General features: G+C 46.8%; 4 protein-coding genes across 8 annotated transcripts; 3 read left to right on the top strand and 1 right to left on the bottom strand.

Moving 5' to 3' along the window:
- Window positions 1–157,515: 157,515 nt before the first annotated feature.
- LOC126516700 (LIM homeobox transcription factor 1-beta-like) lies at window positions 157,516–408,021 on the top strand. The gene is made up of 9 exons (XM_050166798.3): window positions 157,516–157,816; window positions 249,523–249,674; window positions 277,075–277,384; window positions 377,054–377,349; window positions 379,712–379,899; window positions 387,606–387,683; window positions 392,508–392,670; window positions 396,573–396,665; window positions 401,226–408,021. Exons 1-9 carry the CDS (start codon window positions 157,773–157,775, stop codon window positions 401,474–401,476), a joined length of 1,575 nt encoding a protein of 524 aa, XP_050022755.1. The 5' UTR covers window positions 157,516–157,772; the 3' UTR covers window positions 401,477–408,021.
- On the bottom strand, window positions 177,038–181,104 carry LOC140214132 (uncharacterized). The gene is made up of 3 exons (XM_072285479.1): window positions 180,774–181,104; window positions 179,873–179,966; window positions 177,038–179,678 (listed from the first exon to the last, which is right to left on the bottom strand). The coding sequence occupies exons 1-3, from the start codon at window positions 180,924–180,926 to the stop codon at window positions 177,265–177,267; spliced, it is 2,661 nt and encodes an 886-aa protein (XP_072141580.1). The 5' UTR covers window positions 180,927–181,104; the 3' UTR covers window positions 177,038–177,264.
- Window positions 408,022–466,366: 58,345 nt separating the features above from the next.
- On the top strand, window positions 466,367–560,680 carry LOC126516698 (uncharacterized). Of its 5 annotated transcripts, none has more exons than XM_055064084.2 (10): window positions 466,380–466,466; window positions 503,255–503,635; window positions 512,547–512,849; window positions 513,202–513,585; window positions 515,469–515,665; window positions 518,863–519,197; window positions 525,885–526,096; window positions 534,335–534,529; window positions 557,139–557,371; window positions 560,232–560,680. In XM_055064084.2, exons 2-10 carry the CDS (start codon window positions 503,288–503,290, stop codon window positions 560,581–560,583), a joined length of 2,559 nt encoding a protein of 852 aa, XP_054920059.2. In that variant the 5' UTR covers window positions 466,380–466,466; window positions 503,255–503,287; the 3' UTR covers window positions 560,584–560,680. The 5 variants fall into 5 exon arrangements, with proteins under 5 accessions (XP_054920060.2, XP_054920059.2, XP_054920058.2 ...); XM_055064083.2 differs by having other exon boundaries at window positions 515,433–515,665; XM_055064085.2 differs by lacking the exon at window positions 503,255–503,635 and having other exon boundaries at window positions 466,367–466,466; window positions 515,433–515,665.
- On the top strand, window positions 482,804–486,863 carry LOC140214129 (uncharacterized). Its single transcript, XM_072285471.1, has 3 exons — window positions 482,804–483,127; window positions 483,935–484,028; window positions 484,223–486,863. The coding sequence occupies exons 1-3, from the start codon at window positions 482,975–482,977 to the stop codon at window positions 486,634–486,636; spliced, it is 2,661 nt and encodes an 886-aa protein (XP_072141572.1). The 5' UTR covers window positions 482,804–482,974; the 3' UTR covers window positions 486,637–486,863.
- Window positions 560,681–576,716: the final 16,036 nt, after the last annotated feature.

Below are 576,716 nucleotides of genomic sequence, written 5' to 3'. Positions count from 1 at the left end.
TGAGGTCTAGGATTCACCTGAATTTGAAGAGGGAAAGAGTTAAATTGGTCAGGAAGAAACAGGCCAACCTAGACGCAGTATAAGGGTGAAAGCAGACCAACTCAGGCTGGTACTTGCAAACAAATATGTAGCCTTAGAACAGAGAGATGACGAAGATGACATAGAGGTAATGAATGAAACTGTAACTAGGTTGGTTCCAGAAGCAGCAATTGAAGCGGGAGGTAAAGCAACAAGGCAACCAGTAGCCAAGCTCTCCCAAGTAACAAAGGACCTAAGAAAAAAAACGACAAAGAATGAAAGTGTCTAACTCAAGAGGTAAGATATAATTTGCAGAACTGTCAAAACTCACCAAAAAAAAAAAAAATAAGGGATATCCGAAATAATAACGTCAGAAAAACTGAGGAAGCAGTAAAAAATGGACGCAGCATGAAATCAGTGAGAAGAAAGCTTGGCATAGGACAACCCAAGTTGTATGCACTGAAAGATAAGCAGGGTAAATCATCAGCAATCTTGAAGGCATAGTAAAAGCAGCGGAAGACTTTTATTCTGACCTGTACAGTACCCAGAGGAGCCACGATACCTCCATTCGAAGTAGTAATGAACAGGTTACAGAGACTCCTTCTATAACTAGCGATGAGGTTAGAAAGGCCGACGTGCAATGGGGAAGAGCGGTAGGAGAAGATGGACTGCCAGTCGATTTAATCCAAGATGGAGGAGACATAATGCTTGAAAAACTGGCGGCCCTTCCTGCGAACCGTCTATCGACTTCGAGGGTCCCAGAGAGCTGGGAAAATGCCAACATTATACTAATCCACAAAAAGGGAGACGTTATAGAATTGAAAAATTCTAGGCCCATTAGCTTTCTTCCAGTATTATATAAAGTTTTCACGAAGATAATTTCCAATAGAATAAGGGCAACACTCCACTTTAGTAAAGCCAGGGCTGGCTTCAGGAAGGGATACTCTACAATGGATCATATCCATGTCATTAATCAAGTAATCGAGAAATCCGCAGAATACAATCGGCCTCTCTATATGGCTTTCATAGATTACGAAAATGCATTTGATTCACTAGAGGTACCAGCAGACTTAGAGGCTTTACGTAATCAAGGAGTACAGGACGCTGCCGTAAATATCTTGGAAAATATCTACAGAGGTTCCACAGCTACCTTAATTCTCGACAAGAAAAGTAGGAAGACACCTATAAAGAAAGGGGCCAAACAAGGCGACAGACCCTCTCGAATGCTATTCACTGCGTTTTTGGAAAAAGTATTCTAGCTATTAAACTGGGAACGCTAGGAGTGAGGATCAACGGCGACTATATCACCAAGTTTCTGTCTGCAGATGACATTGTCCTGTTTAATAACACAGGAGACGAGTTACAACAAATGATTGAGAACCTTAACGGAGAGTGTGTAAGTGTGTGACTGAAGATTAATGTGCAAAAGACAAAGATAATGATGAATTGCCGGGCAAGGGAACAAGATTTCAGGATCGCCAGTCAGCCTCTATAGTGTGTGAAGGAGTACGTTTACCTAGGTCAATTGCTCACAGGGAACCCTGATCATGAGAAGGAAAGTTACAGAAGAATAAAAATGGATTGGAGCGCATATGGCAGACACCGTCAGCTCCTGACTGGAAGCTTACCATTATCATTGAAAAGAAAGGTGTACACTCTCAGTGCATTTTACTGGTTCTGACTTATGGGGCAGAAACTTGAAGACTGACAAAGATGCTGGAGAACAAGTTAAGGACCGTGCAAAGAGCGATGCAACGAAGAATGTTAGGCATAACGTTAAGAGACAGGAAGAGAGCGTTCTGGATCAGAGAGCAAACAGGGATAGGCGTTACTCTAATCGACATTAAGAGAAAAAAATGGAGCTAGGCAGGTCATTTAATGCGTAGGTTAGATAACCGGTGGACCATTAGGTTTACATAATGGGTGCCAAGCGTAGAGAAGCTCAGTCGAAAACGGCAGAAGAATAGGTGGGACGATGAAATCAGGAAATTCGCGGGAGCCAGTTGGAATCGGTTGGCGCAGGACAGGGGTAATTGGAGATCGCAGGGAGAGGCCTTCGTCCTGCAGTGGACATAAAATAGGCTGGTGATGATGATGCTGACCCATTTGATCCCGAATGAACCGGTTCAGAAAGCTCCGAACGGGTTTGAACCGTTATAATTTTGCTCCGGAGCTGAATCTCAATCACATCCAAAAAGCGTGAGCTCGAACCCAAACCGAACCCGAAAGATTTTTAGTTTTGATGCCCTGGTTCCAGTTAGAATAAAATACCTTGTTTATAGGTGTCCTTCCTGGTTTCTTTGTTTGCTTTGAGGGTGCAACAAGAACAGATCTCTGCATTTATAATTATTAAGAGAAAAAATAGGTATGTTATTTAAGGCCCAGTCATGACATTTTGGCTGAAGGCTTTGGACTATACATGCGACTCACATGTGACCTACGTTAGGAGGGATTTATTGCACTGGCGTCCAGGTGTTGTGAAGTCAAGCAGGCGTTTGGAATAACAGCCGACACGGCGTCTTGCGGCTGAGGAGCATGCATGCTACGAGGGCGCTCAAGCACTGGGAATGTGAGTTGCGCTATATAAGAAGGACAAGGACAGACATCAGGCACGAAAACACGTCGGATAACTAACTTATGTTCGTCATTCTTTTTTTAGCTCTACTCAGAATCCCAGCGTGGCAAGTCAACTAGCCCGAATCACTGTCATGGTGCTGCGGCAGCTACATATCATTCGGCTACTATCTATTGTATACCTGGTTCCGGTTGAATGACAGCTCTTTTTGATTGCACGAAAACATTGGACACATAAGATGGGTACTTCTTGCAGGTTGGCCCTGAAGACCTCCTCCTGGCTTCTAGCCAGAGCCCGTTTTTCTTCCTGCGGAGCGCGTTGACCCGCTTCGAGAACACCATGGTCGACGTGCTGTTGGTCTTGGGCTGGAAGGTCAGTATAATGTGCCACCGTATTCTAAATGGTATGAAAGTGACACGACCGTATATACCGCAAGATGTTTTGACACGCGGTTCAATTTGCCCGCTCTATATAGTGGCATACGGCGCACTGCAGCCTTCACTACTATCGGCTGAAAAATTCTTTCGATAACACAAACAATGGCGCAGATCACTGTGTTTGACTACCCGATAATGTAATAAGTAATGCGACAAAAAAATTAACCATCCACGATGTGATTCAGCTGGGCGCTCACGTTCGCCTACTCGCAAATCTACAGGCTGTCCGAAATACTGATAAGGTTTAAGGTGCGATCTTGTACGCGTTCCAAAATAGAACGGAGGCGGTTCGTTCTTTACGTCACGAAATAGGCGGTATGTTCCGTTCCGTTCGTCCGATAGCAGACGACACGGAATGATTGACAGCAGATATCACGTCACAATTGACGTCATGGCGTTCGGCACGGTTCAAATTGACGAATAGTATTTGACTCGGTGGAACGAACGGCCTCCGTTCTATTTTGGAACGCGTACAAGATCGCACCCTTAAAGTCTCAAGGCAACTCGGGGCCTGTAAAAGACGCCGTAGATGAGGGCTCTGAATCTCTTTTGACACATGAGGTTGTTTAGCGCGCACTCAAAGCACGGTACAAGAGCGTTTTAGCATTTCGCCCCACCCCGAATGCGAACGTAACCTTCTGGAATCGACCTCGCTACATTGTATTCAGCAGCACAACGCCATACTTGCCAGCCACCGCGGCTGTTCGTTTAGGAATGCAGTGCCTGTTTTAAATATATAATTTACAAAGAAAATAAAAAAAATTTACGAAGGTCCTAGCACTGTGTAAGAGTGTTCGCAAAAATTTAGGTAAAGCGTCTTCTAATTTCCGCAAGAAACTGCAGTTGGGCGGTTCATGACGAGATCTTGCGTTCCAAGTTGATTCAGTCTGATTCCTGTTCGATACTACTGATCGTATTCGCGTGCATTGAGCAGTCGCACTATTTCAGGAATATACCGCATGTCTAAAGTTACTTTGCCGTTTAGTGTCGTCTGATATAAGTGATAGAAATAATCTCGGTCCGTCTTGTCCGCGATCAACTTGGTTTTACTGAACTAAGAGAACTATATATATATATATATATATATATATATATATATATATATATATATATATATATATATATATATATATATATGTGTGTGTGTGTGTGTGTGTGTATATATAACACCATGGCCAACAATAGGGATGGTTCATGGCATGGACAGCCTATTAACACTTCCGTTAGAATTTGTGATTGCGATTTGAAAACTACAATACTGACATTGTGATAATTTGCTCTGAAGGCGCGCTTTCTAAAGGTACGTAGGTGCAAGTGCCACAAAAATAAGTTTTGGGGTTTTACGTGCCGAAACCACGACGTGATTATGACGCACGCCGCAGTGAAGGACTCCGGTTTAATTTAGAACACCAGGGGATCTTTAACGTCCACGCAATGCACTTTAAACGGGCGTTTTCGCATTTCTCCCTCATCGAAATGCGGCCACCACGGCCTGGATTTGATCAGCCGATTAGCATAGCAGCGCAACACCGTAGACGCAACGCCATCAAGGCACACACGCCAAACGTGTGCAATTGCACACGCCAAACGATTGCACACGCCAAACGTGTGCAATCAGGAACGACCATTGCGCTGAGAGCAAAGAAAGAAAGAAGGAAAGAAAGAAAGAAAGAAAAGGAGAGAGAGAGAGAGAGAGAAACGCGTTGACAAACACTTTTCAATCACCGCGACGCTTAGCGCATGTTATGAAAAACTGAATTTGTCGTGAGCAAAGAACCAGAGGTCAGTAAAGAAAGTGCACTTTCGTCTCTATAGTTGCTTCCGTAAGTTGCAGTGAGGCATTTCAACGTTTAGTATTCATTACAGTTTGCTGAATTCTGGTGTTTTACGTGCCACAATCACGATCTGATCATGAGGCGCGTCGTAGTGTGGGACTCCGGAATAACTTTGACCATGTGGAGGGTTTCTTGGTCCCCTGAATTTAAGTACGCAAGCGATTTTGCATTTCGCCTCCATCGAAATGCGGTCGCAGCGGCCCAGATCAAACCCGCGACTTCGAGCTCAGCAGCGTAACTACCTCGGCAGGCGATATTGCAGTCAAAAGTTCAGCATTTTTAGTCTTTTAATTTGGTTATTTGGCTCCGCAAAGCTTAGTACATGTCGAATATTCTTGCTTTCAAGCTAATGTCAATGGCAATTAGTTCTGTGGTCCGTATTATGTAACGATTACTATGCAGCACTCTCAACTTCGCTTCGTACAGAAGAACCGTGCGCGTGGACCGTGGCCAAGGGAGCGGCCGCGGCTCTAGGCATTGGCTTCAGAGTGCGTCAGCATTTTTGGCGGTGGCACACGGAAAGGAAGCGCCGTCGTCCTTGATAAGCGATAGGCTCGACGCACGGTTGAGAGCGCTGCAATACGATAGCGCACCAGCGCAGTCACGTTGTTCTATTTTATATTTCGCAGGCTTTCTTTAAACGCCCCCTCAAAGATCGCCACGCAGCATACACGTTGCCACAAAAAATTGGATAGGTCGTTTCTGAACACCCTCTACAACGCAACGAAACCCACTTGGCCATAAAGTTAATGTTAGACACTTTGCATGATTCATCTTAGTAAATAACTAATTAAGCTGAATATAAAATATACTCTAAGGAGTGCCACACGATGGCCAACTATATGCCGTTGGTTTGATTCAGCTGTGGCTAACCACTTTTTTTCAAATGCTTGGTTCAAGTTACGACAAACACCCTGTATATCCTCGAAAGGGATAGATGGAGGTATACGGCCTCGAGTCTTTAAATCTGTCGCCGTACACAAGACCAGGCAAGTGACATATGAAACGACCATCCTCTGCCAGGTTGTCATGGACGAGGCATACGCCGGGAGCACTTCCGGGATTCGCTCTTGGTGAGCGCCGACATCTGCGTGATCGCAATGTTGCAGCTGCCACCGGCAGCCCTGGGTCACGTGCTCTTGGGCGCCATTGGGAGCATGGACATGGTGAACCGCTCGGCTGCGCTCACCGAGCACATACGCAACGCCTCGGTGCGCTCTTTCCAGACCCTCGGTTGGATGGACGCAAACACTTCCAGAGCGAACATGGTACGCTCGAGGTCCTTTCGTTATAGCGCAGTTCTATAAAGGACCTCTTTCTCGAGGTCACATGGGATCCGTAAACACATCGGTGTGTTAGTGGTCCATAAGTGTTTTATGACAGTAATTGAGTTAAGCGAATCAGAAAGAGACTGGGGTATGCGATTTCTTTTTTTTTTAAAGTCATATGTATATCCCCATTTCTACTGAGTCTCTTTAAATGGTCTATTAAACACTGTTTATTGAATTTTGCGAAGTGGTCTGGGCCCGAGGCGTCAAAGAAGACACTGAACGGAAATCAACGGGGAGAAGAGGCAGAAGAGAGGCTTCTCTAGAGTGTGATATTAAATGACGGACGATACCCATCTCTCTATAGATATGATGACTAAGTGAATCACTTTAGGAATGCTACAGTTTGCAACTGTCTTTTTATTTCTTGACTTCGTCTTCGTTGACGTAAATAAACATTTTGATACCATCAGCCAATGAATTTCGCTTTCATTCTGTAGCAGTCCACGAAAAGACACAGACGAGAGGAGTCGACACAAGCGCAGAGTTTCAACTGTAGCCTTAATGACACGCCACAAATGTGTACACACGCAACGGCGCACGCAAAAAACCAAAAACGGGAGAAGAAACGTACTAAACTAACAACAAAAGACGCCAAACACCATACACATGTCGCTACATATGATTCAAGCATGCACATTCAATATGCGTTAAAGAAATGGACGGCTGACTCGCACACACCGGCACGTGCTTATGGATACGATGGGCCTCGGCTACCTCTCGTGTATGCTGATTTTTTGTTCATGAGAGTGGCTTGTTGGGCTAGTTGGTGCATGGTTATACTAAGAGAATGCCAGCAAACTTGAGAGTAGAAAAAATCAAGAGGCAGACACAGACAAAGAGACAGGAAGGTGGCTGGTCTCTTTGTCTATGTCTGCCTCTTGATTTTTTCTACTCTCAAGTTTGCTGGCATTCTCTTAGTATAACCATGATTTTTGTGTCTCGTGATGATGCCCGCATTTTCATAATCCGGTGCGCAACCGCAATTACGACAATGGCTTGACACGTGGGAACCTCGCGTACCATTTAAGGAGTTGCAGTGTTCTTTAAGGCGGACAATAACGCATCGCCCGGTCTTTCCAATGTACACCTTGCCCCTTGAAAGCGGCACCTTATAAACAACACCATCACCACAAGGCGCAAAGCGGTGTGTGTGTTTTACTGAACACTTATTACCCTGATGACCTGCCTTGCATTCAGCCTTTCAAGGGGCGCACAACTATAGCCAAGTTTGTTTTTTGACGAGCAAGACGTAGCATGATTCGCGCACAGAAACTTGCTGCAACCGCTCGTGTATTTAGATTTAGGTGCACGTTATAGAACACCAGGTGGTTAAAGTTAATCCAGAGCCCCCTCTACGGTGTTCCTCGTAATTATCTTATGTTTTTGACACGTACACCCAAGTTATTTTTGTTTTTTTTTTTTGCCGCAAACATGAACTCTGCCTTTCACGACGGCAGACGTAAGGACAGGGCAGAGGCCTTACAAGCTAGATATACTGGTCGACAGGACGCCCTATATACGGACGCTGCAGAATATGACAGCAAAGCGGCACACGCGGCCGTGACGGTTAGAGAAAATGGAACACCGGTGGCGTGCTGCACAGTCAGTGGCGTCGAGACGGTTGAAGCTGAGGAAGCAGCCATAGCCTTGGCCGTCATCCAGAGGGGGGTAAATGTGGTCATCAGCAACTCCAAAAACGCTGTGAGAAATTACGAATCGGGGAGGGTGACGGAGACTGCCATCCGTATATTAAAGAGGGAAGGAGGACCCAGGCAGCTTGTTCTGCTCGTTTGGGCACCAGCTCACCAGGGACTTAGAGGGAACGAGGAGTCTCATTCGGTCGCCCAAGGTCTCACTTACCGGTCGACCCCCGGAAGCTTCCAAATCACCGAAACTGTAAACAGAAGAGAGGATATGCGCGCATACCAGGAAATCACAGTACACTACAGACTAAATCGACAAATTTACCCTGGAGCGGACAGAACGCTCAGTAAGAAAGATGAGATTATGTGGAGGAAATTACAGACGGGAGTTTTTCCAAACCCCGTGCTCTACAACAAGTGGTTTCCAGGAGTATTCAGGTCAAAGTGCAAATTCTGTGATGAGGCAGCAAATCTGGTTCACATGGTGTGGACATGTCCGTCTAAGCATGATAGCTCGCGCACCCTCGAATCCTGGGAGGCTTTGCTCCGCAGCCCAGACCCCAACGTCCAGCAGGACATCATCCGTCAAGCCCTTGCTGCTGCTGTGTCTCAAGGTATTCCGGCCGACGGCTAGGGGCGAAGGGGGAGAAGCATTTCTCTACTGACGTTCATTGACTGGTGTTTATAATAAAGTTGTTCCTCCTCCTGCCGCAATTGCCATACTAACGCTTCGTCGTGCTAAATCACCATCTGTAATGGGGGTCACTTTGCCATCTTACTTTGCAATTTTGAACCCTGTTTGCTGACAGGAACCAGTGTTGGGGGTATTTACACGGATCAGCACAGAAGTGAAAACATTCAGAATTATTATACAGGAGTTGTGGGGATGCGCGACTCTCGCGTGTCCCCTGATATGTTATTTTCCCGCATAGCTCCCGTCTCCCGTAACCCGGCCTCGCCGCGTGGCATTACGGCCGTGGTCGATATGCTTGCAATGAAGTACGAGAGATGGTGCGAGTGTTGCTCTGCTAACGCCGCCTAACTGCGGGGTTACTTGAGTGCAAAAAGGAGAAGGCTCTTTGGCTCCGGCTCGGTAGGCGGCGCGGACGTTCCACGCGTGCGCCGATCCATGCTTCTGAGAGACCGTCTCGCGAGGGCCATACGGGAATGGACGAATACGATTGTTCGAACGCGCCACCGTTCGCGTCACCGTACGCGCGAACGACCAGGCGTTGGTGTCCAGCATGGGGCGAACATATTCGCTCGCTAACCGGTCGCGGTGAGTCGGACTTCCGCGATTTGTCGCGCGCCCATCGGCATGTTTTGTGGATAGCAACTCGGCTAGCTAGCAGGCATTGGTGTATGAAAGGTGCAATAAATGCCCTTGTGAGAGTTTGCACTACTGTGTTGTCGTTCCTTTGTCCCAAGAGCACGGGTGCGAATCCCACAGAGTATAAAAGGAAACATTTTAAGCTTGTCAATGCATCTGGTGTTGGCTTTGTCAACAGACCGGCAAACCTAACTCTCAGGATTAAGTCATCATCATCATCAGCCTGGTTACGCCCACTGCAGGGCAAAGGCCTTTCGCATACTTCTCCAAATACCCAGTGAAGTGCTATTTGTGGCCATGTCCCTGCAAACTTCTTAATCGCATCCGCCCAGCTAACTTTCTGTCGCCCCCTGCTACGCTTCCGTTCCGTTGGAATCCGGTCCGTAACCCTTGATCACCATCCGTTATCTTTCCTCCTCATTACATGTCCTGTCCATGCCCAGTTCTTTTTCTTGATTTCAACTAAGATGTCATTAACTCGCGTTTGTCCCCTCACCCAATCTGCTCTTTTCTTATCCCTTAACGTTACACCCATCATTCTTCTTTCCATAGCTCGTTGCGTCGTCCTCAATTTAAGTAGAACCCTTTTTGCAAGCCTCCAGGTTTCTGCCCCGTAGGTGAGTACTGGTAAGACACAGCTATTATACACTTTTCTCTTGAGGGATAATTGCAACCTGCTGTTCATGATCTGAGAATGCCTGCCAAACGTACCCCAGCCCATTCTTATTCTTCTGATTATTTCAGTCCCATGATCCGGATCCGCTTTAACTACTTGCCCTAAGTAGATGTATTCCCTTACCACTTCCAGTGCCTCGCTACCTATCGTAAACTGCTGTTCTCTTTTGAAATTGTCAAGCATTACTTTAGGTTTCTGCAGATTAATTTTTAGACCCACCCTTCTGCTTTGCCTCTCCAGGTCAGTGAGCATGCATTGCAATTGGTCCCCTGAATTACTAAGCAAGGCAATATCATAAGCGAATCGCAAGTTACTTAGGTATTCTCCATTAACTCTTATCCCCAATTCTTCCCAATCCAGGCCTCTGAATACCTCGTGTAAACACGCTGTGAATAGCGTTGGAGAGATCGTATCTCCCTGCCTGACGCCTTTCATTATTGGGATTTTGTTGCTTTCTTTATGGAGGACTACGGTGGCTGTGGAGCTGCTATAGATATCTTTCAGTATTTTTACATACGGCTCGTCTACACCATGATTCCGTAATGCCTCCATGACTGATGAGGTTTCGACTGAGTTAAACGCTTTCTCGTAATCAATGAAAGCTATATATAAGGGTTGGTTATATTCTGCACATTTCTCTATCACCTGATTGATAGTGTGAATATGGTCTATTGTTGAGTAGCCTTTACGGAATCCTGCCTGGTCCTTTGGTTGACAGAAGTCTAAGGTGTTCCTGATTCTATTTGCGATTACCTTAGTAAATGCTTTGTAGGCGACGGACAGTAAGCTGATCGGTCTATAATTTTTCAAGTCTTTGGTGTCCCCTTTCTTATGGATTAGGATTATGTTAGCGTTCTTCCAAGATTCCGGTGCTCTCGAGGTCATGAGGCATTGCGTATACAGGGTGGCCAGTTTTTCTAGAACAATCTGCCCACCATCCTTCAACAAATATAGTCTTACCTGATCCGCCCCAGCTGCCTTCCCCCTTTGCATAGCTCCCAAGGCTTTCTTTACTTCTTCTGACGTTACTTGTGGGATTTCAAATTCTTCTAGACTATTCTCTCTTCCATTATCGTCGTGGGTGCCACTGGTACTGTACAAATCTCTATAGAACTCCTCAGCCACTTGAACTATCTCATCCATATTAGTAATGATATTGCCGGTTTTGCCTCTTAATGCATACATCTGATTCTTGGCTATTCCTAGTTTCTTCTTCACTGCTTTTAAGCTTCCTCCGTTCCTGAGAGCATGTTAAGTTCTATTCATATTATACTTCCTTATGTCAGCGGTCTTACGCTTGTTGATTAACTTGGAAAGTTCTGCCAGTTATATTCTAGCTGTAGGGTTAGAGGCTTTCATACATTGCCTTTCCTTATCAGATCTTTCGTCTCCTGCGATAGCTTGCTTTTATCTTGCCTAACGGATTTACCACCGACTTCTATTGCACATTCCTTAATGCTGCCTATAAGGGTGTCGTTCATTGCTTCAACACTAAAGTCCTCTTCCTGAGTTAAAGCCGAATACCTGTTCTGTAGCTTGATCCGGAATTCCTCTATTTTCCCTCTTACCGCTAACTCATTGATCGGCTTCTTATGTACCAGTTTCTTCCGTTCCCTCCTCATGTCTAGGCTAATTCGAGTTCTTACCCTTCTATGGTCACTGCAGCGCACCTTGCTGAGCACGTCCACATCTTGTATGATGCCAGGGTTAGTGCAGAATATACAGTCTTTTTCATTTATAGTCTCGCCGTTCGGGCTCTTCCGCGTCCACTTCCAGCTATCCCGCTCGCGGAAGATGGTATTCATTATCCGCATCTTATTCTGTTCTGCAAACTCTACTAATAAGTCTCCCCAGATATTCCTAGAGCCTATGCCATATTCGCCCATTGACTTGTCTCCAGCCTGCTTCTTGCTTACCCTAGCATTGAAGTCGCCCATCATTATAGTGTGTTTTGTTTTGACTTTACCCATCGCCGATTCGACGTCTTCATAAAGCTTTCGACTTCCTGGTCATAATGACTGGATGTACGGGCGTAGACCTGTTCGACCTTCAATTCGTACCTCTTATTAAGTTGCACAACCCGACCTGCCACCCTCTCATTATTGCTATAGAATTCCTGTATGTTACCAGCCATATACTTATTAATCAGGAATCCGACTCCTAGTTTTCATCTCTCGGCTAAGCCCCGGTAGCACAGGACGTGCCGAGCTTTTTAGCACTGTATGTGCTTCTTTTGGCCTCCTAACTTCACTGAGCCCTATTATATCTTATTTATTGCCCTCTAATTACTCCAATAGCACTTCTAGACTCGCCTCACTATAGATAACGTTCTAGCGTTAAACGTTGCCAGGTTCAGATTCCAACAGCGGCCTGTCCGGTTCAAGCGATTCTTAGCACCGTGGGCTGCGTCACAGGTCTCACCGCCGCCGTGGTCAGTTGCTTCGCAGCTGCTGGGGACTGAGGGCCGGGGTTTGATTGTTGTATTCATATAGGAGGTCATGGACAAGTACTGCACCAGGGTGGCCTATCCTGCTCTGGTGAGGGAGTGCGTTACCGGTTATGGTCACTGGGATCAGGCCGCACTCCAGGCCTGTTTGTGCAACTTTATCAACACGTGGACTTCTAATTATTTTTTTAATCCGATGGAAAATTGCTCAGCACCGGAATTCGAACCACGGTCCTCTTGCACGCGAGGCGGATGGTTTTACCTCTACGCCACCGCTGCACGCTGCTAGTATGCAGTATGCAAGTATGCCAGTATGCAAGTATGCCAGTTCAAAGGCAAATACTGAAGTATCACTGAAATGTGCTAACGCGTAATGAATGCTTGAGCTAAGACGCAGCAATCGGAAAGTAAATTTTTTCTTCTTATCTTTTTGTGGATTAAAGAAAATACTTGTGTTCTGCTGCTGAAGTTGGGGTGCCAATGGTTGCTTCGTGCCGCATTGTCAAAGGGGAATGGAGTGAGAAATTGTGAGGAAAGCGTGAAATGATAAATTATTCATTTATTTACTTGTTCATTAGTAGAAGTAGTTGGCATAACTAAAATACAGTAGTGAATAAAATTTTGATTACATCGAGCACAGTAATACTAGTCACATTTCCGCATGTCTGCTTACGGCACGTTCAGTTTATTTTGTTAAATATATTCATTCATGGATACCTTACATGGGTGGCTTTCAGGAAGGCTTCGGGTCAGGGAGAAATATGGTTACATCAACGTAAAACAGGCGTTGATCAACCAGGCAAAAAGAAAAAAAAGGCATCACGTAACAAAAGAATTATTCGCGGAACCCAATAGCATGTAACATCAATTTGAAAGCAGGAAAATGACGCACGGGAAGATACCAACAATTACTACACCAACATCATTCTATTACAGAGTAGGTTTACAAGCGCAAAAATTGCCATATCAATTGCTGAATCACCGCAATACAAAATGCAACAGAAAGAAAGAAAGAAAAACAGGGTTCGAACTCTGCCATCCACCATAAACTACCAGTTCACCGACAATCGAGGGTGGATGAACCAGCACGTGATTTGTTTAGAAAAATAAACCAATAAACGCGAATACACTGTATAGATACTACCAAATCAACGAATAAGAATATAAAAGGTACAGGAAAAAAAAAAAAGGCACAAAAGGACTAAACTGTTGTGACGGCAAAATTTTCGAGGCAAAGCAAGAAGTTGAACTGAAGAATTGTTTGGGACATATCCTGCGAAAACCTTCCTGAATGCGCGAAAAGAGGCAATGCGCACGTTGAGACCTTGCGCGGTGCGCCTTATACGGCAGCCTTGACACCCGCCAGAAGAATGGTTGGATGTATGCTATGAGCGTCTCCTTTGGAACGGAGTGGTGGGTTGCGCCACCAAGCTTTTGTTATTCTATTGCCTGCCTATGTCCTGCCTATGCTAAAAAATAAAAAAAAAAATAAAAAGAAGCCACGATGAATTCCCATAACCGAACATTCTGAACCCCTATTGTGAACTTTGTTTTTGTACGCCTTCCCCCAATGTAGGGTAGCCAACCAGACCCTTGACGGGTTAACATCCCTGCCTTTCTATATTCCTCTCTCTCTCTCTCTCTCTCTCGCTCTCTGTACGCCTCCGTTGTTTGTTGCATCCCTACTTTTCTTCCACAAATCTTCCAATCGCATCTTACTAATCTCTATTGCGAACATGTTTACTTTCCCCTTGCTCTCGCTGAACCCAAGGGCTTCAAGGATGCCAGAGGTGCCTAAATTGACCGCGGAGCAGATATCTTCGCATTCTACTAAAACATGCTCCATCGTTTCCCTAGCTTTACCGCAGTTTCTTCATGCTTTTTCCTTGTTGTATCTCGCTTTATAAATGCGTGTTCTAAGGCATCGTGATCTCGCTTCGAAAAGTGAAGAACCCGCCGTGGTTGCTCAGTGGCTATGGTGTTAGGCTGCTGAGCACGAGGTCGCGGCATCGAATCCCGGCCACGGCGGCCGCATTCCGATCGGGGCGAAATGCGAAAACACCCGTGTACTTAGATTTACGTGCACGTTAAAGAACCCCAGGTGGTCGAAATTTCCGGAGTCCTCCACTACGGTGTGCTTCATAATCAGAAAGTGGTTTTGGCACGTAAAACCCCATAATTTATATTTTTAATTTAAAAGTAAAGAGCTTCGCTCTGAGTTATAAATTGTTTCTTTCCTGATTTCGTTTTTTTTTCTTTTAAGTAGATACTCATGGCAGGTTTCTTTTCCGTTGCCGCCACCCATGAGATTATCTTAGCCTCTCTGATTTTTCGCTTGACGTTCTTTGTTGCCATGTTGCTCATCATAAAATTCGCATACTTGCTGGTAAGCTACCTAGTTCTTTTCCTCCACTGTGAATCAATGTTTTTTCCGTACAAATACCTGAGCACTCTCCCAGCCCATTTGCTTTCTTCCATATACCTCAGTCGTTCTCCATAATCAAGTTTACTGTGAGCTTCGCTCGCTTCAAAATTTGTCCAGCCCATATCAACCTGCACAGCTTCATTTGTAGTCTTCCCGTGAGCGCCCAGTGCGAGGCGTCCCGCAGAACTTTGCTTACCATCGAGTCCTGATTGTACCCCTGATTTAAAGCAAACAGCCGCATTTCCAAGTATAAGTCCTGGAACTGTTACACCTTTCCACATACCCCAGATCATCTCGCACCTGTTGTATCCCCATAGCGTTCTGCCTTTCATTATGGCCGCATTTCTCTTCCCTTTTGTATTATTTTTTCCTGTGTCTCCAGACGCCTATAGTTTTCGTTTATCCATATACCAAGGTGTCTATATTCTTTCACGCGAAGTATTTCACGCCAGAGCCCTCAGCTAACAGTGCCGCCTTGGGGGCCGCAGGGTGCGCGCACCGGATTGCACTTTTTTGCTGGGGAGCTTGCCGAATGGGACGGTCGGAGCAAATGCTGCGAGCGCGCGCAATCTCTGAGGCCATGCTAATGTGGTAATCGCAGCGCTCCATGTCCTCTGCATTCAGCTTCAAAAGTTTGGCTCAAACCGTGTGTGTCGCCTAACACTAGACAAGCTGTTTAAAGAACAAAAACAAATGTCAAAAAATCACGCTGCAAAATGCGATAATAAGATTCGTGATATTAACTTTTCAGAGGTCTGACGATCGAACACCGTAGGTGTTAAAAGCGTATCTTCAACCATGTTTCTTTATAAATATTTTTTTTTATATTTGAAAAGCTTGACTAACGTTAGCTGGGACACCCTACAGCTTCCAATCTTCACTGCACATTTAAAGGACTCGCTTCAATGCAGACATCGCCTTGTAAACAGACACATAATAACGTTGAGCTGGCAACGTGGCACATGAGGAACGTGTACTGGCAGTAATATAAAAAGTCATTTATTTCCGCATATAAAATGCTTTACGAAATATTGACTTTTGTTGCTTTCAGATGCACGGAAGTTCTGTACTCATGCGTTGTTATTTCAACGACTTTATTCAAAAGTTTGGCAACATGTTACGCTCCTGTAGCACGTGAAGGTGAAAGCCTGTTGCACACTTGTTAAGGCATTAAGTTATACAATGGGAGGGGTCAGATCTCTTGCAAAAGTAACAAGCCGCATTGTGAAGTGCAAGTGTGGCAAGTCGCTGTCTGCGACCTTCGGCCTCCTAGCTACGTTGCCGCCTCGCATCTTCGCGTTGGTGCTTTCGCAGTTTATTTATTTATTTGTGAGACCCTCAAGGTGCATAGTTGTACATTGCAGAGGGGACGTGCGAGAATACATTGCAAGAGTCAAAAATACAGGATTAGTTCCAGGAATTCACAGTGCAGGGAACAAAAGAGATATGAAAAAGAACTAGTAATGTATACGTAACAACCGAAAAAAGACACTTACATAATATGAAGATACAGAAAGAGTACTCTTTACCAAACAGACGATGTCCACGAATAAGTACGTAATTATGCCATTTGCTACCATACATTATTTCATGTTTATTAGTGCAATCTTAAAACGAGTGGGATCACTGGTGCTTACTAATGATGTAGGTAGATTATTCCAGTCGATTGGAGTCCTAGGAAGGAATGATTGTGAGCACGCGACGGTGTTATGACGGCTTACGTTAACTTTATGTACGTGATTACGACGAGCTGAATAATAAGGCGTAGGGGAAATCCAAAGGGGGCGAAGAGATGCGTTGTGGTAGCAGATTTTATGAAAAAGGGAAACGCGTGATTTCTTTCTGCGAAGAAATAATAATGGGATTTGAAGGGTGCTCTTAATTAACGTAACACTAGCAGTGCGATGAAACGCTAGGATGAAACGAGCAGAGTGATTTTGTACTGATTAGATTTCGTAAATAATGTGATCTGATGAAGATCCCAGACGGATGAGGCATATTCTAATTGGGGACGGACGTAAGTTGTGTCCAACAGCCGCTTTAATGAAACAGGTACAAGCGAAAAATTTATGTTCAAGTACCCTAAGGAGCGGTTAGCTTTAGATATTATATATTGTACATGCTGCTTCCAAGAAAGATCGCTAGTTATATGAGTGCCAAGATAACGGTAGCATGTAACGGATTGAAGGGGGCAGTAATTGAGGGCGTAGGTAGGGCAAGTTGTGTTAGAACGAGAAATCCGCATAGATTTTCTTTTATTAATGTTAGGTTCATGCACCAAGTGAAGCACCAATTAGATATGTTATTTAAATCAGATTGAAGGGTAGGTATATCATAGACATTAGTTATCTTTTATATATAACACAGTCATCAGCGAATAAACAAATTTGCGAGGAAATGTTATCAGGTAAATCGTTAATACATTAAAAATAAAAGAGGACCAATTACAGACCCTCGTGGAACACCGGATTCAACTGTAGCTGCGCTCCCACATAGAGTCATTAGTTACAACAAATTGGGAACCAGACGAAAGGAATGATTGAATCCAGCTAAGTACTCCTACGTCAATGTTTAGTACGCTTAGTTTGTGTAGTAGCAATACATGTTTAACTTTGTTAAAAGCTTTCGAAAAATAAAAAAAAAATATGCAATCAGTCAAAAAACCGCTATCAAGATATACATGTAAATCATTAGTAAAAGTTACCAGCTGAGTCTCACAAGAAAAGAATTTGCGACAGCTATGTTGTCTGTTAGGGAAAAAAGTATTTTCTTCAAGAAAGTTGACAAGGTTAGAAAATATAATGTGCTCCATTATTTTGCACGGTACGGAGGTAATCGATATGGGCCTGTAGTTAAAAAGATCCTGAGTTTCGCCAGATTTGTGGATCGGAATAATCTATGCTGTTTTCCAGTCATGAGACAAGGATGAAGACAGGTACGACTGTGGAAAAATGCTCTCTAAGGTGATTGAGAAATACGTACTAGTATTTTTTTAGAAATTTCATAGTGATTAAAAAAAAATTATAGGGTTTTACGTGCCAAAACCACTTTCTGATTATGAGGCACGCCGTAGTGGAGGACTCCGGAAATTTCGACCACCTGGGGTTCTTTAACGTGCACCTAAATCTAAGTACACGGGTGTTTTCGCATTTCGCCCCCATCGAAATGCGGCCGCCGTGGCCGGGATTCGATCCCGCGACCTCGTGCTCAGCAGCCCAACACCATAGCCACTGAGCAACCACGGCGGGTAATTTCATTGTGATGTCATCTATTCCGCAAAAAGACGTAAGCTTGAAGGTGTCTTATTTTTTGATGCCCGTAGAGTTAAAAATTATTAGATCCATAGATAAAAAATTGCAGCATGAAAGCCAAGTTCGTTATCATGTCCTGAAGGCGTGAAAGCTTTTATAAACACATTATTTAGAATCGTAGCGCAGTGCTGCCGAGGTGGAGGCTCACCGGCAGACGTGCTAAGTGATGTCATTTTCGATTCACTAGGCCTTACTACATTCCAGAAGCTTTTTGGATTATTTATAATTATGTTCAGAAAGGTATTATTGAAAAAAGAAAATTAAGTATTTTTTATCACAGATGAGTAGGCCGAGACATCTCCTTTGTATGCAGGCCGTTTAGCCTGGCTTTGCATTCGCTTACTAGTGCGAAAAAGACGTTTTTTTTTTCTGTTAGATAGGCGTTTGAAAGATTTAGTACACCACGAAGCATCGTTATACGAAAAAAAAAACGCGCCTCTTCAGGATAAACTTGTTGACAAGATCGTGATCTTTTTCTTTAAATATATTCCAGTTAGTATCCAGTGAGCGCTCAGCAACATTAGGCAGGAAATTATCAAGCAAAAAGAGCTAGTTCGTCGTCGATAATGGTGAAGTTGCAGTTTTTATAATCACGAATGGTTTTTATACTGTTTTGGGATGGTAGAGTTGCCAGGCTAATAGAAGAATGCAAGATGTCGTGATCGCTCAAGCCGGGTGAATGTGTAACCTTAGATATGATATCTCTTGAGGACGTTAAAACACGATCTAAAGGAGATGATGTGGTGTTCGTTCCGCTTGTAGGGGAATTAACAACCTGAATCAAGTTGAAATCAGCACATATCGCTACAAAAAGCTTCGATTCTGCGGAAGTTGTATTTAATAGAGGACACGTGCCTGACCAGGAAATGTTGGGGAAGTTAAAGTCGCCCATACATAAAATTGGCGCTTCGGGGAAGCGAACACTTATCTGGCATAAACAATCGTACATGCTAACGCAAAAAGTCGGGGCCGATGATGGTGCTCGGTAACGTACACCCATCACAACCTTTTTCAAATTTACAGAAACGCAGCACCATACACATATGGCTACAGGGAAACAGTCAAAGCATTCATTAACAGCAATTAAAACGCCAACGCCTAGTGTGTTAGCGCGTTCGGTACGGTAAACGTTATACTTTTTATTGCAGCGGAATAACGCAGTTTGTTACTTTACTCGTCAACCATGTTTCGGTCAATGCAATTATGTCCGCATAATCGGCTTCTTCGGCTTGTTTTGTACGCTTAGCTGCGGCTTCGCGCACTCGTATAGCGGGGTCAGACTTGCACCAGCGACGTTTCTCTTCGACTTAACGTTGCATCCTGTCGGCAGGGGAAAGCAGCGCTCGCGGTCGAACGCCTTGCTCCCGCCGCTTCGCACGTCGCACCTCGTCTCTCGCTTGGCGAGCATTCTCTCTCAGTCGTATAGCTTACTTCCGAGGGGGGTATGCAGTGCTTCACTGATGGTTCGGATGCTTGTTTTGAGCTTGTTCTTTTTGAAACGTACGCTGTTCTGTGCGTTTGTATAGGCGATTTCAATGAATGCATGAGCCATTGCATTTTTGCTTTCTTACGGGGGTATGAACCATTGATAATGATGATAATTTTTGTACTGCTCGACTAGACGCCGCCTTAAGTGCGTATGAACCATTGCAGCGAGTCACTTAAGCATTAATAAAGTTTCAGCTTGCGAACGACGATTTGAATTCCGCCTCTTCTCGCGCCAGCTTTCGAACCAGCTTCCTCTCCACAAATGGCAGAGAAGACACGCAATATTCAGCCTTATGGCAACAGTGGCGAGCTGGTAATGGTTCTACTTTTGCGAAAAAATGGCCCAGAGAAGCTTTTTACTTGAACAATGCTGCTACGTGGCAAGCCATCTGAAGCGCCATAAGTTAATGATCATGAAACCGGGAGTAGATGTTGATAAATGGTTCTTGAACGACCCTATCGAGGATCAAACACGAATATAGCAGGGTCAATTTCTGATAGCTTTTATTTCTTATGTCACGTTGCACAATATTCTAAAGCACAGGGTATCTATGGGACTGAAATTTGATATAGGAAAGCAAGGGAACTTCAAAGAAATGTACGGACCGCGCAACGAGCAATGGAACAGGAAATTGTAGGCTCGAAGTTATGAGATAGAAATACGATAATATTGATCTACAGTACGAACGCAGGCAAACGCTATTTTAGTTGAGATTAAGGGAAACTGGAGTTGCAGCACGGGCTCCGATGGCAAGGAAACACAGTAAAAGGCAACAAATGATGTGATTGGCTGACATAATTATGCAATTTGAAAGTATTAAATAGGTTCGGTACAGTAAAGTGATGGGGGCAGTTATGATGAGAAAACTAACATTTAACCAGAATGTTTCCAAAATCCCTTAACGCATTAAACAGTGAGTAGGTATTGACACCGGTCTTTCTTAACGAGATGAGTTTTTCTTTTCTTCCCGTATGGTTACGTGTCGTTGCGAGGCCTCCACCGAGAAGTGCTGCACAGCGACGCGTCTTGAGAAGTGCGCATCATGGCGCTTGCAGTTGTGTGTCTTTTTTCGGTGACGACCGCTTTTCACCGGCGAACAAGTGTTAAACATTATCGCTCGGCGCAAGACGCACCTGCATGTACCAGGACATTCTCGATTCTTGTAGCCGATTCTAAACGTTGCCTGTGTTGTCACCGAACCGTTTGTAGTAAGATTACATGCGTGACACGAATAATCTTATGCACTTTAGAACTTGTGCGACCCCAACAATTATGTTGGAATGTTCTATGTGTAAACTATAGATAGCCGATGCGTCTGACCTGCAGGTCATATTTCGACAATCACCGACTATGCTGCCGCTATCGTTCTGTTTTGAGTGTCCCTTGCTTTTCTGTGCACAAGTTCACCAGATGAAGAATTAGTTTCATGATTCACAGTTATTTTTTCTTGTGTTCTTCACTGTGATCACAACGTTGCATCTGGCGGAGGTGCTTCACTGTCTACCGAAAGCCCCCTGCAAGCCGTGAAGGTCTGCAAGCCCTAGCCGCGAAGACAACTCCAACGTCGCCACGGACAAGCGAGCTAACCGCAGACTGCAACAATTACCGCCAGAGTACGGACTTCTGCCGGAGAAGACCAAGAAGATCATGACCTGGACTACAGCCACAATGACAACCTCGGTGTCCCCTGCAGTGATCGTGATGCAACAACCCAGGGAGTCACCGACCTTTCGCGGATCGTCGTTTAAACACCCGGAAAGTTGGTTGGAGACATACGAGAGGGCTACGACGTTCAGCAAATGGAGCTCCGAGGACAAGTTGCGACATGCATACTCCTCCTTGGAAGACGCCGTGAGGACCTGGTTCGAGAATCGAGAGTCGAGAGTCGACCCTAAAGACATGGAGCCTGTTTAGCAACAGCTTCCCGCAAACCTTTACGAGCATCGTGCTCAAGCAAAGGGCAGAGGCTCTGCCAAGGGAGTTAAAGAAAAACCGCTGGAGTGGAAGCTCCCGAAGCTTCTTACCAGGAAAGGTGAAGCCAATGCTTGCCCCTCCATCACCTGTAATAGAGCCTTGTCGGGCGATCTCCGCTTACAGATTAAGTGATTTGGCTCTGCTATTGTAATGCTAGGCGAATTAGATAATAAGCGCTGGTTGTTCCCAACGAAAATAGCAACTTCATCTTAATATTGATGACGTTCTCCCCAATACAGTATGCCAGGATATTCAGATTTCACACTAAGACGGCTATTTAATACACAGATACACGTAGATAAGTATCTGTCTGGTAAAATATGCCACGATTAACAAAGGACGTCGATAAACTCGTGGGAAGTGTGCGAAAAGCGCTTCTTCGCCATTTTTATTGTTTATTTACAGTTTTATCGTGCCCCTCCTGTGCGGCTTCACCTTCCGCACACAGTTTCCACTCCAGCAGTTTTTCTTTAACCTCCTTGGGCTCTGCCAGAAGCCCGAGTCCAGCTGCCGAATGAGAACATTGCCGTCTATTCCGCCACGTCGATCCGAATATTTCTGATGAGAAAAAAGTGCGTTTCCTCGTGCGGGGAGTGAAGCAAGAACTCTTCACGGGAAAGATTCGCAACCCGCCTAAGAAAGTTCGCAAATTTTCAACGGAAGCCATTGTCATTGAGAAGATGTTGGAAATACGCACTCGGCAATATAACCGCCAAGTGCTTGCGCCGAAGTAGGAAGTCCAAGTGCAAGGTTCCGACGAGTTCTGAGAGACCATCAAGGCCGTTTTGCCCGAAAAACTCCGAAAGATGTTCCCAGCGTCGAAGCCCCAGCTTACTTCAATTTCTGACATGGTCCACCGAGAGGCCGTGCCCACTCTATGAGTTCCAGAACTACAGCGTGTACCGCCGCAGCCGGAGGCAACGAGCTACGCCGCTGTCGCCTGCCGTCACGTCCCTCAGCTCCGCGGCCACGCCAGGGCGCCGTGACGTAGCAGTCCTGTCGTCAGCCACTGCTGCCGCCGCCACCCCGTCCACCGGTCAGCCCGCGCAACGCCCCGAAGAATACTGGCGCGCTCCCGACCATCGCCCACTCTGCTATCACTGCTGAGAAGCGGGCCGGGTGGTGGTGGTGGTGGTGTAGCAGCAGGCGGGGTTTGCCTGGCATACATAACCGGCAATTGTTCCGCCTGAGCCTACCGTGAGTTGAGATCAGGGGTGTGTCACTAGATGTCGAAGAGCTCGGTGTCTCGCATGAAGGCAATCAGCAGTCGTTGCACTCTCTTGCTGACTGCCGTGGGCCCTCCGTGGAAAACGACGTCTTTATAGGTCCTCTGCCAAAGACCATTCGTTTGCAGGATGTCGACCATCGCTTTTCTTTCTGTGTCAAACCATGGGCATAGCCAAATGAAATGTTAGATGTCACCGATATCACCACAGAAGACGCAGAGAGGAGAAGAGCGTCATCTAGTCTTGAATAGCCAAGTCGGGGTGTACGCAGAGTCAGTTTTGATGCGGTACAACAGCGTTGCTTCTTCGCGAGTAAGTCCATAACTCACGCAGGCTTGGTGTGGAGTCTTGTGGATCGCCTTAAAGTGATTGCGGATTACATCCTTAGGAGGAGAAAATAAGGAGCGAAGGCAGGGATGTTAACCAGAAATGCGCCTGGTTGGCTACCCTACTCTGGGGGATGGGAAAGAGAGAATAGAAAGATAACAATATATTTGGGGCTCTCACTTTTGGAACGCATGTCAGCACCAGGTGTGCAAGAGCGTCATCTTTCTCATTTACTTCAATTCCTACGTGGGAAGGGATCCACTGAAATGTTACGTTAAATCCCTTGCTCACTCGATCTTTAATCAGTACCAGAGATTGCCTTGTAAGCTTCTCTCGAGGTGGGCCATGATGTAATCGTTGTAGCGCTGACTTTGAGTCCACAGCACCACGACGCCTCGTACAGAATAGGCGAGTAGTTTTCACAAAGCCGCGGTAATTTGGGCGCTTTCTACTCTTGAAGACGAAATTACGTGATCCAGGCGACCAGACCATGACACATTAGGTGAAAGTATGCAGAATTCCGCTGCGCAGCTATCTGTTTGAGCACATACTGCTGTGTACACTTGTAGGTGGCTTTGAAACCCTGTGCTCAAGTGGTCCAGCACAAGAAAGTTTGCTTCGGCACTTGAAATGGTACGTTTCGCCGGTAGGTGGGATAATACTGTGGCTGCGGGTAACGACCAATGAAGACCATGGCTGGTCTAGGCGACTCTGTTTAGGCCATTTCAATCCTAAATATTGGGAGGTGTTCAGCGCCGCATAGAAATGGGGTCGAGTTCTTGCTCTTAGCCGTCGGAGAAGCGCCGTGCCTGCGTTTGACTTACCCAGCCTTAATAGCTGCGTCATAGAAGTTTCCTATTCTCATTGTTTTTTAACGTTGCCATGGCCAGCCTTCCAGACGCACTGAAAGTAGGTTAGACGGCAGTTGAAATGGCCATTAGGCAGATGAAATCTGCATTGGGATCTCGCGGTACCAACACAAACGTCTGGCCCGGACAGCCCAGGGCGCAATCTCCATCGTCGAACGCCCCTTATCGACGCTTTGCATATCTCTAACAGCGGAAAAATCTGCCTTCATGTTTTTCTTGGGAGTGAGGAGGAAGTAAACACGCCTGGTTCTGAATATTAGGGGCCATCCTATTCGTCGTGCAACTAGTGTTCGACTCCTGGGCTTCACTATCGATAGCAAGCTACGATGGTAACGCGCGGTAGAAAGTGTTGTGGCTGCATCAGTGCAAAGAGCCAACGCACTTCGTCGCATGCCAGGTGTACGTTGGGGAAACAATCCTATGTCATGGCTTAAACTGAACGCTGCCCTGATAGCAAGCCGCTTTCTCTATAAGCTGCCGCTGATATCATCGTCACCGAGTCAATTCGAGCTCTTGAAGGTAGTGCACAGAAAGGGACTTCGCTTGGCGATGGGAGTTCTACAGGTGGCTTCAAATAAGAAGGTTAGTAATGAAGTAATGAAGCACAGTCTCTTCCACTCCGCCTTTTGGCGTCTCAGGCCTTGCTGACGGGCCACGTCTACCGCTGATGCCCCTACCGTCACAAGAGATCACGAGGCTCCGCCGTCAGCACGCCGCGCCAAAAGGAAAGTGAACGACCACGAGACATCGCTCACTATCTGGCAGCAGTCGAGCGGGAGACCTCGACGGCCTTCCCGTGGAATGGATGGATGGATGTTATGAGCGTCCCCTTTGGGACGGGGCAGTGGGTTGCGCGACCAAGCTCTTGTTATTATACTGCATAATGTCCTACCTAGGTTAAAAAAGAAAAAAAAACCCACGATCAATTCCTATAACCAAATTTTCTGACCCCGTATTGTAAACTTTTTTGCACGTCTCCGTTTTTTGTCGTTGCCCTACTTTTCTTCCACCAATCTTCCAATCGCCTCTTACTAATCTCCATTGCGGACGGTGGATGGATGGATGTTATGAGCGTCCCCTTTGGAACGGGGCTGTGGGTTGCGCTACCAAGCTCTTGCTATTATAATGCCTAATGTCCTACCTAGGTTAAACAATAAAATAAAAAAAAGAAACAGCAGACGGTTCGCCGTCTCCGTGACGCTATATACCTACCGCCGCAGCGCCGACCTAAAACTTCAAGCAGCAAACCATGGAGGTTTGTTGCACACACATACACACGCGCACACGAAGCCACGCTGGGAATCTAAACGTTAACTGGCTTCGTTAACGTTTAACGGATGATGTAGAGCTATCTTTAAACGTGAGCGATTTCTAGTTGAACAGGAGAACGGGGAACGTTCTAAAACATGACAAAGAAGTCAGTACTAAGCTCTTGTCTTGACAATAGTTTTCATTCATTTCGTTACTTGATTGAATAGCTTTATATAATCATGCGGGAAATCACATGCTAATAAACCGGGTCTATTTCTGAAGGCTACCGAAAATTTCGGAATATACAGCACTCGAGACAAAAATGAAATGTTCTTTTTTCGAAGAGAGATTGTTGAGCAAAGCGTTGGTTCGAGCTAGTTGGTAATCCATACTTAACACTGTTTAAGCGTAGAATTTACAGAAACCACAAAGGGCCACGAACAGGCCAGGCGCTAGATTGTTGAGAACGATGGACGTCACAAAACGCGTCGTATTCTAATTTTCTCCTTAATTATATGAACACAGTAATTATTCTATATATTTAGCAGAATTATGTGGCTACTGCAAATTGTAAGTCTGTAGCAACTGACGAGGTGGCCTGATACCCCGCAGGAAGGAAGGTTATCGCTTATCCGCTGGAAAACTGAAGCGGGTCGCTTGCGGAACGCAGGAAACCATTTGTACAAGAAACGTCAGCTGTTTATGCCTTCTGACGTCTCCCGGTCTGCGCCACGCAAGTCAAACCGCCTTCCTTATTACGACGTACTGAATACGGCGTGCTCTCGGCTTCCCTCTGATGTCAGCACTCCAGAGTGTGGGCCATTTAAATTAAATTGTGGGGTTTTACGCTCCAAAACCACGTTATGGTTATGAGGTGCACGTCAACGGGGTGGACTCGGGATTACTTTCCATGACGTGGGGTTATTTAGCGTGCATCCAATGCACGGTACATGGGTGTTTTTGCATGGACTGAACGACGCATTCCTTTTATGTGAAAGTGCTGCTAGGCCATATCGGGGATTGAAAACACACTATCGCACTTGCAGGCTGGTGGCAGTGAGCGAAAGACCGTGACAACGCGCAGAAGTGCCGCTTGGCCTGGGTATGATAAAAGGCTAGCCTTTTCACGACTAGCTGAACGACGACACCGACACGATGGCAGTGTTCGGTATTCGAAAAGATGGATATCATGGTCGTGTACGTAAGTGCTCAAGAGGATGCGGAAGTCGCTTCGCTGCTGTATACGGTCAAGCATCCCGATCGCTTTGTGCCGGCGCGTGCAACGTTCAAGTGTGCTTTCAAACGCTCCCGTTTCGCCGGGTCTGTCCAGCTTCAGAAACGGAAGTCCTGTAAACGAAAGCGGAGAATTTAACACCGACCAGTGCAACGCCAAGGTCACTAAACCAGTGGTTTAGTAACCTTGGTGTTGCGCTGCTAAGCCCAAAGGCGCAGGATCAAATCCCGGCCGTGGCGGCCGCGTTTCGATGGGCCTGAAATGCAAAAATGCCCGTGTACCTTGCATTGGGTGCACGTTAAAGAAACCCGCTTGCTCAAAGGCGATTCAGAGTCCTCCAATGCGGCGTGCCTCATATTCATATCATGATTTTGAGGCGTAAAACTCCAGAATATTTTAAGAAGAATTTGACAATGATGTCTTCGTGGCCGTCAGCATTAATATATTCAAGCAACTATGAGAGAAATCACACAGGTCCCTGCAAAAAGAGCAACCTCCGCTTGTAGGGCGATCTCTAGGTAGAAGTATCACCCATACCATCTATGCCTGCATCAAGAATTGGTAGCAAGTTACTTTGAAAATCTCCCAGACTTTTGCAATCGGTGTCTAATTCAGCGTGACCAAAACTTAAATTTTTTAGAGAATAATCTTTCGGCTGATTAGGCTATGTTTCTAGGAACTGCAATGTGAACTTGTGCAGCCGCACTACTGGTGTGATACCAACCCACATTGGCTGCGCCAACACGAGCACCAAGTAAGATGAGGAGTCAACGCATGCGGAATTTTTGAGGTCGCATTCCTGGCCCCTACTTTATGGACGGGTCTTTGTCTGCGCACATATACACCGAATGCGTATTGAATGGTTTAGTGTGTGAGTTCGCGTCATATTTGCCTTTGAGTACTTTAACGCTTATATGGTTCCAACACGACGAAGCACCACCGTCTTTTTTAGCTCAAGGCTAGGCAGTTCCTTCAACAAAAATTTCCACATCAGTGGAAAGGGTCAGTAGCGTAGCCAGGGGATGGCACACATAGAATGTCCTCCCCCCCCATCCCCGAAATTTCGGTGTTAGTTAACAAGGACGGCCTAGCGCCCCTCCTTCGCCCTCTTTCTCCCCGTCCCCGGTCATAACGCCACTGAATAGGACAATGCGCAGCCGTCGCCTGACCTCTGGGATCACCGGATTTGACACTCCTAGATATTTTTTCTTTGGCTTTATGTAAAAAATGAACTTTTTGCGATAGAAGCGGCCAGCGCCGATGATTTCAAGATGTGTGTGAAGACATCTTTCCAGAACATTCCGCAAGACATGCTTGTGCGTTCTGTCAAGGAAATCAAAAATTGCTTCCTACTTTCTAATGCAATGGGCCTAAGGCACATTTAGCACCTGCTGTGAGCATGATGTGGCGCTGCCTCAAATTTGAATTGTTTCTTGGCGTGCGGTATCCAGAAATAAATTAAAAAGAAAAGACCAGTCAACAGCAGTTTACATCGAAGAAAGACAAGGCCGTCTGGGGCGCATTAGTGGGCCATGTAGTTTGTTGTTACATGCTTTTCCGTACTAGTTATTCGTGAGAGAAGAGAGACTCCGCCAGAAGACCTTCTCTTTCTTTTTTCGATGCCAACCACTGTTGAGTCGATTTAACTTCACCTACGCCACCTTACCCTGCTTTTGTATCATTTTACTCTTACACGGAGCCCTTTACTTAACCTTTAACTTCACATCTTTTTTTTTTCTTTTTTGACTACACTACCTTCGGGATCTGCCTAAAGATCTGCATAAAGCCACATTTACGGTACCTGTTTTAGGTGCGTGCAGTTTGAACAAGTGCACCTCGGTTTGATTTAGACCTTCTTTCGATAATTACGCATTACTACTGCTCCGCACATAGCTCCACGCTAACTTTGGTGTGTCTTTTTCTGTCCAGGCTTGATTTTGATGCCTTTTCGTTGTCCCACCTGTGGTATAGAAGGATTCAAATCGTCTAATTTACAAGATGAAAGTGGCCAGATACCCAAATCCCACGAACTAGAAATTGATGCAAACTCAGCAAAGAGGGTCTTGTCTTCAAGGTAGTGTTAAGGAAGAAGCTTTGTGGTAAGGTAGTGACTACAGTGACGGGGCCCGGTACTTTAACATCTGCACAACAGTGACGGGGCCCGGTACTTTAACATCTGCACTACAGTGATGGGGCCCGGTACTTTAACATCTGCACTACAGTGACGGGGCCCGGCACTTTAACCTATCTACACTACAGAGACGGGGTCCGGCTTTTTAACCACATTGACATATGACAAAAATACGAACATATATATGGACATGTTGATATACGAACGATAATCGAAGTCCCATGACCATGATCGTATATGACAAAAGGTGGAGAATAGCGTTTTTGCGATTTCGCTAAGTTCCATATTTGGGGCCCTCTTGCATACACGATACATTTTTGTTGCGCATGAATATTTTCTCAGCGATCAGTGATCGAATCTCCATACATCTTGCGTGAAGGTTGGGCTGAAAGGTGGCTTCTTCGTAGCGCGTAGCTCGTGCAGAAATGTTTAGGAATTTTTCCTAGAATAAGAAGACAACAAAATAAATATTTCTTAGTGTTTGAAACAATACAAGTTGTTAGCTAGGCTTACATGAGAAAATACTCAAGCATGACAAAAAAAAAATTTGCATGCAGGAGGGCCCCAGACTTGGAACTTTGCGAAATCGCAAAAATAGCATGCTCCATTTCTTGTCATATAAAACGTTTTCCCAAGAAAACTAGAGCGTTTCATGCAGAGCTAAGGGTTTTTCCTTTGTGTCAACATATTCGCCCATCGCATATAAAATTCTATAGAAAAAGAATGGTAATGGGGCTTTGATTAGCGTAATCTGAACACGCCCATATTGAGAAAACTTTGCACAATTTCGAAAATTTCACACAATTCCGACAAAACCACACCTTACTTTTTGGCGTAGATGTGACAGACACACATTTAAAGTGCAGCCACTTCAGGCATGCGTCACACCAAATGGCGTAATCATGAACCCTTTGCCGACATGCACTACATGTCCACAAACTATGATTACGCTTCTGAGTAATTGTTGCAGTGAGCGCGGCCCACCCATCATCGGTGAAATAGTTCCGGATTTCACCTATCTCAACTCTGTCGTCCAGAACTGCTGAAGGAACTTTCTCAGGGGCGACTTCAATTTCTTTTTCACCAATCTTGTGTCCCCTGATAGCCTTTGGAGACATGGAACAACATACCCTCCAAAAAAAGCACGAAATTTCGGCAAAGCACTACAATCATATTTATTAGCTATAAACAACTGATTGGTGCCTGTATTCTTGCTTGGCGTTCTCTTCTTTGCGGTTTGATAATTTATGTAACTGGTGATAAATTTTATGCATGCTGTAAAAAATTCTTTTTTTTTTCTGTTTTTAATGTGCTAATGTGTTGCATTCATCCGCTACATTGATCACCCTATGCTTTTACCGAATGTGTATTATATTTCGCATCCGGACCCCTCCACTAGCCTGCGGCTATTGGGTCCAAAAGCAGTCTTTTACGTATGCACTGTAACACCTATGATGATGATAATAAAGAAAGAAAGAAAGAAAGAAAGAAAGAAAGAAAGAAAGAAAGAAAGAAAGAAAGTTTACTGGAATGGAAAGGGAACGTTAAAAAGCGCATTAACAAAAAGGCATGGCATATGTTGATGCTTGTGTAGCACCAGACAATGAATACTGTACTGGATTAAGAAAAAGAAGCAGCGGGTAATTGCTCGCTTAAAAGACCGATAAGCAACCAGTGCGATGCTACTTGAGAAATAATGATATTGAAGCTTCGAAGACTTAGAAGAAAAGAAAAAGGAAACAGTGAATCATCGCGACGGCACAGCACAAGTCGCCGTATAGACGTCGAAGTCGCTAGCTATAACGAAATTATTTTTGAACAGCTCTGATAGTGTACATGCAACAATGATTGCTTGCGTACGGTCAAATGCTCATATACTGCGCCATAAAGCTCACGGCACGGCGCGAAAACGCTCTCACAGCGAAAGCGAAACATTGTGCGCGGACATGCATGCAGACGCGCAGTCGGTCACCGCGAACCCTTGAGATCGCTGCATTGAAGTTTCATTCTGTGATGGTCCATTTGGTTACACAGACGGCCCACTATAAGAAGATATTTCACATAGTTTTCTCTCAGCGATTGCTACCTTTAACGCAAGAAACCGGTTCGGGGGAATCGATCGCAGCGACCGCGCGCAGTTTCCCAGCTTACCGTACGTAGTATGGTAAAGAGATAGCGTCTGTAAACTATTTTGTGCCTTCTGTTTGTCCAAGATTATTATTTTAAAGGTAAGATGCTTCTGTCATTTCGAGAGTACTTGCAAAAATGTCCAGGAGAGTTCCCGCGTAGTATGTTTATTTAGCGCTGATAACCGAACCTATGCGGAGCGCGCCGCGTTACGCAAGTGAGGCGCTTAGTCCTCGCCCCCAATACCGACATCGTTATAGTGACGGCCCCGTCGCTACAGTGATGTTGTTAAAGTGACGGGCCCCGTCACTCTAGTCACTACCTTGTGGTAAACGAATACCATATATCCGAAGCAGCACCTCCATAGCGGCACGCACTTCTTTTGAAAACGAATGTGGTGAATCTTCTCCTATTAAAAAAAAAAATTCACCAGCCCTTCCACTCTTTGAGGAAGGACGAGTAGCGAAGCTGTGGTGTGTATTACCTCAATTGAAGCATCTATTTGTATATAATAATAATAATAATAATAATAATAATAATAATAATAATAATAATAATAATAATAATAATAATAATAATAATAATAACAATAATAATTATTGAAGGAAACAGACAACGAATACATCTTTTTTGAACATGGAATAATTTATTCTTATTCTTTTATGAAGTAGTGACGTGTGCAAGTACCGCCGCATGCCAGACGGGAATTCCAAGATATTTACAACTTCACCGTGAACTACGTAATTATGAAAAGTAGATGAAACTCGGCGTAATGTTAGAGTCGTCTTAGCGGCTAATTTTCATATAATTTGTTTTGGCACAGTTTCGATAAAACAAGAGTTACAGCCGTTTTCTGTAACCATACTCCCTCTGTAGACGACCATGTATTGAGAGCAGACGGGAATTCTGTAACGTTTACAACTCCACTGTGAACTAACTAAATAATAAATGTAAATGAAACTCGGCGTAATGATCGAGTCGTTTCAGCAGCCCCTTTCAGTACGATTTCTTTCTAAGGTAAACCTACATTAGATTGAGAGCTACAGAGAGAGAGAGAGGAATACAGGAAGGCAGGGATGTTAACCAGTCAATAGTCTGAGCTTCGTGAGAAACTGGAGGGGGAAATGTTTTCGTGTCGACGGGACGCGTAGACGGATGGACATCGACCACCGCCGGAGGGTAGCTATATACAGCTTCGCTGTACAACGTCACAGGAAGTGAGGAGCAAAGGCGTCAAATGATTTCTGCTCAAAAGTTCATGAATGTCGATCCGGCGAAAGCAGAAATCGGCTCGAGATGTTACCGAACATATTCCCATCGTGGGCACGCTATATCTGAAAACAAACAGCCACAAATGGCGCCATCATAATTTAGTCAAGAGCGGCCGGCACCAGAGAAAAGGGACAACGGACCAAACCTTTTATCTGAAAAAGACGTTCCTATACTACGCATCTCTAAGCATAACTCTAGAAAAGACGTGTCCAATTAAGCAGATAATGCCGAGCGTCCTTTTGGTGAATCGACGACGTGGTCAGGTAAGCGCACGCCAAGGGACGTCAAAATAAGGAAGATGGTTTGGCTTGCGTGAGCAGACCAGGAAACATCGCATGACGTCAAGAGGCTGGCATTTCTTTCTCACGTGGTGTTCCGCGCTGTGCAAGCGCTCAGTCGCAGTTTTTCTGCGAAAGAGTGAGGAACTTTATCGTGGTGTGTGCGTGAAAACTTTTATTGAAATGAGGTCCGGAGGCTCGACTTTTTAAGCCAAGGCAGGCCGCTCCCACGTTGGCACTGTCAGGCCAAGCCTTTCAGCGACATCATGGACCCTCTGGACGGCCCTTAATTGGTCTTGAAACAATGGGCTTTGAATCCTTTTTTCTTCAAGCAGGTTGGGGAGAGTCGCGGGACACCCCGCCAGCATATGTCTGATTCCAATGATGTCATTACAATCGTTGCAGTCCATCTTAATCTCCCTCTCTAGATATATCTTAATAATGTGGTACGGCGTTAGATATATACCTGTTTGCAATAAGCGCAGTGAGACTGCCTGAGTCCTGCTCAGTTTTGAATGTGGCAATGGGAATTGCCTGCGTCCAAGATAGTAATATTTGGTGATGCCATTGTAAGTTATTAAATTATCTTTATATTCCCTGGCTTGGTGGTGAACGGCTCGGTTGTGACTGTCACGGTTTGCAAGTCCTCGTGCCAAGTCATGAGAAACCTCATTTAAGTTTACCCGAGTCTCGTCCACTTTCCCCATATGCGCAGGGAACCATCGTATTTCAGTTCTCATAATCCCAATGCTATGAAAAACATTTAGCTGCACCTCCAACTACGTAGCCTTTAGAAAAAGCCTCTAAAGCGGCTTTTGAATCACTGTAAATGCAGGCCCACTTATTACTTGTGATGGCTAGAGCAATTGCCGCTGATTCTGCCACCACGGGGTTCTTGGTAAAAATAGTGATTGCGTCTTCCACCTTCCCTTGAGAATGAGATACAATGGCCGTATATGCTTTACATTTCACCCAGGCACAGCGTCAACTATAGCTGCCAGTTGGTTCTGCTGCTATATTTTCTACAAGAGTGTTCTAGCTCTTGCCTTTCTCCTTTTGATATTATACTCTGGATGCATATTTCTGGGGAGAGGGTTGGTTCTGATCTCATTCCTAACTTCAGTCCTTACTTCTACTTCAGCCTCTATTGGGCTCCTTGATCTATTCAGTTCTGCACCCACTGTCTGTAATATGTTCCTGCCAGCTCGCGTTTTATTCAATCTTTCGTGTTGCCCTAGCTGTTGGGCCTCCGTGATTTCTTCCATTGTGTTGTGTACCCCTAGACTTATGAGTTTGTCGGTTGCAGCGTTACTCGGTATCCCTAGGGCTACTTTAATAAGCTTCCTGAGCAGCACACGAAGTTTGTTAAGTTCTGCCTGCTTCCATTTGAATAACCCAGACACATAAGTCAAGTGACAGAGAGTGTATTAGCCTCAAAATACAGTCTTCCCCTAAGCCTCTGTATCTATTGGTAACTCTCCTTAGTAACCTAATGACTTCATATGTTTTATTCGAGATATGTTGGATTGTTCTATAGTTAGCATTGTTTCCTTCTATATGATACCCAAGAACCTTGATTTTTTTTCAACTAGCCTGATTGCGGATCCTTCATGAGTGCATAAGCACACTTTTGGCTCATCTTCCGGAATGTAACCTCTTGGTTTACGACCTTTTCTGCCATGTTTAATGACTAAGAGTTCTGATTTGGCTACCGAGCATTTCAACGCCATGTCTTTCAGTGTGTTCTCTACAGCATATAAACTTTCCTGTAATCTGGTCTCTGTCTGTCCTACATTACGCTTGAGCAAAACAAGAACAAGGTGAAAGCAGGAGCCAACGTTTCGACAAGTGGACTTGTCTTCTTCAAGGCGAAATATGCTTTCCTCGCTACAGTATATATAGGTGGGGTTCTTCTAAAGAGGAGAGGGCGTAAGGTGGGTGGGTGCGGCAACGAGCGAAGGCGTGTTAGCGGTGAGGCTGTCGAATTGAGAATGAAGGAGTGCTGGGCACGATGCCATGGAAACGGCCGTCTGTCAATCACGTGTCAACCCTGTGTTTTCCCTAGATTTTTACATTACCCATCATCATCATCATCAGCATCAGCCTGGTTATGCCCACTGCAGGGCAAAGGCCTCTCCCGTACTTCTCCAACTACCCCGGTCATTTACTAATTGTGGCCATGTTGTCCCTGCAACCTTCTTAATCTCATCCGCCCACCTAACTTTCTGCCGCCCTCTGCTACGCTTTCCTTCCCTTGGAATCCATTTCGTAACTCTTAATGACCATCGGTTACCTTCCCTCCTCATTACGTGTCCTGCCCATGCCCATTTCTTTTTCTTGATTTCAACTAAGATATCACTAACTCGCGTTTGTTCCCTCACCCAATCTGCTCTTTTCTTATCCGTTAACATTACACCTATCATTTTTCTTTCCATAGCTCGTTGCGTCGTCCTCAATTTAAGTAGAACCCTTTTCGTAAGCCTCCAGGTTTCTGCCCCGTACGTGAGTACTGGTAAGACACAGCTGTTATAAACTTTTCTCTTGAGGGATAATGGCAACGTGCTGTTCATGATCTGAGAATGCCTGCCAAACGCACCCCAGCCCATTCTTATTATTCGGATTATTTCAGTCTCATGATCCGGATCCGCAGTCACTACCTGTCCTAAGTAGATGTATTCCCTTACCACTTCCAGTGCCTCACTACCTATTGTAAACTGCTGTTATCTTCCAAGACTGTTAAACATTACTTTAGTTTTCTGTAGATTAATTTTTAGACCCACCCTTCGGCTTTGCCTCTCCAGGTCAGTGAGCATGCATTGCAGTTGGTCCCCTGAGTTACTAAGCAAGGCAATATCATCAGCGAATCGCAAGTTACTAAGGTATTCTCCATTAACTCTTATCCCCAATTCTTCCCAAACCAGGTCTCTGAATACCTCCTGTAAACACGCTGTGAATAGCATCGGAGAGATCGTATCTCCCTGCCTGACGCCTTTCTTTATCGGGATTTTGTTGCTTTCTTTATGGAGGACTACGGTGGCTGTGGAGCCGCTATAGATATCTTTCAGTATTTTTACATACGGCTCGTCTACACCTTGATTCCGCAATGCCTCCATGACTGCTGAAGTTTCGACTGAATCAAACGCTTTCTCGTAATTAACGAAAGCTATATATAAAGGTTGGTTATATTCCGCACATTTTTCTATCACCTGATTCATAGTGTGAGTATGGCCTATTGTTGAGTAGCCTTTACGGAATCCTGCCTGGTCCTTCGGTTGACGGAAGTCTAAGGTGTTCCTGATTCTATTTGCAATTACCTTAGGCAATACTTTGTAGGCAACGGACAGTAAACTGATCGGTCTATAATTTTTCAAGTCTTTGGCGTCCCCTTTCTTATGGATTAGGATTATGTTAGCGTTCTTCCAAGATTCCGGTACGCTCGAAGTCATGAGGCATTGCGTATACAGGGTGGCCAGTTTCTCTAGAACAATCTGCCCACCATCCTTCAACAAATCTGCTGTTACCTGATCCTCCCCAGCTGCCTTCCCCATTTGCACAGTTCCCAAGGCTTTCTTTACTTCTTCCGGTGTTACCTGTGGGATTTCGAATTCCTCTAGACTATTCTCTCTTCCATTATCGTCCTGCCACTGGTACTGTATAAATCTCTATAGAACTCCTCAGCCACTTGAACTATCTCATCCATATTACTAATGATATCGCCGGCTTTGTCTCTTAACGCATACATCTGATTCTTGCCAATTCCTAGTGTCTTCTTCACTGCTTTTAGGCTTCCTCCGTTCCTGAGAGCATGTTCAATTCTATCCATATTATACTTCCTTATGTCAGCTGTCTTACGCTTGTTGATTAACTTCGAAAGTTCTGCCAGTTCTATTCTAGCTGTAGGATTTGAGGCTTTCATACATTGGCGTTTCTTGATCAGATCTTTCGTCTTCTGCGATAGCTTACTGGTATCCTGTCTGACGGAGTTACCACCGACTTCTATTGCACACTCCTTAGTGATGCCCACAAGACTGTCGTACATTGCTTCAACACTAAGGTCCTCTTCCTGAGTTAAAGCCGAATACCTGTTCTGCAGCTTGATCTAGAATTCCTCTATTTTCCCTTTTACCGCTAACTCATTAATCGACTTCTTATGTACCAGTTGCTTCCGTTCCCTCCTCAGGTCTAGGCTAATTCGAGTTCTTACCATCCTATGGTCACTGCAGCGCACCTTGCTGAGCACGTCCACATCTTGTATGATGCCAGGGTTAGCGCAGAGTATGAAGTCTATTTCATTTCGAGTCTCGCCGTTCGGGCTCCTCCACGTCCACTTTCGGCTATTTCGCTTGCGGAAGAAGGTATTCATTATCCGCATATTATTCTGTTCCGCAAACTCTACTGATAACTCCCCCCTGCTATTCCTAGTGCCTATGCCATATTCCCCCACTGCCTTGTCTCCAGCCTGCTTCTTGCCTACCTTGGCATTGAAGTCGCCCATCAGTATACTGTATTTTGTTTTGACTTTGCCCATCGCCGATTCCACGTCTTCATAGAAGCTTTCGATTTCCTGGTCATCATGACTGGATGTAGGGGAGTAGACCTGTACAACCTTCATTTTCTACCTCTTATTAAGTTTCACAACAAGACCTGCCACCCTCTCGTTAATGCTATAGAATTCCTGTATGTTACCAGATATGTTCTTATTAATCAGGAATCCGACTCCTAGTTCTCGTCTCTCTGCTAAGCCCCGGTAGCACCGGACGTGCCCGCTTTTTAGCACTGTATGTGCTTATTTTGGCCTCCTAACTTCACTGAGCCCTATTATATCCCATTTACTGCCCTCGAATTCCTCCAATAGCACTGCTAGACTCGCCTCACTAGATAACGTTCTAGCGTTAAACGTTGCCAGGTTCATATTCCAATGGCGGCCTGTCCGGAGCCAGGGATTCTTAGCACCCTCTGCAGCGTCGCAGGTCTGACCGCCGCCGTGGTCAGTTGCTTCGCAGCTGCTGGGGACTGAGGGGCCGGGGTTTGATTGTTGTGCTCATATAAGAGGTTGTGGCCAAGTACTGCACCAGGGTGGCCAATCCTGCTCTGGTGAGGGAGTGCGTTACCGGTTCTGGTCACCGGGATCAGGCCACACTCTAGGCCTGTTTATGCAATTTTATGAACACGCGGATTTTTTTTAATCCGGTGGAAAATTGCGCGGCACCGGGATTCGAACCACGGACCTCTTGCACGCGAGGCGGGTGTTCTACCTCTACGCCACCGCTGCACCTTACATTACCCATGGCACTTCATATGGTTATGTCATCGGCACATACCACATAATGTATACCCTCATTTTTTTCCAGATTTCTTGCAACCTTCGTGTTACATCGTAAGTCGGATACTGCGCTTGACGCAGGCGAGGCAGGCACAAGCTGACAAGCTGGAAGAATGGGCGTTTATTTGCAGTGCACGTCGGAATATAAAGACAGGTTAAGGAAAGAGGCGAAGGGAAACAAAGTAAGAAAACATAAGATAGGCAACCAGATTGGCACGTGTAGCTGTCGACTTCAACTGAGAAATGATAAGAAGAACGCTGCAGTTATAACACTTGGACATTGCTAAATTCAATAGCATGGGTGAGTACAGAGTACAGAGTACAGAGTACAGAGTACAGCCCCTTGCGGAGTTCCCCTATTTTCCAAATTCTTAGCTTCTGATTTAAGCTCTCCCAGAATGCGTTGTGCAGTTCTGTTCTAAGAAAGTTCAATCATGTTTAAGAGTCTCTTACCTAACCCCATCTCCGAGAGAACGTCAAGTATTGCCTTATGCTTTATAGGATCAAAAGGTTTTTCCACATCCAATGCCAAAAGAGCTTTCGTATGCGCTGGGTTGGCCTGTATAAGTTGGTGTTTGATCAGCAGCATAGCATCCTGAGTTGACAGCCCGGGACGAAAGCCGATCGAGTTGTATGGGACGATGTCGTTCTGCTCAACGTATTTCGTGAGCCGATTTAGGATGACATGTTCCATAGCTTTGCCTAGACATGACGTTAAGGAAAAAGGACGAAGGTTGTCCAAAGTGAGTTGTTTGCCTGGTTTTGGTATGAGGATAGTATTGGCCACCCTCCATTCCTCTGAGTATACCACTTTTCTCCAACATTCATTGATATGTTCAATCAGCTAAGAAATTGATTCATCATCTAGATTCTTAATATCTTGTTAGTTACTCCGTCAGGTCCAGCCGCTGATCTAGCATTAAGACTGTGAAGAGCTGCCCTGACTTCACTCTCAGTGAAGTCAATGAAGTCTCAGTGAACTCAATTTCTCCATATATGCCTCCCGTATATTCGGGGCTCTCGTCTCCTTCGTTTGGTTGTTCAAGTGGGAGACATTTGGCTGCGAGTCTATTCATGATTTCCCCCAGTGTTTTATCCTAGTTTTCCTGATGAACCAACTTAGCTGTAGCTGTTCTCTTGCTTGTCCTGCTTCATTCTCGTTGAGCAAGTACTTGAGGAGGTTCCAGCTACCTCCATGTTTGAGTCTACCATCAGCCGAGGTACAAATCTCATCCCATTGTTGTTTCACGAGGGTCTTCGAGCGATCGTCAATTCCTCTGTTTAATTGCGCTATTTTTTTCATTAGCCTCGTGTTAAGTCTTTGCGTTTTCCATCTCTGTACTATGGCCTGTTTGGCCTCAATCTGATGCGCCAGCCTACTGTCCATAGCCTCAATATTTTCCTCTGTCCTGATTTCTTTAGTCGCCTGTCTCAGCTGGTTGACCTATGTCTGAAAGGGCTCCTGCTTGGCATCTGAAGGCCCCACTTTGTTCACCCTGACTCACCCTGATTCTGTTCACCCTGATTTTCCTGAACTGATCTAAATCAGTGAATTTGAAGATTCTAGTTTCCTGTCTCGGTATGTGTATGGTTATGTCTATGATATAATGATCGCTGCTGACATTCATGTTTGAATTTTCCCAATTAACTCCTCTTGAATTGTTTAGAAAAGTGAGATCTGATCTGGAGTCCCTGCTTGTGAACGTGCCACAACGGCTGGGATACGCTGGACTTGTAACAGATCACCTCGTCAGTATCTACAAGCTTTCACATTGCAGAAGCCGCTTAACTTTGATAATTGAATAAATCAAAAAGTGTATTTTCTAGTTAGAGAAAAATTTGAAGGAATAAACAGTTTTCTCACGTCCACTGTTTCTAATAATCCGTACTTTTTTATAACTTTCATTTTGAACTTGAGTATTCTGTCATTAGAAATTTTGGGCAGCCTTCGGAAAAAGACATCCGGTATCGTCAGATATAAAGGTGCCAAGTAATTATCTCTCCTCCATACTTTCTTTCATATCTGTCTTGCCTAAGCCTATATGTCTGCTGGAGTAATCTTCCCGCCAGTATTCCGTACATTCGTTACCGTGTAATAGATGGCAGCAGAGGTGTGTTAAAAGATTAAATTATGCCCCCTTATGTGCCAAAACCATGGATTTGATTATGAGGCACGCCGTAGAGGGGGGTTCTTTAAGGTGTACCTAAATCTAAGCACACGGATGTTTTCGCATTTCGCCCCTGTCGAAATGCGGCCGCCGTGGCCAAGATTTCGATCCCATGACCTGGTGCTCAGCAGCCGAACATCATAGCCACTAAGCAACCACGGCGGGTCACAGGTGCCCTCTGACAAAGCTTCATTCTACGTTCACGTAAGCACGAAAACCATCAGTATAGTGTAACTCGCATGTTACAGTGCCAGCCACAGAAAACAGTGCCAGTTGACAGCCCTGAACGCTTGCGATATGCCTATGGTGACTGAACAATTTCGATACAACTTGAACACTGCGGAGGATGTCGCCTTCCAGCGCAGACGCCAGCAATGCGAAGAAAAACCACGATTCAGACAGACAAACTGCGTCGAAAGTTTACGTGCCGTGGTCGAGTGTCACTATAAAGCAGTTTGCGCCGTGAAGTTTTCGCCTTCAATTAGTACAACAGCAGAAAGCCAAGTTGGCGGCACTTTGAACTTTTTACGGATTAGGTGGCACTGTATGAAAACCTGGAAAGCCAGCGAAGCGACTTACGCGTGTGAGCGAGGGTTTGAAACAAAATTAAAGTGAGAGGCGCAAGGTGTTGATCTCGCACCTAAAGACAAGACCTCTGTATGCGTGCTACGTTGCAGTGTGTTGCAATATAAGAAAATAATCTATAAGTGATTGTTCCGACTAAACCACTGGCTCGTTCGCGTTCAAATTACGCACGGGGGTGCATTTCGTTTGATGCCTTTTTTGTATGCAAGGCTTGCAGTACACCAGCGATGCTGGTGCTTCTAACGTCCACAGGCCATGACGAAACCTTGTGAATAGCTCTATTGTGTATCTGTGTCTATGCGAGGGTGTGTGCTGTTTGTGTGATCAATGTGTATACCATAATTGTCGCCAGTGCTAAATGTCCGGGGGGGGGGGAGACATGGAGGGGGGAGGCGGCCCCTCCTCCACATTTTAAGCAGGGGCTCGGCCCCCCTTTGTCAGATCAAGTATAGCGCTCATTTGACAAGCGCTGGAGGTGATTTTATTACCAGTAGTGCCTTGTATGAATCACTTGTAACTCTCCATTTTTTTCAAATAGTGTTTTATTCGCGAATAATCGGTTGATGTGGCATGAAGAAAAAAGAAGACATTGCTGGCTCTCCCATAAGCGAGAGTAGATGTAAGCACGAAATGGAAACGGGCAAAGCAGATTTTTTGGAGATGATACTAGTCACAATCTTGAAATGGATGTAGTGCATGTTCGCAACGGCACACCCCACCACAGCACACCGCACCACACCGTACCACGCCATACTGTGCACTGGTACATATGGACACTGCCCAGCTAGAAGAAGCCAACCGGCTGAAGGTGGCACGACAGGCAGCGAAAGACGCCAGGGAGACAGTACACTGCCCAGGTAGAAGAAAAAAAGTGCCTCAAGCGTGGCTCCATCTCTCGAGGTGACGAAAAACCCGCGCCGCGGAACTCACGGACCGCGGGCGTTCAGAAGAGCACAGGCAACCCTCTCGCAGCACGAAAAGATGACAATGTAGTGTACGGCGCCCTGTATCTGCCTTTTGAACGTCGCCCCCTATTGAAAACGACAAATAAAACTTCAGCGTGCTAGAAGATATAGCCCGAGTGACATTGTGAACAAACATTAGGAAGAACTCAAAAGCAATATTTTTTCGTAACTTGTTTGAGCAGAAACTAGCGTATGCAATGCGATCCTATCCAAAGTGTTGGGGGCCAGAGACCGCATTTTCATAAGCTTTGGCTGTTGCCCAGATTATTTCGTTTTGTTCTCGCAACTTCCCCGGATGTTCTAGTTTGAGTGCCCGGGTAACGGCTGTGATTTTTGGCTCAAGGTCACTTGAAGGTCGCCGACAACGAGAGATAAAAGCATTTCATGCTAAAAACAGCGAAGCAGGTATCATACGTACTGCTGCACGCATTTCCCCAAGGCACTGCGCATGACGGTTACCACCCTTGTTCAACTAAGGTTCTTGGCACAGCATACTGTTTCATGAGCCAACTGAGCGTGAAGCAGCTACCTGCTCGTGAATTAGTGAAAGTTCACCTTGATTTCTTTAGGTTACCAGTTAATTTTAATTTGTTTAGTTCTGCATTATACCAAAACGCGTGATTCTTTTGCACTTTTTAGGCAAGTAGGTGTGAAACTATAAAATATGTTATTGTAGTGCCTGAGGTTGTCAATAAAGCAAGGTAAGTATACAATATTTTTTGTTGCAGCAAGACGTCCTTGCTTCGAGGTCACGCATCTTTAACACTTTACATCCTGAATTATTTTTGAAACAGGAAACGTTTCCAAAATGCTCATTTTTTTCTAAGTGCTTGATTGAATCGGCACATCAAATAAATGCCCGAAATACACTAAGAATAATGTGTTTATTTGCAGAACACCCATAAGAATTTGTTTAATTCTAGAGAAAGTTTGAGCGCGGCCGCGGTGCGCCCTATCTTGGAGTTAATTAACGACGATGTCCGTACAGTGGCGAGGGAGCCGAGATCTCTTGTGGCTTTGTGTGCGCTCTATTCTCGCGCGCCTATGTAGAAAGTCGCGTAATCTCAAGCTTCGGAGACGCGTTAAAGCTAGAGGCAGCATGAAGCGTTCGTTCGCCGCTGCTGCCGCTCTTCATCACGCCAATGTACCGACAGGGAGTTTCCGCCGCCTTCGAGTAAGACGCGTACATGTTTCCGTGTGCGCGTGACAGCATATGTTTGGTAATGCATTTAGTAAGCGAATGTTTACTGGAATTTATACGACCCATAAATTGCCAACCTTACTTCTTATAGCTCTTTAGTAATTTGCTATCGCAACGAATGCTTGGCATTTAGGCGCAACTGAAATTTTTCGCCTACGTGCTTTTTGTGCCTTCTTTGATCCTGTGCTTCACTTTATATATATATAAATTGATAATTGTCAACATAGCACAATTGTTATTGCAACGCTTGCGTAAGGTGCATCGTTTGTAGGTTCGGATCCCACCAGCGGCATATCATCTTTTCGTCCAGATTCATTTTCCCTCTCTTCGTTCCTTTCTAGATTTAAATTTCAACTACATAGGCTGATTTCATCTATGCTTTCCTTGACTTCATTGGCATAATTCAATGCTGCGCACTCAATGTCAGCACAAGAAACGACCGATTTCTTGGGCTCACATGCCATGACGGATTCAAAGGACAAGTGCGATTCGTGCTCGCAGCCATTCTTCGGTCGATAACAATTTCTCCGATGCTGTGGGCCTTCTGGCCGCCGGATCCACTGCAAGTGCTTGAACAGCGTTGACGAAGAGTACTAGCTATACGTGTACACGGGATCGAGCATGTATACGTGCTCCCAGTTTACTAGACGCAATAGGTGCGACAGTATATGGCTCCCAATGCCGGCTGTAAGGGCCCCGCTGGACCAAGACGTCACCGCCTGTGATGGAGCCTGCGGCCAACTTCGTGTCGTCGTGCAGGCCCTGTGCGTCAAAACAGCTTTACTTAGAAGTGTGGTCCTTCACCTGAGGAAGGTCAACATCAGCCTTCGCTTGCACCTGGCCCGGAACACAGAGCTATTGCAGAAATGTGCGCAGCAGCAATCTGATGGAAACGAATGGCCTCCTTTGGCGCCTTCGCCGACGTCCCTTTGGTCACACGCCGCAAGTCTACCTGTCCTATAAATCGACTTCGCTTCAGTACGTGAACAACAGCCCAGCGTCACATCGGCACCCGCTCCGGTGGTCGGGTCATCGCAGGAAGCCTAGGCCTATACAACATATTCAGTTCCGGCCCAAGACGAGGGCGAAGCCGTCGCTGCGGGCAAGTACTTTCAGCACACTGGTTTCTGTGCCGGAAAGGCGTTCGCTTTTTGTGTCGCGCTTGGCCCCTTCGACGACTTGCGATGAACTCTGTGCTACACTGAAAAAAGTTCTTGATAGCAACAATGTTGACTGTCAGCAGCTCAAAGCGAAGCACGAGAGTTACACTTCTTTCCCGGTCACAGTGAACAAGAACGTGTTCGAAAAAATCAACTCGCTAGACATTTGGCGGAAGGGCTGCCGTTTCAGGCCTTTCTATGGCAAACACGATGCATCCAGGGGTGCCTGCAACAGAATAACGTAATTTCTTTTCTAACCTCATTTAAGAAGTGCATGCATTTTTTACCAAAATGTTCGTGGTCTACGCATGATATCCTTCTATTTGTACGAGAACGTGCTTGCTTGTTAGTACCATGTTATCTGCTTAACTGACACGTGGCTTTGCAACGGCTTACTGTCCAAGAATTGCTTTCCACAGGAATACACAGTTCACAGTTGGGACCACGTGTATAATATGCGTGTTAAATACGGCGGCGGTGGGCTGATTGTCATCCGGAACAATCTTAGCGTTATAATGCGGGCGGACTTTGAGATTGTACCAGAGATTATGTGGGTTGAAATTCCCGTTAAAAGCGGCAAGAATTTTTTGCTCTGCGCACCCTACTTCCCTCCTAACATGAGGAATGTGCAGTTTTCTGAGCATATGAATAACTTCTTTGAAGTTATTGATGTTCCAAAATATAGTGTGCTCGTAGCTGGCGATTTCAATGTTCCGTCTGCTGGGGATTCCTCACGCATGACATCCGTGTCTTTATCATAGCCTCGCTATGATGCGCTGCTCTTCATCTAATTTCTTAGATTAACGCAGTTTAACCCGGTTCCAAATTCCGTTGGAAATGTTTTAGATCTGATTCTGGCTAATTTCTGTGTTTCTGATTTTTCTGTTGCTGTCAGCGGTTTGGTTCCTGTTGACCATTGGCATGTTCCGCTCGAATTCGCAATTGTTCTAGAGGCGATTCATGTGTTGAGCGAGCCTGTTCGCTCATTTGTTTTTCTGAACGGCAACTTTCTAGGTCTTTACCACTATTTGAATCATGCCGACTGATCTGACTTGTACCGTGCCACAGATATCAAGAAAGCCGTTAGCATCCTTACTGATAATGTAAAATGTGTTCTGGAAGCCTTCATTCCCTGCAAAGAGTTTCGTCCTGCCCGCTATTTTACGTGGTTTTCTAAAGAATTACGCGGTCTAATTCGCAAAAAGCTAAGGTACCATAGAAAGTTCAAGAAAACAGAATCATATGAATGTTACAAAAAAAATTAGTGTCTTGCGAAACCAGGTGAAATGCCTAATGCGTAGTGACAGTGATGCATACACTATGTCGAAGAGCGCGTAAAATGCGATCCAAAACGTTTCTGGTCCTATGTAAAAGATTACAGTTCTGAGCGGGCTGAGATTAATGTCATAAAGCATACATCTCGTGGCGTTCTTAGAAACTGCGACAATATCGCCAGTGCATTCGCTGAACATTTTTTCCTCGGTTTTCCTAAATAGCGCGCATGCTCCTAGCTCTGGTGACTGGCAGTATAGCTTCAGTGACCATTTCAACATTTAATCTTTACAGAACCCGATATTACGGCGGCCGTAAGTAACTTCAAACCGAAGCATTCTCTTGCTTACGACCGTATACCAAGTTTCGTTATCAAAGGCTATTCTTCTATTTTTTCCTTTCCTTACTCACACCTTTAATCTTGCTTTGCATACAAATGTCTCTCCTTTTTGTTTGAAGAATGCAATAGTTGTGCCAGTTCATAAAAGTGGCAGTATGAGCGACATAACAATTATCGCTCCGTGTCCCTTTTGTCTCCGTTTTCAAAAGTGTTTGAAATAGCTGTTTACACATAAGATTAGTATATACCAACATGGCTTTGTTAATGGTACGTCTGCTGAAGCAAACCTTGTTTCTTGTCTTGATGCTCCAGGACCTGCTGTTGCTAACCGAAGACAGTTAGACAACGTATACTTCGGCTTGTCAAAAGGATTTGATGTTGTTTGTCATGGTCTTCTTATCCGTAAACTCTTGAGTTACGACGTTAATACTAGCCTGTGCACGCCGATTAAAGACTACCTGTCAACTCGGTTAAATAATCTTCGCGCTGGTGCTGAGTACTCTTTGCCTTATGAATCAAATTGCGTTGTTCCGCGAGGGTGTATCATAGGCCCATTTTGTTTCAATAGTCTTGTTAGTAACCTTCAAGAACGTTTGCGTTATTCGCGTCTCCTTTTATAGGCCGTCGATATCAAACTTTACCGTCAAATAGAATCAGAGCAGGATTGTGAATTATTAAAGACAGATGTGAATTCTTTTGGGGAGGGGTGTGCTTCCAACTTTTTGCGCATTAATCCAACTAAGACACTTGTTGTCTCCTTTAATCGCAAGGAGGAGGAGGAGTAAATTTTAATGATGAGAAAGGAGGAGAGGTCGGCCTGGAGAGCGTGTCTCTAGCCTGCTACTCCTCAATGGGGAAAGGGGAAGTGGGAAATACAGGGAAAGGTAGGTGGTAGGTGGCGGGCGATTATGTTATGGTACAATGAGATACTATATACACGTTGTCCAATATGCGGGTGCACACTGAAGACGCAATACACGTAAGAGTAACCTTGTCCATACAAAAAGTAATCTTGCCACAAAAAGTTATTGCGCAAACACATTTCGCACTGACTGCACGTCTCGCAGCTTCTAGAGGCGATCGTCTAAACCAGTCTCACTTAAAAAGTTCAAAAGTGATTATATAACACGTTGGGCACAGTCAACACTCCTCCACGCGCCCAAAAGCTTTTCTTCTGAAAAGGGGCGGGAGTCCAAGCAGTCAACAGTAGATTTCAATGTTCTTCGTTCGGCCGCATATTGAGAGCACACGCAAAGTACGTGAGCTATTGTCTTGAGAGTGTGACAGACGCTGCATTCAGGGTCCCGTGCTTGTCCAATCTTGTGAAGGCATCGATGGGTGTATGCCACACCCAGCCGTAATCGATGAATGAGTGTTTCCTGGCTTCTCCCCAACCGAAGTGGAAGCCGGAATTGTAATCCAGCGTCAAGTCTATGGAGGCACTCTTGTCGATGTTCGGGGTTGTCCCAATGTCGCGCCGTAGAAGTTTTAATGGAGGTGTGAATCAAGGCGTTAATGTCATACCGGGAAATTTTTTTTTATAATGGTTCCGTCAGTGTGAGCCTTTCTTGCTTCCGCGTCAGCCTGTTCGTTTCCAGCTATTCCGCAATGGCCAGGAATCCACTGCAGCACGATGGTATGCCCGGAATGAGACGCCTCAGCAAGCAGAGACATGATGTCATAAACCAGAGGACTGTATGCGGTTCTGTCATTACATTTTACTGTACACTTTACTATAAGTATGCTCACTTGATAACATTCCTTTGAAAAAAGCGAGTTGTACGAGCGAATTAGGAATATTGGTTGACCCACGGCTAACTTTCGAAGAACATGTTCAAGCATCGTTAATGCGTCCTATATACAGGGAGTTAGGCCTCATATCAAGAATTACTAAATAGTTTACGAATGTCAACTGCGTTATTCTCTTGTATTGTTCTTTTGTCCGCTCGAAGTTAGAATTTAGTTCTGTTGTATGGAACTGTTTTAAGTTGACCAATGTTGCGAAAATTGAATGTGTTCAGCGACGTTTCATTCGTATCCTGTACGATCGATTTCTTGGACGCCGTGCATTTTATGCCTATGAGCGTGTACTGCGCATGTTTAATATTAGACCCCTAAAAATAAGGCGGAAAAAGCGTTATTACTTATTCTTGTATAAACTAATTCACAACCACTTCTCCTGTCCGCGGTTACTCTCAGCTGTAACGTTCTGCGCGCCTCGCCCTAACTTGCGTAATCCTAGCATTTTATACGGGAATTTCTTTTCCACCTCTAACGCTATAACATGTCTTTCAACACAGCAAAATACCTTGCGTCATGATGCTGATATATTCAGCTCTACTATTTGCTCATTATCTGGCTCCTGTCCTTGATTATTTCTTTTTTTTTTCTGTTGCACTTTGTACCACTGTTGTTTGAGATATTCTGTTTTGTTTTTCGGTTTCATGTTCCTCCTCTAACACAAGTTTACCAATATTAAGGCGTAAAGCTGTTATTGGGCACTTTCAGAAAATAAATAAATGAAAATGAAATAAATTTGCCTGTTGGCTGTTTATTTTCGTGATTGACAAGATTCCAGCCCCCATAGGTTTCCCTTCTCGTGGGCGCACACGCACGCACACACACACACACACACAAGCGTACGAAAGATAAGTTCACTAATATTTCGGCAGGTGGTCCTGCCTCCATCATAGTAATCACTGTGACGTAGGCAGGACCACCATATATACGGGCTGTCCCAACTCTCATTCACCAGGATTTTAAAGTATGCAAATGCCACGTAGCTAGACAACCAAAGTAACGTTGTTTGCCGTCGCTTGGAGATACTCAGAATAATTTTTGCATTCCGCCTAATTACATAACTAGTCCAAATTATGACTTAAAATATTATAATTAAATAAAAGTATCAACGAGAAATTTGTAGAGCAATATGAAAAAACTTCAAAGGCAGCATTCTGTGTCTCAATACGTGCTACATAAACGTGTTTTTCCGAGCGTGAAAGAAGCCCGTGAATACATGCAAATTGCCAAGCGACAGGCCGCTCGAGGCACTTTGCCTGTATTCGCGGGCTGTATATATATATATTTATTTATTTTCAATACTGCCAGTCCCATCAGGGACCATAGAAGGTGGACATACAGAAATGAAAGACATGGTAATAAACGTGCACATACAAATTGCGTGTCATATAAGCCAAACAAGGAACGTAAGGGAACAAGGTAAGAATACATAAAAAAAAACAAATATAGATATCACATTTCTAGGAGAAATGCGCAGCAATACAGAGAATACATCATGAAAAGAACAGCAAACTGGAACAAAAATAACAGTAAACACCTTCACGATAATCAGCATGGCTTACAAGAATTGCAAAGCATATTATGTGAATAAGACTGCGTTACTGATTACTAGATGTGCATTCTAACCGTGATGTGAACTGAGATAATGAGTCTGCAGAAATGACTGACGGATCGAGGCGATTCCATTCCCTTATCACGAGGGGGAAATAAGAGCACATGAATGTGTCATTAGGGCATGAATATTCTGTTAAAGCGTGTGCGTGTTTATGTCTCGATGATCGTGACTGCGAAAAACATATGTATTTTGTTAGGTCAATGTTCAAATAGTTGTGAATCAAGTTAAATAAAAATTTTAGCCGTGCTTGCTTCGCCCTTGATGAGAGCGTCGCTAAACCCGATATAGCCGCAAGGTTAGTGGGTGAATCTGTGCGCTTATACTTGTTGTGAATAAACCGCAGCGCTTTTCGCTGTACTTTTTCCAGTTTCGTTATGTTAGTTACTGAGTGGGGAAACCAAACTGTGTTAGCGTACTCCAAAACCGGTCTAACGAAAGTAGTATACGCGAGAAGCTTAGTCGACGTTGGTGCGAGGCGGAGACATCTTCGGAGATAAAATAGCTGGCGTAATGCCTTCGAGGTCACGTTGGCAATGTGCGCGTCCCATCTCAGGTCAGAAGTTAGAGTGATGCCTAAGTATTTATGCTGGTGAACTTTCGTTAGCATTGTGCCGTTAATAAAGTATGGAAAGTCGTAAGGTTGTTTTTTTCTTGTTACCGTCATGCAAACTGATTTAGTTGTGTTTATCGTCATTTGCCATCTTTTGCACCATTCGTTTAGTTGGTCTAGCGAGTTGCTAAGCGAAACATGATCTTCGTAGGTGTTAATTGTTTGGTAGAGGATGCAGTCATCAGCAAACAGTTTAATGTTACAGTCAATATTTCTGGTTATGTCGTTAATGAAAATTAAAAATAACAGTGGCCCCAACACGGATCCTTGGGGGACGCCTGATGTGACAGGCACTGTCGCAGATTCCACATTTTGGAATAGTACGAATTGTGCCCGGTTTGTTAAGAAATCTGTTACCCAGTCTAAAATTTCCCCATCCCCAATAAAACCTCGCAATTTTGTTAATAATTTACTGTGGCATACGCGATCAAATGCTTTGGAAATGTCTAATAATATTATATCAGTCTGGCTACAGTTATTGATATACAAGTGAAGGAGTACGTTTATCTAGGTCAATTACTCACAGGGGACCCTGATCACTAGAAGGGAATTTACAGAAGAATAAAAATGGTTTAGAGTGCATACGGCAGACATTGCCAGATCCTGACTGGTAACTTACGACTATCACTGAAAGAAAGGTGTACAATCGCTGCATTCTATCGTTGCTAACGTAAGGGGCAGAAACTTGGAGACTGACAAAAAAAGTTCGAGAACGAGTTAAGGACCGCGCAAAGAGCGATGGAACGAAGAATGTCAGACGTAACGTTAAGAGACAGGAAGAGAGCGGTGCGGATTATAGAGCGAACGGGTGATAGCCGATATTCTAATCGACATTAAGAGAAAAAAGATGGAGCTGGGGAGGCCATGTAGTGCGTAAGATATATAACCGGTGGACCATTAGAGTTACAGAATGCGTGCCAAGACAAGGGAAGCGCAGTCGAGGACGGCAGAAGACTAGATGGGGTGATGAAATGAGAAAGTTTGCAGGTGCAAGTTGGAATCGGTTGGCGCAGGACAGAGATAATTGGAGATCGCAGGGAGGAGCATTCGTCCTGCAGTGGACATATATAGGCTGAGGATGACGATTTAAATATAAGTGGCACTTCACTACTCGAAGAGCCAGGACGTGTCTCAAGTGAGCTGTGACCTTGCCTCTGACTAGGCAAAGAAATGCTTCGCATTTGAAAACGTAAGAGGTATCGTGGCTGCTTCTCAATGGCGTAACTTATTTTTGATCATCTTTTAACCATTATACTCGACGTCAATGACTTCATTTAATTTAAACGTTTTTTTTCCTTTCTTTAAATGCGTTAGTATTTGGGGTGTCAAAGTAAAAGAAAGTGTATGTGTGGAAAGTGTGGGAAGCTGGTGACGTGGTTAGACGGAGAGAGAGGATTGGAGAGCTTAGAAGAATATATATAGCTATTTAAATCATGCATGCGGGACATCAGAGAGATGCGACGTAATGCTAACGCATGTCTCTTGCGTTTACAACTAAATTGCCACTGAATTTTTCAGATTTTCGAATTTCATGAACTGTTACACATATACATACGTCACTTCAGACAGGTGCCAAAGCCGATCGCTTTGAGAAAGAACCGATGGGAAATGAGTGCTTCCGAGTGAAGGGTGAGCGAACATCAAGTGGACTCTCGAAGCAGTTCTCATAAACGTTCTTATAAAGGTTATTCTTGACAAGGACCATTAAACGCAATGATGTTGAGATACTATGAAACAGACCTATGCTGGATTTTTTTCGCATAAGAAGGATTACTGTCGAAGTGACCTGTGCAGATGATTAAGGTGTCCTTTAGCAATACAATAGCTTGTAACCTGCCAGCCTTGCAGAGATGAACCTGTAGATAGCGTATCCACAAACCAATACCTTAAGTTAACATGAATCTTTTGCACACCCTCCGAATTTTTTATTATTATTATTATTTTGTTATATAGGCATGACGCATATCTGCCTGTAAGGAGAGCAAACGGCGAGAGCTGAAGATCGCGCAGAAAAGGTTGGTCGTATAGGTCCCGCGTGTGCTACACAGCGGTCAGTTCAGCTGTGTAAGTGCAGGTGGGGCGATAGTTCTAACAAATATACGCCTCTTCTTGCTTACTTCCTTTCTGTATTTTTCCTGTATAACAAGATTATGCGAACTTTAGCCATGTTTAAGTCTCGATGACCACGTGGCGACCAATTCCGAAGCCCTAGTCGGGCGGGCTTAAGCTCGATTCCACCGCGGGGACCTCGTGGTCGTGTAACGCCACGTGCCGCATTCGGGAGCCTGCGTTAAGCACGCATTTCGGTTTCCCACGCTTTGCGCCGGACACTGTCTCGATGCTAGCCTTGCCAGACGTTATTTGCTTTCCGTTTTCGCGCGCGACGACTGCACAGGCTCATCTGGCATGCGCGCGCGGACGCACAAATCACGTGACACGACTCGGGGGACGACGCTCGGTGAAGCCCGCCTACACGCTCACACTGCGAGCTCGTTTTACCGCCGCCGCGACGATGTGCGCAAATCGTGGCCCGAGGGTCGACTTTGCGGAGTTCATTAAACGTGCGGGCGCCGAGAAGCGGGAACACACGCTGGAAGAGGACGAGTCCCGTTTCCCACAGAATCGACTGGGACTGCGTGGCCGGAGGGACCCTCCCGCGGGACGGGCGGATTACGACGGGCGAAACGAGGATCAAAGCCGCAAACAGCGACACGTGACCGAGAAGCCGTCGTGCGCGTAACAGAACTGCGTGCGTGCGTGCGTGCGTGCGTACACGTGTGCGCGTGTGTGCGTGTGTGTGCCTGTGTGACGGTTAACCCTAGCATTTCCATTAATGCTTCTCCCGCGCTTTTAAACCTCAGCCACTGCCATGTTTGCGGGCCGAGCAAACTTCTGTACTCCCCCTAGGTGAAGCGCCAGTTTGTGGCTGCGGAAAGTAGCGACGCGCCCTAGCCTTAATGTGCGTCGCCAGTGCGGGTCGGTGTGTCACGCCGCGTCAGAGAAAGGCCACTTCTTATGCTTATGGCGAATGCATTGAAAAGAAAAAAAAGTTTAGGTACGGCCTTGAGCGGAGATGTATATGATCCTTGCCTGGTATATCGCAGGCTTTCTTTGAAAACGGCGACTCTTGCTTGTAGCTGTCGTAACATTCTTGCCGGACACTTGAATTGAGAGGTACAGTGTCGACCGAAGACGCGGGAAGGTGCACTGAGAGGACTCTTAGCCTGACTCAATAGGCTAGCACAAGTGTTTTTTCGGGAAACGACCTCGATGTTTTGTGACGTTATCACTGCTCGACCCTTCATTTAAGTGGTCATGTAGATAGCGACGGAAAAGAGTTTTGCTGCGCTGTTCAAGCGTCTGTTATTTGATATCCTTTGAAGATTGCGGGATTTCCACTCGCTGGGGTCAATTCATTCAATGGATAAAAAATGCTCATTGCGAACCGTTTTATAACGCACTTTTTTGGTCGTGTAAGCGGTGTTTTTTGTCGACTTCGCTGCACTGACACCAAATGGTGCTTCGTTGACGATGTAAGTTGAGAATATTCTTTTACTGCTGTCGTGGTAGTATTCAGGCAGATCCTGATAATCACTGCGGCAGCAAAGTAGTTGCTGACACACACGGGCCAACTTCGGCATGAGTTCCATCGCCCCCTATTTTTTATCAGCACGAGTACGTGTGTGAGAAAGACTCTAATGAGAGCTGGAGATGTTAGCGTATAGAGAAATGCCTAACACGCTAATCGAAATGATTAGGACGAAAGTTGATGTAAAATTAAGTGGAAGAGCAGAAAAGGATGAAATAAAACAAAACAACGAATCGAAAAGTATAAGTAAATAGCGGTAATTTTGCAGCCACGTTTATTTGTCCTTGTTTAGCATTGTTTCTCAACACGAGTTCGCACGTTGACTTTAGCAGATTGTCGTGTACTGCAGCATTCATCTGCAATTAAATTAACGGTGTGCGCCAGAATGTCTCTATGTTTCAGAAACTTTCCTGTTGGGAGAATACATGTAGAGAACAGGACTGATTGGTGGGAGTTAACGTGCCAAAGCAGCACAGGAGCTGTAATTGACGACGTAAGAGGGTGCCACGGAATAATTTTTTGTAATTTTGTTTTTAAACTTGCATCCAAAGCTCGGTACACGAGCGTTTCTGCATTACGCCTTCATGGGCACGCAATGCCACAGCCAGCAATCGAACCCGTGACCTCGTGTCCAGCAGCCTACCGGCAGTCACTGAGCTACCATGACCATTGCGGCGAACGAGAGGTAGGCGAATGATGGCGACAAGGTGACCATTTGAGCGTAACGAGAACCGACCGTACTGTGCAAGACATTGAAAGGATGACTGCCAGCTTAGACACACCAGGTGTCGGTACATTTGTGTGGTCAGTCATTCCATTTGCACTTTTCAGGAACGGAATTTGAAAAAAAATTGGTATTAAAGCAGCAGTGAAACTACGGGGTCGCGAAAATTTGTTTTGTTCATTAAATAGCTGAAAAACTCTGATGTAATAAATAATTCTCGCGGAATACAATTTTTTAATTTAAAAATTTTTAAATGCAGGAAAAGAACTAGGCCTGAACTATTTGGTTTAGCTTGCTTGTAGTATCGTTGGTATGGAGAAAGCTTTTTTTTTTTTAATTATTTCGGCAAAATTCTCCGTGGAAGGCGCTTTTTCAGCTCTTTCCACTAAGTCCGGGTCTCGCGTAGCAGGTTGTGATGATTGTGACGTCTCGAGAGCTGCCCGCGAATTCGTCACGGGTGACCTTGAACACTGGCTTATGAGTGATGTTTCTATACTTAGTATCTCCTACACACTTGCGATTTCGTGCACACTGTGACGCGCTCGCGTACGCTCAACGCTACTTCACGTTCTCTGTTAGATTAGAAATTTCAAGGCGTGGGATGGGGGTGGGGGGGGGGGGGGGTAAGGTCACGTGCTCAGTCGGCCACCCCTTGTATACGCCAGTAAAACTAAGCAAACGGGAGAAACACGTCAGAGCCATAATTTTACGCTTTTATAACATTTATGCAACAAAACACACTCTATTGCTTCCTCCTTCCCGATAATCACGCGGGGAATAAAATGGTATTGCCCGGCTTATAACACAGACGCGTACAATAGGTTAAGTGGCAGAAAAGGCAGTGCTACCTGTGGTTTAGTTCATACGCCCCGATGAGTTTGTAAGTGTATCCTTTGTCTTGCTTTCTCTATCTTTGCAAATGTGTTCTGCTTCTGGTACGTTGTATATAGTTTGGTTTTTTAACCTTAAGTAGCTCATACCCCCGAAGGCCTTGAAGAAAGCGCGTTGTCCGGTCCAATGGTACAAAACCCATCATCGTCAGCAATGGCTCATACCCCCCTAAGCAAGCAAAGAATGCCTTTGCAGCGTCGTCGATCCGGACAACGCGCTTGTGCGCCGAGTTCCTTATCAGCTAGCAGCAAGAAACGTTGCTTAGCCGCAGCGGGTGTCGCTGCTCACGTGGTTTCTTTTCAGTAACTTAAAAGCTCAAGTACAGAGCAATAAACAGAACAGTATTCTGCAGCTGCTGTGTTGCGTCACTTCAGCCATGGCTTATCCTTCTCGTAATGCAGAGGTCACAAGCAAAGTGAATCGTACAGTGCATACGTTCATTGAAATCACGCATACAACGTACAGAAATGCGGCGTCTAATCCAGTGCTAAAAAAAACACACGCACACGCACACGCACACGCACACGCACGCACACACACACACACACACACACACGCACACACGCACGCACGCACACACGCACGCACGCGCGCGCGCACACACACACACACACACGCACGCACGCACACACCACCTGACCTCAATCGCTCATACCCCCGTAAGGCTGAGGCTACAAGCGCTCAGTAAAGTGACGCGAATAGTGCATACATTCATTGAAATCACCAATACGATACACATAACAGCATACGTTTCAATCACCTGCTGAGAGGATGCAGCGTAAAGTCGAAGAAAATGTCGTTGGAGCAAGTCTGACCTCGCTATACGAGCGCGCGAAGCCGCAGCCAAGCGCCCAAAACAAGCCGAAGCCGAGCTGCGAAAGCAGCAACGCGACAATGCGAGACGGCGCATTACCAAGTGTGGAGACGACTTACGCCTTGACGTGTTACGGGAGTGTAACATGCTACCTAACTTTAATTTGCGTTATTTTTTTTGTTTAGGCTGTTGTTATGTCTGTATTATGTGAACTTCTATGCGATACTAGCATTCTGCATTGTGCATGCCCTTCTCTCTCTGTCTCTCTCTCTTTCAGTTTTTACCAAATATATCTTTTCTTGCACCAACTGTTTACTTTTTATTCTAAACTCGACTCCTGTAGTAAACCTTCCTAGAGGTTGAGAGTATAGAAAAATAACTTTTTCTTTTACTTTCTCGCCTAGTTTTCTTTTTTTTTCTATAACGAGCGCTAGCATTATTACAGCGTTGTTAGGGGAAGTGTTCAGCATCTTTACGTGCCTTCATACGGTAGCATACATACACTCTCGATTTTTGCCTGTTTAGTACAAAAGGCACGTCGCGTACATGCTATTTCAAGGCGAAGTGTAAGCGTTAGTATCATCGTTTCAGCCAAGCAGATGACTGCTAGCGAAATGCGGAAATGTAATTTCATATACCTCTGAAACAGAATCGCAATTTGACCACTTTTTATTTATTCGCACAGTGCTCGAGATCCGGAAAGCTATCTTGGAATCGCGAATTGTGACATGCATCACTCTGAGGGATGGAATGTAGGGCTATTTTTTTTACGTTCTGCACGAGTTGCGTAGAATGTAAAGAATACTTCCTGGTGCGGTCACTTGAAATGTATTAAAATGGACAGCCATGATGTGTAAATAAGAGTTTTTTTAAAATATAGAACACCCTCCCTCAATGAATTGGAAATAAGTACGTCATTAACATACTTGGAGTGATTTCCAAGCAGATAGTTCTATAGAATAAGCTAACGTCGAGCATGGAAACGCGTTGGTATGAATTTCAATAAAGCACTTGCTTTACAAGTCGCGAAGTCAGCGAATGTTTCCACAAGGCCAGTAGTTGTCCGGCTACGCGAAAACACCGGAAAGCTAAACACAAAGGAGAACACCACGGGTCAGTGCTGACTCAGTAGCGCTGCCATGTCGTGTTCTGCTGTTTTGCGTGTCACGTTTCTGCGAGCAATTTTTTTTTTAAATATTTAACGAGACTTTTTTGTCATTTTATTTCTTTCATAAAACCTGCTGAGTTTGAAAACAGTTTTTAATTTCCGGCCTGGGGAAACACACATGAAGTTTCAATCACCTGGCTTCGGCGGCCAGTTGAATTTTGAATAAATTGTCATATATTAGGTTCCTGGACACGTACATGTCAGCAAGGGTGCTGAAGACAGCGAGCAAGGGTGTAGTCAGCCTTTTTTTTTTCTTGAATGCAACGTTTTTCTTAAATTCAGAGTAGATGCTTACGCCTGTGTCTTTGATGATTACAAACAAACGCACGTGGTTGAAGGGGCGTGTTGCTGCACAGCTTCATCATCTTGCGTTTGCTTGTGTTTACTCTCACTATCTTGGCTTTCAGAGGTCGTCGCACTTTTCTGCATGGCCCTAGCGTGAAATAAAGGGGCATTTACCTTCAGCACGTCCGCGAAAGAATACACGCGGCATTGTTTTCCATCACAACAATAAGGAGGGGGGGGAGGGGGCGATTCAAGCTGGAAACAGCTCCGACAAGAGACGCTCGTGGTTTTAAGGTACCTCAGCATCTGTATATTTAAAGGGAAGGTGCTGCTCCAGAGGCTATTTATTTATTTATTTATTTATTTATTTATCTATTTATTTATTTATTTATTGGCGCTCCAGAATGAACGCCTTTCACAACGATCACTAGTTACTCATCTCATGTAAGATTTCCGTTGCAAGATTCACCCGGCGTGTGTGTGTGTGCGCGCGCAGATGAATGCAGCTGATAGAATGGGAAGTACCCGCCGTGGTTGCTTAGTGGCTATGGTGTTGGGCTGCTAAGCACGAGGTCACGGCACCGAATCCCGGCCACGGCGGACGTATTTCGATGGGAAGCACCCGTGTACTTAGATTTAGGTGCACGTTAAAGAACCCCAGGTGGTCCAAATTTCTGGAGTCCCCCACTACGGTGTGCCTGATAATGAGAAGGTGGTTTTGACACGTAAAGCCCCATAATCTAATTTTAAATTAATGGGAATTCAAATCGAAGACCTTGAGTACAAGAACTCGATGCTATACCTCTCTCTATGCACTCTATAGGACGCCACGGCCTATTTGGTATGACGCAACTACGCAAGTATTTGGACTCAAAGCATTGCTAAATATTGTCACGTGGCAAAGACGGTGAAGAAAGCAAAACATGGAAAAACAATGAATGGCGAAACTAGCGTTTTATTAGGCAAGTTACACTTAAAGCACAACGACAGCGGCGAACACAGTCGGCGGTCGTCGGAAATCTGATCAGCGGGTCAAGCGCGTCGGCTTTTTATGCATCAGTCGTCGAATGTTCGAGAGTAATCGCTGGGACCCGCGTGTATTCCTCGCAGTTCTACGTCATTCGGGTCGCGCATACATGAAATCAGATTACACAAGGTTCGGCGACAGACAGCGGATGGAACCATCGATAACATTCCAGAAACTTACCATACATGCAGGCGCGTCCTGCGCTGTGCGATAACATTTGTTAGGCAGTGAAACGTGGTCACCCGATAAAGATAAACAACTACACGTGTGAATACCGCCCTATTAAAAAGCGTCGTCCCGATGCTACAAACATAAGCGGAAAACACAAAAGGAAATCTATTAAACAAAAGTAACAAAACAACGAAAAGAAACAAAGTAAAAAAAAAATCCAGAGATCCAGCTACGCAAAGTCCCAAAGTTCATTAGCGCTGGTAGAACGGCTTGAGTCGCACAACGTGGACTATTTCAGGTCGTGAGCGGCGCCGCTGTGACAGTGAAATGCCGTCTGGTACGACCCCATAGTCGAGTGCCTCAATGCGTCGGATGATCTTGCAGGGCCCGAAGTAGCGGCGTAAAAGCTTCTCGCTCAGTCCTCGCCGGCGTATACGGGTCCAAACCCAAACACGGTCGCCGGGATGGTACTCGACGTATAGCGTCGTCGGAGGTTGTAGTGTCGGCTGTCGGTACGCTGCTGGTTCTTGACCCGCAGGCGGGCGAGCTGTCGCGCTTCTTTGGCGCGCTGGAGACAGGTGGCGACGTCAAGATTCTCTTCGTCGGCGACGTGCGGCAGCATGGCGTCGAGCGTCGTCGTAGGGTTGCTGCTGTAAACCAGCTTGAACGGGGCGATCTGCGTTGTTTCTTGCACCGCCGTGTTGTAAGCGAAGATTACGTACGGCAGGACAGCCTTTACTACTTCAAGCATGAACCAACTAGCCCAAGCAAAAGTTTTACTTGAAATGAAGTTAACAGACATTGTTTTATTTTTTTATTGTTTCCCAGCAACAATAAAAATATCTGCACATAAATTAAGTTTTACTTTGTAGCTTACTTGTCTTCCGTTGCCTAGCAACAGGCGAATGACGTGCGAGATGCATGCGTCATTCGTCAGACATGCCGCCGAACCGAGCGAGACCGGCTGCGCATCTGAGCGTTGGCCTGTTCGGTCACCCGTCTGCCTGTTTTTCTATTTTTGCAATTAGCCTGGTTTGTTGGCCTGCCGGCGAATTCTCGCGTTCCTTCTGCACTTCGACACGGCACCACTGCACTATTGGACTATGGCAAGGTGAGAAATTTTGTTCGACAGTACGTCTGCGACGCATTTCAAGCAATTAGGCTTACGGCACGGAACCTAGACTTGTGACGCAGTCAGCGAAAGACAGCTCAGCAGTCGTGCCACAGTTAAGTTGAATTAATTACTCGTACTGGGAGATGTTTGCGACGCTTTCTATGAACCCAACATTATTTTAACTTCTTTCGGTAGTTTTTGGGTACGCTGGTCCTACTGGGCGCTGCGACGCAGTTTCGCGTGCACTGAATCTTACTGGGACAAGTTTTGGCGCTTTCTCTAACCTCCACCATTATAGAAGTCGAGGTTTTGACGGAAGCCCGTCTGGTCGGGAGGCATGATGAGCACACTGAACATTGTGAAAAAGGCTCCCGTCAGGGGAGCCGAAACGTCTTGTATTCATTCAGTGGTTGGTGTCCTTTTTACCCTTCTTCATCTCCACCATTATTGTAACTAATTTCGTTACTTTTTGGGGTACTTTTCAAGCGCAGTGGCCATGCCTGGCGTTGTGACACGGTTAGCGAAAAGCAGCTCGGCTCTAGTACGCAGTAAAGCTTCGCGCTTTAATGCACTGACAAGACATATTTGTGGCACTTTCTCTGACGCCCAACATTGTTGAAAATTATTTTCGGTACTTTTTTTGTTACTTATGAGGCATGCTCGCCGCGCCTGGCCTTGTGACGCCGTTAGCGAAAAGCAGCTCGGCTGTGTGGCGCAGTTTTTTCTCGTGAACAGATTCTTAGTGGGACAAGTTCGTGGTGCTTTCTCTGACCACCGATGATTGTAATTGATTTCGTTGCATTTTGGGATAATTTTGAGGCACACTCGCGCGCCTGTCGTGACGCAGCTAAAAGCAGCTCGGCCATGGTGACAGTTAGTCAGGCGTGTACTGAACCTTATTGCGACAAGTTTGTGACAATTTTTATAGCCCCGCAACAACGTAAACCTTCTGTCGGTACTCACGCTTGTCGAAAACGCAACGAACAATTGCCAAGAGTGATAACATGGGAGTGTGTCGCTTGCGCCGGCAGAACGCGCAAAAGATAACAAGGTCGATCCAAATAGGTCGGGAAACTTCGGGCGAAAAGCGGTTAAGTACAAATTGTCACCGACATCAAGAGTGGTTATGGCAGCAGCGATTGAAGCACGACTTTTGGAGGGAACAAACATTGGGAAAGAAAAAAGTGTTTTTTAATTCAAGTGATCGAGACACAGGTTAATTCAACGAAAATAAAATTTCTGATCAATTTTATATATTCGTGACGATTTAAGAAAATGTTTATTTAATTTTCTTATTAATAATAAATACATTTCTTTTCAGCGCCCATCGTTACAGGGGACGTTGACGCCGCTATCACTAGCAATGCAATGCAGCTATTGAAATGTGCAGAAAGGCTCGCTCGTAAAGTTCACCTGCTGAAATACGCCCCCTCGCACGTTGTGCTTTTTTGCCTGTCGACGTTTGTCTGAATTTGGTGAAGCGCGTAGTTTCATCGCTTCTTAACCTGTTCAGTCAAAAGTAGTGAGTTACGACCGCCAGATAATTGTTTAGTTGTTTTCGTGCGACTGCGCTGGCCGACGGGCTTGGCGTCCGACGATATGACCAACACTCTACACCTAAAGCTTTCGCCGGCCTCCAGATAAAGTATGTTCTGTGCAGGGGGGCGATTTCGACAGCCGTACGGCTGGCCTTTTCCTGCATCGCTTTCCGCCCTGAAAGCTCGAAACGCCCATCAAGTTGAATGGCGGGGCATTTGAATATTTAGCTCTAAAGTCAGGCCAACAAAACAAATTTCGCGCCTTCGAAAATGAAATGACGTCACTTCTGTAGACGGATATGGCGTCACATTATCGTCACCACGAAAGAGGGCGATCGCGAGCGCATGACCATTCCCGAAGCTCCGTCGGCGTTCTTGTTATTAAAGGACTGCGCAAAGGATGAGGATGCTGGAGCGGCATATGGCGATGTATCCGAGAACTTTGTACGAGACGGCCGACGAGGACGTTCGCCACGGAATGACGGTGTTCGCGTACGGCGTATTCGTGCCTTCTGTCTGCGTGCTACGCAGATTTGTCCATTTGGAACTCGTATTGGGGCAGTAACATCGCTGCGCGCTCGTGCCTAAATACGTGGCACTTTCCAAAATCTAGCGCGCCTGCTATGGATTCCCCCCTCCCCCCCAAAAAGAAAAGACTAATCCGACAACACCCATCTTTAAAAACTCAATTTCCTAAGTTAAGGTTTGCCGTTAAATCAACAATTTACAGCTAGTTGCATGTTTTCTGGTAATTAATAAGTTTGTCTTCTACTTGCAAAAACTTTGAATTGGTGCTAGTGTCGCAAAACAATGCCGAGTTGGTTGCATTTGCGTAGTGTGCACCTGCTTTTTTTTTTTTAAAGCGCTGGGACAATTAGGTTAGCTGAAACCCCCTTTAGACCCTTTTTAAGGCCGTGGTTGGGCGACCAGCGTGACACACTGTGGTACACACCAATTCATGAAAACAAATTTAGTTGGTCCGCTTGCCTCGACCCAAGGTATGCCACTTTCTTTTGTCTTCTTTTTAGAAGTGCCAATAGTTTTTCTTTTCTTTTTTTTATCACCTGTGACAAGTGTTGCTCCGTGTTTTCAGGCGTACTTATGGGAGAGGAGGACGTTATTTGTGCATCAAATCACAGTGTGCAGGCAGCTAATGAACAAGATTCAGTGATTTACTTTTTAATTACTCACATTAGTCTGCATCTCGCAATCGCGAAATCGAATCCAGGCAGTATTGAAACCAGGCAGTATTGAAGCCAGGCAATAGTGAAGCCATGTTTGCTTAACTGAAACTACAGGCCCAACGTCACTTTCGATTATCCGGCCTTTAAGCGTGCTAGGAAATACACGTGAGTTCTAGTTAACGCTTTCGCAATAATTGCGTCGAGCAGTTCGGGATGATCTTAACTGCAATGCCAATGAATTTTTCTGTCTTTCAGATCTTAGAGGTGGACATCGGACCCTGGACTGAGGGTTCCTCCCACACTGCTCTCGCCATTCAAATATTATTAATAAAGATGTTTTACTCTCTCTCTCGAAAGAGGCGCTAGTCTTAGGATTTCGGCTAAGCAGACTTGACTTCAATACTGCTCGACTTCAATTTCGCATGAATGGAACACGTGCCCTAAAAAGAAAGAAAAAATAAATTATGGAGTTTTACGTGCCAAAACCACGATATGATTATTAGGCACGCCGTAGTGGGGGACACCGGAATAATTTGGACCACCTGGGGTTGCTTAACGTGCACCTAAATCTAAGTACACGGCTGTTTTCGCATTTAGCGTGCCATAAAAAGAATGAATACAAAGTTATTTGGCAAATATTCGATTACCCACCTGAACAGAACGAATTGCGCTATATGCTTTGTGGAATAAACAAAAAAACCGAAAAAAAAGTTTGTTATATAGGCCAGGGACATGACTAGGCTGGTAGGTTGATCCTCAGTGAAATGGCGCAAGGAATTCCGGGGTATCGCACTACTTCATGGAAATATAAGTTCACGTGAGGGGTGAAATTAAGCGCACAAGTTTTTTTGTATGGCTCAGGCAATTGAATATCACAAACGTTCCTAAGGCTGGAACCCAGACTGGAAGCACCAAACGAAAGGAACACCTGGTATGGTATGGTATGGAGAACTTTATTGGGTCCTGAAGGTCAACCATACGTTGACGCGGGCCGCTCTCACGTTGGGACTGTCAGGCCGAGCCCTTCAGCCACATCGCGGGCCTGGTGAGGGAAGTTTTTACCGAGCTTGCGAGAGCGGGATCCTCCAAGTGTATTTTCCTTTGAACTAAAGCTCGCAGAAGTGGCCAGGCGAGAGTCTGTTTCCCTCTTCTATACAAGGAAAAATAGTGCATGTAGGCCGCGTTGGAGGCTTTGGCAGTGTTACTGCGGCAACTATGGCGTTTACTATGCACGTTCTGCTCTGGAGAGCGCGGGCTTTATTTTTATTCTTTTTTGTCTCTTTAACCTGCGTTTCGATTTGCGTGCAGTCTTCGTATTTCGACGTTGTGATGTCGACATCAAGGAATAAAGAAAGGAATGCATTACGTGCAGATGCTGTCACTGTGGCGTTGAATGCCTCCGCATTTGACACATCAGCTATCGGCCCTTCAGTTCTGCTTACACGAAATACGGAGTATTCGCACAGGTAGACGCTATAAGAGAGCCGCTCTCAGTAGAAGAAAGTTGTCATCATTATATCACGCTGTGCTGTTGCACTGTAAAGTGCACGGAATGAGCGCGCTTTCGGGATCCGTTACACGTCGTCGCGTTCGCCTTTCTGACCGTCTGCACCGTTTCGCGGTTGCATGCGTTCTACGTAAGCACACACTGCACGCCCCACTCTGCGTATTCTAACGCGGCTGCGTGGAAATCCAGTGACGGTTCATGGATCCCTACCGTCGAGCTTCGCGGCAGCAAAGCGGAAGAGGAAAGGGGAACGAGGCGAGGAGGTGGCATAGCAGACGACCGACTAGGGAGATGGGGTGCTGGCACGTGCCCAAGGATAATCAGTGTACAGTCCCGGGGTTGGCGGGTGGGGAGGGAGCAGGTTGGGGAAAGCGAAAAGGGAGAGGGATATGCGTGCCTAGTAGAAGCAGCGGACGTCGGCGGCGGTGGCGGCGGCAGTCTCAGCTGTTGCCGCCGGTTCGCGGGCACTGCACAGCCGCTGCCACCTACGCCTGCTGCCTCCCTGCGGAGGGGCTCTTTATAAATCCGCGATTAAGCGTGCAAAAGGTTGCAAGCTGTCGCGTAGCGTTGCGCTTGCGTCCAGCCGCTGTAACCCAAAGCGTGACCTGAACGGGCGTCGGTCCGCCCTCCCCCCTTTTGTGGGTGAATGGGAGGGAAAGAAGGGCAGGGAGATACAGGGAATGATACCCGCGGCAGCACCAAGCCCCCCTTTGTACGAGATTTGTTTCTGTTTTTCTTTTGTTTCCCGTATCATTCGCCCAGTTTCACCCCTGTTGCTTTGCCATGGCGTTCTCGCTTTCCTCTTTCGAGCCACTGCCCGCAAAACGCGCCACCTAATTGAGCGGGAAATAAAATTAGAGCGTGACGGAAACGCAATTCCCAGCCAATCGGTGCGGTCATGGATCCCTACCGTCTGCACTCGCATGACCATAACAGTGGCTTGCGCGCTATTTTTCTGTCGCTGCGGCATAACTTGCCGAAGTGAAATTACCTCCGCGTTCAGTTTGTTGTCCTCGTTGTGTCGGTCGAGTGGCCGAGCTGGACTTTATGTAGTATGAACGTGAAAGGTGTAAAAGATAATTGAATTTAGATAATTGATTTTTATTAAAATTCCATTCAACTCTCATCTATGTTGCACATTACACTGGCCTCAGACTAAGCTGAATAAAAAAAAAAATGTCTGTAAGCATAATTACTTTCTCTCATCTCCACTCGCATTGCTAATACATTTGTCAGGACTGCTAATTTACGTGAGCTCGTTGAGGCGAATGTGAGTCAGAGGGATGTAGTTAGGATCGCTGTTTATCTCCAGCGAGAAAGCTGGGCTGATGGGTTTAACTATTCTGATGCGCAGTATACTCCGCTTGAACAGAACTCGAAGGGACAGAAAGATATGTTCCGTTTACCCGAGCTTTCATTTAAATGAAAGACACAGAAATCAACAAGCATGGTTTTATTCGAAAAGCATCCAAGTGTTGACGTTGCGTGCTATGCTTCTGGTATTGTATCACTGTAAAAATATTGGCACCCTAAGGGAGTTTTTTTTTGTCGCACTGGTTACACCCTTACCGTTAGGGCCTTACAAAAATTTATAGAGCACGACAACGAAGTTCTAACTAGACGTGTGATGACAAAAGACGTAGTTGAAGACTATGTAATCATTCTGACAGCCTTGGGCGCACAGAAGTATCCGACAGGAGAGCTTCATATCTGCCTGTGAAATTCTCTTGTCGAATATTTCTGTGCGCCCAAAGCTGTCAGAATTATTTAGTTTTTAACTACGTCTTTTGTCATTGCACGTCTAGTTAGAGCTCCGTTGTCGTCCTCTATAAATTTTTGTATGCCCCGTAACTGTAACAGTGTAACCAGTGCGACAAAAGAAAAACTCCCTTAAGGGTGCAAACATTTTTACAGTGCTATAGCTTCTTTTGCGCAAGGTAGTGTTCATGCGAGAAAAACATTCCCCATAACTCTACGAGTCTTTGCATTCAAAATAGCGCTGCATTTTGGCTGCATTTTGCCTTTGGCAGAACGCTGCGGAGTTTGACCTTACGCTGGTCACTGACCCTGCCTTTCCGACACGTATAGGGACGTCGACGTGTAGGCACACTACCCCTGACCTCTGCTTTGTAAAGAACGCGGCCTAGCCTAGTTGGTGCAATCTTGCCGAAGACCTAGGTAGTGATCATTATATTAACCAAGTCGTTTTTGAGGTTGAGGGTAGGCGCCCTAGGGCGTTAACGTTTATAGACTGGGATAAGTTTCGGATGATCCGGGAGGAGAGAGGAGAAAAGGGGAAGGAATTCGAAGGCCTGTACCAGTCGTCCCTGGAGGATTGGGTCACCCAGGTGAGGGAGGATGTAAAGGAGGCTACGAAGGAGATCACTACGGATTTGGAGGTGGATAGTGTTGATAGCAGGCTGGCCCATCTGATTGAAGCCAAGCGGTCTATGCTGGCTAGGTGGAAGGGGCAGCGGCTTAATCGCAGTCTGCGGAAAAAGATTTGCGAGCTGAATAAGCTGATTGAGGAGCACTGTAAGCTTTTGTCTAGGCAACAGTGGGATGAGGTATGCAACTCGGTGGACGAGCAGGTGCGCAACGGGAGGTCGTGGGGCTTGCTTAAGCACTTGCTAAACGTCTCCAATACGAGAGTTAGACAGGGGCACGTCCTTGCTAGGGCTGTACACGAAGCAGTGGGGTCTGCCTCGGAGGAAGAGCTGGTTGAAAAGCTGGCCAACAAATACCTTCCTGTTGCGGACCCGGATGCTCTTCTGAGCGAGCAGGCCTACACGGGAGAGGACAACTTTTCCCTAGATGAGGATTTCTCTGTGGAAGAAATACGCACGGTTTTGTATAACCTTAACTGCAAGTCGGCTCCCGGACCGGACGGGATTTCGAACAAGCTTTTGAAGAATCTGGACGATAGGTCAATCAAGTACCTTACCGGGGAGGTTAACGCTATGTGGAGAGACGGGGTGGTTCCGGAGCAGTGGAAGACAGCTCTCACGGTGCTGATTCCCAAGGCTGGCAAAGTCCCGAGCATTGATAACTTAAGGCCTATTTCGCTCACTTCATGTGTAGGCAAAGTAGCCGAGCATGCGGTGCTTAATTGGCTTACAAGGTACCTTGAGGAGAACCAGGTCTACCCCCACACTATGATTGGTTTTCGGGCCGGGCTGTCGGCTCAAGACGCAATGAAGCTCATCAAGCATCAGGTCATTGATGGAGATGGAAGGGGCGTTAAGGCCATCCTAGGGCTGGACCTGGAGACGGCTTTTGACAACGTTCGGCACTCTTATATTCTTAAGTCCATTTCGGATCTTGGCCTCGGCGCGCGCTTTCATGACTGCCAGGTCCTTCCTGTCAGGCAGGAAGGCTACATTGAGGGTTACGGAGCTGGAGTCAGACGTTAAATCTTGCATACAGGAGCACTCCTCAGGGGGCCGTCATCTCGCCCACATTGTTCAATCTGGCCATGGTCGGATTGACCAAGAAGCTCTTGGAGACTGAGGGAATTAAGCACACCATGTATGCAGATGACGTGACCATATGGTGTCCCGGTGGTAGTGAGGGCTATATCGAAAGTGTTCTGCAGGAGACAGTAGATGTAATTGAGAATTATTTGGACCCGACGGGTTTAAGGTGCTCCCCCTCCAAGTCGGAGCTGTTGCTGTGCACTCCCACTAGAAGGGGACCCAAGCCAAGGGGATGGATCCCCGTTGACCAGCTGAGCATTCAGCTTCGTACAAGAAATGGCGATCTCATACCTAGGGTAGATAAGATCAGGGTTCTTGGGATGATGATTGAGTCGAACGGCGCCAACACGCTGACGGTCAAGAAGATCATTGCCAAGACAGAAAATCCGGTACGCCTAGTGAAGAGGGTGGCCAACAGGCTGACGGCGTTCAAGGAGGATAGTCTGATTAGACTTATGCACGCATTTGTATTGTGTCACTTTACATCGGAGAAGGAGAAGCTTGACACGCAGATTAGGAAGATCACGAAGAAAGTGTTGTGAGTGCCAATGTGCACCACCACCGACCGACTTCTCCAGCTGGGAATTCATAATACCTTGGATGAGATAGCTGAGGCTCAGGAGAGGACGCAGATGGTGCGTCTCTCTACGACTAGCGCGGGTCGGCAGATTCTGAGAGAGTTAGGTGTTCCTCAGGAGAAGATTTCGCAGCTTCATGTCGGTATTCCCTTGAAGGGCCGTAATCGGTATCGCGTGAAGCCTGTTCCCAGGAACATGCATACGGATCGAAATGTGGGTAGAAGAAAGGCCAGGGGGGCTTGCCTGCTGAGACTCATTCGTGATGAGAATCAGAAGGTTGGCTTCGTCGATGCTTCTTTTAATGAGGATAGGAAGGTGTTTACCATAGTTGTCGTGGACAATGAGGGCAGTGTCGTTAACGCTGCTACCGTTCGGACTGATAGGCCAGAGGTCGCGGAGCAAGCGGCTATTGCGTTCGCTCTGGTTGACAGGCGCAGGCCTTTTGTATATAGCGATTCAAAGTCGGCCGTTATAGGGCCTTTGAGGAGGGCTCGGTGGCTAAGGTTGCCTTTAAAATTATGCAGACATCTGGGATCTCCCAACACTACTTATGTTGGTTCCCTGCTCACCTTGGGATAATTGAGGGAGCCCTTCCGAATCTCAGAGTCCGATCATGACGCAACGCGAGATCTTACCCTCCGCTCTGCCCCGTGCCACGGCGTGGCGGTACTCCCCGTGAACAGACTCCCCTTCCACATACAATGAAATCACGAAGTATTACCTTCTTAATCGCAGGGTTTACGGTTTGCCGCATCCTAAACTAAACAGGGCTCAGGCACTTACATTACGCTTACTACAGACTGGTACTTATCCTTAACCACGGAGACTGAACATGGTTTATCCGGAGACGTATACAGAGCTTTATTGCCAAGATTGAGGTGCTTTAGCTGCGCTCGAACACATGCTCTGGTCTTGCGAAAGAATTGAAGACTCGGCGATCAAGGATGCGTCCAGGTGGGAGGCTGCACTCCGCAGCCGGGACCTGGATGAAAAATTCGGGGCTGTCGAGCAGGCTCATGACGTGGCCGTGAGGCTTGGCCTTCCGGTCCCGACGTGGGAGTGGCCCGCTTAGTGGTGAATTATCACTACTTGCAGGAGCAAATAGTTTTCCATCCATCCGGAACAATGACGCACAATGGAAGAGTAATATTTATGCCTTTGTCAATAAAGTCAGTCCTCGCCTCGAAGTTCTTCGAATCAATTTTCAACTGTCTCTTCAAAGCCGGCAGCAATGGAAAAATCTCAGGTCTCTTATTCCCGACGGTGCGGGCGAGGCTAGCACTGGCGGCAGCTTGACTGCAAGATTCTATACCTATACTCAGTGGTGCTCGCTTCCTGCCGAGGGACTATTATAGCGAATCCCTCATGATTGATGGGTACACCGTTGCAACATCGACATCCTTATTGTGCATAATCTTTGCCACGACTGCCTGATGGATTTTTTCCCGTTATTTATAGCATCACTATTTTATATGTTTTGGAGGACTTTTGCTGTTTCATACGCTGCATGATGTAGGTGGTGGTTTCGCTAAAAGTTCCGTTTAAAAAACTAAATTCTGGGGTTTTACGTGCCAAAACCACGATCTGATTATAAGGCATGCCGTAGTGGGGGACTCCGGAAATTTTGACCACTTGCGGTTCTTTAACGTGCACATATACTTACAAATTCACGGGTGTTTCCACATTTCGCTCCCATCAAAATGCGGCCTCCGTGGTCGGGATTGAATCTCGCGACCTCGTGCTTAGCAGCCCAACAGCACAACCACTTAGCAACCACGGGGGGTAAAGCTCCGTTTAACCGGAGTTTACAATAAGGTGGGTTTCGTTTAACCGAAGCCTTTGCAAACATTGAGGCTACGGGATACCAACCAAAGCCGATACCGTTGTTCCTTGTATCCGGTATTTGTGTTTCAGCAAGTTTTGTTTATCCGGAGTTCACTGTATTTACTACGCTAGAAAGTGGACATACAACCAGAAGACAGGCCGGGCGCTTAGACAGGGCGCTTCGTGGTTCAGCGCCTGTGCTGTCCTCATATTCTGTGGCTGTTTACTAGCGCTGTAAGTACACCTGAATATCATGCCTACGTGAACTTGATAGCATACACCATTCTTCATGAGGAGTGGCTCCACGGAGCCGCTTCCATGGTGGGTGATGACAGTTGGAGCATTGTAGTGTGGTCGTAGAGCGGCGCTCTTGAGTAGGAATGATGCCGAAATTATCCTATTGGGTGACGTGAATGCTGATATACAGGATCTATATGGCTACACCGACAACAACGTGAAATCAATGCTAGATCTTTGTGAGCAACATAACCTCGTTATCGTGAATCCAGGGCCTAAGTGTGAAGGGCAGATCACATGGGAAATGTGAAACTGGCAATCGACCATCGATTACTGTCTGATGACAGAAGTAATTCATAAGTTGAGACAAATGGTCATTGACGAGGAAGGGTAGGGTATAGCAGCATAGGGAGTGACTATGAATGCATCATTTTGAAAATGGGATATGTAGTGAGGGAACAGAGCAAAGAGTGCAAAATGGCCAGTCCAAATTTGAACGCTGAACAAATAGCAAATATAGTCACTAGAGTCGAGAAACAACTTGGCAAATGCCCAAGTGAGGATTGGGAATATAGTGAGCTTCTAAGTGTAATAACGACAGAAATACGGAAAGAGAAACAACATGTTCGTTAGAAAGGAAAAAAAGAAACCGAAAAGCTGGTGGAACAGGGAGATACGAGAAGTGATAGCCGTAGGACAAAAAACATCCCGAGAGCACAGGCAGGCGAAGAAGGCGCAGTTTGCCGCAGGATGAAGTAGCCAGTAAATAGGATATATACCGGGAGAAAAAGTCTATGGTTCCAATACTAGTGCAAGCAAAGATAAAAGGTGAAAGTGAACGTTGTTTGTCAGAAATACTTGAGAAAGAGAAGGCTGCACCTAGAATATTTTGCAACCACATAAAATTACTAGTCAGGAAGTCGACAACAATACAACAACATATCCTAGACGATGGAAACAAACGGGAAGGGGAAGCGGCAATAAATTACATCCGAAAATTAACAACCGAACCTTTCCAAGGCAATGACGCGGTTGTATCTGAAGAAAAAAAAAAAGAGCATGAAAGAGACCCAGGTGGGAAAGGAGCTGATGCTGACAAATTTCAACTGGAAGAAAGCTGAAGAGAAAATTCCTAAGCGCACAGCCACGGGGCTAGACGAGGTTCCCGAGCTTTGGTTAAAGCAATGGAAAAAAATTTAAAAGATAGACGAATACCAGACAGTTGGCGACAAAGTAGAATGAATTTAATTTATAAAGGTAAGGGGGAGAAAGATAGAATTCACTCATATAGACCGTTGACCATTACATAGGTAATATATAGGGTAGCAATGCAGGCAATCAAATTAAAGCTTGAAGCATGGGCAGCGAATAATGACATTTTGGAAGAACTTCAGAATGGCTTCAGAATAGGTAGGCGTTTACATAACTTATTTGTTCTTACTCAGTGTATTGAAATATCAAGAGTAGAAAGCATACCGTTATATGTGGCCTTTTTAGACATTACAGGAGCGTACGACAATGTAGATCACAACATTTTGTGGAATAATCTAGAAGGGGAAGGCTTAGGCGACGATTGCCTACAGCTTTTGGGAGATTTACCTACAAAATACCGTTTGCGTTGCATGGGATGAGATGAGGAGTGAGGAGAAAGTTCATACCAAGGACAGAGGCAGGCGCGCCCTTTATCCCCACTGCTTTTTATGATGTACATCGTGAGGATGGAGAGCGCGCTAGAAGGAATATCGGATTTAATCTCTCATACAGAAAGCCGGGTACAGTAGTAGAGCAGCAGCTTCCAGGTCTATTTTATGTGGACGACATTGTGTTGCTAGCTAACAAGCAGTGATTTGTAACATCTTGCTAATGACTGTGGACAGGAAGGCGATAATTGAGGTTTGAAATTTAGCATTAGAAAATCAGGTGTTATGGTATTCAATGAAAACAGTGAACAGATAGTGGCAATAGAGGGCCAGGAAATACCTCGGGTAAAAGGATAGAAATACCTTGGTATATGGATAAATGAAGGCAATAGATAAATGGAAACACACACAGAGAGAGAGAGAGAGAGAGAGAGAATACAGAGAAAGGTAGGGAGGTTAACCAGAGGTACTTCCGGTTGGCTACCCTGCACGGGAGGAAGGGCTAAGGGGGATAAAAAGAGAGAGTGGGAGGGGGAGATAGACAGAAAGCGAGACGAGCACTAACAAATCGCGTACACTATAGAGCGGGAGGGTGTGGCGTTCTTAAAGTCTATGATTAAGCCCCGTAGACCACAGGAACCTTAACGCGAGTAAGGCCTTCAACGCGGATGTTCTTTCAGAGCACTGACCGAGAGCTTTCAGTTCTGATAGTGGACGATTGTCCAACTGGTCCAGTACTCTGCACACTACTTGTCTCTGGGCTCTATATCACGGGCAGACACAGCTAATGTGTGAGCGCCTCTTCGCTGTCGCATGTGTCGCACGTGGGGCTGTTAGTCATTCCAATAAGGGAAGCATATGAGTTCGTAAAGGCAACACCTATATAGTCACAGACGGTACAGCATGGTCTGTTCACGTCGTGGTAATCCAGGCGGGAGGTGCATCCGTATGTCCGGAGACAACGAACGCAACCGACACATGGTGAAAACATTTGAGTCCCACAGGGGCAAAGTACACTCATGAGACATCAATCGCAGCTCAGCCGTAGCGTCTGTTCGCGAAATCGGAAGGAAGACTCGTTGACCACTTTCATGCGCAGATCGGGCGTCTTCGTCGGCGTGGTCGTTCCCGCTGATGTTACAATGTCCTGGAAGCCATTGAAAGATTATTTTGTGTCCTTTGTCATGGCTGTGATGATATATGGGTCGAATTTCTGAGGCCAGTTGTTCATTGGGTCTGTGAAGCATTGGGCTTTGTATGCACTGAAGGGCTGCCTTCGAGTCGCTACAGTTAATTGTTGCGGTGGTTCCTGCTTAATGAAATCAAGCGCAGCACGGAGTGCCGCGAGTTCTGCACCCGTCGATATGGTCACACATGAAGTTTTTAATTTCATTTCTTCAGATTTTGCGGGGATGAAGACTGCAGCGGCAGAGCTGTTGAGTTTCACCGAACCATCTGTGTAGACATGTTGCAGGAATCTGTGCACGTTGTGAATGTGTTCCAAAGTTGCTTCTTTCGAAGATTGCAATGGCGCTCCGGCTTTGTTTATAATGCCTGGAATTGTCAACTGCACTTGCGGGCGGCGCTGACATCACAACGGGTCGGATAAGCGTGTAGCATGCGTAAATTGTGATGGCAAGTAGGACTGATGTCTTACAATACTTTTGACAAAAGTTGAATGTGGCCTTTTTGCTGGCAAGCAAGCAGGACAGTGGGAGGGAATCCGAGTCAGGTGTCGGATGTGTGCTTTCACGACATCTGTATCGATGTAGACTGTCAAAGGAGCGTCTCTGGCTATGGCCAATGTCGCAATTGATGATGTACTTTTTGGGAGACCGAGGCAAGTTCTGAGTGTTTGTGCTTGCACACTCTGGAGTTTGCGGATATTTGTAGTGCAAGTATTTCCTAGTACAGGTAAGCTGTACCGCAGGAAGCCCAAAAACAGTGCTTTATACAGTTGCAACATTGATGGTACTGTTAGGCCCCAGGACTTCCCGCCGAGGAACGCAAGAAGGTCCACGATGGCGGCCAAGCGCTTTGTCATGTTCGCGTCGAAAACAAGCCATTACCTCTGGATAGACGTTATAAAATTCTAAGTACCATTCCAAACGTGTAAGGATCATTCTCTCCATTTCCTTGCCGACACAGCTGGCCAGTGCTATTGGATGGTAAGATGACAATTCCAATGGAGATTTGCCAGCCTTGAGGAGTGGAACAAGGCGACTGGATTTCCTCGTGGCAGCGACCAGGCCGTCACGCCATGATGCGTTGTATAGGCCAAGAAGTGCATCTCTGGCCTCTTGACCAAGGTTTGCAAGCGCAGAGTACGGGATGCCATCGGGTCCTGGTGACGAAGATTGCCTGCACCCAGCAAGTGCGGCCTCCAAGTTCTTCGATGGAGAAAGGCGCGTCCATGCGAGGATCTCGGGAGCATGGGGGCACAATAGGAATAGGTGCGCAAGGTGAATACGTGAACGCTAGACCCGTGATCCTTGCGCAGTGATCTTCGGCTACGACGTCGACTTCTCTGCGTCCTTGATAGAGGGCTAAAGATTTAAATGGACGGGGCTGTTGAGGAGCTGTTCGAAGTCCGCGGATTGTTCTCCAGGCAACCGACAGAGGTTTACGCGGATCGAGAGACTCGCAAAAGAATTTCCAGCATTGATTTTGGAGTACAGCAAGGCGACGCTGAATTTTCTTTTGAATGCGTCTCGCCTCTCTAAGGTTGGAGACCGATTTCGTCCGTCTGTACTGTCGCTCCGCTCTCCGGCGGATTGTACGGAGGCTCTGTATTTCCGCAACAAAATATGTGTATTTCGCCAATGGCCGAAATGAACACATAGTATCCTGCATAGCCTTGGCGATCTCAAATTTCAGTGTGGACAAAAAGCCTTCGTGGCATGAGTCTTCCATAAGTGATTTAAACACGGGCCAATCTATTGCTTGTTTAAAATTTGATTCAGCTAATTTTGTTAGGCCTTTTATCTTCAGGTAGGTAGGAATGTGGTCACTTCAGTGGGTTTCTATATCTGTGGACCAATGGAAGTAGTGAGTGAGGCATCGCGAAACAAAAGCTAAGTCTAAACAACTACTGTACAACTACGGTGATTATGGCCACGCAGAAACGTGGGACTGCCATCATTTAGGCAGCAAAGGTGATGGCCACAAGCAAAGGACTCGAGGTTTCTTCCTTTGGAATTTACCTTGTTACTTCCCCAAAGTGAATGATGTGCGTTGAGGTCCCCAACAACAATCCATGGACCAGGAGTCGCATCTATAATGTTATTGTCTCTGACTATCGAAACGACTTGATGGAGAGAGGTAAGCGCCCACTAAAGTAAACCTAAATTTCAGTTTTTTCACGGTCAAATAGACGTACTGATTACTGTCATGTGCCCGCACTGGATGGATAACGTAAGTCAGTCCACACTGTATGTATATGGTAACTTTGCTAATGTCATTACAAGTCGATGACACATAAGGTTCATAGCCTTAGATCCGGCCGGGTTTCTGTAGGTTCGGTTCACAGACGACAATAATGGGGAATCGATTGGGGAAAACGTAATGGCGAAAATCAGCAATACGGAATTTCAGACCACGGACATTCCATTGCATAACAAACGCTTCCTTGACTTGCCTGAGGAAAGGCTGACGCGGTAGAGTGATTGTGCTTGCTACTCGAGGCTCGCAAGAACCGGATCCAGGCCATCCAACACTTGTAGTGCACCTTGAGCAGATGGCATCTGCATTTCATTTATTAACATGCGAATGACTTTTATTAGAGATTTGATTATGGCGATTACTTGTTTGTCTTGACCTCGCACGTGATCTGTGCCGTCATTGGTGCGTCGGTAGTCCACCGTCGATTTTTGTTGTGCTGGAGGACATAATGTTGGAAGTGCAGGCCAGTCGTTTGTAGTAGACGTATTCACTGCGTCACCAAGCACCGTGTTGTTAGTGCGGGTGAGCGCCTTGGGAGCACCAGCTGCATGAAGTAGCGTCAGTCTCACGACGGCATCAGTATTTCTAGTAGACGAAGATTGCCTGCGGTGACGGTGGACACGACGCCGCCGCACTTTGGCGGTGGCCTCTCTGTGCGTTGAGTTCTCTCACCATTTTTTTTAGGACTTTCAGCTGTGTCTTGTGTCTCGGGCAGTCTTTCGACAATGCTTCATGGGGACCAGAGCAATTGGCACACTTGAAATCAGTCGCACGGCAAGCATCAGCGCTGTGCTGCTCAGAACATTTCGGGCACAGTAAAGGGGAAGAGAAATGCAGCCATAATGAAACACGGAGTGCTATGGGAATACAATAGGTACGAGGTGCGCCGGAGTATGTGGAAAGGTGTAATGGTTCCCGGACTTACTTTTGGAAATGCGGTTGTTTGCTTGAATTCAGGGGTACAATTAGGACTCGATGGAAACCAAAGGTCAGTGGGACGCCTCACATTGGGTGCTCACGGGAAGACTACAAATGAAGCTGTGCAGGGTGATATGGGCTGGACAGGTTTTGAAGTGAGGGAATCTCACAGTAAAATTAAGTATGAGGAACGACTGAGGAAAATGAAGAAATTAAATGAGCTGGGAGAGTGTTGAGGTATTTGTACAGAAAAAGACATTGATTCACAGTGGAGGAAAGGAAAATAACTAGGAAGCTTACCAGCAAGCATGCGGCCTGTAGGGTGAGCAACACAGCAACAAAGAACGTGAAGCGGAAAGTCAGAGAGGCTGGGAAAATCTGATGGGTGGCGGCAATGGAAAAGAAACCTGCCATGAGGAAGTGGTTAAGACGAAAAAACGAAATCAGGAAAGAAACAATTTATGATAACTCAAAGGGAAACTCATTACTTTTCGAAGCGAGATTGGCATGCCCTAGAACACGCGCCTATAGAGCTAGATATAAGAAGGAAGACGCATGTGCTTGCTGCGGTAAAGCTAAGGAAACGATCGAGCATGTTTTTATTAGAATGTGAAGATACCTGCCCAGCGGTTGATTTCGGCACCTCTGGCCTCCTTGAAGCCCTTGGGTTCAGCGAGAGCAGGGGAAAAGTAAACATGTCAGCAATAGAGTTTAGTAAGAGGCGATTGGAAGATTAGTGAAAGAAAAGTAGGGAAACGACAAAAAAAAAAGAAAACAGACGTACATAATGTTCACAATAGGGGGTCAGAAAATTCGGTTATAGGAATTTATCATGGTTTTTTTTTTCTTTTCTTCTTTTTTAACCTAGGTAGGACATTAGGCAGTATAATAGCAAGAGCTTGGTGGCGCAACCCACCACCCTGTTCCAAAGGGGACGCTCATAACATCCCTCCATCCATGCCGTGAGCAACGCGAACGCTGAACAAGGAAGATGTTTGCTATATTCTGTTACTGTCTGTGGTCTGCAATGCGCAAGCTCACTTCATGTGCACAGGTATGCTAGGAGGGCAACAACAAGCAAGAAAATGCGTCCCTGTTTTCGACTGGGGGGGGGGGGGGGGGGGGGGGCTCTGCTGGTGCGCGCACTAAGCGAATCGGGAAAATTGGACGGTGCGGTAGGCAAAACGCTATTGCCGATGTGGAAGAGTTTATTCGCTACCTTATTCACAACCTATTATACGAACGAAATGAGACGCGGTATTTGCCTGAGCACTGCAGTTTCCACGGACATCGCCAGACGGTTTTCTGCGTTCGTGCGTCGGACTCTAGGCGGCGTAAAACGCCTATGGAATTTGCTTCATAGGAAGGCCATTTTATATCAGTCGTGATAGTCGGGAAAGAAAACAGTCCGAAGGCAGTTTTCAGAGAGATTAGATGAGATCATGGAGATAAGCACGATTAAATCACAACAAGGTGGACTGTAATAAACAACTTAAAAAAAGGACGTTCGATCATTTTTTTTTTCAGAGGTTGTCATATAAAAGAATCATTCACTCTAAGGTACCTTTGGACTTTTAAAAAGCACTAATGTACATTTGCTTTTTGTTTGTTACAAAGCACTAGTGTGTCTTAGCGACACACACAGATCAGTGCTTCTGTCACCAGAAACAGCGTGCCTGTGCCAGCCTATGTAAGCTTTTGTGTCAAGCGGAATGATGTCACACACGTGAACAACGGTTTTAGTCCGTGTTTTTTTTTTTATTTCATTGCGTGTGTGTTCAAGGCGTGGAGTGCAGGTCAATTCAAATTTCGCCTGAATTAGTGCACTACCTTTCGGTCATTCAGTGAACTTTCGCTACAGTCGTATTAACTGCAGCCACTAGCGGAGAAGGAGGCTCATCGATACTTTGCTAAGTTTGTGGTTACGTCAAAAGAGCGCGCTGCATTAAAACGAGCTTAATATCGACAGAAAAGAAGAAAACAACTGAACAATCTCGATAGTGTCGAACTATACAGAGAGAGAGAGAGAGAGAGAAATATAGGAAGGCAGGGATGTTAACCTGTCACGAGTCTGGTTGGCTACCCTACGCTGGGGGAAGGGAGAAGGGAAAGCGGGAGAAGGGAGAGAGGTGTAGATACGGTGCACGGACAGCACTTGAGTTAAAGACGCTCGCGCAAACCAGAAGTTCTGAGAAAGCATAAAAGTGCCTTCACTGCCTTCTGAGCCGATGATCGATCCGGACGGTGCTCTAGTAACGTCAGTTCACTCAGAGGACGATCATCTAATTTCCTCAATCTGTTGGACAAAGATTGTCTTTGTTCTTGAAATTGAGGACAATGGCACAATACGTGTTCAATGTTCTCCTCGAATCCGCAAACATCACATGCAGGACTATGAGCCATTCCAATTAGTGCTGAGTAGGCATTCGTGAAGGCAACTCCAAGCCATAACCGACACAGAAGAGACGCTTCACGTCGGTGTAGACTGGCTGGAGCTCTGAGTTGAAGTGACGGGTTTAGTCTGTGCAGTCTTGTGCGCCTTGTATGTGCGGTGTTCCACTCTGCTAAGGAGATCGTGCGTGCTAAAATGACAAGTTGTCTCGCGGGGTCGGTCCTTGAGAGAGGAATGGGGACGCAGCGGTCTTCTTGGTTTGATGTCCGAGCTGCCTTATCGGCGTCATCATTTCCTATGATACCGCAATGACCTGGTATCCACTGGAAAGAGATATCATGGCCTTTTTCTCTTAAGTGATGGACAAGTTCCACAATTTCGCACGTGAGCTGATCGTGAGCTGCATGTCGGAGAAATGACTGCACACATTGCAAGGCCGGCCTTGAATCACAGAAGACTGCCTATTTTCTAGGACTTTGAGCCTTTATCACATGAAGCGCGTCGCGGAGAGCCGCGAGCTCTGCAGCTGTAGACGTAGTGACATGGGAAGTTTTGAACCGCTGGGTTATTCTCATTGTTGGTATAACTACAGCGCCACCGGAACTGGTTGATGTAGTTGATCCATCAGTGTAGACGTGTGTGCAGTCGTTGTATTTCTCGTACAAGAGAAGTAAAGTTAGTTGCTTAAGCGCTGATTATGGCAAGTCCGACTTTTTCTGAAGTCCTGGGAGTGTGAGGTTTACTTGAGTACGGCGCATACACCACGCAGGAATGGAAGGCCTTGCCGCAGGTGTGTAACCTGACCTGAGAGAGGCACGGTGCGCGAAGGTAGTCGCACTGATTGTCGTGTGGGGCCTATCTACTGGGAGACTTGCGAGGTGGTGGGTAGGGGTCCGGGCGAAGTGTCTTATGTGCACACGCATTGTTTCAATGCTAATGCGCGTCCTAATAGTGGAATCTTGAGCGACTGCAATAACTTCAGTCGTTGACGCACTCCGCAGTAGACCAAGGCATATCTTGAGAGCTTGGGCTTGGATGCTTTGGATTATATTCAGGTTAGTTCTGCAGGGTGTCCTACAGGGTGTCCCACCTATTATGCACCAAGATCTAAAAGTATGCAAAAGCCATTTAGCTGCGCAGAACCAGGTAATGTCGTTTGCCGTCACTCGGAGATACTGAGATTATTTTTTGCATTCTGCCTAACTGCATAATTAGTCTTATTTATTATAATGCTTCTCAAATATTATAGTTAGATGAAAGTGTCTATGAGAAAATTGTAGAGAAACTTGGAAAAACTCCCGACACAGCTTTTTGTTACTCAATACGTGCAACAGAGTGAAAGAAGCCCGTGGATACACGCAAAGTGTCTCGAGCGGCCAGTCGCGCCGCAGCATTACCTTGGTTTTGTCCAGCGGCGGGGCATTTGCATATAAATCTTGGTGCACGATAGTTGGGACACCCTGTATATGTTGAGTTGGGATACTCAGTATATGTTGCCACAGGTAAAATAAAACGAATAATTGGTGAACATCTATTATGATTCTATCATAAGTTGTCCGAAAATTCGTGACGGGGCTTGAAGGAGCAACATAAAAGCCTGCTCTATAAGTTACAATAAACATCAATTACCAGCCTCGACTGCCAGGCTTAGCCCGCCTGTTCCAACTTCACCACGACCACTTTAACAGTAGCTTTAGTCAGTGCAAGAGAAGTCTGAACGGTGTTACGCCAACAAATGGACAAGAGCCTGATTATAAGTGGCACTATATCGTTTCTAATGTAACAAAAAAGAAAAAAAACTTCAATTCGGTTCTTATAATTGCACACTGTAACCTTCAGGCTAGGGATATATCTGAGAAGTGTGTTGCCTCGGGACCAGGCGTACGTGTGACGAATGCAGGGGTTATGGGTTTAATTACTCGTAGTATTTTAAGCGAAGTGAGAAGTATAAGTCAAGTGAGCGAGAAGCGAGTGTGTGTGAAAAAAAAATTTTATAACCATGTGGAGAGGTTATGCACGATACTATTCAGCTTTTTCGACTAGGTGGGCCCTGTAGTGTACAAACACTGAACATAGAAGCGTAGAAGAAAGGTTTTCGTCCGTGTTTTTATTCCCATAACAAATTCTGAGCTTGTCTATGCGCTCGTTGGGGCTCTCGAAAAAGCTCTTTGCAACTTTTCGCGAAAACCAGGCTTATCTATAAAAACGCAAAAAACGCGGTGGCTGAGGGTCAATATGACATTCGAAACGGATGGCCGCTCTGAACCATATTTTTTTTCCCCCGCTGCAGTTGACGTCCTTGCGAACGTTCCACCTGATCATGCCAGCCTGGCATTTCATGCAGGGGATAAAAGATGCGCGATAAGAGAGATAAGCTGTCGTATGTCTCAACGGACAGCAAACACTCGCCGCCACTGAAAGCAAACATTACGCCCGATAACCGTATGCACCAGATGCGGTCCGCGCTAAATAAGGCCGATTCGCGGCACAGAAAAGGGTCGTGTAGGGGCGTATCACACGCGCTCGAAGGGAGCTGTTGGCGCTTTACTCGACAAAAGAGCGTGTGAGAGTGTGCGCCGCGCGGAGGTCTCCTGCGCACTTAGCCTACGTATACGGCAAGGAAGGACCCTTCATTCAATGAAGGCTCTAGTCATAGTCGTCTTCGTTTGCACAGAAGTTCTGTCTTGAACAAATGCCGCATGGAAGCGTCGCGCTGGTGTAGCTGCGTGCGTCGCCAGAATGTGGCTGTGCGAAAACGAATGGGCGCCGCATTGATTTGCCTAAACTTTGCGGCTTCGAATGGCCTTATCAATTTTTACGTTACCCTTCTTATAGCAATAAAGTGCGAATTTGGGCCGGTCAGTACGTGTTGCATAAAGAGAACGAGTAACAGCGCAAAACAGCACTTGATTAACATGCACCAATCAAGTACCTCTTTAGCATGCACTTAAATCTAGCGCACGAGTGTTCTTTTTTTTTTTGCATTTCGACCCATCGAAATGCGGCCGCCACGGCCCGGAATCGAACCCATAAGCAACGTTACTAGACTAGGTTCAGTTTTCGAACTCCTGTGGCTGCGTGGACCCACCACCGATCCTCGCATCTCGTGGCGCTGCTGTCGCACTTTGCTCGGTCAGCAAGGCGCGGGCAAGACGGCGAAGCACTGTCCGCTGTTTACTTGTTTTGGCGGTGTGTGTATGCACGCGTGTTTTGCTGCAGTCTCGGCGCATTTTTGCGACAATCTTGCGCGTGCTGAATCCCATGTGGTGCATTTTGACGAGCTTACGGCCCGTATCATCGAATTTTATTTGGTGACGCGAATGCATATTTAAGCTCGGATCCTGCACCGAGAACTTACATTGAATGCGAAAGTCTGCTCGCAGGCCGAGCAAAGCTCACGTGGGTTATAACATTGCACGTGTGAGTGTTGTGCTCTGACGAAAGAAAATTGTGCTAGCTTCATTTTCTTTTTTTTCATCCCGAAATGAAGTGCTGAGAGTGTGTATATACAGGGTGTCCCAGCTAACTTCAGTCAGAGTTTAAAAATATGCGATTGCTTGTTTACCGTCGCTTGGAGATACTCAAATTATTATTTTTTTTCATTCCGCATAATTAGACATTTAGTCTTAATTAATTACAGTATTTCTAAATTTTATCATTAAGTGAAATCTGTCAATGAGAAAATTCTAGAGCAAAATGAAAAACTTCCGATACAGCTTTCTGTTGCTAAATACGTGCTACATCAAAAAAATTTTCCAAGCGTGAAAGAAGCGCGCAAACTCACGCAAAATGGCCGCGCGAGTGGCCGCTCGAGGCACTTTGTGTGTAGGGCTTCTTTCACGCTTGGAAAAACACTTATGTATCACCTATTGAGCAACAGAAAGCTGTATCGGGAGTTCTTCATTTTGCTCTAGAATTTTCTCATTGACACTTCACCAAATTATGATCTTTGAGAAGTTCATTAAATAATTAAGATTAATTATCTAATTACACGGTATGAAAAAAAAATATTCCGAGTATCTACAAGCGACGGCAAACATTACCTTGGTTCTGTCCAGCTACGTGGCATTCGCATATTTTTAAACTCTGGCTAAAGTTAGCTGGGACACCCTGTATATCGAGAGAAGGTGCCTTGGATTTATTCCTACTATTTTAAAAGTGCACCGATCGGCTTGCTGACCTCTACAACTGCTGATGAGTAGCCCATATTCGTACTAACTAAATGATTAATTACCCAATTGACCTACGGATGGCTACAACAGATGATTATAGCAACTTCAATACTAATATACTAATTGTTTAATTACATGACTAATTAAATATCGAGGGGCACTGCGCTGACGAAATAATTGATTTATATATTTTATGCTCTCAGAAAGAAAGAAAGAAAGAAAGAAAGAAAGACTTAGTTATCCCTAGGTGGATGAATGCGAAAGCATTGCCGCCACCAAAGGTCGAGGGTACGACTACCACCAACGATCGTGGGTTCTAGTGCCTTAATGAAACCAATATAGGTTAACTTTGCCTTAATTACCACAAAAGTTAGTCAGTTAGACTCCTACCAATTGTGATGGCTTCGAGTACCATAATGAACTCTATCGTAATTAAACATGTGCCGTAATTCACTCTACCTTAATTAAGTTCACCTTAATTAACACCAATAGCCGTGTGTTGGACTCCCAGTAAAAGTCCGGACAGGCCGCCATTGGAATATGAACCTGGCAACGTTTAACGCAAGAACATTATCTAGTGAGGCGAGTCTAGCAGTGCTATTGGAAGAATTAGAGGGCAGTAAATGGGATATAATAGGGCTCAGTGAAGTTAGGAGGCCAAAAGAAGCATATACAGTGTTAAGGAGCGGGCACGTCCTGTGCTACCGGGGCTTAGCGGAGAGACGAGAACTAGGAGTCGGATTCCTGATTCATAAGAATATAGCTGGTAACATACAGGAATTCTATAGCATTAACGAGAGGGTGGCATGTCTTGTTGTGAAACTTAATAAGAGGTACAAAATGAAGGTTGTACAGGTCTACGCCCCTACATCCAGTCATGATGACCAGGAAGTCGAAAGCTTCTACGAAGACGTGGAATCGGCGATGGGTAGAGTGAAAACAAAATACACTATACTGATGGGCGATTTCAATGCCAAGGTAGGCAAGAAGCATGCTGGAGACAAGGCAGTGGGGGAATATGGCATAGGCACTAGGAATAGCAGGGGGGAGGTATTAGTAGAGTTTGCAGAACAGAATAATATGAGGATAATGAATACCTTCTTCCGCAAGCGGAATAACCGAAAATGGACATGGAGGAGCCCGAACGGCGAGACTAGAAATGAAATAGATTTCATACTCTGCGCTAACCCTGGCATCATACAAGATGTGGACGTGCTCGGTAAGGTGCGCTGCAGTGACCACAGGATGGTAAGAACTCGAATTAGCCTAGACCTGAGGAGGGAACGGAGGAAACTGGTACATAAGAAGCCGATCAATGAGTTAGCGCTAAGAGGGAAAATAGAGGAATTCCAGATCAAGCTACAGAACAGGTATTCGGCTTTAAGCCACGAAGAGGATCTTAGTGTTGAAGCAATGAACGACAATCTTGTGGGCATCATTAAGGAGTGTGCAATAGAAGTCGGTGGTAACTCCGTTAGACAGGATACCAGTAAGCTATCGCAGGAGACGAAAGATCTGATCAAGAAACGCCAATGTATGAAAGCCTCTAACCCTACAGCTAGAATAGAACTGGCAGAACTTTCGAAGTTAATCAACAAGCGTAAGACAGCTGACATAAGGAAGTATAACATGGATAGAATTGAACAAGCTCTCAGGAACGGAGGAAGCCTAAAAGCAGTGAAGAAGAAACTAGGAATTGGCAAGAATCAGATGTATGCGCTAAGAGACAAAGCCGGCAATATCATTACTAATATGGATGAGATAGTTCAAGTGGCTGAGGAGTTCTATAGAGATTTATACAGTACGAGTGGCACCCACGATGATAATGGAAGAGAGAATAATCTAGAGGAATTCGATATCCCAGAAGTAACGCCGGAAGAAGTAAAGAAAGCCTTGGGAGCTATGCAAAGGGGGAAGGCAGCTGGGGAGGATCAGGTAACAGCAGATTTGCTGAAGGATGGTGGGCAGATTGTTCTAGAAAAACTGGCCAGCCTCTATACGCAATGCCTCAAGACCTCGAGCGTACCGGAATCTTGGAAGAACGCTAACATAATCCTAATCCATAAGAAAGGCGACGCCAAAGACTTGAAAAATTATAGACCGATCAGCTTACTGTCCGTTGCCTACAAAGTATTTACTAAGGTAATTGCAAATAGAATCCGGAACACCTTAGACTTCCGTCAACCAAAGGACCAGGCAGGATTCCGTAAAGGCTACTCAACAATAGATCATATTCACACTATCAATCAGGTGATAGAGAAATGTGCGGAATATAACCAACCATTATATATAGCTTTCATTGATTACGAGAAAGCGTTTGATTCAGTCGAAACCTCAGCAGTCATGGAGGCATTGCGGAATCAGGGTGTAGACGAGCCGTATGTAAAAATACTGAAAGATATCTATAGCGGCTCCACAGCCACTGTACTCCTCCATAAAGAAAGCAACAAAATCCCAATAAAGAAAGGCGTCAGGCAGGGAGATACGATCTCTCCAATGCTATTCACAGCGTGTTTACAGGAGGTATTCAGAGACCTGGATTGGGAAGAATTGGGGATAAGAGTAAATGGAGAATACCTTAGTAACTTGCGCTTCGCTGATGATATTGCCTTGCTTAGTAACTCAGGGGACCAACTGCAATGCATGCTCACTGATCTGGAGAGGCAGAGCAGAAGGGTGGGACTAAAAATAAATCTGCAGAAAACTAAAGTAATGTTTAACAGTCTCGGAAGGGAACAGCAGTTTACGATAGGTAGCGAGGCACTGGAAGTGGTAAGAGAATACATCTACTTAGGACAGGTAGTGACTGCTGATCCAGATCATGAGAGTGAAATAATCAGAAGAATAAGAATGGGCTGGGGTGCGTTTGGCAGGCATTCGCAGATCATGAACAGCAGGTTGCCATTATCCCTCAAGAGAAAAGTGTATAACAGCTGTGTCTTACCAGTACTCACGTACGGGGCAGAAACCTGGAGGCTTACGAAAAGGGTTCTACTTAAATTGAGGACGACGCAACGAGCTATGGAAAGAAAAATGATAGGTGTAACGTTAAGGGATAAGAAAAGAGCAGATTGGGTGAGGGAACAAACGCGCGTTAATGACATCTTAGTTGAAATCAAGAAAAAGAAATGGGCATGGGCAGGACATGTAATGAGGAGGGAAGATAACCGATGGTCATTAAGGGTTACGGACTGGATTCCGAGGGAAGGGAAGCGTAGCAGGGGGCGACAGAAAGTTAGGTGGGCAGATGAGATAAGGAAGTTTGGAGGGTCAACATGGCCACAATTAGTACATGACCGGGGTAGTTGGAGAAGTATGGGAGAGGCCTTTGCCCTGCAGTGGGCGTAATCAGGCTGATGATGAAGATGAAAAGTCGTGGTTTCTAGTGTCTTAACTATACTTTAGAAACTGGCATTAAATAATTTCGCCCTAATTAACATCAATGGTCGTGGGTTCGAGTGGCTTAACTATATTTTAATGAACAGTTTCGTAGTTAACTTCGCCTTATTCACTCTGCCTTAATTGACTTTGCCTTAACTGACGTCATCAACTGGCTCGCTTGGCCCACTTGGGCTCCCTTGACTTTTCGGACCATCGTGTGGTCGCGCCCACGCCTCCTCATGAGCCACAGAATGCGTTCGCATGAATAATTTGTTAGTACTAATCAGCAATAGCTGATTGCAGCTACTAATCAGTTACAGCTACTCATCAGCAACAGCTGACTAGTGGGGCGCAGTGGACAGCCGGGGCTGCTGCGGCCTTAGACTAAAAGGACTCCACAGCGCACTACGGGGTAGCGCAGCAGCATTTCAACAGCTATGTAAAGTTTTTTAATCAGTCTGCTAAACGCGATACTATAAAAACATTAGAGAACGAATCGGTGAAAACACTTGCGGCGTTCGTAAGTTGCGAAGTCGGAAGACCTGAGCACCTTCGCCAACGCCGAGCTACGCCCGCGTTAAGCTGGATAGGTGGATGTTATGAGCGTCCTCTTTGGAACGGGGCGGTGGGTTGCGCCACCAAGCTCTTGCTTTTATACTGCGTAATGTCCTACCTATATGTTTAAACAAAAACAATATGAACTCCCACAACCAAAATTTCTGACCCTCAATTGAGAACTTGGCTTTTTTACGTCTCCGTTTTTTGTCGTATCCCTACTTTTCTTCCACCAATATGCCAATTGACTCTTACTGATCTCTCGCACTAATCGCGCCCGAGAAGGATGGATATATGGAATACATGTAGGAGAGCCGCAGAAAGCTACCTGCGGCACTCCCGCCCTCTAGCGGCCAACCAAGGCACGTGGGCACCCGCGATCATGGAGGCCCGCGATATACGGAGCCTATGGAGTTAGTTTTCAAGCCTTTTATCGGAGGTTGCACTCATGCCGATCCATGGATCTGCTCCTGCTGCCCGGCTCAATAACGGACCTCCTGCCTGGGACCCGACTTCCCCTGCTGTCCGGTTTTCTTTCTCTTTCCTCTTCTTTCTCCTTTTCTCTTCTTTCCTTTATTTCTCTCTCTCTCTCTCTCCTTTTTCTTACCTCTCTTTTGCTCTCTATGTCACAATAAACCACTGGACGGAATATTGAGACGAAACATGCCAAGACAATGCAGACCTTTCATCATGAACTAATACCTAACCATCGCTCTTGATGTATATTATTTTCATGTTGGCTCTAGCTCGGCTTTTATTTTTATTGGCTTTATCAAATGGCATATTGTGTTTTATACTCCTATTCATTTTCTTTCGATTGGCTTAAACCTCCCATACCTTGGTGGTGCGGGTTTCCCTCACCTTTATTTAGGTTGTTGTTCAAGTTGAGGGGAATGACGTCTCGTGACGTCTCGTGAATGAGGGGAATGCCGAGAATGACGTCTCGTGAACAACGTTGGAGGATTACGAAGGTGGCAGGGTAAGTCAGGTCATGAACGGTAATTCTTGCCGTGCAGATTCCAGTCGGCGTAATGAGGTGTCCTCCAGCGGTTCGAATTTGATGGCCTTTCCATGCAGTTTTAACTTTCTTCAACTGGGCGGCCATGTGTCCTCTCATGACGGAGTAATCGGCCCCTGTGTCGACTAAGGCGGTGACTACGTGGCCGTCGAGAAGCACGTCGAGGTCGGTGGATCTTTGTCTGGCTTTGCAGTTAGGTCTTGGCGTCGGATCACGGCTGCGTCGTGTTGAACTGAAGTTGGAACGTCGCGTCGTCGCGTCGTCTTTCGTCGGGACGGCGGCGTGTCGTTATCATGTCGTCGAGATGGTCTCTTCGTCGTCTTCGTCGGCGGCGGAGGATATTCGTCAGTTCGACGAACAGCAACCGCACCTCCATCGGTTGCTGCTTTTAGTTTTCCGGATATGGGCTCGCAGAGCGGCCCCGGGCTGAGCCGGTGTATGGTCGGCGCTGCGGCGACAGGTAGCGGCCTGGTGACGGCCAACGGGACGGTCGTCGAGGGTTTCACTGAGTGGCGGCGAGGTAGTCGGCGATATCGCGAGGTCGTTCGCCAATCTGTGGTCGCGGCGTGTTAACGGCGAACCCTCGGACTCCCATCTCCCGGTATGGGTATCGGCGGTAGATGTGCCCGGCTTCTCCGCAGTGATAGCAAAGCGGGCGGTGGTCGGGGTCGCGCCAAACATCAGTCTTCCTTGGAACGCCGCGTGAGGTGACGACTTGGCGTGCTGGCGGCGGGGGTTGTGGGGGACGACGGAACTGTGTCGTCGCTGGGCCCTGCCGTGGGCGTGCAGGTGGAACGTGACGGCGGGCTACAGCGGCGTATGTCATCGCTTGCGGCTGAGGCTGCGGCGATTCAGGGCCTACTCCGAGTTGCTGTTGGAGTTCCTCACGTACGGCGTCGGCAATCGAAGCCACTTGAGGCTGTGATGAAGGCAACAGCTTCTGTAGTTCCTCCCGCACGACCGCTCGGATAGTCTCGCGCAGGTCGTCGGTGGCCAGTGACTCAACTCTGGCGTAGTTTGTCGAGTTCGTGCGGCGGTTGAATTGCCGGTTCCGCATTTCCAGTGTCTTCTCGATGCTAGTGGCCTCACGAAGAAACTCGTCGACGGTCTTCGGTGGGCTTCGTACCATTCCGGCGAAAAGTTCCTCCTTTACACCACGCATCAGTAAGCGGACTTTCTTCTCCTCGGACATTTCCGGGTCGGCGTGGCGGAATAGGCGGCTCATTTCTTCTGTAAAGATCGCGGTGGTTTCATTAGGCAGCTGCACTCGGGTTTCTAGTAGTGCTTGGGCTCGTTCTCGGCGTACGACGCTTGTGAAGGTCTGCAGGAAGCCGCTTCGGAACAGGTCCCACGTCATTAAGGTGGCTTCTCGGTTCTCGAACCACGTCCTGGCAGCGTCTTCCAATGCGAAGAAGACATGTCGCTGTTTGTCGTCGCCGTTCCAGCTGTTAAATGCAGCGACCCTCTCATACGTCTCAAGCCAGGTTTCCGGGCCCTCGAATGTTGAACCGCGGAACGTCGGAGGCTCCCTGGGCTGCTGCAGCACGATGGGGCACGCTGGGGCTGCCATTGTGGTTGCCTTGGCCACAATCTACTTGTTCTTCTCAGGTAGAAGTCCGTGCTCCGGGGGCAGCTGTTGAAGACGGCGGCTTGCTCGATGGTCCGGGACTACGTTGGTGTTCTCTTTGCGGTCTGGGCTGGGATCACGGCTTGTCGGGGGCGTCCCACACATGAACGAAAAGCACCTCCACCAGATGTCACGTGGTGGTGACGTTGAAGAACACAGTAGCAATACTGTGAAAGACAAAACTAACTTTTATTGGGCGAACCTGTGCCCACAAAAACAGGCTACACTTATAGAACAACGATAGCGGCGAACACGTTTGGCGATCGTCGAAAATCTGATGAGCGGGTCAAGCGCGTCGGCTTTTATACAGCAGTTGTCGAACGTTCCAGACTAATCGTTGGGACCCGCGTGCCTTCCACAAAGTTCTACACCATTCACGTCAGGCGATGAAATCAGATAACATAAGGTCAACAGACAGCGGATAGAAACATCGATAACTTTCCAGAAACTTCGGATACATGCAGGCGCATCCCGCGCTGTGCGATAACATTTGTCAGGCGGCGAAACGTGGTCGCCCGATAAAGATAAGTACACGTGTCAATATGAAGCGCGTATTGCATTAAATATAAAGTGGAAGACTTTTACACTCGCCCGTATGGGCGTGAGGCAATGGAATGACGCATTCGTCGCCATTTAGTTCTGGAGCTGGTTTGTTTTGGCGACCGGCTATGCACCCGTGAACTATGCCACTTTGTGGCAATATTGAAAAATAGGAGTTTCTCATTTCTTTCTTTCTTGTTTTTGTTAGCATTAGAGACTGTCGTGATGATACATTCGCGCACACCGACTTTACCCTATCCTACGTCTTTTCGAATTTCGCATGGCGTCCAGCGAATTTATGCGTGCATTATTGACAGATTACGTTTTGGTATGTTATTTACCAAACGTTGTATGCATCCACTTCGATGTGCCGTCCCTCCCACCTGCGGTTTTTGTGACGTACCAGAAACTGTGCACCATATTCTGCGTGTTCGCTCCCAGTGCGCGCATGAATGAACGACGCTGGCTCTTTCTTAAAATCAGGAATCGATCGCTCGCTGAAGGGGTCGCTGAAGATCGCTTGCTACTGGGACTACTGGGACCTTGGCCAGACCGCAAGTTCAGTTGCAAAGCGATTCATACATTACCTACACTCTTGCACAGCGTGGGAATGGACTCGCGCCTGTGAAATTTTCATCTGACAGACTTCACGCCCTCTCTCCTCGTCGTCACCACTCATAATGCTCGTTCTTTCCCTTTCCCTTAATTTCGGCGCTAAGTAGCAGGCTGGGATTCAATGTCAGGGCAACCTTCCGTCCATTTCTTAAATAAACTTCTCTATGTCAGTTTTTAAATTCGTAAGCATTTCTATACCTACTCAACGAGAAAATCCGTCCGGCGTCAGACGATCGCTTTCAAGATAGGGTCCTCAGCAGCGAGCGAATTCACCTTCGTGCTACCTCTCGTTTCAACGCGAACTAAGCGGCGAGGACACAGCGCTCGCGAAGCTATCAGTACTGGGTGCACACAGTCCCCGTCGCAGATCGTTTTCGAGATAGGGACCGCGAGGCCGCGTCAAAGGCTGCCGCCACCGGAGTGATTGTCACGATTTATGATGGTTCGCATTGAGAACAGGCAGCGTCATGGACCACGCCTACGTGCGAGGCCTACCAAACATTACACTGTTCAATTACGTCACGTGCTGCTGCACGTATCGGCCAAGTATTCATCTTCCACGAAGCAGCGGCATCATCCAAACGCACATTCGATTAACACGAGTTAACATTGCTACTACTCGCCTCTCTTCGTCGTCTCATGCTGGTCTCGGTTAACATTTCGGTGTTGCAACCGTGCTTCTCCGCTTCACGATTCTTTTGCGGCGTTTTTCAATGCAACCGAACACAGCAGCACACGACGACGAAACAGTCGCGGTTTAGTAGCGGTTCATTATATTTGACTTTTATATATATATGTGTGTATGTGTATGAATGTGTATATATGTGTGTGTATATATATATATCTGGTATTATATATATCTGGTATTATGTATTCTTATTCTAATGAACTGTTATTTTCTGTACGTTTTTGTTTAACGGTTCGACATTCACGTCAAGGTCAAGCCCTGCCTTGAATATGGTGTCCGGGCCTCTGTCAAGCTGCAGACCGCAGCTTTTAGCCCTGTCAACCACAAAACTTGTTTTGGAAAATGAAGAATTTGAATTTGAATGTTTACGCATCATTTAGATAACTCAAACAGGAAATTCTGCATGTAATTTGTTTTCTACGTAGTAAGTCTGTAGTGCGCTGATTAGCGAGTAAGTCGAGAGAGATGGAGTGTGGGCCAGGAGAGCGCGATGCTTCGACCGTCATTAGGCAGGCTGTTCGTTTCATCGCGCAGCAATCCTTGCTATTTCTCAGAGATGTAGATGGAACGGGTGTATTGCTAGCGGTCGCTACCACTAAAAGGATGTAGAGTGCTATTCGCTTACGAATTGGAACCTGGCTCGCGGTAGCGAATGAATTTACATCATACGCTTAGCTGCACAAGTGTTTGTATTGTTTAAATTGATGTATACTGAAGTAAATTTAACCAAGGCGAATTTTCGCGTGGTATAGGAACTTTTTTGAAATTGTGATGTTCTTATTGTCCTTGCGTCCTTTTTTGGGATATTGGCTGCTGCTGTTCCTGTTGTAGCTGGTGGCACTCACGCAGCTATTATCTATTCTGGTGTCCTAGCCAATAACTGTACAGTTAACGATAAAAAAAAGCATAGAATCAGCAACTCTCTTTTGTTGTTCTCTGTTCATAATCGCTTTTTATCCCAGCCTCACCTCTGCCTGGCTGCTGATATCAGTGGAACACAACAAGAAGCACCAGCGATTGCGCGGCATGCTCTACCAGCATCACCCAGGTGACACGGTACCTTTGCGCTTTAAGAAGTCTCGCAGAGAACTTCGTGTATTTCACCACCGTACTCCATTATGCAGCGCCAAGGGACTCGTCGACCGATCGTTAAAAAAACAAAAAACAAAAATGGACACGATAGTTTGGTTAGCATATAGTCCAAACACCTGGGCACGTATTCACAAAAAGCTATTACGATGGAATTGTTAGTAGGAGCAAATTCCAGCCAATTCTTATGCTGGACATATTGGGGTGCTGGCCATGTTGGTGTGCTATCCGTATAGCCTTGACATTTAGGAGGTCTTGTATCTGCTTAGCCCCGGATACGGTGGAGTCTAGCATGGTGCGAGTAGGGTCTTCGTTGGTTCTTGTCTTATGAGTGTGCCCTGTCTGCGTTGTAGTTAGGATTGTTTAAGCGTTGCAATGTTGTGCATATTTTTTTTTGGAATGACTCGATCGTCTAGCCTCTTAATACCGCTTTAACCCACCGTGGTTGCTCAGTGGCCAGGCACGTACCCAGGGGGGGGCCCGGGGGGGCCCGCCCCCCCCCCCCCCGAAATCAAGTGGCATACCCCCCCCCCCTCCCCACCCACGCCACCACTCCTCACGCATTCCTAAAGCGCCGCCAGATCAATGTTGAGACTTGGCAGCTGTTCATCGGTCAGCATTATGCTGCCTTTTTCACTCCTTTTAGATGGCGGTAGTTATCGGCATCTCTTGTAATTTGAAGGGCAGTTTTCTCATAAATTCCGCACCCGCGCGATTAACTCGAGATGCGTTCAGTTGTCACCATCTATTCAACCGTCATGCGCATATCTATTGGTTTTGTTAGTTCAACCTTCTTTGTTTAGGCTGATCCTGGGACTACGAGAGGGATGCGCTGTTACTCAGCTGGTCTGTACTCTCATGGAACGAGTTGCGGCCGGAGAAAACGCCAATTGCGTTTAACTTTTCCCTTTGCTTCATTATTTCCTTGAGTTACGGCTCGCCGCGACGCTGGCAAATGCCCGGAACCATATACACGTAATATGGTTTAGATAAGGTGGGAAATAAAATAATGTGAAAAAGCGTCCATCATGAAACCCTGCAATAACCCTTAAACCCATAAGCAAGATGACTGTCGCCCGTTACCTCGTCTGTTTTTCCCTAATTGTATAGCACTTTTCGTGCAAAATTGGCAACTGGAAACAAAAATCGCAAGGAGTTGAGAAATTAAGCGATCTACTAAGGGAGAGAGCCAAGGCAACAACCAAACTGCAAGCAAAAGCGAATAATAAAAAAGTTAACCGTTGTTAATAAGAGTACTTATGGATCAACATCTTTTTATTTAAGAAAGGAAGTAGAGAAAACGCCGCTGGAAGTGGAGAATAATTACTTGTTTTGAATGACGCTTCTACAGCTATCGGCCGAACCGCCTCACGTAGCCACTTCTCTGCTGTGCTTATGTGGATGTTATTCTAACCTTTCGCGGTGAGCGCAGTACGTCTAGAATCGCAGAGTCCTGCGCTCTACCAAGTGTTGGCTCTACGCGGTTGTATGGCACTGGCTGCCGCACAGCGTTACGCAATTCGCAGAACTGTCAAAACTGATCAACAAGGCGAAAATAACTGATATTCGAAACTATAACATGAGAAAGACTGAAGAAGCCGTAAAAAATGAACGTAGCCTGAAATCAGTAAAAGGAAACCTGGCATAGGACAAACCATGATGTATGCACTAAAAGATAAGAAGGATAATATCATCAGCAATCTCGAAGATATAGTAAAAGCAGCGGAAAAATTCTAAGCTGACCTGTATACAGTACCCAGAAGAGTCACGATACCTCACTTAGAAACAGTAATGAAAAGGATACAGAAACTCTCCTATAGCTAGCGATGAGGTCAGACGGGCCCTGCAAGACATGAAACGATGAAGAGCGGGAGGAGAAGGTGGAATAACAGTCGATTTAATCAAAGATGGAGGCGACATTATGCTTGGAAAACTGGCGGCTCTTTATACGAAGTGTCTATCGACTGCAAGGGTCCCAGAAAACTGGAAGAATGCGACATTATACTAATCCACAAAAAAGGAGACGTTAAAGAATTGAAAAATTATAGGACCATTAGTTTTCTCCCAGTAGTATATAAAATATTTACCCAAAAATTCTCCAATCGAATAAGGGCAACACTGGATATTGTCAAACAAGGGAACAGGCTGGCTTCAGGAAGAGATACCTTACAATGGATCATATCCATGTCATCAATCAGGTTATCGCGAAATCTGCAGAGTACAATAAGCCTCTCTATGTGGCTGATATAGATTACGAAAATGCATTTGATTCAGTAGAGATACCAGCAGTCATAGAGGCGCTACGTTATCAAGGAGTACAGAACGCTTACGTAAGAAGCTTGGAAAATATTGCCACATGCGTGTGGTATTTGTTTGTTTGAACGAGGTGCGTGGGCGCCATCGCTCCAGAAAAGAGGAGGAAGAACGAACTGGGCTCGCGCTGTGAATCTGACCGGTCAGAGCTGCAACCGTTGTTGTAAATGTAATCTGTAAATAGTTTCTCGTCTTACTGACTCGTCCTTCGCGTAAGAATATCTACAGAGGTTCTACAGCTACCTTAATTCTACACAAGAAAAGTTGGGAGATACCTATAGAGAAACGGGTCACACAGGAAGATACAATTTCTCCAAAGCTATTCACTGCGTGCTTAGAAGAATTCAAGCTATTAAACTGGGAAGGCTTAGGAGTAAAGATCGAAGGCAGATATCTCAGCAACCTTCGGTTTGCCGATGACATTGTTCTATTCAACAATGCAGACGAGTTACAGCAAATGATTGGAGACCTTAACAGAGAGAGTGTAAGAGTGGGGTTGAATATTAATATGCAGAAGATGAAGATAATGATAAATAGCCGGGCAAAGGAACAAGAGATCGGGATCGCCAGTCGGCCACTAGAGACTGTGAAGGAGTACGTTTACCTAGGTCAGTTAATCACAGGGAACCCTGATCATGAGAAGGAAATTTACAGAATAAAAATAGGTTGGATCGCATACGGCAGACATTGCTAGCTTCTGACTGGAAGCTTACCATTATTATTGAAAATAAGGTGTGCAATCAGTGCATTTTGCCAGTGCTGACATATGGGGCAGAGACTTGAGAGCAAGTTAAGGACCGCGCAAAGAGCGATCGAACGAAGATTGCTAGGCATAACGTTAAGAGAGAGAAAGAGAGCGGTTTGGATCAGGGAGCGAACGGGTATAGACGATATTCTAATTGACATCACGAGGAAAAAATGTAGCTGGGCAGGTCATGTAATGCGCCGGCTAGATAACCGTTGGACCGTTAGGGTGACAGAATGGGTACCAAGAGAAGGAAAACGCAATTGAGGACGACAGAACACTAGGTGGAGCAATGAAATGAGGAAATTCGCGGGCGCTAGTTGGAATCGGTTGGCGCAGGACAGGGGTAATTGGAGATCGCATGGAGAGGCTTTCGTCCTGCAGTGGACATAAAACAGGATGATGATGATGATGATGATGGTGATGATGATGATGATGATAATGGATGTGGTGGGCCCCTCCCGAAAAAATATCCTGGGTACGTGCCTGTCAGTGGCTATGGTGTTGGGCTGCTGGGCACAAGGTCGCGGGATCGAATCCCGGCCACGGCGGCCGCAGTTCGATGGGGGCGAAATGCGAAAACACCTGTGTGCTTAGATTTAGGTGCACGTTAAAGAACCCCAGGTAGTCGAAATTTCTGGAGTCCTCCACTACGGCGTGCCTCATAATCAGAAAGTGGTTTTGGCACGTAAAACCTCATAATTTTAACATTAGGGAGTATCGTAATCGTCGATGAATTTTTCGTTGATGGGAGGTACTTTTTTACCTGTGTATTTATTCCGGCTGAGAAAGAAAGCCCGCGAAAAAAATGGAATATATCACTTGGCTAACCTCCCACCTGCATCAAAAAAGCAGCGCCCTCAAACAACCTCCACATGAATTAATGGGCGATCTTGTCGCGCCCCGGCCACGAGAGCACGATGCCTTGGTGTTGCTACGGGGTGGGCGCCGCCACGTGTTCTGACTGCTATTAGTGGACGTGCAGCCCGTTCGCGGGCTTTCTTTATCAGCCGAAAAAATAAATCGGTAGAAAGTACCTGGCTGAAAACATGCCGGCTTTAAGTTTCTTTCAATTTCCTACACATTGTTCATGGACAGAACGGCATTCGAAGCAGTAATTAAAACGTTTGCTTAATGCAATTAATTTTTAAATTGGATGCATCAACAAATTTATTACTAGCTGCTACTATAACGGTGAACAATATGCACTTGGTTATCTTCGCGTAGAATGGCCTGTCTTTTTGAGAAAAAAAAACGCCATCCATGTTAGCTGGAACACCCTGTCGACTACAGTATGATGCTGAATTCCAATGGCAGACTTTGAGCACTCCCAAAGCGTAATTAGCTGCTTTTTTTAAAAATAAGTTTGTTAGAATGGCAGAATGAGGGAGTGTCACTGAGTGCTCCAATGGCAGATTGAGAGATACAGCTTTACACTTACTAGCTGTAGCAAGACCTGCACAATCATTCGTGACGTCAGCACCGGAGATCCGTCAGAGCTGGGGATGCCACGGGGCAGCGGTTTGCCGCGGTGCTTGTTTTTCTGAAATTCCACACAGACAGACAGGCTTACTTTAATGAACAGGTGGAGATGTGTGCCTTGACAACGACAGGCGAGTTATGCTTGTTACTGCTAGAAGTTGAATAGAATACTTGTGTTCTGCGAATGGGATTTCGCATAACCTATAGGCAATCATCATAGATGGTTTCTGGCGCAAGTTTTTTTGTTTCAGTTGTCCTTCCGAGGCGATGGTCCTGCAAGCTATTCGCCATTACAAGCAGGCGAATCGGATTCCAAGGCACGGCTATATAGGAATAACTCTGCACACGAATTGGCTTGTGTTTGCCACCGTGCGAGCGGACGCTTTTGGCGGCGAGGTCACTAGGACACTCATGATTGGCTCCATGTAGTGAAGGCCTTGGACGTACGAGAAGATTTGAGAAAGCAGTATCAGAGTAGTTTCTAAAATTTCTTTTAGCTGTGGTCGCTTTCATGTAGGGCCAGACAGATCGCGGTAAAAAACGCTAATTGACTGGCAGAACTCCCTCTAACCTTTCTTTGCAGTGTCGCAATTGTAAATGTATGCTCCTACTTTCCAAGATAGTGCAATTCGGTTCAGACACAAGAATTAAGAAGGCGTCTAATGACAGAGGTGATTGATGGACGGAAAACTTTATTGGGTCCTGCAAGGCTATGGGGCGACCCATAGAAGGGCTAATCCCACGTCGGTACCGGATGACGGAGCTTCGCGGCCACGTCGTGGGCTTGCTGGACTGCCCAAAGCTGTTCAACCAGATCCGGACTGCGAATGGCAGCCTCGAACCTGGCCAGGTCCTGAGTTTAATCGGCATTGGTGGTTCGGTCGCACGGCCAGAGCATATGTTTGAGGTTAAGCGATTCATTACAGTTCGCGCACTGCGTATAGGGGAATTGTTCCGCCACGTAGTAGTGTAGGCGTTTGGGTGTGGAGTATTTATTGGTATACAGATTAAAAGGAACGAAAAGGGCAACACATCGACTATTAACAGGCGGGTGGTTGAATTAGGAAGAAAAAGAAAAGCACAGAAAAAAACGATATATCCCCGCGTTATCTGCGAATGCAACGCCAACCCGGCAGTCGTGGACACTCCACAGATATCTGTTCAGACATGACATTTAACTTTTGCGAAGGATAATCGAAGGATTTCGATTATTCGAATAGGTTTTCGAAAAGGTTTCTCATGTCAAACGCAACTGGCTATCTTTGTTCATGATCTGCTTACTAATCTCGACTCTAACCGATAGATCGACATTTTTTTAGATTTTGCAAAAGCGTTCGATAAGGTTCCACATAAGCGTTTACTACTAAAACTTTCCTATTTGAACATCTCGCCCGATATCTTAAAATGGATTGAACAATTCTCGACTGATCGCTCACAGTTTGTTGCTATTAACGATCGAAATTCCCCTACCCTACCTGTAACATCCGGCGTTCCCCAGGGGTCACTACTGGGTACGCTCCTATTTTTAATTTTCATTAATGATTGACCGACCAAAGTATCTTCTAATATGTACATGTTCGCCTACGACTGCGGGATTTATCACACTGTTACTAAGACTGTGACCAAGAAATGCTTCAGGACGACCTTAACAGCATTAAGGAATTGTACCCGCCGTGGTTGCTGAGTGGCTATGGTGTTGGGCTGCTGAGCACGAGGTCGCGGGATCGAATCCGGGCCACGGCGGCCGCATTTCGATGCAGGGGAAATGCCAAAACACCCGTGTACTTGGATTTAAGTGCACGTTAAAGAACCCCAGGTGGTCAAAATTTTCGGAGTCCTCCACTACGGCGTGCCTCATAATCAAAGTGGTTTTGGCACGTAAAACCCCATAATAATAATAAAAAAATTAAGGAATGGTGGGACGATTGGTTAATGGAACTTAATCATGATAAATGAAAACGCCTGTCTTTCCACCACCACCGTCATTCGCTTGATTTCCCATACGCAATAGCCAATATCCCTGTACAGCCTGTCCTATAATTTAAATACTTAGGTGTCACCCTATGTAACGCTTTGTCCTTTAATCCGCACATTACTGATATAATTTCGCCTGCTAATAAGACGCTTGGATTTTTGCGTCATCTCCGGCATGCCCCTCAGCACGTAAAATTACTAGTATACAAAACTCTTGTCTTGTCGAAGTTGGAATACGTATCACTCATTTGGAACCAGCATCACGCCTACTTTATTAATGCACTTGAATCTCTTCAAAACAGAGCAGCCCGATTTATTCACTCTTCATATTCATACGACGTCAGTGTAACATCCTTGAAAGCGGAATCGGGTTTGTTACAACTTTCACTTCGTCGCCGTATTGCCAGTCCTTGCTTATTTCATAAGTTTTTCCACAGTTCGCTATGCTGCGCACTTTACATTGTCTCGCCAGCTCGCATGTCTCACCGCACGCGTCATCCTGTCACTTTTGCCGCCTCATTTTTTTCCCATGGTGCGGCAGACTGGAATGACCTATCCAACGACATCGCCGTCATTACGTCCTCATCCACTTTTGCGGAAATTATTGCAAATCATGTTTCATTGTATTGAACACTATGTCGTCTGAATGTTTGTTCCCACCCCTTATGTAACACCCTTCGCGGATCTTTAAGGTAATGAAATAAAATATATGTATATGTGCATGTATATGTATATATATATATGCATATATATGTATGTATGTATATATATGTATGTATATGTATGTACAGCTACAAACTGCCCTGGAGAAGAGTTCCCCTCTCGAAACTGTTGGCATAATAAATCATATTTTAGTTCACAACGGATCCGCTCGTATAGAGCTTTTCTGCACACGTACGAACTAGCGTCCCAAGCAGCCGCGGCGCGAGGCTAGCGCGTTTGCAGTGGAACGAACCGGGTTTTCGCAAATAATTAGAAGTACAGGTCGATTATTGAAAAAGGCAGGTGAGAGAGGTTGTAGGAGACGAGCCACACAAGACAAATGTAGTGATTACGCTGTAGAAAGTTAGAATTTTGTTCCCAGAACGGTTAAAGATTCAGCAATGGAAGCCTACGAAAACGACGAAAATTTGTACTCGATGTTCGAGACAAAAACGGCCACTGTGATGAAACTACGCCGGCTATCGTTATAACCGGTGCTTTGTACGTAGTCCAAAGATTCTGCTTTCGATTGATGCCTATCTCGACTCTTCACACGTGGCGTAACATTGTTCCCAAAAGCGATTTTTGAAACAGTCATGCAAGTGCACGTGGTATCTCGATAAACCCTCGCGTATCATTGCTGAATCGTAGAAACCTGCGGCCGAGTGGTTTAATCACACGCACCTATCGTCCCACGTCATGCTGGCTATCGACCACGTCATGCGTCAATACTGTGCTCCGTGATAATTTTTTTGACGCCACATTTCAACTACATAGAAGTTCGTTCCGCAGTCTCCCACCACAGGGCAGGAACAGAAAACTCAAGCTTTTAACTCAAGCTTGGGTTTCAGTTTTGGATTTGCTTTTTTTTAGTGTTGCTCTTCAGTATTGTTCTTAATCGATTGGACCAATTTATCGTCACCACGTTGCCTTTCAACAGAATTTATCAACTTAGCCTTAGACATCAACCTGTTTCAAGTCATTGATCAGCTGACCCGTGGTGTGAAGACGTTAGACCTGTTACTGAAGAACGCTTCGGAAACAGTTAAGGCAGTGTCTTGCCAAAAGGGCTTTGGTGACCATTATTTTTTTGAAGTAACATTGGACTTGCCTCTACCGTTCAGAGGTGTATCAAAAAAGAGAATCCGGGACTACAACAAAGCTGACTATAACAAAATGAACGTAGAGCTCGAAACATTCTTCAGTATCGTTTTACTACCGTCTTTCTACCATCGGTCTGTAAATGAAAACTGGGCACCAATATATCCAATATATTAACCAATATATCCCAATTATCGCTATTTCTAACGATAATCAAACCCTTGGTTCACCAAATCTCTTCGTAAACATATAAACAGGAAAAAAGAGTTTGTACTCTAATGCGAAGCGCGCTGGTCAATCTTCTGCATGGGAACAATACAAACAGGGCTGACCATTTACTGTTTTGCAATATGCAATGCCAAAGATAAGTATTTCCACAACGACTTGCCTTCCCTTTTGCAAAATAATTCAAAGAAATTCTGGCTCTTCATATCCAGAGACCAAGGTACTAACCAGTTATCATTACTGGGTGAAAACAACCTTCCTCACAGATTTCGAGTGTTCTTCTACATTTAATGTTTTTCTCATCTGTATTCACTCGGAAAGATCATTCCGACGTGCCATATGTCCCTGAATACCAGTACATGCAGCCCATTGAAATCACGGTGGATCGTATCGCATGTAAAATTAAGCAGCTGAAGGCATCTTCATCAGCCGGTATCGATGATATTAACTCCAAGATGCTAAAAAATACCCTTTTCGTATCCAGCACCACATTATGCCATATCTTTCGACAGTCACTCTCATCTGCACTACTACCAGACGGCTGGGAAATTGCTAAAATAATACCCATTTGTAAACCTGGAAATAAGAATTCACCTGAAAGCTGCCTTCCAACATAGGCACCGACTACAGGGGGTTCCAGAGCCCGAGCCCCCTCCGGACAACTACAAAGGGGGCAGAGCCCCCCCCCCTTCGCGACACACACACACACACCTAAAATTCCATTACCAGAGTTTTGGCACACAAATAATTAGAGGTTTATTTTCACTTGCCTCGACCTTTTCACTGAAAATTTTATTGCGGCGAATAGGTTACTGCATGGCTGTTGGCGGGGACACGCACGGCGTTTAATTCTCAGTTTCGCTTTATTCCGGCAAATCTTGACAATACGAGGACAAGCGCATTAGAAGCGCTAGCGGTGGTTTCCATATCCATATTTTCTCACTTCAACGTTTTTTTAAATTTCTACTGTAATTAGCCCGCCCATATACAATATGTTTAAATTTACACAGGGGGCAAAGTTCATTATATTTTTCAAAGAGATGGAGGTAGACCAAACACATCGACTATCATCAGAAATTGTGCAAACCTGAGACAAACCGGCACCTTCCAGAAACAGCGGTGGCTGACTCCATCTTTGAGTCCTAGCCTACGCACGGATGTTCTACCGTTTATGGCCACAAAGCCTCATGCTAGCGCACGGGACGTCGCCGCCCAGTTACCAAATTCTAATTCATCAGTTTGGAGGATGACCCGTACCACCTTAACCTGAACCAATGCTTGGAAGATAGGGACCTGCAGAATTTTCTAGATTTGTCGAATTGGGTCCTCACAAAAGCCGATGAGTCACCGGACTTATTGATCACCATCATGTGCAAAGATGAAGCCAATTTTCACAGAAACGCCCAAGTAAATTTGCATAATGTACACTATTGGAGTGACATCAGTCCACACTAGGTAATGCGCACTCGGCACCAGTACCAGTGGTCGTTCAATGTGTGGTTCGGAATTTACGCCGGTGCTATAATCGGTCCCATCTTCGATCACACACCAACTGGACAGCTTTACGTGGACGAAATCCATGAAGGAGTGGTGGATGAGTTTCTCAGCGACGTCCCGCTGTCACCTCTTCCACTTCTGTGGTATCAGCAAGATGCGGCAACAGCACACAGCGGCAACCGAACACGAAACTGGCTGGATGCGACTTTTCATGCGCAATAGATTGGAAGGCAGGGGCTGTAAATTGGCCGGCTAGGTCATCTGACCTCTCTACACTCGATTTCTTTGGGGTTATGTGAGAGATCGTGTTTACATGGCGAAGACGGACGTCAGATGAGCTCGAGGCAAGGATAACGGATGTCTGCCGAACAATTCCAGCGTCGGTCATCAAGAAAGTCGCAGAAGATGTGATAAAAGTGGACTCAGTACCGCGTAGCCGCAGAAGGAGACCTATTCGAACACATCCTCTAGGCAGCAGCTGGTGTTCAACGGCGCTTACGAATTCATAGATAATAAATGCACACTTAAATCGCGTGTTTTTAAATGCGTAAGCATTTCGGTCCTTACATAACGGAAAAACCATCCCTCCGTCCGTCCCGTAAGACGATCGCTTTCAACATAGTGCCCGCAGCAGTGAGCGAATTCACTTGCGAGTTGCCTCTCGCTTCAACGCCAACGAAGCGGCAAGAACACAGCGCTCACGGAGCTCTCAGCGCATGCCGCACTCATCTACTTTCGCAGATCGCTTTCGAGAGACGGGCCGCGCCAGACGTAGCCGCCGCCGGAGCACGGTTGGTCAGGGTTCATAATGGTTCAATGTACCTAATACATGTTGCCTATATTTCCTTCATTTGCTACATCTCCCTGTTCATTTCATCCCACGTCCACATCCGCTGCGGGCCATCTATAATACCCGTGAACATTGCTTCTACTCGCTACTTCTAAGTCGTCTCGTGCAGGTCTCACTTAGCAGTTCGGTGTTGGGACCGCGCTTCTCCGTTTCGCAATTCTTTCGTGGCCTTTCTTGCAATTATACGAAACACACCAGCATACTACCACGAAACACCCCATCATTACTAAGAAATGGTTACGCAGCATTCAGATAAATCCCAAAGAAGAATCTGCATGGATTTTTTCTTTTTTTTTTTTGTGCACACATGCCGATTGCCAATTCGGCTCATTTAAAAATGGTACATTTGGTTTCTTGAACGCATCGGTTTTGCCTTTTCTCTACACGTGAGTCGCTTCCCGGTCTGTTCATTTGCTTTTATTTTTTGCCACGAATCTGTTTTTGTAGCACGTATACATTCTAATGAAAAATAAAACGGTCACTTTAATTGGGCTTTCGTCGGAAGCAAGCTTCTGGCGCGAAATATTGCTGTGCGCGCACTCTTTCGATGCAGTGCCAGAAGAGCCGGGATTTTGAAACATTCTATGCCTATTCAATTGATTTTCGCGCTTCGTGCGCGGTCAGAGCGGCGCTTCGGTCGCGTTATCAAGGGGCTTTTGTTACCAATGGGATCAGTCGGCCTTGAGAGACGGATAACTGTGACGTAGAGAGGAAGGAATAGCTGCGAAGCCGCGAAATCTGCTGTTGGTGCTCCTTCCGTACCATTATCAAGGTGATGCGCTGTCTCTTCGGGTTTGCGACAGGCAAAGCAGTTGCTTTAAATTAGCTTCTTTGAGGGCGCTACTTTATGATGCGGTTGGGAGCGCAGTCACGTGGTATTCGTTTCTCGTTCGGTTGCTTTACCACTCGGACAAAAAGTGTACGCAATTATTACGTCGCTGAAAACATCGCAGGTACAAGTCATTGGGGGGTACCTACATATGCCTCATTGACACTTTGATAATTACTCAGATTTTTTTACTAGTTCCTGGTACGATGAGGTGCACCGTCGGTCGAGTCAAACACCATTGAGGAGTCGACGGCTTAGTTGTGAGGGTGAAGCCCGATGAAAGGCGAGTGTAATAATCTGAAATCGTGGCACAAAATGATGGCTGCGGCATTTCTGACGGTAGTGTTGCCAGGTGATGGGAACGGGCAGGGGCAAAGTGCCTAATGTGCGCTCTCAACACCTCTACTGCATTGTGTCTTTCTATGGGTTGGTCCCGGGCAATCGCAATAGTCGCCACTGTCGATGTGCATTTCGGCAAACCAAGACAAACCGTGAGAGCCCGAGCTTGAATAGCCTGTAGAGCACTAAGATTTCTCTGGCAAGTGACGGTGAGTACGGGCAAATCGTATCTCAAGAAGCCCAGAAAAAGAGCCCTGTACAATTCCAACATTGCGTGCACTGACATTCCCTAAGTCTTTCCGCCCAGAAACTTGAAAAGCTGGGAGATTGCTGCCAGACACTGTTTCAAGTAGGCCACGTGCGGCCTCCATGAGAGATCTCTATCAATGATTATGCCAAGAAATGTGCGAGTTCTCTCATAAGAAATTATCTGGCCATTTATTGAGATGCTGTAGGGCTGTCATCACCTGCTCTTAAACAACTGACTCTGCTCCTTTTGCACGAGAGGTACGCCGACCACATATTTATACTGATGGACCGGCAACTCCCCAGCGTTCCTCTGGAGCCGTGGTTTTCCCAGCGAAAGCCACCACCATCAGTTTGAAGACATGTCACCCAACGGCACCGACGGCTGCGGAACTTGCAGCTCTTCGCGCTGCACTTTGTCTTGTCAGCCAAGAACAACCTCGAAGATGGTCGATATTCAGTGACTCGAAGGCAGCACTGCAGTCTTTGCTATCAACCCTGCGGCGTGGACCACACGAACAACTGGTATTCGAGATTAGATAACTAATCCATACCTTGACTGATAAAGAACACCACGTGACCTTTCAGTGGCTTCCAAGTCACTGCAGTGTCATAGGGAACGAACACGCCGATAACGCTGCTCGGTTGGCTCTTCAAGGCGACGAAGAGGAGCCGATACCGTTATCAAGGGCAGATGCCTCTAGAAAACTTCGAATGCTCAGCGGTAGTATCACGTTCTCCTTGTGGAACGCAGGAAGTTTTCAAAACAACCGGCTGCACAACCTAGACATCTCTCTACGCCTTTGCATTCCAGCTGGCCTCTGCCATCGCGAAGCTACCATGCTTTGTCGAATACGGCTAGGGGTGGCCTTCACTAAGTCCTTTGCATTCCGAATTGGATGGGGCGATGATGCCTCGTGTGATGACTGCGGTAGCGAGGAGACTCTTCAACACCTTCTCTGTGACTGTCCTCGCTGCAATTTACAGAGACGATCGCTCGAAATCGCGACAGGGCGATTCGACCAACGACCTCTAACAGATGAACTTATTTTAGAATGCCAAAATCACAAACCATCGCAGCGGAGGACGACGAAGGCACTGTTGCACTTCCTAAGGGCTACAGAATCGGACAAGCGGCTGTAGCCTGAACAGATGTTTATAGTGCTCCAAGTGCTACTGGGCTGTGTGGTGACGGTATACGGTGACAGTATTTGACTATGATTGTATGTCTATGCTCCTTTCTTTCTTTATCTCTACTTTGCTATCACTTTACCTGCCCCTCCCCTCTTTCCCCAGCGTAGGGTAGCAAACCGGATCTACCCATCTGGTTAACCTCCCTGCCTTTCCCCTTTCTTCTGTCTGTCTCTCTTGATAATTACGACACCACTTCTCGAGTTAGATAATTAGTTATAATTACCTAATTAAATCTCAGTCAGGAAGAAATTGCTGGCGGCTACTCCAGTGTACTGGAAACAATATGCACTAGGTTCTTTTTTTTTTTGGGTAGCTCAATTCGTCTTTACTTAAGTCTTGGTGCATGAAAGTTGGGGAACCCTGTACAATTTACTCAGTAACCGAAATGAGGCCAAGCCGGATTCACTCGAAATCAGAATCAATAGCAGTCATGCTCAGCAGCGCTTATACTCTCACAGAAATAAAAGGAAAGGAAAAAGAGAGATAGATGCTGCAGTTTCTCCGAAAAGGCGAAGCAGTTTTGGTGATAGCGATCGAAGTATAAGACAATTACAGGAAGGAAGATTACACCATCGAGAAATGCCAGATTCTTGGTGGTGCGAGAGTCTCTGAAACTGCACTGTCTTCTGCTATGAGGCCTTGTATACAGGGTATCCCACGTAACTTCAGCCAAGCATTAAAATATGCGAATTCCACGTAGCTGGACAGAACCAAGGTAAAATTGTTTGCCGTCGCTTGGAGATACTAATTTTTTTATTCCGCCTAATTAGAAAATTAGTCTCAATTAATTAATCAACTTCTCAAATATTATAATTAGACGAAAACTGTCAATGAGAAAATTGTTGAGCAACATAACAAACTCCCAATACAGCTTTCTGTTGCTCAATACGCGCTACACATAAGTGTTTTTCCGATCGGGAATGAAGCCTGGAAATACACGCAAAATTGCCGGGCGACTGGCAAGTCACAAAATTCGCGTACACCCCTCCACACACGCCTATATATATATATATATATATATATATATATATATATATATATATATATATATATATATATATATATATATATATATATATATATATATACCTTTCGATATCACTCACATGCATCTGCTGTGAACTTCTTCAGCATATAAACACCTCCCACTTCTACAATCACCTGGAGACTAACAAATTCTTCTTTCCAAACTAGCAAGGATTCGGGAAGGGCATGTCATGCGGAACCTAGCTACTGGAATTTCCGCTGACCTTCATTCCAACATGAACAATGGTCTACAGACAGATTCCATCTTGATTTCGCGAAAGCTTTCGATCGTGTCACCCATTGCAGCATTATTTCTAAACTATCTATCCTTCGATTAGATTCCCTCACTTTATCATATGGCCTTGGAATTTCCTTTCCCTTCGGAAGCAGTTCACGACGGTTAATAATTCTTCCTCTCACTCTTCCTACGTCTCTTCTGACGTTCCACAGGGCAGCATCCTATAGGCCCGCTTCTTTTCTCGGTCTATATAAATGACCTGCCAAATAACATATGAAGTATTAGAATCCTTGCTGATGCCTGCGTGTTATACAGACCAATAAACTGCCCGACGACCACCTGATCTTCCAAGATGATCTTAACGTTATCTCTAACTGGTGTAACACTTGGCTCATCACTCTAAATAGTCACAACTGCAAAATTATTTCTTTTGAACGTAAGCGTGATGTTTCTAATTTTTCCTACCACATATTGGGAGGTCCTCGACACCATCATATAACTATTTTGGTGTTTACCTTACACCAGGCCTGTCATGTTATTATCGCATCACTGCTACGTGCGCGAAAATAAGCCTCAAAAACATTAGGGTGTTTGCGCCGCAACCTCCGTCAATGTGCCTCTAATATTCGCAAATTATCCTATCTATATCTTCCACCCCAACTTGCATATGCCTGATCTGTTTGGTCCCCATCCACTCAATATCAAATTAGCATGCTTGAAGCAGTTCAGAACACAGCCGCCGGTTACATTTCAAGGAACTGTGACAATCACTCAATTGTGACTCAGCGTAAACTCGATCCTTCCTTTCAACCATAGGCATAGGAGCTCTCGCTCCTATGCGTGTTTCACAAGTACGTCTACAGCAATAAAATAGCCTCGTTATATACGCCTCCAACGCCCTCTTTTCACGTCACGCAGGCTACATAATCGCACCTGAGCTGCACGAGCATCTTCGCCTCGAGCATATCGCCTCTGATAATAACCTGAATGCCCTTCGTCACAAGCTTCAAGTAATTTTTTTTTTTTTGCAATGGCGCTGTACTGTGGATTGGTCGTTCAAGTTCTTAATTTGTTTATATTGTGAGGTGTTGCATTTTCTTCTTCACTTGCACTTAAACGCTCTTTTAGTGCTGTTTTCGCATAGGCATCGCAAATGTATTTTGTTGTGTTGCGGTTTTTTTCTTTTTTTTTTTCTTCGTTCCCTTGCGTTGGAACCTTGTTTTGTATTTTGAACGTTACTTTGTTGCGTTGCGTCTCGACGTTCACTTGCTTCGTAACTCTGTCCTTTCCTTGTTTGCCTGGGTTTTCATTGTAAGAACTGAACCCCCCTTACTCAATGCCCTTCGGGACTGTAAGGTATTTTTAAATAAATAAATAAATAGCATGTAGGGTGTCTTTTTTAGCTTCACAAAATAAAAAAAAATCACCTGCGGGAGGCAGCCGAATTCTAACCCTTGAACTAAATTACTCCATGAGGCAAGCATTACTTCCACGAGCAATGACATGTGTAATTGACTAGTTAACAAAATTCCACTAATTAGTATTTTTACGAATTATTTTCGTCACACATTGCAATTTACGAATTGTACCTAGTGAGTTTTCAAGACATATGGACTTGGGATTATTTCTAAGGATGGCACCGGGGGGTTTTAAGATATGCGCTGTATAACTTGCGCTAAAAATGCACGGTTGTTCCATTACTTCTTTTTTAAACAAACGCTGTTTTACACATTGAAGCACGAAGGTAACGGGAACGCCAATGAATTTCATTGGACACTTTGAAAATCACTATCTCGAAACATCGTGAGATTCGTTACAAGCTACATTCGCCTCGCGAACCCATCGGCTACAATTCGTAAACTTGCATGTGAGCAGTAAATTAGTAAATTCAAAGTTAATTAGTGCAATTATATTCATTATTCAATAGAATATTCTGATTGCTCATAGAAGTATAATGCCCACCTCACCGAGTAACTTAGTTCAAGGTTTATAATTGCGCTATCTGCCACAGGCAGTTTTAATAAATTTCGCGCAGTTAAAAATGCATACCTAATATTTTGCTTTTTCCCTTCCCAAGATGTATCTATGTGTTGCTAATTTGTGAAGTTTTCGCTTTTATAATAAAATCCTATTTCTTGGATTTAGATAACATAACTACAAGTATACGCGTATCCTTGCGCCCCGTAAAAAAAAAAAAAAAAATCAATGGCGCTGTCCAGCATGGAATGCACTAAAACGCACAGTTATGGAAGGTCACTGAATGCAAACAACATGTAGGGATCTAACCCTGCTTATAGAGGCCTTCGTAACTGCGGAATATAAATGAAATAACAAACCTCGTTTCTTTTGAGTAGGAAAGGGTGAATGGGACAAAGGCAAGCAATGTGCAACACTGAAATATTAGTGCTATGCTTTCCTTTCTCTACAGAACTCACTGAGGTTCAAAGAGGGATTGCTGTCTTATAGACGAACAAAACATTCTGCTGTACCGCTTAAGTTATTTGCCATTTCATTTGAAGACCAAATGCATCAAAAATTCCGGGCAGAAAAATGGCCCAGTTTCGTAAGGCGTAGGCGAAGGCAACCTTCCTGAAAAGTATTACGTTTGAAACACAAGGCCGTGCATTAGGATAAGATACAAGAATAGACGTTGTCGACACTGCATCTGAGAAAAACGCCACTCGCTCGCAGAAATGACTCAGAATTCAAAACACTGGGAATACGTTTGGGGCTTCCGTCATATCCTCTAACTATGGTATGCACGCGTCGTCTCCTTAAGTGATACTTGCGGACTGTAATAAAAAAAAAATCAGACTATTACCAGTCCTGCATCCGTGCTAATATTGATATGATAGCATATCAACCCAGCCGAAGAGAAATTTTGTTGCAGCGGCACTTTAAATAGGATATAAAATTCCCTTTGGTTTTGAATGCTTCACTTCGATGCGATCTCGACGCCTCAGGTAGGACGGAGTGGGAGTCACAGCTGTCTAGAGCAGCGCACACCCTTCCTGAAGTCTTCGGCAGGCACACAGATGCAGATATGCTTAGGTGGGCATTGAACACTGAGCTGTGTTTCTTGGTTACGCTCACGACTAATGAGCCTGACAATCAGCTGCATGGATTGCAGTATACCGCCTATAGGAGAACAAAATGGCTATTCGCATTGCGTTCTTGTGGCGGCACTTCTTCGAATTTCAGCTGTCCTCAATGCGCACGCAGGATGCACACGGTACTCGCAGCTGCTCACATCGCGAAATATAGCCGACGATGGACAAACCAAATGGGGGTGGCAGTAAGAGGTGAACCGGTTAGTCTTAATTAAAAAAAAAATGTCGATCGCCAACAGAAACACATCTTGTAGTGTGTGGACTCGGTGCGAACCTTCATATGTGCGCGAAACTGCTCTCTCTCTCTCCCCCCTCTCTCTCCCCCCCTCTCTCTCTCTTCATCCCCATACTACCTTTCCCCAGTGCAGGGTAGCAAATCGGACGTGCGTCTGGTTAACCTCCCTGCCTGTCCTGTCTTCTCTCTCTCTCTCTCTCTCTCTCTCTCTCTCTCTCGTAGCGGTGCCTTTTTCAGTGATATGCCTTTACGCGCGTTTCGCGTGGGAACGGCGTTCCGCCCGCGTTACCAACTGGACCAGCCAGCGGGAGGCACTGCTATACTAAACTGTGTGGCAGACTGTTAATTATGGGGTCTTGCGTGCCAAAACCACTTTCTGATTATGAGGCACGCCGTAGTGGAGGACTCCGGAAATTTCGACCACCTGGGGTTCTTTAACGTGCACCTAAATCTAAGTACACGGGTGTTTTCGCATTTCGCCCCCATCGAAATGTGGCCGCCGTGGCCGGGATTCGATCCCGCGACCTCGTGCTCAGCAGCCCAACACCATAGCCACTGAGAAACCACGGCGGGTGTGTGGCACACTGTGTCCTGCGCGGAGCTGACGAGGGATACTGATATGGCTGCACTAACACTCGCGGGCGGCCTCACGCTGCACGCTAACACCGCCATACTTGTCGGCTGTGCCAACACCGATTAGTGGCGGGGCGGTTGTAGGCATGTGAGTTATAGCGCAACACATTCTTCGCTCCTTTGCAAAACGCTGCGGTAATTAGGTTCCCGTCTCGCCTGGTTTAAGGCCTCTTCAATAAAAAAATATTTTTTTTTGCAGAGGTGAGATTAGAACCAGCATATCTTAGCTGGTAGCCGGATGCTCCGCCCTAGAGTCAGATATAGGCAGACGTATATAGAAGCAATAATTGTGAATGTCATGCGTTGCGTATCAATGTGTTTCTCTCCGTGAGTGCACGATCTGCACAATTTGTCTCTCTCGTCTAAATGGCAACGCCTGTTATTCAATTTGTGGCAATTATCATGCAATGAAGTGCTTAGCAAACGCTGCCCGTCTGCTCCTACAGAATTCTCAAGCCATTATTGTTTCAGTTATTACGAACACTATCGGCGGTGTGTGCTCGTAGCAAAAGTTTGGCTCCATCCCAGATATTGCAGCGGAACGTTAACTACGCGAGTGCCGCAAGAATTCGGCTGTATGTCTGGGGCAATGGGTAAGACGAGTGAACCGAAGATGATTGGCCCTAAAGTGCAATCGAATATTTGCACTCATAACCTGATTCTGTGTGTCTCTCCCTTTGCGCTTTCATCATCGCTTCTCGTTTCGGCGCGTTTATAAAAAAGTTCTGGGGTTTTACGTGCCAAAACTACTTTCTGATTATGAGGCACGCCTCATTGGAGGACTCCGCAAATTTTGACCACCTGGGGTTCTTTAACGTGCACCTAAATCTAAGTACACGGGTGTTTTCGCCCCCATCGAAATGCGGCCGCCGTGGCCGGGATTCGATCGCGCGACCTCGTGCTTAGCAGCCCAGCACTATAGCCACTAGGCAACCACGGCGGGTAACCATGACTTCTGCCATCCAGCTGACACAAAAGAGAAATGGATACGTTTCCCTTGAAAAAAAAAATGTTTCATTACTGCTAGTATTTTATTTGTTCTCGATTATCATAGTTTATCAGTCTACTGTATGATGCTGTATAGCGTTATTAAGATTCCATTTGTGGTCAGTACCAGTGGCGTCTCTTCAAGAGCGTGGCTGCACGCACTCATCAGGGTTTGAGTTTTGGTATCGCACGAATATGGACATTCGTCGTGCTAAAAAGACAAGGGAATCGCCATTTTCGTAATCTAAACACTGATGTAGCACGTACACACAGGTCACTTCAATTTGTGTATTGCTATCCGACGGTTAGGTGCATTAGTTAAAAAGTGAATCAGGTCACTTAACTTTATTAGCCCTATAATTAGCACGCTTTATTTTACTTCCGATATCTGCCGCCACATACACCATGGTTCCGAAGAAACGAGACTATAATTGGCGGGGGAGGGGGTGGGGGAGTGCGCTCAGTGTCGGTTAATGTTTTCTAGTAAGAAAATTTATTCGTGTGAAATCAAATATGACCGAAGCTTGTATCATGTATCGTAAGCTAAGTCTCCTATCAGTGCAAAGCGAAGAAGACTAACCTTAAAGCGATCACAATGATGAGTAAAGTTAAAAGTACAACGCTTACTTATATGGGAAAGAAATCAAACGTCTCGCGTAAGCTGGCAAGAACACATTTTGCCTGAGTACATGCAAACAAGACACCTCATTCACGCTTGAAATTTAAAGTTTTGAAGAGCGGTCCTCCACCGCTATTTCCGTGCCCTTGAAGAACCCGATGTAGCAGCAAGTTTGAATCTCTCTAAAATGGGGGCCATATTTTAGGTAGTATAGAAATCTTTCTTTAAACTGTTTCGTTTAATTGCAGTGTTTGAGTGAACTACTTATTCCACCGCTACAAAGCTCTATACAAGCGTTGTAACCATGTCTTGATGCTGCTTTTTAAGAACGCAATGTGATAGCATGTTTAAATATACACAAAAATAGAGACATGCTACAAGTTATATGCGGACAAATGTTTAATATGCGTGGTTTATTTCAGGATTTAAATAATATTGCTAATACAACCTATAAATAAAGCTGCTGCACTGAAATTTTTGTTCTAATCCTGCAAGGCTGGTCAAGTATGATTTTTTTTCCTTTGTTTATTTTTTGCCGCGCAATGCCAGCCGCGGAATGAAGGCACCCCTAGAACTCAGCCTACTAGTTGTAGATAAAGCCGGCGGTTCAGCAAGCGCATCGTAAACTGAGAAAACGTCACTACCGGCTTACTTCGTGGCGGCTTTTCGCTGTGCTTGCTTTTGATGGGCTTCGAGTTGGAATGGGAAAAGGCTATTGTTGTCCACTGGCCGTAATATTGGTAGTATACCGGGCCTTTTTCTTTCTTTCTTCTTTAGTGTTAACAGAATTAAAAAAAGAATTACCTGTGGCATATAGCACAGAACTACTCATTGAGCTGGGTGACAGTGTAAATCAAAATGCATGATTGTCGAACTAACATATTTCAACTGTTCAACTATTTAATTAGTTACCTGAGCTCCCGTATTGCATTACTATACAAATTGAAGCCCCTCATTTCACAAGGCGCATTCACTTAGAAGGAATTTTCAAACTAATATCACTTTTGAGATAAGCGCTGCTGTGACGACTCTTTAGGTTTTTATGCATTGAAGCTCAAACATTTCTTCAACACCAGTGCATTTATTCGGAAATTTTTGGAACGCTTCTCTCAAAAGGGGTGTCATCTTCAATTTTTTTCCAAGTAAACATCAATTTCGAAATCACCGGCTACTCTAGGTTGAAATATCCGCCATCAGGTAATTAGATTAAAACTTAATTAGCGACGCTTCAGTGGTTTATCAAATATTTATTAGAAATTCTCGTGCAAATACTTTCCAGCTCTAAAGTAATGTAGCTGAAGTAGTCAAATTGCGCTACGTACCATGGGTATTTAAATGAACCTGCTAACGTTAAAAAATAACGTATATAAAGATCCTTTAGCGTCACTAGCGTGCACAAAACCACACCCCCATTGTGACTGGAATCACCTATTTTGTGGTGCTAACGATATGAAAAAAAAAAAGCTAGAGATGTCGGAGAAACGTAACTAGATTCCAGAACACAGGTTTAATTTTTGTGCTTGCAGTCCTAACATAAGGTGGTAGAGCTGCTTATTGTTGTAATCAGTTCGATTTGGCTTTTGTCAGCAGTCTTACAGTTGCTACAGTTATTGCGAACAGGACGTAATAGTAACATTCCCGCGATTCTCAAACCTTGATTACTAAACGCTAGCAAATTGCCTGTGAACAACGCTTCGCATTCGAGCCGAACCATCTAATACTTACTAACACTTTTTTTCGTCAGCGTTCTTAATTTTCCTTCCCACATGAATCGACTACCCGACCATACGATATGACGTCAAAGCATCAATTTCATTACTGCAGCATTTTGGCAGTACCTACATTGTGTAGGCAACAATAGTGTTACATGCCATTTGCGTACGTCGGAGAAGGCACTCAGCTAGGTGAATAAGACAATGGTCGGAAAGGCGTTCCAGCTGTTGTCGACGCGCCATCTTGGCTGTACCTTTCGTCTTTACGTTGTGAAAAGTATTTTCGCTTTTTTTCGCCTGCCCTATTCTCGTCGCAATTTGTTGGAAATGTGGAGTACTCCGAGGTATACGGTTGTTGGGTGATCGTGAAGCTGGTGGAGGACAGTGGCCGTATGAATGCACGCGCAGAAGTTCGGGACCGTCGTAGTTAGCATTTACAATGGCAGACAATATCATCTCGGAACAGAAACAGGTTGACGGACGAGTACAAGACACCGGAATATTGCGTGCGTGGGGTCACAGGCGTAGGACCATCACGAGTACGTCCCTCCTCTTCTGCACCTCCTAAACATTATTAATATTACGAAGCGAAAGCAGGAGAGTGATCGGTACCTCTACGACAGCTATCGCATAAAGACCTCCGCAAATCCAAAATATCGCTGGCTTTGGCTGCTCTAAAGAACACAAAGATTTATTACCTCTCTTCAAGTTATCCGCTTTCGTTTCCAACCAGTCATCACGGTATTGTCTAATGACAAATACAGTGATAAGGGAGAAAAAACGCATTTAGCACCAGTGAAGCCCGCGTTTTGATGTGTTATCGCCGATAACAGTTACAGGAGGAAGCACAAACAAATGTGGTGCAGAACCCTAATTGTGCCAACGCTCTATCTTCGCAGCTGACGTCTCAAATGTGCTTGACAAATTCACACGTGCTACTTGAAGTAATTTTCTTCAAGTGCTTCACTTGGCCTGTGCATGAGAAGCCCCAGCTGGGACACGCGGTATATAGTCGTAAACCTTTTACAGGTAAATCACGCACCTGAGCAGATTTTCACTATCATTCATATGAACGGAAACCAAGGTAGTTTATTATATTACAATATATGAAATAGCACTTGCCCCAAAAAAAAAGCCACCATTCCACATATTTATTGTTGCGCTTATATGCATCGAGGTATAATTGTGACCGAATTTCCCAGCCATCAGCCTGATTTATCTTACCGCACCGCTTGAGCCCAGATACAGCAGACAACACTAAGTCGTCGCAATGAGTGGTGTCTGCTCCCGTGTGAGTTAACAGTGTCTTATTAGCAGGCGGCTGAGTGGAGATAAAATAACATAGCGCCTCTGTCATGCTTGCTGTAAAACAAAGACCGGAACTCGAACTTGTTGCATTGCCATTTAGTGAACGAAAGATCGTGTTCTGAAAGTATGTTCTCACTACAAATATTTCAAAGGATAATTCGCAAGGCATTCGAAAAAGAATTGCTCTTCGAGGACGATCAACTTCACCATTCATTATTATTCCTTATTCGGGGAAAGTTCATTCACAAATCTCGTCAACATATTTATGTGATCGTAACATTATTGCTTACATTTATCCCCAACTCGTTACGTCATTTTATTGCAAGTACTTCTCTGGTTGTCTGTGCTCTCGTTAACAAAATTTTGGTTGCTTGATTTTGAGAACTTCCGTATCAGTGCCAACAAAGTGATCGCCGTTACCTCGCAATGGCCTCTGGAAACGTAGTTACCGCTGCTACAGCTAGCGTGACTTTTCAGTGGATAATTCTTCGCGTCAAGGTTACCGTTATTTTTTTTTTCGCCTCCTGTATAACTACATTTCCTGGTCTGCAATGCGGCACTCCTATCCGATACACGGAATAACAAAAGTATTTGGGAAGCAGAGTAGCAGGAGCACAACACCACACGGCGACGTTACTATACAGTAATTAAGAGTCAGGGCATTCGAAAATTCAAATGCAAGCAGAATCAAATTTTATTGATAACGTTGCACTGCTACAGCGTTTGAACGAATAATACTCAAGGAGATGTCTAGGTAGGTACGAGCCCACATTACTGCCAGTTAATTTTCCCAGTGCATCCACAGCATTAACAGAAGGAACCTGCAAGGAACCGTGCCAGGACTCCTTTCATTCCCACTGCGCATTACATTGCTCTCATCATTATTTAAGAGGCAGGTAGGTAAAAGAGACAGGACTAGTCAGAACATTATGCAATTCCAATGCACATGTTGGAATTTATGTGAATCGAAGCTTTAGTGAAATGGTTAATAAAATTCTATTCACGTGAATGCAATGCGCACAGTGGTCTTTGTTCTTATCTTATGCATCGTCCAACCTTAAGCAACGCTTATGTTTATGTACCACGCTGGTCCCAACTTTAGTTTCATGCACTGCTTTCGTCTATGCATTACATCGATCACTAGCTATGCCAAATGCGAACACAGGCGAATTCACGCTGTGAAATGCCGAAGCAGCGATGTTTGGTGCTTGTCGAGGGAAGAATGGTGAGAATAGTTACATGCATGGACTAGTACGGCACCTAATTTAAATACATTTAGGCGTTTAAACCCCTCGTGTCACTGTGCAGTGGCACGTACCCGGTGGCCCAAGAGTGGGGCAGCCCAAATATATAAAGTTACAGAAATGCAAAGCAACCGCGGAATATCATACGCCATTCCATTAAGAGGATTGCGCGTTTTTGAGATGGCCAGGGATACATTATTAGCACATATTAACTGTCGTGATATATGGTTCACTCGGAACATGGGTGGCCCTGACAGGCACTGCATTGTTTATCAAAATTCTCCAGCGCCCGGAAAGGCATCGACCCATCCGGCAACCGCAGGAGAAGCCGGAACGGAGTAGGGGATTAGGCGAAGGAAGCTGGGATTTAGGCTAAAGCATGGCTATGGTGGAAGGCTGAAGCATGACATCTTTTGATGTGTGATGTACGAATGTTCCTTTCTCTTTCACAGCATTACGCATTTTATGAAATGCAAAATTCTTGCGCAGACTTTATTTCATATTCCCCACATCTGCGTAGGCTAATTTTATTTAGTTCAAATGTATGTAGAGATTGATGGAACTTGATGTTTTGCACCTCCTTGGCCAAATGCCTATGACAACTTATTTTTGTTCGGTGCAGTGTTACTTCTTATTATTTGAAAAGCAGACAATCTTGGTGCACTTACCTTTTTGTTTCTTTCGTTTATTTCTGGGTCATGGTGGCAGTTGCCTTGTGTTCAGTGCAGTCAGCTGCGAGAACTGTATAATTGTCATATTTTTCTGTTTTCATCACTCAGAAATCTGCCACGCGCATCGGCGGTGTGGTGTCTTTTACGGACACGTGTTGCCGGCGTGGATTGCCGGAGCGACATGACCTCGAAATATACAGCGTGGTCAGTTTCACGGAATTTTTACAAATAGCCTGTTGCCGATCACATAATTCTAGTCTTTACGCTGGATTATTCAGAGAGGGTGACATTGCTTGCACGAGCACTCGAAACGCCTATTCGCCTAATTAACAAAAATCACTAATTATTTTCCGAATTAATAAATTCACGGCCCGTATTAGAATTTACGAATTGTAGCTGGCTAGTTTGCAAGGCGTATCCAGTTGGAATTAACTACTAGAATGACGCCATGTTGGAGATATGCGCCATCGAACTCGCCGTATGAATGCACTGTTGCTCCACTTTTTTAACAATGCGTTCTTTTATGCAGTGACGCACAAACGTAACTGGAGCGTCCATGTATCTCTTCCCACACTTTGGGAAATATCTCGGAACTGGTGTCATCCTGAAAATTAACTTCAAGTGGATACGCCCTGCAAGTTCAACGGCTATCATTTGTGAATTGCAATATGGGCCATAAAGTGATTAATTAAGAATGTAATTAGTGAATTTTCGTTAATCAGTTGAATATGTGTTTCGATTTATTGTGCTAGTAATATGCGCCTCTTCGAATAATCCAACTCAAGGTCAACAATGATGCTATCTGCAACAGGTGATTTTTAAAAATTCAAAACAAAACTTTAAAATATTCACGCCGTGTGTCCTTGTGTCATTCTTTAAAGTCGCTGAGGATGAGGCTGTTGGTATACTTTAAATTAAAGGTTAAGCTTCTTTGGCTTAAACAAAGAACGCTTTGGCTTAGACTGACCGTGGCTGTAAAGAGCACGGTGCGCTATCACGCCGCTGTTATCACCGGCTCCGAGGATACAAAGCGTGAGTGGGGTGCTCACGCTTGCTCTCCAGTCCTGATGATAATATACTGAGTGTTTTTTTTTTTTTTTTACACAATACAGATTCTTTTTAATTTGTATTCTCCGTTGAGAAACATTGCGAAGTATGCCTGAAGTTTCGTGCTACAAGCGCAGGCATAAGCAGAACGAAAGACTGATCCCTGTTCAACAATAGTGACAAAGATATAGACGGCTGCAGCGATTTATTAAACTAAGAAAACAGCAGTCGGAGTAGGAGTATAGGAGTGAATTGCCCTTTGAAACGTAGTGGTGGCACGTGCTGCTACACTCCAGCATACCGTTTAATTTCACTGCAACATTAATGCTAATAAATATGGTTTCATTCGGACTGCTTGAGCTCTATAATAAATCCACGATTACATCCTTCTGAAACTATTTACCAATCTTCATTCGACATCACTCTGGTATTTTGCTATACCTATATGTGCCACCAATATCGTAAACGTGTTTTCCGTATGTTTACAGCGCCATAGCTGGCCCTCTCACTAATATGTAAATCCTAGGGCTTCATGAATACTGACCGCATCTTTAACAGCTTTTTGATGTATGTGCTGACATTCCAAAGATATGTGTAATCGTCTCCACATTATTAATGTATGCAAGAGAAGGTCACCGTCGCACTCATATGTGGTTGGGGCTCCTTCGGTTGCCTCACTCTCATGATTACGCTCCCTAATAGAGACGAACACGTTCCATCATGGTCAAATGGGTTGTACATATCTCTGTCTTGCTGCCAGAGTCCCTTAACGCTATTTTTGGACACTTACGTGCCGAACGAATTCGAGGGGCCGTAGACCAGCAATAGTGAAATTTCTGCGACAAATTCCGCCCTTGTAAGCCTTATAAATCCTGATGAGCGCAAGGTTGAGTTTGACGGATAGTGCCTACTATATGGCATAGGGGTGCCCTCTCAAACGCGACCACTCCCGCTCGGGTTGATCAACATACTGCCTCCCTGAACGCCGAGCGAGAGGCTAAATTTAGCGGCAATTTCGTCGTGCGTTGAGCAACAACGGCGTCATCTGTGCATGCGCCACATTCATGAACGAGTAATGGCTTTTTCTTTTTTCTTCTACACAACGATACCAAATGTAAAGCCCATGGTTACTGCGGTTGCAAAGATATAGGCTATAATAGAATAACATGTTTTCCTTACATGCGGTTTTAGTCAAGCGGCTCCCTCTGGCCCATTTTTCAAGACGTCTCACGTCAAAATAGTGTGTCGACCTGAGATCAAATGCTGTGGCATTAAAAAGCCGTCTTAAACACAAGCAGGTTCCCTTTCACGGATACCCACCAGCAAATTTCATTCTCACTGTAGGTCGCACACGAAAGCGGTCATACGTATAGCCACTTTTCCTTGTTTTTGCTGTGCTTAGCTGGGTATTACAAGAGACATTGCACGTGCCTGTCTTGTTTAATGAAGAACGAAATGCCTACCAAGAGCACGTAGAATTATGGAAGGTCATCCCCAGATGGCTAGACAATAATTGAAATCAGTTTGGCCGCTTCAAGCAACGAGCACTCTTCTTTTCTATGAAACATTTCACCGGCAAGGCAGGCGCTGTCTAGTGTTGTCTGACATAGTTCTTCTTGTACATTGGGACAAATTTCTCACAACTACCCCTCACCGCTTATTAAGAAGAAAGAAGTAGCACTGCAAACCTCATATGTTGAACTTGACATCGAGAGATAAAAAACGGCGTTCGCGCATTTATTTTGCATTAATGAACAGCCGCCATCCTTCCTGGAATTGGCTGCTTCCGGCGACGACGTTCACCGTGCGAAAGCATCTCACCAGCCAGAACGGCGGTGCGCAGCTGGATATTGAAGACAGGGTCTTCCTTGCTGACTTCATACGGGTTTGGCGTATCTGGGATCTGGCTATCTTTGTATGTGACCTCTTAGCAAGAGGGGCGATCTTGTTACTGTGGAATGTCGTAGCGAGTCTCAAAAAATATGAAAATGTCGATCTCAACGAGACAAAAAGCGAGAAATGGTCGCAGAGTAGGTAAAATTAAATACATTTCACCATAGACTGCACCATCTCCGGGATGGGCCCACCTGGCCTCCTGGTCACAAAAAAAAAATGAAGAAAAGCGGAGTCCAACAAAGCCGACGATAAAGAAGACAACGTCGACGTACTACATGCGCGTGAAAAAAAGCTAGTGAAAGAACTCGGCATGAATAAAATAGTGTCTGGAAAAAAAATTATGCAAATATTGCAACAATATTGTGTACTTATGCAACTTTGCATCGTCTTTAACGCCCCAATTTCAGTACATATATGTAAATAGATATCCCTTATGGTCTCTTGCGTCGACTTTAATACAGCTTCTTGTTTTTTTCAAGCGTCGAAAGACGAAGTTAGTCCTTTTCACGCGTTTTTCGCTGCATGAAGGTCGGCCTCCAGAGTTTTGGTGGAAGAAATCAGGCAAGAAATGAGGGCGGGATCATTGCAGACAGAGCTAATTTTACGAGATAAAGCAGAGATATAGGCAAAATGCTGGATTACGATATGGTAACACGTACAGTAACAGGATAGTTACTGCTTGTCGCCACCCCAATTCAAGGGGGATGCATCAGAATATCGTCGTCGTCGTGCCAAACATATGATGTTCTCACCGTCAAAAAAAAAAAAAAAGAGCTTTTCCGCTACCTGAAGGCACACAAACCCCTATTGCAGTACAGTGCACCCCATATCCGGCGCGTGTTGTAGGCCAGCATCCATCTTAACTCTTTGTTGCCTGAAGCGAAATACCCAGAGCAAACGGTGCATAAATGCTATTGTTTTTCTAATATTGCGCATCCGGAAAAACAACAACACAAGAAATCGATTTTTCTTCTACGTGTCAAGAGTTTTCTACGACAAGGCCGTATACCTAGATGGGTGGTTCTGCGTTGTGCGATGCTCTTCAGGCACGCGTGCAGCGACCTGTGCGCGCCACGAATGATACCGCGCGGCGCTTCACATGGCAGGCCTTTCGAGTCAACTCTGCTATCAGGAGATATCTCTTCAATTGCAAAGCGCATAAACAAAAATTTCATTGGCTCGGCGCCAGTGGAGAGAGTATCGGCACAGGCGCTTGATTAAAATCAGCAATCACGCTTGACAAAGGCCTCAAGTCCTTATGAAATCTGCGCCACCGGATGTTGGGAGAGTGTCCATTAAGGTAGTAGCCGTCTTTGTCAGCCGACAGATCCGCCAGCTGCCCTGCTGGCGCATGTTAAAGGGACAATAAACAGAACCCCTAAATCAGTTAGGACTGATAAAATATTCTTTAAAAACTACATCTTCGTTAAGCTCGCGGTAAGAGGTTGGATACTATAAGAGACAATGACGGCTAAACTTTATTATTATTTTTTTTTCGAGCCGAAACTTCAGCGCCGGTACGTCATCTTGACGTCATGAACATCAAAATATCTTCTCGTATTTGGGCGGTTGTTTCACAAGAATGTTGTCGAAACTTGTTAATTTGAATCTTTGATGCCTTTAAAACACAACGCAGTTCATATTTAGCAACAATTAAGTAGAACCAAGCGGTCAAAGTCCATGCCATGACAGCGAGAGGCTGCGGGAATTCCAAGGCGGCGTCGCAACCCGTATTTTGTTGTTGCATCTTTTTTGGCTTGCACCGAGATACTCCGTATGCGTACTGCAGAGTATAGGGATAGTTTTTGCGCGACAAAAATGAAGGTATTCAGAAGCCGCTACGGAGAGTTACCTATGGCTAGAGTCAGTAGGCTTCAGTTTATTGAGGCCATCTAGGGCTCATGCCCCCGATGGCCTTGAATAAAAGGCGTTGTGCGGTCCAATGGTACAAAAACTATCATCAGCAGCAATGGCTCATACCCACCCCTTAAGGAAGCAAAGAATGCAATGGCTCATGCTTCTCGTAATGCAGAGGCTACAAGCACTCAGCAAAGTGAAGCGTACAGTGCATACGTTCATTGTAATCATGCATGCAACGTACAGAAACGTGGCGTCTAGTCGAGTGGTACAAAATAAAACGACGTGACCTTCTCAATGGCTCATACCCCCTTAAGCAACCGAAGGATGCAATCGCTCATACCCCCGTAAGGCTAAGGCTGTAAGAGCCCAGTAATGTGAAGCGAACAGTGCACACATTCATTGAAATCACCCATACAACACACAGAACAGCGTACACTTCAATCTCCTGCTGAGAGAGGATGCAACGTAAAGTCGAAGAAAAACGTCGTTGGCGCGAGTGTGACACCGCTATACGAGCGCGCGAAGCCGCAGCTAAGCGTCGAAAACGAGCCGAAGTTGAACTGCGCAAGCAGCAACGCGACGATGCGAGACGGCACCTTACCAAATGTGCAGCAGGCTTTCGCCTGCATGTGCTACGGGAGTGTAACATGCTGCGGAACTTTTTCTTTCCTTTACAGAAATGATGCAGAAAATTAACCCGGAAAATATCGCTGGTTAAACAAATGACAGATGCAAGTAACTTCGACAGCTTTTTAGATCTTCAGCTATAAAAGCTAACCTACTATTTTCTCAAGAATGTATTTCGCTCAAATGGATGTCCACGTAAAAGATGCTTAAGATGGCGATCTACTTGTGACCCAATTGGTACCACATCGTGGTGAAGTGCTTGTCCCTTTCGCCCTTCTAGAACAACATACGCTTGTCAAAGAAATCATTTACCTTGGAAATATGAATAGCGTATTTGATGATGCCACTTGCCTCTGTTCCATTGTGCTACCATAGTTACTAACCACTAGTTTTCATATCTGGTGATATGTTTATTGCGTTCATGTGTCAGTCATTGTTAGTGTAACTAGCTCGATAATTAGATGATAGTAGGACAACCGCCTATCAATCCCGCTCATTAGGACAGATGCTGCAAGGATGCTCCGCCTACTTGCACACCAATGCTACTTCAAAGTGCAATGAATCACATTTTATGCATGCCCGTTCATACACCCTGGATCAAACCTTAAGCCTTCGACTTCCACGATGACTTACCCGAATAGACACGACCCTCTTGTGTTGGCTATGGTTGGGCATCGCGTTCACCAATGCCTACGCGTTCCGTATAGGGATGGTGGACACCGCAGCATGTGGTGATTGCGGCGACACAGAAAAATTCGACATGTTCTTTGCCAGTGCCCGCAGTACAGTGTGCACAGACAACCGCTTTCCTTCATGCTGAAACAGTCGGACGACCAGCCTCTGTCGGAAGAGAGAGAGAGAGAAACAACTTTAATCGGTCCACTATAGACGTAAGCAAGCTCCACGTCACCTGGCTAGGCCCACTCGGGGACCATCAGGTGAAACCTGACGGCCCTCTCGCGAGCCCTCTGGACTGCCAGGATTTGAGAGGTCTGATCCTGGGCCTTAATTAGTTTCATCATTTCCTCTTGAGTGAAAGGGGGACCGGCAGAGGCGCAGCCCCACAGGACATGTTCGAAGTCCGCATAATCACCACACAGAGGGCAGTCCGGGCTTGGGAACCGTTCGGGGTACATTGTGTGCAGCGCCGCGGGGCTCGGGTAAGTGCTTGTTTGCAGAAGTCTGAGAGTGACTGCCTGGGCCCTGCACAGCGAGGAGTGCGGCGAAGGTAGGAGTCTTCTTGACAGATAATTATATTTGCATATTTCGTTGTACGAGCAGAGAGGCTCGGGTCGCCCAGGAGAGGACGCGTTGCCCAGCGCACGGTCAGTCAAACCTCGTGCAGCCGAGTGCGCCTCCTCGTTGGGGTTGATCGAGGCACCCTCAATGGTTCCAAGGTGCGCAGGGAACCAGGCCAAAGAGTGATGTTTCATGTCTTTGGCACTTTTGATGATACGTAGGGCCTGGGGAGCCACCATTCCCATCTGAAAGGCCCTGACAGCGGCCTTGGAATCAGAATAAATCGTGTCATGTACACTGTCCGTCAATGCAAGAGCAATAGCCGCCTGCTCTGCAACGCTGGAATTAGAAGTGCGGACGGTAGCGCAGCTAAGGATTTTAGAATCACCGTCGATAACCACTGAGGAGAAGGCCTCTTCTTGAACGTACGAAGCAGCGTCTACGAAGCATGTTCGGTCCTTGTTCAAGCAGGCACTGGCGAGCAGAGCTTTACCCCTGGCTCGTCTTCGTCCTTCGTTGTAGGTGGGATGCATATTTCGTGGCAACCGGTGTATGTAAATCTTGGACCTTACTTCGCTAGGCTGCTTCACAGCGTCGAGACTGACGACCGTGGGGTTACGTCCCAGCTTGCCAAGTATGGCTCGGCCCGCTGGGGTACCGGAAAGTCTGGCAAACTGGGAAAATTCTTGGGCTTCAACGATTTCTTCGAACGTGTTGTGAATTCCCGAATTGAGGAGGTCTTTTGTGTGCGTTCGGATGGGAAGGCCGAGGGCAAGCTTGAAGACTCTTCCGATTAGGGCATTGATTTTGTTGCGCTCCGATACGAGCCAGTTGTGCATAGCCCCTGAATAAGCGAGGTGGCATAACACGAAGGCGTGGATAATCCGGATCAGATTGTCTTCCTTGATTCCGCGGTACCTTTTGGCGATTCTTCGGATCAGGCCGAGGGCGCTTTCGGTCTTGGAACAAATGCGTTTGAGGGCGGCTCCATTGGCCCCGTTCGACTCGATAAACATTCCTAGGACCCTGATAGTGTCTACCCGCGGTACTGGGGAGCCCTTACCGGTGAGTAACGTAATGTGGCTCTCTGTTGCTGGCTTCCAGGACCGGTGTGGACCGCCTCTGGGCCTCTTCTTGTAGAGCAAGAGCTCGGATTTAGCGGGCGAGCACCTTAGCCCGGTGGGGTTAAGATACCGCTCCGTCACATCGATGGCCTCTTGCAAAGCACCCTCGACCTGCCCTTCACATCCACTGGAGCACCAGATGGTGATGTCATCCACGTAGATCGTGTGGTTAATGTTCGGGATTTTGTTCAAGGCCCTCGACAGGTTGATCAGGGAGATGTTGAACAGCGTCGGGGAGATCACCGCCCCCTGAGGTGTTCCCTTTGGCCCAAGCTGGATTTCGTGGGTCAAAAACTCGTCTATCTTGAGTCTAGTGGACCTTGAGGAAAGGAAGGAGCGCACGAAATTATACGCCCGTTTGCCAACGTTACACTCTGTCAGGCTCTTGAGAATAAAGGCGTGCGATATGTTGTCAAAAGCCTTTTCCAGATCCAAGCCGAGAATTGCCTTAGTGTCGGCGGAGGTAGAGTCAATAATCTGGTGCTTGATCAGTCTCGTGGCGTCCTGAGTCGAAAGCCCCGACCGAAAGCCAATCATGTTGTGTGTATAGCATTCGTTAGACTCGAGATGGTCAGTGAGGCGGTTAAGCATGGCGTGCTCGGCCATCTTTCCAACACACGACGTCAGAGAGATGGGCCTTAGATTGTCGATGCTCGGCGCCTTACCTGGCTTCGGTATGAGTACTGTGTAGGCTGCTTTCCAGCTCTTGGGAATGAGGCCGCTGCACCAGATATCATTCATCTTGTGCGTAAGAAACTCGATTGAGGCGTCGTCGAGATACTTGAGCATTTTGTTCGTGATCCCGTCGGGCCCAGGGGCAGATCTGCCGTTGAGGGATGCGAGAACTCGTTTGACCTCAGCCACGGTAAAATCCTCGTCCATAGATGGTACGTCACGCCCTTCGTACTCGGGAAACTGGGTGGGCACCGGATCGTCCGTGGCCTCCAGGTACTTGTCTATGAGGTGCTCCGTGACTGCCTCATCTGGAGTCGAGTCGGTCGCCAAATGGACAGCTTTCGCCAAAGCTCTCTTCTGGTTGGACTTGGTGTTGCCATCGTGCAGTAGGTGCCTAAGGAGACCCCAGCTTTTACCGTTCTTGAGCTGGCCCTCCACCGAGTCGCACAGCTCGTCCCATTACTGCTTGCATAGCACCTTGCAATGAGCCTCTATCATCTTGTTTATATCGGAAATTTTCATGCGTAGTCTTCTGTTATGGCGCTGAGTCTTCCATCTCGCGAGCAGTGCCTGCTTGGCTTCCAATAGATGCGCCAGCCTACTGTCCATTCTGTCCACCTCCAGATCGGTTGTCACCTCCTTGGTGGCTCTAGCCGCATCCTTCTTTATCTCGTCGCACCAAGAGTCTAGGTCCATATCATCGTTAAGGACGCGCTCGGAGCGGTTGGCTCGGAACAAGTCCCAGTCAGTGAACCTAAAGGTCCTCGTTTTGTTACGGGCAGCCTTGATCACCGCTTCGATGATGCAATGATCGCTACCGAGGTCCATGGCTGTGTTGGTCCACTTGACGTTTTCCAGGTTCTTGACAAAGGTAAGATCCGGAGTCGTATCTCGGCACACCGAGTTCCCTCTCCTGGTTGGAAAGTCTTTATCGGTTATCAGCGTAAGATCTTCCTCCGTTGCCGCGTCCCATATGTCTCTACCCTTCTTGGTATTGGTACAATAGCCCCACGCCTGTCGGAAGAAAGAATTTTGCAACATCGACGCAACGTCGCATCAGAAGGCCGTGCAAGCTCTTCTGCGCTTCTTGAAATCGACCGGCCTGCGTGAACGCCTTTCCTGTTACCTGTTCCTGCTCCTGGGTTTCTCTCTCTCTCTCATTGCCCTCGTTCCATTCCTTATATCCCCACCCGATTGGAGGGTAGCAAACCGGAAACTCGCCTCTTGTTAACCTCCCTGCCTTTGCTCTCTCTCTCTCTCTCTCTTAGGTGATGCTACTTGTGCATGCAAATTTTTTTTTCCTGTAACAAATGTAATGAAATAAAAGAAAGTGACGGTACCTGAGTGGCTTGGGCCTCCAGCTCCCAACTGCACATTGCCGTAACACCATAAGGATAAAATTTTGCTTCTCTTCGCCATCTCGTGTGGCTGAAGATAAGGACCGACCGTGACGGCGCCGTATGGGAAAGATTGTAGTGGCAAATCTGCAGGGTTTTCAGCTTCGAACTGCTGTCGCAGTAAAATGTTTGGATTACTTATGCTACACGCGAGTACTCTACCTGATGCAGCAAAATGGTGGGGTACAGCAGTTTATTTCACTGAGGTTGGGCTCATCCATTTAAATTGAAAGTTCACGATTCCTGGACACCAGCGGTGTCCAAGGCACGAGTCTTGAAAGGTACGACTTGTAGCAGCATCAAAAGGATCGTATTTGTGGCTTATACAAGCTGGCACAACATGCATAAGCAATGTGCTATCTGAAATAATTTGCCCTTTATAACAGTGCCTCTACCCTCGCCTCGATTTCACGACTGGATCACAAGGAGAAGTAGCGTCACCACAATGGCTCCAAAAACTAGGCCATCGTAAAACAGGGGTTTGGAGTGTGTGTAGGTAGGCTCACTCACATAATTATTCCTAAGTTGCTTCTCGCTCACTGTACGTTGTTTTCGCGTATCCTATCTTCTCTGTACTAAAAACATTGAAACCGTCAGTTTTTGATGGAGCCAGGTGAATCAGGGATATACGTCACTGAGAAGGCAGCGCCAATGAATCGTCCCATGCGCAACAGTGTTGCCATGTGGCCTTGGTGGTCCCTGAGGGCGGTAAACATAGCGCGTTGTAGCGAAGAACAAACAAGCAAACAAACAAACCACAATACAGAAAAACAATAAAAAACAAACAGAAATGATGCTAAGGATGCCGAGGTAACTCATTCGTTGTTTAGCGTTGTCTCCCACGTGCTTCGTTTACTGTCTCTAAATGTAGCGCGGCAATGGTCCTGTGACTGGCGTTCTACAAGGAAATCAAAAATAAGCATTACATTGGAGTTTCAACCTGTTACGTAATTAACGCGCACGAAGAAACAAGAAAGCGAACACTGACCCCAACCGTGATAACCAGTGCAAGTCAAGAAATTAGGAACACCAACAATGATCGTCCCTGGCATCGGCGAACGTGAAAGAGGCGTGGTTTCTATGGGAGGGCGTATACTCGGAAACAAGTGAAGAAACAGGAGGCGAATCGGAAATGTTCTAAGGAACTAGAATTTTAAGCGCTCAGCCGTACAACATGCACGAGCGATGCTGAATTTCGCGGCCGAAAATCTGTTCCAACTTACGGACTTTCTCTTCTTCTAATCTTTCTGTCCCCTTTTCCCTTTCCCCAGTGTAGGGTAGTCAACTGGGCTCAGTCCTGGTTAACCTCCCTATCTTTCATTCATTATTTGCTGCCTCGCTCTATCTCTCTTCGTGTTAAAGGGTTGTTGCACTGAAGACCAAAATTTGAGGGTATTTTTCCGCAAACTAAAACGACTCGTGAAATGCGGTCTCAGCTGGAATGTTTTATGGGTTTCAGGAAGTTCCAATGACGAAGAGGTTGTTTCAAGATTTCTCTATTAAAGACAACAGTAGACAATAATTTATAACAAAATTGGGTATAGATTGTATCAAGGACGAAGCCGCAGGGGCTACATGAAACGTTTTGTTGAGGGTGTATGCGTGCTTGGATACAAAAATGCCGTAACCAAATGCGCAAGTTACAATTATTCATGCATTATAAAGCTTAAATACCTAAGTTATGTTACAGCTAGTAGGGGTCTCAGGAGCTAATTTTGCAATCTTCGTAGTGGGCCCGTAGGTTTCGCAGATGGTGTTTGCATCTAATAGTCTAGCATGTTTTCTTAACATACAGCTATAGCAAGCGACCTCCTCTGGCTGATTGTAAGGACGTTGCACGTGAAACCTTCTTAAAGGGGTTGAGACACCAAATTTTGAGGCTATAAAAAGTATGTTGTAGGCTGCTTCCGTATGCAAGGACACCCACAATGAGGTATTGGACGCTGAAAACATTTCAAAATAATTTTAATTCAGCTCCAAAAAGTCATTAAAAGCTCCTTCTCGTGGTCGAGACCCATCGCTAGCGCGGCAGTTATGACGTTATAGCGGAGGAACGAAAATATTGACGTCATAGCACACTAGCACAAAAACGTGACGTATGATGAGTAGCGATGAAATGCCGATTACGGAGCCTGCTGAGCCGAGCGACCGAGCATAGCCTCCACTATGACCGAGCTACAGGCATATAGAAATTCTTTCTTAATGCAAAGAAGGGGTAAGGCGTGCAGACACGTACACAGGAGGAGAGAAGTTGACAACACGAACGCCGCACGGCGGCCCGCGAACGGCAAACTGCGTGCGGCTAGTTGCCGTGCTGGTAATGTGGACCGGCCTTTGCACGTTGAGTGTAACACTATAGCCGGCCTACTCCGAAAGGTACCAGGATATGCGGCGTTCGTGTTGTCCGCTTCTCTCCTCTTGTGTCCGTGTCTGAACGCAATTGCCCCTTAATTTGCATTATGAATCCTAACCAACGAACTCAGCTTCCTGTCATTCTAGAAATCCTTTCTCTATGCCACAGGCTTCTAGAACACTGTAACCGAGCTAACCCTGGCCCCTGGCTAACCGAGACATGCGCAGCGCTGTCGCGGAGAGCAGTTGACGTAGCATCTGCCAGTCGCATAGTTCGGCAGCTCGGAGCGGTCTCTCGTTCGCTTGGCGTTTCTCAATGTGAAGGCCCGTCCACGTTACCGGCACGGAAACTCGCCGCACGCCGTTTGCCGTTCGCGGGCCCCCGTGCGACGGCGGTTTTGCTCGCGAACGACGAGATTTCCTTCCCGTAGAGAGGACGGGCCCGGGACCCATTTGTGCGGCAGCCGTACGGCGAAGCAGCCAGTCAGCGACCGAGGAGTAGTCACTCTGGCACCGACGGCAGCCTCACCGCCTCTGATAGTTCGGCGCCGCCGATACCGACGCTAGGCCTTTTCCGGTTCACTTCAAAGCTAAAGCTTAAGGCGCTTCGGAATGAATCACCGGCTCTCACAAGCCGCAATATTTTCTTACCGCTGTTGTCGCTCTTCGCAATAATTATAATAATCGCGACATGCTCTTCGAATCGCCAGTTGTTTACCTCTGCTGGCAGAGCACGCGGATGCGCGAGCAGACGACGCGGCATAGTTTTACGTCACTATTTTTGTGTCCCACGTGACCAAGCCGTGTTGCGTTTCCTCTCCTATGACGTCATAGCATCACCCGGAGCCCAGAAATTGCTCGGTATTAAAAAATTAAATTATGGGGTTTTACGTGCCAAAACCACTTTCTGATTATGAGGCACGCCGTAGTGGAGGACTCCGGAAATTTCGACCACCTGGGGTTCTTTAACGTGCACCTAAATCTAAGAACACGGGTGTTTTCGCATTTCGCCCCCATTGAAATGCGGCCGCCGTGGCCGGGATTCGATCCCGCGACCTCGTGCTCAAATTGCTCGGTATAATAATGCTATTAAATTATTTATCGGGCATATATATGAATCCCGCGGTGTGCACATGTATCGTGCTTCCTGAAGCAGTACGCAACGCTTGAATTGAAGAACGCATGAACGAAAATTTTCATGTCTCCACCCCCTTAACGAACAGAGGCGCTCTTCAGGACGTGAAGAAGCTCTTTCGATCACTGAAGATCAAACTCACTGATTTAATGTTATTCGTTGCTGCTCGCTGTGGGGGCCGACACATGTCTTCCTGAGAAAGGAAGCTGGAGCTGGCTGTAAAAAAAAAGGTATCATATTAACTTATTGACGACTCTCTGAGGCTTCAGGCTATTTTAGGGGGTATTTAGAGGTCTAACGCCTTCATTTAAGGCAAAAAAATGAGAAGTCGAAAGCATCACGTCGGTGCACCTTTAGAGAATCCCTGGCGGGGGTGTGTTCAGATAAGGGCAGACTAATGCGGTCCCTTTTTCAGCGGAAGTTTTATATGACGTGGGAAAATGCCTCTGTAGAAAAGGAATTAACCATCACTTGGTTGGAATCACTCTAAAATTAACGCATTGTACCTCGACAAAATTATTTCGGTAAATTTAGACCACTATAGTTCTATTGGCCCACGGGATGTTAAATGACACCCAGAGGATGTTTTCGAAAAAATTGTCAAACTTTGGTTTTTGAGCAACTGGGAAAAAGTTAGCGGGTCATTGGGACGCGTTTTTAAGGCGTCTTGGCTTAACAGTTCAAATTCGAATTTTTCTTGCTCCGTTGTTGGTTAAGCGCTACACAATTTACAAATAGTGTGTTCACCAATGTCTTGCTTTTGCATGAAACTCTATGGGAAATTATAAAACGAAGGCAGGAAAAGTAAGGTTTGCGCCTATTATATTTCTTTGAGTAAAATAATTTCCGTCTGTAAAATTACTTGAGGGCCGTCTCTTGATGAACTTCCTGCTAAACTCTGTTGCTATACTCCCTTAATAACAGAATTATTCGATGCGTACTAGGCATTTTGTAGACTATGAACACGCAGTTTTTTTTTTTTTTTTGCACACCGGGCTGAGAATAATTAAATTCCAATTGCCTTTATACAGTGTGAGAGGTGGTATATAGAGGTGAAGTAAAAGGGTTAATGTGTAGAAAACTGTTCTCTATGCCCTGCGCTTTTAATGCTTGCAACGTTTTGTGACTTGATAACGAGACTCTTTTCACCTTGTCTCAGTTAACATTTCTTGTGTGCGAGAAAAAAAACAAAAGTGTTGGAAAAGCAGCCGCAGCTCTGCGCTTTAGGAGGCTTCGTACGCCTAATATAAAAATTTACTAAGAAAACTTTGGCGAGGTAGAATGCGTTAATTTTAGAGTGATAGACTTCCGAATTTCTAAAATCTAGAAGTCGTTAAAATGCTCTTTGCCATGTTAAGTGAAATTAGATTTTTTTTTCCTGAGGAATCCGTGCTAAGTTTCGTAAAACGAAGGTTGATTATTTTTTACTGAGACATTTTCCCACCTCACATAAAGCTTTCGCTGAAAACTAAGTATAATCGGGACCTCCATTAGTCCGCGCTTATTTGAAAACACCCAGCGGTGCAAACGAATCTGGAGCGCTCCCAGATTAAACATCACTCCCACTATACTGTCTCTCTGATAGTTCCTGTGTTGGTTTCAGACGTTGACAATCGATAACACGGTAAGACAGCGATGCACTGAAGTAAGATTGCCCAGGGCGCCTAAACAAATCGCGCAGTGTATAATTATTATTTTTTTTTTGCGATCCCACCAAACTCTGCTGTGTCTTTATTAGTTGGTACCGTATTCGCGGTGCCGGCGACGTGCGCGAGTGTAGTACTAGAAGCATGCTTAATGCTTTCATTTTATGGCATTGGTTTGCTATTGCCGAATGCTGTACAGGCTGCTCATTTTTTGATCTGGTGAGAGCAACGCGTTTCGGGAAAGAGTTGGAACGGCGAACATGAAGTGCGTGCGAAGTGGATTTACCCGACCGCCACCGGAATCGGTCTTCTATCGATCGCTGCTGCGATTGTTATCCAGCGTATCTAAGGTTCTCGAGCAATAGACGTGTGTTAAGTGCTTCTTCCGCAGCTACGCCACTAACGCACTCACTGCGCCTTTCGGCCTGAATGGCGAGCGTCATTTTACGCCTATACTCCACGGCCGCGAACGCCTGATCGTTCCTTTTTTATCGGCGCTTGTGGCAAACTTTCCCAACACGACGCAACGGGCCAATACAGGAAACGCGTCCCGATTGTGCGTCCGTTGCTTCTGTGTGGGTGTGCGCAGGTGTATGGTTTTGAAATCTCGCTCGTTTCCTGTCCGCCGCGCAATGCAACTGTTTTGTGGAGCAGATGACGTTCGCCTGTTCTTTTGTCTGCCGAGCATCGTTGTGCCTCGCTTGAGTCACTCGTGCAGCAAAATAAAAAAAAATAAACATCTGACGCTCTGTGTACAAGGGTTGTTATCTAAATGGAGGATCTGCGCTCTTGGATTACGGATGTACGCCGTTACATACTGACACAAACACACCGACCCCACCTCCTCAGACAAAACGCGCAAACTTTGTCAATATATCCCTTCTGTCTATTACTCTTTTGAAAGCCCACTTTGCTAAAGACAGTAATAACGTTACGAGTACGAGTCACAATGTAGGCGTACGACTGCTTCGCCGCTATCAAGTCGCGAGAAAGTTAAGCTCTGTTTTACACTTACCAGGCACCGCAGCGGAACCTGCGCAAACATACGGGGTGTTTTTTTAGTGACACCAGCATCCAGTGACACTCTTGTTTTGTGCGCAGCACTTTCGGTTCACCTCCTGAGACGACGGGGGAGTAATTCAATATAAATCAGAAGAAAAAAAAACAGTACAGAACAAATTTCATGGATTTCCTTATATGCATGATATCAGAGCATTAGTTTAGTTGCAAGTTGAGTTACTGGAGTGTCTGGAATAATTACAATTAATTAGCAATCACTGATTACTGCACCCCAAGGCACAGAATCGTAGACTATAGAGACTCGCCGCGTGAGCCCGACTTTGGCGAAATTCCTGGAAACCAGGAAGTAGAAAACGGAAGTAATGACGTCACCAATGACGTCACACACAAGAAGGCGACATGATATTTAACCGGCTAATTAATGAAAAACAGTTGCCTCCAAGTTCGGTTCGTGCATTGCGTTCGCCTAACGTTAACCTAAAAAATACCAACGCCGAGGTGCGAATTGCCACCAAGAGACACCTAAGTCAAAAATTAGGGTCGCCTATCATTTTTTTAGAAGGTCCAACTTTTTAAAAAGTGCCTGTCGTGGATAGCACAATTCTAACCATTGATCTAAATTACTCCATGAGGCGGCCATTACTTCTAGGAATAATCAAAATGCATAATTAAATACTTAGCATTAATACTCTGACTAACTTTCTTCGTAATTATATTATGGCACTTATTTAAATCTACGACTTATAGCCGGTGAGTTCGCAGGGCGTATCCAACTGGAACCAATTCTATGGAACGAAACCCAAAACCCGAATTCTATTGGAACGAAACCCGTCTTGAGAGATTAATTTTCAATGTGTCCGGCAAAATGCATTGCTGTTGCAGTTACCTTTGTGGATTTTTGAATTCTTGTAGAATTCAAAAAGAATGCTTGTAGAATTCAAATTACTCATGGAGTAATTTAAATCAAGGGTTAGAATTTTGCTATCTGTCAGACAATTTTTTTAATTTTGCACCTTCTAAGAGAAAACATACAGTATAGTGCAGTCATAGAAGACGGAGTCCGTATGTTTTCAAGTGCAATTGCCTTTTTTTTTCAGCTGCGACGCTTTGTACAGAATAATTACTTGATATGTTACAAATGGCAGCCCGTGGACGTAAGGTGACGTAAATTTACCCGTTATTTGGGCACTTGTGGGCTTCTAGTATATGCGCCGTGCTATGTTTTGGTCGCGACTGGAAGCGCTGTTCTTTGGCTGCATGTGGATGAAAGTTGTCAGGTTCGCATCTACGGCGCCTTCTATTTAATAAATGCGTCATAATTTGCAACATGACAGTATGAGACTCAATATTACACCGAATTACACGCCGTGGTCGCTTAGTGGCTATGATGTTGGGCTGCTAAGCACAAGGTCGCGGGATCAAATCCCGGCCACGTCGGCCGCATTTCGTTGGGGGCGAAATACAAAAGAACACCCGTGTACTTAGACTTATGTGCACGGTAAAGAACCCCTGGTGGTCTAAATGATCCCGGAGTCCCTTACTATGGCGTGCCTCATAATCAGATCGTGGTTTTCGCACGTAAAACCCCATAATTTAATATTTTCTTCATATGCGACGCACTTTTCTTCAAGAATGCGAGCATTGAGACGAGTGTCTTCATCCTTTGTAGCTCTGCCTGATATGTGTATGAAACGGAATATAGTAGCACGAAATCTAAACCTCCTCATCTCGTCACAGCAGCCTCCAGTGCTCTTTTCGCACAAGGCAACATAGCGCAAGCTTCCCGCGAGGGCAAGGCGCTCTTTCAAACATGGTTGAAGAACTGTATGCTGTTACGTTTCGCCTACGACGCGCGGTATAGCCGGCGCGGATGCAACGGACGCCGGGGCTTCGTTCAAAGCGGCGGACATTTTGGCCCGTTCAGCGCCGCCGATACGCCTCCCCGCCACGCGCGTCCAGGCATGTTTCAGTGCCACGTGTCTTCAAGTGTGCGTGTGTGTGTGTGTGCATGGTGGTGCCCACGCTTGTCAAAGCGCGGCAGCCGGGGAGAGGAGCTCCCCAAGTGTGAAGCGAGGAGGTCTGACCGGCGCCTGCTCGGCGGATGCGTCACTACACTCGTCTCAACATGTCTCTCAGCGTGTCCGTGCCCCGCCGTCACGTGGCCTCGTCACGAGGCCTTCCTCTTGCCCTCAACTCCGAGAGTATAAGAGCAGCTGCCCCCGGACGCCAAGAGAGAGGCTCCGATTTCTTCCGTTGAGTTACGTGCTCTCCCGTCTCTCCACTTCGGCCGACCTGACCGCCCGCTCTTTTGCGATGTTAGAATAAACCAGTTGTTCTGTTACCAGTCGACTCATGCTTTGCCGGGACCTTCGGATGCTTCCAGTGCCCCAGGCCGCCAGGCCAACGCTACCCTTGGGGCTTGCGACCCGATTGCAACAACGGGTGTCAGCGCTGAGATTCCAACAACTGTCTGCCAGCGGTGAGATCGCGACAACGGAGGCCAGCAGCGAAGATATGCAGTTGACTGTATGCTGAGCAGCACAACGACCATCCGGGAGCAGTGCAACGAGCCCTGTGTGATGAGTGGTTGCCTGCAGCGGAACGACTGCGCTGAATTCTTGGCTGCGAGGTTTGGTGAGTGCGGGACTTTCTTCTTCTGAGTTTTGCCAGGCTTTTGTTAGTGTCAGAAACAGAGCTGGTAATTGTGGTTGTCGTTGCTGCCGGGTTAGTTTGCGGCAAGACAATAGTAGGCAGTAGAGAAAGCAGCATTCAGAGCAGCCATGAATTTGAAGTCGTTGCGCAATCCGATATTGCTGGAGCTTGCAAGAGAGTTGGGTCTGGATGTCTCAGACAAACTCAGAAAACCAGAACTGCTAAGGGCTATTCTTGAGTTAGAAGCTGAGGATGACGAGCTGTCGGAATGCCTTGAGACCATTGAGGAGCGGGCAAAAAGACATGAGCGCGAACTTAAAGAGCAGAAAGATAAAGAAGAGCGTGAACACGTTTTGGAATTGAAGCGTCTCGAGGTAGAGATGGAACGCGCTCGTAATGGAAGTCAGGCACACGGTGCAGGAGAACGAGTATCGTTCAATATGACTGACCTGATGCGGCCGTTTAAGCTTGGAGAGGACATTGGTTTGTTCCTTGTTAACTTTGAGCGAACGTGCGAGAAGCAGGGGTTCTCTCGGGAAACGTGGCCACAGCGCTTGCTCACTTTGTTACCCGGCGAGGCGGCCGACGTAGTCGCTCGCTTGAAGAGAGAGGAGGCAGAGGATTTCGACAAAGTGAAATCGAGTCTGCTAAAAAAGTACAGGTTGTCAGCGGAGGCGTTCCGTCGGAACTTTCGGGAAAATGAGAAAGGCAGAAGTGAGTCATATACAGAGTTTGCGTACAGGCTAATGTCAAACATGCAGGAGTGGCTCAAAGAAGAGAAAGCGTTTGGTGACCACGAGAAAGTTCTGCAGTGTTTCGGGCTGGAACAGTTTTATAGTCGGTTACCTGAGAACGTGCGGTACTGGGTCTTGGATAGGCCAGACGTTAGTGCGGTGGCTAGAGCCGCTGAGCTAGCCGAGGAGTTTGTGACGCGTCGGGCTCGCGGAGCTAAGGACGGTCAAAAGGGTGAATTTGGCTCCAAGTGTGAGAGGCCGAAGTTCACACCCATGAGAGCAAGGGGCGACACACGTTGTGCGGATGCGAGTGAAAGCAGGCCGACCGAACCTAAGGAGACGGCGGCAGCCGAAGCCGAACGTAGAAAGCGGTTCGAGACGAGGCAAGCGCGCGTTTGTTATACGTGCCAGAAGCCGGGTCACTTTTCGGCGCAGTGTCCAGAAACAAAAACAAAAGTCGTGTTTTTGTCATTATGCAGCACTGACGAGAACATGAAGCTTCTCGAGCCTTACATGCGAGACCTCCTCGTGAACGGGAAAGAGTGCCGAGTGCTTCGCGATTCCGCAGCTACGATGGATGTAGTTCACCCCTCTTACGTAGAACCCGATATGTACACGGGCGAGTGCGCATGGATCAAGCAAGCCGTGGAAGCTCATAGCGTGTGTCTGCCCGTAGCAAAAGTGCTTATTGAAGGACCTTTCGGAGCACTTGAGACGGAGGCGGCAGTGTCATCTATGCTGCCCCCCCCAGTACCCGTACCTATTTTCGAACAGGTCCGATCACCTCCTGCGCGAGAAGGGGCTTTTGTTTGGTGAGGCTAGCGTTCAGGCCTTAACCAGATCGAAGGTTCGGGAGCTCGCTGCAAAGGCGGTAGTTACGGGGCCGACGTTGTCGAACAATGAGAAAGGGTCAGAGGCGCAGCCAAGCTGATATTCAGAGCACGTCCGAACTGAATAAAATTGAGCCTGTAGCGTTAAAGGCACCAGATACTGTAGAGGAAATGCCCGACACGGGAAAGTTAGAAGAGCTATCTGCAGATTTGCTCATCGCGCCTACGTCAGACGGACTTAATAGGTTGCTAAAAGTCAGCCGGGCGGCTTTTATAGCCGAGCAAAAGAAGGATGGCAGCCTAGAAAACATACGCTGCATTGTCAAGGAAGGTATCGCCAAGAAAAATGCTCGCTTTGTGGAAAGAGGTGGGGTCCTGTACCGGAAGTATCTAGACCGCAGGGGAGTGGAGTTCGATCAGCTGATCGTGCCTCAGTGCTACCGTCAGGATCTGTTGCGCTTGTCGCATGGGGGTTCATGGTCCGGACACCTAGGAGTTAAGAAAACTAAGGACCGTCTCTTGCAAGAGTACTATTGGCCAGGGTGTTTTCGGGACGCAGACCACTTTGTGAGGACATGTGACACCTGTCAGCGGGTGGGCAAACCAGGGGACAAATCGAGGGCGCCGTTGAAGTTGGTACCTATCATTACGGAGCCTTTTAGACGGCTCGTTATTGATACAGTGGGACCTCTGCCGGTAACAACCACGGGGTATAGACACATTTTGACTGTGATCTGCCCAGCGACAAAGTTCCCTGAAGCAGTGCCGCTTAGAGAACTCAGCTCAGTTGAGATAGTCAATGCACTACTGTCCAAATTTGCGCGAGTTGGTTTTCCTGCGGAAATCCAATCAGATCAGGGCACAGTGTTTACTAGCGCTTTGACGACAGCCTTTCTCGAAAGGTGCTGGGTAAAGCTGTTACACAGCTCAGTGTACCACCCAAAGTCGAATTCCGTTGAGAAGCTCCACTCCGTCATGAAGCGCGTGTTGAGAGCATTGTGTTTTGAACAACAAACTGACTGGGAGCTGTGTCTGCCTGAGGTGATGTTTGCATTAAGGACCGCGCTGCATGCGGCTACGGGGTTTTCGCCAGCTGAGCTGGTGTACGGTCGCTCGCTGCGGTCTCCGCTTCGCATGCTTCGAGAATCGTGGGAAGGCAGGGGCGACGACCCAGTCGTGGTGGAGTACGTGCTTAGGCTCCTCGAACGCTTAAGAAGGGCACAGGAGTTGTCAGGTGAAGCAATGGCAAAGGCCCAGCAGAGGGCCAAGGTTTATTATGATCGGACAGCCAGGGCCCGTCGTTTTGAGGTGGGCGATGAGGTCATGATATTGCGCACGTCGCTAAAGAACCAACTCGACGTGCAGTGGGAGGGCCCAGCACGGATTGTTCAAAAACTGTCGGACGTTAACTACGTGGTGAGTCTGCCAGGAAAGCGGAAAGCACAGCAAGTTTACCACTGTAATCTGCTCAAACCCTATAAACAACGGGAAGCAGTGGTGTGCATGATGGTAAACGTTCACGAAGAGCTTCCGGTCGAGCTTCCGGGACTAGGCTCAGTGACGAACAGGAAAGACACCGATCAAGTCATTAGTGGCTTAATCAGTAAAGCATCGCTGTCGCCTGAGCAGAAAACCGAACTACACCAGCTCTTACAAGAGTTTCAAGGTCTGTTCTCTGAGAGGCCTGGTAGGACTTCTGTCCTTACTCATGACATAGAACTTACCTCCCCAGAGCCAGTACGATCCAAGGCGTACCGGGTGTCACCCCGCCAGAGCGATATTATGGAGGCTGAGGTAAAGAAAATGCTACAGCTCGGTGTTATTGAGGCGGGTGAGAGTGATTATACCTCCCCTTTGATTTTAGTTGAGGTACCGGGCAAGGAACCTCGTCCTTGCGTCGACTACCGCAGGCTTAATTCCATCACTAAGGATCAAATTTATCCGATACCTAACATCGAGGAGCGCCTTGAGAGAGTGAGTAGCGCTCAGTTTATTTCCACCCTAGATCTTGTCAGGGGTTATTGGCAGGTTCCACTTACAGAAGGGGCTAGTAGGTATGCGGCGTTCATTTCACCAATGGGAACGTTCCGTCCTAAAGTTTTGAGTTTTGGTTTGAAGAACGCGCCATACTGCTTTTCAAGCCTCATGGATAAAGTGTTGCGGGGACAGCAAGAATTCGCTTTACCGTATCTAGACGACGTAGCGATATTCTCCGCATCCTGGCCTGAGCATATGGCCCACTTGCGGGCAGTGCTAACCCGCCTGCGCGATGCGGGCTTGACAGTCAAGGCTCCCAAGTGCCAGTTAGCACAGGCCGAGGTTGTCTACCTCGGTCACGTGATTGGACGGGGTCGTCGCCGCCCCTCTGAAATAAAGGTGGCCACTGTGCGAGACTTCCCGCAACCGCGCACGAAGACCGATATTCGGTCGTTCTTAGGTGTCGCCGGCTACTATCAGAGGTACATCCCCAGGTACTCTGATATCGCGGCTCCCCTGACGGATGCTCTAAGAAAAACAGAGCCCCAAACAGTCGTATGGGACGAGACAAAGGAAAGAGCTTTTAGCGCCCTAAAGAGCGCCCTAACAAGCCAGCCTGTGCTACGATCGCCAGACTACACAAAAGGGTTCGTTGTTCAGTGCGATGCTAGTGAGCGAGGCATGGGCGTTGTACTTTGCCAACGGGAAAATGGAGAAGTGGAACACCCCGTCCTGTATGCTAGTCGTAAGCTGACCAGTCGTGAGCAGGCGTACAGCGCCACCGAGAAAGAGTGTGCGTGTCTCGTGTGGGCCGTTCAGAAATTGTCATGCTACCTAGCCGGCTCGAGGTTTATCATTGAGACGGATCACTGCCCTCTCCAATGGCTGCAGACCATCTCTCCCAAAAATGGCCGCCTCCTGCGCTGGAGCCTCGCTTTGCAACAATATCCTTTTGAGGTGCGTTAAAAAAAGGGGAGTCTCAACGGTAACGCCGATGGCTTAAGTCGAAGCCCCTAACGTAAGAATCAGCCTCAAAGTTATTTGTTACTGATGTTTTTCTTCCTGAGGCAGGATTTTTAACATATTGCTTTTGTGTAGTGTTTCAAAGTGATGACGTGCTTTCTAGTGCAATTTTCCAATTTGTGGACGCGTTCTGAGTGCTGCTAGACTACTGTAAGGAACTAGGCAGTAGTATAATAGGGGAAAGAGCCTGGCAGGGCTTAGTGAGGGTTGTTTCGTGCTTGCTGACTGAGCGGTTGAGTTTCGGCGTAGTTCTAACGCTTGCCGGGAACGAGAACAAAAATGTCAACTCTCCCGAAGTCACTTTGCAGTGTCCTGTGTGAACCTGAACGAGAGAACGAGGCCTTCTCTGTGCGCTGTGCTCAAGAAACGCCGAAGGACGCCCGACTTCGGTTATGAGCATCATCGAGCGACATCCCTCCGGACAGCGGATGCAGTCCCCTGACCATCGGGATCTCCTTCCCCCGGCGGGGCGGTCTGTTACGTTTCGCCTACGACGCGCGGTATAGCCGGCGAGGATGCAACGGACGCCGGGGCTTCGTTCAAAGCGGCGGACATTTTGGCCCGTTCAGCGCCGCCGATACGCCTCCCCGCCAAGCGCGTCCAGGCATGTTTCAGTGCCACGTGTCTTCAAGTGTGCGTGTGTGTGTGTGTGTGCATGGTGGTGCCCACGCTTGTCAAAGCGCTGCAGCCGGGGAGAGGAGCTCCCCAAGTGTGAAGCGAGGAGGTCTGACCGGCGCCTGCTCGGCGGATGCGTCACTACACTCGTCTCAACATGTCTCTCAGCGTGTCCGTGCCCCGCCGTCACGTGGCCTCGTCACGAAGCCTTCCTCTTGCCCTCAACTCCGAGAGTATAGACCGTTTCATCGGGCGAGGAGGAAAGTGCGCGCGGAGAGCCTTTCCTCCTCTCTGGCTTGGGCGACCCGGCGCGGCGCTGCTTGAAAGTATTGCTGTCGCGTGCTGCGGAACGATTTCGAGATGTTTTAGATCTTACTTTGTGAAATTTACGCCATGTTCGTTGATATAAGGTCCTCAGGGAAGCCTTTCGGTGCATCGGTAAATACTGTAGGCAGAAATATGTCTTGGGGGCGCAAAAATGTGACACGCATAATCAGCCGCGGTGTACGCGCATTATCAGTCGCGGTGCGTGTGTTGTTTACTATTTTGCTTATATCAATTTTAATTCAACAAAGAAAACCGGCGTCTCTGTATTACCAACATTAAATGGTAAATCAGCTCACTGTCTGATCGATTGGCGTAGGGAGTAAAACATAAGAGCGCATGCTCGTGCACGGCCAACCTAAGGCAACCACGAAACATCTGAGCGGCAGGCGCTATCAAATATTTGTGATACACTGGCATCGTTCTCACGCATTTCAAGTCTAGTATGCTTGAAATTACCATATGTCTACGCTAGCCTTGCTGTATGAGGCCCATGGTGCTGTTCAACACAGCGACCACTGCGGCTGGTGAGCCAGCACGATACACATATAAGCTGTGTGCTTCGGCATTGCCTTTTTGGCCTGTATACAGCCATAATATATGAGAGGGTTCGCAAAAAAAGAATGCGATGGCTATTTTTGAGCGCGAAGTTTCCGTAATACGTGTGAGTGCGTCGTAGAGAACTGAACGAACACAACCGAAAAAAAAAATCGGTTATCATCCTCTTTCTCTAAAAAGCAAGAGAAAACGAGCTAACGCCACACAACGTTTATAAATATATAACCGCTGATACCGTATGCTTGGACCATGCGCTATACAGAACAAAGATATCTGTAATCCAGCACCTACTACTGCTTAGGACGCTCGCGCAGTTAGTAAACGGTCGCTTTGCTGGACAAGCTTAATTCAGATTGTAAGGTATGCTGCTATTACTAGCCAAAACTATTTTATTCATGGGTGGAAACCTCATCCATCGAACCAAGTAGTCACGCAATGTAACCTGCGGCGAACAGTTTGAACGCTTGTCAAAGTATAAGATCACAGCTCCTATCGTAGCAGAACGGTACCCACGCTGTTACGATCGTCGCGTATGTTTCATGGCTCCTAAACCGCAGCTTAGAAATAGAGGATAATACTGCAATAAGGTCACATTAGTGATTGGAACATTTAGAAATACACAATTGATCTCCGAGGCTGATTGTAGGCTCAAATATGCGAGCACACATCGCGCTGCGTGTTCCGTCCACCTCAACGGCAGCAGGAATTCCGGCCATGACGCCTTAAACCACTCCAGCACGTCTCGCAGAACCGTTTACCACGTAGAAGACGCACGTCATACTAAACAGACCGCGCGACCGCGAAAACAAACGCCAGAACCTACCGCCGAGCGTATACCTGCCATGCAAAAGACCGCTTTCACCCAAGCCAGTATGGCGCTGCTCATAGGCGGCGCCACTGCGTTCCCAATATGGCGGCGCCTACGAAAAAACGGTCTATAAGAGCAGCTGCCCCCGGACGCCAAGAGAGAGGCTCCGATTTCTTCCGTTGAGTTACGTGCTCTCCCGTCTCTCCACTTCGGTCGACCTGACCGCCCGCTCTTTTGCGATGTTAGAATAAACCAGTTGTTCTGTTACCAGTCGACTCATGCTTTGCCGGGACCTTCGGATGCTTCCAGTTGTGCCCCAGGCCGCCAGGCCAACGCTACCCTTGGGGCTTGCGACCCATTTGCAACAACGGGCGTCAGCGCTGAGATTCCAACAACGCGGTAACGAATTTGGGCTATCGCCACCAAATTGAACACGACCACCCTACACGTATCTCTGAACATTGATGCTTCAATGTAGAATTAAAATAAAATGTGTTAATGAGAGTGCTGCTAAAACCTGGCAGTAAATATTTCGCATTTCGAATGCGCACATAATATTGTTACCTCTATTTCAAGTTTTACAGGCAAATAGAGGTGAAACCATATTAATTATGTGATCAAGCGAATTCAGGGGTCCTTAAACGGAGATCTGTTCTTAGGCCACTAGCTTTTTCTCTTATGCTAAATCAAGACTCAGAAGAGTTTGGGTGCGCGCTAGTTGGTACGAATCATTCATATTTAAAACAGCACCAAAAAACACGGACAAGGGAGGACACAGGACCAGCGCTCGTCCTGTGTCCTCCCTTGTCCGTGTTTTTTGGCACTGTTTTAAATGTGAATGATCTTAAATCAACCATCTGTTTCTGGCTTCCAAAAAGCAGCCGAAAAAAAGTACCAGTCGCATAGGATCTTGAAACAAGTTAAATTAAATTATGGGATGTTACGGGCCAGAACGACGATATGATTATGAGGCAAGCTGTAGTAGGGGATACCGGATTAATTTTGACCACCTGGGGCATCTTTTACGTACACCCAATGCACAGTACATGGACGTTTCTGCTTTTCGCCCCCATCGAAATGCGCCCGCCGCGGCCGGGATTCGAGCCCGCGACCTCGTGCTTAGCAGCGCAATGCCTATAGCCACAAAGCAACCGCGGCGGGTAGAGAGATTTACAAAAAATCTTGGTCTGGGCCAGACTAGTACACGTTACACAAAAAAAGTAATCGATTTCATTTACAATCACTTCTTTGGACGATGTATTGATGACGGTTACCAATTACCGCCCCACGAAAGTAACTGAGCGACTACTGAAAAGTAACTGATTACCTTAACGTTACTTTCCTTCCTACTTTGATTAATACTGCAGTAATCCAGTAAACAGAACAAGCTGCAGCCTGGCTCCTTTAGTGCGTCCTCCGCAGCTTTTTTCATCTTCGCTAAGAATTGCTTTTTAAGTCTTTTCTTCAGTAATTTTCTTTTGTTTCCTTGCGAAGATATTTGGCAGCCTCACTGAAAACTTGCTCGATATGCGCGCTGCAGAGAAGGGCTGTGTTGTAACGTAGGAACATCTTGCTCACAGGCTTGTGCGTGGTTACTCTATGTCTACGGTGATCGGGTCTGGGACCTCTATGAAGCGCCGTGCTTCATTGTTGCTGGGTTTAGGGGAAGGCGCTGCTGATAAGGCCAGCAGAAAAATTGAAAAAGTGTCCATAGGTTGTTCCCTGGCATCAGTGTACGAAATGGCCGTCACTATTGTGGGGATTTGGGGAATTCGACGCGCCATTGCGCGGGCGCATTTCACCCATGTCTGCAATCCTTAAGCCACGTCGTCCTCGCTCCGAACCAGTTTCGGTGGTGGCGCTCCACTCGCGGTGGTTCGCGGTGAGGGCGGAGCTAGTGACGTCACGGAGCGGCCCCTGGTGGCTACTGCCGTGACAGTAGCGACTCTCTTGCTCCTTGGGACTGCGCCCGGTACGTACATGCTTCCTCTCGTCCGCCGACACCTTTCTGAGTAGGACTGAGCTCACGCACGGTGCCTTTGCCCGTGCGGGGAGCGCGTACCTCGTGTTGTTCCTATCCCGACGCTAAGCCGAAGAACGGGTGCCTAGTGCTCGCGCGAGGCCGTACCACGCCGAGCCGCACTCATCGGAGGCCCAAGCCGAAGGAGATTGCCCGAGCTCTCGCGAGTTGGCCCATTGGTTATCGCGAGAGCAAGTAGCATAGCCGCCGGGACTTTTCCTAGCGGCGCGTCCCAGCTTGAGCCTGTGCTCTCGCAGCGACGTGCTACAGGCGCCCCTAACTGTATTTTTCGCCCTTGGTGCGGGACCCCTTTAGTTCCCCGCCGTCCCGGGACCGGGCGTTCGTGCAGTGTTGGGTGCCGTTGGAGACAATAAACGGTTTCCGTGAAGTTAGGGCAATACTGTGTTCTTGCGTGCGTCGCTCGGTAGCCCCTTGTGGCCTGAGCTCGCGCGCAGCGGCGCTAGAGGCTGACGGCTGACGCGGCCCTGTGGCTTGCTAAGCTCGAACTCGCGGTGGTCGGTGCTCCTGTGAGACCCTAAGACCCCACACTATTCAGCCATAGAAGCGCCCATTCAATATGTTGGCCAATATCTTGTGGACATTGTCCCGGCGCCCTTCACTTAGTAGCCATTTAGACTAAAAAGACTTATTGTAACGGACGCCAGAAAATGGTCATGTTCCTAAAAAAGGTGGACAAATCGGTCACTTAAGTTAATATAAAGCTGCATAAAAAGCACAGAGCATAAAGTGAATCAAGGCGTTCCGCAGGGTAGGTGCACTCAGTCCATTTCTATTTGTGTTATGGCTGAATTACACCATGAATCATTCACTATATGCAGACGACTTGTGCATATGGGCATCTGACTCGAGTGCTCAAGCCGTTCAGCAAAAGCTGCAAGCTGGCCTAACACTAATTAATGTTTTTTTTTTTTTAAAGCACAGGTATGATTATTTAACATGAGAAAACTGCTTTACTTCCTTTTACAAGGAAATGCCTCGGAAGATTCCAGCTCGTGCTAGACTCTCAGCGTCTGCAACTTGTGCGACAACACAAGTTCTTGGGTATTATCATAAACATACGGCTATTTTGAGCTTTCCAAATAAAAGCATTAGAGGAGAAAGTCAAATCCCTAATCAACATTCTCCGTCGATTTGCTGGAGTGACATGGGGTAGTTCAACCTCTTCCTTATTACGCATTCACTCGGCAATCATTAGACAAAGAATAGCATACTCTGCTCCTGTGCTACATGGAATATCCTGTAATCTACAGGAAACAATTCAAAGATTGCTGGCCGGAAGCCTTCGCATATGTCTTGGTGTTCTGCGTGCATCTGCCAGTGCTTTGGTAATTGCCGAGTCCCGCCAACCAACTTTTCATGCACTAAGATTTAGAGAAACGTCTCATCACTTTTTTCGTTTGGCTACACAACACGCTAATCATCCACTATGTCAAGACCTTCAGGATAGAACAGCTGCTGGCATACATGATGAAATACAGCGGTGCGAAAACTTATTGCCCGCTTACAAATACTGGCCTACATGCCTAACTCATCCCCCATGGCGACTAGCAATTCCAGAAATACTCTCTTCAAGTCCTGGAGTTGGTCGCAAATGTGATGCCCACAGCTGCGATCAATCAGTTAACTTTATCACATATTTACACTAAGTGCGTAGATCGCATTCACGTGTATAGCGATGGCTCATGCGGGGAACAAAGCTCTAAATCTGCGTTTCATATACCTGCATACCAAGAGAAAAAAACTTATAAGCTTGGCCACTTTACAACGTTGGCAACTGCAGAACCTTACGCAATATGTTGTGCTTTACGTTACATATGTCAGCAGTCAGAACCCTTTCGTTGGGTAATTTTGAGTGACTCACAAGTCTCATTGCTGTGCTTAAAATAAATCAGCTTAAGAAAAGCAAACAGCACATTGGCACACGAAATACAGAAGACATACGCCATAGCAAAAGGTCTGCGACACAACTTTCCAGTGGATTCCAATTCATTGTGAAATCATGGGAAATGTAACAGCTGATCACATGGAACGTGCAGCACATCAAGAGAATGAATTATCACTACTTCCTCTGGCGACGAGTGATGCGCGATGTCTATTGAACAAACTATGCCGTAGATTGTCCAAGGAAACTTGGTTCATAAATTATGCGCAGAACTTTCAATTATATAATCTAGATCCTGGAATAGAATTCAATATTCCGTTTAAAATTAGTCGATCTGTTGAAACAACAGTTCATAGGCTGCGACTAGGCACTGCCTGTATTAGAAGCTTCCTGTATAGGATAAGAAAAACGAACAGTGCTACGTGCTCATGTGAAGAGGCTGAAGAAGACGTAGAACATCTTCTTCTACACTGTAAAAATCACGATGCTCTCCGCAGGAACCTCTCAAAAAACTACACGGCTTGGATATACGGCCTTAGGAAATATTTTAGGTCCATCACCAACAGAGAAACTTCAAACCATCGCTGCGCGCGCCTTAGTACAATTTTTGGAGGAGTCAAAAATATCACAAAATACTAAGTAATACAATAGTTATAACTCGCATTGTTATTATTAACAGACATCCTTAATTACATGTTCATTGTGTGTTTGTGTTCGTGTAGCATTTCTATTTGTTGCACTTAGAGTGCGGTATTCAAGTGCCCAACACCTTCTGTGTGAATATCTTGGTATTGTGAACATTTCTGCTGTGTGAACTCATGTGTACCGTGTGAACATTCCGGTTTTGTGAGTATTTACGCTATCTGAACTCTTCCGTTGCGCGGACATTGGTTTATATTGCAGTACTGAGATTTAGTACGTGAATGTTCGTCCATGTGTTTTTTTTTTTCAGTTTTGGGATTGTTGACAACTTTACGACGAAAACTATCACGTAAGAGAAGAGGAGTAGCCGGCGCCACACATAGGCACCAACCTCACCTTAAATACAGTTAATAAAAAATAAATAAAGCTGCATATCATGCAGCCTTAATAATAATGCTTTTGCGTTACAATCTCAAAAATAGGTGTATATGAGTCGCGTATACAGGGTGTTTCTTTCTTTTCTTTTAGATCACACGGAATCATTAAAAATTGCCTGCGGCAGATAGCAGAATTTTAGTCATTGAGTTCAATTACTAGGGGAGCCGGACTTTACGAAAATCCAAAATGCATAATCGACTAAATAACGGAAATTTACTATTTTCCTGTTTTTAATTAATTACCTCATGGCGCACATTGTAATTTACGAATTCTAACCGGAACAAATTTTCAGGATGACACCAGTTTCGAGATACTAAATCCAGAAGTTGGTGACGAAATGAATGGGCGTCCCAGTTACTTTTGTGCTTCAAAGCCTAAAACATTTTCTTGAAAAAAAGCACCGCCCAAGCACTCCCTACACATGGTTAACCAGCGAAGCTGAAATGTGAGCCCCCGGTGTTTATCACTGTGTTAACCTTGACATTTCATTAAACTATTTCTCAATAATTGGTTACGTCTTTGTGTTTCTTAATGAGGTCGCACAAACGTTTGGCTTGTGGTTATCACAGTGTTTATTTCACATGCCGCACACTGTCCTTCACATGATCACCGTCGTGGAGAAGTGCAATGAGCGGTTCATTCTGTTTAGTAATGCGTTAATCACGATGGTTAGTGCTAGCTTTCACTGTTGTTACCCGGTGACACACCGGGGCCACACGTTTCAGCTTCGCTGGTTAACCATGTGTACGGAGTGCTTGGGCGTGATTTTTCAGTTGTATAGTCTCTACGCCAACCTGCAGATAAACTGATATCAGCCCATAACGCGTCGCATTACATCATCGCACGCCGACTGGTGTCCTTCAAACGTCGATCGCGTCGGCGCTTGCACGTACTGCATACGTGTGTGCTTAACTGATGGTGGTCTGCATGCCAACTTTTTTTTTTTTTTGCGCATGCGCATGGGGTTATACCGCAGGAGTTCTGGAGGTTATGCCGGAGACGGACGGACGGACGAATCGGCCAGCCACATACAGCTTCGCTGTAAAAAGTAAGCGGAACAGCTGCGCATCTTTACCGCAAGTTTCATTTCATTTCGCTACAAGTGGATTATGCCTTGCAATCCTACCAGATACAATCCCAAATTGCGGTATGAGCTGTAAATTAAGTCATTTAAAAGTTAATCATTGAAGTGAGTTAATTAGTTAAATATGCACTTTTATTTCTTGTGTGCGTAATGTACGCCGCTTCAAGTAATCCAAATCAAGGGCCGCAATTACGCTATCTGTCACAGAATACCCTTACGAATACTGTAGGATCTAAAAAAACGGCAACGGTATATCAAACAAATAGGAACATATGCGTTTAACGGCAAAGAACTTCTGTCCATACCGGAAGTCGTGGACTGCACTAAGCGAAGAATTAAGAAGCAACTCTCAGCACCTATGAGGGCCGCTTAAAAGCACTTCCAGGAGTGAGAGAGACAGAGGTATTTATTATGAGAGGAAAGCTCAGAGGTCGCACTTCCAAGAGAGTTGTGCAAATCTGCAAGCCTGCTATGTGCCATTTAACGAGGCGTAACTGCAGCGCGCTGACTGTGAGAACGAGGTAATTCATGGGCACGTTTTCCTCCCTTTTAGACACTGTATTTCCCGCCGAATTCAACTTCTCAAGGCTGATTGCCTGTTATAGCTTGTTTCGATGATGTAACTGCTTACATATAATTGGCTACCGAAAAATAATTGAATCACACGGAGTATTACCGAGTTGACAAAGTAATCGTTAAATTACAAAAGTTCCAGAAAACCTTATTAATTACATGCAATTCGTTACGTACAAGTCTGGTCTCGAATGACGGCAGCGCACGGTGCGTATACCCCCGCTGTGTACGGGCTGCAACGTTAGTTCTTCAGAGAGTTCCCTCGCTGGTACCGACTGGTGTGTGTAAGTGTTTCCTGGTTCGCTGTTGGTATCGATGGGGCCCTACAAAAAAAAAAATTATTCTTGCACCGGACGTATTACGCAGCGACTACCTGCTGCATGAATTGCTGCACGGCCTGATGGCGCTGCTTCTGGAGTTGAACAAAGTGATTCATGGCATGTTGCTGTTGTTGCAGCCAGCGCAGCTGTCAGCGTCTGCTCCCAGGTTACGTTGGACTGCAGGGTCTTGTATAGCTCGTTTTCGCCAGCCTGACAATGAAGCATCTCGTGTGCGATGGTCTGGAGGCTACTCGACACTTTATCGTACCAATGCGCGATCACATGAAGATGAGGTTTCAGCCCCACCTCACGCCGACATTGCGCCTGTCCAGCAGTCAATGTCAAATTTTGCCCGTGAAGCAGGAATCCCTGCAAGGATGTAATTCTGCGCCTTTTTCATATTTCTGCTGTCCATAACATATACGATTATGGCAACTTCCATTCAAATTGCTCTTTTCCATATAACATAGGCCAGCTTGCCATGAACTTCCATAGTGAAGTTTTTCCATTCCCTTCCTCGCCAGTCGTGCAGTTTCATACAGCACCACGACCCTATGCTTGTGACACAGCTATGTACAGAATGCGATGCGACTTCTTGGTGGCAACCTCGAGAAACCAGAGCGCCTGCTTAAGCACGTCAGAATACTCGCGTATGAAAACGTGTTAGTGACAACGAAGTACTTATCGCAAGTGAAATACGTGATCAGTTACAACGTCAAACTTGGCACACGGTTAACTCGTCACCAGGACCTCGCAAGCAACCTTGCTTAGCCCTTCGATGGACTCAACAAGGAAACTGATGGCTTTGTGTCTAAATTAAGTGCCCCCCGCTTGATTGTTCACGAAAAGTCAAATCTGAAAGATGACAAGCATATTGTAGGGCGTAAAAAGGTGGGGCGTATGTATGTTGTCACGTTGTAGCGACGGTGAAGAAACAAGCAAAGTGCGAGTTTAGAACCTAACTCTTTATTGGCCGAACTTGCGCCCAGAAAGACAAACAACACTCGCTGCACAGTCGTCGTATCCACTCGCACGTCTCAAGTGCGTTTGCTATTTTATAGACGTCTCACCCAGAGCTCATTTCAGAGCAGTCGCTGGTACTCGATTGTGTTTGAAAATGCGCACTATGTATAATTCCCCACTCTCCGCCGATGCAATATTCAAGGAAGACGTTACGTGCCTTCGTTAACCACTCCTATACCTCCGCGTGGCTGCCTGTAATATGAACGAAAGCAGCTTGTGTGCGCTACTGGGAAACGGAGTAGCGATAAAGACATGAGACCAGACATCACAATGATAACACACTGTCCTTGTACTTTTTGCGCTGCTCAGTTTCCCACAGTATGGCAGGCCAACTAGCTCGAATTACTGCTTGAGAGAGAGAGAGAGAGAGAAACTTTAATGATATTCTGGAGACGTTAGCTTGGCTTTCCGCCTCACATGCTACTCCAGGTTCTGGATGATGATTATGATATATACAGTGATAAACACATAACAACACATACAGTCACACACACACACACATATATACACTATAGAGCGGCCACGGCGGCCGCATTTCGATGGGGGCGAAATGCGAGAAACACCCGTGTACTTAGATTTAGGTGCACGTTAAAGAAGCCCAGGTGATCTAAATTTCCGGAGTCCCCCACTACGGCGTGCCTCATAATCATAAAGTGCTTTTGGAATGTAAAACACCATAATTTAATACACAATATAGATAATTAAAAATCTTCGTTAAGGCTTGTGGCCCTCAAGAACGTCAGCAGCGCTTTCGTGGCACGTAACGCGCACGTGGTGCTTTGCCATGGGGCCACAAAGTGCCGCAGTTCCAAGCTCGAGTCCCATTGAAGGTGCAGTGCCGCCATCAAAGACTGTCTCTGTGACGTGTAGCGACAGCAGTTGCACAGAACATGTTGCAGGTCTCCAGGGGCGTTGCATTCAAAACATGTTGGCGAATCCGTCAGTTGAATCTTACACTTGACGTAGTTTGTGTAGGCCTCGTTAGGTCTGATGCGGTATAGACATGTTTGGTCTTGTCTATTGAGGCCTCGTGGCATGTAGAAGTCACATGATGGATCTGTTTTATGTAGGTGTCCGTAGTGGTAGCTGGCATCTCTCTAGAGGGATCGCTGGAGATGCCAAGCATGTGCAGACACCAGTGCCGCCGTGTATTGCCTCGAGAAAGGTATCTGGACCATTTCTCTCAAAGTGTCGTGTCCAGCTATGGCAGCATGATCAGCCAGGGCGTTGCCTTGTTTTCCACAGTGGGCTGGTAACCACTGCAGCACAACAATGTGATGCAGTTCGCAGGCTTTACTGCATAGGCGTCTAATGTCTATTACAAGTTGTTCCTGCACGCGTGGCGACTTCAGGGACTGCAAGGCCACTCTTCAGTCGGTGAAGATGACCCAAGAATCGGCTGTCTGCTCTATGATGTAAATAAAAGCTGCCCGCAGTGGTGCAGCTAGTTCAGTGGCTGTAGCTGAAGTGCGGTGACTGAGAGTAGTATCAGAGATGGTAACACTCGCTGACGGAATCCACACACCAATGGCTGATGATGTGGGCGTAACGGAGCCATCAATGTAAATATGTCGGTGAGACCTGTAGCTGGTGTTAACATGCTCTAGAGCAAAATATGTCAGCGCTGGACTTAGTGTATTTCTCTTGATCTTGAATACAGGCTCGAAAGGGACAAGTGACCCCGAAGAAAATTTCCACGGTGCCTCCGTCGGAGTAGAAGGGCTTTGATAATTCGTCAGGAGCAAGCTCCGCATAACAGGACCTCTGTTTGAAGCAAGCGGGTGACCCGACACTCTGGTACCAAAGCGCATATGTACACGAAAAAACTCCTGCTGCAGAAGCGCCAGAACCGAGAGGCGTCTGCTTTCGGCAAGGGTTCCTACAACTTTGTGTGATGCACACGCTCAGGGCTTTTGCTTGCGCACATGTGAGGGCTTTTATGTTATTTTGGAGAAATGTGCGGTAGCACAGGAAGGCTGTGTCGTAGGAGACCTTCACAGAGCGACGTATACATGCGTAGCAGTCCATTTACGGAGCAGCCAGCAGTGTTGCTTGATAGCATACCGGAGATTCTCGCGTATGACCCAATTTTGTCTCCCAATATTCGAATATTGGGTGTCCACGTCATTAGTCTGTCGGTTGTTACGCCCAGAAACTTGTTACTTGACACGTATCGTATAGGAGAGTGCGTAATCTTTAACTTGTACCGCGAAACATCACACCCAGTGAAAGCAGTGAAGGCACACTTCTCTGGTGCATCGTTAGACCTCGTGCGAATAGAAAATTTTCAATGGAATTGATAGCTTTCCGCAATCTCGCTCGTAGGACTGCTTGTGTACACTATACAAGCTTATGTGTTGCATAATAATAATAATATATGGGGTTTTACGTGCCAAAACCACTTTCTGATTATGAGGCACGCCGTAGTGGGGGACTCCGGAAATTTTGACCACCTGGGGTTCTTTAACGTGCACCTAAATCTAAGTACACGGGTGTTTTCGCATTTCGCCCCCATCGAAATGCGGCCGCCGTGGCCGGGATTCGATCCCGCGACCTCGTGCTCAGCAGCCTAACACCATAGCCACTGAGCAACCACGGCGGGTTATGTGTTGCATATTTTATTGGTGATTATTAGGCAGTCTTCGTACCCGAGTCGTCTTTCAGACACTCCCACTACGACAACAGCTCTCAGAAAACAGATTCTTCTTAAAAAAAAGCCTCGAAGGCTATGCATTTCTCAAATATAGCGCTGGGATGTATGCGTAGTGATAATAAATGGATGATAAATTGTTGGTATGTGCGGGCAGGGTAAACTGATATATCTAACCCCTACAAAAGTTGTAAAAGGACACTGTTGTCATAAAAACATGTCCGAGTATCTTCAACAATGAATATGGGGAACATAGGCTCGGGATTTTCTGCATCTTTACTCTAGTGCGAGGGGAAAAAAATGTTGGCTGTCATGTTAGACTCCCGTAACACGTGAAGGCGAAAGCCTACTGCACACTCGGTAATGCGTCGTCTCACATCGTCGCGTTGCTGCTTTCGCAGTTCGGCTTCGTCGGCTCCTTTTCGACGCTTGGCTGCGGGCTTCCCGCGCTCGTACAGAGGGGTCAGGCTTGCACCAACGACATTTCTCTTCGACTTTGCGTTGCATCCCCTCAGCAGGTGATTGAAACGTATGCCGTTCTGTGTATTGTGTGGGTGATTTCAATGAATTTAAGCACTGTTAGCTTCACTTCACTGAGCGCCTGTGCCCTCAGCGTTAAGAGGGAATTGAGCCATTACATTTTTTTTTTTATTGCTTACGGGGGTTCGAGTCATTGAGAAAGGTCACGTGGTTTATCTTATACCACTCGGCTAGACATCGCATTTCTGTACGTTGCATGCGTGATTCCAATGAATGTATGCACCGTACGCTTCACTTTTCTGAGTGCTTGTAGCCTCTGCATTACGAGAGGGATGAGACATTCTATATTTTGCTAGATAACTAAAACCGAGGGGCACATACAGAGTGGCACTTACCCTATCGCGCCAGGGGTACATGCCCAATGCACATACCCAGTTGTCCCAGGGCAGACTTGTGCGTAACGAATTACATGTAATTAATTACTGGTAATCAATTAAATTTAATGGCAATTTTGTACTTTGACGATTAATTTGCTTACTCGGTAACGCTCACTGTAGCTCAATAACTCTTTCCGACAAATAATACATGCAACAAATTTCTTTGCTGTAAGAAACGACGCAGCTTTGAGAACCTGATTTTGGTGGAAACTACAGACAGAATTCCCGAGATCGTGCCATGTAGCACGATATGACTGGCTATGAGTGGCGCTGGCTAACATTCCAGGGCTATTTCTAGTACATATAAATATCCAAGTTACAGGACGAATTGAACGCTGTTGCTGTAGCACAATTGGTAGTGCATCGCGCGCGTAATGCGAAGGTTGTGGGTTCGGTCCCTACCGGAGATTAGTTATTTTTTTTCATCCAATTTATTTTCCCTTTTCTTCATAATTTTCAACATGTCAATTTCAACCCCAGCTAAATACCCCAATGCTTTCATTGGCTTCATTACCTGTGCTACCTGCCACACACAAATACACACGCACGCACGCACGCACGCACACGCACACACGCACACGCACGCGCGCACGCACGCACGCGCACACACGCACGCACGCGCACACACGCACGCACGCGCACACACGCGCGCACGCGCGCACGCACACGCGCACGCACACGCACACGCACGCGCGCGCACACCGTCCAAAACCTAGACGTACAGAAAATTTTATGGCAAGAGTAATATTTCACCATTACGGCTCAGTGAATTTGGCCTGAAAAGTGGGACCAATATGCCGCAGCGCCCCCCCCCCCCCTCCCTCAAAAGATTCAGCTGTAAAACATTGACGAATGCCCTTCGCACCTTTGTATGTTGTGGCCCATCGCGGCTGCTTTTGGATGCGAATTTATCACCGCAAACATAAAGCAGTGATCTCGTTACTTTCGTAAGGTGTTCGAGTAGCGCAAGCGAGCATGGACACAAGAAGAGACAAATCTATACAAGTAATGCGTAGTTGTGTTGTTTTACAGCGAAGCTGTTAGCCTCTGGGGGTCGTAATTTTTCGTGTCCGTCCGTGAACAAACATTGTCATCATCAGCAAGGACTCATATCGCCCTAAGCAAGCAAAAATGCAATGGTTCTTCCCCATCGTAATGCAGAGGCTACAAACACTCAGAAAAGTGAAGGGAACGGTGCATACATCCATTAGAATCATGCATACAACGCATGGAACAGCGTACGTTTCAATAAATAGCTCAAAACAAGCATTTATCATCAGCAGCAATGGCTCATACCCCCGTAAGCAAGCAAAAATGCAGTGGCTCATATCCCCGTAAGCACTGGCTCATAGCCCCGTAAGGCAGAGGCTACAAACGCTCAGCAAAGTGAAGCGAACAGTGCATACATTCATTGAAATCACACATACAACACACAGAACAGCATATGTTTCAATAAAGAAGTTCAAAGTAAACATCCGAACCATCAATAGATGAAAGTATACACACCTCAGCAGTTGTGATGGTTTTGCAACAGCTTCGCTGGACATGCACTTTCGCAGAGCCGGAATGGCGAGTCGTCTGTTTTTTTTTCTTTTTTTTTGTTCGGGTTGTCCCTGTTTGCGCCCTCTCTATACTAGAACGCCTTACGATGTCACACCTACAAGTGCACATTGCAACTCGTCGACTCATTACCTTGCCAGGTATTCGACAGTAATGCGCAAACAATTGCGATTTGAAAGTAAGAACAGAACTACGAGATCAGATTACGCATTGCGACAATTCACAACGAAACGGTGACCGTTTCAACCATTGCCTAATGGAGAACCGAGCGCGCACCACAACTTCTATGCGAACGCACTGCGGTGGCGGCGGGTGCTGTAGACCCACGAACGAGGCGTTCGTGGGTCTACGTGGCCTCGGACGTCGCATGCTGTATATCGGAAGTCTACGTTAAGGGAGGGAGCGGCGATGGCTTATAGGGGGACACTTCAACTTGGGAGCAAAATATATCTGCTCACAACCCGTCAAAATTGTGCGGGCGTCACAGTAGCAGGGTGTCCTACTAATTGACAAATGAACCGGGACTAAGCAAACCGGAGAAAATGGGAAGCTAGAAAGGATCGGATCGGGAGAATAAGAGAGCGCACCTACTGACGAATGCAGGCCATCGCTAGCAGAAAGAAAAAAGGAATGTTTGTCTTTAAAGCAAGAAAACTTGTAAAAAGATAACTCAGTTATCAAAATCTTTCCTGAATGTTTCTCAAGGCTTGCACTGTGCTCATCAATTATTACTTCTATAAAAGTTTCTGGACATTAGCACATAATTTTCTCAGCTATGGAAGAGATCTTTATCGTAAGATCAATCGCGACCAATGTCGTGTGAAGGGTCTAAGAATATGCACAGGTCTGATTATTTTTACCGGGTGCCAAATTTGTTCAAGCATGCGAGCACACTGCTGGTCTTCAATGTTCTTGAGTATAGAGCGTGTTGCGTCTGCTCAATGAATTCTCGTTGCCAAGCCTCTGTAATGGCTTTTTGCTCATACTCGTAAGCATTCTTGGGATGAAAAAAAATCCGCCTCCATCACACCCTGTGAAGGTGGAAGTTTAGCGAAGCTGTTGCAACGTCAGACAAGCACCACCACCACAAGCGACGTCCGTCATGCGTGCACGCATCTGCGCGGAAGTATACATCCTCATCCTTTTAGGCCCACCGTCAAGTGTAAAGGCCTTATTGAACTAATTGAATTTCTTAAAGTAAATTCCGCCACGAGAATTCGTAAAGTACGACTTACACACAAGCTCCAGACATGGCAGCTTTGGATTGTAATTTGAACATACGAGAAAACATAATTCTGTTACGCGTAAACTCAGACAAAGCGTTTTTCCAGCTGCCGTTTGAGGTCGTCACAGTGGCCGCGGCCTCTAGGTGGCGGTACTATTTTTGGGTGAGCCCAGAACGAGCCCACGAAAAGTCCCCACCCACCAGATGCTAGCAGATTCGCTGTAAGAAGATTTGATTTCATTTCTAGCATTTACATTGCCCCTTTCGGCGAGAAAGCAAAATTCCGTCTAGCTGGCTTAGTGCAGGTAACCTACCGCCGGTCGTATATCACACATGGCGACTTCTGAGCTCGGTGCTGGCCGCTTCTACCATGTATAGTTATTCCGATAAGATTATCAGGCGCATTGAAAGGGCGTTCGCTTTCCCAAGTGAAAATTAAAAGAAATTATATAGATATTATATATATATATATATATATATATATATATATATATATATATATATATATATATATATATATATATATATAATGACGTCAATTGAAACCCCCTGCACCAGCAGTATGTGTTAAATAGACCCTCCGCACGCTGACTGGCAAAAAACTGGAAGGTGTGAGCATCAACGCAATCGCTCACCAGGATGCACAGTGATATCACGCCATGTCACCATGATAATAACGTGGTACATAGCCAGATTGGCGCTCACAGGGGCAGCTGCCAAGGCACAGATAAGGGTCTCTGGCAGGGACACAAAGAGCGGGAAAGAAACGCTGTAGCAAAATCTGATAGGATAGCGGCACCGACAACGGTTCCATATCGCTCCGAGTCCTTTTGTCTGCTCGGTGTCTGTGTGTTACAAGTGCCGGTGTGCGTGTTTTCAGGTGCAGTTAGCGCGCAATGGACGACCGCTGAATACGATGTACGCTCTTTCCCAACGACGTATGTCGACGCCACAGCGGGCTGTGATTGTGTTAAGAGAGCAAGCTGGGCACCCGGGCGCTTGGGTTTGTGCTTCTCACTGCGTCGCAAGCCAGCAGCACAGCACGTGCCGCGGTGCTGCGAGTGTGACAAGGCCGCGCTGCCGGCTTCGGCGCACTGAGACATCTGCATGCTTCTGGGCTTCTCTCCTCCAGCGTCACAACGAATCTCATCATGTGCATCGAAAACATCAGTAGACACGTACTGGAAATGCAAAGGTGAGCACTGCCCCTCTATAGACCTGATTGCGTTCACCCTTCCAATGCCTAGCCGTGAAGTCTGTCTACCAGCGCAATACAGCAGGATTCCTTATTGTGCCGTAGTTATATGAGTTTGTTAAAGAGCAGCGGTTACCCGTTGATCAAGGTGTGGTAAGCACTCAGCGCTTGGTAACCTTTATGTTTGAGTTGCTCCATCAATGCGAACGCAAAAGTGGTATTCAGTGGGAGATCACAGAAGTTGTTCAACGCGGCGAGAGTGATAAAATTTAGTCTGGACGGGCGCCGTAAAAGTCTTCTTATGCGATGATTGCTAATATTCGTGGCGCGGTAGTGGTTCGCGAAGCCAACGACATTTAATTCGCGTGAGAGAGCGGAAAGGCAGGAAGGAAGCCAGTTTTGGGTCACTTATTACGTACGACTGTGCACATATGAACAGAACTATCTCCATGAAGCAGCGGCGACACATTCCACCCTTATTCCCGTGATACTAATTCGCAGGGAAAAGGCGTTGTATGCTGTACAAAGAAAATTTACGCTTATGAAAACGCGGTGGCTCCACGGCATTGTCAGTTTGAGGTAATGCAGACTATGTTTCTCCTCGAAGTGTTTACTTTGTCTGCCTCTTTATTATACCGCGTGTCGAACAGCGCGACCCACGAGAAACATATGACACGGTGCTCGTTATGTCGACCCAGTTGTGCATAAATTATGGGGTTTTACGTGCCAAAACCACGATCTGATTATGAAGCATGTCATAGTGGGGGAACTGCGGGATAGTTTTCACCACCTGGGTCTTTTTAACGTGCACCTAAATCTAAGCACGCGGGTGTTTTCGCGTTTCGCCCCCATCGAAATGCGGCCGCCGTGGCCAGGATTCTATCCCGTGACTTCGTGCTTATAGCAGCCCAACAGCATAGCCACTAAGCAACCACGGCGACTAAACTTGCAAATACCCGTATCTCGTAATGTTCACATAGTTATTGGAGTTACAGTGCGGCTTGAGGCAGGTTTACTCTTTCAAGCTTGGTCGGCAATAGCTACGCCTAAGCGGCGCTAACGCGTGCGCGGAGTTGACTGATTCCACAAGTGTCCAGAAACCTTGTGGAAAGATGGATTGCAACTTAAAGGTGTAATGTTTGGTGCAGTGTGGCTGCTGCTTCGTAAACGACTGTTGCCGTATATGCTGCAGCCGTGGAATTCGTGTTCACCTCGAAGAGTGAGATCGGCGATGGAAATGTCTTGCCGCATTGTGTTCAGTGACAGTAAGGCATCACGCCGCCATGGCAGAAGCTGTACCAGAAGTCAAATGTTAATCGTGTTCTATATCTAACGCATCTTGTGCCTCAGTGGCTACCAGCCTTACGGTACGGCCTTGAGATCCTCACATCTTAGCGCGAGAAATTGCAGGTTTAAGAAATTCAGTTAAGAACATTGTGGGCAAGTTAGTAAGGCGCGCAAGAAAACAAGTAACGCGGCCTCACGGGGCAGAAGTGAAACGGCACAACACAATGTTTGCGTTCTGCCGCTTAAAGAAGACAGTCGAATGAACAACATTCAGGAATGCTAGCTTTTGTTACCGGACACTCTAACTTCATCAATGCCCTTGTGGTGTTTGGCATTGAGGAAGCGCTAGTGCTAGAGCAGCATCGTTTTACGACGAAGTGGTAGCATTCCACGCTATGGTGCCCGTGGTCATACCGGGTTTTTCTGAGCAGATTTGAAGGAATTTTAATTAATCACCTTTGGCCGCTATCACAACTCTAATCCTTGAGCTAGATTGGTCAAAGGGTTGGATATTATTTGCTCGAAAAATCGAAATGCTTAGGGATTAACAAAGAGTCACTAATTAATTTTTAACTGCTTACCTTACAGCAGTAATTTACAAATTGTAGCCGGGAAGCTCGCTTTCTCATGAATACTCAGGATGACGCCAGTTTTCAGATATTAGTTTCCGAACATTGCAAAGAACTACATTGGCGGTCCAGTTACTTTTGGGCTTCAATGAATAAAACGGCGTTTTGTTAAAAAAAAAAAAAAAACTCAGTGGCTATTGAGCGGTAAATGGGAGATAAATATGTGAGCATTACGACGCACCTATATGAAGTCCGGTATCCATAATTTAAAGAGCGTTCACCACATGACAAAGCGTTGTCAAGAGCTCACTCGACGCATGCCCTGCCTTAGTAACATCTTGATGACCGCTACAGTACGTTCATCTTCGGAACTATAATCAAACAGCGCGACTGATACACGGACGCACAGTGACACAAATACCACAGAACACAAGCGCCTCCTCGTGGAGTTAAGTGCAACTGATGGTGGCTCGGAGCAAACCAGCATCCAGTGGAATATATATATATATATATATATATATATATAATCACTATATCATGTGATTGGATTCACACGCATGCAGTTCGACACTCTTAATGCTTACACATTAAGAAGTGGAACGACAGTGCATTTTTACCACAACTTTGATGGCGCATATCTCGAAAATGGTGTCATCCACAGAATTATCTTCAAGTTCACATGGCTTGCAGTGTCACCGGCTACAATTTGTAAATTGCAATGTGCGCTGTAAGGTAATTAGTTAAAAACATAACTAGTGAATTTTTTGTTAATTACTTGATTATACATTTCCATTTATCGGGTTATGTCCGCCTCTTCGATAGGGTAAGTTCAAGGACTACAATTGTGCTATCTGCCACAGGCGATTTCTATAACTTGCCTAATGTATTCGAAGAAAAACCTGGTATCTGGTAAACCTACGTCGAGCAGACATAAACGAAGCTGTTGGCAAGAGATGAAAGACAGGGCAGAGAAGACTACGAAGCCGGAGTTCTCCGCAGCAGATTATTTGGACAGCTTTGCAAATTAGTTATGCAGATGATGATTCGCGTTATGACGCGTCGCCTCTCGCTGTATGTGCTTCGGTTGCTATGCGGAACTGCGTCTTTGATTTTCTTTAATGCGTCTGCACTTGAAATGCTCGAAACCAATTTTGCTGCACCCTTCCGTCCTTCTCGTTACGCGGTCGTCAACTACTGATTTTCCTCAGATTCACCCTCGTGATATGGCTAAGAAAAACAAAACTACGCCCACCATCATGCACTGCTGGGATGTGCTAACCACTGCTAACTGTCGGATGTGTTTACCCTATGTGCTAACCACTAAGGTTAAAAGCGCAAGGTTCCCTCTTGTCAGTTTCTGTCGGGCCTTGACCTGACATGCAAACTCTGAGGGTTGTAGCGTCTGTTGCAAGTATGTAAGCAGTCGTAGAAATTATCAAGAAAACGGGCGGTGGCCACTCTGAGAACCTGCTACTGTCGCAGTAAATGAGTTTAGTCGATGGAGCCACTGAAGTCTTCAGTTTTTTTTATTTTTTTTTTGACAGATCTCTCTAGCATTCAGCAAAACAACGTTCTCTTCTCTTGTGTGTGTCTGTTTATTTGGCGTTTTCATATTTTATAATGAACAGCTACCAACTAGCCCAACAAGAAGTACTTTAAGCAAAACAAAACTTGGTCTGTGTATATATACGCCTGGACAGTGCGACTGCCTGACGTCCTTAAGCAGCCAATACAAATATTTCGAATGTTCTAATTTGTACACACCTGCTAAAGTTATTAGAAATGGAACGAAGTTAGAACTTCTACTCAATAAATAGGTCTAAATGCACTTTTCTTTGCGACATTTTCTTTCTTTTGACTTACGTGACTCTTGTGTCTCGTTCAATTTTCAATTTATACAATAAAATGAAGAAGACATGAAGGTAATAGACTTGGCATGTTGTTAGTTCATGTTTTAAATAAGAGCAGTGCGAGAGACAGGGACAAACGAAGATAGACACACAGCGCTGTGTGTATCTTTCTTCGTTTGGTACCAGACTCTCACCCGCCGTGGTTGCTCAGTGGCTATGGTGTTGGGCTGCTGAGCACGAGGTCGTGGGATCGAATCCCGGCCACGGCGGCCGCATTTCGGTGGGGGCGAAATGCGAAAACACCCGTGTACTTAGAGTTAGGTGCACGTCAAAGAACCCCTGGTGGTCAAAATTTCCGGAGTCCTCCACTACGGCGTGCCTCATAATCAGAAAGTGGTTTTGGCACGTAAAACCCCATAATTTTTGGTGCCAGGCTCTCGCGCTTTTCTTGTTTTAACAATGAAGATGTTGGCGCGGAAATACGATGCCACCTACTCATCGTCTCACGAAGGGGAAGCTTTCGCACAAATACTCACCTACAATGGCGCACAAAATGCACAGTAGTAGTGAAAACGTCTTTGTTGGTGGGATGACCTCCAGACCTGCGATGGGCTGGCCGTGAAAATATCGCCATGCACATTTATTCACTGGCAGGGCGTCCAAATCGGCCTCCCAAGTCTAATAGAAGAGCGTGCGATGTGAGTTGCCCTTCATCCAAGTCTGTGGGCAGCTTTCATCTTTGGCTTAGGAGGCATCGGGACGTCTAATACTTGAAGTAGCTGAGCGACTCACCAGATAAGTGTGATGTGTTCACCTTATCATCATGATGGCAGAGGGAGAAGATAATGGTCGATTTGCTTGTTTTAGTGGCGCTGTTTGAACTCCAAGACAGGAGTGAAAACAGCAGAGCAAAGTAAGAATGCGACTCCCAAACAGTGTTAATGAAATCATTGGTATTATGTGGAGCGACACTACTAAGCAAAATACCAGGTGACAGCGCAGATCAAAAGCACTGTCATGGTAAAAACAATTTTTTTTTGTACACGAGAATCTGTCGGAAAGGATAGTGTGATGTACGCGCATTTGTTAACAGTGCCCAACATTCCCCCTGTTACCTACGAATGTCATTAATGACAATATCAGTCGGTGTCTTAGTGCATGGTAATATGGGCATTGTATGTTTTGTCGTTCCAAGTAGATGTGACATAAGAGAATACAGTCATACGTGGTTCCTTATGAATGTATTCGCTTTAAAAAATTATAGCAAAAATAATTTTGCTTAGGCCAGTGCGTTTGAACGAACACGCCAAAAATATGCAGTTTGTTCCAAGTTAAAACGCAGTTTTCACATTTATGTCTGTCATTATGACAAATTGTCATTGTCGGTCGCTTCTGACGCTTTTATCGCAGTGCTATTGTTTGTGTGCTTTACGAGGAATTGCGTAATTTTTTTCTATAACATGAGTCTGTGGACATCGACATACTCATTGAAACTTTACTCGACTGCATGGCCGTGCTGACCCACACACACTTAGCTTGACATATTAACGCGATAGCGTTAAGCGCACCATGTCGCAGAAAATCCGGTGTCGGCGCTGGCGTCCGTGGAGTCGTTCGTAAGCAAAAGCCGTGTATATTTATGTATATGTATATGCACGCCTTGCTATATGACATGCGGTATATACGGGTTATGTTGTTTATATTTCCACACGAATCTACCACTAAAGTTGCTCATACCTTGTCTTACACTCTTCACAAACGAGAAGAAAGGGGGTTAACCAAGGGGCCCGATTTTTATTAGTCATATCATAAGAAGCCAACAAACACTGACACTGAGGACAACATAGGGGAAATTACTTGCGCTTAATAAATGAAATAAAGAAATGATAAATTAATGGAAATTAAAGTGAATGAAAAAACAACTTGCTGCAGGTGGGAACCGAACCCACAACCTTCGCATTTCGCGTGCGATGCTCTACCAATTGAGCTACCACGGCGCTGTTTTCCCATCCACTTTCTTGGGTATTTACGTGTCCTAGTAGAACCCTGGGAGTGTTAGCCAGCACCACCACTCACAGACCTTGGCGGCGGTCGTAGAACGTCCTTTTTGCTGCAGGCGTCACGAGAACGTGACGGTAGTTATTCCTCGGAATTTTGAGAATGACAGCCCACAAACGAATGCCATGAAGCAAAACACCGACGGGACTTTTGTGTGAAATCTTCTGGGATTTAAATATTAAATGTGCGAGACAATAGCAGAAACCTGTAAATGATGACGATGATGAAAAAATAAACTCCAGGTCACTCCAGGCCATCGAGTGGCGTTCAAGTTTGGTCACTTTACTTTTGTAACTTATTGTATACGGAGTGATAATTTTTTTGTTTTTCCAAATCTTTAAGGACCGCCTGCGGCAGATTGCATAATTGCTGTCGTTGAGCTGGGTTATACGAAGAGGCGGACATTACTAGCACGGGAAATGAAAACGCATACTCACCGAATTAATCAAAATTCACTAATTAATTTCTTACTTACCTACATTGCAGCACATGTTGCAATCCAAAAATTGTAGCCGGTGAGTTTGCAAGACATATCCACTTGAAATGAATTTCCAGGACAACACCATGCAGTTTCGATATATTGTTTCCCAAAGAGTTGGACGAAATACATAGGTGGTCCAGTTACTTTTTTGCTTCAATGCCTAAAAAAGAGTTTCCTTAAAAGGTAAGCAGAACAGCACACCTTTACGGGGAGTTTGGTGGCCCATATCTACAAACTGGTGTCATTCTGGAAATTCGTTTCATTGGGATACGCCTTGCAAGCTCACTGGCTACAATTCGTAAATTACAATATGTACCATTAACTAATGCATTGAGAACCTAAATAGTAAATGTTTGTTAGTTAGTTGAATATGTGTTACCATTTCTGATACAAGTATGTCCTCCTCTCTGAATAATCCAGCTCAAGGACTAGAATGATATTATCTGCAACCGGCGATTTACGAAATGTTCCGTAAAACTTAAAAAATGATCACCCCTTATGTCTGTACTCTGTCTCTCCATTTTGCGTTATTGCTGGATTGTTGCTCATTCTGTACCGGTATATCCCGCTTTTTCTTTAATGCGTTAGACGAGGGCTGTTGAGTGCTTATCTTTGTGCTTGATGCACTTGCTGGGGGCTATCCTATCGATGTATGTATCTATGTACTTATGTATGTTTGTATATAACCGTTTTCAGGCCTACCTGGGTCACTGGCTAGTCCGTGTTCGAATGGTTAATGCATCGGGCTGCTTTGCTGAAGTAACAGGGTTCGAAATCACCTATCGAATCAGCTTGGGTCACTACTGACTATGTACCAATGTGTACATAGGTGGCGCTCTTCAACGAGCCTATTTCAACATCGGCATGGGTAACTGCAGATGCGGGACTGGTTAGGTACCGCTGTTCGAAGAAACTCTTTGACGCCGACTTGGAGCCCTGGGTATGGGCCACTATATCTATGCTGGTCTTCAACTAACCTCTTTGACGCCAGCTTTGGTCACTGGGCAGCTTCCAGTAGGTGTGTGCCCCTCTTCAATGATCGTCTTTGACGCCAACTTGGGTAACCAGGTATACGTGCCACTGGGAATGTGCCCAACGAAAAAAAATCGCTGAAATTTCTCCCGTGCTGAGCAGAATCGTACCCACGTCACAAGAGTTCCCAAAAGACATCAAGCCAACGCATTAGCAGGCTGCACAACAAATGCATTAGGTATGTGTCGCTTTTCAAGGAACGCCTTACACGCCGACGCTATAGCGAGGTGCGCCATGGATTCACTTGGTACGGACCGTCCTTCCTTGAACCTTTCGCCAAACTTGAGCCATTGAGTATGTGCCACTGCGCGTGCGGGAAGCGAGGGAACAATTTTCAGCGCTCCCAGGCACAGGCACGCAACGCTTCTCGTCTCCGAAGCCAGATGCGGACTTCTTGGTAATGCCGCTAGATGGCGCAGCGCGTCCAGAATGAAACGCGGGATTGGAGCCCGGTTGTCACCGGACGCGTTTCTCAGCTCTCGCATGCGCCGGCGCGCCATGCATTTCCGATACAACGCGCAAGCTTCGAGGCGGCGGCGCTAGATGGCGCTGAGTGTTCTTAGGGAAGCGCGAAAGAGATGTCCCGCATTTTGATGCACGCGTAATGCCACCGTCGAAACGAGTTATTATGAGGTGTGTGTTGTAGCGGGACATATAAGAGCAATTTGGCAATGAACATAATGTTATTTTAAAAATCTACTTAAAATAACAAGATTATTTCAATTGAGTAGCTGCATAAGACGTATTACAACAATTGGGCGGAATCTCGTGCTGAAAATTTTGATTGATAATGGCGGAGATATTATTCCTCTTGTGAACAAAAGCAGTGTTTTTCAGAAACCGTGTTTAAGTGTTTAGTTGTAACGCTGATGATATTGCCTTGCTTAGCAACTCAGGGGACCAACTGCAATGCATGCTCACTGACCTGAACAGGCAAAGCAGAAGGGTGGGTCTAAAAATTAATCTGCAGAAAACTAAAGTAATGTTTAACAGTCTCGGAAGAGAACAGCAGTTTACGATAGGTAGCAAGACACTGGAAATGGTAAGGGAATACATCTACTTAGGACAGGTAGTGACCGCCGATCCGGATCATGAGGCTGAAATAATCAGAAGAATAAGAATGGGCTGGGGTGCGTTTGGCAGGCATTCTCAGATAATGACCAGCAGGTTGCCATTATCCCTCAAGAGAAAAGTGTTTAACAGCTGTGTCTTACCAGTACTCACGTACGGGGCTGAAACCTGGAGGCTTACGAAAAGGGTTCTACTTAAATTGAGGACGACGCAATGAGCTATGGAAAGAAGAATGATGGGTGTAACGTTAAGGGATAAAAAAAGAGCAGATTGGGTGAAGGAACAAACGCGAGTTAATGGCATCTTAGTTGAAATCAAGAAAAAGAAATGGGCGTGGGCAGGGCATGTAATGAGGAGGGAAGATAACTGATGGTCATTAAAGGTTACGGACTGGATTCCAAGAGAAGGGAAGCGTAGCAAGGGGCGGCAGAAAGTTAGGTGGACGAATGAGATTAGGAAGTTTGCAGGGACAACATGGCCACAACTAGCACATGACCGGGGTAGTTGGAGAAGTATGGGAGAGGCCTTTGCCATGCAGTGGGCGTAGCCAGGCTGCTGCAGCTGATGATGATGATGTAACGCATCAAGCCCTAAATTCTTCATGGTCATGACTTCTCACATCATTTAAGAGCGGAGCTTTCCTGTCAATAACTCTAGCTTTTCTCTTTGAACTGCTTTGACTAATTGAGCGGGACACCAGTAATCTCCTTGGGGGCTTGCCCTCGTGAGCGCGGCTTGACCAGGTTGCTGGCGCAGAGTGACATATAGTGTTTCCATTGAAATTGCACTGTTACTCCAGGCTTGATTAACAATTAACCAGACACGTTCCACCGATATATTTCCGTAAATAACAGGGCCACGCCATTCATGCTCGTGAAAAAAGTGACTCAATTTACCGTATGACCGACGTATCAGACATTGAAACATGCCCGGAATTGAAAAGTTACGTCCGGCATACTTCTATAAAAAAAAAAGAAACGAAAATGAACAAAAAAAAGCTGTTGAATCCATTTCATCTAAATATATATAAGAAATTTTAACGGATATGAGGAAGATGAGTGTTGCTTGCTGCACCTCTCTCCTAAATATTCAGTGTCCTCGTGGGAATAAAACGCTATTCGCACTTGTGCTTGGGGCAATTTTGGTCTTCCTAGCAACGCTTTACATGCTTCATCAAATTGAGAACAATCTAACAAATAGTGGTTGACACCGCCTGGTTCATGACAATGCACACACGACGACGTCGCGCTAACTTATACCTTGCATCACCACGCTGGAGTTTGCGCTGACCCTGTGCAGATTCCATAAGCTATAGTATGTCGGACGTATCTTTAGCCGAAGACTTGTTTAAAAGCACGCTGAGCATATATAAAGATGAAGGCCGACATAAGTTGACAATTCCTTTTTGTCGACATACTGTTATGTTTACGATATGTCACTCATGTCCACCAGATGCTGGCGACAACCTGGGCGGAGCGCCACGCGGACCACTGACGAAGCGCAAAAAGGGATACAATTCAAATAAAATCGTTAAATTGGCCCGTTCGCTAGAAGAGGCACGATTTAGGCCTCTGCATAGTGGCGAAAAAACATCGCTGCTCAAAGACAAGGGCTGTTGAGTGCTTATCTTTGTCCCTCCTGCGATCAAAATGCGATACCAGCTCGCCTGTACCGCCGCATTGTTCAATCACTGCTCAGATTCTGCTGTATGGTATCTGAGTGTATTCCATTATCTCGTTGATTTCTTATTAATCGTCTGTTTGCACTTAAATGGAGTGCACACACTGCGTGATCGCGACGTGAAGTGATAGCGGCTGCGGCTGGCACCTACTAAACAGAGGTACTCTAGGAACAGGGTCGATCGGGCCTGTGCCTGGGAACGCAACGTTCAGTCTAACGCTCACGTTGCCATCTGTATGAATCATGCGAACTCTCATTAGAGCTATAACACGAATAAGCAAAAACTACGTGGCGCGGCTCCGTCATTCATAAAACTGGACAATAACGCACATCCCGTCACGCCGCGCAACCGTGCAGCCAACATAACTACCTCGTTTTTACTTGGCGGTCCGAACGGAAGGAAAAAAATACTGATTAATGCCGTTCTTTCGTTATTTAGCAGTAAGAGTATGCACGTATGCTGCGCACCCACTACTGGCAAAATAAATATCGCTTTTATTTATTCTTTCTTTTTCGACATGAACAGTGCCAAGTGCACGTGGGAACTTTTTCGTGTACTCTCTGTTGGAGCGTCTTTAGGCTAATCAATTTGCTGTGTATTTTCACGTCGGTGCTGCTCGTATAAGGGATCCATAGTATGTAGTGCGCACGTTCCGGTTCTCGCGGGTGTGCACCGAGAGAATTTGGCTTGTCGTTTTCCCAAGTCGTTAATTCGAGACAAGCCACGGTACCTAGCAGACGCCCGCTGAAAAAAAAGGTGTCTATGGCAACTTGCCCTTGTATTTCTCTCTTTTTTGGCGAATATTATAGATAAGACTAAATAAAGATGTGATGGCACCGAGAGACCGTGCCACGGCTAGTCCTCCTAGCATGGAACATAACATATTTCAGAAAGCAACAGAACATCGCTAATACAAAACAAATACATCATCAGATGACACAAGCACAACAAACCGTCAGATCATCAAATTTCACAAATAAAGAAAGGAAAAACGCTTAAGAAGTCAAAAGGAGTTTAGGCACTTAAAACGCAAATGCCATAAGAGAGAAAAATTGACGCACATTACTGATTCAAAACGTAAATGAACGACAACCTACAGTGTCATTCTCAGCAGACAAAAACATCATTAATTTCTTAGTTTACTATTGGTCAAGAATGTGACTAAAGGCGTGTTTCGAATGAACTGATTTTTGACGAATGATTCCTGTCAGACGGCGCAAACAGAAATGACCGGCTGTTTCTCCACCCGAGCGTCTCTTACAATATCACTGCTGTATTTCACCAGATGTCCATCAAACCAGTCTCCCTTAGGAATGCAAGAAGAGGACGTGATGCTTCTTTGCCGGCTATAACTGATCCTTCTGGCAATGCAAGGTGTTGCAAGCACGCATGCGGAAGCTCCTTTTGTTGTAGGTTCTCCACAAGAGCGTCCCTTTCATCTCGGTGTTTTGGGCACGACCATAGAAAGTTCCTGTCCCGCCGCATGCGCTCAGCTCGGAGAATCGATACGCCCGTCTTAACCATGCTGATGTACGAGCAGATCCTGTCCTTATTCGATATAGAAGTGATGCTTGCTGTAGATAAAATTACTTGGTTACGCAAGGCATATATTGTGGCACTAAAAGCGATCATAAGTGACTATGTAGGTCAGATTTCTTAACTTGATTACTCATTGGGGTCTTCAGTGATTTTTGCTCGTAACTCCCTCTTTTAGTGTTTGGCATCTAAGAGAGCGAAGAGCTGTCTTGCGAAATCAATAGATTTATTTCGTTGCATTTGCGAATCGTTTATTACACGCTGAAGGTAGCGAGGGCAGCTAGCCCGTTCTTGGCTAATCTTAGAGAACGGGGTGCGCCATTGTGACACAAGGGAGGGTAGAAACCTTAATGTGTGTGTGTGTGTGTGTGTGTGGGTGTGGGTGTGTGTGTGTGTCGTACTTGAGTGTACATGCACCTCTGATTACCATAATTTCCTCGACAATCATCATACATGCCGTTCGTCATTGTGACACTAACGCCTAACAGAGGACGATGCCGTGCCATCCACTACAAGCTTCACATCTGTGGATTGCAAGAGTGCATTACATCTGCGTTTTTTTTTTATTAATCATGAAAACATATAAACAGCACGAATACACCGGCGGACAGACCAGCAAACTAGTAATGACCTGATATTTTGTTAAATGTGATTAACATTCTTAGGGTACTTATCTATCTATCTATCTATCTATCTATCTATCTATCTATCTATGTATCTATCTATCTATCTATGTATCTATGTATCTATCTATGTATCTATGTATCTATCTATGTATCTATGTATCTATCTATGTATCTATGTATCTATCTATCTATGTATGTATCTATGTATCTATCTATCTATGTATGTATCTATGTATGTATCTATGTATGTATCTATGTATGTATCTATGTATGTATCTATGTATGTATGTATCTATGTATGTATCTATGTATCTATGTACCTATCTATCTATCTATCCATCTATGTATCTATCTATGTATCTATCTATGTATCTATCTATCTATCTATGTATCTGTCTATCTATCTATGTATCTATGTATGTATGTATGTATATATCGCAGATTCTCTGCAGGAGATTACAGGAGGTATTCAGAGACTTGGATTGGGAAGAATTGGGGATAAGAGTTAATGGAGAATACCTTAGTAACTTGCCATTCGCTGATGATATTGCCTTGCTTAGTAACTCAGGGGACCAACTGCAATGCATGCTCACTGACCTGGAGAGGCAAAGCCGAAGGGTGGGTCTAAAAATTAATCTGCAGAAAACTAAAGTAATGTTTAACAGTCTCGGAAGGAAACAGCAGTTTACAATGGGTAGTGAGGCACTGGAAGTGACAAGGGAATACATCTACTTAGGACAGGTAGTGACTGCGAATCCGGATCATGAGACTGAAATAATCAGAAGAATAAGAATGGGCTGGGGTGCGTTTGGCAGGCATTCTCAGATCATGAACAGCAGGTTGCCATTATCCCTCAAGAGAAAAGTTTATAACAGCTGTGTCTTACCACTACTCACGTACGGGGCTGAAAGCTGGAGGCTTACGAAAAGGGTTCTACTTAAATTGAGGACGACGCAACTAGCTGTGGAACGAAGAATGGTGGATGTAACGTTAAGGGATAAGAAGAGAGCAGATTGGGTGAGGGAACAAACGCGAGTTAATGACAGCTGAAATCAAGAAAAAGAAATGGGCATGGGCAGGACACGTCCCTCTTTACCCTTCCCTCTTTCAATAAAGTTTATCACCACCACCAGGAGGGAAGATAACCGATGGTCATTAAGAGTTACGGAATGGATTCCAAGGGAAGGAAAGCGTAGCAGAGGTCGGCAGAAAGTTAGGTGGGCGGATGAGATTAAGAAGTTTGCAGGGACAACATGGCCACAATTAGTACATGACCGGGGTAGTTGAAGTATGGGAGAGGCCTTTGCCCTGCAGTGGGCATAACCAGGCTGATGATGATGCTGCTGCTGCTGCTGATGATGATGATCGCAGATTCGGCAGCGTCATGCTGCCGAACGTTAAAAATCCTTTTTACGGTTTCTTCGGCGCCTACCACCACCTTTGAGCTGATATACAAAATGCTGCACTCCTAAGTTCGCACCCTTTGGGGTTAATCTTGTCCCACAACGATAATCGTCATGTATCGTGAGCGCATTTCCTTTCTTTAACGCTGCGTGCCCGGTATACTTCCAGGTGACGAATCGCATGCGTGTTATCAGCATGACATAGCATTATCGACAGGAAAGTAGCAAGTGCAGAATTTTCAAGAAAGGAAACGCGAGCAAGGCAGATGACCATTATCGTTGTGGGAGCAGATAAGTCCCACAGGGTGTAAACTTGTTTTTAAGAGTGTACCTATAATGTTAAATTTCACGAGGAACTGCGAGTGCGGTAATCTATGGTAATCACACTTGAAAAAAAACACCTAAGAATAAACGACCCACTAATAGAGCCTTTTACTCCTCTCATTAGCTTCGCCTTCAAGAGTGAAACGCGACAGTGTTCCCGTCGAGCCGCCAAGGGGTGTAAGACAATGCGCTACGGCGCAGCGATCACTTACGAGGCGCCCCGCATCGGACTTTGCACCCACCAATCACGCGGTGAGCGTCGGGCAACACAGCTTTCGGCGAGGCAACGAAACGTGCGCCTGGGCAAGCGGAACGAACCAAAGAACTCGGTGTCTCGGAGTGGGAAACGATCTACGCCAACCAAACGTCGTGATCGGCACTGGCAGAGAGATATATAGATAGTGATCTAAAGATAGGAAGGACGCTTGATTCTGCAACCAGTGAGAATGCACGGCGAAGCGTCGTCAGGGGAGAGGGAGTCGGGGCCGCGAAGCGCGTCGCACCGGTCCCCGCACAGCCCCAATGCGCGCGTGGCGCGCCTCCTGTCGGGGCAGCGCCATACATTGAGAGGAGGCGGTCTTCTGTGTTTGCCGCAAGATGGCTCTGCGTGTGCGGAAAGCGCAGAAGAAATGTAGCGGAAACGCACTTCGCTACTCATGTAACTGCGACTTCTGTAAGTTACATGCGCATAATTACCGATATACACCGCGGTATAACTTTCAACGGCACGTTTCTAAGACAACACCGCATTCACTAGAGGCGCTTTTGTACCGCTTTGAAGCATCGAACTCGTGGCTGAGTGGTAGCGTCTCCGCCTCACACTCCGGATACCCTGGTTCGATTCCCACGCAGCCCATGTTGCAGGTTGTCTTTATTTATGAATTGCCTGCCGGGATTTTTCGCTCACGGTCAACGCCGCGGACGCCGACACCGGCTTTTCTGCGACACGAGCTGCTTAACGCTATCGCGTTAATATAATCTTTTTAGAAACAAGTTAAAGGATTGCCAACTGCAACAGTGCGACGGTGCTTTCTTCTCTACTCGTCCCTTCGGTGAGGTGGACAATAGATATTAGATCGGCGAGTAGCCTTTGGAGCCCGTTCATTATTTATCTAAAATTGAACATATAGATAAATAGATAGATAGATAATGTTTTTAAGGTTCTCGCTGCAATAACGTTATCACAGAAAGGGGCCAGGGTATAGGGTAAAGCGATTCCCACGATTTTGCAGCCTTTGACAACAAAGTTCGCGGACTGACGTCTTAAAGAAATAATTTACTCAACTTACAAACTAATGACTCTATAAGCATTTTCAGAGTAGTACCATCGGCTATCCACACATAGCTGCCACCGTTTCTCGATATTATGCAAGTAAGCAGACAAAGCTTCATCCGGTGTGCCCTTCACCGCATGATTTACAGCAGTTTCGATTGCTATATCATATCTCGGTCGATGTCGCGGCTGATGGGTACTTCGTACAAAAGCAACGTAGGAAAGTCGATTTTGATGAAGTTCAATTAGAGATGAAGTTTTAGCTCCTGAGCTTTCTTAACCCCAGCTAAACTTACTTGTGCGAACAGCAGCAAACAAGGGCCAACAACAGCGGACAGGCGCTACACTAAACTGTGCTGCGCTACCCGAAACATATATGTTATTATCGCCTTGATGTCGTCTGTTAAATCGTTTGTCTGTAAGTTATGCGAGTACAAGTCTTTCCTGTAAATCTAGCAATCTTTTCGCCCTAGCTCTTACAGCCTTCTGCTTGAAAAATTGAATGTAAGCTATGGTCCAGTTTCAAACGTAACAACTGACCACGTAATACAGGCGATATAGCTGGAGCATTTATCAAACTTCATCAAAAAATTTGGAGGACGCTTAAGCTTCGCCTTTAAGAGTGGATGGAACGCGATAGGACTGAAAGATCCCCGACTGCTTCTCTCGCTTCCCGGCAACTGCAGCTTATGCAACCGTAATGTTTACTGGGAAACGCTGGTGGCGAACGCTATGCACGAAGGCGAGCTTCCTGGTAGAAACGAGGCCTCTTGCGTAGGCCGCCACCTGGATGGTGTTGTTGCAAGGAAATGAGCTCGGCGCGCCACTTTATGAATGGGAGAAACGCTGAAAAGGGGGTTTATATGTTTGAGTTTCCGCGTAACCAAGTTACGCTTTCTTGCACATTCCAATTACAATCCGACGCTATCATGTCTGTAGGTTGTGTGGAAGTCGTACTTTACGATTTTTCTGACGCATTTTACTTTCAGAAAGTTAATTAGTTCAGTAAGTTCTTTGCGCTACACGGAGGGCCCGCGTAGTTGGGTATGCGTAGTTCGCAATGACTTTTTTCGCTGGACGCGGGGCGCCGACGCTGGATTTTCTTCGACACGGGGTGCCCTTCGCGCTGTCGCGTAAAAGCAGCTCAAAACACGCGTCAAGCTGACACTCTTGCATAAAAGATAGATTGTAGGTATTCGTGCCATATCTAGGCGATAATCGGTGGCGGAATATTGCCTGGTTGTCCCCCCTTTAACGCTAGACCATAAGATAAGACCATATATCCATGAGACCATGGAAAATTTCGTTGCGCATGAAGAAAATAGTTTTGATCTTTCTCTGAGACCGAAGGCTCGATTCGAAGGGCCAGTGTAATCACTAAAGTACACCTTCGCCTTGGCGTAAGTATCTCCTTTCTACCTCGTATCATCGAGAGTATAGTGTGTCACGTGTTCAGTCTGCCTTACGCCACACACTTCTGTTGGACGCAACGGCGTGTTAGCAAAGGTTCACAAGAGCTTAGTTTTTGGCTTTTATCGTTCGTATCAATGACAATTCAGACATACAAGTATGTGCGTGTGTTGCATAAGAATAGGAAATAACGGGACAGCATTGAAAGTTATACACTTCAAGGATCACGAGTCTCCTGCTTCGAGGAAGAGCGGCAATTAAACGGAGATACAAAAAGGATAGTAAAACTGCTTCGTTTCCTTTAGGAAACGGCTTCCTTTAGATGGTTTGTGGGATCTCGATGGGACATACAAAAAGAAAGAAATACCCAAATACACACACATACGCACACACACACGCACATGCCTTGTGTGTGTGTGGAGGGGGGAGTGTTTCATTGTTTCTGTAATTCCCATCCAGCTCCCAAAAACCATGTTCATTACAAAATAGGAAACCACCTGAACAGCTCGTCTTTCTCCAGACTTCCAGTGTTGTAGCTGAGTCAACAGATATGTTTATAAATAGAGCCCTTTCATCAGCTCGCCGGCCTTCCAAGCCTGCCGGCTCGCGGCATTCATAACGTCTGTTCGACGCTTCGGCTGCCCCAAAGTAAGGATTTTATATTCTATCTGGTTCGAGATGGGTATCTGACATCCCTCCAGGCACTTTGAAGTCGCATGTGCACACTCCGCAGGAGCCGAGTACATTTTATACCTTCTCGTTTCTTCATGCTGCAAAAATGTTTAGGCTTCTTTTTTTCAAAAAAGAAAGCGCACTGGTGAAAAAGGGCAGTCTACTTTATAGCACGGACTCGTTAGAATACGTGAGGCGCTGTCCCCACATTGTGGTGTGTGAGGTCTAAATACGTACAGATGTTACATCGACCGAGGCAGGATATTGAACCCAGGATCTAGATGACCTATATTCGAAGTCTTTTCATGACACAAATTGGTTTTATCTCATTTACCCGCCGCGGTGGTTAAGTGGCTATGGCGCTTTGTTGGCAAACAGAAGGTCCCGGGCTCGATTACCGACAGCAGCGGCCGTATTCTGATCGGACGTTAAACGATAAAATATGCTCCTGTTCCGAGCTTTAAGTCTGCATCAAACCCCAGGAGGTCAAAGTTAACCCGAAGCCCTCCGCGACGACGTCTCTAAGCCTCTGTATCACTTTTGGATATGAAATGCGATCACTCAATCAATCCTTCTCAATTAATTTGGCGCCAACGTGCTGCTACACACTTATATACTATCTCGCAATTCGCCCGACAAAGCTTAAGCAAATGTGTTGCACTTGAAGTTTCGAATGCAGGCATAATTTTCCGCCTTTGGACTCGAGCCCTCCTCCTTGACCACGCAATTCCATTGTGACGGTTAATACTGCAATGCGAAAAGGAAAGTCGTATAAGCGTCCCTATCGTTGTAGTATAGCAGTAAACATCTTTATTGAGGGGATGGCCCCATGATCATGGCCTGCGAGGGGATGGAGTGAAATACTGCCACACTCATCTGTTCCCAACAGGGAGTCCAAACCGCCCTTCCACAAGTAAGGGAGGAGAATGCGATACGAGGTGCCGTTCAGCCACATCGGCAAGCCTTTCTCGTCTCGAATGCTGACTTTTATGTCAGAAAGCATGTCCGATAAAAGGCATGCGTTTGTGCGCGCGTGTGATCCTCCAGCGATGGAGCCCGATTAGGCTACAGACGCGTTTTTTTTTTTTTTTATTTGCTGTACACATGCTGTTGAACAGTTTTATTGAATAGTTCGGCGGAATAAAAAGTTTACCATTCCCCTCGTGCAAGCTAGTGGTTTGAAACGATTGGCGCGTGCGTCGCGTCGCATTGCGACAACTTTCCTATATAGAAGTGGATGCGCGCCGGTTTCCCCACTGCAGAAATAAGCGTCGTTTCCCACATTAGACCAGTACTACTACTTTCCCCCATGTGTCGCAGCGACCAGCTAGCGCTTTGCCACGCAATACATTGCATTGCACATCCTTCGGGATCGGCCCAGTTCGAACCATGCCGACGCGACGCCCTGCAAGTGTTGGGTCTCCTTGCGTGGCGCGATGCGAATGTTTCCTCGTTCTCTCGACGCCTGGCGTATCGTGCTTTGTACTCCAGGTGGCGTTAGGAGTTCCCGCGATCTAGGGTGCCTCGATGCGCGCGCCCCCGCTTAGGGTGAGGACATCTGCGTCGTCTGCTACGGCGGCCGCCATTCTCGTTCCCACTGCATGCTCGTTCTCGCGGAGAACGGACTCCTCCGCTTTCCGGCTCCCTATCTCACGCTCGGCAGCGACTGGGGCTAACCCCCTTTCTCCCGCGCTGTTATGCGGAGGGCGTTAAAAGGCTGAATGGGCATTTTTCTTCGTGAACGGAGGCGCGGTAAACAGGATTGCATGGGAAACCTCACTGATGTCCCAATGCAAGTGAGTGAATTTGATCGGTAAGAAAATTCAGCCGACGCGGTCAATGCAACAACGTCTTGGTTCTGCACGCTTTGAAGAAACAGCATCAGCAACGGTAATAAAATATAAAGTCCCCTTTTCGTCTGGTAACAGCCAGATGAATACAAAAGCTGTTACCCAAGCAAACATGAAATCATTTATTCAGTGCTTATGAAAACACACAAAGTTAGAGATTTGTGTTTAATGGGAACGTGAACACTGAACATTATTGCACTTTTTAAAAGTCGACATTTATGTTAAATAGACCGTAATTGATAAAATAGTTGTGATCACTATATATATAGATGCAGACTTCAGACTTTGAAGGAAAAGGCTCGCAGAACTGCAGATTCCAGCTTGCTTACGCAAGGCTGACCCCTGCACAAGTCTTGCTTCCGTGGCCACTAGGATGAGTGCTCGGAATTTGTCGGAGATGAATTCGGAGCCTCACTCTGGCATATGCAGCAGTCAGCATTTTGCTTATTCGTTCTTTGTGAGCCATGCATGTGTTCACTGAGGGTTTGTCTATGCCTTCGAGATAGGCTATCAGAGAACGAAGTGGCGACTTCATGGTGAAAAATTTGCCTGTGCACCATGAGTTGACAGCGGTGAAATGTTCCTCGTAGTTTTTTAAAGTTTTCATGACATCAGCGCTTGGATATACGAGGTTTTGCCCATCCCTGACGTATTCCTTGAGTGCAGTCAGGGAAGCATACTGATCGTCAGGCTTGCCAAGGAGAGCAGCCTTGCACTGCGGACAAGTTATAGATTTCAAAATTCCTTTCAAAATAAAACCGCCAAGGTAAAACAAGATGCGGCACTCGGTTGACGTGAGCTCTTCAATGAACAGAATTTCCGTGTCGTTGATTTCATCGACTTCGCTTTCTGCACATTCCTTCTTGCTATGTGCAAGCAGATCGACAAGGTATTCGCGGTCGTCAAGTTCGTAGCTTGTTGATCTCGGAGTGTGAAGAAAGTGGCTGACGCTGACGAGTCGGAGTGCACACTTCAAGTCATACGCAGTGGGCACTGGCTTCATGAGCCGCACCACAGAAAAAAGGTTTTCTAGGCAGTCTTGCAACAGCCTGCTCGTGAGGAGGAATTCATACCCTTCACTGCCAAGAAGCACTTCTTGAAGGCGAAGGACAGCCGTTGTCGCAATTAGGACCCCTGCTTGCGATGGCTTCCACTGAGATCCAGTGCCCATTTTCAGTTCTCTGATGGTGTCTGTTGCCGTGCGTAGTGTGTCCAAGGCGGCATGATATTTAGTAATGTTCCTGCGGCTTAGCGCCATGGTGGGATGACGCGATGACATGAGGGCATACCACCTAGAAACGAGGTCCATAAACCACGCTGTTGTTTCGGCCTCTGGCTCAATCACTCCTTCTTTTATTAGGAACCGAATAGCTGGTGGGGCTTCACGGAAGAGCTGGACAGCGACTCCTACTTTCATTTTGGTGAAGTGCCCACAACTAATGTGGGTTTCTGACAAATTTGGTGCTACCTTAAGTTCGTTGGCTGCGTCATAATCCAAGACGGCCTGTACATGCTCCAATTTCACCTTCGAGGCCGTCAGTCCGTTCCTGCTTACTGTAGTATCACTGAGTGTGAAAACTTTTGAGCTTAGAAGCTGTCCTTTCAGGTTCTTAAGGACATGTGCCGGGTCCGAGATGAAAAAAAGTTCCTTCCCTTTTAAGGTTGGGTGAGGTATTGAGCACGAAGTTGTCGAATGGCGGTGGCTCGAAAAGCCAAATTCTCTCCACATAGCGCGGTTTGCTGCACCCATGTCACATGTGATAACACGGACTCTTAGAGAAATCTGGCTGCATATCTGCACTATTTCCAGGACATATGCCTTGAGTACAGAGCCGTCCACGTGCCTACCAGTGAATTCATAGGCTATCACTTGCTTCCATCTCTGGTTTACCCCACCTAGCATAAACACCAAAGCATGATTGGCTGGCTCTTCAGGCTTTGAGGGCAACGTCGTTCCTCCCAGAAGCACGTCTTCGCCACGGTCGAGTTCAAATCCGGGTGCTATCTCCATTTCATCTAAAAAGAGAACGCAGTCTTTCTCCACGTCCTCCATTCCCTCTGCTTTCGACCTCATGACGTCGATCACTTCATGCAGGATACCTGGCAGAAACTTCAGGCCCTGAATTCTTCTTGCTAACGTTCTGCTGGATGGAAGAGGGTAGCCAATCTTTCTGAGTGTTTCATACCCGGTGGTTCCACAAGCAAATTTAATTTTTAGACCTTGCTTTACTGTTTGCGCTGACCACGAATTACCATGATTGTTGTTCCGAGAAAGAGCACGAATTTGGTCTTCATTTAAAAACTTCGTATTTCGTGAGAAATTAGTTGCCTCTTTCTGCAGCTTGCGTACCTGCATCTGTAGTTTTTTGACAGTGTTCTTAGATTCGTTATGATGTTGTCTAAGCTTATTATTGGCTGCTGTGAGATCTGCAATCTTCTTCCTAAGCTCAGCTGCCTCAGAATCGAGGGGTTGGGTCGCAGTAACTATTGCAGTTTCTTGAAGCCGTGCATCCCTGGGGGTCGAAGTAAGTTGCCCATTAGCATTGTTGGTTTCCGTAGCCGCCAATCTCTCATTTATCTCCCCGTCTGACGAAGAATCAGCGGGAGAAAATTCCTGCGTAGTTGAGGGAAGAACGTTTCTCACTTCTCGTGAAGAATTGTGTGCGGCTGCGTCGTCACTGAATAATGCAGGCACGTGTGCATTTCGTTCCCTTGGTGGCCTTCGCTCTTTAGGAAGTTCTGGAAACAGATAAATAAGAAAAAATGCCCATTACATATATTTAAGATTGTGTTAACTAAAAGCAGAATAGAAGGCGCGCCAGAAAATTTAATATGTATGCGCATGAATCGTTTCCTCACATAACTTTTTCAAATGTAGATAATGAGCCGATAAGCAACGTGGTAACAAATACCAGGGTCAGGAGGCATCTCACCTTTGAATGGGAACACCGTTGGTACAGCATTAGGCTTGAGCTTCTTCCACCCATCCGCGCGGTTCTGTTCGAAGCTGCTGGCTTCGAAATGAGCCTGCAGATGAATTTGATATTGAAATTAGCGGCGCATTTCCGGCTCGATAATGAAAACAATGAAGGCAGCACGCAAGAGAACACAGTAGTCCAAATATCAGTCGAATTACTCGAATGAGAGCCTCAATCTGCACATAACATATCCTGTCTATCTCATTCACTGACTTAATCCGCCATCGCAGAACGAAGCGTCGGGTTAACAGGCCAAAGAACAAATTAGTCGAAATATCAGGCGAATTACTCGAATGAGCGCCTCAATCTGCACATAACAACGATCTCTGTTAATCTCATTTACTGACATAATGCGGCGTCGTAGGACGAAGCGTCCGGTTAATAGGCAGCGGAAGCTACCCAACGCCGCACACATGTCAAAAACAACTTCAGAAATCGTGAGTGAATTAATCAAAATTGGTTCCTGGACCATCCATTTGCACAGTAATTGCCACAGCTTATGTGCCCTTGCTTGTCCTCATGCTCTGTGCCTTGATGCAATGTTTGGGCCCAGACCGCAATTCGCTGGCAAGCGCCTAGTAAAGGCAATTACCTTTGAATGAAAAGAAGCGGCGAAAGCACGCGTGGTACGTATTCCCCAGCGGACACGTGTCGTGCAATTTCGGATGCGAACAAGCAAGCGGCAGACAATGGCCTGTACCGCGCTGTAGTGAAACTCATTTACTTTGTTTTAGTGTTTCACGCAGCTTTTTTAAGCCGAGCAAGAAGAATATTGAACGACACTTAGCTGCCCAAACGCAACAAAATACAAATAAATCGCAACAAAAACAGCACTGAACCAACATGTGGCACTTACGCTGCAGACACACGAGGAGTTCGTCGGTTGCCACTTGTCACGCTTGACTCGCACCAGCCACAGAAGCCGCCTTTTTGGGTCCCTTGGAAAATGGAACATCCTCCAACCATTTCTCGAATGGTTGGAGCACTGAGGAACACAACATCCAGGCATTCTACGCCGATGAAAGCCGCGCGAACGCAGCAGCGTTTCGAGGACGCCCGCACAGCAGCGCGGCGAAGTCGACGCGGGCAACGCAATGGCGGAGGGAGCGCGCGAAAACAGGTTTAGGCGGCGCCGGCTGGTTCAAAGGGTGACCTCACCCTAAGCGGGGGCGCGCGCATCGAGGCACCCTACCGCGATCTGGTGCTCCTGCATATGCTGAGCGTATAAGGGCACACTGCCTCGATCGCGCAATGCCCGCAAATTCCCGTCGTAGGCAGGTGTATGAGGGTGACGTCAATCATTCCCTTCCTCGCTCTCTCTATCTCAGCACACAGCAGATGATGCGTCCGGTTCAGCGCCGCGCGCGTGCGCGGGGCGTTTCCTCGTCCTCATTGCGCTCATGTATCGTGTTTTGTATACGCTAGAGACGGCGTTGCGTGTTCTACAACAGATGGCGTTGGGGAGGTTCCCGTCACAGCCACGCTGGGTAAGACCAAATGCTTAGAGGGTATGCGTTAGTTTTCTTCTGATCGCCCCCTATGAAGTGCAACAGCAGATATGAAGTGTCGGCAAACAGAAACGTTTCATCAGATGCATTTCGCGGCAAAAATAAAGAAAATAAAAGACATAAATCTCCACAATGCCTGGTATTTTGTTTTACTTGTTTGTCTTGTTATGCCCTCAGGAACACTTTGAGCAGAAAATGCTTTGCAGGGTCTCATGCATGGCTAAACATTGTGAACCTCAACCGTCAACACCAGGTGTTGGTGGTTCTGAACGCGTCAACGTGCAACGTACATACGTAGATACGTGCTTACATCCATGCATACCAGGGTTGCGCATTGATTAAATATATAAACCAATTAATGGGAACATTTTAATCGTTTACCTTTATAAGTGCATTTATGTATGACAGCTAAAAGGAACCGGAACTTGGGGTTTATGAACAAAATTTTCAAGGAAAAGAAGAAAGAAACCGTGCTACACATTCAGTTTCTTTTATTATCATGTCAGCAGCGCTGTGTGAGTGAATATAAAACATATCACTCACTCAGACGCGGTCATAAGTACAGCCGCGGACGCAAATGAGCTTGCTAACATCTCCGGCAGGTGCATTAGGCGACACGTGAGCCTATATATAGCATGCCAGCACTGTGTGCGTCTATACTTCTGTCCGTCTTATTTTCCTCGCGATGTATACCTACAGCCCTAGCATGTAGCCAGGATTTAGCCAGGAGAAAACTCCAGTGCAACAGACACTGGAGTTTTCTTCTGCCCCGTCTTCAAGCGTGCATTATTTGCTGTTTTCCTTGACAGACCCACAGGCGTCGTCTTAGTCGGAACATTGTGGATCAATTTGTCTTTCCGGTCCTTCCTTTTGCGCAAGTGAAGCAGAAACGTCGCTACTGTCACTTGCCTGATTTCGCTCGTGTGTACCGAACCGATTAATCCTGAATAAAACATCGATCGATCAATCGGAACGTTAATCGATCAATCGCCCTGCCCAGTACACGCATACACGTACGATACATACGGATGTAATACATATGCACCATCTAAATAAATACGCAGTATTTACCGCAAACAACGCAGTAATCCGGGGTAGAGAATTTTCTACACCAACAGTGAACCACCTAGTCAGGGAACGTTTCGTAATGCATAATTGATAATGCAGTTCTTCAGCCTCATCATAGTCATTATCCTGGCCTACCCTTACAAAAATTACTTTAGACTGTCTATAGAAAGTCTATAGACTTCTTATAGACGACCTTGCCTTTATACAGATTTGTACTTTTGTTGATACAAAGTCTATAGACTCTATAGACGAAAGTCGATAAAGTTTCCATTTCTTTTTGTCTATTCGCAGTCTATAGACGGTCTATAGAAAAAAGTCGATAAGGTGTTCGTTTCTTTTTTGTCTGCTTCCCCTCTATAAGCTACCTATAGACAAAAGTCGATACAGCCTCTATTTATTTTTATCTATTTGTCTATAGACTTTCTATAGACGAAAGCCGATCAGGCTTCTATTTCTTTTTATCTACTCGCAGTCTATAGAAGGTCTATAGAAAAAAGTCGATAAGGCGTGTTTTTTTTTGTCTACTTCCCCTCTATAGACTGCCTATAGACAAAAGATGATACAGTGTCTATTTATTCTTGTTCATTCTTGGTCTTTAGACTGTCTATTGACGAGAGTCGATAAGGTGTATATTTCTTCTTGTCTTTTCCCAGTCTAGTTAGCTCTTCATAAACACACACATGCACACATTCACGTACACCCCCCCCCATATATACTGCTGCGCGACGGGCCGCTCGAGGCACATTGCCTGTAATCGCGGGCTTCTTTACGCTCGGAAAAATACTTCTTTGGAGCACGTGTTGAGCAACAGAAAGCGGTATCAGGAGTTTCTCTTGTTGCTCTACAATTATATAATTGAAAATTTTCACCTAATTATAATAATTGAAAAATTAATTAACACTAATTATCTAATCAGGGGGAATGCAAAAAAATAATCTGAGTATATATCTCCAAGCGACGGCAAACATTACCTTGGTTCTCTCCAGCTACGTAGCATTTGCATATTTTAAAGTCTGGCTCAAATTACGTGAAACACCCCGTATTCTTCTTTGCAATTCGAATTATTTTCCACGGTTTCCTATATCACCGCCGGTGAAGGCCATAGGGTGGGACGTCACCAAAGGCCATGTTAACTTGTGCGAACAGCCCGTATACCGACTGTGGTAAGGCGTGAGAAGTAGAAAACAACCGGTACTGTAAAAGTCTTATTGCTTCAGGTTTACATGCCGTCTATAGATTGACAATAGACAAAAGTCGTTAATCTCGGGCCAACCCGTATGCGCTGTAACCAAGCGCAGGTACCGGTGGATAATACGGAGCTGCGTTTGATATAAACCACTGAAGCCGTGTACTGTTGAGATTGCTGTAGAGCCTATTTCTAGACCGCATTTGTTGACCACATGATATGATCTACATAGTCGCTCTCGGCAATCCCAAGACAGTCTTCACAGTTCTCATGCATGACTTTTGCGGCAGTAGAATAAAGAAAGCAAAACGCCGATCCAATCGTGATAAGAGATTTTATGAACGCCAACTTTAGCTACAAGTGGATTCCAAACAGGCATCAAGCAACAGCACAGAGACTCGTAATGTTTGTAGCAGATAACGCGGACTTTGTGAGTGTGTGATGAACCGATGCCGCGCATGTGGTGAGCGCGTTGTTTGTCGTCCGATTCTCAGATACCTTTCACATTCTCTTCATATCTCGGCTGCTAACATCGGGTGATTTTTCGTTCAGTGATATCCTGCACTATAAACTGATCAATGTTCCTAATTCACTTAAGATACGTGCCAACTTCTCTGAGCCCACCCAGTATTTCGCAAGCGGTATGCCTGCGCGGCCACGCATATGAGTACGTCATTGCTGTACTGATTGCTTTGACCTATCATCGGAACGGAATATTAGCACTAACATACGTGCGGGCATCACATTTGGCGGTACGCTGGAAGATATGCTACAAATGCACTATATTACTCATCGTGGCTGGCGATAATGCAAGCGCCTGAAGGGCCCTGTAACAGCTTTTACAAACAGCGCATTCGTCCATGTGTGCGTTCCAGCTTAATACGATAGCCCACAGCGTTTGTAATACAACTTACCAGCGCATTTCTTTCATCCAGAAAAAAAAAATGGAAAAGAAAAGCAACCCGTTCCGCGCGCATGGGGCGCAGAGAGAGAAAGAGACAAAAGAAAATGAAAAAGGAAAAGGCGGTAAGACTTCTCGGAGCGCGCACGCCTTCGGCGCGTGGAGCTCCTGCGCATGCGCAATGGCGGTGCGCCATCTGTCCGCGTCAATCTGAATGCTCAACGAGTGCGCCAGGCACGTAAACGCTTGTAGCGGTTTGCATCACACGTCAACTACGCAGAACGGTAAGATTTAGCAAAGATATTTTCCGTCAATAGCGTATGATTAGGTGAGCGCATTGCGTAGCGCGAACCGGCTACATGTAGCGCAGGCGACTCGGGCGTAGTATCGGTTTATCGTTTTCATGATTTTTACAACGCGCTCTTGTTCTCGCTTCTACTATACGGCATGTCTTACGGCGAGCGATCGCTCACGCTTGTTTATTTTAGCATCATAGTTGATGTGCGTAAAAAAGAACACCATGTTTTACCTTGATACTGAGCTGCCACTAAATGGATTGTGTGTGTTCAGCAGCCATGGTGTGGTAGATCTCATTTCGTGGCGCTCGATCCGGCCGCGATGAATGCTGCGCCGCATGTGTAGTGAAATTCTCGGGACACGCTTTACATATATATCTCGAAATTGTGTTAGCATGAAGAATTTTCAAGCAGAGACGTATAGTTGAATAAATGCTAGTGTACTTGCAGTGTGTGCGCTGTCGTTTTCGTATATATAGTATAAAAGTAGCAGTATTTTTAAGGTTCCTGGCAACCAATCTAAATAATTTTGGGAAGTTACCGCAAGCAAAACACGAGACTTCAAGAAACATCTAGATTTACCCAATCTAAATATATGCAACCACAAAAGCTTTTGGAGCATGAAACCTGCGATAAGCTCAGTCACTTGCAGCTTCGCAACTTAGCCGAAAAAGTTAGAGAACAATAAATTAGTCGCTCGGGGAAGCACCTTTACACGTTTCAAACTTAAGGCATTGCGTTTGACGATAGTTAGAAGATTTCTAGTTTCTTTGTCTGTTTCATAAACAGTTTCGCAGCACAAGTTATCTTTCGGGCTATTTGAAAAGCGTTAAGCGCCTTTCGATGCTTCGGCGTTATGCAGTTTACGTGCTGTTACTCACTAGGCAGCTGCTGGCGCAGATTCGCATTGTGCGAATCCTGGATAGTATGAAGCCCTTGTGCGTAATTAGTGTTCCGGTTTTCATTACTGTTGCACTTAGTGCTGTCGTCTTGGACAGACTGTATACTACATACGCTGTACAAGAGAAAAAAGAGCCGGATTATTCACTTGGTGGTCTTTTCTTAGTAGATAACACACAGATTATTCAAATATTTAGTGGGCATTGCACTTGTTCTACCCTTAAGAACCCACCTAAGAGATCGTAATGTGTATTAGCTGATAAGTAACCTTATCAATACGCCCCCATTCATGTGCATACTACTGAAAGTGTGGCAAATGTACTCATCTCAAAGTATGAGAAAAGAGACATTGCAAGCGGAAATATATTGCAATTCTTAACGTGATTGCTCAAAACTGCAGTCACTATGCTGAGCATGTTCGTTTGACACGGGCACATTGCATTAACACGCGAAAAATATGCGCAGTCCAGCCGGGTATCTTTGTTTCAGCAATTATTGTTATAGGAATCATTTGGGATTCTTGCATTTCTTTTATTTTTATGAGTACATGGTGTGTCGCATGACCCTTTCTTGAAATGAAACGTACCGTTGCTGGCACCGGCGATCATTATAGTTGTCTAACTGCTCATCATACTGTAACATAACGAAACATCATAATGGTACTGATTCATATTTTCATGTAGTCCTTAGTCAGAGGTAAACCAAGTTAACTAGAGACATAAGTGATGAGAGCAAATTGTATATAAAACTACTACTGAACCGTAAAAATATCTAATTGAATAGTTTTCCCTCACATTGTTGCATTTGCTTTACGTGTGTGTCTCTGTGTCCTCGTCTTCCAATGCTGTGCTCGTGTGGCCATCAATTACGAACTTGCCCAAGCCCTTGTCAGCTTTATTAAACAAAGGATTCAATTAATTCAGTTGAATCTAATACTGCATGTCAAGTGACTGACGTGTTATTCGTTTTATCTAAATATTATGGACTGCAGTACTTGGCAAGCACTAAACCACAATATTTTGTTTATTGCACTTAAGCTGCGGGTGTCATATATTGCCAGGGCATTTTCTTGAAAACAACCAGGGAAGGCTTGGAAAAAGATCGGGAAATTTTAAAATGGCCACATAGGTATGCTGTCTTCTTATATGTCATACAAGGTTTCCAGAGAATCTCTCTGTTAAATATATTTTTAAAACGTTTCACCTCATAAAAAGTTGAGGCAAATTGGTCCCATTTATTGAAGAAAAAAAATGAGTCAAGCATACTGACATGGCATTTCTTACTCAATCGGTTTTTTTTTTATTTTTCGTTAACTTAAAGTCCTGAACCTTGAAACCCTAGAAAATTTTTGATCTCTGAGAGCACCTTAATATTTTTACTGTGATAGCATACATTCGTATTATAGTTTCAGTTTTGATACCTAGGAGGTGCATATCTGTCGTGCCACGACACAAAGTGCTCGCGTGGTATTTCGGGTGTTCATGTGGTATACCTAACTTGCAAACGTGTTAACATCCCCAAGGGGCCTCATTACCAGTAAGAAACTAAGTGACCATATCAACACACTCAATCCATCTGCCCTCTTGTTGAAGTTATGGCCAATGACCTATTCATTTAAGAGTATGCGAAAGACATTTAAATCTGTAATAAGGAAAATAAATTACAATCTTTGGCATGATACTGTGAATGCTCGAGTCACTCTTCTGAGCAAATGGCTCTGCGCGGGCATATTTAATTACCAGCAAAAAAATGCACGGACAGTCCCACTCGCTAACCTTGTTTCAGCAATTGATATAGAGATCATTTGGGATAATTACAATGATGTGTCATATATGAACTTGTCTTAAAAGCAACATACTGTTGCTGTAGCATCAGCAGCAGTTGGGACTGCTTAATTGTTCATCATGCCATAAAATGAAACATTGCATAATAGCACTGATTTGTGTTCACAAGCAGCCATTGCTCATGCTTAAACCGCATTGAGTGTTGACTTAAATGGTTGGAGTAAATATATGAAGCTTTAATGAACATACAAAGAATACACAATTGTTATTTTTGCCTCGCATTGCTGCCTCTACTTATTTGCAGCATACACTCGCAGCACCATTGGAACATATGACACGAAGCTCAAGGCCGGCCTGGCGGCCTTGCTTGCCAAGGGGTAGTAGTCTGTAAATCTGTAAATAGACTCTTTCGATCATAGTGTAAGACCTGCATTTTAAGAAAATTAATATATCGCGCAATAAAAAGAGTTAAGTCAACGCCGGTGCACTTGTTTTAGTTTTTGCATGATTCAGCACTTGTGGTATTGCTTCAATTTTTTTTTCTGTTTATGCAACATATGAGAGTGCAGCTGATTCAGGAGCATTATTAAGCTATCGACATTAATGCATAAGTGTAGATGAGAAACAACACGTGAACATACATAATATACATTCAAAGGTTTTTTACCGCCATATGTAAACAGAAATATAAACTAACTTGTAAATAGCAGATAGCTAGCAGATTTCGTTCAACCGGATGCATTGCATGCAACTGTAATATTTCTTAAATATGCTCGTGCTCAAATACTCCTACAGTCTTGCATAAAGATTCACGGCTACATGCATTTGAGATTTTTCTGCTGCTTCATCTGCATGCATGATTTTCTATGTGCAGTTCCCTGGGTATGTTCCCATATGCATGCTGGATGCAGTACCTGTTTATAGACATTTCCAATAGACTGCTCATTAACAACCCCAGCAGCGAGTGCTTATATATAATCGAAACGTATTTGGCAAAATGTGTGGTTTATATAGCTCGTATGTAGGGTGTCGATCCCGGCTATTTTAGCCAATCTGGGCAATGAAAATAAAAGATTTAAAAAGAACACGGTGCAAGATATACTATTATAAGGAGACCTAGAGGTCAGATCTCTGACGGCTGAACACCATAAGTCTTAAATTCGGATCTTACTGCACCGTCTTTCTTTACATTATTCTTCGTTGAACAGCTTCACTGTATTTATGTTAGCTCAGACACCCTGTATTGAAAATAATTGACAAATAGTGTAAGGCTAAAGTCTATGGATTAGCTATAGACTGATCTGCAGGAAATGTCTACAGACAGTCTATGAACTTATGACCTTACACTTTCTGTAGACTAGTCTAAAAAAATGTGTGAGCCTATAGACACTCTATAAACTGTCTATAGATTAATGAAAATTCATGTTTGTAGACAAATGTCTGCAGAATGTCTATAGAGAAAAGTGTATAGGAATATACAGTTCTACTTTTGTAGACTGAAGTCTATAGGATTTTTATAGACAAAAGTCTATAGATAGTCTATAGACATTTGCTTCAAGACATTTTGTAGACTTCAGTCTGCACCGACTATTAAGGCTTCTCAGAAAACCCCAGCAAAGAAAAATTTCAGAAATAACGATTATCAAAATATTAACCATTTACTTTTGGGCAGTCGTAGGTTTCGTCATTTGTAGTATTTGCATTCATCTCTACTGAAAGCCGATTGGTAGTCTTCGGTTTGAGTGCAATGGGTCAGGTTGCCTAAGAAACTTTTGCAAACTTCAATTTTTAGACAGTTGGCACGTCATTAACTCAGTGTTAAAATGCTCTAATTCATAGGGTGTTTTGTATGGAGATTCTAACTGGATATGTCTTGTCTGGCCGCCTTCCACAGAGATGAAGAAAAGGAAAACAATGTACATTGGCAAAAACCGTAAACAAGGTTTTCCTATACCCGATCAAACAGCGAACAGAGCGTGCAATTCATATATAATAGTCACTGCCAAGGTCACAGTCCTGAACGCGCGCGCCCTATATTATGCCCATTATGGAACCAAGTTTCTTGTGTGCTATACATAAGGTCTATCAATGCACAAAACAGACGTGCTTTCCTGTCCCCAGGTACGCACAGTAGATAGTACGGGGAAGAGAAAAGCGATAAGCCTCTGTAAGCATGCGCACGCGGAAGCATAGTCAGCCCTCACCCATAACGGCCGCGAGTGCCTGATTGCATAAAATATGAAAACGTCAACTTTTGCGCTCTCGACTTCCTCTCTTTGTCGATACCAACACACGTAGGCGTCGGTAACAGGATGCTAAAGATCTCTCAGCACGCACGCAGTTAATTAATGACGCGGCAGATGCGTTGACGGTGGACTTTTTACCGCGGCTCTGTGCATAAAAATGTATAACAGACAATTTGCTGTCTGAAAAATGCGAGGTGTGTATTCGTTATACAACAACAAAAAAGCCAGGATTCCGGCTGAGGTTTTATCGTCCTTTTCGTTGTCCACAACCAATCCAGCCCGCCATGATGTTTCCTTCTCCGGCTATATGCCAATGATATACCGGAAAGCTCGTGGCATCAAAATCTGGCGAGCGCCTTTTCTAGCTTCTTCAGAGCTAGCGTGCGCATCGATACAGCTGGCAACTGTGTTCGTCGTGGAGTGCGTGAGTGCGCTGTCATTTACGCGCACACTCTCGCAATTGCACACCTTATGTACATCGCACTCGGCATACAAGTGCTAAATCTTGCTTGTCCTAGTCGTTCTGGGACGACTATAGAAGAAACTTTGGTGGCTTGCTCATTGCTTTGAATGGCAGCAGAACGATACACACCAGTCTTTCGTCGTAGGGGAGACAATGCGTACACTGCTCGCATTCGAAGCTGCCAATCGCGCGCTCCGCAGCAGTTATACATAGGTATGGATGCGCTGGCTCCCTTCCGATTCGCACGAATGCGAGCGAACGTTCTATCCCGACGTTTTTTTTTTTCTTTCCCTGCTGGCACCGAAAGAATCGCCGTTCGCAACTTTTTTTTACTTTCCCGCTCTTCCCATCCTCACACGCGCACACATACAAACAGTACAGCCTTGCCGTCACAGCACGTGCCTCCAGATCCACTGACAACTGAGGGAAAGCGAAGAGAGACCCCCGTCCGCTCCTCCATGTATTTTTTTTTTTTTTGTTCTCCTCTCCCGATGAGCGCTCACCCAGCACCGCCGCGCCCTCCCATTGGCTGACTTCTCCACGCGACAAGAGCCAATGAGCGCTTGGAAGTTTGGTAAGAGAGGGAGCGAAAATGGGGGAAGGGGCGGTGCTCTGACGAACTTCATTCTTTTTTTTTTTTCTCCGAACACTAAATCGCGCGCCACGCGTTTCGCGCTGCAGGAGCCAGGCGGCCCAGCCTCAACCTCTTCTACTCTCACTCTCCGGCGGTCGCTCTGATCGCGCGGCAACCTCCTTCCCCGTATCCAGCTATTCCCTTCCGTATTTGCTCCTCCTTCGTGTCCCGTTTCTCCTCTCTCGGACGGCGCTCTGTACTGCTACCACCGTGTCCTTCCCATCCTCTCGCGCTCCCAGTATTCCCCATCCTTTTCCCTTCTAGTTTTCTTTTTTATATACATTGCTCAATTTGGACGGCGGATTTCTCGATCCCGACTTTCCGAGACTGGTGCATCCCGCGTTCCCCAATTGCGCGTGTCCCGCCGTAAGCCGCGATCATGGCCCTCCGACGTCCCAGCCCGAGTCTGCACGACGACCATGAGGTCTCCCCGTGATCGGGCACCAGCCCCAGCCGAGCGCCCCGTGGGCCGCCCCTGCGAATCGCCGTCCCGGCGCGTCTACCCTGCCGCGACACTGCTTCCCGCTCTGCCGTGACTGCTGCTGCCGCTGTCGCCAGTGCGGCCCACACCGGCCGCCGCACGCCCCGCCGTATCCGAGTGAACGCGCGCACCGCGACCGCTCGGCTCGACCACCGCCGGAATAATCTGCCACGCTTCCTCGTCGACCGTCTTGCTCCCTGCGCCGAGCCAAGGTAAGCGTAATCCGAAGCCACTCCTTCGCCTGTGATGTGTAACTCTCCCGTTTGTTACGTTTGAGAAAATCAGAAGCGCGTCGGGCTGATGACACGGAAACCCGCACGTTCACTATATACTGCAGTTGCCCGGTGACAAGGGAACAACGACTTGGTGCAATGTCCAACACTTGCTTGGAGCAGCATCAGCCTGCTTTACGAGTGGGCTCATGTTGCACCGGCGGCTGCTGCACGCACGTGTTACCCGCGATCAGTGCCACCTACTGGCTGTTCAGATAACCTCAGGGCACTCCTTCCTTGCAGACTGCAGTGAGTCAAATGATGCGTATGTACTTCGAATTCTTGCCGGCGCGGGCGTAACGTAATCATTACTCGTTTGTATTCTGACTTTCATTCCGCAATATTCAATGAAGAAACCTCTTACTGTGCCGTGTTATTGTCCAGGCGTAGCCTAATGCTGAAAGTTTAGGTGTTCTGGCAGCAATTATTTTTCGCCCCGAATCTGTTTCATTATTATCACCTTCCACCACATCTATCGGCTGGCCTTGTTGATAAGACGGACAGCGTGCCGCTGGATCGCATGTGAGAAAGGGCAAATGGCAGCAGATAGGATTATAATTGGGATATAGGGTGGTTGCATTATTCCGTCCCATAAGATAGCGGTCCGAAACAGTAACACTCAGTTCCAGACAGAGCACATGCTCCATCCTCGCCGTGTAGCGTTCAAAGCGCAATGTTTCAAAAGACGTTAGTTTTTGAGATATGACCATTTATTGCTCCTGATTTGAACTTCGGATCGTCGTGTTAATCGTGATGAGTGCTTTACTCAGCCGTGATCGTTAGTATAGCATGCTTATTCCCCTCCGGATAAAGATAAGGTGGGACATAATCGCAGAAGGCGTCTTGAGGCTCGGTCTCCCAGCAGCTTCAAGTCAAGCACTTCTCAGAAAGCTGCACATAATTGATACTTTTCTTGCCTCCACCATTCCACCTTGCGCCTCCTCTAACGGTGCCTAATTAAAATGCGTAAAGGTAGCCGGATTTGCCTCTAAATTCACCTATAGACGATCGCTGGACACAAATTCTCATAGCTAAAGAAGCAGCTCGATAATCTGGTTCCGTAAGAACTTTATTTTCCTATTCATAATGTTCTTGTAGATTTTTTAACATATCACCCCCTTCTGTCCTTTGTGCCCGTTTTTATGCATTGCGCGAAAGAGAATTCAAATTAGCTCGCATCGACTCTATTTTTGCAACTGATTTCTGTCATGGAAAAATAAGTACGCAGTCACCCACATACACCAGATTCTGGGACTTTTCGCAACCGCAGCTCAGGGCTGCGAATGATACAATGTATTTCTTTTGGCGGTATGGCGCCGGCTGTGCGAGAAACAGTATGCGGTCCTTGCTGACGAAATGATCTTACCAGCTCGTCAAATACTTCACTGATGTGTAGGAACAAAGAAAAAACACTGTTCGATGCCTCCTGCCTATTTGACATTTTTATAGTGAACCCGCTTGTCTGACCAATATACAGCCGCGGTGCAAAGAAATGCGTGTTTAATCATTTATATTCACCGTATTGCTGCACTCATATAGGAGGTTGTGGCCAATTACTGCGCCGGAGTGGCCAATCCTGCTCTGGTGAGGGAGTGCGTTACCGGTTCTGGTCACCGGCATCAGGCCGCACTCCAAGCCTGTTTATGCAATTTTATCAACACGCGGATTCTTTTTTTAATCCGGTGGAAAATTGCGCGGCACCGGGATTCGAACCACGGTCCTCCCGCACGCGAGACGGATGCTCTACCTCTACGCCACCGCTGCACCTGTATCGTGTACATGAGCGGGGTAGTTGGAGAAGTATGGGAGAGGCCTTTGCCCTGCAGTGGGCGTAACCAGGCTGATGATGATGATGATTCACCATATGTCTAACCAATCCTGTAACGACCTTCGAGTAAATAGTAGGAATAAATCACAACAAGAGTAATATTTTCAATATTACTCTTGTTTCATGTAGTTTTCCGGCGGATTAGTGAAGCCCCTTACAGTGCAAACGAGAATATAACTCTAAACAATATAATTGACCAAGCAATATATATTTAAAACTGTGCAGGATCATACCGACCTGTCACTTCCCTTGATACAAGCATTACGATATTGTTTTTGTCTCTAAATACGGCATGTATAGCTGCAGCCGCTCAGTCGAAGAAATATCGTGTCGGAGAAACGCGCATTATCGTTGAAGGAAGACTATAGTGCTGCGTCTCACTGCTCAATCTGTGGATCTGTTCGCTAGCGAACGCGATAGTGTTGATAACCTTTAAAAGCCTCTGCAATACTGCAACTTCATAATAAGCTGATTTACAGGGAAACAATTTCTTTTTTCCTGTCCCGGAAAGTTCAGTCTTGCTAGGAATCTCACTATTAAAATTCTACTAGGGCTCCATTGCCTCCATATAGCTAGCTGTCAAGCTCATTTTAATGCGCATGATGACTTATTACATTAAAATTAGTACAGAAAGTGACGCACGAACTCCCAAACAGGCAAGAAAAATATATTAATTAAGGTAACACACACACACAATATGCGGAGGAAGTTCAAGTTCGAGATGCCGAGAGACACGCAGAATACGTTGCAAATTATACTGTATGCTTGCGAACGGAGGCATTGAAGAAGAAACGCGCTGTTAGATTCGAAAATATTTGATCGAGAGACTTCATAAGATAGTCCTGGGGAGGCACTTGTAACCAAGTTGTCTCTCATTAAGTCAGCAGCGGGTCACGTCTCCCAGCTGTACGGTGCGACTAGATTTTTCAAAAGTAACCTGTTTAGCTATGCTTGTAGCTGAATCACATTTCACGCGGCTGGGTCAGCCCAAAAGTCACTGGATCTCGCTAGAAAACTTTTAGCGTCGCCCAAAGTTGAAAAGTGGCGTCAGTAAGTAACGCATCGCTGCGTGTAGCAAGATGCGCCCTCTTTCTGGCAGAGAAGTTGCACAAAGACACTCACAGTGGTGTGCGAAAAGTCAGGCGAGGAGGACAAGCGCCTTTGCTCATACACCATTGTGCTATCCTGTCTGCCACTAATTACCGCTGTATCACTAGATTTCTTCATCTCGGTACTGCTTTATCGCTGCGTCGTGCATCGTGGCGCCGATCTCGTCAACTATCTATTTACGCTCTTAATTTGTGCTCGTGCGCGTCATTTGGCAAATTTGCTTGCAGCGCCAGCGTTCCAAAGCAAACGTTCCAGCATCGACAACGGCCCAGTGCCCATCTTGACTTCATTCTACTCATTTTCTTTTTTTTTCTTTGCTTTTTTTGCGGGTCGACATGGCGATGATGAATAAACGGGGTTTACTGCAACGGCTCACAGTGATTCTAGGCAGCAAAAGATAAAGGCCCCCATTGCAGCGCTCGCTGTGAAATCACTGAAGCGATATCACAGCTCAGCTTTTACATTTTAAGGCTTCAGAACACGATTAACGACTACCTAATGCAGCTTGATAGTTGGCTTCATGCAAATAAATTAGCGCTGAACCTAAAAAAACTAGCTACGGCTTGTTCAAACCCACTAACAAAACATGTGACAGTGAAATCACGCTGACATGCCAGGACACCGTCATAGCACGCGTAAAATGTCAGACATTTCTAGGTGTGTGGTTTGAAGAAGGTATGCCGTAGAATGCACAACTAAACAAACTAAGCAGAACAGATCGTTTATTATTCAAATTATCACATCTAATTCCTCTGCAGCTAAAGAAAACGATATATTATGCCCACTTCTACTCCCGTTTATCCTACTGCACATTATGTTGGGGTACTACAACGACTACAAATTATAACAAACGGGAGGTACTGCAGAAGAAAGTGCTGAGGATTCTTGAGAATTATCATGGTGAACCCAAAGATCTACCAACTAATCCTTTGTTTATCAAACACAATTTGCTCAAAGCGAGTAAAATTTATGACTGCAAACTCCTGCTGCACATACATAAACATAACCTGTTAAATTCAGCACACACAACGTCAGCTCGTTATGCACTGCGTAACGAACGGATAACAACACCACGAACACGTGCAAATCTTCGAAGGGCTGTCCTCGCTTATGAAATACCCGCACTAATAAAGCGTTTGAATTCACAAATAAATTTCAGCATCAAACTCTGTAAATTGAAGTCGCAAATAAGACGTTTTTGGTTGAATGAGTGAAGAACCCTTTAACACAAGTGCATATCTATTTTTTCATGTTTCTGTGTTTTCATTGTATGTTCGTAGTTGCCATATCTGTGTTTGATATTTTCTTGCATTGTATATTATTTTCACTATTTCAAAGTACCCTATGATGTAAAGACTTTCAAATTGTTCTTTTGCAAACGTATCGCTTTGCCTGCTGTCTGTATGGTGCCCAGGCACCCTCAAGTTGCCTATGACAACTTTGTTGCCTGGAGGACCCCCAACATTGTGTTGGAAATAAAGTGAACTGAAATGAACTGAAATCTTTCAAGAAATACAGTTTACTTCACGCTACCCGCCGCGGTGGCTTAGCGGCTATGGGCGTTGCGCTGCTAAGCACGTGGTCGCGGGATCGTATCCCGGCCGCGGCGACCGTATTTAAAAATTATGGGGTTTTACGTGCCAAAACCACTTTCTGATTATGAGGCACGCCGTAGTGGAGGGCTCCGGAAATTTCGACCACCTGGGGTTCTTTAGCGTGCACCTAAATCTAAGTACACGGGTGTTTTCGCATTTCGCCCCCATCGAAATGTGGCTGCCGTGGCCGGGATTCGATCCCGCTGCCTCGTGCTCAGCAGCCCAACACCATAGCCACTGAGCAATCACGGCGGGTGGCCGTATTTCGATGGGGCCAAATGCAAAAAAAAAACGTCCTTGTTTCGTGCATTGGGAGCCTGTTCAATATACCGTAGTGGTCAAAATTAATCCGGAATGCCCCACTATAAGGTGTGCCTCACAATCAAGCCGGGGGGTTGGCACCTAATTAAAGCCCCATAATTCAATTCAATTTACTGCGCGCGGCATCCTTTCTGTACGTTTCGAGGAAGTGGAAGCATTCACAGGCGATACTGAACACGGCTTTCAGATTATCGTGCACGCATAGTGCAGTACTGAAAAAAAAAAAACACACAGAGATACTGTGATACTTGCCCGAATTGTTAGTTCAGCTAAGATAATCAGTGTTCCTATCCATCAGTGCTACACTTAGTTGCTGACTCCTGTGGAGCAGCGAATAGAGCATTTTTACGCGATGCATGCAAAAATTGGTGGGATTATGTTTTATTTTTTTTTTATTTCTACATACTGCAACCCTACTGGGCTATTGCAGCAGTGGGTGTGAAAAGCAGAACACTGACAGATAACAAAGGCACTACGAACAATACAGAACAAATGAAAGTGCTAACTACCTATTCAGTAGTCACTAAAGGCAAGTTTCAAGGCAGAGAACGAGCAGGACCAAGCAAAGAATTCCAATATTCAATTACACGGGGAACGAAATTCAAGTTTAAATAAACTTGCCCGTATGGGCAAAATTACGCGCAATGTTTGGGTGATGGTGACTTCTAGTATTAGATGGTCTAGCAGAAGTTGTGTAATTATCGGATGAAATCCGGCGAGTGGAGTTAATAATGCAATGAAGAACCTTTAACGATTCCGTGCATCAGCGATGTGAGAGCGGTTGCAAGCCTATAGGTATGAAAGTACTGCGGAAGGTCAAACATCTCTGTCGAACCTGCGGCATATGAAGCGAACCGCTTTCTTTTCGATGGCCTCGATTTGAGTAATGTGGCATTGGTTGTGCGGATTCCAGACAGGAGAAGCATATACTAGTAGAAGCCGGATTAGAGATTTATACATCAGTAGTTTAGCATCCACAGGGGCTGTGGTCAATGTGCGGCGCAGGTAGCCTAACTTTTTCAGTGGCTTTGAGATTATTAGATCTATGTGCTTGGACCAAGACATACTGAGTTTGAAAACAAGACCAAGGTATTTATATTCATTAATGCTCTGAATAGGAGTATTTTTTAACAAAAATAAATATGTCTTCGAGTCAGGAAAGCTTCATTCCAATAGTTGTCCCACACACTGACAGATGACCGAACTACATCCTTGTAGAACAGCGGGAAGAAATGCTGGTACATTACGAACTAAAACTAGTGCGACAGACCAGAACGGAAATAGAAAACACGGGACATAGAACACCTCGTTATCATTTGCCGGACTACCGTTGATTCGCAATGCATCCATATACGGGGTGTCCTAGCTAACTTTAGCCAGAATTAAAAAATATGAGAATGCCACGTAGCTAGACAGAACCAAGATAATGTTGTTTGCCGTCGCTTGGAGATGCCCAAATTATTTGTTCCATTCTGCCTAATTAGGTAATTAGTTTTGATACATTATTGAACTTCTGAAATATTATAATTCGATGGAACGTGCAATGAGGAAATTGTAGAGCGACATGAAAAACACCCGATAGAGCTTTCTGTTGCTCAATACGTGCTACATAGAAGTGTTTTTTTCCGAGCGTGAAAGAAGCCCGCGAATACACGCAAAATTGCCTCGTGACTGGCCGATCGAGGCACTTTGCGTGTATTCGCGGGCTTCTTTCACGCTCGGAAAAACAGTTTTAGGTAGCACCTATTGAGCAACAGAAAGCTGTATCGGGAGTTTTTCATGTTGCTCTACATTTTTTTCAGCACTTGGGACGACGACGAAGTGTCTTTTGATACAGCGCTGTTCTTTCTAGCTCCGCCTTATTTCTGTGAAAACCTAAGTTCATCCGCTGGTCTTCGCTCCCTGCTCGGTCGTAATGGAAGTGGACGACCCCGCACGTCTGCCGGCGATGGCGGCGTCAGCGGCGGCCGCCTCCAGGAAGCGGATCGGTCAGCAGAGCGACACCGACAGCGAGGACACCCATGTCTACTCTCTCAGCAGTGAGGACACTTCCGATGACGACTTCCAGCTTGTGCAGAGCCGCAGAGCGAAGAGAAGGAACACCAGGACGTCCTCATCGTCAAGCACGCAAACAGTGAGACAGCCGCAGAGGCCGGACGCCAATACCATCATATTTGTGCCCCTGCTTCCCAACGTCAACATGAGGCTACTTAACAGGCAATCTGTGTCGATGTCACTGGAAGCCCTGGTGCCAAACGAAATATCGGACATTCGAATGAACACCCGAAAAAATCTTCTGGCGGTTGATGTCCAGCATGCGGCTGCTTTGACCACTCTACGCAGCGTAACGGACCTCGATGGCATTCAGGTGCGCTCTTACATCCCTCTGGGATCTGACGTAGTCACCGGTGTTATTTACGACGTAGATGTTGCTATCCTTAATAACGACTTGCCGATTCTTATCAAGCCAGCCAATGATGAGGTCATCGTTGATGTTAAGCGGCTAGGCAGTTCACGCTGCGTGAAAATAGCATTCAAGGGTAAATATATACCCTCGCATGTTAAGGTGGGACACTTCAGACATGCAGTGCGGCCTTTCATTGCGAAACCTCTTCAGTGCCGCAAATGCATGAAACTGGGACACGTGAGCAGCGTCTGCGAAAATCAGGCAGCATGCCCCCGCTGCGGAGAGCCCCACGCTGCAGATAAATGTGGCGCGACTGTAGTGAAGTGTTCCAACTGCGGAGGATCACATGAAGCTTCATCGAAGAAATGCCCACATATTAAGAAGGAAATGGCCATCTTGAAAGAGATGGCGAGAGATCATTCATCTCATCGCGAAGCCGCCGAAAAAATCAGGAAGCGACGTTCACGTCGCCGGCGCTCCTCAAGGAAGGCTCCTGAAGGAAGACGCATGCCACTTCCTACGACACCACCTCCTCCTCCACCGCCCAGGCCAGACAATGTGGACAGGACCGCGAACAGCAAGTCCACTGAGAAGATCGCATCTTCCGAATCTTGGCCGGCTCTACCGAAACGACAACATTCACCAACAGACACACAGCAAGCTTTCGCTGGACAACCCCCGACGTCTACTGTCGGCGATTTGTGCGACCACGACAGGCAGGTGGCTGATATGCTGCAATCGCTAATTAATACAATGCGCATTATACTGAACAAGCTGCAAACACCAGCAGCTCGAAGCGCTCTGCAAATACTGGATGCACTAAATCCAGTGCTTGCTAGCATCGTTTAAGCATCATGGCTCGATCAACAGTCCCCTTCCGCACTGAACTTAAAAGTGCGTCGATTTTTCAATGGAATGCCAGGGGTCTAAGGACCCGTATATCAGACTTTCGCCAATTCATTTTCACACATCGCTTCCCCATACTGGTCATTTGCGAACCAAATACATCAACTCCACTCAGACTGTCCGGTTATGAATCTTTCGTCTCGTCCACATGCGGTGCGAGCACGAAAGTGATCATCTACATCCGCACGGACTTAACATATGTCGCTAATGCGATAGAGCCTCATGACGACAACCAATATGTCTGCGTAAATGTCCAAAAGAAGAATGTGTCATTTACACTAATTGGAGCCTACATATCCCCAGCGGGTCACTTTGACGGTGAACGACTAAAGAAAATATTACTAATGAACAATGGCCCCTGGGTTATCACAGGTGATTTCAACGCGCATCACCAGCTATGGGGAAGCACTAAAATTGACTCCAAAGGCAAGAGCCTTGCCTCCTTTGCTGCCGACCATGATTTGTGCTGCGTGAATGACGGCAGCCCTACATTTCTGCGAGGCACGACCTACAGTAGCTGCTTGGATTTAACTTTGGTGTCACGGCGCGTTGCGTCGAGCGTCCAATGGTTTACAGACATAGAAACACATGGAAGCGACCATATTCCAACATACATAAAGATTAGAGGAGTTGAGCAACGCTCCTCTACTGCCTTGCGTACAGTTGATTGGTCAAAATTTCAGAAGGATATGGATGACACATGTCGGGAAGGCCTCTCACACACTATCGAAGAAGCAATCGCAGAAGCATTGAAAACATCCATCTGCTCGCTTCCAAGGTCAACAAGGCGAACAGACTTGGACATGGAACTGGAGAGGCTGCGTGCAGCACGCCGACAAGCGGAGAGGAGGTATCGGCGCACGAAGTCCATCTTGGATCTGAGGGCTTCACGACGCATACAAAAGAAAGTCCAACGTCGCATGGATAAATTGGAAGATAAGAGATGGAAAGCATTCTGTCAGTCGCTTGATCCCCGCAAATCGCTCTCGCACATATGGAGAACGGTTAGGGGTCTTCGCTCATCTCCGCATCAAAGGAAGCCCTTCGCTGCTCTGGCCCTCTACCAACTCCGCTCGGAACTTCAAGTGGCTGAAGAGTTCTGTGCACGGGTTGCTGGGTCCGTGGCCATCATTACTGACGTAGCATTGAATGACATCCCTGAGGCACGTGTACCAGAAATGAACGTGCTATTTTCACTCGAAGAGCTCGATGCTGCGTTGGCGACCTGCCGGCGTTCTTCGTCACCAGGACCTGATGGCATCACGTATGCTGCCCTATGCCACCTTGGACATGACGCACGTGATGAGCTGCTCAACTACTACAATGAATCTTGGCAGAACGGCGCCGTTCCTAAACAATGGAAATCGAGCCGCTTGATCCCCATTCTGAAACCTGGAAAGTCTCCGCTTGAGATCTCATCATATCGTCCGATAGCGCTTTCGAGCTGCGTCGGCAAAGTGATGGAAAGAATGATTCTTGCTCGATTGGAATGGTACCTAGAACGATTCAACATCTATCCGGACGCCATGACAGGTTTTCGTCGAGGTCGCACGTCCATCGACAACGTCATCGACATCGTAACATGGGTCCAAAATCAAAAAAGCCTCAAGCGCCTATCTGCGGCACTTTTTCTGGATATAAAAGGAGCATACGACAACGTCGCCCACGAGGCCATACTAAACTCACTTGAGGCTGTTGGAGTTGGTGGCCGGATGTATCAATGGATTCGGGACTATTTGACTGAGAGGCGTTTTTTCTTACAGACCGAAGACGGCCCAACTTCAGACCATTCCATCTGCCGTGGTGTGCCGCAGGGTGGAGTGTTGAGCCCTATTTTGTTCAACCTCGTCCTGGTAGGACTAGCGGATTACCTACCGCAGACAGTACATGTCTCAATATACGCCGACGACATTTGCATCTGGGCCTCTGCGGTGACTCGCCCTCAGCTAAGAGCCAGGCTTCAGCGGGCGGCAACCATGACGGCTTCTTATCTCCGAGAGCAAGGCCTCAGTGTGTCTACTGAAAAGTGCGCATTACTTGGTTTTACGCGGAAACAAATGTCATCGTATCCTGTTACGATCAATGGTCAAGCTGTACTCTATGTGAAGACGCATCGCTTTCTGGGCGTCATCATTGACCGCAACCTCTCGTGGAGCCCTCACTGCGTCTATCTGAAGAAGAAGCTAGTCGCCATTGCTCAGGTCTTCCGATTTCTATGCGGGAAAAACTGGGGTACACCAGTCCATTCTATGTTGCAGCTGTACAGGGCTTTGTTTCTCGGACTCCTTCGTTACAGCCTACCAGTATTGTCAAATGCATGCAAGACGAACTTTCGCGCCTTGGAGAGCATACAAGGTCAAGCCCTACGCACGTGTTTAGGGCTGCCTAGGTGCACCTCAACAGCAGCGACAATCGCCATCGCAGGAGACCATACAATCCAGACACATGTAGCTGTCGACTCTCTCAGAGCGCACATTCGCCATCTGTCAAGGATCCCCGACCATCATTTGGCCTCCCTACCAGCCGAGAGACCTCAAGCGACCTTTTCACGAGTTATTAGCGCTCATCATGAGTACATACCGGCATCATTTACACCGGCGGCGAAGCCTTCCTCTCCCCTGTTGTGCCTGCGACAGCCTCAAGTGAATTTTGCTATTCCTGGAATCACAAAAAAATCCAATCATCCATCGCCGGCTCTGAAGCAACTTACGCTCACATTACTGCACCAGACGTATCATGACCGCATACATATATATACCGATGGTTCCACCTCACCTACCAGCTCAACTGCCGCATTCGTCGTTCCAGCCAAGAACGTTACAGTTAAATTCAAATTGTCGCACACGACTACATCTACATCGGCAGAACTTGCAGCTCTCCATGCCGCTATGATGTACATCACCGAAGAGCCTACAGAGAAATGGGTCGTATTTTGTGACTCAAAGGCAGCCCTTCACAGCATCAAGTCCGCATTACGTCACAGAACCTACGAGCAAATGACATCTGAAATCAGGGAACTGCACCACCATGCTCTGGAAAGTGGACACCACATTATATTTCAGTGGATTCCTGCTCACTGTGGCATCGTCGGCAACAACCTAGCTGACAAGGCTGCCCGGTGTGCCCACGAAGATACCAAGACGCGTCCAACACCTTTGGCGAGGTCGGACGCTGCCAGAGAACTTCGCCAACTTGCGCGTAAGAAATCCCAAGATCTCTGGATTTCAAGTGGCCTAAATTGCAGATTACGTAAACTGGACCCCACGCTACGGCTACAACTGCCATCTAGCCTTCCCCGCGGCGAAGCAACCTTGTTGTGTCGCTTGTGGCTGGGAGTGGCGTTCACGAACGCATACTCCTACCGTATGGGAATGGCCGAGAGCCCGATGTGCGACTCCTGTGGGTGCGAGGAGACCATCGAGCACCTATTGTGTACCTGCCCTCGCTACGATGTCCAACGCCTCTCTCTGCGGGCAACTTTACGCAGACTGGACTCGAGATGTTTCACCGAGTCAAAGATACTCGGACCGTGGCCACACCCGTCACTGGCTCGAAAAGCGATTCGTGCACTAGTGCGGTACTTGAAGTGCACGGGCTTAACAGACCGTTTATAGTGTCCTTGCGTATGGTGTCGCTCCCACACGTACTCAGTGCTTCCTCTCTCCCTTTCTTCCTCTTTCTATTCCCCTTTCCCCCACCCCCAGTGTAGGGTAGCAAACCGGATGCTGTTCTGGTTGACCTCCCTGCCTTTCCTACCCTTGTTTTCTCTCTCTCTCTCTACATTTTCTTCATTGACACTTTTCATCTAAATTTAATATTTGAGCAGTTGATTAATGAGGAGGAATGCAAAAAAAAAAAAAGAAAAATCCTAATATCTCCAATCAGCGGCGAAGGTCATTAGAGAGCATTTCAAAGCAATCTATGGAATTGAAAGCACGCGAAGGATCGGCGGAGAAGAGGAGCAGTCTGGCCCTCCTCTTCTTCAACTAAGCCCAGGAGCTAGCCTTTTTGTTTCACTTTCCAATAACGCATTTTCTGCAATATTTCTGTGAATATTTATGTATTTATCTAAGTTGATTAGGCACCTTTTGTAGATATTTTTCTCCCGCATGGCTATGATTTGCATTCGCCTTCTCTTATGGCCTCAATCTTTGCGCTCTCACTGCAAATTTTCGAACGTGTAAGAGATAGCAATCACCCTCATCCATGTTAATGGAAGAAGTCGCACATCGGGACATCTACGCGAACAGTTTGATTTGAGCACTTCATTTAAACAGCAGCAGTTACTTGAACTGTTAAATCTGTTCCTGTTAGTCAAATGGAATAGACTATTAGGCAGGTTGTGTTCAGGTTGCGTAACGTGGATACACTCTCTGAGTTATCGCCACATACACGTCGTTCTTCGGGGCTCTATGTTGGATAATGGTCTCACCAGACAGCAGGTGCGCATGTGCAACTGGCGTCTGGCAGGGGTGGTTCCGCTAAGCATTATACCCTTGACCTTTGTATATATCATATACAAAAGTGCAGGTGAAGCTCAGGAGAGGTTGCCCGTTGTGCAGGAAATTTCAAGACAGGCGTAAATAGGGGAAAACGAAAGTATACGAAAGTCGACCAGGCGCCACGCCCCCGCCACATTAGAAGCTTTCACATGAACTCAGTGGCCCACCCACCCAAGCAAGACCTTGTCGGCTTGTCGGGACTGAAAGTTGCCTGTTGGTCTCATGTGAAAACTAGCCAGTCGGGATGAGCAATCATTGTGTCGAGCAGAGTTTGCCCTTCTGCACGGGAGAGGTTGACTCAGTTTCACCAGCATGAAAAGGTGCACGTATACTCACGGACAAGTCGTCGATCGGGTCGATCGATAGTTCTCTACCATCGATATTTCGGCTCCTGTATAGATAAAAATGTGCAAAGGTAGGTTTTCAGTGAAACGTTCATGTGACACGGCTACATCCAAGCTCGCGTGGCTAAAAGCAGTAGCTCAAGTAATCGGTGCCCTTGAAACGTTATTTTTGCACATATCATCGCTATATAGTGCTTTCTTTGGCTTGAATCAGGCCTCCTGTCCGATAAACTAAGCGAATGAAGCGATCTAGTTCGTTTTATTTCTTGATTCCTATTCAAATTGCCTTTTTCCGGAATTCTGAGGCGAAATTTCTTCATCTTCACATTGGAAACGGAAAAAGATTAGCACAATTGACCGCCTTTCGGAACAGCAAAATTGCGACGCGCGGCTCTGCAGCTGACGGGCATGCTGCTAGCAAGAGTATACGGGGCCGTTCCTACTTCTCGCACTCGAGATATTGTTTGCTGGTCACTTGCGGTTTGGGAAGAATTATTTTCATATTGAAGTGGGCTGGCCAACATGCGAACGCGAGGTTGAAAGATCATGATATTGATCCACGATCGCTGAAACGCTGTTGCAGACATCAGTCGACTTGCCCCCGCGCTGCAAGCACGGCAAAGCCCAGCGCCCTCGCTATAGCAGCCTATTCCTCCCCAGCAATGCCGTGTATCGCAATTTCGCCGCCCCTGCCACCAGTCCCTTCTGCTAATCATTTTTCATTGCCACGGTACATCAATGCCTCAGGGTTCTGCGTCTTTCTCGCTGCAGTTATCGTCCTACCACATTAGCAGCTTGTGTCATGCAATGTCGCCCATTACTGGCGTAGAGAGTGAATCTATAATGCAACACCGAACGTGCCCTTCACACTGAAAGCACACTTGAAAAGACGCGTTGCTAATGACTTGTCTTCCTTTCTTTGTTTTTTTCTTTTCTTTTTGGAGAAACTGTTCTTTTCAGTCCTCACTCTGTACGATGAATGTGGTTTTCGAGAATATCTGATGTGTTCCCTCTGTGCAGGAGATTTCTATAAGGCACACTACCGCAACACCTCCAATGCCAAAAACAAATTTAAAGGAGAGACTGTCATTTCTCCTACAGGCCAAAGTGACATCTTTGACTAACTACATAACCATATGCTGTCGCATCCAGCGCGTAGTCGAAGGGAATATAGCCACTGCGCGTTTCGCCAGGTGGTTCGACCGTCGGGCTGCGTTGAGCGCTTCATGCCGCCGGTCGTTCTCACGTAGCCAACTGTATGGTGCAACTGTATGGTCTCCCGTCATCGCGCACCCTCTCGCAAAGCTTCTTTCGGGGCTTGGTGTCGTCTTTGTGGGAAAACAAGCCCCGATAATTCGCGCAATATATTAGGCAGGGGAAACGATGCGATGTGCAAATGACCGCCCCTGAAAACACGTGAAAAGCAGTAAAATATTTACCGACAGCAATAACACGGAATTATACCGTGTTATCTGCGGTGGTGTACCCCTTTGACGGCAGCTTTTCGCGTTGAAATTCAAGCGCCTTATCGACGACAAGTAAAGAAGGTTCCCGCCACGTGTATTCCGCCTCTACGACGTCCTTATAGGTCTAAGCATATCTGGCCTCCGCTACCTGTATTGCTGTCGTAGGTTTGTCTGGAATTTTCATTCCTGTATTTTTCGCCTGCTGCCCCTCCGTCATTTTAATTGTGCGAGGAAATTCCCCCGCCTTTTCACCCATTATCCCTCAGCAAGCTAATACATCGACTGGCCTGCTTGTCTGGATACCGTGGCATGTGTGAGCGACGTGGAAATCTGGGATTTGCAAACGTTGCTCGTTTTACTGCGACAACAGTTAAACTGGTCCTGAACCATTCTTCGGGCTTGTTGAAAAAAACACAGTCCGCGTATAGCATACGCTGCTTTGAACATCTCGGCCATATTTTGCAGTCGTGCGCGGCGCGTGGAGTTCGCAAGCGGAGCGCGAAGTCACCTTTTTTTTCTCAAACGCTCTCTTTTCAACAGAAGCCTGCTCCTCACTCTTTTCTGGACGCTTTATTTCGCATTATAGGAGATTGCGATACGCGGCTGCTATTGGCCAATATCTAACATAAATCACGAAGGGCGTTTGGATCAGTGCACTTCTTGCTAATGTCGCTGTGTATATATATATTGACCCAGTTTAGTAAGCAGGCCAAAGCAAGCTAAAATATGCTTTCGAATGTCGATGACAATTACGTATTACTTCCGGAAGAAGACGACTGGCGTCTGCTCACGCTTGGCCGCGCGGCCACCCGCGTGGCAATCACACTTTGGCCACCCTGCTTATCGGTGTCGTAGCCGTCGGTTAGACTAGTTTTGAGTACTCAACTAGCCTCGAACCAGGCGAAACTTAAGGTGAGGCCACACGCAGGCTTGCCAGCGCGCGCTCACTCCTGGCCGCTCGTGGTTAGATGCCCTGAGCAGACTTCGCTTCGTAATGAGCCATTGATAGCGCTTCAGAATGCGCAAGTTGGATGTGGCTACTATCCTCCGGTCAAGCTGGTGCAGGACAAAAGCCGGCCTGCACCACGTAACACGGCCAGACGGGAGTATATGAGCGCAAGCGCGCACTCGAGCCCTGCCGTGCAGAAAGCAAACACTGCGCATACGCACTAAATTAGCATGTAGCTGCGGTCTGCTACGTAGCGTATAGATACTGCGACCGCGGCGGGGTGCCGCGACGAGTCCGCTGGCTGAGTGCGCTGCTATAGGACCATAACACTGCGGCTCGCTGAGGACAACCGCGTTTGGGTACGTTTGGCACGTCGTTAGGCGCCAAAGTCGGAAGTAGTGGCGTCTACGTGAACTTACAAAATCAAGTTTGAACTGCGCGCCACGGTGACTTTCACTATATAGGAGGAGCGGTCGTGCTGACGCCCCGCTCCCCCGTAGCCTTTGCAGTGCAAGTCTTTGAAGAAGGCGCGAAAGCACCGCGGATTGGATCATGCGCGATCTTTGATTGCCAATAGCACTGCTTCTGCCGAACGCATTGAAGTACATTTTTTTTTTTTTTTTTGGGGGGGGGGGGGGGGGCAAGGTATTTCTGAAACAGTCTGTTTTAAGTTCATTTCTCGACTTCAATAAAAAAGGGTTCAGGGCCCCTTTCAAAAGCATGAAACAGTCCGCTGTTTCCATGGCACCATTGTCGTCAAGTGAGCTCGTCCTCCTCAGATTCCCCTTCGTGATGTGGCGAAGAAAAAAAAAATACTTTGGCCCACCGAAAGTGGGAATCAATGTTTGGCTCGTGCAGCAAAACGCATCACGCTACTTTTTTTTTTTTTAATGTGATAGCATTATAGGCGGACTTACCCACTTTGGAGGTCACACGTGGCTCTCACGGAAAGTAAGGGCCGATCCTCAAGGTCGTGCAGTCTAGCACAGCGTCTCAATGCGCTAGCTGACTGAGGAATGCGAGAAACTGGCACGTGTCGCATGCGCAGGACGTTTCAAAGAGCGGTTTTGGCACTAAAAAAGCATGCGTGTAATCGTGGCCCCTATCACGGTTAGAGCATTGAGCTGCTGTGCTGGAAGACAGGTTCAATCCCACCACCGGTTACGAATTTTTTTTAGAGCAATATCTAGGCGGACTTTGCCCGCTTTGAATCTATAATTGAAAACTCGAGCTGTGTTGAGCGTATGTGCGCGAGCACGTCACAGTGTGCACGAAATCACAAATTTGTAAAAGATACGAGGTAACTATATAAACGCCACTTTGATAAATGAGAGCTCGGCAAGGACGCGCTCAGCTGTCGAGACGTCACAATCTACAAGTATATATGCGAGTTATATAGCGATGCTAAGTACTATCCGAGTTGTCTTTTTTTTTTGTGATATATATATTACAATCAATAAAAATGGTATATGTAAGGGTACTATATGCGAGCAACAGATGCTTACTAGCAATGGTAGGAAAGCCAGCAGCACATACAAGGAAGATTAACATCATACAAAGCAACCCTCAATCGCAGTAAAAAAACTGGAGAGGAGAGCCAAACACCTAATCAAAAGTGCATACCAATCCGGCTGGCGGTCAACTAGATCGTAAATGTCCTCCACAAATTTCCTATCGCCGAAGGTGCGTGATAGCGGCACCGTCATACGCTTATGCGCTATCGCGGAGTTTCGGCACTTGGAAATTTGTGCGGGGTTTTGTGCATGATGGAGACTCCGAGAGTGGTGGCATCTGCGCATGTATTTCGGAGGCGACAGCAGGCAATACTGTGGTGGACGCAGACGACGTTGTTCGCATCTCAATTTAGAAAAAAAAAATGTCCTGGAAAAGATGCCTGCGAACGCTGTGAGAGCATGCGTCTATCGCAATAAATGAGCTCAGAAGCGGAGGAATCACTCAGGTTTGTTGATTCAGTGTTTTTGTGTTTGCACCAGGTTTTTTATGTAAGAGTGAATTAGACGTTACTAAGATATTAAGATAACGAATCAGATGTATGCGTTAAGAGACAAAGCCGGCAATATCATTACTAATATGGATGAGATAGTTCAAGTGGCTGAGGAGTTCTATAGAGATTTGTACAGTACCAGTGGCACCCACGACGACAATGGAAGAGAGAATAGCCTAGAGGAATTTGAAATCCCACAAGTAACGCCGGAAGAAGTCAAGAAAGCCTTGGGAGCTATGCAAAGGGGGAAGGCAGCTGGGGAGGATCAGCTAACAGCATATTTGTTAAGGGATGGTGGGCAGATTGTTCTGGAAAAACTGACCACCCTCTACACGCAATGCCTCATGACTTCGAGTGTACCGGAATCTTGGAAGAATGCTAACATAATCCTAATCCATAAGAAAGGGGACGCCAAAGACTTGAAAAATTATAGACCGATCAGCTTACTGTCCGTTGTCTACAAAGTATTTACTAAGGTAATCGCAAATGGAATAAGGAACACTTTAGACTTCTGTCAAGCAAAGGACCAGACAGGATTCCGCAAAGGCTACTCAACAATAGACCATATTCACACTATCAATCAGGTGATAGAGAAATGTGTAGAATATAACCAACCCTTATATATAGCTTTCATTGATTACGAGAAAGCGTTTGATTCAGTCGAAACCTCAGCAGTCATGCAGGCATTACGGAATCAGGGTGTAGACGAACCGTATGTAAAAATACTGAAAGGTATCTATAGCGGCTCCACAGCCACCGTAGTCCTCCATAAAGAAAGCAACAAAATCACAAATAAAGAAAGGCGTCAAGCAGGGAGATACGATCTCTCCAATGCTATTCACAGCGTGTTTACAGAAGGTATTCAGAGACCTGGATTGGGAAGAATTGGGGATAAAAGTTAATGGAGAATACTTTACTAACTTGCGATTCGCTGATGATATTGCCTTGTTTAGTAACTCAGGATATCAATTGCAATGCATGCTCACTGACCTGGAGAGCCAAAGCAGAAGGGCAGGTCTAAAAATTAACCTACAGAAAACTAAAGTAATATTTAACAGCCTCGGAATAGAACAGCAGTTTACGATAGGTAGCGAGGCACTGGAAGTGGTAAAGGAATACATCTACTTAGGACAGGTAGTGAGCGCAGATCCGGATCATGAGAGTGAAATAATTAGACGGATAAGAATGGGCTGGGGTGCGTTTGGCAGGCATTCTCAGATCTTGAACAGCAAGTTACCATTATCCCTCAAGAGAAAAGTGTATAACAGCTGTCTCTTACCATTACTCACGTACGGGGCAGAAACTTGGAGGCTTACGAAAAGGCTTCTTCTTAAATTGAGGACGACGCAACGAGCTATGGAAAGAAGAATGATAGGTGTAACGTTAAGGGATAAGAAAAGAGCAGATTGGATGAGGGAACAAACGCGAGCAAATGACATGTTAGCTGAAATCAACAAAAAGAAATGGGGCTTGGGCAGGGCATGTAATGAGGAGGGAAGATAACCGATGGTCATTAAGGGTTACAGACTGGATTCCAAGGGAAGGGAAGCGTAGCAGGGGACGGCAGAAAGTTAGGTGGGCGGATGAGATTAAGAAGTTTGCAGGGACAACATGGCCACAATTAGTACATGACCGGGATAGTTGGAGAAGTATGGGAGAGGCCTTTGACCTGCAGTGGGCGTAACCAGGCTGATGATGATGATGATGATGATATTTAACACTGTTTTTATGGCGCCCATAAAATAACCTAACTTAATAACTTGACGTACACCGTTAGGCCAAACCCGAAGGGACCCCGAGAAGTTCTTTGGCTTATTCATAAGCTCGGCTTAACTGCATGATCGTACAACGCGTACCTGGATTTTCCCAATGACCTTTATTAATAGCCTTTATTTCGCTCTTGTAACTGAAAGGGTTTATAATCTCCCATGCAACGGACCGCAGGACCAAGCTATATATCTTGTTCAAGCGGACGAAGTGGAGGCACCATGCAGTATGTAGCTGCCTGAAATATCCATGCCTAAACTCCGGTGATTTCACTGGCCTGCAAAACCCGTTGACGGGCAAATTGCTGCCGCGCGCCCATTTAATTAAATGAACCTGGACGTTCTACAAAAACCTTTGGCGTTGAGATACGCATCCACCTATACAACTAAGAGGTGTTTCATATTTGGCGCAATCGACAGGGAAAGTTCTTGTTCGAAAAAAAGTTTAGACGGAATGTCTGTTTTCGGGACCGTATGCGCAGTGGTTCAAAGCGGCTAAGCAGCAAGGCATCACGAAGGCAACCCATCATTTGAGTCCTCATGGTGAAGCCGAAATAGCGATTGTTAGGAATATGGTGATATATCTTCTTACCAGAGATGAAAAGTAGAGCCCCGGAGAATTTGAGCATTCGTACCGAAAAAGAGGACGATCGGAGTCGCCAGGAAGAGTAGTAGGACGAAGGGAATACAGGAGGCACTAATGGGTTAAGTTAACAATGTTAAATGCTACTTTACAGGAACATTTAGTGAAATCACAAACAAATGTGGTCGTAGCGACTGATGCCTCGCAAAACGAAGAAAAATGCGGTATTGGTGTATTCAGCCCTATTCGCGATTGGTAATCTTCCCTTTGGCTTCCATACTTTGTATTCATCTTTCTCGAAGAACACCCGCCGTGGTTTCTCAGTGGCTATGGTGTTGGGCTGCTGAGCACGAGGTCGCGGGATCGAATCCCGACCGCGGCGGCCGCATTTCGATGGGGGCGAAATGCGAAAACACCCGTGTACTTAGATTTAGGTGCACGTTAAAGATCCCCGGGTGGTCCAAATTTCCGGAGTCCCCCACTACGGCGTGCCTCATAATCAGAAAGTGGTTTTGGCACGTAAAACCCCATAATTTAATTTTTTTCTCGAAGAATGTTTAGCAGTAGTTCTGACCCTTCGTAAGTTAAACCCATCAATAGATTCTGTAGTCACTGTAACTTACTCTTTGTCCTTGTGTACTTCGCTGACAGCACCTAATGACTCGCAGGTTTTGCGAGTTTATAAATCATCAGTACCTCAACACTTCACTAATATCCCTTTGGTCTGGGTACCTGGGCACAACAAACTCGTCGGGTTCTAAAGACTTATTGTAACTCTGGAAAAGCTATCAATCTTAAATGAGAAGTATTGAAGTAGCTCTTAGTTGGCTACACTATCGCATACCTTCTTTAAATTTTTATTTACAGAGGACTGGTCTTGTACCCTCACCGAATGGGCCTATTTGCAGAGAAGGTGATACTACAAAACATTTTTTTTTAATTTCTTGTCGATGGTTTAATAGCTTAAGAAAACGAAGCTTAGAAAAATCACTCCGCCTTCTTGAATTAGATATAAGCGTTCAAAATTTACTATCCTTGGGTGCCTCTACTATTGGGCGCAGCGAACGGGAAGGCTACCGCTGTCATCAAAGATTTTTTTTAGGTGCCATGAGATTTAAAATCGATACTCAAAATTTTAAACTCCCTTTTCTTTACATCGAATTGAGTTTGAATGTTTTATTTTTGGGTATCTCACTCAAGTAATTTTTGCTTTTCATAAAATAAGTCTCTTCAATTACTATCCTTCGATTCTATCTTCCAGATATGAAATTTTATCTTCTTATGTTGCACGTTACATTGAGCTGTTCTCGACCAATCCCCAAGAGTGGGTGCGTGCCAGCATTTCCAAGGATCTACATCTACATGAGTCGCTTACTCGAAATATTAGTAAAATAGCAAAAACTTACATCGCGTGTTGGAACCACAGTGCCGTACAACTAAGCATGGCTGAAAACGGTCACTATCCGCACCTCTTCTGTCACGATACCTATGGTACTTTTCAGCCTGCCGAACTTGAGCAGTATTTCACACTTCGAAAACACGCAGAACTGGCTTGTGGGAATATTTAGACCTTGCTTAAAAGCTCGATTGGCTTGCATTCGCACCCAGACATGTTCGTAATGCGACTGGCATAATGCGGACTAAGTTGTTCACCCCACCGCGCATCTACTGTTTCCGAAACCAGCGCAGCTTTCCGTAGCCCCTCCGAGCACACGTACCGTCCTCTCCATAGTCTGCTGGTCATTCGATCAGTTGATCGATTGCAAAAGAGTTTTATTATTATTATTGAAACAAAAATAAAACAAATAGATTTAGACACCATATAATGGGGCCGGCTACACCTTTTCACATAACAGTAACAATAGTATAAAAAAATTGTATTATAGGAAGAAAGAAGGTCCTAGGTCCAACAAACTACAGCCGCGTTTCTAAAAAAAAAAGAGTATATGAAGTTCGCATACAGTTCCAGACATACGGCTAACACACAGAGACAAAATCCGAGGAAAGTTTCACCGCACACTACACTGAGTCCCGACGTATATGCGTATACAAAGTTTTAAACACATACACAAGGCTGCGATGCCGTCTGAGATGAGCAGGTGCACAGATGAGCAAGGCACACATGGCAATTGATGTACGCACATAATACTGCAGTCAAAAGCGAGTTGCATCACAAAGTACGCAAAGGAAAGAAAGAGTACGACACCCATGATATGCAAGCACACATAGATCCAAATAGTGGTGGGGGTTAAATTACTGTATCCAGTGCCCTATTTAGTACACCTTAAGTATGTCTTTTCCCTCAAAGACGGTCTTTATTTTTGTTATTTCAAAGGACCTCTATTTTCTCGTTCCTTTTTACTGTAACAGCACGGATGTACCTTGTGTTAAAGCCCTTGTGACGCTAAAAAGAAAAAGAAAGTTGCTGTTACTTTTGCGTTCTTCCGGCCAGTTAGTGCCTGCACCTGCTGGCTGCGTGATGCCACTGCAAGGCGCTCAGGAGTCCTCATCCATTTGTCGACTCGGGGTGCCCAGTACTGCTAGGTACACCATGTGCGCCAACGCTAATTGGTTGAAAGCAGTGCCTGAGCAGGCCGGGATGGCACAGCGAAGAAACCAATACATCCGCGACCGTTTCTATCATGCCGCATTGGACATTCACTCGTCGTCGGTCATATATCCGCAGAATTTCGGAGTAACCGAAATTTTCTTCTTCTTCGGCTTGTTCTCCTCCTCTTTTACTCTGAAATAACGAACCAAGCTTTTTCGGAACCGCTTGGCATATCCAAAGGGTTGGTTTAGCCGTGTTCGGCTAATTGGGAGCCTAAATACCGTATTTATGGCAAGAAAAAAAGATAGTGTTGTGATTTTTTTAGTCTGCAGTGCATTGCTAGTTTCGCTGATAATTAGCGCCCATAATGACGCACGACCAACAGGAGATGGTAGCTATGCGGTATACTGTTTGGGATATGTCGGGAATATCAGCGCATAAAGAAAATGAAAACCAGGAAATGTCTCAGGTGGTATAGATCGAATGGTATCTCCACATCCAAAAATAGCGATCCTTGGCACCGGGACATCCTTGGTGTAGTGCAAACAGCGTTGCCTGACGAGGCAGTGGTCGTCATTAGCACAGCGCTGCAAGAGATACTAAACCAGCACCGAGGTGAGAAATTAAGCAGTGCTAGCCGCAGATAGTGAAAGATGATATAAGGAAAATAGAGGAAGAAAATGCCGTGGTTTTTCAGAGCAGATTCTAGGCACACCGCCGCGAATTTTTTAATGTGTCAATCCCTATCCGTTTGTGTGTGCACGTGCGTGCGTGCGTGTAATGGTGTTCTGCTGCTGAGCACGAGGTTGCAGGTTCAAATCCCGGCCACAGCGGCTACATCTTTATGGGTTCGAAATGAAGAAAAAAAAAACGCTCGTGTACTTAGATTAAGGTGTACGTCTGTATACACGCAAAAAGCTCAAGTAACAATCATTGACGCAATCATAACTGTCTGAAGGAACAGGCCTCCAACATATTACCCCATCCTTCAGTCGAAACAATAAACCAATAAAGCGCATAACTGAGGGGTCATTTGTCCGTCCTCACAGTCACAGCGCGCAGTCAAAACAGGAGATTTTATCGAGCCATTGTCGTGGCTATAGATACAAGGTCATAGCCTCGATATCAGGAATGCGCCAGGAGTGGCTATCGCCGTCTCGTTAAGCGTTAAATGGGATAGTTGTTACCCTTCCCCGTCTCCTCCCCTCAGAAACGAAAAAAAAAAATGCCTCCGCACGCGTGAGCGTTAGTTACCCCAAATTAATTATGCACTGCGCAACGCTCCTGGTCCGATTGAACGTTAACTATATGAGCGAACTGATAAGAGCAGGCACTCGCCGCGGCAGCCCATGCATTGACTATAGGCGTTGCGCTGCCGTGCGCGAGGTTGTGGGCTTGATTCTCGACCCCGATGGCTGCATCCCAACGGGGGCAGAAGGTAAACAACGCTCGTGTAACGTGCTCTAAAGGCATCTTAACGAACCCCAACTATACAGTCAAACGGGAGCCCTTCATTATATATATATATATATATATATATATATATATATATATATATATATATATATATATATATATAAATCAATAAATACGGCGTCCCTCTCAATGCAGTATGCAGTGTCACAGGGCGCGTTGTGAGCCCTGTCAACTATTATACAAACAAGAAAAAGCGTTGCGATTGCAGGACTCGTTTGCATGCGCCATTGGATTCGTGGATGAATTTGCCTACGGGGTGGAAAGTTCCCGTGGAAGTGACAGTAAGTTGCCGTGCAGCAAGTGGTAGACGCGACAAAGGAGTAGAATTTCGTGGTGAATTACGTTTATTTTTATTTTTTTAGCCTTCACTATGCCTTCGTCACGCGACATCTTAGTGCCAGCGGTATTCAGTACGGTAGCTAGCTGGGTGAGTCGGTATATCTGCGGTGTCATTACTTACAGAGCGCACTGAAAAACACGGACGAAGAAGAGAGACGGAATACGAGCGCTGACTTACAATTATCACGCGTTGCCACCAAAATATATAGATTTTTACTAAACCGTTCTGTCCATACGTGAAAGTGAGCTTCAACTTGTATAGTAAACTTCAAACTTCGATATGTGCGCGTTGTTAAAATACTCCAAGTACTGCCAATAATTGGGGAAGCGAATTACGCTTAAAGCGTTACATTCAAGCCAAAAAAAAAAAAAAAGACGAAGCCATGAGCTTGGAGAACTCTTCAGCAGATGTCCAAGGGAAGTGTTCCTCTACTGTGTTCGCACACCGTCCATTTGCCGCATATCGTATGTGACTTGCATTTGATAATGCACTACACGCAACCTGGATCGTTCTTGAACATCCTGTTCACACCTGCGATGCTCGTCATGTCCTTCAATAGAGCTCTCGACTTTCTCTACAAATGCCGCCGCTCAGGTTCTGCCTTGCGCTGCAATGAGGCCGCGTGACGTCGTCGCTGCGCAACTCCTCGGTTCCGCTAGTAAATCTTTGTTTATCATTTGCTTCTTGAATAGAATTATGTGGTTTTACGTGCCAGAACCACGATCTTATTGTGAAGCACGCCGTAGTGGCGGCACTCCGGATTAATTTTGAACACCAGGGGTTCGTTCACGTGCACATAAATCCAAGTACATGGATGCTTTCGCATGTCACCCCCATCGAAATGCGGTCACCGTGGCCGGGATTTGTTTTCTTGTTTCTGGAAACATACAGTTAACATACCACTCAACGGGTGTCCAGTTTGTCGGCTTTTCATCAATTCTGACTATATGGTTGACAACAACAGCAACCTTCAGCGATTCCTACTGCACTCGACTCATTTACTGCGGCCGCACTTATGTCCCCATCTCACTCCAACGATTCCAACGTTGTTTAAAGCTCATGAACTTTCTGTTGCACAAACAGTGCGCAGTCTTGTTCACTTCTATGGGTCCCCATTTTGTTACATAATTCTGTTCAAACGGCCACATCCTTGTGCAGTCACTAAGCTAAGCACTGAGCTATCGGCTCAACTTGCGCGGTTCGTATATTGTGCGTCGTTTCTCGCATGCGCCACACAGACTCCGAAAGTGGTGGCAGTGTCCATGCATTGAATTTCGAAGGCAGCTGCATGCCACTAACGGTAGGCTACGCGCAGGATGGAACAGGGAGTTTAGCTCAGCTATAGAATAGAGAGTTTTACAGTCCGCACCGTTCACAGGGTTGCATCGTTACAAAATCCAGACAACCCATCAGTGGGACTGCGATACGTGGTCGCAAACTCTCACGTCGGCAGCGAAAGAGAGAAGGTTATACCTTCGCTCCATCCCGTTCCACTTCGATTGAGTGGAGCGTGATGGTGTGTCCATTTGGCGTCATTTTTCTTTTGCAGCCCAGCTGATACTGCATGTTGGTTGCGTCTCAAGGAGACACGCATGTTGAGAAATGAGGAATCAACGCATTTCTCTGTAATGCCTGCAACGTGAGTCGGCGGCTTTCACCTAAAACTGTCTAACATCGTGCAGCGTTACGAAGACCAGCCCGATCCATTTTAACGCGTCGGACGACTCGTTAAAACTTGCAAACGAACCCTTGGCTATCGTCGGTGGAGCTCGTTCACACTCGTTGCGTGAAGAATATCTTTCTTTGTGCTAAAGTGTTGGTTCGCGCTCCCAAACATAAGTGCATACCAACACGACCCGGTATTCTATGTTGCTGGAAGTGCTACATTTCAACACGACAGCGTTAAGGGCCCCCATGTCGCAGAAAATCCGGTGTCGGCGTCGGGTGCCGGCGTCCCAGTCAGAGAAAGTTCCCGTATGTATTTAGATATAAGTATACGCCACGCCCTGCTATATGACATCCGGTATGTGCGGGTTATATTGCCACACCATTCTATTTTGAAAGTTGCTCATACCTTGTCCTACATTCTTGACAAAGTTATTCCTCGGAATTTTGAGGATGACAGCCCACAAACAAATTTCGTGAAACAAAACACGGACAGCGCTTGCCTTTTATGTTAAATCTTCTCAGACTGAAATACTAAAAATGCGAAACAATCACAGAAACATGGAAATGGTGTAATTTTTTCGGCACGGCTGTGCACTACCTCCGGCATCGGCCCACGCTAGAGGCCGCGTTTCTACGATATAGCTCGCCTTCGCGCATGGCGTTCGCCGCCAGCGTTTCCCGGTAAACATTACGATTACATAAGCTGCAGTTGCCGGGAAACATGAGCGGCAGTCGGGGATCTTCGAATGCTATCGCGTTCCCCTCTTAAAGGCGCAGCTTAAGCGTCGTCCAAATTTCACTCTCTCTTTTTCGCTCCTCTATATACGAGTTGCCGACGGGCTTCTCCTTGCGCGCCCGCACTGTAGCTTCAGCAGCACATGGTCGCGCGGTCGAGCGCCTTACCAGGGGATCAATGGTTAAACGTGGCCCCGCAGCTGCCACAGACACGCGCTTACGTCACTCTTCCACGCGGATAACGGAAAACTTGAAAGCTGGCAACTTTGACAGAGATGCGCGAGCATGCGAACGATGGATGTGCTTAACCCCACTCCGCTTCCTCTCACCGCTTGTATCCTCCTCGTTCGCCAGGTGGTTGCGAGATGCTTTCTCTGTCTGTTTTTAAATTCTGGAGGTTTTACGTGCGAAAACCACTATCTAATTACGAGGCACGCCGTAGCAGGGGACTTCAAATTAATTTCGACCACCTGGTGTTCTTTCGCGTGCACCGACTGCACGCTAAACAAGAGTGTTTTTTTTTTTTTTTTTTTGCAATTTGTCCCCCATCGAAATGCCGTCGCCACGGCTGGCATTTGATCCCGCGCCCTTGGGCTTAGCACGCAGCGGAACGCCAAAGCCACTACGCAACCACGGCAGTTCTCCCTCCGACTTCTTTGTTCAACTACTTATTCCTTTCCTTCTATATGAGGGACATTTATTGAAAATGGTTTAGGCACGTTTACAAAGAAACCGAGCAGGCTGACAGGCTAAAAATGCCTGCTTTGCATGCTAAACCTTTTAACGTGCGACCACACACAGGTTTCAAAGGCTGTGTGTACGATTTCCACATATTAAAGCCTGGAGTAGATGGATCGAACTTTCCCGACGAACTTACTGCGTTAGAAAAAAAAAAGAACGAAAATGCTGGCACGACGCGCAATTTTCGGTAGCTTGCACTATACACAGAAAAAAAAAGAAAGAGGCCGATGCCGCCGTGCGCAGCTTTGTCGCTGTTAGAGCGCACTGAAAGGATAAAAGCATTATGGCATCAACGTAACGGTCAAAGTAGTTGTTTTTGGTGGTATGATCACTTGATAATATACAAGAAAGTTTAGGTTGGTTAATGCATTTGATAGTGTTCCTGAACATTTCATTGTAATTGTTCGCTGCCGGCCGCCAGCCAAAAAATAAAAATAAAACAAAAGCTGCTAACTATATGTCCAACACGGTACAGGGCCATCTGGGTATTCATTGCCGCGATAACGGGTGCAAGCTCTACTTGAAAAAAAAAGCGAAGTGCTGGTTAAGTATAGTTCAGAGCTGACGCGTGAATTCATTCAGGCAGATTTCGGATCGGATCGGAAAACATTTATTGGGCTCTAGAAAAGAGATCTTCGCGGCTTCACACGGCCTCTTCCATCTTCTGATGAATTCTTCAGTCTGCAATCACAGGGTTGGTGCCCTAGTCCAAGGCTCCACTGAGTATGGCCAACCCGCGAGCTCGCTCTACTAGGCGCTTTTGGCCGTTCAAGCTTACGCTGGAAAGCATACTCTCCCACTGTTCCGCACTCGGGTTTTTAATTTTATAGATAGTTGGGGACTCAATATTTTGACAGGCCCATGATATGTGGTACAGATCTGGTTTCTCTCCGCACCATGGGCACTTAGCCTCATATTGCGTCGGGAAAATTTTATTCAGAAGGTTCAGATTCGGGAAAGTACCCGTCTGCAGTTGTCGCCATGTAACAGCATCCTCTCTGCTTAGATCGTTATCCGGAGGTGGGTACTTCAATCTGACCCCTTTATAATAATTTAGGATATCTGAGTAGCCCATGGGTACTGACTCGGGTTCCTCAAGGCTGGATGTTTCGGACGCCCGGTTGGTATGCCCTCGAGCTATCCTATCCGCCTCTTGGTTCCCTGTTATGCCAGTGTGCCCTGGTACCCAGATTATGGTATGCTGAACTTTGTTTCCCGGGTCGCATGAGCAGAGTATGTGGCGTGCTCTGCGCCCAATTCTGCCGTTTGTATAATTACGGCATGCTGCTTGAGAGTCTGTTATTATTGTTAGGGACCTGCCAGATCGATAGCCCTCCAGTGCTGCTAGAGCCACAGCTGCCTCTTCGGCCTCGACTACCGTGCAGTCCTGTAGTGATGCGCTGGTGATCTCCTTGAGGTCCGAATTAACCACCGACGCCACTGCTCTGCTGTTGTGTCTTCCGTCTTTGACGAACGTTGCCGCGTCCGTATACCTTGTGTTGTCTTTGTTCGCCAAGGTTCTCTGCACGTACTCCGCTCTTGCTTCTCTACGCGCTTTGTGCAGGTTCCGGTCCATATTCTTGGGTATCGGTGCGACTCGCAGTGTACTGCGATACTTGTCCGGAATGGCCTCGGTACGCTCGATCTCTTGGATCATGTTGCCGCCGCCATATCTTCGCAGGAGCACCCTTCCCGTGGGTGTCTGCATCAACCTACGTGCCTGAGAGCATAGTAGTGCTTCTCTTAGTTCACTGAAGGTATTGTGCAGTCCCAGGGCCAGCAGTTTCTCGGTCGATGTGCGCTGCGGCAGGTGAAGCGCAGTTTTGTACGCCTTTCGCAGTATGGCGTCCGCTTGTTCTTCTTCTTGCTTGATGCATTTGTGGTAGGTAAGGCTATACACCACTCTGCTAACCACGAGGCTTGTGACTAGCCTAAGTGTGTCGCTCTCCTTCATGCCGTGTCTCTTGCTAGATACTCTGTTGATCATACGGGCTACCTGCATGGTGGCAGTCTTCAGCAGTGTCAGAGTATGATTGCACCGTTGATTGGACTGAAGCCACATCCCCAGGATCCGAATGGTGGTCTTCTCCGGAATGCGTTGTCCCGCGAGGTATACGTTGAGGCTGAGCTCATCGCTTGTAGGGACCGTTCGATTTTGTTTGCCTCGCCACACCCTTAGGAGCTCGGACTTCTCCGTCGAGCAGGTGAGGCCCCTGGCCCTAACGTAGGTTTCTACGCAGGTGGCCGCTTTTTGCAGGCACTCTTCTTTTTCGCTGAGCGATCCCCAGTTCACCCATACCGTGATGTCGTCAGCGTAAATGGCGTGCCGTATGCCTTCAAGTTGTTCGAGTTGTCTTGCTAGCCCGATCATTGCGACGTTGAAGAGGATGGGGGAGATGACCGACCCTTGAGGAGTTCCCTTGTTTGGGGTGCGAAACTTCTCTGATCTGACTGCTCCCAGGCCGATTGTTGCTGTCCGGTTAGAGAGGAAGGCCTTGACGTAGCCATGAATCCTTCTGCCACAGTTCAGGCTGTCCATTCCTGTGAGTATGGCTTCGTGGCTGACATTGTCGAAGGCTCCTTTAATGTCCAGTGCCATGATGACGTGTTCGCTGTTTCGTGGGACGTTGCTGAGCACCTCCTCCTTGAGCTGGAGGAGCACGTCTTGCGTCGATAATTTAGCGCGGAATCCAAACATGCTGGGGGGGTACAGCTCGTTGTCCTCCATATAATTTTGTAGCCTCATTGTAACCACCCGCTCGTACAGCTTGCCTAAGCATGACGTGAGAGAGATTGGTCTAAGATTTTCTACTTGCAGTTTTTTGCCAGGTTTTGGAATCATCACTACCTCCGAATGCTTCCACTGCTCGGGTACTGTCTCCTCCGCCCAGTGCTTGTTGAGATAGTCAGTAAGCTCGACTACCAGCTCATCACTGAGGTTGCGAATTAGCGCGTTTTTTATCTTGTCTGCGCCTGCAGCCGTATTCCTAGTGGTATTTCTTATTGCTGCGTATACTTCCTCTTTGGTTATAGGCCTGTCCAGATCAGAATTGTCTTTCCCCTTGTAGCACTCCGTGTAAGCTGCTGGGTCACCGTCCCCGAAGCACTTGTGCCTTACTCTTTCTATGAGCTCATACTCTGAGCCCTGAGTACCGCCCGAACGTGGAGCATACTCAAGGCACTCCTCGACCCGACTAAAACCAAGTCGGAGAACAACAAGGCCATACAGAGGCAGATTTCATTAGGATGTTTGACAGTTCGTGCGTCAGTCCGCCTTCGATTGCACTTTCATCTAGGGAAATGGTATATCTTGACAAGGTTTGAATGGCAAGCATTCAGTGTGCACTGTCGGCGTGTGGCTATCATTATCAGCATTGCAAATGACATTCCAGGTTTTTTGCCCATCATTCACATATTGGGCATGGTAGCACCCCATATATTTATTCCTTCATGGCTTCGTGACTATAAACTGTTGTAAGTCAGCGCCGTGTGCGTGTCGCTCTCTCGTGTCCTTGTCTTCTTTTTTTTTTTTCCACTGTGTCGTTTTTCTAATGTCTCATTGCAGTTTCAGCGGTGTGAAGCTTTTCTAACAATTTTCGCAGCTAACTAGAAGCAGAGACGGCGACACGCAGCGGTAAAAGCCGTGAGAACTTTCCGTATGCGAACTGCATCGTGCCTCATACTTCTTAGAATAGTTCTTAAGCTTCCCTTTCAGGAATACCATTTGAATCGTAATTCTACATTAACGTGAATTCACTTTTGCAAGTATTCATCTTCGCCTTTCTGAGCACACGAGCAGCATTCGGAGGACCCGAGAGCATAGGCACAATTAACCATCCAACGCTGAGCGGAGGCCAATATCGCCGCGGTGAAGATCGCCGCTTCTAAAGGTGTCTTTCTTTGCAAAACTTTGCAAAGTGCGGCATCATAAATCGCCTGAATGTTTGCTTCGAGAAGCAACTACATGATTTGGGGTCGTCTGTGGGCTTAGTCGTGTTCAAGCTGCGTACAAATACCGGGCGTTCTTTTTTTTTTTTAGAAGGTCCAACATTTTTAAAACTTGCCTATGGCAGATAGCACAATTCTAGCCCTTGATCTAAATTACTCGATGAGGCGGCCATTAGTTCTACGAGAAACCAATACGTTTCATTAAATAATTAACTTAATTATGCTAATTAAACTTTGAAATGACTACCTTACGGCACACCTTTATATCTACGAATTATAGCCTCTGAGTTCGCAAGGCGTATCCACTTGGAACGAATTGTCAGGGACGCACCAGTTTCGAGATGTTAATTTTCAAGGTGTCCGACGAAATGCATTAGCGTTCCAGTCACTTCTTTTAAGGAAGCGCACTACGAATGGCGCAATACGGTGCGCACTGCAAGTTGTCCTCCTTTACAAGCAGACGAACAGGACGCCATGGCATGACGTCACATGTAGGAGCAAATCTGCGCACGGATTGGAAACGTTGGCGGATGCTTCCGGCGGCGGCGTTCGCCCGACGAAAATATCTGGCGAGGTCAGATCGGGTGGCCGGTGTCAACTTTTCTGACGACGGGCGTTTAGTGTTCGCCGTCGGACGAAGTTAATTAGTCGCTTGGTCGCCGATAATTCGCTCCCTGTACTCCAGGCTTACACGCGCATTGCCTGTCAAGCAGTGACAGGCAAAGAGATAGTTTGAAGGGTTTGCTTCGTCTTCTTGCGCCACCGTGGTGGCTCAGTAATCGTGTCAATGTGGGGCTGACAACTAAGATGGGGTTTCGATGCCGGCCCGCTACGGGCGCGTTTCATTGGTGGTAGATCGCGAATACTCCCGTGTTCCTAGGTTTCAGTGTGCGTTGAAGAACTCGAGGTGCTCAAATTATTCCGTCCTCCCACTTCCGCTTCCGCCACTACAGCGTCTCTAATATATATTTATCTTAAGCCCAAAGGCCGCACAGAGACATAGCTACCGTATTTATTAGAATATAGATCGTCCTTTCTTTTTTTCATTTTTTTTTTGGGGGGGGGGGGACGTTATCCAGGATGAACTATCGACCTATCATCAGCCAATTTTTATGTCCTCTGCAGGACGAAGGCCTCTCTCAGCGATCTCCAATTGCCCCTGTCTTGCGCTAGCTGATTCGAACTTGTGCCTGCAAATTTCCTAATTTCATTAGCCCACCTAACTTTCTGCTGTTGTCGACTGCGATTCCCTTTACTTGGCATCCAGTCTGTAAGTATAATGTTCCTATCGACCTGTGATAGTGACCAAATAATCTCGACTTGTATTCGTAAACAAAGCTAGCCAAAGTACCGAGCTAACGGAGTCACTCGATCGCGCCCGCCATAAAACCAGTGTGATTATCCAGATTGGCTTTAAGAAATGCTGCATATCCAAGGAACTCGACAGCACCGAACACGACGACGCATGCAACGAGGATGATTTCAATGTCAGTTTCGACGAGGATGCACCTTCTGGCGTCGACTAGATAGATTTAGCAGCCGAGCTTACGATAAATAAAGGGGACTCATGTTCAAAATTTCTCGTTTTTCGAAACAGATATGGGTTTACTCATATTCGAACTATACATTTTTGTTTCTCGGCTAGTTCACTACATAGAGATCGACCTATATTCGTGTTCCCATTTTCAAGTAAAAACGGCAGTCGCTTTTAACGCGAAATCGTTAAGGACCCCGTAGCGCAGAAAATCCTACGCCGGCGTCCCGCGTCCAGCATCGACCATCTTTGAGCGAAAAATCATTACCAACCACGCATACCCAACCACGCAGGCCCTCCGTGTAGTGTAAATACGTTACCGAACTAATTGAATTTCTGAAAGTACAATTGCGTCAGAAACACCGTAAAGTACTATATACTTACATACAACCTACAGACATGATGGCGTCGGACTGTAATTTGAATATACCAGTAAATATTTTTTTATTATGGGGTTTTGCGTGCCAAAACCACTTTCTGTTTATGAGGCACGCCGTAGTGGATGACTCCGGAAATTTCAACCACCTGGGGATCTTTAACGTCCACCTAAATCTAACTACACGGGTGTTTTCGCATTTCGCCCCCATGGCTATGCGGTCGCCGTGGCCGGGATTCGATCCCGCGACCTCGTGCTCAGCAGCCCAACGCCATAGCCACCGAGCAACCACGGCGGGTATACCAGTAAATATAATTCTGTTACGCGGAAACTCAAACATAGACACCTTTTCCAGCGTTTCTACCATTCATAGAGCGGCGCGTCGAGCTCGGTTCCTTGCGACAACCATCATCCAGATGGCGCTCGCCTATACGCGCATTCGCGGCCCACGCAAGAGGCCGAATTTCTGCCAGAAAGCTCGCCTTCATGCACACCGTTCGCCGCCAGCGTTTCGCGGTAAAAATTACGGTTACGTAAGCTGCAGTTGCCGCGAAGCGTGAGAAGCCGTCGGGGATCTTTCAATGCTATTGGAGTTCCACTATTAAAGGCCAAGCTTAAGCTTCTTCCAAATTTTGATTTAGTCTTACCGAGGCGCAGTTAGAATGCAAGCGAGAGCTTGCGCGGACAAGGAGCACGCGGATGACACAGGCTTTCGAGAGCGAGAGCAAGGGTGACGTGGCGTCGCTGCGATGCCCTCTCCACTCATGCCACACCTGGCGCGCTAACGCCCAACAGGTGTTCCCTTTCTCCCGCTCTGCTCCGTGGAGGCGAGCTCGTGACGCGGCTTCGCAGCCAATGGGAAACTAGGTGCCGTTTAGAACCTACATATGACAGACGCCTGCTTTCCAAATGGATATTCATTACTGACTGGTCTGTTACGAACGTGAAACAAAAAAAGGAAAAATCTTTGACGATTAGATTTGCAATGCAGTGCCACCAAGTACGTGGTGAGAGTAACCGCATCCTCATGTTTTGTGTCATAAAAGCTGATTTTCGGCGTTTCAACGCAGATATTAAAGTGTATGTATCGTGTGGTATGAAAGGAAAAATTCATCCTGTGGTGTGCTGGCACGTTGATGCTACATTCCGGATTTTCACGTCAATTAGCGGCTTTCAAAACTCCCTTCACGGGCGTTTTTCACCGTCCGTGATGGCACAACTAGGGCTACGCGTGAACTTCGAACGGGATTCAAGGCATTAATTGTGAATTATGACGCAGAAGAGGCTGCTCGGGAATAAATGTCGTGTGTTGCTGTGGGACGTTGAACTGAATCATATAATCTTTTCGATGCATCAATGAGTCCATTATACCTTATAGTGTGAAATCTTCGCATCCCACCGAACCTACCAGAGCAGTGAAAATCGTCACCAGCGCCCAGTGTGTCTCTCGATTGCATTTAATTTTCATCAGCTACGCCGACTGGGTGATCCTAGCGATAACCGTGTTGCGGTGGCCTTCATTTATTGAAACAAAAGCCGTAGAGAAGCGGAATGAAATGGCAGGTATGTCTGATTTTGAAATTTTATCTCGGAACGGGCGTTCGTTATTTGCTACTGTTTTTTATGTGACGACCGGTTAACGTGAATATGCCGCAATAATGCTTTAAGAGATCTCGTGAATTCTACGGCGGAACTCAAAACAATATTACTGTTGTACTTTTCTTAACAGTTTCGGGTAGACTATTCAGAAAAATACCTCGAACTGAAAAGGAACTGCGAAAATATGTTTTTAGTTATGCTTTATATCAGGGCCATGCAGTCGCAAGAGTCATCTGCATTTATGTTCTAAAGGTTTTAAACGTAGATTTTTCGCACACCACCCCTTTGTTCATCTTGCAGCTTATGTGCAGCTGCAAGATGTAACTGCAGCTTATGTAACCGTAGTGTTTACCGGGAAACGCTAGCGGCGAATGCGCACGAAGGCGAGCGCCATCTGGATGATGATGTCGCAAGGAACCCAGCTCGGTGCGCGCGACGCCGGATTTTCTGCGACACGGCGCTCTTAACGCTGTCGCGTTAAAACGCGTCAGGCGTCTCAACGCACTCGATTGTCCGCGAGGAGTTCATAAATCGAAGGATCTCACCGCGGCGTTCAAATAGACGTTAATGCTCTCGCATCCTCAACTCGTGATAAGTGCTGAGGTGTCCTCGGATTTTGTCTTTCGGGAATTAAAACACGCGTGGGCGCCCGGTCAAGTCAGGGGCTTAGCTTACTTGACCCCTCCACCGAAACGCTGCCTACCGTCGATAACCACGTGTCGTCCTGCGGTCATTACAGTGAAGCTTCCACTGAGTTCGTAAAGATGCTCTCGTATCGGCTTCTCGGTTCGTTTCACGATATGCTCCTGCCCAGCCAGTTTATTGCAATTGTTAGCGGAGCCCGTTTTGGAAAAGTTTAAACTTCGCCTTGTTGTATATTTGATTTATTCGAATAAATTGAACACGAATATCAGTGAAGCATACCATGTACCCTTCCACGTGGTAAATACGCGATCCCGGTCGCTTCGCATGCTCCCGCTTATGCGAAGCGATGTTTAATGCAAAATGTGGAAATGCAAATGCCGAAATCAACAGGATCACTTCTTTTACAAGAGACGTGCGTGCGCGTAGTAAATGTCGGATAATGACGAAAGTACGAATTAAAAGCAAATTAAAGTCGGAGCAAAATAAGGTATAATTAAGGGAAAGATAGCGAAAACATAGCAAATTGAACAACACCTACTACCTCTTATTGGCACGTTAAGTCGGAACGCGTTAATACACTAATGAATGAGTGAAGTGATCACTTTTATGACATTTATTTGGCCCATAAATTTTCATCGACGCTTGGCCCTGAACGCTCCGGTAGTTGAACGGTTTTATTTCCCCTGCCGTACAACAGTCAATGCGCATTACTTCAACTACCTCCTTAAATTCATACTCAGGCCTTCTTTCTCTTCGTGGCGAGAATTTTTCGCAGCTCCTCATGAAGAGAGTGACGCCCAGCTGGTTTGCACGCACTGCGAACGCGGAATGAAACAAAATATAAGAGCGCGGACGACCCGAAGACGCGGAGCAAGTGTCGGCGCGGTGCCAAGCTGTCTCTGCAACGCCTCGCCGTCGCCATGGCAACCCTGGAAGCCGCAGTCCGAGCAGGCGCGCGCCTGCCTCCGTTGTCATGGCAGCGAATGCCTTCGTTTTGCGAGGCACTCGCCGGGACGTTGAATAAGAGGCAAACACACGAGCGAGAAAAAGACATACCAACGAAAGAAATGTAAAAAAAAAAAGAAGAAAGAAAGAAAAGAGAGAAACAGCAGAGGAGTATATCACGCGGTTTCTCTTCGACCCGACTCAAAGCCCAATCGTCGGCGACTTTGAGGATTTCTCGGATCTTCTTTGTCATACTGTTAGATCACCTGAATAAGAAGAGCACAAAGAAGCACTTCGATACTCACGCACATCGCTGGCTTAACCCCATCAAAGCAATCGCAAGTACGTGGCTGTAAAGAAAAGTAAAACAAGGTTCCCAAAAAGATTGAAAGTTGAAATGATCGAACAGGGCACATATCTTGGTAGACCGCTGTTGATCTGATAAAATCTTTAATACTACTACTACTACTACTACTACTACTACTACTACTAGTACTACTACTACTACTAGTACTACTACTACTAATAATAATAATCCCTTTTTCGCCTTTTTTAATAGCTTTTTTTTTTTTGCTAAGCGATTCCGAACCTGCTCGACGAGAAGCAGACCAACAACCGACCGACCGACAGACTGACCGACCCCAAACGAAACCATGGAATCGCAAGCAAAGAATGTTTCGTTTTAATAATAATAATAAAACCCAAAATATAAAGTTCAGATTTAAAGCATTTGCGGATTTTATATCTGATATTTGGAAGTTAAAAAACAAAATATCGAGTTTAACGTCCCGAATCGGTACAGTGTGTTATACAGTGTACAGTGTACAGTCGAACCCACGACATCGTGCCCATCAGCAGCCGGTCATAATTACTAACCCGCCGCGGCAGGTAATATCTGCAAGTAGGATGAGCGGTCGGTGTCAATTGTATTACATAATACAGGTATATTATTATACGTCTTTGTCTTCGCTCAATCGAAAGCTATCACAAGTTTTCGCCGATATTAAACTCTACTATTTGACTTCAGAAAAACAAGCTTCCAATCGGGAGGTATGAATAGTGCGCTTCATTTACCTTTTTCTTTCATATTCACGTTCATCTTCATCACACGATCCCGCATTACGACAGGTATAGTTTAGAGCTTGCTCGACCAGCTGTCTATGTACAGGGTGTTCAGTGACTGCCGTCTCCAGGGGCGCTATAAAAGGAAATATTCGAGAGAAAAAATGAAAATTTTTGCAGGTGTATGCTGATAGCAGTAAAGGACATCAGAATTTGTGCGAATGGGGTCGCCACTCTTCAGCTTATTTTCACGAATTGCTTTCTTTTTCTGATTAGATACGTTAGCGCTGATATTGCACTTGAACAAGTGAAGCTGTTCAGTGCGCAAGCCATACGGGTATAAGTAGGAGTCCTTACGTTAGTTACACTTTCATGATACCCTCCCTGAAAACCTGCGGCGAAATGCGTAGGCGTTTTGCGTATTTTTTCTAGGAAGCCTTGCTTGCGCACTGCATGGGGAGACCCGTGTAGAGCACCAATGTGTTTCTTGGCGGTGATTGGCGAAGAATATCCAGAAACTCGGGGCAGCGACAGGATTCCCCGCTGAGTGGGCACACCTCAACACTCATCTGTTTCAATTCTGCAGTTGGAGTATATGCGCTAAATTATAATGAATTACAAAGGTCGAGCCAGTTAATTATTATTTTATCTGTTATCATCACACAACTTCTTCTCTCCGTCACTGCCGCGAAAGTCTGCCAAAAGAATATTTTGTCTGGTCCGCCTTACCTTTCATAATTGGAGAAAATATTCATTGAAACACCTGGCATACAATTTGCCATTTGCCGCCGAAACAAGCGCTAGCTTTCAGATTCAGCGTCGCTTGCGGTGCTCACCATGCACAGATTTACAGCGCAGGCATTGGGCGCGTCGAATTGCACCCGACTTTTTGAGGACTGGGCGCTTTTAGTTTTCCCCACAAGTGCTTCTTGCTTGTTGCGTTTCAATAATGTTAGAAACATATTGCCACTATTCAATTGAGGACGTCTGCCTCTGCCAAATCTATTAGAAAATATCTATTTGAATTACGCCGACAAACAGGATGCAATTAATTTGCTTTTATTTTGGTGCGCGGTGAACGGGTAATTTCTGTGCTGAAGTTACGTGAAAATACATCTGCGTTTATGTACAATCGCATTTACCACCGTTGCTTTCATGTCATCAGAGATATGGAAAAAAAATAGGCCATGAACCCCTTAATGCAGAAATATTCCTGGCGATACTTCCTCTTGAGGCGCGTAGATCCACGGCACTTCATCACCAAGCTCAAGAATGGTAATGATGCGAAACTTGAAATAAGCAGAAAAAAACTGAAAGATAAAGTAGACTTTTATAAGAACAACTCGGTGTGACATTGCAAATGACACCTCCGCGTTGGCTAGCGCAGGAGGTAGACTATTTTGAAAGCACAGAGATTGCTAACAACATTCGCGCATAGTGATAAGATGTTTTTTTTTTTTTTTTACGTGATAAGTTTTCGGTGAGAAGCCGAAGGATAACAGTAGGCCATCTCAGTTGTCCTTGGTGCCGTTTTTGCGTGCCTCTTTGTCAAAGCGTGCCTGCATGTGCCACGTAATATGTTGGCGAGCGCACATTTGATCGACGTGTCCGGCTCTTAGCTGCACCTGGTCCCCTCGGCCAGTGACGTACGAAAATATTTTGCTCCGTCATTTGGGGAACGCGTGGTTTACGCGCAGTCCTGCGCTTTTTTTTGGATTGTAGATTTCCACTGCGGAACCGCACATCACACGTCGAAAGCGTCGTTCATGCTGAAAGCACGTAGAAGGTATAGGCCGCCGCTTGCTCAGCCTTACAAATATGGCGAGCGTTCTTAAGCAAGCGTGGACGAGCCTCCTAACTTTTCGTGAAAAGTCGCAAGACCATAGTGAATGACCACTTCGGCATGATGCCTAAGTGGAGTGGCCACGTGACTTCAATTTTTCGGCTATAGCAGGGATATCGTGCAACAAGTGACGTCGACAAGTTCTTTCCGCTGAAAAATACTTGTGCATGGCATTTGATGGACGCTGAAGCGTCAGTGTTCGTCCGAAAATGTTTTAACGACCGTGACCGTTAAACAATTTCCATTACATCAATACATTATACACGCTGTTTCGAAACTTGGAAGCGCATTATTTCAGATGTGCTTATGTCTGCCAGTTACTCAAGAACTGCCTGGCCGGACAAATTCATTCATCCATTCATTCATTCATTTGTCCTTCATTATTTGTTGAAGTGTGAATTGGCAGGGCTTCAATTGGGCTTGTACAAAAAGTCAACTTTGAATAAATCAGCGCAGCGTCAGACTCAGGAGCCGAAGAAAGAAACTCTGTATGCACAATAAACTGAAGCATTATATGACAATAGACCGTAAAAACACCTTATGCGCAGAGGGGCGTATTCTTGTCCTACAACAATAATTGTCACTAGTTTGCATGGCCTGAGCTTCCTTTCTTGAAAACTCGGTGCCCTCTACTTTCCTGTCAAGAATGCTATGTCACGTTGATAACACGCATGTCGTCCGTGACCTGGAACTACCGGGCGCGCAGCGTCAAAGAAATGAATAGAGACGACGATGATTGTTGTGGGACATAGATATACACTCCGAAGCGTGTACAGAGAGAGAGACAGAAGAAAGTGGGAAGACAGGGAGGTTAACCAGAAGAGCAAATCCAGTTTTCTACCACACACTGTGAAATGGGGAAGGGGAAGTAACCAAATAAGAAAGCAGAGAGAGAGAAAGGGAGCACAGTCACACAATCACAGGCGCTCACAATCGCCACGTACTATCACCCCCACAGTAGCACTTGTACCACTATAAACATCAGTTCATGCTACCGCCGATGGCCCAGGTTTATCGACCTTAAAAACTGTTACAGTGCCCTCGTCACCCTCCGCTGCGATTGCTTGTGAGATCGGCCTTCTGAAATGATTTTATCTGTTAATGTTTTTTAGCGCGCTATTGCGATTTCCAGCGACCGTCTCTGTAAATTGTAGCGAGGACAGCCACACAGAGCGTGTTGAAGAGTGTCCTCGATAGCACAGCCATCACACGAGGCGTCGTCGGCTCACCTGATTCGGAAAGCAAAATACTTCGTAAAAATTACTTCTAGCCAATTTCGACAAAGCAGGGTAGCCTCGCGTTGGTTGAGTTCAGCGGGGATGCGAGGGCGGAGAGAAGACGCCATGGTGGTGCAGCCGGTTTGAACGGAAAACTTAAGGCGTTCACATAAATAATGTGATACCTCTTGCGAGCACTCGAAATTGTCCAGCGGCATCTGTCCTTGATAGCGGTATCGACTCCTCTTTGATGCCTTGAAGAGACAACCGTGCAGCGTTATCGGTGTGTTCGTTTCCTATGACGCCGCAGTGACTTGGAAGACACCTAAATGTCACATAGTGTCGTTTCTCAGCCGAGGTAGGGATTAGTTCTCTAATCCTGAATACCAGTTGTTCGTGTGGTCTGCGCCGCAGGGTTGATAGCTAAGACTACAGTGCTGCCTTCCAGTCGCTGAATATCGAGCATGCTCGAGTTTGTACTGCTTACGAGACGAACTGCAGCACAAAGAGCTGTAAGTTCCGTCGCTGTAGATATCGTTCAGTGGCACGTCTTGAAACTGGTGGTGGTGGCTCTCCCTAGGAGTATAGATTGTGGCTTCGAAAGCAGCTGCCGGCGTTTGATCACTGCTAAAGATGAGCACTGTCGTCTTACCGCTCTAGGTTCGCCATTCTTCGCAGGTTAAGTGCTTGAGCGAAGTAGCATGTGCAGTTCAAACTCCCGCCGAAGCCTCGTTGGCACAACCAACCTCGAAAATGGGGTTGGCGCCTCTTCCATTGCGGCAGTTCTGCATCCGGCATCCTGAAGTATCTGAAAGATAGGGATAAGCCCTCGGTTTATTAAATGCACGCCCCCTTTACAATTGCTGAGTTCCAGTGATGCCCAAGAAGTAGGCCGAAATCTTGATTAACAGGTTCCCGGGGGCAGCTTTATTCTGTCACTATTCCTGTCTCTATGAAATTTCTAATAGCTCATCCTCCAGGATGAGAACCTCAAAACAACCTCAAATCTCTGCCCATCAGAAAAAAAAAAACGGTGCAGTTACGGTAGTACCAAAATTAAAACACGCCAGTTACAGAATACGAGGCGCATACTACACCACGAGACCAGCGCTGCGGTTTTTGTGGAAGATTCATATAAAAGAGTGGATGGCGTTTTAAACAAGGCTCGTTACCTTTCATCGGTTACGACTGCATGTGTTCTTAGTTCTCGTGCTCTGGGACAGTACTAGTTCTTCGGAGGTTTAGGCTGACCACTATTAGAAAGCATTAACCATACCCTCATTAAACAGCGACTGACAGTGTGGCACTGCTTAAGCATGCATGGCTGCAATTTTATATAACTGTAGTCAGCGTAGGCAATGAGAAATGTCACTCGTACAGCTAGGTTCCTCTCAAATGATTGAGCTGTGTTTGCAGTGCAATAATTACGTGAGATTAGCTTCTATGCGAATACTGAGTGGACGGAAAAAGAAAGAAGGAAAGTCATTGAGCTGAAAGGGCCCCTCACCAGCCCCGATAGCAAATTTTCGTTATACGCTGGAAGTCGTTTCGTGCTCTTTTGGGAGCGTTCTACCACAATAATTTTACAGGTTGGTTCATTAATAGCCGAGATAGAAATATTTCAGTGCTACGAACCCATAATTTTGGAAGGCGAGCATCGCCGCCAGCAAGTACACTCTCTCCACTCGCCCCGTCAAGCCTCCGCAAGCGAAATCCCTTCCCTTCGTTCTCTCATACCGGAGCTGAAGGATCGCATGACGTATACGTCACGTGCCCTGCCTTCTTTTTTTTTTCTCGCGTTTTTTTTTTTTTTTGTGCTGCGTGACGCACTTCCGCTGACGGTGGCACGCGCGAGCTGTTGCGTTTGTCTCGTTTCGCGCAGCGCACGAGTTTGCGCGCTCTGCACGAGAACACCTGCCTCGCGGTATAGGCAAGTGCTGCACGAACACTGAGGCAGACGCAAGCGGATCGCACAGCATGATCAGGTGCTGGAACACGGTAGAAAATGACACAGTTTCGCTCTCAGCGCGCGCGAGTGCACGACGTGGGAACAGGCAGACGAAGCGGAGGTACATCTCTCGTGCTGCGGTGCGAAGTAATACAAAAACACGCAGATATCCGGCTTGTGTGTTTTCTTATTTCTCTAGACTTTAATTCGTCTACTGAAGAAACAGATTATACAGATAACAGCTGCTGCCTCTAGTAATTCTCGAAGTGTCACGTGTCACTATGGACGACTTCACAGCATATACGTAGGCACACTTGCTGATATACGTCATCCCCACGTCTTGGAGCGCGGCGCCCGCGACGAGAAGGGCAAACGGTGTTTAGTTTGAAACTTCAGCTCTTTCCGGTGACGCGTAGTGATTTAATTCTTAGTAGACACGATCGCGAGCGCGCATTGTATGCACTGCGCTTGCCAGCTCAAAGCGGCCAGACAATGGTGAGGGGCGCTTTAACTACATATGCACTTGGTTGGCTGCCCTGCGCTGCTTGAGCGGCAAATGTACAGGTAAAAGCAAGAAAAAAACATAGGAGAAAACAAATGGCAGTACACGTTGTAGAACAGCACATACGCATCTGCTGCAGGAATAACAAGACGTAGTCAGGACGAAGAAATCTGTTTGCTGAAGCGGGATACCTGTGTTCAACACCCGCCGTGCTGGCGTAGTGGCTTTGGTGTTGCGCTGCTATACCTGCGGGCACGGGATCGAATGCCAGCCGCGGCTGCCGCATTTCGAGGGGGGCGAAATGGAAATTGCCCGTGTACCGTGCATTGAGTGCAAGCAAAAGAACCACAGGTGGTCAAAATTTATCCGGAGTCCCCCACTACGGAGCGCATCAGATGACAATCATGGCAGCCGACCAGCCGATAGCCAGCACACCGCGACCGATCGCGAAATTATTTAGGGCTGAATTTTTAATACGATGTGTAAGGCGCAGCCTGCTGCCGTACAGTGTTCGGAGATGCATGCTTAGCCTTATGAATTTGTGCCATCTGCAAATGTGACAACCGTTTGTCCCGTCCGTACAGCACAAGCGTTCCATGCGTCTCTAACGCAGCCAAGAATGAGCTGTATGCTCTCGCATACTTGCACACAAGCACACAAAATGACGGCGCATATCATAACGTTGGTTGAAGTGTCAAACGCCTTTATTTGATCAAAATATACACGGATGCATCCCTGTACCTGTTTTCTTCTACTATGTCATGTTCCAGGGTGTACTGCACCATACAGATTCATATTTGGGGATTTGTAAGGGATCAGTTGACAGCACAGTGGTACAGTCTGTTGCAAAAGAGCGAACGCCGCAGGTCTCGTTGATGGAGTCTGCCAACTCTTGTCTCCACACGTCTTAGATACTCAACGGCACCGGGACGGCGCTTTTGCCGCCGGGGCTAGTACTACTACTTTAAAGACATAGTTACTGGTCTACTCATTCTCTCTCTCTCTTTCCCTCTGGGAGTAGAATTGGAACACAAACTCTATACATACGAGTATTAATGATGACGCGGAGCCATCGCGCAAGAACCAGGAACTGGTACGGTTTGGCGGCGCGAGCGGTGGTCTTTACACACTTCTTCAGCAGGTCGTACTCGTGTCTATCAGGCTTAAACTTTATCCTGCGTTGCAACGCAGAAGCTGCATAGCAAAAGGTATGTTTCATTTGCTATGCGTCTAGCGGGGCCACTTTCTCCTCCTTATAGATCATCATCATCGTTGCCTTTCTCACTGCTGCTGAGACCGTTCGAGTCGACGAAGCGGCACCTCACGCTTGTTATGATATATATATATATATATATATATATATATATATATATATATATATATATATATATATATATATATATATATAATAGGAAGCGTGAGGTGCCGCTTCGTCCTCTGTCGCAACGTCCGCAACCGTTGCGGTGGCTCACTGACTCTGGCCTTTGCACTGAGCACAAGGCCACGTGTTCAATTCCCGCCCACGGCAGCCGCGTTTCCATGGAGGCGGAATGCAAAAAATACTCGTCTACCATGCTTTCAGTGCACCTCAACGAAACTCGCTTACTAATCTATGAATATTCAAAGTGTATGATAACAGCACCATGACTCTTCTTTTATTTTTTTGCCAGTTAACTTATTCCGGTGACATCAGTGTGTGTGTCTACAAGTGAAAACACAAGTTATAGTCCGTTCTGAAGAAGCAAATTGCAGCAATTTAAGCTTTTGAGTTAAGTGACATGACGGAGATGCACATGGATATTGGGCTACAGGAACCGTATCTTTTTTTTTTTTCCGCAACGATCCATTTATTTCTCCATTCGTCGGAAAATGGAATCGATTGTTGAACATGCAGCCCTGGATATAGCTGAATCCTAAACAAAGCATAACACAAATTGTGCTGCGCAGCTGGAATCGCAAAAGCCTCCCGCAGCATGTCATGATGCCATTTACGCACGCACACACAGGCAGAGAAATAGAGAGAGAGAGAGAGAGAGAGAGAGAGGCCACAAGGGGACGATGTGTTTTGATATCATCCCCCCTCTCGTTCCCTTTTTTTAAAATTCTTTTCGCCCTTACAAAATCTAAACTGTGAGGTTTTAGGCGTCAAACCCACGACCTGATTTTGGGGCACACCGTAGTGGGCGAGTCTGGATTAATTTAGACTACCTGGGGATCTTTAATGCGCCCCCAATGCAGGGTACACGGGCGTTCTTGCATTTCCCTCTTTTCGCCCTTATAATCGTCGATTCGCAAGACGACGCGTCGCCATTATCGAGGGCATCGGCCACTCGGAGCGTCGGACCATAAACGATTTACGGAGAGCGAATACGCATTGCGAAATACGACCCCACCTTGGAGAGAGCTTCAGACTTGCACACAAACGAGCAGCCAGGACGTTGAGCGCGGCGAGCACTGCGATAAAGATTCGGCGTATTTTGGCAGACGGTAAGCGAGTACGATAAGCTGTGCAGTATGCTCGCCCGAAGAGCGGTCAAAATAGAGGGCTGCGCAGCGTCGAGGCTTTGCGCAGCCGAATGACGGACGGCGAGCCGGCAAAGCGAGCGAAGTGCGCTCGGCCACACGAATGTGCCGCATCGGCGTTTTGCGAATCGCAGGCGCGTCCCGCCCGCGCGCGCGTGGCGACGCGCACGGACTCGCCGCTCATGCGGACTGCGCGCCCGCCAAGTGGTTCCGCAGACATCGGCGTTTTTACGCACCGTCACCGTACGTCGCGCCTGGAATCGCAGCGCAAAAGTGCGCACATGCGCTTGACGGCACGCAGGAAAGTGCGGCCCGCGGCGCTTGGCCATGACAGCTTACGAGTGGCAGCGGGGCGGCGACGACGATGCCACGTTTCGGCCTCCTAATTAGCATGCCGGCAAGTCGCTCTGTCGCCCTGGCCGCAATTTATTTTTCCCCGCTGTTTGGCACCTCCTTGCCGCCCCCGTGCCTGACTCCGTCTGCAGCGCGTTGTTTAATTAGAAATGGGGAGATTCCAAGGGCAGTGACGCTTCAGTGCCGTGGTTATGTGCTGTGCACACGTCATGCAAACAGCCCCGTGGTAATTATTTCGTAATTTTCATAACTGAACACTTCGCAGCACCGATGTGCACCCTAAGGGTGCGATCTTGTACGCGTTCCAAAATAGAACGGAGGCGGTTCGTTCCACCGAGCCAAATACGATTCGTCAATTTGAACCGTGCCGAACGCCATGACGTCAATTGTGACGCGATATCTGCTCTCAATCATTCCGTTGTCGTCTGCTTTTGGACGAACGGAACGGAACATACCGCCTATTTCGTGACATAAAGAACGAACCGCCTCCGTTCTATATTGGAACGCGTACAAGATCGCACCCTAAAAGAACGCTTGGGCACAAACAAAAGTAGGAGCCAGCGCGTTAACAATGCCAAGTCTGTTGAGTAATTTATCCCTAATTATGGTGCCATAAACTGCAGGGAAAGACAGAGAGAGGCTCTTTAATGAAAACTGGAGAGGTTTGCCTGACTGCATGCCAGGCGTGCTACTCCATTTGAATGGGATGATAAATGAAATTATACAGAACGTACAATGGACACATAACATACGGTATTAAATAATATTGTTGCGGCCACCGTCTCGCAGCAAAGTTAAAAGGCCTTCTTAGCGCACTGAAGGTATCGCACTGTCGCATGCACGTTGCTTAATCCTTCAATAGGGATTCAGCTACTGCTATCTCGGCTCTCCTCGCTCAATCTGTCTAATGTAGCACCTGGTTCATGGTTGCTTATTAGCAACGGCTGAAGCAATGGATAACATCAATCAATGTTAGAAGGAAGAAGCTGTGCTGGCAAACACACAAGGAGCGCATAAAGAATGACTGAGAGGACTGAAAGTCAACAGATACTGCAGTGAAAATGTGGGCAAATTTGCTTCGGCAAAGCAGGACATCTCTGGAACAATACCGATCGCCTGGTGGCCCAGTTGAAGTAACCACTTAACTCCCGTATTTGAAAGGCATCTTAACTTGAAACCCGTGCTTAAGTTGATCTAAATGACGCCTCTCGTGAACGTGCCTAAGACGCTCATCGCGTTAGCTCCGACGGGTTCACGACAGGCGTCACTTATATCAAGTCAAGCATGTGCTTCATGAAGCTTTTCTAAATATGGGCGTTAATAATTGTGTCGGAAAGCAGAATAATTCGTCCTGTAATGGGCGCGTGAGCGCAGTCCAGAGTCAGCTTGCTATAGAACGCCCATTCACCAAGGGTTAAACTTAGACGGGTCTATATAGTAGGGAACTTAGTTGTAGGCCTCATGGCGGCTCAGTGCCTATATGGGCCTATACTAAGTATGGGCACCGGACGCTGGCCAGATGGCGTTGTAGCTGTTTGAGCTTCCTACACGATCTGCTGACTCCAGCCGCTTGGGCTACGATGGAAACGAGGCGGTTTTCTGAGCAGCAAAATGCGCGCGCCAGTTTGATGCCTTGCTTGAAGTCTACATGCTTTCTCGAACCTAATTACCAAAGCATTTCCCGATGCACGGCAAGCGTTCGAACACGTACGGCCACAACAGGTGAGGCCGGTCTAGAGCGCGCTGCCCAGCGCGCGTCCTGCAGAAGGACGAGTCGGAAAAAAATTGAGTTTTTGTCCACAGAGTTCGGGTCATGCTTGCTTCCTTCAACCTACCTTATTCGTTCGTTAACTAGCTGGCTAGCTTCGGGGCTTCAACTCTAGCATTTCTGAGAACCTTGTAGTAAAGAAATCCCCATAAAAAACTTGAGCCTTGGTGGCAGTACACTATCCTTCAGGACACTTCTAAATTAAATTATGGAGTTCTACGTGCAAAAAACCACCGTGCGATCATGAGGCACACCCGTAGTGGGAAACTCCGTATTAATTTCGATGACACCTGGGCTTGTTCAACGTACACCCAATCGACGGTACACGTGCGTTTTACAGCGAAGCTGTATACCTCTACCGTCCAAGGAAATTTTCGTGTCGTTGGCGTGGTAAGCAGAAAACTACCGATACGTGGGCCGATCCCGGAGATAGTGCAATGCCGGGCCGACCCGCGGCGGAGGTGAAGCTGGCGTTAAGCACTCCCCAAACGTGGGCCGATCGCGAAGATAGTGCAATGCCGGGCCGACCCGGGGCGGTGGTGACGCAGGCGTTAAGCACTCTCCCCATACGTGGGCGGATCCAGAAGATAGTGCAATGCCGGGCCGACCCGCGGCGGAGGTGACGCAGGCGTTAAGCACTCTCCCCATACGTGGGCCGATCCGTGGTGGAGGTGCAGTTCGTCATTAAAGGGCCCACATACACAGCCTCGCTGGTCATCCTTCTTCAAAGAGTAAAAGGCCACTGAGTTTATTGCATTTCGCCCCCATCGAAATGCGGTCGCCTTGGCCGGGATTTAGTCCCGCTACGTCGAGCTTAGCAGCGCTGCGCCGAAGCCACTACGCCACCGCGGCACGTCACAACACTTCTAAATGCCAAAGTAACAACGTTGCTAGACTTCAAGGCTACTCAACGTTTCTGCGTACTGAATGTGTTGTATACGCGACTCCTGCATTTACGCACACGTGCTCATGCAATTTATTCATTATGGGTTATTGCTCCTCTTTTGTTTGTATTGTATAAGTTCTACCCCTTTTCTTAAACTGTCTTTTTCTATGTCACGTGTCTCATCAGTTGAATAAAGCGACATTTATCTGATGAGTCCCGATTGTAAGAAGAAATATGATAACAAATATTTTTCTTCTTGAATTTCAATATTTCTTTCGCGCAACCAGTGTCCAGGAGCTTGGGTCTAAAGACAGCATATTCGCCTGAAAGGGTCTCGGGCACTTCTCAACACTCGTGTGATACAAAGCAAGAAATAGTCGGTGACATCCAGCAGCAGTCGCATGCCATCACAATGGTGTAGCCATAAGGAAACTACACCTTTTTGCTAAGAAGCGTCAAAATGCATAGGCAAAGGCTGCGGTAACAAATGGGAAAGTAAAAGATGAGAAATAACACCAGAATACATTGCTAAGTTTGCATGCATAACAGTAAATGCAGTTTTACGCTCTTTTTAAACACTTGGGCTGTTTCGACCTTTTGGTCTAGGTGAACAGAAACGCTGTAATTTGTTCAGGAGCCATTGCGATGACATAGTGTGTTGGTTGTCACACTGTCACGACTCAGCGTCGATGCGTTAGCTCCTCCTGAGTAGTGGCATAAGGGGGTGGAGTCTGGTGCCTGGCTTTCGCCAATTACCGTCGTGAACGAGACAAAGGCTTGATGAAATCAAGAAAAGGCAGTAATTTAATGTGATTGCTCAGCAACAAAATAAACTGGCGTTATTAAGTAATGGATATGAATATGTTAGACGGAAACAGTAAAGTGACAATTCCAAAGAACAGTTGTAAACAAGTTAAACAATTACTATGTGCAATCGCAACATGAACAATGAACAGCAGTTCCAACTAGATTCCTAAGCAGTAATCGAGAAAGCTAATTTTTAGAGTCCACAGTCCACAGAATCAAAAGCGACACACAGTTAACCGGGCGCGCCGGCAGTCCGTCCCAACCGATGCTGCCCGTAAGTGACCCTCGAAGTCGGCGCCTCGACGTCGGCGGCTGGCTTCCATGGCGGCTGGCGGTGTTCGATGTCGGGGCGTTATGTCGGCAGCTTATTTGCCCGGGAGTTGCTCGGCGTTCGTTTATCGTCCCCGGAGCAGACTGGTGAAGTGTAGGATCGGTGCGCTTTTATAAACCTCTCGTGGCGCCGGCGTTCACCTCTTGTCGTCTAGACATGGATCACACACGCGCACACTGGTTCTCGCCGTAGTTCGGGCTCCACTGGCGATCACCTTCACCGGCAGTCAATTTAATCACACACAAAACAATAGCTGCGGACGAAGACGGCTTCACGTAGGCCGGGCTTTCTTCCACCGGGGTTTAGACTCTGCTAGCGGTCACCTTCACTGGCAAGCAATTTAATAACACACAAAACAACAGCCACGGATGCACCCGGCCTCACGTAGCCCGGGTGTGTAGCCACCATGGTTTCGACCCTACCAGCGGTCACCTTCTCCGGCGAACAAATTAATCACACACATTACAGCAGTCACGAACACACATAGCTCAACGTGCTCTGGATGTACCCAAGATCACGTTCTCCACCGTTTGCGAAACTGTGCGGCACGTAGGCTTGTGGCCCACTCTTAAATAAGCGATGCTTAATAGGCGTGTATACATAGGATGCGGGGGCGGAGAATTGAAGAAATAACGCGACTTTTGTGACATACCCATACAGCGTTTTAATACGAGGAGTAACAATTGTGATGTTGTAAAGGTGTGAACCTCTTTCTTTACAAACCATGTTAAAAGCTACAAGGTCAGAACGGATTTGTTAATAAACAGTTATTGTAAGTTCAAGTGATATAAGATCGTTAAGATGAGGAGCCTGAGCTTTATTAAAGTAAGGCTAAGTGTGATCAATTCTTGAAAGCCCTTAAATACTTTAATTTCCACGTTTCTATATCTTATGTAGCATATGAAGGTTACCCTCTGACGTAGAACACGAAGAACAACCCAAAAATGGGTTGGAGGGCATGCGGCTGGCATTACCAAATCACGACTGATAGCTTACCACTGTCGTTGAAAAGAAAAGTATACAATCATTGCATTCTACCGGCGCTAACATATGGGGCAGAAACTTGGAGACTGCCAAAGAAGCTCGAGAACAAGTTAAGGGTCGCGCAAAGAGCGCTGCAATGAAGAACGTTACGCGTAACGTTAGGAGACGGGAAGAGAGCCTTGTGGATCAGAGAGCAAACGGGGATAGCCGATATTCTAGTTGACATTAATAGAAAAAAAAATGAATATGGGCAAGCCAAGTAACGCGTAAGGCAGATAAACGGTCAACTATTAGAGTTGCAGAATTAATTCCAAGGGAAGGGAAGGGTAGTCGAGGACGGCAGAAAATTAGGTAGGGTGATGAAATCAGGAAATTCGCAGGCAGAAGTTGGAATCAGCTAGTGCAAGAGAGGGATAAATGGTGATTGTTGGGAGAGGCCTTTGTCCTGCACAGGTTATAAAAATAGGCTGCTGCTTGCTGCTGCGGATGATGATGATGATGATGATGATGATGATGATGATGATGATACGATAGGTCAGTACTGCAAACAGAACCGTATAAGAGCGTGAATTTAAGCCGTACGGGCAGGGAATTTTTATATTTGTGCAAGGCACCTAAGGATTTCGAGATTAATGCATGGTCGCCATGTGTGCATTCTAGCTAAGATTCTCATCAAAAACAACTACCAAGGAACTTCTACGGTGAAACATGCTCTAAACCGCTGTCTTCATATTGCAGGTTGAAGAACGTGTGAATTGTTTTCTTTGCTAGACAAACAAGATACTTTGTTTTACGAATGTTCAACTGCAGTTTGTTTGTAGATTGTTCAACGAGCTAGGCGTTGCATTCTCTTTCTAAGCTGAGACTGTTTCCTCAAACGAAAAATATGTTTGCGCCCTCTGCATATTGAATGGCTTGCTGTGTTAAAGAAATGATATTGAAATCATTTAATTCAAGCAGAAACAAGATGGGTCCCAAAACGGAACCTTGCAGTACACCAAATTTCATGGCACCTGTTTGCGAACAAATTCCGTTTACTTCAGTACACTGGCCGCGATTTGTTAAATAACTATCTGTATGTTGCCGACCTATCCATTGAACTTCGTACTTTGCTATTTATACAATAAAATGTCGTACTTAATGGAATAAAATGCTTTCTTCAAATCAAGAAGTATATAATGAAATCCGCTCAGTATGAAGCTCATTGCTACGATTGCATGCATAGGCGCGTCATCCGATTCTCTTCCAGTAATTTTGAAGCATTAATATACGAAATATATTCAACACCAAGATATCATGCTACATGGTCAATTGACCTAACCCTTCATGTGGCGGCGTCGCCAGACTGCAAGCCGTTTCGGTGTCGTATAAGGGAGCGATTACAGGAGAGCCTTGTTTTGATTGATTGATTGCTTTATTTGCTTCGTCACGGTGCAGTGTAACAGGAAGCTGGTGTGAAAGCCTCTGAAATGATGGCTTGAGGCAACCTTTGTCCCCTCTGTCAACAATGACAGCAGCGGAAAGACGCCACAATACCAGAGCACCGTTTTTTAAAGTGACACGTTGTTTTAAATAAAGATCAAGCCATAAAAAAAATACTGATAACGTAGCTTATACATAGCTTATACAACAAAGAAAGCCGCTATAATTTCTTGCTCATTCGTCCTCGAGTCGTTTGCGGCAGATATGGAAGACGTTATCACGGCACAAAAACTGATTGTGTCCCCTCTGCAAAGAACGCACTGAATATCGGCAACCCGAGTCGCGGAGCGGTAAACACTGAAAGACAGGAGAGAAGTCCTCCGCTCCCACGATTGTGCAGAAACTGAAAAATAGGTATGGCGTAGGCGGTACGCACTGGACGACCCTGGCACGTACTGCCAGCGGTTCTTTATTTTCCTTTTTTTTTCTCGCGCAATGAACACCGCAAGCGGGTCATTGCCAGCCGTGGAATTCTAGAAATGCATGCAGATAACACGACGGGTTAACTTTCGATGAGGTCATATATACTGCACAACGCATGCTCTTTCTAAAAGAGCAAATGATAACGAAGATCCGGAATCTTTGATAATAGAGCATTCATCAGGTCGCTTTTAACGCGGATTGAATGCTTACCTCTCGCAAGCGAAAAAAAAAAATAATACAAGTATAAAAGAAAATGTAGCGGACATACGCTTTGATAATGTGTGATAAGATGTTTGTTAATTATCTCAGCGTGCGACCACCGGACTGTCCTGCCTTTTTTTTTCTCTTTTATTTTTTTTGTCAATCAGTATAATGTTTTCAGCGTCATTGCCAAGGTCGGTCGACCAAAAATGGACGGCCTGCGTATATCTGGCTCACTGTGCTCCTGTGCGTTCGCTTTTTATGCTGCTCACCATGAAAACGCCGTGTACTCAAGGTAGGCGCTAGTTATTCTTAGCATGTTTTTATTATAACTTGTGACATTTGCTTGCGCGCTAATGGGGGAGGGGGAGGGGGAATGTTTTAAATTGTGGGTCTCAACGTCCCAAAGCAACTCGCTATAGTCGAGAAAAGAACCATGCGCAAAGGTTAACGTTGCAGACAGAAGTGGGACGTTTTATTTTTTTTTTATTTTTTCGACGTGAATGTTTACCAGCACACAACCGTGCTTCAACTCAAAGGCTATGATGTAGGGTTGTGTCACCGGATTATTTTCCATGACCCAGGGTTTCTTGACGCGCACGTTTACAGCACGCTACGCGAGAATCTTTGCATCACGACCCAAGCAATGCGGTCGCCACGGCCGAGCATCGAGCTGGAAAGTTGGGCCAGTTGGTTGGGATTCATAGTAAGGTTCGTTACAGTTAGTAAGGTTCGTTACAGTGCAACACAACCTTATTTTGTCCTTGTGTTGTGTTGCGCTGTGACGCACCTTACTATGAGCATCGAGCCCCTGGTCTTGCGCTCACCAGTAGAACTCCATAGCTACTGAGCCACCGCATTGGATGGGCACTGTGTGAAAGAGGGAAAGGCAGTGACCTGCGAGAACGCAGAGTCGACCTGTAATATAGTTCGTCTCTATCATCTTTCTCTCAGTTTATTATTTGATGATTCCGCTGACACTCTGCTACCAAATCGCTTTAGGATGAATTCGATTATTTTCATCTTCATAATGCAGCTGTATGAATGGCGGAGCGCATGTTTTGTCATGTCGCTTATACTTGCAAGGAACCAATTTTCTTTTTTTGGCAGCGGCACAACCTTCCTTGTGTGCCGATAATGCGACGTGCGTGCGAATTAGTAGCTGTGTGAGAGAGAGAGTTGCCAGTTACCATACTAGTGCGGAAGAAGACGTTAATCACTACATGAATGCAGCTTTTTTTTTTGCGCACAAGACGAGGACGAAGAAGAGGCTGAGACACACAAGCGCGTCATGCGCGCAAAAAGCTGCATTCATGTCCTACCAACATGCCTAAACAGTCACCTTAGTCAACTAATCACTACGAACGTAATTTTTCTCATGCACCACCCTTTCGATTTTTTTTTTTTTTTAATATCGTGCGAGGGTCGACCGAAGAACCGATCACCGCCGTATGACAGAGCGCATCGGCGAAACGGTCGAGAGTACGCGCGAGTGCGCAAAGCAGAAACCCAGTGCATGTGTTCTCGGATAGCTAGGCTCTTCCGCTGGGCGGAATTGCCCCTTTGCGCTTACTGCTGCGTCATCTGTTCCTGCCATTTAATTTTTTTAGGGCCGCCGTGCACATACGCCCTCCAAATAAATAAATAAACAAACAAACACACAGACGTATGTATATATAGTCATATCTTAAGAAGCCAACGAACAATGACAGCATAGGAGAAATTACCTCTAGCTCTTACTTGAATTAATAAAAGGATAAATAAATGGAAATGAAAGTGGACTATAGAACAATCGGCCGCAATCAGGATTCGAACCCACGTCTTCGCATTACGCGTGCGATGACTTCACCAACCGAGCTGCCGCGGCGCGGTATTGCCGTCCACTTTCTTGGCTATTTCTGTTTTACGACTATGACTAACCCCGGGAGTGTTAGCCAGCGCCACCACTCACAAGCCTTGGCGGCGGATGTGGAACATCGTTTCTGCCGCAGGCGTCACGTAATACGTGAACTGCTTGGTTGTAGGCAACTGGTCAATGAACGCACACATGCTACCTGACAGGATCAGTGCTGCCGGATTCAAGATCCTCGTTATGTAATGAACGAGAAGAAAGATGGTTCACCCAGGTGGCCGATTTTCATTAATCATATCATAAAACAGACACAAATGAAAGCATCACGGAAATTACTTATGGTTCCTAATTGAATGAAAGCATATATATATATATATATATATATATATATATATATATATATATACATACATAGATACACAGGGTGTTTCAGCTAACTTTAGCCAGAGCTTCAAATTGAGCCGATGCACTCTAAGACGACGCGACCAAATGTATGTCGACCGAACGTAGACGACACGACCAAATGTACAAAGTGACTTTTGTGTGTAGTGTGTCACGCTATATATTGTATTTTGCCTAATTAAATAATTAGTCAAGCTTAATTAATCAACTTCTGAAGCAACGAAGTTAGGCAAAATATTCCAATTAGAAAGTTGCAGAGCGCTTCGCAAAACGTCCGCTTAGATGGTTTCTAACCTTCTATCAATTAAGTCTTCAGGTTACTGCGGGTGGCCGCGAAATAAAAAAAAGTACCACGTGACATACCCGCTTGCGCGCCGTGATAACTTGCAAACTTCTCGAGCATGTCGTTGCATCCAACATGACACTGCATTTAGAAAGCAACGGTTTCCTTCACTCAAAACAGCATGGGTTTAGGAAGGGGCTATCAATGGAGACGCAACTATTGAGTTTAATTTTGCAAAGGGGAGCAGAGAAGTGTTGCAAAAAAAAGGAGACCTGGACGGGAAAGACGCTCACTCGCAACAGCCCAACAGCTTACTATTCTAATACTTGAGTTTACTAACTAACTACTTCTGAGAATGGACTGTTTGTTCCTCAACTTTACTAAAGTCTTCGATCGCGTTCCACACTGTCGTATAATAGCAAAACTATCTTCTTTGAGCCTTGATTCCTTAATAATTTCTTGGATAACAAACTTCTTAGTTTTTCGTAAACAGTTCACGTCAGTTCATAATTATTCATTTTACCTTAATGATGTATCATCTGGCGTTCCCCAAGGCACTGCAATCGACCCATTATTTTTTCTCATCTATACTGATGACTTACCATTAAACATCACCCCGACAATCAGAGTGTTTCCAGACGACTGCGTTATTTATCGCAAAATCCACTCTGATAGCGACCATATAGCTATCCAGAAAGATTTTGACCACATTACCACCTGGTGCTCATGGCAAATGTCCCTTAACACTGATAAATGCCGATTAATGACATTTAGCCGCAAATGATCCAATTCTTCATATATTTATTTACTTAATAACAGTCCAGTCACTCTCGCGTCATCATATAAGTACCTAGGCGTTCATTTTTTACCTAGTCTCTGGAACAATCGCTGCTAAAGCCAACCGCGCATTAGGTTATTTAAAGCGCAACGTCAGAGTCCTACGCAGTTCGACTCGCCTATCAAACATTTGTTCGCCTTCAGCTTGAATACGCATCTTCCATTTAGTCACCTCTTCAAGAATACTTCATTCATTCCCTTGAATGCGTACAAAATCGTGCCGCTCATTTTACTGCACGAGATTGCGGCCGGAATTCCAGCATAACTAACATTAGGACATCGTTGTCCCTTCCGTCCTTAGATCGCAGAACAATTCCACTTATCTGTCTCTTCCATAAACTTGTTTGTAGCCGTCATTAATTTACCCTACCACTTACACGGCTGATTCGCACATCGTACCGACTGCATAATCACCTCAGTTTCAAACGTCTTTCGCGAAAAACCGCCGCGTTCAACTCATCAGCCTTGCCACGTGCAATCATCTATTGGAATGGTCTTCCGCACGACAATGTTCACATCTCTGATCCCGTTATCTTCAAAGAAAAAAATACGCAGCATTTTGTTCTGAAATGTTTCTATTTCGTTCCATTTGCCCGTTTATTGATTTCCTATTGTATACGATGTTCAAATAGCAATGTTCAAACTGCTTCTGTTCGCACCCAAATTTGTAACCCCCATCACATAATACTGCCGTTGGAGTCCGTGAGGTACCTGAATGAAATAAACACGGTGTACACCGCCTACAGCTGTAGCGCTCGGTATTGGCTTATAAACTCGGGGAATGTAGTTCGCTGATGGCACCCATAGTTTCCAGTGGAGCGTTATCACTATTTTTTATCAGTGGCACATTGAACAGCGTCAGTAGCATATCGCAAGCTTACAAGGTATCTAGCAGTTTTCCATGGTTTATTCGTGCCCACTTGCGCATTCAGAATACGTATGCGAGTGCTACGTACCATCGTGTGTTACTCGTGAAGCTATGAAAGCGAGAGCTTCACTTCTTTCAGCAAAAGTGAAGCTATGAAAGCGAGAGCTTCACTTTTGCTGAACTGCATGGCTCTGAGGCTTATAATAAGCTGGGCGCTACTGCGCATCACGGCAGGTTGGAATGTTGCTGATGACGCATTTTTCATTCTTTGGTGCTTTATCGCACGTATATATATATATATATATATATATATATATATATATATATATATATATATATATATATATATATATATATATATATATATATATATATATATATATATATATATAGATAGATAGATAGATAGATAGATAGTCATAACGCAGTTACAAAATGGCTTGCACAAGTAGCACTGTCGCTTTAAGAATTTCCTCCCGCAAGAATTTCACAGCCATAGCCATTATGGTCTCTGCAATCAATTTTTGTGGCACGTTGCTTTCTACAGCTAAATCTGCTCCAAGACAGTTTTCAAAGTTACGCAGACCATCAAAGCCATGACGACATCACTTATAGGAGAAGCTACCCTGCTGCCATTAGATGTACGCATATTCTCACACGTTGTCAGAAAGGACACGCCGATGCACCTACATCTGTGCTCGTAAATGACGTATTACACCACGGGAAGAAGAGAAAAAAAGAAAAAAAAATAGCTGTCGCGTGTATGTGAATCGCCAGTTATACTTCTAGAAAAAGTGTTTTTTTTTTTTTTATGCTTTCGTCAACACTGTATGAAAGCACTGGATGCCCTTCAATGGAGGGTTAGTGCAAGGGCTGCCTGAATCTTGCTTGGTTCAAACAACCTAATGAACATGGTAATAAGCACTCTCTCACGTGTTCTTGTTCCTCCGCAGTGCGCCACCACGCGGCGTCGAGCTGGGTTCGCGCAAGAGAAAAGCCGTTCGGATGCCGAACCTGCAGCGCTGGGCTATGGACTCCGAGAACTCCAAGAGCACGGCGTCCGCCAGGGGCGCCTCGGTGCCGTCCTTCCGGGCGTCTAACACCGGTAAGGTTTTGCTCAGTCTGTGTATTTTCTTTCTTCTTGGACAGAGAGATAGAGGGGGGGGGGGGGGGGGAGAAGAACAGAATGCCCATTATGTAGGTATGATAGACGCGTTTTCCTTATCGAGCGGTACACCGTCACAATTACCGTAATTCACGGTGCATTACTCGATCAGGACGGCAGACACTTGCTGCTTGCTCGCAGTTTCTTCATCCGTTTGTTCCTTTCTTGCTTCCTACATTCGTCAATTCGTTCATTCGTACAATCTCATCATCACTGACAGCACATTGCTGGAGCGGTATTGACAGCTGCGGAACAAAATGCAGCAGGGATCCGCATAACAGACACACACACACGAATATAATGCGTATGACGCAAGCTGGCACAAGCAGTTGTGATGAGCAGAGTTGAATTTTCTTTCGCGTGGGAATCCCCTACGGCGTGGAAGACGCTTAAGAGAATGGTAACGAGACATGTGTAACTGGCAGAGAAGCGGGCTTCAGCTGCTGAATTAGTTTCTTAAAAGTGAATTATATGAAGTATATGAGAATAATTACCTTTTCAATGAATTGTGAACTATATCATGGCAATGCTGCGGTTTACACATGCAAGGAAGACGTAAGCTCGTCTTAATAATGTTCAGCTTAGCTGCGTGTTCATTGAATCGCAAGACGCTATGCACGTGTTCCACAGAACGTACTCGTTAACACTATGGTTGAGCGTTGGCCAAAATTGTTGCCGCAAAATATGATGTTTTTCTCAGCGCATTAGGCAATTAAGGATGACAAAAAAAAGGATACACACAGTGAGGAACTTACAATTTAACTTTATTTTCCGGAGCGATACTATAAATGCTCTTTGAACCAGGAAAACGGGGGAAAAAAAACCACGAATGAGCCAAAAAAAAAAAAAGAAATCTGCAGAAGACAACCCTCCATACTTGACACAAGAATTTTTTTTCTTTTCTTGCCTGTGTTTTTTTTTCTTCTTCGGTCTCCAGTTATCACTGCTATAATAACTTCGAGCAACTGACACCTCTCACTGCCTGTTCCTGCGGCGATCTCAGTCAGATCTCTTGTAAATCTCAGCGAAGTCCTCATTTTGCCTGGGAAATCTAGTCGAGTATCATTCAACGACGACAATACGACGATAAATGCAATTTCACTAGCTTTCAAATTCATATGCATTATACTAACTAATAACTAATGGCAAGGTCCCCGATTTACACGTCTTGTCTGGCCACCAAGAAGGTGACGCTTTTTGCAACGACGTCATGCAGTTATGCTCTTTGCTCGCACGATTTTATTTATATTTGTGAATGTATCGACTAGTGAATGTTTACACTAGTTGTTAATGTACGCCTTGTGAATGCGCACACCTCATTTACTACCCCTTGACTAGGGGCCTTTGAGGTAATCGAATAAATAAAAATAAATAAAATAAAGAAAGATCAATTCATCTTCAGTCTTCTGCGCAGACCTTTTCAATAATTTTCGCACGGCCACTAATTATCATAATCATTGCCTTGCTGGAAACTAACTGAGCTAAACTCGAACAGCGCTAATTAAATTTAAATAGCCGAGACTACTGGCGCGCTTAGCAGCTCACATTCGTTGGCGGTTGGTCGTTGGCGGTTGGTTGGTAAGCTGTACGCATACAGCACGTTGTCCTCTACCACAAGGCTCTTTTCCATCTGGGCCAGTATTTTTGTAACGTTCTGTTTCATTTACAATGCTTCTTATCACGCGACGCTCTTAGTCGACGATTCTAGTGATAACGGCGGCGCGGTGGTGTACGAGTCATGTCCTAGCTCATGACGAAGAGCCGAATGCATGGACAATGAAATAGAACATTAGGAAATGCCACCTCTGTCTGAAAGCGTACAGAACTTGTACGGACCTCGTTGAAATGTCAGTGCTGCATACCTTGCCACCGGTGCTACAGGAGACCGGCGGTATAGGAGACCGGTCCATCTATTCACAATAACCAAACCCACGAAGCGAAGGGTATCTGGCATAGCGCAGCAGAACACGGATACAAATAGAGCCCATGTTTCCGTGTCTACGTTTTGCTGCGCTATGCCAGATACTATTCCACGATAACCAACCAACCAGACCACATCACCACCCTCGTCCACGAGGCGAGTTTGTACAGGGAATTAGGTTCCCAACTCTAGAGAACAATGGCGGAATTGGCTGAGGCGTGTTCAAAACGACGCCTATCTGTTTGTGGTAACAAAAAAGCCTTCCCACTACGTTGGACATCCTGCAAACCCACGGCCATAGCTTGCGAGTCACGCCAACTGCAGTTGTCCCGCACCCGCTAGCGAATCGGAGTCCGTGAGGGAAGATAAGCGCTATCACCAAGTGCGGCTTTTTCTCACTGCACCGTGCGATAAGCTGGGCACGAGATAACCAACAGCCTTTCGAAACTTCGTGCGTCCTATAGCGGCGGTTGCTTCCGGTGCCACTGATAACCTCATGTACCGCTCACCTCCGATTGCATTCGCATCAAATTTCGCCACTGCCGGATTGCTACCGATCTGTTTGCGAGTCACCTGCCTACTTCCTATCGACTCGTCTCCGCACTACGCAAGATAGGTTCTTTCCGCCTGCCGCGCTATTTGCGACAACCCGCCGTGGTTGCTCAGTGGCTGTGGTGTTGGGCTGCTGAGCACGAGGTCGCGGGATCGAATTCTGGCCACGACGGCCGCATTTCGTTGGGGGCGAAATGCGAAAACACCCGTGTACTTAGATTTAGATGCACGTTAAAGAACCCCAGGTGGTCGAAATTTCCGGAGCCCTCCACTACGGAGTGCCTCATGATCAGAAAGTGGTTTTGGCACGTAAAACCCCACAATTTAATTCAATTTTTTTTATTTGCGACATCACTACTGCTGTGCCTCTGAACTCTACGATCATCATCGTCAGCGTCCCACATGCACCGCGCGCACTGCTATCGGTGTCAATTCTTTGCGGAGCAGAGAATCTGCGAGAAGGATTGGAGGAGGTGGAAGAAATAAAAAGAGAAGGCAAGGATGTTAACCAGAAATGCGTCTGGTTGGCTACCCTACTATGGGGGACGGGAAAGAGGGAACAGAAAGAGAAGATAGAGAGAGGGAGGGGAGGGGGTGGAAAGCCGTGGTGAGCTCGCGCACGCACGCGGAGGGTCTGGGCGAGTCAAAGACGTTCACACAGGCCGGCCGCCCTCAAGAAAGACAAAAGTGCATTCGTGGTTTTGTGGGCCGACGAGCGATGGGGACGGTCTTCAAGTAGCACCTGCACAGACAACGGCCGATCGTCTATTCATCGCAATGCGATCCATAAAGTTTGTCTTACCGACTGAAATAGATGACAATGGCAAAATAAATGTTCGATGTTCTCTTCCACGCCGCAATTGTCGCATGCAGCACTGCCGGTCATTCCAATCAAAGTAGTGTACGCCTTCGTGAAAGCCACTCCCAACGACAGCCGGTATAGAAGCGGTGCCTCACGTCGGTGAAGCCCGGGCGGAGGTCGGAGTTGTAGCGAAGGGTTCAGTTCGTACAACGTGGTGCGCCTTATATTTGGGGGTGTTCCACTCTGGTAAAGAGAGCTTGCGTGCCAGGTGACGAAGCTGCCTTGCAGCGTCTGTCGTGGAAAGAGGAATGGGAACGCTGTGTTGTTCCTGATGTGCCTCTCGAGCAGCATTGTCTGTTTGATAATTTCCACTGATCCCACAATGGCCAGGTGGAATTTTCGGAAGACCCGGGTACCAGTACTTGGAGATAACCAACAGCCTTTCGAAACTTCGTGCGTCCTATAGCGGAGGCCGCTTCCGGTGCCGCTGATAATCCCGTATACCGCTCACCTCCGGTTGCATTCGCAGGAAATTACGCAACTGCTGGAATGCCACCGATATGTCCAATATGACCCTAGTACAATAGCATATGCTCGATAAACACAGTGTCGCGACTAGCGAACAGAGCCCGTTTGGAGGTTTCGTGCGCGTATTGAACTCAAGTAGAGCTTTGTTTTTGCGGACGCAACTTCCTGTAAGCTTTTGACGCCGGCTATACAATCTCTTGAGCTCCGAATTCAGAAACGAAAGATACCAGATTCCATCCTGGAAGATGCGGTTTTATTTATTTATTTATTTATTTATTTATTTATTTATTTATTTATTTATTTATACCGACGCCTACCACCAGCTGTCATACATTGTTATGCGGACACATAGGAATGTAGGCCTAGCTAACGGCGTCCCCATGGAAAGGCTGGAAGCGGCATACTTCCGGCTTCTTTATTTCACCGATTACAGAAATGTCATGAAAGCTCACGTTGATAGAAAAACAAAATTAAGTAAGGGCGAAAGTCGACACTATCGCGTGTTGACATTACCTCGCACTTGCAAAAGATGGCTAATTTTAAAAATGAACGATTGCAACAACAACAAGCCAACGCAAGTCACTATTCGTGCGCACGCTTCAAGTAGTACATAAAATATAAAAAGATAAATTTTCACACTTATGAACGCTGGCTCTGTTTTCAGGGCCTCAAGCAGGCCATGGCTCAAGTGACTATGTGGGTTTACTTAACAGTCTCAGTTTGTCGCGTAGCCACCGCCTTTGCTGCACAGGAAATCAGCATTCCACAAACAAATTAGCTATGTCTTCAATCACTTCACCACACGCACATCATCGAGAGGTTCCATGATACAGAAAAAAAAAAAAAACGTTATTCTTGAGCTCTACACCCAGATGAAATAGATGAAACGGGGCTCCAAGTGGCGCTGGTTGAGCACAGAGAAAAAACGTGAGTCCACTCTCTGCAGTTTGTAAAATGGATTCATCACAGTCGAACCACATAGAGCTCATGACCTTTCCGTGGAAAGTTTTTTGCAATATGTTCATAACATAGCGCCGGAACTGTGGAATGATTTACTCTTACCCACTGCTCGTGCGAATGTTTTGCAAGTTCTCCCGCTTTTTTCACTTCCGGAGAGGCGAATGCGGCTGGGCAGCTAATGAGATGTAATCTTACAGCATCGGGCCATTTGTTCGGTGGTCATTGGTGACACTTCTATGGCAAACTTCAGACATACGTTGTATGGCTAATGCGAGGACGAATACATATCCTGCACTGTTTTGAGCACACCAACTATGTGTGCACGGAAGCGGAGACTGTTGGGCCAGTTGGTGCATCGTGTAGCGTCGTTAAGCGGAAATACGGGCGCGGGAAGAAACGCAAGTGGACAGGACAGACGCCCACTTACAAGAGGGCGTCTGTTCTGTCCACTCCGTTTCTTCGCGCCCATGTTTCCGCTTAACGACACTACACATATCTGTACACTAGTGTCTTGCCGGAGGGCTCAATTTAACGTACATTATACATTACAGTATAGAGGTACATTACAGGTACATTATAAGCTGGCCTCGACAATGGGCGCAACTTAGCATTTTTATTTTATCCGTTCTATATGTGCAGGCGTGCCTATAGCCGGGGGTAACTCGAAGGCGGTAGCGTTTTATCACACCGTCGATAGACGGTCACAAGCGCTTGATAACAGGAGAATTGCAAACGCAGGCTGCAACCATTTCGGAGCGGCAACGCCTCTTTTGGCGAACGTCCGTCACGCTGTGTAAATACGATATAAAAAAAAAATAAACCGTAATGTGTTGCCCAGCTCTCGGCCCCACCACTGGGGTTTCTCCCACTTTTACTATCACCATTGCACTTGATGATGCCAGAACATTGAACCAAGCACGCAGACTTCTTGCGATCAGTAAATGCAGCTTGTCCGGTAAGCGCGACAATTGATGCAGTGCTGGTAGCGAATATCGGACAGCTTACTGCATTAAAGGGATGGGAAGCTGCAAAAGGGCGTCCAGAGTGTTGGCCAGTGGCACTTTAACCAGATAGCGCAAGATACGTAGAGACAATGCTCTTCGCTTTTCTTTTTAGTGTTTTCAAGCCGTGATCCCCTATATGATCAATGACAATAGGAAAAAAGCAGTATGATGTTTACGTACAAGGCATGGTCATCCATACGTATGTTGAAACAAACTAGACGCTTCATAGTTCAGTGGTGTTTGATACGGGACCATTTCCTGAGCCTCCTTCGAGTTCACCAGACCACATCGAATCGTGTCACACCTAATTAAGGAGCGCAGAAGCACATCTACCACGTCCAAACAAGTTGGCGTCCCCCACCTCGTGCGCCTTTATGTGGAGCTATTGTCCCACTGCTTGACTCTTCCTGAACATGAAACTGGAGCCTGGCACAGTTCCAGGTAACCTGCGTCCCGGGGAAAGAGGAATGCGGCTCTGAAAGGTCGCTCGAGAACAAACCACCTGCGCCCGCTGAGCGCTTGCAAGCCGCGAAGCAACGATGGCTGTAGTGCACCGCGAAGCCCAGGGAGCAACCTCCCCCCCCCCCCCCCCCCCCCCATCCGCCTTTGTGACGACAGTTGCAGACCAGGAAGGCCAGTATCTTAGCCAAAAGGCCGAGAAGCGATACCGGAGACAAATAATCCCTCGAACAAGTGGAGTCAATGGAGCGACCCTCTGCGCCGGGTGTGACTTACATTCGCACGGGCGCCTACCATTGGCCGAAAATGACGCCACCTGAGCGGGCTCGCCGATTGGCCGAACGGTACGTGACTTCGAGACACCGAAGGGGTTAAGAGCCAGAGACCAGGAGCAGCAGAAAAGCATTCCTTCATTCATGTCTCTCGGGCTTCTTGCCACGGGCCGCAGCGTCCGAGTTGCTGCCGGCCAGCAATGACTTTATCGCTGTAAATTTCTTTGTATCTTCACTGTAAATAATGTAAATAAACCTCCAGTTTTCATCTCAAAGCCCTCAACTTCGGCCAACTCCCACACTCAACGGCAAGGTCCAACATCTGGGGGACAGCAATTCGGATTGTCCTCCAGATCCAACAGTGGCTACACGGCAGCTTTTTAGGATCTGATGTTATGAAGTTTCATTACCTTGGTTTGGACTATCACGTATTGTCACGAATAAAGTTAACGATTCAAAGCCGTTGTACAAACACAACTACTGTTTGCATACATCCAGACCGAACTATGTATTGTAACAGACAATAAGGTAACCGAGCTATCACTCCGTTGAATAACGCCAGGTTCTGGACCGTCTCTGTCGTAGATTCCTCTGTAAGCATTGCTTGTTCACATTGTCTGGCATGGTCAGTCTTCGAAGAATATTTGGAATCAGTTCTTTCAAAGCCGTGTGATACTCAGCTTTCGAGGATGTGGACATAATTACCTGCGTTACCTGCCTTGTTAATACCGATGGAAAATGACAATTACCTGCGTATTTTCTGCCAATGATCCACACATGTAACACGACCAATGGGGCTGTACATAAAATAAACCTAAACATAACCTAACCTGTGGATAGGAGTTCTGTGGATACGAATTGTGTGTACCATTCTCCTAGTATAAGCGTTATTTAATTGTATTTTAATGATTTTCGAGATTCATAGTGTCATTATTTCTGCATATGTGTGTAGCTTATTAGGATTTTTATTCCGGCTTCAGCAGAGGGATCACTGAGCAGCTTCCAAAAAGGAGTCACCTGTAAGGTCCTCTGGATATATCTGTTAACATATTCTGCACGTTGATAAGAGTTGATGCTCCGAGACCCAAAGTTACACAGTGCACTATGCATCGCACCAGCTGTGTCACTGTCATGCGTGACATATTTAAAGCACGCATGAACTCACAAATTGAAAATCTTCATTAGAAATCTGTGTACCTGACTTATGCTATTCCACAACCGCTATTATAGCCAGCCTTGATGCTTCACACTGCTTTACTTGATCGGAGAAGAACTAGAATCTCAAAGCAACAGTAGTTTTTATTCAATTCCACTCAATGCAAGATTTATTTGCAAAGACAGACACGAAGTGCAGTGCTAAAGGGTACCTCGACAAGAAAACTCTAAGAATACAACTTCACAAGGCCAAGGTGCCAGGCACATGAAGAATACCGGACAGAGGAAACGGCGTACAAGACTTGAAGAACGAAAAGATTCATCAAATGGCCCATGGAGCGAAAAATCCGGTGTCTGTAGCAGCGAAACCGCACCTACATTCATATTGGCTGCGACGCCACGTCACGAGCGCGCCTCGACGTAGGAAAGCAAGCGCAACGGTGTTACGTAAGGGGAGAGGGCACAGCCGGAACGCCGCTTCACCAGCGCGCATCGACGGAGCAGATACAGCGACGCGACTCCGCGGAGCGAGACGGGCTGTCGTCGGCGAAGCAGTCGCGTGACGCGCGCGTGCGGGTGCACGCTCCCGTCTCGCTCTCAAAAGGCAGCGCGTGGTCCGTATCTCTGTCTCTCTCTCTCACCTCCACTGGGCTTGGCTGCTGCGCCCGCCTGCTTGCCTTGATGGCCGCTGCTGCTTCCTCGGTCTCTCGTCGCACAGGGCATCGGTGGCATGCGGCGTTGGCACCGCAGGCTGCTGCTGCTTGCTGGCTCGGGCAGAACATATCGGTACGGTACAATCACTCTCGGCGCGAAACTCGAAGGACCGCTCAGCGGCCTTCAATTGGACATTGAAGCTTTCGCATTCACAACTCATAAGAAGCGCTCAGGTGTCCTGGGATTTCTTTCCTGAGCATTAGTTAAGTATTACTGCGATAGCAATTATATGGACACTCCAAGCGCATTTCTGCCACCGGCGTCGCCGTGAGGTTTCGTATGAACCCCAAGAGCGATAAAATTGTCGACGCGCGCCGTATGGCGTATGTGCGAGTGAAAGCGTGCGAGAGTGAGCCCGCGATCGCGGCTGTATCTCGCGCACGATAGGGAGAAGGCGGGGAAGAAGCGCGCCGTCTTCCGCCGCACGCAAGGCTCCGGAAGAGGGAGGGGGGCGCGTTCTACTCCAGGCGGCCCGGGCGGCTGCGCGCGCCTGTAGTAGAATGTGTCAGCCGGGGCCGCTGTACATTGAAAGCCATCTGCGACGGGAACAAGGCCTGCCGTGGGTAGGGAGGTGGGGTGCGTTCTACTCCGGACGGCGCGGGCCGCTGTTTCTTGAAAGCCATTTGCACCGGGTGCACAGTCCACCATGCGCTGTGTTTGCGCGGCTTAGTTAGCGTTGCTGCGAGAGGCAGAGTGAAGGTCAGTTCGCTAGCTGCTGCTGCCACGCTTCCTCACTCCAGCGTTTTGACGGCGAGTTTCCGCGATCAACGAGTGAGATGTGTTCGTGTTTGCTTGTGCGCGCGTGATATATCCTTGTGTTAGTTTAGTTAGTATGCCTATGTTTACTAGTTTATACTGCTGATAAAACTACAATCGTTACTTCGTATAACTGTCCACTGATTTGCTATTACCATCGATGCTCCGCCTTTCGGGCGAAACTGCGTCTTTTTTTTTTTCTTTTGTGGCGTTCCCGGCGTTGTTTTCAACGTAAACAATTTCTCATATGCGTGTGATCTACGAAGCGCTATGTGAACAGAATGCGCGCAGCCACATATTAGACTTAACTTGTGATATGCAGCTATTTCTTTTTCAGGTAAATTTTGCGTGATGCAAAACGATCTTCGCAAAATTTTGCGCTGGCAATAAAAAATGTGCGTAAAAAGTGTGCCGCTGAATGTTAGTGTCGGGACATTTCGACCTCGACCTTCTGTCAGCCCTAATGCTACAGCTGTGCAGCTCTTCAGTTTCTTCTTGTGCATACTTCGTGCATACTTCGTGCATACTTCGTGCATACTTCGTGCATACTTCGTGCATAATTTACATACCTCGTACCCTGTGCATGCTTCGCAGAAGGCAACATGTACCTGCCGTGGGGTTTATGCTGAAAAGACGGCAGGCCAAGTTTCAGGCGAAGCAGTTAAGTCGTCTCAGCAAAATCGAAAGTCGTTAGGAAGGTGGAGGAAAGGAGAGTAAGAAACGAGCGATAAATCGATGCCACGGTTTTACGTGGTCCGAGAGCAACGGCGACGTCCGCCTGTTCTGAGCGACAGTGCTGCTGGTTTTAAGGCGTCGTTGCATGTTCACTCTTGAAGCGCATTCAATCGTGCCTGCGACTGCGCTCATCCGTACGCATGTCATTTTTCAAGACTGCAGTCGTGTAGGCACTTAGTAAAATAACGCGCCACTCTGCTAAACCAGCCATCTTGGAAGAAACGGAGTAGGCAGGTGCGCTTACCGACAGTGCTGATTTCAGGTCGTTCACATTTCCAATGAGATGACCTGACAGGAGACAACCGTTTCGACGTGAGCAAGTACCAGCCAGTATACAGCGAGACATGACGCTGCATGTTGCGTTCAGCATGGTGAAGTACGCAGACAGTGGGTAAACAAACTGGGCACATATTACTGTTGGCTGTAGTAAACGCCAACCAGCTAGCCCACTGTCGCCCATATTACAGCATGTAAAAATGTAAGTGTCGGAGTAAGCAATCAATAGATGGTACTACCCCAGTGTGTGGAACACGCAACAACTGGTGAAGAATAGGTAAACCTCTTCAACGGAGTCCCGTCCAAATCGGTGAACATATCATTCAGAAGACAAGAGGTGCATGCTTATTAACGCGAAAGCACTATATGCGGCATTACTTGAAAATCCGTCGTAGTCGGTGTAACCGAAAGATGGTACCAAAAATGGTCGGTGGGGCAAAGAGCAAAAACACGGAAGAAAATTCTCGGATTGACGTGAAATTTCTCAGGGAGGTTCCTGCAAACAAAGTAAATTAATGGCTTTGGAAAGAAAATTTGGTACATTTCGGTCTGGGTGGGAATCGAACCCGGGACTCTTGGGCGCGATACGAGCACGCTTCGCCGAAATTACGGCGGCTCCATGGTTCTGGCTGACTGAAGGTGGGCCTAGTGCCTGCGTACGTCATTGCATACATCACGTTGCAGCCATTTGGCTGACTAAAAGTGTGGCCTAGTGTGCACGTCATTGGGCACGTGACGGCGCAGTCTATGGGGAAAAGGTGGCGCCACGTCATGAGAGTACAAAATGAGCCCGTTCATGACGTTCCGAGGTCTACAAACGGTGCATTGCTTTCGCATTCCCACACGCAAGCAGTCTTAAGTGTCTCTGCCGAAATTTTGTGCTTTCCGTAGAGCTCCACTCTTCTATGGACGGTTTTTGCGTGCTAGCCTAGTGATCTTGTGAGATTCCTCTGATGCCTATAGTAGCGCCTGAATAATATAATAAACACTCTGGCTTATACGCTTTGTTAACCATTGTTTCAGTAGATGTCATGCGTTCACAGTATCTTAGTTCTCGAAGCACTGGTCAGTTATTGCTGATTTCTCGGATTCTCGCTTGCTGTCTTTGATGAGTCACAGTGTAATCAATCGCATGAGCGATTTTCCGTCACCGGTCAGCCGGTAGTATAAAGCACCGATAACGCCTCATTTACTCATAAAAGTGGCAGCCGAACTTCCATTCGTGCAGGATATAATATGGCGAGGGAAAGAAAAGTGCGGCAATACTAGTCGAGAACTGGGGATGAACCCAGGACATCTAGATAACGAGACTGGCGGTCTGTCATCCTGAGACACTAGTTCGTCGGCGTCAACGTGCGCTCTGAAGAGCTGCACAATCTTGCATGCCTGAAGGTACCGCCAAATTTAGGAAAAGAAGATAATTACGGTGACTGCTGATCCCAAAGGAAGCAATGACGCGAGCAAGACTCATTTCACGTTTTATGCAACGCTGGCTAATAAGCGAACAAAGGATCCAATTCGTCGAACAATCCGCTGTAATGCGAAATTGACGCGAAGACAGGATTTAAAATTCCACAGGTTTCTTTGCGCGTGTTTATTGGCATTCTTCTACTCCTAAATTGTAAAATGTAACACGCAGATGGAGTCATACTTGCTTATTAAAGTACGTTCATATTTTTCGCAACACAGGGGCCAGGAGGGCACGCAATCGGAATAGCAACGTATTAAGTTAGGCTCGTCGGTATGCACTGACAGCATTTAAAAGCGCTACGAACGGGACAGGAAAACAGAGCAGCTCGCGTATGGCAGTGACCAACACCGATTTAGGCGCGATCTCATGTACCATCGGCCAAAAAAGTAAACGGACCACGGCTTAGGTGGCCGAAGCGGCTGCGGGGCCACACCGGGGCGCTGCTATCTCGCTCCGCGCGCTGACGGCGAGAGTGCCCCGGGTGACGCGAGACTTCGCCCTCACTCTCACGCGGTGCCTTGTCACGCTTGATAAATTTCTAGTGCGCCGTTCGGTTTCTTTACTGCTGGTAGTCGCGGCGAAGGAAGCCGTGCATCGCCGGTAGTCCAGCACATGGCTCTGTCGCACAGGGGCGGACGGCAGCCGGACAACAAATCGCGGCACTGAGAAGGAACGGAGACCCGTTCTCATTGTTGTTTTATTTATATTCACCGTATCTTTTATATTAGTCCATGTGGCCGGCGTCCACCGCTGCTCGATTTTAGGCAACGTCGCGCAAGTAGCCGCAATGGCGGCTACGGTGACGCGCGCTCTTTCACGCCGGCGCGATAGTCGCAGGCGGCAAGGTTTACTGCGGGCACGGCTTATATGTCGAGATCACTTTTCCGTCATTGTCTTCAGTAGTACGTTTAATATTAACATCAGCGATGCCTCTGAAAACTGCTTTAATTAGATACTACAATGCGTAGGCCGTAATGAAACTTTACGGAAGCACGGCCAGGAAGAGATCATTAGGAAGACGAATAGGAATAACTATAGTAAGTAATGAAAGTTTATTCATGGAAACATTCCGTGGCTTGAAGGGGTCCTCAGTGCGATGAAAAGTTGCCTTCGACCGCGATGACTTGGCTTACTCGCCCTGGCATCGAGAGCGCCGCCGCTATAGCTTCGGACGTCCACGCAGCGCTTCCAACTCTATAAGTTATCGCGATGACGTGAAAGAGCGCGCGTCACGGTAGCCGCCGTTGCGGCTACTTGCGCAATGTTGTCTAAAATGGAGCAGCGGTGGACGCCGGCGACATGCACTAATATAAAAGATACGGTGAATATAAACAAAACAACAATCAGAACGGGTCTCCGTTCCTTCTCATTGCCGCGATTTCTTGTCCGGCTGCCGTCCGCCCCTGCGCGACAGCGCCATGTGCTGGACTACCGGCGATGCGCGGTTTCCTTCGTCGCGACTGCCAGCAGTAGAGAAACCGAACGGCGCACTAGAAATTTATCAAGCGTGATAAGGCACCGCGTGAGAGTGAGGGCGAAGTCTGGCGTCACCCGGGGCACTCTCGCCGTCAGCGCGCGGAGCGAGATAGCAGCGCCCCGGTGTGGCCCCGCAGCCGCTTCGGCCACCTAAGCCGTGGTCCGTTTACTTTTTTGGCCGATAGTACGTCCGCCAATTTCAGCCTGCCTATCTGCGGCGGCAGTGCTCTCCGCCGGGTCGGTCACAATGCTTTGACAACAGTCTGCGGTCGATTCGGCTACCACGTTCGATTGGCGTGGAGTTTGTCGCCGCTGATCTCGACACGTGCTGCCCGATATTTTATCGCTTCACAAAATGGCCTTTCAGGCGCTCGCTACAACGCATCTGAGCGTACGGCGCGTTTCTGCCTTTGGCAATGGCGTGTTACGGAGCGCACATCACCGTCAAAAGCGCCGAATCCAGCCCAAGCACCGCAGCGCGTGCGTTCGCATCGGCAAGTGCGGCCACTCGTCGTTGGCGTGAAATATAACGAAAAGAGCGCCACGTTTCATCAAGCAATGCCAAAACGTATATAGCAAACGCACATATTCGTGCGTATATGACCACCGTCTGATCACTCTGAAATGCGCCCGTATGATCGACGATTGCAACCTGGAGACCGTATAATATATCCACTGTTGTCTGCCGATTTTGGTAGCTGTGTACAGCTCTTTGTACGCTTTATGATGGGCATAGTTTGCTGGATTACGCGAGTGTTGTTAGCTAAAGCTATACAAACATAAGCGCTTATTTGTGGGACTTGCGCTTTTCTTTCGAAAATTTTGTATATTAGCGACTCAGCAATGATACCGCTGGACACCTGTGGAGGCATTTTTTGACGATCAGTTTCGGGGATACTTTCACTTTTGCGAGATTTTCCGTGCCCATATATAGCGCTGGACGCGTCGGCATCTACGAGCGACGGAGTGTCTGACCCTGTGCTAAGACGGCATGCTTGGCTCTGTGCTACGAGTACTGTCGCTCGTGGACGCCTATGCGCACGGCGCTATAGTTAGGGGAAATCTCGCGAAGCTGAAAGTTTCTGCGAAATTGATCTTACAAGAATATGGCTCCTGGGCTAGCTTTGTGCAGAGTGTATCGAAATGGCCACTACTTGTTGCGTCGTTTCACATAGTATGCGAACAATAGGTCTCAAAAAGCAATGTGTGATCGCGACAGAAAGCACAAATATGCGGGTTGTGCCATAATTAATGTCATACATTTTGATCGATAATTGTGCCTCTGATTTTCGAAGATTTCTTCAAATCGTTTCTTCAAGCATTTCTTCGGTCTTTGTTCCGCATTTAGACAGTGTTTCATACTGGTTTGTTTATTTTTCATAAGATGACACACCCTAAATCAAATCGACCCACAATATCGCCACTGAGCTATAGAACCAATAACCACAGGACGCTCTCCTTCCAAGGTCTCCACAATTCTAAAAAAAATTACCTCAACATTTTTTCGTGGGTTCTCAAACGTGGCAGCCTTAAGGAATTAGCTCTCAGGGGACGTCCTATCTCTGTGGCGCATTCTGACCTTAACAGCCACGGATAAACGTTTGAAGGCAGACCTTGGAGCTGAATGCTGAATGTGTCGGCGACAACAATGAAAAGAGGCGTACGAAGGGACCTCAAGGTGTTCCCCTACAAGTTCCTGAGAAGACATGAACTGACGGAAGTGCAGAGAATGGGAAGATGGGAAGAATGCCGGCTGCTGTTGGCACGAGCCGTGTCTGGGGAACACTAGGCAACTGCCTTCACCGATGGGAAAATTTTCACGGTATAGAGGCCCGTCGCACCGCTCAAAACTCTCGTGTGCTAGTTCCGACGTCAGAGCTTGCTGGTGCAGCCGGTTGGACCCTTTTTCGAAACTTAGACGCGGTGTTTGTCATGGTTTGAGCTGGGGTAACCACCACTGGCCGCATTCCTCTTGTATTTGTGACAAAAGACGCAAAGATCGACACTCACAGGTGCATTCAAGATATTCTAGAGCCTCATTCGCAGGCCCTCATCCCTGTCTCACTTCTGCGAGAAGTCTTGGGACTTTTGCGGCAGGACGGCGCCCCGGCACAACAATCGACGAGCAAACCAGCACCGCAGCAGTAGTGTCGCGCTCTCACGCCCGGCTTCTTTGCCGCTGACCACTGGCCGGCGAGCTTTCCTGACCCAAACCCAGCGCACTTTTGTGTGTGGGCTCTTCTTGAAAAGGAGGCCCGTACCCATCAGGCCACCAGCATGGTGGCCCTGAAAGCATCGCTGGAGCGAGCACGGAGAAAAATTCCCCCGAGGATGTCTTGCACGCCGCGATTGAAATGTAACCTGAATATTTAAAGGCCGGGATCAACGCAAAGAGCGGATACATTGAATAAAACGTTTTTTTCTCTTGCATTCTTCATGTATCGGGTAAACGCCCTACAAAAGCTTTCCCGGGATGTTTTTTATTCTCAACCAAAATAGTAGGCGTAAACCTTGTGACACTATTCATGGCGCATCCTGTAAGCGCGCTCACCCGCGCTTCTGTGAGGGATATGCGAGTACACAGATGAGTATACAGTAACGATGGCGTACCAATGTTACTGGCCCACCATATCGGCGCTTCCTGCTTCTTGTATTGAGCCCGCGCGACTGCGATCGCGAAATGTTATTTCTAAGTCATTGTAAACCGTCAGCTCATATACGCCTGCATGGCGAAACGACGAGCTAAGCGCAATGCGCTAGGTTATAACCTATTAGTTCCACTGCATCGGAGCGAAAGAAACAAACATTTGTTGTGGGCGACTTGCGAGTGTGGAAGCTCGTGAAGTTGAGCTCTATAGAACATCCCAACTTCTTCTGCACACAACTAAATAACGGCATACAAGCTCAGGAATTGCGAAAATGGCGGTGCCATATGTTGTCACACAGCGGCCGATTGCGCAAAGACCGGATGGAATGGCAGTCGGCAGGCTGGTCATGTCAGCGTCTTCGAGACAGAATACCGACACTCTTTCGTGACAACGAAGTCTTGCGGCCGACGGCCGCATCGGCGTCGTTTTCAACCTACAGTATGCCAAAATATTCTTTAGACGGCGTGCCTTACAATCAATCGGCCGATCATTGGCGTTGGCGTTTTGGGGGCACCGCTGGCTGTCGGCAACGATGCCAGGAGCCTCAGGAGCCGCGACGTCTTATTGGAGCACGCCGGCAAGCGCCTTCCGGCGCGCCCGTAAATATGTGGCCTGGGCGAATTTTCGCACCCCCGCACGTGGCCATGGGACACTTTGTCCGCGCCCACCTCCGGTAGGCGCAGCCAGCGCGTAGGCGCGCGCACCTGTGGTTGGCGCTTAATACCAGGCTTCGTCCTTCCTTTGCTTTTCCGTCTTTCTGTTTTTTTTCGCAGTGCTTTCACTGAGTGCATATTGCACTGTTCGCCGCTTTCCTAATGTGTTGTCGAAAGTCAATAGAGACTGTGCGTGGTTTTTATGATTTCACTCCTCTTTTGGATGACACTTTGGCTGCATAAGCTCTTTGTGCGTCACCTCCTATCCTTCAACCCACCTGCCGTCCTTCTGGCCAAAGTGATAACAGCCGGAGTTAGCTTCTCCCTGAGCTTGTAATGCGCATCGTCGTGCTGCGGTATCGTTGTGTATAGTCACGGCTTGCCTTCCCAACAGGAGTGGTCAGCTCTTAAAGGCAGTGCGCTTACATGTACACGAAAGAACGCGTCCCTTCGCAGAAACGCGAGAGAACGAGGGTACGCTTTGTTTTTCCCGTGCGAACAAATATCATCTCGCCTGCACGAGGACCGTGGTTCGAATCCCGGTGCCGCGCAATTTTCCACCGGATTAAAAAAAAATCCGCGTGTTGATAAAATTGCATAAACAAGGCCTGGAGTGCGGCCTGATCCCGGTGACCAGAACCGGTAACGCACTCCCTCACCAGAGCAGGATTGGCCACCCTGGTGCAGTACTTGGCCACAACCTCCTATACGAACAAATATTGAAGCTCTTCTAAAGAACCGCGGGTCTGAAATATTGACTTACGCTTCTTGACTTGTAAAATTTGCAGCAATTGTTTAGTGTTTCGTCTTGTGTATATATTCAATCTAGCTGAGTGGCCTATTTCACACACTAAATTTTCTAATAGACCTATTGCTAGCCTTATCGGCTATCGGTATGTGCAGCTTCACCCTCTTCTGCTGCATATTATTATTATATTATTATTATTATTATTATTATTATTATTATTATTATTATTATTATTATTATTATTATTATTATTATTATTATTACCATGAAACTGCTAAAGTAAGATATCCCATCTATAGCCTGTCCAGCACTATTGCAAAAATAACCGACAAAGTTGTCTGCGTGCTTACGACACTTCACGCGTAGATTGTTTTGATTTTTGACGGGTACCGTTTTTCACCCGATTGTCGCATTCATGGATTTGTCGCTCACCGCAGGGCACACATACTGCGTTCGATGTTTTTTTTAATGTTGTCGCCGGTTCGGCAACATTATATGTACCAAATAACTCTTGTACAATCAGATTTCGCACGCAATTCGAATGATGTTTCAGATTCTCGTATATGCGCGAGCACCAGCGATTACTTTGGAATGCATGGTGATAGGTGCACAAATAGCCGACCTAATTAATCCGCCAGCTCAAATTTCAAGGACGGACGACTATACCCGCCGCCATCGTGCTTTTGAGTGTCGCTTTTTTTTTCTTCTTTTTTTTTAGGGACACGAATTCAACCAAACTCACAGTTTTGATAGTGTTTGCTTGGTTACCGTCGTTACAATGGGATGATATATTGTCAGACACAACGGTCGCTTTAAGTATATGAGTCGAGGGAACGCATTTGCAAGATAGTTTTAAGGCGATTTCGCGAGGTTCGCAAGCAATGCTATTAGAGCCGGTGTTTCTTTAACCTCGACGATACGGTGACAATGTCGCGTTTGGTTGTGCGCTGGAGTAAGTTACCCGCCGCGGTAGCTAATTAGCGGCTATGGTGTTGTGCTGCTAAGCACGATGTCGCGGGATCAAATCCCGGCCACGGTGGCCGCATTTCAATGGGGAATGAAATACAAAAACGCCCGTGTCCCGTTCATTGGGGGCACGACAAAGATCCCCTGGTGGTCAAAAGGAATCCGTAGTCCCACACCACGGCGTGCCTCATCATCAAATTGTGGTTTTGGCATGTAAAACGCCAGAATGCCCTCACAGTAAATGTTTTCGGCGCTCAGCAATGAAAGCGCATAATCTCAAAACCAAACAAAGCAGTATTTCAAAACTACGGGAACTCGAATGAATTCTGGAGCTTTACATGCCAAAACAACGATTTGATTATGAGGCACGCCGTAGTGGGAGACCACAAGTGGATCTTTAACAGGCCCCAAATTAACGGGACATGGGTGTTCTTGTATTTCACCCCCATCGACATACGACCACCGTGGCCGGGACTTGATCCCGCGACATCGAGCTTAGCAGTGGATCACCATAGCCGCTAAGCCACCGTGGCGGATAAAAACAAAAACAAGCAAGAGAAATAAAAAAAGGAAAAAAGGAAAAAAGGAAAAGGGCCTTCCGCTTTCGCGCGCTCATTCTTCTTTAACAGCGTTCGTTGTATTTAAAGACCGAGGAAATGAAGGGCGTCCTTTTCACGTGGTCATGCTTCCTCAACAACGTTCCTTCGCAACAAACTTTCCATGGAAACTTCAGCTTCGACGATAGGTTCGCTCGGCTTAACCGGGCGCACGCTCATTGATTCCACGGCGGCGCAGCAGTCTTTTTTTGGGGGAAGGAAAAGCGAGGAAAGAAAGAGCGCGCACACCGGAGAGAGAGAGATAGAGAGAGGGCGCGAACGGGTGCGGGCAATCAATACGCGCGGACCCTGTCCATTGTTTCCGCTTTAGGGGCGGCACTGGCTCGGGCAGTGCGCCCAGCTTCACGTGGCTCTAATGGTGCCACGTGCGTACGTGAGTCGATGCGTGTGTGAGCGTGCCACCCTTACATATATAGGTATAAGTATATCGGCACGCATGCGGAGTGAGTTTTTAATCAACCCGCCATGTGCGAGCGAACGGACCCTTCTCGCGGGCTTCCGAGTTGCGCTCCCGTAGGCTACGCGGCAGGCCTGTGTGAATGTGGGCGCAATGAGAAATTTTGAGAAGATAAAAAAAAAAAGAAGTTAATAAGGCATCGGAAAGCCCTATTTTTGATATCGGCCAGCCGCGTGGCACTCAATTTATGCATCGTTAGTCGAATAGTGGAGCTGCTGAATAAGAAAAAAAAGAAAGCGGAAGTTTTTGTAGGTTAATGAAAAAGACGGGAAGAGGCTGAGTGGTTTGGGCTATGAATAAGTGATCTGTGTAGGTCATGAGCGTTACTTTTTGAGGCGTCGTTATTGCTCAATGATTTCATGTGAGGGGGCATTAAGCGAGATGGAAAAGACTCCGACACTGCTGCAGCCCTCTAACGTTTTATTGGTTTGGTTTGGGGCTGATGCTTTTGGCATTTTCATTCCCCATTGTTCAGCCGTGAAAAGTAACTGCTTAGTGGTGTCGAGGTTGCTGAAAAAAAAATAATAAAGCAATGCAAGTGGGCAATACAACATCCTTACGTCTTCCTCTCGCTTTAGAGTACTGATTTTCTCAGCTATGATTTCGGGACGACGGGCTATCTCGTAGCGAAATTTCCAACATTTTTGCCGCTAGTGAACAGCAGCAGCATCAACAGCTCAAAACGGAAGTGGAAGCTTGAAGAAAGTTCTCGTAACGGCTGCACTAAAAGGTTCTAAGACAAGCGTTGGGGACTGTCTCCAACAGCCCAAGTGCTCCTGTAAGAGGAAATAAACTGCAACACCGTGGCGGCTTGGCCTAGCAGGTACGCTGGGTACTCGTCAGCGCTGGTGTATGTTCCCCTTCTTTTTCTTCGTCTTTTCGCGCTGTTCCCCTGTAGAGTATGTACCATCTCGCAATTCGAGACTCTGTAACGGAGGTATATGATATTGCATGGAAACTCTCCCACCCCCCCCCCCCCCGCCTCAAGAAAAAGAAATAGATGCACTAGTAGCGGCTGTTACTAATGCGTTACCCATCTACTAGCGTTTACCTAATAGGACGAAATGATGAAATAATAAAACCCTTATTTGGAGGAGAGATGGATTTAACACTTCGTTAGGGAATGGGAGTTGCTGGGTGGATTGTAGAGGCAGTTGCGCTAAAATTTCTGAGGTCTACTCAGGTCAGACCAATGAGTTCGGTCTTTGTGGCGAATCCCTATACGTATAGCAGACGACGTTTCTGCGTTTCCAAGGGGGAGAGATCAGGCAGTGGGGAGATCCGCTTCTCGTAGCTGGTTGCACTCCATGCTCCGGCTAATTTCTCTCTAGTACCTTGTGTAGCGGGAATAGTCGTAGAGGAGGAGTTTCATGTTTGGTTTGGCTTCTGCGTGACATAGTGGGCACGATATGCTAGACTCCACAGGCGTGACGGGATCCTCTCTGGCGTTGACAGATGTGCTCCTTCTTCTCTAAGCCCGCCATCAATCCGTGTCGTTGTGGGTCGGTGCGGTGAAACATCTCTTTTTCGCCACGGAGAAAATAGAAGACGAGACACAGGTGGCCACAAATTAGGTGTTACGAATCAACTTTGGTTTTCATGTAGGCATAAAAAGAAGGCGAGAGAAATTAAAAAGTTTGGCGAGTGCTATAGATGCGCTATAGAGAGGGAACAAACGCGCGTTAATGTCATCTTAGTTGAAATCAAGAAAAAGAAATGGGGCATGGGTAGGACATGTAATGAGGAGGGAAGATAACCGATGGTCATTAAGGGTTACGGACTGGATTCCGAGGGAAGGGAAGCGTAGCAAGGGGCGACAGAAAGTTAGGTGGGCAGATGAGATTAGGAAGTTTGGAGGATCAACATGGCCACAATTAGTACATGACCGGGGTAGTTGGAGAAGTATGGGAGAGGCCTTTGCCCTGCAGTGGGCGTAACCAGGCTAATGATGATGATGATGATGATGATGATGATGATGATGATGATCGATGTATGGTGAACCGCCAGCCATGAGGCTATATATAGTAACAGAAATTCACCGTTCCTCGCCTTCTCCACACACAAGGGAAAAAAGGAAAACAAGAAATTCGACTGGGCCTTCGTATTCCTAGTATTTATTCTGGTTTCTTGTTTATTTTTCTAGCTCTCTGAATTGTCGGAACTGGGAATTGACAAGTAGCTCCATCTGTGGCATGCTGATAGTTGATATTATCTAGAAGCCGTTACCTACATACAAGTAATCCGACACTGGCGGGTGCAATTGTTGGCGCCGTCCGCGCTTTACTGTGCAGAATAACGTATCCTATAGAATTTCTCACATGCGCTTTCGTCGACGGTTCCTATGATGCGAAGGAATGGATGTATAGTTTGGCACTGAAAACCCTATAAATTATTCCTGAATGACACGCACAATCACGAGCATAAAGCAAGAATGACAGTCGTGGAGCCAGGCACGTACCCAGGGGGGGGGGGCGAAATTAAGAGGCATCCCCCCTCTCCGCTCCACGCCACCACTCCTTACAGACATTTCTACAGCGCCGCCAAATCAATGTTGAGACTTGACAGCTATTCGGTGTCAACATTTTGCTGCCTTTTTCACTCATTTTGGATGGCGGTAGTTATCGGCATCTCCTGGGGTGTGAAGGCCAGTTCTCTCATCGATTCGGTGTCCGCGCGATTAACTCGAGATGCGTTCAGCTGTCAGCATCTGTTCAACGGTCACGCACATCGCTGTTGCTTCGTTAGTTCAACCTTCTTTGTTTAGACTGATCCAGGGACCAGGAAAGGGATTCGATTCGTGGTCAGCTGGTCCGTATGCTGGTGGAACGAGTTGCGGCCGGATAAAACGCCATTTGCGTTTAACTTTTCCTTTTGCTTCATTATTTCCTCGAGTGACGGCTCGCCGCGACGCTGGCAGATCCTCGGAACCATATATCTGCGATATGGGTTAGATAAGGTGGAAAATAAAATAATGCGACACAGCGTCCATCATCAAAACCTTCGATAACCCTTAAACCCCTAAGCCATATGAGTGTCACCCGTTACCTCGTATGGTTTTTCCCTAATTGTACAGCACTTTTCGTGCAAAATTGGCAAGTGGAAACAAGAGTCGCAAGGAGTTGAGAAATTAAGCGATCTACTAAGGGAGAGAGCCAAGGCGACATTCAAACAGGAAGGAAAAGCAAAAATTAACAAATTTAACCGTTGTTTGTGAAATTATTTATGAATGGAAATCTCTTTATTTAAAAAAGAAGTAGAGAAAATGCCGCCGGAAGTGGAGAATGATTCCGTGTGTTTTGAATGGCGCCTTTACAGTTATCTGTCGAGCCGCCCGACATAGGCACTTCTCTACTGTGCCTATGTGGGTTTTTTTCTAACCGTCCGCGGTGGGTGCAGTACGTCTACAACCGCAGCGTCCTGCGCTATACGCGATTGTACGGGACTGGCGGATACGCATCGTTACGCAACTTCCCAAATAACAATACGAGTCGGTTTTGGCACTGAACCTGGTAGAGCAGTAAACGAGGGATCCAAAATAACTGTGAGTGTTCCGCAAATATATATTTCTCTATAATTCTTCCAGAATTAATTCAAAAAACGCTACTATAGTCAAATCTTAAGTTTGCAGTGAAACCCGGCGCACGCCCTCATAACCGCTAGCCACTGTTCCTCCGCGAGGGTGCAACTAATTCGCACTTCAAGCTTTTCTGTTACCCAAATAAGGCGGTAACAACAAAAACAAAATTATTAGCGCTAATTTTATACGTTTTCCCTCGCCTGTTATAGTGGAATGGCGAAAGCCTAATTCTTTATTGAACTGAAATAAAATGTTTGCTTCGCTGCAGTAATTTGTTGTCAAGTTTCACTTCAGTTGGCAGTGAAGTTTCATGAGTGAAACGGGTTCAGCAGTGAAATGAACTGTACCGCAGACATTTGAAGAGTGAAATGCTCAGACTCCATACACTTTGTCCGTGCCTGAAGCACACCTCATTGCTTCCGCCGATGAAAAGAATCTTCAAGAACAGCAGACGCTCCGGAGGTATTAAGTACGATGTCATTTTGAAAAAAGCGCATGACGACGATTTTTTTTTTTTTTTTGCTTCTGTGATTGCCTGGCGGAGTAACACAACCCCGCGTGATCCGTGGGCCTTGGCTGCGAACTGCTGTTTTTTTTTTGTATTCTACTGTAGCAATCTTTATTTTACACTTTCACTTGTTTACCTGTTCTTGGCAGTGTTGTTCCCGCGCTTCTTTCCTGCGCGAGTCCATTTGATGTGGTTCGTTGTTTACCAAGCAAAGGAGAGGTGTATCTCACAGGCGTACCTGTGACATACACCTTATTTCATTTATCTTTTGTGGGTTTACGCGTCTTTATGAGGAATGGTGGGCATTATTCACATTCGTACTAGTAAAGGTACCCTCCCCCCTCACCTGCACAGAAAAGTTACCTTGGGTTGCCCCCCCCCCGAAAAAAAATCCTGGGTACGCGCCTGCGTGAAGCACATTCTCATATGTACATATAAAGAGGAAAAACAGGGAGGTTAACCAAAAAAAATTCGGTTGGTTACCCTGCATATCGGTTTCGGAGATTGAACGCATTGCTGCAAAACCGTCTCGCCTTGCGCTGGACATGCCATTCGGGAACAGGAGACGGTGTCTTAGTACAGTTCTCCATTAGAGCGCGCGACAAAGCTACGAAAACACGAAAACAGCAGCGGCTTTTGTAATACTTGGCTTGCTACAGCAGTCGTTGCAGCGGTTACGCACACCGGGCTGCCCTCGCCGAAAGGGCGCCTATATCGCAACACGTGTACAAGTTGGTGAAAAGTGTGCTCATCTGTGGGGTTAGCTGCTGGATCCAGCAACCTCCGCGTGAGAAGCGGTGTTTCCTGAACGGCTAAAAGAAGCGAAGCGCACACATCGGCTCCGCAATACGACTTGCATGGCAACTTGTCGCCATCGCTCTTTCTGCCTCGAGCGGCACCACTCACACTATACAGTTAAAATCGTTTTCGACGACAGGAAGCTGAAAGGGACCTAAGCATGGATGATGGAGGAAAAAGCCAGGCATATTGGGCCGTATCCGCGGCTGCTCGTGTCAGCCTCATGTTGGCTCCTGTCATCTTTTGGTGCCATTTCCTGCTATTAGTGTAGCGTTTTTATAGCGATTATGTATAGCCATAGCTACCGCATTGCTCCACCTTCCTGTGCAGACTTTTACGGAATGATTGGCCATACGATATTGCAACACGGGTCCGGTGGCATGTGTTGAAAGCTGTAGAGAATTGGGCGGCCTTTCCGCACCGCCCTCTAATGCCCGTCCTTTTTCCTTTTCAATCTCACTTTGGTTGGCAATGGTTGACATTCAACCGCAACAAGATGAACAACGCTTTCAGCGTGCTTCGAGCTGACTCGATTGTCCACGTGCGGTTCTCCCCAAGAGCAAACGCCCTCTTTGATCTCCCTAACGCCAGCTTCTTTCCAACCACATACTTTTGTCCCGTTGCTTTGAACCACGTTCCATCTGTAGAGAGGGATCATTTTTCCTATCGATCCAAGCCTCGATGCGCAGATGAGAGTTCACAGCGATGCGACCAATATTACGAGCTACGGCGCGGCACTTTGAAGTGTTCCCAAAAACTTGCGCTCGGTTATATCACAACAAAGTCAACTTTGCAAAGTTCTCACTACTCTGGCAATCATGTTGGATCCTAAGTGGCACCGCGTATCGCTCCCAATTTTGTCCAAGCCGCCGCAGAAACGGAGTCCTGCTTTGTAGCCTACCGAACTCCTAAATCCGAACTCTTATAAAGAGTGGTAAGAGTAGAGGCAGCCAAGGCGGTTATAATATGACCCGCCTCGGTCTCTTCTGTGGGGAGCAGGAAGCGAAACCATGAAAGAGGCCGTGACCGAAAGGAACAATCGGTTTCGAAGATGATCACCGGCAAAGTCGATAGCTCTAATAGCAACGGGCCGGGAGTGCGCGACGGTATGACAAGCAAAAAGAAGGAAGGTCGGGAAACGAGGAATGGAACTGGGATGGTGCACTATACACGCACTTGAGGTTTGCGCCTTTAGAGCCCAACGCAAGCAGCCCCGCCCAGGCATGTGTTTTCCCCGTGGGAACCTCTGCGAACTCTAGTGTCGGTAGAGGGAGAGATAGAGAGTGAAAAGGGCGAAAGTTTTACCTTTCCCGTCTGGCCGCTTCAAGTGGACCCTTCGTCGACCCAGCGTTGTCCAGTAGTGCCTGCTCGCACGCTCCTTCTCTTCCTCTGCTCTTTGAAGTGGACGCGGGACACAACCGAGAGCGCAGAAGGGTCGGGCTCGAGTGGCTCATCGAGGGTGACCGGAATTCGTGTGTGCGCGGGCCGGCGGGTGGGTGCACGGCCGTTCGGCTCGTAGAACTGTGGGTCCAATAGGCCGCGCGACAGAGGCGAGCGAACCCGAGTATGCTGGCCCAGCTGAGTGCTTCGGTGATGTCATTTTGTCGGGCGGCCTGTATATATTTAATGTACAGGATATAAGCCTGTACATGTTGGTCGTTTATTTGCTTTGGTTGAGGTTTCCGGCGTCCTAGCTTGGACGTCAGGCGGAACGGCAGCCGTATAGTTTCGCTCGTGAAATCGGGGAAATTATATATGGGATTGTGCGATTTTCCCCATAGCGGTGGATAATGAACGCTTCCCTCGTAGTACAATAGGATAGTGGTAGTGTAACAACGAAGCCGTTGCTTCTTTAAGGACGGGAAATGCACGCAATTTTTGGACATCCTCTTAGCAACCATTTCCGCAAGCCTTAAGGAGCTGAATGATCGACGAGAGGCAAAAGACCGACGCATCCAATCAACTGAAATGGGCCTTTTACAAAGCATGCAGTTCCATGATATCGCGTTCAGTTTCTTCATTGGCATTTTTTTTCTCTGTAAATTAGTTCCGTGGACTTGTTGCCCGTTTTGACAGCGCTCCTTGCCTCTCCACTTAATCTTATTTGTTGGTGGCCAGTCGCCATATAACAAGCACGTCGCAAAGGTACAGGGACCGTATTCACAAATTCATAAAACTTCTCTTTCCCAAGTATCGCCAGCGAGTGTTCATCGCCGCGGTGATCGCCTTATTATTATACAGATCACCATCATGAGTGCCCGATGCCAGAAAGCTCGCCAATGAGGAAACTCTATTCTGTGAAGGCAGGCCAGGGCCTCTTCGCTGTCTACAATCAAGCTGCCATGCATCTAGCAAGTACGGAACCATACATGCGCCATTTTTTTCTTGCGCCTTCGCAGGAATGCCGGAATCCCTCTACCGCAACCACATAAATTTTAAAGTGGACAATAAAGCGATCACGTCGGCGTGGGTACAGAAGATAGTTTATGTTACAATAGCGCAAAAAATGCCACTGTTTGCGACACAACATTCGACATTGCTTGCTCGAATAGATGTTGCGGCTCTTACTTTTCTGGATGCAAACATTAAGCTATCCGGTGTACTGACCACATACTGAGCTCCAGACACAATTGAACAGGTCCAAGTCAGATATGAACATGATCAGTGTAGTTTAGCACAGCACAATTCCACACCGAAGTCGTGACAACCATGCAGTGGCCTTCATAGATTTCGACCTCACGTAAACGAGCACAAGACAAGGGCCTGATATTGCTATAAATATTATGCTCAGCGATTCCAGTTGTGTGCTGTGAGTTAACGGTAGGACGTCTTCGTGCGGGCCCGCACACACACATATGCAACAGTCTTCAGTACCTTTTTTTGGAGTATCGCCCCGTTTCCAACCAAACCCAACTGGGTACACCAGTTCCAAAACCACAATGAAAGAGAAGCCGCGCCTTCTCGTCAGCCTAGGTTAGCTGCATGATCTCCCGCCCCTCGTATGATCGGCACCTCGTGCTCCACCATCCAACCTAATCGAGCTTCATCGGTGTTATTTTTTTTTTCTTTTACACCTGGAGGAAGAAGTTGAGACAGCTGGCCGCATAAAGCTGAAATTTAAGTGCTGCTAGCACCTGCACATTACACCTCACTTAGCCTATTCAGAGTCGGATTACGTTTGGCCACCAAATACCCACAGGAAAGGACAAAACCAATGGCTGCCAAGCGGCTCGATGAAGTTCCAGGAGCCTCGAACGAGCCCGATGCGTTGCTTTCGCACCACGCAGGTCCCGAGAGCCGCATGCGCAAGGGCAGCGGCTCCAAGAGCCCCTCGTCATCGTCGGGGCCACCGGGCGGCTGCCCCGTGGCTGGCGACGACGCCCCGGCGACGGCCGCGCCGGCGTCCGGCCACCCGTCGGCCGCGGCCGCGTCCCTGTGCGCCGGCTGCGGGCTGCCCATCGTGGACCGGTACATCCTGCGCGTCATGGAGCACTCGTGGCACGAGGCCTGCCTCCAGTGCTCCGTGTGCCACGCGCCGCTCGAGCAGTCCTGCTACTCGCGGGACAGGAAGCTCTTCTGCAAGGCCGACTACGACAAGTGAGTGGCGACCCTGTTTGTCCGAAACAAACTGCTCTCTGCGATTCGAGCCGAGTGAACCCACGCACGTAGCCGACTGCCCATGTCGCGGTCTTCTACATGGCAACGTGTCGCAAGGCTAAGCGAGCGGCCGAGTAGTTGTTGTTGTTGTTGTTGTCCTATGTGGCCGTGGCACATACCCACAGTGGGGGATTGGCCAAGAATCGGGCGGTTTAATTAGGTGCCTAAAAATAATAATGATAAAAAGGGAGTTAACAATTTGGGCGTGTGAGGTTAAAAGTAAACGTTTTGTGTCTGGAGAAAAAAAAATAGAAAATCAGATGAAAACCGGGTATAAGAAAATAATAATAATAATAACAATAATAATTAATAATAGATAAGAAATAAAAGAAAGCTATGGTAGGGAGGGAGAACGATCAATCTAACATGGAAAACGATTGGTTTCAATTAGGTAATTTTGGATCGCCAAGCAAACATTTCTGTGGCTGAACCCAACAATGGAGGCTCCAAAAGATAGGATCACAGGCACTGATAAAGTTAGACCAATAGAGCGAAGCGGCATTTCGAGTAGTCGTTTTCTTATAATAGAAAAACGTCTGCAAGACAACAAGAAATGGTCGATTGTCTCCGCTTCGCCACAGAATGAGCATAATGGTGAGGGGACCAGACCAGACCTGTGGAGGTAGAAGTTCAATGCAGGTATACGGCAGCGCAGCTTCGTGATGGACACTTCAATTTTCCTTGTTCGGCAAAAATCTCTGTTCCAAGGGTGCAGGAGATGTCCGTAATCCTCGAGTAACCGCGTGTTATACAAAAAAAAGAAAAGAAGAAAAAGAATTCGTTGAAACGAGAATTCGTAGAAGTTGGCACTGTCGCTCCTTCGGCCGACTTTTATAGCTCGTGGAAAAAGATTGGGTCCAGAAACGTTGGTTTGCGGAGGCTTTGTGAGCTTGTTACAGTGCTCCTTTGAGAAGCGTCACGTGCGCCGGTGTCACGTACCCATTGACGCTGTCTTAACTGTCAAATCAATTTTGCCATCACGGCCGAGAGAATGAATGGAGAAGGGATTGTTACAAATCATGGCACCCCGCTCACTCGTTAGCGAAGACATGCGACCTTTAAATTGTCTTGGTGATCAGCCGCGAGCCTAACTCTGTCGACGTCTTTGGGTGGTATGATTTCAGTTTGGCGTGACGTAGTGTCTACTGGAGTGACGGACATCATATATCAGCACAGTCGCCACCTGCAGTGGTGTGAAAATAACGATGTGCGACATTAATTTGGAGATATGCCTTTCCGCCGGCTTAGCGGATCCACCTCAACAGAAATCAATAACCTTGGAAACTATTCATCAACAAAATTGCTGTGAGCACATTAAGTGTTATAATGAGTGCAGATTTTGACTACGATCATGCTTATCTTTATACTTCATACTGATATACCATACTCCTAGCTGTATTCGCTGAAGAGGTACTGACTATGCCAGAATTGTGCGGCTAAATCTGACACTATCTGCGAGTGTTTGAGTTAGCTCTGCGAGCGAGGTCAAACACTCTATGAAATACCAATTTCGGCACGATCAGCTGCCCGAGGATATGCCGTACCCGCAGAGCAGTGGATCCGTTCGCGATTGTTAGATAAACTTGTTTTACAGGTTGCGCTGCATGCATTGTCACCAAGTCGCCATATATATACATATATGTATAATTAGAAAGAAGTACAGGGTCACGTTGACAATCAAAAACAAATATTTAATTTCCTTTCAACCTGCACTTCTTCAAATGACTGAACACCAGATCCGAATAACTGCTTCCTTTATATATATATATATATATATATATATATATATATATATATATATATATATATATATATATATATATAACACCAACTGCTGCACGAGCAGCATTTTCTTGAAGTTCCTCTGAAACTATAACATCAGTAGCTATATATATAGAATACGTCAGCGTTTACTATTGTACGTGACGTCACGTCCAGGCATATTGTGTCTTTAAGGCTTTCCTCTAGTGACATGCTTTAATCTTAGATGTATTGTTTTGAGTCGTAGATGTCGTCGAATTTGACCTTTTGTCACCGGCACGAGCAGGGCTTACGATCTGGACAAGGTCTTTGTTGCTGAGTGCCTGATTTCTTATGCTCAGATTGTCACGTAAACTGCAACCTACTTCCAAATAATGAACACAGCTATATGAAGTTTTCCCATGGAAATCTGTTCCCTTGAGTGGGGCCAGCCATCGCACAAAAATCATACCGAAGCATCTGCGTGCTTCATAATATTTTATTGCTTCATTATACGCGTATCATTTTCTTTCTGTTGGTTCTAAAACACTGCTCCTGTTGGTTTGCCCAACCTTTCTCAGAGTACTATCTCTTTGACTACTACACCAAATGCTTTCCCGCGAGGTAGTCACCTAAGCAAGAAGCACAACAGCCCATATACGGGCTCATCGTTCAAACAATTCGTCGCATACTACGCGGCGCTGCCGTACTTTAACGCTCGTATCTGCCTCCCGACTATAGTTGCTGCTTCCTGGCCATTGAAAACCTTATTACAAGTGTACTGGAATCGTCTAAGTACACATTTACATCTGCGAAAAAACGTACGGATTTTGACATGGAACTTGAGCGACTTCGAACGATTCGCAGAAGAGCCGAGAGGCGATACAGGCGCACGAAGTCAATTCATGACCTTAGAGTCGCTCGACGTATACAGAAGAAAATCCAACGTCGTATGGACAGGTTGGAGGAACAACGGTGGAAGACGTTCTGCGAATCACTTGACCCCCGCAAGCCTCTGTCTATCATATGGAGGACGGTGCGCGGCCTTGGCTCGTCTCCACAGCAACGACACCCATTCTCAGCCCTAGCCCTCCATCAAGGCCGCTCACAGGTCGATATAGCCGAAGATTTCTGTGTGAAGATTGCGGGCAGTGTGGTCACCATCAATAGTGAAATTCTGGGTGAAGTTCCTGCGACACGCTTCCCAGAATTGAATGTGTCCTTCTCACTTGAGGAATTGGACGCTGCTCTGGCCTCATGCAGGCGCTCATCGTCGCCAGGACCAGATGGCATCACCTACGCTGCTTTATGCCACCTAGGTGAAGATGGCCGAAGCAGACTGCTGGAATGTTATAACCAGTCATGGAATGATGGCGTCGTTCCTGAGCGGTGGAAGTCCAGCCGCTTGATACCACTCCTGAAGCCTGGAAAGTCGCCACTTGACCTGGCGTCCTACCGACCCATTGCGCTGTCCAGCTGTGTTGGGAAGGTCATGGAAAGAATGATTCTCACCCGCCTAGAATGGTATCTTGAGCGCCACAACGTATACCCCGATGCCATGGCTGGTTTTAGAAGAGGCCGTTCCTCTATTGACAACGTCATCGACCTAGTCTCATCTGTACAACAGGAAAAACACCACAAGCGTATATCGGTTGCACTATTCCTCGACGTGAAAAGCGCCTATGATAATGTAACGCATGAAGCCATCCTTGATGCCCTGGAAAATAATGGAATAGGTGGACGCATGTTTCGGTGGATTCGGAGCTATCTATTCAAAAGATCCTTCTTTGTGCACAGTGCAGATGGCCGAACTGCTGACCATTACACTTACCGTGGCGTCCCTCAGGGTGGGGTTCTTAGCCCCACTTTGTTCAACCTTGCAATCCTTGGCCTTGCCGACGTTCTACCACATACAGTAAACCTTTCCATATATGCTGACGACATATGCATATGGGCCTCGGCAGTTACACGTCTCCAGGTGCGTGCACGACTCCAAAAAGCCGTGACCCTAACATCATCGTACCTGCGTGCGCAAGGCCTCAGCATTTCGACCGAGAAGTGCGCCTTAGTCGCCTTTACCCACAAGCCCATGACCTGGTACCCCATTTCTATTGACCACCAACCAATTTCCTACGCAAAAACTCACCGATTCCTAGGTGTTATTATAGACAGAGACCTTTCATGGAGCCCCCACATCACATATTTGAAGAAGAGGCTTACTTCTATCTCCCATATACTAAGGTTTCTCGCCGGTAAAACGTGGGGCACATCCGTGGCATCTATGCTTCAACTATACCGGACGCTCTTCCTAGGATACTTGCGATACAGCACACCAGTGCTGTCCAATGCTAACAAAACTAACATCCATGTCCTACAGAGCATTCAAGGCCAAGCCCTTCGAACATGTCTGGGGCTACCTCGAAATGCTTCAACCGTGGCAACAATTGCCACCGCGAGAGACCACCCAATAAGGACCTATATAGATATCGACGCGCTCCGGGTGCATGTTCGCCATATATCCAGAGTCCCTGACCACCATCTCGCTCGATTGCCTGAGAAAAGACCCAGGGCAGCGTTCTCCAGATCAATTGCGGCTAACCGGCACTCTTTGTCTTTGAGGCACTCACCCGCAACAAGAACGCCATCCCCTATGTGGTGCTTGAAGAAGCCTCCTGTGTACCTTGCTGTTCCAGGAATAGTGAGGAAAGCTAGCCTGACCACCGCGGCTCTCAAGCAGATCACATTGGAACTTCTGCATTGTTCATACTCTAACCGCATTCATGTCTACACGGATGGTTCCGTCTCGGAAAATTCTACGGGCGCCGTTGTTCTACCATCTCAATCGGTCGTCATCAAGTTTAAGACATCACACGTAACGACATCTACAGGCTCTGAACTGGCCGCTCTTCGCGCTGCTGTCGAATACATTGAAAAAGAACCGCCCAACAAATGGGCAATATTTTGTGACTCGAAAGCAGCCCTCCAGAGCTTGAGAAGTTTACGACGTGGCAATTATGAACAGCTGGTGTCACAAATCCACGAAACCTGCCATTGCGCTTCTGAAACAGGACATAATATCATATTTCAGTGGCTGCCGGGACATTGTGGCATCGTTGGTAATCACCTCGCCGATGACGCTGCCCGACGTGCCCAGGCTGGCTCACCGACACTCGTTATACCTTTATCCAGAGTCGACGCTGCAAGAGAGCTTCGCAGTCTCGCTCGTACAATCACGTTAGGTTGCTGGCATACACCTCAGAACTCTAAGTGTCGTTTACACAGCCTCGACCCATCACTGAAACTTACATTACCAGCGAACCTTCCACGACGTGACGCAACACTGCTGTGTCGGCTGTGGGTAGGAGTAGCATTCACCAACTCCTACAGCTATCGTATTGGAATGGCGGATTCACCAATGTGCGCGAAGTGCAAGTGTGAAGAGACTATCAGTCACCTTCTGTGCCACTGTTCTCGCTTCGATAATCAACGCGAGACTCTCCAGTGTGCCTTAAATAGACTGGATGACAGGCCATTTACGGAAGCGAAGATCTTGGGGGCCTGGCCTCATAGTTCATTGGCCCAGAAAGCAGTTCGAGCGCTTTTTCGCTACCTGAGGGAAACAGACTTGAGTGCCAGACTGTAGACATCCTATACCTAAGTTCTCTCTCTCCCTCTTTCACTCCCCATTCCCCTCCCCACGTGTAGGGTAGCAAACTGGACTCAGTCTTGTTAACCTCCCTGCCTTTCTGTCTTCCTTTCTCTCTCTCTCTCTCTCTCTCTCTCTCCTGGCCAAACATTTTTGTTTACTTAGGAAGTTAACGCTAGTTGCTAACTCCGCGCGCGGTATTAGCAACGAGAAATTTATTTTCGTGCCTCGCCCTACACTTTCGTCCCGGATGCATGACGACGCGAAGTGTGCGTCTCGGCGCGTTCCTGCGAGGTGTGACAGTGCAAGTGTTACGCGGTTCCCGGTCGTGTATAGAAGCGCCCATTATCGTCCCCTCAAGAGGCCACGCGCCAAGTCGCCTCTCCCAAACGCCTGCAGTGTATATACACACTACATCCCTTTCGCGTAGTCGTCGGCCCTCTGCCCCGCAATTCTCTTCCATTCTCTGCGCCTCTTGCGCGCCCGCTATCGTTCCTCGGCGTGGGCGGCTATATATATTGGCAGAGTTCGAGCGGTGATTCGAAGCCTCGATGGGCCCGATGGTTCCGCGCCTCCTCGTGCCGTGCCTTCCTAATGGCCTTCTGGGCCCCGACTCCCCGCAGCCCCATGAATATATCTCGGGCGCCCATTTGGATCCTAACGGCCCCCCACTCCCCCTCCTCTTCGCTGGGCTCGCGCGCCGTAATCGTATCGGCCCGCCCGCCGGCGCGCGCTCGATGCGAATTCCCCGCCCTCCAAATACGCGTCTAACCTCGTCTGTGCTCGGCAGCGCTACATAAGCTGGCACGGCGGCCTCCTCGCCTTCGGGCCCGTGTGTCGTGCCCAGTAGGTGTATGTATTTTGCCTGCACGTTCGAGGTCGACTCTCGAAGAGCGATGCCCACGAGGGCGCACTAGAGAGTAACGCCCTTTACGGAGATCCTAGCGGGAGCCAGATTTACGATTTCGGCAGCGCCGGCGACCGCGCTGATGGCGGCGAGCGTGATGGCGAAATTTAAAGACAGAGGCGAGGAGATTCACCGACCGTCGCGAACGCGGATCACGTGCACGCGCGCGAGTTTTCCGCGCTTCCCATAACTTCTTCTCCCCTTTCTCTCGGTCCTGTTATCGTCTCGGTCCTGATCGAATCTATTCGGTTCACTCTCCTCCAAGCATTAGACGTACCCTCTAAGCAGAGACGCCAGTTTTACGAAGCCTTCTTTTTTTATCTGGGCAAGTTTGTTGGCTTCCATTGGCCATCACAAAGAGGAGGAGCATGGCTGGCTAACTGCGTCAGAAACTGCAGTTCAAAGAACAGGAACTCAAATATGTCTAGGTACTCTGCGTAGCAGACGTTAAACAACTGAGCCTGTATGATGCCAGCCAATCATGATGAGCAACATATTAGCTAAGAGACAGGCCTTACGGGAAAGAGCACTTAGGAGAGGAGAACTTTGTGAATGCGGCAGCAGAAGATAACAAAAACATAATGAGATGATAACATAACCTATGGTAAAAATTCCGATCAAATAGTAAAATTACAGTACACGCGAAATGCACATCATCATGCAGCGCCATCCTTCGTTTCCTTGCTCCTTCATGTCTTACGACACTTTTCCCACGTTGTAACGATGCCATTCACCTGTACGTTCTTGTCACCTCCGGGTAGAATGGACGCGTACTCCTGTACCGGTTTCCTTCAACAGAGAAGTTTTGTAAAATTTCGCTGAAGAAATTGCTTCCACGCTGTTCAAAGTGCAAGCGCCGCGGGGATCAAACTTGAGAAGCATTCCTCAACGGGTCCCATTCTCGACTTCACGTGGTAACTGCGTCCATCTGCGCACTGCAGGAGTGTGTGTCCGTGTTGAATTCTTTTTCTGCCTTGACCCTATGCTGCCTCCCTCCATCCTTCGCTCCCTGCGCACGCCCACCACCCAACCACACACGCGCACATGCACACACGCAGAGTGAGGGGAGAGAGATAAGAAAGTTTCTCCGTCCCATTTTCTTGATTGAGTTAGGCTATGCGATAGTACTTACGCAGAAAATGAGTGATGAGGGGAGTAGAGCTATGCGAAGATGAGCAGCAGGGAGATACGATCTCTCCGATGCTATTCACAGCGTGTTTACAGGAGGTACTCAGAGACCTGGATTGGGAAGAATTGCATGGGGATAAAAGTTAATGGAGAATACCTTAGTAACTTGCGATTCGCTGATGATATTGCCTTGTTTAGTAACTCAGGGGACCAATTGCAATGCATGCTCACTGACCTGGAGAGGGAAAGCAGAAGGGTAGGTCTAAAAATTAATCTGCAGAAAACTAAAGTAATGTTTAACAGTCTCGGAATAGAACAGCAGTTTTCAGCAGTATTCGTCTACAAAACGTATGGTGAAAACGAAGTTACCTCTGTATGTGCTACTTTGCTCAGAAGTTTTCTTCAACCACTTTAACCCGCCGTGGTTGCTCAGTGGCTATGGTGTTAGGCTGCTGAGCACGAGGTCGCGGGATCGAATCCCGGCCACGGCGGCCGCATTTCGATGGGGGCGAAATGCGAAAACACCCGTGTACTTAGATTTAGGTGCACGTTAAAGAACCCCAGGTGGTCGAAATTTCCGGAGTCCCTCACTACGGCGTGCCTCATAATCAGAAAGTGGTTTTGGCACGTAAAACCCTATAATTATTATTATTACGATAGCTAGCGAGGCACTGGAAGTGATAAAGGAATACATCTACTTAGGACAGGTAGTGACCGCAGATCCGGATCATGAGACTGAAATAACCAGAAGAATAAGAATGGGCTGGGGTGCGTTTGGCAGGCATTCTCAAATCATGAACAGCAGGTTGCCACTATCCCTCAAGAGGAAAGTGTATAACAGCTGTGTCTTACCAGTACTCACCTACGCGGCAGAAACCTGGAGGCTTACGAAAAGGGTTCTACTTAAATTGAGGACGACGCAACGAGCTATGGAAAGAAAAATGATAGGTGTAACGTTAAGGGATAAGAAAAGAGCAGATTGGGTGAGGGAACAAACGCGGGTAAATGACATCTTAGTTGAAATCAAGAAAAAGAAATGGGCATGGGCAGGACACGTAATGAGGAGGGAAGATAACCGATGGTCATTAAGAGTTACGGAATGGATTCCAAGGGAAGGAAAGCGTAGCAGAGGGCGGCAGAAAATTAGGTGGGCGGATGAGATTAAGAAGTTTGCAGGGACAACATGGCCACAATTAGTATATGACCGGGGTAGTTGGAGAAGTATGGGAGAGGCCTTTGCCCTGCAGTGGGCATAACCAGGCTGATGATGATGATGATGAAGATGAGCAGCTAATATGTGTTTTACCTTTGGGATGCAAGCGTATGAATGCAGACACATATTCGCAAAAGAGATTTGTTGGGACAGCTCATATTAAAGCATACTTAAACAGCGAGAGAGAGAGAGAGAGAGAGAGAGAGAGAGAGAGAGAGAGAGAGAGAGAGAGGGGGAGCAAGGACAGGAAAGGCAGGGAGGTGCACCAGATGAGCACCCGGTTTGCTACTCTACACTGGGGGTGGGGGAAAGGGGAACAGCGTGAGAAGACTCTTAGCAAGAAGCGCAGTGGCTATTCTAATGCTTTTAAACATACATATGGTAAGACTAAAATGGCAGCAATAGGACAGGTATAGGGAGGGGGGGGGGGGGGGCTACACGTGTGGGCTTTCGTGACTATGCATAAATCACTCGGCCTAACGGGAACACAGATCACTCCGTCTTTCGCTCCGCGTGTCTCCGCAAATTTATGCATCTTAAATATGCGCGATACTACGCAGATGATGTCACAGCTGAGCAGCCAATAAAGAAGACATACACAACAGATCGCAGAACAGGTGTGAAGAAAGTCGCCGGGGCAAAAATTAGTTAATCGTCTTGCTGTCACCATCCTACCCGCGGAAATATCAATCATATCCGAAGGTCCAGTCTATATAACGCGCTCTTGGTGGATTACTTAAGCTGCGCTTTTAGTGGATTACTTAAGCTATGTCTAAAATAATCCCAGTCCTACAGGGTATGCGCATACAGTTTTGTACAGCTGATTTAAGAGCCGAATAATGAAGGGGCGCAAACGTCGTAAATAGCATGGCATAATATCCCACTCGGCCTACCATAAGCTCCTCATGGACAGCAGCATTCCAGGTGGACAATATGAGGACTCGCATGAAAGCGCATTGAGAGTATAAACATATTGAGAGGTTAGTGTCCGCGTCGGCGTGCAGTTCTTAAACAACAACAATAAAGGAGTTTGCTACTATAAAAACGTAAAAAAAATTGAATAACGTAGAAAAAAAAACGCTCCTTTTTGTATTGAGACGTTAAGTCGAAAGGTTACACAGCATACTGCGGTATTCGTGTAGCTCGAATAAAGGCCAGCTACGTGTATATATTACGTGCACAAAGATTCCATATAAGGCACGATTTCAATCTCATGATATAGATTCCTCCCAAGGCAATGAAATCAGCCAACCATTAACGCTAGAACACTCGAAGGGGGGAATAAGTTAAAAAAAAGAAGGAAAAGGAAAGAAACCCATCTAAACAACTCTGTTATGGCTCGGCCAAAGCTTCGTCTTGCGTCTTTTTCTAAGCTTTGAATTTCGCCTTTCCCGCCTTCCTCTTTCAGTTGTTTTACAATTCTACCCCGTCCACACACCGCTCCATTCGAAATTTTGCAAACGCCCTCATATATATTATAAAAATTTCCCACTCCGTACGCTTGACGGGTCAGAAACGGGAGAGCTATAGGGAGTCGGATACAGCTATCCAGAGACATCCATGCTGGAAAAAAAGCGGCTGCCTGTGAACTTGGAACAAATGCGCGTATTCGGTCAGCCACTTTTCAACAGGGGTCCTCAAAGCTCAGTTCGCGGTCAACAAGATACCGTATAAACATTTCTGCTTGTCTGGGCGGAGGTATCTTTGAAGATAAAGTGCGATCGTGCGGAAAAATAGAATGACCGGGTGCCGATGATAAGCAGCAGCCAAGCTAGTTTTTCTATACCGCGTTCGCAGCTTGGGTGGTTTCCTTTTTTCCCTTGAATGGCGTTTTTGAAGAAAAGTTTCTGCGAAGGGTCGCGCTTGGTTGAGCGCGCAGCGGCGGCCTGTGGTCACGCGTTCGGGGTGCACAAAAGTGCGGCGGGGTTCGGTTTCAGTGCAGAAACTGTATCGCTTCTTTGATTCGCGTATCGCTGCGAGACCCATATCTTTAGGGCGTATCACGAAACGGAAGGCCTGGTGGGAGCAAAGCAGGCGCCGGAAATATTCATGATCTCTCTTTTTGTAGGAGCTCGTCATTCCAACACGGCGCCCTGCGAGCCTCATGCCGACTTGGTCGGCGCCCTCTATACTTTAAATTCACTTTAGCGGAGAAAGTGCTGCATTAATTCTGAATGAAAGGTACATAGCTGTTATGACGTGCCTTCAGTATGAAGCTTTAGTATCAATTTCAAGTGAAAAACAATCGTATTCAGTCGCTAAAGCAAAATCACGCCATTTACGCACGACGCCATCTTCAAATGCGCATGATTTTTTGTGTGAAAACGTTTGAAAGAAAGAAGAGAAAGGGAAAGGGCACGGCGGTTCTAAAAAGGAGGTCCGGTTTGATATCCTGTATAGAAAGAAAGGAAAAAAAATATTCCACAAATATTCAGCGAAACTTTATTGTTTCTTGGTATTCGTGGCGTACGATAACGCTATACTTTAATGTCTTGTAACAGTGTTGAATGTACAACGCTGCTTGTAATTCTCGCAGTAGATGCAGGCGGCAAATTATGACCAATCGAAGCCGAACGTTTGGCTTCCCTATGCGAACATCTGAGGAAGCGATGAAAACGTAAATCTAGTTTTCGCTGCTGCGCACCCAACACAAGTATGTACCAACTGGCCCAAATTTCAACCCTTCGACAAGCCTCCACTCGATCGTTTTTATTCCGTTGAGAAACTTTAGCGCGACAAAACTTGGGCCCACAACCTTCTCGGCACAGACGCGCGGAAATGTGCGTGCTGTGCAGCAGGTGCTTGCAGCTTCAGTGAGTGAAACATCAACCCTGGGCCGTGCTCCCACTAGCTTTTTGTTTTTAAGAGCGAAAAGTTTTGTAGGATGGCAGCTTTGCTTTCAACCCGTTCGTCCTTACCATTGGTCGGCACGTCTGTTGTTACCAGCCATTCTTTGTAGCAACAGTCTGCTCAAGTCCTTTAGGGCTAGTCAACTGTGCGACCAATTTTGAAAGTTGTAGCGCGTAGTATCGCGTTAGTGTGTGAATTTTTCTCGCTTTATTTTTTTGTATTTGTTTCTTTTATCACATTTTATTCCCTTTGTCTTTTTCCCCAGCACAGGGTAGCCACCCGGTGCTTACACTGGCCAATTTCCCCTGTCTTTTCTTCCCTTTTTACTCTCTCTCTTGTGGCAATGGCTTTATTAATCGAAACAGTGCTATACTTCCGCGTAGTTATTTCTTGTAGCCATTTGCGAGAAACACCAGGAGTGTATGTCTTAATAAACAACGCACTTGCGCACCAAGTCCTGCAATATCTGTAGTTCAGGATGCACCGTTTAGCTCGTCTTTTCATGTTCATTGCAGCATGTCAGGAACACTCCCCTAAATATGCTCTCTAGGTATTAAATCACCGCGGCACCTTAACGTTTTTTTTGTTAAATAGAGCTCACAGAAATCGCGTTCTCAGCGTTGCACAATATGTGAACGGTTGCTGAAAATATCGCCCCAATATATCAACTCAACTAATGATCAACTTTAAGCACTAAATACGAAGTTTTCCGTCACAAAGCCTCAATTTCACGATGAGAGACGCTGTAGCGCAGAGTTGCAGATTAGTTGTCACTCCCTGGGGTTCCAGATCGCGCAACCAAATGTCCGGTGCACGGGTGTTTCGAACTAGAAACCTAACCTTCGAACTTTGCTCAGCACTCACCGCGGCGGATGATAACTGACGTACAAGCAATATCGCATGTCAGTAATGCATGCACTCTGCGGTGAATGATTTTCAGGAATACGTTTTGTTTTCATTGCTTGGGAGACATATACTGGAACTCTTGTTGACTGCATAAATTACATATCTTTCTGCAGACACGTGTTCAATAAATTTCGAGAGAGAGAGAGAGAGAGAAAGAGAGAGAGAAAGAGAGAGAGATAAAAGGAAGGCAGGGACGTTAACCAGTAAAAAGTCCGGTTTTCTACCCAGCGCTGGGGAAGGGAGAAGGGGAATAAAAAGAAGGGAGGGAGAGAGAGATTGGGATGGAGAGACGTGCACGCGCAGCACTACCGAATCAAAGGCACTCGCACAAGCCAAACGTTCTCAGAAAGCACAAACGTGCCGTCTCGGACATCTGAGCGAATGATGGGTGGGGACGGTGTTCTAATATTGTCTCTCACTCGGAAGATGATGATCTAGTTTCCTGAATTCGTTGGACATAGGTTCACTTTGTACTTCAAATTGACGACAGTGGCACAATAGGTGGTCAATGTTCTGCTCCCAGCCGCCGACATCACATGCAGGACTTTCAGCTATTCCAATTACTGCTGAATAAGCTTTCGTGAAGGCAACTCCCAACCACAACCGACACAGAAGATAAATTTCCAGTTAGTTACGAAAGAAGTAGTATACATTAGATAAAGTAAAATGCTAGCTTGCCGCAAGGATTACGGTTTGCTTTAAGGTGACTCGTGGATTGTTTTTTTTCTACCACAGCCTTTGTCTACTTGAAATACAATCATTCTGACCCCCTCCCCCGTCACTCCTCTTTGTTTTAATATCTGTTTGCTTGTTTGTTTGTTTGAGGTGGTCTCTGCACAGATACCAGAAAGCGGGGGTTAGCAGTTTGGTCTTCCCTGCAGTTGCGATAGCTTGAAATCAAAGTATGGAAGACGTATACATTACAAACGGACTGATACATACAGACAGAGGCGTACATTAGGAGAGGGCAGCTTTTCCTGACGCAAGCACCGAAACGCGACTATACTGGCGAGCAGGATAACCAGCGCGAAACGCTGGCGTGCACCGCAAGGCCCTCGGAAAACTGAAAGAGGTGAGCGGCACGTGCAGCCAGCTAACAAAAACGGGAAAGTGAAAAAAGGAAAGAAAGGCGGGAGAAAAGTAAGAAACTGAGGACCGGAACGCCACGCACAGGGCAGCAACAAAAGCTGCGGACAGGAGTGACACGACGGAGGGAGAAGAACGGGAAGGCAAGAAGGGGAAGGGCCCAAGCTGTGGCACCGCCGCGAACGGAGCCGGGGCCGCGTGGGGTGCCTCGCTCCATCTCCGCGACGAGCTGTTGTCCGACAGCGGAGCGACTTTGAAAAAGCCCGTGCCTCCGTTGGCTGCAGCGGGGAGAGGAGCCACCCCGCCGGCAGCCAACGACGCGCTCTTCCCCGTTCCGCTCCCCGTTTTCTTCTGCTTTCTGCCCCTGCCTGCCGGTGCGCGTGAGCCCGCCGGGAAAGCCGAGGCGTGCGCCCGGCGGCTGCTTCCAAGCCCGGGGTGCAGCGACACGAGCGGCGAGGCCTATATCCAGAAAAGGGCAGGCTATAGCACTCAAGTTTGCGCCGAACTTACTACGCAAGTACAAAATAATTTATACGCGTAAGCTCTTCGAAGTGGGTTACATCAATGCTCAAGCTTGCACCTAAAGCCCGCGTAGGCCTACTTTCCTTCGTCGGTCCCTCGAAGGAAGCTTCCTTGGTGACATAATACTTTTGGTGATCTTTGCCTCGACTGCGTCCCAGATGTAGAATTCGAGAGAGTTTTCAGTGTACCAGGAAGGTTGCAGAGGGTTTGTAACCCGTTCTCTTGACTCATTTTAGGCCGTCTTTGACTCGTGTATTTGCTGGAACTTCGCGTTCCAAAGCGAGGCCCGAGCTATAGTAATGGAGGTCGAGTTAAGGACTCTGGATATGTCTAGCCCAGCTGAAGAGAAATCCTAATAGGCGTGCTTTCTTGCAATCGGCGCCCATCGGCATTTTACTGCCACAGCTACGAATCGAAGCCGCCAGCTTGTAGAAGCAGCAGAACACGTCATAAACGCCGAGCCACTAAAGCCACATTCGTCGTTTTCGTTCTACTGGGGAAAAAGTTACTCGAAGTTTAATATTCATCAACTCACGAGATTTGCCTCTTCGAATTAAGGACACTTTGCCCCCTTCCATGCGCGTCGTGATTCGCCAGCAAAATAAATCAGTAGCAGTAGCTCGTTCGAATGCTCGGCAGATTTCGTTAGTTCATGGCTCAATCTGTCGATCAGATGTTTAAAAAGGTAAAGGTCTGAAGGTTCGATCCCTTGCTCGGCCAGTAGCGCAGTGTTTTTTTTTTTTCGTTATTACCTGAAGATCGATGATGGATAGTTCTTGTGCGGGTTGATCCAAGCCTGAAGTATCTTAAACCACTGCCTTCGCAGGGGACGTGGAAGACAGCACTCTATTTCATCGCAACGGTACTGCGCCGTCTATCGCTCTTGTTTTCGCACTGACGTTGAGCCAGAAAGCGATTAGCGTCGTTCGAAATTGAGGTCGTAACGGCCGTTAAATGTTAAGGCTAGAAAAATTGGCGACATGGCACCGCGCTCTTTCAAACACGCGCATATTTGTTTTTCACCAACTCATGTCGCTTTTCGCCGATTTCCTTTTCTCCTTAAGTGGCACTGCCTAAAAGTTTATTCCACCGGAGGAAACGTGCGCCAAGAGATTTTTGAACACGCCCTTTCCACCAGTGACAAAGGCGATTGCCGAAGAACCTTTTCTGTTTATCGCACTTAAGCTATACCTGAATAAAACCAAGACAGTGCCTTTTGACACGAGTGCTCAAGACTCCACCAGTGGCTCGCATATAACGCTCCACCAGCAGCTTCCCCTTGATATGTCCACGAAGAGTGATAAGTAAAGTCTTTGCATCTTTATATTCCTTCTATCCCGTCTCCCAGAGTAGGCTAGCCAACCAGACGCATTTCTGGTTAACATCCCTGCCATCTCTCTTTCTTTCCTCCTCTCCCTTTGTTAAATGTGTGAGGGCTCCTTTGCCTGCGACTGGCGAGGCAGACAAAAGGCTGTTTGGGAGAGTTTCCGGTATGTTATACAAGTTCCAAGGCCCTGGGGAATAACAAGACGGTGTACTGACCATCTAAATGTCCGGATTCTCAAGAGCGCCCCTCGGGGACAGCACCGCACAGCCGAAATACGTATATGGCGAAGGCGCGGAGTAGCCTGCGTACTTTGGCAAAGACTGTGCTTCAGGGTGTAATCTTTTAGCCTTAGCTTTCTTTCTTTCTTTCTTGCTTTCCTTTTTACTTTCTTTACGTCATAAAATATTTTGGAGCATTCGACAGCAAGATATCTCTACTGAGTGAGAGAACTGTGTCCTCTCAAACGCATATGAATGCCAGTTTTCGCTTTTTCGCTAGAAAAGCTAAAATATGCCACAGGTTCTGCCGATTACAGTGGTGATTTCCTCGTGTACGAGTATAGTATACACCTGGACGTGGCAGAGAGAAATTGCGGACACGCCTGGACCAGTAAGCCTGATCATGAAAACGTGCGAAACCCCTGTGTGAGCCTTTGTTTCTCGTAGCTCAGACGGGAAATGCGACCAGGATTTTGAAACTGTAACAACGCAGTGGTAGGTGACAAGCCTGAGTACGGAGAGGCTCTGTCTCAAACGTTTCGTCGTTGTTCCCGCATTGTGAAACGCACGCGGACCGACCCGCGACATGCTATTTCTCAATTAAATAATCGTGGAATAGCCGCGATGAAAAGGGGCGCTGGCGCACCGCTTGTAACGCTTCAGAAAGAGCTCATAAAAGTTCTCTTTTTTTCTCAGTGAGCAATCTCCCACAAAATCGGAATGCAGGCTCTCTACAAAACGAACGACACCTTGCGCATAAAAAAAATTCCATGCAGAAAAGAAAGGGTAGTTTATATATATATATATATATATATATATATATATATATATATATATATTTTAATGCGATTTCCTTTCCGGCCTTTCCTCTTGCCATTCTAATCAACCACTGATGACAGAGCGCCACCCAGTTTAGCAAACCGCGAACGACGGCCGGCGGCAGTCGCAAGCCGCCGCCGCCGCGCACTGTTGTCCTCACCGTCGCCGCGTGTGCCGCGACAGCTATTCCCAGCGACAACTATTCCCTCTTCTATATTTTTTATCCTGCCAGCGTTCCTCTAAGCAAGCTTGGAGCGCAAAAAATCACGTGACCACGCGGCACGTGACGCTCAAATCGCGCGCACGTGCGCTCGCGCCGACGAACTGCGTGCCCCTCGGCCTCCTCCCGCGAGCGGCAGTAGCGATCGACGCGGCAAGCGTGGCGGGGTCCTCGAACACGATCCCGAGCGCACGCTTTGGCGGCGGTGCGGGCGGAAGCGGTATTGTTATGAAAATGGGACCCCACTGCTCGGCGGTACACAGCAGCGCAGCACCGATGGGGGGAAACGGCGCGTCACTCCCTCCTCATCTCGTCTCGCACTACACGCTGGGAAGCCGTGGCGCAACACGCTGCCTCCTCGTCTCACCGCCGCCGCTCGCTGGCTCCAGCCGTCGCCGCTGTCGCGCTGGCGTTCTTTTGCCGCTGCGCACCTCGCGACTGCGCTGCGCGCCCAAACGGGACGAAAAGCGCGAAGATCGGGAACCCGCGTACAGGGAGTTGTGGTGGGGGGAGGGGGGGGGGGGACGGATGGAAGACAAAAGGAGTGAGCCGGCCCTTCGGGTTTAGCGAAACGAAAGGCACAGCCTTACACGCTTGTTTCAAGCGAGCGAGGAAGCATTGTACGACGTAGGATGGTGGAAGAGGGGGGGGGATGCAGAATTACGCGCTTGCGGGCGGTAGGCGGGGGAAAGGCAGCACACAGTGCGGAACGTAGAGCGAAATAGACGCAGCCGGTTCAGGGGAATATCAGCGCGGGTAAGAGGGCGTGCAGGGGCGGTAAAGCGCCGTGAGTCGTAGGAGCGGATTTCGTTTGATCGGTTCTTTGCTGCTGACTGTCATTTATCCGGTCGCCGCCGCTGCCGAAATGCGCGACCGGTGGAGTCGCTTCCTTTAGCCGCGCGCGCGCACGGCGAGACCGGCTGGAGCGCCAAAAAAAGCGGGAAGCGAGAGGGTCGACGGGGAAGAGGGCGCGCCAAATGGAGCGAACAATTCGGAATGGCGCGTGTACCACTCGCCGTGGCTGTTGCTCGTGTGCGTATCGTTTGTGCGGTTTATTTTTATTTTTATTTTGCCCGCGTGCTACAGCTTGCACATTCACGCATCACCGGACAACGCGCGTCTAGCTTGGAACGATGGGCTCCATCCGTGACAGGCCAGCCAAAAGGGTACGCGGGCGATAGGAAGAAAATAATTGCAGCAGTGAGCTTTATTTTTCTTTTCCTTTTTTTTCAAGTAATTTTATCCCCTAATTCTCACGATTTCTTCGCAGTTTATCTTTTACCTCATTACCTTACATACGAGCATCACACGTAGAGTGCAGTTGGAGGCACGGACATTATTTGGGCGTAAATTTCTGCGAAGGAAAAGCAAACTGCTGTTGTCCGCAAAGAAATACAGATGGGAAAAGCAACTTACACGCAGTGTCAACACATACTCAATGCGAGAAAGCGTTGTTGTAACAGCAGGCGCGTTTATCTCGTTGTCTCTGTCTCTCTTTTGACGGCTTTCGATGTCATTAGTTCTTCAAGCGATAGCTTTGGCCGATGTCCGTCTACGGGGACTTCAGGGCAGAGTAAAATATCGCTTTGCTCGCCGGCGAAGCTACGCCCCGACGCGCTAACCACCCCGACTATTTCCAAGGTGTTGTAGTGACAACTGACGATGAAACTATTGTGTGAGTGTCATCTGCTAGGCCAGATTATCTTTCGTGCTATGGAGAGACAGGGCCGACCAAGAGCCGCTACGGCAATTTGTGTGCTCGACTAAAACATGTTGACACTGTCCGGTAGGGTGTCCACGAAAATAACGCACACTTTGAATTATAACAATCGCGTGCCTGTATCAGCTCGTGCTTCAGTCCGATGTATTCATCGTACGGTTTCTACATGCCATGGCTGCACCGTATTCTCTGCATTCTACTTCAGGCCGCGCTTATGATTCGAAAACTGGTAGCGTTAAATATGATGGTGCCACGAAAAATTTGCGACTAAGTAACCAAGCACGCTGAGCTTCATTGATTATGTATTGAAAACAGCACGTATAGCATACCTGATCAACTCAAACAGGGTAGGTTACTATTTGTCACTGCCGCGTTTCAAAGGGGATGAAATAAATCATCATCATCATCATCATCATCATCATTACTCAGTGTGAAGTGTCCAGGATAGGTTTGCAGTATTAGGGACAGGTCAGTACTTGTTTGAGTTAACAGGTTCCAAACTATTTCTATTAATTCCTTCTGATCTGTATTTAGCTCATAAAAACGCGAAGGAAGTACGTTGCGTGTTCCGAGTGAGCTCCGTGGCGTTCAGCCAGAGCCCTTGATGCAGTAGCGACACTTCGCGCTTCGTATACGTCCGTGACTACGAAAATATACGGAACGGTTCGAAGCAGTCTAGTAAACAAAGCACGTGTGTCTCTAGGTGGGATGAATTGCTGCTTGATCGATGCCACGGAAACACATCGGAAAATTCCATAATCGAGTTATGCCGGTGATACCGGTCAGTAGTATTTTCTTTTTTTGTCTTTGTCGCTCCGCACATTATCCTCACCAGCCACAATCTTTTCGCGCGCATTGGTTTCACATTTCAACACAAATTACACCATCTTATGGGGTGATTACAGCAATAAAATCACCCACGAACATCGCTTGCATGCGACCACATTCCGCAAATTCGTTGCTCTGACGACCGTTAAGAAATTCACTTGAAGCTACACTCTATACATCTGTGCTGCGTGCTGAAACCAGAACACCATAAGACTGGGGGAATGCATGCACAAAGCGTTTCATTCCTAAGTGCTTTTTGGCCAATTGATATGTTCAACATGACGATTGGCCGGCATTTGTTTCTACGAACAACTCTAGCTTAAGAATGTTTTTACAGCGAAGCTCTACATGGTTAGCCAATTCGTCCGTCCGTCTGTTGCCTGTATGCCGAAAACTCCTCCAGCGCAACCCCATGCGCATGCGCGAAAAAAAAGAAAGAAGAGAAAGGGAGACGCGCGATTGTGACGTCGTTGCTCTCCGTAGCAGCGGAGCGCGCGCACACCAGTTTCTCTCCGGCTCCGAAACGGGTAGGCCACGCGTCATACGTACTCCTTAGGAACAGGCAGCTTTTCTTCAGCAACACCAAGAGGAAAACGGGGAGCGTGCTCGTCTAGGCCATGCCGATGCTGTAGCCCGGGAACAAGAACAGGCTCGTGCAGCCGAGCGCAAGCAGCAACTGCGTACCGAGGATGCCTACCAAGCCATCGTTTAATGAAACGTAGGGATTAAATACCCAGTGATAAGCCCCGGGGCCACACGTTTCAGCTTCGCTGGTTAACCGTCTGTACGGATGGCTTGGGCGGTGATTTTTATGAATACGGGCCAAGATGTTTAGCGAATCATAAATAGGCATCATTGGTAGCTTAAAAGGGACAATATTTTGCTTTCGTGCAGTCCCCTGTTCTGGGCTATATTCCTCACGTGCAAAAATTATTTTCCAGGGTAACTTACGTGTTAGTTCCAAAGCTTTAGAAAAAAAAGCACACAGTATCTGGTTTGTCTCAAGGGTTAACGGAAACTACTTAAACTCTGGCGGAAGTGGGTATCAATAGAGCAACGTTCTCAGCGCAGTATAGCTGGCACGTCCATCAAGATCAAAGCTACTCCACGCGCTGTTCGCAGTAAAACAAGCCCGTTCCCCCGCCTGTAAACAATAAAAAAAAAGTTGATAATGCAGAAAAGTCGGTTCATTGAAAACGACGTTCTTGATCCTCCACCTCGCGTGGTGTCGTGCCCTGCCGCTTAAGCGCCTCTTTGTTTTTTTCTTTACGGGCAGGGCGCACGTGGTCGCAGTCATATAAATTTGTCACGGCATCGCGACGATCCGAACCCACCACGACCGGCTTGCGGAGAGTGCCCGGACCTATTTCAACTTTTTTTATTTTTTATGAACACCAAGTATTTGCTTCCCTCGCAGCGATGGACATGCCCTGTAGGTAGGGGTAATGGACGCACCAAGTTTCTCGCGTAAAAAAAGAAAAAAAAAAAGACGCGGGGGAGTGAACTAGGAAGGCTTCGGGGGGTCAGGGTTCGAGTCCACGGCGAAGGGGGACACCCCGCCCTTACCTTCACCTGCTGCGGGGATCACGGCTGTGCTCAAATCGTCTAACCTACTTTCTCGTTCGCTCTTTCTATCTCCCTCCGTTCTTTCTATTTTTTTTTTTTTAGTGCTGTCGTAAAAGCCCCCCCTTCGTCTATCCCCGTCCTCGACCGGAAGCAAAGCCAATGACATCCAAAGCCGACAGCTCCCCGTGAAAGCTGTACTCTGTGCGGGCGCATGTTGAAGCGCACGAAGAAACGGATACGCGGGAACTAACAAAAGGCACCACTGCGTCCACAATCAGAGGCACTAAAGAAAGGGGAGGTTACGCAGGCTGTTGACAGCACTGCAGAAAATGGGAATGAAGGCTCGCTCCCCCCCCCCCCCCCCTCCCCGCCATGCTTAGCCACCTTCCACCACCATCCAGGTTGTAGCCGGGCTCTTGTTAAATCCCCCCCCCCCTTTTTTTTTTCTTTTTTTTTAATTTTTACTTTCCAAGGTAAGCGGTTTCTCCTCATCACGTAGCGACGTGTCCACCTGTTCGGGGTTATCTTAAGCCGAATTAATGCCTAGAAATAATTGTTTTTTTTTTTCACTGGCGGCACTTGCGTAAATCTCTATCTGTTCCCCTCGGTGTCGCTGTAAAGCGCTCGCTCCGCGATGTTTGCACTGTCGTCGCCGGACCACCCAGTGCTTCAGTTTTAACGCATTGCTGTTGACACATCGATAGATTCAGCTTTAGGGCTGAAATTGAAAGCCACGCGTGGGCGCCGGGTTCAAAAGCAGTGTGCAGTCTTGAGCTGCAGGCAAAGCTCATCGTTCGCTCGGTTTCCTAAACCGTGACAAACCACTAGCTTCTGCCAATGGTTTGCTTGCCTTTCTTCGATCTGACATACGCCCTCTGATTTATATGTCTTCTCATCTTTCTTTTTTTTGTGGAGCATTGAAGTGGTCGGATAAATATTCGGTTTATGGTTATTACGTTTAGCGAACGTCGATCTTCTTACGTTTGTGCATGAATGCGTTGATTGAGACGCGAATATTGTGTCGAGAGTTACGGAAGGTCGATACCCCGCACCTGCACCAACAAGTGTTACAGGGAGGAATATTTACTACATTGTTTACATGAAGAACGCGTGTGGCGCTGGGCTGCTGCCAGCACAGATGTCAGCTCAAGCGATATTGTGGCGTCACTAAATCACCATCTGCACCTAACAACCTCTTTGCATCTTGGCACAAACCACTCTGCGCGTCTTCTACAGGAGCCATGGTGCCTAAATTCGTCTTGAAGTGAAGCCTGTTTTAAATGTGATAGCAAGTCTGTGGCTTATCGAAGGCTTCGCTTCAGCGCCTAAACCCCGTATTCACAAATGAGCCTCGACGCAAAACCCTTCCTTGATGATGATGATCTTTATTGGCATCCCCTTTGAAACGGGGTGGCGGCAAATAGCCATTTTGTCTGCTTGAGCCAATCCGTCTTATATTGACACGTGTACTTGTTTATCTTTCTGCGGTGGCCGCTTTTCACCGGCTAATAAACGACAAACGTTATCGCATATATGGGCAGCTACTCGAATGTTATCGATGTTTCTATCCCTTGTCTGTTGTCACCGAACCTTGTGTAATCTGACTGCATGCGTGGCGCGAATTGCGCAGTACTTTTTGGAAGGCACGCTGGCACTAGCGATTACGCTGGAACCTTCGACGAGTCGTGTATGAAAGCCGACGCGCTTGACCCGCTGATCAGATTTTCGACTATCGCCGACTTTGCTCGCGGCTATCGCATGCATGTGCCTGAGTGTTGCTTGTTTTGCTGGGTGCAAGTTCGCCCCATAAAGAGTTAGTTACGAGTTACGTGATTCACAGCTGTCGCTACTGTGTTCTCCACCGTCACTACAACGTGACAGTATACGTGCACACCAAGTGAGCAATTCGCTTATCGCCCTTTGATCTCTTCTCTTTTCATGAAAACCTCTATACCTCTAAACATAAGAAACTCCCGATACAGCTTTCTGTTGCTCAATGCGTGCTACATCAAAGTTATTATTATTTTTTTTGAGCGTGAAAGCAGTCCGCGAATACACGCAATATTGCCGCGCAACTGGCCGCTCGAGGCACTTTGCGTGCATTCTCGGGCTTGTTTCACGCTCGAAAAAACACGTTTATGCAGCGCGCATTGAACAGCCAGCTCTTTCGGGAGTTTTTGATGTTGCTCTACAGTTTTCTGACTGACACGTTTAAACTAATTATGATGTTTGAAAAGTTTATTAATTAATTTAGACCAATATGCAATTAGGTGCAATGCAAAAAATAATCTTAGTATTTCCAAGCGACGGCAAACAACAGTAACTTGGTTCTATCCAGCTGCGTGGCATTTGCCTGTGTGTGTGTGCGTGCGTGCGTGTGTGCGTGCGTGTGTGTGTGTGTGTGTGCGCGTGCGTGCGTACGTGCGTGTGCGTGCGTATGTGTGTGTGTGTGTGTCAGTGTGTGTGGGCCACACCCGTGTAAAGTGCGGCGCCCCCCACTCGGCAGGCCGAAATTTGGAAAACAAATTCAACGGAGAAGCAATCGCGTTCGCTGCCCCGATGCCGCACGAGTGCGTCGGCGAATTTTCGCACGCCGCGTGCTTCCGCATGCGGCTACTAAATGGCGAGAGTTGCGCGATGAGCTCTGATGCAATGGTGCATCGGTGATCCAGGTTCTGCACAAGTCAAGGCCAGGCCTGCACCATTTTGACGAAAAGGTGCGGCTCGTGTAATTGCCGCAACTGACCAAAATTGTGAATAAAAGGTGCGACCCTTGCACGAGTCTATACGGTACGCATATAAGTAGTTATATATCTTCGTTTACGACTATTTACGTTCGTATTTATTGTATGTACGTATTTTTAGAATTTATATTTTTGTATGTTTTTTTTTGTATGTGTGCTGCACTGCTGTCATACTAAAACCGGTCGTCTCCTGTCGACCGCATGAGAGCTCTTTGCCCCGGCTTGATCTCTAGAAGAAGGAAATTGGAAATTTGAACTACATACAGGCAAGCAATATTCCCCTTCCCCCTCTTCCCCACTTTCCTTTTCGCCTTTTCCGCGATGTAATTAACACAGGTATACCGCTCTAAGAAAATTTATTCGCTGTGATATTACCAAGTTCTTGCTTGAGATCCTTCAGTGAGAGATAACTGTGACGAATAGAAGGCGTGGACCCCATCGGAGGCTGCCATGCTTTGCTTAACAGCTCCTTAAGTGCCGCTTAACGACTGAGTTGCCTTTCCAGGTAGGACGGCATACAGCGCTGCCAGCACTAGCAATACACAAGCATTCGACGGCCGTCAACGTCGCATCTAAACACACGCTTCCATATTGTTTTCTTTTCTGATGAGCTTTAAACATCATAATAAAAAATGAAGTACAGCGCGAAGGACAAGGACTGCGAGAGACGACACACACAGCGCTGTGTATGTGTATTTTCTCCACTGCGCAGTGTATGTCGTCTCTCGCAGTCCTTGTCCTTCGCGCTGTACGTCATTTTTTATCATGAATTACCAACTAGCCCTAAGCAACCACCCTAGTTTACTTTAAACATCATTGCATTGTGCTTCTCTAGCCTTCTCGTGACACATGGTCGAGCCGCTCATCAGTCTTCTATTCTCAGCTTGTCCTCTAATCTTTTCGACTTTACAAATATGAGTTACTCCAGCACCAAATTACTGAATGACGGTCATTAAAGGCGTTAGTAGAGCACATACGTACTCTGCTCAATCGCTTCTCGTGGGATGTCGTATTCACTTTAAGCGCAGATTATTGTGCTTTCGTTAATGAGCACAGCTTTGCGATTCACGAGACGAAATGCTGCTGCTTCAGTGCACAGCACTGGCTGCACATCCCTGTGCACTAACCACACGCCGAAGAGGCACAGCGGCGCTCCCTTTCCGTCCGCACCGCGACCGGCGTCACCTGTGCTTCCCCAGCCGAAAGCCAGCCGCGGTCCGGACGTCGGAGGAAGGAAGGGGAACCGCGGCTCGGTTCGCTGCTCTTCCGCCGCCGCTGCCACCGAGGAACGATCGCACGACCCGGCTGGGGCTAACCGGGCGAGGGCGAGACAGGTGCGCTGCGATTTTCTCCTCGGCTGCGTCTGATTGGACACAGCGGCGCCGGAGCATCCGTCAAACGCGGCCGTCGCCGTTGCCGTGGAGACCGAGCGTCGTCACCCATTGCGGAGCCCCGCTCGCCTCCCCGTTTCCTTGGCGCTCCCCGCAGCGAGACTCGTGGCGTTCCTCGGCGGACACAAGTGCTCCCGACGACCACCCCCTCACTCGCCGGTGCCCTTCGCTTCTTGGCGTGGCGCACGTAACTGCTCCTCCTCCGTCTAGGACTGGTCTCATCCTTTCCGTCCCTAAACGGCGCCCGGAGAATAGAGGCGCGTGCGCTCGCTATCTCCTCTGCTCTCGTCGTTCCGTTCTCCCCGAAATGATTTCGCGAAAGAAGCTCCTCCTCGTCTTCTTTTTCCTCTCTCCTTTCCCGCCCGCAACGCACGCAAACGTATGGGCTCTGCTGCGGCGTCTGTTCCTTCTGTTCGCGTCGCCTTTTCTTACCGATCGCATACCGTTCTTCGCGCCTTACTTTTTCGCCTGATTTTTTTTTTAGATCGTTGAGGGCCTTCTTTATTCCTCTTTACTTCGCCTTCTGGTCATTCGTTCTCTTTCGTGCCGTCTGCCGACTTCTTTCTCTGCCTAGTTGTCTTTTCGTTTTCTTCTCGCTGCTCTTCGTGTTTCTCGCTGTTTCCATCATTATTCTCCTCCTCCGCAGCGTCGTTTATTTTTGTCATTATTATTATTTTTTGATGCCGCGTTGTTTCTTTCATTTCCTTCTCGCCTCAATCTTCTCTGTTTGCCTTTCGACGAGCTCGGTATGGCTGCTGCTCGGCTTCTCCGTCACCGCCTCCCTTCTCGCTTGTGTTGTTTCTCCGCTTTGCCTCCCTTCGAGCGAGCGTAAAACGCCGGGGCTCTTCGGGCGCGCCGCTTTCGAGCCGAGTCTCTCGTGCGTCCTCGCGACGTTTTCCTTCTGCGGGCGCGACTGCAGTTTGGCGTCTTTCAATCGAACTTTATTCTATTCGAGTGCACATCGGCTTGCAGCCTTTGCCGTCATAACAATATCTTTGTCGTGTATGTGCATCTCCTCATTTCTGCGGTGACTTATCTTCGTGTTTGTTGCAATTTTTTTCTCAGTACGGGCACGAAAGATGGCGAGGTGCGCACACTGGGTGCGTTTTCCGCGAACGGTAGAAGCCGTAAAGCATTTTTTCTATATGTACATAAAGCTTCACATGGACGTTATGTTGCACTACGCTGTCTTTTCTTTGTTTTTGTTTTTTTTAAGACAGTATTTTTCTCACATATATGTCAATGTGCCGTTATCCCTCAGTGGTTGTCGCTGGCTGTAATTCATCTCTGAAATGTAAGCCAACCCAGTTAGCCAGCCCAAAGCAAGTGGGCAGTCCGGAACAGGTTTCTTAGATAAATGTGTAACTGAGAAACTCAATACAAAACAGTGATCCCTAGAAATGAGAGCAGTTTTGGCGTTGTTGCGCTTACTTAAAAGAAAATTTATAGACTTCGTATACGGCTGTTCCTGCAAAAACATCGAGCTGAATGTTTGCTACCATAACAAAAAACGCCGAGTAGTGGTCGCTTTCAAAGCTAGTTTTTACCTTCGCCACGGTTACATCTTCTGCAAATCTAGCATAACTGTCTAGACATAACACTAGCCTGGGAACGTTAGGTTAAGCTGCATTAATAAATAATGCTTCTGCACAAGCAAAATGGCCACTCTTGCCGTGAGGGGCGCCTTCGTCAGCCAGAAAAAACTCAAGAATGAAACGTGAGGGGCGATGCTGCCGTGAAGTTTCCGCACGAGCTCTCCATAACGTCATGGACCTTGGCAGCTGCTGTTCAAGTCTAGTCAAACTTTTATCGATAAAGGACTACACTGCAATTTAAAGAAGCCAAAGACTCAACCTAGAACGTTTATACCCCGTGTTGAAAAGGTCCAAAATGCAAGAAAATTCTTTGAAGTTCGTAAAGTCACAATGGTGCACTGGTGCTTACGTTTCGGCGCGAAATTAAAAAATAAATTGGACTTTTCCCTTCTTTTTTTTATCCCGCGTAGAATCATTGTTTTCCGCCAAATGACCGGAAATTGAGGCTTTAAATATAGCATGTTACGTCTCCAAACTGATTTTCGTTTATTCGGGGATTTTTCGCAGGGAATTTTCTGCTGCTGTTTAATTTCCCTTTAACCCCTGTTATGTAGATGAGCCACTTCGGCTTCATAAACTTGGGGAAAGCATATATCGAGAGTGCCCGGTTGGGAAGTTCGCAAACTATTCGCTCCTATAAACGTATGAGTCGCGTGTTCGCCTGGTGAGGACATGTGAGCGAGGGCACAGCAAACAGGACGCTCACGCACACTCGAAGTCAGCCAGCGTGCGCGATCGTCGCTCTCCGGGGAGCCATTACAGGGCTGAAGGAGCACCTATAGGAGCCCTCTTCGGTGGAGCATTACAGCCCGACAGAAAAAAAAAAAAGAAGAAAGAATGCGCGCAAATTACGAACGGACACGCCAAAGCACAGATAGGCTGAATACTTGGCCGCTGAGTGATTCGACGAGCAAATTATTCCAAGGAAAACAAAAACACGGTGCTAGCTCGTGAGCCTCTGTGAAGAGCTAAAATAAAACACTGAAAAAAAAAAACCCTGCGCTACTGTGAATGCTCATAAAGGAGAAAAGGTGAGCGGCGACAGTATGAAAAGGGAAACACAGAGGAAATAGCGCATCCTGCAAACACAACAGTTTCCCTCAAGCACGCCGGCCCGCGGTGGTCCGTGTAGCCACCAGTACTCGGGATGGCCCCTGTTTGTCATGCGCACGGTTGAGGAGCTTTATTTCGTGCGAAAGAGCCAAGCAGGGTGCGTAGATTGAGGGCCCTCCACTTGACGTGACGTGTGCGCTTGCGGCGGGCGCTTAGCGGGAGTTATCAAAATACTTTGCTTAGACAGATTTTGAAATCTGCATGTTTCGTTATCGGCCCCACTGTTCGCCACCGCGATCAAGCCTCTTGAGCGGCCTAAACGGACACAGCACTCAGACTAGGTGACTGCTGTATTAGTTGGCGAAGCATTGCAATACTGGTAGCGCGAAAATGACGCAGGACAAGAGAGAAAAACCACATACGACGAAGGTACACGGTTATCTTTCCATGTATACTTTGCTTATAAGGATTCTCAGTGCCGCAATGTCTTTCTTTTGTTTTTTTCAGGGTGCGTTGAAAAGCTAAGCTCGTGGACGTAGAAAGAAGTCGCAATGAAAAAAGAAAGACAAACAGTGGGATGGTGTTTTCGCAGTGATAAGTGATTCCCCAGCGCGAGCATCAGGATGACGTGTGCCAACACGTCCAAGGTGTATGTAACAAAGGGCCCGAGAGCTTTTAGCCGTGGCGTTGCGCGGGAAGGCCGCGAGAGTGCATTGAAAGCATGGTTCAGGAGAAAGATGATCGCGCTAAGCGTTGTCCCGCCTCGCGCCCGCCATTGCAAAGTGTACGGCCTCTCGACACTCGAGCCAAACGTCACGGCACAAAGGGTTCAGGCCTTGCGCCTATACAACATGACGGCGATCGACCTAAAGGGCAGTGCACTCACTGTTCCTTGAAAGGATGTAATCAAGCATAGAGGAAGGGAAGTGCTGACTAAGTAACAAGAAAAAAATATGGGTGGACAGTTCCAAGGGAAATACCCGATAACCAAGTATATGGTATCGAACCACCGCTTTCCGCATCTGACGAGACGATACGCTGAAACTTCACCCGTGGTACCGAATAGCTGGCTGTCTTTTAAGTATCTTGGCGTGCACGGGTGTAATACCCGTGTGTTGATCTCTTCGCCAACTATCTACCCGCGAAGCTAAGATCGTAGGTGCTGATTCTTTCGTTAAGCTCACTTCATCTAATGTCAGATGCTTAAGGAAGTCAGTAAATCATGCTGAATACAAAATCACGCTGCAAGGCTCATAACAGAGAGAGAAAGAGAGAGGCAATCGCTCTTCTATTCTAACTCGGCACATTATATTACCTTTAATGGTTAAAACGAAGGTAAGCCTGTGTGTTAAAGCGTTCGTTACCGTACTGCAGTAGTGGCAATAAATAAAAGAACTTGTGATAAAACTAGGAACAACTACTAATAGGACTCCTAATATCGTAGATGCGGAATTGGCAGTTTCCCTACTGTCACAACAACGCTGTTTGCTGCTTTAGTGCGCCGTCCTCGATTACATTCGACTGCAGTTGACGTTGTGCATTCGGAGATGTTATCTCACTTCCTCTCGCCTATTTGTATTTATTTTCAGCTTGCAGTACGCTTGTACATATCACAACCTTTCCATTTCTTTTCTTTTTTTTTCACTGTACAGAACACCGTGTTGCGCGCACATCAGCTGCCCAAGGATTAGGGCAGCCCAGCGCAGAAGCCCAACCTTGGCTCCCCCCTTTTCTCGAGCACATTTGCACCAGTTCACCGCCGTTATCGCTAAGCCTAGCACTTGTGGCCGCGGATTCGGAGAGATGAACATGGAAAGGGCGTGTTCCCGCGCTCGCTAGGCAACAGCGGCGCGGCAGCCGTGATATTTTTTCTTTTTTTTTCCCCCACCCGGAGGATTACTCGACTCGTGCCCTGCCTGGCCTCTCTTGCCGCGCCACGCTTCACCCGGATGGAAACAAAACAATTACCGCAGCTCATCTGGCTTCGCGAGAGGGGAGGCAGAGGCTTCCAAGCCGCTTGGCACTCGTCCTCAAAATCGGGCTAACTGTTTGCGTGCGGCCTCGATGCGATCTCTTCTCTCCTGCAACAGGAACACGAGTATTTTTGTTGCGAAGTGAAGATCAGAATAGGAGAGATACAGGAGAGAGAGAGAGAGAGAGAGAGAGAGAGAGAGAGAGAGAGCGGTCTTGGTTTTTGAGAACTATTCCCTGCCATTTTCTGCCATATATTTTTTTTTTACAAGACCTAAGCTACAGTACGACACGTATTAGCACTTGGAATGTTCGTGCAGTGCCACTTAGGCGCCACGTCTGTTGCGGAAGTTGTTGTCGCAACGCAGACTGCGTTCTGCGGCTAATTCAAGCAATCACGTTGACCGCGAGTATTTGCTGCCGCGGTTTTCGGGCGAGCTATTATAGGGAACTACTGCGGCGACGAGGAAACAATACGTCACGTTCTGTGCCAATGTCTGCAATACAGCGTACAGAGAGAGTCACCCTTCGTCGTGTTCAACCAATTGGACGACCGGCCTCTGTCGGAAGAAAGTTCTACAACATTGGCGGCACGTATCATCGCATTACAAAACCTCGTGCAAGCGATACGTGCTTCTTACGATCCACTAGCTTCTGAGAACGCCTGTAATGAGAACTCCCTTGTCATTATCTTCTTTCATCCTATATATATATATATATATATATATATATATATATATATATATATATATATATGTCGGTTCCCTTTCCAAACCATATATTCCCCACCCCAGCTCAGGGTAGCAAACCGGAAACTCGCATCTCGTTTACGTCCCTGCCTTTCCTCTCTCTCTTTCTCTCGCTTCCTAATTTCCAGCGTGATAGTATTTATGTGCCTCCTAGCTTCGGTTCTTTGTCAGTTTGGTGTCTGTTGCTGCTATGTAAAAACAAAAAAAACATATAGAGAAGAAAATTTGTGTCTGTGAAGTTTGTCTTTGAGGGGTGATTCGACGTCCTGCCCAGTTGAAAGCACGCCTACATATACCGGTGACTGTGCCGTACGAGTGCATGGAATGCCATACACTCGATGCACTCCAAATACAAGGCGCACGTCCCGACTATGTTCTTGAAAGCGCGCGTAGGCTGGATGCTGTAGGCAGGTTGCCTGCAGTGAAATGAAGACGCCTAGTGAGAAAGATGCTGTTGTTCAAGTGAAACTCATGCGCGCTGCTTGGGAACAGGAAGAATCTCGCCGTATGAAGAGACAGAAAAAAATAAACACCTTTTGGGTTTTCTCTTTTTTTTTTTTTTTGTCTCTGCAGTGGCAGTGCAAGATATACGAGCCTCGTACCGACTAAGTGCATTCTTCGAGTAAAGGAGAAAGAAGGCGGGAAGAGGTGCACGAAAAATATCCGGCATCAGCAGCATTATCAGCAGCAGTTGAATGACTAGCGACGAACACAAGCGATTGCTGAACGTATAGTGCGGCTCTTCAAATCGACGATTGAGTGGAGGAGGAATGGATAGACGACAAAACTGTCTTTCGCGCAAGCAGCTGAGTCAAGTGTGCAACACGTGCGTTTTTTGTCTACTAGCCCAAAAAATGCAAATCTCATTCAGCGTACTTTGCTCGCTGTGTAACGCAGCGCCAATCTTTTCGTTCTTTATTTCTTAACCTTTACTCGACTATGTTCTTTTTCACGTCTTTTTTTTTTCTTTTTCTTCGTCGTTTTTCCGTGTTCGTAGTTTAATTCGTTGCCGGAATAACCCGTAATTTTCTCAGGAAAACTCGAAAGAAGGAAGGAGCCGTAAATAGTGATGGCAGCACCGTGAATTTTATCCGTGCGGTAGTGTTTGCTCGGCTTACGGTTTCACTTGCGTCTTCCCAGTTCTGGCCAGCGTCCTCTCTTAAATCGGACGACAACGCAAAAGTCATCCGACACTGCTGCGGTGCCAGAACGTGGGCGGTACGAGAGGGCGCCGACAATTCCGAGGCACGTTGCGAACGGCACGTGAGAACGAGCCGCACGCGCCGACCACACGTGCCTTCGGCCAACCCCTTGACGGTGTCACTTTATGAGCGGAGCAAAGCATGGACGACGCAGCCTAAAGAACGAATCGCGCACATTTGAAACAAATGTACTTAGTTATCGCGGCTGCACACGTTCTCTCATTAAATGGAAGACTTCGTTGAGAAGGCAGCACCGTTGCTGGGACACTGTGGTCGCGCCAGAAGACGAAAAAAAAAATTGCCATAATGACGATCCGAAAAGAACATCGTTTCTATATTTTAAAAATCGTATTTCAGTTTCTAGATTTCTATAAACGTTTTTTTTCCTTAACGCCTGCTTCTTGACTAATCACCTGTTGTGGTTAGGTGTCATTAATAGGGAGCAACAACTGTCGCGCACCGAAATAAACCTGTCTTAACAGGCGGAGAAACACTGCCCATCGAAGTCCATAGGTTGCAGTGAGCTCGTGGGCAAGGAGAGTAGAGCAGATGTAAGTTTAGACCAACAAAATGAAGGCGAGTTTATCATAAATTTCTAAATTATAGATTTGTCTTGTCGGTTTCCAGCAAGCTCGCATAAAAATGAATTCTCGCATTTAGGATAGTTTCGATAGAGGTCGAGGAACGCTGTAGTTTTAGGTTGTACTTCTACACCACATATGTACAGAAGAGAGTGCGTTCAGGCGAGTCTCTGCAATTTCGCTGTTGCAGCTGGGACACCCACCCTACCAGGAAAAATATCTTGCAGATAGAAGGACAACTTAAATGGTGTGGTTATCACGGCAATCAGTCGGAATAGTTACGCCGCTGAAACGATCTATTTAGGGAGAATCAAAGCGAAATTGCATTTAAAGACAACTACTGTATGAATTTAGTCTTTTCGAAATATGGTGCGTCAGGTGTATTACAACACTAAACAGTAAGCATTCGATTGTCCGCATTCGATTCCTCTCACCCAGGACGTTTTTGTCAAACTCGCAGATGTAGCAATATGAACTCAATGAAAGAGCGATCAATTTTACCAGCAGCAAGCTCGGGTGTATGAATTCATTCATTTGTCTTTGCGCCAAAGAAAACACATCATTAATGAATAGATAAATAAATTGATTAATACTGGAGTTTGCGTCCAACAAGACTCTCAATGAACCCCCTTTAAAGTGTGCTCTGCCTCACTAATGGTCATTGTTAGGAGAAGACAGCTTTCAACGTTTATGTTTTGAGTGCCGGTAGAAACTTGGCGCGAGTAGCCTTTGTCGGGCAGGAATGCGCAAGAAGAAATACTCGTTTGTCTATATTTTAGTAAAATTATCGAAGTAGAAGATAACGAGTGGATGAGAACAGGAGGAGGGCCGCAATGTTAGGCCGTACTTGTAGCTGGTGCAACAAGGACTCAAGTCCCGCACCAAGACTACTTATAAAGGTAGCATTTTTTCTTGCGATATTGAACGAAACGGCTCTTAAATGATGCACCGATACGGGAATGGTAAAACTACTCCCGAAGACATAAAAAAATGTATGCTTTAACACGTTGGTGCGGCCAAATGCGCCAAATTAAAAAAAGAAGAAGACAAAAGCTTGAACTCTGTGCGGAATGCGCTTGTCATGGAGGAGCAACCTCGCTCCCATCAGCAACGCTATAAGGTCACGCGGTGTTCAACAGCCACAACCATCCACCCATTCGATTCATCCATCTGACATGCAAGTGTCACCGAAGGCGTGAGAAAACTCTTCCGACTACTCGGACGCTTCCGCGGCGCCCATTCCTGCGGTGCACCGCAGGTGGTCCTGTGTGGCAGAGGCTTGCCTCCCGCCCTGTTCGGTGCTCGGGGTCGCGCGTTGCCACGCATCGCCTAATCCATGGCGCGTGGGTAAGCGCCATGCCTCACTGTCGCTCCCGCCCATACGTGTGTATAACGTTGCGGGACGCCTTTGTGGCGGCACGCGTCCAGACGTCGTGCTGGCAGCCGATGACGGCTTTGGCCTGTAGTTGTCCAGAGGCTGCATCGCTTCGACCTTTGTTGTAAAGGCCACATGCGGAGGAGCAACGCCCGTTTAGGGCTTGGGAAGTAATCTCGACGCCGAAACTACTGAAACACGTACTCCCAGCATATTTTCGACCGTTCGTTCTGCTTTAAATGAACGTCATAGGTCTAGAAAGTCTAGAAAAAAAATGCCGAAAGCATCGCAGCACCCTATTTTCCTATAATAGCCTTTATATGGTCAGTTTGGGTGTCGCGTCTCAGGAGGTGTACGTGTCGTGACGTCATGACACAGAAAGTGGTTACGGTGAAGCAAGACATCCTAGCGTTCTGGCGCTCGTTCCAGCTCGCTCACTCGTCCGCTACACTGTTAAATCGGGCTTCACAACAAGAACCGCATCACGATCACCTTCTCGGTCGTCCCCTTCCCTCGCCTGCACTTGCATGTTTGTCTTTGCATCCCTGACAATCCGGAGCTCCCAGTAGTACTGTGCCATCACGGCACCTGAGCTTACCGAGCAGATTTTCGATGCCACAGAAATTATGGTGGCCGGCGATCTGCGGTACTGCCGTTACCTTACGGCGGCTGTTTGAGTAAGATGGATGGGTCCGCTCAATAGGATTGTCCACCGCTTTAAGTTTAATTGTGTATGCATAAATATATTCGATCGTGACCCAGATATGCGTCTCGGAGTACGTTTTATTCTTTATTACAAAGTTCAGAACCATGATCCAACACTAGCATGGCATTTAAAATGATGCGATGAATCAATCCCGTTGCTTTCACTTCATTTAGTAACAGATGTGGCACCGCCATTTTGTCCCAACGGTTTCTCATACGACGTGGTGTGATGTGACTGCCCAATGACACATAATAACTATTCACCATACATAAAACTGCGGAGCTTACAATTGCGTGCAATTCATTGCCAATTCCTTCTACAGGCGTCACTCGTCGCGTTTCCATTGCTTTTCTAGAGTGTAAGTGTATGTGTGTCCCACGTTCAGACTTTGGCTGTGCAGAAGAAAAGGCATAAAATCTGAAGTATGGCCAAAGTACAAACTGGGGACCTACTTTGAATAAATGGCTACATTTAAAGTGCAGATATCACTGCAGCCAGGTTATATTCCTTCAACAAATTCTTACCGTGTTCAGGTGCAACTCGAGGTGAAGCAAGTGCGCGGCAAGCGGTTGGTGCAAACCTTAGGTCTGTGAAAGAGTGCTAAATGCAAGATCGAGACAACTCCAAGAGCAGAGGGCACCTCAAGCTACCCTTAGCTAGCGAGTTACGCCAGCGAAGCGCTAAGCGAAGCTCGTCCGACAGCGCAGTCGTACGAGGGACCCCCGGGAATTTAACCGCAGGGTCGCGCGTCTTTTTCTCGCCTATCACAAAACAACGCGCACGTGCGAATATACAGCCTAGGACTGACGGGTAGTATAAGCTCTGCAGGGCTGTCTCTCGCGGTGGGGTGGCGGAACTGCACCGAGCTTCGCCACGTGCCGATACTCCCCGCCAAAAAAAAAAAAAAAACTATGGCAAGAAAAAAGAGAAAAAGAAAGAAGAAAAAGTAGGGGTGGGCGGCTCATTTTCACTCGAAGGCCGGGATATATCCAGCCTCGCCATTGGAGCTGTCATCCCGGAGCTGGGCTGTGTAGAGTGCATCTCATTACTCCGAATACGCTGCGGGACTCGCACAAGTAGTCCTGTCGGACAATAGGAACGCCGCGGCGTTTACCGGGTCGCGTGGCACGGATCAGCGCGTGCCGCGCTGACGAGCGTGTGAAAGCGATACACGTGGTATCTAGGCCCTCAGTCGCAGCCTCGGGATGCAATGTGTCCACGTAGACGGCGTTCTCGATGCAGCGCGCATCATGCAAAGCCGGAACCATCATGTGGTACTTTGTTTGTGCTCCTCTTGTAATCATTTCGAAATCACTGTCTCGGTGTTCGGCAGCATTGCTTGGCCGCGATCGCCACCGTCGCACGCGCGATTGTGTGATGTGTAGCGCATACGGGGGCGTGTAAGATGACGGGGAAGATGAATATCGTGTAGCGAATAGATAATTCCCACCGCGAACGAGATTAGTGCGAACCTGAGCACGGATTTACGAAAATGTATTGCTTTATAATTGCGCGTAGGAGAAAATTTCAACCAATCCTGATGGTGGACGCAATATTAGCGAATTCAGCCTGCTGATACAGCAAATCACGAGCAGAAAGCGTTGTGAATTCGGATCTAGGTGTGTGGGTGTCATCTATTCACGGATATACAACAGCTCTGCTGCAAGAACAGATGTGTTTTGAGATCGCAACTGCATGCGTGGTGAATATTTATGTCCTAGCAAATTCTGCAGTTTTTTTTTTCGTTCTCGTTATTGTTAATACCAATTCGTTCCCGTTCCCAGTGTAATGTAGAAAACCGGGTGTAGTGCTGGTTAACTCCTACGACTTCTTCCTCTCTCTGCCTCTGGTGCTACTGTTCCCACATGTGTAAGTTCCCACAATTTTTTTCCTATTTCTGTGCAAGAGGAATGCTAAATGGTGATGCGAGCAGCCGGTCGCTGCCTCGCGAGCCGCTGCGGCTTTGGCAATCCCGTCCATGCATGCCGCTAAAGCTTATAAATAAATTACTGTTAGACCGTGGCTCTCGCGAATAGATATTTTGTGGATTGCATTTAACGATGATTCTGATGTGCCTGCATTTACTATACATAAGGCCACGCTACCGGAAAAACGCGCGCGGCATGCATGCCGCAGGCGGCAGAAAGCGCGCCGCGAAGACAGGCGAGCGACATTTTCCTGCCGGGGAGCAAATGTGTCGCGGAGCTACGTTTTGCGGCATCGCGCTCGCTGCCTATCTGAGGGACCAATGAGAAGTTCTTTCGCGTCGCCAAACTCCACGAACTACACCCCTCTCTCAGCATCGCTATTCACAGCCGCAGTGATTCCAATTGAGGGCGAATCTATACGTATACCACATGTGCTATAAGGGCGGCAAGGATGCCCACAAGTGTTGCCACGTCAATGCTTGGGCGTTTCGAAACGAGCGGCTTTCGGCGCGCGGTTTTCCGCCAGTGTGACCATGCCTTTATAGACGTCAAGTAGCGGTAAGTTCCCGCTAACCTATTTTTGACTCATAACGGCTGTCATGGAAAGCATAAATAAGGCAGCTTAATTGTAGACGATAACTTAAGTGGAGGATCGAAGGTAGGTCGGACCGTGCATGTGACTGCGAGGTAATATAGCGTTCATGGTTTGTATTCTCTCGCTTCCACAGCGCGAGCAGCGGGCGGAAGTACTTTTCCTCTGTTCGGTGTTCGCTGAGTTCACTAAGAAAGTGTGACGTCCGATCGCCAATCATGCTACAGCCTTGCGCCACGAAGCACTCTGCTTCGAAAGTTCGCTTCATGACACTATGCGTTAGCTTAGTGCAGAATGCATAACGCAATAAATGTACCTTCAGATAAACTTCGCTAAACTGTTCGTGCTCTACACAGACGGCTGTCTCTTATATTCGACTCGCTTTCAGGCACTGAGGTGAATAAACATTTACCCTGACGTTTACTGCTCGGCATTTCATATGTTGACCATGACACTCAATCATTACTCTCGCTTGTAAAGACAATTCTTGACATTCAGAAACAGTGGTCCAGCTCTGAGTTTACTTACATTCGCTACCCCGTTCTTTGGCGCGTAATTCGTGTAGATCTAGGTTGCTGCAGCTTGCCCTTTCGACGCTTTCAGAGAAAACAGTTGAAATGCCCACCGACGAAACAACTTTGTCTTTTTTGGGATTCGCAAATAAACGTGCTAAAAGCTCCTCACCGGCAATATCGGTACTCGAGATACCGATTCGTCCGTTCTGTCTACGAGTGTTTCATATGCTTTGCCGTCTCAGTATCACGCATAAGCAACACATTACATCAACAAACGAATTCAAGTATCTCCACTTCGGAGAAGTGTGCGCATATTTAGAATTTTCTAATAACGAATCGAATATCGTTCTATTTGAACTCATCTCCGAATTGAATAGCCGCTATTCGTAATGGGAATATTTTCCAAATAGCTTTCTAATATATCATAATCGTCACCTGTGCTCAATAATATTTACGAAGGCGAATCAGAAAGTCTTTGTCCCTACTTTTTATTAGCCAAAGTAAGCTACATACAGCTAATTACAAATGTACGTACTACGCTAAGTACCTTACACTATTTTTCCACATGGCCTACAGACCGATTCAGACATTCGGCCCATAGCAGCACTAAATTTGACATGCCCCTGTCGTAGGATTCTTCCGGCTGACTGTGGAACCACCGTCGGATTGCTGTCTTGGCTTCGTCAGCAGTGTGTTACCATAGTGTGGTGATTGCTGTCATGGCTTCGTCGTTACACGTGAATGGCTGTCCTGCCAGGAACTTCTTCAGCGCACCGAAAACATTTAAATGAATAGGGGCCAGGTCCGGACTGTATGGCGGGTGGTCCAGACTCTCCCAGTGAAATGGCTGGAGCTCGTCAGTGGTTCTTTGCTACATGTGGCCTCGCATTGTCGTGGATGATAACCGCGTTGTCGACAGCCAGAATCCTTCGGCGTTTTCGCCTGATGGTAGCCAGCAGACGTGACAGTGTGGGACAATAACTGTCGGCATAGATGGTTGCACCTTGTGGCACGAAATCCAGCAGGAGCGGTCCTCGACGATCCCAGAGGGCCGTTAACATCACTCTCCCAACAGATGGCACTGAACGGAATTTTTTTGTCACAGGCGAACCCGGATGTTTCCACACCAACGCTAACAACGCGTTCGAATGAGAATGCGTTGTTACTTCGTGTTACTTGCTTTCTCCCACTGAAGGTCGTGGGTTCAAGGGCTTTGATTGCCGCTGCCTGAATTAAATGTGCCTTAATTAACTGCGCCCTAATTAATACCAAAGGTCGTTGGTTTGACTCCTACCAAAGGTCGTGTGTTCGAGTGCATTAATTATCTACATATTAATTACCTGTGTCTTAATTAACTTCGCCTTAACACCAAAGCCCGTGGGTTTCACTTCCACATAAGCTCGAGGGTTTGACTCCCACCGAAGGCTGTGGGTTCGAGTGTTCGAAATAACTCTATCTTAGTTAACTTTGCCTTTTCTTTAGCATGATGAGCGGCATCGCAGCCAGCTGTGGAAGAACACGGCGACGAACGCGCGAGCAGTGGCACGAGCGCGCGTCTGCGCGAGACGAGCTCACATGACTTTTTGCAACGCACGCCGCGTTTTACAGACCATCGGGGGTACGAGCCACTTAAGGCTTTCGCTTTAAAATTACTATTCACACATGCCTACCACTTCGTCTACAAACTTTTTTTGGGCCCAGTTTTCTCGCGGCCTTCTAAAGTACGCCTCTACGCGAAGTCCCGGCGGAAATAAAACAAGCGGGGAAAAGCGAGAAAAGAAAGTCCATAACCTGGGACCATAAGACGGATTGAGTTGTCGGCATAAAGACAAAGCGTGGGCACTACGAGTATGGAGATACAGGAGATCGCTGGCTCTCTCTAGTTTCCCTCTTTTCTTGTTTCTTTCCTTTTTTTTTTTACCTGCGTAAGTTCTCGGCCATTCGCTTTCCTACGGCATTCTCCCCGTCCCCGAGAAATCTCCCCCTCTGGAGAATTAATTATTCCGCCCAGCTGGCCACTAAACGGCTGCGGGAGGTTTTCCGGCAGCCGTTTCTCGCTACCTTCCCCCAGCCGCCCTCTCTGGGGGCTCACAGAAACAAATCTATACAAAGCACTGGCTCGCGGTAGTGCAACGCTTGGGCATTTTCCTGTTCCAAAGAACAGCAAAAAAAAAAATGCACATAGACGCAAGTAGATGGTTACAACTTTCCGGCTAGCGATTCGTCAGTGGGAGTGAGAGCAGGCCGCCGACACTCCGTGGCTGGGTGGACTTTCCCCCCGCCGCCTCTGAGCGAGAGCGTGTGTTCAGGCATTCGTGCTCGCTGGGACGACGCCGTGAACTTGCCGGAGAAAACGGTGCCGTTTTCGCTCGGATATAATGATGACGAAGATGTTAATGCATTTGTGTAGTAGCGAGACTCGTAATCTTTTACCTCGAAAGCTACGCTAAATAAGTGAAACATATTTTGCGAGAATGTTTCCCTTACTTAACAGCACTTGTGCTAGACGAGATTGCGAGTGCACTTGAGGATTATTGTTCGTCGTCCCTCGTTGTCGCCCGTCCCACCTCGCTCATTTCAAAACGGCACAGCGACATGAAAAGCGTTGCTATAACCGGTATTACGAATGAGACAAACGAATAGCGTGGCTAGACCATTCACGGTGGCAGTGAAACCTCTTCTATAATTGTTGTAATGTGTGAAAGCGTGAGTACTCAGAACGCTTCCTGACACGAGAAATGCTTATGGTTGTAGTGACTTGCTGCTTCACATCATCCGTGATAGTTGCGTCATTTGGATAAAAAAAAAGGTTTCACTTAATTGTCGACATGCAGCAGGTAGCAGCACGTCCGGCATGTCTATATGTCAATTACAACTTTTTCATGATCTCTGTAGTGCTCATAACCAATGAAGGATTGGTTTATCTAAAGGTTACGATCCCAAATTAAACTGTTGCATTTGTTATGCAGGGTGTCCCAGCTAAATTTGGAGAGAGCTTAAAAATATGCAAATGCCACGTAGCTGGACAGAACAAAGGTAATGTTGTTTGCCGTCTCTTGGAGATACTCGAGCTATCTTTTTGTTCATTCGGCCGAATTAGATAACTAGTCTTAATTAATCAACTTCTCATATATTATAATTATATTAAAAGTGTCAATGAGAAATTGTAGAGTGACATGGAAAGCTCCCGGTACAGCTTTCTGTTGCTCAATACGTGCTGCATAAAAGTTTTTTTTTTCCGAAAGGGAAAGAAGCCTACATATGCGTGCAATATTTTCGCACAACTGGCCGCTCGAGGCACTTTGCGCGTATTTGCGGGCTAATTTGAAGCTCGGAAAAACACTTTGATGCAGCACGTATTGAGCAACAGAAAGCTGTATGAGGAGTTTTTCCTGTCGCTCTACAATTTTCTCATTGACACCCTTCATCTAAACATAGCATTTGAGAAGCTGATTAATTAATGAAGACTAATTATGTAATTAGGCGGAATGAAAAAAAAATGTTTGAGTATCTCCAAGCCACGGCAAACAACGCTACCTTTGTTCTGCCCAGCTACGTGGCATTCGCACATATTTAAAGCTGGCTAAAGTTAGCCGGGACGCCCTCATGTGTACTCACTAAGCCTTTCAGTGCCTTAACTTTTTGTTGGGCTAGTTGGTAGCTGTTCATTATAAAATATGAAGACGCCAAATAAACCGACACACTCAAGAGAAGAGAACGGGACAGGGCGCCATCTTACAGGCGCCCTGTCCCGTTCTCTTCTATTGTGTGTGCCGGTTTATTTGGCGTCTTTCGGTGCCGTCAAAAATGCACATGTGGCACCCGCTTTATACACCCCACGTACACTTTCCTGCAGCTGAGATGCGCGAAAGACACTAGAAGCAGTGCAGGCAACATACTTCAGTGATTGCTTCTGAATAACTTCAGCCAAGTTGATTTGCATTTAAAAAAAATTGTATACATTAGAGATAAACACCCAATGATCGAAAATGCGCTTATTATCCTCTTAACCGGAAAACTAGCCTTCTGCATCGTAATAGGAAAGTTGTAGCGCTTTCTGAGTGCACGGCGTACCCATTTTTGTGTACAGAATACCGTATTTACTGTCACTATGCTCTCAACCTTATTTTTTTTTTCTTTTGCGAAAAATTGATGCGAAGTTGGGAGGCAGATACTTGCGCAAAGAAGGCTTCTCGCCTTTGCCTCTGGCAACCAGGTTTGTTGTCCAAACAACAGCAATCTTACATTGCGGGGGGGTAGGGGGGGATGGCGGTTGGCTTAACGCATGCAGGCCTTGTAGACATTTCAGAATTCCAGATGTTTCCTAAATATACAAAATTCCAAGTGTAATTACAACGGCTTCGAGCTATCCCCTATAGAAGGCGGAACGTAGACACAGATGTACCAAATCTATCCGCCATCTGTAAGAGAGTCCCGGCACACTCAAAAGCATATTCGGTCTCTCATTGACACACTCCGGGCGGCACGTCACTGGAACTTCTGCTCATCCCTGAATTCCCATAAGCGTCTTTCACAAGTCAGGATGACTGTACGAAGTCTTTGGACGTTGCGTCAACAGCGCTACTTCTTCAAGTCCTTTGCGGTTCATCAGGGTCGTTGCGAGGCCAACGTAGTTGTACTTTTGCAGAAGGAAGGCACAAGACAACCCCTAACACGCAACTGTCCTGCGTATGCCTTCTTTTGTCCTATTTAAGGTGAGTGCTCGTTAAACCTGCAAGTATGAACCAACTAGCTTGTCAACACATGCTATTAAGCAGCTGAAGATTTATACGCAGTGGTATCCCACTGCGCGTTATTTATTCACGTTGCTGCACCTCGCCCGCAATATGGGCGAATGGATGTTCTCTTTTCTATGGAAAATCTGGAGGCTTCTATGACTGCATACCAGCTTTCGTCATCGCCTGGACCTGACGGAGTCACGTATTCAGCGCTAGGAAACCTTTGTCTAATAGGACGAGATAATCTTTTTGATCTCTACAACAAAACATGGCATGAAGAGTTTATCCCTCATTAATGGAAGTCAAGCCGCCCTGTGCCGCTTATCAAGCATGCCACTACTTCTCTGGAGCCACCATCTTACCCTGCAGTCGCATCGACCAGCTGCGTAAAAAGATAACAGGAAAAGAAGGTGATGACGCGCCTAGAATGGTATCCAAAGAGCCACGATGACTCTCCAGATACCTGGCTTTCAGCGCGAGCGATCAATCAATTGATGACAACGTAATTGATCTTGTGACACTGGCGCAACACCAAGTATGTCAAACGACTCCTTGCGGCCACCACTTGAATGTAACGGCCAGGATAACCTAGTTTATCTGGCCATATTGGGCACCTTGGAACCTGCAGGCATTTGAGGCCCCATGTTCCGTAGGATATTAAGCTATCTGTGTGGGAAATATTTTTGTTGTGACTGAATATGGAGAATCGGGAGCTTACCACACTTACCTCGGTGTGCATGGTTAGGTTTCTGAGCCCTGCACCTTTCAATCTCGTGCTTGGTGTCTCGAACATGGAAGGATCAATATATGCCGATATCTTCAAATGGTGGTCAAGTGTAACACGCCTACAAATTCAGCCGAGACTTCAAAAAGGCCACTGCGAAGCTACACAAACGAGGTCTTCAGCATTTACTGGAAAAGTGCTTTTCGCTTGCGTTCACCTGCTAGCCGATGACATCGTACATTTTTGGAATCAACGGTCGAACGATCCCTAACAAAAGAATGCACCGATTTATGGAGTCAACAACGGCACACGATGATCATCACGTGCCACCTCAAATTCTTGTGCACTGATTTTCGTTTACCTTGTCACCTCTCTCAATATTCCTACACTTTCTTTTGGAGAGGCATGTTCTTCTTCCCCTTATGCAGAGTATAGCCAACCTGAACTACACCTGGTTGACTTCCTTGCCTTTTGATATACATGTGTCTTCTCTCTCTCTCTTGCTTTATCTCTTTCTCTAACGCGCCGCTCAATTACATGGCAGTTTTCTCGTTGTAAAAGAATGTTTGATTCTTCAATACAATGAAAGTGGACGAAAAAAAACTATTTGCCGCCGATGGGAGCCACATCGTCGGAGGTGAATTCGGCTCCTACTGGCGGCTAATTGTTCATTCGTTCATTTTCATTTTCCCTTTAGCTGATGATTTCTCCATTTCAATTAAAACAATAAATAATTTTGTTTGTTTTCCTTAAGGCATCATTATCTGTTGGCTTCATATGGTCCTAACGCCTGTAGAAGGTATTAGCTCATTCTAATATGCAACAGAGCCACATTATAATTCGGTATGAAGGTGGGTAATGGAAGATAAGCATTCGCAAGCACCAAGCACACGTCTGCTTGAAACCTAACGCTGCGGATAATATACAGGAATAGTTTCATTATTTTATTTATTTAAATAATAGGGCCTCTTGCAACAGTTTCGTTTATTTTCCCCCTCAATTTATGCATACCGACACAGCGCCGGGCTTCTGTATTAATGCGTTTTTTTCGTCGGGCATAAGGTGACATGAAATCAGGAGGATCATTCTAAAAAAACTGAAGACATAGAAGCAAGCACCAGACATGTGAGAACTGCACTTCGATTTCTTCTATGAGGCTAGAGAAGTCCACTGTACCGACGTGTAGGATAACCGACGTGTATGGCGGAGCGCAAGCTGGACCCAGCATCGATGCGTTTAAATGATTGCTTGTCGGGAAGCGGCGTAATTGCTATGGGAACCTTTTCGGCCGTATAGCGCCATGACTAAGTTCACGGTTATTTCTTTACGTTTATTACCGTTTGCGCAAGCTTGGTACCAACTTAACAGGGACACACAAAAATGCGACAATTGTACACCTTGAAGCGAGAAACATTGCCTATGTTTCCGATTTCATTACGCATCACCGATCAATAAATCCGGCCACACGTGTTTCAATTTGCCGTCGAGCAGCGCATCCCGATGCGACCACTGCGGGACTCTCCGGCAAATGTGGGCACACGCAGGCGCGTAATAACTGCGCGGGTGCGGTAGCAGCAGTGGTACTAGACAGGGTCGGCAGTCAACGAGGCATTTGCGTTCGCATCGGCCGCCGCCCCCGGCCAGCAGTGACGCTGGCAGCGCAGGGAGGCCCTGCATGCGGAGCACGTTTCGCAGTTAGACGACGGGGCTCGTTGCCTCTCTGATGGATGCCTTTTGGATTGCGCGAGGAGGCAGGCGTCGCCCCGCCCGTGTCGCAGGTGGAGGCAACCCCGGCACGCGAGTCGGGGTGAAGACTTCGAGCTCATAGCGAGCTGGCAACCGCTGGCGACGGGGGCGGCGAGTTTCTTTCCCCGTTTTCCTCCCTTTGTGTTCCTTGCGTTTTATACAGCCTGCCGTTTAAGCCGCGCGAGTGGTTGGTAGCAACAACTGCGCAAACGGGAGCAGAACACGACGAAGGACGCAAAGCGGCAAGAAGCTGTGGGTCGGGGGAGGGGGTGGCACGCGTCATTTTTTTTTTCGCCCAGCATGTTCCCAGTACTGACAGAGCGTCAGTTCCGGTTGAACAACTTTCAATCCGTGATGACTGCGCTAGAAACACCGCTGAGCAGGCGCGTGTTCTTGCGCGCATATCGCGAAACGACGACGGCAATGCGCGCAATTCGTGCGTAACGTTCTGTGCACTTTCCACACTGGGAACCCCGAGACTGATGCTACGAGTACGATGGCTTGCGAGCGACCCTCGCGAATTCTTAGACTGGCAGATCAGAGGAAGTACGTCGCGTGCCTGCGGAAAAAAAAAAAAAGACGTTTGCTTGCCTGTTCGCAACGCAGCCTCAAATGATGAATGTCGCCACCATGTATTGATTTTTAAGCAACTCTACGAGAAGAAACCTTGACGAACAATCACTGTTGTCTCCCTGCTATAAGACGGTAGCATCTTGTGGACTTGCAGCGCCATGAATCATGTACTACACCCAGCCTATCTGTGGCTTTCTTCTGTCTCTTGTTGGGCACAAACAATATTGCTCTTTCAGCAACCGCGATAATAATACCAGCTGTAAAATAATGCAGTTAGCTTTCTTTCTTTTTGCAGCACTAGCATAACACGTATTCGATTATTTTAGTATTCAGCTTTCTTGGAACCATGATTACCAGGGAAATCTCAACTCTGACGCAGGGGTTTACAAAACTTTCGCATGCGTATCTGATCCATGGCTCTATGGGAACGAGGCTAGGAATTTTTTGTTCGCAAACTATTTGCTCCGAATAGATTAACACTTCCCTAACAGAGGTCTTCTTCCGAACTGTATGAATTGTTGACGCTGCGGTATCATTGAATCGGTCTTTAGGTGAGATTAGGACGTATGCAGTACCGCACTGTCCCGTAAAACGAGCTGCCCAAAGAAAAATACCCTTTTCCGTATTGTGTTGTATCGGCACGGCCGGCTGCAGCAGAGCTTCCGGCCAAACACGACAGCGATGGCAAGGAGCGCGAGTTTCGAGCGTTCCCGGCTCCGAGACTGAGCTGACGGGTCCGTCAGTCTCATCTCTTCGTGGAACAATCTGCCTAGATATGTTACTGACTGAGATTCAGAGGGCATGCTACGGGCGTTGCTTTCCGAGTACAACTTTACCACTCACAATTTTTCTTGTGTTTGCCTTACTCTGTTCGCCTTCCTGCGCTTTGTGCTCGTTTGCTAACTTCGAATATGCACCACGTTGTGCCCTGCAATACTGTCTTCTTGACGCTGCAGGAAACTGTACATAAATAAATAAATAAATAAATAAATAAATAAATAAATAAATAAATAAATAAGTAAATAAATAAATAAATAGAGGGATCTTCAAGTAAATGTGACCGCGGTCGCCTCGCTGTTGACCTCTGCAGTTTAATGCAGTCACATGGCTCATGAACTGTACAACAGCTGAAAAACAGATGCTACATAATTACGACTGGGGAAGAAGGGCAAACGTTACAAATATTGATGTTAGTTCCACGTGTTTCTTGCTGTTCGACGCCGTGACCGTCCTCTAGTGCGCAATTGTCACTGCCCGTTCTTGCGATCTATTCGTGTGTGCAAATTGCTTTGCGAACCGCGGCGCAAGCCCCGCGACCGCAATCAGAAAGTTTTTAATTCGTAAGAGCCATTTGTTGTTAACGGATGCCCTCGCTGTTTTGTTCTTCGCTGTTGTAAACGGTCGGCGACGGTTCTTACGAGTCCGGACCTTGGGGCCATATTCACAAAGCTGCTTCGTTTACCTATAGTAACCGTCTGGCTGGCGGCCACTGATGCTATCGCGATTAGCCGCTGTTTGTTGAATTCATCGCGAATACCGCCCTTAAGGCCAAATTCATAATACTTTTCATTCGTAATAAGGAATGTTCGTCGTTCGTCTGTCACCTTGGCTAAAGGTGCGTTTGCCTTAGCTGCTGGCCAGCGGCAGTTTTACGATGTGCTCTACCGTACGAGCTGCTTTGTAAATATTAAACCTGGATCTGCGCAATGCCCCATGTTGGGACTTTTGCTGGTTGCAAACAAGGACAGAGTGTCAACATCTTTCTTCGCGGAAAGATGTTGACTTCCTAACTTTCTCAACCTCGCAGCGGCTACACAAGCAGAATGAATGTGGGCAACACCCGCCGTGCTATAGAGCGCGCAGACTGTTATTTAGCGGTTTCCCTAGTTCCGAGTGACAAGTGCTTAGACCGCTCTTTCCAGGCAGTTTATGGGACGCGGGCTGTTAAAGGCCAGACAGCGACAGAAACGGCCATAGCAACTGTTAGTAATTGTTACTGTCCACTTTCATCATTGGCAAACAGCATCCCCGCTTCAATTGTTGGAGTTCCGTGAAGTACTCCAGAGTAAGGAAAACCCTTACAAACAGCGCTATGCCACTTCTTATAGATGAACGAGAAGGGAAACAGATGGACTCGATTTGTTGTTAATCACGGCTATATAAAGCGAACAGGCAATGAAGCCAAGGAAAGCATGGGGGTAATTACCTGTGGTTAAATATAGATAGATAGATAGATAGATAGATAGATAGATAGATAGATAGATAGATAGATAGATAGATAGATAGATAGATAGATAGATAGATAGATAGATAGATAGATAGATAGATAGATAGATAGATAGATAGATAGATAGATAGATAGATAGATAGATAGATAGATAGATAGATAGATAGATAGATAGATAGATAGATAGATAGATAGATAGATAGATAGATAGATAGATAGATAGATAGATAGATAGATAGATAGATAGATAGATAGATAGATAGATAGATAGATAGATAGATAGATAGATAGATAGATAGATAGATAGATAGATAGATAGATAGATAGATAGATAGATAGATAGATAGATAGATAATCATGATCACATAAAGCCAACAGAAAATGAAGCCCAGGAAACTTTAGTATTATGGTAAACCCAACATTGTCTGTTACCTTTTTATTGACGTGGGTAAAAAAAAATTCAGGCCTTCAGTTTCACTTTCTCTCTAATATATATATATATATATATATATATATATATATATATATATATATATATATATATATATATATATATATATATATATATATATATATATATATATATATATATATAGAGAGAGAGAGAGAGAGAGAGAGAGAGAGAGATGATAAGAAACGATGAAAAGTTTAGCATGGGATAAAAAGAAGGTTTTACATTTGATCAAAAGCTTTGGTAAAAACAAGGAACTGGAAACATTGCCGTAATGTATTATGTCGTTCTGAAGCGTTCATTTATGTATCTCGCTTGCTATCTCTCTCTCTATCGTCGCTAAAACGTAATGGCCAAACTCTGACATTACACCGAATAAGACGCTGGCGTAATTCAGCTCTTTCTTTCAGATTCCGTGTCGCTCGGCTTGTCGTGCTTACTCTGGCGTGGAGGCCGCACCACTCGTGAGACCGAGAGAGAGAACAAAGCTCGCGACTCGCGTTCCGGGTTGTTAGCGGCCGATCCAGCCGCGAAATTAGGCAGACGGCTATTATTGACGCGTTAGCACGAGCTGCTTCCTCTGCGAGGGAAAAGGTGGGGGCAATGGCCATTGAAAATTATAAGGCGAGTGAGCCTTGATGATGTCGTTACCGTAGAGCACCTCGCGCCGTGCCACTCCTTCCCCAATCCTTTCCTCGTAATCTCTCTCCTTCCCTTCCTGTCTCGTGCCGCTGCTGACGGCGCGCTGGACTGTGTTTCTCGACCCACAACCACGCCCCCTTCGCCCGCCCTGAGCATTCATGTACTCTCCCCCCTCCCCCCCACCACTTTTTCATCTATCCTATCTTGCGGCACTGCACGAGATGCTGAAACGATCCCTCCCCCTCCCCCCCTCCTCCGTGCTCAACACTCCATCCTCTCTCTGCAGCGTGGCTCCCCCCACGGTAGCCCGCGTTCGCAGGTCAGACCACCGTCGTAATGGGCCCTTAATGGTCAGGCATCATTTGCACGCCGTGTAGCAACACTTACGAGCTCAGCTCGTGAGGGCTCTCCTCAGCCCCGTCCATGTGTACGTACAAGCGAGTCCGGTGGTGTGTGCGTGTGTGTGTGGCGGACATTGCAAGCCTCTCCCGCCTGGTGTGTGAAGGGCCGCCGAGCAGTGGTCGACACATTGAACAGCCGTGCCTTAGTACCTCAGCAGGCATTATACACGGTGCGTTGGCTCTAGGGAACAAAAAAAAAAAACCGTTTGTGGTCTACGAAGAAACTTCGGCGCATGTGTTAGGACCATTGAAGCAGAGCGAAAGACAACGAGAGAAAGCATGACGCGTACCGACAAAGGCGAACTTGCGTATTATATTAATAGCGCGAGACATGGGACAAGAAAAAGGACGACACCAGCGCTCTTGTCACCTATTTTGTTGTCCTGTTTCTCGCGCTGCTCGAATGCTTTAAATTTATACCGACTTGAAAACATGCGTGGAGCTGCGCTCAAATTTCGCATTAGCAATTATCGTTATCTTCGGTGAATATTTTTTTTTCGCGAACGAAACCTATACGCCAGCAGCACTGTCTGTGCACGTACGTATGTGTTCTTGACATGTCTTCTTTTCATGACCACGTTGAAGTACTGTATGAATCATAGATTACAAACATCTTACATGTGGGTGTAAAACCTTGACATCGTCGCTTAAAAAGTCGCAGATATCAGAGCTGAACAATATCCTGAAGACGAAACGTTAGCTGACAATAAACACATAATTTGATGGTCACTTCTAGAAGACTATCGTTCGCAGGATCTTAAAGACGATCGTACCATTTAAAAGCAACACAGATCCTAAACATCAGTTGTGGGCTGAACGGTTATGTCAGGCAACTTGGTGGTGGGCGTCCGAGCATCATTATACGTATACAGCTAAACATTACACGCCTAACGCTCTTTCGAGTGTCAAGATAGGCCATCCTTCTTGGTATTTTTGATTCTCCTCGTGCAATCAAGAAAAGGCTTCGAGGTCTGGCAAGTCGCAAGAGTGAAGCCCTCGTGAGCCCTTGCCGCCGCCAGGCGGCATGGGTTCACGAGGGCGTCCGCGCGATGCGGCGCCGCCGCCCGTTTACACAGCGCCTGCCTCGAGCGACCCGACCCCTGCCGGCGGCGTCACGTAATGGGCTTTTAAACGTACTCGGCCTCTCACGCCCAATTTCACCCTCGGGGTCAAAGTTAAGTTGACCGTGAGGCCGTTTTGTGTCGAAGCCTTTTCCCGGTGGTGCTTGCGCCCCCGAAACCCCTTCCTCCTGTGTGGCAGGCAACCGACATCATCGTCAGAGAGAGCGGGTGTTGCCAGACCGCGCGACTGGTGCGAAAGCATGAGTGCCGCTGAAAGCTATCATCTTACAGGGGGGGAAATAAAGAAGCAAAATTCGTCCCGCACATACAGTTTTTTTTTTTTTTCATATCTTACGGTTCGTTAGTTTTACGACGTTCTCAGATTCGCGTCGGCCTATGAAACGCAACGTCAATCGACCTTTTTCTGCCTTTTCTGTATGTCGAACTGAAGCACACGTCGTCCTATCAGCAAGGCGAGCTATGATTTCGTTGTAAAAAAAGAAAACACAAAGAAAGTTTTGGAAGTTGCGCCGTATATTTTATCGCCCTCCTTCTCTTTCTTTGTTTCTTTCTTTCCTGTTTTTTTTTTTTTTTTTTTTTGGTGACATATTATGGCATAAATTCTCACTATGCGTAACAATAGCCTCGACGGAACGTCCTAGTGCTATTTTTCAGGAAGGAAAGTTTTTCACTGCGTGGAAGCAAATCGATGGGTTGTCAAAATTAAATTAATTGAAAGGCTTAAAAGTGATACGTGGTTCATCATCTTCAGAGGGTTTACGATCTTCACTTCTTTCGGCTATGAGACTCCTGACAAAGCCGTAAACAATGTTGTCTCATTTTTACCCAAAATAAGAGCGCGTTATAAAAACTGTTTTCACCTCCTAGGCGACCCTACCGCACCAATGTCTGAACTGTATGCATAATTATGTGCGTGTTATTGGATTCGCTTTCAGACTAGTCATTCTATATTTGACTCTCTCATCCTGAAGCCCAATCAACTGGCTAGCCTAGCGAAATGCGTGTCAATGGTCGCTTGGAATAAGCTTAGTGTACTGCGCTTACTTCTTCCTTTTAACTTAACCGAGACAGTAAAAACATCTTTTAGATGCACTCAGCATTCTTATATCATCACTCGTAATTGATTCCCGCCGTAGTTGAGGTATTAGTGCGGTGACCGTGGCTAACGAACAAATTCTAAGCGAAGGAAAACTGACAGGAAGCTATCCGAGGCAAGAGTTTTGTCCCCTCCAACTCTTCGTCTGCCGTCGGCTCAATATGGTTTCGCGCAGTTCCAAGTGCTAATCAAAGCTGGAGCGCCTTTGCAAGCTTTGAAGGAACCAGCTTTAGAGCACATTCACAACGTGCACAGATTCCGTCAACATGTCTACACAGATGGTTCGGTAAAACTCAACGGCTCTGCTGCTGCAGTCATCGTCCCGGCAAAATCTGAAGAAATCAAATGAAAAACTTCATGTGTGACCACATCGACGGCTGCACAACTTGCGGCACTCCGTGCTGCACTTTATTTATTAATCAGGAACCACTACAACAATGGACAGTCTTTAGTGACTTCAAGGCAGCCCTTCTGTGCATACAAAGCCCCATGCGCCACGGACCCAATGAACAACTGGCCTCAGACATTTCACACATATATAATCCCAGCCATGACAAGGGACACAACATAATATTTCAATGGCTTCCAGGACATCGTAACATCAACGGGAATGACCGCGCTGACGAAGCCGCCCCATCTGCACATGAAAGTGGTCAACGTGTCTTGATTCCGATTTCGCTAACAAACGCTGCCGCAGGGCTGCGATTGATGTCCCGTGAATGTACTTTGCCCATGTGGGACTCGAACGTTTCCATCTTGTGTAGTTTGCGTTCGTTGTCTCCGGACATATGGATGCACCTACCGCCTGGATTACCACGACGTGAACAGACCATGCTGTACCGTCTGTGGCTAGACGTTGCATTTATAAACTGATATGCTTTCCTTATTGGAATGGCCAACAGCACCACGTGCGACACATGCAACAGTGATGAGACGCTCGCACATATTATATGTGTCTGCCCGCGGTATAGTGCCCAGAGACAAGTGATGTGCAAAGTGCTGGACCAATTGGACAACCGTCCACTATCAAAAATCAAAGCTTTAGGTCAGTGATCCCAAAGAACATCCGCGCTAAAGGCCTTACTTGCGTTACTAATGTTCTTGAAGTCTACGGGGCTTCAGGATAGACTTTAAGTGCGCCGCCCCCTACCGCTCTATGGTGTGCGCGGTTTGTTCGTGCTCGTCTCTCTCTCTCTCTCAGTCTCCCCCTTCCGCTCTCTTTCTCTTTTGATCCCCCTTAGCCATTCCTCCCGTGCGGGGTAGCCAACCGGAACTACCTCTGGTTAACCTCCCTGCCTTTCTATGCATCGTTTTCTCTCTCTCTCTCTCTCTCTCTCTCTGCAAGGATACTTCACCTTGTACGCAAAGTTGCTGCAGTGAAGCGCGATCATGCCAGTCAGGAGGCCGCAAAAAATAAATATGGTAGGAAATATTCACACAAGGGGCCGTATTTCGCGAACACAATTTCCATTTTTTATTCCTTTCGCCTGTACTTATTGCCTCGGATGCCACCGTGCAACCTTTATTGCCAGGATGGGCCACTCGGTGCGACTAACTGTAAGGAAGTGCAGTTATTCGTTACAACATACGACCCCAGTCATCAGAAAAGGTGAAGCTCCTACATGCGATAGAGCGCTTTTCTACAAATAAATACGACGAACGAATTCATGAAGCACGGATAACTTGAAATATGCACAGGCGAGCGGATAGTACAAACCACCTTCCCGGTGCACTGCTATTCCATCGGAATTCCGTCGAACGGAGCGTCAACGCCTTCACCACTGAAAAAAAAAAAAAAAGTGTCATTGCCGAAAAGAAGACAGGAGGTGTGCAACAGGTCCATAATTTAGCGCCTGTTTTTATCTTTGTTAATGGCACGTCGCAGCAAGCCGGAAGCAGTGGTTGGCCGTATAATAACGAGCGTGCAAACGCAACAACAGGCCGACACGGATCCTTTTCCCACTGGCAATGATCATGTAATACGATAAAGAAAGAAACGAACATTATCGAAAGCCGCAAAGAAAGCCCCTGCTCCTTCATTTCCGATCCGGGAGAACAAATCCGTGGCAAATCCCCAAATGACCGATTTGTGGCTATCCCCTCACAATTGCACCCCCCCTCCCTCCGCACCTTTTTCCTCTAGCTTACACCATCGAACCCTGGGGCAATCGGCCGGTTGCCCTGAATGAAGGGACCACCAGAAGAGGGAGGCGGGGGGGAACAAAGAGGTCCCCGGGCTGGAACGCTGTTCCTCTCTGCGTAGGAAGGAGTCACTCCTCTCGAGCATCTTTCGTCCGTTTAACTTTTCTCCCTCTCCTTTCTGCACTCGCCTCTTTCCGAACGATCAAGCTCGCGCCGAAAACAACAGCCCCCGCTCCGTCCGTAGCGTTCATTTCGCTCTCTTTCCGTTCAAAGCGCCCGGGTCGGCGACAGACCGCAGCGAGCAAACGCGGGATCCTCGCCCTCCGTTTTCTTTGTCGCTGGGCTTTTGGCTTCCTCGTACCGTGTTTCCACGGGGCAAACGGCGTAAAGACCGCGGGGCCGGTGCCCCTGCTAATCCTAACGACACATCTTACTCTCTGCCAAGCGAACGGTATACGCTCGAATGAAGAGGATCCCGCGACCGCGCACAACTATAGTACGCCCGCGCGCGTGCTTGCGCGGTGCCGACCCGCGTCGCCGAGTGATTCAGAGATACAATATTAATGCCTTCCCCTCCCGCCTCCTGACCCCGTCTACACACAAGAACGCGCGCACGCACGCACACACTTCCTGCCACCTCCGCGGAACAGTGCGCGCGCGATTTTGCACGGACTCACAGTCGGCGGCTAAGCCGCCGCACTCCGCGCGCTCTGTTTGCCCGGGAAGCGTGCGAGCGGCCAAGAAGACATCCCGCAGCGCTCCGCGGCGGTGGTGTTGTGCGCCGGCAGAGGCAACGGCGCCGAGAGGAGAAGGGACCGGTCGGGCGCGGGCTGGGAAAGAGAGAGCGGGGGATACAGAGAGAAAGCAGTTGGAGCGCGCTCTGCTGGCAGCCGGAGGCGCTCTGAGGTATTTACTTAACGATCTTGGGTCAACACCGGCTACTGCCGCGCTCTGGCAGCAATATAAACACGGGGCCCACTGGGCGGCCCTAAGCGAGACATGGGGGAGGGGGAACGGGGGGATGAAAGGAGGGAAGTCGTTGTAGTCTGCGCAACAGTGCGTGGTGGGGAGGTGGTGTAGTCGAAAACGGAAAGAGAAAGAAATGGAAGAGTCGTGCCTGGCGAGTGCGGCCCGATACCTCTTGCCGCTTCGGTGGTTACTTACGGCTCGCGCGCATGCGTTCGCGTGAGGGCAATAGAGGTGCCAAGACGGCACGCGTGCGTTCTGTGTCAGTGTGTGCGTGTGTTTCTGTTTCTAGTAGGTGCCAGTGAGTGAGTCACCGTGCGAACCGAGCCTTGGTCGGCACTACTCGCCCTTAGGTGCTCTTGCAAGCATTTTCATCTGTACACGCGCGTGTGTATGCGAGTGAGTGCGTGGGTACGTTAGATGGGCTGGCAACCGCAAAGTCGCATTCGACGACAAATACGCTCTGGTTCACATTCCTCGCCGTAAGAAGCGCGCGAATGTACATTCTGAAGGCCGTGGTTACACTCACCACCTTATAACGTTTGTCATACCAAAAGCTGATGTATGTATACGCCGGCGCCGTCGCATTTGGGTGCTAAATTTGGGCGCCTTTACAATCTGAATAATCTAGATGATAGGACCAACATTGTTTCAAGCATGAAAGCCCTTTTGTTGTGTGTGTTTCTGCTTGTGTCTTTGGCTTACTACCATGTTATGTTTTGTTTATTTGGACAACAAAGAAACACATTTCACACTGTTGCTTTACTGTGCGTCTATTGCAACTGCCAATAAAAAGACACTTGGGCTAAACAGAAGCCGCGATTCCATAAGCGACACTTTTTCGTGACTGTATGTCTCTCTTCCAACCTTACTTTTTCATACTGATGGCGGTGGGCAAACATGTGAAAAAAATATATATACTTGCACCGTCAGTGCGTTGCGTGCTACGTAGTCGTATGGGACAAAAGCTATATATATATATATATATATATATATATATAAGGTAAACTCATGTAATTTCTAAAGTTACACCGGAAATTAAGGAGGTAACCAGAGTTTCAATTTATTCCCAAAGGAGTTCAGATGGGGTTGCGAACGAGAGTACGGGTTGGTTTATCGTACATGTCCTATCTGCATCGTGTGTGTATAGATAGATAAATTAACATGGTAGGAAACAGCCCGAACAACTAGCTTGTCGTTACTCCTGGATGATGGCATGAACGCGACATCAATGCAAGATTTTCTGGCAATTGGATAATCCTCTGTTAAAAAATGCTCTTTACTTGACACATTAATAGTTTAACAGAGGACATTTCCCTTTCGAAGTCCACAGTCAGGCTATCGGAGACACGTCGTATAGTGGGGGTCTGTGAATGAGTTTTGACGATTTGGGGGGTTCCTTATTCTGTAAGCGGAAAGGGGGGGGGGGGGGGGGGGAGCGCCGACATCCCAGTACATGTAGCATAGTAAAAGCGCAGGTGGTGCTAGTACAACGCTTGTTTTCGCATCACACTTGCTATGCAGCAGCAAAGCTCGCCTTCAGGGTAACCAGGCGCAAAAGAAACCGCACGAGGCGATCCCCTAGTGCTGCCGTTCGCTTGTTTACGGACGTGGCGTGCAAATAACAAGAGGATGACGGCAGGCCGCGTCGGGTCCTGCGCTACGTTTACGCGCGGCCTTTCTTTGCGCGGGTGTATGTTTGCCTGCGCTCTGAAGACGACAGAGTATGCTGCGGCCACAGCGTGCACGTGGAAACCACTGCCATGCGCGACACCAGCGTTGGGCAGGGACCCAAACACTCGGAGTGGCGGCAAGGGCGGTATCTTGATGGCCCTCGGTCGCAGCCGCTTATTTATGTTAGCGAGTCGCCAGTGGCTGCGCCATCTAGCACCGCAGAGTGGCAACACTCGCAAGGCAGGGCAGGTTTGGCCAGAGGTAGCGGGGCGAGGAGGTAGAGGATGCGTGAAGTGCGGAAGGTAGTGGCGGCCAGCCTTTTCGTAGGAAGAGCACTTTAAAAGGCCCGTTATTAGATGGCGCCGGGACGACCAAGGGTAGGGCGAGGGCGCGATTCGGGAGGTCGAGAGAGAGACCCGTTGCTTCCCTCGGCTTCCACCCGCGCCCTTCTCTCCCGCCCACTTTCGGGTCGTGCTTCGTTGCTGCAAATCCGCGTTGCTGTAGCCGTTCGCTTCTCACGGTGGCGCGGCTGTTTGTATTACGGTCGTTGCGGCCGCCTGGATTTTATTTCTATTTCTCCGCTCCCTGCGCTCATTTTCTTCTTTCATGCTGTCGCTTTCCTTCTTTCGTATTCTCCTTGTTTTTCTTCGCGCTGCGTGGTGCCGCCAAAGGACGCGCGGACGCTGAAGCGACCGGATGGCCCTGGATGGTTCGTCGATACCGGGGCTGCTCTCCGGTCGTTTACAGAGTAAGCAGAGCAAGCGAGCGCGACTCCTGGCGCAGCTTCTTGGCGTCGAGGGCGACGATGGCACCGCGGGCCTCTCGGTCGGAAGCGCTGGCCTGGACGGAAGCATGAGATCGCGCTACCTAGAGCTCGAGCCGAGCAAAGATAATAAACCTTGGCGATGTCGAGGAAACAAATGAAAACAAGAAAGAGTAAAGTACGTCCCTCTGAGATAGTCCGGCGTAGATTTAATAGCTCATTTTGGTCACTGCTCACCTTTAATTTTTTTTTTCTTGAGATTCATGCATTTCCACGAATACGCTGTGTTACGAAACATCATGAAGCGGAGCCAAGGGAGGCTTCTTCTGCTATACTAAGCCATGGGCCACGGATTTGATCTTCTACTGCCTGTGTAAGCTCGTTTCGATGGGCGCGGTGACAAAGTGTCCGCTGCATTAAAAAGCAAAGGACTAATGTGGCAGGGTCACTGTTTAGACGCTCGTGCTGGCCACTGCAGATAAATTTGGATGTAAGACGTCATGTTATTACTCCTAAGCCCAAAGCAGGCAGTAAAAGAAGGCAAACTCCTGCGAACGTCATTGAACTTGTGCTGCGCGGAGTTCTTAAAGCCGTTCATTCTATGTTTAGACCCAATATATTAATCGCGTTTACCTACCGTTCTGTTTTATGGTTTTTATTCACTTCTTTTTTCATTGCCTCCTTCAGAAGCATTCATCGTAATCTCTTTGCGTTTTCTTCGCCTTTGTAAACAGACGTCGTCGCCGTCTATCTCAAAAAGGGTAGGCCCGAATTTGTTCCTTCATTCTGTTAACCCTACACTCAAGTTTACGCATAGGAGTTCGTGTCTGAATAGACGCGAATCACGGGAAGCCAATGTGGGCGAAGCTCACGAGGTAGCTATGGAAGCGAAGCCTTCCTCGCGTCAACAACCCAGCAGCAACCGCATGTGTATCCTAGTCGACCTCAAAGAGCCGCCGGGGTTTGTGATACAGGACTAGCTCTGCCCGTGAAATCGATCCAACTCGCGCCCTTCCATTAGCGTGCTATGGCTAACAGCGGGAGCGTCGAAGAAGCGGCGCTCACGAGTCGCAGAGCTGGTGTAGTGGCTGCATCTCGGTGCATGTACGGATTCTCGAGTCGGGATAAAAGGTCGCGTATTCACTTGCTTGCGCATGCGCGCACTGAGGCGCGTGTCCTCGATTCTGCGCAGGGTTTCTCGCGACGCGACCGAGGCTGCAGCAACAACTCAGTAGGGTTCCACGCATCTCGGTGTCAGCTTCCTCCGCGGGTCCCTACTTCGCTGAAACCGAAGGCCGTCCGTTCCTAGGCAGTTGAATTGAAACACCCACAAGCCGGCTATCGTTTTGCAAGGACACTGGACAAGCATCTCGCGGAGAAAAAAGAATTTCGGGCGCGCGCCACGGTCTGCAGTGAGGCCATAAAGGCTGCTTCAGGACTCCAGAACATTTGAAACGTGCTGACCGGCCATGCACACATTTAAATCACGAAGCCTGGGAAAGAGCTGCTCGGCCCCGCGAGTTATATACTACGTGCCGCGTGCGCCTCCGCTCAGGGTTCTTTGCAGGTTAGTCATAGCATGTTTCAAGCAGCGCTGCAGGCACTACGACTGGCCTCTGGCTAGGCGGAGGAGGTCTAACAGCCGGATCGACTATATAAAATGATTTACCTCAACCTGCTGTTCCTTATTGTATACGTATACAATGTGCGTGCCTCATAACGGCTGAAAATAAATCCGCAATGACTGTACCTTGCAGCCCACCACACCTTTTGTCAGGAATCTGTGCGCGCAATATGCTCACGGGCTGCAACTTACGAATACAATTTTGGAAAGTTATTACACGCAATCGTTAGAAGAGAGCAGCGCTGAAAATATTTTTGAGGTACACATTGCAGAAAACTGCACGGTCACGTCCTCACGTTTCAACATTTCAACACTAAAGCGTCAAGGCCATTGCTCCAATAGCCAGGCGTGTTTAAATTTCTGGGTGCACTTGGTGAACAGTCACAGCAAGACGAGCAGCTACAGACTCATTCACTTTCAAAGAACACTTTTTTCGCCCAATGAACGCGGACATGTTTTCAAGCAACGCTCTTCTCCTCATCATTTGGCAACTTGAATTCTTACAGGCCGCACCTCGCGTACGCGAACCTTATTGCGGTTCAAAAGGCGTTTGCATGATTATTTTTAGCTTAACGTTTACTGTCTGCTCCACTCAGACCAGCGTACCTTATCAATTTGCACGTATCTGCACAGCGGGCTTGTACGCACAAACGCCGATGTCCTCGCTCCGCCGCGGAGCCGATTGTGCGGAGAGTGAGGGCGCGCCCACTTGGTTCCTTTGTTGTTTTGAAGCAAAACTGAGACCGCGCGCCGCTCGCCTCTCCAGCAGGCGCGCTTCTCCAAAGTGCGAAATCAATGCAGTTCTCTACAGTGCCTTGTGCGCATGAAAGGACGCTTCAGCCCGCTCACAAACTTAAAACTTCGCTCAGAAGCACTCTTTAAAGCGTGCTTCTCCGCAAAAAACACAGGTATGAGGAGAAGCCCACTTCTGTAATTTCTCTCTCTATCTTTTCTTTAGTTTCTATTTTCCCAGAATACGCATATAGAGGTAATAATGAGTGCAAATAACTGAGAACGTTGCAATGACAATGATACGCTTCAAATTAGTTTTATTTATTTATTTATTTATTTATTTATTTATTTATTTATTTATTTATTTATTTATTTATCTATTTATTTATTTATTTCAAACATATTGCAGTACCCGGGCCTTGTCTATTCTAAGACTGGCACTCATCCACTGCGCCGTCACTACATCGGGCGGCACGTGTCGCAAATAATGTATTGCCTCGCAATGCGTTGCGTGTACTGCATGTAAACGATGATTATCATTGTGACATACAGTAGTAGCGTAGTCATGTTGCAAACGGGCGCGCCAAATACACGCAGTGCGGCGCAATAACATATGGGTTACGACGCAGACGAGCCTAAAGGTGCTGGGAGGTGTCAGAACAAAGACGGTTGTACAAGCACCTCCTTAAGAAAAAGGCATTAAATTTACTGAGTATTTGCTTTGGGAGTGATGTAATACATTTTTTTTAAAAGCTCTGACAATAAACTGATTAACTTTTCAGGAGAACTTAACATGTTATTCGCACGTTCATTATCTCAAATCCGAGATGTCTACCGTCGTTGGTTGGCATTATCGCATGGCTAAGATACGATTTTCTTTTTTGTAAGATAAGATTAGAAAAAATCTCTATAGGTTTCTTTTGTAGCTTCGTGCTACGTAAATTCAGTACGTACATTCAGGTGGTTGACAATTTTCCATTTCAGGAGCTTTTTGTGAATATGGGCCTGACTTTTTTTATTTTGTTTAGTGAACCGTACGAGGCCACTGAAATGTTTGCCACTATACTGTGCCAACTGTATATGTAATTTGTCTTTGGGCAGGCATCCACTGCATATTTAAAATGTAGGCTGCCTAATAACACTGCAGTGTTGCGCGAGAAAGTCGGGCTCACAGTCAAGGACAAAAATTGCTTTTAGTCCTTGCTTTCAGTCCGAAAGCCATCCGAACTGTCGTCAATTATGAGCTAAAGGCTATCGGAGGCGAGAAACACGTCATCGAAGGCATCAGACGGCGGCGTTAAGGTAAATCTCACAAATGTAGATGACAGCCATGTTGGTACTCATGTACAGTCTTTTAAGTTCAACGGCATAGGGCGTACTAAGGGCCGAATTCGAGAAGCTTTTAATACAAGAGCCTTACTTGGCTCATTGTGACACCCCGCCGTCAACAGAAAGCCGTGGCAGAAAAGTCGTGGCAGAAAAACGGCCCACAAATTGCGTCATCTTCACCTAATTAAAATAAGTGGCCATGGTGAGGATACGATTCTCTGCCCTACCACCACTGCGCCACCGTTGCATTGCGCCACCATTGCAACAGGCGACACTGAGGAATACCTTGGCGGCTGTGCACGTGGCTTGGCTCTGCCTAGCGGGCGATTCCATAGATGGCGCATGATAGCAGTGGCGCCTACTCTGTCGGCGCTATATAGTCTTCATCGTCCGAAGTTGAATCGCTCGCATCTACATCATCAGGCGAGACAGAAAAGCGTGGCCGGACACGCCCGTTCATTGCCGACGGGTGGTGAACAACGTTCACCACCCAAGTCCTCTATAATGCGAAAGGCAGTGCGAGCAGCTCCTGAGCGAGCACTTGGCGAGTCACCGGAATCGACTTGGCGTTCGAGAAGATGCCACGCACATTGCACGGAGTAAGATGCGCATCGCCATACTACTCCTATCACAAGGCCATGCTACTTTCGATAAACGTTTAAAAAAAATTAAATTATGGGGTTTAACGTGCCAAAACCACTTTCTGATTATGAGGCACGCCGTAGTGGAGGACTCCGGAAATTTCGACCACCTGGGGTTCTTTAACGTGCACCTAAATCTAAGTACACGGGTGTTTTTGCATTTTGTCCCCATCGAAATGCGGCCGCCGTGGCCGGGATTCGATCCCGCGACCTCGTGCTCAGCAGCCCGACACCATAGCCGCTGAGCAACCACGGCGGGTTTTCGATCAACTTTGACCCCTCGGACGACGACTACGACATCCCCCCAAAGTATGAGGTGGAGTTCGCTTACGAACCCGATGAAGAAATGCGGTGTCCACACCACGGTGGTACTCAGAAAAGTACTGTCATCGCTCGGCAAAGTGGTGTCATTGTGCTGAAAAGTGGTGTCATCGAGATAGAATACTCAACGCAATGTGCGCGAGACACTGCTTTAATGATAACTCCGCAAATAAAACTCAGCTCAGCGATCAACATTACCCTCAGAAACATTACGCAGCTGCACTAAGGTCAGCGACACATTCAGCGACACCTTACTCCTAAGCGCATCTTCAATTATAAGACAGCCGACTGCACTGCCATTAACTCTAGTCTTGAGACGTTCTGCGATACATTCATTCCTACTCTTTTCTCCCGTACTGTCAACGAAAACTGGACAATCTTCAAACACAAGTTACTGGCATTGATGCATGCTCACATACCGCTAATTTTATTCCTACTCAACATAACAAATCCATGGTATCACAGATATCTGTGAACTCTACAAAATAAAAAGAAACGCTTGTTGAAAACAGCTAAACGACTAAACACTACGGCATCTTGGTTAAAACAAAAATCCTGCAAAACTGCATATTGTCGTGCTGTCCGTAAAGCTAAGCATAAGTTTTCTTCGCATGACTTACAGACCCTAATGACTAACAATCCCAAAAAATTCTACCGTACCATTTCCCCGGCTTCCTCTCCGGCTAATTTAGCACTACAAGATGAAACCGGTAATTCGACTGAAAAAGAAAAATGTGCCGATGCTTCAAACGAAGGCTTTACATCTGTATTCACGAAGGAAGAGTGCTCAACTATTCCTAGTGTTGCTGATATCAATTATAGGTCTATGAACCGCATTGAGTTAACAGTGGAGGTATCGCTTCTGCAATAACGAAACTTAAGGTGTCTACAAGCTCCGGTATCTGAAACACTGAAATCCACAACCTAACAATAATTGCTTGCAGTTTAGTCCTTTACAATATTTTCAATCAGTCATTATCCACTGGTACACTTCCACATGATTGGAAAATTGGCAAGGTGATAGCCGGCCATCTTCAAATCTGAAAAAAGAAGTAATGTAAATAACTATCGCTCCCTACTCCTGACTAGCACCCCTTGCAAAATACTTAAACACATAATTGCATCTAACATTGCGCAACATCTAGAAAATAACCATTTCTTTTTTACCAACAACGTGCTTTTAGAAAAGGCTTGTTGTGTGAAACCCAGTAACTAGAATTCACCCATTACCTATTTTCTAATACTAACGTTAACCCAAAGACGGACTGTATGTATGTCAATTTTTCTAAAGCTTTCGATCCTTTAGCACATTGCCGTTTAACTACTGAGCTTTCGTCCATTAACCTTCATTCTTTGACTATATTTTGGCTCCAAAATTTTTTATCTTCACGCAAGAAGTTTACTTGGGTTAATAACACCTCAACTCCGTTACCTGACACTACTTCTGGTGTTCCTCAAGGCATGCAGTGTCCTGGTTGCTTTATTATTTCTCATCTACATTAATGACCTTCGATCTCATATAAGGTCTGGCATCCGTCTGCCGACGATGGCGTAATATACCGTAAAATTAAGACTCACGCAGATCATCTGTAATACAACAGGATCTTGACAAAATCACATTCTGATGCTCGAAGTGTCAAATGACGGTTAACCCTGACAAATGCAAACTAATGACATTCAGCCGAAAGCAGTCAAACTCGACTTACACGCGCTTTCTTAACAATAATGTTATGTATATTGGTAACGGCCAGCTACAAGTACCATGGCATTAACTTCGTTTCTAATCTTTGCCGGTCAACATACATTGAAAAAAAATTACTACCACGGCATCACGCACACTAGGATACCTGAAATGTTATCTTCGTGCAGCACATTCCATAACACAGAAACTAGCATACCAGACATTTGTTCGTCCACAACTCGAATATGCATCATACATCTGGTAACCTCACCAAGTCTATCTAATCGACTTACTGGAATATGTGCGATACCGCGCGGCACGTTTCATCGCTCGAGAATATAACCGACACTCCAGTGTGGCTAAGATGAAGACTTCATTATCACCACCATCTGCGGAATCACGCAGGAAGATAGCCATTCTCTGGTAATTGCATAAAATAGCCTACAGCGCGCACCTTGCCACTATCAAAACCACATAGCATATCTCGCAGGCTTCGTAATAAACACAGTTTTACTCGTATTTTCCACCGCACCCAAGCCTTTAACACATATGTGCTTCCACGTGCAATTAGTCAATGGAATGACCTCTATGATGTCATCGGTATTCATGACCTTTAGAAACCTTCATGGCCTTTAGAAATAAGATACTAACCATCTATGACTGTTTTTCCTAACCACATGATCGCTTGAAATCATGTTTATATATTTTATATTATCATGTAGGCCCACTCATATTTGTATAATACATACTAAGTATTATATTATTGCAATGTTACACCCATAGTACACCATATCGACTACATTTTACCATTGTGTAACCCGCCGTGGTTGTTCAGTGGCTATGGTGTTAGGCTGCTGAGCACGAGGTCGCGGGATCGAATCCCGGCCACGGTGGCCGCATTTCGATGGGGGCGAAATGCGAAAACACTCGTGTACTTAGATTTAGGAGCACGTTAAAGAACCCCAGGCGGTCGAAATTTCCGGAGTCCTCCACTACGGCGTGCCTCATAATGAGAAAGTGGTTTTGGCACGTAAAACCCCATAATTAAAAAAAAAATTACCATTGTGTAATACCCGGTCTTTGAATTTATTTTGTTTGTTCTTGTGTTCTTGTTAAAAATTATTGTCTAGTCCCCCTCGCATAATACTCCTACATAAAGCCTGTTAGGTATTTGTAAACAAACAAACAAGTAAGAGCTTTTTGTGAAAGCTAGCCGTCCGTTGTCTTTCCTTTATCGTAAACGTTTGTTCTCGTAAGGCCTGCATCAACGGTATGAGGCCTTTTAAATCGCATCATGCTTCCTCAGTTAAAGTGCTTATCCGTGCGCAGTCTCTTACCCGACTGAGCAGCCGCGGCGTGTTGCAGTATTAAATTATTTAGAAGGCACAGCTCTTCTTTGTTTCTTCACCAAACTCTCGTATCTTGAAGAATTCTGCTCGTACTTGTCGACATCTGGCTAATTTCGCCGCGACACTGCGAGTACACATGGCCCTTTCTTTTTGTGAAGCTGCCATACAATGAGCCTGAAAGGATGGCGCATCAAAGGTGCGAAAGCTACGGCCGTGTGTTTCCACCACGCCGCACGCCAAGACCACGCCGAAGTTCCATAAATATCCATTGTTAAATAATTCAGTTGGTTGTACTTGCATAAACGAAATCAGATATTTGCCTTTAAGGTGAGTCTCAAGTTCAGTGTCTAACTTTGCCCGTGGGCGCTGAACCCATCGTTCACATTGCGAAATGCAACCTAAGTCGTGCTGTATGCTGCACCCTTCGTTTTTTACGTATAGGGTACGCGTTCACTGAATCGAACGCAACAGCCCTTATCCCTACGAGATATCCGTGAAATTTTGCTAGCTGTTGGCTTGCACCCATTCAATCCACTTTTCTCATGACGTCTTCATTTTTAATTTTATCAGAAGCGTGCATCAATTTCCAACCTATAGTAAGCTTTCTTGTACAGCTGTCCTGCACCTCCCTTTATACGCATGGTATGGCTGAAAATACTGCACAAAATGGCAATGTAGCTTCTGCAATGACTAAATATGCTTGCGCACACGCCAGGAATTATGTTCTCTTTAGACCCACAAGCTGGTCCTTCTTTAAAACCGCCTCTTTAAGCTAACCTCTGAAAGGTTTTTCTTGATTCCCTGAAGATTGCGTGTATGGAGAGCTCCTGAATGAAAAACAAAAACAAAAACCTTTCTCCTGGTATTTAGGGCAACTGCGACAGCTGCGACACAGTTCTTCTCCATATAAATACAGAATGAATAAAAGTGGAGGCAACCGGGCAACTGTACACAAATTGTACGTCAATACCCTGAAAATAGAATTACCATGAGAAATTCAATACGCTCTAAAATTAGAATCGGTTGTGTTGGAAGGACGACCAACGCCATAATGAACCGAAAGGCACAAATTTAATTCGTGACTGAGATCTCTGGCCGAAGTTCACCTATGTTCACTGTAGCTAGGCTACCAATATGTACAACATTTTTTCTGTATGTACGGGATATATCCGAAGACGGGAACTAGAAAAAAAAATGAAAACAAGGAATTCTTTCTGCAATTACTGTCGCAACACTGTATACTTAATTGTTAAGTAAGGTAACTTAATTATTGAATTTTATTATAGTAATTCCTTTAATACCATGGCTGGCTATAACTCGAGAATGCTCAGCTATAGTAACAAAAAAAACTAAATAAAAATACTTGCACTTGTGTTTATGTGGTCAAACGCGTAATAAACGACAGCGCAAGTGCGACTTCACTGTGACGGCATCGACCGTACTACATTACACAAGGCTCGGTGAACCGGAAAATTTGCTAGGCAAAGGGTGCTGCGACATTACGAAAAAAAAAATATTGCCAGTTCATTTTGCCCCTACACTACCGAAACTCAACTTTGATCAAAGCTAGGAGCACTTCTACGCCTTCGCCTTTCATGCGTTAATAGCAACCCGACCTTATACAATAAAAAAGAGCGCATGCACACCTCACAAGGAAGTAAACTACGAACGTCATAGATGATAATAAAAAGAGCGCAGGCGACGCGGAGTTGAACCCTGACGTCGTGCATATGAGCCCCGGGCTTCTATGCATCCACCGTATGGGGCCACAAAATGTGAGAGACACGACGACGCGCACATGAAGGAAGTGACAAAGAATCGCCGAACCCATTGCTCTCCCCGGTTCTCGCAAAGAAAAGAAAAGAAAGAGTTGTTGCACGCAAACTCAGCAAGGCGCTGCACCACCGGTAGAGGGCCGCGAACATAAAGGGACTAAAAGAGCGGCGGACGAAAGAATTATATAAGAGTCTACATGCTTACGCGTGGCATGCGGTGGAAGGGATTCTGCAGCTCATGGTAAGAAACGCGGCCAGGCAGGATGGCACGGAGCGTCGGAAAAGAAAGGCCCTCCACATAACTGAACAGGCACCGCGCACACGCGGGGACACCAGCCAGCGACCTATCTGGCGCTAGGACGTCGAGAAAACTAGAAAACAAAGAAAAACAGGACGAAAAGAAAAAGGAAAATACGAGACAAGCGCCGGGGGAAGCCGCTGGTGCAGAAGCACCAAGAAGAAATCCAGAAATGAAACGCGCGCCACACGGACCTCTTCCCAACCTCTCCCCTGAGCCGAGTCCCTTTCTCGGCAGCAGCGACCCGTCTGCACCAAGCTCCGCAAAGCCCGTGCGATGTCAGGATGTGAGGAAGGCGAAGCAGCGAACGGACTATCCGGGTAAGGGGCGGAAAAAAAATAAAGTAATGCTACTACTAATAAAGGACAGCAAGAAGCACCAACGCGCAAACGGGGGCAAACAACGCCGTCTACCAGAGGGAGCAAAGAGCAGTTGAGCCGGGAGTCGGGAGAGAACAAAAAGCAGAGCGGGTAAGAAGACAAGCGCCGGCGCAAGAAGCAGGCGAAAGGAGAAAAAAAAAACTGGCAAAGAGGGAGGAAACAGAAAAAAGAAAGAAAGTGACGACAAAAGGTAAAAGAAACGAAGTCAGAGCACTGGCGCAGGCAGGATCCGGAGCAAAAGCAGCCAGCAGCAGCAGACGCTGCTGCTCGCTTTGCCGGCGCTGTCCTCGCTGGCTGCTGAGCGCGGGCTTGCTAAGGAGGAAGAGGCGGAGACGGGAGCGAAGCGAGTGCAGCGTTTCATAAATCGTTGAACGTCGCAGGAAGGCCCGGGCGCGAGCATTGTTCGCATTCCTGCCATACTTTCTCCCACCAGACGGGACGACGACGGCGGCGGCGGCAAAGAGGCACGGTTGGGGGAAGGGGGCCAACGAGCAAGCGGCGGCGGCGAGTCCCTCCCGATGACGCTGGCCGCCGCCGTCGACGCCGAGGCTTGCCTCCCTTGTTGGCCTTCGATCGTTGCGCCCCTACTCCCCACGCTAGGGAAAGGCAAGAGGGAAGAAAGTGGGGTGAAGGGGGGGGGGCGAAAAACCAATATAAAACGACTTTGAGCCTAGGATATTGCGTTTCGGGAGGATCTCTCCGAGCGCGCGCTCCCTCCCCTTTCTGCAACCCGCGCTCCCTCTTTCCAAGTTCCACGGTCGCCGTACTTCTTCCAGAGCCGCCCCTCTCTCCGAGCACTCGCTGCTGGAATGCCCCGCGACCCCGACTGTCCTCGCTTGCTGGTTCGGCTTAGCGCACCGTTTATGCCGGGAGAGAAAAGGGCACCGAAACGGAGTCCCCGGGAAAGACAGGAGCGAACTCGACTCTGGCATCCCGCCTCGCCCGCCCGCTCGGAGCCCCCCGCGCGCTTCACTCCTCGCGGCGGTGTACGGCGGCATAGTTTTCGGGCAGCACGCGCGCCGCAGCTGTGAATCGCCGGGTCGGCTGACGCGCGCCACGTGCGGCCGCGAAAGCCCCTCTCTCCCTCGCGCTCGTGCGCGTGCTTGGTCAGCTGACTCACGAAACCTGTGCCGTGCGAAATCGGAGAGACGAGCCCTTGTTTGAGCCCACCGCTATCGCGGCGGTGTCGGGTTTATACCTCGTTTGAGGCCTATATTACGCCCGGCGAATTAGGAAGGGGAAAAAGGCGAGTCGGCGGCTGAAAGCGCGAAAGTCCCGTTGCCACGTGCGTCTCGGTGTGGGTGATGCGGAAGCCCAGTGGGTCGTTGTTTGGCGACGGTGTTTAGAAAGTTTGCCCGCGAAGCGCTTCTTGCAAGGGAACTGCCCACAAACTCCTGGCAAAACAGTTTGAATGGCTTTTATGGCCAGAAGATCCGGGCATTTCAGCCCCGTTGCTCGGTAAGCACGAACGCAGTCCGCAGTTTATTAGAGCGAAGTGATGGCTACTGCCGGCTTCGATATAGTTGAAGCCTTGTTCGCACTACTGCAAAGGCAGCAACAAAATTTTTCAGCTAAGTGGCATACAATTTCTGTAATTGTACCGAAGGTATATTGTGGACTGAGTACGTGAACCGAAAGCACGCGGTTACTATTCTTGAAATATTAGATATGCTAGCTGGTAATAGGCATTCAGGGGTGAAGGCACTTTGGATGTTGTGAGTGATGGCATATACAAATGCGTTCACAGCCTAAGTCAGCTTGACTCAATATCCACTGTCAGGAGGTCTTGCATTGCATATTCGCTTCGGCGGACGTTGATTTGTCTCTGTCAGCGGAAATCCTCACATACGTTGTCACTTCCTGTTAAATAAATAGCTATCGGAGCAGAGACAAAACTGCCTGCTAGTCTAGAGTACGGGTAGTATTGCTAGGTAATGCTGGCACCTCCGAATATACGCATTTACTCCTTCTAAAATTGTTAAAGTAAAGTAAGCTTCAAAAGTCGTCATGATAGCTGTAAGAGATGACATTGTAACGGTAATGGCCTGGTCAAGTTACGACGGCATGTCACGCACATTATCTGGGCATGCTAATAGCTACTACTGGAAAATAATCATATCTCGGTGATAAATGAGTCAAATTACATGCGCAGTGAGAGATTCAGCACAAAAGCGCGGGGACAATAATTTCGCCGTGCGTATCAGTATCTACCATTAGGTATTGCTCTATTCATGTTTTGTACAGGCAAAACACGTTTCGCTTATAGCTTTGTCTAAACAAGGTGTCTCACAACTGTGGAGACGAAGTGATCACTCGAACGTCACAAGGCTCGCCAGGGCAGAAAATGTGCACTTGAACTCAGAATTGATATGGATTCACAATGAAAATAAATGGGTTGACTGACTGACTGACTGACTGACTGACTGATTGATTGATTGATTGATTTATTTGATTGATTGATTGATTGATTTATTGATTTGATTGATTGATTACAAACGCTGGCAACTTGTTGGCTTTTTCAGAACATATGATTTTCGTATAGGCAACGATATATAGAACTTTATTTAAAGAACTTATGTTCATTTTAGGGCTTACACGCTTGAACAACTGTAAACGTATACCGTAAGCGCTATGACAACTGGTGCAATAAAAAACCGCAGTATACACGTAAGATGAATAAGCAAATGAAAGAAATGCTGGAATATTTAAAAAAGAAAGCAAGGACAAAGTAACTCCCAATGAGCTCTCCTTTGCGTTTGGGGATAATTCCATAGCCTAAGCACATTTCCTGCAGTAAATGTTGTCCACCATCCACTCTCTTGATAAAGCAACGTATCCCACCACAATAGAATGCTGTGTGCAATGAACGTGTTAACCGACCTTGATAGGCGAGAAAATAGCGTAACAATACAGCAATTAGCGCATTATAGATTGAGATAAGCGGCATCAGAAAGCAACCAAGCGATGCTTTTCTCTATTGTGTCGAACCTCCCGTGCACGCGCGTACTTTTTACTGTAATAGGTGTCGCAGCAGCCACTCTTCATTTTGATGTGAAACTAAGTGTACTAGAATCAAGGATAGGCATGTAGAGAAAAGCGTTTGCTATAAAATAGAGAATAGCTTGGAAATATACAGAAAACTTAGCACGTTGGCACGGATTCATGGTTTCATACTGTCTATGTCGTGTTTCGTTTTTTTTTCTCTCTCGTTTTCAAGCTCTAATTAAAAAATGGTCACTATTCTGAACCAAGTCTATGCTTCACAATATGATTGATGATCGACGTCACCGGTATAGCCTATGATTAATATTGACCACTACCCGACCTAACCGAACGTAACCGGCATCCTCAGCAGCCTATGAAATTTAAGGCGCATGGACGGACGCCGAAGTCATCCTGGATGGCTCGCCTATGCACTCACTCATTCACTCCCTCGCTCGCGTACTCACGACGTCGCCCTAGCAGTTCACGTCTACGCAGAAAAGACTGCTTTCGTCACCCACACGCGCACAACTCCTCCTCCTCCTCAAACGATTAATCAATGCTTTTGATGTATTAGCCCTCACTGGACCGTTGGCGGCTGATAGTATTTCTCATATTGACATGCTGCCTTATCTTTCTTTTTTTTCTGGTTTAATAATTCGTAGCAATATATACGTGACACGTGACAACATAGAGAAACGCGTATGGTGACTCAGTTGCCTAGACTTGACAGAAACGCGGAGGAGGCAGTGCGAATTCACCTACGCGAAGAGGCAGTCGGGCCGTCTAAATGTCCTTTTCTGTTCCCTGTTGCTCCGTTCCCTGTTGTTGAATTTAAACACAAGCGTCGGAACATAGATATATATTTTTAACGATGTGGTTCTCGAAAACAAGCAGTCAAAAAACAGTAGCTGCATTGTGTCAATAAATGATTCCCACAAAATTCCAGTACTGTAATCGTGATATTTGACCGTGTGAACAGAAAAGGAGTACAACGGAAAAAGAAAGCTATAAGAGGGGGGAAAAAATAAAAATGAATTCGACGTTACGCAAGGTTCTTTCGGCAGTGGAATCCGGCAGCTCATATATCCGCTGCGGGCTGGAAGTGCGAGTGGGCGAGCAAAAAATACAAACTGAGGGAGAGGCACCCCGAATGGTGACATTGCAGGAAAGTCCGAGCTCGCAAAAAAAAAAAAAAGAAGAGAGAGAAGGGAGTGAAAGAGAGTCAAAGAACAGAGGAAGCAACAGATGCAAATAAAACAAATATCATTAGAGAGAAAGATGCTCTACACTACCGAAAGAACGGAAAACTTGGTGTCTTTTGATGGCAAGAAGGATAACTGAGGCGGAATGAAGAAGAAAGGTTGGGGGGCGAGAGGCAGAAGTGGGGGAGAAGGATGGGAGGCGGGGGGTGTTCTGGAGTGAGGGGCGCGATGCTCAGGGTTTATACGCCAGGCGAGTACAAAAGAACGAAACTGAGGAGGACGGGCGAGGGGGGGGGGAGCAGCTGATGACGCTGCTGCTGCTGCTGCCTCCCTGTTGTCGCCGGCGGCGGCCGAGCGCGCACACGTCCCCCGCGTGGCCATCAATTTCAATTAACGAGATCAGAGTCAGGGTGAAACAGGGCGACCCCTGGTGGCGACCCCAAAAAGCGCCGCCCCTGCCCCCGCTTCGCCACGCAGCAGGATCCGGCGGGATATATTCGCTCGACGCTGCGCTACTGGACGCGATATATATTGTGCTCGCGTATACGCAGCGGCAGTAGGAACGTGGGGAGGGGGCGGAGAAGTGCCGCCCGCTTTCGCCACGCGGTCGTATACATCGCTGCCGAATGCCGGCACTGGGCGGAATTTCAACTTTCTTCGAGCGAGTGGCGAGCATCTTGACGCCAGTGGGTAGAGACCTGAAGCAGCTGCTGAAGCTCGTCAGAGAGGTCGCAGCGAGCCTGCTGCGCCTAAGCAACCCGCCTTGAACGACAAGTGCTTATAGCCTGAACGCTGACAATGAGACGTCGGATGGCTAAAGCGCCAAATGCATCTGCCTCGATTTTGCGGCTACCATTAGCCAAAGTTTGGACCGTCGTGTTCTTGGCCTGGGTAGTATGATGAGGCTTCGACCGATAGTCCAAGACCATTTGAGCTTCTTGAAAGATAAATCAATCTCGGAAACAAGAACCAAAGTTACAGCTATATGTAATGCGATCATTACACTAACTTTCACTCAGTCTAGATTTATTTCGTGTTCTTCATTTCAATAGTGCTCAGAATACTTCAGCGTGACCTGTCCGCTGTCAAACACTGCTTCCTACCACGGTGCCATCGGACGACCAATTTACGAATGGCGGGAAACCTGCGCCCATTTGGTGACAATGAAATTCTTGGACGTTGGCCTTGCATCTGTTTTACATGAGTTTCGAAACACAGATCAGTAGAACAGGGAGTCTGTGACCCTCATCAATGTTTTAAAGTGTTTTGCCGGCAAAAAAAAAAGAACTGGGCTGCGCAACGTTGTCACTATCGTATGTGTCCTGCGCTATCACAAAGTGATGAATTGTCTATCCCGTCCCCGTCCTTCATAGTTACAGTGCATTGGGCTCTTCACAGCAAGGCATGTGAAGCCTAAGAAACGGCTCCTCCTGGCGCAACTACAAGCTCTTCCGTAATTAGAGAGTCCCACTTACCTTCCTTTCATTAATTAAAATTGTTAAAACGTGCCGCCATTATTTTTTTGCCTGCCGCCTCAATGTATGCAGCTCGTATTCTCCTACAAGCGCTTGCGCTCGACCACAGAACAATGCACGAGTGCAGTTCTGGCGCAGCACTGTTCATCAGTGGAAGGCGAGTATGCGCTGTGGATGCCCTCTGTTCCAGCTTCTTCAAGAGATTTCAGTTCCAAGAATCTCTCCAAAAGCTACTTGCTATTATTCGCTACAAAAGAGACGACGCTTGTTCATATTCACTTTTGCATTCCGGAATCGGGCTCTAATATGTGTAATGGTGCCTGCCATGCTTCTTGCTGTTCTTGCTGTTGCTGCTTTTATGAAATGATTATCTGTTAATTAGTTTTTCTCTTCTTTTAAACATCTTTCTGGTTGATGTAATATGCAAAATTTCTTCCTCTTGAGCCGATATTTGAATCCTTGTATGCGTCAATATCTATTTACCGATTGGTTTTTGTGATAAAATGTGCCATATATGCCCCTCCTCACCCTATGCCTCTTCGTGTGCCTGTGAGGTCTTTCTAAATAAAAATAAATAAACAACAAATATTCCCCGCCCGCTTATTCTACAATTTTTTTTTACTACCCCGTGGGATACCATCAACAATGGTAGAACGGCGCTACCTTAACCATCACGGGGACCAGAAGCGGGCACAGTTATCGCCTTGAAATTATTTATAGAGGATTCAAAAAATTAGCAGACGTAATGAGTAAATATTTATGTGTTCTTGATGCTATGGCTGTGTACAAAGCAGGTGTGCAAGCTAGGCCAAAACTGCAAAAGAATAAATTTCATCTTATAGTTTTATGCGTACTCTTCGTTACATGTATCCAAGTCACTGCACGACCTACCGGACCAGTTGTCAAGCAGCTTTGTTTTGAAGTATGGCTATTACTGAGAAATAAGGATTTCTTTACTTTCATGATTTATTTATTTATTTATTTATTTATTTATTTATTTATTTATTCAAACAGATGACCGTTTCTGCGTCACTTTAGGTTTCTTTGTGTGTGATTTTACTGAAAATTATTGCGAATTTCACGTAACCATAACAGGTAGAATAGCAACTTGCTCTGTTTCGTCACGTTGAATTGAATGCAGCTATGATATCTGTTTTTATTTAGCTGTAATTTAGCTCGTACTATGCTAGACACTTTAGTGGGTCACGTCAAATTTTCTTCATGATGCGCGTATTTTTTTGCGCAAGGGCCACGGAAGGCCAAAGAGCACTGCCAATTTTGTTGATGACAGCGGAGGGGACATTAGAAATATGCGTAATCGCTCGCCAACTAATTACTTATCTGATATGCACCTCCATTAATTACTTTAGATGTTTATTTCTGTACAACCAAAATTAAGACAAACGAAGGCGAGACGCGCTTCCTCTTAGTTCGCACTGTGCATTGCTGAACATGCCACACCGACAAGACCGAAGTTTACGCTTTCAAATTACCTTAGAGTACAGGTTTAAAATGGCCGAATTAAAGCTGTTTGAGTGCCATATTTTGTGACTATTATTCGGTCTTTTACAGCGAAGATGTATATGTCTAGGGTTCCGTGAATTTTTTTTTTCTGCGTCAACTGAAACTATTATCATAAGTCATCATCATCAATCGTAAGCATTCATGTTCCCGTAAGCAAGCCAAAAATGCAATGACTCATAGCGCCCCCTAAGTCAGAGGCTACAAGCACTCAGCAAAGTGAAGCGAACAGTGCTTAAATTATTTGCAATCACGCAAGCAACATACAGAACAGCATGTTGGAAAGCGTCATCATCAATGGCTTATACCCCCCTGCGCAATGGTTCATACCCCCGTAAGCAAGTAAAAATGCAATGATGCATAGTCCCGTAAGGCTCATGGCTACTCACCTTGCGTGAACTGACTGCGATGACACTACCCCTGTTGCCGGTGTCAGTGATTTCAATGGGAGTGTTTCGGTACCGAAAATGGAGCAGTTTACGCGTTCCATGTTGCAGACATATCCCTTGCGATGCCACACCGATCCAGCCCAACCAACCACCCAGCGGCGTATGTGCATCGATTTGACATTATCAAATAATGTGATTGCGGTTGCGAGTGAAATAATGACCACCGATCAAGACAATAAATGAATGTGCGTACCCTTCGTCACGATGACCATCCATCAACACAATAAACGAGTTCGCACCTTTGTTCAAAATTATGTGTCACAGCCCTGTCGTGTGCTAAACAGCTTCGCTGGTCAACCACCTTCACAGAGTGGAATGGCTGGCGATTTCTTGCGCATATTTGTTTTCTTTGTTAAGTGAAAAGTAGTAGCCGGTGCCGGCATAAAGGCGCCAACATGTCCTATGTATCCTTTCAATAAAAAGAAGAAAAAAAGCTGTTCAGTATTCCAGGAATTTCCACTTAGCAGGAATTCCGCGACTAAATCCCGAAACTAGCATCAGTTTCGAGATATTAGTCCCCAATATGTGTTACTGAATGCAGTTTTGTCACGCATTGCGCAAGGAAGGCTTTGTAAGGAAAATCAAGGGGAACGTCACTCCATGTCACCACAAGTTTGAGGACATATATTGTGGGGTCTTAGGGTCTCACAGGAGTACCGACCACCGCGGGTTCGAGCTTAGCGAGCCACAGGGCCGCGTCAGCCGTCAGCCTCTAGCACCGTTGCGCGCGAGCTCAGGCCACGAGGGGCTACCGAGCGACGCACGCAAGAACACAGTATTGCCCTAAATTGACGGAAACCGTTTATTGTCTCCAACGGCACCCAACACTGCACAAACGCCCGGTCCCGGGACGGCGGGGAACCAAAGGGGTCCCGCACCAAGGGCGAAAAATACAGTTAGGGGCGCCTGTAGCACGTCGCTGCGAGAGCACAGGCTCAAGCTGGGACGCGCCGCTAGGAAAAGTCCCGGCGGCTATGCTACTCGCTCTCGCGATAACCGATGGGCCAACTCGCGAGAGCTCGGGCAATCTCCTTCGGCTTGGGCCTCCGATGAGTGCGGCTCGGCGTGGTACGACCTCGCGCGAGCACTAGGCACCCGTTCTTCGGCTTAGCGTCGGGATAGGAACAACAAGAGGTACGCGCTCCCCGCACGGGCAAAGGCACCGTGCGTGAGCTCAGTCCTAGCCACAAAGGTGTCGGCGGACGAGAGGAAGCATGTACGTACCGGGCGCTGTCCCAAGGAGCAAGAGAGTCGCTACAGTCACGGCAGTAGCCACCCGGGGCCGCTCCGTGACGTCACTAGCTCTGCCCTCACCGCGAACCAGCGCAAGTGGAGCGCCACCACCAAAACTGGTTCGGAGCAAGGACGACGTGGCAAAAAGGATTGCAGACATGGGTGAAATGCGCCCGCGCAATGGCGCGTCGAATTCCCCCAAATCCCCACAATATCTGGAAACTTTTGCTACAGTATCAGCACTCATACAGAGCGGACATGCCTCGAGCGCGGATCGGCTACAAAACTGTCCTTATATGCTATAGTAATCAATGTAGGCAGTTATTTTGTGAATATTACCTAAAAACTTAATGAATGATCGTCCGTTTACTGATATTTCCCGCCGTTAAAAACGAGTTGCCAGAAAAGAAATGAGCTGTCAATCATTCCGGCTGCGCAGCCTTCAAGTGTAAACTGCACGAATCCCCTTCGTTAGGTAAGCTGGTATGCGCGCTTTAACTAAGTGTAGTTGACGCCTGCTTATAGCGCAGTCGTTTCGTGCAGTATACGGAATAAGTTTCGGAGAGGAGTCTTCGGCGCATAGAATACCAAAGCATTCTGGCGAGCATGCGTGCCGATTACGCAGCGAGAGCCGAGCTCACCGCTGCGGCGAGATTGTTCCCTGGGGAAAAAAGGTTGGCCATTCGGGAAGTGGTCACTCCAACCGCGGCCTCCTTATCGCGTCTCCCCGGCAAATATTTATGGCTCGCGCGGCTCTCCCGACAGCGCGCAAACAAGGCGCGCGTGGGAGGGAAAGCGCTCTGACGGCAGAGCCAGTGTCGCCGGCGCCGTGCCAAAGCCAGTATGTCAAGCTGGCCTCGGGGAAAAAAAAACCCTCGCCGGCACCAGAATGCGTTGGTGTAGGCCGGTCCGTCAAGGCACGTCCCCGCTAGCGGCGAACATGCCGAGGCGGCGAACCGGCCTCCAGAACCGTAGAACGTCTGCCGCGCGAGAGGTGCCCGAAGTATGGATGGCCGTTCGGCCGGCGTGTATACCGCCCGCCGCACGACTGAGCGACGGGCCAATCGCCGACCGCGAAGCCTGCGCTCCTCCGTCACCGGCGACGCAAAACATCGGCTGCAGCCTCTATTACAAGCAAAATAATTTCCGCTAGATAAAGTGATGCGCAAATCGGGGATCTTACGAAAAACGCTATCCACTATCCAACGTTGAACACGAACGAGAGCTCCGATACTTGTCGCGAGCTCAGCGTCAGTGCACGGCTGCCCATAGGCCCCAACTACGGGGGCGCTCCGAGGCCCGAACTCCCTCCAAAGCTTTCCGGGAAGGGGGGGGGGGGGGCTCTGCTTCCCTCCGGCGAGGCCGAATCCTACGCACCCCCCTCCCCCCCACACACACACCCACTTTAAGTATCATTACCGGAGCTTTGTCGCCCACATCATTTGAGGTTTCTTTTGAGCTGCCTCTACTTTTTCACACAAAATTTTATCGTGGCTAATTGCTTAGTGCATCCTTTTTGGAGCGGACCTGCAGGGCGGTTTAATTCGTTCTTCAGCGTTATTTCTATAAATCCTGACAGTAAGCGCGCAAGAGCATTAAAAGCACCAGCGGTGGTTGCCTCATTTGTATTTTCTCACTTCATCGTTGTTTTAAATTTCCACTGTAAACAACATGCACATACATTATATATTTAAATATATGCACAGGGCAAAGTTTATTATATTTTTCAAAGAGAAGGAGGTAGCCAATTAGCAATTATTTTTAAAGGTATTGATAGTATATACCTAGAAAATAAGTACGCTGCTGTATGTTCACCTCGCTTCAAATTGTTTTTAGTGCTTTTTTGAGACTGAAAAACAACAACAAAAAAAAACCTGCTGACTTCAGTGACCGCTTCGGCACCGTCTTTTATCAACGGCGTGTCAAATGCTCGTGAACGATATGTGTCTCAGTATTGCTTCTTTTTTCTGTAAGCAATGCTAAATAGTCATGAAAAAAGAAACACCTCTAATAATTTACAAGATTTCTTATGGATGGAAACATCGCCACCTGCATGCAGAGGTCATTAATATACATATGGTGTCCCAACTATTTTGCACCAAGATTTAACAAAAAGAGTAATTGCGTTACTCGAAGAAAAGCTAGCGCATATTGTTTCCAGTAGAACGGAGTAGCCGCCAGTGATATTTTTGTTACTGAGATTTCTTTAGGTAATTGTAATTAATTATCCAACTCGGGACGTACTGTCTGTCTTAATTATCAGAGTGTCAATAAAGCATTTGTAGGCACTGCCAAGAGACATCTAACTGTGTTATTATGAGCGACGTACTAATTGCGCACTAATTTCTTTGTTCGACTGATAAATAAAACCCTACCCGCCGTGGTTGCTGAGTGGCTATGGTGTTGGGCCGCTAAGCACGAGGTCGCGAGATTGAATCCCGGCCATGGCGGCCGCATTTCAATGGGGGCGAAATGCGAAAACACCCGTGCACTTAAATTTAGGTGCAGGTTAAAGAACCCCAGGCGGTCCAAATTTCCGGAGTCCCCCACTACGTCGTGCCTCATAATCAGATCGCGGTTTTGGCACGTAAAACCCCATAATTAAATCAATAAATAAACCCCGCGAAATATAGAAATACCTCGTAACTGCGCTGGTGGCATTCAACCAGTGGAAGTGAAGTCATACATTGCACCAAGGCGCCGTTGACCGCTTCGAAGATCAATATTTTGCAGCAGTTGTGCGCATACTCTCTTAGAAGATGCGGCAATTCCAACGTGTCACCGTTTTCGTCCATTTTCATCGGACGGGCTTCCGTGTGTATCCTCCATCATGCTTAAAGGAACTCCAAAAATAATGTGAGCTCTATTAGTAAATTAGTGTTCTGCTACACCAAAAAAAAAAAAAAAATGACAACCATTATACTCTGTGAAGATGGAATGGCAGCCACAGCTGACGACAGTCGAAGCTCTCAAACGAAAAGCAAAGTGCTTTCGCTGCCATTCCATCTTCACTTGACCCAGAGACACGAGCTAAGCAATTTTCGAGAACTTTCACTGAGCCACAACGGTCCAAATGCGCGAACACACTTTGAAATCCGTGACGTCACACTGACGTGGCGGCGCTGAGGTTTCAGCGCGAAATTCAATAAATTGAACTTTGACCATGATTTTAGCGTTTAATAAAAACCCACTGTCACAAAATTAGCGAAATTCAGACTTTGAAAAAACGACTGTATCAGTGTAAACTGATTGAGCGTCACTCTTTGGTGTCCCTTTCTTAAGGCGTTCAGCGCAAAGTATCGACTTTTCACTCGCGCGCATGCGCAGACCAGACGACCACCCACGTGCGCTCGGGCGCACTTCGGTGCGAGCGTGTGCCTACGATGTCAGCTATATCCCGTTTTCGTAGCACTGTGACGCGACATTGTTTACTCTTAGTCGAAGCAAATCAGGAAAAGCAACAGAGCGGCGATGCGCTGCGCTGTTCGCATCTGCGTCAACCTTCTCCTCCGTCGCTTTGTTCCTGCTGTTCAGCATAAAAGGCGCCGTTTAGGGAGACATTATATGCGTCGTGTTGACTGGAAACGAGCTCATATCTTTCTTTTGCCATCTGCCGAAATGTCTTCGCAGTTTCCACCCGCACAAGAGCTTTGTCGTTTGTTTATTTCTCATTTCCTTTCTCAATTCCGCGTGTCTTTTTGCCACTTCGCAGCGCCGTCAACGCGTGCGTCTCTTCTTCGCCGACCATCTGTTGCAGCCTGCATGGTTTGTTCTTTGCTTTTTTTTATTGTTATTCCCACAACATGCTGCACACTGCACGCCGGTGAATCCCGCTCGACATGTCTGCCGAAAGTGGCGACCGTGCAGGCGCGTAAGCGGGCGCTTAGAAAGTCAAAAGAAACTAGCGTCGGCTGCCAAGTCGCAGCACCGCCTGACCCGTAAAATTCAGCCTTGCCTATCGCCGCTCTCGCCTAAGGTAGTAAGATTTATCAACCACCTTATCATGGACTGGAATCGCTATTTCGTAGCTGGAATATGATATAGTCCTTGTTTTAGCTGTTGTATGGACCGCTGCTACAATGAAAGTGTCACAGGTGGCTTTGGTTGCGCTTACTAATCCGCTTACCCCTATAGGTTGGGGAGCATGCGAGTGACGCTTTATAAGGTCGAGCCCGTGTTAGCGCATAGCATTTATAGACGCATAACCGAACCTGCCGCGGTAGCTCAGTAGCTGTGGAGTTGCGCTGCTGAGCCCGAGGTCGCGCTTTTAATGCCGGCCGGCCCCGGCGGCCGCATGGGGCGCACGTTAAAGAATCTCAGGGGTGTCAAAATTGTATCGGGGTCCCCCACTACGGCATGACTCATAACCAGATAGTGGCTTCCGCACGTAAAGCTTCAGCATTTTTTTTCATCGCCAACATGCTTTATATTTATCGCCGCAAGATATCGGTGATCGGCTTGCAGGAGGTAGAACGCACTCTCGTTATCGGCCATATATTGCACGCCGCCACTGCGCTCGCCGCCAAGCTCATAAATGTAGGGTCGACCCCACGCTGCGTCGGCCGCCGGCACGTCGTCTTTACCCGACTATTCGAAATGAAACAAAGCTTCTCTCAGCAAACTTGCATGTGTTTTTGTCGATACTATTCGCCAGTAAGTCACACAGCAATCATATTCCTTGCGGGATCAGCGAGCAGCAGTACTTTTTTTTTTCATCATTCACTATTTCTCATCCTTTTGGAAACAGGATGTCAGTCATCCTCTTGTCATTCTCTGTCATCCTCCTGGTAACTCCTCAAGAAATGCTTGTATGCCAAATTAGTTCGCCGGCCCCCATTAACCACCGCACAGTTTTGAGACGTAAAGACCCGTATTAATTTATATCCACTCACTAGCTTCGGCTTCCAGTCACACTTTACAGCACATCTTTTTCGCGTTTACCGTCCTGGCTTCTCTATGCGCCTCAGCTTATACATAATGTTTTAACTCCGGGAAATTACTCTAAAAAACCTTTGCCTCAATCCGAACAACTCATACATCAAAGACAGCGAAGCTGTATAAGGGAGTTCTCACAATATTGCAGGTCCTATAAGGGTCTATATTTCCAGTGCGCAAAATCTACCCAAGCCTTTGCACTGCGTCATCATATCTAGTGAACTATTATACACTTTTAGCTGAGCGTGTAGACAGCGCATGCGTACGTAGTACACAATACGTTGCGTCAGCTGCAAAGGAAGGGCGTCACAACACTTTAATTTAACGACCAGTGATACGTTTTGCTCAACTAGACAGGTCATATACCATGTGTACGCGTTTTTTTTTAATGCTTCTCAGCGCCGCCAAGTGTCAGAAGTATACTCAGTTTCTCTAATGGCGTGGCCTCTGCGATCCTCGCGCCGGACAATCGCGGAGGACATGATAACGGCCACAAACATCCAAGTCAAGCGGCGGCGTTGGCTGTATGCATTGTTTGAGTCTTTATTAGAGCGCAGTTCCTAGGCGCCCCCGTTCCTGCGGCGAAAGTGGGCATCGTAGCTCGTAATCGAGCGAACGCGCACAGCGAAAGATGAGAGCGAACGCGGAGCGTAGCCGGTGATGAAAGGCGGCGAGGGCGAACATAGCGCCAAGAGGAAAGCAGAGAAGGAGTGTGTAGTGGAACCATGAGGCGGAAAGCGGAGGAGGAGGGTATCGCGAAAGCGTGAGAAGAAAAGCGTATAGTGCTGCGCAAGAGGGACTATGGCGACGATGGCTACGAGATGACGCCAGAGTTGCGCGCATCCTTAGGGTGCCTCGATGCGCTCGCTCGCCTCCGCTCCGTTCGCGGGAGCGTGCGCATCGAGGCACTCTCCACGTCGTTTGTTCACCAAAGTGCTGCATGAGCGGAGGTCTGTCTGTGGCGGCTGCTGTGAATCGCGCCAACGCTTCAGCCACGCGCTGCCTCTCACGATCTCCCGATTAGCAAGGCAGTCGCGCCACACTTTGCTCGGTTTGAAACGTGCCGCACGCGACAGATTGCCCGCGCCCGCCAATATATCGCGGAATGAAAACATGTCTAGAGCTACGCTCAAATTTTACATTAGGGAGTATCGTAATTGTCAGTGAATTTTTATGTGTCACGCACTAAGCCGTGCGTTACGCACCAATCTTGTTATGGGTGTATGCACGCATCCGTGAAATAGATGCGTTCTGTTCTGCGCATGCGCACTTCTCTCTCGCAGCCTTGCAGCGCACGCAGGCTTGTTACGTACGTCCAACTAAACATAGTGTACTATCGCTATACCCAAGTACTTATGTTTCCACTTCGTTTTTTTTTCTGCCAGCACGTTGAAAAAGGTCGTCAGACAAGCTGTGGAGATTGCATTCTTCTTTAATTGCCAGTATCCCCGATAACTACAAATTACAACGCACACCGGGGCGCTGAAGATAAAAATAGACGAAGACAAGCGCCTTGTAATTTGTAGTAACATGATACAAATTAGCCGGTCTCAAACCTTGTTGCTCCTCAATTCTTTCCATGTACATTTGTGATATCCTTTCTCTAACACCATTGTTCGCATTAGCTTCCAATTATTGTAGTGACTCCCTCTCCAGGAAAGCGAACTGGTCTTCCCGGAGTAGGTTCCATCCTTGATGAGGCCTCCAGCCACTGTTGGTCGCTCGAGTCAGCGCTACTGCTCCCAGAGTGAATCTCTTCTCTTGAGATTTGCTAGCAGCACACGTCACAGATTTACAGTTGCACACTGTGGATCGTTGCTCACACGGCGCCGCGACGCTCTCCGATGAAACCTCTCGCTTCCTAGGCAGGCGGCGTCGTAGGCTATGAACCCTTCGAGTCGCCATTGATCGAACCCCGAAACACGAACCCCGAGCACCACCGCGGCATGGACGCGTCGTGGTCGCCAGGCTGGAAGAACGTTCGCCTGAGTTTTTCAAACCCGTTATTTCTGACGCCATGTTCCAGCGTCCTGCACCGGGTTCACCAACGTCGAGGTCGTACTGCGCGTTCCCACGGTCAGGTCGGGCTACGGTGGTGGCTGTGTGATAGCGCATCACCGACGCCGGCGTCCGGCTGCGCTTTCTCACCCGAGCCCTGGTCATACTCAGGGGCTCCGACGCAGGCAGCGCTGCTGGCTGTTTGTTTACTGACATTTGATACTCAACACGCCGTCACAAGCCGCCGTCGGTGTTCTGCACCGACGCCGCGCGATAACTAGTGTGGAACTCCCTTTAACAGAGCCCCCGTAATAAGACTGCTATGTCCTCCTCTATTGGGTGTATACGCGTTACACTTGACGTAATAGAATATATTGTCACGTGCACAAAGGTGACTGGGGAGGACACATGATATCCCTTCGAAAGTGTCAATACTTAATTCAAGCACTCATGTTGCCGAGCGTTGTCAGGATGTGTCTGCTCTCTGGTCCTCGGCCCTCCGTTATCGGCGCATGTTTCATCCTGCGCGTATTTATTTCTCTTTATTTCGTCCTGTACCTAGCGTTGGCGCTGCCCAGACTCGAAGAAGCTTCAGCCGCGTCTCCGATCGTGCCGCTTTGGTGTCTCCGTCGCAGATGGCGCTTCCGCTGACGCTGCTCGGCGCCGAGAGCAGCGCCTACCGCCGCTTTTAATTAAACGCCGGGGCGCGCGGAGCCGAGCCTCCAGGCGGGGACCGCCGCCGTCCCGAACCGAGGAGCCGGACCGTGGCTGCTGGAAACGCAGCGCTCAAAGCCAGGCTATTCGTATAGACGTTTCGTACATTGGTATAGACGCTTTCGCGTGTGCCATGGAAGTGGTGTGGCCCGCGGGCCCACGGATGAGACTGCGTGCCTCATTTCATTGCATTCTACTTCTTGTTGCGGAAAGATTGCATGCTTCGTACGAAAAAATTATTCGTACAACGGCGACTACATGAACCGTTAAACTCTAGGCATACCAAAGGCCCGAAATTTGGGCCACTCATTGCCTGTCTTGCAAGCTAAAATCAACGAGCTGGTCGAAAGCCAGAAGTCTCCTCGCGCCTATCTTCGTCAACTGCGAAACCGTGCATGTCGACAGGTCCGGTAGCCGACATACTATATACCACCGTCGGGCACACTGAGCAGTACGGCGCTGCTACATTCCAACCACAGACCAGATTTTCAAAACCGTTCGTAAGCGCAGGAGTTGTTCGCGCGCACCGATTGCTGGCCTGCCGCATTGTCCAGCGACGTGATCGCCGCGTTCATTAGGATTAGAATAACAACCCTCTGCAGCACGATAATAAACATTAGTACCCATCGTTTACTGTGTTCTTGACAACTTTAGTATATTTCTGTTATATTGAAGCATTTTGACTCACTTCTAACATCCTCCCAGGTCGGCGCAGAATAAAGTACAAATGTTCCTCGGGGAGGACGTGAACAGCGCGAGGATGAAGGTTAAGGATGGGAAAGGGCCTCGCAAGCTCCTAAGAACACTTCGCTTTATCGGAAACATCCTTCACTGTGCTGCCTGCAGATTCATGGGAATTAAGAGGAAGAGAAACATCAATTCGCCATTTATTGGCAATCAACCATAGCCAGAGCGCAGGCATCAGGACAATTCGCACTGGAGCGGGAGCTGCCGTGTCTACCAACGCTATTTTGAAGTGTACGTAAGTGTTACGTACGCTAATCTCGCCAAACAATGTAAATACGTTCGCGTAGTTTACGCAAGATAAAGAAACCGAATAGCGTGTGGAACTTGCGCAATTAGAACGCCATTTCTTTACCGTATAGCGCACACGTGCGCTTGCGAGCGTTCTTGTATTACAGCCAAGCTGTTTACGGCTGGGGCTCGGTGTATCTTTCGTGTCCGTCAACAAACCTGTGTGAGCAAAACTATCATCATCAGCAATGGCTCGTGGCACTGCTCGCGCGTTCGTCGTCGTCGTCTTCTTGCACAGCTGGCTCCGTTGCCATTCATCATGCCAGCGTTTCTATGCTGCCCCTCCTCCTGCGATGGCGCTGACGGCACTAGCCCACTGCCAGTCGGTGCGGTGATTTCGGTCTCAAATTCTTTGCCTCGATACATCGCGAAATGAAAACACGAATGTATATAGCGAATGTATAACACGAATGAACGCGAATGTAAAAATTAAATGTATGTGTGTACCTTTCGTCACGATGACCATCGATCAAGACAATAAATGTGTACGTGCATTTGTCCAAAATTCTGTGTCACCTCTCTGTCGTGTGCTACACAGCTTCGCTGGTGATCCTCCTTCACAGAGTCGAATGGCTCATGATCTAATTTTGATTATTTGTTGCCGCATTTGAGGGTCACTTTGCAAACAAACAAACTGATATGAGCCTCAAGGAGATCGAAGTGTTTAAAAAAGGTTTCTTTCAACAAAAGACGATACGAACAGTGAGTCACAATGATGGCACAATACCACTAGGACGATAAAATATGCAAAGTATGAAGCATTGTATACAAAGTACGTTTTCAAAGAAGTGTTCGAGTCCACACTAACGTATAGCCACATAGACCCCCGGAAACGCACTGTTACACGTTAATTAATTGTCACATTATATAAAACAATGTTAAACATATACAGTGTGCACAATGGTTATGTACAATGATGATGTGACAGAGGCACTTTACATAATTTTGTAGTGATTCTATGAGACGTGTATATACAAAAATGATCATGCATAGAGAGCACGCATGCGGGCACCTACATGCAATATACATTAATTGAATACTTCTGATGGCCTGGCTATAAGGACCAGGCTGGTCGAAAATTAAGCCATACGCGTTCATGAACCATCGACAGGAAACGGCATGACCAATGCGAAGGAACTACTCTACCCCAAGGAATAACAACTCCTCTGACAGAAACGACAGTAGCTCAGCGTAGAGCATCTCCAGAAGTGGAAACAGAGTGCGGCGATGATGCTCCGCGGCAATTGCCTCGCACCGGTTACGTCATAGGCAAAAGGCCCCCGCAACAATTAAAAGTCGCGGGAAGCGACTATGAGCATCGACCAGACATAATAAAGCAGTTAAATACAAGGCCTCGGAAACCAGCATGCACGACCCTCCAAAATACTCAAGCAACGACGCATTACAGCAGCACATGCTTGCTGGATTCTTGAAGGGGGCGATTGGGACACAACGAAGATGGGACTATGCCCCACCGCTCTAGTCTGTCACGCGTCGGGAGCACTTGCCACCCTAGACGCCACATGAAATCGCGTAGGTGGTCAGGCAGAAAGGACGCTGTTATCGCAACCCACGACACACCGGAGGAAGCTGCTTAAGGCTGACATCATATCCACAACACGGTTTTCAAGAACGCCTACATCGGAACATACCTGTTGTATGTGGCAATAATATGCCACGGCCGTAGAGTGAAATGCAGGTGCGTTTAACACTTGGGGTCCGCGATTTAAGTGCATGCCCGGTAACATGAAACGAATTTTCGTGCCAAGGAAATAGAAGGTGAGTTTACGCGCAGGACACTTATCACGCTGTAACAGACGGATCAAAAATCGCAGAGCACGCAGCCGGCAGCGGACAGACGCGGATGGGAACGCGAACCCACCGCGAGAGCGCGGTTGCCCAAGCGCCGCGCGACAGACCAGTTCTGTACTGCCCGACCAGAAGAAGGAACCAAGAAGGGACTGCAAGGGCCTAGTAACCCGTAATGGTGGCTGTACAACCTGACAAACGTACCACACTCAGCCACAAAATATAGATTGTGCTAAGTACCTTCTTTTTAATAGGGGCAAATCGTACGCTTGAGCATCCTGAATATTTTGGCTTACATCTTCAATAACTAAGAGCCACACAGAGCCTGATATGTCATCACAAGTGTAATCAAGGCCTAAAATACGAATATAATCACTGTTTTGTAGACGGAAAAGGGGACAGGGACTTAGGCGTGTCTGTGGGGAATCAGTGAACACATAACGACATTTTGAGAAATTAAGTGAAGCACCGGTACTCAGTGAAACCGGTAGTCATATTCCGGTACTCAGTGAAAATTCGAAGCCTATCTTCATAAGCTATCTTCATTCCTGAGATACAATGTGATGTCCGGCGAAGGCTGTAACCTTTACAACACCGCTACCAGGCAGTGGAAGACCACGCACGTAAGGGTCTCTCAGTACCGAGTGCAGAAATGGCTCAAGGCTGATTACAAATGCTCATCACCACGAGTAACGGGGAATGGTGTACTTTCATGACCACCAAGAAACAACGTACTTCGGATATTTGAATAGGCCTTCCTAATAATTTGATGAAAATCCAAATGAGGTCAGTACACTAAATATGTAGCTATGTATGCATTTTCTTGATCTAGTGAAACCAACAGACCACGTGCTAACCTGGTCAGGGTGTGCATCATTATGTCACGCGTATGACGAACCAGAGACTATCTATCTCTCTGCCAGGGACCGAGAATGCCTGATGGTGTCCTATTAATGAAGGCATCAGGCTCCCAAGCGTCGAGTGACAACAGCTGTGAAGGTGTTGTAGTCAACGTTTAGAAGCGTGATTGGCCTTCATTCCTCTGGATGAAATGATGGATCGTGCTTAGGTATCAGTGCAGTGCGGCCGTCGCAAAAAAACTAGCTGGGAATTCGAAGTTCTCAAAGCAACGACTGATAATCAAAAGACACGAAAGTGGCACCAATATATTCCCAGAAGGTTATATAAAACTCAACGGGTAACCCGTCCGGCCCTGGGGACGAGCCACGCTTCATGGAAGATACTTCCGCCTTCACTGCATCAGCTGACGGTCGTGCACAAAGACGGTCAACAAACTCAGGTGGAACCTGAGGCAGCCTACTAAGCATTGTACGAGATCCTTGAGTACTACGATTCATTTGCATAGCCGTACGCGCCATATTTCGAAAATGCGTTACAAACATCGAATAATCACACGCGGGAGGCGGCATAACAGGGAGTGCTCTTGTGGCCGCAGAACCGAATGCATTCGACTGTCTAAAAAGCGAGTTTCTATCAAAGCGCAGAACTTGAGGGTGTGCACACGCTTTATCTCGGCATCGCTAAGCAGCAACTGACAAAGACGACGCTGCGATGAGGCGTTGTAAACGTCTTCGTAGCTCACGCTTTAGCTCACGCAAGGTTCCATGACCGCATCAGCGGGGTCAGTCGATTGACCCGAAGGGCAACACGGAGCTTCGTGGCAGTATCCGCCACTTCTTCTGACATACGTAACCTGAGTGCACGTCCTTCAACTGAACAATGCTGATGCCACTGCACCCTGTGTGCGTCCAATGGTTCTGGATCAGATCCAGAAAGAGAGGCACGCAAGACTCCACGAACAAGAGAGCGCGAGCGCGCGTCATCTAGAACGCGGATGTCGAGGCGCCAAGGCATTACTGATGAGCAAAGAGGGAAGCAAACTTCAAGGCTAACTGGTCTGTGATCGGAAATACAAACAGAAAATGAAGATAAAGTTATCGCGTCAGATTGTGAGGTCTGACCTCGGTCTAACCTGCTTGACGACGCGCCGCATCGCCACGTCCTCACACATGCAGATCCATGAAAAAGTATATATATCCGGCAACGAAAAGTGCTGGACGAGATTGCGCAACTCCCTTGCGTACCAATCAGGTCGACCCTAGCCCGGGCCTTGTACATCTGCTCGCGTGTTTAAAGCACAATTATATCGCCAACAAGCACAACGTGACCACCACCCAAGAAATGCACGTCGAGTTCACGAAAAAAATCATTACACTTAGTGGCCTGCGCTGGTCCATAGATGCGCAAAATACGTAACCCAAATCAAGATAGTACACAATCAAATGCCAATATCCGCCCTGTCTCAACATAAAAAGCATGATAACCTCGAAACACAGCTCTATTGAAAATAATACCAGCTCCAGTAGAAGGTGATGTCACGAGAGAGAAAATGCAGTCTAGGTTGAAAGGGCGTTGAGAGTGCCTATCGCTGTCCACGAGCTGGAGATTAGTACCGCACGCGAAAGTATGAGCCGTTATTCAATGTACTCTGTTGACCTGTTTATGTATTTACGTCTTGAGGGAAAAAAACAGTCTAGGGGTCGTCTTGACGTGCAGGAGGCTGAAGCCTCCGCTTGTATCCGATAACTATATATAAAAGGTTTCGTTAGAGGGGAGGGAACATTTCTATTGTATGCTTGGTGAACGAACCGACCATCGGAAAATAATTACAAGCCACCTTAGACAACCACACTGAGTATAGTCAAGGTACAATGTTCCTTTTCACCCTCATATTTCTTTATAGCTTGTGTCTATAACGTGCGCAAGTACACCGACAAAAGAGGTTTTTTGTTTTTCAGTGTGCATCTTTTAGCCTACACTTTTTGTATCACAACAAAAAAAAAGTACAACATAGGATTCATGCTGTGCAGCGAACAGCTGCCGCTAGGCCGCCTTCCAATGCACGCCGAAGCATGTTTTGTGTGCCGCTGTAGTGCGCTTTGGAGCAGCCGGTTTGTGCAATTGAAATTGGGTGGCGCCACCAGCGCGTCGCGCGCTTGGAATATCCGTGGCCTTGGACGCGAAGCGAAAGTGCCATTGCTCCGCCACGAAAGCGCAGCCGGCAGCGTCTGTCAAGCCCTGTTCGCTGAACGCTGTGTGCGGTCGGGCAACGTAAAACAAAGTTTTGCACAACTTCTTTTCTTTTAATTATGGGGTTTTACGTGCCAAAACCACTTTCTGATTATGAGGCACGCCGTAGTGGAGGACTCCGGAAATTTTGACCACCTGGGGTTCTTTAACGTGCACCTAAATCTAAGTACACGGGTGTTTTCGCATTTCGCCCGCATCGAAATGCGGTTGCCGTGGCCGGGATTCGATCCCTCGACCTCGTGGTCAACAGCCCAACACCATAGCCACTGAGCAACCACATGGCGCTGCGGTCGAATGCAAGAACTGTGATGGAGACATTAAGCTGTGGAACACGTCGGTGTGTGAAATGCACACGCGGCTGCTGAGTCAGGACTGCCATGTCCGTGGCCCTTTCTTTGCGGGCTTCCCTCGATCGATTGCCTTCACCATGTATTCGCAGGCAACTGAAACGGGCGAAAAATTTGTATGTACTGCGGTAATGAAAAATAAAAAAAACTAACGAAAGCTGACATTTATTTACTGTTCGAGAAATATGGCCGATGGTTGAAAGAACTAAACACGATAGATACAGTCTGATATTAAACTCATCGTTTCAATTTCTAAATTATAGCTTTAGAGTGACGATAATTAATAAATATTGATTGGATTACTAAGCACGTGTTGCTTTTCTATGAAGAGTTTGAAAGGTTGAAATGGAAGCTGTCATTTATAAAACGCTTGAGTTATAGCCAGTTATGCACCCGTCACATGGGCACTTTCGGTAGCGATCGAGCCCAGCCGGCTCGGACTTTCGATCGAATTCGAAAATGATCGCTACTATGCAGCCCAAGGATCCGGACCGTGTTGGTTGAGCTCTAAAGCTTAAAGTGTAACTGCGTATAAGTCTGACCCAAATAATAAACGTGCCTAATAGGTGGTCAAATTGCATAATGCCCTTATTGGAAAAAATAAGTCTTCCGTTCATTATTTTAGATAAAATACGTGCCACGTCCGCCGATTCTGATTATCAGCAACTCAGAACTAAATGCATGGTGTCGACGCTAGAGACAAAGATTGACGAAAGTGTACGTAAATAAAAAAAAATCATTTTTTGCACTGTTGGTTAAAACAGCTTTTCTAGGGGTTTATTTCTTCGGCTCTCTTTCTTTCTCTTTGTACCTCGTTTTATAACACAGTGAACTAGAAGCTGCTTAAGCCGGTCTGCAATCGCAATCGGGCAGTTCGATCACGACGCGTGCATCACGATCGACTGGATTCGGATCGAGACTCGATCGCGATCGAAAGTGACTGTGTAGCAGCAACCGATCTGGATCGGCTCGACCGCGATCGAAAGTACCCGTGTCATAGGGTGTTACAATGAAACAATACCCGTTGGGGGCATCCAGTTGTAACATTCAACGAACACAATCTGCAGCTATGAAGTCAACTACGCGAAAGTATTGCGTCTCCGCCGCACTGGTTAATTCCACAGCGATCATTACACCGGTATCGAGGCAGATAAGCATTTACCTTAACATATACGGGAAGCTAAAATACTAGCCCGCGAGATGTCAACACACGAGTGAACACAATTTTTCACTCGGCGCTCAAGCACAAATATTCGAGACCGTCAAGCAAAGTCTGCAATGCTGGGCAACCACTTCAAAGAGATACTATCGTAAATGCACCGCACTACGCTCAGAAAGATAAAAAAAAAAAAAGAACTGTGAGTGACGAGTGAACTGACGTGAACGGCGCGAATGCACGAAGGCGGGACGCGAATCGCAAGGCACGAAGGAGGGACGCGAATTCACGACGCTCGAGCGCCAGAGCGCTCCAGTGCGAGCACATACACCGTTAAAATGACACTGGCTCACTTACATGTTCGTTGAACCATGGCCCAACGCTTTGCGACAATCCAGTCGCTATCCATCGATGGACCTGAAACAACGGCGCTTGCCGCTCTGTCTCCTTTTGCCTGCAGGCCGATTCGCTGGCCTTCAATCCAAGGCCAATCATGCCGGTGCGATCACGTGGTCAAACATGGATGCGCCCGTGTGCCACTGCTGAAAACGGTCTATAGACTCTTTGCACGGCGATCCCGAGTGCGCCGCTGCCTCCGTTGACTTCGAATTTACAGCAGATGTGCGTGGGTCCCGGTGTGGCTCAGGAAGCCACTGTTTCGGTGGATATCATAAGCGGTGGCTGGATGGGCGAGACGAAGCTTTCGCCACAGATTCAGAGGACATGTAAGCGCTCGTCCAAACAGTATACGGATTATACTTTAATACGGTGGTTGTACTATAAGAGCGGGGGTTGCAGAAATATATTACAAGCGCTCCAAACTTTCCGTTTCTGAAGTTAATCAGGTTCAGTGTCCTTCGCTCATTGTTCTTTATTTCCCAACCACTCTGAAGCAGCGACTTGTCGTGTTTCGGAGTCGCTAAACGTCCTCGGTGCGGTCACTATCTGAATGTTTATTTTTTTTTTTTCTGCCTAGGTTACCTGCCGGTTGTGCTTACTTGCAATATTTCTGTACTTGCTGCGCACAAGGCTTGAATCGTATATGTTCTGTACTTTGTAATAGCTCGTAGCAGAGACGTATTGTGGCTAGTCACTCGCTTACTCTGTGGGCCTTCATGAAACGTTTAGCTTCAAACATTCGTGTACTGTCGGTGTATTCCGTCACCCATGCCCCGGCGCAGTGATTCAATAGGGCGCCCACTCACTTATTCTTGATACTTGGGCTACTGAGTGCGCAAAAATTACTGCATATATATACAGGGTGTTTCACATAACTTGAACCAAGGATTTAAAAAAAAAAGTGGTTAACCGCAGCTGAATGAAAAGAACGACATATGGTTTTACGTCGGGTGGCGCTCCTTAGAGTATTCTTTATATGCCGCTTAATTCGGTAAGTAACTAAGCTCAATTATGCAAAAATTTTATTATTTACTTTAGGGCCAAGTGCGTTTCGTTACGTTGTAGAGGGCATTCAGAAACGACCGATCCAATTTTTTGTGGCAACGTACAGGCTGCGTGGTCATTTCTTTTTTTTTTTTCGGCGCAGAATACCATGCGCGATGGCCACCTCACAGGCTCGCATACCGCGGGTAGAAGTCGCGCAAAATACCCACCATGTTTGCCCTTTGCGTTGCTACCGAAACGTGCTACCGCAATTACGGCGTTTCAAAAAATACGCATTGTGCACTCAACCCCGACAATGTTTCTAATCCGCTTGTCCTGCAGAGTGCTTCTTCCTGAAAGGGCCCAGCGCTGAGTGAACGCACCCGGGTGTACGAAGCTTACAAAATCTTTTCGCCGCGTATGTAAGGGCTGCTCTATTTACCGCACGACACGGACGATATAACGAGGCGTGTGAAAAGAAGAAGAAAAAAAAAAGCGCCATTTGACTCTGCGTTACACTTTGGCGCTTGTCTCATCCGCGAATTTCCCTGAAAAACGCCGAGTTTCACGAGCTGGTCTCGGTGTTTCGTATTTTCGAGGATGTTGCGGCAATGGACGGCACAAAAATACTGCATACCAAGCTTGCGGGGATGCGGAGGCCGCGCTTGCCTTCGCGTCAATGCAAGCACCGGCGTAGCACGCGCCCCAACGCGAGCGGCCTTGCGGGCGCTCAGTCGAGACAGGAGGCGGCGCTTGACGTTCGAATCTTCCCCTAGGAGCGGAAGCTCGCGGGCGGGAAGTGGACGTATAGTTCATCATACTCGACGTTGACTCGTCCGTATGGAACCTTGTAACAACGGTGGCCTTTTCATTGCCGAGCTGTAGCTTTGGGTGGGGCATTAAATCGAAATAAGTACACGTATTATCGGAAATCCCTTCTACGCCGCTGGTTAATTTCGCCCAGGGCTGGCCCAGCGCCTCATGGATTAAATTACATGTTTTAGCCGGTGGACAAAAGTATCTTTTGCGAATAAACATTCCTTTTCTTTTCTCTGGCTGCTGTATTAGCAGACAACGCCTATATTTTTTTATTTAGATATACTGCTAACTCTCTTGAGTGTCATTTATAGAGGGCGCGCATAACACTTACGTACACAACAGAGCAAGTGTTAAAGAATTTAAACTATGGGGTTTAACGGGCCAAAACCACTTTCCGATTATGAGGCACGCCGTATAGGGGGGGACTCCGGAAATTTCGACCCCTGCGGTTGTTAACGGGCACCTAAATATAAGTACACTGATGTTTTCGTCCCCATCGAAATGCGGCCGCCGAGGTCGGTATTCGGTCCCGCGACCTCGTGCTTAGCAGCCCAACACCATATCCACTAAGCAACAACAAAGCAAGTGTACGTATCGGTATGCAGATAACGCTGTTCACAGTGACGGCACAAATACACACCGTTTAAAAGTGCATCGTATATGTGCATGCTTTTGCTGTTAATAACTAGAGGCGCACTGGGTGATGCGGTAATTAGGCAGCTTTAGCTTAGCGTCGTGACGGTGCATTCACATTTCACTAGCTCAGGCACTGCAAAGAACTTCGTTCGTTTTGCATGTTTAATAAGCAGGTTTCCCAGAGATGCGATAGCGACGCGCAATCAGCTTGCCTGTAGAACGGCAAAGAAAGAGAAACATAACAAATTCTGGGGTTTAACGTGCCACAGCCACTATCAGATTATGAGCGTGGGACTCCGGATTAGTTTGGACTACCTTGGCTTCTTTAACGGGAACCGAATGCAGGGTACATGGCCGTACTGTCCGTGCTCAGGGTGGCCTTCATTTGAATTTAAGTTTGGCTTTGCTTAGTACGATATGGATACCAATTAGCCTAACATACTACGCTCTCACCAGGTCTGGTCATTTTGAACTGGCAAGTGCAGAGCATACAATGCGCGCTAACGATCTTGTTTGCAAAGAATTACATCGCTACGCACCGCAGAAAGGTCTGAAATTTCAATTCGAACGCAGTTTTCCCTTTCCCTCACGGCGACCGGGCTCCAAGCCGGACGGTAACGTAGTCGTGTGCCTGCGGCTACGTAGTCGTGTCCGCAATGTGAAGTCTCTCGTGGTGACACGTGACTTCGAGAATTATTCAAGGCAACATCTGTTATTTGTGTGATCTGTTGCTTGAATTGACGAATTGATGTTTGGAGAAATAATAAAACACACAAACGGAATGTCTGCATTTTTTTGTTTTTTTTTTTGTTTTACTTCACACCGAAGCAAGAGAGGTGTACTTCCGCTTCGTCTGCTTGTTCGCACGGTCGTGCAGTCACGTGCGCAGGTAACGAAAGTATGCCATTTCCTGCCGTGTTCCAGCGCCCGTGATCATGCTCTGCGATCCGCCTGTTCTGCCTCAGTATTCGTGTAGCACTGAATTATACCGCTAGTCATGTGTCCTGCACAGCGCGCAAAATCATGCGCTGCGCGCGCCACGCCGCCAGCGGAAGTGTGCAGCGCCGAAAAAAAAAAAGCGAAGAGAAAAAAAAAAAGTGGGGCTCGCAGCATTAAAGAAAGGAAATACGAACAAGACAGATGACTATTATTGTTGCGTGGCAAGATAAGACCAAAAGGGAGGAATTTTGTTTAAGAATGTATATGTTGTTCGTCTATGTGTTTTTCTCGAAGATCAAATGGGCGAAAGCTGACGTATCACGGTTCATACAGTGTTGCTAGATAACCTAGATAGCTTAAGACGGTTCTCATGAACCATGTCAAACAACCGCCGCAGCCACTCTGGGTAGTTTGGTATATCTCCTCGCATAAGTATTCTGCCCCTTTGATTGCCGCAAAATGCGGAACACATTGACGTAGCATTTCACTTGCAGCGTACACCCGTGCTATGCTATGCGTACACAAATGCTATGCTGTACATGTTTTAAATTTTATTGCAAATATTAGGTTGAAAGATGTATGCTACAAAAAGAGAATATTTGTCAATTTACTTGCACATTGCGGCAGTCACAAGCGTTGAATAAATGTGTTCAGGAGCAGGATCAGGGTTTTATTACCTTGGGTGCCTGCAGAGGCCATTTGAGGTGTTTTTGAATACCGTTTCGGAAGTTTACGTTGTAGACATGTCGTATATGTCGTTTGTGCTTATAGCAATTTTTTTATGGAACGTGAGCTAATATATAGCTTTACAAGAGTGTTCGCAAGCGAATTGACGTATGTGTCAAAGAAATAGCGTTGTTCTCATTGCGCAAAGCTCGGTACGATATTGAGTTTCTGTGCCTTACGTAGACTGTATACGTGAACGTACTTGCGGTGTCTGACGAGTTTAGCGCATGCGTAATATTTGCGTACACTAAGAAATAGCGTTAATTGTGCAAAACCGGCAGCTCCTGCTTTAGTTAGAGTTGTCCGAATGCCGGCGCTCTGGCTATCAATAAGCGGTGGATCGATACTTCGCTTCCTCTCAAGCGGCGTGCACCGCAAGTGACGAGCGGCTAGCACAGCCAATTTCTGAGACCGTCCGGCGATTCTATAGAGTCCGTGTGGCGCTGACGACACGCGCCGGCATAGGAACGGCAAGATGTGTATAACGGACGGGCGCCCATCCATACGCATCCGGGATTGTGTGCCTGCAAGCAGAGATAGGCAGCAACTTCGGAAGCCGACGACACCTTTCATCTTAATTAACGCATCACCACCGCATGCGCTGCGAGCTGTTACCACCAAAAGCACAAACATATGATGGAGCAGTGATATATGCACTGCGTCTGTATATATACACTGCGCTTACGCACAACGTTCTGTGCATGCAGGCGTACAGTTTCTATTTGGTGGCGCGAGCAAGGTTTGATTGAGAAATTCGCGAGGTTTAACGTCCCAAAGCAACATTGTAGCTATAAGAGACGCCGTAGTGTAGAGGCTGGGGATTGATTTCAATCACCTGGAGTCCCCTGGAGGTCTGGCCTTTTTCAGTTAAGAGGCGCAATGCATAAAATGTGCGCTAACGATTGTGCCTGCTAAGTACTACATTCCTATGTGCCGCGGAAAGAGCTTAAATTTCAGACCAAACGCCGTTTGCCCTTCTCCTCGAGGGCGCCGCGCTCCTAACCGGAGAGTCCACGTCTGTCACGCGCAAGCGCGCCTAACGTAGAGATGACAGTGCTGTGACGTCGCTCACAGAGACACGTGACTTCGAAACTTATTCAAGGCGACATCAGTTATTTGCTTACATAATCTAGTGCTTCAATGGACGAGTTAAAGTTTAAAAAATATGAAAACACACGAACCGAATGTCTGCATGTTATTGTTTCACTTCGTACCGTTGCAAGAGAGGTGCACTTCATTTTCGTCTGCTTGTTCCCACGTCGTGCAATCGCGCGCGCCGAGAACAAAGCTATGTCATTTTCTACTGTGTTCCTGCGCCGCGATCATGCTCTTTCATCCTTTCACGCCTGCCTCAGTGCTCGTGATTGTGGCACTCACTTATACCGCTAATCAGGTGTTTTCGTGCAGAGCGCGCAAAATCGTCCGCTGCGTGAAACGAGACAAACGTAACAGCTCGCGCGAGAGACCGTCACCGCAAGTGCGTCACTCAGTAAAAACGGAAGAGAGAGAAAAAGAAGGTGGGGCCCGTGACGTATTCATCACGCGATCCTCCGGCTCCCGTATGTGAGAACGTAGGGAAGGAATTTCGCTGGCAGAGACTACAGACGGGGCAAGTGGAGAGAGTGTCTATGTTTGCGGTGACGCTGGCCTCCTCAAATCGTGAATTCAAATATTTCTATTTCTGCTATTTATGAAGTAATTTGAAAACAACTTGCGGTAAGACATTCTTTAGAGGGCACGTAGCAACTTCCAGTGCATAATCAAAATTTCCTACGTGGCCTCGCGAGGGGCCCTTTAACGTCCACCTAAGTCCAAGTGCGCGAGCGTTCTTGAATTTCGCCCCCATCTAAAGGCGGTCGGTGCGCTCGGAAATACAACCCGCGACCTCATTCTCATTGAGCTACTGAGCTACGGCGGCGGGTGGTACACAATGTTTTAGCACGCTATATGAACATACAGACGATGTCTATCAATAAAGGTGCGGGGAGGGAGATAAGGGAAGCTTATTGGCGCAAGACAATTTTGCCCACGACCCAAAAACTTACAGAAGTGCAGAAAAGTCGTACGCGAAGGAAGAAACTATCCGAACCGAGGGTGCTTCGTCCGCACATAAAGGCGGACATATGCTCCGCTGGGAATGGCGTCGACGGCAATGCGGACGCTGCAAACAAGCATCACTCATGCGTGGACTCGTGCGTGTATAACAGTGGACACGGCCGCGAGGCGATCTCCTGCGGACTCGGCATTTCCGCCGGCGCACGGCAGCTGTCTTTGCGGTCGCTTTCTGCCTCCATGGTCGTGCGCGGTGCACTCCTCCGTGTCCGGAGCCGAACGGGGCTCGTCCGTCACGCTCTGGCCGTGAGCGGCAACGTGCTGGGAACGGAGAGGCTCGTCCACAACGCACTTTCAGACCCCGAGGCTTTCACGCAGTGCGTTTGAACGCAAACAAACCGTGGACTACTGGGCACTTCTATAGCTTGTTCGATGCTGACAATGTTGGCTTTGTTCCCAGAACCTACCATCTGTAAAGAAATATATATATATATATATATATATATATATATATATATATATATATATATATATATACATATGGTGAGTATATTGAGTATAGTAATGACGCGCGAGAGGCCGGTTTAATCTAGCACTATGTGTTACTCATTCTGTAACGCATCAGTATCCTCGCTATTTTGCTAGCAATGGACGCGTTGTAAAATGTGTGTTCTATCTGTGTCTTTTTTTTTTCTCCTGAAGTAACGTTCCTAGCTGATCGATATTGCGTTGCGGTTGTAAGAATCTATGAGAACAGTTTCCACCGTTAAAAAATGAAAGCTCTTGAACGCTTGTTTAACTGGTAGAGGACAAACGTCAGGCTTTCATCACTTGCCTTTCTTTCTTTCTCTCTTATTTGCGAGAATTTCTTACAAATTGGCTCACAGGCACAGCAAAAGGCCCGGAAAGAGCCTGACTAGGCTATGCCACCCTGATAGCGTCGGCAGCAAATCTTATTTGCAGATGACTACACATTATATGCCGACACATACAATACATCAATGTAAATACAGTGAAATACAATGAAATATGCGGTTCCTTGTACAGAATGAAAATCACTGAAAATCGAACCTAATACACAATACATACAAATAATGAAATAAATCCACATAGTACAAAATGAAAATAAAAATAGAGTATAATACACAAGGTTAACACCGAGAATTGGCTCAGGCGTTAAAATCTCACATCTGCTCCAATAGAAATAGCGCTTTAACTCGCTTCTTGAATTGTGTTGGAGAGACTCTAGAATTTATTAAGTGTAATATGGGCAGGGTACATATTGACGAGTTCTGCTATTTGTGGCCATAGCCTCTGTGAACCATAACCTGTGCGTGATCTGGTCTTCACTACTAAGCTCTGTCGTACTTCATGTGGGGACTACTTAACTTGATAGATTTCCTGAAAATTCGTTCTGTTTGCTCGGTACTGGCGTAGGGTTTCCAGATAGTTTTTGTTTCAACAATTTTTTTATCTGAAGCATGCTATATCTGGTAAAGCACGATGCAGTGTTCTCAGTGTAGGACATGAATGCAGCTTTTTGCGCAGAAGACGAGGACGAAGAAGAGGCTGAGACACGCGAGCGCTCCTGTGTCTCAACCTCTCCTTCATCCTCGTCTTCTGGGCAAAAAAGCAGCATTTATGTCCTACCAACATGCCCAAGTAGTCACCTTAGCGTAGCGGACGTTAACAATTGCTCGTACGGCTCGCTTTTGCAACCATAAAAGATAATGAAGGTTTGTCTCGGTTGTCGTTGACCATACCAGAGAGCAGAACATCAGTCGTGAGTGCACATGTGCATAGTATATATTGCGTTTAGCTTCAGACGGCAGGAGTGATCTTGGTTTATTTAACATGCCAGTGGCTCTAGATACATCTGTTCTTGACGCGTCCACATGGGGAGACCATGATAAATTTTCTTGGAACACGACACCTAAAAATCGTATCGTAGATGTGCGTTGGATCCTTGAAATTCCAAAGGTAAGGCTGGTACATTTGTTGGTCCTTTCGACCTAAACAACAAATACTTTGTTTGTTTTTCTGTATTTAGTTGCATTTTATTTGTCTCGTAGAAACGTCGGTCGACAGATTCGAATGGATCCGCCATGCGTGTATTTTTCTTCTGACTGTCCCGGTGGATGTACCGACTGAATAAGGGGCGGCAAAAAAAAAAAAATAAAATAAAATAAAAAGAATAAAAAAAGAAGAAAGAAAGAAAAAGAAATACGAGGTAGCAATACTTGGTTTTCTTTACCTTAAATGAAAAAAGAAAGTGAAAGTACGTATAGGCCTCTGTAGGGCCAGCTACTTACCAAAAGCTGAAATATACTTACTCAGGCAAGAGTAATTAAAAAAAGGATCGCTATTACAAATCCTCTAATGTCACCTCGTAGAAGAAAACAGAACTGTTTTGTTCTTGTCATTCTAACTTTACAAAGACAACGAATAGCGTCCACGACACGCGCGTCCTTCAGGGGCGACTGTAACCGTCGGCGATGTTCGGGCGATGCAATGGAGACTTTTGGGAAATCACACGCACGCACACACCACACACCCACAACATAATGTGTTGTTGTTGTTGTTGTTGTTGTCATTGTTTTAAGCTGTGCCCAAACGGGCGCTCGGCGCAGGTTGTTCGGCGTCAAGTGCGCGGGCTGCCTGGGCTGCATCGCGCCCAGCGAGCTGGTGATGCGCGCCCTGGAGCACGTGTTCCACGTGGCCTGCTTCGCGTGCGTCGTGTGCGGCCGCACCCTGCAGAAGGGCGACCAGTTTGTGGTGCGCGCCGCGCGGCTCTACTGCCGGCCCGACTTCGAGAAGGAGATGGCGCTCGTCTCCATGGCGCAGCACCACGCCAACAGCCAGCCGGCGCAGCCGCCGCAGCACCCGGCCGCGCACGCGCCGAACGCCGCCCTGCCCGGAGCCAGAGGTATGCGCACCCCCCCCCCCCCCCCCCCCCCCACGCGTCGTACCCGCCTCTACGCGCACACACTTGCGATGAGCCATGTTATAGTGAGCGGCGTGCGCGAGGTGCGCCCATCGCTGGCACCGTTTGTGAAAATGACCACGTCTGTATGTGGAAGTTTAACGAGAGTGTCAAGCAAGTTTCTTTCTTTTTTGTTGTTGTTGATTCGGTGAATCCTCTCCTGTATAACTGATAACTACGAGACAAGTCCGAGAAGAGAGTCCTCACTTCGGTGTATATATAATGCCACATACAATGTGCGCAATACCATTCACACCTCGACGGACGTATACGGCAGATGGAATAGTTATTGACTGACTGCGCAGGTGAAATGACTGTTCCATTCTCTTGGGCTGCGGAAGTTATGTACGTTGTCGTTCACGAGAATTTCGTCGTCCTTTGCAGGTTCCATTGACTCCCGCCAGCTCCTTATAGAGGCGTCATTCAGCGCTCAAATATAACGTCAGGCACAATGCTATATAGTGAGGAACTACGTGGCTTTTGTCGAATTTAATTATACGTTGTTTCTTTTCTTGTCTGGCAAGTTGCATCCCTCCGGGAAAAGCGAGCTTCCCTTAATTTACCATAGAACCCTCTGAAATTGTAACACACCTCACTTTCTCATTTCTGTGCGGGAAGTGTGAAGAATGGTGCCTGCACTGTCATAGTTGAACGCGTCCTTTTTGTCGGGAGTTCACTTTCACACGCCCAACTTTCGAACGATCAATACCTCGTTGCAGCTGGACAAGTGTTTATGCTGTCACGCGGCCCATGTCTGGCCGAACAAGAGGACGATAAAGTTGCACGCGACAGCGCATGATACGCTGTCTGTAATGGAAGTTCACACCAGAGCTCGCGCTCGACGTGTACTTCAATATCAGCGGCTATGTTATTTGATAAAGAGTTCGCCGCCCGGTGAGACCAGCAAGTTATGACATAAGGAACCTAGTTTTCTTTCGTAAGTGTCTGAATCCATGTCGGCTGCGTTTGTAATTTTTTTTTAGAAGAAAAGTCGGCAATGAGAAAGCACCATCAAGGAACCGTTATACTTCCGACGATGTTCAAGCAGGCCGACCGCCTCGATTGCATTCATGGTCATATGTTTCGGCAAACGCAGTCGGCGGCTATGTTAGAAAAGTGATTTCCAATGATTTGAAAATATGTTCATAATTTCTTTAGCTCGGACCTCTACTTCATCTTACCTTGTAACAGCAGTCAGTTCGCCCGGCAACTCCGTTTTTATGCGGGCCTCGCAGTTGTACCGTTGTACTGCGCGGCACAGCAGGGGCTCCATGAAAAGTTTAGTTCCTTCAAGCCGACGCAAAGGCAGCCGCACCAAAGCCGCTGGAGAAATGTAATTTTTCCTATGCTTTTCACGGCCACAAGCGCAGGGCGACAAAAAGCACAAACGCGGTAGATTTCCTGGATCCCGACTGTTCTGGTCACGTTGATCAGATGAATTTTGCCGAACGATCGGATAACCAACAGAAATTATGCGGATTAAGTCGCATGGCTAGTCCAAAGAAGTATCAAAAAGAAGCGGAATATTTCTCGGAAAGGAACTCTTTCAGTGTTCAGCCGTATATGCATTAGTTAAGTTTTCTGTTGGATTTTTTCACGCACTTTTCTTCATCGATGGTAAAGCCCTTTTTTTAAACAATGAAAAAAAGAAAACGTTTCGCAACCTACTGCCATCTCTGATAACAGGGTTACTTTAGGCTGAGGAAAAAAAAAAAGAAGCGATAAGCTTTCGGATTACATTTTGCCATTTCCGAAAAGTGTTGCAGATCTATATCAATGAACTGACCAAGGCCATCTTAACGTCTGAACATGCGAATTGACTCACGAGTGCAACAATGTGTACCTTTTGTTTTGTATTTCTCTCTTTTTTTAAGGGCAACAAGCCCGAGAAATTTGCGAACTTGAAAGTTACAAGGTGTTCTGCACTACTATACGTGGCTCGCACTCAAGAACAAATCAGCACGCACTTTCATTAGCACGCTTTACGTTCCTGATAATGCACTTTACCCATATTATCCCACATTAAACAAAAATGTTCACTACTTACGAACGATATGACTTTGTGTGTTTGTTAATACTCTATTTGGTAAAGTAAGATTGATTGATTGATTGATTGATTGATTGATTGATTGATTGATTGATTGATTGATTGATTGATTGATTGAGTGATTGATTGATCGATCGATCGATCGATCGAAACCGCAACAACCATCTCCACAATTCTACCAGCGACGCAGCGAAAGGCTACGACAGCGCGTGGTGTGCAATAGGCGTAACAAGGCCACCATGTCTCCTCGTCACACAGGCGAGAACGGTCCTCTGCCGGGCGGAGGCCCCAACGGCCAGCAGCCGGGTGCGGCGGCGGGTGGGGTCGCTGCCGCTGTTCGGCCCGACGGCCGCCGGGGCCCCAAGAGGCCTCGCACCATCCTGACCACGGCCCAGAGGCGCGCTTTCAAAGCATCCTTCGAGATCAGCCAGAAGCCCTGCCGCAAGGCAAGTATGCAGTTCTCAGGCTCCAACGGAAGCTTTTTTTTTTTTTTCTTGTTACACCAAGGATTACCTTAATATACAGGGTCCTGAATATTTGGTTGCACGTGTTCACAAAAAGATATTGCGCTCACTGCTGCACTGTTCTCGCTCAAATTTTGCAGAACGATCGCATTTTCTTGTCGACTTCGTTTAGTATAACGCTTGGCACGATTAGTCACCTGTTCTTTTAGGACAAAAATGAGAAGCTGCTTTCGCCTATGGGAAAAATGGCGTCTGGAAAGCCGGCCCTGGCACAGACTTGAGTCGCCGCCTCCTGGCAGCAGTAGGAAGGAGCTGCTTCGCAGACCAAACGGCACCTTGAAATCGGCCGCTTACGCGGTAGCAGCTCCTTCCTGCTGCTGCCAGGAGGCGGCGACTCAAGTCTGTGCCAGGGCCGGCTTTCCAGACGCCATTTTTCCCATAGGCGAAAGCAGCTTCTCATTTTTGTCCTAAAAGAACAGCTGACTAATCGTGCCAAGCGTTATACTAAACGAAGTCGACAAGAAAATGCGATCGTTCTGCAAAATTTGAGCGAGAACAGTGCAGCCGTGAGTGCAATATGTTTTTTTGTGAACACGCGCAACCAAATATTCAGGACTCTGTATTATAGAGGGGAGTCTGCCTTCAGGTCTGGAAGGGGGGGGGGGAAGAGCTGTGCCCTCCTGCAATGGAACCTGTGGGGGATCTCGCCCCCACTGCACTCTAGGTTCCGGAGCCCCTGGTGTTCTATTTTCGTTCGTTGTCAAAGAGCAAAGCCGTGGGCATCGCAACTGTTTCACCTTTCGGTGGAAATTCGTGACTCAATTCACAGGAATTTTCGTTCGTGTAAGCGTTTTACACTAATAACCTGTTCAGCACCAAGATTGGCTGGAGTTTGCCGTTACAAAAAATTCTAGCATAAAAGCCTTTTGTAAATATGTGCCCTTGGGCTTAATTAATGAAAGCTTTTATTTCGTAATTGTTGTTTACCGTTGGCCTGCCGCCTTCGCTAATATGTTTCGGACATCACGATTGGCTGACACCTGCTCCAGCATCAGAGTTTTGAGAATACGGGCGCCGAACTGCCTTGCGGTCGGGGATAAGATCACAGCTTAACAGATTTTTTTTTTTATTACATCCAACCTTTCACCCAACGTTCTATCTGTAGCGCACACCCAACGTGCGCAATAAATGCGCGCGGCGTGCCTGTACTCTACAACAAAGATAATGAAATAGGAACCACATTCGCAATGGTCAGTTCTCATGAAAACTGGTCTGTCGTCATTCTGGTATCATTTGCCAATCGCCTTCGTTAACACGATTTGCCAGGCTGTTCTCACAAAAATTATCGCTGCGCATAAGCTGCTTTGTAAATAAGGATTGGAATTCGCGCGCATACACCCACAAACACACACACAAAAAAAAACAGTTATTACGTTAGAGAGAGAGAGAGAGAGAGAGAGAGAGAGAGCGGAAAGAAAAATGGAAGCTATGGATGTTAGCCAGAAAAGCATCTGCTTAACTACTCTACGCTGGAGGAAAGACAAAGGCCAACAGAAAGAATAGAGAAGAGGAAAGCGGTGAATGGTGTGGACGTGCGCGGACAGCACCGCGCAGTCATATGTGCTCGAACCAACCAGGTGTTTTAGAGAGCACAAAAATGATTTCACTGCCTTCTGGGCCGATGATCGGTGGGGACAGTATTCCAGTATTGTCTGCGTACGCTCGGTGGACGATCACCTAGTCGCCTCTATGCACTGGATATTGATTGTCTTTGTATGCCGACTCTCAGGTTACAGTGTTCTTGAGAGTATAGATGCCAGTGAATCGTGTTACTTGGCAAATGACTAATGAAGGCGGTCGGCCAATACGAAGCAGCACTTACGAATCGAAATCTTTGTGAATACGGCGCCAGGGCCTGTATTTAGCGAATATTCTTCAGCTAGAAATTCAGAACTCCTGTTGAAAAGCCGCGAATAAATCAAGGACATGAAGAAATAAATGGTATTCGTTTCTTCGTGTCCTTGTCTTGTTCGCGTTGTTCAACCTCAGTTGTACCCGCCGTGGTTGCTCAGTGGCTATGGTGTTGGGCTGCTGAGCACGAGGTCGCGGGATCGAATCCCGGCCTCGGCGGCCGCATTTCGATGGGGGCGAAATGCGAGAACACCCGTGTACTTAGATTTAGGTGCACGTTAAAGAACCCCAGGTGGTCGAAATTTCCGGAGTCCCCCACTACGGCGTGCCTCATAATCAGAAAGTGGTTTTGGCACGTAAAACCCCATAATTTAATTTTTTTTTAACCTCAGTTGTAAATATGAACCAACTAGCCCTCATAAAGAGTTCACTAAGCGAGAAATGCTCGTAAGAGTAGGTGTCAGCTAATCTTGTCGCGAGAGCACTGCATGATAGGCTCTGAGCTATCGTAGCAGGTAAAAAGGTCATAGGAATATTGCTGACGAAGGCGGCCAGTCATTGGTGAGCAGCACTTAGGGACAAAAAGCTTTGCGACTTCGGCTCCGGAGCCCGCGGGTTCCAGTAAAATATACATATAGAAGGGAATAAGTAACTTTCGCCGATGTAATGCAGGAGTGGTCACCCGTCGCATTTGTTTCAGTAACACGTGGCTTGTTCCTCACGCACGCGTTGTGTCGTACAGAAGGTAAACTCGACAAGCAACAGACTATAAAGGTGTTCACACTGACGATTTTACAGTGCGCGTCGTGCAGCGTATTGGCGAGATTTGACTGCGGCTATTGTCCAAGGCGAGCAAGCCGAACGGCCCGATACTTGGCGACGGAGAGAAACTAAGGTGCTCTTTCGCCATCCGCTCTCTGCCCCCCCCCCCCCCCCCAAAAAAAAAGGATGACTAATGTGCAATTCATGAAACCTTCTCTGGCAGTTCGTTTAGCTAAGAGTGTTGTTTTCCCCGAATGCGCAAAAACACAATGCGTGACCGGGCACATTGCGTTACCTGCCGGACCGATATTTTCTGCAGGGGTGAGATCAATATTTTACAACGAAGCTCTAATGACTAATAAGAAAAAGAAACCGCTCGCCGCATTCTTTTTTTTTTTTTGGACCGATAAATTTCGTTGCTACTCCACGCTTTTTACAAAATGAAAGTTTCGTTTGTAAGTATGTTTGTGTGTTTCGGAATTGGGTCTCCTGCCTATTTTCCTTGGTCCTTTGTCTCTCTTCTTTTTTTCTCTCTTCCTTCAGGCTATAACTGCTCAGCCCTTTTCGTACCTTTCGAGGGTGGCGTTCCGTCTTCCACGCCATTAGGCAATTCTGGGGAGACAATATTGCGCCGGTGGCATGTGGCTCGGTAATTGTGTCGGAACACAGAGAGAACACGCTCGATGTATGAGCTCTTATCATTTTGTTCCTTTTACAGGAAGGGCTATACCGCGAAGTGTAAACACCTTCCGGAGCCTTTATTAACGCCTAAACCACGTTGACCGGTAGATATACAGCGAAACGGAGGCACGGGCATCGTTGACGCTCTAGCGTTCCGCGTCGGTGTAGCTTAGGCGCACCGCGTTTCATTTTGTTTTCCTGCAAGTCAAAATTTCGCAAGCTCGTCGATTTTTTAGCGCAGCAACATTACCTCTCTGCATAGGCGCGCACTGCGAACACAGCGTACAAAATTTGTCGCTTCTTTTCTTAGCGCAGCCCATTCTTGGTTTATTCGTTTGCTTGAAGAACGTTCATAGAGCCGGGCTCGAGAAAAGTGTGCCTAGAAAAGAGAAAAAGCGGCCGCAACGTGAGCGTAAATTCTGTACGCTCACTAAGCACACGCCAGTTTCGGTTCTCGCTTAACACCCTGCCCTCTTCTCTCAGAATTTAAACCACAATGATGGCGAAAGCATGCGCTCGTTCGTATCGGCAGCGTAGAAATAAAACAAACTTCTTATCAGGCAAAAGCGCAAGACGAAAACACGGCGTCCACATCCGGCATTATGCGGGTGGAATGTGCAAATTTCGGGTGAGCGAAAAAAAAAAGAACAGGAGCGAGGGCGAAGCAGGAAGGGAGGAAAATTAAGCGGCACAATGAGGCCAGGAGAAGGGAGTATTCGCGGAGAGAGGGGGAGGGAGCCACACTCCGTACTGCGACGCTAAGACGCGCGCGTGGTGGCAACACGCGCCTTGTTAGTGCCGCGCAAAGCGTTCGCGCACGGGCGGGCGGTTCGCGACGGATATGGAAACTTTGTCGGCCGGAATTCTTTTGAATAATGAGCCGTAAGCCTCAATACGGCGACTCCCTCCCTCTCTTTCCCGCCGTGTTCGCTGTTTCGCTCGTGCGTTTCTCCTCGCCCGAAGTGCCCGAGGATGTCAGAATCCCGCGCACACGCGCCGACGGTTGCAGTGAAATCAGGCGCATTTTTCTTGCCGTCGTTGTTTTGATTCGCGTGTCATTGGGAGCGTGCGGAGGAGCGCGTGGGGAAGGTGGGTTGCCGGAATATAGCTGCGGCGAAAGGGTTGATACATGCGGGCGTGCACGCCTGCTAGCAGTGTGAGGCTTATAATAGATGCCGAACGCTGGAGGAAGAGCGAAGCGGTTTGGGGGTAACGAGAACGGTGTACAGCGCGCCGATGACGCCGACTATAGAGTGAGAGCATCGGAGAAGAGTGAAGTAGGAGGGGGAGGGGGCGTTGACAGTGGGAGGGGAAGGAGCTGGTTCGCAGAAAGCAAACCACGAAGAAGAGATAAAGAGCCAGCGTGGAGAGAAATGGGCGAAGGAAAGCGTGTCCACAGTAGAGGGTGCTGCCGGCCTACTCCCTTGTCGGAGTTGAGCCAAGCTCTTCCAGACATAGCCTGCGAAGTGCACAGGGAGTGAGCGCGGCGGGGCCTCGAAGGCGACGATCCGCCCGATGCGTTTTAGCCAGAGGCAGAGACACAAGAGACCACCAGTTGGGCAAATAAAGAAACAGAGCAAAAGGCGACAGCAGCCTACAGCTATAGAGCACGAAACAGCCAGCGGCAACAAACAAGGTTGCGGAGCGAGCCCGCCAAGAGGAGGGATCACTGGCAAGGAGGGGAAAAAAAGGTGCAGGGGCGGTTATTTATCACTTGTCTCGGGATTTAATAAAGCGGCGACCACGGGACGCGGTCCGGGCTCGCTCCGCGTCGCGCGATCGGCTCCCGGCACCGCGGATAATGTCGCGAAATTAATATGGAGCTCACGCGGCGTGGTTGCGCCGAGACCCGCGTGCGGCGCGGTCGCAGCTCCGTGAAAAACCGGGAACACCGGAGGAAAAGGGAGGCGCTAAATGAAAGCAGGCGCCCAAAGGAAAGAGAAGCGGCCAGGCGAGGGAACGCGGAGGAAGCGAGCGGCATTCCTGGGCGAAGGCGCGGGTGTCCGCGCGGAAGGCCGTTCGTTGGCGCATTCGGTCGCGGTTTTTCCCAGGGAAAAGCGGAGGCGGGTGTCGCGGTAGAGAATCGAGGCGTTACGTCGGCTGCTTTGCTTTTTTCGCGCGCGAGTCGGTAGACTCTGGGCGTCGTCGATGCCCAGGGCGGAAGAGGCGGCCCGGGTTTTTCTCGGCGAAACCGGCGGGCTTCCCCCAGCGTGAAATGCGGCCCGCGTGCGCGCTTCGGTGCTCGATCGCTATACGACGCGCGGCGCCTCTCGACGCACCTGGCGGCGGCGTGGCTTTTCTCGAAGGCGGTGCCGTGTTGCGCCTCGGCCCGCTGCCGGAGAGCGCGCGCTCGGACAGCCGACAAACAAAATAGCGCCGGTCGCTCGGAGAAAAGCCAAAGAAGCCGGGGCGCGTTGGCGCGTGTGCGTTGGCGGTGTGAAAAGTTTGGGGCGGAAGGGGGGGGAGGGAAGGAGGAGGATGTACACCGCTCGGTCCGCCTGGGAGTCCTGCGTGTAAAAGGGTGGAAGAAGAAGTCCGCGAACCCCGTCGTTTCCTGTGGCGGTGATTTATGGGGCCCATTTATCTTTGATTGGGGTGAGGCACTGCTGCTCTAGGCGGCCTTTCGCTTTTTTTTTTCCTCTCTTCTTTTTATCGTTACATTATGCGAAATGTCTTTCGCGCCGAGCCAACGTTATTGCGCTGAAGAAGTCGAGGTGGTGCGAGCGGGGGCTACTTACGATACGTGACGAGATCGAAACTCGGGCGACAGCTTCCAGTTGCTGCGCCGTACGCCGAGTTTCGTGTTCTTGACGTGTCGCAGAAAAAAGTGCAGAACCCGCAGGCGGAACCTAAGAAAGTAAGATAGCGCTCAGAAATTCTTGTTCCGCACAGCATCGCCTTCAGCTCTAGGTGGTGCTTTTTTTGATGAGAAGAATGCCGAATGTTGTACTCAGTTGTGCGACAGGTGCTCAGCAATTAAATGACGTGTTACACACCCGAAAAAGGACTGGCATGCATGGGCCGTCACTAATTTTGGCAAGAAGGCACAGTGTTGAAAAAAATTAAATTATGAGGTTTTACGTGCCAAAACCACAATCTGATTATGAGGCACGTCATAGTGGGGGACTCCGGAAATTTGGACCATCTGGACTTCTTTAAGGTGCACCTAAATATAAGCACACGAGTGTTTTCGCATTTCGCCCCCAACGAAATGCGGCCGCCGTGGCCGGGATATCGAAGGAATTTGTGTCTTGTTGCGGTGACATAAGAACTCCGGGTTACAAAACGAATTACCGACATTACAAATCGTATTTTTTCTTTCTTTATTTCTGTCTTCGTTTTTTTTTGCTCTCTCTCTCTCTGTCGCTATAATGACGCGACTTGCTGTAAAGAAAACAGGTTCCACAAAAAGGACCCCCCCCCCCCTATCTGTAACGCAACACTTCTGACACCTAAAATTGTGCGGTGTTGTTTTACATATACCAACTCGGCTAACAACTGCACCTTTTTCGCGGTAACGCGTAGCCTACAGCGCGAAAGATACAAGGACGACAGAAGAGCAGTTTTGCAGTTTTGCTTGTTAGACGGCATAGGAGTGAACGCCACTTGGGACATAAACTTCCACTTGTCGGTGGTCGAATTGTGGCACTTTTCAGCCCGCGTTCAAACTTAGGCGCTCGAATCTTCCTATACGTGCATTCAAACACACCGCAATCACTGCGCGCTGCCACCAACGAGACGACCGAATCGAGTTTTCTTTGAGGCTGCGTACGAAATGTTTCTAAAAAATAAATTTCGCGTCACTTTCAAATAATATTTTGGGAATTAAAAAAGAAAGCATGTAAGAAGGGACCACTCAAAGACGATGCTCTTTGTTGGGGTTACCATATGACCCAAGCTGAAAGGATGCACTGAGAACATAGAGACAAGCCTCAGCTAGGTGGCAAGTTACGCGATACTTCGCATCGAATGGCCGTCTGCCGTGCGGTGCGTTTGCCGTTCTGTCTTTCCGGAGTAACCCAAAGCACTGTGCGCTGCTTACAGAGAGGCTTCCAGAAGCCCATCTCCAGGCGACGTACGCCACCAATGTCGCTCCAAGGTAATATTGCTCCACGGTGCGAGTTTCTTCCGGCTGTGTCAAAGCGCTCGCTGAAGCAAACGCGCACAGAAGCAACCGCAGCCGTGGCACTCCAGTAGCAGCTTAACTGTACTTAAACTAGGGATTATGATTATATCAATGAAATACTTCCCGCTCCAACAACATTTTCTAGTTTTTTAACGTATGTCGGCTTAGCAAACATCCTGGTGTTAATCCCCCATCCCCTTCGGTGCAGGTTCGTGAGACGTTGGCCAAAGAAACGGGGCTCAGCGTGCGAATTGTCCAAGTGTGGTTTCAAAACCAAAGAGCGAAGGTAAGACGCGTTCTTTTATGTCTCATTGCATCACGTACCATCGAAAGGATGGCCCGCGCGTTTATCTATTTCGAGAACGATCACTAACGGCGTACTGATGTCTTGAAACAAGAAATTGCTTGGAACTACGTTTAATTTAGGAGGCGCGTATTCGCGTCCCTAGCACTCTGTGTGTCGTAGTTTGTTCGTGCTGCTAAAGGGAAATTAAAAAGGAAAGTTCTGCCTGTCGACAAATCCTTGATGCAATTATCCTTTTCTTCCTTCCTTGATCCAAGCGCACAAAGTCATGCGACACAAACGACGTGTAAAGAGTGCTGACATTGCGACTAAAATGAAATTGTGTCGATGTGTAAGTAACATTTGAACATCGTCTTGGGCAATAACCTGCATACTGAGGTATGAATGTTGTAGAAAGCAGCTCGAATGAGCTACATCGCTGAATTGATGTATAGGAGCCTTCTGTTTCATTTTATCCTCCCAGGATAATAGGTCCTCAGTCTACTGATTAATGCTAAGCTCAAGTAAGGCTCCTCAAAGAAACGTAGTATTTAAATGGTGGCCAAGCTACATATACGTCGCTAGAAGAACTGATTATTTTATTCTAGTAATATCGTGGAGGCATACAATTCAGATGGGTAGGCGAAATATCCCGTAAGAAAAAGAGACAAATCAATGATTAAGAAATGCTGCGCGGGCGGCGACAACAATGGCTAAAATCTCGTTAGTCGAGTCACTGATAGCTAATTTGTTGATAATCATAGCTCTGTAAAAATTTGAATCGTGTATATAGCGAAGCAGTTGTCATTGGCATTTACATTGTGACGAGTGCTACATACGCACGTATGCATGCGAGCAGCCGGACAGACATTACTCGTACTCAAGGTAAGACGCAAGGAGTTAGCCTTACTTGTACAGCATTACTTGTACAGGCGCATTACTTATTCAGTAGGGAGTTCGTGTACGCAAGCCATCTTTTATTTTGCACACAGTCCCATCGCAAGGCAAAGTGTCTATGATCTGGATTGTACAATGACAAGCTCGGCGCCACCTGTGGCCTGATAAGCCCGCGTCCGGTGTCGGCCATGCCGCATCATGCGGAACCGTATGCCAGTTTTGGTGGCATTATCGCGAAATTAGCGAACGTAATAGTGTAGTATTTGAACTTAAATCTTATCAAGAATTTGACTCCGGGAGATGCTTCGCGTACTTGACTGAGCGGAGAAGAAAATGTGCTGAATTGTCAGATAATTACATTTTACAAAGTATCATCAATTCTAAATCGTCTTCAGAGAATTACCAGTAATAATATGCTATATTTTATCATGAACTATACCTTCCGTAACAAGCGTGGTGTACCAAAGCCGTCTTCAAGTTCCCAACAGACTGTGCGAAGTAGACGAACAAAGCACAGTTATATACGCGGGGATCATTTTTATGTCTTGTGGAATTTTGAAAAATCGCCTGTGGCAGATAGAATAATTGTTGTACTTGAGCTGGACTATTTGAAGAGGTGGACATTACTAGCACGAGAAATCGAACCGCATATTCAACAAATTACCAAAAATTAACGAATTATCTTCTTAATTAACTACTTCACGGCATATAGTCTAGCCCGGTTATAACGAAGCCACTTATAGAGAAATAGCGGTTATAACGAAGATATTTCAATTTCCCATTCCCATCTTTGCATTTTCAATACATTTTGTGTCCGGTTTTAACGAAGTAAATAAGAGCGTGTCAGCGGATATAACGAAGAGATTTAATACAAATCGAAAAACAATCTGTCAATCAACACATTCTTGCGTCGTTGAGGTGATTTTTTCCGCGAAAGTAAGAGCACAATTCGGCTGACGGCGTCCTTTCATGGCGTCGTCTGCTCTCCTGCGGAGCGAAAGCTTGCTTCACTGCATCGCATGGCAGCATCGATGCAGCATGCAGCTTTGGGATTCCACTAGCGACTTGAACCTTGTGCCTGCGGGTCTAAGCCACATGAACTTCGTTTTCGCCGATGAAGACCTTGTTGCCACCGAGGACTTCACGACTGAAGAAGTTGCCGGGAGTGTCATGGAAGAGACCTTGGCGGACAGCGCCTCCGACAGCGAATTCGACGATGCTAGTTGTGCCCCTACGCCGGTCACCTCCGCAGCGGCCATCGCAGCTGTTGACACGCTACGGATGTACCTCGGGAGTCCGGAGTTCGACCAGATCTTTCGTTCGAAGTTGGATGGTATGGAAGCCGCAATCCTGAAGTCCGCACTCGCGAAACGTGTTCAGGGGACGCTGGACCACTTCTTTCAGCGGCAATAAATCGGTATGCCCATGTTAGCATTTTTTTTCATAGTCCACATATAACGAAATAGCGGATATAGCGAAGCGATTTCCGATTCCCGCCGACTTCGTTATAACCGAGCTAGACTGTATTGCAATTTACGATTTGTAGCCGGATAGCTTGCAGGACGTATCCACTCGAGGTGAATTTCCAGGATCGCATAAGTGTCGAAATATTATTTCCCGAAGTGTGGAACGAAATGCATGGGCGTTCCAGTTACTTTTGTGCTTCACTGCATAAAATAGCGTTTTGATAAAAAGGTAAGTGAAACAACAGTGCATTTTTACAGCAAGTTTGAGCTGGCGTCATTCTGGAAATTCATTCCAAGTGGGTACGCCTTGCAAATTCGGCGGCTACAATTCGTAAATTGCAATATGTGTCATTCATTCAAAAGATAATTTGTGGATTTCTGTAATTAGTTGAAGATGTGTTTAGATTTCTCGTGCAAGTCATGTCCGCCTCTTAGCACAAGGACTAGAATTGTGTTATCTGCAGCAGGATCTCATTAAAAATTCCATAAAATTTAAATAATGATCACGCTGTACGATGTAGGGAACACAGATGCGCCTGTTTAGAAAAAAATCGAGCTTGCCATATGACTGCAGCAGCCGGTAGGTATAATTTGGCTTCCAAATACTCAATTTGTATATATATATATATATATATATATATATATATATATATATATATATATATATATATATATATATAATGTGTGGTGAAGCTTAACAATGAGAAAGCTCGTGCAAGGAAGAAGTTGATATGAGCTCCCGGTATAATATGCTATCTACGATACTGCTGTAGTCGGTGATACTGTTCAAGTGTATTATGTTGAGGTCAGAGTCAAGGAAAGTTCAAGTTGATTCAGAACGAAAAAAATAAAGCAAAGCAAACTGAGCTTCAGGCTAGCAAGCATAGGTACCTACGCTTGATCACAGTACAGGCGCCTGCATCAAGATACACGGTTTTCAAAGCCACGCTACGAACCCTTGCAACATTGCTGTTGACCAGCAGACACGCTCTCCCCGTAATCGGGATACTACATTCGGTTCCCTTTCCGCTTGAATCACTTACCATGGTCCACACCCGTAAAAACTGCCTCCGGCAGGATACACGCGATTTTACCCCACCGTGGGTCCGCTGCCTCCCCCGCCCTCTTCCGAGGGCACAGGACGCGTTGCTTAAGAGACTGCGAGTCGCGGTGGTCCTTGGCACGGGCTGTGCCCTGTACTTGTAGCCGGCCGCGTGCTCCATTGGGCGCAAAACGTCCCAACGAACCCCATCCAGTCTCGAAAACAGGGTCTCAGGGCCTAAAATGAGCTTGTCCAGCCTATCAACCGTAATGCTCCTATTTTCTTCTGAATGCCGTTCCTGTCCACATTGCCACACCAGTTATGACTGCTGGGTCCGCGATAACAGATGGCATTAAACAGACCTCCCAATCACTTTCCATAGATGAAGCGTCAATAGCGACGGCACATTAGGAAGGAACAGAGACAGGACAAAGCGCCTTGTCCTGTCTCTGTTCCTTCCTAATGTGCCGTAACTATTGGCGCTTCATCTATTGAAAGCTATGCACCAAGTAGCCCCATAACGTGTTTTACTTCCAATCACACATAACACATGCCTTACAGCATATGTGTAAAACGTTCTGCGGTGTAAGAGCAATAAAGAAAGCATAAATATTCTACTCAAGATTACTGGCTGACCTTTGTTAATCTCGATTATTTTCGCTTAAGCTTTGCTCCCTGAACTACGCAAGCGTAAGCTGTCGGAAAGCTAGCTTTTCGGGACGATAGTCCATAAAATTCTGCTCGCGCATGAGGTTTCAACGCGAACGGTCCAGTGCGTGGCAATTCCATCTTAGTTTTTTTTTTATTAAACGTATTTAAGGAGAGGTTGGTGCCTATGTGTGGCGCTAGCTACTCCTCTTTTCTTACATGATAGTTATCGTCCGAAAGTTGTCAACAATCACCAAACTGGACTAATAAACACATCAACGAACATTCAAGTACTAAGTCTCAGTGCTGCAGTATAAATAAATGTACGCGCAACAGAAGAGTTCCCATGGCACAAATACTCACAAACCCGAAATGTTCACGCGCAACACATAAATTCACACAGCATAAATGTTCATAAAACCAAGACGTTCGCACAAAATCTGTTGGGCACTTGTATGCCGCGCTCTATATGCAACAAATACAAATGCTACGTGAACACGAAGACACAATGAGCATGTAATTAAGGGCGACTGTTAATAATAACAATGCGAGCAATAACTATTGTATTACTTAGTATTTTTGTGATTTTTAAAAAAAATCGTACTAAGGCGCGTGCAGCGATGGTTCGAAGTTTTTCTGTTGGCCATGGACCTAAAATTTTTCCTAAGGATAGGGTCCGTCTACACAAGCCATGTGGTTCAAGAAAGGTTCTGCCATCTCAGTTCCTTTCTTTCTGCTGATAAACTAAACGAGTTCCTTCCTCGTGGTGCGCAGTTAAAGAAGATCCAGCGCAAGCAGCAGCAACAGCAACAGCAGCAGCAGCAGAGCCAGCAGAACGCGGGGGGAGACAGCTCGGGCAGCGAGATGGCCTCCTCCACCAAGGACTCCAAGAAGAGCGACGATGGCCGCCAGTCGGCGTCGCCTGCCGACCTCAGCTGTGAGTTATGCGATGAGCACGAGAACTTCATTCTCACTGAACGCGCTTCACAGTAACGAGCACCACAGAACGCCCTCTATATAGCGACTAGAACCATGGTTAACTTCGTACAGTGGCACAGCAGTCGCAAGAGCCGACGTAAGTGCAGATGAACCGACGTTTGTATTCCACGATAATGGCGCAACTGGAGCGACTAAAGTCGCTCCAACTTTTGCGAGACTGAGCCATCTGGATATACACACCCTTTAGAGGGACCGACAACCTATGTTTAAGGACCTAGTTTATTATGGAGCAAGGCGAAGCTAACCCTCGGTAGTGCTTGTACGTGCAGCGGTTACTTTCAAAATAGCGTGGGTATTTGGTAAGCAGAATGTTTCGATTTGAGCAGCCTCTGAAGAAGTAAGAGTCCCTCCTCCAGAAACGCTGAGAAGGGAGAGCGCTGTCGATAGCCCGCCTCGCAAATTGTGAAAGCCGCCCATCGTTCTGCTTTCGCAGGAGTGAGCGGAATGTAAGTTAACCACCTGCATTTCGACCTTTTCCACCACTTTTGAAAATAAAAAGTTAATACAATAAGTTCGCGCTGTTGTACAGAACTTTCTTATATTTGTACCGCGTTTTTCCCAAAGTACACCGCCTACCGTCATCGCTCGCTGGCCCCTGTCGTCTTTGTTCTGTCAATAGACGAGCCAAGCCAAGTCATCGAAAGCGAACGAGAAGGTAGCACCACATTTCTACTCACTACAAACGAATGCCTATCCGCACAATGTAAGTTAGAAAAGCTTATAACGGAAAAAAGTATACTGCATTTCAATACTAATAGACAGACCAGGAACCGCGTACGCTAAAAGAAGGTCACGTGATAGGTCTCTTGTGCATCTTCATGATTTTGCCGCGTGGGGCGCCAATGGTAATTTTTCGTGACCTTTTAGTGAAGAATTAAACATGTAAATCCACGTTAAATGAGAAAAACATCGCTCGTTTTAGCCACTACGATAGGCAATCATTCCATCAGCGGGGTTATCTCGACTCATCTGCTGAGCGGTTGTCTGTCCCTTTAAAGATTTTTTTTTTTTTTTTACAGTGAAGCTGTTTATGCGGACCCTGTGCCGTGGGTGTCGGACTTCGCTAAAAAGGGGCCACGTGACCTAGCGGGAGAGGAAAGGAAGAGCTCAACAGAAGGAAAGGGGTTGGATTGACCCCTTTCCTCCTGTGAGAATGCTACCTTACACGCGAATCTTATACGGTTTTCACACGGTGCATTTTCGGCGATCGAGCCAGATCGGCATCGAATTTATCGACGGTTGATTCCACCCTGCTGCGAAAGAAACAAATGTTGTGCTGGCTGTTTGCGGCCAACCAACAGTGCCCGGCGATACAAACGCCATACTATAATCCGTTTCAGACATCAGTTGCAGCGCTGTGGAGGCTAGAGAGACTTCTTGCAGTGGCTTCGGCCGCCCTTAAAAATAGTTCGATACTCTTGATCGCAGTTGTGCGAAACTATTCTTTATACAAGCTCAGTATTGAATGAAGAAATTGTTAAATCTGAGACACAAGGAAACTGTCGTATAAGGCTACCTAATGCGTTGTTTTAGATCAATTTGTTTTTCATTGCGTTTTCTTTTTTCGGGTTTTTTATTAGCAGTACGTCGCACCAGCCTCAAGTGCACGCTCGCGCGAGCGAACGCCGTTGTCGTGCAGCGAGCACGGATGGTACGCGCGGAGTGATACATTTTCGTCACCGAACTTCTTGCGTAGCTTCCACAGCGTTGCACCTGATGTCTGAAACGAGAGTATAGTAGCGCGTGGCTGCCGGCAGCCACGAAAATCGTCAAACCAATTCAACCAATCGTCAAAACGACTGCAGCGCCCGCATCTCCAGTGGTGGGCATTGCGCCCAATATACGGAGCTTCGTATTAGCGGTTCCGCACAGTCCATCCCAGCTACAGCTATGGGAAGACCACGAGCAGTGCGTACTCCTGAGGGAGAAGCTGCCTACTGCAAGGGCCAGCGAGGGTTGGCTCGCAGGGCCGACCCCGAGCTGCGTGCCGGAGATGCCAAGTTTAAACGGCAGCGCCGGGAGGCCGATCCCGAAGCGCGTGCTGGAGACGCGCAAACCGACCTCGTCTCGGTTGTAACGCTCGGTGTAACTAGCACAGCTGCGCTGTTCGACCATCTTCACAGACTGGAAGGGGCGGTGATTTTTTTCGTTCTGGTTACGAGAAGGCATAGTAAAAAGTCTCAAAAGTCCGTCGAATGTGTTCACAGGGTTTTACTCCTTTCGATTAAAAGGGAGACAGTAAAAAGGTCATTTATTTCTTCTACATAACTTATTATGTGGTTTTACGTGCCAAAACCACCTTTTGATTATGAAGCACGCCGCAGTGGGGCACTCCGGATATTTTGACCACTTGGGGTTCCTTAACGTGCACCTAAATGTAAGTACACGGGTGTTTTCGCCCCCATCGAAATGTGGCCGCCGTAGCCGGGATTCAATCCCGCGACCTCGTGCTTAGCAGCCCAATGCCATAGCCACTAAGCAACCATGGCGGCTTTCTACATAACTTGTGACTCACTGCTCCATCCCACCGAAACACCACGCATCGAAGTGGAATCTTTTGTAAAGGCGCAGCATTATATTAATTGATGTTTCAGTATACTGAGAATTACAAGCACGGGTTAGTGGCACATATCGTTGAGAAGACTGATTCTAGCTCGACGTTACCGTGCCAAGCTACTGAGGAAATATATATATTTACGCTCTTATTACCCTTCTTAGTAGTTACTACAAAGCTGTTCTAAGAATTTACAATTGTTGTTCCGGGGAATAGGCAGGGCACTTAAATTTTAGCCACATAACGCTCGCAAGGCACGCGATGCTGCACATTTGCCTACCATTCTACACGCAAACGCTCGTGCCAGCGACGCATGCACTTTCTCACGTTGTTTACGGAGTGCAGCTTTCTGGGAATGTGTTTCCGAAATTTACTTTTGCTTGGGTCCTTTGACTTAAATGTGACTGACACTGATACATAGTCATCTACGCCGTTCCCGCTTCATTGCTAAAAAAAAAAATTCTCCCTCACTTGTGTTATTTCTAGATGCCTTAGACATGTTAATCAGCGAATCACTGCTACTGTTGTTCTCAAGCTTACCTTTACGATTTAAACAGTATTGCGTAGGATACTGATTTTGTGTCAGTGACAAAAACCCATGCCACAAAGAAAGCGTGCGAAATAGTCTTCAGGATAAGGTATTCCTGGTTGCGAAAAAAAAAAAAAAAACGTGATAGCGGCTGTCGGACGTAGAAGTGGAGCAGTATTCCGGCGACGAAGTCGTTAAACACGAGATGGTCCCTCTAAACACACGACGGGTGAAGGGGTGAGTGCGATAACGAGGGCTATATTATGAGGGACCTTTAACTCGGGGGAAACATCGATTTTCCTATTTATACACAATGGGAAACGCAGATTTGCTCTGATTAGACAGCTGCCAAGCCAAACTGAATTACATGTGTTCCAATCGAGAGACATAAATTCTGCAGGCTGATGAAAGCAAAATCTCGATTTATAGCGTCAAAGCTTCGCTTAAGTGGAAGTAGCCTATAACTAATTGTTGCATATTTAACTCCATTTTCGAGGACTATGGCATTCCCCGAATCGAATACGTCCACTCTGATTGGTCCCACCAGAGGCAAATATATTCCATAGGGGAGTGCGATAATTCTTGGAAACGGAGCTAAAGATATGAGGGTAGGAGTTACTCCACACATAGATGAGTAGTTGCCATGCAACGCTCCATTCTTTCTTTACAGTGAAGGGGCAGCAGGTTCTTGTTCACGACGCTCGTTTTCAAGAGACACCAACGTCTTCTTTTTTTTTTTTTTTTTTTTTTTTTGCAGCTCCGCCCTTCTCGAGGCTAGGCCTTCTCGAAACGTCTGCCGTAGGTTCTCCGTACCATCTGCAACCACTCCCTTACGGTACGCATCACGACGGTAAGCGACTACGTCTATAGACGCACACGCACTTTGCGAACAGCGAAGAAACGCTTGAACAAGCGTTTGTTCGCGAAACGCAACACTGTATTTCGCGCTCCAAGCCACGCCATGAAATTGAAGTTGCTCAAAAGAGAATATTTGTTTAGCTTACTTTTAGTTTTACCTTTCTTGCTTTATTTTTTGCCCTAGTCGTCTCGCGCGTAATGGACTCTCTATAGGCGCAGTCGTTAGTAATAAAAGCGGAGTGAGGCTTTGTTCGATGCTCTCAGCAAACTCTTAGAGACTGCATTTTCCAAGTCAGTTTTTTTCGGACTGTTTTGTATCAGGGGGTGTGAACACTCCCACTATGCAGAGCACATTCTCGACGTGCCGCTCTGCACGCTCACAATCGGCGACTGTTGCGGCTGTCTGCCCTATACTGGGTTTAGGCCGTGAGGCACAACGTGCCGTACGAAGTACTCGCATCGAAAAGGAACAGAGACTAAAGAATCCTGCTATGCTATTGCGTGCGGGAACGCTAGGTCACTTGGTACTGCGGCGACTAGGTATCAGTTGGGAGCAGCCTTCACTATCATATATGTTCAGTGGCGCTACGCAACGGCGTCTTCTTGTCGCTTGTTTGCTGCTTCGGTGTCCGCCTCTCATAAGATTAGTAGCACCATCGCACGGCATATCGGAGAAGTTTTTATAAGGGACACTAAAGGCAAACATTGAATCAGTCCAGATCATTACGTTACCCTTCTTGAAAGTACGCAAAATTGGTTTTATTCTGTGAGGTGGCTTAGTTGCAGAGAAAATCGCGACTTTGTCTGCCACGCAATGATTCGGTAATTCAAATCACCCGCGACGAACGGGGTTATACTTGCGTAGAAACCCTACGCTGTGGCGGCGATCTCGGAGGTCACGCTCTGCTGTGCGCTACCGCCTGCTTTGAGTCAGATGCCCGCACGAAGAGGGTGCCCCACTCCTGCAAATAGCGCCGACAGAGTGGTGAGTCTTTCTGTAGGAAGATCGAATCATATTAGTCATACTTCATTTTATTTCTTCTTGAAAGCAACCTCATTCAATTTTTTTATCAGTACTTGGCTACAGTTCACCAATCATAAATGTGACCTATTGCGTTACCGCAGCTGGTATTGTACTTTAACAATGACAGAGCGAATCCTACCTTACGTTTCGGTCATTTTATAGCTTGGAAATTTTCTGTATTTGAAAATTGGATATTTTAGATATTTGCCTTTTATGACCCTCCATGGCTCCGAGACTTCGTTTACTGTTTCGCAAGAGAGATTTCCTTTTTTCAACATGCAGAAGGATCGCGGCTGCTTCCACAGTAAAAAATTCAAATGGGGAAGAGGGGAAAATGGCGTGACGTACGCTGCTGACTTGTGTACACATACAAGGTAGCGGATGAAAGACAACCGACATCATATACCCCCGGTGCCAAAGCTTTGATATACAGCCACTGAAAGCTTTCAGAGCGTGGTAGCCATTAAAAAAAAGAAAAAGAAAAGAAAAAAACAAAACCTGTTTGCTCCGCAGCCTCTAGTCAAGCACGAAGTCAATAATTGGAGAGTACACTTTATACAGTACCGTGTGCAATCTACCCGGCGCACCCTCTACCTTTCACCTGAAGTCTTTCCGTGCTGTCAAAAAATAAATAAATAAATAAATAAATAAATGCGGTAGAATTTGCATACTCTCGCCCAGGTTTACGAATCTTCTGTTTAGCTATCTGGCCTCAAGGCTGTATGATGAGTGTGATGATGATGTTGATCGCGTTTATTGGCATCCCTTTTGAAAGGGGGTGGGGACAAATACTCCCCTAGTTTGCTTGATTTAATCAGGTTTTACTACATCTTTCAAGGTATACGCAGTGACACGTGGTGTCTCACAGCGCAGTCGCCTCTCGCTCGAAGTCACGACAGCCACCCACGCTCTCGTTAAAGGGCCCCTGAAACGGCTCGGACAAATTTTGTAGATGCATAGGGTACGGCTAAAGTTAATCATTCGCACCACAATTTGCGTGAAGCGTCTCACATTAAGAGAGCTACGGACGATTACAAGTTACTCTCCTCCATAGTCATGCATTTTCTCCTCAACTCGTTCGCCGAATAAACGGCGCTAAGCTCCGCCTTCACTGGCTCTGCGTCATGATGGCACGTCGTGTTGTCGACTTCCGGTTCTCTCGGAGCGAGTGCGCGAAGCCTCTCCAAACTCTCCGCCAGCTGCTTGACAGTCGACCCCAAGCGAGAGCTATCAAAGCAGCGTGCGTTGCTAGCATTCTGTCGCAGCGCCGAACGTGTCTGGTATTCCGGTAACCACAGGCAAACTGGGCGTTTCGACAGATGGCTGGAGGCATAAACTCAAGCTGATGAAGCAACTTTAGCGTAGACGTACGTGAGCGGCCTGATCGGTCTGCACGGTCCAGCCACTTGTTGGCGCAAAGCTTAACCAGCCAAACGAAGCGTTAATATTGCTCTAACCAAGTGTAAAACATTTTAAACATTTACAAAAACAACGTGTTGATGAGTACACTCCTGTGAAAAATTTACACCAGCAGCAAAGAAGAATACATTTCGTTACTGCTACTGTGAGTGGTTGAGCTCTGTGCCGCCAGGTGGCTGCACCGTGCACACCATTCACATTTGCGATTCTGCTCATCTCGTTAAAGGGCACGGTCAAATGGGCAGGCCCTGTCCCCTTGCGCTTGCGTTTACCCGAATACCGGACTCACGAAACGCTATTGCGGTAGTAATCTTCCCGTGTAAACTGACGCCCGCAAACGCGCAAATCCTTGCGCCGATCGGATAGCGGCAGTCCGATGCGCTGCAGCCGGTCCGCTCGTCTGCTGCCTTGCAGAGGGACACGATGTCGCAGCTTGACATATTACCAGTCACTACGTTTGCAGCCTACAACGCAACAAAGTCGAATCATAGTGCTCGCGAAAAGACTGAGACAGATTCTGACCGCGGAACTCGCGTCAAAATGGAGCACGTTGTAACACAAGCAGACGACGCTTGCTGTGCGCTGGGAGTACATAAGTGTAGTGAGAAATTGTTCTTGTGCATTCTCTTTCTGTTACTTTCTCTTTATATTAACAAATTAACTAACATTCCAACTATTACGAACATCATTTGTTCACCATAAAGGTGGAAAAATTATCGATGACGCGCCCTGGGCAGTCAATCGGATATGTCGCCCTACAGACGTCTAGTGGGTGATTTACGTCATATGGGTAGGGGCGGCTGAAAATTCCGCCGAGCAGTGTGCTGCGATCTTCAGCGATGTACATTTTTAAAAGCTTATAATAAATTACACGCTTTACGCGGAGCACTTAGATGGGTCAAAATAATGATCAAAAGGACCTACTCTAACGACTCAGTACGTTTTTACAAAATTGTCAAAATTGTTTCACGGTCCCTTTAACATTGGGTTTCGAAGGAAAGCGGAAAGCTGTGAGGTTATGATACGGGCACTCTACCATTACTCCCCAGCCGCAGTGCTTTGCTTCCCAAAATATAGAGAGAGACGTTCTTCTGTAACCTTGCGCGCAGCAACATGTGTCCCGTGTATGTCTTCTTGTGTTGCGTTTTCGCTCTTTGCACTAGTTACAGTGTGCACCAACTCGCGTAGAAAACGGTTCTTATGAACTTATTGGCAAAGGTATAGACAAAAGCCTGCAGGCGTTTGTGTTCAACCTTCTCTCAATGGATATTTGTAACGCCAGCGATAGAAATACGGTCAACCAATGGAAATCACTAAATTGAAGGAAATTTTAATTCAACAGAAATGCGTCATATATGCGGTAGACACCATGATGCATGAATCCGCGTCGTTGTCAGTGATCTTGTCACCCTTGTGGATGTGGTTAGCGTGGCCATTCTTGTAAAATTAGCTTTTACGGCTATCGGAGACTTTTAGCGTGTCCACTATTCCGGCAAACGGGGGTGGTTTGGGCGTATTGCCGGATGGGCGGGGCATAAACGTGAGCTGCCGGAGCGGTGCAGCCGCCTGGTGGTGTAGAGCTCAACCAGACAAACGCGGTTGCAGTAAGCTACTATATTCTGCTTCGCTACTGGTGCAAATTTTCGGCAGCGGCGTAATTGTCCCCACGATTACGCCGCTGTCGAGAATTTACACCAGCAGTTAAGCGGAATATAGTAATTGGTCTTGGGTACTAGGCGCGAAAACACACACGACACAAGGTCTGTCCCGTCTCCTTCCTTGTGTCGTGTGTGTTTTCGCGCCTAGCACCCAAGATGAATTGTGACCAACTCGCCCAACAAGACGTCCTTTTAAAATAGTAATTGGCTCCGTGTTTGTGTGGTTGAGCTTTGCACTAACAGCTGGCGCCACCAATCTGACTGGTCACCTTTACGCCCCGCTGACCCGGCAACCCGCCCACGCTTGCCGGAATACCCGACGCACTAAAATTCTCGATTGTTTCGATAAACTTCCCTGCAGAAGGCAAAGAAAGCTATTTCAATATTCACAGCGTATCTAACTATAATGTTCTATAACTATAACTTTCTTCTTTTCTTTTTTTTGCTGAAGGTTCCTACTATGGGCCGACACATGTCGACCCGACGTACCTCAAGTCGGAGATCTCGATGGAGAGCGAGACGTCCTTGAGCGGCCTCGAAGATGTACTGATCGGGGCCGGGAGCGGCGGCGGTCAGCCTCCTCCTCCGCTATCGGACGCCATGTTTGCCTCGTCGGCCGTGAATCCCATCGACAAGCTGTACTCGATGCAGACCTCCTACTTTAGCAACAACGAGTGCGAGTGCCTGGGCGGCTCCAACTGACGGTGCCAGGGCGCCGCCGCCGCGCCGCGCCGCCACCGCAGGCAGCAGCAGCAGCAGCAGCACCAGCAGCAGGGCAGCCAAAGCTACTCCACCGCCGCCGCAGTCAGACAGTAATGCTGGCTTGTCCAGCATTGTAACGGCACATGCACGCGCTGGGTATTGCGCTGCGTAAACTTTCAACGGGAGGGGACCGCGGACGGGGTAGTGTATGGACTGCACCTTTTCAACGGCAATTCGATGCACGATGCCTGATACACTGTATATGATATTGGTCGGCGAAACAAACACGGTACTCGTAAGTACGAGCAATTCAGCAGGAAGAGGGAGTCCCAGAAAGGTCCCTTGTTCTTTTTCTTGTTTTTTCTTTCTTCTTTTGCACCATTGAGCAGAAGCTGGCCAAGTGACCGCCATATACGCTGCCACAACGTAGACCTGTATGCAAGGGTATCGAGTGTAATATACCTGTATCATTTCCCGCGTGCTGAGCGTATTGCAGTAACTATTCAGAATGTGTGTTCGCTTTCGGATAGCAAGCAGCTGATCTCATATCGATTATTTTCATTGCATGACCATCGGTAGAATCAAGCTTCTGTGTGTTTAGAGCACAGAGAAATCTCTTTGTTCTGGATGGTCCTCAAAACCACACAATATACTTGTAGCATACCTCTCAACCCTCCCTTTATTGCTGCCACCAGAAAAGAGGCCTCTCTTTAGTGGCGTTGTGGAGTGGGGATGCTCGGCGACCTCATATTTGCAAATGTTACAGCGAATGTGCAGCCCATCAGACAAGGTGCACATGTTTATAACTACTTTCGGCGAACGCACGTTGAAAAGGTGTATGATGAACGTGGCGGAAACGAAGCGATAGCTGACACCAGGGAATGCAGCGGCGAGATGAAGGAAGCGACAGTACGAGGCCATGCTGCTGAAGGTTGAGGTTTTGTTAGCTATTGATATTGACATTGCTTGCAGCTCAGTAACTGCGCTGTATAAATAAGGAACTGCTATTGGTGGCTACAGTATCGTGCACAAGCTATGGCAGTCGTTGAGTAACAAGCACAACAACTATATCATTGGTAGTTAATATGATCGTTCGATATCATATGATCGTATACTTGCTTGGTTATCGAAGAAAGTATCGAAAAAGTACAGCGCACCAGCGAAAAATAGGAGACCGTGTGGCCATAGGAATGAGTGTAAAGAACAATGGCTGTATGACGCCAAGGCTTGCTTTGGTTGGTTTACATCAGCAGGTAAATTATACCTTGATGATAGAGATATAACGTGACGCTCATACGCCCAGAGAGTGATGCACAACGTAAAGTTCATTATTAAAGTTCATTATTATAATCTGAGTTCGCAGGTACTGTTTTCTAAACGCGCTCTAAGAATAAACCTCCGAAGAAAATCTTCGAATTTCCAGTTCAGTTTTGTGCCATCGCCGGCGTCTCTATCACGCTCCTTGGCGAATCATTTGATCGTGTCACGTGGTGACTCGTACTGTCCCATATTTCTCTATACTGCGCTGACTTCCCGTGTAACAAGACTGAACAAAAATGCAGTAGTAAAACCTCCGGCAACAGGTTCCACGACTTGTTGACCATCTGGTTGCCGGAACCGAAGCAGGTGCGCCGGTTCAGAGCACCAGATGGCATTATTAGATTCATCTATCGCCGCTTTCTGTTAGCAACAGATATATTCTGTCACTGTCGGTGAAAGTTTTTTCATAACCGAGCGCTACTCAGACACGCGCGCAGTTCTTTTTGCGGGCTCTGTTTTGCTCGTTTTATTTGCTTCTTGCCTGTCGCATCCGACCGCTTCATTTCCGCCCCGTACCGCTTCCGTGGTGCCCCCGCGCCTCAAGCGGTGGCCGCATGTAAGCTTGTACACCGCGCCCACGAGTCCCCCTAGCGCGGAAACTTTACAAAGCGGCGGTCGTGTTTGCGCAGTGCTGCCATCGATCGCTGCCACCGTGCGCATGTGTACGCGTGCTTGCGGAACTGCGACTGTGCGTATCTGTGCGTGAGTGCTTGTCTACTGTATACGTTATGAAGCGGCTTGAACGTGTCGGGGAACCTTGCTTTCCACAAAACACACACGAGCACTTGTGCAGCGCGTGCGGCCGATCAACTCTGTGGAGTGCACCTTTTCGCCAAAGACACAGCAGCGACGCAGTTCCCCGGGGATCTCAGCTGCGTGCCATGGCCCCGAAAACGGGTGAATACAGTTTGGGGGAGGGGGGCTACCTACCACTCCGAATGTCGTTTCTTCCTTGCCTTAAGAAAGGCTGTGGCCATGAAAGCCTGAGCGAACCTGGAGTTCAAGCGCCATTATTTTAAATTTCTATCATGGCAAATTTCACTGAGGTATGTGCATTACAGCCAAACGCATAGGCATGTTGAAAGCTCTCACACTTGTTGATTTGAGCTCAATTGAAGATGTAACCGTGTGTGGCAATGTGACATATCGCGTCTGCTCCGGATCAGAAGCATGATGAAAAGCACCATCAGTCTCTACAGAACAGGCATGGCGTCGTTTTCTAGAATATTTATATCGGATCAAAGACGGACATAATTCACCAGTTTCACAACTCTTTAGGAAATGGTGATGTCATGTGGGACGAACAGTTTGGTCTTTTGCCTTCATTTACAATGCCTTAAGGCCTGAAGAAATCTTTTATTTCCCCAAAAACTGTCGTATTCGTGATTTCTTCCAAAAGTCCGACAAATGCCAGGACCTCATTGTTCACGGCTATAAAAGAATTTGGGGCCTATACAACAATTTAACCTTTTAGGAAATTCCTGCTTCAGTCAACACTCAAAGCAGCGGCCGGCCACTAGCATCGACCACTTGGTTACCAAAAGAAAATTAATTTTTAGCCGACATGTGATTCGTCACGAAATAAGTTACGGGAGCACTATCTGGTTAGTTCAGATCAAATATTTCTTCCTCAATACAGCCCAACTCTGCCAACGAAAACGTGTTTCATAATTGGCGCTGCTCAGCTAGATCTGACTTTTCCACTTGAAATGCTCGTGTTGAAAAAGTTTAGGTTCATGAATTGCCATCAAACATGATATCGCGGTAGCCCAGGCACTTACAGAAAAACAATCGGGTGTTTACAGCCTTCCATCCATCAAAATTAAGGCCGCATTACCATGCGGCAATATTTTTTTCGAACGGTGCTGCAGTCAAGGGTGATAAGGTGTGCTCCAAGTCAGTATCTTTAAAGGCTAGCGGAGCTTCAAGCAGGGTCGACGGCTTCCTCATCACAGCTTCACTCTTGTTAGTTTGTCCTTGAGGAAACCGCATAAAAGAAAAACAAGGCACTTCACTGTATTGGCTGTCGCTCTTTTTTATCTTTCGTTGGCTTCATTGTTCTACGAATATTGTTGTAAACCCCGGGCTTACAGCGACTACGCGCATATGTAGCAATCAATAACCGATATAAAATGTGACAGTTTCAAAACTGACAACCAGCTGAGTATCTGCTTCGGGCGGTCGATGATGTGCTACGTTATATACCTGCGCGAAACAACTGTTGAGATCTGAAGATATCCCCAGACTGAGGTTGTTTCCGAAAGACCAATTCAGCTGACTCCATACTGCGAGAAAACATACTGTCGAATTGAGAACGTCTGGTTGCTAATATCCGAAGCTCACTTCCTTTGGCTCTAGTGGACTTCACGTTAGCTGCCAAGAAATATTGTCACAATGACAATACATACCTCCGTGGGATGTCACTTTGTTGAAAAACAAGATAGACTCAATCCCCTTTTCGTTTTTGTAGCATCACAACGACAGAGCGCTATTCACTGCTATTTTTTTTATCGCTGCATAGCAGCATTAAACAACCACTGATTTTTCTTTTACGGTGTTCTTGTTTGTTAGTTTGTTTATTTTTGCTTGTTGTTTGTTTGTGTGTGTCTTTAATGGCTCGTTTCTTAAACTTGGAGAGAATATTGTACTAATCTTGTAGTGTAGTCTCCATACTGCCAGTCGACTGCCAGAAATATATATAAAAATGAATATTCTTACTTAATCGGTGCATATGGTCAGATTTCATTTGCCTCTGTTTGTCCTCTTTGGTTTATGTTGTTTTTTTCTTTGCTTTGAAGTGATTTGTATTTTTTTCGCGCCACATCACCTGACCTTCAATGTGATGTAAAATTTCAGATGGAGGAATTTTCTCTCAGTGCTGCGCCGCTCAACCCGGTTCCTTGAACAAATTCATCTTTTGTTCGTTTTTTTTTTCGCATAACATTGTCTGCATTCTTGCGAACACCGGTTAAAACACATGAGTATTTAGTAGTCGAATTTACGTCCGTGAAGCAATTTTCTTCTTAGGCGTATGAATCTTCTTTCTTGTACAATAGTGTGTGGTCATTTGCTAATGAAACTGTCACCTTGACACTGTGTCGCTCATTCGAGAATGCGTAAACTGGATATGCCGCTGGGTTTTACATGATCATCTTCAACTGATGCGGAAAAGTGAACATAATGTATTGTGCCTTTTGTGTGTTTTGATTGTGCGCCACCTTAAGAAACTCGATTTATACATCTTAAAAAGAATCACACGAGTTGCTTTCTGTTTCAATCTCAGGGCAGAGTGTCCCAAGGTCACAACATTCGCAGTAATCTCACCTGAAAGCAACGCTGAATGTGTAACTCCAATCTGTATCACGCGGAAATGGCTCTGCTTTGTGTTGAAAGAGGTCAGAACTAACCAACAAAACTCCAGTATTATGGCTTCTGTGCCTCTTTTTAACTCATTACCTTTTTCACGCCACTATGTTGATACTGTATTCCATGAAATGTAATAGAGCACTCAGTGGAGTGCACACAAGCATACAAACATCAAAATCTCGAACATTTTCGCATGGTTTCACATTACAACGCAAAGTCCGTTCATCAGGCTAACTACAAATATTATTGAAAGGTGTGTAATTAGTTAGGCTGTATCTTGTGTTGCGCGCGAACCATGCTCTTCATGAACGTAGTGCTTCAGGATGCAATTATTGCGGAATCTACGAGCACACATAGGGCGCCTATAACGTAAAGCTATTCCAATTATTTTCTATTCCAATGCTGCAATCAGCCCTCCACGATTCGTCCAAAAATTTTCGGGCCACCACCCACTGCGCCTTTCGGTCACGCGACGTCACGAAAACCGAGAAAATGCCCCCTCTGATGCTATATCTGCCACACTGATTATGCATTGTTAGACCGAACGAAATATAATCAAGAATTTCTCATTCAATGACTCTTTCGACATTGGGGAAAAAGGCACCGTTGGTGCTAGTGCTACTGGTCAATTTTTTTTCGGGCTGCGCCCACTTTGCCTGTCTGTCACGCGACGCGACGAAACCGGAAAAACTCACCGCATCAAAGTGGCGTGTACACGTTAAAGGCGCGTTAATATGCCGAACAAAACTGAAAAATTTTCTGAATAGCCGGTGGCTGCCCCATGGCGAAAGAGAAGATGGTGGCCCGCCGCTCGCTGTGGCACTGGCTACTTGGAGCTGCCGGGAGCATGGATTTAGTTGCGTATAATAAAAGATTATGCGTGGCAGTATAACGTTATCGAGGCCTCTCTGCACGTATACGACATTGCTCTGCCAGCTCTTCTTTGCTGAGGATCCGTTTTAGCTGAATTTTCACCTTCCGTTGCACGCCACCACAAGCTATATATAAGCAAGAGCGTGCTCCTCGCCTCATCTCAGCCAATTAGATAAGAAAAACTGCTCAATGCAGGCAATGCTATTTCCTTTGAAAGCAAAAGAAAATGACATCCTGTAAACGAGAAGCGCGTTTGATGGGGCTGTTCAAACAACGCTGTGGGTTGCCACCCGATGCTTGCGTCACTCGTTACGTAAATTTGAGGTCAGGAGATTGGAATAAAAACAGATTGCAATGGTTTTACGTTATAGGACCCTTGCACCTGTTAAACATACACGATAAAACTACGAGCAAAAGTCATTCTGAAGACATCACACTCTGAAGATACAGCAGAAGCACAACCGGAACTGGTTCTAGTGAAACTGTATATCAGCATCTTTTGTTGTGACTTTCGTGTGCTGATTATTGTTTTTTCACTGATAGCGGCATGAAACATTTGTACCACATTTTTTGATGTGGCGATCGCTCACATACAGCAAGAACACGGAGAGAAGGTGTGCCCCTATGAGCCTGCGCTGACATTGCGTCAGAACATTTACCGGTACTGTTTTAGCAGAAGCATAGAGCAGTGACTGTGACTTAGAGTGGTTGTGTTGCAGAGGTGCTGTTCCTATGGTAAGAGCTCCCCCCCCCCCCCTTCCCCCACGGAACAATAAATCAAATTCTGCGGGCCATCACGCTCTGCATATCATGTAAACCGCTTCTGAGTTTCATACAGAGACAGGTGAAGAGAAGAAAATGAGGAAATGTGTGCTGTGTGATTCTAGTCATAAATTATTTCTTTCGAGATGCATCCGCTGGTATGACTGGATCTTTTATTCTTCGTTCTGCCTCGTGTAATAAAAGAGATACTTGATCACAAAGAATGTCTTCTGAATGCTTCTTTAACTGCTTGAGAGCGCCCAACCTTTGCTAATAAATTACATCAAGAATACTAATTACACCTTATTAGTTATTCGAATGCAGCTAGACAGCACAGTTCAACCGTTCTTCATGGACGGCTTAGGGCGTCATGCATGAAGTGACTCGAAATTGCGAGGAGCGATTCCTTGCGGGACAATAAACATGGTTTTTGTGTGAGGCTTAATTAAATATACCTTTCATGAGAAAGCCAATTACACTTGAAAATTAATGAAATGCTATATTTCTCATCCAACCGTAAGTATCACAGCGCTACAAATGACACCCATAGCGGTTTCTCAGAAAGTTTCTCAATGGAATAAAAAGCTTCCTTGCTCGGAGATCGAACCCGGTGCCAACGCCTTAATGAGCGGTCATTATACGATCTCTGCTGACCAGGAGACCAGCCCACGGCAGAGCGAGGTCGAATAAATAGCGGCAAACTGGAGCACAGCAAAATTGGATAAACAAATAAGTTACGCGGCAATACGTAAGGCTGAGGGCATTCCACGAAAAAAAATTAAAATTCGTCATGCACCCGTGAGTAGTACGAAGTCACAAAAAAAAAAGGCAATGTTTGAAGCTACTTCCGTCGATCAATCAGCGTTCGATTTTACAAGTTTCCAGCGTCCGGGGCAACGGCGCCACGGCGCACCTATGTCACGGTAACAGGCGGCGGGCGAGAGCGTTCGCATTACGTTCACGTCACGTTACCTTTAACACTCCGACTTCTGTTGTTGCTGAGAATTGATATGGGGCCGTCACATAGCGCGCAGGCTGATGACGTCATAGAAGGTTGAGAATACCTCGTGCTTTTGCCAAAACTAACGCTGTGCAAGAAGTGAGTTCAAACTTTTCTCTTGAATAACCCTGCTTTCTGGAACCAACCCAGAATGTCTGCTCCGGGATAGAAGTGGGTGTGGGCTCACTATGTGCGCACGTGTTAAGGTCTGTAAAAGCTGGCCCTTGGTGCCAAAGGCACAACCATGCCACCAACCACCATCGAAAGACTCCTCCCTTATCCCGTTGCAAAAGAAAAAGAAAAAAAGTAATTCAGCTTCCGAGTTAAAAACCGTTGAACGGGAGCGCAGGCTAATGGTCGCTCTTTCGTTAGTGATGGTTGTTGTGAGGATAATAACGATTATCATCATTATTATTACCACCAGCAAGAACAACAAAAAAGTTTTAGTATATCTGGCGAACTTTTTGATAGCGGACAAATTCCGTTCAGAGAGAGAGAGAGCAAGGACAGGAAAGGCAAGCAGGTAAACCAGACGAGCACCAGGTTTGCTACCCTACACTGGGGGTGGGAGAAAGGGGAATAAACGCAGACTGAAGCAGAGGTGTGCGATTAAGCAATCGGAACAAGTGGGTGAACAGAGATAGGTTCCCTTTCAAGGCTGTAGCATGTGACAATTAGGTGCAAAGTGGTCGTTCACCCAGTGGAAAGCTAATTGCAGTGTCTAGAGCAACGAAACTATAACTTTCTGCAAGAATAAACCTCTTCATAGTTTTTCTGGGTTATTCTGAGCTTTCCCAAGCCCTTGCTGCTCGCTCACCAAGCGGTGGATCTTTATGTTATTTAACACTTTCAGGAGTTTCCTGCATATGTCTTCGGGTATGCTGCCGTGCTATTCCACAAAAGCGCGTGTCCGGTCGGATTGTTATTATTACTATTATTGTGCTACGCTACCCAGTTATAAGCCATGGGCCTTGGCAAATTTAATAGAATAAAAATCGTCAGACCTCAGCCATTTCTCTGGCGCTGAATGCATTTACTGCGACAGCAGCAGGCTGTCACATTGGACACCGAACTACTTCTTTGGGATGAACGCAACATCTTTTTCCGTTGCAATCTGTTATAGACTGGTGTTGTCCATTGTTGCCTCGAAATATGTGCACGGGCGCCATCAATCTCCGAGCGTCTGTCGAGCGCGAAACCTTCAGCAGGATGGAAAATTGGGCGAGTTGGTATAGCTTCATGGTTGAACAGAGCGAATGGACACGGACAGAGTAAAACGGAGGAGGCACCACACGGCGCTGTTGATGGAAAATTGCGCAAACATTGCTACGTGTGAATGACACGCTCGCGGTAGTTAGTGCGTTCAACTCCCAAGTGAGTATATAAAGTGCAAATCACATTTGTCTAGAGTGGTCAAGTTGGTTGATGTGGAGCCCATTATTTATTTATTTATTTATTTATTTATTTATTTATTATGTATACTCTCAGGGCATTACAGAGAGGAGGGCATACAAAATCGACGGCGGTTTCCTTATTTTAGTTGACGCCGGTGATGGCAGCGATGAAGGCAGGGAGACGGTTCCAGTGATTTCCAGTTCGAGAATAAAGGAATTCATTCCAAGGCCATTTAGACAGTGCAATATGCCCACCTTGAAGTTGTGGTCAGTTCGTGAAGATATAAGATGAACAAAGGGGTAACTTATTTTTGAGAATAGGGTTGGTATAATAAATTCTATGCAAAAGACATAAACGAAAATATTTACGGCGCAGAGGAAGAACCGGAAGACCAAGCGAGAACGAAAATTCGCCAACGAATGCGATACTCCTTGATGCGAAATTTTGAGTGTAGATGTTTGGGTGTTTTTAACTCGGGATATATTGTGGCAAAGAATTTGATTCTGAGCGACAGTGTCCTCTCGCCGGCGGCGCTGAGCCTCTGCTCGGGCAGTTCGTTTAGCAGCTGCTGTGAAAATGATCAACGGCACAATGTCGAAACTATGAGTTACAAATTTACCTCTTTATTGGGCTAATTTGTGCCCAGTAAAACAATTAACAATCTAGCACAACAACAGCGGCGAGTGGAGTTGGCGATCGTCGAAAATCTGATCTATGGGTCGAGAGCTTCGGATTTTATACAAGACTCATCAAAGATATAAGTGTAATCGCTGGTGTCCGCGTAGCTTCCAGAAAGTACTACACAATTCGCGTCAGGCATACAATCAGATTACAAAAAGCTTTGGTGACAACATCCGATGGACAAAACTATCGATAACGTTCGAGAACCATCAGATACATGCAGGTGCGTCGTGCGTCGAGGGACAACGTTTAGCGCTTGTTAGCCGATGAAAAGCAGTGACAGAAAGAGAGAGAGAGAAAAGGGAAGGAAAGACAGGGAAGTTAGCCATTATAAGTACCGGCTGGCTACCAAGTGATGGGGAAAGGGGTAGGAGGAATTAAAGTTGAAAGATGGAACCAAAAAAAAAATAAAGTGAGAAAAATTCCCACAATAACGCGATGCTACGCGCCGGAACTCTCAAAGTCGATCACACAATTCATAAGACTTTAAAAGCTTTAGCAGGGCGTTTAAGGTCTTGAGTGCGGAAACTCGTCTGGGCCAGTGTCCTAGAACTTTTTTCTCTATGAAAGGGCAATCATCCAGTTTTACGAACATGGTCGCAATCACTTTTATTGACACACGAGGACAGTCACAGGGGAAGTGCGTGATCATCTCGCAGCCACTGTTGTCACAAGCAGGGCTTTCAGCCATTCCAATGCGGAAGGAATAGGCGATCGTGAATGCCACGCCGAGTCACAGGTGGCACAGAAGTGTTGCTTCCGCTTGTGGTAACTTTTGTGGAAGAGGTAGTTTCAGACGTGGATCCAATCTGTGAAGCCGTGCGTTGGTGAATTCGCTGGTGTTCCACAGAGTCCGCGTAATCGCGTGCGAGAAAGCGAAGCCTTGTTGCTGCATCTGTTCTCGACAGTGGTATAGGTATAAAATGGGCACCATCGTCGGCCGATCGGGCAGCGTCATCCTCACTGTGATTACCCTAGAGAGAGAGAGAGAAAATGATAAACGAAAGGTAGGGAGGTTAACCAGGTGAGCCCAGTTGGCTACCCTACACTGGGGAAAGGGAAAGGGGGATGGAAAGATTAAAAAAAAAGAGAGAGAGAGAAAGTCCACTGGAGATATCAGTCGGTCATTCAGTCCGGATCACAGACGCTGACTCAATCCGGTCGCTTTCAAATATCGCAGCAGCGCTTTTGTGGCCTTTTGTAGCTGTGATATGCGAGGCCATGATCCCAAGATCTTGATCAAGGTGAACGGCTTTCCATCTAGCTGATTGAGAGCTGTGCAGAGGTCTTGCCTTTCATTTTCATAAGATGGGCAGTAGCACAGTAGGTGTTCTATGGTTTCCTCGACACCGCAGGCATTGCACTCGGCGCTATCAGCCATTCCAATCAGAAGTGCATAAGCATTTGTGAATGCGACGCCAAAACGTAAGCGGCACAGCACTGTTTCCTCATTTCGCGGAAGACCTGGTAGCAGCCGCAGTTGCATAGAGGGATCGATGGAATGCAAGCGATGGTGAGTGAATTCAGGTGTGTGCCACTTCTCCAATGTCAAAGAGTGCGCTAGCTTGCCTAAGTGTTGGGCTGCGTCGGTCCGCAATAAAGGTATTGAAACAAGGGTTGCTCCCTCGTGAGCTTTTCTAGCAGCTTCGTCAGCGAGGTCGTTGCCGGAGATACCGCAATGACCAGGCAGCCACTGAAACACGACGTCGTGTCCTTTCGCCATCATGTGATGGTGCATTTCTCGTATCTCCGACACGAGTTGTTCACATGACCCGCGACGAAGAGATGCCAGAAGACATTGTAAGGCCGCCTTCGAATCGCAGAATACAGCCCACCGATTAGCCGGTTGGTTATTAATATAATCAACGGCACCTCGGAGGGCAACAAGCTCCGAACTAGATGTTGTCAAGTGAGAAATCTTGTATTGGATGCTTAGTGAACGGGATGGTATAACCACTGCGCTGGTGGAGCTGGTCTGAGTGGAAGAGCCATCCGTATATATATGTACTCGATCAAAGTAGAAAGTGTGCAAACAATCCAGAGCTGCTTGCTTCAAGGCCAAGGTAGGCAGGTAGGTCTTCTTTCTTATCCCTGGAATCGTAAGACGCACTTGAGGTTGTTTTAAACACCACAAAGCTGAGGTTGAACGTGCAGAGGGTGTGAAACCCGATGGTAAGGAGGCACGATGGATACTGACCTTGTTGGAGAAGGACGCCTGTGGTCGTCGTTGTGGCAGGCACGCAAGAGAGCTTGACTGCATCCGTGAAACATGACGAACATGGGCTCTAAGCGTTTCGGTGCTAATGTAAGTCGTGATCGGATGGTCTTGAGCCATTATAATGGTTCCAGCTGTCGAGGCGCTGCGCGGAAGGCCTAGGCAAACACGTAGTGCCTGCGCCTGCACGCTCTGAAGTTCTCGAAGATTTGACTTGCATGTTCTAGCAAGCACGGGAGAGCTATAGCGTAGGAATCCGATGAACATTTGCTCGATATAACTGTAGCATGGAGCCCACTGACGATCCCCATGTTTTGCCGGCGATGAACTTGAAGACGTGAACAATAGATGTGAGCTTCTTCTTTAAGTGGGCAACATGAGGGCTCCAAGTGAGGTCCCGGTCTACACTGACGCCCAAAAACCGGTGATTTCTCTTGTAGGAGATAGGCTGACCATTGATGCATACTGGATAAGGAGTCATCGTTTTTCGCGTAAAAGCGACTAATGCACATTTTTCTGTTGAGATGGTAAGGCCTTGTGTGTGAAGGTAGTCAGATGCCTGTGTTGCTGCTTTCTGTAGCCGTGCGCGAACCTGCAGGCGAGTGACCGCTGATGTCCAGATGCAGATGTCGTCGGCGTAGATTGAAACACTCACTGTTTCCGGTAGGGATTCGGCCAGCCCAAGAAGCGCGAGGTTGAAAAGAATAGGGCTTAGAACACCGCCTTGGGGAACGCCTCGGCATGTGTAGTGGTCGGTAGTCGGACCATCTTCCGTTCGTACGAACAAGGACCTTTGTGTCAAGTAGTTACTGACCCATCGATATACTCGCCCTCCTAGTTCAATTGTCAGAAGTGCGTCTAGAATGGTTTGATGGGATACGTTGTCGTAAGCGCCTTTCACGTCAAGAAAGAGCGCTACTGATAATCGCTTCCGAGATTTTTGTTGTTCCACAGATGATACTAGATCGATGACACTGTCAATCGATGAACGACCGCGTCGGAATCCCACCATAGAGTCAGGGTAAATTTTATGGTGTTCAAGGTACCATTCGAGACGCATGAGGATCATACGTTCCATGAGCTTCCCGACGCAGCTGGCAAGAGCTATAGGCCGATAGGATGCCAGTTCGAGCGGTGACTTTCCTGCTTTTAGAAGCGGTACCAGGCGGCTGCGTTTCCATTCCTGTGGAACGACACCATCTTGCCATGAACTATTAAAAAGGCTGAGGAGTTCTCTTCGTGCTTCTCTGCCTAGGTGGCGCAAAGCAGTATATGTTATGCCATCGAGTCCTGGTGAAGACGAACACCTACATAGCGCCATAGCAGCTTCTAACTCTTCCATAGAGAATGGAGCGTCCATACTTGCATCTCGTGGGCTGGGGATGTTGCCTAGAGCCATGTCAGGGAGTAAAACTGTGCCGCCGGCGACGTTCGCACAAAATTCCTCTGCGACGTCCATCTCGCGGCGGTTTTGATAGAGAGCAAGGGCGTTGAATGGGTGTCGTTGCTGGGGACTTGAGCAAAGACCCCGTAGGGTACGCCACACACAGGACAATGGCTTGCGGGGGTCTAGTGAGTCGCAAAAACATTTCTATTTTTGATCCGCTAGCTTATCCATTCGGCGTTTGATCTTCTTTTGCATGCGCCGAGCTTCTCTGAGGTCAAGAATTGACTTCGTGCGCCTGTACCTCCTTTCAGCTCGGAGACGTAGTGCACGAAGCCTTTCCAATTCAATGTCATTCTCTGTACGCTTTGATGGATGTGTGAAGCAGCGTGTACAATCTTGCATAGCGTCTGCAATTATGTCTTCTAATCTGCGTGCAATATGTGTCTTGCATGTCTCTTCTACGCGATATTGAAATACTGACCAGTCGATTTGGCGAGAGACTACCGGTAATGCGGCGTCTAGTCCATCGATTCTCACATAGGTCGGAATATGATCACTTCCATGGGTTTCAAAATCAGTGAACCACTGCACGCTCAAAGTATGGCAACGTGACACCAAAGTCAAGTCAAGGCAGCTACTGTATGTAGTTCCTCGCAGAAATGTCGGGCTTCCGTCATTTAGAAGACACAGGTTGTGGCCTGATGCAAAGGATACTAGTGACCTGCCCCTCGAATTTATCCTGGAGCTACCCCATATATGGTGGTGAGCGTTGAAGTCCCCTGTTATTATCCAAGGACCAGGAGTATCAGCCATAATATCTTCCAGTCTTTTTCTATCAAACTGACTTGTTGGGGAAAGGTAAACACCAATAAGAGTAAAAGACAGCTTCTTCTTTTTCACAGTAACACAGACGTATTGGTTACCGTCGTGTGGCGCTACGTGTTGGGAAAAATACGTAAGGTCCTTGCGAATGTAAACCAGAACCTTACTACTACGGACACACGTGTTTGAAAGAAAAGATTCATATCCCGATAGTCTTATGGAGGCTGATAAGTTCGGTTCACAGATGACCAGTATAGGAAAATGGTTTGCAAATACGAACTGTCGGAAATCCGAAATACGAGACCTCAGGCCTCTCGCATTCGATTGGAATATGGAGGCACTTCTCACATCATCCCGGAACGATCTTTGTTGTTGTCGATGAGCCATGGTTCTGCTGTAAAAGTTCTCAAGCACTGGACTTCTGAAGGCTCGCCAGAACCGGACTGATGGCATCCAGCACTTGCAATGCACTTCGAGCTGTTGGTGTCTGTAGCTTGTCCAGTAGAACACGAATAGCACTCACCAGAGAGCTGATCATAACAAGAATTTGTTGATCTTGGTCCGCCAATTTATCAGGAACAGACGAAGTGTCCCCTGCTGTAGAAGTATCATTTCGCTCAGTAGGGGCATGTACCTTCGGGAGTGCAGGCCACGCGTCACTCCCGCTGACTGCGTTTGGCCTGGGCGGAAGAGTGGGTGGTAATATACGTGTGTGGCGTTCTGCAGAGGCTTTGGAGGCTCTTGATCGACGTCGGCGACGTGATCGTCGTCGCTTAATAGATGCTGCTGCTTCTCAGTGAAACGAGTGGTCTCTAACAATTTTCTTCAATATTTGCATTTCCTTTCGAATCAAAGGGCATTCCTTCGAAGATGCATCGTGAGGGCCGCTGCAGTTTGTGCACTTCAGCACACTGGCCTCGCACGTGTTTGTGGTGTGGAGCCCAGTGCAGCGAGAACAGACGGTAGTGTTATTGCACACACTACTCACATGGCCAAGCTTCTTGCACTTCCAGCACTGCAGCGGTTTTGGTATAAAGGGGCGAACTGCGTGTCGGAAGTGGCCCACTTTTACGTGCGATGGGAGGGATTCGCCCTTAAATATGATCTTCACACACCGTGACGTGCCGAGACGAAACGCGTTTGTGATGATGGTGTTTTCCGTAGCTGGCTTGATTAAGATTGACAGATCGGAGTCGACGATGGTCTCGTCAACATCGTAAATTACGCCAGTACGGACTTGTTTGCCGAGCGGAATATAAGGGCGGACTTTCATCCCGCCAAGTTCCGTGACCTTGCGCAAGGAATCCAACGCAGCCGCGTGTTCTACGTCAATAGCTAGCACGTTCTTACGGGTGTTCACCCTGATGTCTTTGATTTCGTTTGGAACCAGTGCCTCTAGATGAGAAGACACGGCTTGCGTGTTGAGGCGTCTCAGGTTGTCACTGGCGAGAACTGGCGAGAACAGGATGGTGAGCTCCTCGGTATCCCGCGAAGATCTCACGGTGGACTCACTCGAATTCGATGATGCGCTGAGAAATCTTAGCTTTGCTTTACGACTCCGCACCAGCTCGAAGGTGTCGTCGCAAGAATCTTCACTGCTGACATAGTACTGCATGGTGTCGTCGCTGTCAGTGTCGCTCTCGGTGCCGTTGCGCTTCCTGGAGGCAGCCGCCGCGGGCACTGCCGAGCCCGGCGGACGCGCGTGAGGCTCCATCTCCATCGCAGTTAAGGAGGAAATAGCAGTCCACTAGCAAAGTCTAAGAAATTCACAAAATGAGTAGAGCTGGAAGAGCCGGCGTTCTGCCTGAAAGACACTTCGTCGTCGTCCGTGATTTCCTTAAATTCCGCAATGACCTGGTAACATACTGGTAGATGATGTTGTGCCCCTTGTCCACTGCGTGATGGTGAAGTAGTCGAATGTCTGCGACTAATTGTACGTTAGGTCCGCGGTTGAAAGGGGACAGCAGACACTGGAGAGCTGCCTTGGTGTCACAAAAGATGGACCACGACTGGGACAATTTGTGGCGAATAAACTCCAGAGCAGAATGGATGGCCGCGATTTCTGCAGCCGTCGATGATGTAATGTGAGACGTCTTGAATTGGATGGTCCCAGATTTCGCGAGAATTGCCACTGCTTACCAGTGACCGAAGAACGATAAAGGGGTGAACAGACGACGCACGGTACTCTGGCACCACCTCGTAGCGATAGTTGCAGAACACGCCTTGTGCGGCGCTACGCTTGTCTTCTCACGCTTTCGCCATACCCTCCTCCGTTTTCCGCTTCAAGGTTCTGCTGCACCCTTCTCCTCCGCTTTCCTCTTTGCACGCTCTTCGCTATCCCCGCCTTTTGATTCCGCGCTGCGCTCCACGTCGCTCTTTCATCTTTCGCTGCTGTCCTCGTTCGCTCGGGTTACGCCGACGCTTGCCGCAAGAACGGGCGCAAAGAGCTGCGCTCTAAAAGCGCAGGCCTACAGCCTAATACGACATGCACGGTCATGCCGCATGCTCGGTCTTTGCGCTGTAGAACTAATTCACCGACGATTACGACACTGCCTAATGTGAAACTTGAGCGCAGCTCTATACATGTTTTTATTTTGGTATATATTGAGGCAGCGAATGTGAGAGAGACATGTAGCAGAGTTGGCGATCGTTGAAAATCTGATCTGCCGGTCAAGCGCGTCGGCTTTTATACGTGACTCGTCGAAGGTTCCAGTGTAATCACTGGTGCCGCGTGGCTTCTAGAAAGTAATACGCAATTCGCGTCGCGCATACAATAATATTAGAAATCAGTTGCGAACCATGACAATCGAAACAAGCCCGAACGAGCGGACTGTGCAACGAAATTGAAGAGACAGTACGACAGTGCTGGGAATGTCAAACAACACAGAATAGCCCACTTTGGGTAAAGGTTCGTTATCTGACGCCAGCAACATCCCCAACTGTCATTGATGTACTGCGAAGTCCCTTCGATAGATTAGGCGCACCACGAAAGTAGCCTCAGACAACGGAAGTGCCTCTGTTTCCAGCGAGCTAATTCATTTTTAGACGTCAAATGGCATACAGGTCATAGCATCCTCAGCGTAGTAAACGGCAAGGCAAAGTACAGTGTGGCAGAACTCGGGAACATTCTTGTAAGATACCGCAGGTACTATACACTGCCGATTTAGACAGTCTTATGTTGTCAAGCCACCGTGCGTGGTCTGCACAGTGACAGCAATGACGCCTGCGAAAGCAACGTTCGGACGAAGACTCGTGGGTCCTCTCAATATGTTCAAGGCAGAGACAAAACAAGAGGAGTGCCATGAGACACTACGCTTCTCAGTAGGAGAGAAAATGATTATCCGGCAGTTTCTAACGAAGCCAGACTAGATTGAAAAGAAAAGTTTGCGCAACCTAGGAGCAAGAGCTTCGCTTGTAAAATTTGCCCACGGAAATGTTCGGCATCACCTTAATCACACGAAAAAAAATAAGATCAGAGAAACAACACAACTGACAGAGTGAGGCGCCGCGGACGACTTCTGTGAGACAACGCCACATGACACGTCATCAAGTTATACAATCACCGTCAAGTTATAGGACACGTCGTTGAGTTAGAAACGTTATGACACGAGTTCCCTCATGCGTCGGTATGACCTCCCTCATGACTCTTGCAATTAATCCGTGATTCTCAGTATCCACCGGCTGCGGAGCACCTGACCAATGCGGTGCTCAGACCTGCGACGCGGTAGAAGGTGCTAAGGATCCCTGGATACGGACAGGGCTGCCACTGGAAAGTGAACCTGGGAACGTTTCACACACGAACCTTCTCGAATGAGGCTGCCTTAGAAGGGTTCTATGAGGTATTATCAGGCAATGCCTGGGGATATTATTGGCCTTAGTGAGGTTAGAACTCGTGAGGCTTGTGCAGTGCTGACTAACGGCCACGTCCTCTGCTACAGAGGTGTTCCAGATAAGAGAGAATAAGGGGTAGGATTTCTAATTCATAACAGCATAGCGGGTAACACTGATGGGTTCTTCAGCTTTAATTAGGAGAAGCAGTCGCCCTAATAAAGCTAAATAGGAAATTTAGATTAAAGGTAGTATAAGCCTGCGCTGCAACCTCCAGTCATCATGTTAAAGAAATAGAACAGTTTTATGAAGATGTTAAATTAGCAATGAGAAAAGTGCAAACACAGTGTACTGTAGACATGGGTGACTTGTAGCGGCGCGACTATCGCCTCCAAAGCAAGCGAAGAAGAAGATGGGCTCACGTACAGGTAGCGCGAGAATAGAACGCGCTAGCGCGCTCGACCTGATGCCGTGGTGTAGGCCGCTCTCTAGATGCCTCTGCACCATGGCTGGCCGGCCTAAATAAACCGTGGCTATGACGGCTACCTCTTCGCGCCGCCCCCACAAATTGGTGACAGCGGACGACCGAGCCCAGCCATGCCAGCGTCAGCGGACCGACTCTACCGAGGCGAGCGGCGTGGCCACACGTGGTCCGGCAGACGTCCCGCGGGTGTAGGGTGCCAGGGAATTTTACATCGACATGCCAGACACCTGGCTCATCCAGCTGGAGAGCCATTTCCTACTCAACAAGGTTCCAGGCTCCGGATGTTGCTCCCCGGCCCCGACACCTACGTTTTATGATGTTGAATTAGCAATGAGAAAGGTGCAAGCTCAGTATACTGCAGACATGGGTGACTTCGATCCAAAAGTGCAGAAAAGCATGCTGGGGACAAGGAATTGTCAACAACGGCATCGACTCTAGAAACAGTAGAGTTACTGCGCTTCCTCCTTCAGGAAGCTCAGTAACAGGAAGTGGACCTGGAAAAGCCCTAATACAGAAACAAGAAATGAAATAGATTTCATACTGTCTGTCGATCACATCATAGTACGGGATGTAGAGATGTTAGGTAGTGTAAAGGGCAGTTATCATACGTTAGCAAAGGGCAGTTATCATACGTTAGTAAGGTCTAGAGTTGCTCTGAATTTGATGAGAGATAGGAAAAAATTATTCAATAATAAACTGGCCAGCCTAGACGCAGTAAGCGTAAAGAGTGCGTATTCAGGATTGCGCATACAAACAAACATGCAGCTTTAAAACAGGAAGATGAATATAACACAGATGTAATAAATGGAACCATAACAAGGTTGATCTAGGAAGTAGCAATTTAAGTTGGAGGTAAGGCACCAAGGCGACAAGTAGGTAAAACCTCCCAAGTAACAAAGGAACTAATAAAGAAACAACAAAGCATTGCAGTGTCTAACTGAAGAGACTGGGAAGAATTAGCTGAACTGTCAAAGTTGATAGAAAAGAAGAAAGTAAGCGATATTCGAAATTACCACGGCGGAAAGGTTGCAGAAGCATTGAAAAATGGCCTCAGCATGAAATTAGAAAAAAAAAAACTTGGCATAGGACAGGGCAAGGTGTATGCGGTGAAATATAATAAGGGTAATGTCATGAAAAATTTCGATAATGTAGTAAAAGCATCATAATTCTACAGGGTGTTTTTTTTTGCTGCATAAAATTTTAAAACGAATTGTCTTTGGCAGATAGCACAATTGTAACCCTTGATCTAAATTACTCGATGAGACGGTCATTACTTCTACGAGAAATCAAAATGCTTAATTGGACAGTTAACATAATTAAGTGAATTAACTTTTTAATTATGTACTTTACGGTCCATATTTGAATCACTGGATCATAGACGATGAATTCACAAGGCGTATCAACTTGGAACGAATTTTCAGGACTGCATTAATTTCAAGATATTAATTTTCAAGATGTCCGACGAAATGCATGTGCGTTCTAGTTACCTTTTTAGGAAACCGCTGTTTCATGCATTGAAGCACAAGAACAATTGGAACACCAGTGTATTTCGTCGGAAAATTTGAAAATTATTATTCTGAAATTGATGCCGTCCTGAGAATTCGCTATTAGTGGATACGCCTTGCGAACTCGCTAGCTAAAAACTTGTAGATTGAAGTATGTGTCGTAAAGTAATAAATTAGAAAAAGTTAATTACAATAACTATACTAACCATTCAATTAGGCTTTTCGATTTCTTGTAAAACTAATGATCGCCTCATCGAGCAATTTAGAATTATGCTATCCGCCACAGACAATTTTTAAAAATCTGGTGCAGCTAAAGAAACTGCCCTGCATATTGACCGGTACAGTACCTACAGCAGTCACGCAACCTGCATTGGAAGCAGTGATGAACAGGATACAGAGACTCTTTCTATAAATAGCGATGAAGTGAGAAAGGTCTTGCATGACATCTATTGGAGAAAAACGGCAGAAGAAGATGGCACAACAAGTATTTTAATCAAAGATGGTGGATATATTATGCTTGAAAAGCTTGCAGCCCTTTATACGCAATGCTTTACGACTTCAAGTGTACCAGACAGCTGGAAGAATGCAAACATTATACTAATCCATAAGAAGGGAGACATTAAAGAACTGGTGAATTGTAGTGTCATTACTTTCTTTCAGTATTGTATAAAATATTCACCAATATACTTTAGCGTAGAACCAGGGCAACAGTTGACTTCTATCAACGAAGAGAACAGGGTGGTTTCAGGAAGGGATATCCTACAATGGGTCACGTCTATGTCATCATTCAGGTAATAGAGATATATGTGGAGTATAATCAACCCTTCTATATGGCTTTCATAGATAATGAAAAGGCATTCGATTCAGTGTAGATATCAGCAGTCATGAAGGCGTTGCGTAATCACGGAGTACAGGAAGCATACGTTTATGTCTTGAGAAATATTTTCAACGTTTCCACAGCTACCTTGTTTCTCCACACGAAGAATCGAAAATTACATATCAAGAAAGAAGTCAGGCAAGGAGATACAATCTCTCTAATGAGATTCTTGCATGCTTAGAAGAAGTATTAAAGGTATTAGACTGGGAAGGCTTAGGAGTGAGGATCAACAGTGAATACCTCAACAAACTTCGGTTTGCAGATGACGTTGTCCCGTTTAGCACAGTGGGGATGAATTGAAACAAGTGATTGAGCACCTTAACGGAGAAAGCGAAAGAGCAGGGTTGAAGATTAATATGCAGAAGACAAAGGTAATGATCAATAGCCTGGCAAGGGAACAAGTATTCATGATCACCAGTCAGCCTCTAGAGTATGTGCAGGAGTACTCTTATCTAGGTCAATTACTCACAGGGGACCGTGATCGGGAGAAGCAAATTTACTAAGTAATATAAACTGGAATACATAAGGCATGCTTTACCAAATCCTGACTGGGAGCTTACCACAGTCGCTGAAAAGAAAATACTTTTGCATTCTGTCGGGGCTAACAACTTGGAGCTTGACAAAGAAGCTCGAGGACAAGTTAAGGACAGCGCGAAGAGCGATGGAATGAAAAATCTTAGACGTAACGTTAAGAGACAGGAAGGGAGCGCTGTGCATCAGAGAGCAAACGGGGATAGCCGATATTCTAACTGACATTAAGAGAAAAAAATGGAGCTGGGCAGGTCATGTAATGCGTAGGTTAAACAACCGGTGGAACATTACCGTAATACAATGGGTGCCAAGGGAAGGGTAGCACAGTCGAGGACGAAAGAAAATTAGTTTTGGTCATGAAATTATGAAGTTTGCAGGCGCAAGTTGTTAGCGCAAGGCAGGGGCAATCGGACATCGCTAAAAGAGGCCTTTGTCCTGGGGGCAGTGGACATAAAAATAGGCTGATGATGATGATGATGACACGAGTGAATTTCCAGGTTGGTTTGAGGCGGCCTTCATCCGAGGAAGTATATATATCGAGAAGTTCAGCCTTAGCTTGTTTCGCTGAAGTGCGAGAGCATGGCGTAGCTCACGCCATCGAGGCCTGGATGACTTATTCACGGAGGCCAATTCCATGAACAGTTATTCCTGCAGATATGTCCTGGGCAAAACTTCTTGGCTCTGAGCAGGAATTGGTGCCCTCACAGTTGCCAAGGCTGCGGTTATCTTTGAACAAGGTATCTCCGCTGCATCCAGGTTTCCGATGCTTTGAACCCAGTTAAAAGGGCATTGATGAGTTGGCGGTGTCCTTAGATTGTGCACAATGCTCCAGATTCCCGCAAGTGGTTTCCTGGCGCCAAACTTTCGGCAAAAAGATCTCCATTTGCTTGTGGATAGCATTTCTAAATGGCGCTGTACATACAAGAGGTTACACGTTCTGGGGAGGGCTATGAAATCTTCGACTAAGGGAGAAAGAATCTATGTGTCATCTCCGAAGACAACGACGAAGCGTCTGCCACTTGACGCATGCGCTTAGTAACGAGCACGCCTCACGCGTACAACGCTGCCTAGTTGTCCCAATACCAGAGTCACTATGGTGCATGTTTCTTGATCCTAATAAATCGTCCACTGCCACCAATGAGCTGTGAAGAAGCAACAGTATTTTTTCTATTACGCGTGGATTATATGATGCATGAATTTTCATTAAATTCATCAACTTTCTACATCTATTTCCCCCTATTCGTAGAAATAAGCACGATTTGTCGTGTTTCATTTCACAATCTCAAGTACGTATTCTAGTTTTTATTGTCTGCAAAAAAAAAAAAAAAAAAAACACACAAATCAGTGCATTTCCACTCTGTGAAGAAGGATGTCCAGCGAAGCTGTGTACGTGGGCCGTTTAATGGCGAACTGCAGCTCCGCCGCGGGTCGGCCCGGCATTGCACTATCTTCGGGATCGGCTCACGTATGGGGAGTTTTTCGCTTACCATGCCAACAACGACATGAAAATTTCCTTGGACGGTAGAGGTATACAACTTCGCTGTAAAAGAAGCGACGAAACGCTCTGCCTTTCAAGTGAACCGAAAAAAAAAATTGCGGTGAAGCTTCTGAGAGCTTCGCTGCGTATGTTTACGGAAATCGATTTCTAGCAAGCACTAGCAGGACTTTTTGAAAACACGTTCCATTCGTAAAGACGCAAAAAAGTAACAGCGTCGTATCACGTCGTGAACGCGGGTGACGCGCAAGCGTTTGGGCGCTATAGCGCACACGACGCTGTCGGCCCCCGGTTTACCTTGACGCCTACACTGTCCGCATCGCAGAGCATATACAAAATAGGGTTCTCGTGGTCGCGCCGCACGCAGCAGCCGTCGGAGTAGAATGCGCCGTTGTAAACATTCACTTACGATCTAAATTACCTGGCATAGTGTAAGCGCGCACAGGCAAACAGCGAGTGCACGCACTCGATGACCACGGACACTCGCTGTCAAAACGCTGACTTGAGAAATCGCGGTAGCAGCAGCGAGCGAAGTGGCCTTCGTGCTGCCTATGGCCTCAACGTAAACTCAGCAGTAAGAACACAGCGCACGCAAAGCTACAAGCCGTCGGCCCAGCTAGACTGCCCTCAAAGCAGATCGCTTTCAAGATAAGACGCGCCCGACCGCGCGCGGCCAAACTACAACGTCCCCGCCCCATGCCCTCTTTGAGATTGAGCCGCCATCGTCGGCTCACCGACACACGCTTTCACTCGCACACACAGCATACGGCGTGCGAGGAGGATGTTACCACGAGGCAAATCCACTACGCATGCATCGCAAAGAAAACTATAGTAGCAAAAAGTAGTGGTACTTTGCCAGGTGCTGAGCGCGCTTCTTCGTACTATCCCCGGCGCGCGATTTTGCTCACCTCCAGGCGCCTTCCTCTTTCGCTCGCTTTGCAGCCGCAGATAAACACGGCCGCTTTGAAGAGCTGGCCAGTTACGCTGGCGCTCAAAAAAAAAAAAAAAAGGGGGGGGGGGGGGGGTGTCGCAGCGATAATACGGTCAGTCATGGCTGTAGTTTATTTGAAAATGCCTGACAGATGAATTAACTTACAAAACTTCATAAACTACTAGTATGCTGCTGATATTTGCCAGAAGTACATTGTGTAGCAATATTTCACGTCCCTCTGTGTCTATTAAGCGGTAAGACCGCCCAAAAATTTCGGCATGCCTATAGGCGTACGCGAAGACTTACGTTGCTCTATGGCACCACGAAGGCTCGCGAGTTTTGAACTGCTGTAGAGACTTACGCGAAAGTTCCTGGTGTTAAAAAGTACCACCAAAGCTTACCAAATTTCAGAAATTCTGGAGGCCTACCCAGAGGTTCCCTAGGAACCAAACATGTGAGTGGTGCCAACATGGTGCCAAAAATGTGCTTGAGGGTAAACTTGTACATATTATTGACAAAAGTAAGCGATTATAGTCACAATTACTTTATTCAAAAATGTGTATAATTTCATGGGACCAATTACTGCCCCACGAAAGTAACTGATAAGTTACTCTAAAGTAATGTATTACTTTTACGTTACCTTACTTCCAACCTTTATAGAAAGTGAACATTTACCGCAAATAGAACGACCTTGCGGCTCTTTCAATATGTACGATAGTTCCATGTAATTAGTTACTGAAAATTGTAATTGAATTGCAATGAGCATTATCGAGTAAAAAGAGTCATCCATCAATTACACTACCAGAAAGTGTAATTGATCGCAAATACTTATATACATGTAATTCATTGCGTACAAGTATGCTTAAGGGGAACTAACCGCTGGACTAGTTGCTTTTGCGAAACTGTCGAGAATCAGCGAAAAAAAAAAGGTCCCCCTATCTATGGGTGCGTTTTTTTCCCGCTAATTGATGTCGACAGGTACTAGAAAGCTCGGAAATTTTAAACTCCGTCCAGAACAGTAAAAGCGGCGGGTCCAGTCAGTCAAACATCAACCAGAACCAACATAAACGCGTATCCATTGCGCGCGCTAATCCTCCTGTGCTAGACACCGGTCGAATAGAAGGATCACAGGGATGAATGGTGCAACAGTATGAGTGAGTTTCATTTTTTTTTTCTTGTCCTCGAAACATGCAGCCGGCTCTCGTTTCAGTTTAGCTGACGGGCCGAGCCTAGGATTATGGTGGCTCAATGCGGTGGTGTCTTCTCGCGCTGGCGACGGAGGAACACGGAAAGGGTGCGCACCGCCTTCGCACGTGCGTGCGCCCTCTCTCTGCGGGTGAGTGGCGAGAGGTGCGCATGCTACGAAAGGGGGGGGGGGGGGTGCACAGGTTAGTGCGCACCTCCTCCTCTACTCCAGCTGCGGCGGATAAGCGCGGCCGCTCGTCATATCTCATCGTCAATCGGCGCTGGGGTCGAAGGCTGCCGGCTGGATATTGGCCTCGAGCTCCACCACTGGAAAAGCTTGCGCCACCGTCGCAGTGACGTGTAATTAGGGATCACGTGGACATAGCGGCCGCGTCGGCTGCTTCGGGAGCGCCGAAGCGAGCTGAAAACGAGAGTTTAAATTCCCTCGTACGATGCGGTCTTCATTTACTGGCGAGATTTTCCCGCTTCGAGTGTCTCCTTTACAACGCTTGAAAGCACTACAATAGGTAGTGGCTGCCTTTGAAGGCGCGCAACATGGTAGGCTACTGCTCAGTGCCGCAGTGCCGGAGGTACGCAACGGAGCCCGGTGTCAGCCTTATTCACACGTAGCCGCAGGACAAGAAGCTGCGTGAAGCTTGGCTCGCGAAACATAAAACCGGCAAACAGTCATCGCCTACAACTCGGGTATGCAGCAAGCACAGCCGCGAGGAAGATTTCTGCTACGGCGCCGGGTCTGCGATGTTTGGAAAACGCGCACTGAGACGCTCGCCCGAGTCCGCTGCCCGACTAATGTCATGACGGTTTGGTCTATGAACTTGTCGATGCTATAGATACTGGCAAGTTCACTGGAGTGGAAAGGGAGCGGTAAGAAGCACATTAAAAAAAAGCATGGCATATGGTCATGTTTGTGTTATGAACTAATGCACTGGATTACAAAAGAGAAGCAGCGGGAAATCGCACGCTGAGAACACCGATAAACGTACAGTGCGACGCAACTCGAGAAATAATATTGAAACGTCCAAGAATTTAGAAGAAAAAAAAAAAGATTGAATCGTCGCGACGGCACATCACAGTCCCAGTGGGCGTCGAAGTCTCTACAATGAAATTATTTTTGAACAGCTCTGATAGCGCCCACGCAACAAGGGTTGCTCATATTCTGCGGCCTAAAGCTCATGGCACGGTGTGAAAGCGCGCACGCGGCGAAAGCGAAACAGTGCGCGGACAAGCATGCAGACGCGCAGTCGGTCGCTGCATTGAGGCTTCAATCTATTACACTCCATTTAGTTATACAAACACTATAAAAGCATATTTCACACGTTTGTTCTCAGTGTTTACCTCCCTTTCCCGCAAGAAGCCGGTTCGGGAGACTCTATCGCGGCGACCGCGCGCAGTGGCGTTCACTGTACGTATTCGGTAAAGAGATAGCGTCTGTAAACGATTCTGTGCTTTCAGTTTGCCCAAGATTATTATTTAGACAGTAAACAACTTCTCTCGTTTTTAAAGTACTTACAGAAATGTCCAGGAGAGCTCGCGCGTGGTGTTTTCAGTGAGCGCTGACAGCAAAACCTATGAGGAGTGCGCCGCGTGATCCCTCATACTACGCCAGCGAGGCGCTTCCGATAGATGGCGACTCCGTCACTCCTCGCCGCCAATAGCTGACGGCTTCGTGTGCGCTGTATTCTCGCGCGCCTAATTCGCGTTGAAGCGACAGGCAGCACGAAGCGGAATCCACTCGCCGCTGTTGCCGCTCTTCATCACACTAGCGTTCGGACAGCGAGTGCCCGCGGTCATCGAGTGAGATGTGTCCATGTTTGCTTGTGCGCGCGGGACAAAGTGCTTGTTAATTTCGTTAGTACGCGAACGTTTACAGCAGTTTATGCAACTGATAACAGGACTAGCCTTACTTTGTATAGCTGTCTAATAATTTTCTTTCGTAATCAATGTGTTGCCTCTCGGGCGAAACTGTGACTTTTTTTTAACGTGATTGGAGAGTGTTCGACGCTTCTCGTTATTCTTTCAAACAACGACAGGTGGCACCACGACATGGGGTCCCACCAGTCCGCCGTGGCCCTGCTGCAGGCGCCGAGGGACAGTTGCATGTCGTGAGTTGGGACATCAGCATAAATTCGAACGCGAATGAAAATGACTGCCTGCGACGCCTATTTGCATGCGAGTGCGATGTGCAATCGCTCTGTAGCCAGTTTTTATGCTGGGCAGATGAACAGAAAAAGAAAAGGGGAGAAAATGAGCAGGTCTTGTGAATAAATACACGTACTCTATCATAGTATTCCACATAAGTTGACGTAAAGAAAGGGGATAATTCAATCAGAACACTGGGCTGGTATGGCGTATAGAGTCTCAAGACGCGCGGCGAAATGCTCATCGATGCAACTACATGCAACTCTAGTGATTGTGTCGCTATTCGGGCTAGGATAGTATACAATCCTTGATATCTGCTCAGACCGGCTGAGAAGTCTTTGACCATGTTGCCCTTAAAGCAACACGTATGGCAAATATTGAACCAACATAGACAAGGGCGGACATTACCCTTCCAGAAACCTCGCAACATTTGCTGCCTTTTGAAAATTTTTACGAGAACTTGATTAATTTCAGATAAAATCGCAATTGAAGGGGGCATACACAATTCTTCCGATAGTCAAACCATCACAAGAAACGGATGTTTTGACGTAGCTGCGCTGGCGATGTAAAAGACCATTCTGCGCCGGTCGCTATTGTTCGGCTTTGAGTCAGACGTACGCACAAACGTGGTGCGTAGTCTCTCAAGTACAGCAACATAGGGGAATGTGAGGAGGTAGCATCAGTGAATTATTCTGCTGATAAAAGTTGAGCATTGATGTTTTTGGCACTCTGCCCCTGTGCGTGATCAGGACTGTTGGTGCGATGGGGATGGAACCCTTTACTAAAAGTGCGGTTCGAGCGACTGTGTGGAATGTACAAGGTTGGGGCTAACATGAACATGTTAGTTGATGTTCATGTTCTAACACGTGGATATCTGATTACTCCCCCCACCCCTCCCCACACACACACACTTTATGAACATAATATACAGAAGGCTCTCGAATAACCTTAACCGCACGTCTGGTGCGGAAGAGGGAAGAAGCCACGCGTGTAAGTCCGGCTGGCGATAGTATTTTCAGGGCCCGTTTGCGCTGTAGAATGAGGACAAGGGGCCAGGGCAAGTTCACATAAGGCGGGGAAGTATTGCTCAGTGGGAGCGAGCCGCGCCTTCCGTTCCACGTTGTATGCGTATCCTCCTAAATACGCGGTTCAGGGAAGGAGAAGCTGCGGGGCATTGACGACTTTCGCACTCGAAGCCGGTGTGAGATCACTCAGTGTTGGAGCTCCGACGAGCTGCGTGCGTGTTTGCTCTAACTGCCAGATACTCAGCCTCCACCCTCGCCTCCCTTGAAGGGGACTCGAAATTGGCACCGCGCAAATGTTCGCGTTCTCTTTCTTTCTTTCTTTCTTTCTTTCTTTCTTTCTTTCTTTCTTTCTTTCTTTCTTTCTTTATTTCTTTCTTTCTTTCTTTCTTTCTCCATCTCTTTGGTGTCTTTTCTTTTTCTTTCTAGCCAAGGCAGAACAACCACGTGTGCACTCACGCAATCGCCGTGCTTCCCAGCAGACTCGATTTTTCTCCTTATTCAAATCCGTCGACTCCCACACATCTTTTTTTCATCTTTGCTTTTTTTTTTTTATTTTCGCTTGACATAAGACACACCTGGCAACCGAGCCTACGTTCAACCTGCGTGTTCTTTTGGTCGCTCCAGTCGAGACTCTTGGGATCGAGACGAGTCCGCACGGAGCCAACTAAAATTTCGAAAAAACAAAACTGAAACTCGAGAAAGCGGACACGAACCTAATCTCGCCACCTACGTCCCTGTGCGCGCGGTCGGATGTACCACGCTGGGCCGCGGGCTTCGTCGTTTTAATATCGAGCTTCGTCTCGCGTAACGACGATGCAACTCCTTGGGGACTTTTCTTTCTCGCCCTAAAGTTCTCTTTTTCTTTCTTCTTCTTTTTTTTTTTCGCGCAGCCACCGCTTTCAGCCTTTGCCAACTGCGATTCGTTGACTCTTTTGTTGCTAAGTTCGAGATTAGAGCGCAAAACGAGAATACAGAGATTGGCTGACTCCAAGATGGGATCAGGCCGCTTTTCTCTGCAGGTAAGAGAACGCGCTGAGACTGTGTTTGCTCCGACGATGCTTGCATATTAGTACAGTGGAGGGGGGGGGGGCGGGAAAAGTTTCCTCACCTGCAGGCTCGCGCACCCTTTCTCACTAGCCTGCTTCAAGTTAAACACGACAATTCTAGCCGTGACTAGTTCGCTCTGCGTTTGCACATACGTGTGTGTCTGTGTGTGTGTGTGCGTGCGTGCGTGTGCGTGTATGCGTGCGTGCGTGCGTGCGTGCGTGCGTGCGTGCGTGGGTGTGTGCGTGTACATACTGCTTCCTTGCGCACGGTTAAATTTGTGATAGCTCGCCCTGCACCGAAAAAGCCGCCATGCGAGGCGTGTGAAAAATAAGAGCGAAAAGCTGAACTCTGGCGCAGGCTGAACAGCGGGTAAGCGTTCACCTAGAGCGAGCTTCGGAAATCAATCAGCACGGGGCTGCCTCGCCTCAGCGACGCAGTGCAAACTCCAACATTTCGGACCTCCCCCAGTGCCTTTTTCTGTTCGGGCTCAAGCGCGACTGAGAGCCTTCTCCTTCATTCCGTTGATGAGGATTTCTGTTTCTTCTCCCTTGGATCGAGAATGCCGGGTGCACAATACCCGTTCATTTCAGCAGGCTCTTTGATACGTTTTACTAACACGAGTACACTGTACTAATCTCTGTGTCCACATTCTTGCAGACGCGTTTTAGGTAAGTAAAACTACTATTGGTATTATTTCTCACCCTCTGTTTCTCATTCAGAATACGACGAAGTCGAGAAAGATTTCTGACCGTAATTTTCTTTTGTTATTTTTAATGCCATCACCCCGCTTGCTTTTTTTTTTCCTTTTAATGGTGGCACGCACGACGATTCGTTCTCGTTTAGTACTTTCGCTGACTGCGCACCAAGCAGGTTTGCAATATGTCTGCACATTATCAAACGCTGCAGAACGCATCAGTAGTTCTTTAAACACACGTGGTATTGATAAACCCGTCAACTGGAAGAAATGAGAATCCCTGGTCGCGTCTTGCGTTTTGTCCACGAGGTCTTAGCTCCTGCGTTATTGAATTTTGGGCTAGAAGTTAACTGAACACAAAGAGAGGTTTATCTTTCGAGGCGTGCCACAGTGAAGTGGCACGCCTCGAAATCACCGCACGCGATCACAGCATAGAATCACGTACAGCACAATGAACGCCAATTACGGCTAAACCCGTCTGTGCAGGTATCTTCTGCTTAAGAATTGTAGCAGTGAATTCGTCGCCCTCTACTGCGATCACTTATTAGGTCAGCGTTCCAACTTTCTTCTGATAACGCTGTGTGATCTGCGCGAGCTAGTGCAGTGGCGATCGATAATGCAGTATACCGAGGACAGTCGCACAGAAAGCGCACAAGGGTGTACTCGCGACCAGAATCGTTACACGTAGCGTTGCCAGTCGTACCAATGCCGAAAGGCAAATGACTTCGTAAAAGCCACTACTTGCAGTAACTGGCAAAACTAGGTAGCATCGCATCAGCAGAGTCCAGATGCGATGCGAAGGCGGAGCGAAGAGGCCAGGTGGCTCAGTCGGTTGTTTTGTAAGTCATACACATAGTCAAGCAAGACAAATACCTGGAAGTATACGTAAACGATGGAAATGCCTACTCAAGCGCCCAGCAAGATAATCTAAATATGAAAGGGAAGCGGAATGCAGCATCAATGAAATATAGAACACTTTGGGGCTACAATAAATATGAGGTGATGCAAGGAATCTGCAAAGGGTGTAATGATGTCAGCGCAGACGTTCGGAAATGCCGTTTTGGGCTATAAATCAGAAGTCTTGTCGGGGTTCAAGATTAACCAGAGGGCGGTGGGCCGATTGACTTTCGGGGCCCATGGTAAAACCACAAATGAAGCAGTGCAAGGTTCCATGGGTTGGGCTTCTTTTTAAGTCAGAGAAGCGCAGAACAAGATTAGTGTTGAAGAAAGACTAAGGAACATGGATGAAAATAAATGACCGGGGAAAGTGCACGTATACCTCAAAAGCGTGGAAACGGAATGGAGAAAAAGGGCAAGAAAATTGGCAACGAAGTACAGGACTATTGAAAGTGTAAATAGACAAGCAGGAGTCATAAAAAAGAAAGTGAGAAAAGTATACAGGGAAAATTAGATCCTAATGATGCAAATAAAAACGCCATGCAGATTTACAACCATGATAAGAAAGAAATTTAAATGGAAAATCTATATAACGCAAAGAGGGGTACCTTGCTATTTGAGGCTCGAGCTGGCTGCCTGAGGACCAATACATACTCGAGAAAATGTGCGTCAAACGATGACGCATGCATGTGCTGTAAAAAAAAAAGAAAAAAAAAGACGGAAACCACTCGGCACACCGTCATGGAACGTCGAGATATACACGCAGCAAGGCTTGAAGGGTGTGTGCACCTTCCAGAAGCGTTAAGGTTCAAAGAAGGTGGAGCGATTAACTGGTCAGCAGTTGTGATAAGAGACGATTAGAATATTGGTGAAAAAAAAGCAGGGAGGAGATTGATAAAACCGGAGTCATTGCGAGCGTCGATAATGGTACAACAGAGTTAGATAGGGGGCCCTATAACGTAAAACTATTCCAATATGTTTTTATTCCAATCTCCTGACGTAAAATTTGCGTAACCGCCGACGCAAGCATCGGGCGGTCACCAGCAGGGTTGTCTGAACAGACCAATCAAACACTCTCCTTGTTCATAGGAGGTCACTTTTGTTTGCTTGAAAAACGAATAACATTGCCTACACTGAGCGGCTTGTCGTATCTAATTGGCTGACAGGAGGCGAGGAGCACGCTCAAGTGGAGAGGGATTCGATGGGGCAGAGCCAGTGCACTGAAAATCGATAACTGGATGAAGAGGGTGGTGCCGGCGTCTGCGATTGGTCCGCTTTCCCTTACTTAGCTTGCGGTGGCTGGTCGAAAATCGCGGCGGCATACAACGGAAGCTTAAGAATGACGCTAAAACGGATCCTTAGCAAAGAAGAGTTGGCAGAATGACGCCGTAAACGTGCCGAAAGTGCTCAAAACGTTACACGGCCACGCAAGAAGTTTTATTATACGCAAATAAACCCATGCTCTCCGGCAGGTGCGAGTAGCCAGCGCCTGAGCGATCGGCGGCAGCCATCTTTTATTCCTTTCAGAACGGGGTAGCCTGCTGCTATTCAGAAGAAAATTCAGTTTTGTTCGGCATATTAATGCATCTTTATCGCGTACACGTCACTGACGCGTGGGTTTTCGCGGTTTAATGACGTCGCGTGACAGGCAGGTGAAGTGGGTGCAGCCCGAAAACTTTTGACCAATAGCCGAGTGCTAATGGCGAAAAGGCGTCGAATCATAAATAACTATTTTTCTTTGTTCGGGAAAATCAACCATAATCAGTGTGCACACGTCACATCAGATGGGGCGGTATCGCGGTTTTCGTGAAGCCGCGTGACAGACAGGTGAAGTGGGAGTGGTCCAAAAACGTTTTTGACCGATAGGGAAGGGCTGATAGCAGAATTGGAATAGAAAAGTTTGGAATAGTTTTACGTTATAGCGCCCAGGTTTTAAACACGAAAGATCGAGATCAGAGAGGTAAAAGGCTAGATAGCGATAGATGAAGTAAAAAGCAATTAAATCAAACAGGCTAGGTGACTATTTGTCCCCAACCCGTTTGAAAGGGGATTCCAATAAACATCGTCATCATACACTTGGAGTGTTTCACGCGGAGAACGCGGTCTCATGCTTGCGGCATTTGCCTCAAGAACGGTATCGATTCCTGCACGCTACCTTCAGCGTGCTCGCCACCTATGACGCCGCAGAGACTTGGAAGCCACTGAAATGTGGCGTTGTGCCCTCTGTCGGGATAGCCGAGGCGTAGCCGATTGTTAATCGGAATGATGAAGCAACAGCCGCCTGCACGTGACGATGGTGCAATGACGACCGTTGCAGATGGGTCACGTGATGTTGCGCGTGAGCGTGCTCTAGGCTTCATAAGCCATTACTTGAATTGAATTCTGAGGTTTTACGTGCTAAAAGCACGATTTGATTATGAGCCACACCATAGTGGGGGACTCCGCGTTAATTTTGACCACCACGGGATCCTTAACGTGAGCCCAAGGCACGGGACACAGATGCGTTTGCACTTCGCTCCCATCGAAATGCGGCCGCCGCGGCAGGAATTCGATCCCGCGGCCTCGTGCTCAGCAGCGCAACACCATAGCCGGTAAGCCACCGTTCTTCGCAAGCCATCGCCAAAAAAGATGAGCGGGAAAGGCTGCTTCGGGCCATTGGGGCAAAGGCGCGGGCGTGAGGCGCGCGCCCCGCCGGGGCCAAGGTAGATCGGCGAGAACACGGTGGCGATTTCAGCGAGAGCGGACGTTTGTCGAGTGTTGTCCAATTATTTGTTTATGCACGCAAGTTTAATCCGATTGGTAGTAAGTGCGTTAAATATTGTTTCCTACACGCCAGCGCCTCCAATGGCTGCCTCTTCTCGGAGAGTGCTGTCGCGGACCCTGCAGCAAAGCCGTGTCACTATACCTTTTAGGGCCAAAGTAGGGACAAGTTCCCTAATGTCGAATTCCAATCGTTCATGGGGTCAGCGCCGCAGGGCTGATGGTAAAGGCTGCAGGGCAGCCTTCGCGTCGCTGAATATGAACCACCTTCTAGGTTCTTGGCTAAAGACACAAAATGCAGTGCGAAGAGCTGCAAGTTCCCAACCTTCCAACCGAGTTCGAAAGGTGGAGTCCACTGCTACCACGCTCCGTAAAGTGAGGGTTTGCTTTTGGTTTCACTTACATGTGGACACTTGCTCACAATCCACTCTATCGTTACTGTAAAAAAACAACGAAAGAAAAGAACCTGCTTCCCTACTAAATACTAGAGCTGCAGCAAACGCGCGGACGTCCGTTTATCTCGCAAGTCTTTTCTCTTATGCACTTGGGTGATGCATTCAGAAATGTAGGAGCGCGAAAATCTAATAACATGTGTATTAAGATGTATCGGAAGCCGTTTGAGCCAAATTATTTTCAATGGTGCTTCTAAATTCAGGCATTACCTTGACGCGCGCACTTGTAAGGCAGCGCCTGAAGGGGCTGCCTTTAAGAGTGTGGGTATTTCCACCGACGGCGAAACAGAGTTGCTCTTCCCTGAAGGCGTCGTGCGCACACGCGAGAAAACTCACGCTACCGTGAGGACATTTCTGGGGGAGACCAGGCTGGCGGCGCACCACAACGCTAGGCGGCTGACTGCGTCGGCGCCCACATTGCACTTCTAGTTATTTCTACTTGTTCTTATCTATTTAGAATTAGTGTGCATATTTGGTTATGTCTCCGACTGCTTTCATATACTGTTGTACGCCGGTTATTTTGCCCTTCCTTTGCTCCTTTAGCTCCTCGGGAAATTTTAAGTGCACACCGAGAGGTGGAACAGGCGCGATGCCCGAGACCTTTTCTTTTCTTTTGGTATTATAGCTCCCCATTTTCTGCAAGTATAAAACTGACCTACCTCATGACATTTCTAAGCGAGGGGAACACGTACCATGCCCCGAACTTACACACTCCATATCTGCTTACTGTGAGAAAAAAAATACGCACCCTTGCTTTTTTTCTCTCTCGATAATATTCGGTTAATTAAAACGCCTCAGTGGCAGTGCACAGTAGATCAATTAGGACGGGGTAGTGCGGGAGATCAAAACGGCGTCCCGTCAACGCTGATAGCTACCGGTTAGTGCATAAACCTTTTTTCCCCCGTTCTTATTCTTTTCGTCTCTTTTACTAACAACAGTGTGCCATACGACACAAACCAAATGAAAGTTGCTTATGGGATTCGCTCATGGAAGTATGCACAACTAAGAAGCCTAACAGACGCCGATACGATGAAAAAAAAAAAAGAGTATACTCATACCCTAGCAGTAAACTGTGGGTTGCATATAGTGTCGATTTAATTATGTTATCCTGCGTCATCTATATGTTCCTGATGGAACTTATTTACTCGCGTTATGAAGTTTTCATAGATAGTAGCCTCCAACGTGTCCCCTAGCTTAGCCGATGCGTGCGGTATCAATGTTGTCCAGGGCAAGCACTCTTTGGCAATAAACCAACAAGGCACCATACTTCTTTTCCAGAAGCACGGGGTTTAGTGTAGCACAACACAGCTATTAGCAAAAAGTTTAGCGCGACGCGTGAATTACAAAAACAAGCAGAACATAAAAACCAATCAATTTCCTCAGGATGCAGAACAATTAGTAACTGTAATCCGTCACCTTCACAGGGCAGTAACGGCAATCAATTACTCTGAATTACATCGTTCTTTTTGCAAAGTATCGGACACAAGTTCGCTCGTCTCCTAAGTCCAGTCCACCATCGCTCCCCCTGAGATCATTTTTAATGCCCCTCTTTCCACCATCGCTTTGTTACAACGGAAAGGAAATCAATTATGTGCCGCCACAATCTCTTGCACTGTAGCCTTCCTTGTGCGGTTCGCTTTCTATGTTATGTGATTCGCGCGCAAAGCCTGATCGCGTTCCCGCAGGGAGCAATTACTATGTAACATAGAGGGCTTTAACGTTGTGTTTTCAAGCTGGGGACGGCTTCCCCGAAAGCCTATAAAGGCAAAACAACACACGCGACCCCCATGTGATGACTTAATACACTATTGTGCACAGAAAGTGCTTCGACTGGGGGCTATTTTGCATATGGCATGACTGTAAAGTACGTGGTTGTGCTGCGAAGGTGTCCGTGTGTGCGCCACCTTAGCAGTACAACCATGCACCCCACACTCTTACTGTGTAAACGCGTCAAAGCTGGGCAAAGCCAAAGTGCCAGGCTCCGCGTCAACCAAAGCTGTCAGAATGTGTGAACACTGAACATCAGTTAAAAGCTCGAAACTGGAAAGTGTTACGCCATCGTCGTCATCGTCGAGTCGCCTCCTCCTCCTCCTCAGCTAGACACTCGCCGTGTGATAAAGGAAAACGACGCTGTGCGGCCCACCAGCGGATGCCGAACTCACGCCCCTGTGGACGTGGAGCCACACACGCTAACCAATGTGCTATCGCGTAGTTTCGCTGCTTGGCAACTTGTGCGGCGTTCTTTTTACGCGCCACGCCGACGCTGTGAGTGCATGGCGGCCTTTGCCGGAGGCCACAGCAAGCTGTAGCGGACGAAGACGGCGTAGTGTGCAATACAGCAAAGAACAAGACGTGCTTGAGAAGTAGTCATCATCTTCTGCTTCGCTAGCCTGCGTTCTCCTTGCCATTACGACACCTAGATTTAGCCTTATACCCCACCAATCTCTCGTAATTCAATGCATTGCAGTTGTGCGCTATAAGCCGGACCATTCTGTCTGGCCTCCACACGTTCATTCATGCACCCGGAAGGCTTCGCTCCTATAGGCATCTCCTTCTATGTTCCCTTCTATGTTCATCTATGTTCATCTATGTGATCTATGAATCTCCTTCTATGTTCATTGTATTTCCTAGTGGTTTCTTTTTGTTCGTCGGTTTCCTTCCTCCTCGTTGTGCGAGGGGATTACTTCCTTCTGTGTGGGCAGTCCCCTTCGTGGGTATGAGCCATATTCTGAAGCAACAATGACAACGGCGGTGTCCGCTGTTGTTGTCTCACAGGCGGTATAATTGCGGAAGTCTGCTGGTACCTATTCTTTTTATGAGTGCATTCACCCTCTAGACGTACAAGGAGTATTAAGTATTGGGAATATTAGGATACGTATATAAATTGTTTCTTTAAGAAACCGCCGAATTTGGCGTTTTGTGCAATGCGCTTTGCGGCATTAAGAAGATCGTGTGAGAATTAGGCCTCACGAAGTTGACTAAAGTTTCTGACTAACTTAATAATCAGAGAAAACACACAAAGTGACCTGAATTGCTTGATAGAGTGAATAATGACATGCTCTTGTTTGTATCCTCCTGTAGTGCACCAAAACAATTTTAAGCCCTGGGCTGAAGTTACACGCGACATCCTGCATATAGAAGTGAGGCGAAGCGCTTGAAACGGTTCCAAAAGTATTTGCGCAACGGCGCCATGACGGAAGAATGAAGAGCGCGCCTAGCAAGAGCCTTCTCTACACGCACCAGCAACCCGGGCTGCGGATATGCAAAGCAAGTCCCAGACGGCGGTCGGTGCCGGAGACTTGCCCGATTCTGAGGGTGCGTCGGCGAGCGATGAGTCGCCTGCGGGATGCCACACAGCCGGCGCCCAATGCTCGCGCTCGCTCGCCAACGACACCAGCAGCTGCCGACGTCCACTTTTCAATATGCGTATGTATCAGCCGCCTTCCGCAGATACGCGCGCTCTATACGCTTTCGCGCACCCAAGTCACCATGCACTCCGTTTGCGATGCGTGGCGTTTATGCGACCGCCGCAAACTTCTCACGTCGCGCCAGCTCACGCCCCGTTTGACATCGTTTAAGTTTGAAGGAGAGGAAGGGCGGCATTCTTCAGCGGGGGGGAGGAGGGGGAGGGGGGAGAGGTGGCTACTCGCGCTTATCATCGCAACATCCCGAAAATACCGATTTCTTCAGGCGCCGCGTACGCTATGTCAGGAGCAGCGTTACGTTTTTTGACTTTCGCAAGAGAAAGCACAGTACATGTAAGCCACTGTTGCGCTCGCACAACTTAGACTTACCTGACATCCTTCATTCGTTTTACAAAACGTAGGTAGCCCGCACAATGTGTTTGCGACGCGGTTTAAAGGATGGCCACTCATGCGTCGATGTATGCCTTAGCTCGTCACCAGTGGCTTCTCCTGAATATGAGGACGTGTGTGGAGAAGCCCACTTATGTGATTCCTTTTGATTCAACAAGGACACATGCAGTGGAAATATTTGCGCGAATGTGTAATCGAGAGCATTGCTGTAGCAATGGTAAGCGTCTTTATAGATCAAAGAATATTACCGAAAAATTAAGCAAAAAACTGTCAGCTGGTATTGGGCCTAGCGCCTCTCGTTTATGATACCGGGGCCATAATGACAGCACCATATTGACGTTGGGGGCCTACAAGCGCTAAGGGGATAATGCTTCGCGGCACAGTGAGCGATGCGGGCACAATAGGCTGAATGCTAATTGCTGATGACGATCACAACGTTCAGTAGATGCGGGAAGTCACGTGAGAAATGCGGCTGATAGAATATTCCACAGGTGAAGCGAAGCCGGATCTCAACGTTATTGTATGTATAAAGGTGAATATCAGGCACGTAATAAGTAACGCGGCAGTTGCAAAAGACGAGTCAAATGCAGTCGGGTGTGAGCAGGAGTTTATGGGAGGCTTCGTAAGGGAATGCCGGGCTAGGATGCGCAAAGCTTCGAGTCTCGAAAGGCTGTTGGATATGACATTCTAACGCACTGTAATGCGAACAGGCTGCTGAGTCTTTCTTTTGTTTCAGGGTTTATACGGATGGGACACGACTGCCCAGCTGTAGCTGGAGTTACGAAACAAAATCTAAGCAGCGTGTGTCCATAGTGTGCGAACAACTTCCCATCCTGCTTGAAGGCACGGCGGAGTTATACATCGGAAAAGATGGTACCGAGCAATGCGCGTATACACACACGGTTCCAGAGCGGCGTGCCTCTGTCGAGGCGTGCGCATGCCCAATTCCAAGCAGGCCGGCGCCAACCGACTTCGGATCAGTGAGCCGCCGGCACATATGGCGTTGGTGACTGGCCACCCATCGAGCGCTGTTCCATCCATGCAGCCAGTGTGGCGGTTTGTGTGCGCCTGCGAAAGAGAGCACAGATTCGTCCCGTATGCTTTAAAACTTGAAGGGCGGTGCGAAGACGGCCACAGAGCGTTCTTCGGAGCCCGCTCATTTGCATGCGTACGCGCGCGCCGGCGCGCGCGCATTCGAGGTGCGCCGGAAGTCTTCGCTTTGGCGAGCCGTTCCAATATGCGAACTCGCGGGTTCGCCTGGAAGTTTGTCGCCTTCGTTGTCAACTTTGTCAAAATAAAAAAGGCTATGGAAAGCGTTGTGCGCAAATATTTTTGTGACGGAGCGCTTACAGCGTGATTATATTCAGTGGAAATACTTCAGTAGCATCGCTTATTGCCGTAGAAGTGCTATACGGATAGTGCCCTTATATAGTGAAATCGTAAATTAAACGCTTCTCCTAGCTCCACTTACAAGAACTTAAAGTTGTTTAGCGGACTCTTTAAACATTTGAGCTACCTTTTAGAGCTATTACACTCTTATTTATTTATTTATTTATTTATTTATTTACTTTAGGAAAAGGCATGGAAATAGTCTAGACAATTCCCAAAATTTGTTCTACTTTGCTCCTTATTTTTCTTTGCTACCCTGGGTGCAGCCTTGCTCGTTGTCTTCTCCGTACTGCATATCCTCCGGCACTCCTGACTTCAGCCCTCCTGGGGTGGTACGGGCAATGTTGCCAGCGGAGCTTGCCTCTGTCATTCTTACGGGCACTTCCTAATAGACTGTCTTCGCTACTTCTTGTTCCATTTTTCTTCGCCATATAGGGACCGCTAAATGTACTCTTGGGGCCACCTTTGTTGACGAGGCCTAAACCGCCTGGCTCTACTGCAGGTAACTTCCTGTGGTGTCTGCTGCAGAAGCCCTTCCTCGTTTCTGACTGACACTTCCTTTGTTGTTCTGCTGTTTTACGTCTTTCTAGAGGAACAACATGTCCCGTGATGCCTAAGTAGTCGTCGCTAGCTAGCCAACGGCTTTTCCCATGTGCAAAAAAAGCAGATGGTGTAAAATGTTTTCAGCGCGTAGCACTGAAGTGATTTTTTCCGCACTTCAGTGATTCGCCCATTTCTCACCTTCTGGCTACGGAAAGCCGATCCATCACTACAACTCAGGTGGCTCTGAACATTTCTTATTCCGTAGGAGCGACAACAAAGTTAGCACGTTTCACTGCAGCCATCTTGGTGCATTCATTGATGGCAAATAAAAGTCTATGTTTTTACGCACTCCCTCTATCTTCTTTCTGATCTCGGCGAAATCGAGGGGCATAACCTCGAAATGCAAGTTTGAATGTAAAGGGACTACCATTAAATTCCTCCGTATGTTTAGCCTAGGTCATCTATGAGTGACATGCTTGAACGTAATCAAGCAAAGAGAGAGAGAGAGACGAATAGGGAAAAGTAGGGAGCTTAACCAAGGACGTGCCTGTTGGCTACCCTATGCTTGGGAAGGGGGAAAGGAGGAAGAATAGATATCAATAGATAACCAAGCAGACATATCCTCACGCCCTCACATGTGAAGCGCTGGCTTCACTTCTTAAACACCTTTTCCAATCCATTACAACCACCGAATTCCGCACCATCATGGTAAACCGTAGTTTCATTGGTCTGTACGTTTCGGATGTGCAGAACTTTCCATCCTGCATCGTTAGTTTTTGTTTTTAGATGTCGATTGTGCACACTTTTTTCACGTTCAGAGTTGATGAAATGTGCAATCTAGACATCGCATAAGCCTCTGGTAGATTGTCACCGGGTCGATATGCCCCTGATAAATTATTGCAGTTCGCTTACGCATCTAGCGTACCTGTCTTTCGGCTTCGAGAGCTTCAAAAAGGTGGATAACGGTGAACTGTTTGAAATGCCGGCCTCCAATACACGTTCTAAAGTACCTCACTGCCGTCAGCACTGCCAATGCTTTCTTTTCAGTTGTCGCATAGTTTTCCTGTACTATGGTGAATGTGTAGGAATAATACGCTATGACCTTCAGTTGACGTGCTGGTGGCTCCTTGTCGCCGTGTTGCTAAAGGACGGCACCCGTTCTGTGTAGCGAGCTGTCTGCAGAGTACGGAAGGTTTTTAAAAGTCCGAAAGTACTAAACCTGGGCCTGAAGATATGATGTTCACGAGGTTTCGATATTGTAAGTGAAAGGAAACTAGAGAGGTGCTGGTGCCTGGTGTCCACAAATTATATTTTTAGCGAGCCCACTCCATCAGGCGAAAGCCTGGTTCCGCCGATTCCACTGCTCGGGCACCGTCAGCGCGCTGGGCGTGTCAGGTCATGTTTTTGTGACCGGACCATTGCGGCATGTAGTAGTGCCTTACAGGGCCCCCCTTCTATCGAGGAAGCCGTTAGTTGGACGAACGGCGAAGCGCGTATGGCGGTGGTGCGAAACGCACGCGGTGAGTAGGACTGGCCTGGTCGGAAGGGAATGTGACTGCATAAGTGGCTAAGGCCTCAGAGTCCAAGTAGGCAGGCTTCAGATGGTCGACGGAGACCGTATCCTCCTAGCCGTTGATGAGCAAGAGAAAGTGTTTAGGTGCGCGCTTCAGTACTTTGAACGGACCATCTTATGGGGACCGTAAGGGAGGACGCACAGCGTGGTGCACAAAGACGTGCGTGCAGTTCTCAAGGCCAGGGTTGACGTATACACGCCAGGAATAAAGTCGTTGTTTGGGGGGAACGACAGTACGCATAGCGCTGCGCAGACTGTAGGCGTAGTCGGAAACGTCAGCAGGTACGGTCGGCGAGTCGTCGTAGAATTCGCCAGGGACTCGCAGAGTGTTGAGAAACGTAAGCTCGGTGGCGCTGGCGTAAGAGTCACTGCGAAGAGCGGAGCGGATCCCAAGCATAACGAAAGGAAGGCGCTCGATCCATGACGAAAGAAAAGTCGAAGTCATGAGTGAAGCCTTCAGGTGGCGGTGAAAACGTTCGATGGTCCCATTGGATATCTGGTGGTACGAGGTAGTCTTGATGGGATTGACGATGAGTAGCCGAGATATATTGGCGAACAATGTTGAGTTGAATTGGCGACCACGGTCAGTCATAATGTTGGAAGGGACACCGTAGCGGCTAATCCAGAGTGTGACGAGTGTTCGAGCTTTCGGCTGCGCCGTTATGTCCAGGAGGGGCATCGCTTCGGGTCATCTGGTGAACCTATCAATGCAGGTTAACAGGTAGCGATGGTTCGCACAGGAAAGAAGGGGGCCAACAATATCGATGTGCAGATGGCTGAAGCGGGCGTCCGGGGACAAGAATGTGCCAAGAGGAGTCGCAGTGTGGCGATGTACTTTAGTCTATTGGCGGTGGAGGCACGGGCGCGATCAGCGACGAACGTCTGCATTGATACCGGGCCCCAGATAACGAGAAGTGACGAGTCGCTGTGTTGCCCGAATGACAGGATGCGCCTAAGAATGGAGGGGCATAAAAGACGGCCCAGCGGTATGGACGAGGCACGTGAGGACGAAGACGTCCGATCGACGTATCACAAACGAGGGGCACGTCGCAGTGAGGAAGCAAGATATCTTCAAACACCAGAGAGGTACCGCTCTGCGAAGTAGCTGGAGCTCGGCGTCGACAATCTGGGCGGTAGCCATGGCCTTGAAGTCGATGACCGGTCGGCCGTGGTCCGTTGCATGAATGGCGGCGAGAGAAAGTGCGTCGGCAACGGCGTTGGATTTTCTGTGAACGTGAACGAATGTCGCTGGTGTACTTAGAAATGTAGGCGAGCTGTCTGATTGCGCGGGGTGCGTAGGAGGTGCTGCTGGACGCTAAGGCGGAAGTCAGTGGTTTACGGTCGATAAGGAGATCGGAGGAGCGTCCCTCGAGAAAATGTCAAAAGTGCTTCACAGCCAAATAGATGGCGAGCAGCTCTCGGCCTAACGGGATGTAGCGGTGCTAAGGGGGCGCAAGCTTCTTGGAAAAGTATGGGCTGCCAAGCACCAGAAACGCACTGCTACAAGACTGCGCCTACAGCGGTGCCCGATGTCAACCATGACAGATGTTGGGGCGTCACATTTGGGGTGGACGAGGAGCGCCGCGCTGGCAATTGCTTCTTTGATGCATCTAAGTGCACGATGTCGCTCCAGGCCGCGGGAGTATTCGGTGTCTTGAGGCCTAAGAGAAGGACCTGTAAAGGCTGCAGTATATTGGCGCAACGTTGAATCGCTATACGAAATCGCTATACAGCACATTGTTACGCTGTCTCAGAGCGACTGAAGACGCACTAAAGAAATAGTCAGAAAATTATTTGTGAACACTAATAAGTAGGAACACTCACAGCAAAACAACAGAAAACATACATGAATAGACCAGTTTCCTATTTCAACATATGTAGTGCGCAGTCGTCGATAGTGCAGAAAAATAAGCCATAATTTGTGAGCCTGTAGCTTTTTAAAAAAGAAAGAACAGTGTAACAAACTCACTCACATCAGCACTGAGAAAAAGACCTGCAGTCGCAGAGGCATAAGGGGCACTATCCATAAAGCGAACGCATATTTTAGTGTGGTTTATGATGAAGATCTAAGTAAGGTGCAGTACCCCACGTAAGATGACAATAGTAAAGGTGTGAATAAAACAGCTATGAAGCAACAGCTGGAACGTTGTAGAAAGCAAGTGCAATGCCAGACTAACTGCATTAGTTAACCGGACTAGTGTTTAGTCTTCTCTTTTTTTTTCTTGCCATATAATTATTATCCCGGAACATATTAGTGGCAAAAAAAAAAACATTGCCAAAAGTGTCTTTTTGCTGTTCTCTATCGGCTAACAAACTATCCCAAATGATCACAAGTTAAAGGATGACAAAAAGTTTACGTAGCAATGCAGACAAAAATGGGTAATCGAAGCATCTTTTCAGGCTTCACGGCGGAAGCCTATACGACAACAGTGACAACTGCGGCCCGCCGTGGTTGCTGAGTGGCTATGGTGTTGGGCTGCTGAGCACGAGGTCGCGGGATCGAATCCCGGCCACGGCGACCGCATTTTGATGGGGGCGAAAACACCCGTGTACTTAGGTTTAGGTGCACGTTAAAGAACCCCAGGTGGTCGAAATTTCCGGAGTCCTCCACTACGGCGTGCCTCATAATTCAGGAAGTGGTTTTGGCACGTAAAACCCCATAATTTAATTTTATATTTAATGCTACAACCAGCAATGCTTTCCTTGCAACAAACTAGTTTACATCTGTTTACGGTATAAAATTCTTTCAGGAGCGTTTTATTTCTTTTTCCACAACTTCAAAAATTTTTAGGCGGCCATTTTTTTAGCGTTTTTGATAAGCTAGTCACACAGCAACCATTCCTTGCTGGAAAGCTTGTTTGTAACCAGGCTGTAAATTACGGCTATTTATGCCGTAATTTCCAATACAGTTTCTATCACAATTTCTGTGAAGAGCGAACGCTTTTGTTATTTGCGTTTTTGTCGGAAAATGGGACGTTTTTACGCACAAATCAAATATGTGAATCAGAACTGGCGCAATAACATGAGCAACGTGCTTGACGGGCGGCCTCTGAATTACATTCAATGGCACCGCTGATGTTGCTATCTACGTTTCTGATAAACGAAGAAGCAATAGTTCTCATTGTTTCCTTGTCTAATGTGCATTCCAATTCTGCAAGAGCGTACTCAGGCTACAATATCTCCCGGCTTTCTCGTTACACCTCCGTCGTCGCTGCCCGTGCCTCGTAGACTGCGACGACTGTAGCTTTCCTCCTCGCGAGCGAAGGGATGAGGCCGCACTGGCGATAGTGGGTGACGAGGTGAAGGCAAACGGCAAGTGACGGACCTTGGGCGTACAGCCGGTGACGATTAGAAGGTGGGCCATCATATGGGCGGGTTGAACCGACAAGACGACTTGTCGGGTATGGTGCGGCGCTAGAAGGCTGCACGCGTTTGCAAAAAACTGCCACGTGGCCGGCGTAGCCGCAAGCAAATCCGATGGGTCGATTGTCCGAAGTGCGCCACCAAGTCCGTGCCAAGTCCCATGAATGGCACAGGAGGCGTTGTACGGGACGGCTGGTAGAACGGTTGCGCGTCGGGCTGTGGTCGGGGTCTAGACACGACATCGGCGTAGCTGAGTGGTGCAGGCGCCCGGATCGGCGGAGTTGAGGCAAAGCCACGCTGCTGCTCCTGCGCAAGTTAAAGAATGACGAAAGTTTACGTACGTAGCAATGCAGATAAAAATGGGTAATCGAAGCATTCTTTCAGGCTTCACCACGGAAGCCAACCCGACAACCGTGACTTCGGCCTGCTGCTGCTGCTTCCGCCGCTGCCTCCGCTGCCGCCGCTGCTTTGCTTTCCTTTGCTTTGCTTTGCTTGCTTGCTAGCTTGCAAGCTGCTGATACTGCTGCTGCTTATTGTATCCATCTTGAGCTCAGAGGTGGCTCCATTCTTGTGCGGCGATGATATAAGTGACCCAGAGATTACAGGGTTGAGAACAGAGTACGTGCGTCACATTGCTGGCGCAGGGCAAGAAAGGCCAACGAAATCCCCGTAGGCGAGGAAGTCAAAGACGCACAGCAGGGAGCCACGTACTCCCAGCGCTGCTGCTCAGCGTCGCCGCACAGGATTTGGCAACAGCGAACGTGCCTGGAGTACGCCACGAGCGCCTACCGTTCCGCGTGGTTTGCGTGCAGCAAATCCAACGCTGCCGGTGATCCATTCACGGGAACTCCGGAGGAACTAGAAGTGCGAACACTTCTTTATCATGACGTCGACCTACCCCGCGGAAAGCGCCTGAAGGCGATTGCGTGTCGATGGCCCTGGAAGTGGGGTGAACGGCTTTAGGGTAAGGCACGAGTCTATCGGGACACGAGATACGAGCCCATTTTGTTGGTTGTGTGGGAGTTCGCGTCTGCGCTCGCTGTATAACACTCCTGGTTGTTTCGGCCCACCTCGGTTTGTACTATCCCATGTACCGGCCAGCGCTACAGCAGCTGTGATATAAGTCACCACCATAGCACAGGCCAAGCACTCCATATACTTCTCGCCAGTGTCCTGTTTACCCCACCCTGTGAACAACACGCTAAAGAATGAAGAAGGGTTCGCTTTCCGCGTACCAAGACACATTTTACTTCATCTAAGCAACGTGCTTTGTGCGCAGCTACAGCTTGTTTCCTTCGCGGTGTTCATGCTGCAATTAGGTGGAAGGTTTTGATTCCCTGCATTTTGTGGACTTCGGAAGAGATCATTCTGCTAAGGACGTTTTGGACTCTTATGCCTTAGTTGAGAGAGAAATGGCGCACCTATAAGAAGGTGGAATGACGTCCCTTATAGAAAGGTGAGCACGTCTCTTTAAGTTAGATGTGGCTTACGAGAGAAAGATGACGTGCTAATTCAGAGTGTGCGTACCTCATCTCACCCAATACTGGTGCTACCTCACCCAATACTGGGGCTAGCTCTGACGTTCCGTATAAAGTTGAAGGCACATCCTAAGCACCCCGTCAATGCGCCGTGCCACTAATTGCACTCACTGCCTTGTTCGTACAAATATTCGTTGACGGCTAGAGAGAGAGAGAGAGAGAGAGAAAATGATAAATGAAAGGTAGGGACGTTAACCAGGACTGAGCCCGGTTGGCTACCCTACACTGGGGAAAGGGAAAGGGGGACGGAAAGATTTAAAAAAAAAAGAGAGAGAAAGTCCACTGGAGATATCAGTCGGTCACTCAGTCCGGATCATAGACGCTGACTCAATCCGGTCGCTTTCAAATATCGCAGCAGCGCTTTTGTGGCCTTTTGTAGCTGTGATATGCGAGGCCATGATCCCAAGATCTTGTTCAAGGTGAACGGCTTTCCATCTAGCTGATTGAGAGCTGTGCAGAGGTCTTGCCTTTCATTTTCATAAGATGGGCAGTAGCACAGTAGGTGTTCTATGGTTTCCTCGACACCACAGGCATTGCACTCGGCGCTATCAGCCATTCCAATCAGAAATGCATAAGCATTTGTGAATGCGACGCCCAAACGTAAGCGGCACAGCACTGTTTCCTCATTTCGCGGAAGACCTGGTAACAGCCGCAGTTGCATAGAGGGATCGAGGGAATGCAAGCGATGGTGAGTGAATTCAGGTGTGTGCCACTTCTCCAATGTCAAAGAGTGCGCTAGCTTGCCTAAGTGTTGGGCTACGTCGGTCCGCGATAAAGGTATTGAAACAAGGGTTGCTCCCTCGTGAGCTTTTCTAGCAGCTTCGTCAGCGAGGTCGTTGCCGGAGATACCGCAATGACCAGGCAGCCACTGAAACACGACGTCGTGTCCTTTCGCGATCATGTGATGGTGCATTTCTCGTATCTCCGACACGAGTTGTCCTTTCGCGATCATGTGATGGTGCATTTCTCGTATCTCCGACACGAGTTCTTAGCCGTTGACGGCTAAGATTGCTAAACACGTACGTGCATCCTGCAAAGGCACTTCGCCAGCTCTCTTATGCTATTGCTGCATCTCAGAAACTTCAATCTTTATTTAATCACTACTTAGTTGACGTTTACATGTCTTTCTTCCTTGAACTGTAAACAGATGCTGCCTTCCAAAATCTTGTTGTATAGCCACACAAGTCCAATTGAACTGTCGCCGCTGGCATCCGCTGCCCCAAATATCAGCTAAAGATTTGTCCTGATAGACGCTAAAGCTGAAAAGGCTCATTTAAAGGAGCGCGGACACCAAAATGTTTATATACTTTTTTTACTTCTTTACCTTTACGCATACGTATTGACTCATCACGACCGTGGAGGAGTCTGGCATATCGAAATAACGAGTTCCAAACAGAATATTTTGTAACGTTCCTTTGGTTTATGAAGCCATATAAAGTAGCGCAGTCGAGAGCTGCAAGACACCATTGGGGAGATAAATGAAAGCATACGGGGCGAAAGGTAAGTAAGGTTGAGTGATAGAACGGCACAAGCTAGCTGGAGAAACACCGCGCGACGCGCGAAATTATAGCTGTCGCGAAGCCAACGAGAAGCGATGAGGCCTACACTCTGGCTTCGAGAACAGTGGGAAGGGGCCTCAGTGCCTTCATCCTGAAATGAAGAACAGACGAAGGCACTGAGCCCCTTGGAAGCGCTTCTTTAGAGCACGCTTCCCGAAAGGCCCACCTCTTCCTTCTTTCTCACTTCTACCTATGGGAAGAAATCTACGTTTACTCTGCGATCCGGTCCTTGAGATCTTTTAGCATGCGAAATTAATAATACCGGCAAATGGAGGCCTCAGTAGAGTGCCTGAAATTATATGTAAAGCGGGTAACGCAGGATCCCCGTTGCACCCAATGGGCAGCGGGAGGCTCAAAGTTGGAACCCGGACTGGTTCGTGGGTTGGGACCGCCAAGGCAGGAGCGTGCCGGGGAGTGTTGGCTTAGAAGATCGACTGCCCATTGTCACGGACAGGTTATATTATACACCACCGGCTCGTGGAGGCCTCAGCGAGTCCACAACCCAAGAACCAGTCCGGGCTCCAACCTTTCTGTCTCCGCTGCCCCTTTCGTATTCATGGAGGCGCCGCTGAAATATACCAAGTAATGACACGTTGTTTACACTGAGTACTTAGATAAATTCTCACGTCCCTAGCGGCCTCGCCAAGGAGACTTATTATAATCTCCGGTACTCTCCTGATGGCTCCTTTTGATGGTATTGTTTTTATTTTCGCGTGCTAAATGATCACGTATATGAACACATCCTACAGTAAACGCAAATACTTTCCCCAGAAAGAAGCGCGAAAGAAAGACGCGCACAGACAAAAGGAAGAGGTGGGCACTTCTGGAACGTACTGTAAAGAACTGCCCCTGAGCACCTCCAGACCAGACGTGCCACTGCGACTTGTGACGTCACGATGGTTATCTGCAGCCGTTCGGGAAACCAAAATATCTCATTAAATAAAAGCAAAAACGATGCCATTGGAAACATGACAAAAGAGAAAAGAAAAAAAAGGAAGAAAAGGCGGACAACGCACTAGCGCATACAACATCACGGAACAGAGTTTTAGATTAGGGTACTAACGCGTTGTGGTGTGCAAACTCCATTTTAGGCCATTTGCGTTTTTTCGTGCACTCTTCGCGGTCTTTTGTACGACCAGCGGTTTTTGTGTCCGACGCTTGGGCACCCTAATCACAAACTTTCCAATGCTTCGCTCATTATACTACATGATTTAATGAAGGCAGATGTTGAGCTGAAGTCTTGATCTCAGTCGCCCCTCAATATCCATTTCATTAAACGAATAAAAGTAACTGCCGGTTATAACCGGTTAACCGGTTATAACGTGCTGTCTTCCACACGCCGTAGCCTCCCGTATGCTGCGTCGAACATTACCGGAGCTGCCGACCGCTCCCCGCCGCTGAGGATACAGCTGTCGCGGGTAGCACGCTCGGCGCGTCGCGCATGCACAGCACGCCACCTTCTTGTTGTCGCACGCCAGGGCAAAGCCTCTTCCGCGATCCACGAGAGGGGTTGCGACACGGATTTTCGACTTACTCGAGCTCACCATCGCATGGGTATCGCCTCACCACACGATGGAACCCACTGCAAGCAACGGAAGTTCGGAACAGGGACAGCGGAGCACCGCTTAGGCAGATAAGCGCGCCATGATATGAACTCGCGCCGCTGTGAAACTCCTTTATAGTGCAAGTGTGTTCGAGTGTTGCGAAGACATCGAAAACATACTAGGTTTTATTATACGACCCTGACTTCGTGTATACCACTCTTTTAAGCGTGAACTGTCACCTTCAGCGACTGCAACGGCTAGCCGAGAAGGATAGGCTAAACGTGCTGAGCACACCGTCGTTCCTTGAGAGGCACGGATTACAACCTTAGCGCGACAACATTTTACTCGAAACCAAATTTCCGGTGTCCAGCCGCCTGTTCGGCCACCCACTTTTTTTACAGCCGAGCTGTTTAGGCTAGGATCTGGCGGATCGCGTCCGCGCGTAGACCAACACGTGGGCGGATCCCGAAGAAATAGCGCAATACCGGGCCGACCCGCGGCGGAGGTGAAGCAGGCGTTAAGCACTCCCCATACGTGACCCGATCCCGAAGGTAGTGCAATGCCGGGCCGATCCGCGGCGGGGGTGAAGCAGGCTTTATATAAGCACTCGCCATATGTGGGCCGATCTTGAAGATAGTGCAATGCCGGGCCGACCCGCGGCGGAGGTGAAGCAGCCGTTAAGCAATCCAAATACTTGGGCCGATCCCGAACGTAGTGCAATACCGGGCCAACCCGCGGCAGAGGTGCAGTTCGCCATTATGGGGCCCACATACACAGCTTCGCTGGCCATCCTTCGTCACAGAGGGGAATGGCGGTGAGTTTTTCCTTCATGTAGTCGTTCTCTTCAGGCCAGCTCCTCCTTCTGTAAGCTTCACCCTCACCATATAACAGTTGGCAGCACGTACAGTTGGAAGCCGGACGCACTAACCACTGAGCTACTGCGCAAGCAATGTTCGCGCTTTGCAACTTGCTCGCGGCCTTGCACACCTCTAGCTGCTGAAACGAATGAGTTCAGGAGCGGGGAAATCACTCAAGTCTGTCCTTTTTCCTTCTCTCTGTCACGTAATTTATGCCCTGCGGTGGTTTTCAGCATGACTGAAAATGTTGCTGCGAATTCTTTCTTATGCATCCCTTCCTAGCAATACATTTCTTTACCACGAATATTTCTTTGGCCCTGTTGCCAGTATGACAAACAGAGGGTGAACAAAAAATGTTCATGTAATCATGACCGTGGGCTGCTTGTTCTGCTGGCTTTGTTATGGAGACAGATAACGAAGTGTTGACGCCAAATTTTCCTTCCTTATCCTGCTCTTGTTTGATTTGCTTGACACGCAGCTAAGGTCATCGTCATCTAATTTATGCAAGCAACTCAACATAATCAAGGGAAGGTAAGCAGTGGCGTAGCCAGGAAGCTCCTTCTGGGCGGGGGGGGGGGGGGTGAACTGGACCGGGGGAGGGGAGTATGGGGCAGGCGGGTGTTGAGGCACGTTGTTTTTTGCCAGGTATTTTTGGTACACAAAAAATTGCGGGGGGTGAGATGGGGGACGTACCCGGATAGCGACCCCCTCCCCGTCTAGGCCTCTGAAAGTAACCATTACCCCGAACATCATGCAGATGCAGTCACTGACTTTGTCATCCTTGAGAAAACCCTCAGAAAAATCATCTGGTTACGACAGGTGCGTTCATGTAAACGCACAGACAGCTCAAGCTGGTCATGACTGTGTACGTGCGTGCGCGTGCGTATTTGAATAATTTGAGCTATGGGCGTCTAGGAAAAGGGTTAGATTTTTCGCGCAAAGGAACTATTTGCGAAAAGCGCACTGCATCAAGTGCAATTTATGAGTGCCTATACGCAGTTTAGTGAAAAGGCACACAGCGCTACCAGACGGAACGAATTAAGGAGAACACAGATACTACAGCTTGATCCCTGTTTCGTCATCGTCCTCGCGACATCGTTATACGTCGGCGTCTCACACTGTGAATCCGCCGAATTCGGTGTTTGCATTTCGGTAGAGCTTGTGAACGACGTAGTGCCTATAAGCATAAACATGGCATAAACATAAATATAATTGTGCACCACGTTTAGTCGTATATCATTTAATTATTCGTTTCACATGGATTCCAACATGAGTGTCGGATCTACTATATATATATATATATATATATATATATATATATATATATATATATATATATATATATATATATGTATGTATTTGAAATCGTGAACCAACATGCCCGTCAGTCAATCCTTGACATTTTATTGACTGGTTTCATCGCTTTCAAAGAGCTGTTCGCTAAATTGCATAATCGTGCGCAGTTCTATGAACGCACTTTTCGAGAAATGGACGGAAAATTGCATAAAAGTGGAGATATAGAACTGTGACCAAATCTATCATTTTTTTTAAACCATGGATCTAATAAGCACTCGTTTCGAGGTTTTCATCCTCAAAATGTGTGGTGAAATGCGTTGACGTGTTTTGCGCAGCGTAGTTCAGACCTATCCGAGGAAGATCTTTTTGTGAAAACAGGTCATAACGTGGTACCGGCAGATAATCTTAAATGGTTAGTTAATCTGCACAACTGATAATTTGAAATTTCCTGTATAAATATTGGCCGTCTCATCGAGTAATTTATATCAAAGGTTAGAATTGTGCTATCTGCCACAGGCAGTTAAAGATTTGGTGCAACCCTACATGCAGGCAACCATGCCTAATGATTAGAATTATAAGCGAAATGTAAAATTTGCGTTCAACTACGCCGTCGCTTAGTCGTCAGGAAGTTTTGCGAATGACTCCCGAGATCCTGTGTTTCCAAATCTTTGTAGACTATAGTTTACTCACTCGGCGTAATGTATTGTGACTGAGTGCCGAGATCATGTTCTCGACTGCGATGGCCGTGGTTATATGAAATACATTAAAGAATTAATGTTTGTTGGCCTCCTATTGCTGGAATTTATAAAATTACAATTGAAAATATACATAACGTATTGGAGAGCGCCGTGCTACGCGAACACGCAGTCAGAGCGCGAGCAAACGAATGAAAAAAAAAAAAAAGAAAGCGTAGCACACGACAAAGGCGAGTCTGTATGCTGACGTCACCAGAACGACGTTCGCAGCGCCACCAACGTAGCGTAGCGTCGCCAGCAGTTGCGCACGAGTACGACAACGACGCACGGTGCGACCACGCATCCGAAAGTTCCAGTTCGTCCGCGTGTTGCCCAGTTTGTGCCAGTGTGGCGCCATCTCTGCAGTGGCTTTAAAACCTCGACGGTTATTCGTTCTCGTTTGCTCCGACAGAGGCGCTAGTAATCTGGTGTCATTCGCATAGGCTAGAATTAAGTGATCTCAGTACGACGGGATACTGAAAAAAATTTTAAAAATTGTGCACATACCATTAGCCTCTACACTTGTTGCAATGAGTATATTTAGGTAGCATACGTAGAACATAACAGTTAACATCTGTAGCGGCCGGGCTTAAATTAAAGTCTTTTTTTCAGTGGCGGAGGGAAGGGGGGGGGGGAGGGAGCATGCGCACACACACACACATACACGCGCACACATATATATGGAATGAAACAAATCTTTATGGGTGTTCTTCAAATAATATGTTATTCTGGGTGTATTTCGGCCACTCAATCAGGTGTTTAAAAACATTGGCATTTTGGAAACAATTTTTTTTCGAAAATAGCTCGGGAGGTAAAGGGTTTAAGATATACAAACTGAAAGCAAATACGTCTAACTGCAACACAGAACCTTGCTTGCCTTGCTTCATTCACAACCTCAGGCACTACCACAATATATTTTAAGGTGTGACACCCACTTACCTACAGAAGTGTACAAAATACATGCGTTTTTGGTACAACGCAGCACTCAGAATTCACAACTAAATGAATTAAAGTGAACTGGTAACCTAAAGAAACCAAGGTGAACCTTCACTAATTCGCGACCAGGTAGCTTCAGGCTAAATATCCTCATGAAGCAGTATGCTGCGCCATGGATACTCGAACCAGGGTGGTGACCGCCATGTGCAGTGCCTTGGGGAAAAGATGTAGCCGTACGAAAATACCTGTTTCTTGTTTTTGCTCATGCCATATGAACCGATTAATCATGACGAAAGTATAAATCGAAAAACTGGAGAGTTAGAACTGCCCCACCGAAGGTACTACTGATAAGATCACATCAAGCGCTGGTCGAATGGGTACCGCAGTGCTACAGTTGACCTAGCGAGGGGAAGGGGGGGGGAGCGAGCCCTACCTTGATAATGGAGGGGGGCGGAGAGCATGACTCCCGGGCCCACCATGACTTTAAGCACTGTTCAGCGGTGCCATCTCCTGCAACCACCACAGTGAGAGATGAGAGCGATCCACCCAAGGAGGTTAAAAGAATATTTCCCGGAGTAAAGGCTTCCTAGACGTGCCAATGCTAAGGTATGATGCTTGGATGAGCGGGTGGCGGCCATCTTGCCACCAGTAAAAAATTAAATTATGGGGTTTTACGTGCAAAAACCACTTTCTGATTATGAGGCGCGCCGTAGTGGAGGATTCCGGAAATTTCGACCACCTGGGGTTCTTTGACGTGCACCTATATCTAGGTACACGGGCGTTTTTGCATTTCGCCCCCGCCGAAATGCGGCCGCCGTGGCCGGGATTCGATCCCGCGACCTCGTGCTCAGCAGCCTAACGCCATAGCCACTGAGCAGCCACGGCGGGTCTTGCCACAGGTAGGAACACCATAGAGCCAAGGTGTAGTAATGTACTTACGGAGGCCTTCCTGTCGTTTGGATATTGCAAACCTGTATTAAAGAGACACTAAAGGCAATATTAATTGAAGCTGAAGTGATAGATTAGTGCTCGAGAATCTCTGAGGCGTCAATATTATCGCGAACAGAGCCTTAATAATCGAGAAATTCTAATCATGTCCTGCATTTATCTGAGACTGCATCGGGACATTCAAGTACTTGCGCGATGACAAAAGCACTCCTCAGTTAAATTTATCACTAGTACTCAAGTACTCGTTGCAAAAAACACACTTGTATTGTATTATAAGACTAAATAAAATACAACTTGTCCGCTTCTATTTCATTTTCAGAGAAAAGTACTCATTGAAATTACTAAAGGTTTCGCTTTCGCTCGTCTCCGCGCCGCTCATGCTTTCGCGTTTCAGTAGTTTCGTTATCGCATGTGCTGCGCTGCCTTTGCTGGCTCGCGAAACTCACAAACTGCACGTAGCAGAGAATTCAACTTCCATGTGATGTCGCGGGATACCCGAACGGTCTACTCCTCTTAACCAAAAAGCAACTGCAGCGGTGAATCCACCACGCTGTTTTGGCACTGTCTTGACTGCCGTTTTACTCACCGACGGCAGCAAAGGGTGGTGATGGCGCATGCAACGTCACCACTCCCCGGTTGGGTGGCGGGAGATTTGAATTTGGCAAAAGTTATTTGGACCCTTCAGATGCAATTTTCTCGCAAACTAAGTATTTCCTTCACACAAAACAAGCGTTGCGAGGTTTCTGGAATGGTATTTAAACAGTTCACGTCGACTTAGTACATGCCTTTAGCGTCCCTTTAAAGCACAGCACACAAGCATCTTAAAGAATAGTTATTTCAGCTGCAGTCTTTCCTAAGAGTGCACTAGTGAACGGTATATTTTCTTTTGCAACTGTACCACTAAAAGAACCACAGCCCTAAACTAATATTATGAAAAGTACGTTTAAGCTTTGAAAGCACAGCTCTTTGTTCTGCCGTCATTTTTCTTTTTTTCTTTGATCCTCTGGTGGCTACTTTGGCTGAGCCTTCACGTGTTTTGTTGCAGCACTTTCTTTTGGAGCTGAGTGACTTTTTCTTCCGATGCATGGACTCGTCATGTACAAACGAATGAGCGAGCTGACTACGGCGCCGGCTCTACCCGCTGTAGGAAAGTTGTTCGGGTCACTGGGCTTGAAAAAAATCTGCGCAGGCCATGGCTTCATGTTCTCGCGGCACTATCTGTGACAGATATTTCCAAGAGAGACAAGGATGCATAAACAAGATGGTTGTCGAGACCGACTCCACGTCTAGACGTGAAATCGTCTTCTTCTGACTGGCGCCACTCTTGGTTGCGCCGTAACAATATGATTGATATTGCAAAAAAAGATTTACAGGGTCTCTTAAGATATCTCTTAAGAGGTGAACGGCGAAAGCCTACTGTCCTCCTCGTATCATTCGCCTCTTTCTCTTCTTTCTTTTAGTCATTACTGCTCACTACCAAGCAGTTTTAGTCAATCGTAATCAATTGTGGTCATTACAAGTCGTCGTTAGACATGTTGATCATATCTCTTCATTAGTGGTCATCACAAGTCATTTCACTCGTTATTAGTCATTACTCGTCCGTACTAAGCATTTTTAGTCATTTCTAATGAATTGTAGCAGTTACAAGTTGTCGTTAGACATAGTGGTCATTTCGTAGTCATTACGAGTCATGACAACTCATTTCAGTCATTATTAGTCATTACTGCTAACTACTAAGCATTTTTAGTCATTTGTAATCAATTGTGGTCATTACAAACCATCGTTAGACATGTTGGTCATATCCTAGTCATCAGTAGTCATTAAAAGTAATTTCAGTCATTATTAGTCATTACTGGTCAATACTAAGCATTTTAGTCATTTCTAATCAATTGTAGTCGTTACAAATTGTCGTTAGACATATTGGTAATTTCATAGTCATTACTAGTCATTTCAGTCATTAGTCATTACTGCACTACTGCTCGTTAGTAAGCAGCTTTAGTAATTTGTAATCAATTGTGGTCATTACAAGCCGTCGTTAGACATACTGGGCATTTCAGAATCATTAGTAGTCATTACAAGTAATTAGTAGTCATAATAAGTCATTGTTAGTCATTATTAGCCTCTACCAATTGCTATTATAACGTTATCATTCACTAACTGTCATGTCAATATTTTTCATTCTTTAATCCGTCTTCATATGGCGTGATGACGCTTCGGCGGACACTGCGGCGTTCATGTCTGCTGACAAATTTCGCCATGAGCCTAGCAAGGCTTTCGCCTTAAAAACCAGGAACAGGAAAGGCGTTCTAATCACAGACGTGCACAAAGGACGGCCGATTTCAAGAAGCGCAGTAGCGCTCTCGCAGCCTTTTGATGCGTTGTTAAGTCGCATCGACGTTGCGAAATTCTTTGTTCCTGCGGAGGTTGGTCGTCCAACTGGTTCAGCACGACGGAAATTAATTGTCACTCTATCCCTATATCCCCCACCCCAGTGCAGGGTAGCAAACCGGAAAGTCGCCTCTGGTTAACCTCTCTGCTTCCTCGCTCTCTCTCTGTCGAGATCCGGAGATAGAACCCCTTGCCCACACAACAGCTAACGTTTAAACATTCTAGTTACGCACTCGTAACCGTTCCGCGAGTTTTTTTTTTTTTTTATTCCGTGTCATCTCTGCGTCCATGGCTTAAAAAGAAGCTTTAGCTCGGGTGCTCCTATCTAAATACATGTAAAAGGAAATTCGTTTTTCTCTGTAACCACTGCCCTGAATTTGACGAGGTTTGTTGCATTTAAAAGAAACGCTTAAAATCAAGTGACTGTTGGTTTCGAATTTCTGAGTTAGGTCGGCAATGTTTAATTAAAAATTGGCAAAAATTGAAAATTTTCAAAGAACGCAGCTATCAAGTTTACAACTCTGTAAGTCAACAACGAAAAACGATAGTGCAATTCTGTGAATTGCATCTAATAGCAGATCTAAAGAGGACAAAATTGATATTGTGACGCTCTTAGGTGCATAGTGGGTTCACGAATGTGACGCGCTTAGGTGCATAGTGGGTTCACGCCTCAACAAACAGTATGCGGGGGCACCGAAGGGTAGTGAACGAGGACGACGACGTGTGGCTGGCTGGCTGAATCTCGACAGGCGCTCAGTTGACCAAGGCCATCGCTTCTAACTCTACCTGGCTTCAAAGTAACGCCTTTTGTGAGCGTAACAGAGTGGTGGAAGTGCTGGGTACGACAGAACGTACCACGGAGTCGCAACATCTAGAACTTCGCCGGAGCCGTCGTCTTGCCGGTCTCTTGCCAACGACCTTCCCGATGGCTCAGGACGGAGGTGGACAAATGCCAGCTGTAGTTTCACCTTCTCAAAGGTCAGCGCCAGTTGGACCTTTGCGGCACTACATGGAACCACGCTCGTTCGCGGGAAAAGTGGGCGAAGACGTCGACGAGTGGCTGATGCACTACGCAAGGGTGAGCCGCTACAACCGTTGGGATTCTGTCACTCAGCTTGAATATGTTGCACTCTTTCTGAGTGAGACAGCGCTGATGTGGTATGAAAACCACGAAGACTCCCTAACAACGTGGGAGCACTTTGTCGAGGAAATTAAGAAGTGTTTTGGCGACACCCACGCCAAACAGAAACGCGCCGAGAGAACACTTGCTCAAAGAGCTCAAGCTCCTGGAGAAACATGCACTATATACATAGAGGAAATCCTCAAGCTGTGCAAAATCGTAAATCCGCAGATGTCCGAGGAAGACCGAGTCGGACATCTCCTCAAAGGAATTGCAGAAGATGTATACAATTTCCTCATAAGTCGGGAACACGTTGATTCCGTCTCAGATGTCGTGCGTCATTGCCGTACGTTTGAGACGTTGAAAACACGTCGCATTGTGCCAAAGTTTGGACGCCTGGCGAATGTGACAACCATTGCCAGCGTCGATGAGAGCCCGTCTGCCGATCTTTCGTCTACTATACGGCAGATCGTGCGTGAAGAACTGCTGCGGCACCAGGAACTTGCGCGCGACGTCATACGACAACCTGACGCTTATTACCCGCAACACATGGCCCCTGCCACACCCTGCGCTTCCTGGCAACCGGCGGTATGTGTCACAGACGTCAACCACAGAGGTGCTCCAGGGCCACGTGAGGACACATTTACGCCCGAACACCGACCAGCAGAACACCCTCGCCCCAGCAGGTTTGCACGCAGACCGACCGTTCCTCCTGTGCAGCAGGCTCAGCCGCTCCGCTCTGCTACACGACCCCCCACGGCTGAGCGCTTCGAAGGGCAGTTCGTCGATCGTCGTTTACCTGTGTGTTATAGCTGTGGCGACTTGGGTCACATTGCCAGGTACTGCAATCGCCGCCAACCACCGAGGTTCGACCGATCGACGATGTCTAGGCGGTACCGCGCTCCTCTGGGCGAAACATATTCGCCCTCGCACACATACTTAGGAAGCTTGCCTCACCAGCACCCGGAGCCGCTACGGAACCGTTCTCCAGCATCCGATCGCAGCTTGACACCACCACCCGCTCCTCGTGTAAGCCGGTCGCCCTCTCCGCGGCGTCGATACCCGTCGCCACCTCCGGAAAACTAGCCAGCGCGGCCGTTGGAGGTGAGGTCGCTGGACAATCTTCGATATCGACAGAGATACCTCCAACCATTTGTATGTTTAAGAATAAGGTGTTTGTATTAATTGACGGGGTTTCATCCATGGCCTTAGTGGACACGGGAGCAACCGTTTCAGTGATGAGCCTTGCGTTTAAAAGCCTCCTAGGACGAAAGGTGATGTTTCGCTGGGACCGTGCCGATACGTTTCGCGGAGTGAGTGGGGAGTTGTTGTATCCTGTGGGCGTGTGTAATGTAGACGTTAACTTGGGTGGTCAAATATTTAACGCGGAGTTCGCTGTTCTACCTCATTCTACGCATGACGTAATCCTGGGTCTTGATTTTTTGAAACTGTGTGGTGCCACCGTCGACTGCAAAACGGGTGAAATCAGTGTAGGTACGAGCTTTGCTGCGGCGTTTATGGAAGCCCCACCGTATCGTGAAAGTGTGCTTTGTGTATCCCGGGATACAGTTGTGCCTCCGTTATCCGCAACGTGTGTTTCAGTCGCCTGTTTCCCCACCACCGACGGAACGTTTGACGCTACCGTGGAGCCCGTTCACCTGAGTTGCATCAAGAGGAATGTACTGATACCGTATTGCACGCTGTCAGTTGTTCAGGGACGCACCAACTTATGGGCCGTAAACTGTTCGAGTGAACCTGCAATACTACCACAGGGTCTGAAACTTGCCGCCTACCATGAAGATCACGTGCTATCGCTCGCCATTCTTACAGAGGCCCTTGATTCTGCGGATGAGCGCCATTTCGCTAATGTCTGCCCTGCGGCGCACTCCTCATTTCTGACTATGGTAAACAAGTCGCTCAGCACTAAGCAGCGTCACGAAGTGGCGAATATTCTGCTAAAACATGCCCGACTGTTTGACTTCTTCCAGCAAGAGGGACCACCATTGTTTCCTCCTTCTCGTATACACCATCGCATCGATACGGGATCTGCCCAACCGCTGCGACAGAAACCATACAGAGTCTCACCGTCGGAACGCAAGGTGATCAATGACCAAGTCCACGAAATGCTAAATAAGAATGTAATCCAAGAATCCTGTAGTCCGTGGGCAGCGCCAGTGATCCTGGTTAGAAAGAAAGATGGTACATGGCGATTTTGTGTTGACTACCGCCGCCTCAACACCATCACTAAAAAGGACGTATATCCTCTTCCGCGTATTGATGATGCAATCGACTGCCTCTCATCAGCGTCTTACTTTTCGTCTGTTGACTTGAGGTCGGGGTACTGGCAGATTCCTATGCACGAGGCAGACAAGGAGAAAACGGCATTTGTAACACCAGATGGACTTTTTGAATTTAATGTGATGCCGTTCGGGCTCTGTAATGCGCCTGCAACTTTCGAGCGCTTCATGGACAACATCCTGCGTGGTTTGAAGTGGGAAGTATGCATGTGCTATCTAGATGATGTAGTGATTTTCGGGCGCACGTTCAGTGAGCACAACGCACGTCTCGATCTTGTGCTAGACTGCTTGGACAAAGCGGGTTTGGTGCTCAACTCGAAGAAGTGTCATTTTGGAGAGCGCCAAACACTCGTTCTGGGACACCTAGTGGATAAGGACGGTATACGGCCTGATCCAGCGAAGACTGCTACGGTGGAAGCCTTCAAGCAACCTCGCCATGTAAAAGAGCTACGCAGTTTTCTAGGGCTTTGCTCGTACTTCCGCCGGTTTATTTGTGGATTTGCCAACATCGCGTATCCGCTAACATGCCTCCTCCAGAAGGGCGTTCCCTTTGAATGGACTCCTGAATGTGAAGCTAGTTTTCGTGAGCTGAAGTCTCGTCTGACGTCTCATCCCATTCTCCGACACTTCGACCATGCGGCTCCCACAGAAGTTCATACGGACGCTAGCGGTATTGGCATCGGCGCCGTCCTTATTCAACGCGTCGACACCAAAGAACACGTCGTCGCCTATGCGAGTCGTTCTTTAAGTAAGTCCGAGCGTAACTACACCGTTACAGAGCAAGAATGTCTTGCAGTTATTTTCGCAGTACAGCGCTTCCGGTCGTACCTGTACGGGCGCCCCTTCACTGTGGTGACAGACCATCATTCTCTCTGCTGGCTGGTTAATCTCCGTGATCCGTCGGGCCGGCTTGCGCGTTGGACACTCCGTTTACAGGAATATAACTTTACCGTTTCTTATAAAAGCGGCCGCCGACACGCCGACGCTGACTGCCTCTCGCGCATGCCGCTTCCAACGACGGACTGCGACGCGGACAACTTCGACTGCTATATCGCATCACTGGAGCCGGGATTTCCTGATATAAATACCTTCAAGGTCGAGCAACAAAAAGACAGAACTTTAGAACCACTGCTCATTACTGCAAGGCAATCAGCACCATCCACTCGTTTCTGTGTTCGTGATGGGGTTCTTTACAAAAAGAACTATTCTACTACAGGCCCACGATATCTTCTGGTGGTCCCGGAGAGTCTCCGTGTCTCCGTCTTGCGCGCTATGCATGACGATCCAACATCTGGACATTTGGGTTCTGCGCGAACTCTCTACCGCCTCCAAGAAAGGTTCTACTGGCCTAAAATGCGCCAGACGACCGCCCAGTATGTGTCCAGCTGCAGCGAGTGTCAACGTTATAAGCGTCCGACGAGTGCTCCTCCTGGTCAACTCCATCCAGTGCCACCCCCCAGCTCTCCCTTTGAGCAAGTTGGCATCGACCTCCTCGGTCCTTTCCCGCGTTCATCCGATGGGAATCGCTGGATTATCGTGTGTGCCGATCACTTGACACGCTACTGTGAGACAGCTGCAATACCATCGGCTACTGCAACCGAAGTGTGTATTTTTCTGCTGCGTTTTGTCATTCTCCGACATGGACCTCCCAGAGTCATCATCAGCGATCGTGGGCGGCAGTTCACTGCAGACGTGGTCGAAGAGATGCTTCGTCTATGTGCTTCAAGGTTTCGACATTCCACCCCGTATCATCCCCAAACAAATGGCCTTACGGAACGCACGAACAGAACTCTTACTAACATGCTGTCCATGTATGTCGAGTCAGATCATAAGAACTGGGACAGCGTGCTACCTTTCATTACGTACGCATTTAACACCTCAAAGCATGAAGTTACGGGCTACAGTCCCTTCTTTCTTCTCTACGCTCGTCCGCCTCGTTATACGCTAGACACTATCTTCCCGTTTTCCAGCCACGATAATCTTTGTATATCAGAGACAGTCTGTCTTGCTGAAGAAGCCCGACGACTTGCTTCGTTACGCACTCTTGTTTCACAAGACCGCTCGAAGGCACGCTGCGACCGCCGACGCCGACACGTGATATATGACCCTGGTGATTTAGTGTTGCTCTGGAAACCAACCAGGAAACGTGGACTATGTGAAAAACTGCTGGCCCACTATGTTGGACCCTATGTTATTACGGAGCGCATCAGCGAATTAACCTACCGCATAGCACGTCTCACATCAAATGGCCGACGGTCAGCAAAGACTGAACTTTCGCATGTCGCCCGTTTAAAGCCCTTTATTTCTCGACAGCCTGTTTGACTTGCACGGCGGGCTTCGTCTGCGCGGAGGGAAATGTGACGCTCTTAGGTGCATAGTGGGTTCACGAATGTGACGCGCTTAGGTGCATAGTGGGTTCACGCCTCAACAAACAGTATGCGGGGGCACCGAAGGGTAGTGAACGAGGACGACGACGTGTGGCTGGCTGGCTGAATCTCGACAGGCGCTCAGTTGACCAAGGCCATCGCTTCTAACTCTACCTGGCTTCAAAGTAACGCCTTTTGTGAGCGTAACAATATGTTACATAGGAATATAAAAATATTTAGTAATATGGAAATACAGCTTTTGCAGAACCATTGTAAAGAACGTAACAAATTTACGTAAGATGTAAAATGACATAACGAATTTGTCCGCTTTGAATGATCTAATGGATGCTTTTTACAGAACCGCAATATCTGTTCCTGATGCTGAGCTATGAATGTTTAAACTTCGTGCTTTATTTTTTTTCAAACTGGCGAATATTTTAATATCTTTTAAACAAAATTCAACCCTTAAATCGACATTCCGCTTCCAACAGTCACTAGAATTTAACTTTCGCTCTCAACTGCAACAAATTTCACTAAAATCGGTCCAACGGTTATCTCAGAAAAATGTTTTTGCGTTTTACATGTATTTGAATAGGCCGCGTCAGAGTTGGGCCCAAGCTAAAGCTTCCTCTTAATGGAAATTGGTGCGTGAGCACATGCTTTCGCGTGCACGTAGTAGGCGGCGTGAGGCACGCGCCTACTCGGCAAGACAGCAGCAGAAGGAGGTACGGTGAGGCAAGTCACCCCGGAGAGTTCGCGAAGAACCCTCCGTGTAAGAAGCAGCCGACTGCTGTACGTATCATATGTATATTTGAACAAACATCATGTACAAATGGTTTTTGTCTGAATACACTGAAATACAAGCTTCAGTAGATTAGACTCGCGATCATGTAATGTTCCCAGAAGCACGCAGCAGTGTGTTGCTATTACATGATTTGCGCAGCCGGGGACAGCCACGCGCAGGTCACTATATAAGACTATTTCTATGAAACGGCACACTCGGACGCATATTCTGTAGCGATCTGCTTTATTTCTTGTTCTTTATGTTTTCAATTACGCGCAAGCGTACATACCCCGTCTGTGAAATCGCGATATCATTTGTCCGTAAGACAAATCTTTTGTCCGTACAAATCATTTGTCCGCAAGACAGAGCACACTCCCACAAATCAGCGCGGTATCCGCAATCGACAATCACAAAATTGAAAATTGGGAAGAGCTCCAAGCGTAAGCAGCCCTGCCAAGCGCAAATTTCAACATGGTTGTGACTGAACAGGCGCTGTCGAAGCTGAACGATGCTGTCCCAGTCGCTGCCTATGTGGCGCTGCTCATTCCGTACACATCGCTCTGAAGCGGTTTAAACGCGACAAATGCAAAAAGCCCTTGACAAGTGACAGGACTGTCGCACTTTCACCGGAAAATCACGTGCACAGTCTTGTCAAAGAAATTGACGAGGCTGTTTACCCAGCAACGCCAGTTATTGTTTATTGCTGTGGCTCACAATTGCGTTGTCGTCGAAGAGCTTTCCAAGCGTGCGGCTTTTCTAAAGTTCCAAAGTCAACGCCGGCAACGGAATTCACACTTCAACTGCTCACTGACGAGGAACCTTCAGACATCGACGTCTTGGAAGACGGACACACGAGTGAGGTGCCGCTGAAACATTTGTGGTGCAGCACAAACGTTCTCCCAAAACTTTTCTTAGAAGAACAAGGTGCCCGACCCAGATAGATACGTACTACAGCGCCCCCCCCCCCCCCCCCCTTGTCTGGTATTCGTTGCCTCATCTCCTTGATTTATTCGCGCTGTTCAACCTCAGTTCTAAATATGAACCAACTAGCCCTCATCAAGATCTTACAAACAAGACAAAGAAGCGCAAGCTGCAAACATTAGGAAATTAATGAATAGAATGACGATGCATGTAGAAAACACCTGGCTGTCAGTTGTGTTTTTTGCCTAATTTTATTCAGTGTATTTCACGCGTAGCGACCAAGAAAGACGAAAAAAAAAGAGACGCAAAAAAAAAAGAACTAAGTGCCCTACCACTCTATGAAGAAGGATGACCAGAGATGCAGTGTTTGTGGGCCCCTTAATGGCAAACTACTTCCGCCGCGGCTGGGCCCGGCATTGGGCTATTTTCGGGATTTTTTTCTACACGTGGACACGATAGTGGGGAAAGTAACATCTTCGGTATAAAAAGAAAAAAATAAGTCAGCCCAGAGCACAACTATTCCACGGACTTCTGTTGAAGCGTTCCTACGCTTACGCCGGCCACGGCCTGTCTACGTCAGGGATGTAGACCCCCGGCCTTGGGCCAATCTGGGTGGCGTTGGGAAAGTACGGAGAAGCGTTGGAGGAGCGTGCGGCGGAGTGCGGAAGAGCAAGGAGGCGGTACGTCGTACGGCGTAAGTGCTCTGGGCTCATCGCATCTGGCAGTTTCTATGGGCTCTGTGCGTGCTATGGATGCACCGGGTTTGTCTGCCGTTCGAGAGGCCGAGCGAGAAGGACGGAGCATCAACGCAAGTGGCGACAGGCCTAGCGCGAGTTGACCGACTCCGAAGTTGACGGCAAGCGCCGGTCACGAGCTGAACAAAGCCAAAAGGCCACCGAAGAACGTGCTAGGTGGCTTCCGACGATGCGGGTCAAGGCACAATGAGGGAATAGCACCCATAGGCTTGCGCGTAACCCGCGTTCGCGAAGTGAAACGTCACTATAATTGTTCCTTCGTCATCGGCTCGTATATGAAGCTGCGGCCCTGCTATCGCCCGGTATAGGTCACTCAGCAGGCTGGATTAGAAGAAATCAACAGATGGAAAGAATAGATCATGCCTCTGCGTCGTTGCCCACGCAGTAACCTAGCTTTCTTGTTGAGCATGCGCACCAACGAAGCGTTTGATCACGTGGATCGTAGACTGTGGTTGCCGAGGTGTCTTCCTGAGCAACTGCCACCCCTTGCGTAGTGGTTGATGAGCTGCCGCGACAGCGACTACGCGAAAACGGGGAGCGCAGACGGATTTCGCCGCCTGCGGTTTTTTCAAGTAAGTCAAAATTTTGTTTCCCATTACGAGCATTCCTTCGAGCTTTCTTGTCACGCCCCTTCGATGCGAGTCTATGGCGGTCGTAGTTCGAGGAGCGCAGGGCGTTCAAATTTTCCTTAATTTTGCACAACCGTCACGTCGGGCGTTCTTTGGTGTGCCTGCAGACCAATTTGTGCGATCCCTTTCGCCAATATTCTCTACATTCTTTACTCTGTCGGTCAACGCTTGCAAGTTGCAAGGCAAGTGTCTACCTTGCGCCCTTTTGTGATGTTAGCAATGCGGCGATAGCGAAAATGTCATGTTTTGTTTTGTGTCAGCAACAACACAATTCCTTTAATAAAGCAAAGTTCTGTGGCCGCTTTAATTCGTAACCGTTAGCTTAATTCCCGCATATCCTTACTATGGTACAACCGTGAGCAAAAATAAGCGGGCCACGGCAGCGCGTGCCAAACTGCAATGACGTGCCACCTTCCGGCGCACTTAGGGCTGCCGAGAATGGCGCTCGAGTGACGGTGCGCATCCCACGATCTCTGATGGACTGTCATGTTTCTTTCATTGTCGAGGTACAGAGGTGAGCAGTCTTGTCTAAAACGCGCCACCGGGACTCTGCGCAGCAGGACAGCAACGTTATAGCCACTGGGTTCGAGTAGGTGTATTAAGTACTGCTGCAAAATTGACAATCTGCTGTTTCCGTCGTTCACCGTATGTTTAAATTATGCATAAACACCATGCACAGGCTGTGCGACCATTCGTTTATAACTAGGAAAGAAAAAAACGAAGTACAGCAACAACATACTATTCTAATGTGTTAAACTACGAGGACGCGACCCCACCCAGCCTATAGTATAAGCACTTTAAGTACCGGTGTGCTTGGAGCTCGACGCCTCGCGATGAGCCATGGTGATGTCTCTTCAGGAACTAAAGACCGCTCTGCGAAGTTACGGGCACGTAAGGGTTTTTAAGTGTATATGGACACACGTAAAAGTTATTTGAGGACGAATAAAAGTACAAGTCGCTATGCCTCCTGAGTGGCGCGGAAGTCTGTCCAAGACATTCGTTAGCTAAATTTTCAAGCTCAAGCAAGCCGCGACGAGCCGACTGCAGTAATTGCGTTGAAGGTAAACAATTATGAATGCTTGTAAACGAGGATGACAAAGCACATGTGATGTCTAAAAGCCTTTACAATACATTTTCTTTGGCTTTCCCCCCTTTCAATCACCAGAAGATTAACAGGCGCCAAATAAGAGCCTTAAGTGGAGAACGTATTTGTTTATTAAATTTGCGCCAGTTACTTTCTCAAAGCTTGAGCAGAACTTTGACATACCGAAAAAAAATATTTTGGTGCTTGATCTAAGCGTAACTGCCAGCAACACATTGTATCGCGTGGCTAAGTACTGAACAATGGCAGATGGATGTTTTTCATGCGAGCACAGAACACCTATAAACACCTAGACACAAAAGTGCAGTGCCGGCCAGTGGCAGAGGCATGCGATTTTTGTGGGGGAATTTCCGTAGCCGTGGTATTACGCGTGCTCCATGGAAACCGACATCTGCAATTGTTTTAAGCTTGCAGTTTCACGTTCTGACTTGTATCACAGCACCATGGCTTCGAGGAAGCGGGGTAACCAGCACACACAAGTTTTTGTACGGTGCTGGTAAGCTTTTGACTGTCATATGTGGCTAACGCGCTGGAGTTCTAAATTAAGCCCCTCCAACAGAATGGGTACCAAGACAAGGGAAAAAGTCGAGGACGGCAGAAGACAAGGTGGAGCGATGAAATTGGGGAAATTCGCGGGCGCTAGTTGGAATGAGTTGACGCAGGACAGGGGTAATTGGACATCGCAAGGACAGGCCTTCGTCCTGCAGTGGACATGGAACAGGCTGATGATAATGATGATCCTACAAAAGTAGCACCATTCTTAGAGCCTTCCGCCACCCGCACCCTCCAGCATTTCCTTCTCGTCGCCTCTTGTCGTCCCGGCCTCCTCCGTTCTCCCATTGGATAGTCTGTTGCACGTGGAAGCATGTGTTCCGCCTTAGTACATTTTCTTTTTCTTTCCAGCGCGCTCCGATCGCCATTCTCGGATCAGTGCCATGTTTATAAAGCACTCATATATTCAAGGAGCAAAAGCCCCCCCCCCCCCCTCCCCTTTTCTCTCACGTCCGCTCTTTCACGCGCCTGCACACTAACGGTTTGCCGATCCCTCAAATGAACGTTTCGTCTCTCGCCCCAGCACGGGCGCGCCATCGGAGCACCTCTCCTTCATCCGTAGTGCCACCGCCAAAGATGGTCTATAGACCTTTTCATCGGGCGAGGAGGAAAGGGCGCGCGGCGAGCCTTTCCTCCTCTCGGGGTTATGCGATCCGGCGCGGCGCTGCTTCATATTGCTGTCGCGTCCTGCGGAACGATTTCGAGACGTTTTAGATATTTGTGAAATTTACGTTATTCCCGTTCCTATAAGGTCGCCAGGTAAGCCTTTCGGGGCATCGGTAACTACAGTACGTGGAAATCTCTTGGGGGCGCAAACATGTGATGCGCATCAGCCGCGGTGCATGTGTGCGTGTTTGCGTATATCGGTTTTAATTGAACGAAGAGAACAGTCTCTGTATTGCCAGCATGAAATAGTAAATCTACTCAGTCTGAACGCTTGGCGTAGGGACTAAAACCTAAGAGCGCATGCTCGTGTGCGGCCAACCTAAAGCAACCACGAAATATCTGAGCGGTAGGCGCTGTCAAATAGTTGATACACCGGCATCGTTCTCACGCATTTCAAGTCTAGTAGGCTTGAAATCACTATATATCTACGCTAGCCTTCCTGCATGACTCCGACGGCGCGGCTCAACACAGCGATATACTGCGGTTGGTGAACCAGCATGATACATAATCTATGTGCGTCGGCATTGCATTCTTGCCCTGTAAAGCCGTAATGTATGAGAAGGATCGCAGAATAACGCGTGGCTATTGTTGAGGACAATTTCCGTAATACTCGTGAGTGCGTCGTAGCGAACGCAACGAACTCAACCGGAAAATATATCAGTTGTCCTCTTCCTCGAAAAAGAAAGAGAAAACGGGCTAACGCTGCATAGTCGCGCCGCGCAGCGTTTCTAGATCTATAAACGTTGATTCCGTATGCTTGGACCAACCGCTATAAAGATCACATATCTGTTTCCCATATCGCATATCGAGCATCCAGCACTGCTTAGGATGCTCGCGCAGTTCTTAAATGGTGCGCTTTGCTGGACAAGTATACTTCAGGCTGTAAGGTATGCTGTTGTTACTAACCAAAACAATTTTATTCATGGGTGAGAACATCATCCACCGAACCAAGTAGTCACGCAATGTAATCTGCAGCTTACAGTTTGAACGCTTGTCAAAGTATAACAGCACAGCTCCTATCGTAGCAGAACGGTACCCGCGCTGTTACGATCGTCGCGTATGTTTCATTGCTCCTAAACCACAGCTTAGAACTAGAGGCTAATACTGCAAGAAAGTCTCGTTATGAATGGAACATTCAGAACTGCACAATTGATCTCCATGGCTGATTGTATCGTGCGTGCTCCGTCCGCCTCAACGCCAGCAGAAAGTGCGGCCGTACCAACTTAAACCACTTTACGTCTCACAGAACCGCTTACCACGTAGAAGACGCACGTCATACTCAATAGACCGCACGAGCGCGAAACCACCGCCAAGCGTATACCTGCAAGCGCTCCGTATACCTGCGTGTACGGAGCGCTCGCCCATGCCGACTGCCCATAGATGGAGTCGCTGCCTAGCAATACGGTGGTGCCCATGGAAAATGATGCATTCTCGACTCGCATGGCTAGGATGGCTAGCCACCCTGGCATGGCAGCTGCACGGCCGGCATTATCCGCCATGTTGACTGTTTGGCTGAAGAGAGCTCACGTGTCTTGAAATTTCTGCAGGGAAACAGAAGTTTTGCAAAATGCAACTTTGCGTTTTCACCAAGATTACAAAACGTGACGTGGAGCTGCAAATTGTATCGACTAATCTTTTTTTTTTTCCAGTACAATGCATCTGCAATTTCGCGAATATGTGATGGCGATCAAAGATAGCCGCCATGTCAGCTTGCTGATTGGCTAAAGGAATATGCCGTGGGGAGCGTCACGGGAAGGGCCGTTTCATAAACGCCAATTTGACGTAGCGTGACGTTCCGCTGGGCCGCTATTGCGTAGATTTGCCGCCATAATTTGGAGTGCGACGAGCCGCGCGAATCATGCTAATGAGCGGCCGAGAGGAATGCGTATCGCCACATTTACCCCGACGTTAGGCGCCACGAAAATCTTTTGTTCATAACGCGTGCTCATACTGTTTCCATTGCTCTCAGGTGGTGTTGGCATATGGGTTTTGGGCCATCATTTTTTAAAAGAACGCGCTTATCTGAATAATATTGATTGAACGTGGCAAACTTTCTGCAACGTTGTCCACTTTCCACAGCTGCATTTGTATTGTAATGAAGATTGTCTTTTCGCACAATCGGAAGTTATGACAACGGCGCAGTTTTACTTTATGAAAAGGATTGTACGTAAGGCGGCGCCTTGAAGTTTCCTCACGCGGTGCGAGTAACCAGCGAACTGAACAAGAAATCGCAGCGCCGCCGCTTGCGTCACGCAAGCGGGTGCTTCTGGCGCGTGCAACGCTATCGGTGATATTCGGCCGTTCCTCAGCCAGGCTAATCGGGCTGAGTCCAGTGGCGTAGCTAGGTCGTCTTGCACCCGGGGCCCATAAGTCTTCTGTCCCCCCCCCCCCCTCCCGGGTGTAGTCGAAGAAGGCGAGGATATCGACAATTTCCGGGTGTCTTCAGACATATATGACACCCCACGCCCCGCCCCGTTGCTACGCCACTGGCTGAGTCATTTGCTTTTCGCGAGATAACGATAACGTGACCTAGAACGTGCACTCATCGGCACTGGTAGGACGCGTATGTTGTTTAAAGGTAGAACGAGCGTGTTGGCGCCAACATGCGATGACTCATTCCGTTTCCCGGGGACACGCATTAACGAAGCCGACGACGGCTTGTACGCAGCAGACGGAAGCGAGAAGAGTCTTCGACTGAATCATGAGCGTTGAGCTAGCTGCTGTATCTTTACTGAGGAGGAAAATTATTCTGCTTTAGCAAGAACGTTAGGTTGTGCCTTCATTTCAGTTTCTTAGGCAAAACGTCAAGTAAGCGTCTAGTTACGGAAGCAAAACGAGGCCACCAGCGCCATTTCGTACGCGTCGTACGCATCGTACGCCTCGAAGAAAATGGCGGAATGTCCAGAATAGAGCCTGTGCTGGCGCACTTAGAAGCCGATGCCTAGAGCTGCAGCCGCTCACTTCGCTACGGTCCGCGAGCACGGTTCTTCCTCACGAAGCGCGATTGAAAGCGCTGCAGTACGATAGCGGATGAGCGCAGTCACCTGGTTTTATTTCATATTTCCCGGGCTTTCTTTCAACGCCGAGAAACATCACCATGCAGCATTTACGTTGGAACGAAAAATGGATAGCTCGTTTGTGAATCCCCTGTTAAACGCAATGAAACGCACTCGGCCCTAAAGTGAATAACAAATTTGCATAATTCGTCTTGGTTAATTAACTAATTAAGCGGAATATAAACTGAGGGCCACATGACGGCAAACCATATGACGTTGGTTTCATTCTGCTGCGGCGAACCACTTTTATGTACTTCGTTGAAGTTACGTAAAAGACCCTGTACACTAGTACGTAGGTAATTATCTAGCAGAATAAGCGGGTCAAGTCTAACGAAGGATCTAAAAGTAATAAACGCTTTTTTTTCTCTCCCTTCAAGAAAGTCCAGTAAGTCTATGATGTATATTGTAAATCCACTTATTGTACGCTGCAACCAAAAAGCCTAACTGCGAGTAAGCCGTTCGTCCCGTATGCATCGTGTATTCCTGTTTCTGGGTTCTGTATGTGCTAGTCGGATTAAAATATGGCAGTTTCGACCTCCGATCCATTCCGACAGCAAATTAGCAGAGCCATACGAAGTAAGGATAGTACTTTTATCGGCCGCATGAACTTCTGAACAATCGCTTGCTGACCGAATTAACAGGCATGGTGGCAGCGCGCACCGCAAACGTGAACACATCACACTCGCTGGCCGCGGACACTCGCTGATAAAAGGCTGGCATGAGGAAACGCGGCAGCAGCACCGAATGAAGTGACCTTCGTGCGTTCGTGCTTCAACGGAAAGTAACCGCCGAGAACACGCACACCCGCCGTGGTTGCTCAGTGGCTATGGTGTTGGGCTGCTGAGCACGAGGTCGCGGGATCGAATCCCGGCCACGGCGGCCGCATTTCGATGCGGGCGAAAATGCGAAAACACCCGTGTACATAGATTTAGGTGCACGTTAAAGAACCCCAGGTGGTCGAAATTTCCGGAGTCCTCCACTACGGCGTGCCTCATAATCAGAAAGTGGTTTTGGCACGTAAAACCCCATAATTCATTCAATTCGAGAACACGCAGCACCCACAAAGCTACGAGCCGCCCACGCACCTCGACTCTGCCCCCAATGCAGATCTCTCAAGATATTGGGGGCAAGGAGTTCCGGAGTCGCCATCTGTCGGAAGCGCCTCCCTTGCGTAGTATGAGGGATCACGCGGCGCGCTCCTCATAGGTTTCGCTTACGGCGCTCAATAAAAACGCCACGCGGCAGCCCTCCTGGACATTTATGTAGGTGCTCTCAAAATGAGGGACGTTTTTGACTGTCGATATAATAATCTTGGGCAGACTGAAAGCACAGACGCGTTTACAGACGCTCTCTTTACCGAAAACTTACAGTGAACGCCACTGCACGCGGTTGCTGTGATTGAGTCCCCCGAACCGGCTTCTTGCGTGATAGGTAGGCAGACGCTGAGAGCAAACTATGTGAAATATGTTCTTATAGTGGGCTGTCTGCATAACCAAATGGGGCATAGCAGAATGAAGCCTCAATGCAGCGATCGCACGGGTTCGCAGCGACCGACTGCGCGTCTGCATGCATGTCCGCGCGCAATGTTTTGCTTTCGCTGTGAGCGCGTTTTCGCACCATGCCGTCAGCTTTTGGTCGCAGCATATGAGCATTTCACAGTATTCTAGCAACCAATGTTGCGTGGACGCCATCGGAGCAGTTCAAAAATAATTTCGTTAGAGACTTCGACGCCTACGGCGACTGTGATGTGCCGTCGCGACGATTCAATCTTTTTTTGTCTTCTAAATTCGTGCACATTTCAATATTATTTCTCATGTTGCGTCAGACTGTATGTTTATCGGTCTTCTTAGCGTGCGATTTCGCTCTGCTTTGTTTCGTAATCCAGTGCATTAATTCATAACACAAACATGACCATATACCATGCCTTTTTTTTAATGTACGTCTTAGCGTTTCCTTTCCGTTCCAGTGAACTTACCAGTATCTAGCATCAAGTTCGTAGACCAAATCGTCATGACATAGCCGGGCAGCGGGCGCGGGCGAGCGTCTCAGTGCGCGTTTTCTGCTATCACCGAACGTTGCAGTCCCGGCGCCGTAGCAAAATCTTCCTCGCGTCTGTGCTTGCTGCATACCCCAGTTGTAGCCGATTGCTGTCTGCCGGTTCTTAGTTTCGCCAGCCAAGCTTCACGCAGCTCCTTGCTCTGCGGCTACGTGTGAATAAGGCTGACACCGGGCTCCCTTGCGTAGGTCCGGCACTGCGGCACCGAACAGTAGCCTACCATGCTGCACGCCCTTAAAAGCAGCCACTACCTATTAGTGCTTTAAAATGATATTAATGCTTGAAATGTTTGTCAAATGCTTGTTCAAAGGCGGGAAAACCTCCCCACCTTAATCACAACCGCGGCGCAGGTGGGACTTTAAACTTTCGTTTACAGCTCGCTTCGGCGCTTCCAAAGCAGCCGACGCGGCCGCTGTGTCCACGTGATCCCTCGTTTCACGTCACGCCGATGGTGGCGCCAGCTTTTATAGTGGTGGAGCTCGCCCCCACTGCGCGCATCCGCGACAGTTGCAGCCAGAGTAGAACGCCTCCTCCCCACCCCTCCGCCCGGGGCCTCGCAACGGCGTGCGTCTATTTGTCGTACAAAAATCCCTCACGTGACCTGATCCTAGGTGCCTAGGGACAGCATGGTTTAGGGATTTTTGAGAAGGCGCGATGCTGGCGCCGAGCGACGCCTTGGCGTGTTCGACCTCGGCGTGATCGTTCTCTCGACCGCGCATTGTTCAAAATTGCTCATGAGATTGTACGTGCGTTGCTTGTGTGTTGGTTGTAGGTTCTGTGTTACTTGGCGGAAAGCCGTGAGTAGTGGCGGTGCGACAGTGCGTCTTTGGCCTCGGTGAGCTCTGGCAGTACAGAATCTGCGTTGTGTGTGCCGTGCTTTCTTGAGAATCCAGCGGTGGTGACAATTGAAATATTGAAGTGGCATAGCGCCTCGGCAGCAAAGTTCTGCGAACCGCGATGTGGCGTCGCCGTGTCCGACTTTGCTTAACGGTCATCGATGGATGTGCTGCTCGCTGCAAGTCATGTAAATGCAACTGCGTCGACCGCCCACTGTTCAGCGCTGAATATGTGTTTGGTGTGCTGTTGAAACGAGTGGTGCAGCCGTGCAGCGGAGGAGCAGAGTGGGTTAGGGGCTCCGTTTGCGCGTTCACAGACATTTGTTCCCGTCTTGGTCTCATTAGCGGCTGTCGCGGGATTGTGGTGTGCTAGCTCCTTGCCTGGTATGAAGTTTACGACGCTAACACACAGCATGTTCACGTTGTTTCGCGCTATATGTCATTTGCATGACGGCCGAGTTGAAAACGAGACTTGTCTGTGTTCTTTGCGTTTTGTGTGTTGTAAATTACTTTCTATTGTGGAAGTTCTGGGAGTCTTATTACGCAAGGAGTGCGAACGTAAACATAAACACATGTGTGTCTGAAATTTTGAATTACCCATAATACCTTTTACAACTGATAATTGGGCTACACGGCCTGTGTGAATCAGCTACCATATGTTGCGACGCTCTTCCGTGTGGTAGACTGGTGCATGGTGCGCGTTTATTTCTGTACTGTTGTGAAAACAATTTGTTTATTCACTCAATACAAATGTACGGCTTCTTTGCCGCAGTACATTTTAGTTAGGCGGTGAAGTATACTAAAAGTGGGAGGGGGCCGCTATCAGCTAGCATAGTATGTCCACTTAGGCGACCTGAGAGACGGCGGGTGCGCGAGTGTATATTTAAATAACTCTTATTGTGTCCAGTGACAGTGGCCCCTTTTCACTTTTAGTACGCTTTACCGCGAAATATTAGTGTTTTGCGAGAAAAATAATCGTAAAAAGCCTGATTTTGCAACGTTTCTTTTGTAGCTTGCTACACCGCAATACAGGGGTGTAAATAAGCATCGTGCAGTAAAGCATATTAAGAGTGTAAAGGACACATAGGTTTACACTGTGCTCATTATTTTCAATTGCGACATAATTTGCAAGTGCATCTGTGCTTGTGGTAAGCTTCATTGACAATCCTTTGTACATTACAAATTCATATTGCAGGGAAGCTTACTAAAGCACATTCACCATTTTGTAACATTATTCACCTTCAATGGAAGAGCACAATGTGGTTTCATGCCCATGATTTGGCTCGACTGCACATGCTCTTTGAGAATTGATTAGTTGTTCATAAGTGCACTAGTACTTTACCGTAAACTGGAGGGCTCAAGTTGATATGGAAGCACAATTTTTATTAAGGGGACAAGATGTTGCCGAGATGGTTGCAGCACATCTTTTTTTTTCTTCCAGGCACCTTTGCTACTTGAAGCTTCCATTGCAGTGTTTCGAGCCTCTTTGAACCAGCACATAGTGTATATATAAAAATTGGACACTGATTGGGGACATCACCTAAGTTCATGCCTATCTATAGTAAAAGGATGTAGCACGACCAGACAAAATAAAAGAAGGGGGTGGGCTGCAGCAATACTAAGTGTTAAATGGTGCTTTATCCTTTCCCTTGAGTTTTGTTTTTGTGCTTTTTATGGATCCTCCGCGCTAACTACGCGAGTGCCGAACTTGAGCTTGTTGGTTCAAGTCTCATGGTTGTTACTAACAGAGCTGTGCGATAAAGAAACAAGCGCTTGGACGCATCCGTTCACCTTGCTTGCCTCGTGGTGCTGCTTCATAAGCACCGTGAGCATCCAGGCCGACTAGGAAGGGCAGTTTGTTGCAATTGCTTCTGAACTTTATTGCCACCAAACCAACAGTGCTCTCAATGACAGCTTTTGGACAGTAGAATGCTTGCACCCAGCAAAGTCTTAAGAAGGAAGCATTCAGGATGTGCAAAATAGGCTTTTGAAGCTGGCAGCATTACTGAAGGGGCTTTGCCCATCTGCCCTCTTTACGGATACACAAAGATGATTTCCTCTTTAAGAGGGATTGTTTCAGAGGTCATTACATGGCAAGAGTGTTGGGTGTTTAGTAGCTTGTCTTTGCCCACTGTTAATAATCTGTTCCTTCTCCAGTGCCAATGTGAAGTGCCTACTTTTTGGGCACAATGTGCTCTCCATGCATGCATTCTTAGCTTGTAAAGACGTCTATTACCCCTTGCCTCAAGCTGGTCCTTGCTGATGTCACCCAAGAAGGCATTGGGGAGTATGGTAATGTACACTTACAAAACACTGTTGATACCAGTGAAACCAAATTAATGGAGCTGCTGTTCTTTTTTGTCCACTCCATCCTGGTTAGTTACAATAAGCAATGCAATAAGCAATGTCCGAACAGAAGGCATATGTAGTTGGTCGTGCACAGCCTGCGCACTAAGCCTTGTTGGCATGTTATGTCCTTAGCACAGTGTTTATATGTAAAAACCTTCTGATGTGTTGATGACTTCCTTCTCTTTATCATACTTTGCCTGATGGAGCCAGCAAGTGGGTCAACCATATTTTCAACAGGCTTCCCACTAGTTTTCCCAGAGTCTCCTTTACCAGGGTGCTGCTCATAGATATTTGTTTTCTTGACTTTGCACTGCACTTCAACCATGGCCACACCTGCTAAACCTATAGCATGCGATCAAAAAAGTGCTATACATCATGTTGCTCCAAACTCGTGACATATGCTACAAGGCCTTGAGGAACACCCTCATTTATTTACGCCCTCATCATACTGTACGAAGCTTCGCATGATAAGTGCAATGATTAACATCTGCTGGTTTTTCAGTGTTATTCCTGTCCAATTTGCTGAAAGCTATGCCGAGTGTTTCAAATGCAAAAGACTGCTGGCGGACAAGAAGTGCATAAAACAAGGGTCGCTATAACCACATATGTCTCACAAAATGAAAGAAGGGCACTGAGTGTACAGGCGGTTTACATCATATCCAACAAGCTTGGTTCTCCCTCTGCAGGTAGGTCAACTCAACTTGCCCCGAAGACATGGCCTGTGACAAACTATGTGCCAGATGTTGTGTCCCCTGCAAAGCTCAAGATGTGTACAAGATCCTGACACCCTGCAGCAGCTTCTATACTGGGCAAACAGGTCACTATAAAAACGACTGCCTTTACTAACATGCAAATAACATGAAAACAGGCAGAAATTTGGCTATTCATTGGCCCCAACTGCAGGTGCAAGCTACTCTTCCACCAGGTGTGTGTTGTTCACAAGAACTGGAGCTATACAAATGCAGATAACAATGATGTTTGAAAGTAGTAGAGTTGCACTATATTCTGCACAAGCAGTGCTACCTGCACCGCAGGTACCTTATAGCCCCAATTTATGGCTGCACCACCATGCAAAGGCACTATTCTTGAATTAACTTCTATTTATTATATTTATGGTGGCCATATATTGCAAATGTCACATATGTCATGCCACCAGCAGTGGGTAGCAATCTTTCAAGCTTGGGTGACAGAGGCAAAACAGCAAAATGCTACAATCACACTCAAATGTAAAACAGCCTTGGACACAAAAAACCGACATCATATTGTACAGAATGAAAGGGCAAGACTCCATCTAAGAACAATCTATGGCACCACATACTTGACATGGTGTAAAAAATGTTGACATGCCCTACCCATAAAGAAAAAGCAACAAACACAGAAAACACGCCTTAAAATGCAATGTGCAGAATCTGAAAACAAGAAAAAACAACCCGAAAAAGGTTTCGCTAAGTCTTTCAACGATTAAAATTGTCAAACTGTCTCATCACTTCTTAATGAACCTGCAGAGCTGAAAAGGAAGGAAGGAAAGCCCAATAGCAGGGCTGCAGAAAATGTCACCGAATAATATACTTTGCTTACCAACGACACCTGTGGTTTAGTTGTGGTCTGTGTATAAAATAATTGTGTATAAGCTTTTCTTGTTTAGAATGGTTTAGCGGATAGGGCAAAAATGACCATCAGAGCACCAGGTGTATGCATAGTGTACGCACAAAAAGCCACTACTATCTTACTTTTATTTTTTTTCTCTCTACTACTATTCATGAGTATATAAGTGCCTTAATAGCACTGCTAACATCCTACTGCAAAACGCAATATTGGGCAAGTTGTGGCATAAGGAAAAATGCAGTTTCACTCATAATGTGAAACAATGATGCAGTAGCTGGTGAAATATGCGCGGGAAGCTTGCTTAATGCAGTGTTTGTTGAAGTAAACACTTGCCAATGCAAGTCGGTAATCTCCTTAAAAAAGTCAAATAAGTAAGAGTCGTAATTATTTGTACGAGTTGTGCCTCCCAGTGTTGAAGTGGAAAGACTCGGATTTTCTTCCTCCTCTTTCATATCCGGACTTGGCCACTGGTCTACACCAAAACAGCCTTTTAGCTTCTTACTGCTGAATTCATTTTGGTTTTCTCAAATCTATATTTGGGCTACCCATTGCAAGGTCTCGCGCTTAATCAAAGAATGAATCAATAAAATGAATCAATTCTCAAAGAGCATGTGCAGTCCAGCCAAAAGCAGGGGCAAGAATCCGCATTGTGCTCCTGCATTGAAGGTGAATAACATGTACCATAATGGCGAATGAGCTTTAGTAAGCTTCCCTGCAATATGAATTTGTAATGTACAAAGAATTGTCAATGAAGCTTACCACGAGCACAGATGCACTTGCAAATTATGTCACAATTGAAAACAATGAGCACAGTGTAAACCTATGTGCCGTATGCTTTACTGCACGATGCTTATTCACACCCCTGTATTGCGGCGTAGCAAGCTACAAAAGAGACGTTGCATAATCAGGCTTTTTACGATTATCTTTCTCGCAAAACACTAATATTTCGCGGTGAAGCCTAAGCAATGTACTGCGGTGAAGCATACTAAAAGTGAAAAGGGGCCACTGTCACTGGACATAATAAGAGTTCTTTAATTATACACTCGCGCACCCGCCGCCTCTCAGGTCGCCTAAGTGGACATACTATGCTGGCTGATAGCGGCCCCCTCCCACTTTTAGTATACTTCACCGCCTAACTAAAGTGTACTGCGGCGAAGAAGCCGTACATTTGTATTGAGTGAATAAACAAATGGTTTTTACAACAGTACGGAAATAAACGCGCACCGTGCATCAGTCTACCGCACGGAAGACCGTCGCAACATACGGTAGCTGATTCACACAGGCCGTGTAGCCCATTTATCAGTCGTAAAAGGTATTATGGGTAATTCAACATTTCAGACACACATGTGTTTATGTTTACGTTCGCACTCCTTGCGTAATAAGACTCCCAGAACTTCCACAATAGAAAGTAATTTACAACACACAAAACGCAAATAACACAGACATACGTCTAGTTTTCAACTCGGCCGTAATGCAACTGACATATAGCGCGGAAAAACGTGAACATGCTGTGTGTTAGCGTCGTAAACTTCATACCAGGCAAGGAGCTAGCACACCACAATCCCGCGACAGCCGCTAATGAGACCAAGACGGGAGCACATGTCTGTGAACGCGCAAACGGAGCCCCTAAGCCACTCTGCTCCTCCGCTGCACGGCTGCACCACTCGTTTCAAGCACAGCACACCAAACACACATTCAGCGCTGAGCAGTGGGCGGTCGACGCAGTTTGCATTTACATGACTTGCAGCGAGCAGCACATCCATCGATGTCCGTTAAGCAAAGTCGGACACGGCGACGCCACATCGAGGTTCGCAGAACTTTGCTGCCGAGGCGCTATGCCACTTCGATATTTCAATTGTCACCACCGCCGGATTCTCAAGAAAGCACGGGTCACACAACGCAGATTCTGTATTGTCAGAGCTCACCGAGGCCAAATCCGCATTTCCGCACCGCCGCTACTCACGGCTTTCCGCCAAGTAACACAGAACCTACAACCAACACACAAGCAACGCACGCACAATCACATGAGCAATGTTGGACAACGCGCCATGAATGCGCGGTCCAGAGAACGATCACGCCGAGTACGAACACGCCACGGCTCCGCTTGGCGGCTCGGCGCCAGTTTCGCGCCTTCTCAAAAATCCCTAAACGATGCTGTCCCTAAGCACCTAGGATCAGGTCACGTGAGGGATTTTTGTACGACAAATAGACGCACGCCTCGCAACGTAGGCTGTCTCGCGCGCAACGGATTACGGCGCACTTCCTGCCTGCGTTCCTCTTTCGCGCGGGCTTCGATTGAGCAGATCGAGCCCCGTTCATCCGCTCCCCTCCCACGCTTTTACTCGCACATACAGCGTATGGGCCGTATGGGCGCGCGGCGACGGTGTTATCGCCCGTGTAGTTTACACTAAAACTCGTAGCGACGCCGACGGCATAAATGCGCCTGGAGTGTCCATATAATTGCAATTAAAATTTTATTCCCCTGCTGAACGTGTTTTTGCTTCTAAAGAGGGCTGTAATTTTTATATCCGTGCGAAGGTTGTTGTGGAGGATAGACTATTTCTTTACTCCTTTCACGACGTTATTGCGGCTATTCCTGAGTTATTCCTTGCAGCTCACCGGCGATGGCGCCAAGTGCCTTTTCTAGAATTCGTCGCCTCATCCTGAATCGGTGGATCCATGCATATTTCCTCGTAGTATAGGAAACAGACAAATCGTCGCCATGGCTGGCTTGCAACGGCAGCTGCAGCTTCGGCGGAAGTGAAACAGGCGTACTGTACAACGTGCATGCACATGGAAACACTATAATACCTTTCTCCGTACACAGCTTTCGCTACTCAGCCACCCGCCGTGGTTGCTCAGTGGCTATGGTGTTGGGCTGCTGAGCACGAGGTCGCGGGATCGAATCCCGGCCACGGCGGCCGCATTTCGATGAAGGCGAAATGCGAAAGCACCCGTGGTGCTTAGATTTCGGTGCACGTTAAAGAACCCTAGGTGGTCGAAATTTCCGGAGTCCTCCACTACGGCGTGCCTCATAATCAGAAAGTGGTTTTGGCACGTAAAACCCCATAATTATTTTTTTTAATTCCCTACTCAGCCAAGTGACGATCAAATATTCAGTTGTGTGCCCGAGCAAGCACTTAGGAGATCCGCGCGCCGTACGTACTGTCCTACGTACACGACCCCCACTGAAGTCAACACAGCAGCATTTTGACCGGTGCGCCACCACGACATGTTTTCTGTCGCCGAGTGTAGGCTTAACAGGAAAGGACTAAGCTTGTGAGGGCTTGTGAAGTGTAATGGTAGTATTTAATCATTGTGATCTTGAGCAAGGTTCTAGATCACGTCATAAAGTCGGCTAATGACATCCTTTTGCTAAGATTCTTAGACGTGGTAGTAAAACGATGTAGTGCGTTCTACTCCAGCATACCAGAGTAATTTTTTTAGAACGAGGGAGTTTTCAATGCGCATCAGTGGCGAAAGCCCAAATCTTGGCTGATTTTTCTTGATATCTGTGGTGCTCGGACGTAGACCCACTTCAGGCAGAGTGACACAGATAGTGTTTCGAACGGAGGTGTATGTCAAATGTGAGTTGGTGCAGTTCCCTGAAAACATTTTCGGTGTGAAGGTATGAAAAAGAAAAGCTGGCCCAGTGTTTGCAAAAAGCTTTTAGGATAGCATGGCACTGGCCGACGGGCTTGGCGTCCGACGTGGCGACCAGCGCTCAACACCGAAAGTTTTCTTCGGTCCGTAAAGAAAAAAAAAATGCTCCGTGCATGGGTGCGATTGCGACACCCGTAGAGTGACGCCTTGGTGCTTGGCTTTGGGTGCAAAAATGCTCGATACGCCCATCGAGTAGAATAGCGGGGCATTTTAAAATACAGCTCTAATGGCCGGCTACGGAAACATACCATGCCCCTTTGACAAAAAAAAAAAAAAAAAAAAATGGCGTCACCTCTATTTTAACCGGATATGGCGTCACTTCAGTTTTTGTTCTGCCGGAAGTGTTCCCTCGTCACATAGATGGCGCGAATCACCATCAACCATTAGGGTGCCTCGATGCGCGCGCCCCCGCTTAGGGTGAGGTCACCCTTTGAACCAGCCGGCGCCGCCTAAACCTGTTTTCGCGCGCTCCCTCCGCCATTGCGTTGCCCGCGTCGACTTCGCCGCGCTGCTGTGCGGGCGTCCTCGAAACGCTGCTGCGTTCGCGCGGCTTTCATCGGCGTAGAATGCCTGGATGTTGTGTTCCTCAGTGCTCCAACCATTCGAGAAATGGTTGGAGGATGTTCCATTTTCCAAGGGACCCAAAAAGGCGGCTTCTGTGGCTGGTGCGAGTCAAGCGTGACAAGTGGCAACCGACGAACTCCTCGTGTGTCTGCAGCGTAAGTGCCACATGTTGGTTCAGTGCTGTTTTTGTTGCGATTTATTTGTATTTTGTTGCGTTTGGGCAGCTAAGTGTCGTTCAATATTCTTCTTGCTCGGCTTAAAAAAGCTGCGTGAAACACTAAAACAAAGTAAATGAGTTTCACTACAGCACGGTACAGGCCATTGTCTGCCGCTTGCTTGTTCGCATCCGAAATTGCACGACACGTGTCCGCTGGGGAATACGTACCACGCGTGCTTTCGCCGCTTCTTTTCATTCAAAGGTAATTGCCTTTACTAGGCGCTTGCCAGCGAATTGCGGTCTGGGCCCAAACATTGCATCAAGGCACAGAGCATGAGGACAAGCAAGGGCACATAAGCTGTGGCAATTACTGTGCAAATGGATGGTCCAGGAACCAATTTTGATTAATTCACTCACGATTTCTGAAGTTGTTTTTGACATGTGTGCGGCGTTGGGTAGCTTCCGCTGCCTATTAACCGGACGCTTCGTCCTACGACGCCGCATTATGTCAGTAAATGAGATTAACAGAGATCGTTGTTATGTGCAGATTGAGGCGCTCATTCGAGTAATTCGCCTGATATTTCGACTAATTTGTTCTTTGGCCTGTTAACCCGACGCTTCGTTCTGCGATGGCGGATTAAGTCAGTGAATGAGATAGACAGGATATGTTATGTGCAGATTGAGGCTCTCATTCGAGTAATTCGACTGATATTTGGACTACTGTGTTCTCTTGCGTGCTGCCTTCATTGTTTTCATTATCGAGCCGGAAATGCGCCGCTAATTTCAATATCAAATTCATCTGCAGGCTCATTTCGAAGCCAGCAGCTTCGAACAGAACCGCGCGGATGGGTGGAAGAAGCTCAAGCCTAATGCTGTACCAACGGTGTTCCCATTCAAAGGTGAGATGCCTCCTGACCCTGGTATTTGTTACCACGTTGCTTATCGGCTCATTATCTACATTTGAAAAAGTTATGTGAGGAAACGATTCATGCGCATACATATTAAATTTTCTGGCGCGCCTTCTATTCTGCTTTTAGTTAACACAATCTTAAATATATGTAATGGGCATTTTTTCTTATTTATCTGTTTCCAGAACTTCCTAAAGAGCGAAGGCCACCAAGGGAACGAAATGCACACGTGCCTGCATTATTCAGTGACGACGCAGCCGCACACAATTCTTCACGAGAAGTGAGAAACGTTCTTCCCTCAACTACGCAGGAATTTTCTCCCGCTGATTCTTCGTCAGACGGGGAGATAAATGAGAGATTGGCGGCTACGGAAACCAACAATGCTAATGGGCAACTTACTTCGACCCCCAGGGATGCACGGCTTCAAGAAACTGCAATAGTTACTGCGACCCAACCCCTCGATTCTGAGGCAGCTGAGCTTAGGAAGAAGATTGCAGATCTCACAGCAGCCAATAATAAGCTTAGACAACATCATAACGAATCTAAGAACACTGTCAAAAAACTACAGATGCAGGTACGCAAGCTGCAGAAAGAGGCAACTAATTTCTCACGAAATACGAAGTTTTTAAATGAAGACCAAATTCGTGCTCTTTCTCGGAACAACAATCATGGTAATTCGTGGTCAGCGCAAACAGTAAAGCAAGGTCTAAAAATTAAATTTGCTTGTGGAACCACCGGGTATGAAACACTCAGAAAGATTGGCTACCCTCTTCCATCCAGCAGAACGTTAGCAAGAAGAATTCAGGGCCTGAAGTTTCTGCCAGGTATCCTGCATGAAGTGATCGACGTCATGAGGTCGAAAGCAGAGGGAATGGAGGACGTGGAGAAAGACTGCGTTCTCTTTTTAGATGAAATGGAGATAGCACCCGGATTTGAACTCGACCGTGGCGAAGACGTGCTTCTGGGAGGAACGACGTTGCCCTCAAAGCCTGAAGAGCCAGCCAATCATGCTTTGGTGTTTATGCTAGGTGGGGTAAACCAGAGATGGAAGCAAGTGATAGCCTATGAATTCACTGGTAGGCACGTGGACGGCTCTGTACTCAAGGCATATGTCCTGGAAATAGTGCAGATATGCAGCCAGATTTCTCTAAGAGTCCGTGTTATCACATGTGACATGGGTGCAGCAAACCGCGCTATGTGGAGAGAATTTGGCTTTTCGAGCCACCGCCATTCGACAACTTCGTGCTCAATACCTCACCCAACCTTAAAAGGGAAGGAACTTTTTTTCATCTCGGACCCGGCACATGTCCTTAAGAACCTGAAAGGACAGCTTCTAAGCTCAAAAGTTTTCACACTCAGTGATACTACAGTAAGCAGGAACGGACTGACGGCCTCGAAGGTGAAATTGGAGCATGTACAGGCCGTCTTGGATTATGACGCAGCCAACGAACTTAAGGTAGCACCAAATTTGTCAGAAACCCACATTAGTTGTGGGCACTTCACCAAAATGAAAGTAGGAGTCGCTGTCCAGCTCTTCCGTGAAGCCCCACCAGCTATTCGGTTCCTAATAAAAGAAGGAGTGATTGAGCCAGAGGCCGAAACAACAGCGTGGTTTATGGACCTCGTTTCTAGGTGGTATGCCCTCATGTCATCGCGTCATCCCACCATGGCGCTAAGCCGCAGGAACATTACTAAATATCATGCCGCCTTGGACACACTACGCACGGCAACAGACACCATCAGAGAACTGAAAATGGGCACTGGATCTCAGTGGAAGCCATCGCAAGCAGGGGTCCTAATTGCGACAACGGCTGTCCTTCGCCTTCAAGAAGTGCTTCTTGGCAGTGAAGGGTATGAATTCCTCCTCACGAGCAGGCTGTTGCAAGACTGCCTAGAAAACCTTTTTTCTGTGGTGCGGCTCATGAAGCCAGTGCCCACTGCGTATGACTTGAAGTGTGCACTCCGACTCGTCAGCGTCAGCCACTTTCTTCACACTCCGAGATCAACAAGCTACGAACTTGACGACCGCGAATACCTTGTCGATCTGCTTGCACATAGCAAGAAGGAATGTGCAGAAAGCGAAGTCGATGAAATCAACGACACGGAAATTCTGTTCATTGAAGAGCTCACGTCAACCGAGTGCCGCATCTTGTTTTACCTTGGCGGTTTTATTTTGAAAGGAATTTTGAAATCTATAACTTGTCCGCAGTGCAAGGCTGCTCTCCTTGGCAAGCCTGACGATCAGTATGCTTCCCTGACTGCACTCAAGGAATACGTCAGGGATGGGCAAAACCTCGTATATCCAAGCGCTGATGTCATGAAAACTTTAAAAAACTACGAGGAACATTTCACCGCTGTCAACTCATGGTGCACAGGCAAATTTTTCACCATGAAGTCGCCACTTCGTTCTCTGATAGCCTATCTCGAAGGCATAGACAAACCCTCAGTGAACACATGCATGGCTCACAAAGAACGAATAAGCAAAATGCTGACTGCTGCATATGCCAGAGTGAGGCTCCGAATTCATCTCCGACAAATTCCGAGCACTCATCCTAGTGGCCACGGAAGCAAGACTTGTGCAGGGGTCAGCCTTGCGTAAGCAAGCTGGAATCTGCAGTTCTGCGAGCCTTTTCCTTCAAAGTCTGAAGTCTGCATCTATATATATAGTGATCACAACTATTTTATCAATTACGGTCTATTTAACATAAATGTCGACTTTTAAAAAGTGCAATAATGTTCAGTGTTCACGTTCCCATTAAACACAAATCTCTAACTTTGTGTGTTTTCATAAGCACTGAATAAATGATTTCATGTTTGCTTGGGTAACAGCTTTTGTATTCATCTGGCTGTTACCAGACGAAAAGGGGACTTTATATTTTATTACCGTTGCTGATGCTGTTTCTTCAAAGCGTGCAGAACCAAGACGTTGTTGCATTGACCGCGTCGGCTGAATTTTCTTACCGATCAAATTCACTCACTTGCATTGGGACATCAGTGAGGTTTCCCATGCAATCCTGTTTACCGCGCCTCCGTTCACGAAGAAAAATGCCCATTCAGCCTTTTAACGCCCTCCGCATAACAGCGCGGGAGAAAGGGGGTTAGCCCCAGTCGCTGCCGAGCGTGAGATAGGGAGCCGGAAAGCGGAGGAGTCCGTTCTCCGCGAGAACGAGCATGCAGTGGGAACGAGAATGGCGGCCGCCGTAGCAGACGACGCAGATGTCCTCACCCTAAGCGGGGGCGCGCGCATCGAGGCACCCTATCAACCATAGTTTCGTACAATTATAAGAGCCAACTGTGGCGCTAGTGTCTTGGGGAGCCTCAAACAGCGCAGTTAAGCTAGCATGGGATTGATGGGCAGTTTAGACATGGATTTGCCTAAACTTCGTCTTTCTGGATTTGAATGGCTTCGCGACTGTGCAGTCATCATTTTAAAGAAAATACGGCGTTATAAATAAACATGGTTGAATTCGTCCGACAGAATTCCAACACATGACCTCTCGCCCAGAAACCTGACATTGGAACCAGTGTGCCATGGACGCATGGAAAAGCGGAACCACTGCAATTAGCAGGGATTACGCGTGCTTGCAGTCGTAATATATTCGGCATTAAAAAGTATCCATTGCTTTGTAGTTTATTTCAATTTAGGCCCAGATAACGCGCAATAAACGAATCCAAAAGGACTTCTGAAGCCCCAAGCTTGAAGATCAAATCCAAGTACTACCCATCACTGCCATGGTGGCGGGACGATCGCAGCGCCAGAGTTCCCTCCAGTAATTGAAGGAAACTCTGCCATCAGCCACTGATCATCCACCATGTTTTTAATGTATGGGCTTCTACATCTGGAAGGTTCGCTACCAGGTATACTTACATTGGTAGTGACGTGGGAGAGAGCGTGAATCGGCGACAACCTCTGACCTTGGATGACCTCGCGTTTGAACTTGGCCCTGACTAGGCAGAGAAGTGCTTCGCGTTTAAAACTGACGTCAGAAGTGCGAGCGCGTGTGTTCAAACGACGGCTGTGTAACGAAGGGCGACAAAACATTGCTTAGACTAGCACCACAATGTTATTTCTTTCGTAAGTGCGGTAGAAATGGCATATGTTCACAATAAAAATGAAAACTGGTGCAAAATTGCAACACAAGTGTCATAAGTTGCATCACATAACTGCTGCAATCGAAATCCTGAAATTCATGTCAACGACAATTGGTATTGCGCCTGGTTTCGGTTGATGTTGAAGTGGTGTTTCCGGTTGAACTCGCATTGGCGTAATACTTCGTTTATGCCGTTGGGCACACTTTCGAAATAAAGATTGCCTTTACCGCTTCGGGTATTTTGTTGGGTGTACTTTTTCATCGGCCCAGTCTGGCCAATCTCCACTGTGGATACGAACCAAGTTTTGAGGCAACATTGGGCTGTGTTATCTCGTTTTCGTGCTTTCAAGCTTTCGTTTGTTTAATGCGTTTTCTGCGAGGCGCTCAAAGCAGTTCAAAGCAGCGTAGGGACCATTTTCTTAAAGCGCATGTACACGCAGAAATGGTAAGTCAACCCTCAGAGCTCGAAATTTTTTCATAGGCTTTCCCTTTTTGTGTGCGATTTGTCAACAGAATTTAACGACGGTGCAACGCTAACCCCCAAGGGTGGTCACGCTAATGATGGATGAGCGCATTGTCGACACCCACGAATGCAGGTTTAAGGCTACGTAAGTTCTGTTCTGCTTTCTTCCAGTGCAGACGGAGCAAGTAAATGAAGCAATATAGTCTGTCGTCACTGTAATGCTTCATTCGCTCTTCCATTAAGCAGACGTACTTTGCCAGCGCTTAGACTGCACACAGGAAGGATATAGCTGTTTCAGTTCTTCAAAACTGGCCGCGAAGCTCTCTATTCATGATATTCGTCGTGGCAAGTGGTGCGCAGAGCTTCTAATTTAAGTTGTATGAAGTGGGCCACATCAAGGTGGTCCTCCGATACCGGTACTGAGCCGACATTCAGTATGTTCGGAATGCGCACCGTGCCTGATCCGATGAGTGTTGCGGTGAGATAACCCTGTCACCTGCATTTACATTACTGTTCTACCTTGCATTAATAAGCCCCAAACTTGTAAGAAGGCGATGGTAGGGGGAACTTAGCGAAGTGTCTTGGTGAGGCTGCATCGGTCTTGACTACTTATCCTCGTCACTCTTAAGAATCGTGATTCGTTTCTTTTCTGAAATTCTTCTGTAAGTATTCTTCCACCTGTATCAATGTCGACAAAAGAATGGCAATGGCAGCGCTTGTGCCTGAAATCTTCTTACCAAGTGCTTGCCTAAACGTGTTTGTACCACGCGTCTAAACATTTAAACGCGTGAGATGCAGTCGCTATTATGCGGTTCTTCAAAATTCACCCTATTTCATCCCGCGCTTTGAGTGAAACATGCGCTGGTAGGCATGCGGAAGTGTGCTCGGGACATAATCGGCTTATATGCATCATTGCGATGCGAGCGCCGCTTTGAAATGATAGGTACTGCAGCCGCGCGAGGTGTCTGTCCACCGTTTGCGTTTCCGCAAACGTTGTGTATGCTGCTCATCTGGTGCGGCGGAGCTGCAAAAAACTTTTAAAGATTAACGTAGCTTCCACGGGAGGTCTTGCTCAAGAACGCCTGAAGGTGAAAATGCCCCTACTCCGTTTCAAATGCAGCATGCAAAGCTGTGTAAGCTACGCAAGCAGTGCGGTCATTAAACTCCCAATCCGAACAATCAGCCGCGCTCTTGTTTTGGTTCTGTGGTGCTTTCTACGAAATTACTGAATAGATCACGAGTATAACTTGTTAACGTAAGGCTACGTGAATACGCGCACTTTTTCTGCACTTTTGTGCTTCAAGTATGGCTCAATACGCCTTGGTCGCGAGCGCAAATGGTAAGCTGTGGCCACTGGTCGCAGAAGCATCACTCCGCTCGTTCGATATATGTTGATTCACATCTTTCACGTTTTTCAAGTACTATTTACTTAATTGCTCTTAGACGGAACTACCGGAACTAATGTGAATGAAATTGAATGAGGCATACCTATGTCTATTCCATACCTCACTCGCTATATTTCTTCTTTTTTTTTGCTGCGAATACCGGCAGTACGAGAAGTCTGGCCTACAGCGTTGTCTGCGATGTATAAAACGGGATATAGACGTACCTTCGAGTCATTAAGCAATAATTGCTGTATATGGCTCCCTACAGCATCCATGGAGAAGTAACTATAATGCCACTCCGGAAGGAGCAAACGGCGACAGTTAAGTAGGGCACTTGAGCAGTGCTCAAGTGCCCTACTTCGAAACAATTGTTTATAAGCGCGTAAGGGCTTATTTGGCGGCACGTTTTGCGAGTACACTTGTAACACCTATATTGCCGCAATTACTCAGGTGTTAGTTACATCTCTATAATGAAATATTTGAATATTCTTTGGGCTTACATTAACAGATTTAAGTTCTTTGTATATACTCGAGCGCTGACTATGCAGGGAATCCCTGCTATTACGCACCTGATTTATTTTCGAGCAATGCCTTCTATATAGGCGGCTGAAAGCTGATAGTAACAAGTTGAAGAAGCGTGCAGTATTTTTTTATTCATAAAATAACTAACTTTTCAGTTATTGTACTTGCGGTAAATATGTGAGAAGATGAATTTAAAATGCATTCGAAAACAATCATTTAAAACGTTTGCAGTGCGTTCTCTCCCGTGACGCGTCCGCCTTAAAACAAGCCCGCAAAAAAAAGTTCGCAAATGTTTTTCGCTGGTGCGGCTGCTCTCAAATACGTGGCGCAGGAATTAGCTAGACTCGTGCGATGGACTATTTTGGTCATGAATATTTGACGTGTCGAATTTCTTCTGTGAATGTAATTGCAAAACTCGAGCCGATCTTTGGGTTGGCCTCGCGTGGCAGATCAATAGCTTGCCCAGCGGTGTTTGATGACTTGTCTGGCAATCTGCTTACTGCTATCGCAAATAGCCATGCGCTCAGACGTGAGGCACGTCGCTAGCATGAATTTTGCGGCTATACCAAGACAAATGGCCTGTGTCCCAAGCCATGGAACCGGCGCGCGTATAGGAAATGGTGTATTCCTTTAGAGCGTGTTGAAGAGGACCACTGCTGTGGTGGTCCGGCTGAAAGCGGGGCCATGTTTCTTTCCATGCGATGCATTTTTTTGCCTTGTGTGAGACAAGGTTAGAGAGTGGTCACCCTTAAGGAGGCGATGACGCTTTGCTGACGTTTGCTATCCGAAAAATGTACACCGATTACGAACACAGTCGTCCAAAAATGTGGATACAGTGGAAATGAAAGCGGCCCACTTGTAGGTGCCGGACATAGTACGATTTAAGGCGGCCCGCTTGTCTAGTATCTGACACAGTGAAAATGAACGCTAGATATAATGAAAATTAAGGCAGGCCGCGGCGGCAGCTGAGGCGCGTCAGCGCAGACGTGAGCTCCAGCATCAACATGCCTTCGTTTTTTATGTTGTCGTTATTCCGTCGTCATTTCATTGCCTTCATTATATTCCGATCATTGTTTCGTTGTGTTATCTTTCCGCCGATCGTACTTTGTTACTGTCAGTGCATTGTCGTATCGTCATTACGGCGTCCTCAAGCCGTCGTCTTCATAGTCATCATTCCGTCGTCATGCTATTGTGAATATCGCGTCTTTACAAAGTCGCCGCCGTGGTCATTCAGTCTTCATTTTGTCGTAGTGAATGCATTGTCAGTCTATGATCCCACCTGCATCATCCCTTTCTCCTCGTGTCAATGTCGACACGCCGTTGTCGTCATACCAATGTCGTATACCATTATCATTTTACAGTCGTCGTCCCATTGTCATTGCTGATTAGTCATTCCTTTCGTCACACCATTACCGTCATACTATCGGCATCACGTAGACCTCGCACCGTCGTCTTCATGTAGTCGCCGTCGCATCATGGTCGCCACACTATCGTCATATAGGCGTCATCCCATGGTCCTCATGCTCCTTTGTCCCAAGAACACTCCCTCGTTCTCGGGGGTTCTATTCGGCCACACACGACGGAACTGCACTCGCTCGTGCTCTTTCGAACGAAGCAGCAAGAGATTAAACCTGACCAACCAGTGGTCATCCCCATTACATGGAGGAAGTGTTTGGCGTCACCGTAAACATCAAAAACAAGATTGCCCATTACGCGAAGTGGCGTATCTAGCATGAGTAACATTCATTCGGCTAAAAGACCATCAAATGAAGAAATAGCACTTACTAAAAGTTGTCCATGCACTTGCGTAGTCTATGCCTTTCCGAAATGTCTCGCATGACGTCGGTAATCAAGAATGGTTTCCACCCGAATATTTATGTCGGAGGCTTTCCTTTACCTAATGTGAATTGTGGTGTTCTACGTACCAAAAGCGCGGTGCAGTAACGAGGCAGGCCGCAGTCGCGGACCGCTAAATTTTGACCACCTGGTATTCTTTAAAGTGCACTTAACTCTAAGTGCACGACCATTCTTTTACATTTCATCGCCCTAGAAGCGCAGCCGCCGCAGCCAAGATCGAACTCGATCTTATCAGCGCAATGCCATAGCCACTGGGAAACCGCGGCGTGTATGGATTGCGAAAGAAGTTGTGCCAACGAAAACAATAAGAATCTGAAGCCTTCTGAACGTGTGCCCGTTGCGTGATACACGAGCGTTCTTGTAATCCACCCCCGTCAGAATGCGGCCGCCGTTGCTTATAGGAAAGAAATTCAATCAATATAAACGAATTAGAAGCAACACCAAATATTCCGCCCGCTTAAGGTTGCTACTAAAAGTCCAGTTGGTTTTGCCTACGTAGAAATAAAGCTTGGCGGTTTAACTTGGTACAAATAGGTGGGCCACCATGTATATATAGGTATTATCGTTGGCTTACAAAAAGCAGCCGTGTAGGAATTTGTACTTGTTTCAAGACATTTCTCTTGCTCATTTTTTAGTATATGCTATTCTTAATTCCCTTCACTCTTCTCCAAATGTTGTTCTTTTCAGTAAAAAGTAAACGTCTCTTCTAATGCCATCTGACAGTTAGCCAATCACTAAAGGAAAACCACACCATTTTGCCGGTTACACACCGTCCTATACAAGAGTTTGCTGGTTTTAGGATTGTCTGGGGAACGCGAGCGGCGTTTGCACGGGGTGTTAGTTCCTCGGTTGCTCAAGAAGGAATCCAGTGAAAGGCTGCGCATGTGCCCAACTTGACGGAAAATAACGCCCTTCACTTGGCATGGTAGATTGCATCATCGTTTGTCATTCGCTCGCACCGCCGTTTTGCAGTGTTAGCTAACAAATCTGATGGCACCTGATCGAACAGCGTAAAAAGTGCAGTGAAAAGATCTGATTCCTGCATACCCCCGCAGGGGAGTCTGCGTGAGCAGGCGTTTGGAGTGTTGCGACACCACGTACCTCAGCACATGAGGGTTAGCCCCTCCCGCGTCTAACCGTGCGCGGCTTAGCCGTGTCCGGGGAAAAGGGGATCCTGGGGGTTGAGCCAATGCCGGGTGTCGGACCTTTACGGCCCCTCGGCGGAGGCAACACAACTCTTTGGACTCGGCTTCACGTAGACAGCACCCCCGGACTGACCCACCCGGGGGAAATCGGTAGTTGCCTTTTCCTGCCCCTCTCCAATCTGCGTCTTTCTCTCTCCCTTTCAATCTTTACTGTCTTCTCCTCTCTTCTATTTACTTCTGACTTTCCTGGCAGCGCGGGTTAGCCTGGTGTGCTATGATCTACCTTGATTATAACATATGTGGTTATAGTAACAATGTACAGTTGGCATGGCAGGGCTTGATTCACAACAATCTCTGCCGTGTCCCCTCGTTGGTCTCGGTGGTGATTGACTGGCAGTGATACCGAAGAAACAATACATTTCATGGGACCCTCGAAACCCTCCTTACCTGATCGCCCTCCGAAAAGGGGGCGCACCGGTGCAACATTTGAATATCAGTTTCAGGGAAGCACAACGACTGCCACCTTCATTTGCCATGAATACTTCGTTTGCCGAAGTTATGCAACAGGGGGCAGCACCACGACGGACCCCGGCGGTCGCCCAAGGCACGCGCAGCGTATTGAGGCGACCGCCACCCGCCCCCACGGTGGGAGCAGCTGAGGCTGCCCTGCCCTCCTCGAAATCGACCACACCAGAGACCTCTACTAGTGCTGGCAGCAGCCATCGCAGCTCAGAGGCTAAGGAGGATCCAGCACCCTCCGGGCTGGTGAGGCCACAGCCTTCGTCCCTCGAGGCGAAGGCAACACGACGTACACACCGCTCGTTAGAGCGAGTGTCCAGCGCTTCGCAAGAGGCTATGGACACTACCCCAAGCAAGGTGGTACAGCAACCACCTAAAGAGCGGCGAAATTCTTCGGAACGGTCTAGAAAAGACAACCAAAATTACAGGGCCGCAAACGGCTCTGTAGGCTAAAACATATTCTCTTTCGTACGCACAGCACCAAATTAACTTCATTATGGACACGCAAATTATGCAGTGGAACGTTCCAGGTCTTCTGAAAAACCTTGATGTTCAAGAACTTCTCACCGAACTCACTCCAAGAGTGCTGTGTGTACAGGAAACCCATCTTAAATCCAAACACTTTCTTCGTCATTATGGTATTTTTCGTAAAGATCGTGATGATGACATCGTATCATCTGGCGGTGTAGCCATTACACTCGACAAAGGTATAGCATGTCAACATCTACAACTACAAACGCCCCTAGAGGCAGTGGCCGTTCGAGTCGTACTTCTAAACAAACTTATTATCATCTGCTCTCTGTACATACCCCCGCATTATCAGCTCCATAAACATGAATTCCAAACATTAATAGATCAATTAACCCAACCTTATTTGGTTCTAGGAGATTTAAATGCCCACATCCACCTATGGGTGACTCTAGCAAGGCACGTACATATAATATTGCACATCATGTGCACATATTGCACATTGCATATTGCACATTGTATCTCCGACCCTCTTACCTGATTTTAAATGGAATGTTACTAGAAATCCATACGGGAGCGACCATTTCCCGATAGTTCTGTGCATACCGAAGATGAATGAATGTCCCCCACAGTTTCCTCGGTGGAAAACTGATTCAGGCGACTGGGAACAGTTCCAAAAAATTACTGATATCATGGGCAGACATCTCTACTCTAAGCCTGGACGCTGCGGTTGAATACCTTTTTTCTGATTGATGCCGTGACCAAATATATCCCAGAAACAAAGGGATTATCTAACAAGTGCAGTGTTTCGTGGTGGAACGAAGAGTGTCGTAACGCGCGTAAGAAGCAGAACAAGCATGGGTGTTGCTCCGCGATTCTCCGACAGCAGAAAACCTGATTAATTTCAAGAATGTAAAATCTCAGGGAAGGAGAACGCGCCGACAAGCTAGAAGAGAGTTGGCAAAAATATATATCGGGAATTCTTACACAGATGAGACAAAGGTCTGGAATAGAGTGAACCGAATAAAAGGTGAACCTTACTCGCTACCCTTAATAAATACTCAGTGAGATAGTGTGGAAGGCCAGGCGAACTTTCTAGACGTAGATTTTGAACACGTACATATCCAGTTCGTCGCACTACTCTGACATTCCAAAGACGCAAAACACGAATAGAACGGCAGCCATTAGAGCGAAAAAGTGGAAAAGGTCAGGTATACGATGGACCATTTTGCATAGCAGAGCTTCAAACAGCACTAAAAGGCTGCAACAAATCTGCCCCGGGTTCTGACCGCATAATATATGAAGTGTTCAAGCACTTGTCATCTGAAACACAAAGAACCCTTCTTTAAATAGTATATGGTCCTCCGGCCAGATTTCCTGTCTGGAAAGAGGCCATTATAATTCCCATTCTGAAACAGGGTAAAGACTCTTCCTTGGCAAACAGTTATAGTCCTATAGCGTTCACAAGCTGCCTATGCAAACTCTTTTAAAAGATGAACAAATGGTTGCTCCACTATCTTGACACCAACAAAATATGACCCATACCAATGCGGTTTCAGGGAAGGTAGATCGACGACAGACCAGCTTGTTCGCATGGAAATGTACATCCGGGAAGCCTTTATCCACAAACAGCTTGCCGTATCTGTATTCCTTGATATGGAAAAGGCGTATGATACCACGTGACTCTTTCGGATCCTTCGGGATCTTTCTGGAATGGGTATACGTGGCAACTTGCTGACCATTATTGAGAGCTACCTGTCTGACAGAACGTTTCGTGTTAGAGTTGGCAATGTGCAGTCTCGATCATACATACAGGAGACAGGTGTACCGCAGGGTGGAGTGCTGAGCTGTACGCTCTTGTGAAAATGAACTACTTATATACCGTCATGCCTCGCACACACTTTTACTCGATTTATATAGACGACTTACAGATAGCTTTTAGGTCGCGCAATCTTAGCATCTGCGGGAGGCAGCAATAGCTTGGCCTAAACACTCTCAAAGTGGTCAGAAGAAAATGGTTTTAAATTTAACCCCCAAAAAAGCACATGTGTTCTCTTCTGAAACAAGAGAGGCATATCACCTGAACCCGTTATTGACCTCAATGGAGAACGACTATCGGTCAACCTTGAACACAAATTTTTTAGGCATTATCTTGGACACAACTTAATTTTATTCCCCACTTGAAATATCTTAAAGCGAAGTGCCTGAAAACTATGAACCTGCTTAATCTACTTTCTCGAACAAACTGGGGCAGTGACAGGAGGTGTTTCTTAGCCTGTATAACAGCCTTGCACGATCATGCCTCGACTACGGAGCCGTGGTGTACCAATCCGCATCGGAAAGTGCTCTCAGAATTCTCGACCCAGTCCACAATCTAGGTGTACGGCTGGCAACAGGCGCATTTAGGACAAGTCCTGTAGAAAGTTTTGTAGAGGCGAACGAATGGTCCTTACACCTACGCAGAACATATCCAAGCTTCTCCTACTTTTTAAAATGTTAATCGAATAACGAACATCCATGTTACTCAACTGCACTTGACTTGTTTTCTGCAAGACTTCACCGTAAACGCCCATCTGCTCCAGCTCCGCTCTTTGCGCTTAGAACTGGCTAATGAAACCGATATTCAACATCGAGAAACAGTTCTAATGACTCCCACTAACCTTGCACCACCTTGGGAATGGCAGACTATCCAGTGTGATATCTTTCGTCGCAATAACAAAACATGCGCCTGAGGTACACATACATTCACTTGCCCGAACTTCAAGCGAAGTACTCCTGCGCGGGGTTTTATACAGGCGCTTCAAAGTCTACTTATGGTGTAGCTTATGCAGCTCTTGGACCGTCATTTTCAACGTCCGGTGCATTAAATCCAAAAACCAGCATTTTCATAGCGCAGGCATACGCGATCCTCTCTGCCCTGAAACAAATAAAACAGGTGTCATAAAGGTTGTCATATTCAGATTCATTAAGCGTTGTTATGGCATATCGTCTACGAAAACGCACTCTATCCTTAATGAAGTCTACAACCTTCTATGCTCAGCATACATGTCGGACCAAATGATCGTTCTTTGTTTGGTGCGTGGCCATAGAGGCCTAGAGGGCAACATAGCTGCTGACGAAAGGGCCACATCTGTAGTTTTTTGTGATGCAAACATCAATATATCTGTACCGTACAGACCTTAAGCCATTTTTACGGTATAAGCTACGGAATAATCGGCAGAGGCAATGGGACACTCAGGTATGCAACAAACTGCGCCTAATCAAAACAAAATTAGGAAACTGGATCTCTGAGAACAGACACCAGGAATTACTCCTCTGTAGGTTAAGAATTGGGCACACCTGTAGCACTCACTCGTATATTCTAACTGGAACTAACCCTCTGACATGCACTAGGTGTGGCAGTAGACTGTCCATGTTCTCGTTCAGTGACCATTATTAGAAGAGGAGAGAAAAAAGTTCTTCCCTTCCTTATACCGTCATAATATACCTTTGCACCTAGTCTTTTTAGGCAATGACCCTCTATTTAATTTTAAATCGGTACTCAAGTTCTTAGAAGGAACAAATACCATAGAAATCATTTGGCCAGGCTTTTCATTTGTAGCGCAGCCTCTGCTTAGAGGCTGTAGCTACAATAGATTCACTTATAGAGCACATGCCTCGCAGCCCTTGCGCTGAAGGGCTCTGCAGAGCCACTAGTGCTGCTATAAATTAACACGTTTTAGTATCTAATCCTTCACAACTTACTTTTATAACCATAACACTCACTTTTCATTGAAATTATTTTAATAGCTACATATTTTACACCAATTACAGCGAATGTTTTAGGCCAATGTACAACCACTCGATTTCCACCATATTCAACCATTCTCCTTGCCATTCATCACTAAGTGCCATGGCGCTCTTTGGTCATTTCTAGCCCTTGCGCCAAAAAACAATATCCATCAATCAGTCAATCTGATTCCTGCATACCGTTGTGACGAGTTCACGTAGCGTCAAGGTAAATATACCTCGTAGCGAAGCTTCCATAGAAGCCCATACGTTCAAAACATGGCGGTTTTTCAGCGGATGGATGGATAATGTTATGTGCGTCCCCTTTGGAAAGGGGCGGTGGGTTGCGCCACCAAGCTCTTCTTATTATACTGCCTAATGTCCCACCTAGGTTAAACAAGAAAAGAAAAAAACTATGAACCCCCAGATCCAAATTTTCTGATCGCCTATTGCGAACTGTGCTATTGTATTCTAACAGGTGAACTTTACGAGCTTGAAAAAAGGGGGTACCAGCGAAACACAAATGACGCGCACACAAGGAAAAGGTGTTAGACACGGACGGACGCTGCACTTTCAACTGTACTTCATTGAAATTTACATTGCCGCACATAACCTCCAACACATGCGCATCTTCAACTCCTCCCAAGACATGCGCACAGATAACACGCAGATAGCACATGGTGTTATCTGTGCACATGTCTTGGGAGGAGCTGACTGAAGATGCGCATGCGTTGGAGGTTATGTGCGGCAATGTAAATTTCAATAAAGTACAGTTGAGTCCAGCGTCCGTCTGTGTCTAACACCTTTTCCTTGTGTGCGCGTCATTTGTGTTTCGCTGGTACCCCCCCTTTTTCTCGTTCATCATGCACTGTACGATTCGTCCGACGTTCTCGCCACTGCCACAATTTGTTAGAGTTGTCGGACGTTCTAAGAGCTCTAGGCCGATCTCACCGCTGCCATTCAGATGTAAGATTTGGCAGTCGTAGCTGTAGGAAGGAGCTTGACTCTTCGTCGGGACTTAGGAGAGCAGCCTTTATTTACATGTTATTTACAGTTGAACATGAGATACATCTACAGTCCAGCGTGACTCCCAAATGGCGCCCGCAAGACGAGCATACCGCAAACAGCTTCCGAGCACACAGCTCACGAGTACATTTCGAGCACCACAACGAGCACACACAAGCAGCAGACAATCGCTGCTTATAAGCACTCTGCTCGACGTCATAGTTAGACGTCATTGAAGATGACCCACCCTTTTGGAGGAGGAGGGCTCACATACGCGTGCCGCGCACAGACATGGTCCGGAGCCGACGTCAGAGGGGCTTCGTAGAACTGAGCCGATGCGGGTAGTGCGCCCAGGTAACACATTGTCTGGCGTCTTGGTCGGCGCGTGGGAAGGAGCCTTCGTCGGCGTTCCCGCGGCAACTCCCCCACTCATAGCAGAACAGGGCGGCGTTGTCGTGTTGCGCACAAAGCCTGCTTCGTCGAACTCTGAGCCGACACGGGTGGCGCGCCCGGGTGGCACAATGTCTGGTGTCTCGAAACGCGCATGGGGAGGTTCCGCCAATTACCTCCCCTCGAGAACTCCCCTGAGCTGATGCCTCGCCACGTGGCTGCCGGTTATCCGCAGTTCTCTGAAGTGCGCCATCGTCCCGGTTGGATCGGAACACGTGCAGCGGGCTGAAATAGCTGCAGGCCGATCCTAACAGCACCAACTGGCCCAAGGGCTTAATCTTTACGAGCGCGCCTTCCTGCACACTTCAAGAGCTGCATTGCTTTGTAAGCGACAGCGGCCTCAACTACCCCTCTTACGATGGGCGCTGTAAATAGGTATTTATTGATAATGATAAAATAGTTGTCTTTTCTTTACTCATGCATATATGATTGATTAGAACTTTTATTTTCGTTGAATGAATGTCTTTTTTTTCTTTCCGAATGTTTGTTCCCTCCAAACTTAGTCGCGCTTCAATCGCTGCTCCCATAACCACCCTCGCCGATGTCGGTGGCAATTTGTTCTGAATCGCTTTTCGCCCGAAGCTTCGCGACCTATTTGGATTGACCTTGGCGCCATTTCCTACAAAAATGGCGGGCTCGCAAGGTTATAGAAAAAAAAGTATAGGTGATTAATATTAGTTCAGCTGTTCTGCATAAGTAACTGCACCTGTATCGAATTATTTACAGGAACGTCGGAGTCAGGCACCAGTTCTAATTAACTAATTTTGCAATCGCTTCCTCGGCTGCCCTCCATGTTTTGTCAACCATGGGAAGGCGCTTGGGGAACATGCGGAAGACGGCTAATATGCAGCGTAATATAGTGAGCGGTCCCAGACTCACATTAGCCATGTTCGGCACTGTGCATACGCGGCTCGTAGCAGACGACTGCAGACGTTAAGCGCCTGCCCAGTCGAGCATGCGTTTCCTTGTCGGCAAGACATGTTTTTCAAATGAGCGTGTAACTTTAGGACCACAGGCATTATAAAATTATCTTAATTTAAAATTGCAGCGATCCGTTTAGGATAGTAAGCTCGCCACGCTCTTTCAATGTGGTCGTCTGCAGCAGCTAGAACTGCCCTACATTGGCTCTGCCGTTAGGTGGACACTCATGTGCACACCACGTGAAAAAGTAGCACCACAGTGCTTATGCGTTCATCCCTCATTTATAGCGAAGCACGTAGACTAGGTTTTTTTTCCTAACGGGCTTCCCTACTTAGGCGTGCATCTACTTAGGCAGGGTCTCACTAAGGTGCCACTGTTGCATTGCGCATCTGTTGTTGTAGCGCTATTATTGCACATATCTACTGACAGATTCCATTGTTTTGTATTTTATTGTCTGTTATTACACTATTCTCGTAAGTTTCCATTGTCGCTTTTTCTATTATGGCTGTCAGTTTGAAACTGCCGACCTAGCAGGTGTGCGTGCGTGCGCGTGCGTGCGTGTCCTATTTCGCGGGCTTTCTTTGGAACGCCGGAAAAAGAACCACAGGAGGTGGCATCATGTTGGAAACAACTTATTGAGAAGTTTCTCTTCGGGTCTGCAGACAATACTTCAAAAGTCGATAATCCGTTAGTTGAAGGGAACATAAAACAAATAGCCTGAGGTAGTGTAGGCCAGTGCCAATATTACGCATTCGGTTCAACTCGCGTCTGGAGTGCCTTTCACTTTTAACACTTTAGCTCAAGTTATGTGGGACATCCTGTATAAGCAAATACATTCAGAAGAGAGAGAGAGAGAGACAACAAATATTGGAAAGGCGGGGAGGTCAACCAGAAGAGCATCCGGTTTGCTACCCTACTCTGGGGGTGGGGGAAAGGGGAACAGAAAGAGGAAAAGAGAGAGAGAGTAAGCACTGAGTGCGCGTGGGAGGGACACCGTACACAGGGACACAATAAACGGTCTCTTAAGCTGGTGCACTTAACGTATTGCACTAGTGCACGAATTCACATACATTCAGAAGAATTTGCACTTACCGACAGTGTTGTGAATGCCTTTCCGTACGCGGAATGCTCGCGCTGGACGCAGCGCAGCGACGTTGTTTGGCGTGTCCAAAAGCACCGTTCTCCGATTAATAGTTCTGCAGCTGCTTATTCGCATTCTACGACACTGCAGTAGAAGTGAGTGTCTTGTGCTTTCTACGTCTCACGGGTGGCAGTGCAGGAAATTAAATGTTTCTCCTTGAAGCGGGGCACTCTTGAACTGCGATTGCATGGCAGGCCGCTCACACGCGAGCAAAGCGAAGGGGCCGTTTGGTAGCAGACGATGCGCCGCCCCTGCGCCGTCTCACGCGCCCGCGCCTGGTTTTCGACGATTTCCGTTCATCGCGCTGCGCGTAGCATGAGCCACGTGCTCACGTGCTCCCTCTAACAGTGTACCGACGTGTACACGTGCTTGCTTCTATTTGCCGATGGGTGACTTCGCTGTTGAGCGCGAGGCCGCGGTTTCGACTCCCAGCCGCCGCGGCCACACACTCATGGGAGCGGAATGCAAAGCACCCGGGTACCACGCTTCGTGTGCGCGCTCAGGCACCGCATGCGATCAAAATTAGCGTTGCAGCCGCTCTACTACGGCTCCCGTCAGAGCCAAGTGTACAGCTTCGGGGTGTCAAACACCACAATTTGTTTGACTAGCGCATCTGTGGCCAGTCCTTTAATGTCTTTGCTGTTCATGTACACCAGTCGCCATTTGACGCTCCAGTTCGTGTGAATGTTTGCGAGCGCCTGTACTTTTGCGTCGAATCTTAACGTGGTCGCTGCACCTCATCTGTCGCGCCCTTGGCCTGAGGTGAATCGATTATTTTGAAGTCTCGGGGTTCTGACTCGCAATCTGTAAGTGCGGTGTACAAGGCCTCGCTTTCCTTATAACGTATTTAACAGTTGTTACGTGCGATGTCCTGCTTGATTCGCAATGTGGCCGTATGTCCCGGACGATACAATACGAAGTGCGGGGTGATCGAATGAACGCGTTTAAGGCCGCATTCGCAAAACGACACGGATCGCTTTTTTTTTTCATTATGAGGTCAATTACGGCGTCGCTCAGAGCCGCTAAATCACGCTGCACACAAAGTCGCCTCTCACGACCTGCTTGCGGTACGATTCGTTGCCAGGCCGTAATCGTGGGCGGACAAATTAAGCTATCCGTGCCGTCATGTGAATTCAGCCTAATTGACTCGTGAATTGTGCTTTGCTTGTTTCGGTGGCAAACTGCATCGGTGACCCGCTACGCTGCATGAATGTTACTTCATGAGCACCTTGTTCAGTGCATTGTAGTGTACAACGAAGGGCTGCAGGTGGTAAATACTTCTAACGATAATTCAGTGTGAGCGTTCATGAAGTTGTGATCATTTTGTTGCAATTATGTCTTGTACCTGTGTCTTTCTACCAGCTAAGTCTCCCTACCTCTCCGCGAAATATATTAGTTGCCGAGCTTCGCGGCAAAGCACCGCATGTGCACATGTCCATGTGCACGGCATGCTCCACAGCGTGCGTCTTTGTCTCTTTGCAGCACCGCGGCCGCATCGGACTCTAGAAGGGCAACATGTCGGACGTGAGACTTCGGTCATGTGCATCCCGCCGCCAGTCCTTAGGCGTAGAAATGTTAGCGCGGTCGAACCCTCGGAATCGGAACCTACACAAGGTTCCCCATCTGTGCACGCAAACACCCACACGGCCCTGTGATACGCTTGCCTGTCTGCACATCCTGAATGAATGGCTGGTCGCTATTGGAGTCGAAGTCAAGGAAGTCTCTTCCCGGGAGATCGCCATCGCTGATCGAAAAATACTTCTCCGCGCAGGAAACTTCAGTGACAACGATGTTCTTGGTGCTACCCTTGCTTTGTACCTTCTTCTGTGCGAGCATCAGTGCGTCTCCGCCGTGGACATGAAGGTACAGTTGAGTGCAAAAACTTTGCATGCGGATCGCGACTCTCCAGAATATTTTGCCGCTGACAGTGTGTCCATTCGAAGAGTGAACGGTGCAGTGCTATACGCGAGTGAATACCTTAAAATTCTATCGGTTTTAGTTAACGTAGGCACCACATTTGAACATCTTTGCAGCGCCATCTATTTCTCTATGTTAATGGACTAGCGTAGGCCGTCGCTGGAGGATGGAACTAAGTTCTACACAGCTTCGCAGTACCACACTTACCTACGATTGTCAGCAACCTTGCTAAGATACACGGAACAAAAGGCAATATAGCGCCGGCGGTTCCTCATAAATGCGACAGGAATTTTAAAATTTTAAGAATCTGCCACGCAAGTGATTGATGCGCAGTTGAAGATAGTAATTATGGGACTATAATAATATCGCAAGGGTTATAGGAATAGCAGGGGAGTTATTAGTAGTTTGCAGAACGGAATAATTTGCGGAGAATGAATACCTTATTCCGCAAGCGGGATAACCGAAAGTGGACGCGGAGGAGACCGAATGGCGAGACTAGAAATTAAACTACATACCCTGCGCTAACCCTGGCATCACGCAAGGTGTGGACGTGCTCGGCAAGGTGCGCTGCAGTGACCATAGGATGGTAAGATGTCGAATTAGCCTAGACTTGAGGATGGAACGGAAGAAACTGGTACGTAAGAAGCCGATCATGGTTCAAGGTATTCGACTTTTACTGAGCAAGAGGACCTTAGTGTTTAAGCAATGAACGACAATATTATGGGCATCATTAAGGTGTGTGCAATAGACGTTGGTGGTAATTTCGTTAGACAGGATACCGGTAAGCTACCGCAGGACACGAAAGATTTGATTAAGAAACGCCAATGTATGAAAGCCTCTAACCCTACAGCTACAATAGAACTGGCAGAACTTTCCAAGTTAATCAACAAGTGTAAGGTAGCTGACATAAGGAAGTATATGGATAGAATTGAGCATGCTCTCAGGAACGGAGGAAGTCTAAAAGTAGTGAAGAAACTAGGAATAGGCAAGGATCAGACGTATGCGTTAAGAGACAAAGCCGACAATGTCATTACTACTACGGATAAGATCCAAAGGACCAGGCAGGATTTCGTAAAGGCTACTCAAGACCATATTCACACTATCAATCAGGTGATGGAGAAATGTGCGGAATATAACCAACCCTTATATATTAGCGTTCATTGATTACAAGAAAGCGTTTGATTCGATCGAAACCTCTGCAGTCATGGAGGCAATACGGAAACAGGGTGTAAACGAGCCATATGTAAAAATACTGAAAGATATCTATAGCGGCTCCACAGCCACCGTAGTCCTCCATAAAGAAAGCAACAAAATCCAAATAAAGAAAGGCGTCAGACAGGGAGGTACGATCTCTCCAATGCTATTCACAGCGTGTTTACAGGACGTATTGAGACCTGGATTGGGAAGAATTGGGGATAAAATTTAATGGAGAATAGCTTAGTAACTTGCGATTCGCTGATATTGCCTTGCTTAGTAACTCAGGGGACTAATTGCAATGCATGCTCGCCGACCTGGAGAGGTAAAGCCGAAGGGTGGGTCTAAAAATTAATCTGCAGAAAACTAAAGTAATATTTAACAGTTTACGATAGGTAGCGAGGCCTTGGAAGTGGTAAGGGAATGCATCTACTTAGGGCAGGTAGTGACGGCGGATCCAGATCATGAGACGGAAATAACCAGAAGAATAAGAATGGGCTGGGGTGCGTTTGGCAGGCATTCTCAGATCGTGAACAGCAGGTTGCCATTATCCCTCAAGAGAAAAGTGTATAACAGCTGTCTTACCAGTACTCACCTGCGGGGCAGAAACCTGGAGGCTTACGAAAAGGGTTCTGCTTAAATTAAGGACGACGCAACGAGCTATGGAAAGAATGGTGGGTGTAACGTTCAGGGATAAGAGAGCAGATTGGGTGAGTGAACAAACGCGAGTTAATGACATCTTAGTTGAAATCAAGAAAATGACATGGGGGCATGGGCAGGACATGTAATGAGAAGGGAAGATAACGGATGGTCATCAAGGGTTACGGACTGGATTCCAACGGAAGGGAAGCGTAGCAGGGGGCGACAGAAAGTTAGGTGGGCGAATGAGATTAAGAAGTTTGCAGGGACATGGTCACAAATAGCACTTTACCGGGTATTTAGAGAAGTATGCGAGAGGCATTTGCCCTGCAGTGGGCGTAGCCAGGCTGATGATAATGATTATTAATCCTATCGCAATGTATATTTATTTACTTGCATTTCATCATCAGCCTGGTTACGCCCACTGCAGGGCAAAGGCCTCTCCCATACTTCTCCAAGAACCCCGGTCATGTACGAATTGTGGCCATGTCGTCCCTGCAAACTTATTGCATTTCACTTGCATTTCATGAATACACAACGTTCACGTGTGCACTAGCCCTTCAAGGAACCGGGTGTAAACCGCAGCTCATGGGGTAGCCTACTCGGCTAGTTTTTAAACATTGGTCCTTGAGTGGAACAGCGTAATCGGAAGAATGAACAAAAAGAAGCACGGAAGAGGCGCTGTGGTTGTGCGCGCGAAATCTGGTTCGAGCGTTTGATTTGCTGCGCCCTTTTAAAATCTCTCATGGTGCTATGAAGTACTCGTAGGCATTGTACAATATAGGACCCTAATGCGGGACATCAGGCTTTTGCGGTCTTATTCGATATTAGATGCGTACTCCACACATCACAGGAGAAAGGACACCACATGACGTTTCAGTGGCTGCCAAGTCACTGCGGCGTCACTGGAAACGAAGACGCCGCTAATGCCGCTCGGGCAGCTCTTGAAGACGCACAAGAGGCCATATCGCTTTCACGATCCGACGCAGCTAGCAGACTTCGAGTGCTTGCACAGATCACGATCTTTCTATGGTGCACACCAAACAGCCAGACCAACCAGAGCAACCGTCAATACCACCTGGCCTCTTTGATGCATCTCTATATACCAACTGGACTCCGCCGAAGAGAGGTGACTGCTTTATCCCTTATGGCTAGGGGTGGCTTTCACGAAATCTTATTCCTTTCGCATTAGAATCGCCGATAACGCTCTCTGCAATGCCTGTCTTTGCGAGGAGACGCTGGAACACATTCTGTGCGACTGTCCTGAATATAATGTTCAGCGACAGTCCCTGGCATCTGTTCTAGCACACCTTGACACTAGACCATAGTCCCTCGACACGATTTTCACATGCCGCCGTCAGAAGACATCGCAGGAGAAGGCGACGAAGGGACTACTTCGGTTTTTGAAAGAGACGGGATTGGACAAGCGGCTGTGACAGTGACATCACATACCATTCCAGATTATTGGGCTCCAATGGACGATGTGTGTGTGCTGTGCTATGTGCTCTCTCCCTATACCCCTTCCCCATCTTTCATCTCCCCCATCCCTCTCTCATGTGTAGGGTAGCAAACCGCTTAAGCTAAACTGCTTAACCTCCCTGCCTTTCCTTCTCCACATTTTCCTTCCTTCTTTCCTTCCCTGTGGTCTTGGGGAAAAAACATTTGCGAGTGTACACAGGGCCTGCAAAGTTGAACTATCAGTATTAATACAACACAAGGGGCGGCCCTACGTAGATACGAAAATGCTCCTTGCGCGAGTCGTATATGCGCGTATTTGCGGTCAGTTTTTGCGGACAAGTAGGATTAGTGCATTCATACTTATATGTCAATTCCTTTTCTTTAATGAATTCGCTATTATAGTATGTATTTATTATAGGTGCCCGAAGACAACGCACGCACGCACGCACGCTGCGGGGCTTCCGGCAGACAGGTACACTCGAAACGGTCATCGCGAATTAGGAAGTCGCGCTTCATTTCGACGAGGCCTGGTGGAAGAAGGTCGGGTGAGAGAAAGTTCTTTGTGCAAGAGGTGCGGGACGCCAACCATCGCAGGAGAAGTCGCGCCTCATTTCGACCAAGATGGTCGGATGGAATTCCTTTCGCCACGTGGTGTCATACGTCCACCCTAACACCATGTAGATTCCTGTGAAAGTCGGGCATATTGTTGCCCGAACTGTAATGGTGAACATTTGGCAACGGATAAAGGATGTCCCTCGTTGAAGAATGAACGAAAGGCACCAAAAGAGAAGGCCAAAAAGACGGCAGCAGGAGATGGAAGCTTCCGTCGCAGCGAGTGGCAAAGTAGCGTGGTCAAATAATGACTCGCAACGCATGGGAAAGTTGGGGACGGACCTTCTGCCTCTCGGACTCTTTATGGCCAGCGCTGCCATCGAAATCGTCGGAACAAGTCTGCACAAAGACTTGGACCACAGTGGAGAGCACTGCAAACACAGTACCTAAACTTGTTTCAGCCAACGACGATCTGCAACTTGTCAGTCTTCTGAAGATGCTTGTCAACGTCATTAGATCTCTAATCGCCGGTCGATAGACACCAGAAGCGTCAATAGCGGAGCAACTTTTGGAGGTCCTCGCTCCAGTCTTCGACGACTTTCACTAGACGTTTAACGTAAACAATTTTAAGTTGTCTGCAGCTTCGCCCCTTTGTGCTGTAATAGAATGTCAGATCGATGCGACCCTGACATGCTGATCTAGTTCTTCGACTCATCGCTATGAAGACTCCACGAGAAGTTATAGCGCTTCAGGAAATCAACGTAAAGAAAAACTGATACCGATTGCCTGGCTTCGTGGGTGTACACAGTAATACTCGATGCGCGGAACCAGCTTGTGGCTCTTTCCAGTGTGTGGACGCCGCGCATACGAGCAATGTTTCAAAATCGTCAGTGTAACTGCGTGCCGACTTGGATCTCGTGGTTCTTAACAGACAGCATCTGTGACGATGAGTTTGACTGTGCAGCTGTTACTGTGAGCCTCAGGGGTGTGCCTACGACGGTGGCGAGCATACGCTACACGCCTACACGTTCTTCTGATACCTCACTACTTGAGTGCTTAGTGTCTCGGTGTGGTGCATCGTTTGTGTTAGGCGGAGATTTTAATGCCCGCCATCCACGATTGTGTAGCCGTCCCTAAGACAATCGTGGGGCAGAGATTAACGGGATCGTTATCAAGAACGATCTGCAAATACTGAGACTATTCACCTAGATTTATAGGTAGAGGAAAGGAGCATTCCACTTTAGACTTTGCGATATGAACGAGAGATGTGTGCTTAGCCTGGTCATGTGAACCTGACCCGTGGGGCTCAGACCACCTACCCATTTGGTTAACACCAACACATGCTGCGCGCCACCAGATTGTCACTGTATACATGGCAAACTGGGACAAGTTCCGTCAGCTGATCTCAGACGCGCCATCTCAAGACAGCGTGTTCAAACTGACGAGTGAGTGTTTACGGGAAGCTACAGTACAACGACGACGGAGTGTCGGCAAAACAAACCCTGATCTAAAGCTTTTGCTGCTACGCGCATGTCGGCGGCACCCTTATAGGCGGGTACAGCGCTCTAAACGACTCACTGAGATGACTATTGTATGCCGCCGTATGGCTGCATCAATGCGATTATACAAACTCCTTCGTCGTAAAACCTGGGAAGCCTTATGTAGTTCGTTGTATACAAGTGGTTTTGGAAGTGTATGGCGCATACTGAAGGCTATCCGCACTCTTGAAATGTGCAAGAATCCTACGGCTGCATTGTGCATAGCGATTGGCCAGTCGCCAAAAGTTATAGCGGAAGCATTTGCAGACATTTTCCTCTCCGGCGTCCTGTGACACCACAAATCCCGACCTTCATTTTTTGACAACTCGCAGTACCATAACCACTTCCTACGGTCCAGCCTGCCAAATGGACGAGGCAGATTTCACTCTTGATGAGCTGCGACACGCGCTGAGCCTCTTCAAACGCCGCACTGCTCCAGGTGAAGATGCTGGGACGTATCAAGCATTGCGGGTCGTTACGAGTTTTCCTGACCTTATATTGGACGAGTATAATGAAGTAGGGAGAACCGGTGTAATCCCTGCTGAATAGAAATCGTCCCTGGTGATACCACTTTCAAAGCCCGGGCGCCGTGCGAGACGCCTGAAGTCCTAGCGGCCAATATCACCAACTTCAAATGTCAAGTTAACGGAGCGAATGGTCTTGTTTCGCTTAGATTTCAGGCTAGAGAAACTAACTTCTTTCACTAATGTCATGAGTGACTTTCGTCGCAGCGTTCAGCTCTGGGTAGCATATCAGACCTTGTCTCAGCGCACGAATTTCCTAAAGGAAACAAGCATTCCGCCTACATGCACTTCCTAGACGTACAAGCTTTCTATTCAGTTCCACACAAGGTGATTATTTTCGCTCTTACAACCACGGGAACTTCAGGTAGTCTGCTCCGCTTTGTGCATGATTTTTTATCGAAGCGCCGGATGAAAGTGCGTGTCGGAGGAGTAAATATTGAATACCGAAATGTGAAGTCCGTTCTCCCACAGGGCAGTGTTTCATCGCCGCTTTTAACACCGTACTCGCTGCGCTTCTAAGTCATTTGCCTCGGGACAGTGACTACCCTGTGAGCATAGCTGTCTCTGCATATAATGCTCTGTGCATAAGCGGCCCTCCGCACCTTGGTCATCGGTTTCGGGCAAGCTTTCAAAGAGCTCTAAACGCTCAGAGTACTTGGCTGACGTTGGCCTGCTCATATCACTTGCTAAGTCGGCTGCAATAGCATATCGCACTGAAGAATGCGCTCGTCGAACAATGCGCCGACTGTACCTTGACGAAACGCCTATAAACTGGGTGCGACAACACCGTTATTTCGGGTCAATTGTGGATGATCACTTCTCTTGGCGTCCTGCCGTTTAATTTGTAGGACTCAAATCGCACTCCCTCCTCAAGTACGTGGCCACCTTCCCTGTTAGAGGTACTGGCTGCGACAAAACTGCTCTCCAGCTGTACCGGTCGTCTGTACTCAGGCATGATGTATGCCTTACCAGTCCTGAACATGCTACCTAGTTTTATGGCCCAACTGAAGCGAGATCGTGTTGCCCTCCGACTAATGCTTGGATTACCTCATGAAGCGCAATCTGTTGCATTATTCAGGGAAGCGCATCAGTTACCCCTGAGGCTACAAGCAGAGAAGAGAGCTTTATATCATATTGAGCGTCTGCACCGCGCATCGAATGATCAATCGCTCCTTGATCGTCTCATTCACCGCCCGGCGGTGAATGGCGGCAATATTTATGAATATCCCTGACATTCCTCAACATGCTGGTTCAGTTACGCCTCCGCTTCCACAAGATATTACGAAACACGTATTCCCCATTTACCTCGCAATCCCTGACAGTTTGATATGCCTCTTTCGGCAATATTCCAATTGGCTCAGCCTCGCTTGTTCGGAGTGTTTCCAGCTTATCTTAAAGTATTCACAGATGCATCTGTACACAGCGACGGTCAAGGCACCTCTGCAGCTTTTTTCTGCCCTTGGACTCAAGTACGGCGTATCTTTCAAATACCTCATCCAACTTCGTCAACTGGGGAGCCAGCAGCGATTAATGTTGCACTGAAATACCTGCAAGAGGAGTTAACTACATCGAAGGTTGCCGTCTTCATGGACTCAAGCGCTGCCCTTAGCAGGTTACAACGCAGTGAGATTCATTGCCCAGTTATGCGCAGCATTACTGGCTCTGCAAGCAATATTTCATCCTGTGGGGTATCTGTCGTTGCTCAATGGACACCTTCACACGTAGAAATCGTCGGATTGAAGAGGCTGATCGACTGGCTTCAACTTGCGCTCATAACTGTGACTGTCCAGAAATTTTGTGCAAGTTTGATGACGCTCGTCTGCTGATTCGTCGCCACCTACTCAAGCAGCATCCAGACCAGCGCGTCGCCAATGCAACGTTCCCGCCCCGTATTAGCGGTCGAGGCTTGCCTCGTCGCGCTAGAGCGTAACTACTCAAGCTGATGGTTGGCTGCGTGAACGTGCACGAACGTTTGTACAGACAAGAACGTGTGGCCAGTCCATAGTGCACGTCTTGTGGCTATTGTGAGACTCTTCAGCACCTTATATTTGAGTCTTCCGCTGTCAGTGCGCAACGCATGTCGCTAGTGAGACTATCATCTGCTTGGCCTGCGGTGTACAACACTAGACTAATGTTTCTACTCCAGTGGTTGTGCATCTAAACGTGATCAGGCTCATCGCACTCTACTTACTTTTCTAGCATTAACTAAGGTTCACGTTTGTAGTGTCGAAACTATTCTATTCAACATTATGTAGCTGCGTCGCCCTCAGTGACCGGCCCTACGGTGTGTGATCTGTACTGTATGTTCTACTTTATTCTTCAGATTTGTCCTGTTGCTCTTCCTTTCCTTTTTCCTCCCCTCCTTCCTATCTTCCATTTCTCTATTGCTGTCACCTCCCTTCTGAAGAGTAGGCAGGCGTCGTCCCCCTTCCGGTGGCAGTTGCCAGCCTGCTCCTCACTTTCCCTTCCCTGTTAATTCTGTGTTCAAAACAAACAATACTAAATAATTTTTAATCTTCAGCCCATTACGTACCATAGCCTCCTATCGTGTCTCACGTCCATTTGAAAGCTGCTTTGCGGATAAACAACTAATCTGGACTTTAACCGACAGGAAGTAGGCCATGTTAGGCAGATATAAACTTTGAAAGCCTCCGTAAATTCTACGTGAGACTGTCGCCAAAATTTGTGCAAAATATAAAGGCTACACCTCTGGCACCTTCGCTACCGCCGGCTAAATGCATGCTGCGGCAGTGAAGTGAGGCCATGAAAACTTTCTGCATACTATGGCGCAGACAATCGGAACAGACTCAGCTAGGCCACTTCGTTATTTGCCGGTTAAATCTAGTTCTCAAAGCTCTCCAGCATGCGATGCTGCTCACTGTGAACACGCATGCCCGTTGCCAAATTTCTCCCCGCAACAAAAGACTATATCGTATGGCATTACACTTGCAGGTTCTGCTTAATTTACCGCCGTCCGTCTTACCTCGATCGATTTTCTGGAGTTCCCTGAGGAAAGCGTCCTGGGTGACTTGCCTCGAGCTGGTCAAATGCGTGCCAAGGGGAGCGTGCATTTCAAGCCTCATCAACACCATAAGTTGTTTGCTGGAGAGACGGCTGATTCAGCTGACACTACAGGACATTTACCTGGAGGGCACGACAGAGCATATGCGTCATGTCCTGGTAGAAGCCTTCGCCGCTACTAGCAATCTCAAGAAGCTCAGCATCTCCCACGTCGGTTATTGTACCAAATCACAGGTATTTGCTACTGACTCAAAAATTAGCGATTCTGTCTTCATATAGAAGGCAGTCCTTGAAACAGAAACTGTGGTGGCATAACTATGGGCACGAATCAAAGATAAAAAGAGTGGTAACGGGATGGAACATGCAACCTGCACGACCTTTTAGCTTCGAGTGAAGCTTCGTAAGCACGTGGCTTGCATACCTAACCGTCAAACAGAAATAAGCATCACACGTTTTACAACCACTGCAGAAAGCTTTAGGGCATTAAGGTTTCCAGTGAGAATAAATTTACGTTCATGTTTGTATAGATGCAAACATTTTTCCCCGTGAACCTAACCTTTGGCGATTTGCTCGTGCTCTGTTTCAGGGCCTAAGCGAGGAAGATGTGCGCATTGACCACGCCATTCTTAACAGCATTGCTGACAACGCAAATTTAACCAGCTTTACCTTTGCCTTCTGCTATCCCCAGAGCGCCTGCGTGGCGAGCATCAGACGGTTGCTAGAAAACACTACTACCCTAACCAATCTCACTATTACCCACTGGGCGCTCCACGATAGAGCATACAGCGTAAAACAAATCATAGCTGCAGTTGCAGCTAATCGTACCCTAACCAGCCTTACCCTGAGAGACCTTAACTTGAACCCAGTGGCAAGGGAAAAACTGGCTCAGCTCCTCAACTCCAACGGCACACTACAGTATGTGGCCTTCCTGACTCGCAAAACGAGCTCGGAAGAAGCTTCCACTTCCCAGGTAGGTGGTCATTGTCTACAATCCAGTATAGCGTTTACGAAGCAAGTGTTGAGACGCAGCAGCGTGGTCAACGACTTATAATTGAAAGCAGCAGCGGCACGATTTCCGTAGTTCGCCCTTGCTGGCATCAGTGACGCTTAATTCACACGACGGGATGGCACCTCTGGCATTTCAACACAACCGCTTCTAGTCCCCTTCCGTAGTTACTGCTAGCACCTACTCAACGGTCCTTAGGCTAGGGTTACAGAAATCTTAATCCGCAGTATTGTTTTGGGATGGAGTCGTGTAAGCTTTTATTTGCCCTTCTACACAAGCGCATACGACAGCAGACGTAGGCCGATGTGTTCGGGGGCCTTTCAGTTATGTTTCGGATATAATTCTCGAACGACGCCAGTTTGGGAATATGCGCAATCACACTCGCCGTACAAATGCACTGTCGTTCCACTTTAACACAATCCTTTTATGCACTGAAACAAATGGTAACGAACGCCTGTGTATCTTGTCTCATGGGTGGGAAATATCTCAAAATTGTCATCCTGAAAGCGAATTTCAAGTGGATACGTCTTGCAAACTCACGGGCTACAATTCGTAAATTGCAATATGTACCATTATGAAGCTAATTAACGAACTTTTGTGAATTAGTTGAATATCTGTTTCTATTTCTCATGCTAGTAATGTCCGCCTCTTCAAAAATACAGCTAATGGGCAATAATTATGCTATCCATCCCAAGCGACTTTTAAAATTTCTGTAAAACTTAACAATGATCGCCCCGTATACGCACGAATGTTCGTTCCTGCTCGCTACATATAGTTGCAAGGTTTGCCTTCACGATGAAAATACAACTTGAAGGCAGTTTTTTCTTCATGGACGCCGTGGTTTCGGTAGAATGTTATATTGTCGATTTATTCTCATCTCAATGGTTTCACTGTGATCTGTCTTTTCTGATCAATCAACGAGCTGAATTCTAGCTATCGATTCTTTCTGATACTGCGGCAATACTCGCTTTTCATCAGCAATCCGTGCCCTGAGTTTAAATCATTGAGGAGGTAGCGATTAATTGACCGATCTTTCACGTTACTGAGAGCCTGGTACCGTTCTAAAAGCAAGGTAAATTCTAACATATTCTATCGGACAAAGCGCTAGATTCAGTATCCTGTCAACAAAGCTTGTTCTAATTAAATTACTTTTTCTGCCCTCTTCAGCGACACCAAAGTGAGCAGTCAGTTTTTGTGTAGGCATCAATTAAGAATTTGAAAATCTCGCGTGTCTAATAAACGTCAATGAGCGACCACCCAAAATGTGAGAACGTTGCCGCCAATTGTCTACGGCAGGCACCGTGTCAAGTGACACAAAACAGTCAAGACAGACATTAAGCTGGCACTTCGAGCTCCACTTCGTGGAAGCAGTGCGCTTGATCTTTTGCTCCAGAACTTTACGGAGTATTGGTGCTTCTACGGAACAGCGTAGATCTGTGCACTAAGCGTTTGCCTAGGTTTTGTGTTTGTTTGCGCTTCAATACCATGAGTTGGCAGCGCTAAGGTGAATACTTTCAGAGAATCTTTTCATTAGTAGCATGTATACGTATATGAACACACCCGCTGTAAAAAAGCGTCCGCAGAGTGTCAATGACTTGCTTACACGAAAAGGTATTTTAAGTAAAATTGGATCTGAAAGCTTCCTTTGTTCGAACAACGCAATATGTCCCATGAGCTCATGTTGTCGAAGCGAGTTATCTAGTTCGCCTCGCAAAAGGACGGGCAACGACTAGAACTATCCTTCTATATATATATATATGTGTATATATGTGTATATAAGTATATATATGTATATATATACGACTCTGCAGAAGGTGAAGCGACCACATGTATATGCCCTTGTCAAGGCCCTGGAGAAGACAAAGTCCCTCAAACAAGTGGTCCTGAACTGGAGCTTCTCGCTGGAAGAGATTCGTCATCTCGCACAGGCGATTCATAGCAAGATGCTGGAGTTGCACTTGCCGAAGATCTCCCTAGCCAAACCGGAACCTTTTCTCAGTATCCTTGACTGTGTCCCCGGAAGCCGGAAAGTTGTATTCAAAGAGTGAGTACACTAAATGCAATTTATCGTGGACATATGTCACCAGCGGGTTTACATTAACTGAATAGATGTTCCGACTTTCTTGCGGCGCAGTGTCTTCGTAACGTTTTCGGACGTGTTCCCCATGTCACGTCAAAAACATTTGTCGCAATGCAAGAAACCTGTAGTGAGCCATCCTAGCTTAATTGATGTCTTTGATCTATATTCAGAGCTTGTGTCTTGGTATTCTATGCGTCGGATTGCTCAACGAATTCTATTAGGAAAACATACTTCACGGCTTAGGTTTTTATCCCACAGCTGAAGACTGACGCAAATCGAGAGCAGTAATTTATTAAATCTTGCGATTTAACGTTCCGAAATTGCACAGTGGGTTAAAAGGGACACCGTTGTCATGCGCTGCACAATGATTTTGATCACCTTGGGTTATTTAACGTGCACCTGATACACGGCACACGATCGAACGTTTATGCATTGTTCCATCGTGCATCTTTCCGACGGAATTCGGCCGCTGCAACCGAGATTGAGCACGTGACCTCAAGCTCAGCAGCGCAACGTCACTGCGCTGCCGCGGCGTTTTCGATTGAGCAGCGTCAGCAGAAGAGTACTTACAGACTACGAGCCCCGATTCAGGCCTCGAGCAACTTCAATACTCACTACGAGGACACAACCACGCCTCCAAGACCTCACCGCATTTCACTCGACCTCTCGTGTTGGAGCCGTGCATGCAGCGTTCCGGTTCAGCTGAGTACAGGATCTCGGATTCGATTGCCGGCAGTGGAGGCTGCATTCTGGTGGGAGCCGAGTGCAAAAACGCCGCCCATGTACCATGCTTTGGATGGACCCAAATTCTCTAAATTAACCTAGAGCTCGCTACTAGGACACCTCGCCACCCGTAAGATGCGTTGGCTCGCCAAACACTGTACATGATCGACGTCTCGGAGAGCACGTAGCATACTTTCTTGGCGGTTTGTTGAGCCCCGTTTTTACGTCACACATGTGGTGCCGGCGGCAGGTTCGCTTAAAAAAACTTCCTTCTGCATATTTATCAGCTCGCTGTGCAAATATTCTATTAACGATATGGGCCACTTTTAACGATAGCCGGCAAGTCTTTATCACTAAATATAGTAAGCTCTACAGGTATTTGATACTGCATTTGCGAAGTTCACGTCAAAACTATATCCACACTTTAATGTAGTTACGCCATGATAGCTGTAATATTGCACCTTCTATGGTTGAAAAACTTGTCTAAATACATCATTTTATACAGCTAACATTCAACACTATACATGTGGCACACGCGGACACGCCACGGTTGCTTCGTGGCTTTGGCGTTCGGCTGCTAAGCACGAGGTCGCGGGATCGAATCCCGGCGTCGGCGGCCGCATTTCGATGGGGGCGTAATGTGAAAGCACCCGTGTACTTGGATTTAGGTGCACGTTAAAGAATCCCACGTGGTCCAAATTTTCGGAGTCTCGCACTACGGCGTGCCTCATAATCAGAAAGTTGTATCTCGGGGTTGTACGTGCCAAAAGCTTTAATGTGGCACGCGCACTGCATAGTGCGCGTGCCACATTCACTCTATCACTCTATATCACTTATCTATGCCACTTATCACACTATATTATTCTGTTTTTTTTTAGTTTTTTCCTGTAACTTATTCATCTCAAGTTTCGGTGACTGGAACAGTTCGCAATGAATAAACATCTTTTAATGGACCGTTGCCCATCTCGTCTGATCAGGTACCAAAAAGGATTGGTTAATGAATCTTTGAAGCTTCAGATTATGTATGTCTGCCTTGATCACAAAACGTAAACTGTTATAGACGACGTGCATAAATGAGATTTAGTACCAGACTTAGGCATTCTTGAGTATGTGGGGGGAAGGGCGCGCCATCGCTGCTATCCAGCGTTCAGGCGTGCTGTTCAAAATAAACTGCAGTAACTGAGACTATGCTGGCGTCATTCAAATTAAAAACACACCTGAAAGAGGGCGTCAATGACATTAAAAGGAGTGCCACCGCCAATGGACTTGCTTAACGCGGCAAGGAAGTTTGCTTGAATACTTTTAGGGCCCCATAGGGCGTTACAGAAGGAAGGGGTAACAATACGTACCACAAAACACAATAAAATGCGCTTGAATATGTTACCTGATATTGGCAGTCACTGGGATGCGTAATATACAATGGAGGTGGGCAAGTAATTCGTCATTACAAGTCATTAATGAAAGCGTTGGTTAGCGTGACAATGAGGAACAAACACTTTATGACGATGGTCGATATGATATGGACGAAGGATGGGAAAGCAATTATTTCTTAAGATGAGGGTTATGGTACCAAATCATATGAAATAAGAGGAGACATGGTAGTTTTCTGCGTGAGGAAGGGCGCGGAAGCCGTAACGCTGTTTTCATAGACGAAACACTGGGAAAGACGGCAGTACGAAAAAAAACGAAGCGTGCGCCATAATTTTGTACAGCTTCAAGGTGATTAATAAGACTTTCAGTAAATAGATCTCACAGAGCTGATGCATATTGCAGTTTAGAACGAACGAAAGTTTTATAACGACGCAGGTACCCAACCACGTGGTTAGCATTATTAAAAAAACGTGTGGTTGCTATGACGGGTTACAAATGTGGACCCCTAAGTACCTGTAGGCAGTCACTTTTTCGAGAGCGGAAGCACTTATGTTACACTTACAAGTGTTAGTGGAAAGTTTACCAGAAATTCTCGTTAGTTTGCACTTCGTCGTGTTGTTTCATTTTTCATGTGTTACGCGAATCAGAATTGTTACAAATAAACGTGAGACTGGGGGCACAGGCTTCCGTAATCACAAAAGAAAGCAACTTGATTTCGTGGCAGTATCTAGAGTATATCTGAAGAGTGTTAGTGAAAAAAAAAGAGCGGGGTTGCAGCGATAGCAACATTGCACGTGCACACTCAAGAATGCCTAGGTCGGGCACCTAGGCGCATACTAAAATGAATGTACGCTCATAATTTCAAGGGGTTTTCGTTTTGTCCACAGGGATTCCGTACGAAAGCCGAAGCCTCTAAAACTCGTTAGCAACACTTTCTTGGTCAGCGCCCTCTTTCTTCCTTTTTTTCTCACACGAGCGTAAATATATTGCACTGCGTGTCCCTTATATTCTCGTGTCGACGTCGACGGGCGCTATTCAAAACGCCAGGCTTTTCATCTCGGGCGCAGGTGCACTTTCCCTGAAGGACCGCTTCCCCCCATGATTCTCACGAGTCAAGAAGTCAAGGCCGAACAACCGCTGTGCTCCTACACGGTCTACGATATTTCGCTCAACAGCTTGTATCGGGTGGTGGCCGGCGTCGGTCGAGACCACATCAGATCTCTTGAGCTGCGTGCTCGTGCGAACCTCGGCCCTGATATGAGACACGACCTGGCTTCGTACTTGGCCTCTACGCGCAGACTACGGAGGCTCCACCTGGAAATCAAGAACGATCCACAATTACTGACCGCTGTTTTCCACGGCCTATCTCAGAACAACAGCATCGAGGATCTCCTCATACATGGTAAGTCGGGACACGGGACTCCGACATCATTAAGAGAATTGTGGCTTTTCCGGTAATTCTGTGGGATCCGAGTATATACACCGGTGGCTGCATTACTGGGAAACATGCAAGATATTTAGTGTACTGGTTCCATAAAATAGATCAACGATTGTATGATCGATTGCGCAATTTTCAGTTAATTATATTTCATGCGGCCTCGGCAATAGCAGGGGTGCGCGACTATTTGCGATTTTCGAATAACGAATCGAATAGTCACTATTCTTAAATGTAATCCTTTTTCGAATACCTTTCAAATATTTCAGAACGTCAATTGCACCCAAGTAAACAAAGTCGAAGCAAAAGTACGATAAATTATCAACCCCCGTGACCATAGTAAAGACATTGAACATTAGAACTTGCTTAAGAGAGATTTCCTAAAGTAGCCATACTTTACAGGCAGTCGAGCGATCATTCGCGCTCTCTGTAGAGCCCTGTGCATGTGGTGAAACTGTCTGCTCCTAATGCTCGATTTCTGCTTTAACTACACAACGCTTCATAACGTATTATGTAGGGGCAGAAACTTTCCAACTTTAAGAATTACTGGGATGTGAACATCGTTTTATATTAATCGGCATTATTTGAAAACCATTCGAACAGCACTCCATTCGATTTTGTCTCAATTATTACTATTCGAACATCCCTAAGCAATAGGTATCCATAACGAGTACTCCTTCGTAAGCATGCGTATTAGACATCACGCTGTTCAATTAGTGCAAGACTATATTGCAGATGGCTTACATTAACATCACCGTGGCCGCCATCTTCGCGTACTAGGACGCCGAGAAGCTACGTAAACAAGAAGCGTCCCAGCACGAAAAGCGCATCTTGCGCGGAGTCACAAATCAATAAGTGATTCGGTGAAAAGGGGTCACCATTAAAAAGCAATGTGCGCATGATACTGCGGTGCATTGCTGTAACCGTGGCCGCCATGTATTGCTACTAGCTTAAGAAGCTGCGTGTGTGACGTTACGTAAAAACTATATATGCCTAATATACTTACTAGCAGCCGTCGCATTTCCTTCACATCACAAGTCTGAACAACATGTAGAAGCAGTATTCACTGCTATTCTCCAGCAAGTACAAAATACAATGAGCACATTATTCAAAACGCTGTATGCCCGGCCACAAACCATTCTAGAATGCGCGAGAAGACGGCGAATTGTCGTCTGGCGCACATCATTGCATTGAAGTATGCTTTGACGAAGCCAATCTTACTTTCAAAATAACATTGCAACCCTAGTTTAAATCTCTCGAAAGATATTGCGGTTTCTATTTTTCAACGTGGTTAAGCAGCTCAAGTACACGCAGAAGGGATAAGAGAAGGTGGTGTCTCAGTCAGCAGGCGCTTTGTGTGTTGCGACACCACAGACCCGAGAACATAAGGGTTGGACCGTCCCGCGTGTGGCCGTGCGCGGCTTAGCCGTGTCCGGGGAAAAGCGGATCTTGGGAGTTGAGCCAATGCTGGGTGTTTGGACCTTCATTGCCCCTCGGTGGAGGCGACACACCTGCTTGTCCTCGGCTTCAAATAGACGGCACCCCCGGACTGACCCATCCTGAAAAAATCGGCAGTCGCCTTTCCCAGTGACCAATACCTAAACCTTTTCTTTCTCTTACTTTTACATCTTTCCTGTCTTCTATTCGCTTCTTCTTACTTCAAAATTTCAAGGCGGCAAGGGCTAACCTTGTGTGTCGTAACCACCCTTGGTTATACATATCAGACTATAGAAGAGTTGTAGAACTGGCGCGCACAGAACATAGTCCTGTCGCGTCCCCTTGTAAAGCTCCGTGGCGGGTGATTTGCATGTTTGCGGAACACATGTCAGAATGATTTCCTCGACTTACCGATCGTCCTCTCAAAAGAGGGCGCACCGATGACTCTTTCCAGTTCACTGACACACCGCAAGAAAAGACACCATGTAGTGCAGTGACAACACAAAAGACTGCAAGAATGATTACACCTTTTCTCGTAGAAGTATCTTGGACAGGCGCTCAAGGGCCAGGGTATACAGTCACGAACATGGCCAGTGGTGGCCTTATGTCGGAACCACGCGACAAGAAGCAGTCCGTAAGGCTATCCAACCTATTGTCCCTTGCGAACGTCCCTGTGCCCGTAACCAAACACCGTACAATGAACTGTTCGAGTTGTACTTTCAGAAGATAACTTTATTGAACTGACTGAGGCAGAGCTTCTAGTGGGATGGAGAGACAAACTTGTTGTATGTGTAACGAATTCAGATGAGAGGAAACGAATTTCAGTTAAACATTTCATACTAACATTTGTATCAGCACAATGCTTTGGCGGGCTAGTTGGTGCGAATTCATAATTCGTTTAGCTCAAAACAACGGACACAAGACGACCAGGACAAGGCGCTACTCTCAACTGACATCATTTTACTGCGTCATTCTTTTATAGACAGCGGAAACTAGAGGAACACGCGCAGTGAGCACCATGTGCAGGAACCACCAACATCCGATCACAAGAGTGCACTCCTGCGACAGAATCCAAAAAACCATATTCAGCACTGTACAAGGTTAAAGAAGGCACACTAATACACTGTGACCCCAGTGACTGTATGAAAAATGGTTCGGATAACTCTTGGGCGGTGGTATCACGGCTCTTCTTCAAAATCTCATCGCGAAACATAGGTTCGCACTTGCATATTTTACAATGTTGAGCCAAATGGGAACCTGTGCCTGTTGGTATGGATCGCTCATGTTCTCTAAGGCGCTCGTTAACACAGCGGCCTAACTGGACTTTCATTTTCCTTTAGGTTATCCTTTTTTACATTTTCATTAAAACAAGAAATAATGACCGTGTTTTGCCAGGCTTAATCTTTTGTTGGCTGCACAATTTTAGGCATGCATGATTTAAATTACATGCATCTGGTGCATGCATTTCACGGCATTTTCATTGCTTCGGATTTCAGTGCGACATACGCATTCGCTATCAAGCGGAGTCTTCCTATTAAAAAGACATATCAGATGGCACATTATCATAATTTAGTCGCAAAACAAAGTACCCCGCGTTTCGCTGACGAACAGCTGCAAAGGCTGGATACCATGCCTTGTCTCCAAATTATACAGCGGCTTTGAGGCCGACTGTCAAGCCTAGTGAAGCGGTACACTTCCAGCAAGAAAGATCTCTCCGCCCTCGCCCTTTGCTTTCGCTGGTCTTGTTCACAATGTAGACTCCCCGCCACGGAGGCTTAGCGGCTATGGTGCTGCGCTGCTAAGCACAAGGTTGTGGGATGGAATCCCGGCCGCTGTGACGGTATTTCATAGAGGGCGAAGTGCAAAAACAGCAGTGTCCCGTGCACTGGGGGGGCACGTTAAAGATCCCCTGGTGGTCAAAATCCGCAGTTCCCCACTATGGCGTGCCTCATAATGAAATCGTGGTTTTGGCACGTAAATGCCAAGAAATAAGTCAAAACAATGTATATCGGCACTAATATAAAGCGCGCACGTTTATGGACGGCACCTGCAAACGCCGAAACACAAGCTGCATTTCAGTACGTAGGCTCGTCAACGCAGTGTTCGCCAAAACCTTCATAATATTCCCACGCTCGAAAGCTTTCAAGGTCATGTTATATGCGCGTGTCTTAAACTGCCACAGCGCGCCTCGGTTTATGCAACAATCATGCTCTCGTGAGACCATGCGATTCCGACATACAACATAGTTGAGAAACCCTGAGCACACATTCGACATCTGTCGCGTTCCCACTCACTATATTGCTGCTTTCCCGGCGCAACGACGAAGTCGCATTTTCGAACATTTTTCCGACACATCAAGGCAGCTTTCCTTTGAGCTTCACACCAGAAGCAAGACCACTGATTCCCCTGTGGTGCCTACGACAGTGACAAGTACGCCTAACAATTCCGGGAAGTACGAAGAAGACCAGTCATTCAACAGTAGCTCTACCACAGTTGATATTGTCAGTATGTAATGGGGGGGGGGGGGGGAGGCATATTGAAAAAAAGAGCACACATTTACTCTGATGGATCTGTGCCAGCCACAAGCTCCAGCAAGAAGCTAGAGCAACGGAACTTTGCAATCTACATGCTGTGGTTAATTGCATCGTACAACCACAACCTAGAAAGTGAGTCGCTCTTTGACTCCAAGGCAACAGTTCAGAGTACGCAAGCAGCCTTACGACGAAAGTTCCATGAGCAACTAGTGTTTGACTAGAGAAGTTGTCCCTTCGGGAAGGCTTGTTAGACATGAAATCGTCTTCCAATGGCTGTCGGGGCATTGTAGCATCGTCGGTAACGACCTTGCTGATAATGCCGCCCGGTCAGCTCATACGAGGATGAATCAGTCTTTGCTGCTATTTTCTTATCCAAATTATGGCTGTAAATGCGGAGTAAACATATCCATTCCCAGCGGCTGGCCTTTGTTGGACCGACGTAGCTCAGCGGCGTGGCGCTGCTTTCAGTTGTTGAAGATGGCGGTTGTACTTTACATGTCCACGGCGTGCGAGCAATGAAGTGCTTCAGTTTTTATTGAGCAAGGGACGAACGTCCATCGAAATCCGCAGGGAAATGCATCTGGTTTGGGCAGTGTGAAGTGGTAGTGTTGCGAGTTCGCAAAAGGCCGTGAAGACTTGCATGACAATGAGCGTTGAGAGAGGCCGCGTGCGTCGCTAACATTTCCCGCATGGATCGAATGGCGAAAGCGGATACTCATGTGCGTGTCAAGGACATCTACCGGCAGCTTGGCATTTCGTATGGGTGTGTTTACGACATCGTTCATGGGTTCTTAGCGTACGGGAAGGTTTCATGTCAGTAGGTGTCGAAGCAGTTGCATGACGAGCAAGCGAATGGTTGCTTCAATGAATCATCGGCAACGGTATGCCGAAGAGGGTGAAAGTTTCCTGGACCGCATTGTTGCTGGCGATGAAACGTGGATACTGCATTCCACGCCGTAATCGAAGCAGCGGAGCATCGCGTCTAAACATCCGGGTTCGCCTGTGTCAAAACAATTCCGTTCAGTGCCCTCTGTTGAGAAAGTTAACGGTCTTCTGGGATCTCCGAGGACCGCTCCTGCTGGATCTCGTGCTGCAAGCTGCAACCATCCATGCCGACAGTTATTGTTCCACATTTTCACGTCTACTGGATGCCATCGGGCGAAACCGCCGAAGGATTCTCGATGTGGACAACGGCGTTATCCTTCACGACAATGCGAGGCCACATGTGGCAATCGGAACCACAGACAAACTCCACTCATTTCATTGAGAGCGTCTGGACCACCCGCCATATTGTCCGGACCTCGCTCCTAGGGATTTCCAGCGTTTTCGATCCGCTGAAAATGTTCCTGGCCGGACAGCGATTCACGTGCAACGGTGAAGCCAAGACAGCAGTCCGATGGTGGTTCTACAGTCAGCAGTACGAATTATACCACAGGGGCATCTGAAATTTAGTCTCCACAGCGGTTCAAATATCTGACCCATCCCAGCACTATGTGGAGAAATGTGAGGTACGTAGAATATTAAGTAGATTTGTAATTACCTGTGTACCTTATTTTGCCTAATACAAAAAATATGGGCAGATTTTCTGATTCGCTCTCGTAAAAGAACAGTTCCCATACCCTTGTCAAGTAAGGAAGCTGCGAGGGGTCTTCATTTACTTGCTCAAACAAAGACTCGTTAATGGAACACCTCAATTGCCTCAAACTGTCGTCTCCACCGGCTTGATCCTAGACTGAAGCCGCCGATTTCATTGCACTTGTCGTGCCATGTGTAACTTTACTGTGCCGCCTCTTCTTAGGGTTGGCTTTTATGAAGGCTTACTCATCCTAATTTGGAATGTCAGACGCACTTCTGACTCAAGCAACTGCGCAAAGGCGATCCAACACATCTGCTTTTGTGACTGTTATTATATCGAATACGACGCTCTTCGGAGTGTGTTAAGCCGATTAGATATTTCTGAGAAACACTTTTGGACCATTTACCGCTACTTCGTAATCCTGCGACCATTGCTTACTGCGACCATGGTCGTAGGCTTACAAAGTGACGCAAGCATTACTACGACTCTTCTCAGTGACCGATTGCAGACGTGAAGTGGACAACCGCACTTGCTCGAACTGATACTACCATCGTCCATCCCACTTTTTTTTCTTTACATCCCTTAACACTCTTTCCCCCGCGTAGGTCAGCTAACCGGACGCGCGCCTGGTTCACATCGCTCTTTTCTTTCTTTTCCTCCTCTTGCTCCTTGTGAACACAATAATCGTCTGTCTCGTCTACAAAACTTGTTCGGATGGGAGCGCATGGAAATGACAACGTTGAAGTTATCTTAAGAGCACTAATAAACAGCTACGATTTCTCATCTTTTTGGAAGCCATAACTTTCTGCATTGATATCTGCTAAGTCCCACATTCGATTCCCAATCACGGCGGCTGTACCTTGATGAAATCTAAAAGCGCGCTCGTGCACCGCGCTTTGGGCGCACGCTAATAAACTCAATAATGTGAATGTATGCGGAGCCCTGATTATTGCAGTATCTTTCGCATATCTCTACGGTTGATTTGAGACTGGCTTGGTGTGCGAAGCGTGGGGTGGCAATGCACCGCGTTTTATTTACTTATGCTTGCTTTCGTAAACGTTTATGGCATGTCGAAACAGAAAAAAATTTTTCAATTCTTACTTCCAGCTGATTGCAACATCGACGAAAAGAGCGTCGAATTGTTCAGCGGCTGGCTCTCTACCAATCCACGGTTGCACTCTCTGGAGGTTTCATATTCCTGCCACGGCAAGGAACGTTTAGCTGAAGCACTGGCGAAGTCAATGCATCGCAACTACGCACTGATGTTCATAGCTCTGGGTGCGGCTGACCGACCGTACTATGAACACCTCTGTAACCTGGTGAGTTTACAGTTAACGCGCCCAGTGATGTGCCCTGTTTCCTGCGAACTGATTTGGGGTAATGTGAGAGATCAGCATGGTGTAGTGCGTGTGGCGCGGGTTAGTGTGCGCGTTAGGATATTTTTTTTTTTGTCCTGTATTGCCTACTTGTGCTCTATCAACCTTTCAGCATGAGTGCGGAATTTGGTTTCTGTACTGAGCGTGAATTAATAGGCACTTTATGTTAGTACATACATAGACTTCTATGTTTCATTCTTCTTCGCCGCCTACGGAATTGTTTTGAGTGTTTTATTCACTTAATGTTCTTTTTTTGCCATATTTCTCTGTTAGGATTTTGGTACATCGTCCTTTCAGAGTCGAATCTGCCTATCTTTTACAGCTGGAAAATAATACTTGGTAAAAGGAGAGCATATGACTGCAACTAAATGGCGGTTTTTAACTGTCTGACACTTATCCGCCACGCTAGCTTCGTGGCTATGGCGTTTCCCTCTAATCTCTAGGACCCAGGATCAATCCCATCCGTGGCGGCCGCGTTTCGAAAGGCGCGAAATGCAAGACGCTCATCAGTTTGGAGATCATGTGAGCACGTGGCAAATTCGATCTGCTTGCCGTCTGACGGCGTGGTGCTTGCTGTCAACAGTGTTGCAGCCTGCATGCGCATCCATCCTTACTCCCTGGCCTGCTTGTTCTCACCAATCGCGTCGACGTGCGTGCTATTCATCGCAATTTGCGATCACCACCGCCACTAGTGCGGACGCCGAAGCCACGCCGAAGTAGCCCCGATTGCGAATGTCCAATCCCGGCACCGTTTCCGAATTATAGAAACCTGTGGTTTGTTGGATCTGGAGGACAATCCCAATTGCTGTCCCCCAGATTTTTGGACCTTTCCGTTGGATGCGGGAGTTCGCCGAGGTTGAGGAGGACGTTGATGAAAACTGGAGGTTTATTTACATTATTTACAGTGAGAGTACAAAGAAATTGTCATAAAGTGATTACGGGCCGGCAGCAACTCGGACGCTGCAGCGCGTGGCAAGAAGCTCGAAAGAGATGAAGGAATTCTCTCTGCTGCTCCCGGTCTCTGGCTTTTAACCCCTTCGGTGTCTCGAAGTCGCGTCACGTTCGGCCTATCGGCGAGCCCGCTCAGGTGGCGTCATTTTCGGCCAATGGTAGGCGCCCGTGCGAATGTAAGTCACACCCGGCGTAGAGGGTCGCTCCTTGAGCTCCAATCCGCCTTTTTCATTTTCCTGTGCTGCCCTCTGCCGCACGCCGCTGAAAACGTTTTGGAAGGGTCCCGGGGCTTTCGCCGGTTGATTTGTGTGGATCGCGAATCATTATTAATGGCTTCTTCGGGACAGCATGTCATTCTTTGGCCATGTAACACTCAATGACTACTTGGTGAGCAGACCTGAGTGCGCTGTTCTGCAAACAGTGCGGCCGATAAAGGCAGGCTGAGTTCCGTTTGGCGCCACGGCTGCCTTGGAATTGGTCACTGATTTCTGCACTTGGACATCACTCTTTGTATCCTTTTTACACATTATTTAGACGTTTCACATTCAGTCTTCGAGCGCAGCCTTCTGCGTCGGATTATATCGACATCTACAGCCGCAGGTCGTTGTTATAGTCAAATATTGTGGAAAAGGTCCATCGCTGATATGAAGTAGTGTCAAAATGTAGCAAAACATGCATATCTGCGCATATGTGCCATGTTGTTAGACCCTGAGACGAGTCAATATAAGCGGCCGAACCACTTAAACAACGGCAACTGTGATCCAGATACATATATTACGAGCTGTTAACTCATTCTCGCTATTTAACTCCATCATACTTATAGTTTTTAGCGTGACATAGAACATTAGAGAAAACTGTGCTCGCATAAGTGCTCACTTGTAGGTCATGTTGTTCTCTCACGAGAACGCGCGGGTGCCATTGCTGACTCGGCGTTGGTGTAAACGGGCGAGGCGGTTGTTTATGCTGCTGTATACCGAATACACCGTCTCTTGTTTGCCACTTGAAGCAGAAGCAAACAGTGCATCTCTGAAATTAAGAAATGTGTCGGCAAAGCAACACGTACAGGCCCACCCATATACGTAGCGAATGCGGCCGACAGCCTACAGGTACAACGCTGTGTCGCCGCTTACCACTTATTGTGTACGCGCCGTGCGAAGTGAAGTGTAGCTGATTTCAAATCGCTAAGGCCAGAATTGAACTATAAAACCGGTTTCGTACGACCTAACTGCTTGCATTTCAGTTCAGGTCCGCCGGTAGCGAGTGCACGAACTCGACAGCGCCAGGTTAACCTTCGCTGAACAGTATCGACATTGGCTCAAACTTCGTGGGCACGGCTTGAGAGGGTTAAAGCTTGTGCATTTCAACTTAGTAGGCGGGTATGACTCATTTTGAGCACAACTAAATATATATACAATAGAAGACGCTGTCGCTACTGTGTTGTCGGTTCGACGGCCGATCGCACAGGGTTCGGTCGAACGATGGTCGGCACGCTGATTTTGCCGGTGCCTTCGACATAAAAGCCTGCCGCTGTACAACTCGCCCTCGTCGGTTGCATCGTTGTCGATTTGGTATGATAAAAAGGTTTCAGTGACGCACAATAGTTGGTCAATCATTGGAGTGAGCGTCTTGTCGGTCTCGTATCGACCCAGTGTTGCCGCGCCCTACGAGTACGTGCAGTCAGGAACGCGCTGCCACCACCAGCAAGTGAGGACCGACGCTGCAAAAAGACGTCAGCATCGTGATGTACTTAAGTGTCGCCAAAGTGTAACGCACGGGTTTTTCGTTAAATTAACGAGTCATTCACGAAAGGCGGCAACTACCAGACTCACGGTGCAGTCCGGACAACTCGGACGATGCCCTGGCCGCTGGAGTTGCGGTCTTACGCGACGCACGTTTTCGGCACCGCACCAACGTGGCTTTACCAGTAGTTTCAATGCGCTACACGGCACGAGTGCTTGCAGCAGCGTGCGTCCGAGCGCGTTTGTGGCGGGGAACTTCCCGGCACGCGGCCACGCGTGCGACCCTTCCAAGACGTTTAGCGGCGAATCCGCTAGGGCAGGGCGCATGCGTCGTCGCGCCATGTAAGAGGCGGATTGTCCGAGCGATTACTTGTGTCCGGTATTGCCTTCCTAGTCTGCAATTGCCATCACAAATGCGGACGGGGGGGGGGGATTGCTCCCAGGGCTTCACGGTGCATTACGGCCGTCGTTGCCTCACGGCTTGCAAGCGCAGTCACAATAGGCGCATGGGGGAGATGGCTTGTCTTCGAGCGACCTTTCAGAGCTTCAAAGCAGCTTGGCTCGGGAACCACGTTACCTGGAATCGTAGCAGGCTCCCGCTACACTTTCGGAAAGTCAAGCAGTGGGACAATAGCTCCACCTGTGGCGCACGAGGTGGGGGACGCCAACTTGATTTGACGTGCCGCGCCTCGGGAACGTGGTAGATGTGCTTCTGGGCTCCTTAATTAGGTGTGACGCGATTCGATGTGGTCTGGTGAACTCGACGGAGGCTCAGGAAAAGGTCCCGTATCTAACACGTTGCACTCCCAATCCTAGCAGCTATCGAGCAGTGACATTTTAGCGATCTTGAATACCGGGAACATGCTCCTTTCGTTTCTGTAAATCTTCCTTCCACGACTGTCTGTCACGCGTTCTACATAGGGGCCCGCTCCCTGCACGAAACCGCCGTCACTGTCCGTACGCCGCCATAACAAAGCGCTATTGAATGTCTTACATTCAAAGTGCCAGCACTTCCTAACATGGTATGAAAGCCAAATGAAAGATTGCACGCATGGTAACTAAACGACCGCTTTCTTTTTGTGGCAGACAGTTTGTGTTAGGCACGTCCCGTTCCGCAGGAAGCGCGAGCGGTGTTTATCGCCCAGGCAGTCATGGCAGAAGCACCAGCCGTGCAGTCAGGCGCTTTCATAATTCGGAGACGGCACCGAGCTCGGCCCTAGAGAATCGTTGGTGCGGCGCGGAGGGTGCCGCAAATTGTGGTGTATGGCACGCACGTTAGCACGGAGCGAAGGAACCAGCAGGACAGCGGGCAAGGGACGCGCATGCACACTGCTACACTCTCGACAGCAGGCACCACGTCCCCAAGCCGCGCGCACGTGCCATTTGCCACTCGCTCAGATGGTGTCCAAACTGAGCATGAGTGTAATTAGATTAAGGTGCACATTAACGATAGTCCAGCTGGTCGAAATTAATCTGGCGTCACCTGCTACGGCGTGCCTCATAGCATGCAGTTTTGGCTCCTAAATCCCGAGAATTTAGCCTTTCTTCCTTCTTGCCCAGGCAATAGGTGTTGTCAACGTTGTGAAAGGGACCGTCTACCACACATAATGTATCCTGAGATTAAGGTGGTGATTGAAAGGTCATGTCTCGTAATGACGTAAACAAGTGCATATTTATCCTTCAAATACGAAATCAATTTTTATTTCAAGGCAGTCTCAAAAGGATTCCATGAGTCGGCGCACAGCGGCGGAACATTCTAACTCGATAGGTTGCCGCCCCGTGTCACCTCGCGTAAACGCGTATAGCCTATTGCAGAAGTGTAGCGCTGTCCGTTTCAAGCGATTTTTGCGAAATGCGAAAACTGTGCGCTTAAATTTAGGTGCACGTTAAAGGACCCCAGGTGGTCAAAATTAATCCGAAGTCCCCCCACTACGGCGTGCCTCAGATAGTGGTTTTGGCACGTAAAACCCCATAATGAAAGTAATTGTAAGTTGTCAACTATTCATAAAGTGTGGTGTGCGGGAGGAATTGGAATAGAAAATGTTCACCGAACACAGGATTTAAAAACTGACTAAATTTTCTTACCGAATTCAGTGGATTAAACTACGCAATTCAGAGCTCTCGAGCAAACATTTGTTCTTGAAACCAAAAATAGGAACTTTACATTGTTTTTTCATTACATCAACTTATGTGAGGTAACGGTTTCATTGTCTGCCGATCTCATCATATGCCTCTTCAAAACGGTATTATCAATTCACTACAATCAGAGCAGGTTTCAACAGCATAAAATTGACGAACCCGGCAGCGAACCACCAGCTTTTACATTTCATTGCATGTCGCCGGCTAATCGTTGACAAGTTTCGATTACACCCGTCGTGGTTGCTCAGTGGCTATGGTATTGGGCTGCTGAGCACGAGGTCGCGGGATCAAATCCCGGCCACGGCGGCCGCCTTTCGATGGGGGGCGAAATGCGAAAACACCCGTGTCAGTTAGGTGCACGTTGAAGAACCCCAGGTGGTCGAAATTTCCGGAGTCCTCCACTGCGGCGTGCCTCAAAATCAAAGTGGTTTTGGCACGTGAAACCCTGAATTTTTTAAAGCTTCGATTACCAAATCTATGCAATCCCTGGCAGGACTGCACGCAAAAATAAGGGACAAGTTAAACATTACGAAGCGACGTGCCAGAGGGCTGACATGCCTAGAAACATTACACCTAATTTCACCATGCCACTAGCTATAAGAGTGACACCTGACGACATTCTTCACTCGGCCCTGCACGTTAGTCGGTTCGGTGGCCGTATCGGAAACAAGGATTGGAATGCATTCCACACATCTGATGCAGATTTCCTTGCTCCTGCCTTGGGTAGCGCAGAAAGTTCATGGACTCGTTTTGTCCAGTGATGAAATACGTGCGATCGTGGAACAAAAACGGGCAGGAAGTTCTATCCAACACTTTTGTCCGCAAGCGTGTCCTATTTGTTTTGAAACTAAAACACTGAAATTAAGAGTTTTGCGCTTGTTGGCGAAAGAAGTAACTGCAGCGCTAGACATAGACCGGCAAGAGGACGTAGGTACACAAGCCTAATAAAGAGTACGTGCTAAGACAGAATTACCATGTTTTCCTCAGTACGCTTTTCGATCATCCAGTAATGTTTTGTTAGTGGTTTCGTTTTGTAAAATTACATTAAACGGAAAGTTTCATCATTCTAATCAAGTGAGCATGATATTCTTTGCAGGAATGAAATGCTTTAGCGCGCTTGACGATTGCGAAATATGATAAAGCATGGTGCACCTATGCTCCTCGAGAGTAACAGCTTGTCAGCGGAAATGTGAGATTTCTTGTAGTCGGCAATTTTAATTATGTAGAACGAAATGAGTGGAATTATGGGCAAGATGAAAAATTTGCTTTTCAATAAACTGCGGCTTAGTTGACGTCATATTGCGATTGAGCCTTCATGTTGTACTTCATTATAAAGTGGCCTTGACCCTACATAACCTTAGCAAGTGTAACGTTCATCATCATCAGCCTGTTTTATGTCCACTGCAGGACGGTCTCTCCCTGCGATCTCCAATTACCCCTGTCGTGCGCCAACCGATTCGAACTAGCACCCGCGAATTTCCTAATTTCATCACTCGACCTAGTCTTCTGTCGTCCTCGAATGCGTTGCCCTTCTCTTGGTACCCATTCTGTAACCCTAATGTTCCAACGGTTATCTAACCGGTGCATTATGTGACCTGCCCAGCTCCATTTTTTTCTTCATGTGAAATAGAATGTCGTCTGTACCCGTTTGCTTTCTGATCCAAACCGCTCTTTCTGCCTCTGAACGTTATGCCTAGCAATCTTCGTATAAAGTTAATACGAACAAGATAGACAGTGGTTGGAAAGCTCCATGTTAATACAAACACGAGGATAGAGCGGGAGCAAACGAATGAAACTTGGCCCATTCAAGCCGGAGTGTAGCCGACGACAAAGGTGATTTCTGCAGGTACCGTCACCGGAATGCAGTGTGCAGCGCCACCACTGCTTGTGCACAAGGCAATTAGTTTACACAAGCCGAAGACCACCTTCACTTACAATATCTTAAAGCTCGAACTTCTTATTGAACGATCTTTCGTTAATTAAGCTTAATAATTTCCTCTATAATGGCATTGGACCACCTCTGTCAGTCATCAGACCATGTTTATGTAGGTTTACCCATGGGTAGCGGATTCAGCTGGGAATACCCAACAAAGTCAAGATGTTTGTGAAGTTGAGGGCCTGACCTCAACCTCAGTAATGCGGTCGTGGTTAGGGTGATGGCGGCCTTAGAAAGCTGAGGTGAGGTCTCCTGGGGCGCGATCTGAGATCTTTGTTCGATACGCGTTCTGTTCTGTTGCTGCAACTTCACAAAGCGCCAGTATGCAAAATTTCTGAGAACGGGGCGAAGAGAGCAGCCAATCGGCAAGCGGTGAACTACCCGGAAGTTTACTTCCCTCGTTTGTCGTCCGCTTGCACACAGTATACTACAAATCGAAATGTTCCTAGTCTTCCAATGAATGAAATCTTTATCTAAAAAATTTTTATTCTCAAGCTCAAACACGTTTTCAATTAGTAGTACGTGTGACTACTGCAATTTATAACTTAGTTTCTCTGCGTCGTTCCTAGGTGGTGTTGCGCACAGCAAGAAAAAGAAAAAAAGAAACGACGGGAAAAGTGGCGCACTTTTCAAGAGGCAGCAACAACATTAGAGTGGCTCGCTGGCACCGATGATAGGGCCGATTTCGCTGTACAACCAACGCACTGTTTGTTTCGAGAAACAAAAGCGATGCCGGAATTCGCTTTCTGCCATTTCTTCCAACGCGTTTTGCACCGCCACCCGCTATCCTTCCTCCTCGAGCAACGCAAGCGCAATTTTTCTCGAATTGAACTATGAATTGGATCCAAACGTGCTATTCAGCTGCCGAAGTCGCCGTTCGCATCCAATCCAATCCGCCAGACGCGCCATGCGAAGCCGGTCTCGTAACGAGCGATCATCGCTCCAAACTTCCCAACTGCCGTCGCGTTCGGCGCCTAGCACACTACGTGCTCGGTGACAAAATGATTTACAGGAGCGTGTCGTCATTTTGACGTCACCAAAAACGTGGCCGTGGCTGGCGACGTCGGCGCGGAGTAGGCCAATCGCGCACGCCGGTAACAGAACGAACGCGCCGTGCAACGATTTCCGATCACAGCCCTGAATGCACCTCAACATCATTGCATGAGATTGAGCGGAGCTGTGAAATCTGATTAGCGGTTGATGTAAGGCATAGCAACAGTAGGGCAAAGAAACGAATGAATGTTGTAAACACCAGATTTAAAAAAAAATATCACCCACATATTTTTGATAATTTGACACACGCACATAGCATCTAGGTATACTTCTGATCTTTTAAGGCATTTGCAGGAACCTGAACACGTAAGGGCTGCAATGGTTTCAGCACGGACTACCACTTGGCTTTCTTTCCCATCGCAGACCTGGCGCAACCTAGGACTTCTGCACTGTGCAGCGGGATATGTGCTGGGCTGCACTGAGATGCGTGCGGCGAAGGCCTATGGTCTTCTTGCACGACACCCACTGCTTCTAGAGACAGTCCAGAAAAGCGGTCCCCTGAGCAGCAATGAGCTAAAGGAAAAATTTCGGAAAGCCGAGCTTCACCGGCGCCTGAAGGTAAGTGCAAGCCATCGCTACCGTATTTACTCGAATGCGGGCCTATACTTCTCCTTAAAAAGTAATGACGGAAGTCGGGGGTTAGCTTACATTCAAGACTGCCATTTAGTTGCCACTGCGAGACACTACCGACAGCAGAAATGTCGATGCAATCAGGCGGAAAGAGATGGTTATCTTACGAGCACGGAAAGAAAACCGGAAATGTCCATGACAAAGGATATCATTCATTAAACTTTGGTTTGAGCTGGTTGGCTCATTCTGTATATAGGGGCATCATTATACAGGCAATGGAGGTCGCAAACGTTCGAGAGATGTTATAGAACAAGTTCAGACGTCTATTTGGACATGGCTTCGACATGTATACTTCGCTTAGCGAGGCTGTGAACTGGGTCGCGGTGGCATGGGATTAAATTACGGCCGATCTTATAATGCGCGCATTCCGAAATAGCAACATCTCGACGTAGCTGGATGTTCTTTTCCCACTTGAGTGCCTTTTCTTTCTGCTTACATTCTAAGAAAGCCTTTATTTTTTACAGCATGGTGACTGTCATCACTGTCAAACTGTCTATCACTGGGATCTAGCGGATCGCGTCCGCGCGTATACTCACAATTTTTCATAGGTGGGCCGGTTCCGAAGGTAGTGCAATCCCTGCCGACCAGCGGCGGAGATGAAGCAGGCGTTAAGCACTCCTCATACGTGGGCCCATGTTAACGTGAACAAATCGCTGTTAAACGTCGTAACACCTCGAATGTACAGGGACGATACATTAAGTTGCGCAGCAATAACTGCAAAAGGCTGTACCTTTCCGCAAGAGTGAAAGAATATAGGAGTGGAGTGTCGCGTAGCTCTTCTACATCAGGCTTCAGGTAGTCTTTCAACCTATTTCGCTGGGGGCGAAATGCAAAAACGCCCGTGTACCGTGCTTTAGGTGCACATTATAGAACCCCAGGTGTATGAGACTTTACTGCTCCATTGCTGTATTGCCCTTCACTCAGAGGCAGTTAAAAATTTCACTCTTAATCTGGAAGGACACCCTCTAATGATTGTCACACAGCATCGATTTCTTGGCATAATACTTGATAGGCAGCTATCCTGGGCACCCCACTTAGAGAACTCGAAAACGAGGTCAACGCCATAGTGACTGTACTTCGCAGACTTGCAGGCACATCATGGGGCGGATCAGTATCGTCCATGCTGACTGTTTACAATGCATTAATACGACAAAAAATTGAGAATTCCGCGCCCATCTTGCACGGACTTTCCCACACGTCAGAAGAGACTTCTAGTTCTCTTGTAATAGCTGAGGCTCGCCAATCACCATTTCCACTTATGCGAACTACAGAAACATGCCGGCGTTATTTCAGCCTTCAAACCAAGCATAAAAACCACCCATTGACTTTAGACATAATGAAACGAGATAGAAGTTATGTTCATATAGAAATTCAAGAAAATCTTCACATATTGCCAAGAAATGAATTTTGGAACTCGGACATCGAATATCCTCCATGGCTGCTTACAGTTCCAAAAATCGAATTGTCAGTAGAATGGATATTGAGAAAGAGATGTTCATTCAAGCTGCTCCACATCTAGCACTATACCAGATATATATGCGGTATTCAGGATACACACGTCTATACAGATCGCTCCAGTATAGCAACCTCTTCAACTTCATCATTCATTATACCGCGCCTCAACAAACAAGAATAATTTAAGTTATCTCGTGTGACTTCATCCACAACGGCTGAACTGTTCGCAAACCTATGTGCGATAAAATTTATATTGTCCGTAAGAGATGCGCAAAAAGTCGGTAATTTTCAGCGATTCACAAGTGGCTCTAACATCACTCTGCAGCACAAAGGGGAAAACATTCAGTGGCAGTATATGAAACACTTAAAAACCTCACAAAGGCAAGCGAAGCGAAACATGCAATAGCATTCCAGTGGATACCAGTGCATTGCAACATTCCTGGCAACACAGCAGCCGATGAAGCAGCACAAGCGCACCTCAAAAATGATACGGCTCCGCTCCCAATATCAAAGAATGAATTACGCTGCATTATAAGGAAAACATCTTTCAAAATGCCTAGAAACACTTGGTTTGACCAGAATTCTAAGAGCTCGGACTTATACCATATTGATACATTTATTGAATTCAAATTTTCATTGTCAGTAGATAGAACTATGGAAACCCTTATTCATCGATTAAGGCTAGGCACTGCCTACACAAAGCATTTCTTACACAGGATTGGCCGAGCGGAAAGCCCCGAATGGGATTGTGGATTTGTAGACGAAGATATATATCACCTCCTTCTAGATTGCCCACATCACGACACACCGAGATGCCGACTTAAATCAGCGCTAATTAAACTAGATTGCAGACCTTTCAGTTTAAGGAAACTTTTGGGCCCTTGGCCAACAATGGCCTTGCAGAAGAGCGCTTCAAAAGCACTAAAGACTTTCCTTGAAGGCGGCGGCATTGTTGGACGTTACTAGCGCTTTCATTGTTCCCTTCATTTCAATGTCACTGTATATATGCATCTGTTTGTGAATTATGTTATGTTGACTGTTCTGTTGTGACTGTATGTGATAATGCATATACACGATGTATGTACCACCCGCTGACTAGACAATGTGTTATTAGGCGACAGTATCGTTTGTACGTTTGATACTTTCATCTACATAAGTGTGGAGACATTTACCTTGTATATTGTATGTACCATGTGCTCCCTACGTCATAATCTTCCTGTGGAAACGTTGCGTGATAAGTCCTGGTGCTTGTGTGAAAAGATTGTTTGATATGTAATCTTGAACCCTGTATGATGTATGACGGTACCACCCAAGAGATAAGGTGTAGCCGGCGCCATAAATTGGTGCGCCAACATCTCCTTATATTAATAAAAAAAAACCAGGTGGACAAACTTAATCCGGACTCCTCCACTATGGCCTGCCTCATCTTATCGCGGTTTTGGCACGTTAAACCCCAGAATTTTTTAGTCCTTTTCCCTATTAAATTGTTCGAGTTTATCGAAATCATCGAATATATTCTTACAATAATTTTCGGCCTACTAGTCGACTGCAGAGGCAAGACAGGCTGATGGCGTGCATATTAATATAACATTTTTTATTACCTTTTTTTTCGTAGTAAATATCCAACGTACTGTATTTCACCGGCACCTCTGCTGAACTTGAAGAGACCTAAGGTCATCACGATTTGTGAAAACGGTGGCACAAGCCTGGTTTCGTATCTCTGCTCGCCACAATAGTACATTCTCTAAAACAAGAGAGCAGCTCACAGGAAGATGGATGCTAGAAGTAATTAACAGTGGTAGAGCAAGGAATGATGCTGAAGCCAACGTATTGACAAGAGGACTTGTCTTCGTCAGGGCAGCAACACATTTCTCGTTGTACCACTGTTAATGAATATACACTTCCGTCTCACAAAACACAACGAACTATTCCTTGAATAATAAAATATATCAAATGGCACCTTAAGGCATTAACAATACCTTAAAAATGTCTTCGCATTGCCCTTTTGTGTGCGATTAACAATGGTTTAGGACATTTTTTGCTTTTATTTTGCTTGTATGTCATCGAAGATGAGTGCGATTCCTCAATAGATTCAGTTTTCGCCGTTCACGTGCGGATTACCGAGAACATTTTTCCTGGACCCGATTGTCTCACTGTACGAAAAAATTCTTCCCGGTGCTTTGCAAAGCGTATAAACTGCAAAACAAGAATCTGTAGATGGCACAGCAAGACTGTTTCTTCATAAGATAAGCATGTCACTTGGAAGCGGACGTAAATAAAATTCAATGTACTACATAGATGGTCTTACATCAATAAAAAGGAAGAATGGTTTTATAACAAAAGAACTTAATTTCACGAGATGAGTCACATAAGTAAATCTGCCGCTCATCAAAATAAGTAACGGTCGCGTCACTACTAAATAACTCGGGATTATTTACGTCCAGAGGATACGATGAACTTTACCACATGAAAAGGTTGAGCTCACTTGCTGTGTTGGCATGCAAGCTAACAAGAGATGCACCGCACTTCGTTTCTTCCACGCATAGCAGAATTCGGTTCGATGACTTGCACCATGGGCCCCGTTGAAATACTTTTGTGTGCGCTACGATGCACGCACAAAAGGCGTAGCACGATTAGGACGTAAAACATAGACTTAAGAGTTACTGTATAGCCATATACAGTATACGACTATTAGCTGCAGTAGTGCGGCAGAAGAGAGGATGCACGAGATTGAAGACCAAACGTTTCACTTTCCAAGCCAGAATATTCTGTTTAGCGCTTCGCCTCGCTTCACTGCCGAAATACTGGAATAAAATTGGGGTGCTGCAGTAAAACTGTATGCCAGTCTTGGGACTCTTTTCATTGAAATGAAATTCGGTTTAGTCAACTATACTGCATGAACGGTTGCGGCTGCTGCTTTTCACATAAGAGTAGTAAGAAAATATTGAAAGAAAAAAAACGTCAGTTTCGTAAAACCAAGAGCTGAGATCGCTAAATCGTAAGTGAAGCATGTACAGTTCTACATTAAGGGGGCTGAAATACATGGACAAATGGTGTGAAGGAGCTGCACCGCACATTTGTCAGCGTTAGGCCACGAAGGACATAGGCGTTTTTGGCTAATGGTGTGGTGATAAATGTGCTTTTGCAACGTTAAAAAGCTTCTATTCGTAAAAAGCTGGCGAAAAGTTCCCGCTTATCGCGAAACCGAAATCGAGCTCGCCAGAAACATGCGTAACCCAGCCTTAAAAGATGCGTTACATGGCGAAAGCCATGCCATGAATCAAAAGAAAAAAAACTCACCGCGCAAGTACTCCGTACAGCTGGTTAACCAGCGAAGCTGAAACGTGCGGCCCCGGTGTTTATCGCTGGATTAATTCCGACGGTTCATTAAACGACGGCTTGGTAGGCTGCCGGATCCTCGGTACGCAGTTGCTGCTTGCGCTCAGCTGCACGAACCTGTTCTTGTGACCAGGCTGCAGCATCGGCACGGCGTAGACGAGCTCGTTACCGGTTCTGCTTGCGGCGTTGCTGATCGAAAGCTGCCTGCTCCTAAGTACGTATGACATGTGGCCTACCCATTTCAGAGCCGGAGAGCAACTGCTGCGAGCGCTCTCGGCTGCGACAGAGCAACAACGTCCGACTGGATCAGCTAATCCATGCACCACCTAGATAGCACAAGGCTCTTTCACTCCGATACATGACGTCATGTTACCTGGCAAAACTGCCATTGAACCTAATGGGGATGCTCCCGAGTAGGCAACGGTGATTTTGACGTCATCGCTTTCATTACGCCAGGCTTGTCAATGGGAATTTTGGGCCAGGTTGGATGAGGTCCTAGATTTTAGTAAATAGGCCATGTGCTATCTAGGTGGTGCTGGCTAATCGCGAGTCTTTTTTTTCTTTCTTGCGTGCATGCGCGTGGGGTTACGCCGGAGTTTTCGGTGTACAGGTGACCGAAAGACTGACGGACGAATCGGCTAGCCATATACAGCTTCGCTGTAAAAAAACCTTGCGGTGGTCTAAATCCCGTTGGCTGGAAAAAAGGTCCTCTTTCCAATTAGTGTTAGTTTCCTTTTTTTTAAGGGGGGGGGGGGGTGACAGTCGCAAAGCAAGCGCTGAACTCAGGCCGCCAGCCGAAGTCGTCTCGCGCAGATACGGTTAGCGCACTGGGCGGACCCCACGGATGTCACGTTCAAGGCCCGCACGGCACCCCATGACGTAACCTTTACGGCGCGGTTACGCGCCCTCATGGCGCGGTGAGTTTGGGTTTCGTGCTGAATATGAGTACAAACTCTACGTACCAGCGTGCTTTAAATAAGGGCTTTTAATCTGTTGCAAAAGCCAATTAGTTGTTAACTCGCTACTTGTAAGGAACGTCCAATTTGCATTGGCGGCCTAAGTATCCTAATTCGAAAGTTAGTGAACCTTAGTTAGGTTTCTAAATGATCTGACAATGAGTATTCTCTTTAATAACCTTGCTGCAAATATTATGTTGCAATAAGTATGAATGTCTCTGAAAAACAATTTTTCTTATTTGAAACAAACGGCGCTGAAACGCTGTATGTGTGCTGTCCTGTCTTGATCCATGTCAGGTGACAAGGTATTTTCACGAAACGGAAGTTTACAGGAGACCTTGGGGAAAACCGCATCTGTGGTAAAATTGTTGAAACTGCTTGTTAGAGCGTATTCATAACGCATACGTTTCTTTCCCTATGTGCGTGCGCAGTTCTGGCAACACGCCGGAATAGTGAAAGACAAGCTGGTCTGCAATGAACCCCAGTGCGACGGCGACAGCCAACTGTGGTGGGCCCCTCTGCAACTGGATGAACTAGGCACGTACATGTTGGAGCATATCTGCTCCTTCCTCTTACTGGCTGACGTGCTAACCGAACACGACGGACTGCAAGGCTGGCCGGGCAAGTTCAAAGGTTGAGCTGTCTGCGGACACGAGGTGACGCAGCACTTGCCTATGACTCAACTTTGTGGACGAATGGAGTGAAAAAAAAAAACTTAAGTGCGTCACTCTAGTGCTGCTCTTGGGATTTGACAATGCAAGTTCACAATACCCTCTGCAGAGGGAGCAAAAATGTGAACTCTAACACCCAGGTACCTGGTTAGAGAGCAGCGATTTTAAAGGGGCTGCGTTGAAAATAAGCAAGAAACAACACTTTTCAACAGAGACACTGCAGCACCAGTTTTAACCTTTTAACGACATTGCAGTATAAAGACATGGATCTTCCGCAATAAAGTTGAGTTGAGTGAAATCTTGTCGTGTTTCATAATATTGCACTTGATCTATAATATTGTAGTTTTCGTTTTATAGCCACTGTCTGTGCTGTTCTATGGGGACGTCATCATAGGCGATTTTGTTTGTTTATTAATCTATTCCTATATGAATCTTCGTTGAAAGCGAGCTAAGCAGAGCAGGATAAAGAGAAAGGGTAAATGAAAAGCATGCGATGTTAACCATGACTGAACCAGGAGTTTACACATGGCATAGGGTCTAGACAATGAGCGTTGAATGTGCATTTCAAACGCACAACGGCACCATGACTCATGCCTAGCGGCAGTTGACCATACCAAGCGCAGCCGATTGCTTCGGGGGAAAGAAAGGAACCGCGAGTTAACGCCAAGCAATAAGGAAACCAGTGGCTTATCTTGTACCGCTAAAAATATTTGTATGACCTCTGTATACTCACAATTACGCATCCATCTGAAAACGTGAGAGCTTTTTGTGTGCTGGGTAAGCACTCTTCTTAGGGAAAAAAAGAAACGGGTGTGCAATAGCAGATTTTGCATCACCGCAGAAATTTTAAACAGAACAAGTACTATCGCATCTTTTTGTTTTCATTCTTTTTTCCCTTTATTTCCTTTTTGCTTTTCATCTTTTCCGTCTTCTTACTTTTATTTTTTTTTTCCTTCAGTTGATTCTGCTGTCCTTTTTTTTTCTCATGTATACTTACATCCATGGGTAACCGATGGTGTCCCCTACTTTCAGATTGACTCAGTACTGACTTGCGAAGAGTGTATGGTTGGAAAAATGAGGTCATCTAAGCAGTATTGTATGTGCATTTAGTTTATATTACCACGCAAAACCCTAAACTCGTCGCATAGATCAGGTTGGTACTGCTTAAACAAGTGGTTGTTAGCCTGTACGTATACAACTGTTTAAGGCGCAATACAAGTGGGAACAGACTCCAGCAATTTCGAATGCCATGTTATGGCGGGAACATTGAAGGGAAGGTAGTTCCAGTCTTTGCCTGCCTGATGAAAAAAAAAAGCTTGGAGCCATAGTTCCGTACAGTTACTAGAGGGAAGTGTTCCGCTAGTGTCTACGGGAGCTCCAAGCAAGGCGGTTCAGCCAGCATGGGAATGATGGTTAATTTATGGATTTGCCTCAACTTCGTCCTCTGGGGTTTTATACGGCTTAGTGCTTTCCCTAAAATGACCAGTTTAAAGTCACTAAGTTAATGACAACATAAACACTACCAAATTATCCGACAAGAGTCGAACACGAGAGCTCTAGCGCAGAAGCTCGATAGTGAAACCATTGCGTCCCGAAGGCATGGGCAGGTAGAACCGCAGCTATTAGCAGCGATTGCGCATGTTCGCAGAGTCTGTGCCTTCTTCATTATTGCCTTTTGCGAAGTATAGATTGCTTCGAAGTTTAGGCCAGTGAAGGCCTAAATCAGTAGGCGTCAGCAGGTGTTTGGTGTGTTGCGACACCACGTACCCGAGCACATGAGGTTTGGAACTCCCATGCCTAGCCGTGCGTGGCTTTGCCATATCTGTGGTAAAGGGGATCCGGGGGGTTGAGCGAACGCTGAGTGTTTGGACATTTATGGCCCATCGGTGGAGGCAATACACCGTTTTTGGCCTCTGCTTCGCGTAGACGGCACCTCCGGCGTGACCCGACCGGTGGGAATCGGCAGTCGCCCTTTTCCTGTTCTCCTATCTTTCGCGATCCTATCTCCTTTCTCACAACTCTCCTGTCTCCTCCCATCTTTGTTCTCAGGAGGGGTAGCCATCATTATACAAAGTGGCATGGCAGCTTGTGAAGTCAAACTAAAAACTAAATTTGAAGCTGTGGCAGCCACTTTGCTTTCTTATAAAACAATTACAGTATGCTCTGTGTATTTGGAACCACACCTAAAAATAACCCTCCATGAGTTAGAGGACATGTTACAATTACCATAGCCCTATTTGGTACTTGAGGAATTTAATGCTCACACCTGTTTGGGGGGAAGCGAGAAAAGAGATAAGAGGACAAATTATAGAAGATTCTATTCTGAGTAATGTTTGTTTGCTGAATTATGGAAAGTAAACATACTGCTCGCCAAGCTCAGGAAAAACAAGCTGTATTGATTTATCATTTAGTTCACCTTCTATTTTAACGATTTTGAATGGGACGTCATGGACAACCTACATGGATGTAATCATCTACCAGTCGTAACCACTCCACCATCCTCACCTACAATCATCCCAAACATACCACGGTGATGGAAGCTTCGCACAGCTGACTGGACACTGTTTAGAGAAAAAGCAAATCTGTACGAGGTCGTTTCTGAAGACATTAGCATCGATGGCCTTAATGAACTATTCACAGCTTGTATTTTATCTGCTGCCCGTTTAGCTATCCCCCAGACTTCAGGAGTGGAGACACAAAACCACAAAGTATGGTGGACTCGGAAATACAAAGAAGGAAAGCAACAACCAAAATCTTGGGGTGTCTTTCGCAGATACCCCACTCAGCAAAACCTCCTAAACTTTCAAAAGGCACGAGCTAAAGCACGGTACCCGCCATGGTTGCTTGGTGGCTTAGGTGTTGGGCTGCTTAGCACGAGGTCGCGAGATCGAATACTGGCCATGGCGGCCGCATTTCGATGGGGGTGAAATGCGAAAACACCCGTGTACTTAGATTTAGGTCCACGTTAAAGAACTCCAGGTGGTCCAAAAAGTGGCTTTGGCACGTTAAAACATTAAATAATGCGGTTTTAAGCACGGTACGTCTGCCATAATGCTGAAAAGACGTCATGGCAAGCATACGTGTGATATATAAATAGCGCAGTCACACCTAAAAAAAAAAAAGAGCATCTATCGACTCCAAGGTGCAAGTCAAACCATTCTTTCCATCTATGCCTCAACTCAACTCTCTCAAAGAACTTCAGTCAGGAAAATGGGGTACCACAAGGGTGTATCTTAAGTACTGCCCTTTTTATTGTAAAAATGAATTCCCTAGCACAAATAATTCCGAAATCCTTTATGTATTGAGTTTACGTTGATGATCTCCAGATAGCTTGCACATCCTTACACGTATGAACGTGTGAGGCAAGTACAGTTAGCAATAAAACTAGCAACATGGGCAGATAAAAATGAATTGCAGTTTTCTCCACAGAAAACGGTGGCAGTTACCCTCTTGCTGAAACGAGGTTTAGGCTCATCCCACCCTACACCTTAATGAATCCGAACTCCCAGGTAAAAACGAGCATGAATTCCTAGGCATTACTTTCGACAAAAGACTTACTTTCCTACCTCACATAAACACTGAAAAAGGCCTCTAGAGTACTCAACATACTTACTCCTTTCACAGAAACGCTGCGGCTCTGATAGGGCATGCCTTCTACGAATTTTCCGCTCCGTCGTATGCCCCTACTTGCACTATGGATGCATAGTGTATGGCTCTGCCAGATCATCATACTTGAAACGACTGAACCCGGTACGCTATTTAGGTTTGCGCTCGTCAACTGGTGTCTACAGGACATCGCCCCCACTTGCAGACAGTTAAGGCGTGCTCATATGCTCTAAAATTCCGTTCCCTGATAAAACATATGTTACCCAATAGTTACAAAGTGCCCATCTAGACTACTATTCACAAACAAACCCCAGGCTATCAGATCACTTCCTCTCCGTTTTGAAGCGAGATTCGAAGAGTTCAATGTAACGGAGACACTGCCTAATATTGCCCAGAAACCCGGTCCACTGCCACCCTGGTACTGCTTGCCTTCTGTTTGTGACTTCTCATTAACACGATTTCAGAAAAAAACTAACGCCGCATGAATATATATTGCAAGAATACTTAGCACTAAAGGAAAAATATGTAGAATACAGAGCATTTTATAGCGATGGTTCCAAAGCTGCACACAACGTGGGTAGTGCTGCGATACAAAATAGCTGGGAAAAAATAGTACGGCTGACCCAGTGTCCATCCATTTTTACTGCAGAGAGTTATGCAATTTCTATGGCTGTGGAAAGAATAATTGAAAACATTGAAAACAGCCTCATTTACAGACTCGCTAAGCATACAGCACTTCAGCCTAGTAATGCAATTCTGCCAATAATCGGTGGCATCCTACACAACATAAGAGCCACGAGGCGGGGACAAAACATCAAATTTTGCTGGGTGCCGAGCCACGTCGGAATCTGCGGCAATGAGAAAGCAGACGAGTGTGCAGCGAAAGCTCTATATAAGAAAATCAAAAACATCAGAATACTTTACAGAGACTGCAAGAAATTAGTGTGCCATAAACTGAAAGAAAAATGGCAGTCCACATGGAAGAATCAAACGAACAACAAGCTACGCCTTGTAAAACCCATAATTGAAGAGTGGAAGTCATGTTAACGCCAAGAACAGTTTATCGAAGTTGTCTTATGTCGCCTCCGCATTAGACACACACCTTACCCGCAATTTCTTGCTGACAAAGAAAGACAAGCCTATTAGTGACAAATGCGGAGATCAATTTGCAGTAACCCATATATTACTCTAATGCAAAAACTTGAGACATAGAAAAAATATTTTACGCCATTTTACAGCGAACACATGCCCTTTAATCCTTCAGTGACCTTAAGTGAAGATGCACTGGTTGAGACCATGTTTTTAGCTTTTGAAAGGAGGCTGGTTTTATTGAAAAATTCTAAAGCCCGACCTTGTTCTCCTTTACATCCAGTGACACACCTCGTCCACTTTTTCATGTGTGAGAAGAAGGCTGAGGTGTTTAATTTGTTGGGATCCTCGGGGGCCCTCTATCAGAAAACGACTTTCTGAAGGTACCCAACTTTTTGAGACATTATACCTTGTGGTTGGCGCATGATGGCCATAGTTGCCTATGCGCCATTAAACTCAACAAGAACGCCTTAAGCCACAAGCACAAAGGTCAGACAAGTGTGCACTAACCTTCGTGGCGTCATTCCCATCGCCGCGCCACAGTTGCTTCTAGTAATTATTGCAGGAAACTCTACGGGACGAGCAATTTTCAGTTGATGGCTGGTGCGTTAGGATACTCTGCGACTGTATCTGTGTGAGCACGCCCCCATTTGAAGCGCTTCTAGCCGTTAAGGTCGGCAGGACATGCTCGTACTATATTCTCAGTGTGCGTACACCATGGCACCGCGGAACGACCAGCCAGAGAAATTCTTCACGAATTATCTGCGCGCTGGTCCGTGGAATCGGGTACGTTCGTGTATCTGTTGACAATGCTGTAGTCCCACGATACCTCGTCCGCGTGTCATGAAAAACGCAATTTAAAGGTGGTGGTGGCAACGGACGGAACGGCTCTACAGTGATCACTATCCTCTGCTTTTGCAGTTACTGCGTTGGAACACTTCACTGTCTTCAAAATCGCCGCTTGCCTGCTGCAGCTTCCCGATAGCGGCCGCTACTACGTGTCAGCTACAGCCCTACGTCATGAGCCACGTCACCGCCGTGCTGACATAAAGACGACGGCAAGCCTTCGTCGAGCGCATTTGCTCAGTGGTGGTGGCAACGGACGGAACGGCTCTACAGTGATCACTATCCTCTGCTTTTGCAGTTACTGCGTTGGAACACTTCACTGTCTTCAAAATCACCGCTTGCCTGCTGCAGCTTCCCGATAGCGGCCGCTACTACGTGTCAGCTACAGCCCTACGTCATGAGCCACGTCACCGCCGTGCTGACATAAAGACGACGGCAAGCCTTCGTCGAGCGCATTTGCTCAGTGGTGGTGGCAACGGACGGAACGGCTCTACAGTGATCACTATCCTCTGCTTTTGCAGGTTGGTTTAATTTCTCACTACTTTAACGTGCTATATTGCTTCTGCCACCACCACTGCTGCGTATACTTCCTTTACATTTGGCGCTGAAGTGCTTTGTAGCTTTTGTTTTTTGAACCGAAATGTCTGAGTTGTGTTTGGTCTGTAATGAGCTGCTCCCAGATAATTGTGTGAATCCAACGTGTTCTGAATGTAACTACAGTTACCATTTGGGCACATGCTCGGGCATAAGCAAAACTGCCTTCAAATCTAAAGATGATACGTCAAAAAGAGCATGGAAATGCCAAACATGCCTTGTCTTAGCTGCCCGTGGCACTCAATGCGCAAGTAGTAACTTGCGGGATGAAAAAGCACTGGAGAAGGTGCTCATTGAAATTAATCGAAAATTGACTCAGTTACCTGCAATTCAGAGTAGGGTGGGTGCTCTTTTTTCAATTAAGGAAACGGTCGACAAAATGGAACACTCCATTGAGCATCTGTCTGAACAGTACGACATGGTACTTGCAGAAATGAAAAAACAATCAGCAGAAATCCTAAGCCTTGGGAAAAGAATCGATATGGTGGAATCCTCTAACAACAATCAGGAAGTGTCTGAATTAAAAAAACAGGTTGCCGCCCTCGAACAGTACAGTAGAAGACAGAATCTAGAAATTCAGGGACTGCCAGATGTTGAAAACGAGAATCTTCTCGCTACGGTGAATGAACTGGCAAATAAACTTCACCTTCCTCAGTTGACCCGTACCGACTTTGAGGCCTTACACAGACTGCCTGCCAAGCCTGGCAAAGCCTCGGTAATATTAGTTCGTTTCACATCACGTGTCATGCGCGATGAATGGATGGCAAAGAAAAACGAGCTTTCAGCTGCTCAATTGGCGATACATTTCAGAGACAATTTGACACCGCAGAATAAGAAACTTCTGTGGATGATGAAGGCGAAGGCGCGGGAAATGCACTACGAGTTCGCATGGCAAAAGGATGGAAAGCTTTTCATGCGTAGGGCATCTGGCCAGCGGGCAGTGCGCATCAATTGCGAAGCTGATCTTGATAAGATTCGTTGAACGGCCACAAGATTGCACCGCTTATAATTTTCCTTGTTATGATTTCTGCTTTCCATGGCTGACTTCACTAAAGTTATGTATCACGATGTATCTTCTTTTAAATCCCTAGTACATACCCTGCGCAGAAAATGTGATAACATGTCAGTTTTCCACGCAAACATAAGAAGCTTGAGGAACAAGCAACTTGAAACAGAGGCATTTTTTGAATCCCTTGACTACAATTTTAACTTCATAGCATTTACGGAAACTTGGTTTCAGAATGTTCAAGATGTTGTACACTTTTCCGGCTATAGGTCTGAGGGTGTTTATAGATCAGGTCGTAGAGGTGGAGGAACTTCATTGTATATTAAAGATGATATTGCCTATGATGTCTTGTCGCAGTTTTCTGGTATTACTGCGCATTATGAATCAATCGTTGTTAAGAGTGCTGGAACAGTCATTGCTTCAATTTATCGCCCGCCTTCTGGTGAAGCTAAAGCATTTTTTGAATATATTACGTCTGTTTTTGAATATGTGTCCTCTGCAATGCTTCCCATTGTCCTGGTTGGCGATTTTAACATTGACTTACTAACAGACACTCCACAGTCTGGACAATTTTTAGACATAATTGAGTCATTCTCTTGTACAAATGTTATACGCTCGCCGACAAGAATAACAGGATTAAGTGAAACTCTGATTGATCTGTGTGTAATTAGTCATGATGAAAGTGATGTTATACCTGGCATTTTTTCAGTCGATCTGAGTGATCACTTACCTGTATTCTGTATCTTTCCTGTTCCAAAAAACAAAATACATCCCGCTCGCATTCCCCCAGTACCTTATCGTAGTTTTAATCAAATGAGTCTCTCCACTTTTCACTCGATGATCGAGTGTGTTGACTGGTGGAATGTTTATGAGGAAGAAAACGCAAGCATTTCATACGACATCTTTCTACAAAAAGTTAAAGGTTGCTATGAAGAAGCTTTTCCTTTGCGTTATGCGAAAAAAGCACATAAAAAATGTAGGAAACCATGGGTAACAAAAGAGTTATTTCAGAGAATAAAAGCCCGTGATATCATGTACCGTCAATTTATTAATCTAAAAGATATCTCTCTTCTAATTGAATATAAGAAAATTCGAAACAAGTTAAACTCTGATCTCAAGAAAGCTCGATGTGAATATTACAAGAATAGGTTTATTGCTGTTTCTCATAACCCCAAAAAAATTTGGAACACATTACGATTGCTTATTGGTCAACAACAGAACAGCATCCCTGGTACACTAATTACTGATGGTGTCGAATACAGTAAAGAGACTTTGTCAGATAAATTCAATTCCCACTTTTTATCTTCAGGCGGATATTCATCTTCCAGCACTCAGCTAGATGCACAGAAATATATATCCTCTTCCATTACGAATTCCATATTTGTCTCCTTGTAGTGAATTAGAGATAAACTCTTTTCTTAAGAAGCTAAATAAAAATACTGCTGCCGGTAATGATGACATCAAAGCTACTCCAATTATTTTCGTTGCTAACCTTTTATCAGCACCTTTGCAACATATTTGCAACAGAGCATTATCAACAGGCATTTTTCCAGTTAATATGAAAATAGCTAGGGTTGCGGTCTTGCACAAAGGTGGTCCTTTCAATAATCTTAACAATTACAGACCGATCTCGGTGTTACCTTTATTCTCAAAGGTTTTAGAGCACATAATAAAAACAAGACTAACCAAGTTTCTAGATGAACATGAATTGCTTATCAAGGAACAATTCGGCTTTCGCGAAAAAAAATCTACTGAAACAGCTTTACTTAATATCAAAGAAAAATTAGCGAAGAATATTGATAGCAAGGTGTTCACCCTAGGAATTTTTTTAGACTTCTGAAAAGCATTTGACTCGGTCAAGCATAATGTACTGTTTGAAAAATTACCCCATTACGGCATTCGAGGGGTAGCTCTACAATTATTACGCAGTTACTTAACAGACAGGCTACAGTATACGTTTCTTCACGGGTATAAATCTCAGCTGCAGCCTTTGAAATTCGGTGTACCACAAGGTTCTATACTCGGTCCACTATTTTTTATTATCTACATAAATGATATCGTGCCGGTACCACAAACTTCCTCTATAGTTCTGTATGCTGATGATACCAGCTTGTTTTTCTCTGGCAGCCGTTTAAGAGATTTAGAAATCGCGGCGAACGATTGGTTGATATCGCTTTCATACTGGCTTGAGTGTAACCAGCTAGAATTAAACGTTAATAAAACTAAATATATTTTATTCAAAGGCAGAAATAAACGCGAAGATTACACCATTTCTGTTAGATTTAAAAATAATGACATCGAGCGTGTCCCGTTGTTTAAATTCCTAGGTGTACTTTTTCATGAAAACCTCAGTTGGACACCGCAAATCAACAAAGTACATGCCAGTATGTCTAGATCAATTTCTGTCTTATATAAACTTAGGTCTCTGGTACCAAACTGGCTAAAGCTCCAGTTATATTATGCACTAGTTCATTCTCATCTCACTTACTGTCTCTTAATATGGGGTACGACTTCAGGAACGAACCTTGAAAGGTTAAAAATTGTACAGAAGAGAGCTGTTCGCTGCATAGAAAATCTGGAACCAACTGAACACACTGCGCCATTTTTTAACAAGCTTAAATTGCTTACAGTTAACCAACTGTTTAATCTGAAGCTCGCCTTGTATATTCGCAAGGAAATTGGAAATGAATTAAGTAGTTATATGGCTCAGTGCTACCCTACTAACGTTCCCTATAATCTCCGACACGAGCGATTTAGAATACCGGTATTCAGAACCATTTACGGTAATCAAACATTGATCTACCTTATACCTAATCTTCTCCGCAACAACAGTTATATCCACGAACTTATTGAAAAATGTACTTCTATCCACAGTTTCAAGAAAAATGTTACAATGTACTTACTATCTGGTACTCTGTCCTAAATAAGTTCTGGAGCTTAAAAAAAAAAACTTTTTATTGTTCTATAACCTCTGTGTTCTGCTGCATTTTCTAACAGTTATACATTGCTAGGAATGGTTACGTTACATTTTGTATAACGCTTGCACAAACTTTGTACTTTTTAATATGTTGCCATTTATGTACGCGTTTGTTCTTGTTATGGTTTATTGCTGATGCATTATTGTGTGATTCCGTTACTCAATTTAAGATGCCTGATCGCGATGTTATTTCTGTTCATGAAAATCTTTTTGTGGCACTTTAATGTACAAAGCCATTGTTTTTCTTTTTTTATTCTCACTGCTTCTGAGCAAATGTATGGGTGGAGGGACCTTAGTCAGGCAGAGTTCATCTGCCTTTAGTCCTTTCAACCCAGGCAATGTGTGTCTGAATAAACAAACAAACTGAAACTGAACTGAAATCCGTGCTTCAATGCGCAAGCCGCGAATGACAAGGTAAACCTTCCTTTGTTTTTTGTTTTCAATGGCCGGGCGTCTTAAAATGGCTGGTGAAGGTATGCGGAGCGGGAAGCATGTGACCATCGTCGATGGACGTTTGCAGCGGTGACTCCGTCACCAATGGCTTCCAGAAGAGCGACGTCGGCGAGCAAAATGCTGATACTCCTCACAAAAAGCATACGCATCGTATTCCTGCAACGTTGGTTCCGCAATGTGAATGAAACATATTCGGCGCGGTCCGAAAATACACGCTGACGACTTCGCGTCTATGTTCTACGGCGTCATCAAGCTGGCGGAATTTGACGGTACTGCAACAGTTTATTATACATAGGCCTGTCGGACAGCTTTGCTTGGTTTTCAAATACCGTGAAGCGGAAACGAACAACGCGTTAATTCTTGAATGGCGGTCGGTGGTTTTCGCAACCAGCAGTAAATAGCTGCGCTGTGTGAGTTTCTGGGATCTTTCACTGCTTTGAGCTACTTCAGCCTGCAACTTAAGAGACGCCGCAGCAAGTGCCACTACACTGACCTTTATCGGGATGGTGGTTTTATGACGGCGTTATGCCACCAACAAGACCCTTGGCGCGACGCTACATTGATTCAGTTCGTCGGAGCGACGATGCCATACATGAAAATTTGCCTTTTACTCCGGTTCTCATCCTCTCTAAAATATAGGCGTAGACCTCTGTGGAATTCCACAAGTGTCATTGCGCTGTTTCTCTCTTCCCTATGTATTCTCACTTTAAAAACGTGGGCGAAGCTTTCTTTGCCTACCATTCCATGTTCTCGCCTGGGTTGGTAAGTCTGTCGTCGGTCGGGTTCTCGAGGAGTAAATTCGCATTAACTTAAAAAAATAAAAAGTAAAATTTGTCCGCCGACGGGATTCGAACCATGTCCCCCGATTCTCAAACTATTAGGCCATCAATCGCGCTCTTTCTTAATTTTCTTTATTCCATTGAAGTATGAGTAATGTCATGCGAAAATTATTTGCGTTACATTTAGACAACGCGAAATAGAATCGCACGCATGCTACGCAGTCCAATGAAAGTTCGTACATTGCGCAAACAAGGGCAAGCGTCCATATGTGAAATCTACTCAGGAACGGGGTCAAAGGTGCCCACCCCATTACGCACTTGAGGAGCTCCTTCTCTAACGACGGACCATGTCGAGAGGGGTGGCTTGCATTGTCTGTCCATTATGCGACTTCGCCATAATGAATAGAGTCCTAATAACAAACATTCCATATGATGTTACTGATTGTCTTTTTGGAAGGAAGAACCGGATACCGGGGAGGAAGTTTTTTTTTATAATTCTTTGTAAATGATGTTCCAAAAATAAAATGCGTCACGACAAAGAATAAAAGTTTTATATTTTCTCGGGTTGCTTACAAAGTCTACGATATGCATTCCACGGTACATATACTCCTCTTTTCATAAAACGTTGTTTCAACCTGGAAAATGCAAACATGCAGCTTAAAGACAAATGTATTGACTGCTGGCGTTATGCACATGCCCATGCAAACAAGCTCTTTCAGATGATCGACGCGTGCTCATGACTGACTCCCGTGCTATGGCACATGCTTACAAGAACGGGTCGGCCAAGAAGCCTGTCCGTTTGTTGAACATGATGTCCATATTATGGCACATGCCCACAACGGGAGCCTGGCCGAGAATCTACTGGTACACTTAAAATAATGAAATTAGGACATGCAAGCTTCTATGAAATTTGGCACATAGCGTATAGCAAATGTACGCGAGAGCACACGCTCGCGCCAGTTTCCTCTACGCCAAAGACTCGGAAATAAAATGGGCAAGTTTATAGCATTTTATTAACCCCTTTACGAAAGCTTAGATTCAGACTCCAAGGTGTGCGTTGAATCTGCATAATTTATCCAATTTTTTTTTCTTCTGTTCCTTTGATGGTTATCTCTAGGCCATTATTGCTTCGGATTTACGGAATTTTCTCATAATAGGGTTCAAAAGTGAACCTAAAGGGTTTTCATCGTCCCTTTTTCTTCGCGTGTTGTATAAGTGATGGGTATATGAGTTTGCGATAATCATTTAATACTAACAGATCATGTGTTAGCATGAATCCATGTAGCGACACAATGTATTGCCACCGTCGAAACGAGTTATGTATGAGCGTGTGCTGCATAAAGGCTCCTCCAACGCTCGGCGCATTCTCGCGCCGCCGCCGCGAAGGCTGCGCGTATGCCCTCCGAAGTGCATGGCGCGGCGTAGCAGAGCGAGCGATGAGAAATGCCTGAACGCTGTTTCACGTGCTGCAATTAGAGCGAAATAATTCGTCGCTGAGGGCCTTTCGCTGCCAGTTTTCACATGCGCGTCGGCGACGGCGCGATTTCCATCAGAGCGACGGCCAAAATTGAACCCAGCTCTCAGTGTATTCACGTCTCTTTTACAATAAAAAACTGAAACCGGTAATAGGTTTGAAGCGTGTTTCACATCAAGCGCTTTTCTTCGCACCGCAAGTGCGATTTCACTCGCATGCGATGACGGACATCGCATTCGGAAGTGTCGATCCCCCGCCCCTGGTTGGTCGTACGTCGCAGCGATCTCTGCGATTTTTCGTCGAGGTTGTGTCAGCAGCTGCGAGAGCTATTTCGTGCGTTTGTTTTGGGAAATGGCGTCTGTAGCTCAGCAAGCCCTGAAGAGTGCAACGAATTTAGTGGAGCCGTGTATTGCGCAAGCGGATTTGTACCATCAGCAACGACACGCGAACAGGGCAGATAAAAACTGGCAGATTAGATTGGGTTATGCGATTTCTATGCGTTTGTTGACACGCTACGGTGCTGAGCAAGCGACGTTTTTTTTTTTCATTTCTTTTTTTTCACGTTGCCTTCGGATGTTGATAGTACGTACTTTTGCATGCCTTTCGGTTATTTACACGCACTGCTAGTTTTAATTACTATGCACGGTGTCACTTACGAGACCACATGGCCTTTGGATGGCTTCCCAATTTTCTAGTTGCTGCGTACAAGCAACCCGCGATATACGAAAACCTCGGATATATTTTCCTCGCGTATTCACACGTACTTTTCCAGATGAATTAACCACCTCGTTTCATGATTCTGTTAATTCCGCTGCGAAACGCGATTGCTTATCAAGCTCGCAAAGTGAACGCACACTATACCGGGTGTCCGACTTAACTTGAGCCAAAAATTTTAAATATGATACGCAAATGCCACGTAGGTAGACAGAACCAAGGTAATGTTGTTTGTCGTCGCTTGGAGATACTCAGATTGTTTTTTTTTTCGTTCTGCCTAATTATATATTGACTCTTAATTAGTTACTCAACTTCTCAAATATTATAATTAGATCAAAAGTGTCAATGAGAAAATTGTAGAGCAAAATGAAAAGCTCCCGATACAGCTTTCTGTTGCTCAACACATGCGATATGAAAGTGTTTTTCCAAGCATGAGAGAAGCCCGTGAACACATGCAAAATTGCCGTGTGATTGGCCTCTCAAGTCATAGGAACGTTTGCCAAGTCGTCTCTGATTACCTCTGCTAAACAAAGTGATTATCATCTTAATGTTTTCCTATGTTAATCGTTCTATGTACGACCATAATTCATTCTCCTTTATCACGTATAATTCGAATACGAAATATGCAAATTCCGCAAAAACTGCGTTCAGAATCTGTGAGGCGCTCTTTACCACAATCCCTTGCTTTCCCTCAGCTAATTTTAATTTCTTCTGTTTCCAAGAGTGTCTACTATATAGAGCATTACTTTATTTGAGTGATGACTTTTGCTTTCATGTTCGTCATCTTGTCGCAGTACCGCCGAATTCCTGACCTATCTTCCGTAGTGGTGTCAACAGCGCAAAATGTAGACGAGAGACGAGACGAGAAAACACCACAGTGCTTGTGGTGTCGTCTTTGCGTTTCTTTTCTCGTCTACATTTTGCGCTGTTAACACCGGGATGGAAAACCAACAAGCCCAAGCTGGTATTCCGTAGTGGGTCGGCGCCATTACTGAAGCAGATCTTCTCATCTTCATGTTTTATTTGTACTTATGAATTGGATATTAAATAAATACTAATTTGCAAAATTCAGTGTAGGTTTTCTTTCCTTTTTACCTACTGCCACCCGATTCATGGCCGATCGCCCGCAGTGGGTCGAGCCATACCCACGGGCACCAACCCAGACCAAACCAATGGGGCCACAACGACCGCAGAGATATTCCTGATGGAGCACTACTGCCAAGAAATTCACGAACCCTGCTGCATGTGCAGACCGCTGCCACTGCCTCATCCATCATGTCAAACGCCGCTACAGGTAGATGGAAGCGGACAACAGTTGCCGTTCGACTCGCTCGATGGCCCTCCGGCGTGCTGTCATGTGCAGACGCTTCCTTTCGACATGATCGCAGCTCAACCGGAGACTTTTCCTGCTTTTTTCGTCGTAGAGGGTGCCTTAATTACCAGGGAAAACGGTAGCAGCGGGAAGCGCCCACCGTCATTCACTTTTTCAACCGAAGCTGCGAAAGGCAATAGCGTGCGTCGCGAAGTGACGTCGTCGAATTTCCCTTCCACCGGAAGCGGCGGCAGCAGCGGCGGGGCCACAGCCGCTGAGGGCCACGTCATCCATGGCCTGGACTCTACAGCGCGCAGCATCAGCAGCGTGGCCCCGTACTGGGTTCCTGACGAGATCAAGCGCTACTTCCGAAACTACGGTAGCAAGAGCCGTGGCCGCAGCCCGCACCGCTCGTCTCCCAAAGCCAGGAGGTCGGCGCGCCACAAGCGAAAGCGCTTATTGCCAGAGAGCCCGCCCTCGCGCATAATGCCCCGCCACGTCCTCTTGGCTGTCCTGGCCGTCGCGGTGACCCTGCTTCTGGTGGGCGTTGGCGCAGACGTATACTCGATGCTGTGGCAGGGACGTGGGAGCAGACCTCCTGCTCATCCTCCGCGAGAACCTTTTCAGAAGAGCGGTGGTGTCGAGCCGATGTTCTCGGGACAACCGTACAGCAACGATGAGGACTCGAGATGGGTCGGGGACCACCAGGAACTGCTGGAATACCCCGGTCGACACGCTCAGGGACGGATGAAAAACACGGTATATTCCCCATCTCATCGCACCGAGAGCAGCGTTGAAGAAACAATTGAAGAGAGAAGTGCCAGCAGCATTGGCACCGAAAGGGAGGAAGGTGAAGTGATAGGACCTCAGGATGGTGGAAACAATGCAGATAAAGCGAAGGGTGCTGCCTTGAACGAGACACGTGTAAGTCCATCTCGACGTAACTTCTTTTGCTGCTGACATATTAAGTATTTATGGAAAGAATAGTGAATTCCATCCATATTAGGAAACCTATCGGGTGAGGGACTTGGTTTCAACTCATCTGCTTCATACAAGTCGCGGTTAGATCTTGGTATATTTGTAGGATTGTGCTGTCCTCTTGCAATTACATTTGTCAGGAGGAGAGAACCAATGATCAAAGAAAATGTTAATGCACGTATATTAGTATGACGGTGGGATTCAAGACAGCGCGAACCCAACCATTTCTAGTTGGCCTTAAACAAACACAAGCGCATCTTAGTAAAAGCCGTTCACCCTCTGTTACAGAGACAGTCACCTTGCGACGCTTTCGCTTTCACCTACTGCCACAGCCCACGCAACGAATTCTTCTACAAGCGCTCCATAAATGCTTGCGTGGCGGTGGCGACTGACATGGTCGGCCTCTGCATCGGTGGCCGCAACAGATTCACGTCCAAGAAAAGCTGCCGACAGGCATGCGTCGACGGAAGGGGCCGCACCGACCGCTGCCTCAACAATGCTGTCTTCAGGAGGTGCGAAACGTAAGGACATGGTTTCGCATCTTTTGTTTCGTGAGAATATGACGTTAATATAGAAATTATGTGCATTCCACTTACTGCGAGATCTGTGTACGCGAAGCTTCTTTGATGTAGTGCTTGTGGTTGCGCTAATTGTGTTGACGTTATGTGATGCTGTCTTAACGTAGATACATATGCAGCGTTGTGTAGATGCGGTGTTCATGTCATGCACACAGTAACATTGCATGTGTTGAAGCACTACACGAGAATGAATTAGGTTGACTTCATTGTTACTCCAACAAAAGAAGCAATAATCGCTGCTTCGCAGTCCAGCATATCCATACCCGCGACGACTTCAATCAGTTCCGAGTCGATGTCGCTCTCACGGTCCAGGAACTGCAGGTGCAGCTATATGTACGTAGAAATACGAAACGTAACATTTGACAATGAACCTGTCTACACGCTTTGCAAAGACAGGAAGATATGAACAACTCCACCTACCAATTGAGACGTTGATAGACGTCCTTTGGGGTCACCTTAAACAATACCAACACAATTTCTGACTTACAAACCAGTACCACCACGCATCGGCGTCCTTTCCAAACTCCTCCACTTAAAATCATAGCAATTCTTCGTGTTTTCTTTCTTCGCGTCTCAGCTGTGTGAGAGTACCCGCTCTGTCTAGTCGGCAAGACATTGACGACATATCCGAAAAAGCAGGCAAGGAAGAAAAGTCCACATGCTACGCCTCAGCGACTGCAACGCAATAGCATTATTATAGGATGACCTCACCCCATGCTCTTACTGCACTACCTAGAGAATTATTTGGCGTTACAAACCACGTTAAAATCCTTGCGGGGACAGATACGGTGTAGTTGTGTCGAGGTTGGCCCACATAGTCACAACATTTGATTACCCAGTCACTTGGATCGGTCAACTCCAAGCTGACGCTCTACTCATTACGCTCGAGGCACACACACAGCCCGAGAGACGAACAACATCAGCACTCCTCCCTTCGCGCAAGCTATCGCTTTGAGGGGATTCATGCGTGCAACGCATCGCATAGCAAGAATGAGAAACGTAAGAGCGCTCCAGCTTCCCGTAACCACCCCTTGTGTCAACTAGCGCTTGTAGATGCTTGTGAGATCGCTTCGCCTTCGCGTTTGGTTCAGGTTTACCGTTGAAATACTTTCGTGGTCGGGCCAGTTTTGTGGCAGAAAGGACGCGCCCGGCGCTGTCTGTTGCGTGCACTACACGACACAAGCGAGAGACACGTTTGCAACGAAGTACAGACACAGCCGATTTGATGACCGCGCTGGACTGTGAGGGGGTGCAGCCGATGCTAGAACTAGACAATACAAGAGAACACAGACAAGCGGCAGTACGTTACAAAGCAATATCAGCTTCTCTTCTTCTCCAACGAAAGATGCGACAAGCAGCTTCTGAGGTTTATGCAGAAATTTGTTGCTATAGTCTAATTATTCTCATTGAAAATACGTACATTATTATGCCATAGAAATGTGTATAAGTGTGATGGCCTTGTGCTCGTCCCTTACATACGCGACGGTCATTCGAGGACAGGATCCCGAAATACTTCTGCGGCCTTCGAGATTACACGCTCGTTGCCCTACCCAGAGCCCATCAACAAACGTTTCTGCTTCTCAAACCTGCTTGCGTGCGTGATATTAAAGGGACACTAAAGACAAATATTAGGTCAACCTAAAGCGATAGATTAGTGCTCGAGAACCTCTAAGGCGTCAATATTATGGCGGACAGAGCCTTACTAGTCGAGCAATTCAGATAAATGCAAGGCATGATTAGAGACTCCTCCGGGACGTTTCAAGTACTTTTCCGGTGACGAAGGCCCTCCTTATTATATTTCTGTCGCTACAACTCAACCACTCGTTATAAAAACATCAATGTATTGCATTATGAGACGAAAACAATGCTGCTTGTCCAGTTCTATTGAATTTTAGAAAAAACCCATTGAAATTACCCTTGACAACGACGCGGGCGGTCGAAAGGTTTTGTTTTCGCTCAACTCTTCGCCACTCACGCTTTCGCGTTTCAGTAGTCTCGTTATTGCCTAGTGCTGCGCTGGTTTTACTGGCTCGCGAAACTCGCGTAAACAGCATGCAGCAGCAAATTCAATTTACATCTGATGTCGCGGAGATGTCCGAACGGTCCACACCACTTGACCAAAAGAAGCTGCAGCGACGAATCCACCGCTCTGTGTTGACTCGGTTTCTCGCTTGCCCAAAACGCAAACGCGTACACATCGACTTAGTATTTGGCTTTAGTGCCCCTTTAAGTTGTCCTTCACCTTGCCTTCTATTTTTATTCTTCCTGTTTAGAAGGGGAACCCTCGAAGAAAGTTGTAGACCTTTTTGATCAAGCGGCAAGAGCTTCACATCGTGCGGAATATAAATCATTGAATCATCTACGACACCGAAGAAAACTCGGTATTTTGTACTAAACATCTCCTCTAACGATTATTCATAGCGACTATTGATAGCTGTCATTCTGAGTTACCAAACGGTTTTCGTTCTCGAAAAATTATAAAAGCGATGACGCAAAGGGGAAATTTGGTACGGATCACAAAGTAAGTTGTACGTGAAGGTGTGGCAGCAACCAAAGGGCAGGCACTCCTTTCATGTGAAGTTAATACTTCTTAATCCACGCTTCCCTCTATTCAGTTACACGATGTAGCGCGGCAAACGCCTACGCAAAGCGTAAAGCGCAAACGTACAAAGCCAGCAGTTTGAGCGTTTGGCACGAGCAGGAACTGAAAAAATTCGAACCGTGATGGCCGTCATTCCCGACATGCATTAAAACTTCACACATTAAGAGCTACAGTTGTAAAGCGAATGAACGCAACACGCAGGCAAGACGTCACAGGCCAGTGGTGGCACTTCGACGGCCATTCGTGCCTCAAATGGAACTTGCCGTCTGGCATGTGCCCTTCGTACAACAGCGACGTGTTCTCGTCACAGCGGGACTGCTGGACCAATTGCGTGGCAAAGCCCCGTAAGCGACTGTGCCGGGTAGCCACTCCCGACGTCTGCTACAGCGCACACCTGAGGTTCCCCTACTTCGTCGTTGGTGGCCCGGAGGCGCGGTGCCTCAAGGTGTCGTCGATCAGCTACGGTGGACGCCGCTGCCTGGCCGGTTCAAACCGGTTTCAAACAGTGCAGGCCTGCCAGGAGGCTTGCATGTCGAACACTCATTTCGACTAACGCGTAAAGCGCACCCGCCGGGTTCACACGTGAATCGGCGCACTATTGTCGCAGAAGCGATCCTAACTTTAAATAAAAGGACGCGTGGATAGACAGATGAACCTTATGTCAATTTTACTTGACGTTCACTTGTGGCAAGCTGTTAGAGTTTAAGGTTTGCCACTCCAATTCGCAAATCACATTGTTTTATTCCCAATCCAGTTACACACGCAGTTTGTTTTTCGTCCCTCAAGGCTGATTCCAACAGCCTAGCATATATGGTCACTCGATGACTGTAACGCTATGGCGCCGAGCACGACGTCGAGGGTTCGATTCGTGGCCATGGCGGCCGAGTCCCCACGAAGACAGAATGCAAGAAGTTCTCGTATTGCGGGATTTGGGCGCACCCTGAACAACCGCAGCAGGTCAAAAATAATAATCCGAAGTCTTTTGCTACATGCTTTATGGCGCTTCGCATATCAGCCTCTGTTGCTTTGTAATAATACTATAAATATGACTTTCTCTTATATTGCTTTCGCATAATGAAAAACAGCGCCAGTTGTGACTATTACATAAGCACTTGTCACGACATTGTGGCAGGCTTACAAGGGACTTACAAGGACATTTTGGGAAAATTCTGTCGTTATCTACAAGTGCGGCATGATAGCCAGCCATGAAAGTCGGCGCTCTATAGCATACCATAACAAATTTAAGAACGAACGCTCCTTTTTCATAAACCGCTTTGTTAAATCCACCAGTGAATAGCAGCTGCTCGCTTTAGAATTCATGGTTATGCTCTGTTTTAACGTTACAGGTATGACTACTCACCAGCGTAAATCACATCAGTGAATCAAGCAGTTTTGATTTAGTTATTTGGAGAGTTACTTGCCTGTTTTGGCATAAATTCAATTGTATAGAACAGTAGGCACATTTTCTCTTTTCATTTATTTATTTATTTATTTATTTATTTATTTATTTATTTATTTATTTATTTATTTATGTTTATTATAATACTAATAATCGCCCGAAGGCATTGCTGTAGGGGGGATGTTACAGAAAAAACACGAATAATGGTTGAAAGGTGGAGACACCAAGAACCACATCAAGAGCCTAGTTTCTACAAGTCAGAATAAGCGCTAAGCGCTATCACAAATGTGCTGTCTTAGCACATACACAAAATCTTTGTCATATGTCGACACCACATCCTGAGGCAGTTTGTTCCATTCTTTAATGCTGCCCTGAAAGAAAGACGACTGAAATACTTGTTTTTTCGGCAAGAAATTTTGCGTATTTTTCTTTTATGGTCATGCCTTTGTGATACGTAAATAGGTGGTTTTAGGGATACGGTACGGCAGACATCAAGCGTGTCGCAGTTGAGAATGTTTCCTAGGGTGGTGACGCTAGTGTTAATCTGATACGAGTTAGTTACAAATCGCGCCGCAGTATTTTGGATAGCTTCTAACTCCTTAGCGAGAGTTAGAGTCCCATACTACAGAAGCATATTCCAAGATAGGGCGAACGTTAGAAAATTATAAAACCTCTTTTGCTTCACGCGATGCTTTACTGAAGTGTCTTCTCATAAAGTGAAGTACGCGGCTAGCTTTTACATAGCTTATATGGCTGTTCCAAGTTAAATATAACTCCTAGGTATTTTTCTTCCTCAGTCATTGTTATTTCTTGAACACTTAAATAGTAGTAGTTTGCTATGGTTTTGCGCCTTCTAGAAAACCGGACGTAACGCTTAGAAATATTCAAAGTAGTATGCCATTTACGGCACCACGAAGCTATTCGGTGTACATCTGCCTGTAAGGCAGTGGTGTCTACGTGATATTTGTTGCCTCGATCTCTGAAGGCAACACACCCGTGAAGTAATCAGCAAACTGGTGTTTGTAAATTCCGCGACGCTATATTATTGTGGCGATACAGCAGGCAGTCTTCAGAATTAGCAACCACATCTCTTTCTGTTGGCATTTGATTATGTTTTGTCTTCGACGCAGGCTGTGAATAGTCTAAGGCACATGGTCACGACATCCTTGGCTTGAAGACACCATGTACCGAAGGAAAGCGCCATCGGCGATTTGAGGCATTTTGTTACATTCGTCCTCGGACGTAAGAGTGCTGAGTGCCGTTGCACGAGCGGACGGCTACAGCCAACGGTGGCAACAAACAAGGCGCTGGTAAATTTCTAGTATTTAGGCACGACAACCGATTTGCACATTCGGCCCTCGTTTATCGAATGACATTTTGTCACTTGTTTTAATGATGCATGGTTTCGGGAAATCCGAGTGTAATTTCATAGTTACGAGCCGGATAACCAGTTGACGCAACGCCATGGTGGAGGCCCTGCAAGCTGGCCTTTTATGTGAGTAGTCGGGTGCTCAAATGCCCCGCGCGACTCGACAGATTTCCCACGCTGGAACTTTATAGCCTGCAGGCATGGAACAGGTGCTTTGCAAATCGCCTCTGAAAAAGTATAGCGTCGTCGAACGCACTAACGGAAGTATAACTTAAGCAGGAGTCCTACAGTCCGATTGCCTAATTGACGCTAGATTTCGGATGCTTGTATTCGCGCGAACTTCTCGAACCACAGATTTTCTAACCACCCTAATTATCTATGTGTTTTCACTTCTGAACCAACTTTCCCGACGCCAACAACCTGAGGAAGTTGAATTATATTATTCCCACCCATCCATTGTCCTAAAACATCACTAAATGTTCCTTTCGAAAGTGCTGATTTGTCCTGGTACGCACCATCATCGCTATATTCTGAAAGCAAAACGATTCCCTTCTTCTTTCTCCTCAATTCTGTTACACCTTCTATTACCAAAGCAAAAGGACTGTGAAAGCATGCGTCTGCTATCTTCACATGAATGTAACCATGCATGTTATCCTCTGTTTGAGAGCGTCGGTTCATAGTTGGGTACGTTCATAGAAATACATGCAGGGAACAAATGCCTTTCTTCATTCAAGACAACTTTCATGTGAAATACTTTGTTTTGTTGTTCACTTTATTCCAGATAAACGTATGCCCGAAAGCACTTTTGTGAGCACGGATCAAGTGCATCGAGCAGAAAAATCAACTTGCGGTTGACTATTATTAGTCTCTAATAATAAAAACGCATTGCTAATGAAAACAAAGAGCTGAAACTGCAAAACACCTCACTCCCTACTGAATGCCAATAAATCAAGTTGGAAAATAGTACCCTCTCTCGCAAGCTCTCTGATTTAGAGCAGTATTCAAGGGTAAACAACGTCTAGGTTTAAGGCATTCCGTGCACCCAAGGGCAAGGTTGTAACCTAATAATTCAGACAATCGGAGATAAAATTGGCTGTCCAGTCTCGCCCATCGATCTGGAGGTCCTCCACCGCGTTCCAACCAAATATGAAAAAAAAAAACGTCATCGCCCGGTTCTTCTCCCGAACGAAAAAAAGAAAGCAGACTTTGTCAGCAAGGCGCGAAAAGCGAAGCTTTGCCTCAGTGACATCGGCTTCTCTGGGCCAGTTCAGGACACTAAAGTGTACGTCAACGATCACTTGACACCGCAGAACAAAGCACCATTATGTAAAGCCCTGTCATTAAAGAAGGCAAAGAAATGGAATTTCCTCTGGACAGATAACTGCCAGATTAAAGCCCGCCAGAGCATTGGCAGTAAGGTGTTTCCCATTGTTGACGAATCTGACTTCGCTGTATTTACTTAATAGACTTAACTAATAATAATAATAATAAATAGCAACTGTTTTCAGAGTTACGGTTTTGAAAATTTGCTAATGCTACCTACTCGTTGTAATAAACTAAATGAGGGCACACTACTAGATAATGCGCTAAGCAACATGACGTCACGGCCAGAGGCTGGTATCCTTAATGTCGACATAACAGATCATTACCCTATCTTTGTTTTCTTCAACTCAAAGCTGCAGTCACCCACTTTTTCATACTTCAGCTACGTACTGAACAAAGATGCCTTTTTGGAATCTGTGGCTAAAACTGACTGGTCTGCTGTTCTTGAAGATAATGATCCGCAAGAAGCGTTTTCTCAGTTCTCCGCAATTTTGTTATTAATCGATTCACATACCGTAAAGAAAAAATGCAAGAAAATCATCTCCCTTCCTCAACACCCTTGGTTGAATGCTAACATACTAGCCAAAATGCGGAAACGTGACAACCTATATAAAAAAAACTACAAGGCAAACTTTTAATGTCGCCCTCTCATCACGATATAAAAAAAATTTGCAACGCACTGAACAGCAAAATAAAGAATGCAAGGAAGAGCTGCTATGAGCACAAACTTGGTCAGTCTGGCAGCAGCTCAAGACGAAAGTGGCAAGTCTTAAATTCCTCTTTGCGCAGAAATGAACAACTCTCATTTATCGATACCATCACAAACGATCACATTACATATGATAACCATTTCAGATAGCAACAGCGTTCAGTGATGCCTTTTTCCCGGACAAACCAGTTATCAGTAGCCGTCCTTTGTCACTGAATTGTGTGCCGCATTCATTTTTTCTTTACCCTACAACTCCCCATGAGGTTCTTGATGTCATTCGCACGGTGAAAGTAACCAGTGCCGGTCTTGTAACATAATATTCATCCTAGTAACATAAAACTAGTTGCTCATCTCATATGTGATGTTTTATGTTTTATTATCAATTTAATATTCAGGACCGGCATTTTTCCATCTGACCTGAAACGAGCAAAGGTAATTCCAGTTTTTAAGAGAGGCGATCGTTCTTTAGTAACAAATTACCGCCCAATATGTATACTGCCATATTTTAGTAAAGCGATTGAAAAGCTGACTGTTCCTAGATTAACCAGTTACCTGACTAAATATAATATTCTTTCCCATTCTCACTATGGTTCTCGTCCTGGCTATTCGACCGACCTTGCGCTTATCTCCCTAACGGATCGCTTAAAGGAAGCTATCGATAGAGGGTATTTTGCCAGTTCAGTTTTTATTGATCTTACGAAAGCTTTTGACACTATTAACCATCAATTTTTGTTTTTAAAGCTGGAAGCTATAGGCATAACTGGGCCAGCACTAATGTTACTACGAACCTATCTGCAGGATAGACATAACATAATTAAAATTTCGAATGTTTTTTTTCCGAAGTTAAGGTTATTAACCTAGGGGCACCGCAGGGTTCCATTGTCTAACATCCTGTCTCACTGTCTAACATCCTCACGCCGACGACACAACCATTAACTGCTATAAAAATATTTCTTGCTTGGTTACTAAACTTAATAATGACCTAGCTAAGGTTACAAACTGGTGTATCAACAATAATCTTGTTATTAATCCCTCGAAAACCAAGTTTATTGTACTTAATTCCCCCCCAGAACCCATCTTGTTCGGTTCCATTGCTGAATCTTGGTTCCCATTTACTCCCTTCTAGCACTCAGTCCTCATTCTTAGGGGTAGAAGTAGACTCTAACCTCAAGTTTCGTCATCATGTCTCGAATATTAAAAAGAAAGTTGCTTACGCCATTCGGTTACTGATCAGAGCCCCCCAATTCTATAACCGTGCTACACTTGTCTCGCTATATTACGCTTTTATACACTCACACATTAACTACTCCTTAATATGTTGGGGAAATACATGTAATATTCACCTCAGTTCACTTCAAGCTTTGCAAAACCAAGCAATTAGAATAGTCACCTCTAGTCCCTATAATACTAGCGCTCTCAAATTGCTACACCCTAATAACATTCTGTCTGTCAAAGAAACTGTGTTGTGTAATTTGGGTGTACTTATTTTCAAGTTATTGAATAATCAATCTCCTGCATATATAATTCCTAAAACATGCCTGATAAACGCTAGTGTCACTAGATTTGCTTTAAACCACAATCTCATTTTACCTCAGGTGCGCACCAACTATGGCAAACAATCAGTTCATTTTTCAGCTTTTTCATTTTGTAATTCCATACCACTTTGCGTCAAGACTTCGCGTTCAACATCCATATTTAAGGAAGATCTGAAGAATTTTCTTCTAACAGAAAATACTTAACATTAACTTTTTCTCTTCTTTTTCACCCTTATTACTTCAAATATTCCGCTGTTATGGAACCTTTCATTTTTATTAATGGTCATGTATATTCCGAAGTTTTTGTTGTTGTTTCTATTGTTCCATTAATGGTCATGTATAATTTGAAGTTTGTTTTGTTGTTGTGGTTTGTATTGCATGTGTGGGTAAAATTTTTGTCCGTTACTGTCAATTTCGTTTAGGTCATTTAGTTTTATTGCATTTGCTCCTTGGGATTGCATAATTTCTTTCGTTAGATTTGTTGTAACTCCTAATGTTGTTTTGCATTCCCTATTACTTTCTTCCATGTTTCCTTATATGTGATTTTAATGAGCTGATACTCGTTGCTTTAGAAAACGCATATTTATAAATAACAGGAGGTCCCGATACAGTCATTGACTATGGGACCTCCTTCTGTATATTATTGTTTTTTATAACCTGTAATGTATAGTAAATAAATCAATTTCAATTTCAATTTCTCGTATCACCCCTTCACAACGCCCCCTGTTCGCACATACAGCCGAGTAATCGGCGTTTTCGGTAATAATCTTAAATGTGACGATACAAAGTAGGATATAGACGCATAGTTAGTCAGCAGAGCGTGCCTACCCAATGCTAGCAATACTGATACATTTTTGTCGGCCGGCCAGGTGATCAGTTCAAGCGAAAGTGGGAAAATCTGCAGCCACACTACACAGAGGCTTCCATACAACGGCGGATTCGGCAACATTTCTTTGATTCGCTAAGTGTAACATTGCTCTTCAACGGCCCAGGCTGCGTCTCGATGCGGCTTAGCTCAGATGAACATAAGTGATAACATCACTGAAAAAAAAAAAAAAAAAAATCAGCGTTGCGCAAAACGGAGTCTAGTGCGCGGCACCGACGGCATCATGCGCTGATTTCAAGCCTTTGCGCTTCAATGGGAACGAGGGACGGTGAAGCGCCTCCTGCGCAATAAACGACAGTTCTGCACCGATCTGCATACGCCGAAAAGCAAGGTGCTGTGTTCTCATTGTCCCAACTCGCAGGAAAGCGATAGGAAACGCCGAGACGTATGTCTGAACTGTTTTTGTATACCCTTGACACGCGATGATTCCACAGACATAAGGTCGAAGGGACATCCACCGGGAAGGTGTACGCGCGTGATGACGCACGCCAAAGGAATATCTTTGTTTTGGTATGGGTCCTTTCCGGAAAGGGAGTTATCGGAACTCGTGTATAGGTCTAAATAAACAACGTCGTGATGCTCCTCTTCAACAACAGCAATATTGACAAAACACAATGATGCCTTGTTAATTTTATTGCTCGCATAGATGATTTCATACCGGCATGGTTGCTTAATGGCTTTGGTGTTGCGCTGCTAAGAACGAGGTCGCGGGATCAAATCCTGGTCGTGGAGGCGGCATTTCGATGAGGGCGAAATGCAAGAAGACCCCTGTACTTAGATTTAGATGCATGTAGAAGAACCCCATGTGGTCAAAATTAATCCGGAGTCCTCCACTGCGGCGTGCCTCATAACCAGATCGTGGATTTGGCACGTAAAACTCCATAATTAAATTTTTTGTATTATTTCATACTCGGCAGTGACGCAATTTCACTGGTAGTAAACTTTTACTGCAGCGGCACTCTCAAACCGTCGTACACGTTGCCCCAAATATGTTCGCCACAGTCTCGTCATATTCGCCGTTGATACTCTTCGCCCCTCTGTGGCTTCGTCCACATAGGTTTACACAGTGCGACATCCATGATTCGTATGATTACAGCTTTGTCATGGTTTAGATTAACCGTATACCTCTTTAGCTCAACGTTTATCGACCGTTCAGACCAGCGTATCCTTACAACTTGCACACAGCTCAGCAGTGAGAACGCTAGTGTTGGCACAACGCCTATTGCGGTACTGGAAGGGAGAACCAGCAGGACAAGGCACTGTCCCCTCTATGTTGCCGAGTCCATTGAGCCTTTGCAGCCAAGCTGTTGGCGGGCGAGGGACGCGCTTATAGAAATGCGAAATCAACGGCACTTCAATAAAGTGTGAACAAGTGAAATCTGAGCGGAGAGTACCGTAAGCGACGCCCCCGTTAAAACTGCCTAATGCTGTTTAATGTCTGATGGACGGCAGGAGTGCAGCGCGGTCCTTGCAATGTAAGTGTGAATTCACTTCAGCAGCACTTTTCCGCGATTCCGCAATGGAGAGTTACTTGGGAAACTACCCTCTATTACAGTGCCTTGTCTCTTAAAGCGCCTAATCAAAAAGTTAACGCCCTAATTGAGCCAAGAGCGTTATCGCTACCAATAGATCAGCTCAGCCGAGGTGCGGCACTGTGCTCGAGCTTCAGAATGGCAGAGATAAACATGAGTGGTCTGATGGAGACGGGTGACAGGATAAATCTTTCAGAGCATGAAGCAAGCTTAGATAACACGAACTGCCCGTTATGCGAGGCGTCACCTATCAGCGTGTCGCCGCCACAATAGAATTGGGTAACCTCCAAGTATACCTATAGACATATAGATGTCGACGCCGCGATTCAAATGGAGGAATTTTATGAAAATGCGGTGACGAGTTACATATCTAACTGCTCTGACGAGCACAGTAGGACAAAAGCAAAATTCGGAGGAATCGACTTGAGCGGCATTTCATAAGGGTGTTCGTTGTTCTTTTGAGAACTGTCGGATAGTAAACTTACCGATGCATGCACTCTGCGGCGTTTTGGCTTTGCGCTTACAGCGCCATGGGACCCAAAGGCACATGGGTATTGAGGGAGGGAGAGAGAGTCTCAATGTTGCAACAGAAGAGAGGTCAGCCTGCAGGACATGGTTTCGAATTGCTACTACACACGTAGGGAAGGGAAAAGTGAGAGAGGTAGATGATGGCAAGGGGCATATGTCATTACGAAACAAATCAATAATGTCGCACACACGCGGTAACAGTGCTTTAAGGATAATGGAGAACAACCAGCATTGTCTCCATAGTGTACATTACTTGCACTGCTTTTTTAGCTACATGGTTATTTCTTACGCCTCGAATATGCTCGATAAGGCAACTATTAAGCGTAGAATTTTACATATCTTCTGGAATGACTCTGAATGCTTAAACTAGTTACACGGCTGAAAATCAGCATGATTGGAGCTGCCTTCGCTTTTATTAATGACAATGACACCTTGTGTACTCAAGCTGCAATGGCTTTATAGAGACGTATTCATCATTTGCCGGTGTTTTAAATATTCGACTTTTTCATTCGCCCCAAATGTGGCTGATGAACTTCGATAACGTCGTAACCAACAACTAGTATGTGCCCGCGCCTTGTAAACTCTAAGATTGCAAAATAACGGAATCTGAGTTCTCCGAAGTCTGTTGTGGTACTTTACGAAGTGTACTGCGCCACTACTGAAAAAAAAGACAACAAATAGGAACAATCGCTTGTGAAGAGCAACCTCTTCCATCCATAGTACTCCATATGTTGATCAGTATCCATGCATCTGTATCCATTGGTATCTATAAAAAACGTTACGTAAGCTGTTTTTATGGTATAGAAAACAACGTTGCAATCTTTTGAAGCGATATCTGTATGGCGCCAGCGTGACATGAAACCATCAATCCCCTCAAAGGACCACAGGGCGCGGAAGAAACGCAATGAGGCGCCAAAGTATTGACACTCCATTTGCAGTCGTTTCACGGTATATTTCTCGTGTTAAAGTATTTCTCACAGAAGCAAGCACCACCTGAACTTTCTCACAAGGCACATTAGTATGCGTCATAAAATAAATTGCAAAAAGAAAAGAACTAATTCCTTCAATGTGAAGAAACTAGAGAGCCCGGAAACACACATACACGCACGCACATTACGAGCGTACGAGCGTATTTTTGAAGCACAGACGAAAGTGGAAACCGAACGAAGCCTATTTATGACAAGTTTACGACGTAGAGTAACTCAGCGTCGGGTGTCTATTCCAGGCTGCGAGGGAACGGCGCTGTAATCAGGCTCATAATGCGTACCGTGGGCTGTACTCCCTAGCAAGGAACCACATGACGTACATTGCGGCCGGCATTACTACAGGGACATAGCGAGGAACGAAACGGACGCGTCGATGACGGCCAACGCCAGGCCGAAAATCTATAGGTTGCTGCTTTCAATTCCATAGGCGCAAGTAGAACCCCCCCCCCCCCCCCTTCACCCCAAAGAAGAAAAAAACAGGAAAAAAATAGATGAAACGGAAGCAGACTGCCTGTAGCGGAACATCAGTACGTCTCATATAAACTTGTGTTTGCATGCAACCATGCTGAGCTTGAGCGACTATGACGGAGGATGCAGACTGATAGACAGAACAGATAGATGGTTGGAATATGCTCTAAGAAAATCACCTCCATTCCTGACCTCCTAAGTAGGGTTAAACTTCCTTGCGCTAATTGCCACGTTTATTCACTTTCCACCAGTTTGTGGGTGCGCGTCGGCTTTGCGTGGGTCCAGGACGCGTTTCGCGCTATGATATTCGCAAGGTGCCATTTGCGCTCACAACACAGCGCGGTCCTTTCCTTTAAGCTCTCAGTTGTTCTGCAGGTGGGTTTTTACTTGCTAGGAATAGGGCCCTTTGAAGAGCTATTTGTATTAGACTTATGGTGGCATTCCAGGAAACATTTGGCCGCTTTGCTGCGCTTACAAAACCGTATTATGAGTTTACGAGTCAAGAAAAAATTCAACGTTACTCTGCGAAAGCTATCAAGGAATATCTTCAAGGTCGTTGTCGGCCCTTCGAGCTTAGGGTGCGCCGACGTCACGAGCGCAGGGTTTGAGTTCCTCGCGGCACCTGCGTTTAGAAAATACTCGTTCTAACTAGCACAGAGTAGCGAAGCTAAAATCGAGGTATCTCCCCTAAGAAGGCATATTATGAACATATTGCAATCTCTTGCAAAGTTTAGCTAAAGGTGCACACCTCAGAAACATACTATCCCTTGGTAAATGGCGAAGCGTCATTTAGGAGCCGCTGCAAGCTTCAGTTACCGTTGCTGAGACAATTCATGCGTCACGATTGACACATATATGTTTCGGGATTGGTAAAAAAAAGAAAATGTCACCGAGCTGCTAGTGCAATTGTGCGTGCTGTTCCCCCGTATATATCGCGCGAACCTGAATCAAACCTTTATTTGTGCATGCAGCGTGCTTTCTTTTTTGGCCTCTCTGTACATATTGTCGCAATATGAACTGGAATCGCGAGAGGCTACATAGAATAACTGGTAATGCGTTTCAGGAAGCTTCTGGTATTCTGCCAAAACTTGGTCCCATAAGAAAATGAAGTAAAAACATTGCGTCCCGACAGATGGTAGTTACTGAATAACTTACTTACTCTCCTGGATCGCGTTTATTCAAAACAGTGCAAATCAATTTAATAAGTCACCTGTCGTTAGTGCTGTTAAGAAGAAGAGTACATGAAGAATAGACAAAGAGAATGCGTCAAATGTTACATATAATATCGAAAATATTTTGTCAAATACACATAATTTAAAAATGTACTGCGCAATGAATAATGAGTGCGCTCTACTATTTAACAAGCGAGAACTGTCGCTGAACTCGGGTTCCATCTCACGACTCTTCTAAGGCTCGTCGCTCGGTGTGAATCTCATTGCACCCTTGTTGGAAAAGTCGCTCATCAAAATGAAAGACTGTTCCGATCTTTCGCCAATGAAAACGATAGTTTTACCCTCATTTCAGGCGCTAGAATTGTAGGTGATCTTCATCGTCCGTGGATCAAACTTCGCTTCGATCCTGAAAATAGGAAAAGCAGGCTTACAGACGCATACTGGTATGGATAAGTTGCTAATATCAAAGCTGGAGCTTCAATTCCAATCACCAAACTTTCTAAACCCTTGTTGATAACTTTGTTTTTGTACACCTGCTTTGTTTGTCGTTTCGCTACTTCTCTTCCACTAATCTTCCAATCGCCTCTTAGTAATCTCTACTGCGGACATGTTTACTTTCGCCCTGCTCTCGCTGAAAGCAAGGGCTTCAAGGAGGCCAGAGGTGCCTAAATCGACCGCTGGGAAGATATCTTCACATTCTAATAAAACATGCGCTATCGTTTCCCTAGCTTTACCGCAGCAAGCGCATGCGTGTTCGTCCTGCTTATATCTCGCTTTATAGGTGCGTGTTCTAAGGCATCCATGGGGGTTAGTTATTCTGTAAGAGTCCACCTAGTAGACTGTCCATTTCGGCCGTTGCTGAATGGCTAGGGCTGCTTGTTCCCCCTCTTTCCTACAGCTGCATTCAATCCCCAGCGGCCGAAATGGACAGTCCACCAGGTGGACTCGTAGAGAATTGTTTCTTTCCTAATTTCGTTTTTTTCTTCTTAAGTAGTTACTCATGGCAGGTTTCTTTTCTATTGCCGCCGCCCATGAGATTATTTCAGCCTCTGACGTTCTTTGTTGTGTTGCTCACCCTACAGGCCGCATACCTGCTGGTACACTGTAAACGGAAATAACTCCGAGGTGGGAGTAGAGCGCTTGTCCTCTAGCGACCCCCCGGGTTCGGAGTTTACTATGCTCCGTATGATCGGAGTAGAATTTTTACTCCGTGCGAGCGGAATTTTAGCGTGGAATTATGGGAGTTTTTTTTTCTGTCTTTTCTTTATTTTTTGCTTTGCAATGGACGGAGTTTTTTCGAGGTGCAACGGGAGTATGAAAAGAGGCATCGCGTGAGTTTGCGTGAACATCTTTAAATGCAGAGGCTGCTGGTCAAATTTCGAAATACGCACACGAGACCGCGTCAAATTCGACGAAACAAGTCAATGAAAGCACATATATCATGACATACATAAACATTTCAGAAATACCCAATGCAGAAATTTGAAAGACATCCTACGTACACGCGATACTCAAGAAGCAACGGTGCCAGTATATATAGCCACGATACTGTGTGCCTCGAAACCGCCTAGGGAGCAGCTGTGCTATTTTCAGAATTACGACTCACATGCTCGTTCATACGAGATCTGCCTCGCTGAAATGAACAGAATACCTTAATCAACACAAATCTGTTAATTCAGAATAGTGAGAGAAAAAAAATTAATGGCGTAATTTTTCAAAATTATCATGCCATTCTGTGAGTGCTGAAGCGACTTCGCACACTGCCGGCGTTCGCGGCCAAAAAGTAGTGCGTTAGTTACAGTAAGCAAGTAAAATGTAAGTGCGTGTGGTTCATAGCGATATAGTGGTAGCGTAGCAAGAAATTGTTACGTGTGAGCATGACCCGCAGCAGCCGACGTAACACAAAAAATGCGCAGTCTTACATTTTATACACCGCACTACTTGCTCTGCGTCCAAGCAATCTCTCTCGGTTGTGAAAAGGAGCAACATTGCTGATCTGTCTATAGTGAATCCTTAAACTCGGAGCCAGCGGGCATGCGTCTAAATCATTGTCTTGGATAGAGCGTATATATTGTCAATGCAATATTGGAAGCAACGACGTGACCAAAACCTATATGCGCGTTAACAATTCGATTCACATCGCTCAATAAGAAGCTTTATTTACAGTACGCATACTTATGTCCTACCGTTTTTTCTTCGGGCGAGGATATCCGTTCACAGATACATAAAAACAGTTGCTTGCACTCCGGTCTTTCTCACTGGCAACATAGCACCGCAACGAACTTGGGGTACGCCATTCGTGCGCGACTAGCATGGATGTCGCTCGAACAGTGGCTGCTGTTGCCACTGCTACGCGGTCCTTTCAAACATTACACCGGACGCTGTCACCATCTATTCACAAGGACATCCAAGTCGCATTTCACGTGCTGAAGAACACAAGCCAGGGTCACGCAGCACGAAAACACAGTCAGAACCTGAGCCGACATCACGAGCCAGTGAGCAGCTTCGAGGTATACCTAAGCCTTTTTCCGCACTTGAAAACGTTGCTCTTGCATTCATCGTTGTCAGCAAAGTGATCAGAGCTAACGTACCTGAAGCTGAGCTAGAGTGAGCTTCAGGCATGCCTATAACACTTTCTGGAAGGAAATAGGGGAAACAAATCGACGAAACGCTGTCACGGAACGACGCTTCACAGATGTAAACAAACCGTCAGCCATGAGCACTGCCGGCTCCACCGAACGCGCCCGGTCGCTGGCAAGGCGCACAGCCTCATGGGAAGCGCCACGTGACCAACCAGTTTCGGCAGAGGGGAGTTTTTTAAAACTCCCTGTCGGAGTTTCACGGTAGAAGAAGATTTCGAAGCGGAGTAAAATCACGTCATGTCGCCTTAATACTCCCGCAGCTAGCCAGCGGAGTGAAACGAGGGAATGGCGCTGTTTTGCTCCGATACATCGGAGTAAATATTTCAGGAGGGGAGGTTTTAGGGCACATCACCTGTTAAAAACTCCCAGGTGGGTTTATTTTCGTTTACAGTGATAAGATTCCTAGTTCGTTTCCTCCACTGTGAATCAATGTTTTTCTGTACAAATACCTTAACGCTCTTCCAGAACGTTTACTTTCTTCCATATTCCTCATTCGTTCTTCATAGTCAATTTTGCTGTGAGCTTCCCTCACTTCAATACTTGTCCAGCCCATATCGCCCTGCACAGCTTCATTTGTAGTATTCCTGTGAGCGCCCAATGCGAGGCGTCCCACTGACCTTTGGTTGCCATCGGATCCTGATTGTACCCCTGATTTCAAGCAAACAACCGGGTTTCCTAAAGTAAGTCCTGGAACCATTACACCCTTCCACATACCCCGGAGCATATCGTAGCTATTGTGTCCCCATAGCGCTCTGTGCATCATTACGGCTGCATTTTGCTTCCCCTTTACTGTTATTGTTTTTTCCTGTGTTTCCATATATCCATTGCCTTCGTTTATCCATATACCAAGGTATTTATATTCTTTTACCCGAGGTATTTTCTGGCCCTGTATTGCCACTGTCTGTTCACTGTTTTCATTGAGTACCATAACACCTGATTTTCTAACGCTAAATTTAAAACCGAAATTCTTGCCTTCCTGTCCACAGATTTGCCAGACGTTGCAAATCCCTTTGCTTGTTAGCTAGCAACCCAATGTCGTCCGCACAAAATGAACCTGGAAGCTGCTGATCTACTACTGTACTCGCCTGCTTGTATGAGAGATTAAATCCGATATTGCTTCGTTTTAGCGCCTTCTCTATCTTCTCCATGTACATCATAAACAACACCGGGGATAAAGGGTACCCCTGCCTCAGTCCCTTGTTGATATCAACTTTCTCCTCGCTCGTCATCCCTTCCAATACAACGCAAACGGTATTTTCTAGGTAAATTTCTCTCAAAAACTGTAGACAATCGCCGCCTAAGCCTTCCCTTCCAGAATATCTCACAAAGTCTTGCGGTCTACGTTGTCATGCGCTCCTGTAATGTCTAAAAAGGCCACATATAACGGTCTGCTTTCTACTGTTGACATTTAAATACACTGAGTGAGAACAGGTAAGTTATCATCTAAACGCCTACCTATTCTGAAGCCATCCTGAAGTTCTCCCAAAATGCCATTATTCTCTGCCCATGCTTGCAGCTTTAATTTGATTGCCTGCATTGCTAACCTGTATATTATCGATGTAATGGTCAATTGTCCATACGAGTGAATTTTATCTTTTCCCCCTTATGTTTATAAATTAAATTCATTCTACTTTCTATCTTCTACTGCTTTCACCCGAGCTTCCTTCCTTTTCGTCCTAGTTCATTAATCAGCCTAACGGGAACCTCGTCTAGCCCTGTGGCTGTGCGCTTAGGAAATTTATTTTCGGCTTTCTTCCAATTGAAGTTTGTCAGCACCAGCTCTTCTTTCCATCTGGTTCTCTTTCATGCTCTTTTTTTCTTCAAATACAACCTCTTTATTGCCTTGGAAAAAATCGGCTGTTATTTTTAGGATGTAATTTAATGCCGCTTCCTCTTACAGTTTGTTTCCATCTTCGTCTAGGATATGTTGGAGTATTGTTGTTAACTTCTGGCCTAATAATTCTATGTGGTTCCAAAATATTCAAGGTGCGGCTTGCTTTTTCTCACGTATTTCTTACAACCAACGTTCCCTTTCCCATTTTCTTTGCTTGCACCGGTATTTGAACCATTGACTTTTTCTCCCGGTATATTTCCCATTTACGGGGCACTTCATCATGTGGCAACTGCACCTTCTTTG

This window comes from Dermacentor andersoni, chromosome 1, assembly GCF_023375885.2.
Source record: "Dermacentor andersoni chromosome 1, qqDerAnde1_hic_scaffold, whole genome shotgun sequence".
Taxonomy (NCBI): domain Eukaryota; kingdom Metazoa; phylum Arthropoda; class Arachnida; order Ixodida; family Ixodidae; genus Dermacentor; species Dermacentor andersoni.
Note: the sequence above shows the minus strand (reverse complement) of the source record. Positions and strands in the feature narration are given on the sequence as shown.

Coding starts and splice junctions, on each gene's coding strand:
- LOC140214132 (XM_072285479.1), bottom strand. CDS start 180,926: ATGCCTGGATGTTGTGTTCCTCAGTGCTCCAACCATTCGAGAAATGGT. Junction 179,967..180,773: donor ACTCCTCGTGTGTCTGCAGC/GTAAGTGCCACA, acceptor ATTCATCTGCAG/GCTCATTTCGAAGCCAGCAG. Junction 179,679..179,872: donor AACGGTGTTCCCATTCAAAG/GTGAGATGCCTC, acceptor ATCTGTTTCCAG/AACTTCCTAAAGAGCGAAGG.
- LOC126516698 (XM_055064083.2), top strand. CDS start 503,288: ATGTCGGACGTGAGACTTCGGTCATGTGCATCCCGCCGCCAGTCCTTA. Junction 515,666..518,862: donor CGGAAAGTTGTATTCAAAGA/GTGAGTACACTA, acceptor TCTCGGGCGCAG/GTGCACTTTCCCTGAAGGAC. Junction 557,372..560,231: donor GTCTTCAGGAGGTGCGAAAC/GTAAGGACATGG, acceptor CGCAACACGCAG/GCAAGACGTCACAGGCCAGT.
- LOC140214129 (XM_072285471.1), top strand. CDS start 482,975: ATGCCTGGATGTTGTGTTCCTCAGTGCTCCAACCATTCGAGAAATGGT. Junction 483,128..483,934: donor ACTCCTCGTGTGTCTGCAGC/GTAAGTGCCACA, acceptor ATTCATCTGCAG/GCTCATTTCGAAGCCAGCAG. Junction 484,029..484,222: donor AACGGTGTTCCCATTCAAAG/GTGAGATGCCTC, acceptor ATCTGTTTCCAG/AACTTCCTAAAGAGCGAAGG.
- LOC126516700 (XM_050166798.3), top strand. CDS start 157,773: ATGTGCATCGAAAACATCAGTAGACACGTACTGGAAATGCAAAG. Junction 249,675..277,074: donor CTTCCGGGCGTCTAACACCG/GTAAGGTTTTGC, acceptor CGCACCACGCAG/GTCCCGAGAGCCGCATGCGC. Junction 379,900..387,605: donor GCCAGAAGCCCTGCCGCAAG/GCAAGTATGCAG, acceptor CCTTCGGTGCAG/GTTCGTGAGACGTTGGCCAA.